This window comes from Anastrepha obliqua, chromosome 2, assembly GCF_027943255.1.
Source record: "Anastrepha obliqua isolate idAnaObli1 chromosome 2, idAnaObli1_1.0, whole genome shotgun sequence".
NCBI lineage: Eukaryota > Metazoa > Arthropoda > Insecta > Diptera > Tephritidae > Anastrepha > Anastrepha obliqua.
In genome coordinates this window covers 5,284,833-5,828,743 of record NC_072893.1, presented here as the reverse complement: position 1 = coordinate 5,828,743, position 543,911 = coordinate 5,284,833, and the positions used below count along the sequence as shown (strand labels likewise).

Here is a 543,911-nt window from a genome sequence, read left to right as displayed (position 1 = left end):
AAGTTTCACTTGTTGGCAAGAGAGATTCTACGTTGGATTTCAAGGCTGACATTGTTATCGGTGTTAATGCTGGTTTTTAAATAGACGAAGTCCTTTACAACCTTGAAATTATAACTGTCAACAGTGACGTGGGTGCCGATACAGGAGGTACTTCGTTTTGTCCTCGTTCACCACCAGACCCATTCGATTTGCCTCTTTATCCAGTTTGGAGAAAGCAGAACTAACAGCGCGGTTGTTAAGGCCGATGATGTCAATATCGTCATCATACGCCAACAATTGTACGCCCTTATAAAATATTGTGCCTGAGCGATTAAGAGCCGGAATTTACTTTGAAAAAAAATAGTTTTGCTTCCAAAAATTAATCAGCTAAACATCGACGAAATTTGTTTCCAACAATACGGCGCAACTTGCCATACAGCGCGCTAGCTAACTAACTAACTTATTGGGCTAATAGAACTAACTACTGCTAGATGGAAAAATCTTCCAACTTAGAAATAGTGTTTGAATCAGGAAATCCCATAAGACGGTTCGGTAATAGATTTGAGCACCTACTCCACAGACCATTTTAGAGTAATCGGTAATCAGTTTAGCATTTTGTCATGAACTAGCAACTGAGACATGAAAAACCCTATTGACGGTGTTACCAGAGATCTAGAATAACGGTGTTTAAAATCGATATAAGTATTCGGAAAAAAAAAAACTGAATAAAGAAGACCTGCCCTTCTCTTGTATTTCAACCTTGATATTGGTGGTTGGGTTTGCGCACATATAAAAAGAGCTGGGCTGCACCATCGGTTTGCTTAGGCATACCATCAGGTTACCCTGGAGGGTGGATGTGAGTACATGATTGGAAGTGATAATCTCACTCACTTTCCGCCCCCCAAATCTGGGATAGCACATACCAATCGAACTTGTTTGCAGTCAGAGTTAACATACTGCATTTTAGCTTTGATATCTGCCCACCTCAGTGAGTAACTGTGGGTTTACTGTGTCACTGAGGCTATGCGGGTCTTCTTCTCCCTCATACTGGTAGGACTAAATTTTGAACCAATCTAGTGGAGCTGGGCGAAGTACTTACCTGTGGGGTATAATCAAAGGAGGTTCAGGTAACTCCTAATCCTCACTAGGCACAAACTGCGAATGCTCACGCCCATTCTCAAAAGTCACTGCAGATTACGTAATCCTCTGCAAAGGATTGGGATAGGGTCCACTGACTCCTGCGGGTTTTACAACCAGTCTTGGTGACTCCAGCACAGCTTCTTCTCGAATGTGACGCTTTAGTGCGAAGAAGGTTGACACATCTCGCTCAAATGCAGCCAGAAGAAAGGCACATACGTTCAGCATAACCCAGCTCTATCGTAGGTTTATTAAGGAAGCTGGGCACGGATGAGTTACTATAATGAGTAGAGGGCACAAAAGACCATGAAATCGAAGTGCAAACCTCATTTTCATTCATTCATTCATTCCACATAGCATAGCCACTTTTTAATAAATAAATAAATTAAAAAAAAAATGTGTTTTATTATATTATAACATTTTTCAAAGCAATCTGATAAGATTATTACCACCTGACAGTCACTGGCGAAGATACGATCAACAACAACGGTTGTTTCTTTCAGGCTCCAATAATGACAACTTATTATTTTCTCAGTCATTGTCAACAGCGAACAACAAAAATGCTACTAGCAGGCACTCTCAAGCAGTTGTTTACTCACCATTTCATTTTGGAGGAGCGGTTCATTGATCAAGCTTACAAAGCCGAGATTATGGTTTATTTAGCCAGATCACTACTTCTGCTTATTGACTGCGAAAGTGAGGGAGGCGCCGATCCAGCTACTCGAGCGGGCAAACTACTTATTCACAATGGAAGTGCGAGGGCAAGAAGTTGGTTGCCATTAATAAAACAAACTGCTAAGCTATTTCGTTGCGAAGTGGAAGCTAAGACATTGCCAAACATGAGTGCATCTGTATGTATATGTACACATATGCGCATACCTACATATGTAAATATGGGGTTTCAGTTGTACAAGCGTGTAAACAAGGTGTGACAATGTCAATATTTGCGATATGTTTTATTTTATGTCATATAATTTTTTATCTCCATTCCATGATTTTATTTTTATTTATGTTTGCTTATATATTTTTCTTTCTTTTTGTATTCTTTTTACGACCACTGACTTCATTACTACGCTTTCCTGTTTCAGCCTTAGCATCAACATCAGCAATGAGCCCCTGGCTGCATCGAGCCACTCATACAGAAGTGATCGCGCTTAATAGTAATAATTTTGCTTGTTGTCATTATTTTCTACGAGCTGTGTTTAGTTAAATGGCATTTTAAGATAAAAATGTCAATTTACGGACAATATTAATTTATTTACCCAATCGGTAGTATGCAAGCGAGAAGCGAAAATGAGTTTGTTGAAATTAAAGATTTTATTTGATTTAGAGTGAAGTCGAACATCCATCCGCAATATTGCTTGCACAAAAGTTTTTAGAAGTCTCGGGACAGTCGCTCTCTTGCGCACGGAATGGCAAGGATTATCGTACAAACTTATAGCGAGAGGTTCAATATTTTCCTTAGCGATCGATATTCGGCTAACCTTCGGCCGTGAGCTGTTTCCCACAAAACTTCGCAGCCATGAACGCATCAAATGTTCACTTGGTGCAACACGTAAACGTCGAATATTGTAACGTGAATAAAATCTACGACGAGCAGTTGCACACGAATCATTGGTCTTGAAATACACTTCGTTTGCGGACACACGTTGTTCACCTGCCCACTGTGACAACGTCACTAAATAACCCCCACGAATAACGAAGCTAACGCCGACCCCTTTCGTTTAAATTTAAAACCTAAATCTGCCGCCGGATAGTTAAGGGGTTATATACCTTGTGAGCCCGAAAAACTGGACGATTGTCATAAAATTTTTTTAATTGATGCTTTCCATTTCAATTCAACCGGACTATTCGGGTCATGTTCTTCGATTTCGATGTAACTCAAATATGTATATTGCTCTCTGGTCAAAATAATGAGACTCGTATTTTTTTGTTCGCCCGAAAAAATTCTTATTCAAGATTTATCGGCAATTTTTTTTTTTTGGCTCAAAATCGATTTTTTTTAATTATATAAGAAATTTTTGTTTTTTAAATGCTCATAACTTAGTCAAAAATGAACCGATTTTAATAATTTTGGGTTCAAAATGATCGCCATAATACACGAGCGATTTCATGTAGAAACAATTGCAAAAACATAGTTGAAAATTTTTTATTTTGCAAAAACAAAAAAGATTCGAAACTTTTTCGAAATTCAATATTTCAAAAAGTGTATTTTTTTTTAACTTTTTCCAAATCAAGAGAACACCTCAAACTTCAATTAAGCTGAATGCCCAGTAGCTAAAATGAATTGTTTTTGAGTAATGAATTTTTGAGTAAAAAATCTGTTTCGCACTTTTTGTTTTTTTGCAAAATAAAAAGTCTTCAACTACTTTTTTGCAATTGTTTCTACATGAAGCCGCTCATGCGAGTAATGACGATCATTTTGAACCCAGAATCATTAAAAAGGGTTCATTTTTGACTAAGTTATGAGCATTTAAAAACAAAAATTTCTTATATAATTAAAAAAAATCGATTTTGAGCCGATAAACAAAATTGCCGATAAATCTTGGAAAAAAATTTTTTCGGGCGAACAAAAAAATACGAGTCTCATTATTTTGACCAGAGAGCAACATATTTGAGTTACATCGAAATCGAAGAACCTGACCCCAATAACCCGGTTGAATTGAAATGGAAAGCACCAATTATGTTTTAGAACTTTTATTCAAATGAGGCATATATCACAGTGAAGGGTAACTCTCGAAGAATACATTTTGGTGTTTTTATTTTAAAAAATGTTATTATTTATAGTTGATATCACCCCTCCCCCAAAACGCCGTTTTTTAGAAGAGGATTGCGGTGATCACGGTAGCGTATGAGCAGCTCAACTGAAATCACAAAATTACATGATTATTGTAGAAAAATGTTTTTTAGTGAATCTGAACGGTTTATTTACCCAAAAAAAATTTTTCTCGATATGCAAAATAAAATTAATTCCAGCGAACTATGCAAATATTTATAAAAAGTGAGACGTTCAGATTCACGAGGTTGTAACTCCGAATAATTAAAAAAAAATTATGCAAATCGGTCAAATAGTTTTTGATAAATAATGATCACCGCGACGGTAATTTTCAAAAAACACGACTTCGAGATAATCGCTTCTAAGTTTTGCATGGACTTCATTTATGGATAATTTACGCGCTTCCACGGTCTGTAACTTTCGTTCTAGTGCTCCGATATTTATGATTTTTTGAATTTATATTTTTGAGATGATGTACTTTTAGAATATGTCATAAAAAATGTTCGATTTTTTAGTCCAACACAAGGTATATAATGGTACACAAAAACTTAGTAATGCAATTTGCACAGGCAATGAGATATGAAATTCAGTATTTTTCACGTTGCCTGTGTAAAATGAAGCTGAAATTATAACAGAAAAAACAGAGAAAGAACTGCAAGTTAAACTATACTCCGATAAAAAAAAAAACAACTAATACAATTTTTTAAGTTCAGAATCAAAAGTTTTACTCGAATGTTTATTCAATACTACAGCCAGTTTTTCAATAAAATTATTTTTCTAATGTAATATAGCAGAATGGGTTGGTGCATAACCACTATTCGGAATTCGGAGAACATAGGTTCAAACACCAAAATTAAGAAAAAGTTTTTTTCTAAAAGCTGTCGCCTCTTGGTAGGAAATGGCAAACCTCCGGCTGTATTTCTGCCATGAAAAAGTTTCTCATAAAAGAAATATCTGACATTCGGAGTCGGCTCAAAACTGTAGGTCCCTCCATTTGTGGAACAACATCAAGACGCAAATCACAAATATGTAGGAGGAACCAAACACCCAAACACCGTGTAAGCGCCAATTAAAAAAAAAGTTATCATAAATAATTATATACAATAATATATACAGTCACACACAAACGTACCCGCATAAAAATCTAGTTTTAGACAAACTGTTTATTTCTAATTGATGTTATCTTTGTATTTGCATCTATTTAAACAAGCAACCAATTGTCCCGTTATTTTCGCCTAAGTTATACCAAAAGATCTATATGAGGCTGATCCAGGCCAATTTGTTTCGATTGACAAAGTTTTCGATTTTCTAAAACACATACAGTGTCTCAAAAAAGTGTTCGGACATGTAATTTGCCTAGTACAATATCCAAATAAATATTATTTTATCGCGGGTTCACACTCAAAAACTTATTTTTAATACATACCTATAAACACTTAGCTTTCTAATTCATCATCTCAAAAACACGCGTTTAACACATTTAACGTTGTAACTGTTCGGCATGGAAATGCCGAGGTTAACAGCCTTAACGTTGCAGCGACTGGTTATTTGCAACAGTCGGAACGTTAGGCGCTATTTACACTAGGCTGACTAAAACTTTATAGGAATTTAGGGTGTAGCCTAAACAAGCTTTTTTAAGATAAAATAATTAGAAAGCAAACCTAGACGAGGTCGTCCGCCTAAAATGTCTCAAACAGTTAAAAAATACATCAAAAGTGACGTGTACAAAAATCTGAAAACAGCAGCTGTAGAAATTCAGGAACATTGGAAACCAACCACTGTTGAGATGTTTATACCGAAAAAGTACGAAGAATTTTTAGGGAAACCGAATGTAAGCCGTGAACCGAAAACAAACCATTTATAAACGAAATTTACTGAAGCGAACCGCTCAAATTCGCATTAGAGCACGCCGACAAATGGACTGATTTCTGGATGAATGTGTTGTTGTACTCGTATGTGATGAAAGTAAATTCAATTTATTCGGTTGTGATTGCAAACAGAAAATATAGCACAAAGCGAATAAAGAGCTACAGCCGAAAAATCATATCCCAACTGTAAAGCATGGCTTGGGTTCGGTGATAGTAGGGGGCAGTATGTCAGCGAATGGAGTCCGTAAGTTACAGTTTGCTTTTTTGCAATATAAAGAAAAAAAAAATTATGTAATACCGTCGCCCTTCTCGGCAGGCAGTGGCAAACATCCGAGGATATTTCTGCCATAAAAAGCACGTCATTAAAAATACCTGCCGTTCGGAGTCGACTTAAAACAACAACAAGCCGCACGCCACAAATAGGAGGAAGAGCTCGGTCAAACACCCAATAAAGAGTGTAAGCGCCAATTATAAATATATATATCTGTATATATATATATACATATCTGTATATATATATATATATATCTGTATATATATATATATATCTATATATATATATATATATATATATATAATATATATACATATATTTGAAAAACTATTTGAAAGAATCATCAAGCAAATTAGGTCTGAGTGGCGGATGGTATTTCAAATAGGACTCAGAAAGTGACACATGAGAACATTTCTTAATATTTAGTTGAAGTGTATTCTTCTCACACTGTGCCACGACATTGTTGAGGATTGATTGAAGATTGTATGAATCAGATTATGTGTAGTTTTAAAAGCTTTTAAGCGGCCTGCATATAACGGGTGGTTGAATTTCCAGGGCGGATGTTGAATGTGAACTACACCTAAACGTCAAGTTTTTTCTGCATTTCATTTGACATTTTTCAATTTCAGAGCAAATCAATTTGAACCATGGAAAGAAACACAAACAAGCGACGCGTTAAAGTTAGTCAGGCTTATTATGAAAACGGGCGTTCAAATCAAAATGCATATCGCGCACTTCGTGATTTTTTCGGCCAATTTAATCGTCCAAATGTGCGTACAAAGGGAAAAATTGTGCATAAGTTTGATCAAACCGGGTCTGTAGGAGATGTAAATATACCAGTGCATGCTCGTACAGCTCGTACTGTAGAAAATATTGTTGCTGTTCGCGATAGTGTGGTTGAAGAGCCGTCCACCTCAACTCGTCGTCGTGCTCGTCGTTGATGAACATTGTGCATAAAGTCTTGCGTTTACACGCTTACAAGGTGCAATTGACTCAAGAACTAAAGCCTCTTGACCATTTCAAGCGCCGTCAATGATCAGAATGGTGGCAGGAAATGGCAACAGTGAATGACCAATTTTCGGAGAAAATCATCTTCAGTGATGAGGGACATTTTCACCTCAGTGGATTCATCAATAAGCAGAATTTCCGCATTTGGGCGAATATAATCCTAGAGTGATTGCTGAAAAACCAATCCACCCACAAAGAGTGACTGTTTGGTGCGGTTTATGGGGCGGCTGCATCATTGGGCCGTATTCTTTCCAAAATGAGGCCGGTCAGGCAGTTACTGTGAATAGTGTTCGCTATCGTGAGATGTTAACGAACTTTTTATGGCCTGAATTGGAAAATATGGATGTGGACGATATGTGGTTTCAACAGGGCGGTGCCACTTGTCACACAGCTAACGAACCAATGGCTCGTTTGCGCGAAAAATTTGATGGCCGAATAATCTCACGTCGCGGTGATGTCAATTGGTCGCCAAGATCATGTGACTTGACCCTGTTGGACTTCTTTCTTTGGGGTTATTTGAAAAAAAAGGTGTAGTAGTAGTAAGTCTTTATTTATTTATAAATATTTCAACTTACATTTCAATAACTTTTACAATAATTCGTTTAAATATATAAATACATACAGAAAGAAATAATAAATTTGTGGCAATAACAGTGTTGTATGTCACAACTCAAAAATTAATTAAAAATTAAACTCTGCAATAAGAAAATTTCTAAAGCGTAAGGCTGGTAAGGCGTAAGGTATATAAAGGAAGTTAGTCTTTTCTAATTATGGCCATTATGTATATCTATTACTTCTGCTTCATTTAGCTTCGCTGCGTTTAGGTATTTTGTTCGGATCTCCTTCAGTACCGGACATCTTCCTAAGAAGTGCTGCATATTTTCTTCCTCGTTTAAATTGCAGAAGGTGCATATTTTCTAAGCATTTCCATACGTAGTTGCATTTAGCTTCAGTAAACCACATCCTGCTTTGAAAATTGTCGTAATATCAGCTAGCCGCATATCTTCTTTAATATATGATTCCCCTTTTGAGTACTCTAAATGTTCATAAATTCGCGTCGCGCTTGACTGTGCTTTTTGCCTAGCCATGTTGATATCTTTTATTTTCATTTTGGTAAGAAGTTGCACACAGCGATCTTGCTAGTCTATATGGGTGATGTTTTCTTCAAGCTCCAGACCGAACTCCATTCCCATGTCGTTCAGATGCTTAAGCCAAAACACATTTTTACTTAAGATGCCTTGTGTTAATTTGTGTGGGAGTCTATTGGAATTATATTTATAAATAGTTTTCCAGATATACTTCATGTGTAGTTCTAAAGAATACATGTGGCTATCTTCTAGATTAGTTTCTAATGTTATTGCATAATTTGGAGTGAACTCGGGTAGTTTGAGGATTCTTTTAATAAAGTAACGTTGAAGTTTATTTACCTCATCGAATAACGCATATCCCCAAACTTCCGCTGCGTAGGTTTGTATCGCTCTGCATACCGCTTGGAATTTGCTATTTTGATTTTAATGAATAAAATGAATGGCTTCGCTAAAAAATCGTGAGAATGACACCAAGATATATATATTCGGCCACCAATTTAATTTCATCACCTTGGTACCACCATTTTTCAGCCTAGGAAAGTCGTCCACCTCTTCTAAAGACCATCATCTCAGATTTATTTGGATTTACTTCCATTCAGCGCAGTATTTCTCCAGGTTATTAATCATGGATTGCATGACTTTAGGGTTATCCGCCAGGATAACAATATCATCGGCATAAACGAGAAGACGTATATTCATGCCTTCAAGCAATAGTCCCCCTTCTAAATAGTCGTGTAAAACGTTTAGGTATAAAGTGAACAATAATGGCGACAACAGACAACCTTGTTTCACACCAGTGCAAGTTTCAAAAGAGTCGGATACTTCTTTTCCCATCCAAACCGCTGATCTAGTATTATCGTAAATATTTTCTATGAGGTTCGTTATTTTGCTAGATATTGCCATCTGTCGAAGTTTATAAATCAAGGAGACCGCACCCTGTCGAACGCCGCCTTGAAAACATCAACAAAATATGCGTAAAATTTTTAATTTTCATGAAACTATAGATGTACAATAGACGCAAGATTATAAATGTTGAATAGTTTTTTCTAAAGCCGGCTTGGAATTCTGTGAGCACGTTGTTTTTTTCTACTCAATTTGCAAGTCTTGCGTTTATCAATCCTTAACATTATCACCTCATCACCACCATCATTAACACCTTTGCGATAGAATTCATAAACGATATTCCCCGATAGTTACTGGCTGCATTTACATCTCCCTTCTTAAACAAAAAAAGGCGTACGTCGATAGGCCAGCAACAATTCAAGAGCTAAAGGATGAGATAATTCGGCACGTTAACGGCATAGAACCTTAAATATGCCTCAGCGTCATCGGACCATCGGACCATTTGGACCATCGGATGGAGGTTTGCCGCCGGCGGCCATTTGGCCGATATTTTGTTCCATACGTAATGAAGCCATATTGGTATCATAATAAAGAGAAATGAGAGTAATTTAAAAAAAAAATTGTATTTTATTCAAAATCCACACCGGCCCTTGAAACTTAGCCACCCTTTATAAGAAACTCAGAAAAATGGAAACATTTAGATGTAGTATGACACTAATAAGAATTACTAAGAATAAAGGCCTAAAATGTTCCCCTAAGAGACACCAGAAAAGTCAATAAAAGAATTCGAAGATACCTTCTCGACAACGAGTAAACATCACAATTATTGCTAATTGTATACTAATTTTTTTCACAATTTCGCGTACACACCTAGGCGTATGATGAACATACAGGCAAAGCTTTTTAAGAGGCGTTTTCACAACCTCCAGCTACTACTTAATATTCAAATAAAATGCGACACAGCGACACAGTGGCGCAGCCATTACTTGTAATTTATATGTAAATAAATAAACGACAACAATTATTAATTGATATATTAATGGCTTTAAATGTTACTAATAAAAATGATGATGTAAATATGATAAATTGATTAACACCTTTGGCAGAAGTGGAATTTCTATGCAGCATTTATTCATAGCACATACACACTCACATATATATGCATGCATGTGTCTGCGATAACGAAGTCAGTATGAATGTTAAAATATTTCATGATATGTAAATAACATTTGGATAATTAACTTAACTAATTCATTTAAGAATTGTAATCGTTTAGGAACACTTATCGCCAAGAATATTTACAGCAACAGATTTCATTGAATTGAAACGCAGCGCAGCGCAACAACAAAAAATGTACATTGGTGTGTAACTGAGACTGAAAATAGGAGCGACAAATGTTCGGCACATATTTGTAAGTTTACCAATTAGCATTAATCAAATACATACATACATATATATATGCATGTAACAACATTACAATGGCATAAGTAAAAATTTCGCTAAATTGTGCAAAGATATTCGTGCACACTTACAGGTTGGTTGAAAAGTATTGAAAGCGAGTCCTAAGTATAAATCAATGGAGGAATATCAAAATGTATACACCGTTTTAATGCTCAATATTTTATTTGAACACACACAAAATTTTATTTCGATCTGCCAATTCATTCTTTGTTTACAAGCCATTTCGAGTTGGCGCGTCAGTGTATTTTCTTTTGCAGTCAAAAGAACCGAATATCGTTCGATAATAAAATTAATTATTTTTTTGTGTGCTCGATAATGTTTTTTCCCCTTGTTCACTCCTCTTGGGAGCATAGGGCCTCGACAACACATTTGTCTTGCGTTGGTTACGTTAATCTATATGATTTCTGACAGGGTAGGTGATTAGTCTACTGCTACCAGTCCTTAACTTAGGAACAACGCCTTCTTACTGCTTGGAGCGCCATCTGTGTTTTACGTTTTTCTGCCAGAAGAATCGCACAGATGGGTGAGGACTTCGCTAAAGTTGATGTGTCTGCGCTCTTACCGCGGTTGCCCGCTTCCTCTTGCTAGCGACACTGATACAACTGTGTGTTTGCAAATAATGCGCTGACTATTGTGCGAGAGTGAGGATGGAAAGGATAAGTTTGGCTTGAGGAGTGAGTTTTAAAATGTTTTTGCGATGAAAAATTATTAGAAAAAGGGAAAGTAGGTAAATTTGATAAAGTGCGTAGACCATGCTTTACGTGGGACTCGAACCCACAACCTCTGGGATGGCATGAGGGATGGTGCGTCAAGTGGTGTGGTCTCCTCCTCTTCTGGGAGACTCACTTACCAGGACTACTCTGTGCATTATTTCGGGAGGGCGTAGAATTACGTCCATGAAATACATCAGTTCTATTCGCTCACGACTGAGTCAACCATGCTTGTAGCCAGCTTGATGCTATGGATCTATCTTTTTTTTCGTAATACCCCTTCAACGTATCTTTTGACCGCATTCCAGTTATCCTCGATCACATTGGTCAGCGCAATGTCGCCAATCTGTTCCCTCAGAGCATCTCCTTTTCCATTCCTGTCGCAGCTCAAGAACGTAAGTTCGGCGTCAACGATTGAGGCTTCGCAGTGTATGTCCCTTAACTTACCCATGCGGTATAGAAATTTTCGGAAGTAACCGTGGCCCGAGAGGAAGTAAGTCATTGAGTAGCCCACTTCCCCGAAGTTCCGTTCAACCCAGTGATAAAATTCTTTGTTTTAAGTGGTTTGTAGGTAACAGAAATTCATTAAAAAAATGCTAAAAATTTTAAAGAAAGCCGCTTATTTAATTCCTACTGTACACCGTCGGATTTTGAAGCTTAAACGTGGCCATAAAAGCGTTGAATTTGGACCACGTAGAGTCCTAATTAGGCTTGCCAACCACCCTCTTTTGCCACAAATTGTTCTCTGCCTTCCCCAAAGACTAAAAAATTCACCTCTCCTTTGTATATTTTTATTTCACATCTTTAATTGATTTTCATGATGGAGAAACTGAACTGCGTAATTTTGCTTTAATTTTGCGGCCGCCGTAGCCGAATGGGTTGGTACGTGATTACCATTCGGAATTCACGGAGAGGTTGTTGGCTCAAATCTCGGTGAAACACCAAAATTAATAAAAACATTTTTCTAATAGCGATCGCCCCTCGGCAGGCAATGGCAAACCTCCGAGTGTATTCCTGCCATGAAAAAGCTCCTCATAAAAATATCTGCCGTTCGGAGTCGACTTGAAACTGTAGGTCTCTCCATTTGTGGAACAACATCAAGACGCACACCACAAATAGGAGGAGGAGCTCGGCCAAACACCTAACAGAAGTGTACGCGCTAATTATTTATTTTATTTATTTTCCACTCCTCATCGAAATTATCATCACAAAGACTCTATTCATTTTTGTGGATATGAAGAATATCAGCGTTTTGCCTTTGACACTAATATCTGTCCCACCTCTCTCCTCATCTGATCAAATTCTCTTGGGTGGGCAGGTAACATTGCTCTAATCTGGGTTCCAGGACATAGGAACATAGACCGAAATGAAATTGCTGATGAGCTTGCCAGGAAGGGGGCTGAATTGGCCTCAGAGGCCTCCTATCCGGTCATCGGCATCCCCCTGACAGTTGTTAAAGGGTAACTGCACAAATTATTTCTCAGAAAAGCGCAGAAAAGATGGAGCTCCATTTCTTCAAGTGTTATTTCAAAAACCATTGACCTCAGTACATAACATGGACGACTCAGAAAGTCCCTTGGACTCCTCGCCATTCAGTTTCCAAACTCGTAGCTGTGCTTACCGGACACTGGACGATCAGCACATACACGGAAAAGCCAGGGTTACCATTTAACCCCTTTGCAGAAGCTGTGAGGACCTTTCTTCGACAGCCTGGGGCAGTGCGCCAACCTAAATCCCATCAATCTTCTCCATTATATCAACAGCTCTGGCTGGCTGTAGATATCTGCCTGTTGGAGCTCTCATAGTGGTGCTTTAGTGCACCTTGAGAAGTGCCAATTAGCACTTCAACCAATTCACCTACCTACCTGATCCGTCTAGATTAATTTTTTTCATCGGGAAAAACACTCTTTCCCATTTTTCTTCTCCTATGAGTGTGTTTAATTTCAGCAGGGCTATTTGATTTATTTATAACTAAACATTTGATTTCCCGAACTCTCCATCGCTAAGTTTTGGTCATCTACCACTTCTCCTTGTACATCCGTACCTTTATTTCAAATGGTAGTAATGCAAAACCACAGTATTGCCTCTTTTTAAATCTCTCGCTTTTAAGGCCTCTATCTCTCCATGCTAAAAATTTTCCCTCCGCGAATTCAGACAAAGCATTTCAGCGCGGCATATTTTTTGTGTTTAAACCAAAACTACCACATAAATATGAGAACGAGATAAAGCGATAAAAAGCACTTACAACATAATAATTGCTCTTTTAACGCAGATTGAGTAAAGAAAAAGAAGTATCATTGGTTAAAAATATCTGCACCATCAACCAAAGCGCATTGCCGAGTTTGCCATGTAGATTTTTCAATTGCACACAAAGGTTACTCGGCTTTTCGAAATCATCAAACCAAAAAGGCTTTTTGCTCTACTTTTTTCGAGGAAATGTGTGTCCTCCAAAAGAAAGGACTGCTTCATACAAAGTTCTCCTTAACAATTATTTTGCCTTCCTTAGGCGTTTTAAAAGTTGGCAAGCCTAGTCCGAATAAATTTCGAGCCTCCTTAAACTTAAATTCAACTTTCACTGTAGCATTTCCCAAAAGAATTTGTGGGAATGTTCTACGCTGTTACAATAACAAAAGCAACCACGTAGTGAACGTCCGCTCGAACGTATGATTTTGTTTGTGAAAATACAAGTTTAACCAAGCATGATTTTTTTGCTATCAAAAGGCAGCTTAGATCAATGAGTTCTATATTTTATATATAAAAAAACTGTTCGAAAAGTTATTTCAAAGAGCTTCCAAAAAATCATTACAGAGATGGTATGAAATTATTGAATCATATTATATTGAATAAAAAATTTTACTTTATTAAACAATGCATATTATTTTATTTTTGCTTTCGTCTTACTTTTCAACCAACCTGTATGTTGGAAAAATCCCACTGCTACTGTGTACATAGCCTGCTGAGAATCAACACATTTGCAATGTCTTAACAACAGCGACTGCTAGAAAGGAACGATAACAGTAAGTCACCAAGCCAAGCCCCTTTGCTCGCAATCAATCAGCGTAAAACATCGAACAGAACTTAACTTAACTGCAGTGGGCGCGAGGCGAACACGTTCCTTCAATTGCTTGCATGTATAAAATAGGTATGATTATTTTGTTTTCAGACAAATAGAGCTGACTTTTTAATATGAAAAAATTCCTACTTAATAACTGAACGATTTGAAAAATTAGTTTTGACTAAATAAGACATAATAAAATCAAGCCTTTTTAATTAAAATTCGCGTTAAATTATAATAAAACCGATTATTAAGAGTGTAAAAAAGTAGTCGAGGGAATTGGGACGGAAAATTTCACAGAGCCATTGCATAGTCACATTCAGAAAATGACAAATTATACGAATTGAGAAATATTTTGATATTTCCAATGTACTAGAAACGTACTCATAGGTATAGGGCTGTGAAACATGGTCTGTTGCCGTTGCAATAACAAAAAAGCTTCAGATCTTGATGGTGGCCCGATAGCTGAGTGGCTCAAATGATGAGCTCCTCATCCGAGATAGGCTAAAGCCAGTTGAAATTGCGATGCTCAAGCGTAAATGCAGATGGATTGGTCATACCTTGGGAAAATTTGCGACTGACATCAGCAGAATGGCTTTAAACTGGAATACAGAAGGCTCACGCGGTAGAGATCAACCCAAGGGATCTTGGAGACTAACCCTGTACGGCAAATAAAACTTAAAACCAGGAATCGATCCCAATTAAATTTATTTGTTTCGACACTTTGCGCAGTCGTCGCGCTGGCAAATAATAACTTAGAAAACCAAAAATGAAGCGATTTGAAGATTTTTTGTGGCTGATGAAATAGTCATTATTTTCGGAACTTTTTCAACATTTTAATAAATAAAATTACTCATTATTAAAAAAAATTATTTACTAATGTTTTCCCTTTTTTCTACTTTGCTTTAAAACTATAGAATTGTATAGAAAACAATACTTTAAAGTAAAGTCAATTTGACAAACACAATTTTCGGAGAAACATACTTTAAGGAGGGTCATGCCCAAATCCTACTGTTCAAACAAAATTTAATACTTAAAATTCTTACTACCGCTAACCCCTTAAAATTTGTGCACAATATTATGAAAATACAAACTAGTTAATTGTTAGTTAACAAAAATTACGTTTTTTAGGGATTTCTCGGCTTAAGCACATCAAATAGCATAAACAAAAATTGATCATACTATCGGCTATATTTTTTGCTAAACAGAAAAGTATTAGAGCATATAAAGGCCAAAATAAATATTTCCATCACTCAAAATCTTTTTTTGTTTTTATTTTTTTATTTAGTAAAAAATTAATAAATTAGCGCAGCAATAACTAAATTAAAAAACAACAAGGCAGAGGAGCTCTTAAAGTATGGATGGTAAGCCTTGTACGAGCAGATATGTACACTATCTATTGGGTTGGCAACTAAGTAATTGCGGATTTCACTCATAGATGGCTTCAGTTGATTTTTTATGTTTGCAGACGTAGTACAAATGTAAAACACATTTTGTTATTTAATAGTTGGCAATTGAGCTGTCAATCAGTAAAAAAAGTTTTTCGATCGGTTGCGTAGTTTTCGTTGAAAAATGAAAAATCAAAAGGAACATTTTCATCATATTTTGCTTTTTTATTTCCACAAAGGGAAAACCGCATCGCAAGCTCATAAAAAGTTATGTGCTGTTTATGGTGACGAAGCCTTATAAGAACGGCAGTTTCAAAATTGGTTTGCCAAATTTCGTTCTGGTGATTTTTCACTCAAAGATGAAAAACGCTCTGGTCGTCCAGTTGAAGTTGATGATGCCGTAACCAAAGCAATAGCACTGCCCTGCAAATTTCAATTTTTCTGATGCGAATAAGATGTGACCTAGTGTTCCCGAAGGGAATTTTCGCGCTGAGCACGAATCCGAGTTCAAAAATTTTCCATCACGTCAGGTTTTCAAAAAAAAGGGGGTTGAAACCCCTAAAAATAGCGTATTTGGCCATTTTTCAAAAATTGTGGAGCAGAACCCTGACGTGCTACGATCTTCGTTATTGTCAGTAATTAAAGGTTGAACTTTGCTCTTTGAAATAAGCCCAAACCCAAATTGTTCGCATGCACCCTTAGAGTAGGGGGTGTACTTATGTCTACGGGGTAGAGAAAAAAATGAACATAGGAACTTATCTACACCCAAGATAAGATATAATGAAAAGTGCAGTGTTCCTAAGGTATTTAGTGTCGCTGATTACAAATCTGAAGTCAAACATTCCATTTAAATCATTATATCTTATCTTGGGTGTAGATAAGTTCCTATGTTCATTTTTTTCTCTACCCCGTAGACATAAGTACACCCCCTACTCTAAGGGTGCATGCGAACAATTTGGGTTTGGGCTTATTTTAAAGAGCAAAGTTCAACCTTCAATTACTGATAATAACGAAGATCATAGCACGTTAGGGTTCTGCTCCACAATTTTTGAAAAATGGCCAAATACGCTATTTTTAGGGGTTTCAACCCCCTTTTTCTCGAAAACCTGACGTGATGGAAAATTTTTGAACTCGGATTCGTGCTTAGCGCGAAAATTCCCTTCGGGATCAGTAGGTCCCATCTTATTCGCAAAACCGATGCAGGGCAGTGTAATCGATTCGGATCGTCACAGTAAAACACGTGAGATTGCAGAGAAGCTTCATGTATCACATACATGCATTGAAAATCACTTAAAACAACTTGGTTATGTTCCAAAACTCGCTACGAACTCATTTAACGCAACGCTAAAGAAACGTAATACATAAAAATGATCCATTTTTAAAACGACTAATAACTGGCGATGAAAAATGGGTTGTTTACATATCACGCAGAAAAGATCGTGAAGCAGGCCAGGTGATCCAACTCAAACAACATCAACAGCTGATCTTCATCAAAAGAAGGTTTTGTTATCAGTTTGATGGGATTACAAAGGAATTGTCTACTTTGAACTCTTACCACCCAACCGTACGATCAGTTCTGATGTCTACATTGAACAACTAACGAAATTAAGCAATGCAGTTGAAGAAAAGCGGCCCGAATTGAAAAATCGGGAAAGTATTTTATTCCATCATGACAATGCAGGGCCGCACACATCTTTGGCCACTCGGCAAAAATTATTGGAGCTTGGTTGGGATGTTTTGCCACATCCATCATATAGTCCGGACCTTGCACCATCTGATTACTGTTTGTTTCGACCTTTACAAAACTCCTTGAATGGTAAAAGTTTCAATAATGAAGATGATGTCAAATCGTACCCGATTGAGTTTTTTGCTAATAAAAACCAGAAGTTTTATGAACGTGGTGTTATGATGCTGCCTGAAAGATGACAAAAGGTCATTGATCAAATGCGCAAGGCATTACAGAATAAAGTTATTTAGTTCCATGAAAAAAGTGTCTTTGATTTTCTAAAAAAAACTATATGCGAAAAGAATAAAAATGTATCAATTGATCGAGGTTTCCGATAAACCATATTTTTGAAAAAAATTTCGAGCACAACATTGCAATCCTCTGCCTGTTTATTGATTTTAAATAAGCGTTTGATAGTCTGTACAGGAAACAAATGAAGCACGGGCGAGTCTCGTATCCGTTACAACAACGAAATTGAAAACCTTATTGGTGGCGCGAATGTAATACGTTTTGTTAAAGCGCAAAAAACGGATTGGCCACATTGTAATAATGCAAAATGAAAGGATTAAAAAAGTTTTTGCTTTACATCCAACAGTAGGAAATAAATAGGCCGATCAAGAAAGAGATGGCTTTATGACGTCGAAGCAGACTTGAAAGTGATGAACGTTCGTAATTGGGAAAATGTAGCAAAAGAGAGAGTGAACTGGGGAATCTGATGATGAAGCTGTGGTCCACCACAGACTGTGAAGATAAGAAGAAAAATAGAGAAAATTATTCAAAAACCAAATTCGATTATTGATTTAAATTCGATTTAATTAATTAAAGTTTAAAAACTGATATTATCGCCCAGATTAAGTTAAAGTAATTAGAAATTGAGGTTAAAGTATTTACGGATTAAAATTGCTATAAAAAAGAAACTACTGAATATTTTTCCAAACTGTTTTTTTTTATTTTGAAGTACAATCCTTCCGGTTAATGATGGAACACAACTTCAGTCATATGGCTGCCTCATCTACCATAGCAAGGTCTTTACGCAAAATTTGTCTCAATGATGTCTCCGAAATGTCCAATTGTTGAGAACGACGGTGAACTGATGTTCCTGGTGATTCACGAACACTCTCGGTCACAGCAGCAATATTTTCGGGGGTACGCACGGTTTTTGGTCGGTCACGCGTTGGTTTGTCAATAAGCAACCCAGTTTCTCTCACTTTTTTCGCAAAGTATCGCACATACGCTTCATTCGGTGCTTTTCTCCTTCCCATTGCCGTACGTAATTTTCGTACAAATTCTGCAACATTACCATGATTTTCAAAGTAATGTCGCAATATTTCCCAGCGTTCTTTGAGCGTATACACAACCATTTTCGTTCAGCGGAAGAATAAAACTAATTTTCTGTCAAATCGGATGAGAGCTAAGTGTTACCATTCTTCAAATAATACCTAGTTCAAGTCCGTAACGATAGATGGCGGGCCCTGTATTAAGGGGTTAGGGGCAGTCAAAATTTTCAAAGAATTTGATTTTTTTTGCATTCTCTTAAAATAAAATATCTTACAAATATTGTCTAAAAATTTAAAATGAATCCTAAAAAATGCTTTTCGAGTTATTCAACAATTAACAAAGGGCACTCGGGCGCTCCGGAGCGGATAGCAAATCTTTGAATGCGCTTTTCTCAAAACTATCTTTTTTGAACTGGTGATCACTGTAACTTAAAACCGCTCCATAGATTTCAATAAAATTTATACTGCTTTTAAAAAACATAAAAAACTCGTGCCTGATCGAAGGATTTTTTTTTGTTTCAAAAATTTTGTTTTTTTTTTAAACAATTAATTGTCGGTTTTTTCTCAAAAATCTGAAAAATAATTCCTGAAGCCGCCATATTGGTAATTTAAAAGAAAAAGCTTCGATCAGGCACAAGATTATTTATTAAAAAACTAATATAATTTCTCTTGTCCGATTGATTTTAGATGAATATCCAAGGAATTGTGATGATCACCGTAAGGGATTTCTGGAGAAACGGGCTCCACACAAACAGCGATAACTTTTACAATTATTAATATTGAAGATTTTCGAAAGTCAAGTCGAAATATGATGTATTAGTGCTATGTTTTTATTTTTGTAAAATTAAGCAATTGACTAGCAAAACCTAAACCTAACCCAAATGTGTGACACAAAATCTTACTCTTCACACTTTCATAGCCATATGCGCCTACTTTTGTGGCATTAAAAAAGCTACTTCCAAATAATCTAAGTAAGCTATTTTCGCATGAACTAGTCAAGACTCTATTAAGAATTCGGTTTTTTCACTTGGAATTATCCATGAGCTGGTAGTAAGATGCCATTTAATATACTACATATAAATAATATATAATATAATATATATTTTTTTCATGATTTATTTTTTTATTAATTCTATTCGACTATCAACATTCAGTAAACAGAAAATTTAGAGCATTTGGATTAGGAGACCATTGACTTTAGTTTAGCTTTTTAATCTAGCGATAAAATTGTGAAAGTTTAGATGCTTACCCATAACGAGAAAGAGTTAAAAAATTAAGTCCAACTCGAAATGGCAGCCTCCACTTTTCTACGCCATACAATAGCGGCAATCCAAAAGCGCGTTCTTACTCATTTGCAACACGACGCAGTCAGCCGATATTTTCATAAATTACTCGAACAAACAACTACGGCTACTGCAACGGCTGCTCGACAAGCCGGCGAAAACATAATAAAATACAAATTTAATGCAATCTTATCGTACGACAAGCATTTTTTCCGTTCAAAAAATATCTATACACACAACATTGTAAAGAGGCGCGCTCTTGACAAATTACTGCAGTATGGAGCTACAACTGCAAGCAAAATACTCGTTTACAAAAGCGCAAATAAAAAATCTTAAGCCAAACAATGAAAGCAAATGGAAAAAGCGCAAAAATTAAACAATGGAAACAATACCAAGGTTAGCATAAAATGTTGCAGCAGCAATGTTTATAAATACCTGCGTACAAACAACTGGGCAGGGAAACGAGCGCAAAAAACAAATAACTATTGCACATACGAGTACATACACACATACGGCAACTTCAAGCCTGCACTTTGTTGCACTAGAATTAAACGGACCATAAAACTGAGTAGCAGAAAACAATTTAAAATTTTGAGTAAAAAGTTCGAAAGTTTGCTGAACTTTCTTGTGTGTTATAAAGGATTTTCGAATAACAGGTGTTATTTTGAATAGATGATCGAGATCAGGAGATGATTAACGATTTTTATAGCCGGAATGGTATTGATCTGGACAACGTTTATTTTCAACAAGACGGCGCTACGTGCCACACAAGCAACGAAACGGGAAAAGTTTCCGGACCGTGTTATCTCTCGAAGAGGTGATCACAATTGGCCACCGAGATCTTGTGATTTAACACCTTGTGACTTTTTTCTTTGGGGCCATGTGAAAGAGAAGGTCTACGCCTACAGCCCAGGGACCTGAAAGATGGAATTCGTGAGGCTATCGAGGACATAGGGCAGCTACTTTGCAATTCGGTTATGGAAAATTTAATGAAAAGAATATTGTCCTGTAAGCGTGGTCATGATAGTCATTTGCCTGATGTTATTTTCCACTATTAACGGCATGCCTTCCTCTTTGTAATGAAATAAATATCCGATCATTTGTATTAAAAAATAGCATTTTTCTTTGAATATCACAATAACACCTCTTATTCAAACGAATCGTCGGAAATTTCAATATGTTGTTCACAACATCAAAGGCTATCGCCTGTTCTCGAATCATATTATTATTTCAATTATTTTGTATTTTTTTTTTTATTTTTATTAGAGTGTCAATTCGAAATCGCGCCATTTTGTCAAATGTTTTTTTTTATTCTAGTAGCGGGGCATAGCTACAATCATACTGATTAATAAGTTTTTTGGCTTTTGTGTTTTGTATTTCAGATAAATAGAAGAGCCAAAATGGACAACGCCGGACAGGTCCAATTTTGCGGGAGAGTCAGCTTCAGCGCCAGTTTTTAAAATATTAAAATTAAAAAAAAAATTGTTTTCATTTTCGTATGTAAAGTAAGTTGAACAAAATGCCTAAAAAATTTAAATATCGTTTTTCATTTTTTTATTGTAAAAAGAAAATCCTGAAAATACCCTAAATATTAAACTTTAATTGTACATAATTTTAAAATTTTGACACGCACTAGGCCCTGTGCTACGTATAGGAAGCTACGCCTAAAAGTATGTAAAAATTAACGAAATACAAACAATAAGCGGATTAACTACATATATATTTCCCATTCCTAGCTAAAGCGAATGCATTGGGTTCGTAAACCACAAATGAATATACACATGCATAAATATATGTAGATGTGTATATGTATATTGTATATATATATATATATATTTGTTACAATAAACTGTCAAAAACAAAGTAGTTTAAATAACTTCCTAGGCTATTACCGGCGCTTCGTTCCACACTAGCATGTGAAAGGCCACAAGTTTGATACTTCTAGCTGAGAGTGGCCAGAAGCAAATATTGTGCATACGGCTAAAATAATTCACAGTTGGCAGCAGAAAGAGGGAACGGCGCTCTTTATTGAATTGTTGAGGCGTTTGCTGCACTAATCCTGAATGAATAAGAAATAAATGGTCCTATAAAGTAGAGAGTTGAAAGTATAGAGCTTGCGAATCGGCTACTTGAGGTTCTACGCTAATTCGGAACTACACAGTTTTATTTTGTAATGTTTTCCATATAAAGCCAAAATCGCTCAAGTTATTTCGATTTCCTCACATTTAACTCTCATTTATTACGTACCTGAGTAACTGTGTTTTTTTCCTAGTAATCAGAAATTGCGATAAGAACTTATCAGCAACATAAACTTTGATAAAAACAGCGTCAATTCAGAGGTAAACCCCAACCAGTGATGGTGTGAAAATAAATATCTACAGTTCATATACCTACATCTACATATTTACTTATGTTTGTAGTGCAGTAGAAGCGGTAAATTCAAGTTTGCACATTAAGCAATTTAATTAAAAACAAAATTATTTTTTATAAAATATGCAGTTAATTAATCAAATTAATTTTAATTTTGTATAAAGACATTCTATAGGTAACAAGAAAAATGGTATAAATATAATATAATAATAATATATTTTCACAATAAATAAATATTTTCACATAAACCCTTGCAAGTACAACCCTGGTAGATTGGCAACAGACAAACTACATACTTAACCCACGAGAACTCGCGTCTCGCAGAATGGCAACGATTGTTATGCGTGAGCATTTAAATTTTTATAGCACATGGGCTGAAAAGACCCGGGTCTAACATACAGATGGTAGTAGTAGTATTGCGTTCACCTCTTTTTCAATTAGTACTAAACTTAAAAAGGCAGCTGTTAAAATTTCATTCAAAAAATCAGAATATTCTATTAGTTCGTGAGTTATTGAGCTAAGAGTCACGCTACTTTTGTTATTTTCGAATCATCGGTGGATCAAAAAGAATTTCGTGTTTTAATTTTACACTGCATCTTGATGCTCTGAGGCAATGGCTTGAAAAGTGTTATGGGGACTCCGCTCCATCAGAATCAGCAATAAAACGATGGTTTGCTGACTTCAAACGTGGTCGTAGAGACACCCGTGATGGCCAACGCAGTGGATGTCTAAATGAAGTGGTAACACCAAAACACATCAAATACATCCACAAAATCGTTTTGAATGATCGAAAAGTGAAGTTGCGGGAGTTAGCTGACATCGTAAAGATATCAAAAGACTGTCTTAGTCTATATTGCATCAGCGTTTGACTATGAGAAAGCTCTGTTCAACGTGGGAGCCGCGTTTGCTCACTGTTAATCAAAAACAAGACAACTCACCGTGTCACAAGTCAACCAAAACAATGGCAAAACTACATGAATTGAGCTTGGAATTGCTCCCACATCCCCTGTGGGCTGCTCGCAGATCTAAAAAATATGCCCGCTGGTAAGAAATTTCGCTCGAATCAGGAGATTATCGCTGAAGCTGACGCTTATTTTAAGGTAAACGATAAATTAATCGTTATACAAAAGCGAAATTGAAATTACAGAGCGGCGCTGGAATGTTTGCATTGTTCTTGATGGAAATTACTTTGATAAATAAAGCTAATTTTGAAGAAAATAACGTGTTTTCTTTGTTAAGCCCGGCACTTTTCAGCCCATTTGTGATATATACGTATATATGTTTGTAAAAAGTGAAACAAAACCCTATAAAAATTACAAGCATTGAACAATAAGTACAAGCGGCAACCAAGTAAGCAAAACACTTCGAATCGTCGTTCCCACGACAATCGGTTAAACGTCACCGCAACGACCCGGATTTTTGTATATCCGACCAAGGGCTGTCACGCCAGCAGCATTCCCCGTACATTTATGTGTAATGTTTATGCTGCTACAACAACAACAAATAATTATCCTGAGGTCAAACCTTTGTAGCTGAAGTAGTTCGAATTCGAGTTAGCGATGGACTATTTCCAATGCTAGCAACCAAAGCGAATTTACAGCAGGTGACTTCCCTAAAACAACGACAATATTTGACTGAAATCGAACTAGTCCCTAAAAGATATGATTTGTTCCTGTTACAAAACGAAAACGGAAAACGTTTTAATTAATTTTATTTGGATATGTTGTAAACCTTATAAATCTAATTTTGATAACGTGTAATAAAAACTGCTTTTGTTCTTTGGAATGATACCAGTTTTGAAATATTTTTGTATTTATTTTTTCTTTCTATCAGTGCTCAAGCTTTGATTTAAATTGGCTGCTAAACAAAAATATGTACTACCAAATTTTAAAGTGTATTTAATAAGCAGATTTTTATTGTGTATTCATAAATTTATTTAATTTTTTAATTCACCTTTTTAATCTCAATTTAGTGGTTTTAGTCCAAGGATTATAAATCACTAGGTTTGGCCCATAACTGTGGTGAAAAACAAAATTGTGAGGGGGACTTCGGCTACCACGTCACAGTGGTAATTTACCAGCCGAGATCTGGAAGATTACTTCACACATATTCACACACTCCTTCAACCAGTCGTTGTTTAGACGGCAACGAAATGATATTGAGCTAATTTTTTTCGTATATCACTAATCCATCTTAAGTTTTTTGTAAACAAACGCCTGCTACGTAAGCCCATCAACTGATCCTGTCAAATTCGCTGAGAGCCGGCTAAGGGCCATGGTTTTAGTCCATGAAACTAGTATTTTTTGTCTATTTTAGAATTTAACAATTGACATCCCCAAAAATACCAAATTTTTTGTTTTGAAAAAATTCAGTTGCCTGACTACTTAGGTATGCGACTCAAACTGTTTGTGAGGTCGTTTACACGAAATATATTTGACTACAGGGTATTTATACGAACGCTGTTAAAGGGTTTTCTAATTTGCATGCTCAACTTTTACAACCGGGCATCTACCAGCTTCATTTGTTGTTATTTTGACAACCTGCTTTTGTTTGAGCTATAACAGAATAAAAGGCTCCAACCACTTGTGTGTCACTCTTTTTAAACAAAAGGTAAATGAATATGATGCTCATGATGTGCGGGTGATTTGGTCGCCTGGACATGTTGGTATTCAATTAATGAAAGAGCTGATGCTATTGCAAACTAAGTTGTTTACTGCGGCTCAAGTCTGAGAGTAGAATTTATTTTACAGGAGGCATTCAGAATTATACGTAGTTTAATATACAGAGATTGGTATGATTGCTTGTTGTCATTTCCTGAAGAAAAAACCAAACCTTTTTGTCAAACTGCATGATTGCTTCCTTTGATCTTAAAATTATTAAAATGGTAAATAGAATAGAGGTAAGATGTACCTATGACAGTGTCAATTTGTATAGATAGGAGCCGTTGGTACCGATATTTGTATGTACGGTTTTGATCACATCAGAGCAAGTTACAACTTATTCAATTCAACTTTGTTTCTACATTTAAAAGTAATGAAGTCTTTTATTTCGTGTTGCCAACGTTTGACACATTTGACATCTTTGACACACCAGAGAACTTTTAGTGTTTTCATACCGGAAGTAGGTATTTTTTAATACCGAACCTTTTATACCCTTACGTTTTGTGGATGAAAAATCCCGCCAAACATTTCCTAAATTTCAAAAAATTAAAATAAAATAAAACACTCCTCTAAAACGTAGGATTTATTTCGCAGTGATAACTTAGATCCGACAGCTCAAGAAATCTCATTACAGCCTTGAAGTTTTTTAAGATCATTAAAGATCGCGCGCGGTTACTTTAAGTTACGTTCGAGATAACCGTTTGCGACCCATTTTTTTATTGTTGAGCGAACATTTTTGGATCACATTAGCCTATTTGATATAGCTGGGTCTTGTCGCTTGCAAAGACACCGATGTATTTTGTTTATTAATTTTAAAGGGAAAATTAAGGGGGCAGTTCCTCCTGACAACGAGTTTTTTAATCATTTTTTGCGAAAAACTGAGAGTATTTATTATCTTAAAATAAATTAAATAAGTTAATATACAAAACAGTTTTTTAAGTAAAAAGAAAATAAAATTTGCGGCGCTACAGTTGCTCAAACGTAGCTCTTTTAATTTTACGCCGTGGAATGTACAGCCTCTTGCAGTCAACTGAAATCAATCACCTAACAAATTTTCATTAAAATAAGTTATTCCGCTTTGCGCTTACCTATTTTTAAGGAAAAGAAAATGAAAATTTGAAGTGAAAAAAATTACGCTTTTTTTATAAACAAATTGATCAAAACAATATTTTTAGTGGTAATAAAAAATTTGAGGTACAAGCAAAGGCCAATTTGTTAAAGAAAATCCCTCTAAAATTTTAAGTTGATATCTTGATTACTATTTAAGTTATATTCGACAGCGCGGAAAAAAACATATTTCGAGAAAAACGCGATTAAAGTTTTCATTATTACTCATCTTTCGTTCGAAGCTCATCACTTCACTGACTTTATAGGGCCTTTTTAGACTTTCTATTAAGCTTAAAACATTGAAAAGATATTCTTTAGATTGTAAATGAATTTTTAAAGCAAAAAAGTGGAAAATTTGAAAGTGAGAAATTAAGAGAATTCATTATTATTCATTGCTCCAAATGGAAACCCCTATTTAATTACTTGTAAGAAATTATTTAAATTGAAATGAGACTAAGGAGAGAATTGAGAGAACGATATTCGGCTTTCGCCGACCAGAGTCTCACCGAATACACCGAATTTCCTGTTATGTTGATCGCTTTGACCAAAACGCGAGGATTAGTGTTGCTGAAATTGACTAGAAATGTAAAAGATAAAGAATTCATAAGTAAAACAAGAGTAATATATTTAAAAAATTTTAAGAATTTTTTAATCTCTGCGCTCATTGATTATGGAATTTAAGTTTTAAATTTATTGAAACGAGTTCTCAAACTTTAGCTTGAAGAGAATACAATTTGTACTATATGTAATTGTAACTGAAGATGTATTAGCTTTGCCATTTTTATGTTATTAAAAAAATTTTATAAAAAATATTATATTACTAAAATAAAAGAAAAAAATAAAAGAAAATAAAAAATTTCAAAAATTAAAAAAAAAATTTTTTTTTTTGTTTATTTACTTTTGTTTATTTCTTAAAAAAACAACTACAAATATTCCGCTTTTGCAAAATAAATTACTCTTAGAGAGGGAGAATTTGTAGACATAAACGAAAGCGAGAATGCGAGTATCTTAGTGACCGCTAAAGGCCGACAGACCGCATATCTCTCAGTAGCCTACTGCTCCCAATATCTCTTACACTATTTTAATTGTTTGCCTTATGTCATGCATTTATGTAGATGTGTGTGTGTGTGAGTGATGTGAGCCACCGGCTTCTACTGAGCGATAGATACTCTGCGTATTCCGGTTATACGACTGCGCATCTCTTTACTAATGAGGGCTGTTTGCTTTGGTTGATCGTCTCAGCAAGTCAGTGCGGCGACGATTTTCAACGACTTTTAACGTTTCATTTCTTCGGTGAGTGGTGCTATACACATACATATATGTACATATAATTGTGCATGTGTGCATACATACATATGTAGATACCGAATCGTATGTCTGTGGTGTTGTTTGCAGTACACCGCGTGCGGGTATTGCAAATCTTTGTAATTATTTTGTATGATCGTCAAATGGACGACGACTAGCCCCCCACCGTCAATATTGTGGACACTGCCCATCTAAGCTGCCTTAGTAATGAACTTTAGCGTGCCTTAGTGTTGCGTGTGTGAAGAAATCAACTAAACGTATGTATGTAAGAACGTGAATACAGACATGAACTTTTTGCTATAGAGTGATAGCAACTCACTTTTATTTATGTCTCGAAAAGTGAATATGAAAAAATGTGTAAAGAAATGTGCTCCGGTGTTATTTTAATCCGTGCATATCTTCAAATAAACGTAACAAAACCTAACCGGTTGCAATTGTCCAATATTAAAAGTCCGAATTCAGTGTAAAACAAAAACATAAAAATAAATAAATGTTCAACTTCACAACTGTGTTGGAGAAAATTTGTGAATATGAAACTATTTCATTTGTGAATAAGTTATAAATCGTCTGATCTCATTGTTCCAGCCACAAAAAATGAACAGAAAATACAGTGGAATCAAAATCGCTATCAAAAATAAAGGCTACAGTAAATTAAAGCCAAAAGAACGGGCGCAATTCAGCACATACATACATACATATTTATAATTTATACAACTAAGCTAATTAATTTTCAGTTCGAATTTCTGCACAGCGCACAAAATAAACAAATTGTCTAAATACAGCGCCGGTCAACTAATTAGCAACGCAACAAATTTTCGCTGTCAATATTAAATTGTCGTATGTATACAGAGCAATCCTATTTTATTTTTGCTGCAAATATAACTTCAATTTCTTAAGTCAAAGAATTCATAGCGTCCTCGATTTTTAATTCTGATTCTAATTTTCCCAAGACATCTTCAAGCAGCTCCTGCAGTATTGAACTAAGCCGTTGTCTGAGTTTTGTTGTTGTTGTGGTAGCAGTATTAATATCCCCCATACATGTATGCGGAATATTGCTGGAGTGACAGTCCTTGACCGGATATAAATCCGGGTCTTCCCGTAACGTAGAACCGACTGTCGTCTAACCCAGAAAGCGTGCTGTTATGACAGGTTGGGTCCAAAAACAGAGGGGTGTTAAGTGAGTAGGTTTGATAGGGCATGTGAAAGATGTTTAGTGTCGTGCGGTGTGCCTTCACATGCTGGACATATGTACTTATATATTGGCTATCGACCCCGACGATCTGGATAGGCAGGAGTTTAACCTGCTACAAAATCCTGAACGCAATTAGGCTAAAGTTACGCGGATCTCGCGAGGTAGCTACAGCTCTTCTACTGCAATAGGAAGGGGTCGGAAGTTTAGGAAGGTAGTAAGGGTTTCCCGATAATTACCGTTTGCCTGTATACTGTCCGATGCAGTAGTTGTAATTGTATTTTGTCCTGGATCTCGTTAGTGTAGCGAAAGATATGTCTTCTGACGTTCCTGGGGGTGGCTCAGGCCCAAGCAAATGTCGTATATTTTTCATGTATTGTAAAGGCCCGTTTTTTTGCATTTTTCGATATTTTTTCAATGTAAGCAAATCACTGATCTCTTGTTATAGAATACGAATGAACTGCCGCTACAACTTACTGTAGAAGGTAATTGCACACTTTGAGTGAATTTGGGGACACCGAACTACGGTTTTTACACACATTTTGTGCTGAAGAAACTGTTTGTACGTTACCAACTGTAAAACCTAACTTGACTTAGTTCATGAAGAGGTCTCACAAATAGGATTGCCGAAATTAACAAAATTTATTAAATCCACAGGTTGGTTCAGAGAAAACTCAGGAGTGTAAATGATGAGCTCCAGTGGTATCACAATGGAACTATTCAGGCCTAAGTGTAGCGGATGACAGCGACTCAACCTAACTTAACCTAACGTAGTTCATGAAAACTCCACCTATAGACAAAATTGCAAATTGCAATAAGCTTGGTGCATAATAACCAGGTCTATTTTCACCGAGTTGTTTAAGGGGGTCTTCTGGTCTCGAGGCCCTGAAATGAAGGGTTTTTTTGGGGATTGGTTGTGACAAATCCTGTGAATATTTAAAAAAAAAAAATTTTTATTTTAAAGGTACATGTCTTGGCTTTTAAAAAATGGTTTTGACTTTGAAAAAAATTAACACCCGCGACCTTGAAATGGCGCTGAAGACGTCCATCTCCAAACGAAACAGGTCTCTATTTTGGTCACGGTTTTTCCACCTGGGTAATCAGAAAGCAAAAATTAGATATGCGTTGTCTTCAGAGTTGCCCTGGTTAAGTTTTCCCGTGACAGATTTTTTTTTTTTAATTTTTTTCAAAAGTTATGCAACAATTTGCAAAAAAAAATTTTTTTTGCTCATTTTTTGAACTTTAAAAGGTTATAAAAATGGAATGAAAAAAAATTTCAAAAATCGTACACGGGGAAACTTAGCGGTAAGTTTTCCGAACCTTTTAAGACCAAAACCATTGAAATCGGAGTATAACTACTATGAAAAGTGTGACCAAAATGCTTAAAAAACACGATTTTCGGGGAAACGCGTTTAAAGATAAAGTTTATGATAAAACGGCCGGAGGAGGGTACACTTCGGTGCCCAGAAAAATGTGAAAAAATGCGATTTTCAAAAAATCCTTTCTGTGGCGTATTCTCGCATACACATACAACAAAATTATGCAAAAAAAAAATCGATTTTTTTTCGCTGGAGACCAGAAGACCCCCTTAAGCGACTTCCGCTTAAGTTCACTAGTGCCTGTAAGTGGCACTTTTGTTTATCATTCAATTTGGCGAACACATCGCTGTATCTCTACGAAAGGCACGCCGGGCGCGTCAAAGCGTCGCATAAAGGAACTCTCCTCAATTAAAAAGCACTTTTTTCAAAGCATATTTAGCCATAGTTGCCAACTTGCTGGTTTAAGCACTAGATTTAGTGTATTTTTTTTAAATTAAAACCTCAAAAAAAAGGTTTAGTGTTTGCCCCTCCCCCCCAAAAAACAGATTGCACTTTCTCCCGAAAAATCAGTTTGTCCCTTCTCTCAATAAATCCATTGCCCCACATAAAAAAAACGGTTGAAAGAGAAAAAATATTGTTGTGACTGTTATAATGTGCTAAATGATCGTCACATCGTTAGAAAACACATATCGAAATTCAGCATATGACTTGAAGTACATAAATTTTATAACCACAAGTTGATTAAGTATAAGTAGAAAGTAGACCATGAAATTATTTTTTTAGTTATAACTTGTACATTTTAAATACATAGAAGCTAGTTTTTTTAAATAATCGGTATAAAAGAATAAATTTTGTGTTTTTGAATTATATGAGCTTCGAAGTTTAAATAAATAAAGCAACAAACGAGTTTACCCAGAAGCTAAAAAGTCAGGAGTTTTTTTTCATGTATTTGAACTGGGACTTTAATGGGTTTATTATGACAGAGTTTCCCTCTTAAAAGAATCCATCATAAACAGTGTTTAGGTCACACCCAAAAATCTGTAAATGTTGAACCACCCTAATGTTAATAGCGACTACCGTTCCGACTGTTGGAAAAGTTTTGCTCGCCAACCGTTCCTCACCGTTGCAACGTTATGACCGTCAACCAATTTCCACACCGAATAGTTAAAATTTTGTTGACTTTGCTGAAACGCTGCTCGGCGAGCTTACTTTCTTTTTAAACGAACCGTCTTACTTTCTTTCTTAACCGTCATTTGAAAATCAGACTTGCAATCAAAAGGACGTTGCTTCAGTCATTAGCAGTCGCACCATTAAAAAGGTAAAAAGAAGAGGTTGTCTGTAAAGTCGGTTTACTGACGATTGTTTAACGTGACAACGTCATAAGAAAAAACTGATGGAATGGTTGCAATTTTCAAAACAAAATTTTAATTTTATTTGTTTGATAGATATTTTGTATGGATATAGAGGAGGAGGTAAATGGAATCGCAATGGAATTGATCAAGTTATATTTACACAAACGTGAAAAATGACGAAACATTTATCAAATTCATGAAAAATATGTTCAATTTCGATTGTACATCAGACGTTAATAAGTCAACATCACTGAGAGGTAACATCATCGATTTGCCTTTTTCAAGACACTTTACACTCGAAACACTCTCTTTCATTTCCTACTTTTCCTATCATCGTCCTATTCTCAACAGAGAAATGGTTCATTACCATGCACACAGGAAGAAGGCATATGCAAATACAATTATGTGAATTTATATATGTACATATGCGCATATACATACATATATACGCTCACTTAAGTAGGAGAGAGCAAGATGTCGAACGTTGCCGAACGTTGTGCTCTTTGTCGTTCGTTCCGCGCTTTCGCTTGTAGTTCATGCAAGGTAACGACCATGAGCAAAGTAACGACGAATGAGCAAGATAACGACCATTGAGCAAGATAACGACACATTTTTTCGTGTGGAGCCGGCTAAATCGAATTACAACACGTTATCACGTCAAAAACTTACATATACCATAACACAGAATAACACATATACATATACAGGGTGCGCCATCTTTTATGTAAACGCTGAATAACTTTGTCATTTACCAACCAGACAAGGGACCTATGAGGTAGTGTGCCCGCGAAAGGAGAGGATCGGGATCCCCTTGACAACCTGCGCTCTACTCCTGAAAGGATGGGTTTTGCACCAACTCAGCGAGCGCTGGGCAAGTACACGATCGTGTAAGGTCGCGAAGTCCTTCTGGCCACGTTTGGATAGGAGACAAAATCCGTGGCACCATCCGCGGGGTATGCACGCCGTAAGACTCGGAATTACTTCGAGTCCTTTTTGCGTCAGCTGGATGGAGGATGAGATGGAATCATCTCAGCACCTGCTCCTTAGCTGCCCAGCTCTCGTGGGACTAAGATTCAAGGATCTTGTTTCTCACTTCTTTTCTGCGTCTGCTGATATAGCAGATCTTGATAACAAAAATCTGATGAGCTTCATCAGCAACATAAAGAGGCTAACACAACCGCAAACTAGTCACCGTTCATAGTCCACGAATACTCAACTCTCCCCACCCCTTTCGTCCTATCGTTTTTTCCTCCACCTCTTTTCCCCCTCTTGCAATGGTATCACAAAGGATGAACCAAACTTCTTTCGCCCAAATGGGCCCACTCTCTGGGCAACCATTGCTACCTAACCTAACCTACACACACAAGTTAGGAGAGATACGGACAAGTTCCCTAAGCGACATACTAATGAGCTACAGGTATAAGCCTAAAGGTGTTCAATAGCGCACAACCACTACTACTTAACCTAGTCTACTGACAGTAGAACGTCGCTTGTTCGATTTGCGGGCATAAGACATAGAGCATTTTTTTATATTGGTCGCCTTTCAACAGGTAAAAACAAGCCTCTGGATGCATTTCTGATAAAAAGAAAACTTTGTATAAAATCCTTTCATAAATTAAAACACATAAAAAAAGTAAATAATCTTGTAATAATTTATTGATAAAAAGTGATTTAAGCTTGAAAATAAACATACACATACTTAAATGAGTCACAATATCTTTTTACAAAATTCATAATAGTTTTCATGCTAAATTTGTTTAACAAAAACCTTATAAATCAAAGTTCCAAGCATTGTACAAAATTCAAAAAAATTAAACAAATTTCGTCAAACTGTCATTAAATTTCATTTTTTATTTTAATATTACTACAATAAATCGTAAGTTTGAAGTCACTCAAGGTAGGTAGGTAGGTAGGTAGGATGGCAAGAGTACCCCAGGTACACTACAAGTAGCACTTACGTGCCGTTTTGATATCATAAAGTGGACCACTACCTGTGAAAGGATTAAGGGAGGAGATAAAACCGTCTACAGCCATCCAGTGCTGTAGATGTAGCGGAGGAGAGAAAAGGGATCTAGGCTGGAGAATTTCATCAAGTCATCCCCAAAGGGGACGCTGAGGAATCTCAAGCGCCTAGCCGCCAAAGCCGGACATCTGCAGAGAACTGATTTTTGAACTGATTTTTGACAACTTTTTTTGCATACATTGTAGAGCACTTTTTCCATATTTCGTTAGATGGATTTCTTTAAGGCTATAAATAGTTTGTAAGTTATATTGCGCTTCCTCATTACATATTTCAATTATAGCTCAACATCACTAAAGTGCTTTTCAATTACTAAAATAGTACTTGAGCAAGCACTTATACACACACACATTTCCTTTCCGACAAATCCCTGCAGGAAAGTCCACTAGTAACGAATGGGTGCACTTGTGATAAATTTATTTCCATTACAATTAATACAATACAAATGTACTACAAAAACTCTACCTAACTCGCATCGATACCAAATTGTCCCCATCCCGATTCGAGCTAAACATTGCGCCGCAGTTAACTCATGCCCACACGATCGAAATATAGGAAAAGGGCAATATTCTGCCTTTTCTTTTCATCTTTAACACTGTAAAATTCTAAGAGAAAGAGTTTGCTATTGCATCTCGTTTTATTAGGTTAGAGTTTCCTTACAGGGATGCCCAGCATTGCATACGTTTATGGATCTCAATTCCGTCATGCAGGCATAGATACGAGTATAATTTGAAGTGCATCGAGCAGATGTTAACAAATAGAAGGCAGACATGGATGTGCTTACTTTCTGTTTAAATCGTAGTCGAAATTTCTCATTTAAACGAACAAAACTTGGAATATTCCAAAAATTATTAATTTATTATTTCCTACGTTGGTGAATAATGTCCGTAGAGCTGTTTTTACTGTAATTTTTGCAAGTTCGGTAAACTCATTTCAGAATGATGACAACTTTACTTGTTTTCCTAAACCTTTAACTCCTCTCTCCCTATTATTTTGACAGCCTGTGCTTGACAGCACTGTTACACCGTTCGTCCTTTTTATAGATTTTGGGTGGAAAGCAGTATGAGCTTAACTATTTTCGTCAAATAAATCCTTTATTTATTTGCATTTCGTCTTCCTTTCGAATAGAAATGAAAGGTTGTTTACAACCAACTTCACTTGCTCTGAATCGTATTGAAAACTTTGCTTTCAAAGTGACACATGGACGGAAAAGCCCCAGACCTAATACACAGATGGCAGTAGTTTTACTGCGTTCACCTCTTTTTCAGTTAGTACTAAACTTAAAAAGGCAGCTGTTAAAATTTCATTCAAAAAATCAGAATATTCTATTAGTTCGTGAGTTATTGTGCTAAGAGTGACGTTACTTTTGTTATTTTCAAAACAATGGATCAAAAAGAATTTCGCGTTTTAGTTTTACTCTGCTTCCTGATGGGGAAAAATACCGTTCAAGCAAGCAATGGCTTGAAAAATTTTATGGAGACTCCGCTCTTCGTTCAATAAGAAGCAATAATAACCGATGATGCACAACGCAGTGGACGTCCAAATGAGGCGGTAACACCAGGAAACATCAAAAAATATCCACAAAGCCGTTTTGAATGATCGAAAAGTGAAGTTGCGTGAGTTAGCTGACATCGTAGAGATATCAAAAGAGCTTTTTGGCTTTATATTGCATGAGCATTTGGCTAGGAAAAAGCTCTCTTCAAAGTGGGTGCCGCGTTTTTCACTGTTGACCAAACACACCGTGTCACAAGTCAATCAAAACAATGGCAAAACTACATGAATTGAACTCCAAATTGCTCCCACATCTCCTGTGGGCTGTTCGCAGACCTAAAAAAAAATGCTCGTCCGTAAGAAATTTCGCTCGAATGAAGAGATTATCGGTGAGACTGACGTCTATTTTGAGGCAAAAGGTAAATCGTTCTACAAAAGTGGTATTGAAATGTTCGAGTGGCGCTGGTATGTTTGCGTTGTTCTTGATGGAAATAATGTTGAAGAATAAAGCAAATTTTGAACAAAAAAACGTGTTTTCTTTGTTAGGGCCGTTAGGGCCCATGTGTTATGTATAACATGCCGGCAGCAGAGATGGAACCCCTCTTCTGGGAAAAATACTTCTAAGCTCGGTCACCTCCCGTCAAAATGCCCAACCTCAAAGTGTAAAAGCTTAAAATTAAAAATTATCTGCCGTAGCGAGATTAATTTAAAAATTTTATTCAATTTTTTTTTTCTTATAGTGTTTTCAGTTTCGATGACACTGTGGAGCAGCAGCCTCAGAGTATAACGAAAATGATGATGCAAAATTCAGTTACCAAACGTAAAACGTTGATCTTTGCCATTTTTGGCATCGCTTTGGGACTTTGCATTGGCACTGTTCTCAAGAATTATCGCGCACTTGAGATCGTCAAGCGTTGCAGCATGAAACCGAGTAATCAGCAGTCACCATTTGAAATCATCGGCATGAATCCAGAGGAGGAAACGATAAAAACCTCTCAGCGAAATCTTGTATTTGTCGGCGTTATGACGGCGAAAAATTTCATCGAAGGACGTGCCCGTGCTGTTTACGACACTTGGGGCAAAGAGGTGCCTGGTCGAATAGCGTTCTTCAGTTCGGAAAATTCTTACTCGAAAGAAATGCCAGTGATCGGGTTGAAAAATGTAGACGATCGATATCCGCCACAAAAGAAATCATTTATGATGCTCTATTATATGTATGAACATTTCATCGATAAATTTGAGTGGTTCATACGCGCCGACGATGATGTATACATCGAACCAGAGAAATTGGAACGCTTTCTACGTTCGATCGACAGTTCGAAACCACAATTTATAGGTGCCAAAATGCTGATAATAATTAAGAATGACGTAATTAATTTGCAAATTCTCAATGATTTCACAGGTCAAGCTGGTAAGGGCAATAGCGAAGAGTTTGGGCTGCTATCGCTGGAGTTTGATGAAAATTTTTGTATGGGAGGGCCTGGTGTAATATTGAGCAGTGAGACATTGCGTAGAGGTAAGCTGACCATAAATGTATTGGTCTTACAAAATGATGAAGAAGAACATTTATCGACTTTATAGTGGCACCACATATACCGACTTGCTTAAAAAATCTGTATAGCACACACGAAGATGTTGAGGTGGGGCGTTGCGTGCAAAAATTTGCTGGCATACCATGCACTTGGAATTATGAGGTAAATATTATGGATTTATTTAACTGTTATATTTTTTGAATGTCCAACTCAATATTTTCCGCGCCTGTAAGTATGCAACAATTTGTGCTTTTTGTTTACCATTTCATTTGCTTAGCAGTTGCCTGCACCTTTCAAATAACTTGTAAAATGGAATGTTGAAAGCATTTACGTCATTACCTTTCCCACAAAAGCATGACTCCTCCCATAGAGTTTTCGAGTCGAAATCCCTACTGGTAATTAGCTCCCAAGCTCAAACAAATAAACTCGTAACGAAAGTCTAGTAATTTATATACCCTTCTCTCTATCACACACACTTTGAAGAATGCGCTTAAGATTTCTGAACGCCATTTCATGTGACCGCTTCTTTCACGGGCATCACAATTGGTGTCTGTGGTTGTAGATAGAACTCCTTGAGTGCGGGTCGTCGAATCTAAATTTTCTACGAGCCAATCGGTTGCTCTCCTAGTCGAAAGCAACATTTATTTCTATAATGAATGACCTTCTTTTTTTTATTTCCCAGATGCAGTATATTTTAAGGCACAACTCAAGCGGTCCGTACGCATTCACTGGTAAATTGAAACGCAAAGAAATTCACAACGCTATATCCCTTCATCCGATCAAGCAAGCTCCACTGATGTATCGTCTGCATTCATTCGTACAGGTTCTCTTGATATGAGATATTGAAATAAATACGAAGTTTCCCTAAACGAATATTCTCTAATTTAAGGGTCTCAAAGCTGAAGAAATGCGACAAGAGTCCCTCGAGCTACATCGTGATATCAAACGCATGGCCAGCTTTTTGGAGATACCCAATGACAGTAAATATTTAGTGCCAGGTATCGAATTGATACCCGAAAAAACAAACAGCGATCAACACTACGAAGATCACAATATTTTAGGTGAATTGCATAATTTTCAAAACAAAAATACTGTGTGAATTTAAGTAATTCAATTGTGTCCTAATTAACTGTTCATTTTGGTGCATAGGCATTACACCGGATCTGAAAAAGTTCACGCCTTCATCAACTGCCGATCTACTTGAATGGTCGTTCATTGCGCGAAGTCTCTATTCCAGTGAAAATGCAAATCCAAAGCACAAAATCGATTCAGCGTTGCGCGAAGGTCTCGAAGATGTCATCACAGAAGTAATGGAGAATATAAACAATTATTCCCGACAAAGGGGACGTGTTATCGAATTCCGGGAACTCCTCTACGGCTACAATAGGTTGAATCCCTTGCATGGACAGGATTTAATACTAGACTTATTGTTGATTTATAAACGATATCGCGGCAAAAAGATGACTGTACCGGTGCGTCGCCATTTGTATGTGCAGCGGGCTTTTACGGGTACTTTTGTAAAGGAATTCAGCGAGGACTTTTACAATGTCACCCTACAGAAAAGTAAGTGGATAAAATTTTTAGATAATTTCTTTTTTTGGATGGTACTCTGAACGTTGTGCGTTCAAGTAAGTTTCACGTGTTTACTAGCTTAAATCATACACAGGGTCTAATAAACAGGTGAAGTGAGTAATAACAGCTTTCCTGCTTTCCTTTTCCCCTTTCTGGCATTCGACTGTCTTACAGGAACAATATTGATTGTTATTGAAGTTATTACTGAGCTCTGTTGCTTTTGCGATGAATTTACTTAGAAGTATATCCAGGAAGCTCTCTGGAAACTCCGCATATAAAGGGTTTTCCAATAAGAGGTGTTATTTTTATATTGAAAGAAAAATGCTATTTTTTAATATAATATAAATGATCGGATGTTTATTTCATTATAAAGAGGAAGGTATGCCGTTAATAGTGGAAAATAACATCAGTCAAATGACCACCACGACCACGCATACAGGAGAATATCCTTTTCATGAAATTTTCCATAATCGAGCTGCAAAATGGCTGCCCCATGTCCTCGATAGCCTCACGAATTCCATCTTTGCGGTCTTGAATTGACACTGGGCTGTTGACGTAGACCTTCTTTTTCACGTGGCCCAAAGAAAAAAGTCACAAGGTGTTAAATCACAAGCCACCGACAATTGTTTCGCCATAAAAAGGTTTGGCTGCCGTAGCCGAATGGGTTGGTGCGTAACTACCATCGGAATTCACAGAGAGAACGTAGGTTCGAATCTCGGTGAAACACCAAAATTAATAAAAACATTTTTCTAATAGCGGTCGCCCCTCGGCAGGCAATGGCAAACCTCCGAGTGTATTTCTGCCATGAAAAAGCAGGGAATCATCCATTATGCGCTGCTCCCCTATGGCCAAACGCTCAATTCGGACCTGTACTGCCAACAACTGGACCGCTTGAATGCAGCACTCATGCAGAAGAGGCCATCTTTGATCAACAGAGGCCGAATTGTCTTCCATCAGGACAACGCCAGGCCACACACATCTTTGGTGACGCGCCAGAAGCTCCGGGAGCTCGGATGGGAGGTTCTTTTGCATCCACCGTATAGTCCGGATCTCGCACCAAATGATTACCACCTATTTCTGTCCATGGCGAACGAGCTTGGTAGTCGGAAGTTGTCCTCAAGAGAGTCCTGTGAAAATTGGCTCTCCGAGTTTTTTGACAATAGGGAAGCGAGCTTCTATAAGAAAATGCCCCCGGGCATTATGAAGTTGGCATCTCGTTGGGAACTCGTCATCGAACAAAACGGCGCATATTTGACTTAAATCGCATTATTATAACCAATTTTATGAACAATTGAAAGTTCAATAAAAATACCGGAAGACTTTTTTGACAACCTTATATTTCTGCCACGAAAAAGCTCCTCATAAAAATATCTGCCGTTCGAAGTCGACTTGAAACTGTAGGTCCCTCCATTTGTGGAACAACATCAAGACGCACACCAAAAATAGGAGAAGGAGCTCGGCCAAACACCCAAAAAGGGTATACGCGCCAATTATATATAAAAAGGGTAAAAATGGCGAAGGCCTCTTTGTGGAACATTAAAGCTTATCCGCTCAAGTAGATCTGGACAGTCGATAATGCCTTTAACAACACTGAAAATAAACGAAAGTGAAAGGACTGCACTTCTCATTTCTAGAGATTCTAAATTAATCAGCTTTAGCCGAGAATTATAGGGTCCTCAAATCATACGGAACGTAATGCTTACTTAAAACACGTGAATTTTTTTCTACCCGCTTTTACATCTTTTGACTGGTGCGTCAAAACGATTTTTTTTATCTTTGAACCAGAATTTCGGCTAGAGTAACGGTTCGGAATTGAAAAAAAATGCATACTCGAAAACATATATACATACATATGTATCGGGTGTTTTTTTAAGAGTTTGAGAGCTTAAAATGATAATAAAAACAGAAAAATTGTTGGAATGAATTTTTTATTATAATCTGGTAGATTTCATCGCATTTATTTTTTGAATATGATACGGATACGCCGGAGATGTCCACCGCTGCTATAAGTTACATAGTCCATTCGATCAGTCCATTTTTGGGCCACTTTCCACAATAAATCTGGCCGTATGGAGTCAAAGGTGGCTTGAATATTGCAATAAACCAAAAATTCAGTCAGAATGGCTCGATAGCGCTCGCCATTCATCGCACCGGCAGCTCATTTATTTCTTTTAAAGTAAATTTCCACAATTTGGAACCGTTATTCTGGCGTTAAATGATTCGTTTAGCCTGTGATCTCCACACCATTTGGTTCCAACAAGACGGTGGTACTTGCCACATAGCCCGTGTAACAATGGATTTATTGCGTCTCGAACCAGTGGATTGGCCACTAAGACACATCTTTGGACATCTTTGGGTATGTAAAGTCTAAATGCTTTGTGGATAAACCAGCTTCGATTGAGGCATTGGAAGCCAACAATACTAAATTTATTCACGAGATACCGACCGAAATCTTCCAGCGATTCATTCAAAATTGGTGTTTACGAATAGCCGAGTTACGGCGCCGTTGTGGCCAACATTTGAAAATAAATGTCATGAATGGTTCTGCACAAAAATAATAAAGATTGCCCAATTAATTTAAATTTTCGTTTTTTTTCAATTTAAATTGTGATACCCCCAAATTTATCACCCTTTAGTTGCCTAGCAACGTTCAAGCGTTCTATGTGCATCCTACAAAATTGGCCGGCTCATTTATTTCTAAATTATTAATTTTATTTTTCTTAAAGAAGTAAGAAATAACTCGGTATGCAGATGAAAATTTTTTGCAATAAAAGATTTGTTTTCATGTTTTTCTGCTGAGCATTGAATTTCAATAGTTTTAAAATCTCCGTGGAAGCACTTTTTTCAACATTATGGTTTTTTATATTTTTTCACATAAAACTTTCTTTTTTATAATTTTTTTATAATTATGATTGTCAATGCTTTTACACTTCTACGTAAAGTTTATTACTTTAACTCAGGCTCAGCTCAGAATTTATGACACCAAAAGAGTATGAAAGGATTCAGTTTGGTCGGTCCATGATGAGAAAGATTTAGATTTTAAATTTTGAGCACCAACCAAGAAAATTGATTTAAGTGTTTTAAAACACTTTTTTGCAAACTTCGTGTGTATATGTTTATATACATACATACATATATACATATACTGTATTTTGATATGAGACAAATATATGTAGATACCTACTTATGTACCATTATTTTCAGACTATCTGAATGACATGCTGAAGTCTGGTATGGAACGAATTTCAAAGCACTTTACCCTACCTGGTTTGCCGATCGCTCCCGAAACTTCGAAAATCGTATTTGTGCTGCCCATCGCCGGACGTTATGCCACATTCAAGCGCTTTTTAGACTCCTACGAGCGTGTAGCAATAGAGCAGGACACCAATTGCGATTTACTGGTAGTTATTTTTGGCAACAACACCAGCGTGCAAGGTCACTTGCAACTCTTGCTTAATCTGCGCCAGCGTCACGTTTACGAACACATAAACTATATACAAAGGAATGAAGAATTTTCTCGGGGCGTGGCCTTGGATGTGGCCGCGCGTTCATCTTACATACAAGACAACGACATAATGCTCTTCATCGATGTGGATATGGTATTTCAATTGGAAACATTGCAGCGAATACGGCTTAACACTGTGCAAGGGCGGCAAGTATATTTACCAATCGTGTTCAGTCAATACGATCCCAAAAGACGTTGGAGTGGTGAAAACGTGGAGAATGCATTTACACCTGCTGAACAAATTTCTAATGCATCTGGGTACTTTCGGCAATTTGGTTACGGCATTTGCGCTATCTATAAATCGGACATACTTGACAAGGACATAAATGGCTTGGATAAAGATATTACCGGATGGGGATTGGAGGATGTAAAATTCTTAGATAAAATCGTTAAGGTTGGTAACCGGCGAAATGATTTCCTTGTCAACACTGCCGAGGTACCAACTCAGTACAATGAAGCAGCGCAAAAAATGCGGCGACTTAGTATATTCCGAGCTCCAGACCCCTCATTAGTACATATATTCCACGATATCAGTTGCGATGTCAAACTTGATGCTCCACAATACAATATGTGCCTAGGAACGAAGGCAAACTCACTGGGCAGCACCCAATTTATGGAGCAATTATTTTACAGCAATAAAGAAAATATAAACTTCATTTTAGAAATGAATCGCAGGAAAGAGCAAAGATGAAATGCTACATGTGTACATTTATATATTCCACTGCAGATTACATATTCGGAACAACAACGTTCAAAACATTCAACAATTTATAGGTTAGGTTAGGTTTTTGTGGCAGTCGGCTTAGAATAGCCAACTCACTTAGACGATGTAGGTCCGTTGTGTGTAACAAGGGAACCTTACTGCTTACTTTCATGGAACCAGTTAGACTCTCTTATGAAGCGTAGGATAGATTTTATCCCTACACCGGATAGTTTAATTTAGCATTTAAAAAGCAGTAATGCCAACGTAATAAAACAATTTCAACAACTTTGGCAGTTTTTGCTTTTAACATAGATCTTTCCTACACAATTTTAATGCTTTGCCGAAAAAATCTTTATTTATGTCCTCATTTTATTTATCACAAAGATTTATCATATAAAAGTAACAAATTGTTTGAATGTTTACGATTTATGTATGTACGCGAGTTGTTTGGCAATGCAGCCGAAGTGTGAAATCATAGCCGAATATACTCGTAAATAAATCCGACTCGTTCCTGTAACATTAACTAGATCGCGTAGGGAACGGTGTGTATTTGTTGTAGTTTTTAAGGTATACTATGCTTTAGATATTATATCAATTTTGTAAAAATCTGTGTATGTATGTACATATTTTAGTATTTCTGACGCTCATAAAGTATCAAATGGCAGAGCTTTAATTAAATATAAAATAGGAAAATTCAAGTGTTGTTAAATATAACTGGAGTTTCAAGGGTTGTTGTTGGTTGTTGTTAAGGCTGATTACATGAATTGAACAGGCTCTATATCGAGCAGAGCTAATGTTTGATTAAGAATCTCACGCACCGCTTTCACCAGATAAACGCGTGCATAGACACATGGCATTAAGTGTTCGCGTGTTTCTTGCTGCAAAATTAAATATTAGAAATAAGAATATAGAATTTCGTTTACCAAATTTCACTTACAGTTAGAATGCGTATGCGTCGATAATAGACACTGAAGAGTGAAGCTAAATCTCCAAGATATCTCACGATTGTGTGGACGGCACATACACCCTTCTCTATCTGTTCCAGGCAGCTTTCAATAAGATTCGGGAATGCGAATATGTAGCCGAACACTAGTTGCCATTCTTCCTATATGCAAAAGTCAGATTTTTGTACAAACTTGATTGGACTAAATGAAATAAGGTGATATACTAATGCACTTTGGAACTTACTTCTTCATCGAGTAAAGTGAAGTTAATATTCTCCAATGGCGGTAAATTTTCGTAGGCACCATTTTCTACCTTTTCATCAAATTTTCGCAGCAATGACTCAAGACGAGCGGAATTGTACAAAATAAAAGCAGCGCCTAACGAATAAAAAAAAATATATTTTAAAGGATAAATTAATTGCCGCATAATACCTTTAGTGCTTCCTTTTCCACTACGAGTTATTTGTACTGGGCTTGAAAAACGCACTTCCATTAAATCAACCGTTACGGCAGCTGAACCTAAGCGACTCATCAATGCATTAAACTTTGCATCATCTTTGACTCGTACGCCATACTTATGCATAGCCATTAAACACATGTCATTAGAACGGCAACTAAGATAAAACCATTAAAAATTGTATTTACCATTGTACAAATATCTCAACTAGAATGTACCTGAGGTACTCACTGGTTTTCAATTTTGTTAATTTTCCAGTAAGCGGATCTATGACTAGACCACAACGAATTGTTGAGTAGCTTAGCTTACTAGGAGGAATAACCGGTGAATTTAACGAAGGTTTGCCAGCGACACTTGTTACATCTAATTGCAAAACGTTAGCCCCGTTACCTTTTTTGGCTTGGATTACCTCCTCCTCGGTTACCACAGTCCACTTAGAGTATTCCAAAACACGGCCCAAAATGTCTTCCACAAGTTTGGCTCGGTAAAATGACAGTTCACTGGCTTCCTTTTCGTTTTGTTTAGTACAACTGAGCCAGACTCGAAGATTTGGTTCCTTTTTTAATTTGCCAAATCCTCGCGTATTGGTATCTTTTTTTAACACCTCCTGGAGCAACACTCCCATGACTATATGTCTATGCAGATACAAAAAACAACGCTCATTTTCAATTCGTATCCGTTCTATTGGGAATTTCCAACAAGCGGCCGATTCTAGAAACTTCCTCTTCGCTGTGTTAGATATATCTTTTTCTTCTTTGAAGATTGCAAATGCCATTTCCCGCAGCTTATGGCCGGTTTCTTTACAGCTTTTCCTCCATAGGTCCGGACAACCAGGAAAGCTGAATTCGCCATGTATTTTCAACTTCTCTCTGTGTACTCGAATAAAACTGATTGAGGTTTTTGGAAAATCTACTCCAGGAAATAGACTTGGCTTTTCTAATAAATATGAACACAAATCTTCAATTATTATCGTCGTTGGATTAATCATTTTCCTATCCACAGTTTTGTTTTGGTTCCTGCTTTTACACGATTGGTTCATTGTCAAACTTAGACTCACTCGCTGGTTGCAAGCCAGAGTTGCATAAATATTTACTTTTAGCACAAAAGGAGTGATGGAGATATTTTTACCGGTCCAGTATTTTAGAAAGATTTTAGAATGTCTATAGTAGAAAAAATCAATTTAATTTAAATTTAAAAGATACATGAAAGTTAATTTTTTATTTCTATTTTAATATCAAACCAAACGAAAAGTTGGTTCAACTTTTGTTTTGACTGTCATCTTCAAAGTTCTGTTACAATATAAATGGTTTTCTGACTGTCGTTTTGGTACGAGTATTACGATGCTTTTTATGAGTAATTTACCTCAGTATGTACCATGATTCAATGATAATAATAATTGAATCATGAGTATGTACTTCAAATTCATTTGTTTTCTGAAACTTCTTTTTCTGAACGTGTAAATAATGTAACGAGTTAAAGTACTCGTTGCGCAACATGCGAATATCACTAGACATAAACTGTCAAATTTCACATCATTTGTGGCATTTGTTTTGATAAAGGATGTAAGTTAAAAGTATAAAAAATTTGTTCCTGAACAACATTGGATAAATAGTCATGGCAGTTGTAATCGACTTAAATTTGGTTTGCATTGTTTGCCTTCAAGATGATGGCGGTGAATTGAAGTCTGTATTCTCGGATGCCCTGCCAGTAACGACTGCGCCACAGTCAGACGCCAGCATGACAATTGCCGAAAGGATCACATTTTGTTCGGAGTTGAACTTATCAGATATAAACATTAAAATTTCAAACAAAATATGTGATCGTTGCTTGGATGACCTCGCTGCAACATGGCGCTTCCGAAAAAATTGCGAAACTGCTAATTCTCTCTATCGCTCCATACAACAAGAAGAGGAGGACGTTGTATCATTGGCTAATTATGAGCTTGAGTCTCAGAAAACCAAAGAACCTGCAGGTTTGAAAATTCGGCGAGTTCACCCCGAAGTCAAGTCATATCTTAGCACGTCACAAATAGATGAAGAACAATCTGATGGCATCATTAATGAAACTGACGGAGAAAAATCTCAAGATGAACTAGATTCCTTTTCCGGATTTAGCATAGTCGAATATATTGATGAGGATGATCAAAAGGATACTGCAAGTACAGATTACTTTGATTATGTTAGGGAAGAACGGTTAGAAGAGGCAAATGACAATCTTAAGGATATTGGAAAACAAAACGTTCTAGAAGTAAGTTATGCCAAGAGCCCCAAAGCAAATGAAACAACAATAACACGTCCGAAAATTGAGTTCGAGGACCACGAGAATTCTCAGTTACAAATAAAGCGAGAATTATCAGAAGATTCGGTCGACGAAGTTAGCACGGATTCACTAAGTACGCTGCCAGAAAATAATGCGTTTTCCAAACATCAAAAAGAACTAATTTCGACAATATTTGAATCAGAATGTCTGCGAGGCCGTGTTCGACAAAATCTAAATGAAAAAGAAAATAGCAACAAAATTCAAAGCAACACTAAGCTAAATTTTAATGTACAAGGAATAGCTGCTAAACGAAAATATAATCCTAATAAAGTTACAGCCCCTGCAGAAAAGATACCTCAAGGGGGGTTGAAATCGCCTTCACATAAAAGCAAACCATTCCATTCATCAATGAAGATTTGCGAAATTTGCGGAAATATTTACAAATACCAGCATGCACTGAGTGCTCACATGCGGCGGCACAATAACGACCGTCAATTTGGCTGTGAACTTTGCGACAAGGCATTTGTTTCGAACGTGGAATTACGCCGTCACATGCGCGTGCATACGGGCCACAAACCATACCCTTGTTCATTTTGTGACCGACGCTTTTCCGATTTTGGATCACGTAGTAAACACGAAAGAACTCACACTGGAGAACGACCGTATCATTGTACAACATGCAAAAAGTCTTTTGCATACCCACATGTTTTAACGGTACATTTGCGGACACATACCGGTGAAAAGAAATTCCAATGTACACGGTGTGGTAGAGGCTTTACAAAGAAAGCATATCTCTTGGCCCACTTAGAAAATCATACACGCTGCGAAAACATATCATTAATGGGGCGACTGAGTGATGAGGGTTCCCTCGTTAATAGTAAACCGGATGCCCATATAACGCACCAACAAGAGATCACAGCAATAAAGACAGTGGCCGTCGAAGAATGCATCTTCACCACAGAATTAATTACCGAGGGTGAGGAGAATATATCTAATGAGATACAACACATTGTTGAGCAAGCCGAGATCGGGCATTGTGCTATGGAACTGGAGGAAGCCATCGACGAAGAACATTTAGATGAAGAAAATGATGTTGAATATATTTTAGGTGTACAATCATAGTAATTTTGATATAGCTTGCTATAATTTTCCTTTAATAAGATAAAAATATCATACTCGTAAAGCAAAGTTTTATATTTATTAAAAAAATATGTACAAGTACTTGTAGATGTAAGTTCATGACGACTAGCTTACTAGGTTGTTCCGGAAAGAAAAACCACTACACAAAACTAAACATGTTTACCAATGGGTCAACTCCTAATTGGAAGCCTGCTCTGAATCGTATTGCTAGGATCTGGAATCCTACCACATTTCTCAACAGTCGATTTTACGTTACCGAGACCAGCTAAGAACTGTCAAAAGTGGAGAATGTTTTATGCTCTTTAAAACAACAACAACATACGGCAGGGTCAACTTATATAGAGCAGAGTTACATCCTGACATCGGAAACACCTGTCCAATTTGCGAAGACAAGAAGCACGTCGTGCTTAATGCGTTATTATATATTTTCAAACACGACAAATATAGAAGTAGTGAAATATAACAAATAAAATAAGTACATACCACATTTTATCATAGCATTCTTTTGAGTTGAAAGAGTTCTCGCAGTAAGTAGTTCGTTGAATATATCCGAAAACCTATTCCATAAAAAAAAACGATACATATTTAAGAACAAAAATGTTGTCTGTATAGCTTATTTCGCAACTAAAAACCTCAAATCTACTAAGCAGGTTAATTAAATATTTAGACAACAGTTAATTTCGTCAGTTAAGTTCTTATATACAGCTGTTTAAATTTTTACCAACCTTGCCAAATTTGAAATTACCATTTGTCTCTTAACACAAATGTGTCAATATATGTATGCATGTACCTATGTATATACACACTTTCATCTAACTACCTAAAATGATCTTCGAACTAAATGAGCATACAACCAGCACACATAAACCTGTTTCCGAAGAAAAGCCCCATGTGCAAGATATTGAGTCTGCAGAGAATTGTATGGTGTGAATGATGCTACAAGTGGCCACTTACAGCAGCAAGTTTATTTTATTTTACATAAATATACATTATAGCAACAAACTCTGTATTTAAAGACATACTGTGTAAGGTTTATGTAGAAAAGAAATCAATAAAACTTGATCGGCTTAATTCGATGGTATTGTATTGGCGGTTTTTGCATAATTCATAATTCAGCATCACATATGTACGGTCACATGCTTGAACATTATCTGTACCATGTTTGATTGCAACTTTATTTTTATGAACTCAAAATAAATGTCTAGTTTCTTAGTCCTCAAATGTCAACCTCCCAGGTCCGTGATTTTTCATATATCGTCGGTACGACTTATAGCGAGGGTTCGCTGCCAATTTCTTCTTCATTTCCTCCTCCTGTTCCTCTTGCCATATTTCAAATTTATCTTTTTGCCATAACTCCAATCGCAAGTACTCTTCGATCTGATGGTCTTCTAACCCATTAAATTGGTTCTCACCCATTTTCATGTAACGACGTATCAAATAGAGCTTTTCCTCACGTCCGTAGGGGTGTTTATTAACTGTGAAATACCAAAACCACTTCGCATGCCATACTAGAAAACGAAGCAGTGTGTAAGGAAATATCAGCAATTGTACCCACAGTACGTCCCATATTGAAGGTTTAGCATAGCCACCTCTAACGTCCATCTTTTCTTCGATTACTTTTCGCACAATTCGTTCGATTTCATCACGTTGTTCCACCTTCGACATACGATTCTTTCCTTTGCGATTACTAATTTTGTCTATGTCTTCTTTGGCAATTTCTAATGCCTGATTGCGATACTTTGGCACAGTAGCCAAATATTTAATTGCGCTATCATAACGCTGCAATCCCGAGTAGTATTGAATAATAGAAACAATTGTAAGAGTTACAACTATGACAATGCGTACATCGACTTTAGGTGCAACTCGACGTCGATAGTAGCGATAGTAATGTGAATAGTATTCCTCTGGATGATCCAACATGTAATCGTAATCCCGACGAGACTCATCATCTCGCAATATTTCATATGCAGTCGCAACCAATTTGAACTTGGTTTCAGCTTCCGCTTTCGCTTCAGCACCGCGATGCATGTCAGGATGGTGTTTCCGTGCTAACAAACGATACGCCTTGCCTATTTCCGATTTTGTAGACTGTCGTGTTACACCCAAAACATCGTAACAATCCTCCCTGCCGCAGTAGATACCATCTAAGAGCCCCAAACACGCCGGTAGCATTGCAACAGCAACTCCGAAAAAGCAAACATATTGTGCGAAATGCATTTTTATCCAGTAACTCCTTTAATATTTTACCAATTGATGATCGTATGTGACCTCAATGAACACCTGTGGCTGCATGTGCTGTGACGCTCTTCTGCCACGTTCAAAGCAATTTTTTCACCTTTAACGAATTTCGTCGCTTTACTTGCGCCCGTATTGATGGAATAACGATGCCGCTGCGAAAGTTCCGCTGAGCTTTTTTGACTGCTGTGAACAAATTTAATACTCCGCTATAAGAGCAGCAAATCCGGCTTGAGTACTCAAGAAATCTTCTTACTTTTAGTTTTTCTTCTACCAGAACCACCACAGGTCTAACCACACAGCTTCAATAATTCGCTTTCTAAAATTTTCGTACTCTCTCTTTCAGATCAAATTTGGCGAATACAGCAACAGAGAACTTTTTAATTCTCTGACAACAGACGGCTTTTTTACGTATTTTAAACAGCTGATTAAACAGCTTTTTGTTCTTTACATATCGTGAAACAAAACAAAATATCTGTCACTCGACTATTTTGACATTTCTTCATTTATGTTTTTGACACATTTTTGCCACACGTGTTTATGTGCGTTTATCTGAATTTCAACTAAATTGCATTTGAGACAAAAAAATATGTCCGTGGTAAAGAAAAAGCGTATTTCGAAAAAGAATAAGTCAGCATGGCGTAAAACAGATATAAAAGATGTAGAAGAATTTTTGGAAGAGCAGCGACAGGAGGAGCGCGTTGGGTAAGAGATAACTACTAGCCACATATGAAGATATATGCATATTATCTGCGGTTGGTGGGATACGGGGGCATCCATTTGTAGGCCATCAAATCCAACACCAAACTCCAAGCAAAGGATGTAAAAAGTTTAACGTTTGTTTGTAGCTCATTCACAGAAAAAAAAGACGATGAACTGTTTATTGTAGATGCGACGCCTCTGAAGCCCAAGCAGACTGTCTTAACAGCGAAGCAAAAACGCAAATTGAACGCTAAAAAACCATTGCGCTCTTTGGAAGCTCTTAACAATACCTCGAAAGTTCAGGATCCAATTGCTAAAAGGTATGTTTTCCACAAAAAAAGAGAAGAATTGGACTAAAAATATATTTTTTAATATTACAGAAATCGTGTTCGACAAAAACGGAATGGTCGTAATATTGAAGAAGAGGTCCGCAATCCTACTAAACCACGACACTTTCAAGCAAATAAAGATAGGGAAGAATACTACAAAGCTCTTGAAAAGAAGTTAAGCAAAGACCGAAAGAGTGATATAGCAGCAAGAGACGTTTGGGCCGAGGAAGATTTCCGTGACAAAATGCCTGGTTTGAAAGATGAAAAAGGCTGGATAAGCAAAGAGTTAGCATTGTATGTGGCAATGAATGTGGGCAAGCCAGCAGTAAAAGTACACGACAGCATACGCCACCGCACAACAAAAGCAAAGTGGGTAATAAAGTTATGGATCTTCAACATATATGTAAATTAATAATTTTTATAGGAATTTTGAAGCTCCTCATCCGGGTATGAGCTATAACCCATCGTTAGAGGATCACCAAGATCTGCTAAAAAAAGTGGTTGATCGCGAAGAAAGAATTATAAAGACGGAAAACCATTTAAAACGTGTCACTACTCAAATGTTTTCGAAAGTTACCCCAGAAGAACGCGATAGACGTCGACTGGAAGAAATGCGTTCTGGATTAGATGAGGAAGCTGAAGATGGCAATAGCGCTGACGATGACGACGAAAAAAACAACAAAGCAGATAGCGAAGCGTATAAAAGCATCAATCCACCGGTTGAGAACAAAAAAAAGAGTAAACAGTCACGCCGCAAAGAATTGCGACAGAAAGAGTTAAAGAAGAAGCATGAGGAAAAGAAAGCTCTTAAAAAGCAAACTGCAGACTTAAACAGGTGCATATCGTACAACTTAGCTGAAAGTAGATATACTTCACATTTTTTTCTTCTTTTAGGATTAAGTCAATAAAAGCTGAAGTTGTTGCCGAAGAAGAACAGCTAAATATTTTGAAAAAGCATCGTAAAAAGGTTGCGTTGAAGAAAAAATTCGAACCGAAACGTTTAGGACGCCTTAAATACGTGGACCCAGATATAGATGTCAACATGCCTGATGAAATTCCTGGAAATCTTCGAAATGCCAAACCCGAATCAAGTTTATTGATTGATCGATTTAAGAATTTCCAGAAACGTAATATATTACCAGTCAGTGTTGCTGCAGGAAAACAAAAATCAAAGAAGATTAAACGCTTCCCACGTAGTTCCCACAAGGATCCTGGTGTGTCATTCCAAATGCTCCGGGAACAGCGGAAAGCAGCACAAGCATAACCGTGGTTGCAATTATTTCAAGCTATTTTTAAGTTTTTGTGAATTTTTCAATTAAGAGGAAAATAAATTTCGGTTTATTTAATTACAAAATCAAATGTGTTTGTGAGGTTTTATACAACAAAAATGCTTAACAACATGATTCCTTAATTTTAATATGGCAAACTGTATTCGATTTAGCCAAATGTTATGTTTCCTAGTTGACTGGTTTTTGAGATCTCTTAATTTAATTAGCATTTCCATTGTATGAACCTTTTGAGTATTCTACATTTCATAAGTGGTTTTCTTACAAATTTATTAAAATGTATCTTTGGTTTTAGATGTTGAGACTTATCTTGGCAGAGAGGTGTGTTTATAGCACAGCAACCTATTCGCCTCTTCAGCTGACTGAGTTTTAATGCGTATCACAATCCCAATTTTTTCCAGAATGTACTCATGCGAGTATTTGTATCGAAGATACTTCGCACCATGAATACCTGTATAAGTCCTACCGAAATCATAGCACAAATCTGGAACAGTGACCACGTATTTACTTTAGAATAATTAGCCTCCGCCAAGTTGCGATCGCGTGCTTCATTAGATCGCAACATATTTAGTATCTGATGAGCCCTCGCTATGTGCATGTGTACGCGTCCAACATATTCCATAATTTCGTGAACTTGGATGTCATACAGTTCCTCCAATTTCTTGCCAGCAGCGTCCGCATCCCAATTATTATCAAAAGCTGATTGTCCTTCTTGTTCAATGATTAGCTCGAAGAACACAGTTTTGCGATTATACGAACTGAATGTATTATCGAAACAGAAGCGGTAATCACCTGACTTACCCGCTTCGTGGCGATGTATATTCTCGGGTTTTTTATAGTCACTAACTATTACTAATCCAATAGGATCAAGCAACGAGAAGCTTATATCTAAGTCGCCATGCCCACCGTCAATTACTTGATATTCTATATCGATGGTTTCACCATTACGTACTGGATGATAAAAGCACTCATTTTTGCCAGCTTCTATATAAACCGTCATTTCCTTTTCGTATCCATACACAATATTAAAAATGGCAACTGTTATCAGCAAGAATCTCAGCTGAATGCGTATCATCTTCACAAAAATGGAAAGACATACATACATATATTAATATAATAAAAATAACGTTCGAAGAAAAAATTACCATATCAAGTTTAAACAGAGCAAATCAACTATCATTAGAGTACTCTCTGTTGATAACAGCTGTTCGAAAAAATTCAAAGTTGCAAATAATTCGTAGTATTCTACCCCATCATTCATAAATTCAAGACAATCGCTTCTATTCATTTCTCTTATCTGGTTGTCAAAGGAAATTATAACGCGTTGAGTCCCTTCAATTTTAATAGAGATCTTCACATCGAGCTCGTGGCTTCTTTACTTGGCAGTTTTACGCATGTTTTGTTTTTGTAAAACGAGTGCACCTGAGCACCACGATGGTAAGCTTGGCTTTGATCGATAATTGTCAAAATAATAATCACCTGTTTAACAATTGGCATTTGCTGATCAGACGCGATGCTTCTGTTCAAAATATTAAAAATTCAATAAAACAGTAGGTGACTCATTTTTACAATCTTGTTTTCTTCCAGTGGATAACACAAAGCTAATTTGCATGTGATTCAACTAGTGCGAAAAAACAATACCAAACCAAAAGAAATATATCCCACAGGCCGTTCACAGCAAAACACATTGCTGAACTGTCAACTGACAAACCGTTAAAGTAATGAAATTAGTGTGAGTACACCTAATATTTAATAAATATTTTCGGGCTTAATACGAAGTACTCACGATGCATATATACGTTTTATCATTGAGGGTCACAATGATTTAATAACATGGGGTCACAATACCTATATTTTTGGTTCAGTGCTTAGGCTATGGTTAAACAACCTAGATACATTTTTCAGGTTCAGCGTACTCTAGTCTCTTTAGAAACATTATTTTACAACGTTCCATGATATGGATACGTTTTCCTCCAAATGAAATGTGCCTCGGTATTACTGTACGTTTACATATGCACACGGTTGACTTAAGACTAATACTTTGTGGACATACAACTCTGCTTTTATACATGTGGCAACTCGTATTTGCTAGCAACTTCTATCTTGTCATCAGGCATTATTGTTTTTTTTTTTTGTATCTCATTCGCTTTGTATTGCTACCAGTTGTTTCGAATATTCGTGATTTGCCAGATTGCCCTCCACTTAAGTCTGATCGTCCCGATTAGACTCCAAATTCTTCGATACAAACGGAGTCAATCTCCCCAGGTGAACTACTTTGACATTCTCCTTTCTAATTAGTTTTGCATTGCTGTATACAATACATAAATAGTTTAATTTTTTAATCACCTTGTGTAGGCCCTCCCAGGGTGCTTTTAGTTTTGGAAAGAAAGGAGCTTTCTTTGCTGGTTATAAATAAGTACAAAATAGCTCATTTATCTAAAAGTAATATTATTAAACATCTGCCATCAGCTGAGATGGTTTCACTTTAAAAATTAAAACTTCTCGCATTACACACGTACTCCTTACGTGCAACCTTTATACGTTTAGGTGGGTGAGCTTTCATTTGCATTGCCCTCTCATAAGTTTGATCGTGTTAGCTGGCACTTAATAACGTTTGCCGTACACCCTACACACAGCGCATATCGTCACGATTCGTAAAAGTAGCAACAAGGCGAATCCATTGAAGTGATGGAAATAATTTATTTTCAGAGTATTGCTGATTGAAAAATGCACAAAAAATCGTACATAATTTTCATTTTGATATGTAAATAAACATCTAATTTTGGCAATCTGGCAAAGCAATCCCATGGGAAATTCTCCTTTTCGTCTTAGTGGCATCATTGTTTCTATGTGCGATGCGGCTGCCAAACCAAAAAACCTACGTACGAATTCGCTGTTCGTGACTAATTGCAGCATAAGTTTGTTTACCAATAGTTTGCTTCTGGACTGCAATATCTACAAAATTTGTTTATTTATTATAAACATTTTTCCTTCGTATCCTGTAACAAGACTTTCCCCACATGACTGCCGAAGATAATTCCGTAGAGTGTTTTAACTCAAATAACGAAGAGTTTTTTATACCGGGGGCTGAAGAATTGGAAAACCTCTATGTGATGCTAGAGAAGGGTACAATACCGGAGTTGCAGTGGCAATTTCCAGGTCGTCAACCAATATGTACGGAAACGACTGGATCAACACCTAAAATTGAACCAACAGCAACAGCGAATGCTGAATCAGAGTAAGTTGATATAAAATATCTAAATATATTCAAATTATTCATATAGTAGTAGCTACACTGAATTATCTCCTTTACTTTCAGACCGGCAGCTAAAAACGACTTTGACTTTAGTGACGATGTAGCACAACCTCAAATGCGAGTGAGGAGTCAAAACTCAACACCAAAATCTACGAAAAAGAAAATTGCAAATTTTGCGGGTGTCATGGAAGTACTAAAGAAGAAAAACGCAGAGGGATCTTCATAACAAATAGCCGTGGCCCAGTGTGCCTATAACCAATAAACAGTTAGTCCGAAGTGTGTGGTTAAAAGTACCGCTTGCTTGTTTTAATAATATTTCTGTAGATTAAAAGTAGAGGCCTTAGTAAAGACGGCTTTCCGGCAATTCAATTATTTGTTTTATTTTTTATTATTATTCAAGGCATTTCACTTAAAATTATTTCTTTAGTGACAAGAATACGCATGTAGAGTGTTACGCCTATGTGCTTGCGGTTCGATTGCTAGGCTGCTGGTGCAATGTTAGAACGAGTTTGATATTTTTTGCTATTGTACCAGCATGACTGGTATCGCAAATTGTGAATTTTCCATTGGAGAGGAAGTGTTCAAGTTGTTTTTGTTATAGCAGCATAAATATTCCCCATTGGAATACTTGTGGAGTGACAGTCGCTGGTTGGATATAAATCCGGGTCGTTCAGGTAACTAGGAACCGATAGTGTAAAGACGTAAACTTCGTTCTACAAAGCAAACCAGTTTTTTCTGTCTATATTTTTGCTTTCTATTGAAAACAATAGCAGTAAGAATTGCAGGCCCAATTTTGGCTTTATTTATAATGATCTTGTCTGCGCCTTTTTTTATAAATCTAATGTTGCGCGGTCGCCGTAGCCGAATGGGCCGGTGCGTGACTATCATCCGGGGTACGTATGTTCGAATTTCCGTGAAACACCAAAATGAAGAAAATTTTTTCCAATAGCGGTCGCCTCTCGGCAGGCAATGGCAAACCTCCGAGTGCATTTCTGCCATGAAATGTTCCACATAAAAAATATCTGCCTTTCGGAGTCGGCTTAAAGCTGTCGGTCATTCCATTTGTGGAACAAAATTAAGACGCATGCCACAAATAGGAGGAGCTGTTTTAAAAAAGAGCACCAGCCGTTTCTTGTGCTAACCGGCGCCAGTTAAACACACCAAGTGAAGTCAAGTCCTTCTCCACCTGACTTTTCCAACGCTGATGATACTTCCATCTTCCTCTGCTACCATCAACTGGTACCGCATGGAATACTTTCAGAGACGAAGCGTTTGTATCCATTCAGATACAGCCGCTGGATCTTTACTAGCTGCGCTATGTTTATATATTCGTACATTTCATTCAGCTCATTATCTCATCGCCTGCGATACTCGTCATCGCTACCATGCAAAGGTCCAACTTCCGAAGATTCTTTATCTGAAACACTACGAGGGATGTATCATCGGATATTGTCATCGTCCAAGCTCCTGCGCCATACGTTAGGGCGGGCATGATGAGATCCTTATAAAGTGCTATTTTGTTCGATCTATTTAATCCAAAGTAGCACTTGTTGGCAAGAAAGGTTCTACGTTGCATTTCACCGATATAAAAATAATAAACACTTCCGTTACACTACAGTTTTAAGCCGACTCCGAACGGCAAATGTTTTTTTACAAGGAGCCTGCCGAACGACGACCGCTATTAGAAACAATGTTTTCTATTATATTGCTGTTTCATGCACTGACTGAGATTCGACTTACGCACTCCCGAATGGTAGTCACTCACCAACTCATTCGGCTACGGCTGCCGCCTGATATACTACCTGTATTATTTCATAAATCCAATGATATCACAGTGTTTGATTTATGTGACAATTTTATTCCAAACATTTTTAAATTTATTCGAAGAAAAATTTCACAAAAGCTTAGATATGGCGTCCTTATAATGTATTTATGTATATCGTACGAGTGTTATACTAAAACAATTTTCTGGTAAAATTTAACGTAAATAAACCAAACTAATTCTAAGGAAACTAAGACACAACATTGCAAATATATTCTTACACTTCAATAAAAATGCAAATCTTAACTACATATACATACATATATAAGCTATAGGCCTAGACTTAGTTGAACTTAAAACTTACAAATGAAAATATACGAATATGTGTATATATGTACATACATTTGTGTATATAAATTGGCTAAGCGGAAGTGAATAGTAATAGCAACTTTACTACCTGAAAAGCTAATACACTTTTCGATTTTCAGTTCAAATTATGGAAAAGGACTCGAACATATGTTCATAGTAACTTTTATAGCCAAGCAATTAATGAATTTATTTTTCAAAGTTGGAAGAAATTATGGCAGCTCTTCATAGGTCATATCGTGTTATCTGGTCAAATCAGCGCATGGTTAAAAAAAATAATAATAAAATAAGTAAAGGGACGTATAACTAACGTAGGAGGAGAGCTGGCAGTTATATGTGATGAAAAATATTTGAACTGTCCACCGTGGAGTAGAAGCCACATGCTTAGTGGATATGTGGGCTCGGATTTTTTATCAAATGATCTAAATACACACATGTAGATGTTGGCAGCTGAGTTAAATACTCGCTTTTTTATGGGATCACTTCCATTAGTATATACTGTTCAAATTTTCGAGGGAGCGAATAGAAGGGACGTGTTTAAATGTTTGCTTTTAACGGAAAGCTTTTACATGAAGTAAAACTCGCCGAAAAAATACATTTTTCATGCGGTGTTCGTCCGATTGGCGTACCATTGCAAGTAAACCTTGATACTAATCACAAGTAGAATGCATAAATTAAACTATCTGTCGCCGAAACGTGAATAGAAGATGCTCGAGCAAAGCGCGAAAAGGTGTTGACATAGATAAATAGCTCAGAGGTTGCTCATTTTAAACGACTTCTCTTTCTTCGATTGTCTGTATAGCGTTGAGCAGCATGGCGAAGGTTGGTCGCGCTTTCGGATCAGCTTGCCAGCAAGGTAGCATTAGTTTGTTGTACACAATTTGTGGGCATAAATCTGGTTTTTGAAGCCTATAAAGTAAAAATATATTATATTAACATAGTAGGTTTTTATAACGGTGTTTTCTGTGTTCCTTCACTGTTGCAAGGCAAATCAAATTAGAGTTTGGTTTTCATTATCTCCTAAATATAAGAGTGTGCTTACCTTTCACCCTGCTGCAGTCGCTGCAAAAACTCCTCTTGAGCTATTTCCCGCTTAGGATCAAGATTTGGCATTTCCCCACGTGAAAACATTTCAAACAACGTCACGCCATAGGACCAAACATCTGACTTCAGTGAGAATTTATTGTATGCTATAGACTCCGGCGAATACCTGTAAATCATGTCGTTTGTAAAAGTTTTTTTTTTATTTTGTTTTTGTTTCATCTAAAATACCATTTTATGGGTATATCCCGTTGGCTCGCTACGAGATAGTAACCATCTGCATTCGCGAATTGTGCCAATCCAAAATCTGATATTTTGACACGATCCTTATCCACTAAAATGTTTCGCGTTGCCAAGTCTCTATGTATAATCTTTTTACTCGCTAAATAGTCCATACCCTTCATGTTAGAGCAATTGGAAAGCGGAGAAAAGAATATTGAAATAAAGGACTAATAAAAAATACTAAATTAACAAACCTTAGCAATATCACTGGCAAAACGCAACAGCCTTTCATTGGTCAAATTAGGCCTCTGAGATCTTAGGTACACATGGAAAGAACCTCCAGATACGTATTCCATTATAATAGAAATAGGCTCGTTGACCGAATATTTAATTTTAACAACATTCGGATGATTCAGAGACTGCAAAAATTCAAAATTATTCAAATAGTTTGGTTAAGCTATGCTTGATGGACTAGCAGACAAATATAAATGCATCAACATTAAAGTACCTGCATTATCTTTATTTCCCGTAAAAAATCTTTTGGGTTCGCCGTAGGTCCGGTCTTTAATGATTTAACTGCCACTTCTTCTGGCGCTGTATTTGGTTCGTTGTAACGTAATTCGCCCAAATGCACAGTACCGTAATGTCCCTCGCCAATTTGTTCATGAATGATAACTTTTCCCACTGGCAAGGTTATAACCCACTGTGTGTCATCGTAGGGTCGATTATGGCGCATACCAAAAGGTTGAAATCGTTGACTGACGGGAATAAATGGTGTGGTTGAGTGATCTGACAAAGTGTCACCGCCCCCACTATTTCCATTATCTAAAGCATTTGATGAGCACATATCGCTATCATACAGAAAACAATCATCAGATACTTCGGTGACAACTGTTTCATAGTTAGACGTGCCCTTCTCTTTGATGGCGCATATTCTCGCAAAGATTTCTTGATAATGAAAACGGCTGTGAGCGTCTAAGCTCCAACCATCCAACATGGTGAAATAAATAACGTCTGGGCAACTTTCACTTGGTTTGTCTAGTATGCCACCAGTTTGGGAACGATTAATTAATAGCTTTTCGGCAACCATGTTTGATTTTCCAACACATTCGAGTTCTTCCAATGGGGGCTTACCATATGCAAATATTTCCCAAATAGTCGTTGCGAAAGCCCACTCATCTGCGCACATGTCACCATGCACGCCATTGAGATTATTATAATATTCCTGGGGTATCCACGGCAAACTAAATCAAAAACACAACAAATTTGAAGCAAACATACACATGAACATAGGTATAATGTCGGGTTCTACATACTCTTCGTAAGAATAGGAACGATGAATTCCAGGATCGCCAATTTTCGCCTCAATCAAGTTCGATTTTGGATCGAATTTCGTCACGAACATATTAGAGCATCTAATAAATCCATGATAGAATCCTTTCTCTTTCTATAATGTGAAATTTGGTAAAATATATTTACAGTCACTGATGACGTATATTCTATTTTAAATGCAAATATTTCTTACCAGGTATACGATTCCTCTAACCAAATCATACACTATAGATATTAGCATCTTAAGAGAAATCTTGTCTTTATGATTTCGCAGGAACTCATCAAGCGGCCCGTAAGGTGTGTACTCCATTACCATGGTGTACGGAGTAGTTAATGTCAAACCGTGCAGCTTAAGAAATTGTGCAGAAAAAATTTGACTGCAAACGCTCGCTAAATCTGTGAATTCCTATAACGAGAAAAATGTTGCTGAATGAAATAGCGAATCAATACGTTAGTAAAAAACAAAAACGTAAGAACATTGGCTTGTTCGAGGCGCGCAATAAAAGCCGCAGTATTACAGCTTTAGACAGGATCGATGACTTCGAGTTTGGCACTTCGACCTCATGGGTTTTTGCGCCCTCTGCACATCACAGTTCCTCATCCATACCCAGTTCCCTTATTAAAGTCAGGATAGAGCTGGGCTGGATTGAGCGTATGTGCCTTTATTCTGGCTGCAATTGGCTGAGATGTCTCAACCTTCTACGCGCTATAGCGCTACATTCCAGAAGAAGGTGCATTCCAGTTTCCTGGGATTGGTCGCAGAAACGACAAAAATCAGTGGAAATGACTACGCAGCAATCTGCAGAGTCCTGGAGGAATGCCCGTGATCATTCTCAGTTTATCCTTGGGGAGGGTTATGAGTTTTTAAACCTCTTTTGGCTGTACAGCATTTATGTACGTTTGTAATACCATTGCAGATGCTGAGCTGATTATTTTCTCGCGTTCGGCACTTATTCTACAGAAATAGGTTAAGGTGAATACGTAATTAGAAAAGTGGAGTTTAGTACAAATATTTTCCTTAATAATTGCGATATTGACTGTAGTTTACTATTGGAAGAGAAGAAGCAATCGTGCAAACAAAATTTGTAAAACACATTGCGTGCGATACTTGAATAAATCGTGCAACACAGCAGATGTGATTGCAGCTCGAACAAGCCCGGCGAATATAAAATTGTTGAAACCCTAAGTGTAAAATGCTTTTGAGTGGCTAGAAGATCAGTTACCTTAGGATCACTTTCCGACAAAAAGATTTTTAGCATGACACTAACGTCTTTACAACCACCGTCTTGGACCCAGTCTCCGCGAACTGTCATAATCTTTCCATTGTCACAAATACGTTGTGTATCTAGGTTAAGAATAAAAGTCATTTGACGTTTGAAAACATAAACGCTTTGCCTCACTTACTTTTATACCATCGTAAATCATGTTTCCGATCAAATATTTGAACTTTTCTTTTGCGGAGCTCAGCTTCACTTAGCTCCGTATCAGTCTTCTTTGGTTGTAAATTTTTTGGCAAACAAATGAGCAGAAGTGGTGCCTTATCTGAATAAACATGAGAAAATCATAACTGTATGAATTATATCTATGAGCGCAAAGGTGTTGTTAAATACCATATTCCGATGGCGGAAGCCACAGCATTTGTGGCGAAATGGAATTCTTCAAATCCTTCAAAGTTTCAAATGCTTTCAAGCCTTCGTTTGAATGTAGTAGCCATTTGTTGTTTTCCCTGGTTATTTTAGTGGTGATTATGTTCTCCCCTAACCTGCCTTTTAGTGATCTGTACATACGGAAATAGAATAATAAAAAATGTCAAGTAAAAATTCAGTATAAATTCCAAAGGCAATTTACTCACGTCTGTGTATTCTTGTCGATATAATATACATCATATTCTTTTTCGCATTGTCGGATTATGCAGCTGACACCTTTTTTCGATTTCTCCCGCAATTTGGCAAAAGAAAAAGCACCACTGTAATAAAATGTAAACCATTCAGTACAAAGGATTTTCAGTTATCAAATTAATAAAGATTTGCTTGTAAGAGTGCAAATGGCATACCCGATTGGTCCATGGCATTTGAGATCCTTTAGTTTTTGCAAAGATGGAGTTGGATAGTTGGCACACAAATCAGTCATCCACTTCGCAGTTACTCTTTAATAGTGGTGAATAACATCATGTCAATTAAGTATGCATAATACATAGATATTGAGGCTGAGAAAGGTTATTTATGTTTGTTGCCTTACCTTAAATAACCTCCTATATATGTAATAAAAGATTCTAGTTCAACTTGCGACTCGAATCGCATGCGATAGCCCTGGGGTAATCCGGTTATTTCCAAATAAGCGCACACACTACCCTCAATACAAATCGCAAAAATATCCTCGACCTTTGCCAAAAGCGTCCACTACAACAACACATAAAAATATATAGTATCTTCATATTCAAAAATATGCAAAAAGAATTTTAACATAAAGTCTTGAAAATTTACCAAGTTATACCCAATACAATAAGTGCAGGTAGTGAGTTACAACGGGCAATGAAAAATTTAAGCGCGTTTTTCTCAAAACGACTTTTCTGAACACGGTGGCCTCGATTTCTCGAAGACTTATGAACCGATTTTAATTTCATTTTTTTTTTTTAATTTTTGTTCATGTATCGGCTACTGTCGTACATAGCCGTTTTTTTAAATTACAAAAATTAATATTTTTCAAGCCTTTCGAAAACAAAAAAAGGGTAAAAACGCAAACTCATTTTTCAAATCTGGACCATTTTCTCAAAACACAAAAAAAAAAAAAAAAATTGATGTATAGATTAAGAATTTTTTTGATTTTTTGCTCTCAGATGATTTTTTACTGCTAGTTGAATACCTACATATATGTTAAATAAGTTATAATTTGTCCGATCCTCAAATAATCATCCCTACTTATAAAATAAAATCATGAAAATTACTTCATTTTCACGAGTTCTCAGTGGTGTTCCCCATTAAAGTACAAGCGGAATAGATTTTATTTAATACTAGCGAAAACCCGCCCGTTCCGCTGGTCGTCTTTCAAAAAATCTAGATTAATTAATTAAATTAAGCCGAAAAATACTGTGTGTTTTTTATAAAAATTCTCGCGCATGAATAGTAATGAAAGAAGTTTTGAATAGTAGTAGCAATTAAAAAACGTTTGATGTGATTTACTTTATTACTTTTTTTATTGTAATACTCTTTGGTATACAATATTCTTCGTTTTTCCATGCGTTGTTGAATAAATGAACAATACCGATGGCTTACCAACTCTTGAGCATGAAACATAAAGTTGGCCATGAGAAAAACATGGGTATTCTAAACCAATACCACAAATTGATAAAGTTTGGCCTTGTGACTTATTAATAGTAATCACGAATGCAAGGCGAACAGGAAATTGAAGACGTTTGAATTCAAACGGCATATCCGATGGTATCATTGGTATTCGCGGTATTAAAACGTCTTCACCAGAGTATTTTCCATTCAAAATTGTTGCTTCAATGACGTTATTCATCAATCTCTAAACTGTTAATCGAGTGCCATTACATAGTCGTGGTTGATTTATGTTTCTCAACATTATAATCGGTGCTCCTATTTTCAAGTTTAGCATGTGTGGCGGTAATCCAGGTAAATCAAGGGAATTCAAAACTTCAGTGGGATAATTTACAATATCATCTTGATTTGTAACAGTGTCAATAGATCGATATGTTTGTTCTGGACTTGGTATGTTAGCCAAAATAGCCGCATTCATTTCATTCACATCTTTATTTTTGCCAGCCATGATGGCTCGTTCACTAAGCCAATCATGATTTTTGTAATTTTTAGGCAAATTTGGGAAAATACTTTGAATTAACTGTTCTTTCGTTTGACTTATTTGACAAAAGTTTGGTTGTAAAGTTATTAAGCCAGTGAAATTATCGACAGGAACTTTGCCATTTCCAATATCCAATAATTGCTTTGAAAATTCAGCAGCTGATGGATTTTTTTGCATTAGAACACGTACATTTGTAGTTAGTTTGAGTGCTTGAACATGTCTCCACAAATATGATGATTTCAAACATGCAGCCAATTCATCTGCTACAGTTGCTCGAGGAATAACAGGCAGTGTTTGTCTAAAATCACCTGCCAGCAGCACTAAGGCACGACCAAATATTTCATTTTTACTACGTAAATCTCGTAATGTCCTATCAAGAGCTTCCAGTGACTTTTTATGTGCCATCGTGCACTCATCCCATACAATTATTTTACACTGTTGTAAAACTTTAGCCATGCCAGAGTTTTTCGATATGTTACAGGTGGGTGTTTCTTCTGTATGCATATTCAACGGCAATTTTAAAGCAGAATGCGGCGTTCGACCGCCATCCAACAAAGTGGCATCAATTCCGGATGAAGCAAGTGCTAAGGCTATTTTATTTTGCGATCTTAAGGTTGCCAAAATTATTGAAAACAAAAAAGTCTTTCCTGTACGGTGCATCTAAAAAGTACAAACCACCACTTTCGTTGTTTATTGCTTCCATCCTTTTATTATATGCGAATTTCTGTTCATCGTTTAGCTTAGGCGTAATCACTCGGATATATTGACATAGTCCATTGATGTTATATTGCTGCTCACGATTAATATCTTGATTGGAAATATCATACATTGGACGATTAGGAGCAATCATTCCTAACTGTCCTAAGCCTTTGTTCGCAATGGCTACGCACATATCTTCAATCAAAATCAATGTTTCATTTTCGATTTCGGGTGTCATCAGAAAATTTGGATTCGCTGTATGACGTGGCATCCGATGCAGTATGTCCTCTGCCATGTACTCTTTATAACTATGCCAAAGCTCAATTGGCCTTGATGGAAAACAGGTTGCAATTATAATTGCAAACAAAGTTCGCATTTGATGTGGACTACTTATAGCTGCTGAATCGGCTAGTGTATTATTCCAAAGGGCATCATCTTCAAGTAAATTTAAACGTTCACATGCATCTCGATATGTGTAACACAATTGACCATTGACAGTTTTCAAATTGTTAAAAGAAGTTGGTCCTCGAACATTTATTAGGAACAAACGCAAATAAAAAATTCGTCATTTTTAGGATGCACTGAATAAATGCGTCCTAGAGTATCTGCGTGAAAGATACCTGGATGACCTTGTACTGGTGTGCCTTGTTTCGGTCTTAGAAAGTTTTTTGATGACGGATTCCATGTGTAATATTGTGGCACTTCTGAATACAATAATGTTCTGGCAAATGGATCAATTTGACATAAACTAAAAAATGCCGTGAGCGTGGTAGCTGGTGGATTTTGTTCTAATCGAATTGCGTTGTCTGGTGTGAATAAATTCGTCGTCCGTTTTGAAGATGAACTGCTAAATGAATAACTGCTGGATGTCGTTCATGTATGGAAAATGAAAAAATTCTCCATATCGCCTCGTTTGTACTGATATATCGACCTGTTTGATATGTTGCTATTTCATCGTTGGCATCAGCTGCACCAAAAACTGCCATGTCACTTCCTATTGTTACACATTTACATATGTATTTGATCGATTTAACCGAATTACAGTATTCTACGTTTATGCGAGCCTTAAAAGTCTTTGACAACAGTGGTGAATACGGTACAATCCACCGATTATCGATTTCAATTTCTTCATAACGAATTTTGACAATTACAGTTTTACCATTATCTTCAGGCGATCTTCGTCTATATTGTGGATAACCATCATTGCCAGTGATAGTGTCCGATACTAATGCTTTTGGGAAACGTTTAGTACATTTTCCGTCGACCATACACGGTGAATTTTGATTTAATACGCCACATGGTCCATGAATCATGTTCTGTGTTACAACATCAAATAATCCTGGATCAACTATTTCATCTGGAATTTCTGCCAAAATAACTGCGTCAAATTCATCTGTTGTGATCTTGTTATGCAACCAAATAAGGATATGGGCGTGAGGTTGTCCTCTTTTTTGCCATTCAACTGAGTACATAAAACAGCGTACATCTCCAAAAACCTTTTGTTTCACGATGAAATCCATAAGTATTTTTAATTTTTGTTTGAATACTCTTGCAGTAATGTCGTGTCGATCTTGTGGCGATTGGCCTGGGAATAAGTGATCTTTTATTTCAGTCAATCGCGGATTGCAAGTGAAAGTAATAAAAAGATCAGGTCGACCATAAGACCGAACATAACAAATAGCGTCTTGAGCATATTCATGCATATGGCGAGGTGATCCAGTATATGTCGCTGGTAATATTATCAGATCTCAATTTTGTCTGGTTAAATCGAATAAAATTTAAACGTTCTGTCTCAATTTTTGCATACATATCGACGATATATTGATGAAAAAGTTTACGACATTTGAGAAGATGATTAACCTTATTCTGTGTTATCATACATCGATATGAATAGAAATTCATCGAGCTTACTTTCTTATCTATTTCTTGTCCTGCATACAAAAAAATTGAAAAAGTAACTACAAATTATGAATTTTTTACTTTTATTTATTTTTCTTCAATACACTCACCACTTGTTGGATTTACCATTTTTATATTCAAATTGTATCCTTCTTCGCCACTCCAAAATAATATTGTAATGCATCGTAAAAGCGGTGTGTTTCAGCTACTCTTTGAAGTTGATTGTTACGACGATGAAGCACAATATCACGTTTTTTCAAAATTGTCACCGACAATTACTATTGCAACTTCATCAACAGATGGTGCATTATATCTTCTGGCATGCATGAGAACTGGCGTTTTGTTCGGTCGTATTACAATTTTGTGACTATCCGACATCATTCGTTCAAGAGATGTACGAAAGAAATGAACCAATTCATTATGTTCATGAAAGAATTCTTGCAATTGTATAATTATTCCTCGCCGAATATTGTGACTAATTGCACATCGTAAATCAATCTCTGTCTCGGTATTTCCAACAAAGTAAATTTGCAAAAATTTGTGATTTTGTTCAGGGAGTGGCAATAATGAACCAACTCTATGATAAATTTGACCTTGTATCTGAAAGGAGTATACAGAAGTGTCAAAAAATGGGATCTTGTTGAAATCAAATAAATCATGAATTTGGATGTTATTGTTTGATAAACCATTTGAGTCAATCACCTTAAATGTTGGCATGTAATTGTCTCTCACAATTTTATCAGCCCCAAAAGAAGTCATTTGAAATGATAATTGTATGTTTGAATGTTTTTCAAAAAATGCTTTGATTCTAGAGTTTCACCTGAGAGCAATGAATTCAGCGGTTCTGGTGGTGGATTTAAAATCGGTAATTTAACTTTACCGCCTGCACAGCACATGCCAGGTGTTTCAAACTTGAAATTTAATGCATGACAATATTGACAGATCGTATTCATTGTGCCAATATTCACCGATTTAAGCATACTATACTCAAGCACAGGATTGTATTGAAACGCAACACGATGTAAGTTAATATTATTTAGATGATTTGCCTTGCTTCTTGATTTCGTATTCTTTGATTTTGACGTCTTGCAATTTGACGATGTTGTTCCATTCGAAATCTATTCGTGGGTCTTTGTTCAGCAGATGAATGAGCGGAACGTGACCTTGCTTGACGGTCTCGACAAGTTGTAAGACGATTTTCATGTTGTTCGTTTGTTCATTTGCTCTTGAATTTATCCTGTTTTGTGTTTCTACAAAACGACGACCAATATTTTGTCTACGTCGTGTCATTTTTGTTTCTACAATTGTTCACTGAAAAGAACGTGTGAAGAATAGTGTTTATACCTTCGCCCGTTGTAAAGTTAATTAGAAGAAGATGTGATGACGCTCAACAAAATCACTATGATATTTCTCCTATTTGACTGCGTTATGATGTCACTGTAATGGTATCATTGCAAAAATGTCAAATAATTTCCTTTTTTTCTAATTTTGTTACCATCAAACGGGAAAAAAATTTGATGAAAATACCAACACTATTTGTCCACTGTATTCGGTTCTATGCGCACTTTCTTCTTAATTAATCACGGCTAAATGACGTCACTATTGAACAAATTTTGAAGAAAATTGATTTTATTTCTTTGTTTAAAATAACTTTCATATTTTGTTGTCCTTTTTTCCATCCAGAAAATCTTGTGTATATACTCACGCAAATTTACCGCTATACTGTTTTTTTCTCGGAACGCATTACTTTGAAGAGTATGTGATAAATACAATTTGTCCGTTGTACAGTTAGTAGTCGACGCGATAACGCTCAAAAAATCACTTTTATTTTCTTCTTTTGTAACCACAATATGACGTCACTATTGAATAAATGTTGATCAACATTGATTTTATTTCTTTGTTTGAAATAATTTTCATATTTCGTTATCTTTTTGGCAATTAAGAAAAAACTTGTGTATATACTCACGTAAATTTACCACTGTTCACTTTGCACTAACAAAATAAAATTTCTTTCTTTTCCGGCTTTATCGTGGCAAATAATATTTTGAAACAATTTTGCGTGAAAAATTTTAAATATTTCAGTAAATCTTCGTTTCCTATCAAATAGATGCAAAATATTCTAAATATTTACTCAAATGGTTGTTTTATCAGAAAACAATTTTAAAAACGTGGTTTTCTCTGGAGAAAAAATACTCACTTGTTGTTTGCTTGAAAATCAGATCAGAAAGAAAGTTTGAGCGCGTCGTTGTTCCGTTCTGCATTTGCATAGATGCGCTCCCCTTTACACATAAACAACAACATCAATCGTATGATACATACACTTCGTCGTGTACGAAAAAGCGGAGAAGGAGAAGAGAACTGTTCTATTCCCCTCCGTTTTAACCCAGCTATGTGTTCAGGTGCAAATTACTTTTTTGCGTGAAGTCTGATATAAAATAAGTTCTATTTACTCTTCTTAAATTTTTGTAAACTTTTCCAGGCGAAGTAAAAAAACTGACATATATTTGCTTCAACCGTATATTTGTGAGTACACAGGTAATACGTAAATATATGAATGATATAGTTAATATCTCATATTAGCATAACCTTTCTGCAAAAAATTAAGGAAACGATCACCCATCACGCCGGCAATGATACAATGAATTTTTCACGGGAGCGTGTCATTATTCTGGGTGACAAAATTCTGTACATTGCAAAAAAATTCTGTTTTTTTAAATTCTGCTTTCTAAAATTCTGCTTTTTCAAAATTCTGCATGTTTAATGCGAAAAATTCTGGTTTATTCAAGTTTTGTGATTTTCGTCATACAAGAAGTAACAAAATAAACATTTATTCCATAAATATACATATGTATATGTTTAAGCGATAACAATATTTTAATTTAGCCAATTACAATGTTTTTTGGAATTCTTTTTAAATATGTAGTGTGACTCAATTCATTTCTTTTCTTAATAATTCTTCGTAGCTGTTCGTTTTTTTTAGAAGAGTTCTACACAAAAATACTGTGGATAGCGTAGCCGGAGTTGGACTGATGAGGGTTATTTTTTTGAAGCGCGGCCGAAGGCCGCCCACGCGAAAAGGAGTTCTACGCAAATATACGGTGGATTGCGTAGCCGGAGTCGGACTGATGAGGGTTATTTTTTTGAAGCGCGGCCGAAGGCCGCCCACGCGAAAAGAAGTTCTACGCAAAAATACTGTGGATTCTATCGAAACTGAAGAAAAAATTATTATTATTATTATTTTTTATTTAATATCTCGAATAATAATAAAAAATAATAATAATAATAAATTAAATAATTGCATTACCTCTTTAAAATTGCTAACATTATATTTTAATACAGAATTTTGTAATACAGAATTTTGAAAGCAGAATTTTAGAAAGCAGAATTTTAGAAAGCAGAATTTTAAAAAAGCAGAAATTTAAAAAGCAGACTTTTAAAATGCAGAATTTTGTACACACAGAATTTCGACACCAACCCATTTCTCACTATAACTGACTTCAGATTAACGTTTATATAATAAGCGTATATGTAACATTTTAAAATTTTTTTAGAATTTTTTTTTTAATTTTTAATAATAAGTGGTCCTCCTCTTTCTCTTCCTGTAGCTATTTCTTTTCCTCTTCCATCTCCAGCTCCATCTCCTTTCTTTATCCCGGAAACGGGCAGTAAAAATTACTTCACTTAAAAGCTTTCATCAACAGCTTCCATCTGATACCCATATTGTACAAACACATCCAAGGGTACCTTGGTCCACCTTTTCGGCTATATCTCGAGACCCTGGTCACTAAGAGGTCTAAAAAATACTCTGTATTAAAGCACTCATCAGTAGCTTTGATTTGATACCCACAATGTAAAAACACATCCTAGGGTTACCCGGGTCCTCGTTTTGGCCTTCGGCAGCGCCACCTGGTGGCGAGTGGAATCAATAAGCATATTATACTAACCTTCTCCGTGGAAAAATATATATATGTATATACCAAATTTCATAATAATCGGCCCAGACGCACACGACCAAAATGTATTCAATTCTAATGTGCGGTACAAAAAATGCGTGCGGCAAATAGCAAAAACACACTCACTTAACCGACGCACCGCACACACACGCGTTAACGGATTTCAACCAAACTTCACAGAAACCTTTGCCAAAGCAACACCAACAATGTGTGAAACTTTCATTGTGTTCCTTACACGCGTTGCTGAGATTACCACGGACAAACGCACACTTTTTTTCGGCTTAATTTTTATATATAGGTATAGATTTTTATATATGTACATATATAGATTATATTTTTCGTTAATTCCACAATATTAGCTATGTCAAATTTTTTTTTCCAAGGCCTTTACTAAGATCGTCGATTAAATATTTTTACTCTCAGCTCTGATTATTGTATGATATTTGAACTAAGATTTGTTGTATGTGATGAAAAGACTTAAAAATAAAAATATCTTCTTTTTATAATTTGACCAACGTTTTATCATCGCTTATCTCGTTTACGTGCAGAAGATCTGAAATTCTGGAGCAAATTAAAAAAAAAAAAAACTTGCGTGGACTAATACAAATTCAGATCGATATGGGGCAGAAGTAATATTCACGGATGAATCTTCCTTTTGCGTTGGTCCTGGGCGAACCGTTCAGCATCTAGTTAAAGTTCGTGTTTGGATCTGCTTCTCAAAATTGGGAGGTTTATTTGTATTTACCACCAATTTGAATGCGGTACCGACCAATAAAATTTGCCAAAAAGCATTATTGCTGTCAGCTGCGAAAATGTTTGGAAGAGCTAGCCAACCTTGGATTTTAAAAGAAGACAACGTTCCTTAGCATCAAAGCCAAAGGTTTGTAGAGGTGAAGCAGCAAAATGGCGATGAAATGTTGGTTCACAGTCGCCTGATACCAATCCTATTGAACATATTTGGGCAATAGTTAAGCAATAAATTGAAGGAAATCAAATATGAACGGTCAAATAGTTATCAAGGAGAATTCGGCTGATTTCGAGCCGATTACCTCCACAACTTGTGCAGAAGTTAACATAAAGTACAACTCGAAATGTGCTGCCATTATAGCTAACAATGGTGACTAGACATTTTATTGCGCATAAAAAATATTATAAGCTCATACAACGCACTTTGTTAGAATCGAAGTGGTCCAATGGTTTTTAAGTTATGTTTCTATTCGACTGAAGCATATTTTCAATTTTTATTTTCTGTTTCGTCGTACAAAATAACATAACAAATTATCTCTCTTATTATTTAATGAAATTCTAAAATAATATCATACTAGCAGGGAGAGTCACCAACGCCTCTTCTTGTCTATAACCACTTTGAGAAGTGGAAAGCAAGATGTGTGAGCTAAAACCTTAGTTATCCAATAACCAGGGTAAGTAATATCGCCTAATATATCTTACTTCACCACAGTAGTGAAGAAGCGTGCAGCCCTGATACTGCTGCACAATAGCAAAGTTTCTTTTAAATGCACAGCATCATCACAGCAACTGGCGTCATAAACAAATTGATAAGATAACTGTTATGGTGTTTGTTTTAAAAAAAACATCACCTTAAGCGAGGTGACAGACAGGCCCTATGCCGAAGTAAAGTTGTTTAACAATTTTTCTTTTTTGGTTATAATCTAGAAAAAAAGCTGAGCTGCAAGAAGACAGTGGGCTTGGAAACTTATATACACTCGAACATATTAGAAATGTATGTAATGCGTACTCTATATAGATTAGCTTGCATGCATGTTTTCTTACCTTTACTTTCTCCCGTGAAATTTTCAAGCCAGGCTCTGGGTGGTCATGAGTGTCTAATTTTACAAAAACTCTCGTGCCACCATTTTCGCTGTAATCGTTCCCAACCGCCGGTGGGCGGTCCGATAACAGATCATCATTTGGGATATAATTTACAGTAGCAACATACATTTCCATTAAATAATTGGAAGCCAACTTACACACTTCAGAGATATAATAAAATTTGAATTCTGTAAAACCAATCTTCTTTTCCCGTACATTTCTGAAAAATCCACATATTTTAGATTTCACAAAATATTTGTGCTGTTTTAAGAGTGTGTGAGGCAGATAACGTTTATAATTGTTTTCTATTTGTTCAATTATTTCACGCTTATAATTTTTCTCCAATCTTTCGGCTGCTGTACTGTTTGCTTCCAAATCGATAGACATATCCATAACAGCAAAACCCATCACACTATCTTTTTTCTCTGGATGCCGTATTTCGGGAATTTTCTCGTTTACTATATCGTAACGAATTTGCCAATATAGATACTCATAGGCCTCTTTATCCAAGTTTTTTAATTGGGTATCAATATTCGGAACTTTAATCCGCATACGGAAACAGTAGCGAACACCACGCTTCAAACTATTGCCGGGAATCGCCCATTCATTTTCTGAGTCCAAGACTCGTAATCCAAACAATAACCGAGTCGTAGGTAATATTTTAAGCTGGCGGCACAATGATAAGCAGATGTCCTCGCAAGTTAGAGAATTGGCGAATTCATAATCCTTTAGGTCTTCGTAGTTGAAGATCTTGTTTGTAGTTTGTGGCGACATCCTCGTGGAAGAAGCTGGCGACTGAGATGGCGTTGTAGAGCTGGACACATCGCCATGGTCGCCATTACTAATGTTCCCATTACTACGTAACGAATTGACGCATCCCATGGAAAATGAGGCACTACTGGTGTCCAACAAAGTAATAGTAGTATGTGTTGTACCAGATGCGTTGGAAGCTTGGTTCATAATCCACTGATATATTTCAAACTTTTCACCCAATGAGCGTATCATTAAAAAGTGGAGAAAGACTAAAAACAGATGCCTTCAGATTGTAATACTCGCTTCAAATTCCTTTCCTTTTTCGCATTGTACGATGTATTTTTCACCTATATTCGTGTTTTTCCTGCTTCATTTTTATGACGTATTTATTGAACAGAACATACAGTCGGCGTAATTTAATGATTTTTATAATTATTGAAGCGTTTTATACCGATAGCAATTGCCGTACAAATATATATTTTGCTTGTAAATCGTAGCAACTTTCATATCATTTCTGAATTCTTCTCTTTTTTATCAGATGTACGCCATTTTGAAACAACAACTTTCATACATTCAGGGTTGTATTTAAAGTTCATGAAAAGTGTACATATTCGTGTAAATCAATTAAATTCAACAAACGTTAATATGTACTTAAATGAAAAATACACGTACTTAGTTTGTTGCCTAAAATATAAAATATAGCATAAATCAAACTAGTGATTATTCCAAGATGTGTAGTAATTTTACAGTAATTGTTATAAAATGTTCAAAAGAGCATAACAATTGGTCTCAAGTGTCGTACATATGTAAGTCCATTGATGCATCCCTGCATTACTTGCTGTTTCTACCACAAACAAAAACAGAAATCGGAAATCATAAATCAACTTTAAAAAACAAAATAAGAGTATTAAACTCTAAGAATATTAAGAAGGCTTATGTATGTAGTTTGTACTCATGATTTTATATTGTATTCACAAGTTAATTTAGTTCTGCTGTGCATAATCATGCGAATTCTCATCTCGAATGCTTCTAAATGCTATTACACTAGTAAAGCATTAATATTTACTGCCGGGGTTGGCTTCCACCATTCGACCCGGTAAATGTAGACTTAAAAAATTAATCTATTTAATGTGTATACTTTTACTTTTCCAGGCCAAATCATTTATTAATACAAAACCAAAAGATGTCTCATTGCAAAAACTCACAAAAAATAAAATTTTTGACACAAGACGAAGCAATTAATATTGATGTAGAGTTATTTAACGAATATAAGTTTAGTGTCGATCAACTTATGGAACTGGCTGGTTTGAGCTGCGCCCAAGCCATAGCAAAATGTTACCCAGCCGAACGATATAAGCGGGTTCTTATATGCTGTGGGCCTGGTAACAACGGCGGTGATGGATTAGTGTGCGCTCGACATTTATCCCTGATGCGTTATCAACCAACCATTTACTACCCAAAACCAACACCAAAAGAACTATATGAAAATCTAACCCATCAGTGCATGCGTCAATCTATACCATTTCTTAATACAAACCCAACTCTTGAAACAACAAATGAATGCTTCGAATTAATTGTTGATGCACTTTTCGGTTTCAGCTTTAAACCACCAGTTCGAGAGGTATTTATACCTATAATGGAAATACTTCAAAAGACGAACATACCGATTGCAAGGTGAGTTGCACAAACTTAAAAACTCAAGTTTTAAAAAACAAAAATTCGAATAGCATTGATATACCAAGCGGCTGGGATGTCGAAAAAGGCAAATTAAATGAAGATTTCGAACCAGAACTGTTAATATCGCTAACAGTTCCAAAACTGTGCGCCAGTTCATTTAAAGGAAAATACCATTATTTGGGAGGACGTTTCGTTCCACCAGCCCTCCAAGAAAAGTACCAACTACATTTGCCCGAGTATCCAAACTGCGACTTGTGTGTGAAATTGTAAATTTATAAATGATTTGCCTATGTACATATGTTAGTAAATACATATTTATTAAAGCAACACTTATTTGTACACTCTATTGTAATGTTTTTTACGGCGATCCTCTTCGAAAGTATTATTTCGTGCCCATTCCTTGAGATTGCCTTTTGAACGCAGTATTGCAGACTTCGAATCGACGTCGCGCATAACGAATGGTGAAAATCCAGCTATGTAATCATCATCTAGAGCATTTGTTTTAGTTTTTGCCACACGCGAAGGCATTTGCCTTGGTATCGGTTGATCTTCAAAAAGTATTGGATTGCGCGAATGTTTTCCTCCCTGGAATCTTGGTAAGCTCTGATTCTTATATTTGGCCGTCAGGGGCCGACGTGTATTTATGTGAATCTAAAACAGAACGAACTTATATTTAACACATATCTGTTATACTGCAATGAAAACATGCATACTTACAACTTGCTTCCCATTTTCATCTAAACTAACAGCCACTCGTTTAAGACTTTTGTTGCCGCAATTTGGACAAAAAACTTTTGTCATTATACTTGTTGTTTTAAAACATGCATAGCAGCGCAAAATATATGTACGCAGGTTTTTAATAACGCGCCCATCTAGCGCACATATTTGCAAATTCATTTGTTTTAATACATTTTGAAGAGCATAATCTGTCGACATGCACGCAACATGGGGAACAACCATTGATTCCACTTTACCTTCTAGTGATTTTTTCACCTTTTTAATGTTAGCTGGAGTAATCCAACCACCATCAATGTTGTCTTCATCATCTATGGTAGATTCAGATTGAGTTATAGTTGTTTCCTGATTATCATCGCCATCTAATTCATCAGAATCATGATCTTGTTCATTATCTCCAGTCCTTTGAGGAACAAGTATATCGCAAGCGTCATCATTCTCATCGCATCTCAATTTTTCAAAGAATTTATCAAGCTCTTCTTGTGTTATCTCATTGTCATTATTATGACTTTCGGTTGGGTTATTTATTTGCAAATCAATTGCATTCTTCACAGCATCAAGTTCCTTGTTATCCCCAGCGTCTTCTACGTAGCCATTAGGTTCAGAGTCGTCTTCTTCATCTTCACTACTTGATCCACCACTTGGATTATACCATCCTGCTAACTTCGTGTTTTCTTGTAATTCCTCAGGCTTCTCTTTAGATGCCACCACTTTCGAGAGAACAGGTTCACTTCGTAAATGTTCAGAGCCTACATTGTCCACCTCAAGTTCGTATGTTAAAGAAATCACTTTAATGTCGATGCCCGAGAGACTAGCATAGTCACCGGTCTTTTTGGCAAATTCCACACAGTGCTTCACACTCTCCGTTCGGGGCTCACGGACTTGCAAGTCAAAAGGCAGTACACATAGCCGACGAATCTGTCTCTTGTTGCGCACCTCTTTAATAACATCTGGTACCGTTAATACATTTTTCGCGTAATCCTTTAATGAACATCATATTAAGTTGCGGCAAAATATATTAAATACACACTTACATTTAGCTGAACTGCATTGATAAAGGCTGTGGTGTCAGCCACCAAGAATTCAATTTTTCTTTCCACTTCAGTCATAGTTAGTAAAGTAAATATTTAGTTTCATATATTATATTTTCGCTTTCTTACACACGTGGAAGAAGAAGGGCTGCTGTAAATAGTACTGACAAATATACCGCGTTCACACAAGGCAAATTTCGTAGTCGTGGGTATTTACATTTTAATTATTCGCCATAACCATTAGCAGTTTTGAAATATTTGGGGTGTTCACAGTTCGTTCCAAATTGTGTCGGGAAAATATAGAAGTCTACATATTGAGACATTTTAGCATCAAACTGTGAGCACTGGTTTCTAGTATGCATCGCAAAACTGTATTGGTGTTGCCAGACGTTTCTTCTTTGCGTCAATTCGGCAGTTTAGTTTATAATTCACATTAGACTTTGAATGCTCTTTGAAAATTGTCATCCGGTGATAATATGCTGATTATGGATTTGCACTGGATTTGTTAATGAATTATTCAAGTAAGCATTGCTTTCATACTAAACATAATATCTAATTGTGCTCATTGAAAGGTGGCGATGAAGAAACTTCTGTACTCTAAATTCTTCTACTAAATGTAAATATTTAGTTTTTGAAATTATAAAACATTGAAATTTTGTTGATTAAAATTTTTTGTAATTAAAATTTTTCATCTCCATTTCCTTTTTAATTTCTAATTCTTTCATTGCGATTCTTTCTCGCATTGCCAGTTGGTTATCAGTTTGAGTCGGTCGTTACTTTTAAATTCTTGTTTTTAAGTTTCTGTTTTCAGTTCAACTTCTTTAGCTTTTAAAGCCTCATTCTAAGTCTACTCATTCTTTAGCCATAACTCCATTTCATTGTGAATTGACCCCAAGTATTTGACATAGTGTCGTTCTGGAATATATGGTTTTCTACCCACTTGTTACAGGAATGCTTAGAAGTTCGACGATTGTTAGTATTGGAATGGATGGTGACGGTACTTAATTTTCTACTTCGGGATTACTGGCATGGGGTGATTCTTTCGAGACACTTTCAATACGCTCCTTATCACCAATTACATAAAACGTTCGTGACTACCTGTCCAGTGGAGTTTTCTGTTCCCTTTGCTTATAATCAGGTTCTACATGTTCCATTGTAGAAGTTCACACAAGTGGGACTGATCACTATTCACTTCGGAGTGCCCAAGACGATTCTTCTGCATATGGTCCAAGCAGCTCACAACATCCAGGCTTCACCTAAGTATCCTCTGGGTAGCTTTCGACCATCCATTCGAGAGCGAGCTAATGTAAGAAGGCGAAGCAACCCAGGAGAGCTGGCATCTTTCAAATTGGTAGATGGAAATATGCTGCATTTTGCTTACTTCGTGGTAGCTTGCTTTGAACTGTTGTTTATATAGTTTGAAATTTTTTTTTTCATTTCCCCAACATCTTTATTTGTGGTGACATCGTGTATTTTAGCGTTACCACATACCGTAATAGCGTCTTGTTAGACGATATATAACAGATGAAAAAGTATGCTTTCAAATGTCTGCAAACAAAGTTCCATATCGCTTTAGAGAAATATTGTACAGCGCTAGAGATATTTTATAGTACGTGAAGACGGTTAGTTACTTAAAGCCATATTATACATAGTCGATTGCGTAGTCGATTTTAAATATCTATATCAACATAATATATCGCCAGTTTACCATTCTTAATTTTTTCGTGAAGAAAAATGGCGACTGTTTTAGAATATCATTGGTGAAGAGTTGTTAAAAATACACTAAAGCACATTGCATGTTTGCATTAATATACAGGCAAAGAAAATAGCGAACTCCTAGTTATTGGAATATATAACGTAAAAGTGGTTAAGAATATTTAGAAATTCTATCTATTTGGGATTTAGCTTCAAGTTAAAGGTGAACAGATATTACATTTGCTATGTGGAACCAATGGGCCGCGGTTGCTGCAGCTACTCCAATGCCACCTATACCGGCACCTCAATGTCCGCCGCCGCAACCACCACCACCAACAGCAGCACCGCCACCACCATCAACTGCACCTCCGCCAGCTCCAGCAGAGCCATCAACTGGCAATACGGCAGCACCAATAATAGGACCAATGCTTCCTTCCACCTCCACTGCAACAACCCCATCTGCCCCACCAGCTTCAAGTGGTCCGTATGGACAGTATACTGAAGCGCAATATGCGGCGCTGACTCCGGAGCAGCAGTATGCCTTGCAGCAACACTGGCAGCAATGGCAAGCTTATCAACAAGAATATGCTAAATGGCATGCTCAGTACGGTGAGCAGGTAAGTGGAATCGTGTAGTGAAATAAAATTGTCAAGTGTGTTTACGAATATACATAGTTTCTAACGTAATTTGCATATTTCCAACATAGTATAAAAGAGAAATGGCAGCTGCCGCCGCGACCGGACAAACTATGAATTTAAATAATTACTATCAGCAGGCTCCACCGCAGCCACAAATACAAACTCCAACTCCAACTCAACCGCAACAGCAACAACCACCACCACCGCCGCCACCTGATTCACAACAAGTAACTGCAAAATTTACTGGTACGCCTCAGTTATATACACAACCGCCACCTCCACAGCTTCAGACACAGGCACTTGTTCAACCACAACCTCAAACTATTCCTGTCAATCAAGCTCCTCCTAATATGCATCAACCGCCCCTTGGTGGACCGTTTCCAAATATGGGTTACCCACAATGGCAACAATCTTATTCGCAGTCGCAACAACCGCAGCCATTTAATTACAATCAACCACCCCCAACTTTTGCACAACAACCTCCGAATTTTGGTCAAATTCCAAATTTTCAGCAACCACCACCAATGGTTCAACCCCAAGCACCTCCACCATCTCAACCACAAGCAATGCCGATTGCACCACCTGTGCAACAACAACCTATACCTCCTTACGGTAATCCAAACCAGCAAAATCGTAGTGGTAGCAATCAAAACACCAGCAACAACAACAAAAGTCAACCTAATATCGATCGCAATTTTAACGATTCTACCGGACCTAATCCAAATAATTGGGCCCCTCCTTCCCTTAACCAAGACAATGATGCCAACAAAAATCTTGGTGGAAATACTAGCCAATGGAATCCCAAACAAAATAAATTTGATGGGAATTTTAGTAATAATAGAGCCGGAAATCAATCCGGTCCAAATGAAATGGGCCCTAACAATTGGCCTTCGCGAAAAGACGATGGAGGGGATTCAAATGATTACAATGACATGTCGAATGATGGGGACATGAATACTGCATTCGAGGGCAACCGAAAAAGCCGCGACGGCTTTGAAAACAAAGGAAATTCAAATAATCGTTGGGGTTGCGAAAATTCTGACTCGGGAGAAAATCGCAATGAAAACTTTCCCCAAACTCGCCAAGGACCTCCTGGGATGGGTAATCAATGGAATAATAATAATCGCAATCAAGGTGGTATGAATAACTCCTGGAATAATAGCCCTTTTGATTCACAAAATAATTTCGAAAATGATCGTAGAAATGTGGGAAACTTCAACGACCAGAGGAACTTTTCTGGCCCTAATGATCAAAGTGGAGGAAATCGCTGGGGTAATAATAGTGGACAGTGGGGTAATAACAACAGGGATCCCGGGAGCAACAACAATTTCAACCCAGGACCAGGCGAAAGTGGTAGAAATTTCGGTGGAAATAACTTTATGCAAGGGCCGAACAACAATTTTCATCAGAGATTTGGTCAAAATGATCGGAACTTTGGGGGAAATTTTAACCAAAGGCCGGGAGGAAATGGCCGCGGTTATGGACCAAATAACAATTCGAATCAACAATTTGGAAATAATGAAAGGAATATGGGCCCAAATAATCCTTTCAATGATGATTCTAGAGACAATTTTGCCGAAAATAAAGATTCCAATGATAGACGCGGTTCAAATAATCCTAATTTTGGTAACAGAAATAATTTTAACAGATGGTCGGACAACAATGACCCCAATTTCAGTCCAGGAAACAGTTTAAACACAGGTCCAGAAGGCAGTGGTAAAAATAGTTCGTTTAATCCCTTTAATTCCAGATCTCACTCGAATGACCGAAACTTTGTACCAGGAGGCGATGGGGATAATTTTGGACCTAATAATTTCAATCAAGCAAATCGTGGAAATGGACGAAACCTCGATCGCAATGACAACTTTAATCCGAGGTTTGGTTCTAACGAGCGTAATTTTGGTCCAAATAATTTTAATCGCAGATCCGATTCCAACGAGCGAAACTTGGGGCCAAATAATATGAAAGAAAGATCAAATTCAAATGAGCGCAATTTTAATAATAATAATTTTGATAGAAGATCAAACTCGAACGAACGAGTTCGTGACTCTTTACCAACAAGTAGCGTAGGACGTCAAATGGATCGCGAAGAACTTCAAAGAGGCAGTGTAAATCAAGGCAATCGCGAACCGGAAATACAAAATCAGGGTCAAAGCCGATTAGAAACAGACAACGGAAACAAAGCACAACGACCTGATTTGGATGAAAAGAGTTTCGATCTTCAGTTTCAACGTTGGGAAGAACAATTCCAACAATGGAAGCGTGCAAACGCTAATCACCCAGATCGTGAGATGTACAGGCGCTATGAACAGGAATTTGAAAAACAACGTCAACGAATAATGGAACGCCGTGAACAAATGCGACAAAGAAAATTGCAGCAAATGGGTAACGAAGCTGAACCAGATGATAGTGAATCTTATGATAAGGATGAAAGGATGGATAATAAACCTCCTATTGACACAAAAAAACACCCAGATGACGAAGAAGAAGATGTTCGTAGTGAACATGTTGGAGAAGATGAGGGTTCAAATCAGGCTTTGACAAAAGAGGAAAGAACAACAATTATGGACGCAGAGATTAATGCTGTTGAAGAAAGAGTTGATAAGAAGGAAGAGGAGCAGAAACAGTTAGACGACGTACAGGAAGAAGTAAAAGAAGTGCCAGTAAAAGTTGATTGCCCAGAAATAGGTAATGCAAGCTCTAAAAACAACGATTTGCCAATTGCTGAGAAAAAAACGAATAGCTCTGTTAGCAGCATAGGCAAGCGAAAAAGTCGTTTTAGTGCTCCTACCGAAAGTGAAAAAAAGCCTAAACTACAAGACATTGCTCCCTCTGAAGTAATTTCCCTTGTTGATGAGGAAGATAACACGGCCGCCGAAGTTCCTGGTCCCATGTGTAGTATTTTTGGCAAAACTGAGGGAATACCAGGTCTAGATTTGGTTGAAGGTTCTAGTAAAAGCGACATTGGTTCCGTAGATAAACCACCTTCGAATACGGCGGATGAGAGTGTTGAAAATGAATTGAATGAGGCTCCAAAAGAAAAGAAGAAAGAAGTACAAAATCCGTGCAACAAAATACCTTCATTATTTGATGTTGTAATAGAGAAGCCGGCTGACTTCCCAATACGATCACCTATTGGGGACAATGACGAAGATGAGAATGATGACAATGATAACGACAATAGCGAAGAAAATATGCAGAAAGAAAACCCATCAGGGCAACAATTAATACATCCGAATATTTCCAACGCCATTCCTAATTTGGGTGATGCTCTTAGAGATCCCGCTTTTATGCAGAAAATTTCACAGGCATTAGCTAAAGCTCAGGGTAGAGAAAGTGCAGATCCAAGTTGTGCGCCGCCTCCAAAGTTTCTTCAACAATTGCCCATGTTACTTGAACAATTACAGCAACAAAAGTCTAACTCCGATGGGCAGCGGTCTAGTTTTGGAGGGAACGGTCCCAACAACTTTGGTGGAAATGGCCCCAACTATGGTGGCAATGGCCCTAACTTTGGAGGAATTGGTCCAAACTTTGGAGGGATTGGTCCCAACTTTGGAGGATGCGGTCCTAACTTTGGAGGAAATGGGCCAAACTATGGAGGTAATGATAATGGGCCTAATCGGATGAATTTTGGAGGCAACGGTCCCAATTTCGGAGATAATGGGCAAAATCGAATGAATTTCGGAGGGAACGGTCCCAATTTTGGAGATAATGGGCCAAATCGCCAGAATTTCGGAGGGAACGGTCCGAATTTTCGCGGTTATGATCCTAATTTTGGAGGTAATGAGCCTAATTTCGGCTTTAATGGGCCGAATGGGGGAAATGGTCCGAATGGACCAAATTTCAACAGAAATGGACCAAATTTCAACAGAAACGGGCCAAATTTCAACAGGTTTGGTCCAAACGGTTCAAATTTCGGCGGCGGTGACGGACCGAATTTCCGAGGAGACGGACCAAACTTTAGAGGAGGCAATGGGCCAAACATGGCTGGTGGCGGTAATGGTCCAAATTTTGGTAGAAACGGACCCAACGATGATCGACGTAATTTTGGCAGAAATAATAACAATATGGGAGATAGAGATAGCGGAAGGCAAAATTTATTCCGACGCGGTGGCGGCAATGGCAATAGTGGCCCCGAGGACAAAAGGAAACAAAGTGCAGGCGGTGGAGCCGATGCTACAGGAACGGATAACTCCAACTCCTCATGGGTTGAAGGGTATGTACAAAATTTATAAAGAGCCTTGGTTATTTAATTTCTATTTCTTATAATATGCTAATATAAAAGAGATGTGAGATCCGAAAGAGTTAAATTTATTAAAGGCTAATTAGTTTCACATGAGAATTTCTAGTTTAACAAATGCGCACCTCGTTCTGCAGTCATGCGTATACTTGGATGTACAGTGCACGCATTTGTAATCTTGTCTTGTCTGTGTGGCATTTAGCTTGGATTCTGTTAGCTGACCCATTACTGTAGGGCTACTGATGATTTCCACTTTGATTTGATTTCTGAAATATTAGAGTTAAAAAAAAAAATTGGATTTATTTGTGTCTTATATTGAACTTCTCAATCTGTTATTATCATTTGAAGTGGCTTAAGCGGCCACTGAGGAGGACTCTCTAGACCAAAATCTTTTAAAATAGCACAAAAACGACCGCTTATCCTTCTACAGTATCTTCCGCATAGAAGCACCGGTGCTTATAAATGACAGTAAGAAAGCTTCATACATAAGCTAAAAAACAAGGTGTTTAGATCTAAATTTACTTGTAAGAGGTAAGGGAAATATTCAAACGGATTTATTGTGTGTAGGAAACTGTCACAAATCGCTCGTTTGCTGGAAGAGTAACATAATCTAAAAAAATGTAAATTTGCAGAAATTATCCTCAGTTTTTCTTTTAGGCTGTGTAGAAGCAGTATCCACTAATACTATCTTATTATAAAAAAATTAGTTTTTATTTCTACTTAAGGAGGCATAGTAAATTGAAAATTTCAAAGCCAGGCATCTCAATGTTTTTAGTTGATGTATGAGGTTCTTCTCCGGCAAACGCGCGATATGCAGCAATATTTAGCAATACCTTTTATAGCTAAACACCTTGATTAACATTATGAAGAGCTGCTCTAAGTATAGTTCTGATAGACTTAATGATATCCTGTCTATTGAAACATGAATGTGTTGCTCGCCTTTAGAAGTTCGTACGATAATTTATGAGACGTTATATATTAAAAATTGCGAAAAGAGTATATGTATGCCTATATTTTTTTCATATACATACATATGTATAATTTTATTGGCTTGTAATCAGTTCAATTCAATTTGAATTTCAATTTGAATTTATTTATTATGTAATTTTTCTACATAGTAGGGCTGAGTTTTAACAGTACATCTTATATTTATAAGAATCAAACTGAGCACAGTAACTTATAAACTAATTTTCCCTAAAATATCCGATAATCTAGAATAATCCGATAATCTAGAGAAATCCCAGTCCGAAATAGAATATCTCATTGAAAGAGACTCATTAAAAGCCTAAGAGAAGTGAAAGTTAATTAAAGACTGCCATTTATGTGTTTAATTTCAGGTGACAAAGAATTTTAGTTTATATACTTAGTTTATTGTATTTATAAAGGTAAGATGGTTTTTGGGAATAAATTAGCTTATACACAAATCCAAGAGTACGCAGTTTGAAGTACAGGTTTAGGTCACTGCCAAAAATCGGTTTCTAGTAGTACGAGATATGGCCATACTTTCTTTTCTCACAACCTTTATCAAGGTTGAAGTACTAGGCTGTTCAATAAACTTTGCGGTTCAATAAGAAAAACATAAGTTTATTGTGTGAAATTCACCTCATTATTTGGTATAGTCTCCCTGAACATCCCTGACGTGAGAATCTGGAAGAGCTGCAAAATACGTTTCCACAGCTGTTATGACCACATCATTTGATGAAAAACGCCTGCCATGCATCATGGACTTTTTTAAGTGTGGAAACAGAAGGCAAACGCTAGATGCCAAATCTGGTGAATGTGGAGGATGCTCCAAAAATTCGAATTTTAATTCATGGATTTTAGTCATTGTCGAAATGCTCTTGTTACACTGTGCATTATTCTGATGAAAAATATTTAATTTTCTTTTGCAAACTGGGTATTTTTTCAAGAATTTTTTCCTTCAGTTGGTCTAAAAGGTTACAATAATATTCAGAATAAACAATAAATTCAGTTCGCAAGTGATCCACAAACAAAATTTCTTTCGCATCCCAAAAAACTGATTTTAACACCTTCTTGGCCGATTTCTGGCAAACGAACTCTTTTCGGAGCCGAAGAACCATTTTCAGACCACTCTTTAGTCTCTTGTTTTGATTTAGGATCATGATGATAGACCCAAGCTTCATCCATAGTGATGAATCGACGCGCAAATATCCACTTTATCGTTTCAAAAACGCTCTAAATGTTACTGAGAAAGTCACATTCGAATGTGTTTTTGATCCATTGTTAGCGAATGCGCCGGCACCCATTCTGTTTACAGCTTTCTGAAACCTAATACTTCAGTCAAAATATTGCTTACAATGCCAATGAGATGCTTTTTCTACCACTAAATGGGTTGTAAACAAAGAATGAATTGGCAGATTGAAATGTGAAAAACGTTGGCTGGTACCATCGCAAAACTTATTGAACAACCTAGTATGTAAGTTCTGCATATGAGATGTGCCATAAAAATGTTCAACTTAGTCTGCTGTGGTAATTGGTAGGCATTTATGATGTACATTTTTCAGAATATTGTGAATCTTACCAACTATTTAGTGTATTAATAAAGTTTACTTGTAACTTATAGGAATAGAAAGGTTAAAATGTCACAATTTTTATTCTTCAAACTTCTGAAATTTCATTTTAGCCATTCTCATCGTCTTTGCAAAGTTCTGCTGCATGTAGTTTTGTTATTAATTTGTGTTCAAAATATACCAATTTTGCTTAATAGACCGAGGATGTCAGTAGTTTGTAACCAAATTGATGTTATTTTATTTTTTAATACCCTGATTCTCGTAAGAACGGCGCTTATAAAATGGGTTTCTTGCAGCAGCAAAAGCATTCCCAATAAAAGTTAAGGCAATTTGACTGAATGGATAGCGTCCGGTGTGTTTGCTTGGAGGCCTGTACGACTACGAATCAAATCAATGCATCACTGCATTGATCGGTACATTATAAAAATTTAATAATTGCACACCGGGGAAATCAAAACCTGCCAAGAGACATAATTTCCACCTACAATCCTAAAAGGCCTAGGAAGCCTTAAGCCAGGCAGCGCATGTGTATGTCGTGTCGCTGCTCTGTACATCTACTCTACTTTGGTTTTGTGGATGTAAATAAAGCCCGATTAGACCATCTACAGTTCCTTCTACAATCAGAATAGGCACAGTAACCAACTTGGTATTTGGGTCCGGCACCAATCAAGCCAAGCTCTCGCGTGGCCGTTGCTACGAACTGCTTGGAGTGAATTGCAAGATATCCTTTTTCCCGCGGTTCCAGTAGTAAGCCTCTGGTTAGGCTTCGTAGCCGAAGCTACTCCCAGTTGAGCTTCCTTACTGCTCTGGACTGGTAACCTGGATTGAACCTCGTACACACATTCCGTTACACAACTCATTGATAACAAAAAAATAGTGGTGTTTTTTTCTCACAATAATGTCGCAGTTATTGCGCCCTGTGCCAGAGCTGTTAAATTTTCCTTTTCTTTTCTCAGCATATTCACAGGGTAGCCTTTTCTTTTTTCAAACTGTCAAACTCGCACCAGGTGAGTCTGTTAACCTTTACAAAAAGCTTTGTTCAGCTAATTTTGTATCTTTTTGCCAAAAGCCATCCAAATATGTAGTTGAGCGGAAACTTTAATTGTTTCAAAAATAAATAAAAAATGCAGGAAATAGTTCTATTTCATTATATTTAATATATACATTTTATATATTATAATATTAAAAATTCAATTTGTGGAAGTGTTGAATTCTGCTTGTTCTATTCTCATGAAATACGCCACATTTTCGCTGGGCGTATGTCAATATTTACGTAAAGACGGTTTACGGTATAATGAGGATACATTTATTTCGAAAAAAAACGCTATAAATAATCAATTGAACGTACAAGGTATATTCGTTATTTAAACATTTCATACACAAACTGCCTTGACATTTCGACATTCAGACGTGTGGTCTCATCATACCTTCCATTTGTTTGCCAATCCCTACACATTCAGGATCTGTAATGACGCAGTACAGTCTTGCCATGGCCACCCACAAATATATTTCTCATTTACAGACAGGTGCCTGATATGTAGAAATGCTTTAAGACTACGACGCATACTCTGCTAGCATAAGATTCCAGCTCGGCAAACGAAATGTCTCGAAGATACCCTCCAGATATCCCCGAAAATGTCCTCAGATACTCCCTTTCCACGTCATCCTGCAGCAACAGTATATTTAGTCTACTCAACCTGAATGCAACAGCAACGCAAAATTGAAAGTTCGACCAAGCTTATTCAAATTAACTTATAAACAATAGACGCTTTTAGGATTATGTTGCAAACTTTCGCAATTTTTAATTTATCATGTCTTTCTTGGCAAAAATATATTTTTTTAAACAGTACAAATACCAACTTAAATTCGTAAAGAGCTGGCTTTCTTGGCGATAGGTTCAAACTGTTTGCTGGCTGAAAATAGTAATAATCAGCAAATTTCATTTTCAGTGTCGATTCATCACAAACAATAAAGAATTTGCCTATGAGTTTTAAAAATTTTAGAACTGTAAAATACTATAATTTTTCATTTCGTAACATTTGTAAATTTTGAAGATGGGAAGAAAATACTGAAAGATTTTTAAGCGCTTATATGTGTATGGGTTATGCTCATAAATGGGGTGCTTATATCCGGGAGAGACTGTACATGTTTAAATAATAATAATAACAAAACAGAAAATAATTATTATAAGCAGATGAACTTCCACTTTTTTAAGAAGGTCATTATTTTCAAGAGAACTAAATAATTGACAATTTACGAATCAATACTGCAGTTATATGAAATTTCTGTGAATAATTATTATTATTTTTTCATGCTAAGAGAATATTGCTTATTGTCATACTTTTTCTGTCCATATTATCCATAAAATCACAAAAAGTGATTTCAAATGAAGGTCAGTTAAAGGCCAAACTAATAAAGGTTCATGACTTAGATGAATATTGGTTAAATAGTTTCTCGATTATTTAGAGAATTTAGGGGATAAAAATAATTCAATAGAAACATTACATACGGTCCTATTTTTTTTTACATATAGAGCAAAGGTGAACACGAAAAGTTGTATATATGGACATATATATATGGGTTTTCCAATAAGGCTGAAGTTGAGGGAGGATGGAATAAAACAAGCTGTTTCTGTGAGGTATTAAGTTTTTGTTTTAATTCCATTTTGTGTTGAATATGACATCGTTCAAATGTCAACTGCGGATTCGCATGGTAAAGGGGATCCGTGAATAGAAGCACTGATCTGGAAAGAGAGAAACAAGATTGCTGAAATAGACATGTTTAATTAGAAATATATTAGTCTCAAACCAGTCTCAAATTGTACAAAAATATCAAAATTTGACTGGTGCTCATGGTGTTTCAAAAGATATATACAAGAAAGATATTTTATTGATCGGTTCAAAACGTTTTATTACGAAATATCATAATAACATGAATAAAAACATACCTTTTTATATGGTAGTAGTAGTAGTAGTACAGTAAGTAATTGCATTCACTCAAATTCGGTTCCTGCGTTATTTTTGAACTGAAATTATGATTTACTCATTAATGGTTTTGATGGAAAATGACCTTATCCTTCCGTAAATCGATTTCACCTACTACGATTTCACACTACTAGCAAATTTTCGTAAAGACTTTTTTATTGGCTTTCTTCTTCTACCACATACTAGTGGCAGAAACTCCCCAACCTTAAGCAAGCCGATTACTTGATTACTAGATTGTTCAATAAGTTTTGCGGTTCGAAAAGATGGTTTTTAATATACTTTATTATTCAGTATAGTCTCCCTGAACATCAATTCACTTGTTCTAACGAGATTCCAATTTATGAATTCCATCCCTGAAGTGAGAATTTGGAAGAGCTACAAAATACGCTTCCACAGCTGTTATGACCTCATCATTTGATGAAAAACGCCTGCCATGCATGAATTTTTTTAAATCTGGAAGCAAATGGAAGTCGCTAAGGGCCAAATCTGATAAATAAAGGTGAATGCTCCAAAAAATTCGAACTTTAATTCATGGATTTTAGCCATTGTCAAAATGTGCATTGTGCTGATTAAAAATAATTTTTTTTCTTTTGCAAACTGGGTATTTTTTTTTACGATTTTTTTGCTTCAGTTTGTCTAAAAGGTTACAAGAATATTTAGAATTTATTGTTTTACCAGTTTGCAAGTAATCCACAAACAAAATTCCTTTCGCATCCCAAAAAACTGATATTAACATCTTTTTGGCCGATTTCTGGATACGAACTCGTTTCGGAGCCGAAGAACCATTTTCAGACCACTCTTTAGTCTCTTGTATTGATTTAGGATTATGGTGATAGACCCAAGTCTCATCCATAGTGATGAATCGACGCACAAAATCCACTTTATCCTTTCGAAAATGCTCTAAATGTTGGTGAGAAAGTCGCATTCGAAAGTGCTTTTTCTACGATTTCTGGTGTTGTTGCTGTTTTTGGACGTCTTTGATGTGGGTCGTCTTCAAGGCTTGTACTACCACCATCTTTCTGCTGTACTAATTGATGACGAAAAGTCCTTAATCACATTCAACATTCGTTCATAAATTTCCTTTGCTTTTAAACTTTCCAAATAAAAAATTCAATCACTGTACAATACTTGATTTTTCCATTGTAGAAAATTCTGCGACTCGTCGATACTAAATAGCTGGTAAACAAAAAATGAATTGACAAATTGAAATAAAACTTCACATGTGTTCATATGAAGAGTGTTACAACACAACAAAAAAATTTAGGTTAGTAGCAACGCTCTCTATTGAACAACGTAGTAGGTCCTACTCCATACCAAGAGAAGCATCCCCAAATCCTTATGTTGCAGCCGCCGCGCTTGACTACGTTTTGTTTTGCTAACAAGTAACAGCGCTGAGAACTTCCGTCCTTTAGGACGTATTTATGTTCAAATAAATTTGTGATCGCTCCAAAGTAGGTTACACCATTTTTTAAAACCCTCTGTTCGAAACCATGACTTGTGCTCTTGAGCAAAACTTTTCCTGTTTTTTATATTTGCATATTTCAACAGAGGAACTTTACGTGCTATTCTGCCTGGTAGGTTCATGTTTTACACTCGATGCCGTACAGTGCTCAGTGGTACTACTTTCTTGATTTCAGTTGCAATGACCTTTGGCGATTTAAAAGGACCCTTTTCAGCAAGAGTCACAATTAAATTATCAGTAGCGCAAGTCGTTTTCTTTTTGCCACCATGTCGTTCTGTGGATTTTTTGGGCTTGTGGACATTTACAACATTTACAAAAATGTTGGAATGAGTTGTGAACAATATTTACCCCGTGCTTTGCATACCAGTTCATGGCAAAACGGCTATAATGATACGACGGGCCAGAACAGAACTGAGTCTGTCTGTATGTTGTTTTATTAATGATAGCAAACGTTTTTGCAAACACTTCTTCATAAATTTCTTGATTTATAGTGCTCGTGGGAATGCACGTTTTGTATTTAATACCACACTGGCAGATGGCTTGCCAAACAAAATATTTTTTAGGGCACTTGTCCAACTTTAGCTTAAAGGCACCTGGAACTCTTCCTCTCTTCGTTGCAGTATAAAACTCTGCTTAAAGCCTGCTTTGACGTATGTTTCATCGTCCATATGTATAATTGCCACGCACGTGCTTTAGTACTCTTATTTGGCTTATCATTTCGGTTGCGTGCTACGTTCAATTTATATGATCGTAAACCTTCACTGTTGCGCACTTTTGGACGCAATCTTTCGGCATATTGATCTGTTTTGCAGCATCTAGAAGTGAAAGGCAAGGTATTTTTTTTTTTCGAAATAATGACACTACTTTTTTCGCTTGTAACTGTGACACAAATCCTCTGTTCCTCCACTTCCAGGCCTTTGATCAACCGACAAGGTTTCATTATACTTTTTTAACACAAAAGTTCCGTACTTTTAGGACTATTTAAAGTTTTTGCTATAGTATTGTGCGACAAATTACCATTTTCTTGCTTTTTGCCCACAATTTCTCAGCCCACACTTAACCGAAGCAATTTTGAAGAATACGTAGAAGTTATGAAAAGTGTAAACGTCACTTAAGGACAACAAACACTATGAATATGTGTATTATTTTTTTTATTTATAGCTAGTTTGGCGCAATTGACGAGTGAATACAATCGACTAGTTTTTTGCGTGCCCATTCTTTAGCTTTAAATATTTCCGAATCGATGGATGAAGGCAGCGTACCTATTTTAATGACCATATGTGTACATATATGATTTGTTTTTTATACCTTGCAATATTTTGGTGTTCACTTTTGCTCCATAGTGTATGTAGATATGTAAAAGTAGCTTTCATTTTCAAACTGATTTATGGGCTATCTGCTAGTGATGTGCTGGTTGTAGGTAATATTGAAGGTTCAATTTATAACCTGATTGCTCATCGAGATATATGAGAGCAATAACTTGTTCTTAATCTTGCTATGTTGCAGTGCGACAAATATGTTTTAAGGAAATACTAGGCTGTTTAAATATTTAATAGTAGCCTTTCATTAATAGTAGCCATTTATAAAGTAAGTGTACAAGTATAATATACAGATGTAGTTACAATAATAGTATAGCGACATTTTGCCAAGTTTTGACTATTTATTATTATTATTTTTTTAAAAAGGAGTTATAAAAATGTATAAATAATTGGCGAGCACACTTATGTTATGTGTTTGGCCGAGCTCCTCCTATTTGTGTGCGTGCGTCTTGTTGTTGTGGGGAGGGAGCGACCTACAGTTTTAACTCGACTACGAAACGGCAAATTATTTCTTTATGAGGATCCTTTTTCATGGCAGAAATACACTCGGAGGAAGGAATATTTATCCAAGTTTCACAATTTTAAAACTTCAACAAATTAACGTAAACATTTCTTCTAGCCAAACATTTAACAGAGGTGTTCTGTATAGAGTCTCACCGATTTAACATCTGTCAAGACAAAATTCTTTCTATAGTTTTTCTTCTTAACAAACTACTGATTACTAACATTTTTCTTTAAAAGTTGTTACTAAATAGCGATTGCGTACCGTAATAATCGGCGTCTGATATATTCCTGCTTTCCTTCTTTGCATGCAAGTAGTCGCAGTAAGAGTTTGTGTTTAAATGGAAGTAAGAGCAAATTATAGAGCAGAGAACAGGGGTATCGCGTTCCAGGTATTTGTGTACGAAAGCCATTCAAATTGCTGTATTTAACAACTTCAATGTGCTCCTTAACATCACACCAAAAGTGCTCAATGGAATTGGGATCCCCAGAAATTCTTTTAGAACATCAATATTTTGTTGTTCCAAGCGTGGAGTGTGTTTCGAATAATTTTCAAGCATGAACAATCAGCGTAGAACCAAATGGGGTGGCCGTACAACAATAGATATAGAAGCTGCAATCCAAAGAAAAATCTAAGGAAACAGTCTTTTACTACCGCTGTGAGTGAACGAGTCAGGGCATCTTTTGTGCTAATTTTGGGTCTGGGCTACGTCACTCAGACCACGCACACCACTACCACCACCAGGACCAAATATTCTTTTGCATATGGTAAAAAATTGTCTATACCACAAGATTACCAACACCATGCTCTGAATCTGAACCGAACAGGTAACGGTTGACGCCATACATAGCTTTTTCCAGCGGATCGGAAACGGCAGATCTTTGATTCATCACCTCACACAATTTTTTCCCCAAAAACTCGACGGTTTTGATGTGTGCTCTTTGGCGAACAAATGTCTGGATTCTCATTATTTTTTGTAATAAGTGGTATGATATGTACCCACGTACATTTTTTTTTTAATCGTCTTCTAATTGTTTTGGAGAGTTTGGAGAGAACGTAGGTTCGACTCTCCGTGAAACTCCAAAGTGTATTTCGAGTGTATTTCTGCCATGAAAAAGCTCCTTATAAAAAACCATTTGCCGTTCGGAGTCGGCTTAAAACTGTAAGTCCCTGCATTTGTGAAACAACGTCAAGACGCACACCACAAATAGGAGGATGAGCTCGGTCAAACATCCAAAAAGGGTGTGAGCGCCAATTATGTGTATATATATATTAGGGCGGGTCGATTTAAAAATCGCTCATTGCTCTGTGAAAATCGTATTCTAGGGATCAAAATAAGAAACTTTGCCGAAAACGAATTCTGATGTCCCCCAATTTGGGTCGACATCTTCTTTACTAAAAAGTGCTGTTATGTGCTCAAGGACCATGGTGCGAAGAGTTTTATAGGTATGGCCAAGATCAAATCGTTAACCGGCTCTCAATGAATTTGAAAGAATCAGCTGATTGGCTGCCGTGGGTCATGACAGCGGCTTGTTTACGAAAAAAAAGGAGATTGTTTTGGTGATATTTGAAAAAAAAAAATCAACACAGTATCCGCTCATGGAGCTCTGTTGCCATCTGAAAAAGGACTGATTGTCAAGTGTGTGAATACGTGTGAATTGAGCGTTCAGAATTCCGCTGTCGATACCCCGGTAACGTGACAACCGAAGGTATTCTCACAATTTTGTTTTTCACCATAGCTGACAAGGCGAATCTATTCAAGGTCGTGGTATTCAAGCAACAACAAATTTTTAAACTGGAACTGTCAAGGAAAAGCGAATAGAAGAATTGAATGAATGACAAATAGATAAAATTAGTTTGTCGCGCATTCACAACACAACAACTTTCTGTCAATCCGTTTTACTGACATTTCTAAAATAAAGGCGAATGAAAGAAGAGGAAATCAACTACTCTAATCACACCATCTTCTATAGATACGCCTTGAAATTTATGCGATGACTTTTCACACTGAGTTTTTTGCACATTCTCTTTTAAAGAAGTCTTCGAAAATCTTCGTGCATTTACACGATGACTGTTTGTTTGCGGTTTTCCTTGTGTATTTTTCACGTTTAAGTGTATAATTTTCTATGGTCATTCGTTCGTTGAGCGAGATCCCAAAGTGCACTTGAATAAAAATACGAAAATGTGAAAAAAATGTCAAAAAAAACCCTCGATTTCGCTGACCGTGCATGCATACCTACCCCGTTGACTTTTTTACACTTTTTGCCACCAAGCTCGACACGCATTTTTTATTCCAAATTTTCCTCTGCGGCTAAAAAAAAATTTAATGTATTCATTTGCCTGCATGCATATTCTCTGATCAAATTTAATTTGATAGTGCAAATTTGGAACAAAAAAAAAAGTTCGTCTGCTGAGCGTTTTTATAAAAAATATTTTAATATATTGTCTCAAATAAGTCTCCATTCCAAATGTCACCGGCAATACATTAGTAAACCACCTTAAAAAAATTCACTTACCGCTACATTTCTATAGAGTGGCAATACCAAGCATCATTCAGTTATCTTTTCGTTCGTCGCGCAAAAATTGTATACATTTTTATTAATAATATATTTAAGTTAATGTTAATATTTACCGAATTTTTGTATAACATATAGTTTAAATATATTTCCTTGTGTAAAGAGAAAATGAAGTTTGAGTGTACTAACTTTCGTGTATTTAGTGATTGAAAAGAGCAATAATATCAACGTGTTTTTTGTTAAGAAATTTTGAAAGGAGAAAAAGTTGATTTTTCTTTATTTTTTCAATCATTAAATACACGAAAGTTAATACACTCAAACCTCACTTTCTTCAGATTATTAGTACGCATCGATTGGTATTATTCCCCTTGAATTTTGTTTAATCAATTTTTTCATATTCATTAATAATGACCGAAGAAAAGTAAATAGTCAAAACTTAGCAAAATATTGTTCTGCTATTATTGTAATCACGGCTGTAAATAGTATGCGGGAGTATTATTATTTACCGAATAATTGATTACAGATCCTGTTTTGAGGGATTGGTATGCCTGTGTGACTTAATGTGATGCCCAAAATTTATTTCCAACAGGTTTAATTGAATCCAAGTACATATATGCAGCCTATGATTTACCATCTCGCTTACTAAATTACATCTATACTACATATTTACATAAATATAAATTTAAAAGGTACACACATTTAGGAGTGGGGTAAAAAGTTTCAAGCGAAGACTTTAACAAGAATCTTTCTGTTCAGAGGCTTTCGCTTGGTTTTTTTTTTTACAAATGAGGGGATCAATTCTATAATGGAGCGTGTGGATGCTAGATCAGTATATTTGAATAAATATTTTTTTATGTTTTTAGGAGCGATTGGAGTGCTTATGATTAAGCAACGAAATACCATTTTACCTTTATAAATTATAAATCCGAATACTTAAAAAATAAAATTGCAATTATAGGTGATTTGAATTATGAAGACCTTACTGTATTTAAAACAAGCTTTTGTGATAGAAGTCCAGTTGAAAAATCCAATTGCCGTATTCTCTAATTACATATATAAGTAAATATCCTGAATTCATGAAGTATGAAATTCAGATCTTAAATATGAAATACTAGGGACCTTTAGTCATTGAAATGAAATAATTATATTTGAAGTGGTTCCTGCGCGTAAAAAGAAGTAATTTGTGGAATGGTGTAAGTATTCGTGTGCAATGGCGTTGTAATTTTATCGTCAGTAAGGGATAATAGGCCTCTTCTTTTCGCCAAGCGTTAACAAGTGGCAACTGAACATGAAGCAACTGGTATAAATGAACTTATCTTGGCAACGTTGAAATACAGCTGCCTCAAATTACATTTATCTATAAAATGGTGAGTTTTATCAGTTCGCTAGCGGCAATTCTGCTCGATAACTTTGTTGTTGGTTTCACATGCAAATTTTTCGTTAAGTCAGCCGAACAAAGAGATAGCGAGCAGAGAAGTGGTCAATAGAAGAGGCCTAATATGTTGAATACTCGCTGGTATTGCCATTCACATTACACTTAGACCTACAACGGATGCAATTTAAATGGGGATTTAAAATACATACATATCGTAGATTTGCTGGAAGAACGTCATAAGTTAAAAAATCAATAATTTGAGAAAAAGGACTTTAAAGTTTGCCAACTAGTATGCCTCCCTAAGTAGAAGTAAGTACACATATTTTATGATTACTCTTAAAAGATATCGTTATAATAAAAAAAACTTTTTAATTAAAAAAAACTTTTTAATTAAAAAAAACTTTTTAATTAAAAAAAACTTTTAGTTAAATTAAAAAAAAATTTAATTAAAAAAAATTGTTTAGTTTTTTTTTTAATATGACACTCTTTTAGCAAATGAGCGATATGTGCGCACCGCATATAGCTTGAACAAATTATTTAAAAAAAGTCCAAAATTTATTTTTATCACCACCTCAAATATAATTACCCCATTACAATGCCCCAATATACATATTTTAAAATCCGCCTTCCCAGCCCCATTATAAATCGTTGTCTTTCAAAGCAACGTTCTCTTCGGTCTCACAAATCTAAGTGTAGCGTGTCAATGCACATTTTCAATTTAGTAAAATAGTGTGTAATCACCTTTATAAAACTGTTAATACTGGAATATCTATTCCATTCCTTCTCTTTTCATTGCCCCTTGCAAACACGAATTACATATCGTATGCGAAACGAAAATGTGAACAATCTGCAAATCGTATGCATTATCAAATAATAATCCACAATTAAAATGCAATTAGTGGTGGTAATAAGAAGCCAGATTTTAATAAAAGACAGAGGAGTTCCAAGTCTGGCAACCGCAATTAGAGCAGAAAATCTACATATATATAAAAAAAAATCAGTTGAAACTAGTTGTTCGCAGACCTCTACTATATAATGGCCTAAAACCGCTGGTTTTATATGATAAAAACGAAGAGTAAAAAACAAAAACAAATATATGCATACTTACTTGTATACTCGTATTTATGAATTACGTACATATTTCGAAATGATAGTTGTTAGCTAAGCAACTTTGGTTTTTTAAATGTAATGTGTCGGAGTTTTCAAAATACAGTGAATTAGTTGCCATCTTTACAACTTTGATTTATGCACCGGTATGTGTACATGTAGCTGTTGTTGTTGCGGAACATTGTGCAGCAAGTCAGCATGATGTGACAGCCGAGTATGTAGATAAGTTGCTGAGGCCGAAATTCGAATGTATGGTGGAACTTTTGACGACCTCACCGCTATTTAACTAAATAAAAGTTTATAAAATTAACCTTCATACATACTACATACCCTATTAAAAAGGTATAGAATAAAAGTTTAAATTTTATCAACCTAAATGCTTTAATTTATTTACAAATACAATACAAAAGGGTTAAAACTGGGTAAAACTGTGCGTAAATACTTCCAGTGCTCTACGGCATAATGAATGTTCATTTAATAGTATAACGGAATCGAGATGGATATGGTATATGGTGTATATATGTATATGGTTGAGACCCTATGTTCCGCCTAGGAATCACGGGAAAATATATATATATATGTGTATATGTGTACCAGATTGTATGTCTACGCTTTTCTCCTCCTTTCTATGTAAAAACTGTGGATAGCTCGGGTAAAAGTTTGATACACGCTTTGCATAATGATCGGAGATATTTGAAATAACTATTACCACGCCCATCTTCAGTATAAGAGGAAGATGCGTGAAATGTAATAACGAGCCTATTAGGAATTTAGCATAATTTTTTGTGTGAAAGCTGTTCAAATGTTCCCTTTCGCTGCAGGCAGAGTAAATTACCTTTGCTGTTGTTAGATCACTTTCTTCTTCTGTTTTGAAAAGAAAAATATAATATGCCAATAATCAGAGAACAATTCACTGAATCGTCAATAGCATCAAAGTCAGGCTTACCCTCTCTATTACAGTAAAATCGTCATGCAGGTATAAATGCTAATATGAGTAACTAATAAAGTTAAGGAAAGAAATATAAGTAATAAAAAGTTTTGAGACGTGGCATAGCCCTTTTTCGCCAGTTTGAACCAAACAATTGTATCTAGAAAACCTCTGTAAAAAAACTTTCTTGAGGATATTTGATAAATGGTTTTGAAAAATTTATTTCAGATGCACTTATACCAATGGTAAAAAGTATTTACAAGAAAGTATTCACAATGTTTACTAGAAAGTCTTTGTTTGGAAAATTGAAAAATGTTGTTGTTGAAATATTTAGAGCATGCAAAGATTACTAGTGCAGGTTCAAAGATAACAACGGTATGTTTCCCATTAAAGCAAGCGCTTGAATTTATGCGAAATTTCAGCTTTTGTGTAAACATTTTTAACTATGGGTGTATATATGTATATATTGTATATTAACTTATAGGTATGCTTACATACACATTAAATTCGAAATTTGAATCAATTAATCGTGCTGCCACGTACCCTAGACCATTAACCCATATTTTACTATTTCTGGTTAGTCATCAAAACTAAAGGCTGTATAACTAACGCAAAATTTGCTTTTGTTTAATCAAAATTCTTATTTATAAGAAGTTCACATAGAACTAGATTATCTACTTTTTCGGGCTGAACTTCCAATCCGTAAGTAAAAAGCGAGATTACCCAATACAAAATCTGTCTCCCGGAATCCGAAATAATAAAATAATCTTGGACTATAAAGATACCTTTTTCCATACAACCCTGTGTTTTAACAAAACGCAAAGAACAAAAACAATAAAAAAATTGTATTACGAATGTAAGGAGAAACGTCAAAGTAAAGACTAAATAAAATGGACGCCGTCAAAGAAAAGTGGTTTGTAGACTTAATTCTAATAAATTTTGTGTGAGATATTATTAATTATGCATTCGCATTGCAGAAAACAGCGTGTGCCCATAGACGCTTTGGCCTGTTATTGCTTATTATAAAATGTAAATTGGATTTCGCAAGAGTATTTTGTTATTTATATTTAACTATTGTTTCTATTTATATTTTCTTCATAACGTTAGTAATTATTTAATTAAACTAAAAACAAAAAGAGATTCCACCACACGAATGTCTATGAAAAATCTCTCAAAACAGTCTTGACAGGTGATTGTCAATTTTGCCGCTAATCTTCCCCTATGTGAAAGCGTAGATAAATTTTTGTGGACTTATTGCTAATCACTGCATATGTGAACGTACTTTTAGGGTATACGTGAACTTTGGTAAAGATATTTTAGTTTGATTTCATAATATTTTGTACTCCTGTTATTCTATACACACTTATGTTTATCTGTATCTACCCTAATCAACTGAAATGTGTCCAACGCCCCAAAAACTCAAATGAAATCGAAAGATATTTCTTAAAATCGCATAAAACTAAAATAAAGGCGAAAGGCTATTTATTTATTGACTAGTTTCCCTAAACAATATTTGAACTACTTTGTCAAAAAAAAAAAAAAAGTTTTTCTCATTTGGAATAATAAAATATGTTCATTTATCACTGAGTTTTTGAAAAATTGTTTAAGAGTTTAAATTAACATAAATTATTTTTTCAAATCGAAATAACTTGTTTCATACCAGCCGTATAATCATATGTATGTATATTAGGGTGGTCCAAAAAAAATTTGTATGCTGCCGCCCCCCAAAATAGTAAAGAATGAAAAATAAAAAGACCCGTATTTTTTTTTTTTTAATCAGACCATATTTAATGGTGCCGCCGGGGCTTTGAAATATCCCATGTATTTTGCATGGGAAAAAAATACTTTTTCGTAGATTTCATGTAAAAACCTGGAAAATGAATATATTTTAACCGGATAACTCAGTTTCTCTTCATAATTGGTCAGGGAATAACAACCAATTATGAAATAATCTCACAAAAAAATATCATAAAAGTAATATAAAATATTGTTTTTCGAATTTTTCTTAGATTTTCGTTTTATGGGGGCTTTTTGGGGTTCTATAAAAAATAGTTAATACAAAAAAATTAATTATTTCATAATTGGTTGTTATTCCCTGACCAATTATGAAGAGAAACTGAGGTATCCGGTTAAAATATATTCATTTTCCAGGTTTTTACATGAAATCTACGAAAAAGTATTTTTTTCCCATGCGAAATACATGGGATATTTCAAAGCCTCGGCGGCACCATTAAATATGGTCTGATTAAAAAAAAAAAAAATACGGGTCTTTTTATTTTTCATTCTTTACCATTATGGGGGGCGGCAGCATAAAAATTTTAATAAAAATTTTTTCCCATGCATTTTTGGACCACCCTAATGTATATATTTTTCCACAATGCAGGTAATTTAGCATACACATAATTTCTCCTTTGAATGCGTTTTTTTTTTTTTTTTTGAGAGGCTGAACATATGATTTGTGTATTTATTGGAGTTGTTGGAAAAGCTATTGAAAATTTCGTATCTTTAGTTGGTTTGTGGAAGTAAGGTGTCTAGAAGAAAGAATTGCATATAGATTCCACGGTCTATAGCTGACTACAAGTCATATGAACTGCTTATTTTGATATCAGAGTAAGGCTATTAAAAAATAAAAATGCCAATCGTACGATTTATACAGCTTGAATTCTAACAAATTCCTTGTTTCTTTTAAGTTGGTACGCTATCTTATTGTTATCAGATTCCCTGACCTGCACTAGAAAATTTATTAAAAGAGAAAATAAGAAAACTTATTTAATTACCGAATATAGGTTCAGATACGCTTTACTGTATGTTTCATAACCCAAAACAAAAAAAAATACTTGGCTAATTTTCTAGATGCCCTATTATGAAGTTCCTAAATGCATTCATCAAGTTATCGATACCCACCATACACACAAATCCAAGAAACGAGGCCTATGTAATATAACTGCAGTCGTTGCCGACCAGTTTTCCCAATCCATTCTTCCCCAAACTTTTTTCCCAATGCTTACTTTTCCCAAAGGCAAATGTTCCCAAATTTTTTCATCCAAACTGTTTTTCCCAAGACTTTTTTCCCAAAGTCATTTTTCCCAAAACTTTTGTTCCCAATAAAATAAATTCTTTAGAGGAGTTCTACGCAAAAATGCGGTGGATTGCGTAGCCGGAGTCGGACTGATGAGGGTTATTTTTTTGAAGCGCGGCCGAAGGCCGCCCACGCGAAAAGGAGTTCTACGCAAAAAAAAACAAGTTTGGGAAAAATAGGATTTTAATTGAATTGGGAAAATTGTTTTTGGGAAAATTGGTTTGGGAGTTATTTTATTGGGAACAAAAGTTTTGGGAAAAATGGATTGGGAAAAGTGTACGGTAACCAACTGCAGTAGCCATATAAACATATAAACAGATAACTAATATGAGGAATATATAACCAGTTTTTTAACAGTACTTAACTTTAGTAAGATTAAAAATTTTTACAAAGCTGGTACAATTATTGATTTTTTATCTCTTTCAGCAAATTTTGATTTAGTAGATGAAGCGGATCTTCCCCAAGATACAGTTAGTCAAAAAAGTTTTGGCGCAGTGATGTTTTTTTAATATTCACAATGGGTTTCATGTTAGATTCTTTCGTTAATTTTGTATGAATTAGTTCTTAGAATTTTCTTCCGTAAAAAGCACATATTCGAAAGTCTTTAGTATGGAAATAAGTGTTCAACATCGTATGCGAAAAAATTGTTAAGAATTAACTCGATTTTTGAGCGACATTCGAACTTCACCACAAGTCACAAAATGGCTTCTCGATCGGTTAAAAAAGAATAATAAGAAAATGTTTGATCAATCAACTCAATTCTAAATATAACACTAGAAATAAAAATAAGGAGGTACCGTAGTAACGGTACAGACAAGTACAGTCCCATGTCGAAATACACTGTTACGCTGGAATGAATTCCGTAATAACAATATAATTGCCGTAATAGCAGAACATACAAGTACAGTTTCATGATGAATGATGAAAGGATTTTTCAATAGTTAAAAAAAAAAAATTAATGAGATAAAATCAGCTTACCCTACCCAGAAGTTCTCTAGAAATTTCAATTTAAAAATTTGGCATTTTGTTGATAACTTTTTGAAATTTTGTTACATTTTTGTGTATTTTGTACAGAGTTTGCGACTTTGATTTATAAAGTCTTTGTTATACAAAAAATAACGAAAAAATTTAGCATGCAATATTTTTCGAGTATTGTGAAAAGATCAAGTGACTTAATTATGTGACCACAAGTGTAAGTACATTACATATGTCGTGTCCATCTCGATTCCATTATGCAGTTACAAGTAACTGTTGTGCAAACATATTTAATATACCTTAGATGCACTCGTCGTACGTTGGGGATAAAACTGGGGGATGGGATATAGTACTTATAAGATGAAAAGCTGTTTATAACACCTGGAAGAAAATGAGATAAACCCAAGGCACATGAAGTAGGTAGCAGCAGCAGGGCTGCATTTTTAACTTCTTTTTTATTTATTTAGTCTCTAAACTGTGAAATTTTGCTTAAGTTACTGTAAACTGTCAATCTTTGTTTACAGATTTTCACATTCTAAGGACCAAAAGCAAAAACAAAATAAATTACTCCTTGGGTTTGCTTTACTGCTGCTGCGTGTTTAATGTGCCTTAGAAAAACCCAAACAAATCTGTGGACTTTTAACAAAACAACTTATTTCTCTGCAGCGGCTTTTGGCTTTAGAACAATAATCCATGGGTTTTATTAATTTAAATACTGCATTAAAATCGATAAATTGAATGCTTAACAGGTCCAAAGGGCTCAGTTGTCTTCAGTTGTTTTGTCAAAAGTTCACTGAAATCTGCCTGATTGCTCAGATGAAGTGGAATTTTGCGAAAGCAAAACTGTTGTGCTAATTAGATGATGAGTTGTAGTTACTTAACCCCGTGGGTACGGATTTATTAGAGAAAATATTTGCTTGTGGAACGGATTTAATTTTTGGTTGTTTGGAGTAGTGTGTAAAAGCAGTGCATTTTACGTAAGAACTCATTTATTTCTAAAATATCGCTGATATCTGTATACTACCTACTACTAAGATGACTTGAGGTAAATAGAATCGCAACACAAAAATAAATTAATAAAAACAAAAAAAAAGTAAATGAAATAAATTCAAGTTATAACAAAAAACCAATTACTAATAATTATGAAGAGTGTGGTATTTTTCAAGATTTCTTCAATCCATATGCAGATTTCTCAAAGTCACTTTCATTAAAACTATCGTTATACCCATTATTATAATTATATATTAAGTTTTATATTTATATATTAAAATAAACACACCAGAACTTATTATTTAAGTTTGTCCTTATTGCGACTCCACCTACATCGTTCATTCTTCAACATCAAATAATTCTAACTATACCTCGCTCACTTACTCTTAATTCTCACTCTCTTTTGCTGTTCTATACAATCACTATCACAAAATATATTGCTTATTTCTGACATAATGAGTAAGAGTATCGCAAATATGAAAGGAACAGAATTTTGTGTGTTAAATATTGTCTAAACTCAAATGACGTCTTAGACACGTCAACCGCTCCCAGGGCAAACAATAGCATGATGTGTTTCAGACGTCAAATGTACCCAAGGGGTTAATAAACTCAACTTGATATTTGAATATATTCACAGATAGTAAAAGTTTCAGCGATGAATTCCAGTGTTTATTTTGTAAATGAATTGCGAAATGAAATGCGAAATCGTGTTGGCTTTCCATTACTACCACGAAAGGTTTGCATATAATGTCCAAGTGCGCGGACCTAATTTAAAAATTACTACATACAAATGTAGCCGATATCTCAGCCTTTTGATTTATAGTACTTCTTATTTTATTTTTAAATTACCGTTAAGAATTAATAGGAATATTTAATGTTAAAAATAAATGCTTATTTTTTGCGTAAGCTTGAAAAAATGCCCTATTACACACACTTTTTTTACTTAAATACAAACACCGAAAAGCAACGATATTCATTTATAAACACTCATTATTGGTTGAACATTTCATTTAAAGCTTTTTTTTATGAAATAATATAATAATATAATAAAATAATAAAATTTGTTAAATAAAGTCCTGTCAAAAGAACAATAATGAGAAATGAATAAAACGAAAAAAATACGCTCGTAAGCAATTTTTACGATTTTCTTGGAGGTTCTATAGCGACCCTAGGAGGTTCATAGTTATATTGGTGGGACCTTACTCCTTCTAACGGGCGTGGTAGGTAGTGCCACGCCCCCTCCTCCTCTGCCCCTCATCCAAATACATTGTGGTAGTAATGGAAAGTTTAGCTGAATATATGAGGAAAAATAGATTATTTATGCATTATCCTCAATCATTATGAACGTACTTGAAAATAAAAAAAAAATATTTATGAGTTTAAATATGCAGGTTTTTTCAATAATGGTGGGTAGAAATGTAATGAAGCAAGTTGGGTGTTAGTTATTAATAAAATTATTATTTTTTATTTGAAGGAGCCAATTACGCCATTATGTATGGAATATGTCTTAGAACCGCCACCATTATGAAACTTTATATTTTCAAAAAAATTATGCCAAGCAGTTCAGCTTACACAGTTTACATAATTTCTGCAGGAGTAAATTCAAAATAATATTTAAAACATTTCTGAATCAGTTATTTGTTACTATAAAATGCATAACGATTTCCGACCATAAATATAATCATATACATCTAAAGATAACTGTAAAAAGGTAAAGTAAAAGGGTGGATGATTTCATAAACGTATTAATGCAAAGCATCATCTCACGGCGGAATGCTAATTCCACGTCTGAAGAAGTGTTAATATGGTTTAAGTTAAATAATATTTGTTGATATAAGTTTTCAATAAATACAATATTTAAGCCCGATTATAATACAAATGCTTAATGTACTTTAAAAAAGTATTATATCACCAACACAAAACTATTTCGAATCATAGCTGAAAAAATGAACCCTATGCAATTTATCGATAGATAAGTTTGTGCAGGAATAGGTGGCGCTCTTAATTTTTCATGTTTGCTCCGTGAGCCAGAAACAGATATTGATTGTGTCAAACATATTTTTGTACCATTTTCCAGCTGATTCTTTTCCCTATCACAACGCATATTTATGTATTCCTTTGCCATATTTTTATACAAATCGTCCGAACTTATATGAAATAGAATAAACTTGCTTATATTAATCTCTAATTAATTATATGTAACACCAAAGATATGATTTAACTGATTTTAAAATCTCCGTGCATGGAATTATGTGCCTAATTAAAATTTCTTTTTTTGTATTTATATACATACGCACCATAGAAAAAGTTATTAATTATTCAGTTCCACATTGAATGAGGCTGTAAATTAGTTAGTGAAATGTCTGCACCTAAGGTTCCCTTCCATACTCAAGTACATCAATTATAAACGATGGCATTATTCTGTAATAGTGTTCTTGGATTTATACCCTGGAAATTCCAACAAATAAAGGGATGACTTTGGGACTTTGTGGATATAGGGCTTTGCCGTCAGTATCGATACACAGTATGTCAAGAATAAGTTTTGACATTGAAAATAAATTAAATTTTTCGATTTCAATAGCAAAAAATTGCCCTCTTTATTTATCTTTGATTTCTTTTTTGCACTGTTTCATATTTATTCACAGCATTTAAAGGAAATTAAAAAAAAAGCTTTAATTTATTTTCCATGTCAAAACTCATTCTTGACATACTGTATGTTTCTATATATGTACATTTAACCCACCCTTTATGTACCCTTCTAACATGTGAAATCTTCTAAAAATCTTTAGATGGGGGCAAACTATTTTCCAGCCTTAATCTACCCAATTTTGTGAAAAACCCGTAAAAGGTGCATGAATGGTAAAACAACATTCATTAGGTCCATTTTTGCAGTGGCAAGTTAACTCACATTCGCCAGTTAATTATCGACTTTGATTTTCGCACCAGCGAGTTAACTTAAGATTTACTGCTCAACATGCGTGAGCTAACCTTTGGCTAACTAATCGTGATAAATGATTGTTGGAATTAAAGTAAAGATTCAATAAAAAAATAATTAGTTTCGTGTTCCCATTTGAAGAGAAAAAAAGTTGCACGTCTTTTTCGGATATTTAGTTATTTGGTTTTAATTATTTAATTTTTTGTTACGTTTACATTGTCGAGCGGCTGCGGCGAATTGCGGCGAAGGCAAAAATGTTACTTTTTTACTTTTAATTTACGTTTCATTTGGAAGTTAACTTATCGATGTGAACCGATCTGTAGGTTAACTCACATACGTGTATCTGAGTTAAAGTTATCCACAGGTTAATTCGTCACTGTGAAAATGGTTCTGAGTGGTTTTTTTAGATTAGATTTTCCAAGCAAATGGAAAAAATGTAATAATGAAAATTTGTATGCGGCCCAAAATACCCGTACCTTAAAGTCCATTGGAGAATTAAAGTGTTATGTACAAGCAGCTGTTTCTCAGCGGTAATTGAGTCATGCATATATTGCATTACATACTTATATTTAATATTGAAAGATAATCGCGCAACTGCAACGCCTATGAATGGAAATTGTTGCATTAAGCCAATTCGTCGATTTAAAGACAGTTTCATTCAGACATGGCGCTTGACAGTTCGTATTTTGGTTCGTGTGTTGGCAATGTTTCAAGTTATACTGTAAAAATAAAGAAGAAATTATAAAAAAAAAATATTGCAAGTTAAGCTGGAAATGACGATAGTGTTTGCAAGCCTACATTAATGATTTTTAAAATTTTCAAAATACGAAATTAATTGAACAGCCCCGGAAATGGCAGAGATTATGGAGATGACTTCTTTCGACCTGTCCAAGTAATAGATTATCAAAATAGCACAGTCTCCCGACCGAAAGTAATAGATTACGGGCATAAGGGATCTAGTGCTAGTGGTTCGCTTTCCAATCCCTTTAATACGAACGCCTTCAGTTTTACGGATGAATTTAAACCAGTAAAAACTTTTGACTACGGACATTTGTCCAATCCCGGGATTAATAGATATGACAACAAGCCCCCGATTGTCAATCCTAAGAAAAAAAATAAGAAAAAGAAGAAGAATTTTACGGCTCAACAAAATCACAATGCACCTCAAGATGATTGTGCAAATGGAACGGCAGCGCCTATTCCGGAGTATCAGCAAGAAAACACTGAAACTGAGAATAAGGTAATAAAAGAGTACCAATTCTTTTTTATTTGGATGAAACATACAAAAAACAAAAACTACATAATCAAAAAATATAGCAAACAAATAAAGCTGAATAAGATTTCGATAAAGTAAACGATTAATCCCTAACAGAGTGAGGACGATAATTCACATCAAACTGCAAATCCAACTGAAAGAATCAATTCCAATGTAAGTTCCCCGAAAGGAACTAACGAAGAACTCGAAGAAATATCTGACAATGAAGAGTAAGTCAGCCTCTAGAAAGGATCCTATTAGAGCTCAATGTTATTTGTTTAGTAAATCGTTCGGCAAATGGTGTATGATGGAAGATCTCGTCTCTATACAGCGGCCAGAGTACATATTCACGAAAAAAGAAAATATTGGCTCCAATTCGAACGATTAACACGAACAAATGAATCGGGCTCAAATTTATATTTTAAAATTTTTCAGTTCCCCTGATGTATAATTTGATTCCGTTTAATGTTGTAGCAATTTGGAAAACAATCGTGACAATGACTCCCCGGCACCACCACCACCACCTATGCTCACATCGAATAAACCATTTATATGTTCAGTACAACACAATGCAACTGAGCCGACTCATTCGCTTTTCCCTTCAACGGCGGCTGCTAATGAGAACATTCCGAATATTCCAAGTGGACATGTGCAAATGTCATTTCCCAGTATAGAAAACAAAAATACCATAACCGTCGACGAAATACTGCTCAACCCGGGCCGTTTAACGCGACCCAAAAAGGTTTGTGTAATATTGCGTGGTCCTCCCGGAAGCGGAAAGTCACATGTCGCGAAGTTGATTAAAGAAAAGGAAATAGAAATGGGTGGGAGTAACCCACGCGTTTTGAGTATCGATGATTATTTTCTAATTGAAAACGATTATGAAGAGCGCTGCCCGAAAACTGGCAAAAAGGTGAGTCGCAAGAAAAAGCTAAGCTGCCTTGAGCGGGCATAAATTCATTTCAGATATCTCTGTATACCAATGCTTAATAAATGTTTAATTGTTATATTTGCTAGAAAATGTTATTGTTGTACTTTTAATTTATTTAGATACCGAAAAAAGAAGTTCTGTATGAATATGACGCCGATATGGAGGAGACATACATGCAATATTTGATAAAATCTTTTAAGAAAACAATTTCAGATAATTTATACGATTTTATCATAATCGACTGCAATAACAATTCGTTGCGCACTTTAAATGAGTTTTATTGTCACTCGAAAGATTCTGGTTTTATGGTAAGCATTTTTTGGCATATTGGCATAAATTGGGAATGAAAATACCTAACAATGTTGCATATTCTGCTTTGCTTTGCTCTTTTTTATCTTTAATTAATTACACTATAGCCTTATATTGTTGACTTGCTGTGTGATTTGGAGACCTGCTTGGATCGCAACACACACGACCGATCTGAAAAGGATATTAAGGCAATCATTAACACTTGGAAGCCAACACCGTTTCACTACATTAAATTGGACGTGGCATCCTTGCTGGAGAACCTGGTTGAAATGGAGGATGCAGAGGATATGGTGATGGTAAATAGTTACAACTCCTTATATTTCATCTGATCCCTATAAACTTTTTCATTCTGCAAATCTACATACATTTATGGACTTAAGATTTTTCTATAAGATGCAACAGTTTCGTAAAACGAGATTAGTTATTCATATTTGAAAGCAAATGCAAATGCAAATGCATTGCTCTATGTAAACAAGTATTTATGAATATGCAGAAATTATTGTAAAATAATTAATTAACTTTAAAACTCTTCATCAATTCAGCGGGTCAGTATTTGTCCCCACCCTCACCTGTGTAGTAAAAAGCTTTCGAATATTCAATTACCTAAAAACACTCAGTCCTGAAATACTTGATGTACAATAAAATTGTATATAAAACACATGAACTTTGCCCCGTTTGACCTTTGTAAAACACGCCCACTCTTGTAGGCTCCCAAACTTCTTTGTAAAGACATGCAAAAAATTATATTTCTTCTATTCATCTTTCTATTGATTTTTAAGAAGAAATATAATTACATGTGCTTAAGGAATCGCTCTCCGCACCAAGCAGATTAGATCGATCGTGTTTACATTTGACTTAATATATAATATATTCTCTGGCAGGCCTTTAAAAATCAATAGATATATAAAGCAGCTGAAATAATGCAAACAGCCATAGCAGTAGCTACTGTCATAGTCAACAGCATTCCCATTCCATTGTATGGGAAGCATTGTATGCTGTTACAATAACAACAAACGTTTATCTGTAAACAAGTTCATTTTGAAGTACTATTCATTTGTACGTTTACGCTGAGAATTTCAAGCCGGTTTACATATGAATGGTTGGAAAATAAATATTAACAAAGGAAAGAATACTTTAGATTAAATATTGTGTAATAAAGTCTGTGCCATTTCGTCGATTGGAATTGTTTACCGTTTAATAAACAGTAATCTGAGCTAAGATAATAGGAGCTACTTTCCCGAAAAAGTGAAGTGACCAGCCCCAGTCCCTTAGTACACTTCACAACTTCCTACCCTTTCCATAACTGAAATGAATAGCAAAAAGCTTTTGATTACTAGTATTAAGTGCACTGTTTAATTTTAGTTATTTAGTGTAATTAAATCTTTGATTTATACCCTCCATATGACCCCTTTAGAAAAATTTAAATATGCTAGAGTATTAATGTATTCTGACATACTATCAACATATGTACAACTATATATATTAATTAATGTATTGGTCGAAACTGATTTTATAATCATGAACAACTTGAAAACTGCTGCATTCTCTTGAAAAAAAATCAAATTTTACAGAAGCATAAACGCTTTCCTACTATGTGCAAACAAAGAAAAACTAATGTTAATGAAATAAGAACACTATGCAACTTGTTTATTAAATGCGTTTATACCATAATTATATTTTGTATTAGAGGAATAAGTTCTACGACTTGATGAATATACAACCATTGATTTAAGGTATCCGAATTAAGCGTATTTAGAAACGCAAATGGAATTGCATTATTTCATGGCCCCGAATGTTTTCATTGCAGGATAATAACAGCAGTGGCGATGTGCCGGATGATAGTAATTTAACGCAGCCGCAGGCGGATAATGAAACTGAAGATAGCAATGAAGCTGCTGAAACTATGGCTAGTGTAAGTTGAAAACGAGCGATTTGATTTAAAAATATGTACCTACATACATCGACAGCATTGTAAATACGCTACATGAAATTGCGAACGATTTTCAATAGCTCAGGGCCCATATTTTATAACTCTTCCTTACTATTATTGCCGTCATTATCCATTTATGACTATTGACTCCCCTCGATATTTTTGGTATAGTTTACTAAACGTAACACCGCAGATTGTATGTCAATTTTTATTGATGTTTCTAAATGCTTTTTATTTTATTGTTTCTTTTATACATAAGAGAAAAGCGAAAACAGCTTTGTTAAAAGTTGTTCCAGTGATATTTATCCTCTTTTCAAAGAGTTCGTATCTGAATTAACTATTTTTGATTTTAACATTATTTTATACATACCAACATTTTCAAAACAGTTTGGATTCTTAAAGAGCAAATGGGAAAATGATACCTCATCTGAGAACTTAGGTAAGTGTTTACCAGATAAAAAATGAAATAATAAGTTAATCCATATACGCATATAGAATATATTAAGTTGGCCAAAAGTACAAACATTTCTAAAAATATATATGAATCTAAACCCTCGTGCAGAAAGGTGTGTCCATTAATGTTTGCCGAATGACAAAGTTGTTTCTAATAACAGTTGCCCCTCGGCAGGTAATGGTAAACCTCCGAGTGTATTTCTGTCATGAAAAAGCTTCTCATAAAAAATATCTGCCGTTCGGAATCGGCTCGAAAGTGTAGGTCCCTCCATTTGTGGAACAACATCAAGACGCACGCCACAAATAGGAGAAGGAGCTCGGCCAAACACCCAAAAAGGGTGTACGCTCCAATTATATATATATATGTATATATAACTGAACATGTCGGCAACATTACAATTTCGCATGATTTAGGAAGTAATTGAGTTGTGACATATAAACGTGAAAGAAATTTTAGTTTGTTTTTGTAAGGAAAACAGCCTTGCGAGAGTTTGACTTCAAACCTGAATCACTCTATCAACTTATTGGGTATGTACAGTTGTGTTCAAAATAATAGGAATGACCTCAACCTAAAACAAAAAGTTGTATTTATTAAAAAAAAAATTAAATTTTATTCAGTCATTTTTTACCACATATTTTTCCATTCATACAGCCTCTCCATACATTAAAACTTTTTTATTAATATCACAGGGTTTGATTGAAAAGTAATGAGCCTTTTTTTTAAGCAGCTTTATTAAACCTTTTGGCTTATACAACTAATATTCTTCAAAATAGGACCTTTGAGCGTCAATACACCGCTGGTAGCGGTCCTTCCACTGCAGGAAACATTTTTTAAACTCATCCGCCGGAATCCCGTTCAATTCGGCTGTCACAGTTTCTTGGATCGCCTGGATGGAGTCGAAACGCCTCCCCTTCAGTGCATGAAAATCAAATAATATTAGAAAAAGGTGTTTCTAAAGTTGACTCCCCCCGCCAGACATTGGCAAACCTCCGAGTGTATTTTAGCCATGAAAGAGCTCCTCATAAAAGCCATTGGTGTTCGGAGTCGGCTTAAAAGTGCACGTCTCTCCATTTGTGGAACAACATCAAGACGCACATTACAAATAGGAGGAGTAGCTCGGCCAAACACCTAACAGAAATGTACGCGCCAATTATTTATTTTATTTTTATTCGCGTTAGTTTTCCTAATATTTCGTTGAATAACCACAATTTTTTATTACTGCTCCGCATCTGCGTGGCATGGCATCGCTTAGATTACGACACCATTTCTGTAGAATTCTCTTTCATGTCTCCTAGACCGTGTTTCATAGATCTGTGAAGTTTGATGGTCAACGATCGGCAACACTCTTTTTTTTTCTATCCGTACATAGATTTTCTATAGGGTAGAGGTCAGGTGGCTAAGTAGGCCACGACATGTCCTCAACTCCCTTGACCCGAAACCACTCTGTGGCAAATTTACTTGTGTGTTTTGGGTCTTTATATTGCTGAAACAACCACTTCAATGGCATATTCCATTCAGCGTATGGCTGCGTTACATTTTTTTAAATTTCCCTTATATGTATATCTGCTGAACGATTCTTTGTTTTATCAAGTGAATTAGTCCAACGTCGCTACTTCGTCTTGCCATAAACTCTGTGACAAATTTTACAATGCATACGGCGAGAACAAATTCGCGGAAAAAAGTTCCGTTATTTTTGCTTTTGTTCGTATGCATTGTCTACTCATAAATTATGGTAATGGTAATGGTAATGGTAATGGTTGTACGGGTTAGGCTAAGGCATTTATGCACTGCGACCAGGATACGCGCCTAATTACTTAATTATAATTATTTAGTATACCGAGGAATCGAACCAGCTCCTTAGGAGGGAGCAATTGTAGGTCTTCCTCCTCTAGTGGGTACGAGCCCAGGATTCTGTGTCTCCTGTGGCTCTGTTGGAACTTAATGTTTCGAGAATGCTTTTTTTTACCACACGATCAGTGTCTTTTCCAAATGTCTGAAGTGTCAGACAGAAAAAGAAGTAGTCATCCTCGCGTGGTTCAAACTAGTGCAGTCCTAAAAGCCGTTCGCGAAAGAATGCGCAGAAATGCTTAGACAGCAGAAAACCATATCTAGTGCAATGAATGTGTCGACCAGATCCATGTCAACTAGTCATCTTTTGACAATGCGCTTGAAGAAAATTAGACAGATGGGACAATTTTCACTGTTGAAGAAGTTTTCAGTAAACAAAACGACAAAATATATGCTAAAACTTGAATCCATTGGACTATAGTTTGTGGTCAGAATTGGAGAACATGCCCTGTTGAAGACTTCATAGAAATTTGGAGAGTCTGAAACAATCTTTGGTTCGAGCAGCGACGTCAATATCCATGGAAACCTTGCGTGCTGCAATAGCTAATGATTTGAAGGCTTGTGTAAAAGCAAATGGTTACCATTTCGAACGAAAGTCTTCAAACTCTTTGCTCAGAATTTTTGGAAAAATTTTGGGTATGCAGTTTTATAGATGATTGAGTTTTAGTGGAAGTTGAATAAATTGCAAGTTTCAATTTTTTCTGCGAACGGTGTTGGGTGTTTTCTTCCATTTAAAAAAATATGGAGTATGCTCCAAATGAAATGCTCAAGACCGCGACAAAAAAAAATTCTCTAAAATAAGTGTGATTTATCGTATAAAAATTCAATGATGTATAAAACTGAATACCTACAATTTTTCTAAAAATTCTGAGTAGGAAGATGGAAATTTTGATGAAAATTTGCTGAGTTTTTACAAATTTTATACAAAGTTCGAAACTTTGCTTTATTATAACTTGGACTATTTCTCTGTTTTTATTGACATTATCGATATTTTCTTTTACATCGGCGCTATAAACATCATTCACAATTTCAGCGCCCTGGGTTGCGCCTTCGCCTTTATCAAAGAAAAACTGTAAAATGTACCTAACTGTTTGTTGACTTCCATTGACAACACCCTGTAACTCACAACTGAATGGTACAAATAAAAAACAGCAAACTATTTTTTTTGGTGATAATGACACCTTGACAACGAGCATCAACTTTTAAATTGTTTGATCGATACTTTATGAGACATCGATCACTACAGTTATCTACCGAGAAAATAATGGATTTATTTTTCATCAAACTAATATATAAATTGGCGCTTACACCGTTTTTGGGTGTTTGCCCGAGCTCCTCCTTTTCATAGCAGAAATACACTTGGAGGTTTGCCATTGCCTACCGCGGGCCGAGCACTATTATCATACAAGAAACTTTTTCTTTCATTTGGTGTTTCATGCACGAAGACTCGAATCTACGCACTTTTGAATGATAGTGACGCACTAGCCAACCCATTCAACTACGGCGGGCAGACACCCACAAAGTTGGATGATTAATTTTGTGCCATCCTGTATATATAGGGTGGGCCATGTAAAATTTTCTTTTTGAATCGGCTATAAAAAAAAACTAATCAATTTTTTTTTCAAACTTTTTTTTTTATTTTGAAGATTGAACATTGTCATTTATGAATGAAAAATAATATCGTTCAAATGACTGCCACGACTGGCTTTACAGTAGGTCATTCGATCAACCCAATTTTGAAGCACATTTTCGATTGTTTGGGCTCCAATTTCATGAATGACAACTTCGATTTCGTGTTTTAAAGCATCAATCGTCTCTGAATGGTTCGCATAGCATTTGTTCTTAACGGCTCCCCACAAAAAATAGTCCAACGGGCTTAAATCACAGCTCCGAGGCGGCCAATTGATATCGGAATTTCGGCTTATTTTTCAAAAACAGTAACCTAAAGTTGGAGTGTAACTTTGACAGTGTGACAAGTTGCACCGTCCTGTTGAAACCAAATGTCGTCCATGTCATCCTCTTCAATTTTTGGAAACAACTCTTTGAGCATGTCACGGTAACGCTCGCCATTTACTGTAACCGCGGCTCCTCGCTCATTTTCGAAAAAAAATTGCCCGATGATGCCGCGAGACCAAAAACCGCACCAAACAGTGACTCGTTGTGGATGCATTTGCTTCTCTACAGTAACGTCATGTGAAAATGAGCTTCATCAGAAAAGAAGAAGAAGACTCACCACTTTGGAAATAGGTTTTCAATATTTCCCAATTTTGTTCAAGCGTATAGCGTCCCATTTCGTAAATGTCAAACCTTTAAGTATTTTATGAACACATTTGACAGGTCATTTGTGTTACCATTCTCAAAAATAGGTGGTTCAAAAAGCAAGCGCTATATGGCCCACCCTGTACATCTGTTTAATTATAACTGTTGTTGTTGTAGCAGCATAAACAGTCCACTTACATCTATGGGGAATGCAGCTGAAGTGACAGTCCTTCGCCGGATATAAATCCAGGTCGTTCCGGTTACGTAGAACCGAGTATCTGCCCACCTCTTAGCTGAAAAGGTTGTCCACAGCCCTCAATTGGGGAAAATACAACTAATTGGCATTTAATCGATGATATAATATTAAGCTAAACTAAGCGAAAACTGATTTCTAATTCTAACTGTAAAACTCTATGATGTAATTAACCACCAAAATTTCCATACATATGGGCCAACTTAATTCAACTAAATTCGCTATTTTTGTGCTTAACTCTTTACAAATGGATTTCCAATAAGAAACGGATAGCTTTGTGGATCTGAATTAACTACCTTTGCCTTTTATCTTAATACAGCCCGTTTGGATGGTACAAATAAATTGATGCAAAAGCGTAAGGCGGCAACAATGGAAGATTACCTGCAGATAGACGATTGGGAACCCCCAAAAACTAATGCAAACGGAAAGAAACGCGTACGTATATTAATTATTTTTGTTGTAAAACGTATCGTAAACTGATTTGACACAAATTATTTTATTTATCCAGGTACGATGGGCGGATATCGAGGAGAAGCGTGCACAGGAAAAGATGCGTGCGATCGGTTTTGTTGTTGGTCAAACAGATTGGAAGCGCATGATGGATCCAAATGCCGGAAATCGCGCGTTAAATAAAACGAAATACATTGAACGAGTCAATAAGAGGCGATAGTTTGTGGGCGTAAAAGATATGCTAAAAGAATGAGAAAGAGGAATTATGCATTACGTACACACAATTGAATGTGTATTTTTCAGAATGTGCTTTTCACTCTATAATCCTTAAATGTTTACTGTAGTGTAGTACAATATACGAGTAGTAGAGTATTTTTAGAAATGGTACATGTATTCGAACTATATCCATTCTTATGATATACACTCGCGGTCAAAATAATAAATACACGACTACTTTTTTTTTGCGCCTCCATAATAAAAAATTTCATGCATTCGGTATATGAAGGAAATACACTACACCGTCAAGGGGATTTTTTTTCTGAAATCAATGAGAATTTCAAGCTAAATCAAAATTGCACTCTATTTTATTAAAATTTAACGTGCCATAAAACTTGGTTGCCTTTTAGTTTGAAATCTAGTTGAAATCTTCATGAAAATTTGTCAATTTTTATAGATCTTTTACAAAGTTTTAAACTTTTGTTTATTGTAAAATGAACAATGTTTTTATAAAAAGTTAATGAAAATTAAAACAAAAAAAATAATAAGAGTAAGCAAAACTATTCAAAACATCGTGTATTTATTATTTTGACCATGGGTCTATGTCATATAAGGTAAAATCAGCATTATAAAGCATTTTAAATTTAATTTAAGTATTTTAATTCAGCAGTGCTCAACAAATTTAACTTACTGAGCTAAACGACAAGAACTTCAGTAAAAAATATAACATACTTCCGCGAATGATCAAAAATTGATTTTTGAACCGCATGTATTTTGGTACAGAGCAATGATGAAACACTTATTAAGCGCCTTTGCACCGCAATATAAAAATACCTGCGTGCAATACCTTATGTTAGAGAATACTGTTAAAAAAGAAAAGGAAAATAAATAAATTAAATGCGAAATTCAAAGTTACAAAGCTCATTTTTTTATTAAAAAAACAAGATTAACTGCCAAATTCAAGTTTTAGAAAAAAAAGCATTCAGGCAATTAAAATTTTGATTTTTGTTCAGTAAAAAACTGTAACTTAGTTTTGTTGGCCAATAAATCGATATCGACTGCTTCGGAGGTAAGCGCAATTCTTAGCAAATTCAACAAAATATGTATTTTGGCATTGACTTCCGTACATCGCTTACTCGGAGAGTGCAAAAGATCCTGGCATTGACCTGGCTTGAACTGGGTTTTTATATTGGGTATGGGAATAAGGCGGCCGCCGTGGCCGAATGAGTTGGTGCGTGACTACCATTCGGAATTCAGAGAGAGAACGTTGGATCGAATCTCGGTGAAAGATCAAAATTAAGAAAAAGTTTTTTTTTGGCAGTCGCCCCTCGCCAGGCAATGGCAAACCTCCGAGTGTATTTCTGCCATGAAAAAGCTCCTCATAAAAATATCTGCCGTTCGGAGTCGGCTTGAAACTGTAAGTCCCTCCATTTGTGGAACAACATCAAGACGCACACCACAAATAGGAGGAGGAGCTCTCCCGAAGAAACAGCATTTGCGGGAAGTCATACTTCATTATTACATTTTAAAGAAAAGAGCAGCTGAGACATGTATATTGATCAATATTTACGGTAAACACGCTCCATCAAATAAAGCGTTTTTCAGTAAGAGCGCTTCAACTTTTTTTTTGAATAAAACACAAACGGTTTGACTTTTTTAACTAATGTTTTTTTTATTGTCGAGTTTGAACATATACATTTAAGTATGAAATTCGATTTCTTTTGCATGACCACCGCGTGCACGTTTTACGAAGTCCAATCGTTGAACCCAATTTTCGACCACTCTTTTGCATAAATCGGCCGAAATTCCAGCAATTTCGCGTTCAATATTGGCTCTGAGCTCACAAATCGTCGCCGGCTTGTTACTGTAGACCAATGACTTCACATAACCCCAAAGAAAATAGTCTAGAGGCGTCAAATCACACGAGCGCGGCGGCCATTCGACCGGTCCATTTCTGGAAATAATGCGCTCATCAAACTTACTCTTCAACAAATCAATTGTAGCGTGTGCTGTGTGGTTTGTGGCCCCGTCCTGTTGAAACCACATGTCGTCTAAGTCCATACCATTCAATTGCGGCCAAAAATAATCGTTTATCATGTCGCGGTATCGATTTCCATTCACAGTAACGTGGCGATCGTTCTCGTCAACGAAAAAATATGGGCCAATTACGCCGCCGGCATGTAAACCGCACCAAACAGTGATTTTTTCGGGATGCAACGGTGCCTCATGAATCACGTGTGGATTGCTTTCTGCCCAGTAACGCATATTTTGCTTGTTGACAAAGCCATTGAGCCAAAAGTGAGCTTCATCACTGAAGATGATTTTTCGACTTTAAGCTTTCTTAACAGAACACGCATTTTTATAATAAAATTCAATGATTTGCAAGCGTTGCTCAAGTGTGTAGCGTTCCATGATAAAATGTATACTAATGAAGTTTACAAATGACAAGCGAAAAATAAAAAATATTGCGTCGTTCGCCCTCCCTATCGGGAAAAAGTTGAAGCGCACCTATTGAAAAACGCTATACAACTTGTTAAGAGTGGTTTCGACACTTCCAAAGTGGCAATATCGACGTGAGTGATAAAGATCGCTAAGGGGCACCGAAATTTCGAAAATTCGAAGATACTCAATTACAACAATTATTGGATGAAGACGCATGTCGAACCCTTGATGATATGTCTAAAGAGTTGGATGCTGGCAGATAAACCGTCGTTAATAGACATTCACGGCCCGAGGCTAGGCGTGCATACACATGAATTATGCAGAAGCTGTCAAATTGAGGAAGAGACGATTTTGTACCTTCCGTGCCACAGTGCTGCTCTATCTAGTCAGAGATGAATGGAAAATCTCTGGAGGTAAGCAATCCTGCAGTGAGTGGGAATCAGAGATCTTCTAAAGTTTTTGATGAGTTTACATACAGTCACAGTCTAGACGCGACATCACAATGTGATGCGGCTTGGATATTTGAGTATGCAAAATCAGGGATGGAGGATGGATAATGAAAGCGAGGATGTCCAAGTCGCGTAGGTAATGTTGACAAGATTAAGGTAATATGTAAATGTAAATTTGAATAAAAATAAAATAGAGATTTTTTTTTTAATGTAATATAACTCGCATTGCTATTTATTCGAATTGGGAAATAATAATTGCTATATGGGACGCTGAACAAAAACGTTTGTTGTAATAAAATAATCAGAGGTTAAATCTGTTTCGACATAAGGGAAGAAAACAAATGTAAGAATAAAACATGCTAAAGGATTTACTATGTGCTTTTTTTGTAAAAATTTAATTTTCAAGGGCGTAAAACGGAAATAGATATATCGGACAAAACTAATATTAAATTAAAAAATAATATTTATGTTGTATGTTTTATATTTGTATGCTAACGGAGGGCATGATAACTGATACTAGCCGTCGTGGTTTCGAATTTGCGAGTGGCAGAAACTAAAATCAATTTTTGCCCATTTCTCTTGAATAGCTTTTTTAAGGTGCAATAGGCTATTAAACTGGAGTCCGCCTTTATGAACTTACTACAGAGGTTCTTCATTGGATTTAGGTCTGGACTAACTGCGGGCCACTTCAATATTATTTCGGAATATTTTTCGACGCGAAAAACTCCTTTGTACGCTTGGCGTTATGAATTGGAGCGTTGTCCTGTGGATACCTCCAAGACTCATAGTGAAATTCCTCGCCAAAATTCAATAAAGCATTTAAGACGTGATTTTCTGCGTTCATCTTATCCGAAAGAAAGCAAAATGAGGTCTTGCTACGATAGCTAAACGCACCTAAGGTTATAAGAGAGTCACCGTGGATGTTTCTGGAGTGACGCGTTTGTCGTGGCTCGCGAATATCTCTCCAATACTTCTTACAACCATAAGGCCTACCCGGATAAACTTTTTTCATCGCTAAAAATGATGTATTGCCATTCAACATCCTAGAACTTATGATTATCGACGAACTCGGTTTAAGCAGTCAATTTTGATATTTTAAATTCGAATCTTCACTCAAAATTTGCTGTATTCTTCTCTTCGTAGCATTGAGAGAAAGGTCCATCTAATTTGGTTAGGGCTGATGTTTTCATTGACACCCAGCCGTCTGATCTCTCCCTTACACCAACAGTCAATCTTGGGTTTTTGATCAGTTCTTTTAATTTTTCCATATCCAACAGAATTTTTCAAAAACTTGTGGATTGTATTTTATTTCGTTTTACTTTAAGCGCTATTTTGCGAACTGAGACTCCCGATTCACTATAAACTAGAATACAAGGGCGCTCCTCGGTAGATAGCTGCGTTCCTCTTGGCATAGTGCCCTAAAATTTTATTTTTCCCGTCTGAAACTACTCAACTGACCTTGGGGTAGATATGAATCACGTAACTTACGCTCACTAGACTCCATCATCTGAAAAGTGAGAATATTAACACCGCTGCCTAATGGAAGTGTTGGAGGTCTCATAATGATATCAAAACAGCGCTTTAGTGCTATTTGAGGAGTGCCAGACTGACACTTCAACCATTTTGCCCACCTACAGTGTTCCTGTATACGCACGCACTTTATATTTCCAAAAATGTCACATGTATCTGCAGCAAAATATTTGAAGAAATCGAAGACCTTCATAAATAAATGGGTGCAACGGTATACCGAAGTTAAAAACGTGGAAGATTTCCACGGACGAGGCTAAAAAAATACATCTTCAAAGGAAGATCAAAAGATCATCGATTTCTTTGTGACAAAGCTGAAGCAGTTTGAAGGAAAAGTGGTGTTACTATATACAAAGACGCGACTCGTGGGCGTGGACGTACAGAAGACCTCAAATTCCGGAGCACATTGAAAAAAGACTTGCCTGGATTTAGAACGAAATTGGTAATAGGTAATTGGTAAAAGGTAATATTCGCGCATGAAATTTTCTTTTCGGCAAAGAATTTACAATTTTAAATTTCCGATTTCATTGCGACTATATTACTTTTTAATATGCGCAAACATTTTAGCTATCAACGAAATTTGAAAAATCCCAAAAATTTTGTATAAAAAAAGTATGAATTGGGAAGAACCTAGTTGCTGCATAAAAGTTGCTCGCAGTATGCGAACGCAAAAGTATGCGAACAAAGCTATTAAAAAGCCGATGTCAACTGTGGATTTTGAAGGCAGGCTGTTGTACTAAATGCTTGTTATGTGGAGAATGTCAGAAGTAACAAAATGTTGAATATTCTCAAAAGAATGTAAACAAAATATATTCACCATCAGAATTCCACCACTTGCCAGGAAAAAAGAATAAACAAAATATATCAACACTCACACGTACACATGCGTATGTTACTGTGTGGGTGAAGCCAATGGCAAACTCTATAAGTGGCGACGTCAAAGGAAACCGTTGACCATAGCGAAGAGCTTGATTTATGTTTACCATCCGGAGAGATCCCCATTTCAGTCGAGTGTGAATTGTCAAATGCAACGTACGAAATCTACTCGGCAACGGCAGCGGCACTCAACCGTACCAAAAACGAAACGCCTCGATGGGGTTGTGCTAATAAATAACAACAATACTAATAAAATTTACTAGCTTAACTAAAAAAAAAGTCACGCATGGCGTAATAACGATTAAGAAATAATAATCGAATTCGTACAATTAAAGAAAATTAAATAGTAATTTTGTGTTCTCGAAAATCAATTCGCCACTCGCAACACAACACGCGTTAGTGTAAACAATAATAAAATAGTATTAAAAAAGGAGCGAGCATCAAATAGCTTTAGCATTGACTTGACAGTATTTGATAAGGCGGTGCCGTTTGTACATGTTTGGAATCTATAAGGGATTGGCAAGTGCACGTCTCGGATGTGAAAGGATAATGTGGAAGCATGTCTTCCAACTCCGTTGTGTCACTTTCATCTTTTAATATATTATTTTTTACACAGGGTATGTCTACACTGACTCATGCATTTTATATAACTCCCGCACAGCCAGCCTGTGCGTGTGCCTTAAGATATACATCATAAGTAATTGTGTAAGTGTGTGACCGCATGTGTGGATAAAATTTGCGAAAAAAATATTCAATACACCTACATACATACGCATGTACATATGTGCCCAATATTGATGGTGTTATCCGCTGCGAACCGCCGAATCGCGCTGCTTATGCAAGTTGTTGGTATAAGGAAATGCAATTTGTGTTAGGAAGGACATTGATTTTTTAAGGTTAAACTTTGCTTAAATTATATATTAGGCGCAAGTTGCATTGTCCTTTGTGTGTTTTTGGGTAAACTACTAATTATGTGTGCGGACTGGCGTATACGTAACGCACAATCAGTAGGAAGCACCGAGAAAGTAAAAAAAAGTAATAGCCGAAGCACTAAACTTTTAGCAAACGCCGAAAAGGGTACAAGGGCAGTGTACGATCAGTGCAGATATTGCAAATTAATTGTGTATGACATTTGATATACTAAATATGTATGTATGCGTGTACGAGTATACCTCTGACTGTAGACGCTTTGTCTGTAAAGCAATACCAAAGGGTTTAAATAAAAAAATCACAGCAGAAGTTGAAGTATTCATTCCAATAAGTACTTCATTAAATATGCAATAACATAAACAACAAAACTTATCCAGCAGTTTCCTTAATCGCTTCATATTTTTAAAATATATTTAACTGATTTACATATTTTTTTTACTAATATATTTTATTATTTTAGTCATTCTGCATACAGCCAGGAAAAATAATGTTTTCCTAATTTTTTTTCTTATTCACTCCTTTCGGGAGCATAGGGCCTCGACAAGACTTATCTTGCGTTGGTTTCGTTAATCTATTTGATTTCTGATAGGGTAGGTGAGTAGCCTGCCGTTATCGTTTAATTATTTTATTTATATATTTAATATTATTTAATTATATTTAATTTAATTATTTAATTTTTTTTTATTTTGGTGGGCGCTTGAGTAATGTTCATAAATGGTGTGTCTTATTTTAGTCACTCTACATGCAAGAAGCAAAAGCCGGTTTTTTTACTTAAAAATTAAAATAGAGCTCTAATTTATTACAGCAAAGTGCAGAAAGAAATACCTGGTGGGCGTTTTGAATAATATTTTTGAAAATTGGTATCTCTTGCATTGAATTGTTTTCAACTGTTTTATTCTCAAGGTTGTACCTTAAGACGGCCTTTTTTAATATGGCGTCGTTATTTGTGTCAGTCGTACAGCGAGAGCAGTTGCTCTTAACTTAACTCGGTCGTGTAAAATCTGTACATGTGTGTTGTACTGGTCGGAATTAAATTCCGTTGAAAGAGCAGTGATACATAACTTGTAAGATTATGAAGGATGAACAAGTCCTCTTTAATTCTATAAATAAATACAGTATAAAATTATTATTGGAACTTTGCTGTGGTGGCTGAGAGTAGACATACGACCGGAATGGCAAAAAACTTTGGTGACTGAGAGTAGACATGCGACCGCAAAGGGTTAATATTCCAAATATAAAGAATTGCAATGATTTCCTTTCGTTTTTATTTTTTTTAATTTCCAAAATGCGGAAATCAGCATCTGGTCGTCGTTATCTTTAAAGTTGACCAATAGTCTTTGTTACTAGTGCCTTCTCGCAATATAATATAATTATTTATAATCGTCATTCTACGAAATAGATCAAATAAAATCGTTCACTGTTAAAACTCAGTTTGTTGTTGTTGTATCAGCATAAACATTCCACATACATATATCTATGGGAAATGCGCCTGGAGTGACAAGTCTTTGGCCCGATATTAGTCCCGGTCATTCCAGTAACTTAGAACCGACTATCGTGGGAATGTAAAATAAAATAATACTCAGTTTGTCTAGTCTACTGGTTTTTAAGTTAATTTAAGGTTTAGCTAACCACTAGCACAGCTTTCCATATAAGAGGATGGGCAAAATATTAACTTAAGTTACGTAAGTTAAGTCTAAACTAACGGAGCTTTTACTCATCACGCGTTTACACGGACGCCGAACTCACAACGCACACTACTGAAACGGTCAATGTTTTGGCGATATGTGCAAATTATTTTCTTGCCTGTAAGTATGCAATTAATTTGCCGAGCATATGCCTGCACCTCTCAAATCGCAAATGGAGCAACATATTGAGAGGTTACTTTGCTTGCGTGTTATAACCATTAACGCAACTTAATGAATCCGGTTCCTCCCACATGAGATCAATACGATTCACAGAGTCGTCAAGCCCTCAAACTTATTATAATATTTTTGGATAAAATGTAGTTAGTCGCTCCATATTAGTAAGCGCTAACAAACTACGTAAATTTTCAATTTCAAAAAATATCATTCACTCTCTCGTCTCTACAACGGTTTCCCACTCTCCATATATTAATCCCACCATTTCGTGGTGATATGTAATGTCTTCAAGATAATGCGAAATTAAAGCTTTAAGTTTTTCATTTTTTCATATTATATACTATACGTCGGGCTACTAATGAAAGTTATCGGGCGTTGTGTCGAAACGTCATCGAAAATTCAAACAGATTTGCAGGAACAGTCTATAATAACTAATAACCTTCATTGGAGAAGAAAATATCCCATTAAATATAACTTATTTATAAGTTATTAAATTTTTCTTTTTTTGTTTTTTTTTGGCAAGGCACAGCCGTAAGTCCTGGAGTTGACTTCAGTCAACGAAACAAACGGAAATATAAAAAAATCGCTAATAAAATTCGTTAATACGTTTAATATTCTTCAAAATTGGTGAAATTTCTATTGCCTAAATCGGTTTTTGCGTTTGCATTTTGCAAATTGCTATTTTAAATCATCAATAATTTTACCAAATTCAATGAAGACAAAATCCTGAAACATATTTCAAAACAGTATCGAAACCGCAATATGACCTTTTTGACTATTAAACAGCTATTGTTGTTACTTCTAGAAATAACTGAATTCATAAAGTCATATTTAAGGTTGGGAAAACAACTTTGCGGAGAAGAATAAGGAAGAAACACACAAAAATTTACATGCCTTTTTTTCTTACACCAAGCGCTTTTATTCGTATTTTACATTTAAAAACATAGGCCTATGAGTTTATTTTTCTTTACTCTTGTTACAATGTGTATTTTTTCATGTTATTTTTAGTGCACAAAATCTTCATTATTTTTATTTTTTTGGTTTTTCTTCTCTGTTTTGTTTGTACAAAAGAAACGAAAATAAGTGGCTTGTCAAGGTGAAACCCTTTAAGTATCCCCTAAAGGCAGATGTAAGTTTTTTTTACTGTTGTTTTGTCCACAGGCTTTGTTTTCTCATTTTTACGCTAAAGAACGTACAATCATCTAAACGTAAACACATATTTCCCGCCTTGCGAATAATTTGGAGCTCACCTGCCATTGCTGACTTGTTTACATCTGTACGAGGGGCATCTGATAAATGCGTGGCGTAAGATACTTAATGCAGGAAATTAGTTGGTTTTATATTTTTCAACTTTCACCCGAGTGAGAAACCCTTTTCCTATACATATATATATATATATAATTGGCTATTTGTGGCGTGAGTGCGTCTTGATTTTGTTCCGCAAATGGAGGGACCTACAGTTTCACCGACTCCGAACGGCAGATATTTTTTATGAGGAGCTTTTTCATGGCAGAAATACACTCGGAGGTTTGCCATTGCCTGCCAAGGGCGACCGCTATTAGAAAAATGTTTTTTTTTTTTTTTTCCGAATGGTAATCACGCCTATACATAGATGTGCAAATAATGGTTTTAATTGGTTGAACAAACTATTCTTTATTTAAGCCTTTTAAATGACTGCCTAGGGGGGGGGGGGGGGGGGGGGGCGCATTCATCTCTTCGTCGTTGGAATTTTTTCTTCTCCTACGTAGGAAAATTAATACGGATACAGTATATAGAGTTCGGATTGAAATTTTCGTTAATAAAATAACAGAATTTTTGTATGGAAAAATACTTTTCTTTATGCTTAGCTTATGTATGTAAAATTTTAATTTTTATTTCTCGAATAACTGAACTATTAAACTAAATATTTGTACATAACAAATGCTACAAAAATAACCTAAACACATGCCACTTGCAGAGGCAGATAACTCGGTCCAATGTGAATTTAAATAAGTATCTACATTTGTGTGCTGAGTAATGACGGCAGGCAATATATATCGGGTGTTTTTTTTTTTTAAATGATAATAAAAACAGAAATATTGGTGGAATGATTTTTTTATTAAAATCGGGTAGATAATTTCATGGCATTCCACCGCTGCTTTGAGTTGCATAGTCCATTCGATCAGTCCAATTTTTGACCGTTTTTCACAATAAATCTGGCCGTATGGCTTGAATCAACCAAATGTCGTCGATGTTTAACTGATTAATTTTTGGTACCAATTTCAATCAGCATGGCTCGATAGCGTTCGCCATTCACTGTAAATAAGAAATAAAAAATAAAAGCACAGTAAAAAACTTACGTCTGCCTGTAGGCGATACTTGAAGGGTTTCAGCTTGACGAGCCACTTATATTCGTTTCTTTTGAAATGCGGACCGCTGATGCCGCCAGTGTTCTATGAACTTCGAGAATAGATTTTTTTTGTTTTTCAAAGTAAATTTGCACAATTTAGACTTGCCAAAAAGTCAGAAAACTGAACACAAATCTCAACACAGTTTAGCATTCTCCGTTATCCGACCTTAGTTATCGATATCGGTAGTTCTCATGCAGTTATATGTCAAAACGGCAACGTCAAAAGGTTGTTTACATTGATTTAACCCATAAATGCATATCCAAACGAAAAAGTTCCTATGAGACTCCTAAAGAAGACGCGAAATTGTTTAGAAACGCGTAGGAGAATAAATAAACGCTAAATACCCAAGTCAGTACACATTCGCACTTGATCAAGAGAACAAAAAATCAACACAATTTTTAAGTAATAACTTCAAGCATTTTGTTATTTTGCTACACAATATTTCTTTCGAACTGTTTAGTCTTCAAATGTTTGATACTAAAGTGAATGCTGCGTCTGGAATATATTACTTTGTTAGGTGACACATATAGTATTTGTTGTTTATTCAAATGTTTCCATTCCATTCTCTAATATAAAAATGTTTGACGTCAATCAAAAACTGAATTTAGATTCTTTAACGCCGCCTCGATATTCAACGTCCATTTGTTTTCGTTAAAAATTTCTCTTTGCAGACTTTCATGAATTTTGTTTGAACTTGAAGACTAGTTTAGTTTGGGCTTACACTACTATTCTGACTCCTCCACTAAATTGTCTTCTGATGCGGTATCTATGTTTAGCTCTAAGGATATCTATGTCGAGCCATCAGTTGTAACATTTAGCGTCTTATCAAGAAGTTCTATGCTTCATGTTGAAATTTTCGAAATCAATTTATTTATTAGAAAATAAAATAAAACAATTAGACGCCTTAATGTTGCGAAAAAAATATTCAAATGCACCTTCATTTTTTTAATACTTTTTGGGGTAATGACTTTCATAGGTATTGACCTAATATTTATACTTGCCGAATGTTGGCGTTGTCAGTGCGTAGCACACTTGTTTAAATACACTTTGATTCTGGCTTAGCTATCTATAGCCAGATGTAAACCAGAAACAGCTGTTGTAGTTGACTCTATTGCGGTGCAAGCAAGTCGCATTCATTAAAGTTGATGACACTAGGGCAAAAACAATGTTTCGTGCGTTTGAATGTCACAGCAAAGAATTGGCAAAGTAGAAAATAAAGAATGCATTCGCCTTGTTTCCTTCTGTGCTGAAAGCCAAATGGACGCGGCGAAAGAAAAATAGCAAATCAGCTGATTTACCGACATCACCTTTAATAGATTCTCCTTTTGTGCAAGTACTTGATAATTCTGGAACTTAATATACATACCTCTTAACTGCCCAAGTTCTTTGTAGAAATAGACTATTATATGAAAATGGGAGCGAATGTTTGGTAAATAGACTGCAAAAATGAAAAGGCAAAATGTATCAGTTCAGATAGATTGAATGAAATATTTTGCGACCCCGAAGTTGCCGCTTAGATGTGCTGAAATCTTTTATTAGTCAAACGAATCTCTTATTTAATTCATACTTCTGTATTCTGGACGAAGTAACCATATCAAACGAAGAGTTTTGCTTCCGGAAAGCACAATAAATCCATTTTTTTGTCAAAATATTCCATAAAAGTTAGGCCACTGACTGGTTTAATTTTAAATCGGCATGCTACTTTGATACTGATAGTAATTTCGGACTCAACAAAAAGCAGAGTAACTCAGTACCGTATACAAGGTGGCGCAAAATTAATCACCCTAAAGAAAGTTGTATAATTTTTGGAAATGGCGTCATACGCAAATCATATTTGACACGTGTGAACTAAACAGCTGCAGTATACAAACAGACCAGTAATGATGAAAATAAAAATGAAATAAAGATTTCACTCAAAATTATTTTTTTTCATTTAGTAAAGAATTTATTCAAAAACAAAAGTGCAGTATAGAAACATACAAGCAATGGAGCGCATAAAGGTTAAAATAAAGATTTCCATCACTTCGATTAATTTTTTTTTATTTGGTAAGAAAGTTACTTAAAACCAAAATTGGATGATTAATTTTGCGCCGCCTTGTATATGCTGATCGTGAGCTGGCAAATAAGTCCACTTCAAGGAAAAGCTGTTCGGAGGAGAAACAAGTCCTGAAAATCGCAAAAGATTGCAGTTTTTCTCGGACTTAATATATATTTACGAGGTCTCTTCTTTTCGCCAAGCGTGGCGAATAAATGAAGCAACTGGTATAAATAAACATATCTTGGCAGCGCTGGGATAGAGCTGCCTAAAATTACATTTGTTTGTAAGATAGCGAATTATACCAGTTTAATGAGGTATAACTATGCTCGTTAGCTTCGAGGCTTTCTCGATGACTATGCTGTCGCTTTCATATGCAAATGCAGAGAAATGGCGAATAGAAGAGGTGTACAATTATATTTTCGGCCGTCGTGGCCGAATGGGTGGGTAAGAGGCAACCAATAGCCTAATAACCTAATAGCCCCTCAGTAGGCATTGACAAACCTCTGAGTGCATTTCTGTTATGTAGGGTATAAAACTGTACGACAATTTCAAGACGTTAGCCATAAATTGCAGGTGGAGTTCAACCAAATAACTAAAGAAGGATGTTATGTGCATATCTGTGTTTCTTTGGTAAAACAACTTATGGGACTTCAACAGGTTTTGCTTTATAATCAATAAATTCTGATCTACTATAGACCAATTTAGTATTATAAGTATATTCTACTTTTATTAAGATGGCTACTCAAGCTACGGCTATGAATGATGAACTGATTTAGTGCTTCACAGAATAAAAGTGCTAAGTCTACTTAAGTTGTTTTATCAAAAGTACATAGATATTTATGTACATATATGTAGTCGTTTATTGTTGAGTGTTTCTATTTAATTTGACATCCACACACTTTAAGATGCTGTTAACCTTCCACTTCAGTTGTGGCCACTCGCTCGAATGTATTTATTACAGTTAGCTAAATAGTTCATATTTACTGCATTACTGACAATTTCTCTAAATTTGAATATTTCATTGTTTAGGTAGTGATTTATCTGCACTTGCACAAATCTTTAATAGCTACAAAAGATTTACTCACGCGAATAAGTACACTAAAGGCGCTTTCAGACATTTACCTTGTCATGCTTGCTTTCAGCAAGTCTAAACATCTAATGCACTTTACGAAAGTTTCTTTACATAAAAAAACGTATATATAAAATAGCACATTTTATACATCCACAATTTCATTAATAAGTATATTCTTTTTAAAATTGCAAAAATTAACAAAAATCAATTGTTTCGGTATTCGGTTTCATTCGAAAGTGGAAGCATTGCGTTTCAAAACGATGCCATTCTTGTGGCTGTCCCGGCTGGCTTCGCAGTAGCGCACTCTGTTAACTAAGTGTTCAAAGACCATAAAAACTCTAACGGCGTCAAAACGTAACTCAAAGGTGGTCCATTGACATCGCTGAGACGGTTAACAACACGATTACCAAATAATCGAAAAGAGGCATAGGCTATGTGGAATGAGGCCCAAGCTACTGGTATCAAAGATCGTTCAAGTCGTTGTGTTCAATGTCCGACCCTAAAAAATCGTGTATGATACCTCTGTAGCGCCCACTGTTGACCGAAATGCAGTATTTCCACAAAAAAAAGGAAAAAAAAAGAGCCAATGGCGCCACTGCTGCAAAATCCATACTAAACTGTCACTCTCTGAGGATGCATTGGCTTCTCGACTATGACTTTGCGCTTCATCAGAAAAGATGATTTTGCTTTCTTTTCAATAAACGCAGTATTTGTGTTACACAACAGTTTCTTTGAAATAAGTGCGCAATATTTGACAACGTAGTTCAAGCGTAGAGCGTACCACGGAGATATGACATCGATTTGCTGATGATTTTTATGTGTTTAAAAAAATACTCTATATGGACCACCCTGTATTTTAATATTTTACCCTATAAACCCCACTACCTAAAACTCCATGCTTTGAAAGAATATGATTTGATACCAACTCATTAGAAATTATGTAACACCCTGCCCATACCAGGGACCGGCCATGGACTGAAAAATCGTCAACCAGATGGTTTATATCCAAGGATGATACATTACCAGATTTGCTATTTAGATGTGATGAAAAAGGAAATTGTGAGGGGAACTTTGGCTATTCACCCGAATTCTTCACGATCATTTCACTCGTTCAATTAGTCTTTGTTCAGATAGCAACCAAGCAACATGAGTGAAGGTTGGATTGATTTGTTGTTCGTATATCACTAACACAATCTTATTGCTAGTCGAATTCTTTATGATCATTTCACATGTATTTACACACTCGTCCAATCAGTCGTTATTCAGATAGCAATGAGGTGTCATTGGTTGGTTTTTTTTTTGTGTATCACTAACACAAGCTAAATTTTGTTAAACATATCCCGAGTCAGGTCAGCCCATCAGCTGATTCTGTCAAATTCGCTATACCCGAATAAAAAAATCTTTTCACCATGGTTTATACCAGTAGTCACAGCTCAATCTACTCGTCTTGCTTTCGATACATGTAATTAACACTTGCATTTGCTAGGCATTAGGCCAACGCCTACATTTCAAAACACTTGCAGGTGACATCAAAAAAGAAATCATTTACTCTTGAACGCCGTTCGCGTTGACTGATCACAAAAGAATTGAAAAGAAGACAAAAATGGATTATCAAAAATGGATGTGAAAATAATATAAAGCAGAGAGGGCATATACCCCTTTAGAGGTGTATCGGCACCCACGTCAATGTTGGCAGTTATGACTTCGAGACTGTAAGCGACTTCGTGTATCTTGGAACCAGTATTAACACCGGTAACAAAACTAACACTCTACAAGGTTCTCATCATGCCCGTCCTAACGTATGGCGCAGAAGCTTGGACGATGACAACATCCGATGAGGTGTTACTTGGAGTGTTTGAGGGAAAGATTCTGAGGAAGATTTTTGGACCGTTGCATGTTGGTGACAACGAGTATCGTAGGCGATGGAACGTCAAGCTGTATGAACTTTACGACGACATAAACAGTGCAGCGAATAAAGATCCAGCGGATCCAGACCCAACTAAAGAATGTCACTTTATCCGAATCGATACAAGCGGTCCGGCTCTGGAAGTATTCGATGCGGTACCAGCTGGTGGTAGAAGAGGAAGTGATAGTCCTCTTCTGCGTTGAAACGATCAGGTGGGGAAGGTCTGGACTTCACTAGGTGTTTCCAACTAGCTCCGACAATTTCTTCGTATTCCGTGGAAAATTATAATATGTTCTCTCAAAAAAAAAAAAACAAATAATAATAATAATAATAGTAATAATAAAAAAAGACGTAATGAACACCCAGCATAAAGCTAGGAAATTGAAAGTAACTTTTCAAATCTGTAGGCTTTCTGATAATTGCAGTCTGATTATGCAATTTTCATTTCGAGTTTGATTGGCGAAAAACCGATGCATATCAAACTACTTTTCGGGTGTAGACAGCAAATAATTTCACAATTCACTTTCTTTGCCATGTTTGATCACACCTTTAGGGACACAACCAAACGCCCAAGCATTTTAGTGCACATCTTACATCTCCTCAGTGCCAATGTCATGCAACAAATTTTGTTCACTTCCTTTTTCTGCCAACTTCCGCAACCATCATACACTTTGCACATTTTGCTTATGACCTTTACATGTTTTTCCATCCCTAAATATTTGCACTTCTGTTTGTATGTTTGCACGACTACGAGTATGTGCATAAGTGTTGATCTTTCCTGCTTATGTGTTTTGTTCTTTTATTAACTTTCGTCCAAGTACGAGTATTGGCCATACACAGGCGCACACAATGATCGGGCTAACACTTTAAGTTCGCGCACTGAATGCGGACAATGTACAATACGGCCTTCTAATGCATACACACACACATATGTATATATATTTGTTTAGCTGTCGTTCGCAATGCTCATTTTATTGATAGGGCAGCAAAGGACTTACACAAATACAAATGTATATATGGATGTCTGAATGTATGCATGCACAAATCAACACAAGCATACAACTGCACAAGTGCATGCATACGTATATGAGTGGGTAAGCGCCTGTGCATACATGTAAATATGTATATTGTGTTAGTGGTGTTTACTTGTGTGTCTTAAGTATTTGCATGCAAATAGAAATGCGTGCATATGAATCGTTGTAATGTCAAGGGCATACGAGTATACAGTTGTTGCTATTTGCTGTTACTGACTTGCCTTTCTCGGACACTTGAAGCATAAGTAAACGAAAGGGTTGAAGTTGTACGTTGCCATGAAATCTTGAGTATTTGCAGAAAAACAAAACGAACATTTAGTTCATTCTTGAATTAAAACCAAAATTAACGAAAATTAAAGAAATAATTTTAAATTTGAATTTTGGTTTTGAATAACGCTTTAAACGGCTATTTGGTTATCAGATATATATATATTTTTTACAGTTTTTACTAGTACATTTGACTCCTTTATTTCATAATAAAAAATAAATCACCCAGAACCAAAGAAAATGTTTAGAAAGTCGAGAACTTATTCGGAAGTCGAAAACTGGCCGGTCGAATAATTAAATTGTGGCAAATAGCAGAAGATTAACAGAATGGCAAAATAGTACATTGGACAGGCTTTACATGAATATTTACACATAAAAATAATTAGTGAGTGTTGGGAGAACTCGATAAGTTGCGATAATCGGGGAATTGTACAAATTTTTGAAACTATGTTGATGAAATCTGGATTCGTTAGTATGATTCTAATTCCAAGCATGAGTCGATACGGTTGACAAAAAATCTGAGAAAGGACATCAAATAAATTGAAAATGGAGAAGAAGGTGCTGAAGATTATGGCTACCATATTCTGAGATAACGAAGACACTTAATTAATTGATTTCATCCCAATAGTTTTACGAGAATTTTAATTGTTGCAAAAAATGTAAGTAAAACGTTCTATTTCGGGCGGCCGCCGTAGCCGAATAGGTTGGTGCGTGAAAACCATTCGGAAGCGCCCGGGCTCGAATCTATGGGCACGAAACACCACATGATAGAAAACGTTTTTAGCAGCGGCTGCCTTTCGACAGGCAACAGTAAACCTCCAAGTGTATTTCATAAAAAAAAAAGAAAAATACCATCTGCCATTGGAGTCGACTGTAGGTCCCCCCATTTATGGAATACCATCATAAATTGGAGGAGGAGCTCGGCCAAATACCCAATAAAAGGTATAACTATATAATTTGTGCCAGTGTTGAACTTTTCTTGTTATATTCTCATAGGAAATACAAAACATTTTCTCAGAGCGCACGGATATACCTATTTTCGTAACGTTGACATATAATAAGGTGATATTTTTTTCAAGCAGAGAAAACACTATAAATGTGGCACGTGAGGCAGTGGTGCATCAGGGACCGTGGAAAGTTGGCACGCGGAGTGCTGCAGCAAAAATATGCCATCCATACTACAGTTGGGGCATGACTTCCAGTAGCTTTTCTATTTTTAAATTTGCAAAAGTACTTAGGAGACAAGAATTTACAGACAACAGGGGAATGCAGGCGTCCGTAGAACACCAAGATAAATATTTTTTAATGGTATAAAGACATTATATTCAAGATATGAAAAGAGAGAATACTATTAAGGAGAGACAGACTCTGTTTGGTCAATTGGTTAGTCAATTTCTGTGAGCTGATAATCACGGCTTCTATGTTCACCCCTGGACCTACTCATTGCCTTTATTTGACGCTCGCAACCTATTATATGACCGTAGCCTTAGGGCGCTCTTAGTGAATGATAATCAGTATTCTTCATGAAACATCAAAAGCTGCAATTGCAAAAAGCATTGGGTTACGTATACGCAGTGGAGGCTGAGGGAAAACGTATCATCTTATCTATTTGGAATTCTAATTTATTTTAAATACCCAAGATCAACCTTTAATTTCTGATAGAAAAATAAGATTCAGCACGAAAATATTTTTTTTAACTTAAATCTTTTGGTAAGTTATAAGATTTTACTGTTAATTAAAGTATATTCGGAAAATATGCTAGTTTTCTAAGCACGAGACATCTTCATAGTTTGTAGCAGTTCATCTTCTCCGGTCTAACCCGGAGAACCATTATGTTCTGCTTAGAAAATTTGACAATCAAATGTAATACATAAACATTTAACAACAACACTGCACTGGTGTCATAGTTAATAATTTTTTTTGAGTCAGCGTGTAATGATCTTAATGCACGTTAATCTTACAAGAAAAACGTTTCAATGGTTAACTCGAGTGTCATCCAACAGATGAGTATATGCACGCATACATAAGTACATACAAACATGCCACTTGTGAGAAGCATACCACAATATTAGCAGCAGTGAAAGCAAAATAAGCACATAAGCGACAAGAAAAGTAGTTGAAACAAATTAACCCCAAACATGTGTATGTACAATAATGGCACTGCCGGGCACTCTGGCTGTAGGAAAACGAATTTTACAAGAAATACATATTTCTGAGAACTTTTTTTGGGGTCCGATTTACTTTGCGTCATTTATAAACGATCAAATGCGCTAACAACTATTTACAACGGGACACACACACATGTGTCCATCATCTAAAATCTGTAGTAGCTGGTATTTCGGTAGTTGCTATATTCCGTCATTAGCCTCCTTCGTACTTTTTCACTTACGCTTGTCCTATCTTATATAATATTTTCCGCACTCGACCTTTTCACATGTCCCAGGTGGGGTTATTAAATAAGGATACTGAAGCAGTAAAATACTTTATTTTGATTGCATTTTTATTTACTTATTAGCACCTTCCGCTCCATATGAATCTTCGAACAGTGCTGGAAATATATACAAGTTGCTCAGCAAAAAATCCGGTGGCAAATATAGCGGATTGTCTAACACTGAGATGCTTCACTAGGCTAGAAACCTCTTCAAAAATTATGCACTATAAGCCGGTGCAATGTCTGGGTGGAGAATTCATGATTTGTTCTTACATATATATTCTTGGCTTTTCTGGCGCATGGTTTATCATTTTATTTGCGAGCAGATCGCTGCATCTTTTTGTGGCAGTTGGCTAGAGCAGCCAACTCACTTACATCAGGTAGGTTCGTTGTGGTACCACTGTGTAACACGGGAAGCTTACTGCTTATTTATCATGGAACCATTCAGATTCTCTTGTGAAGTGTAGGATAGGTGTTATACTAACACAAGATAGTTCCGTAAGAGAGTCAAAATGGTATTTTTCTAACAACCGTTTTCTATTTTTAGCTAAGGCTGGACAATTGCGGAAGAAGTGTTTTATTGTTTCTTCCTCTTTCTCGTCTCTACAACTTCTGCAGTATTTATGAGAAAGTATTCCTAGTCTACAATAGTGCCTACCTAACAGCCACGACGAGATGTTCTCTCTTGAGAGATTGAGCAATTCTCCTGATCTTTTCTTAACTATTTGTGCCCAAATTAACCTGGTTGTATAACACAAGTATTTTCTTCTCTTCATGACCTCCTCCTGGATAATATTATTTTTTATCCTTAATTTGCAAGTTGCCATAAGAATTCCAATATTGCCTCTGTTTTCAAGCAGTGACAGATTAGTTCGCTTTTTGGCTAGCTCCCATATAAGGCTGACGTGGAAGACAGTGCTAATATCATTTAGAGCTGTCAGGCATTCCTCAGCAACTTTTGATCTTAGTATAACTGCCTCCATAGAATTGAAGGTCGCCTGGTCCGAGAAGTTATTTATCGTAATTTTTGTTGCGGTGTGCTTGCTAAGGTACACAATTACCTCCTTTAAGGCTAAGACTTCTGCCTGGTAGGGATACAGTAGTCCGGAAGTCGGACAGATAGTTCTAATCCTAATTATTTTGAAAAAGACAATATATATATAATTGGCGCGTACACCCGTTTTGGGTGTTTGGCCGAGCTCCTCTTCCTATTTGTGGCGTGAGTGCGTCTTGATTTTGTTCCGCAAATGGAGAGACCTACAGATCTTTTTTTCATGGCAGAAATACACTCGGAGGTTTGTCATTGCCTGCCGAGGGGCGACCGCTATTAGAAAACTTTTTATTATATTAATTTTTGTGTTTCACCGAAAAAAGTCCATAGCCTACTTAATTTTCTCCATGGCCCTTGAGTTTGCCACTCTCTTCTTGACAGGATGTTAGTCTTGAAGAGCAGGTCGAAGGAGAGTTTAAGGAAAGAGTAGTCGATTTATTGATTGTAACTACTCATAGTATATAGTATAGGAGCGTGGCCGAACCGCCGAGTCCGCCATAGCGCTGAAGCGACGGCCACGTGTTTTCCTACCAGATTTCCAGCAAGTTAGTTTACTAGCATCTCGAGCGCTTTATTTGAGGTGCTTGGTCAGCAGTTTCGTACAACTTGCATTTTGAGTTGATGGACACCGCACAAGTATTCCATATAATAGAATAGGCCGAACTAACGAAGTGTAAAGTCAGTGTGCAATACGAGATGTTAATCCCCATTTGATTCCGACCGTTTGTTTCCATGTGTGCAATGCAATGTTGGCCTTTTGAACCCTATTCTCAATATTAGGTTTCAATGTAAGTTTCCTGTCTAATATCAGTCCGAGGTATTTAACATTCTCATTCAAAGGAATTTCCACACCCTTGAGAATTAGCGGGAAGACTGTGGACAGGCTATGTTTACTTCAGTTATATCAGGGTTCATTCCGACACTACTACCTTCTGTCCAGTTAGTTATAGCGTGGTCATGTTAGAGCGCAGAATATCCATGAGCGCCAAGTCGTCAGCGTTAGCTGGGACATTGCAACCCCCTCTCTCTGGGATCAGTAGCAAGGAGTTCACTGCAGAAATCCAGAGGAGAAGAGAGAGGGCTCCTCCCTGAGAAGTACTTCTGCATACCTGTCTGCTTATTATTGTGTTGCCTAATCTGGCAGTTACCTTTAATCTGACAAGTATAGTCTCGATCAGAGTAGCAACATTAGATTCGACTCCAAAATCTTGTAGAGCACCCGTTATGGATCTTGTATTAATATTGTTAAAGGCTCATTCAATGCCAACACAAGCTACCAAAGCAAACTCTTTTTCTGTCAGCTCTGCTCGCAATCTCTGGGCTCTTCTCACTTGACGAAAAATTTGCATATGACAGCAACAACAAGGTTATCGAATAAGCCTCGCTGCTAGCGAGTATGGTTATACCTCATTAAACTGGTATAATTCGCTATCTTACAAACAAATGTAATTTTAGGCAGCTCTATTCCAGCGCTGCCAAGATATGTTCATACCAGTTGCTTTATCTATTCGCTATTTGTTAACGCTTGGTAAAACGAACAGGCCTAATAAAGTTGAATATAAGAATAAAAATAAAGCGGAAAAATAATAAAAATAATAAGATAAAGAGCAGGATAGGAATGGAGAAAAATATGGAGATAGAGAGAGGATAGAGAAAAATGTAAAGGCAGTTTTGCTCTATGCCTATGAAACATGGTGTCTCTCAGGGGAAATTGAACAAAAGCTTCAAGTATTTGCGAGTCGCTGCCTAAGGCGCATTCTACATACTTGGTGGCCAGACAAGTGGATATCCAAAATTGAATTGGATAGGCGGTGCATCAAAAAGCTATTGTAAATGAAATCTAAGAACGCAAATGGGAATAGACTGGCTATACCTTGTGGAAGATAGATTGCGAGGATAGATAGACGTCGACATTTGCACAGCGACCTCATGGTCTTTTGTGCTCTCTGCTCATCATAGTATCTCATTCAGAGCCAGTTCCCTTATTAAAGTTAGGATAGAGCTGGGAAGACGGCACTGAAGGCAGCAGACAAGCAATGGACTGGACACCGCAAGAGAGATAGACCTAGATGTGCTTGGCGACTCTGCATAGAGGAGGAATTTATAATCGTGGATAAACCCCGAACTTGGCAGGAGGTGAAAGCTGAAATCAAGAACCGTACAGAATGGAAAAATTTTACTTTGGCCCTATGCTTCGATCAAGGAATGAAGAAGATGATAAAAAAAGACCACTAAAAAAGAACACTAGTAATTAATAAAATTAAATTTTTGTAAGAGTTCCTAAGCCTAATATGACTTAATATATTGAAATATTTTATGCTTTCCATACAGTAGGTAATAACGTTAGCCAAATTCGGAATAAAAACATCTTTCAGAAATACTTGAAATTATTCCTTGTTTCTATTATTCTGCACATCACTGTATATCCGACTCAGAAGGATATGCAACAGGAACTCGCCTGGTACTAGTGCTGAGACATTAATTTGTTTCGCTAAATCTGAGGTTCTCTGTCTTATGTGTAAATACATTTATGCTTAGGAACACATTCGTATTTGCTCATGGGTACCACATCCATATATGAAAGTAAATATGCTAATCAGCTAAATACACATGCGCATACTCACATATATTAATGTGGTGTAAACCCAGCTGTACAGCAATAAGTGTGTATGTGTATTAGGAAATAAATAGGAAATGACATACGGCTGCCACACTTCCACCTCCACCTATTGTACAATTATGGGCAGAAGCATGAAAAATGCAACAAATTGTCAACGCCAGAATAAACCAAAAGGACGACGGAGGACTCGTATGTAGACACAATTTCTGCAGACGTATTCACTTTGTCAGCTGACAAAAGTGAGAAGAGAAAGATTGAATGGAATTTTTAATGCGCGCACATACTGCACACGTCCCGCACACGTTTTAGACCTTACGTGCGTCTCATCGCTGTGCTCCTCACATTCTTCACAAAGATTTGCATACTTTGGATTGAGATGCGCATACAAATGCTACGAATTTGGGCTATGGCAAAAAGTTGAATTTTGTGATGGCGTTATTATTGTTGCTGTAGAGGTTGAAGTCATTATTATTGTTTCAATTGTCTTTTCTGGGCTATTGTTTTCTAGGCAGCCTTGCGCGCCAAGTGCATGGTCAAGTGCATACCGTTTGGGAGACGTATATTTGCATTCATTTGATTTAATCCCGAGTGTATGTTTCTTCTAAATCAAACACCATCAGATTTGCATTAAAAATGGGAATTAATCTGTTAGCCAATGTTAAATTGTAAATGAGCTATAAAGCGGCAATTAAAAATCTCATTAGAATTACAATTGGCAATGAATAAATTCTCGCATAGTATCATAGTATCTACTCTTCATAGTTGAGTTACTGTTTGCGGCATATACGAGTATGAGCCGTTTTCTTTGAAAGTAGTGTAAGTCCATTTTCACAAAAAATAGTTAATGCAAAAAATTAATACAATTTACTATGAACTTTTTATTTATAAATTGTTTCCAATTCATTATTTCATTGTTTTTATCATTACAAATTTTCGTATTTAAAGATGTTAAAAATATAATTACTTTGAAAATGGTGTAAGTCCAGTTTCCTCAAAGACAGAAAGCAGAAAGAGAAAGAATCAGACAGGAGGAAAAAGGCAGAAAGGGTTTTGGATTATAGGATGACGGCTAACAGTGGCTAATTACTTTCGTATTAATCGCTTCAAGCTGATGAATTCACCAGGTGTGTCATATTTAAAGCCCCAATATCCGCTAGTGTAGCAAAAAAGTGAGAGCCCAATGTCAAAATCTTTGCCCGACGAGAGCAGGGCAATGAAGAAGAAGGTGCTGAGATGATTCCACTTCGTCCTCCAGACAGCTTCTGCAGAAAGAGCTTTAAGCAATCCCAGGTCTCACAAGAGGTTAACGAGTGGTGTGAAAATGGCTCTCCGCTCCGAAACGAGTTTATGTCCACAAATCGGCCAAGAAGGTGTTAGCATCAGGTGCGAAAGGATTTGTGGATTACTTGCAAACTAGTAAAACAATAAATTCTGAATATAATTGTAACCTTTTAGACCAGCTGAAGCAAAAAATTCTTAAAAAAATACGCAATTTGCAAAAAAAAAATTATTTTTCATCAGAGCACTGCATCGTGTCACAGGAGCATTTTGACAATGGCTAAAATACATGAATTAAAGTGCGAAGCATCCACCGCATTCCCAAGAAATGGCCCCTAGCGACATCAATCTCTTATCAGTCCTAATTTTTCAATAAATGATAAGGTGGTAACAATTGTGGAATTGTATTTTGCAGCCCTTCCAGATTCTCTTTCCTGGAAGAATACAAGGTGAAGTCCTAAACAAAACTGAACTAAAATAGAAACAACAGGAGTTTTGTTCTGATAACTTCGAGTTTATTTGTTCAAATTAGTCCCCTCTGGCCTCGATAAACTGTTTTGCATGATCTAAAAGCTTTTCGAAAGAGTGTTTCAGGTCATTGACCGGATTGTCCTTCAGGATGTTGGTACAAGCCTTTTGGATGGCATCTACGGATGCAAAATGTTTTCCTTTCATGGCCAAATGCAATTTTTCAAATAGGTAGAAGCCACAGGGAGCCATATCAGGCGAATACGATGAGTGGTTGATGGTTAATATGTGATTTCTAGTCAAAAAATGAGTCACAAGAGTGGATCGATGAGATCGATGTGCATTATCATGCAATAAGCGCCAACTTCCCCCTTGGCGGTATTCAGAGTGAATTCAACGAAGGCGATGTAACAAACAGTTCAAAACGCCCGTTGGCACGAACTCATTGTGAACAATTCCCTTGGAATCGAAAAAAAAACAAATGAGTACCGCCTTGTTATTGTTCCACAAGTGGTGGGTCCCAGTTTTAAGCCGACTCCCAAGGGCAGATATTTTTTATGAAGAGCGTTTTCATGGCAAAAATACACTCGGATGTTTGCCATTACCTGCCGAGGGGCAACCACTATTAAAAAAAAACCTTTTCCTATCATTTGGTGTTTCATGCCTCCATTGGGTTTCGAAAGGGGCTCTACTAAAAGGAAGTACCACACGAACTTATTCGGCCACGGCGGTCTTATTGTTCCATGATTTGTCTTAAGATTAATCAAGAGTTGTATTCACTTAATTAATTTTACTAACTGAAACTACTTGAATTGCTTAGCTATCACAGAATTCCACGTAAAAAGGTTTTGATAGAAAAATGAAAATAATAATAATAATTTGATAAAGTGTTGTAATTTATAAAGGTCTTATGTGCACTTAAGTGCGTACGTAAGTATCATCTTCCTACTTAGCGCCAATGGGCCACATGCATTGCTGCCTGCTTGATTACTTGCATATGCATATAATGTGGAGCATATCTACATACATATACACACGTATACTTCCTGCAACAAGCAGAGATGCAAAACATTTATAATTTACATACGAATGCATGCAGAGAGCTTTGCTTTTCATATACGCAAAAGTACTGCAAGTATTATTCCACTTTGTTTCTTCCGTGCTAATGTAGTAAATTGTGAAAGTGTTCTCTTTTTGTTGTAATTGCACATAATTTGTCTATTCAAGCTCATTTCTCGTATCCCTAAGCACATTTAATCTGAGCTCATTGCTCATTTTTCCGCTCTTTTAAATATCACAAAGCCGCAAATTACCTTTGTTTAACGCTTGCGTTGTGTCTGCGGCTACATTATGATGGAAGCGAAGCGCAAAATAAGTATGAATGGATAAGTAAATACGCAAACATATTAGAGGCATAACCATGGAGAAGACGTGATTCTTTGGAAACTAGCGTAGAACTAGTCCAGCTTGAATCAGTGTCGACATGTGCCGGCTAATCTCAAAAAAATGTAACACAAGAGATGGGACTATTTTTATGCCGGTGCTACTAGATGAGCTTTTTGTGCAAATTGGAACGGGAAAATGTCCAATAAAGGTGATAATGCTTTGGGAGCACTTGAAAGATCTTCGCAAGTTTTATGACCCTGCTTGCGTAGACATGAGTAGCAATGAACTCTACAACCTTGGAATAAAATTTGTATAAACTTTGGCCGAGCTCCTCCTCCTATTTGTGGTACCAGTCTTCATGTTTTTCTACAAATGGAGGGTCCTACAATTTTAAGCCGACTCCGAACGGCAAATGGTTTTTGGTAGTCGTGGACTAATCCCTTCGGCTACGGCTTTGACTCAGCTCGGATATGTTGAAGATGTGGGCGATGATGCTCCTATGAAAATATCCTTCGTTTCGACACCTGTGCGTAAAGAACGAAAGTACGGATGCCCACGAATACAATGGAATGGGCAGATATACATATAGGGTTTTTTTAATAAGAGGTTTTATTTTGATATTCAAAGAAAAATGCTATTTATTAATATAAATTATCGGATGTTTATTTTATTATAAAGAGGAAGAGGAGGTATACCGTTAATAGTGGAAAATAACATCAAGCAAATGAACACCACGACCACGCGTACAGAACAATATCCTTTTCATGAAATTTTCCATAACGAATTGCAAAGTGGCTGCCCGATGTTCTCGATAGCCTCAGGAAGTCCAAATCTTTGAGGTCTTGAATCGACCCTGGGCTGTTGGCTGTTGGCGTAGATCTTCTCTTTCACGTGGCCTCCAAGAAAAAAGTCACAAGGTGTTAAATCACAAGATCTCGGTGGCCAATTGTGATCACTTCTTCGAGAGATAACAGGGTCTGGAAACTTTTCCCGTAAAAGATCAATGGTTTCGTTGCTTGTGTGGCATGTAGCGCCGTCTTGTTGAAAATAAACGTTGTCCAGATCAATACCATCCAATTCCGGCCATAAAAAATCGTTAATCATCTCTCGATAGCGCAATTCAGTCACCTGTAATACCTGTTATTGGAAAACCCTTTAGACGTGCCTGCCCGCACTTGGTACGAGTAACTGGCGAAGTTTTCCGGTCTTGGCCCAAAACTTACAGACGGTTGTAGTGTCAAATAAAAAGAAAAATAAGTTGGGCTGCTTATAAAACTGTAGGTCCCTCCATTGGCAACATTAAAGCACACACCACAAATTATAGAAAAAAACTTAGTCTAAACACTTTTTATAGAAATTCAAATGTGCCAGTCAATTGTTATCGTGCAGTATAAATATTTGTTTTCAAATTCAGTAAATATTGAAGGAAAAATCTCTCACTTTAACACATGGGCTGAAAAGTCCTGGGCCTAATAAAGAAAACACGTTTTTTATTTTGTTCAAAATTAGTTAATATCTCCATCAAGAACAGCGCAAATTCCAGCGCCGCTCTAACATTTCAATGCCTCTTTTATAGAATGATTTACCTATTGTCTCAAAATAGGCCTCAGTTTCAGCGATAACCTCTTCATTTTAGCGAAATTTCTTCGCCGGTAAGGTCTGCGAACAGCCAGTAGTCGCTGGGAGCCAAAGCTGGTGAATACCGTGGATGTGGGAGTAAAGAGAAGCCAATGTTTCGATTGGCTTGTGACATGGTGCGTTGTCTTGAAAGTGCGCAAACGCGGCACACACTTTGAATAGAGCTTTCTCATAGTCAAATGCTCATGCAATATAAAGCCAAGGCAGTCTTTTGATATCTTTACGATGTCAGCTAACTCACGCCACTTCACTTTTCGATCATTCAAAACGATTTTGTGGAGTTTTTGATGTTTTCTGTCCTCATTTGGACGAAATTATTTTTGATCTATTATTTTGAAAATAACAAAAGGCGTGCCACTCTTAGCACAATAACTCTCGAACTAATGCAACGATAACTGCATGCGTCTTCATTTCTTGAGTTCAGTTGTAGTCCTCCATGCCTTATCTGAAAGAGAGCACATTTTGGTCTATATTTCAGATGCCATGTCCTCTATATACCGGGGTTAACATTTCTGCACTAAAACAAGTTATTTGCTTCAAATCAATGCCCTAAAAAGGGGGTTTAAATATTTTAGTGTAGTGTATTTATACAATGACGGTGTTTAGAGGCCATATCTACATTTTCTTTCTAACCCACCAAAGCAGAGTATTGCTGTGCTCAGAAAAACATTTTTTTGCCAGTGTCATATCGAAAATTCGAAATTAATTTAATTTTTAATTTATCTCCAACATTTCCAAAAAACACATCATTCGTGCGCTTAAATTACGTTGACGAATATAACGCATTACAATTTCCGCTCTAAATTAATTGCTGCGAGATTCATTGTCGATACGTTGTAATTGTTGCTACGAGTATAGTTAATAGTAATAGTTAGACTGTGAGTCCGGTTTCTTTTTTGAAACTCTTTAATTAAATGTATGTAAGTTTTTTGTACATCCGATCTGGGCTAACACCCAGCGCCAATGAATTACATACTACATACTTATATACATACATGCATAGCTATGTTTATCTACACTTGTGGGCACAGGTTGTCAGACACGCATATATATTAACCAAATGTAACAGAATTTGCGTGATCCAAATTGTAAAGCTGTCCAATAACGAACCATTGTAATTACACACAACTGGACCCACATAGGAACATACATTTGTATGAATATGTATACATACAAACACTTACGGTGGGATGTTACGTTTTTGTCATACAAATTAGCAACAGTGCCATGCTGAGTGGTACACAGAATAATGTTGTTATAAAATTTCGTTGCATTTGTGTTGTTGGTATTTGTTTGTTACCGGCATGTAAGATAATGAAATGTGTTATTTGCATTCATTCACTTTTATACTCGTGCCATAGTTAGTCTCGCATTCCTATATATCCATTGTCACCAATCAGCATGGCTTTATGTGGAACAGCAGTTTGCCATTCAATTTCAGTTCAGTTTGTCCGACTGTCGTCGATGTCAAAAGAAGGAGTGAGATAAGCTGATAAATTTGCCGGTTCAGGTTATCAAATTTCTGTCCTGCAACTCGCTTCATTTGTTGGATAACATCAAGAAGTCAACCACTTATTGGACGAGAAGCCCGGCCAATACAATTATTATATTTACTATACTTATGCATATGTACAATATACTTGCACTTATATGTGCCCATTATTATTTCGTGAATTGCATTTGCATAAATTAAAAATATTTTAACATTAAGCGCCCTTTTATTTAGAATTTTATTAGTATTGACTAAACGAAATTTATTAATATATGAATATGAAATTTTGTATGAATTTGGAATTGACTTAGACCATTTTCAAAATTAACTGAATGCCCTTTAATGACTTAAAGCAATAAAGAACTGACTTACTTACTTATGTGGCGCTACAACCGTGTGTCGGTTTTGGTCGAATCCAAAAGGGCGCGCCAGCTGTTTCTGTCCTGGGCTCGTTGGTGGCAGTTGTAAATCTCGAGTGCAGACAGGTCCTGCAGCACTTGGTCTTTCCAACGGAGGTGTGGACTCCCTGCTCCACGCCTTCCTTTTTGGGGAGCGTAGCCGCTGTATTTTTACACGCTTAACTATGTTCCTGTCCCTATATAGCTCTTACAACTCGCTGTCCCACCGTACGCGGTACTCCTCACTAACGCGGAGGGGGCCAAAGATCTTTCGCACAATTTTTCTCTCGAAGGCTCCCAAAACTTTTTCATCCGCTGTTGACATCGTCATTCTTCTGCGCCATACATTAGGACAGAAATGATGAGCGTTTTGTAGAGTGGCAGTTTAGTATTTCGAGAGAGGTTGCTACTTCTCAGTTGCCTACTGAGCCCAAAGTAACACCTGTTGGCAAGAGCTATTCTCCGTTTGATCTCCAGGCTAACGTCATTTCTGTTATTAATACTGGTCTCAAGGGAGACAAAGTCCTTCACAACATATTGTCCAAGACTCGAATACTCCCTGTGTGTTAACAGCAGGTACTTTGTCTTACCCTCATTCACCGCAAGACCCACTTTTCTCGCCTCTCTGTTTAAACTGGAGTATGCCGAGTGACATCGCCATCGGCATATCCTAGTAGCATGGTACTCTTAAGAAAAATAGTGCCAGTGCGGTTCAGCTCGGCAGCGAGAAAGATTTTTCCACCAAGAGGTTGAAAAAGTCACAAGATAGAGAATCGCCTTGTCTGAAACCTCGCTTGGTATCGAACGGCTCGGGAGGTTACTTCTAATTTTGACGGCGCTTGTGGTAGCGCGCAACTTCATCTTTCACAGCCGTATTACTTTTGCGGGGATACCAAACTCAGACATACCGGTATAGAGGTGATATCTATCCGTGCTATCAAATACGGCTTTGAAATCGACGAAGATGTGGTACTGAAGCCGTATTTATAGGGTTCAATCAGTTTGTTGACTATAGGATTCATTCTCTCACACAATACGCTCCACAGGACCTTGTATGCGATGTTAAGCAGGCTTATCCCGCGGTAATTTGCACAGATTGCAGGATCACCCTTCTTATGTATTGGACACAGCACAAGGAGCTGATGCATGCGGTTTGTCAACCTACACCTCCAGCTTTGTATAGCTCGGCGGGAAGTCCGTCTGCTCCAGCGGCTTTGTTGTTTTTGAGTCGCCTAATGGATGTTCGCACCTTATCTAGGTCGGGTGGGGGCACGATGATTCCATAGCCAACGACTGGTGTATCGGTATCTACTTCCCCATCTACGCTGCTACATCAACTATTAAGCAACTGAAAGAAGTGATTCCTTCATAACCTAAGTGTGGCTTGGTCATCTGTCACCAGATCGTTGCAGGAGCTGGCCCCGGTCTTAAAACCTTTGGTCTGGCGCTTGACATTTTGATAAAATTTTCGGGCCATCTTGTGGATGTCTTGATGCTGGAATCTGTCGCCTAACATCTCAAGCTCTTCGAGCTCACGTCTTTCCACATCCCGCCTGAAAATACGCCTCTCTTCCCTCCTCAGCTCGCGATATCGCTCCATCGTGGCTACGCGTTGCAACCTACCGCAGTGTGGTTTTGTATGCTGCGTCTTTTACTGCCGTGGTGTGGCGGCACTCGGCGTCGTACCAGGTGTTGCGTTGCTGTTGGTTTAATCCAACCACCGTTTCAGCAGCGGTACGCATGCCGCGGGCGGTTATTGTCCACCGCTCATTTATGTCGTTGGGCTGGTGAGTGCTCTGATTGAGCTAGAGTGAGAGTTGAGCTGGGAAGTTCCTGCCTATCTCTTATGATCGCAGCTGGCTGCGACAAGGTAATGATCGGAGTCGATGATGGCTCCTCGGACTGTGCGCACGTCTAGAACACTGGAGCAGTGCCGTCCGTCTATCACAATGTGGTCAATCGGCGATCGCGTCAATTGATCTGGAGATAGCCAGGTTGCTTTGTGGATGTCTTGATGCTGGAATCTGGAGCTACTTACTACCATGTTCCGCGCCGCAGCGAAATGGATCAACCTTATACAGTTGTCAGTTTCGTCGGGAAGAGTAAATTTTCCGACGGTTGAGACAAACACATCTTCCTTGCCCACTCTGGCATTAAAAGCGCCAAGTACGATTTTGATATCGGGTCGTAGGCTTCTTCCAGACTTTCGTAGCAATAAAGAACTATGAGAACCATTTTTTATCATTTCGAGTTTTTAAGATTCTTTAAATGCTGCTAAAAAAATAGAGGGATGTATGGTAGTAAGCACGTAATATCTTTATGTTTTCCTTCCATTACTGATCTAGTGGCAGTGTATAAAGGAAGAAGCTTAACATTTCCATATATTTTTGGTCTTCTTTAGATGAAAGATCCAAAAGTGGAATTTAAAATCATCTAAAGAAGTTTTATAGAACATTTTATAAGGTTCATTTTTCAAGAATCTAATCCGCTGTATTTGCAGCCAAGAGCCAGATTCGCCCGAGTTATTTTTTTACTCTTTTTCTTCTTGACTCTTTTAGTGATTTTGTTGAAATAAAATGCGGTGACATTCGTTTTATGTATTCGAAAATGTTTTTCCACCTCTATACATTTCTATCTATTCTTAATAATGCCCACGGTTGTATGGGTAATTTGATTTTTTATTTTCATTTCTATCAACCCAAAATCACAGTCATTCGGTAGAAAGGAATGACCAGATATCAAAAACGCGTCAAAGAGGGCCAGGCGCCGTTTTCAAGTTATGTTTATAAAATTTCTTAAAATTTTTGGCTTAGACCACTTTCATAATTAACACTGACTGAATTTCATAGAATGTTGAAATTACAACCATCATCTAATGGTTCATTTTTGACAATACCGAAAAAATTACATTAAATAAATTTATTTCAAAATAACTGATAAAATATTTTTTTTTTTTTTTGTTTTTTAATTTTGACTTAGACTGCTTTCATAATTATGGGCACATATACACAGCGCACAGTGGAGCGATTCAATCAAGTTAGCCGAACAAAATTTGTTTCTATCGCTATCGATATTGACTCGATCTAACTATAGTTTGACAGCTGATAATGGCAAACTGTGTTGACCTTTCTGTTTGGCAAGTCAACATGAATCTTTTAACGCCAGAACAAAGCTTCCGAATTGAGGAAATTTACTTGGAAAAAAATAAATCAGCACTGGTATAGAGAGCAGTTCAAGTCAACTAAAGAAAACAGCTTTTAAGATTTTTTTATCTACCACTAGAATATGTTTATTTAAATAAATCTTTGTATGAAGAATACGTTGATTAATTTGAGGATAATGAAAAAGGCTTCTCTTATTCCTAAAACTGTGTTTTATAAGGACATTATTGACTGTCTGTCCTTGTTGACTTGTTCACTAAAAAGTTGATGATGATGCCATTGAGGGCTTGTTAAAGATTAACAACTTTTCTCAAGCTGATGTCGACGGTCTTTCTGTAATATTGATTAAAAATTGTGGCTTTATGGTGCAACTTTGAAAACTAGTTTTTATCAAATCCTTGGCTGGAGGGATATTTATCGATGATTGGAAGTCAGTCACCCTAATTTACAAAAGTGGCAAAAAGAACGATATTGCGAATTGCCAATTTCTAAATTATCTGTAGCCTCAAAACTCTTGAAATGTGTTGTTGAAGACAAGTTATATTTTAAGGTAAAACGTGTGATTATTCCTAGCCAGCATGGTTTTGTAGTTGCAAAATCTACGTAACCTAAATTGTCAGTTTTTTCTGAAGATTGTCTCGCAGACTTTCAAAGTGGATCTACACGGACATCTCTAAAGCCTTCGCTAAAGTTTCCCTCGATCGAAACAGGATATGGCCACATCCGGTGTACCTCAAGGTAGTATTTTAGGACATTTGTTATTTGTTTTGTTTATTAATGACACCTATTCATGTTTTTCTTTTGCTAATTGTCTTCTCTATGCTGATGATCTAAAAGTTTATGGTGAAGATCCTGCATTATGAGCTGAATAATTTATTTTCTGGTGGCTTATGAATCGTCTATTTTTTAATATTTGAAAAAAGCCTTAAAACGACATTTTCTAAGCTTCAAAACCCCTTTTATACATTTATCATATTAATAATATAATATATATCGCCTTCACCTTTTGTGATTAAAGATTTAAGGTTTTTTTTATTCAAGGCTAAATTTTCTCACGCACTTAAATTGTGTCGCTTCAAATTTACTTGCTATGCTCGTTTTTGTAATACACATTTCCTCGAATAAGATACTGTTAAAAAAGAAGAGCTGGTAGTGATTTCTGCATACTTGTTTGATATATACATATAATATATAATTCTTTTTTTATGAATTATAACACTCTTGCAGCGATTGAGCGAAATATATAAGTAGATGCAGTATCGAGTATGTCCTCGCTTCTTTTTATAGATTTACATTTTCCATTTTTTTTGCCATTTAGAGGCGTCACAAACATTGCGTGCAATTTTAAAAGTAAATAAATAATCGATAACTTTTGCTACCAATACTCTGGCGTCTTTCAGTAGTCCGCAGAGTTAATGATGGACATATGTACATACATATATCTTTGAGCAACGAGAGTGAGGAGTTATAGCTAAGTTTTGGGTTAGCAACTACTTCATGTTTTACGCAGACGATAGTGATGAAATAGGGAGAAATTGGAAAGCCAAACAAGACAAGCCTTTACGGCGTTAGCGCGAAACCTAGAAATGACCGCTACAAAAATATAATACTTGTATGTAAGAAAACTACACACAGCTCCGCCTTAAATCTATTGATAGTAGAGCTACAAGTGATCCCCCTGAAACATGTTGCGAAACCAATTTTTTAATCGCCACATACGTATGGATGTATGCACTTTATCGCTCCGTAAACCTCTCCACGATCTAAAGGCAAATTAAGCTTTATATATTTATTCCTTCCGCTTCATACTGAAGCATAGAGCCCCAACAAAACTCTTAAATCTATCTTTTTATTTCCAGTTCAAGTCACTTAAGCTTCATTACGGCATATTTTCTTTCTTGTGACATGCAACACTTTTTCAGATTGGTTCATATAAACTCCCACTTGAAATACACATAAATATGTGCATTTTTCATAAATATTACTCCTGGTCAGTAGTTCAACTTAATTTCACACAAATAACCTGTTTAATGCATCAAAAGCCAAAGGCCCCAGCCGCCAGTGCATTACAGCATCAATGGAGCAGCTATTAATAATTAATAAATAAATATTATTTGTACATGTATATGTGTATTTACTTAATCTATAATAATATATGGCACAACCAGGCTGCTCTAAATATATATATGGTGTGCCATATTTAAGCCCCCAATATCCGCAGGTGTAGCAAAAACGGGAGAGCCCAGATATCTAAATATTTGCCCGACAAGAGCAGAGCAGCTGAGAGGAAGGCGCTGAGATGATTCCACCCCGACCTCCAGACACCTACTGCAGAAAGGACTTGAAAGTGCTTTCTAGCGCCACCGATCTACCTGTAGTCAGAAGGATCTCGCGACTTTGCATGCTTGCGCACTAGCCCAGCACTCGCTGAGTTGATGCGAGGCCCATCTTTCCAGGAGTAGGCCACACGTTCTTAAGGGAACCCCGATCCTCTCGTTTTGCGATGAAACCTTCCCCAGGGTTCCCTGTCTAGCCAGATTATCAGCCCAGCAATTTCCCTATTGTAACCGGGAACCCAAATAAGCTTTATATCGAAGTATTCGCATACAATCAAGAAAGAAGTCAGGCGGCGCGGGCAGCGGTAGTTTTTCCTGCGATGTCAACGGGTACCACATTCAGTATAAGCGCCCCACTAATTCCTTGAGAGCAGACCTTTGGACTCTCTCTTTCTCTTTGGTATCGTCCTTTCCAGCGAGCTCCTCTAATAACAACTTTAGTTTTCATATCTAATGAAGAAACCCGATTTTATGACTTTATTTTCCTCCTGTAGTTGCGTTCAAGGTTAAAGTGACCACTTTCTAGTGCATAGACTTCCGCTTGAAACATATTTGTATTTTTGCCTAGCGCCAATCTTTTCTCCTCGATGTGGTATGCGTCCGTGTAACATGTTATCTATGCCTATCAAGCTGTCTCGGGGTGGAGGGAAAAATCCAAGAGAAGAGGAATCACCACACACGTAGTAGGGACGGTCAATATATGGTGCGAAGGCATTTTTAACCCAACCTCAAAATATCTTGGTTTATTTTGTAGGTTTTAGATAACCCTTCCCCAGTCTTCTTATCAACCAGTGAAGTTTTGAAACTGAACATCGTAGCAATCTAGTCCCATGGCATTGAGATCTCAGGGGTTAGTTCAGCAATAATATCAAAATGCCTGCGCTTCTTAACATAGGAATGTACTACATACAAGTTCAGCAATAGCAAATGGTGTTGATATGCCGCATTTTGCTCTCTTTTTCACCAGTTTATAAACAATCAGCGGACATGTAGTACTGAACTACCCTATCGCATTTTTACTGCAGGGTACAAATTCGTGTACGAATGAGCAAAGCCGGCAAATCCATGGTCGCAAATACAAAATAAACACTGATAGCGAATTCCTTCCTTTCAATGACTTTTATTTAAGAAACTTATTAAGCAACAACAAAAAGGAGGAAAATCAATTGATCAATTTACGTAATTCAAGGTCATTTATTGTGTGGCATTTGTTTTTGCTTTTGCTCCAGTTTTGCTAAAAGCAATACTATATGGGATTATTATTTGTACAAGTGAATGTTTGTCGTATGGTCGCTGAGTACTGGTGACGCGTTGCACCGATGGCCTTTGAGCCTAGTGGCTAGTCGGTGGACGGAAGTGGCGAAACTCGACAATGAATTCACTATAGTCTACAGAAATAGGTTGGAAAAAGTGAAAAGTAAAAATAAAACACGACGACACAACAAATAAAAAACAAAACAAGGGGTTCGCTTTGCATGTGGCGAAATTTTATATCCAAATGGAAATTAATACTAAAAACTTAGTGGGAGGTGAGTGAAGGTGAGACGAGTTGTTCGTTATGGCTTTTATTGCTAAATTTCAGTATTTGTTGTGGACAATCGTAGACGTCGAAATGGTGGAAAGAGATGTACTAGCAAATATAATGCTAAAAATAATTCAAAATTTCGTTTTTAGCTCTCTCCTTTGCTTCAGTTTTAGTGAATAGGAGCTTTGCGAAAAATCATTTTTGCTTGCCTACATTCTTGAAAACTTGTACATGTAATGTGGTTACATTTAATTAGGCGATTCAAAAGGGCTTCTGCCATGTCCTATTACGTATAGTTTTATGATAGCTTCATTCTACAAATAAAGGGCTTACAGGTATAACAGGCTAACGGTATACTCTGGCTCCGTCTGTATTCCCGTAATGGTTCCTGGAATTTTTGTGAATACGCCATAGCTCTCCATAGAGACCAAATCCAATAGAGTTTCCAGAGTCTTAATGGTCCTGGAAGGCAGTAGTAGTTCGCTGTTGGCTACCAGTGACTCCTTAGAAGAGGATGAGCCTCGCAGCCGCAGTATACAACCAAGGTCTAGAATAATCCCGAGGTACATACTTCACATCGGTAGCAAACGTAATTCTCACACACGTTGAAAGCAGGTATTATACATACTTTATATTATATTTGTTTGTGAATATCACCATTTGCGTGTTGGTGGCGATGGTATTGAGTCTACGCTGCCTGAAGCAACTATCCACAATGTAGAAAGCGTTTTGCAACAGTTCGCTCAGAACTTGGAGATGCTTCGCTGAGGCTGTTAATACAATATCGTGCACTTAAGTTATGACATTAGACACATAACGTATTCTACAATCTGAAAAGTAACGTATTTATAGAAAGACTACAGTAGGGCGAAAAAGACCCCTAGTAGAAGTCGTTCACCTCATCTTCGAGATGATAATTTTTTTCTCAAACAGCAGCCACACGAACTCTAACACAAGCCGATCCAGACCAGCTTTAAGTAGCACCTTGATAACAACCAGATAAGGGTGCTTCTGAAACCAATTAAAGACATTTTTTTTTAATTCTAAACGTGTTAAAAAAATTTTCTATAACTTTATGTTTCTTGCCATCGAATGGTAATCACCCACAACCCCATTTGGCTACAGCGGCCGACCAAAATACTTCCCACATATTTAACAGATTCTGCTCATTACTGGCAAATGCTGTTAAAACTTTTTAATGAAATTGAAAACTTTTAACTAGTGAAAATTAATATTTTTGTATAGACGCAAAAAAGTTGGTAGGAGGACAAAAAGTATTTGATTACCTTCAAATTTACACACAAATTTTAATTCATATAGAAAGTAGAAAAAAATAATGCACAAAGCATCTTTAATTATAGAATTAAACAAAGAATGGAAAAATAAATAGTTTAAAGTGCTTATAAAACTTATAGTAAAAAGAATTGTCGAAATGAAAATTCTTCTTCTTCTTTAGTGGCACGATAACCGCTTAAGGGGTAACACCACTGTAGAAATTTCAAAAAATTGATTTTTTTTTATAAGCTTAAAAAATTCTTTGAACCTTTTAAAATACAGAACAAAAAGTTACCGAAGTCTATTTCATAAATATTTTAAGCTTTTAACCAAGCGTTTGTGACTGCTACCTAACGACTTCTCCAAATTTCCAAACTTTAAACGCGTTTTTCTCAAAACACGTTTTCTGAAATTGGCACGCAGCTTAACTCAAACAATTTTAAATATTTTTAATCAGGTTTTTCACTACGTCTGTATAATAACCTTCTTAAGAGAAGAGCGTAGGGGATTTTCGATAGATTAATTTAAACGATTGTTATAATTATTTAAGTGCCGTTTTTTTAGTCCAAAATAGAGTTTTTTCCTTCAAATGCTTGCTAATTCCACAAAAATAAATATTTTTTAAATCCCCTACGTGTTTCTCTAGCTATTCTTATCTAGATTAAGAAAAAAATGTTTCTTTGTTCCAGATTAAAATTTGCACCCTCTGTGCTGCGTGCCGCGGAGCTCCTTCAAGAGAAACCACATTACAAAAATGTCTACAATGCCGCCATTTTGTAAAATTTTTCGATCAAACTTTGTAGTTTTGTATTTTAGTATATAAGTAATAACTTCCCAAATCAGAGTGATTGTTTCCCCTTTCCTTCTATACAAAAAAATTCTTTAAAAATGGTGTTTATTTTACGCGTGTACAGTGGTGTTACCCCTTAAGCGATTTTGGCCGCATTTAACAAGCGCGCCAGTCATTTCTTTCTCGTGCTAACCGGCGCCAGTTGGACCCTCCAAGTCAAGGTAAGTCCTTCTCCCCCTGATCTTTCCTACACAGATGAGGTCTTCCTCTTCTTCCGCATCGAATACTTTCAGTGCCGGAGCGTTTGTCTTCATTCGGACGAAATGGCCCAGCCAGCGAAGCCACTGGATCTCTATTCGCTGCGCTATATCTTTGTCGTCGTAAAGCTCATACAGCTCATTGTACCGTCGCCTACGATACTCGCCAACTCGTCACCAACGTACAAAGGTCCAAAAACCTCCAGCATCTCTCTCTCTCTCTCTCTCTATTAAACTCTCTGAGCGACGCCTCATCGGATATTGTCATCTTCCAAGCTTCTACGTCATGCGTTAGGACGTGCATAATGGGAGTCTTGTAGAGTGTTAGTTTGTTTTACTATTCAGTTGCCTACTTAGCCCAAAGTAGCGATTGCTGGAAAGAGAAATTCTCTTTTGGGACATAGTTATCGGTGTTAATGCTTGTTCCTTACAACCTCGAAATCATAACTGTCAACAGTGACGTGGGTGCCGATACGCGAGTGCGCCGACGATTTGTTTGAAGACAAGAGGTACTTCGTTTTGTCCTCGTTCACCACCAGACCCATTCGCTTTGCCTCTTTGGAAAAGGCAGAACTAACAGCGCGGTTATTAAGGCCGATGATTTCAAAATCGTCATTATACGCCAACAATTGTACGCTCTTATAAAAAATTGTGCCTGAGCCATTAAGTTATGCGGCTCGCACGATCTTTTCCAGCATCAAGTTAAAGAAGGCACACGACAACGAGTCACATTGTCGAAACCTCATTTGATATCAAACGGCTCGGAGAGGTCCTTCCCTATTCTGACGGCGTTGCTGGTATTGAACAACGCCAGTTTGCATAGCCATACTCGTTTTTCGTGCATATCAAATTCAGACACTGTAGAATATACAATATTATAGATAACTCCTTTTCAATCGGCAAATTATTTTAACGGCGTATGATGTAATTTTTTATTTTCTATGTATTTTTTAAAAAGTATGTATGTGAAGTAAGTATAACTATTTATTTATTTATTGAAAGAAAAAAACGTCTACAGACTTTTTGATATCGACTTGTAGGAGACGGCTGAGCAGAGGTTTCTTGTTTACACTTACCTGAAAACAATCAACCGAGCACATATTTAAGTGCATCTGTATGTTATTTTCTCATTTCCTCTCTAATTGATTTTGTTTTCACATAAATTGGTCGAGCCACTAGCCGGTGCCCTTATTGTGCCATTTCCTTTCATATCCGCCTCGGCAAAAATTATATTGAATCTTATTTCAAGAATTGCATGAATATGCTGCTTGATACATACACACATACACACATATCTGAAATGAGCAGGAGGTTTTGTTTTTTAGTAGTGTACAACAGCTTAATTCCCTACCACAACTTCATTGCGAATATCGCTTCAAAGAAATCCTGGCCCAAGAGAATTCACACAGTCGATACATACAAATAAAAAACTATTTATGTCACTAATGTCCGATCACAATTACTGTTAGTTATTTCTCCGCCAAATGGAATATTTATACATTTAAATATTGCACAATAAACTCTAAATAAAGCACAACTTGATTTCTTACAGTCAGGCAAATGATAAATAAAATATTTTTTTTTTTTAATTCTATTCATTGCAGTGCTTACGGTTCTGACGTCATCCATAAAGTACAACGAATACGTGACGGATAAAGGCAAAAATATCTCCATACCCTGCACAGCGGAGGGCAACGTTATGTGGGTAAAGGAAAGCGGTAGCAATAGCACCATAATACAGGTGAGAGAGTGGAAACTTATGCAATATACACACATACATATGTACGTACATGCAATGTAATTATATGCACTTTAAGCACTTGTTGTGTTTTTGTGCGCTTGCACACTTTCATATTCGAAAAATTGAGGTCTCACGCTGCTTAAAAGTATAAATCTACCCACCAATGTATCTGAAATGGAATCAACGAAATTCGAGCAGGCGTAAAGCCTTGCGGTTAAAAATACTCGTATAGTATATTTGCATATTATGGGTATCAGCACAACGATAAGAGGTAGAAATCATTTCCATTCGAGAAAACACGAAATTCCACATTGCATTAGTTCACTAGCCACAAGCGCAAAACGTATACTTGTATAGACGTTGGTGTTGTGTTCTGCATACTGAAATACTGTGTATTTATTCAAGTAGGCCTTGCCTGAAAAGCTGGAACAAAAATAAAGACTTAATTTAAATTTTTGTGAATTATTTGTAAATAAGAAACTTTATTATTATGATTGCAATATTGTTATTAGTGTTTTTTATTATTATTACCAATGTATTCGATAAGGGAATTACAACTACTTATGAGGAAAATTATTGAAACATTTCTAAAAAAATACTCAAGAGAATGCTTATTTACATATGTACATATTTCTATCAAAAATTAATCAACCAAAACAAAATGGTTTACAGACTTCTACCAAGGCGCATTTATTGAAGGTGGTGGCACTAGACCAACAACAATGTTTTGTACGTTTGATTGTCACGGCAAGATATTGGCAAAGTAGAAAGCAAAAAATTAATTCGACTTGTTTATTCTATGCTGACAGCCACATGGACACAGCGAAAGAAAAAAAAAACAAATCAACTAATTTACCACCACCACCTTCAATCGATTCGCTTTTACTTGTTTGTATAGTTTCAGAAAAATTATCTTAATGAATAAGAAAAATTTGATTGAATTAAAGATGCCATAGTTTAAATTCCTTGAATGCAATACAGCTAAATTTTGGACTACTACTGTTACACATATCTATCTATTATGGCAGCGGCCGCAGCCGAATGGAAATTTCGGAATGGAAATGTTTTCATAAAACATTCTAACCCATTATTGTCTTCCAAAGTAGGTCTTTTAAGGGGTCATTTGTTGAGTACCTAAAATGTCCTGTTAAAAAACTTAGACCGTGAGCAAATATGATATATTCTCATGCGAATAATGAAAATCCACACAAAAAAATTAAAAACAGTATCTACATTTTTATGATTCTTACTCGTAAATGTAGATTAGGGAGCATCACTCTCAATACAACAAAAAAACACATACGAGCTGTTTTTTCATCGACGGAATATTAAGATTTAAATGAGCTGCACCAGTTTGAAAGTACCTCAGAAAATCTCATTATTTTGATTCCGTGACAAAAATATGGAACAGTCATTTTAAGCGTGCACTATTCTATTATATGATAAATATTTTTTAAAACTAATTTTATTCTTAAAAAATTAAATTTTTGAGATATTTCCAAGTATCATAAGTTTTATAATATAATTCCGGTGGCACGCTAATATTTATATAAAAGATGACTTGGTTTTATAAGAAGGAATAGCTCGAACTTTGCAGACCCTTATACAAGGTGAAGTCCAAAATAAACAAGGCTTAGCTAAAATAGAAACAACCGGAACTTTGTTATGATAACTTCGAGTTTATTTATTCAAAATAGTCCCCTCTGGCCTCGATACACTGTTTTGCGGGAGTGTTTCAGGTCATTGACGGGAATGTCCTTCAGGATGTCGGTACAAGCCTTTTGAATGGCCCCTACGGACGCAAAACCTTTTCCTTTCATGGCTAAATGCAATTTTTCGAATAGGTAAAAGTCACAGGGAGCCATATCAGGTGAATACGGTGAGTGATTGATGGTTAAAATGCGTATTCTAGTCAAAAAATCAGTCACAAGAGTGAATCGATGAGATAGTCCATTATCATGTCAGCTTGCACCTTCGCGGTATTCAGGGCGAATTCGACGAATGCGATGCAACAAACGCTTCAAAACGCTAAGATAGAAAATTGCATTAACGGTTTGGCCCGTTGGCACGAACTTCTTGTGGACAATTCCCTTGGAATCATAAAAAAATGAGTATCGACTTGATTTTTCACTTCTCCAAACGCGATTTTTTGGGTGGTGGCACGTCTGGGAGCTTCCATTCGTCACTTTGACGTTTAGTTTCAGATTTATGTTATGCCAGTTACAATGTTGTAAAGGAAGTTCTCGTCTTTTCTCACCTCTTCAATGAGGTCTTTCGAATGTTGAATTCTGAACAATTTTTGGTCCTCAGTTTACTTGTACGGAATGAAACGTGCACAGACCTTTCGTAAGCCCAAATGATCAGCTAAAATGCGATAAATCGATGTTTTGGAGTTATTCAACTCCGATTCCATGAATTTCAACGATGATTTCGGTTCATTTTTGATAAATTTACAAACAATTTCGATGGAGTATTCGTTTTTTGAATGTTTTTCAAATTGTTTTTCATCAATTCAAATGTTTCGGAAAACGTTTTACCGATTTTAAAACAAAATATGATATTTACTTTCTTTCACTCTTTGTTCGAAACTGATTTTCGTACCGATGACACAAAAATACTGACACTTTAGGTGCAATAACTTGGCTTCCACTGTAGGGAATGTCAAAAACATTTTTATGACGGCAGTCTTGTTTATTTTGAACTTCACCTTGTACTTTAAGTTACAATTTACAGCATTTCCTCGTTCAACATTAGAATATGTCGTGTTAATTTGGAGACCTTACCACCAATTTTCTGTCAAAAGGGTTGAGCGAGTTAAAAAGTTTTTCTTAAGTATGCCCTCTCTTCTCTGAATTTCTCTCATCCTGTCCCATCATTATAAATCTCGCCTACTTCTAATTAATCTCAAACAGCTAGAAAGTAGATGATCGATTTTGTCGTTCTCTTTTTTGTTTAATATTATCAGGGGAGGGATTAACTGTTCCTTTCTTCTAGAAATGGGTAACTCTCTTCTAGAAATGGTAATATTGGTAACGGTATAAATATCCATTCCAGAATAAATATCCATGCAGAACAAATTATTCTTTCAATGCTCCTGTTGCTCGCTCTCTTCATGAACTCAGTGAGATCTCGAATACTATTGAATTTTATTTTACTTTATCTACAGAGTTCGGCACTCGAAGTGCAATAAATTAAAAAGGCCATAAATTTAGTTTGGAAAATTACTTTTATTCAATTCAAAGTAAAAAATGTGTGAAAATAATACAAAATTAAGAACCCATTTACTTTTGCGCGATATGACCACCTTTTGCCTTGACTATGTCCTTGAGACGGTCCAGAAACGAATCGCAAGCTGACCGAATGTGACTTGCAGGTATTTTGGCCCACTCGCAGACAATGGCTTTTTTCAGTGTCTCCAGACTGGTGAATCTTTCAGTCCGAACCTTGCCCTCCAAAATGGCCCAAAGAGAATAATCCATCGGATTCGCGTCTGATGAATTTGGGGACGTTATGAAGTTCTGAACGTTGTTTTTAGCCATTCTTGATGAAAACGCGGTTACAGAGGGCCAAACCTGTGACGGGTGCTGCCTCCTGGTGGCCAGTCGATGACTCAAATTCTCGTATAAACGGTCGGCCAAATAAACCACATCGTTTTGGGAGTTTACGGATTACTCAATTTGAAAAATTTTCTGGTTAGAACACAATGTTTGGAAATTAACCACTTTCGGCCAAACGAAGCAACTCCTGCGCTCTCTAAAGTCTGACTTGTTGCTGCTTTGGTGTGAGATCATGCGCCTTTTGGATCTTGTAAGGCTTGACTTTGAAATCATTTTTCCATATGCGACGGATGCTATGGTCAGATATTTTCAGTTCTTTCGCTATTTGATTGACACTTCGTCGGGGATTTCATTCAAGTCGCTTCTTCACTTTTTGAACCATTTCACGTGAAGTTGCAGTCTTTTAATAACCACCTCATGACGTTTCGCGATGCTACCAGTATCATTGTAACGAGTAATGGTGCGATAGGTAAACACTTTATTTACTTTAACGTGATCGAGCTCACAAACAATCGTTGGTTGTGATTTTCCAGCCAAATATAATACAATCACACTATTGCGCTTGAAATCCATTACTGATTTTCCTTCTTTGTGTTTACTCTCGCAAAATGCTACCACGCGCTTGTAAACAATCCAAGTACCAGACAGCTGATGCTTCTACATCCGCTGCGCGAGCGGTCTGAAGTTGGTTACACTTCAAGTGCCGGACCCTGTAAGCTATATTTTTCTGCTCAATTAACCCGTTTATTGCAATTTAACTCTTTGATAACTAAATATGTAGAGAGTAAGAATAATTTTAATTTAACTTACAATAATTAATAATTTTAATTTTTTTGTAAATATACTTTTGTAGTAAGTAGTCAGTATTTCCAAAAATGAATCAGCTAAACATCGACGACAATTGGTTCCAACAACACGGCGAAGCTTATAGAGCGCTTTTAACAATCGATTTATTGCAATATTCAAGCCACCATTTATGCCATACTGCCAGATTTATTGGAAAATGTAGTAGAAAATTGGGCTCGTCGAATGGATCTGCAACTCCTAACCACGGTGGACATATGTCGGATATCCAAAAATTAGAGCCAATAAATTATCTGCCAGATTATGATAAAAAATGCACTCCAACAATATTTCTGTTTTGTATTAACTTTTTAGTTCTCAAGCTCTAAAAAACCACCCGTTGTTTCAATGAATTGAAAACGATTTTGAACGAAATCTCCCGAGGCCTTCGCTCCACAAAAGACACAAAAGAATTTCCCGCCTCTGCAAACTTGACCTTGAATTTGTCGCACAGCTTATTTAATAAGCGAAGTCTCATAAAGGGAGAGTAATGGCGTTGCCTATTTTCATTGAAAGGAGTAAAATTTTGCTCTCATTTCGGGCAGAAAAGTAGGTAGATATCGTCAAAAGTCATATCAATGAAAATTAAATAAGCGCGAATCTCATAGAATGAGCAAGAATCGATAAGTCGGATCCCCTGATTATGTTTAAAAATTTTGGTGAGGTGTATTTGCTTTCAGAAATTGTAAGAAAATGGTTGGTTATGGGTTCAATGCATTTTGGTATTGATATTCATATAAATATGTATATAAGTGCATATACATATATGTGTATATTTACCCACTGTTGTGCATTTCCATTGACAAAACATTATTTTACAGACGGGAAAATTTTTGGTGCTCACCAATATTTCAGCCGACGAACGAGGTGTGTATGTGTGCTTTGCTGCTGTTCCGCCTCGACATTCTTCCACCCTCAATACCGCCGACTCCAATGCAGAAACAATAAATGAAGAGAAAAAATCAATATCAGCATCTTTGCCAGCATCAGGCTCGTCACCATCGGCGTCATCATCCATATTGACATCAACGTCATTATCATCTTCGTCGTCAGAAGATGTAAAAATAGAAACAATTGTGAATGCAAGTGCAACAAATGCTTCAACTACCTCATCGCTTCCAATGCCAGTGCCCACAATAGCTATAGCCGTCGCCGCTGCCGCTGCCGCCGCCGCCACAGACCCAGACTCATCCAACATATCGTCAGTGAAGCAAGTTGCAATTGCCAACAAAGCCACCACGTCAGCAAATGATGCCCAAACAATGGGAGTATTGCCTACACAGCTTAGTCAAAGTCATGCACCGAACACAAGCTCAGACGTAACAGATATAATGTTAATACTTGAGCAGCAGCAGCTGAAAGAAGACAAAGGCGAAGAAGAGGAAGCAGTGGAATATCAAGCAGTCGAAAAAGTAAATTTGACCGTACGCACACCGCCAGGGCCTGTTACACAACTTTACTTCAAAGCGTCAACAATTTTGGGTTTTCTTATCTGGCGTTTTAATAAAAATAATTCCGGTGGTTACCCGGTGCGCAGCTTTACTGCCGAATTTCGCAATCTATCGTACAATGAAACACCCTACAACCATACATTTGAGCACGAATGGAGTCGCATGGACCCTATTAATATTGCACCAAATGTTGTAAGTGTCGAAATGTGAAATTCACTGATTATATAAGGCATGAAGAAAAATAAGCTTTGAGAAAAATGAGTCACAATTAAATTAAGACTAAGACTTTTATGGACTAAACTTTAAATAATGACAGTTTCATAATTTCAAAATTTCATTAATTGTAAATTTAGTTGAGTTGATATGGGGGTACCTAACTAATATGCAACAAATTTTCTACCATTTACAAAACGACACTCTACTCTGAGTTTTCTTATACCAAATTTAAGAAATTTTTACAAGTTTGGACGAAACATCTCGAAAGAAACAAACAAAACTAATACATATTGGTCGACTTATTCTGGTCGATCTTGCTATCCATCGACTTATTCTGGTCGATCTTGCTGCCATCTAACGCGTTTTACTCCAGTCCCTTTGGTAATGGAATCGGAAGTCGGAGTAAGGTTTTCTTTAAATCAGTCAATTTATCTACCTCCTTAATACTGCCGAATACTGCTAGTGGTTTTCAGGCAGAAGACTTTGCGATCCTGCAGGTATGCAGAATGCTTTGGGAACGCGGGAGCGAGGGAGATATTAATATTTTTCCGATAGTCAATCCGAAGGTGCAGATTGCAGCTGCTCAACTCCTGTAAGGAGGAGATCAAATCTCTTTCTCTGATCGGGGCTCCAGCACATAGGAACATAGAAGGAAACTAAATTGATGATGAGCTTGCCAGAAAGGGGTCGACTAAATTGGTCTCAGAGGTCTCCTACGCGGTCACTGGCATTCCCACTTTTGTTAAAGGGGAATTGCACAATTTTTTTTTTAGAAAAGCTCAAAACAAATGGAGGTCCATATCTTCGGGTGCTATTTCGAAAACCCTCTGGCTCCAGTACAATAAACGCAGAAAGTTCTGGGGTCTCCACGTCATTCAATTTCCAAACTCGTAGATGTGTTTATTAAAAGATTTAGTTCTCATAGTAGAAGCTGGACCTTTCCGAGGAGGATACTGTTCACTACTTTCTCTGTAAATGTCCTGGTTTAGCAGCTGGAAGATTAAAGTCACTAGGTACTCCTTTCTCCGACAGCCTGCAGCAGTGCTCTAACCTAAACCCCATCAACCGTCTCCAATACATCAAAAGCTCTGATTGGCTGCAGATATCTGCCCGTTGGATGTCTCATAATGGTATTCAAACGGCGCTTTAGTGCTACTTGAGGAGTGCCAGACTGATACTTCAACCTACCTATCTAATTACCTTTGGTAAATAGTAGTGACTAGCACTCCTGGCTAATTATTGGATGCACATATATAGGAGTTGTACATCTTTAATCCTTTTAGCCTATTGCATTTGCTGGCTCCCATCTACTCAATGTGATTATGGCGCAGCGACTGGCACATCTATATACTAGAGGACGTAGATCGCCTCTATTTCCAGATCACGGAGATAGACTTTTGCCACCACGTCAGCGTTCACTTTCGCGGCAGGTGTGACTGAAAATTCGATAACGCTTAAAGTATTACCTAGATTCCAATCTCACAGAAGACTGTAACATCTTCTCCCAACAACTCTTATTAAGAGTCACTTAGAATCTTCCACGCAATCCTAATTAATAGACAGTTGCCCTCATGTCGGTAACAATAAACTCGAAATGCATTTAAGAATATCAAAGATCTCTACAATCTCTTCGACAGAGTGTGAATCTAAATTCCCGGATAATTCGAGAAAAAAGAAGTGAACAAGAATGTGGCTAAAGGATCTGGAATGGGACTTGCGAATCGAGTACAAGCATACCTGCTAAGTTTCCTGTTTTTTTTTTTTCAACAAAATAATAAGAGCAGGAAGCTAATGGTGCTCTCAAAAGGGAACCTACGGTTTCTCCCGTTAATACTAATAGAGCACTGGAGAGAGCCACATGGCCAACCGCAGTTAGGCATAAACATTTTTGGTGAGCGATAGAAACCGCTCTTTCTTCAGCACTCTATATTGACGCAACCAATGCAGGGGTACAGAATTTAATAACCCTACTTAGTTCCTTCCCCATTCGCCATAGTAGATATGTGCATTGACCAGCAATTACTACGGTACACGCATATGTACTTATAGCTATATGCATACTCGTATCAGTTGCATATTACAACCAACTATTGAAAATATTTCCATTACAAATAACAATTACCGGCTTATAAATGCATGCATCTCATTAACTATGAGGTTTGCGTGCAATTGGTAACCTTGCTACTCGCCTGCTCAAATTTATATTTGCATTCATTTCATTATTTGCCGCCACCCACTCGATAAGAGTTGATCTGATTTATTTGACTCAAAAATAATATTACGGACTGCACTATATTTATATCGAAAATTTTGTTCCATTGCCGTATTACCGAAAATCATTGCTGTTTCAGCGACAAATGGAAGTGTATCGACTGGAGCCTAACACCACGTACGAGTTTCGAATATGGGCCAACAACCAATTGGGTAGTGGCGAGGTAGTTACCACCAATGTGACAACACTTCCCGAAACCAAAGAGGAGGGTGAGTACTCGTCGAATTGATAAAAGCATATACTTGACTTTTAGGTAATGGTATAGTAAATATTGCCTGTGTGTGTAGTTGTATAGGTGTTACTCTACTCTACTTCTTTAATGTGATTGAAGAATGTGTGCGTGAGTGTGCGTGATTGTCCTTACTAGTTATACAAGATAAATAATAAAAATGTTCAAAGGGCGTTTTCCGTCGTTTGTACCACTAAAATTCGTAATACCTTTTAATTTTGTATTTTGTTTATTTTAATATAGTTAATTTAACCGTAAAAATATTAGGTCCTTCGAATATGAATGTTTAAAATTCAATGTTGTGCCTTAGCAGCAGTCATTATATTCGATCTTCTTTATATATGTATAAGTATATATGTATATGTATAAGTATACTTTTTATTATTTTTCCATGTCGCTGGTTGAGGTATTTCCCCTATTTCTCATCTTGTGAAATAATTTACTGTTTTAAGCAGAGCGTCTACAAAATTAAGAGTCTCGTATAATTTTCAAATGTGCAATAAGAATTTATTGTCCTCTAGTAGTACCTGAAAAAACAAAAATGATTCCGTTTTTAATTCGTTCTAATCACCCTAACTAAAGGAGAGAAAGGAATAAAAAGACGTATTATTATTCCTTCGAGAAATAAACATTAAATTCTAATCGAACCGAATCGGAGCCATGTAGCGTATCTCTTTGTTTTTAATGAAACTGGATGTACTTATAGAGAAATGCATTGCAAGGGATGAAAATTTATTCTAAAAGAAACAAATAATTTGGCCGAATCCTTAAGCAGAATTAAAAGGCAGGTAATTTTTTGGAGTGGCAGGCTTATCACCTACCCTGTCAGAAATCAAATAGATTAACGAAACCAACGCAAGATGAGTCTTGTCGAGGCCCTATGCTCCCAAGGGGAGTGAACAAGGACAAAAAAAAAAAATTCTTGTAAAAGCACCAAGGATTAGAAGAGTAATAAAAAATATGTATTTAAATTTAAGCCATTAAATGACTCTGTGAATACATACCTCGACAGGCCGTATACAATCCATCTTCCATCAAAAGAGGGCTGGGAATATGGTGAAAACGGAGTCAGTATATATACTGATGACTCAGAACTTAATGATCAACTGGAAGGTGATGTATATACCGAAACTATTGTATATGCACCAATATATCCTTTCGCTTGCTTGATCATTGCAGCGTATTCCAAGCCGAAATCTTGACAATATCTGAAAGCCTTTAGTGCTAAATAAAAGCGCAGTCACACCTTTTGCTACTCCAATAGCCAGGCAGTTCTGAAATCCCTCTTAACATGTAAACAATCGTCTAAAAGTACGTTCACGTATGCGATAATTAGCAATAAATCCACAAAATTAATCTACCCGTTCACATATGGCAGATTACCCACAAAATTGACAATCAGCTGTGAAAGGTTTTTCTTCATAGAAATTGCTTGGGTGGAAAATTTTGATTTGTTTAATTATTATTCTCGACGTGAAGAAAAGACAAGGAGAAGGAATAGCTAATTAAATTGCGCAACTTGGAGATAATCCATAAACGACGTTTACTGAGGTTTCAAAAAATTATAGCAGCATGCGAAATTCGATATTATATTTTACAATGAGTAATAAGAGGACAAAGCGTTTATGGACACGCGCTTTTTCTGTAATATGAATGCATAATTAATAATGTTTAACCACCATTTTATTAGAATTATCTCTACACACTGGTTTTCTTTGCCGGCGTCCAATTTATTTAGTATTTACTTTGACGTTCCTCAGGTTTGTATTTAAAAAAGTGTGGTAATAATCTCTGATTATTTTATAACCTCAGATTTCGTTTTCTCGCTTTTTAATTACGGATTGTGAGTTAAGCACGAAACAGTAGATAATCTACATATATGTGAACGTATTATAAAACAGTGATTAAAGACAAATTATTAAATTATTAAATTATACACTATTATTTTTGTATTAATCCACTCTGGGTGCCAGGACATAGTATCATTAAAGGTAACTAAATGTAAGATGGATGAGTTAGCTAGATTGGGCTCATCGCTGCAAATTAGTCAAGACAAGGTCGACATACCCATGCCCTTGGCCACATAAAAACTTTTAATAAACAGACACATCATTACTGTTCCTAATTCCAACTGGGAACAGTTAAATACTTGAGCTAGCAGTAGACAAACGTGACCCGAATGGAAGATGGGTCGCACTAAGAGTCTACTTAAATTAAGTAGAAGGGATCTAAGAATCGTAGTAGGTGTCGTATCTGGGCACTGACATGTAAATAGATTACGGGCACCATCCAATAACTATGGCAGTAGCTGGCAGGATATGGAAGAGGAAGAGACAGTCGAACACCTTCTATGCGTGTGCATGACTCTGTGTAGAAGACGGTTGAGATTACGCGGTCTCACTTTTCTGGTCAACATTGCGGATTCGCGAATCTCAAACTAGTCGGTACAACCAGCTTTTTAAAGGCCAGACTATGGTTTAGAGAGGACCAAGTACAATATAGATAGGATGGTATCCGGTGGTATCACAAGGTGCCTCTAACTAGCTTAGTTGCGTCGAAGGACAGCCACTTCATCTAACCTAACCTTAAAATACAGACATACAGCTGCAGTCAAAATTATAGAAAGAACCCAATATACCAAATACAAAGAGGAAATAATGCCTTTTAAGGCAGAAATGAGGTGCATGCGCAAAACAAAGCAGTTGCTACATGGTGTCTAGTTCACAAGTGTCAAATATGGTTGACGTATGACGCCATTTGCAAGAATTATAAATCTTCCGATAGGATGAATAACGACTTTCACGAATATTAAAATTTTCGAAATTTTATCCACTATGGCCAACTCAATTCGCGCGATCGCAGTGCATGTAAGTTTACACCTTTATGTCAGCATTTGCCGTTAAATGTGGATGGGTGCTTTAATAGCACTTGTGAAAAAATCTTAGCCAAAAGAAAACAGCCAAATTTAGCTATGACTAACAATTATAAAAATTGACGAAATTGCATCTTTTGACAAAAAATGTTTTTCTAATCTGGTATCAAATTGCTGAGACTGGATTTTTTTTTCTCCCTAACTTATTACATCTGTCAAATTTCGACACTTAGTAATGGTGATAACATTAAATCATTATTTAAAGTACATTTCTTTTTACGACATAAAAGGGATAATACATATAAGAATTATATGACATACAACAGAAAATAGGTTCACATAAGAAATATAGCTAATATCTATTTTAATCATAATGCTTTAGGCACTGCCTTTCTTTTGACCGCAACGGTAAGTTAGCCAGATTACAACATAATAGAGTTTGGTCTAAAATAAATGAAATCGTAACCAAGTTTTTATTCTATTCATTTATATGTTAGTATACTAGAGGTACCTCCTTGACTCCTTACTGAGAATAATTCTTTCAAAGGCTTTGTTTTGCGGCAAATTATTGCAACCCTCCATACCAGTAGAGCGACAAAAGAGTGATGCGGATATTGATATTTTTCAGATTATATTAGTTTGGGGAAAAGTAAATCTATTATTTTTGCGTCAAATTCAAAACTTTATTTAAGATGTTTCCATTTGGAAGCAACTTATAATAAGTGATTCCATTCAAGTCCCACCAAGTACACATTAGAACCTTGCTGCCCGTTAGTCCTGGTTTGGCCTCCGTTTGAGCTGCTTCATCACGCTTTGACCACGATCATTTTCGCACAACATTGACGTATGTGAACCACTTCTCATCCCCAGTTGTCATCTGTTGAAGAAATGAGTCGATTTCATTCCGTTTGACCAAGGCTTCGCAGATGAAAATTTAACCCATTATTTTTTTGGTTCTAATTGGTGGGACCCGCAAACATCGAACTTCTTTTTGAACCCAGCTTGGCGCAAATGGTTTTATGGTCGATATTTAGCTCCTGTACGATGCCACGACTACTAACATGCCAGCCAGCTTTGATTATTTCTGTGATTTTACCTAGATTTTCGACATTATTGACATTTTCTTTAACATCAAAAATGGCTGAATGGAATCGACAAACCGAAATTGCACGTAATTAGCTGTTACAGTATCGGCACCTTGCTTTCTTGCCTTTATCAAAGGCAAACTGCAAAATGTACCGAATTTTTTAGTGTGATTTCACCTTGACAACGAGCATAAACTTGAAATTGTTTGATCGATACTTTACGAGCCATCTGCCGAGAAAATAATGGATTTATTTTTCCCCTAACTAATATATTTTATCATTTTAAGTTGTCAAGCTCTTAAAAATACGCGCTATACTGTGCAGAGCTTCCAAAAAATCCTCACAGAAATGGTGCAAAATTATTGTAGCATCTTTGGAATAAGGTTATTAAAGTTGAGGGACATTATGTTGAAAAAATATTTTATTTTTGCCTTCTAAATGTTCAAACAACCTGCATTTGCGATAGAACTTTCAGCTGTGTTGTGATTTTCGTTACATATTTCGAAAGAATAACAGTCGAAAAGGTCTGTAGAACAAGAGGCAGCTAGGCTAGCGGCTATTATTGCCTAAATAGCAACTGGCTTTTACCCCGAGGAACCCAGTTTTTTTTGTTGAATTTTTGTCGTACCATAAAAACTTCATGGCTGCAATTAGTTCTCCTCCAATTGATATTTTTACAGTATTATTCTACTATTATATAATCCATTAATAAAATGTAATTTCAGGTTTTGAATGTATGTAGTTCTTAAGTGTATTTCATACTATAAACATACAAACATGCGACATACTTATTTATACTAACCTGTATATGTACTCTTACTAACTATATATGAATATGTATTTTGGTTTTTATTTCTCGTAGCTCTTGTTAATTTTGTTGTTTTATTGTTTGTAAATCGTCTTTCCACGTATCTTTCTTTTTTATATCTTTTCCTTTCTTATTTAGATTTAATACGCCTTATACAACCCGACTTAGATAATTTCGATCCGCGCATTTGGATAATCGCCGTCAGTGTTGTGCTTGGAACTCTTGTGATATTAGCAATTGGACTTTGTATAGTTTTATCGAAAGAATGTTATCAATCATCGCAATCGGGTACTGACCATGAAACAGATACTACAAACACTATCACTAGCAACACAAATTACACCACCACCAATGCAATAGCTACTCGCAATAGTACAGATGCTAAACGCAGTTTGGATGTTGTTGTAATGGCTTAAAATTACTTAATTAAAGCGTGTGTGTTTATTCTTTTACTTTTGTTTTATTTATTTCTTTTTTCTTTTGAATTTTTTTACGCTTACAAGTATATATGTATTTGTGTAGGTATATTTTTGATTCAATGTAACATACACATACATATGTAGGTACATCTTTTGCAGTAATTGGAATGCTTACATGTATGGATTTATTTATATATCATATTTTATTTATGCACAGTTGTTGAAAATTTATTTATATACTTTTATTTTTGCTAAATCTGATATGCCAAATGTGAAAATGTCCATGTGATAATTGTTTTGATTCGATTTATGCTAAAACGTTTAATATATGTATGTATGTATTTGCATACATATCGCTCGTTTAATGGAAAAACGTCATAACTAACAAAATCGAAAATTCAGGAAAAATAATCAAAAATCAAAATTTCTAAATTTTTAATTTACTGTCACCTTCAGTAAAAGTAAGGCCCATTTTCATTCAATGAGATGCTTTTAACAGAATCACCACACATTTTTTAATCAGCATAAAGAAAGAGCTGATGGTCGTTTCTACCCACTTATTTACACAAAAATTGTTTTTGAGTTATGACGTTCGTCCAGCAAGCGAACAATATAATATTTAGTAAAGCACGTGATGCCTGGCACGCCAAATAGCACAGGTTGGAAAATCGAAATGAATAAATTGGATTTGTTTTCAAAAACTTAGGAACAGAACCCCAAAAATATTTAGCTTTATGGAAGTCTGTGTAAACAGTTGGTGAAAGCTATTAAACGTGCCGTATATGTATATAAATGCACATATATATAAATACATATGTACATATATAGATACATACATATATAAGTAGATACATATGCAAATTTCTTTATAACAGATAGTGATTTGGCAGCAAGAATGGAAGTCTTCGATTCACCACTTCTCTGCTCGCTTGCCCTCCACTCGCTTCACGAAAAATTTGCACGTGAAAGTATCAACAAAGTTAACATTCAATATTCGCTACTCGTGTGTATGGTTATACCTCAAGGATGACAGATTACTAGGTTTGCTTTTTAGCTATGCTTAAAAAGAAAATTGTGAGGGGAACTTTAGCTGTCACGTTACTCGTGGATTCGGCAGCCAATCTCTGCACGATCATTTCACACATATTCACACACTCGTCCAATCAGTCACTGTTCAGAAGGCAACGTAGTGTCATTGGTTGATTTTTGCCGTATATCACTAACACAAGCTAAATTTTGTTAAACACATCCCGAGGGACATCAACCCATCAGCTGATTCTGTCAGATTCGCTCAGAGCCGAATGAAGGTCTGTTAAATAGTACACCTCTAAAAATCTTTTCACCATGGGTATAAGTGACCATAATCAATGCTTTCCAACTCTCTTTTCTGATATTAGTTATGCTTCACTAGACCGCGTGCATACAGAACGCGATAACGAATGGTGAATCGAAGACACTAATAACTCCTGGTGACGCTGCAGCTTATATGTGTGCGTGTCGGGTGCATAACGCTAATATCTAAAATTTTTGATTTTTATCATGCAAAAGCCGACAACAAGTATGTGTGACAGGAAGCGAGTTCGTGTGTCACCCGACACACACACATATAAGCTGCAGGACATGCATGCTTAAACGTCACCAGGAGCTATAAGTATGAAAATAAGGAGTTAATCGCACCACATTGGCGCTTAAAGGTCACACGTTATACGAAGTTCAAATAAATAAACCAGCAAACGAGTTTACATCGAATCTCAAGTATCTCTAGCTCTCCCCAATTTTCTCGGTCTTTGACTCCCCTTAAACTTATAATCCTTCAATCATTACTTTGTACTTTATATACAATAATATTTGTTGAGAGCTGTAAATGCTTAGGTTGAAGACATAATTTAATAGTTTTGTCGAATATTTGTCGGTATATTTGTACTACTCTGTCATATGTATGTATGTATCTAAAATTATTCCTTATTCGTATCTTAAAAGTGTTATTGTCACGAATGTTTGAGAAAACAAAATTTAGTAGACATATTTTTCAGTTTTCATTTCTAATTTCCGCTTAATTTACATTTACAGCTTATGGTATGATATGCCAGTCAAAAATTTTCATTCTACGGGTGTTTTTTAGGGGTATATAACTTTTTTCCAATAAACCAGAAAAAGTATTAAAATGGACTTTAATTACTTGCTAATTTCATAGCACTAAACGGTTATGAATAATTTAGATCATGCATAAAATATACGTATTGCTATGCCATTTTTCGGCAATGCTTCAATCGTAAATTCCCCTAATCCGCTTAAATTATGAGAATTAAGTCTAGCGGTCAATCCGCAGAAGTTGCACTTAATTCCTGAGGCAATTCTGAATTAAATGCTTAATCCCGATTAACGCCACCGTCTGTCTAGGCTATAAAGGTCTGATTATGCATACTTCGCATAACTTCTTAGAGCTTCGCACAGAAAACTTAAGGCTGATTATGATTCGCATAAAGTCATATGTACAAATCAATAATTCTTAAAAAAACAATCGCATTACCTATATCCAAAATTTTTTATATTAATCAATAAATTTATAATATATTGATATCGCAACTAAGTAATTGCGGATTTTTTTAGAAAATCAAAGACAATTTTTTCGTGGAACTAAATAACTTTATTCTGTAATGTATTCCCCATTTTGATCAATGACCTTTTGCCATCCTTCAGGTAGCATCATAATCCCACGTTCATAAAACTTCTGGTTTTTATTAGCAAAAAACGGAATCAGGTACGATTTGACATCATTATCATTATTGAAACTTTTACCATTCAAGGACTTTTGTAAAGATCGAAACAAAAAGTAATCAGATGGTGCAAGGTCAGGACTATATGGTGGATGTGGGAAAACATCCCCACCAAGCTGCAATCATTTTTGCCAAGTGGCCAAAGATGTGTGTGGCCTTGCAATGCCATGACGGAATACAATACTTTTCCGATTTTTCAATTCGGGCCGCTTTTCTTCAACTGCATTGTTTAATTTCGTTAGTTGTTCAATGTAGACATCAAAACTGATCGTTCGGTTGGGTGGTAAGAGTTCAAAGTAGACAATTCCTTTGTAATCCTACCAAACCTTCTTTTGATGAATATCAGCTGTTGATGTTGTTTGAGTTGGTTCACCTGGCCTACTCCACGACATTTTCTGCTTGATATTGTTGTAAACAACCCATTTTTCATCGTCAGTTATTAGTCGTTTTAAAAATGGATCATTTTCATTACGTTTCTTTATTATGTGTATGTGTATGTGTTATTGCTTTGATTAGGGCGTTATCAGCTTCAACTGGACGACCAGAGTGAAAAATCACCAGAACGAAATTTTGCAAACCAATTTTGAGACTGCCGTTCTTTTAAGGCTTCGTCACCATAAACAGCACATAACTTTTTATGAGCTTGTGATGCGGTTTTCCATTTGTTGAAATAAAAAATCTAAATATGACGAAAATGTTCCTTTTGATTTTCCATTTTTTCAACGAACACCAAACGATAACTACGCAACCGATCAAAAACTTTTTTTACTGATTGACAACTGAATTGCCAACTATCAAATAACAAAATGTGTTTTACATTTGTACTACGTCTTCTTCTTTTTCTTAATTGGCGCGATAACCGCTTACGCGACTTTGGCCGAGTTTACAAAGCGCGCCAGTCGTTTCTTTCTCGTGCTTTCTCCACCTGATCTTTCCAACGCAAAGGGGGCCTTCCTCTTCCTCTGCTACCACCAGCTGGTACCGCATCGAATACTTTCAGAGCCGGAGCGTTTCTATCCATTCGAACGACATGACCCAGCCAACGTATCTATGTCGTCGTAAAGCTCATACAGCTCATCGTTCCATCGTCTGCGATATTCGCCGTTGCCAACGTGCAAAGGTCCAAAAATCTTCCGCAGAATCTTTCTCTCAAACACTCCAAGCGTCGCTTCATCGGATCTTGTCATCGTCCACGCTTCTGCGCCATACGTTAGCGCGGGCATGATGAGAGCCTTGTAGAGTGTTATTTTCGTTCGTCGAGAGAGGACTTTACTACTCAATTGTCTACTTAGTCCAAAGTAGCACTTGTTGGAAAGAGACATTCTCCGTTGGATTTGTACTACGTCTGCAAACCTAAAAATTCAACTGAAGCTATCTATGAGTGAAATCCGCCATTACTTAGTTGCCAACCCAATAATAATACGATTTTAAGTTGTGCTAATTTCCGGGCAATCAGCCATCTACGAAATGCATTCTACGGATTTTTAACTGACAGTGTAAAATTTATGCCAAGTGGTATGGAGCATTAATCAGATCTTAAGTCTTTGCATGGTTATTTGCCCGAGCAAACTGAACAAAAAAGCCATAATTATTTGTTTATCGCAACAGCTGACTTGACAGAAAACTTTGGAAAATTGCTATATGTCTAAAAAACCATCCTTTATTTGTTATGGCTTCATCGATAGGAACGTAAGAAGTTGTTGTTAACAACTTTACAAAAAATATATTACATAAAAAATATATTAATATAATGTCATTTTTGAAACACAAATTAACAGCATAGAAGAAACTTAAAATTTCCAACAGACAATCAAAACTTAATAATAAAAACAATCAATTAATATACATATGTATGTATTTTGAAATTAATAGGCACTGCAAAATATTGTATTTTACATTACACAAGTATACACTTTTTCACTTTTCACACAATTAGTTTTAAGTTTTAAGAATTAAAAGAAAATAAAAATGCGAATTATGAAAAATATTATATTTTATATGTATCTGTAAATACGTTGATGGAATCAATAGACGTGCGTTATTGTCATTGTCGTTGTTGTTCTATTGTTGTTGTCGTTATTGTTGTTGTTGTTGATGTAAGTTAAATGTACAATAAAATTAAATATTTCATTTGCACAAAATGCAATATTTAACAAAATCAATACTGCTTATTTAATCGTGTGTGTGTATTTTTTTAATTTTTTTTTTTTTGATATTTCGGTTATTTGCTTGAAAAAAAAGGTTAACATTAAAGCTCAAAACACAACATTGCAGTGGTGGTGGCAGTGGCAGTGACTGTACCTGCCGCAGCAAACAAAACACGGCGTCATCAGTGAGTGGATTATTGGACAGTTCATTAATCTGTGTGCTGGGGGAAAATTGCGTAAAAATTTGGTATACTTACATTCTTTTTAAAATGGTTTCATTGAGACCAAAGGAACTAAATATTGCTTTAAGATTTGGTACAATTTTGCGATCAGTACATATAAAAAGTACAAAGCACAGCCAAGAAGCGCATGGAATTAATAAATAAAATTAATGTCTCAGTATTTGTAAAACAATCGTTCACAGAAAAACAAACACGAAAAAAACGCATTATACAAAAATATTCGTGTCAAATCATGTTTTAAACTTAACACTCGAAGTTTGCTGCAACAGGAGCAGCTGCTGTATTGCGTGTCACTCCATTCAACAGCCACTGCGTTGTTGTGTTTTGAACTTAACTCTCATTACGTACTCAGCCCTTTACGCACACGCCCATCATCCATATTAACTTCAACATATAAAAATAAACAGGCTTACAGTTATCGAATGAAACTAACTGAATATTCAAAACGCGCTCTTGTTTCTTCTCTCTTTCTTTCTATTCTGTATATCCCTCTCTCTCTCTCTTTCTCTCCGTTAATACTTTTTCCTATACAAATCGAACTGAATTTTAATTGTGCAATTAAAAACAAAAACAAATCAATTAACATACCCCTGTCATACAATTCATTTGGAAATTAACATTAAATCGACTCATTGAACAATTTCTCTATCATTGAACTACATATATATCGGCGGATTATTGAACAAACTTATCGGAAATACCATACATGACACAGACTTTGAAGATGGTTGGGAGAGCATAGAGCTGATACCGAATATTATATTGAATCCGGGCTTCTGTGAATCGGATGGATCAGAGCCGGTGCAACCATATACACGTACCATTATCTTTGGCGAGGACGACGATAGTGATGGCTACGAGAGTGAAGAGTCCGATCATGAGCCAAAAATGGAGAAATTCAAACGAAAGGTATCTGTATTCTTTACAGGTCCTACAATACGGCGCATTTGAGTTAAATCGGATAGAGGATTTGGCGAACGCGGTGAAGGAGGAAGAAGCATTTATACAGGTGTTCCGCGTGCTTTTCTATATATGTATAAGTGTAGAAAACTTCAGTTGTTTTATATGTAGATTTGTGTGATTTTTACAAAGCGCTTGCGCGCTTGTACTGGTTACATTTATGTATTTAAAGCAGCGTAAAAGAAACTAATTTATTTTAAGACCGTTATATATTTAAGTAGAAGATCACTTAAATTAACTCACAATTTTGATTTGATTTAACAATGGCGGCCGTACTTTCAACACACTACACATTTTTTTTAATTAAGGCGCTATTTTAAAATATTGGATTTCGCTGCTTCCTTATGGACACATATAAATCCGTACATAGTTGCTAATTCATCGAAAAAATAAATAAATCTAATATGTAATTAAGACCAAGGTCGTAAACGGAATAAATAGAAAAAATATAAAAATATTAAAATAAGAAAAAAAGCGAGCTTTTGTTACAAATAAAATTTTATAAATTAACGCCTAAGCAAATTGTTACTAAATATACGCATATACACCTACATATACGAACATTAGGGTGTATTACCTTTATTGGTGATTGCGATTTTTCCACCGGAATTATAAAATTTAATATATTCAAAAATGGCCAATTTTAAAATACATCCAAAAATTAAGCATTTTATAAGAACAGTTGTTTCTGGAAGAGTTAAAGCTTAAAAGGTCTGCATACAATTTTTTAGAAATTTTATCAATGGAATCAAAATAATCAGATGTTTCTTATTATAACATTTTCCGAAATATTTTTTCTCAGAGATTAAAAAGAAAGAAAATTAGGGAATGCTTAGAAACTAAACATTGGATGGTTTATTGAAATATAGATTTTCCAAGAATTTAATTAGCGCTTCCGCAACATTTGGTTTCTACATCCTCGCTCCCAACAAGTTATACTGGTTTTTCCTTATTTACCTCTATACCAGCCAGCTCTTCTGGGTTTTCAAAAAGCTGTTTGCCAAGGGTTCACATCCTCGCCTTCCATAGGACAGGGCATTCACCGAGGAAGTGGAAGTTAGTTTCTTTTTCTCCGTTTGATTACAACTATGACAGTACATATTGTGAGGGATACCTGTTTCCTATGAACCATAAGCCAGTTATCACTGTTGTGAATTTGCCGGCATCCCTTCGTTTCATATTTATCAATTTTAACGTTTGTTTGCAGTTGTATGTGGGCCATTAAGGTAACGTTATGATTTTTCGTTCAAGGTGGTAAGACTATGCCTGCTTTGTTCCACCAGTTTAGAGGTTGTTGTAGCCGAATCCAGTGACTGCTACAATACGCTTGGCTGTCCGAAAGAATAGCAATATTGCACTTAAAAGGGAGGTCTACGATTATTAGCCTACAAGCTTCCCATATTGCCAATACTTCCACCTGGAAGACACTGCAAGTATTAGAAAGGCGCACAGATTTTAATTGTAAGTCTATGAGAATATATACCTGCTTCAACCCAACAATCCATTTTTGAACCATATGTAGAGACTGTGGTGTCAGAGTTGTTTAGTGAAAGTCCCTTACTCCATTCTTCCCGTGATGGAAAAAGAGTGGCAAAATTCCTATTGAATCCAATTGGGGCGAGGTGTACCAAGTTTTTCGCAATTAATTTGGTACCATTTCGAAATAGTACTTTGTGGGCGAAAAATCATGTCCAATAGGCCATGAGAGCGAATTAAATTCTCTCACAATTCCAAAAATCGAAGCATGAGAAGCATAATTAGTTCTAACCGTGCCAAGCCAGAAAAAATCACGATTGCGTAAGCTACAGAAAACTTATCAAATCGAAAACGAAAGTGAGGGGAAGAATAAGCCTTTTACTATCTAACGATGTTCGTTTAATAAGCAAGCACTGACCTCTGTACTTATATAGGATGGTATAGGATAAGTAAAATACAAAGAATGCAAGGCAAAGCGAGCAATGACTTTCTGGACACGTTCAAGTCTACTAATATGACATGCTTACTTTAATATGGTATCCAAATAAAAACTGTTTGTTCTAATATAGTTTCCTAGCGATCGCCGTTACCAAATGCGTTGATGCGTGACTACCATTTGGAAGAGCAAAGGTTCGAATCACCGTACGTGAAACACCAATTGATAGAAAACGTTTTTCAAATGGCGGTCGCTCCTCGGTCTATATCACCTTTGAGTATACGGATCAGTAAAATCTGAACGGACAAGTCGAATAAAAGCAAGTGCAGAATATGGTTTTAGTAAAAGGCTTAGATTGGTAGGTAGGTCTGTTGACTGCCAATATGAGACACTTAGACCTGTCGTAGGTCCGTTGTGATACCACTGGAGCTTCTTACACTATGGGATCCCTTTTAAACCATCCAGCACTTTTATAAACGAGCTTAACTACGTTAATTTAAGATGCGCTGTATCTGCTACATCTGCTAAAAATTCACTAACGAGCGCATAAAGTATTCTTCTAGCTAATTCTTCCCACTCACAAAGGGGGGTTCTTATAAAGGGTATTCCAATAAGAGGTGTTATTTTGATATTCAAAGAAAAATGCTATTTTTTAATATAAATGATCGGATGTTTATTTCATTATAAAGAGGAAGGTATGCCGTTAATAGTGGAAAATAACATCAGGCAAATGATCACCACGACCACGCTTGCAGGACAAATTTTCCATAACTGTATTGCTAAGTGGCTGCTTTATGTCCTCGATAGCCTCACGAATTCCGTCTTTGAGGTCTTGAATCGACCCTGGCCGCAAAGAAAAAAGTCACAAAGTGTTAAATCACAAGATCCCGGTGGCCAATTGTGATCACCTCTTCGAGAGAGAACACGATCCGGAAACTTTCCCCGTAAAAGATCAATGGTTTCGTTGCTTGTGTGGCACGTAGCGTGTGGCACTGTATTAAAGCAGCTTTTGTAATAATCGTAGTATGGAACTCCAAGCCTTCTGGTACGGTTACCTATTAGGCAATGGCCGTTTAATACACCTATCAAAGTTCTTGTATTCTCTCTGTTGAATTTGAGCAGGCATTTTGAACGACCAATGGGTATCAACTAAGCGTTAAGGCTTGAAATGTAATAAATTTTATAATTCCGTTGAAAAAAACGAAAACCATTTATGCATTCATGGAGAGTGGTGCACCTGAATGTGCATTCATTAAATTAGTTACAAAAAAAGCTAAATATCAAATACACTGCAAACATTCATATGTACATATGTAAATGTGGACAAATATAGGTACAGAACGATATCGAATTACAAAAATATTTAAAATAATTGAAATTAAACACATACACAAATATTTATGTGGTATATAATAAATATTAAGCTAAGCAAAGCTGCAAACGCAATTACAGCATTCCGAAACCTCCAGAAAAACTATTCTTGGATCAAATGACGACTTTTAATTAGCGTCACAAAATTGGACTATCAGCACTAAATTTAGTCTTATTGTGACAACTATTTTGAAATCAATTTATTTATAATATTTTTTTATGAATACGACAGCAGATATTCAACACAAACCTGGCATACAAAAACATGTGTCTGAAATCAATACATAGTAAATTGAGATTACCCGAAAAACTAAAGGTAAATTTAAATTCCGATTAGCATATTTCATTTATTTTTTCGTGCTATAATCACGTGTCACATGATTTTTTTTTTTTTGTTTTTTTGTTTATCATACGTCTAAAAGAAAATAGGATTTGAAATTTTCATGAATTACCAACAAATATTTTTTTTTGTTTTTTTTGTGTAGGACACTGAAGGTCCTAGTAGGCAGTGTGCTAATTAAGTTAGGGTTATATTGTATATATCTCCTATAAATACTAATAATAATAAAGTTTTTTTTATTAATTTTCTGGAACTACATGTGCATGTCATATACAATTTTTTTAAGAATTGTTACATCACCAGAGTATATACCATATGCAGCTACCGTTCTATTTTACGATTTGGTTTGAGAAGCAAATCGATATACGTACCACATGCCTTTGACAGTTAAAGGCAATTCTTATGAAATATGCGCTAATTTCAATGAAAAAATAGATTTCTAGCTTCGCATTTTTTTTTTTTACAAATACAATTATTTTATCGAAGTAAGACACAATTGACTTAAAAAAAACGACATCTCGGCATCTGGCGGCTATGTAACTTAAAGATTGTTTCATCGGACGGCGCTGTTGTAACCCTAATTGCATATCGCTCAGTGAGAGCTGCCGACTATGCCTACCTTTTGGCTCAGAAAACCGTTACCAGCATTCTCAGAAAACCGCCTGATGAGACTATTGCGTATGTACCACTAATGGTACAAGCAGTCCAATGGGGCAGACCTCAATGTACCACTAGTGGTATATGCCTGGGGAACGTGTTAAACATCAAAATGAGTGAATAAAACTTAAAGAATATCATAGGATAGGAAACCTCACCTTTGCGCGAAACATTCAACTATTGATTGCATCTGCTACACAATGTATGCTACGGCTAACGGACCACTGGCTCAAGGATATTCTCATTGCCCTCCTATGGGTCGTTAATAACACCCAGTTGCGAAAAATTGCAATGTAGACAGAACCTTGAAATGTAAAAGCAGAATTTAGAATTAAATAAGCTTAAATATTACAAGATTTACCTGTTTTTCAGTCAAATCGCTTTTATTCTGGAACCTCTAAGTTGACTGTCAAGTTGAGCAATTCGATCCTCAGCCAAATCTGGAGTTAACCGAAACTGCCCTGCAGCCAAATGGCAAGGATTCTCCTCATTCCGGAGTAAACGTCGACCCACTTTTTGAGAGCTCACTACCTCCTCTTCACGCGAAAAGTCACCATCCAAGTACTCGGAAGCCATATTCGCGCTATTTTAATATTCCGCTAGAGACTCGCAATCAACGACCGCAAGAATGTGTCCAATCACTTGGTTTTTTGGAATTTTTTTTTTGCGTTCACATATAGCCTTCAGACACATATAGTTTCTCATTTTTCAGTTGTTTGAAATCCGTGTCAGGTCGAATCAATGCATTTCAATCCGACGGCGCTGTTACAGTGAATCAGAAACACATTCTTCAGTTCTATTGCTCTGTTTCGATGACTGGTTTATATGAACGCGATATTTTCATGTTTATTCTTTATTATTCATTCACACAATTAATCTGAGTTTCTCTTCAAAATCCTTCAAATAAACTCTAAAATATTTTCTGATATATTATATCGTGTGTAAAGACGGATCATGCTCTCGAAATTATGATAAAATTCGTTCTTTGGGTAGTATAGTTTGATATCACCGCTTTAAAGGCAGATTTACAAAAAAAACTTCAATGCATATGTAAACCATCGGCAGCACCTGAAGCATCAATTTTTTTGATATATCGAATAGAAAACAACGATTTTGAGCAGTGATTTTTTATTGACTTATTAAATTTATTTATGTTTTGGGAGTAGTTCAATCAGATGTTATTGAGCGTAATTGAATGCAAGCAAAATAATTTGTGGTTAGGATGAATAGCTTATGGCTCAATCTTGTTATTGAAAATAATATTCAAAATAATTCATAGTTTGGTTATTTTGAGCACTCTACTGAGTTTACTTGTGCATTGAGTTTTAGTAGCCAGCGTCTGTGAAAGTGAAACCAACCTATTATCACACTAAAAAACCATCATGACCTCAAAATAAATTATCTAAATTTATTCTGTACATCTTAAAAATTTTTTTAAATTAGGTATCTTTACCTTATTACAAAACGGCGCTTCAGTGCTACTTGAGAAGTATCAGACTGCCACTTCAACCATTTCACCTGATATCTAATTTCGACCAATTTCTAGTTTAAATAACTTGAATTAGAAGTTTTGAAATTTCACCCTCCTTTCACGTTCAAAATTAAACTGCGCAGTTTTGGGACACTCTGTATAAGTGTTACATAATAATATATTATATTAATGAGTAAGATATTTAGTGGATAGCTAGTCCATTTGGGACACCCTGTATAATTATTACATAATGATACATTAACGAGTGAGAAATTTAGTGGATGCTAGTCGACTTTTAAATATAGCTTAGAAATATGGTTCGATAGTCTGGAACCCACAATACCAAATTTTCTTTAAAATACTAAAATCCATTACAATTCAGTTTTTCTTTTTGCCTTAAGAGATTTTCAATGGCACTCGATTGCCTTAAGAGATTTCAAAGTCGTCTAAAGTGTATCAATCTTCCCATTCTATGTAGATATGCGTAAAAAAATTCTGGGAGTGTTATTTAAAGTCAAATTATTCACAGGGTCTATTAATTCTGGTGAAATTCAATTCTTTCTCGGGTATGAAGGCACTTAATGAATCATGAATCTCGACCTTAATAAATCATTTCGATCCTTTTGGCAAGACTTCAACTCTCAATCCAGCACTTTTCATTATAGCGAACTTACTTTGAAACGATAATATTCTCGCTCAACAAATGGTTGACGATGATTTATAATTTATAGGTATATTTTTATTCACTTGATGCTTTTTTTCTGTTGCTGAATAGTTTTAGATATCGACGCTTACCAAATTCCTACCTTTCTTGGCATGTTGCCAAAACAAAAACAAAAAAAGTTCCATACGTCGCGCAGACTGCGCCCCTCGTGTCGGTAAACAAATGAAGTTGATGTTCTATTATTAGGATCATATTTTTACAATAAACAGTTTAAGTTAAAATTATTTAAGTTAGACGTTAGACGTTAACCCTTGTGTTTTTTTTTCGAAAATTGGTTTAACCAAAAATATTGCTCCCATATTCAATACAAGTAAGTGAGATTTTTGCTTATGTAAATGCAATTAACTGGGATCAACTATGTGTAAGTAAAAAAATTAATGCAATGAATCGAGCGAATTTTATTAAAGAAAGGTAAAACAAATTGAGTAAGGAATTGTTTATTTGAGCAAGTAATGCATGTATATTGCATAATTAATGTGTACTCATATACATATATACACACATACATATGTATGCATATGTATATTGAGTTCCTTCTAGATTTCATTTGATTTTGTTGTAAATTTGTTGTAATTTTTTCATTAGGGTGATTGTCTATGTCCAATACCATTGCAAAATAGCATGAAATATAAAAACCTATACTGAAATATGCAGAGTACGAGAGTACTCACAGTACACGGAGCAAACTTACAATAAGAGAATAACAACAAACAACTGGCAACGGGCCGAATTTATCATGACAATTCACAGCCTGAAAATAAACATGGATTTCGTACTTCGCGAATATCTTTTCGCTTGTATTTTGTTACTGTGTCATTTCTGGAAATGCAAAACGTGCATTGGTGTTAAATATGAGTTTTTATTCTAGCACTTATGCATATAAAAATAGAAAAAAAGGTGGTTTGGGTAGTTATTACCACGCAACGTATTAATTGATATACATACATACATAAAAATTATTGCTGTGATAAAATCTCAATTGAAAAATGTGCTATGGAAATTGTTAATATATAATCGAAAGAAAATATATTAAAGCAATCGTTAACTTTTTAATAAAGCTTGAATAAGTATTACCATTGTTAATGTTGTTATTGTTGTTATTTTTATTTTTAAAAAATATTGTTTGTGATTTTTGTATAATTTTATAGATATTGCAAGTGTGTGAGCAAAACTTCTTCATATGCAATAAATAGTGAATAAATTGGCATGTATAACGGTAAAATTAGCTATGACAAAGGAATAGACAGAATACTTCGTAAAACAAAGTATAAAAATAATTCTACGTAAGACGTGGCAATTAATTTTAAGAACGATTTTTACTAGCAATGATTTTTTCGAATTGTAAAAAGAGTGTGCCGGTGAAATATTATTTATTTTATTTATTTATTTATTATTAAAGTCAACATGGGATACAACCATGGTTTATTTTTACAATGATTAACCTTAAGAATTGTTTAATAAATCAAAATTAAAATTACAGCTAGTGGTAAAGAAATTGAAGTGGAAAAGGTATTTAAAAAGGAAAGTAAGTTAAAAATAGTAGTAGTAGGAGTAGGGATTAATTGGAATAGATTGAAATAATGAAAAGTCATTTAAACTATGTAAGTATACTTGTACATGTAAGTGTGGCCCGCACATCCTTGACAAATTAGATATGTGTAAATATGTACATATGCGTATGTATATAAACGAATTACATAAAAGTTTTTGAGCAGGCGCACAATGGAGAAAAGGTGGAATTTGCTGTTCCAAACCAGGGATTGATCCGCTATTACTACTATTGATGAGTAGTGGAACAGGTAGCACAAATCGCCCGACCAATTGTTCTACTCCGCTCCAAGTTACATTTCGTTACTGCTAGTAGCTCAGAGTGCTAGTAAAAAAAATGTTCAGTACTCTCTGTAATTGGATTAGTGGCAAAGAATTTGGAATCGGCCAGCGCTCTACTTGCGAAATTATTCATGTGTGCCCAGCTACTCTCACTTCTGTTGCACTACTACTACTCCCATAGCTGATACTTGAGCAGTGTTCATTTTTATTGTGTTACACTGAAAATATAACCAATTTAGGTATGTCCATATCCTGCAAGCAGCAGGTATAGTTGGATACAACTTAAAATTATATTTATTATAGTTCCTTAACCCTATAACTTTTCGTATTAAAAAAAATCCATAAATGTATGATAACTTGGCTATTTTTTAAACGGCATCTGAATTCTGCACGATCATTTCACATATATTCGCACGCTCGTCCAATCGCCGATGTTCAGACGGTAATGAAGTGACATTTTGACAATTTTTTTCGTATATTATATCACAAACACAATCTTAGTTTTTTCGTAAACAAACCGCTTCGCGATCCTATCAGCCTATCAGCTGATTCTGTGTAATTCGCTGAGAGCCGGATAACGGTCTGTTATTGGCCACACCTTCTCAATTCCTTCCACCATGTGTATATATCACCATGTGTATAAACAATTATTATTATTATTATTATTTTTATTTTTTATTTACTTTTTTTTTGAGAAATTTTTTAAGGGTATAACTTTAAAACATTCGTTTACCTCTCTGAGCCCGTCATACAATTGAATAATTAACGCGAATAACGTTGTAAACGACAATTTTCTCTAACCATTGTATGCACTTCACGGTTAAAAGAAACTCTCCTGAATCATGAGACGAGAAATTTCTCAATTTCCATCAGCTTTTGGCCATTGACCTATGTACGCTACAAAGTCAGTAGTGAGTGGAGAAATATTTTACGTGCAGTTGATCATGGCCAATTTAAAGTTAGGCAAAAGTGCAATAACGGTATAAATAATACAGTATATTTTTAAAATAGGAAAAATATGAAAAAGAAGAGGCTAAAAAATAGTGGGGGTAAGTGTTCAGGAAAAAATCGGTACGTGGTATTTAAGACAAATTTGAAAATCGTGGCAACTGTGGAAAACCTTGTAAGTGAAGGAGCTGCGCTAATATCAATTTTGTTTTTGTACTCATTAAGGTTTCAACTGTACTTGCTCTCTCATTGCTCAAGCTTCAAGTTAGACACAATTCAGAAGTATTTATCAAATTTCAGTAAACGGGAATATAATCAGCAATCAAATTTCTTATAAAGGGTTTTTTTTTAGAGGTTAGGTTTTCAAGTTGGCACTACTTTTTTCGTAGATGGTCTTTTTGACACCTGCACTTGATTTATGCTCAGTTTGGTTTGCCATTTCATAATGAATAGACTTACACCTGAACAACGTTTGCAAATCGTGCAAATTTATTACGAAAATAATGGTTCGGTTCGCGCGACGCATCGAAGAAAATTTTGTTCAGCGATGAAGCTCACTTTTGGTTGAATGGGTATGTCAATAAGCAAAATTGTCGCATTTGGAGTGAACATAATCCACAAGCCATTGCTGAGACGCCGTTACATCCTCAAAAAGTCACTGTTTGGTGTGCTCTATGGGCAGAGGGAATCATTGGTCCATATTTCTTTAAAAATGAAGCCGACCATAATGTTACAGTCAATGGAGAGCGCTATAGAGCCATGATTAATGACTTTTTCGTGCCTGAATTGGACGATGTTGATGTGGACGACCTTTGGTTCCAACAAGACGGCGCTACATGCCATACAGCCAACGCAACAATCGATTTATTGAAGGAAACTTTTGGTGACCGCATTATCTCGCGCCGTGGACCTGTGGCGTGGCCTCCAAGATCGAGCGATATAACACCGCTGGACTATTTCTTGTGGGGCTAGGTGAAGTCGCTTGTCTACGCAGATAAGCCCGAGACGATTGACGTCTTGGAAGAGAATATTCGGCGCGTTATTGCTGACATACGGCCCCAATTGCTGCAAAAAGTGGTCGAAAATTGGGCCTCTCGGCTGGAATTTATTCGAGCCAGCCGCGGCGGCCACTTGCCCGAAATCATTTTTAAAACATAATGGCAAACCCTTATCTTTATAATAAAGCTAAATTCTTGGCCATAACATAAAATTATATACGTTTTATTTCATCTTGAAAACCTAACCTCTAAAAAAACACCCTTTACACTTAGAAATACCGGAAGTAAACACATTGACTCACCTTTGTTGTGTATAAGTAAATGAATATTATTTTAATTTTCAATATTAAAAACAAAGAAATAAATAAATAAATATGCAAGTTAATTAACGCTTCATTTACTACATTCATTTGCCGAAAAAATTGTAAGCACCATCAGCAGGGTGTTAGTGGAAAAATGTATTAAAATCCATTGATCCCTCTGTCAGCGTCAGAGTAAAGTGTGCACCACCTATTGATATGTTTTGACTATTTATTTATTTATTTTGTGATTTCAATTATTTGTTTATAAAAATATAGTTCTTACTTTTTATTAAAATATAGTACTATATGGTAGTTGTACTTTCTTTCAAACTTTGTATACAATTTGCAAAAATTCGGAAAACTTTCATCAAAATTTCAAGCTTTTCACTCAGAATTTTTAGGAAAATTTCGGGTATGCGATTTTATAGATCATTGAATTTGGCACAATAGAGTACACGTTTCAAGTGCTTCAAAAATCGTGTTGATTTTTCACAATTTTTTCTGCGGACGGTGTTGGGTGTTTTCTGCCACATAAAAAAGTGGAGTAGACGTCAAATGGAGAAAATGCACAAGACCGCGATTTTTGAACTACTTGAAACTTGCATTTTATTATATCAAAACTCAATGATCTTTAAAACTGCATGAAAGAAATTATTCTACAAATTCTGAGTAAAAAGTTTGAAACTTTTTATTGACCGTCTACAATACGAATTACATTTTGTTTTCGAAAACACAGGTAAACAACTTACATACCAATTTTCACAGTGGCTAAGAACTTTGTATGGCATCAAATCCAACTTACAACTAACTGCAAATTTTGAAATGCCTGTATTTTTTTACTCATAGGCTTAAACACTTTCCTCAAAAAGCGACTTCCATTTTCAACTTTATATGATCTAGAAGCAATATATTTAGAGAATCAGGAGCAAGAACATTTTATTTGATTTTGTTCACACGCACCGTAGTGTGTTATTAAAAACTCATTTTTCAGTATGCTGCGGATGCTACGATCAGATATTTTCAATTCTTTCGCCATTTGATTGGCACTTCGTCGGGGATTTCTCTCAAGTCGCCTCTTCACTTTTTGAACCATTTCACGTGACGTTGCAGTCTTTTGATGACCACCTCCATGATGTTTCGCGATGCTACCAGTATCATTGTATAATGCAATCACACTATTACGCTTGAAATCCATTACTGATTTTCTTTCTTCGCGTTTACTCTCGGCAAAATGCTACCACGCGCTTGTAAACAATACTCTGAGCCATGTGGAGGAGAAAATCGGCAAAACACCCAATAAAGGATGTTTAATACAATTACATATTCCCCTGTTTTAAAAGAATCAAAAGTAGTGAAATTTGGAGAATTGAATATAATTTAATTTCATGGCACATTTTATTATGTAAAAATCGTTAAACGTATCCTTGACAGCGGCTTGGCTAAAAATTTAAAATCCGGTTACTTAAAACAAAATTTATTGATACTTCTTTATGAAATAGAAAACAAAAGGGACTCTGCGTTTAATAGTCGATATTTTAGCAAAATTTATTTTAGTAAAATTATATTAACAAAATTATTTTAGCTCATAATGTTAATAAAGACTGTAGTGGATTTTGTTATGTAAAAAACCAAAAACAAAAAAATATGTATATATAAGAAGATAACGAAGTTGTCTCTAGTAAATTATATAAAGAAATATTTATAAATTTAGAAAAAGCGCTTATTTTATTTCAACTACAATTATTATGAAATAAACGTTTATATGTAGTTATTAAAACGACACATAGCACAACAACCACAAATGTGAAAACTAAAGCAAACGCATAAAAAATGAGAGCCGCATTAAATTTAGTGATCGAAACGCCTTTAAAATGCAATTATACATAAGAGAATTAATTATTAAAAAAAAATTATGCGAAAATCAAATGCAAAAACTGCTAATCGTTTAGATAACGAATTATTGCTTTTATAATACCCGTGAAAAGCAATTTTATATTAAACTACGCCCACAATGCCACGCACACACACAAGCATAAGTGCATACAACTGTAACATTTCTGCATACATATGTACATGCGTCACACACATATTATGTACATACATGGAAATAGAGATGAAGCATTAAATGACTTTTAGTTCGATTTTGAGGCAATCGTTGAAGCAGTAGCACAATAAAATTACTAAGGAAATATAACAATTATGTATCTATGTATGTATTATGAATTGGTGCAAGTCCCCAAATGCTTCAAAGCTTTAAAGCTTTTAGGTATTTCTGTAAATGTCGCAAAATAATTGTAATTAAATGAATTTATACAAATAAAAATGAAGCGAAGATTCTAAGTAGTTTTCCATTTTTAAATTCCTCTCTTGTTTCCAAGAACAAGAATTCACAATACTCGGTATGTAGTGAGCAGCAGTGCGAAGGTAAGTTCATGGAAAGGTAAGTTTTCCCCCGGGGCCCGGATAATGGAAAGCCGCGTATATGAGGTTATAATCCGTTCACATATGCATTAATCACCCCTAAATCCACCAAATTAATCTACCCGTTCACATATGGCAGATTACCTGCAAAATTGTCAATCAGCTGCCAATACTGCTTTGAGAGGTTTTCCTTCATAGAAATTGCTTTGGTGAGTATTTCAGTATTTTTGGTTTCTTTAATTATTGCTAACGATATGAAGAAAATACAAGGAGAAGGAATAGCTAATTTAATTGCGCAATTGGCTGCTAATAATAAACAGTTGGAGGAAATCCGTATGCGACGTTTACTGAGGTTGCAAAAAATTATGACAGTAATACACATTCGAAATTCGATATTACATTTTAAATATAATAAGTAAAAGGAGGACAAAACGTTTATGAACGCACGATTTTTTCTGTAAAATGAATCCCTAATTAATAATATTTAACAAACATTTTATTAGAATTATGTTTAAAGACCTGTTTTCTTTTCCGGCATCCATTTCATTTAGTTTTGATTTTGATGTTTCTCCTTACCTGCATAATAATAATTATCACAGAAAACACAGGGTTGTATATCAAAAAGTATCGTTATTATCTAGGATTATTTTATAATCTAGGATTTTGGGAGAGAAATTTTGCATGGGAAATCGCGTTTTTTAATTACGGATTTTGAGTTAAGCGCAAAAAATTAGATCATCTACTTATATGTGAACGCACATATATTTTCCAGGAGAGCACAGAAATTGTCTTATTTCAAAACCAATCAACCCATTTAAGGGGTAACACCACTGTACATGCGTAAAATAAACACGATTTTTAAAGAATTTTTTTGTATAGAAGGAAAGGGGAAACAATCACTCTGATTTGGGAAGTTATTACTTATACACTAAAATACAAAACTACAAAGTTTGCTCGAAAAATTTTACAAAATGGCGGTATTGGAGACATTTTTGTAATGTGGTTTCTCTTGAAGGAGCTCCGCGGCACGCAGCACAGAGGGTGCAAATTTTAATCTGGAATAAAGAAACATTTTTTTTTCTTAATCTCGATAAGAATAGCTAGAGAAACACGTAGGGGATTTAAAAAATATTTATTTTTGTGGAATTAGCAAGCATTTGAAGGAAAAAACTCTATTTTGGACTAAAAAAACGGCACTTAAATAATTATAACAATCGTTTAAATTAATCTATCGAAAATCCCCTAAGCTCTTCTCTTAAGAAGGTTATTATACAGACGTAGGGAAAAACCTGATTAAAAATATTTAAAATTGTTTGAGTTATGCTGCGTGCCAATTTGAGAAAAACGCGTTTAAAGTTTGGAAATTTGGAGAAGTCGTTAGGTAGCAGTCACTAACGCTTGGTTAAAAGCTTAAAATATTTATGAAATAGACTTCGGTAACGTATAAAACTTTTTGTTCTGTATTTTAAAACGTTCAAAGAATTTTTTAAGCTTATAAAAAAAAATCAATTTTTTGAAATTTCTACAGTGGTGTTACCCCTTAAGACTAGTTTTAAACACTATTTCTTATAAATGAATGACCAGGTACTTCCGGTGAGCAAATCTCACTTATGGGACCAATGGCTGTTCCGAAATTTTGCAGAATTTTCAAAATTTGCAAAAATCACCTCTCACTGCGACCATTCGCGAGACTAAGATTTAGATGTCAGCCGTCAGAAGTGTTAAGAAAGGCAATCAGTCACATTCATTGAGTAACACTTTTAGCTTCAGTCTTTTAGTCATTTTTTGAATAAAGACGGCAGAATTGTAGTCACTAGTCTTTCATCTTTTTTCTGTTTGGTAAGTCGTTTTGCAGTCATGGGTGAATAACGATATTTTTAAGCAGTATTTAGTGCCCTTGCTCAGAAAATGTTGTATTTATTTTATAAAGAATAAAAAGGCTCATAAAATTACATTATAACTAAAGCATTAAGCAGCACATTTTATATAGATATATTGAAAAAAGTTGTTTCTAATAGTGGTCGACCCTCGACAGGCAATGACAAACCTGGGAGTGTATTTGCCGTTCTGAGTCGACTTAAAACTGTAAATCCCTCCATTTGTAGAACAACAACAAGAAAAATGAGAGGAGATTTGGACGTGCTAAACACCCAATAAAGGGTGTAAGCGCCAATATATATATTAGTTTGGAGAAAAATAAATCCATTATTTTCTAGGTAGATGGCTGTAGTGATCGATATCTCGTAAAGTATCGATCACACAACTTAAAGTTTCTGCTCGTTGTCAAGGTGACATGTCACTGTTTTTTGTTGTTCCATGCAGTTGCGAGTTACAGGGTGTTAACAACGGAAGTCAACAAAGAGAAAATTCGGTACATTTTACAGTTTTTCTTTGATAAGGCCAAAAATGTAAGCCAGGCCGCTAAAATTGCGAATGGTGTTTATAATGCCAATAATGTAAAAGCTAATTACGTGCAATTTTGGTTTCATTCCGTTTCGATTCCGTTCAGGTAATTTTGATTTTCAAGATGCATCTCGCACATGCAGGTCCGCTGTCGAAAATGTCGATAAAATCACAAAAAAAATTGAAGTTGACCGACATTTTAGTAGTCGTAGTATCGCTCAGGAGCTAATGATCGACAACAAAAGAGTTTTAAACCATTTGCGCGAAATAAAAAATGAAAATATGGGTTTTTCCCCCAACCTAATATATATATAGTCCGGTTCAGCTGCTTGGAGGCAATCATTTTTATGGAAGAAATTGGTAAGTAAAGCCACCGTATTTCATCTAGTAACACAATAGTTTCTAATAATTCAAGTGAAGACTGTACTTTGTTCGAAAATAAACATACCCTATGATCAGAATGTTTAAATAAAACAAAACAGAGTTAAGTTTCAGGCAAATTTATAGTATCTCCTTCAAAATGTGACCCGTCTGAAACAACACACATGTGCCAACGTTTAACCCAGTCCTCCATGCATCCCTGGTAGTCCGACGAAGGGATGGCCTTCAGCTCCTTCGTCGCATTCTCTTTGATCTCCTCTGTCGACTGAAATCTCCTTCCACGAAGTGTTAACTTCAATTTGGAAAGCAAAAAGAAGTCGCACGGGGCCATATCAGGTGAATACGGTGCTTACACGATGGTATTTACTTGGTGTTTAGTCAAATAATCCATCACAAGTTGGGCTCGGTGCGATGGCGCTTTATCATCATGCAAAATCCAAGAATTGTTAGCTCACATTTCCATCTGTTTGCGACATACAGCATCTCTGAAACGCTTCAAAACGGATAAATAATATTCTTTATTGACTGTCTGGCCCGATGCAAGGTACTCACTCATATGCCTTGGCAATCGAAAAAAATAGTCAACATCACCTTCCCGGTACTTTTTGATCATAGGGTACATCAAAATATTATTATATGGTAATGCTACCGGTTGTTGAGAAAATAATAGAAACGTTTTAATCGAAAGAAACGAGATTTTATTTACAGAAAGTTTCAAGACCAGGGCGTTTTTCAGTACGAACAGAGACGGATTCCTGTCCACGTAGAACCGGGCTGTCCTATTCAACGACCTAGGGACCTACAGTTTCAAGCCGACTCCGAATGGCAGATATTTTTATAAGGAGCTTTTTCATGTCAGAAATACACTCGGAAGTTTGCCGTTGCCTGCCGAGGGGCGACCGCTATTAGAAAAAACTTTTTCTTGTTTTTGGCCTTTCACCGAGATTCGAACCTACGTTCTCTCTGAATTCCGAATGGTAGTTACGCACCAAAGCATTCCGCCACGGTGGCCGCCAAATTATTATTGCTGTATTAATTTAATACGGCTGTATAAAATTACGTTGCGCAATACCTGCAGCTCCGTCAGAATTTGGAAGGACCTCTCCGAGCCGTTTCATACCAAACGAAATTTCAGTGTCGTGCGACTTCTGTAACTTAATGATGGAAAAAACTATTCGAGCCGCAAAACTCAATTCCAATTCTGCAAATACCTCATTCCGTATAGTTAGTTTATATCTCAAGTTTTAAATGAAGAATTCCATATCTCAGATCAATAAAATTTGAGATAGGACAATCTTCCACTCAGCCGACTATATTTTAAGAAAAAGTTTCCCATGAAAGTCAGGTCTACGCTATCGGAACAACATAGTTTTGTATGAGGTCAAAGACTGTCACATCAACAGTATGGTACTGTTATAAAATCAAAAACAGAGAAGACAGAAAAATACGCACAAAAGGATTTTTGATCAAACTAATCGTTGGCAAACCTCGGCAGGCAATGGCAAACCTCCGAGTGTATGTCTGCCATGAAAAAGCTTCTCATAAAAATATCTGCTGTTCGGAGTCGGCTTAAAACTGTAGGTCCCTCCATTTGTGGAACAACATTAAGACGCACACCACAAATAGGAGTAGGAGCTCGGCCAAACACCCAAAAAGGGTGTACGCGCCAATCATATATACCTTCTGCTCAAATATGAACGAGACTGATTTAATAAAACACAAACAGTTAATTATTGTTCAATTTTTATTTTATCTCCTTCAAAGTAATCACCATTGGAGGCGATACACATATGCCAACGTTTTTTCCAATCATCATAGCATTTCTGGAAGGCCGATTTCGGTATGGATTTCAGTTCCTTCTTCGAATTCTCTTTTATGACTTCAATTGTCTCAAAATGTTTTCCACGGAGCGGCAACTTGAGCTTGGGAAACAGGAAAAAGTCACATGGAGCCATATCAGGCGAATACGGTGCTTGCGGAACGATATTAACATTATTTTTGTTCAAATAATCGCGAACAAGACGTGATGTATGAGGTAGTGCATTATCGTGATGCAAGAACCATGACTTGTTGTCCCATAATTCCTTCCTTTTAAGACGAATGTTCTCGCGCAAACGCTTTAAAACGTCTAAATAATATTCAGCGTTAACCGATCGGCCTTGCGGAAGGAACTCGAACGAGTGCACCACACCTTCGTAATCGAAAAAAACGTCAGCATAGCCTTAATTTTTGAGCGACTTTGGCGACGTTCATGAGGCAAGTTTTCAACCGATGTACGGCCCTCTTTGAACGATTTGTACCACTAGAAAACACGTGCACGCGATAGAGCAGAGTCCCCATAGGTTGTCTGCAACATTTTTAAGGCGTCTGAAGCCGAAATTTTGTTGGAATAAGAAAATTTCAAACAAATTCTTTGAATTTCCATTGTTAAATTCGAAGAACACACTCTAGCTTGACTTGTTTACAGTAGCACAGAAAACAAACTATGTGACATATCACGCTGAAATTTGCCGTGTAAGCTTATAACAGTCCCACCATCTAACAAAAAATTTATTTTTGCCATATGTCATCCGCGGACCGTTTTATTGATAAAGTCTCGTTCATATTTGAGCAGAAGGTATATATAAAATCGTTAATTAAATTAAGTTTTTCATAAAAGGTTTCTTTGAAATATCGGCGTATTTTTTTATTTTAAAACCATAATTTATTAACCAATACAGTAAAATTTACAGAAAGAAATAAAATAAAATAAAAAAAACGCCGCCTTGCAAAATTAAAGATCAAATTTACTCGAAACATGCTCATAAAAGTATTCCTTTTAGGCTTTTAGAGGTTTTTCGCCGAGTTCGTAAGAATAATGGCTACCCTCGATTTTGTTTAATAAATTTATAAATTAATAATAACATAAAATATTGAATGATTTGCAGGGCAGCAAAAGTTGCCAATTGATATACCAGCTGTGCCATTTTCGCACATCAAATCAAACAGGCAATGAAATATTGTAGCGGGCGTTTCAGTAGGGACATAAAAGTTTGGTATTCCAAAATTAACACACCATTCAATTATATATGGCTGACAATGCCCCCATTTGAAAGGGCAAGGCTTCTCATATTAGACTCTGGCACAGTTATGTTATGAACCGATTGGAAACCCCTATATAAGTATCATGTGTGATACTACTAGAGTAAAGTCGTGTATTGTGGGCACCATTTTACCTTGATATTAATATGTGCCGAAATAATGGTAATGGAAAAGCGATATTTTTTTATGTCTTAACAGATATTGAATTATCTTTACATTTTATTGCAAAATATACCCTAATATAATCGTTAATCGTTACCCTAATATAAACCTTAAATGTTGGTGAAAAGAAAAATGGTGGGTAATGTGGCCCAGGGTATATATGTATATATTGACTATTTGAAAAAAAAATTATTAATCTTAGGTAAATATAAATCCACATTCCGTATAGCAGATGGTGGAAATTTGTGTATCTCATACTCTTGCTCAAGTAAATCGAAAAACATCTTTACATTTTCTTTTGTGAAACCCATTGCCATATTAAGGGGGGAGCCTGGTTTATGAGGTCTAAAAATTGCATCTCGTTGCGATTTTTTTTTTTGTTAAGGAAAAAATTAATTTAGCACTGCAAAGTTTTTTCTATCTTTTAATGAACATTTAAAAAGTAATATATAAAAAATTTTTGTACTGGTTAAAATAAGTTGAAAAAAATGTTTAACATAGAAATTAGTAGAGCGCTGCAACGCTGGAGTTTCCAACTGGCGTACAAGATACAGCTCGTAATTATTATCTAAAGCAAAAAATTCAAATGGATTTCTAATTATCATGATTTTTTATTCTAGATGAACTAAGAAAACTGAGAGAAATTCCAAAATTTCAACTTTTTAGAGGTTTTAAAGAAAAAAATGCCTTTCTATAAAAAAAAAATTCACTTCAACTTGGTATAAAAATCTTGAAAAATTTTTTTTTATCTATTTTGTTTAGTTCAAATAGAAGAGAATTTAATACTGAAGGGAACAAGCTATGATTCATTTCAAAAGGTTCATAAGTTTTTTTTTCATTCATGTACGCCAATTCAAAGAAATCATAAAAATGAAAAGTCGAGAAAAGAAGATAAAGTTTGTACTATAAGTGTCCGGTCACAGCATAACTACCTAACGCTCGCCTACCTTTGGCTTTGTATCTACGGAAATATTTAGAATTAGGCTCTGTAACTTTGTGTGAATGTTCTGAAATATATTAGAAATCGCTTAAAACGAAAAAAAAAATTGATTTTTTGGACCTTATAAACCAGGCTCCCCCCTTAAAAGACGTTCCCGTTGGAGAGCGAAAACTAAATTCAGTTTTTGCTTAAGGACCGAAAATTTGTTTGGCACTTTATTTCCTTCCGCCCCATGAAACGCCAGGGAACGAATATCGTGTCTTGTGAGGCCGCAAAGTCTTGATTCCATTTCTAGTGAACTTGTATATTTTACAAGGTCTTTTTCTGTGGCTCCGCCCAGTATTGGATTATGTCAAAGTATGGTTTTTAAAAGCAGGCTAGGTGATGCATTACTCCTTTCCATTCTTTGCAATGTAAAACGGGGCACATCGAAAGTCTTTCGATGCAAAAAATGTGCCCATCTCCTCATTCCTAATAGCGCCAATGGCTTTTTATATCATACCGGGGTCCCATTTCCATATTTCTCCATTTTTGGCGTGTCTAAATATGTATAGAAAATTAACGAGAATTGGGAAAATACTAAGGAAGTAATGTGGGTTACTTGTTCACAACACCCGACGCTAACTAGCCCACATTAGCCACTGTACCACTTACAAGAAAAAAGAATTACAAACTTTTGTTTAAATAATTAAATAATAAAAAAATTTAGAATAGTTTAATAATTCTATCTGAATTTTCACACTCTAAAAATAATCACTTGCTAAAAAATACTATTAATATTACCCGCCACTGAAAAACAAATCGACTGCACTTCACAAAATATTTCGATCAACTACTCATCAGTAAAGAGTCCAATTCAAAAGACGAGCAGCGTAAAAACCGTTATATGAATTTTGAAGTTCATAAGAAATCTTTCTAGTGCATGTTCGTACTTTTGAAAAATACAGACGTTGGCCACATTACCCGAATAGCCCACAATACCCGATCTTACTCTACCACTGATACAAACTACTACTGAAATATTGACATTTCAAATTTTAAATATTCGTTTCCACGACAGTCGGTTCTACGTTACCGAAACGACCCGGATTTATATCCGGCCAAGGACTGTCACTCCAGCAGCATTCACCGTATATAAGTATGGGGAATGTTTATGCTGCTACAACAACAACAACTACTGAAATATTTAAAGAGGCCTTCGCTCAACACTATTACAATAACAAACCATTACAAGGCATTCTTCGAAAAATCATCTTTTATGTCTACTTATTAAAATGCAGCATTTCAAAAGTATTTTAAGAAATTTAAACCTCTTATTTATTGGCATTTATTTCATCATCTCGAATTTCACTTACAAACAAAACATTTAGAATATTTATTAATAATTTTAACAAAATTTCTTCAACGTGCAACGCTCAACACACTTTTTTCATCATACTTAGCGTTTTTCTAAATAATTTTTATACACGCATTTCTACATATAAACGAACACTGTGCGACTCCCAAGCTATTACTTAATTGAATAAAATGTATAAATTTAATTGAATAAATTATTCCAGTAAAACTTGAGTATATCGAGTTGTTGGGAAAGTTTTCAATTTGCTTTCTAATGTCACTGCCAATTTATTTGCTCGTAAAGTATATTTAAAAACTTCGAGGAAACATGAAAACGTATTTAAAAATAGACTTTAGAAAATATTTGCAATCAGCTCTTGGAGTAGTTTTGTAGTACGTCACCTTCCTCCTAAGCACAGAAATTGTGAATGTGGACTTGATTTAAATATGAGTTTTGTTGCAGCGTAATAAGGATTGACTTTTTTCCAAATTAGCTTTATTTTAAAATCTGTTATTTATGGGCAGTGCACAAAATTACCAAGCATATTTGTTTACTACTTAAAAGTCTCCGAAAATAAAATGATTTATGAACAGTTTGTTATTGCCAAATTGTCTTAGATATCAAAGCAACGAACAGCTCACTTGACTGCTATTTTCATTTTACTTATTAGATTTATATTTCTTGTTAAGCATTATCTATAGCCTGAATTGGAATGCAAGAGGGCAGTCTAATAAAAAATGCAGATAAGCATTTGACGTGAAAAATATATCAGAAATTTTAAATCGTTTAGAAGCAGGGCAAAAGCAATGCTTACTTCAAGGAACACTTAGACTTTAAGCTCGAAAGTGTCATTATAAATCAGAGCATTCATAGTTTCGCACTAATAACACACCGATCTTCAAGTTTATAATTGGATTAAACAAATTTATGTATTTACGTTTCAAGTTTCGTGTTTCATGTCCATTTACACGGTAAAAAATTTAAAGTAAATGTGCATATTTAAACTTCAAAGCGGGATGAAAACCATCACAAAATTTTCAATTTATTAATTAGGAATAAGAAACGTGGCATTCAATTTTATTTGTCTTAAGAAGATTTTGGCTTTTTATATACATAACCACAGCAATCATTTATACGATACTATTTTTCATTAAAGTAAATAAAAGCTTAAAAAGTCTCACGTCAAAATTATCATAAATATAAAATATGAATAGAACTAGTTTTATAGTTTTATGTAAAAATAAAATAACTTAATTGACATTATCCATTTTTACCCGCTACCCTACATTCAAAGCCCACTCACCCACATGGCTACATTACTTTTTCGGGCATCTTACTGTGCTTCAAATTAATCTGTACACTCTGCGAAAACATCTTAATAATACCATAGTAATCATTTGAGAATACTTTCAAGAAACTCGGTATGTTCTTGCTCGCCAATTCGGAACAAAACTGCGGATACTTGCGATATGACGGCTGTATATCATCCCATATGGAAAGCAAGTCGCATTCATCACTAAAACAATATAGACATATAATGTTTAGGGTAATATAATAATAATTATAATTCAAAATGTTTAAATAGTTTTACGTACCGAATCTCATTGCTACAGTCATGAATGGATATAATCAAATATTGCACTTTCAGTTGTGAGCATTGATTATAAATATCAGATGACTGTTGACGACTAAACACCGAGTAGACATGCTCAGTTCGTTCACTGCAAAATACAAGAACAACATATGATAAGAAAGTTTCAATCAAAAATATAGTGTAAAAATATTAGTCATACTGTGTAATTGAAACTCGCGAATGCAAACCTCGGACGATGACAAAGCTTTTTAAGTATGAATTATAATACATAAAGGGCCATCATGTTAGAGGTACTTTTTCAAAAGAGTTTTCTCGACAGATCACGCGTGACTACTCTCAAACACATACACAATTTTTTTAAGTAATCATTGACGTTTCATAATGGAAAGACTTGCGCCTCAACAACGTTTACGAATCACACAATTTTATTACGAAAATCGACGCTCTGAGAAAAATGGCCAGGTGTTCTACAATGATGCCCATTTTTGGCTTAATGGCTACGTCAATAATCAAAAAAAGAGCAACCCGAAGCCATTCAAGAGCAGCCATTACATCCATTGAAAACAACCGTTTGGTGCGGCTTATGGGCTGTAAGGATCATCGACACATATTTCTTCAAAGACGAGGCTGACGCCGATGTAACAGTAAATGGTGAACGCTGTTGCACCATGGTAACCGACTTTTTGATGCCGGAAAGTGCAAAGTCATTCGCATGCCACCCAACCCGACCACGGGCTGTCAGCTTAGCGATCTAACCTTGTTTGGATTTATAAAGCTGCTACAACAACAACAACGGGAGTTTACTCGACTTTTGTCAGATGTGTGTAGCATTGGTGGGCTATTACAAACCCTAACATACAATTCATGTAAACTCATGTGTGTATTCGCGCTTGCACTCGCTTTTCTTTGTTCTATAGGTTTATCGAAATTTCCAAAAATCTAGAATATTAAATAAATTTTTAATTACTTGATATGCCTCATCTCCAAATGCGCGTGGTTTACAATCGGTCTTCTAGTAACTAAGTGCACCGTGCCTATAATGTCAACAGGACCTAGGTTGGAAAAAAAGAAATAAATTGTATCCTTACATTCCTGAAAGCTTTGACCCAAAAAATTACCAAGAATTATAATTATGTTATACCTGCAAAAACAGCATCTCGTTCTGTGTTCATTGTAATCCACTCTAACATGCTGTCCAAATCATCGTTAGCGTAACCCTGTCGGGTAGGAAAGTATTCCTCGCGTATATTCTGTCAATGTCATACAGATATAAAAAAGTAAATAGTTAAAAGGCAAAATATTTAGAATATATAATTTGATTAATTGTAATTGAAATAATAACCAACTCACCAGTAAACCTGGATTCACCATACTGGCTAAAAAAACTGTCAACGATACTGTCCAAAACATATTGCGTTGCTTGCGATACCAAAACTTGGAGCATATTGTCGGCGCAATAACACAACCTTGAGTGAAACATAGGAAGAATAATTTTTTAATACTAAGGCCAAGTGCTGTAAACACGAGCATTTGTATGAAGCTATATAAATAGTGGAAGCTGAATATATCGCTCTGATAATCAGCTCTGGAAGCTCCGCAGTTCGAAATTTTAGAGCGCGGCCGACGAGTGCTCTTCACACCCTCGCCGATTTTATCACTTGCAACTGCATCATCGCCGTCACCAGTGCCTGCTGATGCACGGTCTTCGGAGGCTTTTGGATCACTATTCGTTTCAATAGTATCTTTTGCTTTTGTTGTTGTATCTTTATTTATGGACGGTTCTTTATTAATACTATGTCGCTCTCCAGAGTTTTCTGTTTTAGCATTTGGAATTTGCAGATTTTCAAGTTCTCTTTGCAGATTTCGCTCTTTTATCTGCTCCTTCAGTAACTTAATATTGTTTATAAACTCTGTGTGCTCATCATTTTTGCTGCTTTTCCATTTAGTTTTCTCCAATTTGTAGCGGTCATAATCGTAATCGCAGTCTTCCAGCAGTTTTAAACATTCATTTAAATCGTTCTCAGTCTCTTTATTAGACATATCTCGCATGGAAACGTGATTTTCTTCCAAAAAATCTTCAAGTATATATTTTTTTGCTCGCTCTACATTATCTTTACTTGGGGTTTTCTTTTCACTGCCTTTGCGCCATTTGCGAAAGAACTTTGCTAACATCACCACACCGTACATGCAATACGGCTTTACAATAAGAGTTTTTATAAGCTCCCACAAATCGGCAACGTTCAATCGTTGGTAAGATGAATTGCATGCCGCAAGACTGGTGGTAAAATTTACTTTTGCCTGTAAACCCCAATGCACTATTAAATCACGGTACAAAGCAAACCCGTTGTCTACAGATCGTGCTAAACCTGTTTTTTCCAACAGATCAATTAAGGTTCCCTGTGCGCTGAATGCCATTAACAAACCGGGCCAGATGGTTTTAAGTGAAAAGCTGCTGTTGGGTGTTTGAGGTTTGAGTTTGCGTCCGATACTGATGAACAAGAGTCCAATTGCCGGGCCGATTTGCCAAGCAAATATGTATTTTTTATTGCAAAATGAGCAGTAGTAAGCTAAAATATTGGCAACAAGCTGCGACGTCGCATAATCAATAGTGAATGCACTAGAAACCGCTTCCGACACTGAACTTAATGTCCAAGGAGTCATCATAATGAGAACTTGCGTAGCAAATATGATGGAAGAGAACTGCCAACAAATAAGAGCGAGAGTTGTCAATAGCGTCAATTTGATGTTCTGTAAAATATATCAATTAAAAAAATTATGAAAGGTTAGAATACAAAAGGTTTAGCAAAACTCTCGGCAGTATTCCAACGGTTAAAGACACAAAAATATATATTTGTCTTACAATGAAAACTCGCATGCGATATTCTCTGCGTTCCGTCACTCTATCAATACATAAGCAAAGGTAGAACATTTGCATGAAAATAATTGGAAATGCAAAGTTTTCACGTGCCATAGGAGAATCGTAGATTTTCGACGCAAAACTGTGAAACATAATGTACGAAACCACTGCATAAATGCCACCAAAAATATTTTCACTGAAATTAACAATTTTGTAATTAAATGATTTGCAAAGAATATTATTTTACAACGGTTATACCTGAGTAACGTCCCATACATGTATATGACTAGTACAGTGAACCCACCAAGAAGCCATACACATTCTAAGTAGAATTGCATTGGTTGTCCAAAGCCATCACAGTGGCGATGCTCCAAAGGCAACCGGATGTCGTTGCCACGCCAACAGCTAAAAATCGGGAAATTTTCGTTGAATGCGTAGCGCCTTAGCAGGTGATATAGGTAACTAAAAAATTAAATCTATGAATGTGTAATATATTACGGTGATGCTGATTTTATTCATATTTTACATACCCTATTGCAAGTTCGGGAAGGACGTGGAATCGTTGCAGTACATTTACGCTTTGTGGGTATTCAATGCCAGTTACATTTTTTAGTTTATGATAGCCACTCCAGAAGTCTGTTTCTTCCGTGAGTGTCTTATAAAATGAATAGTACAGAGAATCCTCCCGACGCAGCAATGACTCTCGCTCTAATTGTGTTAAATGTGCAATGTTGGTACGGGACTCAAATATTGAACGCACATGCTGCACGTACAGAAAGAAAAAGCCGGTGCCTATTCAAAAACATTCGAAATATATTTTTACAAACACTTATGTATAAACTATTGCTGTATATATGAGTATATATATGTATGTACATATATATTACTTTTATATATATGTTGTGTGTATATGTAAGGACATAAATATAAGAACTTAAGCAGATTCTCAGGCATTTTGGACCCGGGGCTCTACCTTGATGTAAGCCGTTATTAAAAGATCCATTGATAAAGAATAACAGGTGAAGAAAAAATTAACTCACCAATTAGTGACTGTGAGAGTATTAGCAACAGTTTTTGTTCTTTCATTCTGATGATAAAGTTTTGGTAACCGACTATCAGGCATAAATCTTTATTTGCAAATCATTATAAGTTTATGTTTCGCTTTTGGACATGCAGTTGTCGTCCTGTCACTTCACACCCTACGATTTTGTAATTTGTCAGATTTTAATAAATTTTTTTAGTTCTCATCCGGCACAATCACTAAACTCCTTTCGCCTGTGTATGTTTAGTTTTCTACACACCGAAGAAACAGAAATCAGCTGGTCAAGTTGAATGACGTCTAATCATAAAAGTCACTACATAGCGCCAGTGTAGTGAATATCGCAACCCTATGTCACTGCACAAGTGAATGTAAACACACTTATAAATTGAAGATTTGCGTATAAGCTCAATGCGAACTGCCAACTGTGTCTTTTATACATACTTGTAAAGAGGTTACTAAATAATATTTCAATTTCACAAAATAACATAATTCTAAAATTACAAATTACTAAATTTCTCAAAATAACACCCCATGATTTATTTAAAATTAGTAATAAAAATAGAATTTATGTATCTACAGCAATCAATATGTATATATTTGTAAATAAATTTATTAAACAAATATTTTTACTTTCAGTTAGTCTCGATATAAAATCAAATTAAAAAAACTTTTTAAAATTCAAATGAAATGTATATAATGGATGTATCGCTATGAAATTATATAATGCAAATTTTCCAGTTTTAGCTGATAAACAATGAAAATCAAACGACATAAGGCAATACAAGTGAAAACTAAGCCCTTATTATAAAATCAAATTGAAATACCGGCAAAGTAATGCTACGTCTAAACAATAGTTCACCAATTACTCTACTTTTCAAATTATTTACTACCATTGATTTTATTATTATTTTAATAACTACTTTTTATATTGCCCTTATTAGTACCTTCTCATTCTTTTAAGTTCGGTGTATAAACACAGGTTTAATCTAGAATCCAATTAAAAACATCTGAAAGTCTGGCCGTTTTATATGTGGAACGTAAAGTGATTGAGGTTATATAAATTTTTGATTTAGCAATTAGAGAAGGGAGTTGTTGGGATTAAGCCTGTAGTTTTGGTAATAACTTGTAAATTAAAATATCCAACATGTCAGATTTTGAGTCACTTTCGTCGGTTTCCAGCGATAAAGAATTGCAAGAATTCTTGATGATTGAAAAACAAAAAGCGCAAGTGAACGCACAGGTTCGTAATTTTAACCTACATTTTGATGTCCGTCACATCCCAATATCACTATAAAAAAATGAATTTTAATTCTATAAACTTTATTGCTATTATAGATACATGAGTTCAATGACATCTGTTGGGAAAAGTGTATTGGAAAACCAGGATCAAAACTCGACAGTTCTACAGAAACGTGCTTAAGCAATTGCGTTGATCGTTTTATTGACACATCCTTGCTGGTCACGCAACGTTTCGCTCAACTTTTGCAAAAACGTTCGGGAGGCCTGTAATAGATGCTTATAGTCGCTTTCAAACTTGGTGAAAAAGACTTTGAACAAAAAATACTACTCCGTACCGAATGTAATAAAATAAAAAATAACTTAAAAACCATCTGACACACTTGAGATGAACTACAGCTAACGACAAATCGCCAATGACATTTTTGTGGTTATAACAATAAACTACTTGTAACTACCATAGAATTAGAGCAATAATGGCCATTCAAAGACAAACATTTAGCTTAATGAACAGGGTAGTTTTTATTTGAAACGTTTTTTGTTACCTTTTAGTTTTAAAATAAAAATTACAATGTATGTATGTTATAGGCATGAACATCAGGATAGCTTCACTTTTGTTTTCTTCATGGCTCTGTAAATTTCAATGAATTTACTTTGCTCGTCTTCAAGCATTTTTCTTGTAGCCATTGGAAGATTCTTCCGTTTACCGCTAAGCGTATTCTTTTCCACTTTGCCAGTAACGGCTTTAACTTTTCTTTCGGGCGTGTTTTCGCTGTTGGTTTTAGTATCTGATAATAGCGATTTAAGCAGCAAATTGGACTTTTTACCAGGCTGAAAGTTGAACGAAATTTATGTAACTTTTAACATGTATATAATACAAGTTTTCTTACTCTCGGTACGGTCTCAGACTTTTGAGCTCTACGTGGCAATGTTGAAAGCGTTGGAGGGGCGTGTACAACTTCGCCGAATCTAACAATATCCTGCTTGTATTCTTCCACCTCTGATTTAGCTTTTACTTTCTGCAATTGAAATGGACATTTAAATCAAAAGAATTTTTTTTATATCAAAACACTACCTCTTCTTTATCTTCTTTAATAGCTTGTTTAATTAATTCTCTAGCTATTTCGGGGTTCAGAGGTTTTACTGGTTTGTCCTGTTCCTTATTTGAAGCAGATTTTCGTTTACCACGTTTCTTTTGTTTTTCTTTAAGTAGTTCATCAATTTCATTTTTCGGTTTTTTGCTTATTGAAATTTCTCCGGTTTTCGGATTTCGAATGACATTAACCCCATATTTAGCTTCGTACTGAGCCTCACGCAAAGATTGTGCAGTTATTCGATTTACCCGCTTTAGGTAATCTTCATCAGTTTCCTCTCTTAACTGCTGTATGTAACCAATTTTATTTATAGATCTATCTTTCGGCTTATCTTCCTGACCCTTGTGTATTCGTTTGATTTTCTTTCCAGCTTTGGTGTCATCAATTAGTTTCTTAAATTGTGCGAATTTAAAGGAAACTTGCTGATTATCGCGTTCGGGAGGATTGTTTGTAATTTTTCTCAGTCTACAATAAAATAAATTTAAAAGATTAATTTATTCCTTAAATTATGTATATAAATACTTTTTTTCCTTGACTTCAATTTGTTTTAGTGGATCTCGAACTCCATGATGTTTACGAGCAGGAATTTTTCTTTTACGTGCCATTTTAATAATAATTTATCGGTGTCTATCAAAAAATATTAAATCACATGTATTTGTTTAGATTCTTCTTCTTGCATTGCAGTGGAACTAACATTCACTTTAAGTGGAACAAACATCATGGATGATAGAATACACGGTTGCGTCTTTCGAGCTCGCTGTGTCGCCAGAGCCCAGGAATTAACGGACCAAAGGGCGGGGAATTACTTTTTCGTGAAGAGGAAGAGTGGGCGGAAGCAATGGAAACAACAAAACTTATTATTATAAAAAGTAAACACTTACAGACACACCTTCTTGCCACGCAAAAAACTGCATTTGTGCTTTCACTCGATACTCGTTTTCATTACTTTGTTTAGGTTAAATCTCACAAATCATCACAAACCAAGTCATTCACTGAATTTCTACAAACATGTAATTCCCTCTCCTTTTGTTTAATTTGTATTAGTAAGGGACCTGACGTCAGACTTGTCAAAATCACGAAAAATAAAGTAACTGCTTTGCAAGGCGCCACCTTCAGTAATCAATGCGCCTTGTACTAAAACTATGACATCCTTTCTATAACATATTTTCTAATTAATGGATGTACAATAGTTTAACTTCGGAAAACATTTTATTTTTACATAATGAAATATATATTTTAATGTTAGAATTTTCATCTTGTCAAGATTTGCATGTTAACTGTGAATTGAATTGAACTGAACTGTTATACAATTGTTTCTTATCTTTCGTTCCATTGTCAAAATATTTGACATTTTGAATGCTAACCAATTTTTATCACCCTCACACTTACACCCCATTTACACACGGAGACATCTGGAATGGAGACACTGGAAATTCTCTTTTCATGTCTCATTCGCGGGCACACGGGCAAAATTGTTTTCGGCGACATTTTGACATTTAATACTTTAGCATCGTATGGTTCGGAAGTATTTTCGCACGCGCTTACATGTAAAGCGGAAAACGTTCGTCAAAAATTTCTTAAATATATGAATGAAAAATGCAAACTGGTTAAATAATAAATAATTTGTTGTTTTTTTTACTGAAACATATTTATAAATTCTTATACTTGAATAAAAAAAATTAAATTAAAAATACTTCATATGTAAATAATTAACTTAAAATTAACTTGAGTATCTAGAAATGCAGGGAAAAATTAGAAATCAACATAAACATGTCCCATAACTATTTTAAATTATACCTAATTTACTACCAAAAATAATCGTGCATTTCCCAAGCAGCGTTCGGATGTTTGTCATCGTTGTTTTCTTCCGTTTGTATGAAAACCAACACATAACTTAGAACTTTCTTCCACAAAAGCAGAAAACGAATGAAGCAACTGTCAAAAATTGCTTTAAGATTGGAAATACGAATAAGAAGAGCAAAGCGTGTCGCCAGTACAGGAGACAAATTCCCTTCCCTCTTCCCCGGCCGTCCTTCACCCCCGAACAAAATGTTTCCCTTCCAGTGGAGACATCGTGTAAATGGGCACTTAATTATCTGATTCAATTTTCACTAGTGAACGCGATGAAATGAGTAACAAAAACAAAAATTATATTCACTAAATTTTATAAACAAAGTGCCAGTTCTACCAAATAAAACACGATTAATCGTGTAGTTACATTTGCAACGCAGTATTACTTTGAACAAAACGAAACTGAATTGTATTATCACTATACGAAAATGCATACAGCGCAATAGTGGTGCGAATTGGGATAGACAAGAAATTAACTAATTGTCGTAAACAGAATTGTAAAAACATACATATATGCGTTAAAAAACATATTTTCAAGTTACCTTGAAAGTGAAAATCCTTTGAAAGAGACGTAAATTCCAAGAAGTGACTAAGAAAAGTATACGCCCGTTACCCTGAATAAAGGGTGGGAAAAATCTTGGCAGTTGAGTACAAGTGGCAGTCGCATTACACATTTTGATACAAAAGAGATTCAGGATGGTTGAACCCATTTTCGATTACCAATTTCGGCTTATTCTTATTGGTGACAGTACAGTGGGCAAGAGTTCATTACTAAAATTCTTTACAGATGGCAAATTTGCTGAGGTAAGGGTCAATCGCGTTCAATTTCTACGTTCAACGAAAACAAACAAAAAACGTAATAACAAAAACATTGATATGTAAATTACATAATTTAACCAGAAATGGTGACACACAGATACTGTAATCTGTAATCTGAAGCGTCAAAATATTACATGGTTAATAAAACGCTCACCCATCACCCTGATAGCGTAGAATATATGCATATGTGGTGCGATAGAAAACGTAGTGTATAAATACACAAGTTAATTGAATGAGCATACATATACATATGTACATAAGGCAACTAATTTTTGTTATTGTGTTTTTCTTATTTAGTATTTATGTACATATGTATGTATTTTAGTTACTTAACTATTCTCATTATTTGCAGCTATCCGACCCTACTGTGGGTGTAGATTTTTTTGCCCGCTTGATCGAAATGAAGGATGGTACGCAGATAAAACTCCAACTATGGGATACGGCTGGCCAAGAACGCTTTCGATCAATTACAAAATCATACTATAGAAACTCTGTTGGGGTATTGCTAGTTTATGATATCACCAACTACGCTAGCTTTGAACATATACCTCTCTGGATGATGGAAGCCCAGCGTCACATTGAACCACATCGTCCTGTGTTTGCATTAGTTGGTTGTAAGCTTGATCTGGTAAATGCAGGTGGCTGTCGAGAAGTTAGCACTGACGAAGCACAAACATTTGCTAAGCAAAATGGACTGCATTTTGTAGAAACTTCAGCCAGAAATGGCGTCAATGTCGAAGAAGCTTTTCGTATGGTCACGCAGGAGGTATATGCGCGAATACGTTCGGGCGAATACAAAGTTGAAGATGGTTGGGATGGTATAAAAACAGGATTTGCACGACCAAACAGTTTAGATTTCAATTTGGTTATGGCAGAACCTGAAAAATCATCTTGTTGTTGATATGTTTGTATTCGGTGTTTTCGCTAGTTTTTACGTTTTCAAGATTACAGAAGACTTAATTTTATTTTAAAAGCAAAATTCAAATCTTATTATAATTGTTTTATATACATATATACATACATATATTTGGTTTTATTTTAACTCGAGGAGGTATAGTCATAACAACTGGGCATTTATGCACTGTTTGGAGGTAGAGGCAAAAATAGCTTATGTGTGTATATTTGTTATGAATTGAAAAAAAAAAATGCAAACGAGACTATTCTTACCAAATAAATAAACCAAAACGAAAAATAAGTAAATAATGGATAAACGGTCAAATTAAAGGACTCATATACATAAGTACACATATGTGTGTATGTATTTTAATCAAATTGGAGTCTACAAACAATTTGTGGGTTCACCCTTGGGTAAATGTTTTTTATATTTAAACAAAACTCTCTTGTAACACTAAATAGTAAGCGTCTTAGTTTAATATTTTCCATTCTTTAAGAAAATAAATGATTATAATTTTACGTTATATTTGCCCTTACAAATTAATACCTGAATAAATTTATATGGCATATGTAGCTGTTATGTAACATGATTATTTCCTATATTAACTTTTTGTGTTGCGTTATTGAAAAATGTAAACCTATTTGTTTAGTATCAACATTGCGAAATATAAAATATTTATTAATTTAATATTTTCTATAACCGTTATAAACAAATTCCGAAAATCTTTTGTCGCCATGTTGTTGCTGTTGTAGCAGTTTATTATGGTGCCTATGTGGTATAATGGTTTGAAAATGCAAATCTTAGGGGTTTTTAACCTTTTTCGATCGAGTGTTTTAGTGCAAGCACCAGCCAAAACTCTGGTCAAATTCCATAGAAATATCGTTGCCCAAACCCCTTTTTCACAGCGTTCGTTGGATTTGTAAGCATTTTACATAATATTAAATTCTTGGAAGCGTTCATTTACGTGGGGCTTTCTCTATTTTTATTACATTATTATTGAAACAATGCTTGGCGCCTTGATAATAAAAACGTGACCTGTCTAATAAAAGCAGGATCGGCAATTTTAAATTAAGAGTTCCGTTATAAGACAATTTTTAACAAGTATGCGTATTCTTTCCGCAATTCTCGTTGCGCAATTTGTTGATTTTGTGAGAAATTTAGAAAGCAGATTTGAAGCAGTGTTCTTAAGTACACACCCAAAAGGTCCAAAATTGTCACGTTCATCTACAACAAAATATTTGAAGAAATCGAAGATAAATGGGTGCAATTGTATACCGAAGTAAAAAGCGTGGACGACTTACCCGGACCAGGTCCAAAAAAACCTCTCCAAAACAGGATCAGAAGATCATTGACTTATTTGTGCAAACCCGAACTAGAAGCAGTTTTAAGAAAAACTAGTGTTAATGTATCTCAAGACAAATTTCGAGTACGTTAACGTTCAGTAGACGTCAAATTTCGAAGCGCATCGAAAAAACCGCTGCTCTCATTATCACACAATGAAAAAGGACTTGCATGGACTAAGGCAAATTCAGAACTAAATTGGACAAATGTAATATTCACGTATGAATCTTTTTTTGGGCGTATAGTTGCATACATCGGCCCTGATGTACTGTTGTTAAGTGAAACTTCAACGAACTGTTGAGCATCCAATAAGGGTTCATGTTTGGGTCTGCTTCTCCGACTTTATTTTGCCATTTATTTGTGTTTAACACCTATTTGAATGAAGTTCTGATTAATAAAATTTACCAAAAAGCATTACTACCGTCAGCTGCCAAGATGTTTAGAAAAATTAGCCAACCTTGAATTTTACAAGAGGATAACGATCTCAAGCAACGAAGCCGAAGGTGTGTAGAATGGAAGGAACAAAATAGGATTGAATTGTTGGATTAGCCTTCACAGTCGCCTAATGCCACCCTTATTGAAAATGTTTGAGCAATTGTCAAGAAAAAACTCAAAGGTAAACCTATATGGACGGTCGAAAAGTTATCAAGGGCTCTACAAGGTCAATTAACTCTACAACTTGCGTAGTAATTAACACAAAGTTTGATTCGAAGATGTAAAGCTATTATAGCTAATGGTGGTGACTATACATTTTATTGAATATACCATGTCGCGTATAATAAATATTATAGACTCATGCAAGGCAGTTTCTTAGATTCGAATTGGTCAAATAGTTTATATGTTATCCCGGGCATGGTTCCAAATTTGGCTCAGCTTCCACGAGATCGAGCAAGGATTCGGAGTTAAATATTTCAGCGCGCGGGGCATCCCCCACGTTGTAGTTACCACTTCGGAATTTTGAAAACCACTTTCGCGCACTCCTTACACTTACGGTACCCTCTTATTAAGGTGACAGCATTCACCCAGCTGAATTTTTCGCCGTAGGAATGGCTTACGTCAAAATGATATGCTTTGTTTGTATGCATTGGTATGTTTACAGTCGTATGTTTACATTTGATTACTGATTTTGACATGATGCTTGCACCAAACGCAACAACAAATACATGTAGGGTTTTACTTATATGTGTTTGCTGTCACCTGTAATAAATTCGCCTTGGAAAAAATACAAAATATCCATCTACAACGCAAGAAAAATATAACAACAAAAATATAAATAGTTCCGTTATATTCCGCGATAAATTTTTTGTATGCAAAAATCGTACAAAATTGAAGTTATCGGTAAAACACGCACACGTTTAATCGAACTAGTCGAATAAAATTAATCGCTGGGCGATACTCAAATAACCGAGTACTATCGGTTAACCATTCAGTTTTAGTTATTCGAGTACCTCAAACTTTTGAAACCAAGTTCTAAGTTGTCATTTCCTCTTGCCGCTTCTTCTTGTTCCTATTTAGGCAGGAAGTATATGTACTAAAATTAGATATTGTCCTTGCTATTTCAACCATCCAATCTTGTGTCGTCATCGCTTTGTGTAAAGGAGACAAGACTCTGAAATACGATGATTTGGAAACCACTGATGATCTAAAGGAATGTAGATGGACACATTAGAAGTGCTATCGTTAAAATAAAAGATCGGGTGTTTATTAGACCTGTAGCAAAAAAGGATGAGGTTCTTTAAAATCTGAGAAGATTTAACTGGGGGAAGAGTTGAGGCAAACATTGCAAACTCTACGTTTGAAAGTAAAATAATTTTTATTTAAATTTAAGAATATTTGACTCGCTTCAAAAAACGATATTATTCCTCAGGGCGAATCTTTTAAAGGTAATAGTAGACCAGCTGATTTGCCATGTACATTAGGACGTCAATGAAACGACGACAAGCCGTTCTATTCGCTACATAATACTAAAGGTCGAATCATTTGAAATCCAGCTCACGTAATACACCATAATAATACAATACATATAAAGGAAAACAAAAATCAACTTATTTTTTTACAGTCAAAATTGTTACATTTCAATCATAATTTAGTCCAGTGGATGAAACGTCGCTAGTTTGCAAGTGATTCAGCTGGAGCGAGAGCGTTACCGAACGAACAGAAATAAATTAAACAGATCGTTCCCAGCAAAGTATAATTGCTGAATTATCAACTAATATACAGCCAAAGTGACAAAATTCGTGTGAGTCTAATCTCTGAAGTGAAATTCCGCAGCGGATATAGAGCATGAAATTGAGTGATTTTCCTAGTTTCTCATCTTTTGTGTCAGATGAAAAATATTTTGATATGCTATAAAAGGGGCGGCAGCCGTAGCCATATGAATGAGTTATATAGGAAATAATAGGGCGCCTTATGTATACAAGTTATTTCAAGAGATTTTTGTTACAGCAGAGTTTTTTTGTTTGTCGCTTTTAAAACTATGTGGCTACTCTGATCTACCTCCAGGTTTGCAGTTTCTCTTCGATTCACTTATCGGTGTGCGATAGCTAAAGACAAATTTCTTTAGAAAAGTTGTTCCGTATTTGTTTTCATTTAATTTAATGCTTAAATTTTTATTAGATGAGTGATTGAAATATGGTTTATCAATACTTATGAAAATGAAGTGGTAGCACAAATTATTTGACAACTGCTGAATTGCTCTTACAAAGTGAAAAATCAATCAGAAAAAGTGGGGAAAATTTTGTCGACATCATCAAATATGAATGTGAATGCCATCGAAAAAAAATAAAACAATAATTTTATAGATTATCAGCCTTCAAGGGACACTAAGCTGACCACGTCGGTGCATAGGTTCTATATGTAATTAAAAAAGTCTGAAAAGCTAATTATTGCATATCTGAGTTTGGGTGGAAAGGTGTTGGGTTTGCGAAATGGCACTAAAAAAGGTGAAAGGCAATTTCGAGCGTATGTTTGATAAGAATCTTACGGATTTGGTGCGTGGCATAAGAAATAATAAGGATAATGAGGTAAGGCATTCATATACAATTTAGTGTTAGAATTATATTAAAACAAAAATATTTAATTTAGATATGTACTAAACATGACTACTATATATTGAACCATTTAGCATATACAAACATATATATAGTTGAACAGGAATCTGTAGATATACATATGAGCATATGTGTACACACAAATATCAGGTAGTTTACGAAAACCTCTACTTACGTATGCCAGTGCATGTAATGTTTATTCCTACTCGTTATCAGTTAAATAATTTAGATGTAATATGTACGTATTAAAAACATTTGCTTTTTGAAAAAAAAAAAAAACAGTCTCGCTTGTATTGTTTTAAGTAGAATATTGGCCGCTTCACATCATAGTGCCGGTCACGGTTCGTTCTCGGTAAAGTAAAATATTACCGAGTAAGAATCAGTGTGGTTAAGTCGAGGTTTTATCTGATCCCGTTCCAATAACGATCAGTCGGCATGGAACGGGAACAATATCCGAGTGTGAATGTTATTACACTAACACAGGACGGAATCGTGAGCTAAGTCAGGCCATATATGTAATATAAACATAATGAAATTTTACCCGAGAAAGAACTGTGATCGCCACTATGGTGTAGAGCGGCCGTAAATATATTGGACTTGAAGCAGAGGATATTTCTGCAGGAGGAGAAGGAAAGTTTTTGATGTTTTTTGCCATTAAGCTTTACTACTCCTTTTACAAATTTACTAATTTTTTTCAATCCTTGAGTTCATAGATCAAGCGTTATTAGAAAGCCGACTTGCATGACTTAAAAAATGTGGTTTTTTTGCTAAATATGTAGGTCAATAGCTCCGTGTTGAAAAAATACACGCGATATTCTGCAGCTGCTAGTAGTTCCAAGTAGCAAGAGTTCTCTCATCTGCGCAATTTTCGAAATATGGCTAATACCTAGTACAGACAGATGCAATAATTTCGGGTCATTGTAAGAATTATAGATTTTCCTGACCACTTTTCGTGTGGACCTTGATTTGTGTATAAATCTCCACTTTTTGTGATATTCGGCTCATTTGATGGACCTTTCTGCCCAAGATCTTTGCGGCTAATCCTATTTAATTTAAAATGTATCATAATATATTGTGGCTAGATAAGACAGATAATATAAAACTTACAATTATATTGCAAAATATTCTTAAAAAATTGGTTTAGTTTGTAAGTAAGAAAATGAATGAAGTTAACTACTACGTATGAGTTTATTAAAATTATTAAGTTATATATAAGATTGATTTTAGATGTATTCTTCTGCCAGACACATTCTTTAATTTTGATTTTTATAATTTTTAGGCCAAGTACATCGCACAATGCATTGAGGAAATCAAGCAAGAATTGCGCCAGGATAACATCAATGTCAAGTGCAATGCGGTGGCCAAATTAACATATGTGAGTACAAATAAGTTCACAAATATTGATTCGTTATACAGTCACTATAAAAGCAAAAGGTACTTTATTTGAACTCGTCAAAGTGCCGACCATGTCCAAGTTGCACCATGCACAGCGTACCCCTCTTGACTCTTGTTCCATATTCATGCTGCATCACACGCGGCGTCATACTCAAATTAAAATTATGCTATAATAACGTCTTTTAGTTTGGTATGCTCTACTTTTACTTGCTGATAATATGTATCTGCAAATGTGTTTATGCACACATGTACATACATACATACCTACAAACGTATTTACATATATGTGCGCTAAGTGACTATTGATTTTCTCTTATATGCATCAATTAAGACATTTGAACGCAAGACAAAGTATTAATTAGATACATACCATACTTTACAGATTCAGATGCTCGGCTATGATATCTCCTGGGCCGGCTTCAACATCATCGAGGTAATGAGCTCCTCGCGATTCACATGCAAACGCATAGGGTATTTGGCGGCAAGTCAATGCTTTCATCCCGAAAGTGAAGTAAGTGAATTGTAGACAAACGAAAAAGAAGAACAATAAAAATATAAAATATTTACATTGTTTTGAATTAGTTGCTAATGCTAACGACAAATATGATACGTAAGGATTTGAATTCACAAAATCAATATGATGCCGGTGTGGCCTTAAGCGGCCTTAGCTGTTTTATCTCACCAGATTTATCACGAGATCTTGCAAATGATATTATGACACTGGTAAGTTATTCTGTTTTCAGAAAGAATACAAAATTAATCGATTACTTGATTGTAGATGAGTTCCACAAAACCATATTTGCGTATGAAAGCCGTCCTTATGATGTATAAAGTGTTCTTACGCTACCCAGAAGCATTAAGGCCTGCATTTCCTAAATTGAAGGAAAAACTAGAAGATCCTGATCCAGGTATGTGCCAGAATATTATAGAAACTGGAAAGCAGTACAATCTAAATGTACAGAGGCTTTTTTAAACATAAAAAGGTTAATTTTTATAATTATAAATATTAAAATATCAAAGTTTCTACTGCATTTTGTGTTGTTTAACCTTCCGTTGGGCACCCGGGTCTGGCTAGACTGGCTTTTTCAACTTTGGACGTGGATGTAATATATTTATATTATAGCTAACGTCTTGAGCTTCCAGGTGGCTTCTTAAAATTTAACCTTTCAAAACGGATCCTCGAAGGAACGAAAAAAGGTCAAACCCGGGTGCCCAATGAAGTTTTAAGTAAATTTTAAGTAAATTTTAATGAATTGAACAAAATAGTTTTTAGTTGCGCCAATTACGCGTATTTTCGTTTATGTGAAATGTTATACACTCCTTTTCTGTTCAATACCCGTGGGAGCGTAATAATTTTCATCTAAAAAAAAAAATCTCTTAGATATGAAAAGGGAAGCACTTCGGCCTTGAGATCTTTTGTGCTCACTGACAATATTCTCTTAGTTGATAACGAATTTTCCTTTAAAAGTTAAAACATTTTCTTCATACAAAACTCATTCAAACCGCTAAAGTCTCGATAATATAGATACATATATACGCATATATAAGAATAGCAAAGCTAAAAATATGTATTTAATTTATATTTTAAAGGTGTACAGTCCGCTGCAGTCAATGTGATTTGTGAGTTGGCTCGCAAAAATCCCAAGAACTATCTACCGTTAGCACCTATATTTTTCAAGCTCATGACAACGTCTACTAACAACTGGATGTTAATTAAAATAATAAAACTGGTGAGTATAACTTTGGACTGTTCCATATTCTATTCAATATCTATGTATGTATGTACTACGTATAAGCTACGCTCTATGCTAAGTTAGCACTTTTAGGTTTTATTTGTACGATATTAATTTTTATGGAACGAGTAAAGAACTGCACCGTTTCGCTAGAAAAAAAATGCGTTCGATAGAACTTTTTATTGCAACGACGCTAAAATGCAGAAACTAAAAATGGAGGATTATTGAAGATCAAAGGTAAATTTTACGTATTTTAAAAACCACAATACCTCGAATATTACTTGACCGGTACAAAATTAAGACCATCATTAGAAAGGTAATTAAAATACCTTTCTTCCATAAAAGTTACATAAAACAATTTTTTTTTTCGAAAATTTTCCCAATTGACAATTTGCGGCGGCCGCCGTAGTCGAAAGGTTGCTGCGTTATTACCATTCGGGAGCACGTAGGTTAGAATCACCGCGCATGAAACAGCAAAATGATTGGAAAAGTTTTTTCTAATAGCGGGCGCCCCTCGGCAGGCAATATCAAACCTTCGAGAGTGTTTCTGCCATGAAAATGTGCCTCATAAAAAGCAATTTGCCGTTCGGAGTCGGCTTAAAACTGTAGGTCACTCCGTTGGTGGAGCAACATCATGACGCATGCCACAAATATGAGGAGAAGCTCAGCCAAACACCTAGAAAAAAGAGTACGCGCCAATTATTTATTTACTTTTATAATTGCTTCCGTTTTTGTAACAATTAAAGTTTCCGCGCAATTATTTTGGCGAACTTGTGAGCACAGATACACTAAAACCAGCTGGGCAATGCTCACCCTTACTTTTTGTTTGAGAAAAAAAAAATGGCATTAATAATGCGACACTATTACAAGAAAAGAAAACACCATAAAAAAAGTTAGAAAGTTTGGATTTTTCCTAGATAATAAAGATTACATAAGTATGCTGTTACGACCTTAATGAACAACCTTCCGACCTTAATGCACTACCTTCCTCTTTTCAGTAAATTTAATTTATCGGAGTCGATTTTCACCGCTTAGCAAAGTACACTATCCTCTTAACAAATGTTCTGTGTTGGTGTGCCTTACTTTTTTCAGCTGATAAGTTTTTTCTGTAGATATCAGCGATAAACAAATTTCTGCCTTTTTCGACTCAGAGCGGAAACCAAAATGATCCTTATATATGAGTCTCATGTCGGTTGGGCGGGAGGAGGACTATCGTTGCTTTCATGCTTTCTCTCTTTTTAATTGTTAAATCTGTAATATTTGATTTAAAAGAATCGTAAGCATCCGAGGTTCTGTCACGAATGTATTGCAACTTAATTAAAAAAAATTGTCATGAAAATGTATTAGGCCACATAAAAATATTTTTATAAAATATGTAATTATTTTAGTAAATTTTTATTAAATTGTATACATACATAAATTATTGCTACGAATAAGTTTTACTTAAGCGAAGTTCTTTCCTAATTATTTTTACGCGTGTCTTAGCGAAAATTTATTTTTAATTTGTTCTATAAATTATTTCTCTTTTTCTCTCTTACAACCGATTGACTCGATTACTTTTATGTGGTTTATCTGAAATAATGCTGAATCTTCGTATTCCAATAAGTTTTCCAGCCTCACGACAATCGAGCCAGCTTTAGGACGCAAATTAACTCAACCCTTGATTGAAATCATTTCCAGGTTTATATTAAATCACTATTTCGATTAATTTTTTATGTCTGATTTAATGTTTTTTTTTTCTTTTTACAAGTACACTATTTAATAATCTTGCATTTTAAGTGGCATTGTAACTTTAACGATTGTTTTAATGTACAAGTATTGTTTGGCTGAATCAATTTTATGCACAAAAGCTAGGTTTCATATTTAATTTTACTCTTTTTTTGCCTTATTATGCCCAAATAATTTGTTTATAATTTTTCGATTGAAGTGTTTGGTTCATGCAGAAGACTCAATAAAGTATTAGCTCTTAATGTTATTCGAATGAATATTACCAGATTCTTATTGTCAGTTGCCAGGAATTCCGATTGTCTTACTTGATATCGAAACAAACCTCTAAAATTTGCTGTTCATCTGCTAATTGCTATTTCATGGTATTTGCACTGGCGATTGGCATTTAGGCTAATACGAATTCTCTATAAATTTCATTCAACTTAGCGCAAAGCGAATCCAGTATCTTTCTTACTATCGCATTTCCATTTGCGTTTAAGTTTTTGAGCAGATAATCTTGTAAACTTTCGGTACAACAAAATCACATTTGATGAAATTGTAAATTGTGAAGGTAAATATATACCAAGGGAATTCGTTTTATATTATCTACTATTTATAACAGTTTATTTGACGAGTAACGTTTAACAGTTTATGAAATTTGTGAATATCGTAATTGTGAAACAATCGAAATCAAAGAAACAAAAAACTGTTTGATTAGTTTATGTAAGTTTTATGTATGTGATTATGTATTTATAATTTCTTTGCTTGTTTCTTTTCTCTTGCATTTGCAGTTTGGCGCTTTAACTCCTTTAGAACCCCGGCTAGGAAAGAAATTAATAGAACCTCTCACAAACCTTATTCATAGGCAAGTTTCATTGTCGTGTTATTGTTATTGTCATTTTAATTTAATGCTCATACATGACTGTATGTACGTATGTATGTGTATGCAAGTGCATGCATACATATGCACAAACATTAAATGTATGTGAAAAATTTGTTTTTATTTTCAATTTTAACAAAAATTCGATGAATTCAACACAAACTCATGAATAAAATTTCTTTTAAGTACTTGTCACTTTTCAAAAGCAAATCGTTATGCACTTTTGCTACAAAATTACTTAATTTTTTTATATTAAAGAATGCACTCATTCACACATTCAGCTTTTTTATGCAATTAAAATATTCATACGCATATAACCAGTTTTATCCTAAAACCTTGGAAACTTGCAACATATGAAAATAAGTAACTATTGTGCTTCTCTCATTATCCTTAATAGTACGTCCGCTATGAGCTTGCTCTATGAATGCATAAATACCGTGATCGCCGTACTCATCAGTATCAGCAGCGGAATGCCAAATCACAGTGCCTCAATACAACTTTGTGTGCAAAAACTGCGTATTCTTATCGAGGATTCCGATCAGAATTGTAAGTATGGAAAGTATCAAAACATAATACATAAATAAATAAATATGTAAAGGGTGACGCCTAGATGTGAGTAGTGAATAATTCCTAGACGGTACCTTTTATTATGTGACCTTTGACATAAGTTGGGGAGCGTAGAATATTACACGATAGAACACCGCGCTCAAACTATTGAAATTTATTATAAAAATGGTCGATCTTTAAGCACAACATATCGGAAAATTTTCGTGATTTTTTCGTTCAAATGAGTCGACAATTCAAAGGTTGGCGAAAAAATTTCAAGGAACTGGTTCTGTCGAGGATAGGAAAAGGACTGGCAGACCAAAAACTGGGCGTTTTGTTGAGAATATTGCTGCTGTAGCGCAAAGTTCAACATCGATATCTCGACGTCCTCAACAATTAGGTGTTCATAAATCGACTGTTTGGCGGATTTTACTTGTAGATATGCTCTTTGCGGGCATTTAAATTATGTAATTTTTCACATATTGCTGTTAAGAGCCTGAAAGATGCTAAATTTTTACGTGTTTTATTTTAAAACAACATCTAGGGCATTTTTTGAAGTAACCCTAATATACTATACAGTGATGGCCACTAATTTAGCAGTCTAACGTAGCAAACAAAATGTTAGTAATCATAAATTTTTCTCGGAAGGTGGTTTACTAAGTAGGGATTATGTACCGCGATAATTTTAATTAAATCGTTACTTTTATTTACAAAAAATCCCTTGCAAACTCGCAAAACGAAAATTTTGGATTTTCTGTGGCATCCACTACCAGGTTTTATTTAGGTTGACATTTTACCGGTTGTTCTTGTTGTAGCAGTAACATTTTACCGGTATCTCATCTTTCGGTAAACTTTAGGTGTGTTCATACAAAAAATTATCCAGTAACTTAACTTCCGAGAACTCGCTCTCAAAGAGAAAAATATTGAAAAAGTACGTGAACGCAAAATCAGTAACAATTTGCAAGTTTTATCAACAGCTGATTAAATTGTTGGTGGGGAAAATCACAAAATTTAAAAATGTTTTCAGTTCAACTACCTCGTATTAAATTGAGGAAAAACAGCTTTGGAAACCACATCACGTCAGACTTATTGAAACTATTATTAAATTTTTGAAATTAACAAAGTTAAGTAAGTTAATTTAAGCCGTGATTTTAATTAGACTAGACAAAGTTAAGAAACCATCATATTAGCAACAAAACAATTTTACCAAGCGAGCCGAAGGTCTTAGTTACTCGAGTTCCTAATTTGTAGTTAGGCGATTTATCGCTTAATTCCTGTATTATAAATAAATAAAAAAGAAAAAAATCATGCATATAAAATGCAAAATAACGGGCTTAGCATCACATTTTTTATTTTCTTCACAATAAAGTGTTCCATTTCATCATTGCTGTCAGATGACAGTTTTGTTGTGCAAACACAACTTTCTACCTGGCAATGTAGACGGCCAAATTAATTAATGATCAAGAAGTACAAACATAAAACACAAAGGATACCTTCAATGCTTTCGATTTGTATTTCAGAAACTGCAGCAACGGTGACTGGAGGTTGTGGTTAAAAAGTGCATACCGCTATATCATTGGCCGATTTCTATTTAATATATGACTCCAGATGAGCTTTATAAATTTTATCTAAAATAAATTTACTTACATTCTCCATTTCAATCACCATTTTTATTTAAATCTAGAAATTTGACTCAATTCAAATTGTTTTTATTTTGCGATCAGCTTGTTTTTCTCACTTGCAAATTCTTATAAGTTAAAGTTTTTCCAGTAAAAACTTGCAAATTTCAAAATAAAATGTCATTTTGCTGTCTCACTTTCCCCTTCTTTGCAAGTTTTTTGTATACATGAACACCAAAACTTGATAATTTGTAAAACAATTGTTACAAATTATTTGCTTCATGAACAAACCTTTTATCAGAAGTTCATTTTTTAACGATCTACCGATTTTGTTCTAATTAAGTGCTTGGAAACATCGAGCAAACGGCCGTAAGAGCATAGCTGTCGAGAGAAAATTTAGAGCGTTAACTCATGCTTAACTTCACAAAATCTTTTCATGGTTGATGTATAAATAAATAATCAATTATTGCTTTGAGGTTCAAGAGGAATTCATTGGTTTTCAGATTTTTCTATAATTCAATATTTACACCTTTCCTTACTTAGTGAAATACTTGGGACTTTTGGCTATGTCGAAGATCTTAAAAACTCACCCGAAAAGTGTACAAGAGCACAAGGATTTAATTTTGGCGTGTTTAGACGATAAGGACGAATCGATACGTCTTCGTGCACTTGATTTGCTGTACGGCATGGTATCAAAGAAGAATCTCATGGAAATAGTCAAGCGTCTATTGGGACACATGGAGCGCGCTGAGGGATCATTATATCGCGATGAATTGCTCTACAAAGTAATTGAGATTTGCGCACAGAGTTCGTATTTGTACGTCACGAATTTCGAATGGTATTTAACTGTACTAGTGGAATTGATTCAACTGGAGGCAGGTTCCAAGCACGGTATGCTCCATAGTGAATGAGTACTTTAAATTTAACTCAATATTTTTCATATCTTCTTTAAGGACGTTTAATCGCTGAGCAACTCCTGGATGTTGCCATACGCGTGCCAATTGTGCGACAATTCGCGGTCAATGAAATGACCAATTTGCTAGACACATTTTCGGTGTCATCGCAAAGCAATTCAATGTATGAAGTGTTATACGCTGCAGCGTGGATTGTTGGTGAATTTTCAAAGTGCGTGAACTGCATTAAAATTGACTAATTTTATAAGTCACTAATTTTTGTCTTTATTTCTACAAGCAGTGACTTAGAAGATGCGGAAAAGACGTTGAATATTTTGTTGCGCCCACGTCAAGTGCCCGGTCATATACAGGGTGTGTTTGTGCAAAACGTTACTAAATTATTTACAAGACTGGCGACGACATGCTTGGAAAATGAAGATGTGAACGGTCTCATCAAGGTGAGTTTCAAAGTTCATCGCTGTTGTTTGTTTGAAAGTATTTAAGCCTTAACAAATTCGCTCTTTTATAGCTTTGCGATCATGTCCTAGAGAAATTGCAAAATTTTATTAGTTCAAATGACATTGAGGTACAAGAGCGTGCAAATTCCGCATGTATCCTAATTGAAATGCTGCGCTCGCAATTCAACAAGCCTGCGCCTAGTTCTGAATTGAATTACAATCACGACGCCAGCGCCACATTGAATATGCTTTCCACGGATGACAATGAAAACTTGGCCCTGCATGTCCAATCGGTTACACCTGCCACTATACCAACACATGCTATTGAAATCGTTCAAGAGATGGCATTACTGTTTGAAGGCGAACTTATTCCAGTAGCGCCAAAGGCGCAACGCAAAGTTCCTCTACCGGATGGATTGGATTTAGATGAGTGGATAAACGCGCCACCTGAAGATGAAAGTAGTACCTCGTCCCAGGAGGATAAAGATGAACTGTTTGTATCATCAGTGCATAATGAGGACGGAACGTTGGGAAAGCGTCGTAAGAGTGAGGAGCTGACGCCTGAGCAGATCGAACGTAATCGCACGGCGCGACTAATAGAACAGTCACACAATCCACACTATCTTAAATCATCGCCTTCAGCAACGGATGTAAATAAGCAGAAAACAGCAAGTACAAACAATTCGGGTTACAATGCAGATCAATATGATAATATTGATGACATTCCGATTTCGGAGCTGTCCCTGGATGTACCGCTGCAAATAGGAGGTTAGTCGTTTACTCCCATATGCCCATTTGTGTTGTTCTTAAAACTATTTATTAATATGATTTCCCCAATAGTTATGAAACGCTCTGATCGCTATCTCTTACAAGAGAAGACAATAAGCAAAGAGAAGAAAAAACATAAGAAGTCGAAAAAAAACAAAAAATCAAAAAATAAAGTGGCATACAGCAGCTCAGAATCGGAGGATGGTATGTTGCTGATATTGAAAAGAAATGAACTGACTTGCTTATATAAAAATATAAAATTACACTTTAAATTTTCAGATTCCAAACCACTTCATATAGTGAACACCACTATGGACATGCCTGAGGGAGTGGCTCTGTCGGATAGTGAAGATAAAGATTCTAAATTCGATCCAAATGACCCACATCGCGCACTGAATATAGAATTGGATATGTAAGTCATAACAATGCTTGTTTTTGTCACTGTAATTATTAATGTATTATTTTTGTAGCCCTGATTTGGAAGAATCAAAAGGCCGGTTCCGAGAGGTTAGCTCTGCGGCTAATAACATAAACAATAATAAACGCACTTTAGGTAGCGAAGTTGAATCTGATAAGAAAGCCAGCAGCAAGAAACGTGAAAAGAAAAAGACAAAACGCAAAGAAAAGGATGTGGACGAAATCAAAGTTCGAAGCAAAGAAAGTGTCACTTCAAAATCGCATTCCAAATCAAGATCAAGGAAAAAATCGAAGAATGATGAAAATACAAACAATGCTAATTTGTTGGATATTCCGTCAGAAGTGGATAAAAGTTTAGCACCTCTAACGGTGGCAAGTAGCAACAGCCCTATGGAAAAACGTAAGAAAGAGAAAACGCATAAATCAAAAGATGTGACCGACGAAAGTGTTAGTGGAAAGAAGGAGAAAAAATCCAAACATCATCATCACCACCATAGCCAGAGTAAGGAAAAGAAAGAGTGCCATGGATCGTCAAAAGGAGGTTATGAAGAAGCCATTGGCATTTCAACACCAAGTAAAGAGGTCATTTAATTTGCGATACACATACATATACATACATATTGCCTGTATAACCGTCCTCCGCTATTTGAATTTTTGTCTAGCTACAAGAGCAGATAGATTAACCAGAACTTAGTATAACAATACGCAGAGTCAATTATACTTTGCAAAGTAAACTGGCAGAAAAAATACGTTGTTGAAGCTTGTTTTTCTCGAACATAAACTCATATTTGTTATATAAATACGTACGTATAAATAATATACTTTCAGAAAGTTGAAAATTGTTGCATAGAAATGTGTTCAAGTGCATCCAAACATTTTTAGAAATTGTAGGTGCATGAAGCACTTTGTATAGATGCTAATGCTAAAGTTGTACATCAAAACTCATTCGAACATATGCTAATTACACGTGTATATTGAAATTGTTTCCAAACGAATCAATGCGTATCCTCACACACATAAAACATTATTAATAAACATGTACTAAAATAACCACACAGCTTCTCTAGCTTTAAAGACTTCAAAGAGACATAAGCAAAATTAAACTTTTATATAAAAATTGTACACTGAGAAACGATGGCCAAGTAGTGGTATGTGAATTGGATAGAGCATATTCATATATAAATGCAACTACAATCGTATATATATATATATCCTACTAATAGACTAAAGGAAAAATCATAAATTCGCATTCTTAATCTCCTAGTTAAGGCATGAACTCTAATAACATATTACTCTATTGTAAAATACATAGTAAGTTTGTAAAGTAATGTATAACGATCGAACAAATAAAATTATATAATAATCAACGTAATGCAATTTAATTAGTGAGGAAACTATTCCCATGTCATCTCCAAACCAGAGTTTAAATCAAGACGTTTATGTTCTTTTTTACGAAGATTTCTTTCAATTCAACTCTGTGGAAAACCAAAAAGAAAGAATATATTTTTACTATATAAAAATTTAACCAAAAGAGGTTTAAAATACTCATAACCCTCCTCAAGGATAAACTGAGAATGCTCACGGGCATTCTCACAGGTCAGGTCATCTGCACATGATCGAGACATGGTCCACTGATTCTTGTCGTTCTCCTTGAATGTAGCGCTATAGCTCGGAGAAGGTTGAGACATCTCGGCCAACTGCAGCCAGAAGAAAGGCACATACGCTCAATCCAGCCCAGCTCTATCCTGACTTTAATAAGGGAACTGGGTATGGATGAGGAACTGTGATGTGCAGATTGCTTAAAAAACCATGTGGTCGAAGTGCAAACCTCGTATCTATCTATCTATCTATCAAATTATGGATGTATTCGTCGCGCTCAATATGTAATTAGAACAATTAGCCTGTTGCTGATACTCAGCGGATTTGCTGCCGCAATATTGCAGACGTTATTTCGCACCGAACGTGTTTTGTCAAAGACAATGCGAACACGGACCAAAAGCTTCGTTTCATTTGAACTTGATTTTACGCTAAAAACAATAATAAACTTGACAGAATTATTTATTGAACAAAAACTTATTTTTCTCTTCCAGTGAAAACTTTTATATTGCGCTTGATGATGGCCAATATTTTACAGATAGAACTCCCGCTTCTAATTGCTTACCAAAAAGAAAACAAGTGTGTATTTTACCCAACCACTTATTTTTTTATTGCATTGCTGAGTTTTATAAATGGGTCAGTACTGCTATAAAAAAATATTTCAATAGCTCGAACAATATCTAACAAAACGTTCAAACGGGATTAAAACGCAGCTCTGGTTACCACATTATAAAGAGTGATCAGATACTTTTTCCAATAAAGTTTTTTTTTGACAGATCACGCGTTACATTTTCAGTATTCATTGACATTTTATCATGAAGAGTCTTACGCCTCCACAATGTTTATAAGTCGTACAATTTAATACGAAAATCGACGCTCTGTGAAAAGTGTTCCTCGTGCGCTCAAGGCAGGTGTTCAGCGAGGAGGCCCATTTCGGGCTTAATATCTACGTCAATAACCAAAATTGCTGACTGAAGAGCAACCCGAAGCCATTCAAGAACAGTCTGTACATCCATTAAAAACAACCGTTGGGAGCGGCCTATGGGTTGGTGGAATCATCGGTACATATTTCTTCAAAGACAAGGCTAGCGCCAACGTAACAGTGAATGGTAATCGCTATTACGCCATGGTAAACGACTTTTTGATACCTGACATTGCAGCCCATGAACACCACAACACTTGAGTCCAACAAGATGGCGCTACTTGCCATACAGCCCGTGAAACAATGGATATACTGCGTCGTCGTTTCAGTACGCAATTTATCTCTCGTCTCGGACCACTGGATTGCCCACCAATTCTGACATCACACCTTTGGACTTTTATTTGTGGGGGATAAACCACGAAGCCAACATTATTAAAGTTATTCACGAGATACCGGCCGAAGTCTTGCAACGAGTCATTCAAAATTGGTGTGTGCGGATGGCCGAATTAGGGCACAGTCGCGGCCAACATTTTTATTTAAAAAATAAATGTCATTAATGGTTCTACACAAAAATAATAAAGACCTCTAAATTGATCACCCTATATGTTATACATGTACCTTAGTGCGTAAATATGTTACTGGACATCACAATAGGCTGCTTGATAAGAGAAAAAGTCGATTGCAACACATAACAGAGCAGCAGATTTTTCACTTTAAAAGAAAAATAAAATGAAACGGTTAATATGAGTCTGTAACGCTCTCAGTTGACCGTAACGCAATGCCGTCGCTGAATACAAGTATCATATACAACAATTTTACTTGTTTACTTAGAATTGTTTGAGTCAAATCGACATAATTTTCCAGTTGTTGTAAAGCCCATTTAGAGAATCGATATCAAAGCGAATGGCGGTTTGCACAAAGTTAATCAATTGCATTTCATTTTCCAGTTAATTTAACCTTATAAACGAATATGCCGACACGTCGATGCTGCGTTGTCGGAACGACCTAGATTTATGTGCTACATTGGACTGCCACTACCCATTGATTCGAACTTTTGTGTCTACAACAACAACAGCAATGGGTTTATGTAGAACTATCGAACTTATATAAGGCGCTATGATGCATTATGTCAACCAAACGAACAGATTCTGGAATTCACTTTCGAGTAGAGTTCTGCCTCCTGATGTCACCCATCCAACACCTACACAACGAGGCACAAATGCTCCCAGTAGCGGAGCACAACAAACTGCTCAGCAAGCAGTTCCTGCTAGGGTGCTACCGCAGATATCTTCCTTGCAGATCCCTGCTTGCGCCAGAGTCGCCTCCTAGGCACGTCAGGAGACGCCTTTTAAGCAACGCCGACGAGATCCAGGACAAACGTTCCCACGACAGTCGGTTCTACGTAACCGGAACGACCCGGATTTGTATCCGGCCAAGGACTGTCACTTCAACAGCATTCCTCGTATATGCACGGGGAATGTTATGCTGCTACAACAACAACAGCAAGATCCAGGACAAAACTGACAGAAATCTACTGGATCAGACAGTGTTTAGACAGTCAATAGACGACATTCACCGGGAGACCGTCACCACCTTCTTAAACTCCCGTCCTGTGAATGCCGCAATCGGAGTCCAACCACCACCTCTAGCAGATGAAGAGACACGTGTAACACTGGCACAATTACGTTCTGGATACTGTAGCAGGTTAAACTCCTACTTATCCAAAATTGACCCCGACATACCAAACATATGTCCGGCATGTGAAGGTACCCCGCACGACACTAACCACCATTTCACATGTCCTTTAAAACCTACTCATCTAACACCCCTCTCCCTCTGCACTCAACCCGTCGAAACAGCATGATTCCTGGGCCTACCTTCTATTACTGTTAAAACAACAACAACAACGATCACTACTTGAAAATTTTCGATTATGAACTTAAGTAAATCAAGTAATTTTGAATAATTTGAGCGGTGCTTGTTTTTATTATCTTGGTTTCTTTGTCCTCTCTCTTTTTTAAGTTTTACAAATCATACATACGCAGTGCTAACGTCGTTGGACAGCTCACACTGCTCGATCACCATGTATCTAGAGTTTTACTTCCGAATGAGATTAATTGAAATCTTCAGGTGATTGCATTGAAATTCACTCGGAAGTGAATTACAGAACTTGCCAAATATTTCATTTTTCATTCAAGTTTCTTTTTTTCGAAACTTTCAATCGTGAGCGATTCATTTTTATATCGTCGAGATATAATAAAGAATTTCTGGCACTTTCCTTAATGCAAAATATCTACATCCGTCAGTGTCAAATTAAGATGTAATTTAAAAGGAAATCAGCCAATTGAAAATTTGAATTTGCTCTGAAGCGAATATGGCTACGCAAATTACACCTTTCAGTCTATCGCATCCTCAGAAATATTGCGCATACTTATCGCATATATACCGTCACTCCGAAAATCATATGAAAATTAAAAAAAAAAAAATTAGTAAAGAACTGAAGGACAATTCCAATCAAACATTCACTTATTTCAAGTTCATAAAACTAAAAAAATTAATGATTCCTTCCTACTAAACTCGAAATAATCTGTCTTCAACTACATCATTGCAAATTTAAAATTTTATTGATTCAATTTATTTTTTTAGTTGGCAAGTTTGGACCATTTCAGGTAACAACTATATATATACATATAACACACTTTTCTTCCATGAGTACTATTTGAAAATATGGTGTATTTATTAAAAACTTCAATTTAAATGTGCTCAAGCATTTCTTGTGCTATTAATATGTCAAAGTTGTTTTCTCTTCTAATAACAGTAATTATAGGTATGCTTGACAATTAGTGAAATTAATAAAGTTCCACAAATTAATATTATAAATTTATGTATATATTTATTTAGGTCTTAAAATTTCAAAGTTCTGGTACGTTGTGGTATATACTTTTACCATTAACAAAATTGAGAATCATTGATTTAAGAAAAGTGTAGAACAAAACTTTAAAATGTATTCATTTAAATGTTGGAATTTAACAAAAACGTTACAAAGAATTTATTACATCCCACAATTTCTTTTCTTTTCTTTTTTTTTATATTCTTCCCACCACATGCATAGATAAAATATTGCATTTTCTTTTTTGCATATTTTTCATATTATTCGATTAAATCTTACGAGCGAATGCTTACAAGATCTCACAACACGCCATATAGATGCAATCTTTTTGTTCAGCTAAAAATATAGGACGTATTGAAGTTGCAACAGAAGTACATGGCAAAATTTGGTTGGCACTAATCTGGTGGTTACTAATATCCTTTCGCAATTTTCCTCCCTTCTTTGCCAACACTAATTTACGTTTTACCTGGTCATGCAACAATTTATTTTTGGCATACTGGCAATTAATTTTTGTCTTAGCCCAGAACATCAATTCTGCTGTTTCAGCATCGTGAATAGACGAGGGGAGGTTGAAATTGAAGTTGGATTTTGTATTTTTAATGTTAACATTGTGTTGCTGTTGGTGAACTGCCTGGCACCGCGGTGACATTGGTGAATGTCAATTTACAGTTGAGTATCGACTGCCTGCCAAACTTTTATTTCCATTAAACATAATACTCATTCGCATATGCTCGAAGGTCAGCGGCACACACAGCCGCTGATCTCGTTTCTTGTAATACTCATTGAAATCCAGTCGTATACCGAATAGTTGAAGATTATGGTCGTTATGGGAATTTAGCGTCAACAAGAAACACCGTACTGCCTTTTCATAATCGGCGCAAATGTTATCCAGTGATTTGGTGTAGCTCCCAATGAATTGATCGAATAACTTATGTTCCTGATCTCGCTCCAATTGACGCTCTGCAGTTACTCCAAATTCTCCCGCCTTCTCGGATGATATAATGTAATTTTCAAACTCCTTGCGTGCCGATAGCTCTTTAAAACAGACTTCGTAGAATTTTTCCTGCCACAATTCTAACCGTATTATACCATCGTAAACATTTTCCATATTTTGGCATAACTGCCCGGAATTGGAGTCAAGGAACGCCCCACATTTAATAGCATTAAGGAAATCATCATGAGCGTCGAGTATATCATCTAACGCTTTTGCTTGCTGCACACGATCCTGTAATTCGGCCCAAGAGCATTCGATCACTTCAAAAAGTATGTAATACTGCATTTGGTGTATGAAATGTATCATTTCAGATGTGAACAGATGTAAGCGATAGAGCACCTGATTCAGTTCACTCGCCATGGAACGGAGCGGCTGTAATGGAAAATTATAGCTTTAATAACGGCATAAATAATGGAAAAAATCCGGACATATTTATGTATAGTCAAATACCCTGAAAATTCAAATTCAAATTTAAATTTCACAAATTCGGCCATTGTTGCGCGCCATCATAAACATTTTGTTTGCCGGTTGCTTCAATCTTTTCTTCGTCATTTTAAATAGTAAATTAACGTTAATATAAGAATTGTCAAGGAAAATATTATATTTGATGAAAACTATATTATTTTTATTTACTTGTTTACTTCACCTATCTATGCAAAATAAAAGGCGAACATCAGAAAAGTATCAGCATAGTAAATATTTGCAACAGGGTTGCATATGTTTATAAGTGCTGCAATACCAGCAATACTGCCGTTTTATTACGTATCAAGATCTCAAAAAACAAACAAATAATAGAGAAAAGGTATAAAAAGTGTGAATTAATAGACGACTTAAATCGAAATATCGACAATGAAAAATCAATGTTTAAACACTTTGATATCTTATTAAATTCTATAAGAGCTCGAAATAGTAATAGCTAGATTTAGAAGCACTCAAGTAGAATGACAAGAAGCAAGAAGTTGTGAAAAATCTAAAAACAAAACCAGCTGCGAGATCAAAGGCAAATGTAAGCAACTAAACAGTTCTTCTAGTTTCTATAATTTGTAAGTTGGTAAGCTTCAAACGAGAATGGTAGAAGAAGAACGATATTTTTTTTTGCATTTGATAAAACATTAATCCTACGAACAAGTATGGGGTTATGGTATGAAGTAAGACCCTGGAATATTCACATTCAAACCACCAAATTATAAAAACAAAATACAAGAATGTAAATGTTTTTGCCCCACTAAAGTCGCTTTGTATAAATTCGCCCTGGTGTTTTTTTTTCTTGATAAACTAGTCATCTCACAATTATATTAGGAAAATATTGTCATACGCATTGCCAAAATGTTGCATACTTCATATGAAAAAAAAAAAACAAAAAAAAAACTGTAACACTTCTGCAAGTTATATACTTAATATAAAGAAATGAATACAAATGTATTGAACGATTGACTTTCGGTTTTTGTAACAGTTCAAGTTTTTGCATAACTATTTTGATAAACTTGTGGGCTAGGACTCCTTACGATGCCCCGCCACTTGTTTTGAGAGAAATATTACGAATTTTCCAATGAAATTCACAGGAGATGTTGATTTAGTGCTTATTTTGCTAAAACTAGCACCAACACTATTCAGTTAATAATAGTTTTTAAGTTATTTGTTAATAAAATTTTGTCTCTTACTTTCACCAAATTTATTTTAATAATTATTTAAACTGTGTAACATACACACACGTTTCTAACACTTTTTATTGATATATACCATAAATTAACAATTTAAATTGCATTTTTAAGTTGCAAACTCTAAATATGCCAGCCAAATTAACAATAACTAAAAAGTTTCCATTCCATTTGTGGAACAACATCAAGACGCACACCACAAATAGAAGGAGGAGCTCGGCCAAAAACCTAACAGAAGTGTACGCGCCAATTATTTATTTTTTTTTTTAAGCTTCGCTGAAATGGAGTCCTGCCAGAAACAAAAAAAAAAAACAATGTGAAAAACGAGGCAACATAGGAACATAATTTCCACACACTCTTCTCTTAGAATAATGCAGCGCTTTTTTTTAATATAACTTATTTATATATGTATATTTATCAAATATTAATAATATAGTGAAAATCGCGCGATATTTATTCCGAATTTTTACCATCAGCGCTTTTTTGTTAAATAAAACATATATATATATGTATGTATATAGGTATATATATATATATCAAATAATAATAATACAGTGAAAATTTGGAATAAAAAATCTCGGCGCTATTTTTTTAAATAAAACATATATCTATGTATTAACAAGTATATCAAATAATAATAATAATAGTGAATTATGGAAATGTTCCCGAATTCAACAGTTTTGTGAGTAGAACACGAAAATATGACTACCCCAGCACTTTGCAGAATAAACTCAACATTGTTCCGAGAAAACGAACGCTATTATATAGTTACTGGTTAATTCTTAGTGGAAAGGAGCTAAATATTGTTTTCTAATATTGGTAACCCTAATGCATATGTTTATGCGCTCATGTCGATAATGTTGTTCATGTTGCCAAGCCTGACGGCAGCATGTGTATAAACATTGTGAAGTGTTTTAAATGGAGCATTCGTCATAAAATCCACATGCGCAGCAATTTTTTTATTTACTTGACATTTGATTTTTCGGCTGTCAGCGTTGTGTGGACTTTGATTCTGGTGCAGTAAAAGCCTAATAATTTCAAGTTTTGTAAAAATTTATTAAACATGTCGCTTGCTTCTGACGCCGTTTTTCAAAAAATTATCGATGGTCTGAAAGTAAATGAAGCCAAGGCAAAGGCTATTAATGGTGTCTTCCTATATAAAATTACTAAAGATGGAAAAGTGGCAAAAGAATGGAGTAAGTAGTGATTTAGTTTAATTACTAAAAGGTGTGACTTTGCTCTTCCTTTAAAATATATTAACTCAAACAACAAAAGTCGCATAAAAAGATTAAGCATAATTTTTAGATAGGGTTCAATGTTCATCAATTACCAAGTTATTATTTTTTGCATATGTTTACAAAAGCGAATTTTTAAATTACATGCGTTTAACAATAACTCATTTTGAGCAGATATTTACCTATAACTAATATTTTCTATATTTCATAGCCTTGGACTGCAAGAATGCAAAAGCATACGAGGGTCCTGCCAAAGATATTAAAGTCGATACTACGCTGACTGTGTCCGACGATGACATGGTGGACATTGCTCTGGGAAAACTCAATCCACAGGCTGCTTTCATGAAGGGAAAACTCAAAATTTCCGGAAACATTATGTTAACCCAAAAGTTGGCCCCTCTGCTTAAGACAGATGCTAAATTGTAAGGATTTGCATATGCACTATGTGCAAAATAGTCTACAAAACATTCAATGCAACTGGGAGATGTAGAAATATTGATTCCGTTGGAATTCTACTCTTGGTGTATAAGTTCAATATTTGGGAGATAAGTTCAAAAGTTATATTTTATTCAATGCAAAGGGCATAATAAGCATTGTTTTATGAGCATAATTTAACTAAATAATTGTAATTGTATTGTGCAAAATATATACATACTGTTTGTAAGATTGGATGTACTGGTTCAGTAAAACAAAGTTTAAATCATTTTGTACTTTAGCATTTGTTTCTACTTCTCTACTTGTCTTATCAAACGTTTTTTTTATTTGGGATTAGATTACCTACTAATCACTGTGTATTAAAAGTGTATACGTAGAAACCCTTCATTGTAGATTATCATGCCATGAATAATTAATGCCTTTTTATGTTGTTTCTTGCTATTGAATTTTGCACGTAAGGCAACGAATACTAGACTCATTAATTTCATTGCTAAGGTTCAGATTTCAACGATTACGAGTCACTACAGGTATTTCACCTTTCGAAAAGCTGTATTTTTTATCGACTTAGTAATAATTAGCTTCTTTGGAAGTGAAAATTTTATGCTTTTTCGCAGTAATCAATCCTCTAATACTTCATTTTAGTTTCGATTTTAGAAAAAATTAAATTTTCACTGTAATGGCTGTAGTAATCCCCGCCAAAAATTGCATTCGAAATTTTTGACGTAACCCAATACATACTTCCAAATATTCATTTAATAATTGCGTCACCTAACCGATTGGGCAGGGCGATGTAACATTCAATTTATGAACGAGCGAACGAGCCATTATTTGTGAATCTTAAAGATAGCACATCCAGTTTGTGTTGGAAACTCAGGAAAAAAATATTATTTTAGTCTTACCTTGGCATTGCACTTTTGATCCTTCCAGATTTTTGATGAAAGCACAAATTCCATGTGTTTCATACGCCATAACGGTTTAAACAGTATTTGATAAATGCCCATACATGGTTCAAGCATAGTTGCTAAGGGACCACGCACGGTATACTGCAATGATAGTATGTCCCAACCGACGTCGCCATCACATGGAGTCAACAATCGTACATCTAAATGATTGAGAATTTCCGGATCATCATATTGTGCGTTTGTAGAACGTATTGCGGCATCCATTATCGATGAAAGATCGTATGAGTAAAGCTCCTTAGCCGGTTTATCCAGCTCACATCTACAAGCCAAAAAGAAAATTAATATATATGGTATCTTTCCAAATATGTAGTATTATCATTGGCGTACTTCAAATTTTCCATAAGAATTCCAATGAAGTCTCCCTGTCCTAGCAATAGATAACGACGCATTGCTTGTAGGTGTTCAAGAAGTTTATGAGGGCCCATGACTATATCTAGGACGCGTTTTGAAGTATTCAAGTAAATAGCATCGATGGTTGAATGCAACTTTGTATCGGCAACGTGTGAAAATATATGATCCGCTAAAATACAACAATTAACTTTATACGTTTAAACAAAGTCCATAAGGCATTACTATTCAACCCCTTACCATTTTCTTCAATGCATTGGCGTAGTTCATCGCGTCCCTTTACCGCTCTATTATCTTCACATATTTCACAAAGGAAATTTATGCTTTTTCCTGTAACCAGAATTTTGTGTGCCATTTCCGTAGAGACAAAATTTGGTAGCATAGCTGTGCGAACACGATACTTATCATGCCACAGACGATCGGGTCCAACTTCTGCTAAACATTCAATAAAGAACTCACCATGCGGATCGTTGATTTCTCCTTCTAGCAGCCAATGTGAAAGCATTTGATATAGTGGACCACAAATGGCGAGCAACAGTTCACGAACTAAGGACTTTACTGAAGGGTTGCCGTTATTCAGAAAACTGTGTACCGTCGAAGCAAGCGCACCACCTTTTTTCTCCTGGCACGCCTCGGCAATGGTAGCCAACCACTTAAGCCTCTTTAGTGCATCCACCGACCATACGAGAATTTTCATCAATGTAAGACGTTCTTGACGCATTGGTACGATACTATTACCTTTTAAAATAGTATTGTGCTCAAAATCTCTTTGTCTATTCAACTGGAAGGAGGATAAGTTATTGTTTTTGGTATACTATTTTGAGTGAATAAGAACAATTTTTAAGGAATACCTGTTCCTGAAGAGTAGCGACCATGCCATAATATCTGGTGAGCTCATTTTTCAGCGCAGATATAAACCCTTGGCCCATGAGGCCTAAGGGGCACAAACCACTCTTGGTATCTGTATATGACTGTACTAGGTCGTGGTAATAACTGGAATGAAAACATATTAAGTCATATTTCCATTAAATCTCTTCTTAAAATATACCCCAACTCGGAGAGTCTCAGCAACATGCCAGCCTGCACTACGTTTAAAGTCTTCGCCTTTGAATCCAATTTAAAACGGCCTGAAATTACGTCCTTTTTAAGGTATTTGCCTTGTATACCCATGAATGCATATATGATATTTTGTACAATGTCGTCGTTGAGATTATGCTGAATTTCAAGTGATTTACCACCGTCGGCACGCAGAGGTAAAATTTTTAATCGTGGCCCGCCACTGCCACCTGCCGAATCACTTTCAGGGGTCATTCGGCGAATAGCATTTCGTCCAGATATCATTGGCGTGTGTTGATATAAAGAATTTGCCTAAAAGAAACGTATCTTAAATATTTGAATGCTGCGTGTAAATTCTAGCTTACATGTGTTGATTTCATGGCCGACGGAAGCGCGGATTGCTGCAAATGCGCTTGTGCAGAAGATTTATGTAACAAATGTGAACGTATCGATTGGAGCGCAGAATTAGCTGTAGTCACTAAATTGCTGCGGTGGTTGTCACCGATACAACTATTGTATCCATTCTCGGGAGGATATTTGGAGTCAGCCATGAAGTATAAGAAAGTCAGCAAAGCGGTACGTTTTTGTTCATCCGGAAGCTTTCGAAAAGGAAAAATAAACATGAACCCTTTTTTATAAATACTCTGTCAATATATCGAAACTTTGAATTTTATTTGGTTTGAGTATTGAGCAAAAAAACAAAAAAAAATGTTTGGGGAAAATATTCAAAAAATACGAATTCAATTAATTTAGCAAAACTCCTGGATAGTTTGTTGAACTATAATATTATTTATGCGTACCGATGCTTTTAGCTGCTCGTGAAATTTTAAAAACATTGCGCTATTGTTTCCAATTCCTGTTGTATCCTCCGAAGAGCTTTCGCTATCGACTCTTGCTGTTCCAGTGGGCAAGACATTCGATGTTGCGCTTCTTGAGGCTGTGGCATCAAGATTGCGTGTGATTTTCGTCAGTAAAGAGGTTTCGTCGTAAGGCAATGTTGAGCTCAAAGCTGTCGGACAGTTGGATATATACTGTGTTACGTGCCGCAAAATTTCTTCTGCAAAAAAAAAAAAAAAAAAACAATAAATAACAAAGACAAAACATGAATGGATTACTTTCAAATAGCATAATTTATTTACACGCACGTAAATAATTCATGAACGATTTTTGAGCAACATGAACTTGATTATGGATTTAGCTATGAACAGAGAAATAACGCACTTCTTTCAAAAAAATGTTTTTTAAATAAATGTCAACGTTGCTTTGAAATATGTTTTTACTCAGTCTACAGACACATAGCGGCAGATCAAATACCGTTACCAACTTCATCCATTTACAATTGTAAGACTAAACAATTTTTAATTTTTTTTTTAACGAAATGGACGAACTCTCTGCGCGAAGCTGTGTACACCTATATACATACATATGTATATTCAAGTTTTTTTATAAATTGCTTTCAGAAGAGTGTCAGTACAAAGTGCCCATTTACACGATGTCTCCACTGGAAGGGAAACATTTTGTTCAGGGGTGAAGGACGGCCGGGGAAGAGAGAAGGGAATTTGTCTCCTGTACTGGCGACACGCTTTGCTCTTCTTATTCGTATTTCCAATCTTAAAGCAATTTTTGACAGTTGCTTCATTCGTTTTCTGCTTTTGTGGAAGAAAGTTCTAAGTTATGTGTTGGTTTTCATACAAACGGAAGAAAACAACGATGACAAACATCCGAACGCTGCTTGGGAAATGCACGATTATTTTTGCTAGTAAATTAGGTATAATTTAAAATAGTTATGGGACATGTTTATGTTGATTTCTAATTTTTCCCTGCATTTCTAGATACTCAAGTTAATTTTAAGTTAATTATTTACATATGAAGTTTTTTTAATTTAATTTTTTTTATTCAAGTATAAGAATTTATAAATATATTTCAATAAAAAAAACAAAAAATTGTTTATTATTTAACCAGTTTGCATTTTTCATTCATATATTTAAGAAATTGTTGACGAACGTTTTCCGCTTTACATGTAAGCGCGTGCGAGAATACATCCGAACCATACGATGCTAAAGTATTAAATGTCAAAATGTCGCCGAAAACAATTTTGCCCGTGTGCCCGCGAATGAGACATGAAAAGAGAATTTCCAGTGTCTCCATTCCAGATGTCTCCGTGTGTAAATGGGGTGAAAGAAACAAAGTGCTTATAAAGAAATCAATAATATAAAAAGCTACTTACTGTGATTATCAGAAGGGCCGGCTAAAGTTTTGCATAATTCCTCTAACAATTCATAGATATTCTTAAAATTACTACCACTCCCATCTCCACAGCCACCGCTATCCAAAACATTCGTCGACATTATTTATACATATACAGAAACCAAGCTGTGGGCAGACCTTGTGCAGTTTTTTATATACAAAACGACCTCAAATTGCACTGACTGCACTACTTTCCTATTTAGAGTATTTCAATGTGTACGTTCTTATTTTTTAGCTCCAAATAGTGCGTTGTATACAATTGGCTCCAGTCACACTTAATAAATTTTCGCAAACAACTGCCAGCGCTTTTCTTTTTCTGACGGATGCCTTTGGTCTCAGCTTGTTTTCATTTACTGCAAACATATATAATTCCACAAAATATTTCAGAACTAAAAAAATAACACCTTTTCATATACAATTTATTTATGCATTTTTTCTATAATATTCAAATGCACCAAATAGCAAAATTTGCGCTTAAATATTGTGCGAAAAGGAGAAAGATAAAACTAATAAAAGTTGTCAAATTATTTTGAATGAGTGTTTAGAATCCACTTGGAATGTAAGTGGTAAATTGTGAATGATAGGTGCATTTAGAATTAGTAGAGAACTTTAAAGTATGATATTAGTATTAGTTGATTGAAAATTTAATACCATAATACATAAAAATATATTGTTTAAGGAGATGGACGTCTGAAAATGGTATTTCCATTTAATGTAATATTTCATTCGACACATTTTATTTCTAAAATCCTCACAGATACCTCACCCTAGAGGTATTTTTACCAATCAGCTGATTGATGCAATGATTACTTTGACATTGATGTGACATTTTTGTAAGGCGTGAGTGCTGCAGCAATCATCTGGCAATATTTCTATATTTTGTGGTATTTATATTCGTTCGAATAGTAAGTTTTGGTAAATTTTTCTGCATTAATAAAAAGAAAATAAATTGTAATGTGTGCAAATTAAAGAACATGAAAAATTGCAATATTTCAGGGTGAAATCCGTGCAATAAATAAAAGCTTACATAAGGATATTGCAGTGAGGGCTGCATGAGTAGCCAGAAGCACCCCAGATATTGCTCTTAAAATAGTTTGATCTCACTTGCACTTACAAAAGAATTAATATTTTGAAAAAATGCGTTCCCGAAGTAATTCAGGCGTCCGCCTGGACTATTACCAGCGAATTGTGCATCGTCTCATCATGGCACATCAAGAGCCAGTAACTGGATTATTCCCAGCTTCCAATATTAATTCTCATGCTTGGATTCGTGACAACGTCTACTGTATTCTAGCTGTATGGGGTCTTTCAATGGCGTATAAAAAAATTGCCGATCAAGATGAGGATCGTGCAAAGTGCTATGAATTGGAGCAAAGTTGCGTTAAGTTAATGCGGGGTCTGCTGATGGCAATGATGAATCAGAAAGATAAAGTAGAACGATTTAAAATGACACAAAATCCACTGGACTCTTTACATGCAAAATATTCGAGTAAAAATGGACAGCCTGTTGTCGGTGATGGGGAATGGGGTCATTTACAAATTGACGCAGTTTCTCTGTATCTATTAATTTTAGCACAGATGACTGCATCTGGATTGCAGATTGTTTTTTCTCTGGACGAAGTATCCTTTATACAAAATTTGGTATTTTATATAGAATCTGCATACTGCATTCCAGATTATGGCATATGGGAACGGGGCGATAAAACAAATCACGGTAGAACATTTATTTAAAAACGAAAAGCCTTTGGTAACTGAATATTTCCCCACAGGTGAGCCGGAACTAAATGCTAGTTCAATTGGCATGGCCAAGGCAGCCCTAGAAGCAATGAACGAGTTGGATTTATTTGGCGCTCGAGGTGGCCCGGCAAGTGTTATACATGTTTTAGCTGATGAAGCTCACAAATGTCAGGCTGTTTTGCAATCCATGTTGCCTCGTGAGTCAAACAGTAAAGAGCTTGATTCGGGTTTACTTTGTGTAATAGGATTCCCGGCGTTTGCGGCTGATGACCCGCAATTGATTCGTAACACAAAGGATGCCATTTTGTCTCGACTTCAAGGAAAGTACGGCTGCAAACGCTTTTTGCGTGATGGTTATCGTACTCCCAAGGAGGACCCATCTCGATTGTATTACGAACGTTGGGAACTGCGCATGTTTGAAAACATCGAATGCGAGTGGCCTTTGTTTTACTGTTACCTAATACTTTTCCACGCTTTTCAAAGTGACAAATTGGCAGTCAAAGAATACGCTGATCGCCTTGAGGTAAAAATTGAAGACTAGATGGCTAAAGTTTATCGAGTGTACTAGTGTTATAAAATTATAGAAAATCATGGTCCGAGCAGATGATGGAACTTTACTTATACCAGAAAGCTACGCAGTCCCACATGATTTGGTTTCGAACGAGTATCAACATCCCGGCTCGCAACAACGTGAAGTTGTCGGCAGATGCCCATTCCTTTGGGGTCAATCTCTATTTATATTAGGTCGACTGCTGCAGGAGGTATTGAAAAATACAAATTTTCATGAGATTGTAATGTATGTTTACATGTACTTGCGTTTATATATGTTTGTTCACAGGGCTTCTTGGCGGTTGGAGAATTAGATCCACTTAATCGACGTTTAGGTGCTCAAAAAAAACCCGACGTTGTTGTACAGGTGGTAATCATAGCTGAAGATAACGAAATACGTGACAAATTGACTGAACATGACTTGCATGTACAAACGATAGCGGAAGTAGCTCCAATCGAAGTACAACCGGCACGAGTACTTAGCCACTTGTACACCTATTTGGGCCGTAATCGCAAATTAGGATTAACTGGACGTAAGTCTCGAGATGTGGGTATTTTGAGCACAAGCAAATTATACTCACTCAAGGACCGTATTTTTGCGTTTACGCCACAAGTAAGTTGATTGTTTTTTACATCTTGCAATATATAAAAGTTACATAGAGAATTTTAACCATGAATCGTCATTTGAATAATGTGTGTGAATTTAAAATTCCTTGAAAGTCGATTGCAAATAACACATAATATTTTTCATTGAGAAGAGAGTTGATATATGAATTCCAGACTTGTATATATGTATGTACATACATACATTTATATATAATATAAAAATGCCGATTCATTATTTACTTATTAAATATTATATTTTAATAACAATTTATTGCATTATTGTTTACGTTAGTTTGTTGACTTGAGTCGTTTTTATATCGCATCTGATAATGAATTAATGATTGACATCCTGAAAGGAGAGATAAATTTCCTAAAGTCCGCTTGGGATCTACTGGGTCGTCCCTTAGTGACCCTAGTATTGAGAAAAATTCACTTAGGTCGGTTAATTACTATTTGTATATTTTCTTTAAAATGGTTTATGCTGTTAGAAACTCTTTTTTATGTATCACATACATATTTGTTTATACTCTACTTTCCTCAACATACATCTGTACTTTTATTGTATTACACCATTGCCACAATGTGTAGGGATATATTAACATGTTTACGTTTTTTAGAACAATACCGCGTAGATCTTCATAAATACATGTAAAAGCAAGATTTCACTTAAAGCTCTAGCTGTTAATGAGACATACAAGTTTTGATTGGGTTTCGACATTTTTTAATCATTTCGTTTCGCATATTCTAATTGTATTCATATTATATTATGTTGTAACACTATAACCTTAAACACAGTTCCTAACAAAATTTCAAAGCTTGCTTTTACATACATAAATATTGTAATTTTTCCCCCCAAATTTAAATAGTATCTTATGATACTTAGTTTGCTAACATTTGCATAAAATAAGGATTCCACATTTTTTTAGAAAAGTAGTTACTGCATTCAGCATATACGATACACCCGAAACATGCATTCGCAAATCCCACTAAAAAAGAGCATCTCTCGTTTAGACTTTCAGAAAAACAAAAACAATTAAGCAAGTGATACATTTAGTCAGCACCGAATTTTGAATACCCGCGCACATTTTAGTAAAATTTAATTTGGGTTGGCTGTTAATTTTTGGAATGAGAATTTTAGGTTGTAACAGTAGATGGATGGATGGAGAATTAGTCTTAACATATTAGTTTGATGAAAAGGAAATTTCTCGGCTGTAGTGATCGATATCTCGTAAAGTGTCGATCAAACAATTTAAAGTTTCAGCTCGTTGTCATGGTGACATTTCACACTAAAAAATTCGTTTGCTGTTTTTTGTTTGTTCCTTGCAGTTGTGAATTACAGGGTGTTAACAATGGAAATCGACAAAGAGAAAATTCGGTACATTTTACAGTTTTTCTTTGATAGAGGTAAAAATGCCAGACGAATACCAGGCCGCTGAAATTGTGGATGGTGTTTCAGATGTCGATACTGTAACAGCTAATTACGTGCAATTTCGGTTGCGCCTTGATTCAGTCATTTTTGATGGTAAAGAAAATGTTGATAATGCCGATAAAATCACAGAAATACTCGAAATTGACTGGCATGTTAGAAGTAGTAGTATCGCCCTGAAGCTAAAGATCGATCATAAAACAGTTTTAAACCATTTGCGCTAAAACAATGGATTTCAGTAATATTTATGTCAAATCTAAATGAAGTTTGGGTTTTTTACTTATACATTTTTTGTGTTCATAATTTGAATCTTTTTTAATGTTAAATGGGTTATTGACCGATTTCGCCTATTTTCCATACCAAACTACCTTGGACAAAGGGCAGTCTGTGCACCAAGTTGCAATGAAACATATAGTTTTTGGTCGAGTGTGTGCACGATCACAGACATGGCCCCACCACTTCTCTCATTGTGCTGTTACATATGACCGTTATGTAAATTAAATTATGCACAAGTACGGGTAGAACAAGCGTAAAGATTTTGATTACATAAATTATATTTGTTTAGTCTTTTAACGTCCGGTAATAATTTTTTTACAACATTTCATCACAAAACATACATTTGAAATTAATTTGCTCGTCTTTCATCAACTAAATGCTATCAAATCAAATTGGAATGAACATGATCGCAGAATATCGACTTTGAAGAGTACTACACCACTCGTGATCCCGACCTGCTTGCTAGCAATTTTACAACAAATTTAGCTTTCTTAACAAACAATTGGCGGCACATGTTAGGAAGACCTACCATAACTCTAATGGCCACACATTACATGCTAGGTAACTACATAATATCTTTCGTACAAACATAAGCAACCATTTAATTACAGATATGTACATATTTATGCACTTCTCAATAGTATATTTGTATTCGCTTGCACGAAACCGCATAACCGTATATCAATATTCACACTTCGAATGCATTGCTTTATAATAATATATGCCTTTTAACATACATACATATTTAGTTTTTTTGAATTTACAAAATTTTGTAGATACATATGTATGTATGAATATTTATCGTCCGGTAAGGGAACTACTATATTTTTTTATAAAGTGTTTCCGTTATCTAAAGACTCTAGTATTCCATGCATGCTATCTTAAATTAGCGATGATATTTTTATATACGTATGTTGAGTTAATTCTCTGCTCTTAAATTAGTCATTCAGCGTACAAATACTGTATATCTTCGATTAATTTGTCACCTTAAACTGTTTATATAATATTATTATTATACGGAACAATTTGCGTCACAAATTGTACTATGTATTAGTACCTACTCTAAAGAGCTCTTACTGAACCTCGAAACGTAGGCATTGTTTTCTGGCACGGGAATACCCCATTACAACACAGGCTATCATCAGCCTTCTTCTTGAATGAGTTGGTTGTGAAATATGTTATAAATTTTGTTTTGATCCCCGGAAGCAGGGACATCCCTTAAAATATGCTACAGTCGGTAAGCAAGGAGCTCCGGGAACTATCAATTATAAAATAAGAAATGTTTTCTACGCTACACGACGCTCTAGCTTAATTAGTTTGATAAGCATGCGCCTGTGTTGCTATTCAAGTAATGGAGAGACCTTGCTAAGGTGTTGTTGTAACAACATAAGAATCACCATTCATGTACGGTGAAAGCTATTCGAGTGACAATCCTTGGCCGAATATAAATTCAAGTCGTTCCGGTAGCGTAGAACCGACTGTCGTGGGAACACCTTGCTAAGATCTTCGCACCCTTTTCGAAACAATATAATATTTTGAAGGTTTACTTAATACAGCAACAACGGTTTTCTATGTATTTAACTGTATTTATTCAACAGCACTTAACTATAGAAACGAGGCTCTAACTAGTACATCTAGGCAACGTATGTATGTATGTACATACAATTGCCAGAAAAAGTATCCAAAAACTATACACAAAGAATTGGAAGCAACATTTAAGAAATTCATTGTAAAAAAAAAACTAAAACATTTTAAACTTTTATGAGAAATGTTTAGTCAGTAATTTTTCAACAATTTCTATACATTTTTCCTAAGTGCATCTTGAAAAATTAAATTTCACAAAACGTTAACAAAAACTTCACTTCAACGAAGCAGTATTCGTACATTACAATATACGGTTAAAGTATTCATATTTAACAAAAAAAAAAGTTGTTAGTAACTTGTGGGATAACCTTTCCGCTTGAGGACTTCCGCAAGTCGTTGTGCCATGGAATGGACCAATTTAGAAGTATCCTCTTTGGTAATTTTGCCTATTCATTCATTATTACGTTTAAATCCCAGAAATGCTCAATGGGATGGAGGACTGGAGATTAGAGCGGGGTTCGCAATTGATGATTTGTGTTACACACATTATATGCCGAATGCTTGGGATAATTATCATGCGTAAACCAGAAATAATCACCAAGCTCCAACTGTTGAACTTTGCATCATACTAGTCTTTAAAATATTTAAATAAGAAAATGTATCCATTATGGACTCTATAAAAACAAGTTTGCCAACTCCTTGCGCAGCCATACACCTCCAGACTATCACACCTCCCCCGCCATACTGGAGGCTTGTTAACATACTCGTTTGCAAAATCCATTCGTTTTTTCTGCTGATTTCGGATATGTACGATTTTCAATGTGCTACATGTGCGCGATACCCATCTTTTTTAAGCATTTTACGTACACTATCGTCGTGCACATGCTTGCCAAAGGAATTTGAAATATTTTTACTTATTTGAGAAGCCGTAATTCGAGGAATATTTTTCACTGATTGCAATATGGTTCGTTTTTCACGTCCGGTCAGCTTGCTAGGTCGACCAGAACGTGGGTTTGACACAATTGAACCAGTTGTATTTTATGTTTGCACGACATACAGCCCAGAAACTCTTCCTATGATTTGCCCAATTTCGCGGAAAGATTTGCCTTCCTTTCTAAGTTTCAGGATAATCTTTCTCTCGCCAACACTAGTTTCCTTAGTTTTGAGGCCCACCGCTATTTTTTGTACACAAAAACTTTGAAATAACTCCAAAGTAATGTAGTCACAGCAAACTCAATTGCAAACTTAAATAAAACCGTTATTGGGTATGAATATGCCACTGCATACTGTAGGGAATCCCTTTTTTTGTGTTTGTTTGGTAAACTTTAATTTTTAAAGATGTACTTAGAAAAAATTTAAATTTCTTAATATGTTGCTTTCATTTCTTTGTCTACGGATACTTTTTCTGGTAAGTGTATGTATAAGTATATTGCATGCATCATATAAGGATAAAGATTTCTGCAGAGGTTTGCACATGTAGAGATGCGCATATATAAAAAGCATCTACATATATGATGCATATATGAACATCTCCGTAATAGTATATTAATAGTAATGGTATATTAATTGCTGAAACGAAGGATTATGGGGAAAATATTCAAAGACAGAACAGTAACTCTACAAAATGTTTTCGTGCAATGTATCCATCCTGATAGAATATTCAGTAGAGTGTAGAATGATAGAATTATGTTCTAACTTCTTCGTGGTTCTCTATCAGGTTCCATGTGCAGGCAGAAAGTGTGATCGAAAAGTAGTAATTATTTTCGAACAGCCGAAAATATGTTCCCAATAGGCTCTTGCTAATTTGGCATACCATATGTTTACTCAACATCCCAATGCCCCTACTTACATAGCTAACATAACTACTTCATCTAGTTTCGACAAAAACCTAGTACTTACTCATTTACACAGTATTGTATAATAATTAAAGGGCATTTTCCACACAACAAACAAGTACTTGATTGAACATTTAATAAATTTGCATTCCATGTTTTGCTTTATTTCACGTATATTGACTAATACTTATATTTGTAGTCTAATTGTGTGTCTTCTATGCATATGCAGTTTGTATATATTGCACATTTGCTGCAAGAGTGTCATAACTCAAAAAAAGATAAAGATATCGTGAAAAACGACTTCGAAATTGTCAATTTACTACTAAGTTAAAGTAAAGACGTATTCTCTTCTAATGGAATACTGGTATAGATATTGTTATTAATTTTTTACACAGCACAAAACGAGAGGTGCTTTTTGGCTTATGATATTCTTGCGGCAAATGAGCGATATGTGTATAATTGGACAAATAAATATATCTTCCTTCGTAAATATGCACATTTATGTAGTTAATATGATAAGATCGGACTAGTTATTTTGAATTTTGTATAAAACTAAATAGGTGCCCACCCCGTTCATACGGAAAATGCAAGTTTTTTAAATTATTAATAACAGATATTCAATAACAGATATTCATTCGCCGTAGCCGAATGGGGATGGTGCGTGATTACTATTCGGAATTCACAGAGAGAACGTTGGTTCGAATCTCGGTGAAACACCAAAATTAAGAAAAAAAATTTTCTAATAGCGGTCGTCCCTCGGCAGGCAATGGCAAACCTCCGAGTGTATTTCTGCCATGAAAAAGCTCCTCATTAAAATATCTGCCGTTCGGAGTCGGCTTGAAACTGTAGGTCCCTCCATTTGTGGAACAACATCAAGACCACACAACAAATACGAGGAGGAGCTCGGCCAAACATCCAAAAAGGGTGTACGCGCCATATGGTTCTTCCCTATTCGCTTCTTTAAATCTCCCCAAAGGTTTTCAATGGAGTGTAGTTTGGGTGACTGGCTTGGCCCATCCAAAACCTAGGCATTATTTTGTAAAAACCATTCACGTACTAACATTGAGGAGTATTTTGGGTCATTTCTTTCATAAAAACCTCTTCAGTGAAGACAGAAGTGCAAGCTTCGGTACAGATTTTTCCCTCTATCCAATCCTGCCTATTTGGAAAGATTGCCCTAGCACGACCCTCAAACTCTAGTTTGCGGATAGAGAGATCTGTTCGAAGTTCGGAAAAATGCTACCATGTCCCTTGATTGCCTCCAGAGGCCAACCTCCTTCAAACTAATTGCACTTTGAGCTGCGATGGAAATAACGTAAAAGTCGTTAGGAAGTAAGTGCAAAACGACATTCATGGCAGCACTGGGGCAAGTTTTATATGCTCCAGTGATGCCAGTGCATGCAATCCTTTGCACCCTCCCCAGTTTAGTGATATTATAGCCCTTCCGAAGAGATTCCAACCAAACCAGACATCCATACATTAGAATTGGCAAAACCACTGCGTTGTACATCCACAACGCGACCTGTAGCTTGAGACCCCATTTTTTACCGTACATAGATTTGCTGGAGTAAAGGCTATACTGGTCTTCTTTCCCCGATTTTCAATGTGTAGCTTCCAATAGAGTTTGGAGTCAAGTATCACTCCAAGATACCTAACTTCCGAGGAAAGCGGGAGAACGTGGTTGTTTAATTTGGGAAGTTGAAAGGGTGGAGGTTTATATTTTCTGGTAAATAGCACCAGCTCCGTTTTGTCAGAATTGATTTGGCGCACTCTCCTACCTTAACCCCACACTTATTTAGCATTATCAGAACTTCGTCAATAGCAACTAGCCAAAGTAGGGGTGAAAGGACACCAAAAGGGCTTAAGGGCATTTAAAGGGCTAACTACGCTGTTAAAAACAACAACAAACAACAAGGGCATTTACAAGAAAATTTTTGGACCGTCCGACTTAGTAAAAATGCTAGATTACAAAATTACACTTTATGAAAATAACCGAATCTGTAAATCTGTAGAATCGATTATTAAAGCAGCGTGCCTATTTTATTAAAAAAAAACAGGAAGTTTGTTATCATAAAAAATAGAGTAAAAAGACAAAGATTTTTCAGCTTTAAGTTCAAAGTAGAGGTGCCAGAAACTAAAGAAAAGATAACAACATAAATACCCCAACGCAGCAAATCAGAATGCAACAAAATGCAACTGCTTATGGTTACGGCGAAAATCCTAAATTCAATTGGTCTCTACAGCTATGGTTATGACTACGGAATTATGCCATGGCACCTGTAATCGATTGCAGTGTTGCCCATATGTTGGTTCGACCAGCGAATTTATGGCGTTATGCTAATAACACCACTACTTTGAGCTTTAATTTGAAATCACTTTTCTCATCAAATCCATTTCTATCTTGATTGGTAAAAAAAAAATTCTCATTTCGATGAATATTCTCAATTATTTAAGTAAGTACTAATAAGATGTCAAAAAACCTTAAATTTTATTCTTGTTTGAAGTAAAATCTCAGAATTAGACTTGAATCTACATATACATACACACATCCCCGGTCCTAAAACTCTAAATCGCTATTTCCCACATATTTCAATGCATGCATACACTCACACATTTTTAAATAGATGCTTACTTAGTGGTGTTTTCTTTTCCCGAATTTTTCTTGTTCCATTCTCGTATGAAATGCGCAGCATTTTCTTAATGTCATCATATAATGAGGGGACACTTTTTGAAGAAAAGAAAACACTGTACATAATATTTACTAATACTACTAAATACATATGTATGTATATATAAACCATTTCACTAACCACCACATTTTCACTAACTTAATTTCGTTTTCCATTAAAAATATAAGTTCTAATTCAACTGAAATGTTTCATACAGATCAAGATAAAATACCATTGGCCATGATTCAGACAATGCGTAAGCTCAAGTCAGGATATATTAATGGCACGCGGGTGATGTTGGGCAACCTCAAAGATTTTTTGAATACTTCGGCCATCACAGATCTAAGTTTTTTGGGAAGCACCGAAGATGGTTACCCCGATCGGTTGCATCCCGATGTGCAGGCATATTTAGACGAACACTTGTTACGCTCGTTCAGTCACCGCGGCATGATGAAGCTCCACGGTGCACACTTGCGGCCACGCCAATTGCGCAGGCGTATGTCTTGCAAGGGCGCCATTAAAAAGACACGCTCGATCAATGTTGACTGTAAGTATAAACTGATTAAACGTAGGTATACAAATTTTACTTATCAATTTGTCTATTACTATAGCTGACAATCTGGGGATGGAAGGTCCAACACCATTATCCGAAAGACGTCTTTCTTCTATAGTGCCACCACCATGGCTTCAAACAAATGCAGCGAGCAATGTCAGTGTTTTTGCCACCACACCAGAGGAAGGTCCTAATACAGCAGTAGACCCGTTGATTCGTGAAAATATCTATCCCATTGACCCACATCATAATCGGTCGGCTATCGAACGTCGCAGTGAGTTTACAAGACAACAAGAAAGTTAGTAGTGTTTTTAGTTCTATTAGTTGAAGAGTGTTTCCGAGAAAGCAATGATTTTTACATATTTAAGGATGATTGGCATTGGACCACAAATTCAAATGTTTTAATTTTTCTCATTTACAGTCTGTCTAACAAAAGCGTGATCGGCAAAATTTAAACTTAGATTTCCGTTATAAAAAAATTTAAATGCTGCGAAATTTGTTAGTTTCGTGAGAAGTTTAAAAGGCACATGTTGTTTTTACAAAATGAATTCCGCGCATTAAAAACGATTTGAAGCAGTGTTCCTATGTACACACCCCATATGTCCAAAAATGTCACGTGTATCTGCAACAAAATATTTGAGAAAGTCGAACATGTTCATAAATAAATAGGTGTAACGGTACATATATATAATTGGGGCTTGGTGTTGTTCCCCAAATGGAGGGACCTGCAGTTTTAAGCCGACTCCAAACGGCAGATATTTTTTTATGAGAAACCTTTTCATGGCAGAAGTACACTCGGAAGTTTACCATTGCCTGCCGAGGGGAAACCACTTTTTTATTTGATGTTCATGCATCGAGATTCGAACCTACGTACTCCGAATTCCGAATGGTAATAGGTGCAACGGTATACCTAATTTAAAAGCGTTGATGACGTCCGCGGACGAGACCCAAAACAAAGTACCTCTCCAAAGCAAGAACTTATCGCTGCGTGAAACAGAAGTAGTTTTAAAGAAAAGTATTGTTAATGTATCCAAACACACGGTGCGATGACGTTTACGTGTAGAAAGACGTCACTTTCAGAGCATATTCAAAAAAAATAGCTGCTCTCACTATCGCATATTAAAAAAGACTTGCATGGGTTACCCGAAATCCAGCACGGAATTGGGCAAACGTAATATTCACGGATGAAACTTCCTCTTGGGCGAATAATTCCATACGTCGATTCTGGTATACTGCTGATAGTCGACAACTTCAACGAATTGTTAAACTTCCAATTTAGTTTCATGCTTGTGGCAAAAAGGAATTGAAATGTTGGTTTGGCCTTAACAGCCGCCTAATGCCAACCCTATTGAAAATGTTTGGATAAGAGTTAAGCAAAAACTCAAAGGAAAAGAAATACCATATGGACGCTCAAACAGTTATCAAGGCAAATTCAACTGAAAGTAACGTAAAGTATAACTCGGAGATGTGCAGCCATTACAGCTATGGGGTGAATATATTGCGTATTATAAATATAAGCCCATACAATGTAGTCTGTTTGAATCGAATTTGTCAAATAGTTGCCAAATTATGGCGGTCACGATTTTGTTAGATAGACTATCATTTTATAGTTCAAACCACGTTAATCGATTTTAATAACCATTTCCATTTGAGATATTGTTGTGGTTATATTACATCAGCAGAAAATATTTCCCATACATTGGGGAATGCTGAAGTGGCTGATTGTAAAAAACCAAAACTGAAAGTCTACAAATGGGTTGAGCTATATTTTAAATGAAAAATCACGGTTCGGTTTAAAGAGCTTTAACTGTAACTTGTACATTTATTTTATTATTTTGTATTATTTTAATTTATTTAGTTATTATACATATATAATATTTCGTGAATGTGGAATGCCATACTTTGGGGTCCATCGAGAAAGTTAGTGTTTTTTCGGAACCCAGTTTTTAGTTAAGATTTTAAATAGTAATTATTTCCTTAATTTTTATAGCTTTTTAACTGTTTCATTTATATTTTGAGTTTAATTTTTCAATTAATTTTTGTTTTTGATTTGTTGTCGTGGTTTTGTGTTCTGATTTGTCGCTATGATCCTTGTGTGTACATCAGTACAAGCTATACCAAAAATTCTCGTTCAACGCCATCGCACGGACACAAATTTCGCTGACACAGAAGTAGAAGAATTAATTGCAATGCTGCGGGAGACGGAAAATCTTGAAGAACAAGGTGATATTTTGCAATATCTTGTGGACACTCAGGGTTTGGACTTTAATACGGGTAAGTTAAAGTAACGTATACTAATTAAATATTATGCTTTATTCAATGTATGCACTGCAATCGATACAAATTATTCCCGCCCACGAGCACCAACATACTTGCATACATATACATATATTTTTGCATACTTGCACACGAAAAAGGTATAGGAAAATGGGAAATAAAGACGCTGCCAGTGCAGTTTAAGCGCGCACATACATATTTTTGTACATACATACATGGAGCATTACCGCATACGAACTTCATTTAACTTCTTCCCAGTTTCACAATAAACATCTGACCCAATTTCCTCCTACCAATTATTTTAAATTCGGTTATTGCTTATTTGAACTCCATTACTGTTTATCTGTATCTATAAATCTTTTTATATTAATTTGAACTTCTTCAATTTTTTTCTCTGTGAAAACTTTAATCACTAGCTGGCTTAGGTTTGAAAAATAAGGACTCTGGTAAGTGGTAATAATTCTTATTTTTATGATAAACATTATTTGAACACAGCTATTCCTTTGTTCCGGCACCTTCTAAATGCATACACTCACACTTATGTGTTAATATGTATATAAATGTACATACCGAAGTAGATTAACTCACTATTTCAGAAAGATACTTAATCAATCAAAGTAATTCAATTTATTAAGACTCCCTCCTTTCCCCATTCCTTACACACTGTGGCTTTTTTCTGTAAATAAAAAAGGCTTAGGTTAATCCAAATCACTGCTACTTCTGTCTTGTGATAGAGGTGCATCCGTTCAAATATTTATTTACATACATATGTATATATAATCTGCACAGAAGGTGAGCTCCTTTCATTGACCTTTATTCGCATGAGCCTCACAAATACTATTGAGCTGGATTTTAGAAAAATAAATAAAGCGGAACAAATGCCATTTTGCTATTTATCTAAAGAAGCTATGGCTATGCACTAGGGCGGTTGTTTGTAAATGTGTGAATTTTCATATCTACATACACACATACATATACACTGTATTGTAGATACCTTAGCTTTGTTCAGAGGCTAAACATTTTGAAAAATAAAAATTTAAGTATATGTCCATCACCTGCATTCAGACGCGTATATGTGCAAATAAATATTATTTATTTATTTTACGACTTCATAAAACCATGTACAGCCGTTGAAAAATACTTAAGAACGATGCGTCGGCAACCATATATGCGCATCTTTTATCGAGTACGGTGCCGTAACGGTACTTTTTGCGATTCAATATATTTGCTTGTATCAAATTCATTGAAATGCCTTTTATTTATCTATTTCTCTTAAAAGGTTATCATTGATTTTTAGCGTTTTAGTTAGAGTACTGATATTTTTGTGAAAAATATACTTAGGAACGATTCGGTCTTCGTCCAAAATTTGGTGAATTGTTTTCTGTTTTATATTGTAACTGGTAAGTAAATAATAAATAAGTATCTGGAGTATTCTTACATCACTTTACTTTAGTTGAAACGATTCACAAATTTCGAAAGAGAAATCATGGAGTTGCAAACGACCGGATTATCCTACAGTGCTATTTCAACACAATTAAACGTTTAAAAAACGATGGTTTTTATTGCTTTGAAATATTTTTCTGAGTAAAAAACAGCAGGAAACGTTCCCAGAAAATTATCCGAATCACACTTTCGTGTTGCAAAAAAGTTTCTCGCAGGCAATTTGATCACTGGTTTGGGTTGAGCATCTTCGAGTGCCGACTTAAATCCAATAGAGCATCTTTTGAAGGACGTAAAAAATGCACTCAGTACACAGAATATCACAAATGGGTTCTGTTATATTATTTTGAAAAGGCTAAAGCAGTTCTGTTGCACGTTGTAGAGGTTTAACAATGTCAATGCAAAGGTGCTATGTAACAGTAATAAAGCAAAAAAGATTTTCTACAAAATATTGTATACTTTTCTCTTTCGCCTGCATTTTTTATTTTGCTTCATTCTTAAGTATTTTTGTCGAAGGATTTTCGAATTGATTAACTTTTCTACATTGAAAACTTTTAACTTTTCTACAAGAGAAAACTATGTTTTTTCTTAGGTAAAAAGACTGATACAAATTAAAAGCATTTTAAATTTATAAGATAAAACCTACTATGCAAATATTAATAATATTTTATTAAAGAGTTTCAAATGGAGAGAACTACGTATCGTTGCTAAGTATTTTTCAACGGCTGTAAAACCAAAACTACATCAGATACATGCCTTTGAGCAGTATTTAATACTAAATAACAATTAAGCTGCGATTTATCATTGCGTGAGCGACTAGTTTTCGAAAAAAATTTCAATAAATAACAAATTTTCCAAATTTAAGGGGGTCTTCTGGTCTCGAGGCCCTGAAATGAAGGGTTTTTTTGGGGATTGATTGTGACAAATCCTGTGAATTTTAAAAAAAAAATTTTTTTTATTTTAAAGGTACATGTCTTGGCTTTTAAAAAATGGTTTTGACTTTGAAAAAAATTAACACCCGCGACCTTGAAATGGCGCTGAAGACGTCCACCTCCAAACGAAACAGGTCTCCATTCTGGTCACGGTTTTTCCACCTGGGTAATCAGAAAGCAAAAATTAGATATGCGTTGTCTTCAGAGTTGCCCTGGTTAAGTTTTCCCGTGACAGATTTTTTTTTTTTAAATTTTTTTCAAAAGTTATGCAACAATTTGCAAAAAAAAATTTTTTTTTGCTCATTTTTTGAACTTTAAATGGAATGAAAAAAATTTTCAAAAATCGTACACGGGGAAACTTAGCGGTAAGTTTTCCGAACCTTTTAAGACCAAAACCATTGAAATCGGAGTATAACTATATTACTATGAAAAGTGTGACCAAAATGCTTAAAAAACACGATTTTCGGGGAAACGCGTTTAAAGATAAAGTTTATGATAAAACGGCCGGAGGAGGGTACACTTCGGTGCCCAGAAAAATGTGAAAAAATGCGATTTTCAAAAAATCATTTCTGTGGCGTTTTTTCGATTTTTTTTTTTCGCTGGAGACCAGAAGACCCCCTTAAATTAAAAATTTGCCAAATTTAAATTAAAAAAATTCCAAATTTAGATAAAATAGATACTTTCCATAATTGGGCTCTGTTGTAGCCTGTTTCTGTAAGAAATCGACAAAATTGTCTATTATAATAATGTCAAATCGACTCGATCCAAATTCTCGATTGGTCGAGAAAAAGTGTTTCTGTGAGCGTTATAGTGTCCACACTCATCGACAAAATTGATAGACAAATCGTATGCCCGTATGTACGTAAAAAACAGCTGATTTCATTTGTTTACATATTTACAAAATACATCGGTTTGTGTAAGGCTGATAGATTACCAGGATTGGCCATGAGCCATGGTAAAAACAAAATTGTGAGAGTAGTGGTATTGGCACCAACGTAAACGTATTGACACAATGAAACAACGATCTACGATACTACGGAACGGAACGGTGGTGAGAATCCTTATATGGGGCTCTCATTACTTTATTCGAATCAGCTGACACGGAACGTACGTTTATGTTGGTGAGTGTGAGCCCCATAACTTCGGCTTGGGTCAGTGTTTTCTTGTATCGACATAATGTTCCCATTCATATTTTTTACATACCTACTTTTCACTTTTACTTTGCTAGCTTTTGTTACAAAGTTTCACATATACATATAACAAACAGAAGCCCTTTGAATTGAGTATTCGTACTGAAATAGTCAGTTGACTAAGGCGGCTGTCGATCAATTCGACCCTACAACAACAACCCCACAACGAGTGAGAGTGACGTTAAATTGACTATTTCAATCGACAATAGGTACAGAAACGGGCTACTAACATATCGTTGTTATTTAGTTGACCTTAGCTGTAAATGCGCTTAAACTTTCGATTGTGTATTGAAATGCTCTAACTCGCCTTCGATGAGCAAAGCGTTTGCTTTCTTACATACATAATTATACACATACCCATTATGCATACCACTTAAAAGTAACAGATTTCAGAACTAATAATAAAAATTTCTGTCATGATAACTATCGTAAGTAAAATTAATATCAAAATGCACATTCACAGCTTATTTTTCGATACGATTTTTGAGCCACTTCAAACACTTCATTGTAGGAAAATTCAATGCGCTATAAGCAAGCATACTCACAATTTTTTTGAAGTGAAAACTTCTTTAGAATCGTTGGGAGTGATTTCAGACTCGATGAAACGAAAAAAAGCGACACTCTTGGCTACGAAGCGTTATATTATATGTTGATATAAACGTAGCGACGAACTAAATAACTTTTAGGCCAGCGCCGACAGCATGGCGCGATAGCCGAGCGGCTAGCAATGTGAGCTTCCGATCCAAAATCTTTGGTTCGAATCACAAGAAAAAAATTTTTTTTATACAGTTATTTTATTTTATTTTATGATATGTTTATGAGGAGCTTTTTTTCATGGCAGAAATACACTGCCATTGCCTGCTGAGGGGTGAGCGCTATTAGAAAAATAGTTTTCCTTAATTTTGGTGTTTTCACCGAGATTCGAACTGACGTTCTCTCTGTGAATTCTGAATAGTAGTCACGCACCAACCCATTCGGCTACGGCGTTCGTTTAATTTTACTGATGCAAAAATGAGGAAAAATATATGAATAAAGTTTGCTTACTGTTTACACATTTTCCTAAGGTGACGGAGAACCAAAAAAAAAAGTCGATTTTCAAACAAATACGAGTGCATATGTGTAATTGTGTTAAAGTTTCGGTCACGCCCCAGCAAAACCTGCGTGCATATGTGTTTGTAACATTCAAAAAAATGTAATTGTGTGTAAAACCCTTAAGGTCGCCTATTGATGGAATGTATGTTAATGTAAGTGTAGGCATAGTATAAGATACACCCAATAATGTAAACGTAGAGTAATGCTAAGAAGAGATGTAGTATTAAGTAAAATAAGGCAACCCTAAATGACAAATGGAAGAAAGAATAAAATGGAAGTCACTTCCGCTTGGATCGTAAAAATAGCCAGTCGTTTTATTTCTATCAGAATTTAATCGTGAGCCATCCGGCTTTAAAATATCTGGAAATACCCTCAATTTACATGTGTTAGAGTTTCGGTCACGCAGGTTTTGCTGGGGACGCTCATAAAGCAACCGCGTGTGTACTTTTATATTCGTAAATATTTTCATTTTTAAATATTTACCGCAATTATGTCGAAAAATAATGCAGAAAAGTGTTGTGAATATCGACAGAAAAAAAATCAATAAATAGCATCACGGAATTCATTCACGAAAATTTAATAAAGTATACACCAGAAGTATCGCGGATATTTAGAAAAGATTACAATAAAGTTCCAATGATTTTAAGTGGCGATTTTAACGTAAATTTTGCATTGGACACAGCGGTTCCTTTAATTGACGTTCTCAATACAACATTCAATTTAAAAATGTGTAACAATCGCACTGAATCGACAACACGATCAAAAACAAACATTGACGCGGTATTTCAAAGATATGTTGACAACATCGAAACCAAAGCATTTGTATCATATTTTAGCTATCATAAGCCACTCGTATCATTTGTTGACATTGAAAACATTGAGGATGAATAATAAAATGAAGAAAATAAAATATGAACTTTATAGCAATATTATAATGAACCTATAATTATCCCGCTCCTAATGCTGCTTTCGTCTCATTCTCTCTCAGTTTGTTTTACGGAAGGTTTCACTTCTATCGCGTCTAACCGTTAGACTGGTATTTTTTTTTTTTAATTCTGACTAAAAATTTAATACTATACTGTAATGAAAATTTATTGATTTTGTTTTTAAATTTGCACAAAGTTTGAAAGTTGGGTGTATATGGATTTTGTAGGCTTATAAGTGTTTCCGAAGCACTTTTGGAAGCACATATGTACTTATTATTCAGAATTTAATGATATATTTTAAATTCCTTTTGGGCTGCCCTGGTATTAGTGTAAAGTATCTAGCCAGCTTGATGTATGCACATTTGAGGTTTCCTTATTTTCATTTTCGATTTCAACCCCTTATAGCTCTAGAAGTTGAAATGTTATAATTTTTTCAATGTATGTATAAAAAAATCATATTTAAAAGGCAGTTTTGTAATTTTTTTTTGATTTAGCATTAATTGATCTAAGTGCATTCCAAATGGTTTTTGATAATTTGTGCTTTTTAACTTAGAATTATGAACAACATATCGCTTAATTTCAAATTTCAAAAAATATTCACCAAACAGGTTAAATAATGAAAATGATATGAAGAATGAAGCTGAATGAAAAAAACTGTACAACTGCTAAGTTTGCATACTGAAAACGAAAGTCATTACCACCAGGCACACTTTTATCATTCCACTGTGAATTTAAAAATATAAGCCAATTTTCTTTAAATTAAGTGGTTTGGTTTTTATTTCTGCTATGACAGTCAATTCATGTTCATTCATGCTTCCCAATACCAAATTCACACTTCTCGTTTTAACCGCTGTTGTTGTTGTTGCGGTAACAAGAACATTTCCCATACATGTACAGGAAGTGCTGCTGGAGTGACAGTCCTTGGCCGGATATATAGTAAATCCGGGTCGTTGCTCTCAAAATAAAAATTTAAATTCATTTAAAAAATCCATATATTAGTTTGGGAAAAAAGAAATACATTATTTATACGGTAGATGGCTGTAGTAATCGATATCTCGTAAATTATCGATGAAAAAAGTTAAAGTTTATGTTTGTTGCCAAGGTGACATTTCACACTAAAAAATTCTGTTATTGTTTTTTGTTATTCCATGCAGTTGTGAATTACAGGGTGTTAACAATGGAAATCAATAATGCGAAAATTCGGTACATTTTACTATTTTTCTTTGATAAAGCCGAGAAATTGTGAACGGTGTTTCTGGTGCCGATACGGTAACAGCTAATTACGTGCAATTTTGGTTTCGCCGATTCTGTTCAGGCATATTTCATGTCAAAGAAAATGTCGATAACGCCGATAAAATCACAGAAATAATCGAAATTGACCGGCATTTTAGTAGTTCTAGCATCGCCCAGGAACTAAAGATCGCGCAAAATAAAAAAATAATAATAGATTTCTTTTTCCCCAATCTAATATTTATTTATTTACTTTTAAATTTCTTTTATAAGAACTCAGTTCATACCTCAACAAAACCATATAAAGCAAAGTTTCGAACTTTTTATAAAATTTGTAAAAACCAAGTATCCCATTTTGTAGCTCATTGAATTTTGATGCCAGTTTCGAGTAGGTTAAAAATCACACTGATTTTTGAGAATTTTTCTCGGTCGCGGTCTTGTGCATTTTCTCCTACTCCACCACATTTTTTTATATGGCAGAAAATACCCAATACCCACCGTCTGCAGAAAAACTTGTCAAAAATCAACGCGATTTTTGAGCCACTTGAAACTTGCACTTTACTACACCGAAATTCGATGATCAATAATACTGACTACGCGAAAATTTTCTAAAAATTCTGTGCAAAAAGTTTGAAATTTTGTTAAAAATTTGCCGAATTTTTACACATTTTATACAAAGTTAGAAACTTATAACGAAATAATAATTAAAATGTAAATAAATAAATAGTCAAAACTTGTAAAAACAGTATATGGTTTTTGTTGTAATATGAACTATATTTAAATAAGTAGTTAAAATGTATCAATATGTGGCGTACACTTTATTTTAACGCTGACTGTACATGGTTCATTTATGACATACCTACACAAACACATACATACATATTTCTAAAATATTTTCTAACTTAACCAACTTTAATTTAGCACCAATCATACATCTCGTTGTTAGTTATTAAACTTCTTCACTACTATTAGAGTTTCAACAACGTTCGAAAGCTGTATCCGCAGTTGTTGCTTCGAAAGCAAAATCATCTAAACCTTCACATACAAATAATGCACACAATTATGTTGAATTATTTTTCATGCCGTATAAATCTAATAAATATTTTCTCTATCTCTTCTCTTTTGCTTTCAATGTTTTACTTACTTATGTGCGCACCTGCTTCTTAATTATGTAAATGTATGTAATGGCATGTAACATCCTATGATCGCTGCGATGTGACCCAAATGCTTTTACTTTTTCTTAACATGAACCCACTAATATCAACATATGTATGTATTTAACTCCCGAAACGAGCGTCCTCGTGTTTGCATATATGTATGTATGTATGTATAATTATATGCATGTGTGTACGATCTCCTTATTGGCACTGAACAATGAAATGGGCATACGCGCCTATGCTCCTCTTTGTATTTGCGTACATGTATGTGTGTGCGTATGTATGTAAATGTGTCAACATGTAATGACTAAAAAAAAAAGATGTTGAGCCTGAGGACGCGGACGAAGGTATTGCAATTGCCTCAGTTGCTAAAGACGAATTAGGTGAAAATGCTGAACTCCTGCCAACTGTTATCATTGAGGCAACTCACACTAATTCTTCACTTCTTCCATCTGAAGGGATGCTGGAGGAGGGTCGCGTCGTTACGGTGCGTGATCTCCTCAAAGGCCTCTACGAAAAGGCATGTCAACAAAAGCTGTGGGGTCTCGTGCGTCACACTGCCGGTATGTTGGGCAAACGTGTGGAGGATCTAGCCAAGGCTGTAACCGATTTGCTTGTGCGACAGAAACAGGTATGGTCAAACAAATTTTGATAATAAAATAAAATTTTTCAAAGGAAAATGCAAATTCGTTTAATGCTTTACCAAATCTTCAAATGTATTCAAGTTTATAGATATACATATTTACTCCGAATTCTTCCATTTTTTAAACTATATAGGTGACCGTAGGAATGCCACCAAACAATGAGTACACAATTACCGCACCTTTGCCAGAGGTTGAGTTGCGTCAGCTGATTCATGACGTAAGTTTCAAGACCTGCGTATGTAACTATGTGTGCTTTTCTTTTAAAACTGCACAAATCTTTTGCCATAGACTTACGGCGACGATGAGAGTACAGCTATGTTGACTCAGGAACTAATGGTGTACCTGGCTATGTTTATACGCACCGAACCGCAACTTTTTCACGAAATGTTGCGCCTGCGTGTCGGTCTCATTATTCAGGTAATGGCTAAGGAATTGTCGCGCACACTTAACTGTGACGGTGAAGCAGCCTCCGAGCATCTACTTAATCTGTCTCCATTTGAAATGAAAAACTTACTCTACCATATACTTAGTGGAAAAGAGTTTGCTGTTAGCAGTGGTGAGTTATCCCCTTGGCTATATTCTTTCCATTGAGCAATTTTTTTTGTTTTTAGTCGCACGTGGTAACCTTTCAATTGTAAGCTGCAAGTCAAGTCGCGTCAGCAAGAAAAGTCAAATTGGTTTGGGCGAACAAGAGGGTGATGATGCGCTTATAGCCACGATCGATGATCGCCAGGGTCAATGGTTGCGACGCCGCCGTTTGGATGGTGCTCTTAATCGTGTGCCGCGTGATTTTTATTCTCGAGTTTGGAGTGTTCTTGAAAAGTGTCAAGGTCTGGCAATTGAAGGACGTATACTACAGCAAAGTTTGACACAGGAGATGACACCGGGCGAACTGAAATTCGCTCTAGAAGTAGAAACCGCACTTAACCAAATACCACAACCAGAATACAGACAGTTGGTGGTGGAAGCTCTTATGGTTCTCACATTGATGACAGAACATAATATGGTTCCTTCTTTGGGCGGCATAATCTACGTAGAGCACCTGGTACACAAGGCCAATCAACTCTTCCTAGAGGATCAACGCAAAGTTCAAGGGGATGCCATGCTGTGCTGCGCCAAATCCAAGGAGGGCAAAGACCAACAGGCAGCTTCTGGTATGCTATTGTGTGGCGGCGCTGCCTACATCTGTCAACATTTATATGACAGGTAAAGTTGACAAAATATTCAATATCTAACGCTACACTACATTAATTGTTCTATTCCATTTTTATATAGTGCACCCAGTGGTAGCTACGGTACAATGACATATATGGCCCGTGCTGTTGCACTTGTTCTGGACTGTGTCCCCAAACATGGAGAAATGGAATGTGTAATAGCTTAAGTCGCTTCGCCGATATTTGGGAACAGAACGCGTATCATCCAATATTTTGCTCTTTAGAATACAATTATTATTAGTCAGACTTACTGCACCGCAGTTGTTTTTTATTTTCCGATACGTTTATGCTAATATCTTCGAGTTTAAGAGTTAAAAGATTTTTAACTAATTATTACACGTATTCGAAAACTACTTATAATGCTCGTAAAACCGTAGGATATTTCAAATGGAGTCATTTGTTATCGACAATTTTCTGACAGGGAGGAGCATTCTTATGACACCATAAATGTATTGATATTCACTGTTTTAGAGGAATTATTGAAATAAAGTTTATTTGCAAATGTATTCCAACCCGGTCTTTCCAAGTTTTCACAGATTTATTGCAAAAATAAGTGTTTTTAATATATTGGGAAGTGATTAGGTTTATAAACTTCGTGCTCGACAATTTGGGCTGTCGGATTGCCTAATGTATAAATTGGAACTGGAAGCTATAAGCAATAAGTGGTTAATTCGGTATTATAATTTTTTTCTTTTTTTTCTGTTAAATACATTTTGGAAACAAATAAAGAGAACTTACGTAGGTTAACGTCATAGCGTTGTTTTTTTCTTTGACAACATAATACATTCAATAAGATCTTAAATCTAGCAATAACCACGGTCAGGTACACGGCGTCTTGGTGCACATTTTATGATATCATCAACACGTAGTATCATCTCGGCGGCCTCTGAAGCAGACATCAATACCTGGCGTTTAACAGCAAATGATTCCGTGATTCCGAGTTCCTTCATATCGCCCACTTTGCCCTTTTCCATGTCTAAACCAATACTAGATTTACCCTGCGCGTGCGCCGCACGTAACTCCGACACTAGCTGTGCTGAATCATAGCCAGCATTGTCGGCTATGGCTGTAGGCAATGCCAGTAAAGCCCCTGCAAAGTATATAGTATTAATACGACGGAAGCTATAAAGGCGTTAATATTAACTTACTGGCAAATGCTTCCATTGCGATCGCTTCTTTGCCTGCGGTTTCACCTGCTTTTTTTAGCACAGCATTGGCCATAAGCGCTTCAGAACAACCGCCCCCATAAACAATACGGGATTCCTTAACAGTAGCGGCCAACACGCATAGTGCATCGTGCAACGAACGATCAGCTTCATCTATGATTTGCTGTGTTGCACCACGTATCACAACTGTACAGGCTTCGCCCAATTTTACACCGCTGAATCGTAAAAGTGTGTCCTCACCGATCATTACCTGCTCGATAAGATCACATTCGCCCAATTTGACCAGCGCTGGATTTTCAAAAGTCGAAACAATTTCACCACCTGTAACTAACGCTAACCGTTCGATTCCATCGAAGTCTGCATGTTCAATTGCCATAACGCCTGCGTCCGCGAACAATTGCTCCGGGTAATTGTAAATGAGTTGGCGATTGATGAACACGTTACAATTGTGGTTAAGGATCTTCTGTACCTTATCTTTCATTTTTTCCTTCTCAGCTAGTTCAAGATCCGCTATCTTTGCTAAGGAATCAACTTTGATCGTACTTCCGAACACTTTGATTTTGTCTGTGTCCATAGGTGTATTCGCAATGAGAATTTTCGCTTTTTCAATCTGAGAGTTTCAACCAATAAATTATTTATTAATTCAAACGTAATAAAAAGTGTTACGGGACATTCATGGAGTCATGTAATTGTACGAGTCTTACATATAATTGATGGTATTGTTTCAGCATCAAACTCGTCAAAATGGCTGTGATATGGCTTACTTATGCTACATAATTCACAACCATCTCGACGCGTTGATACAAAACATATTTTTAATAACTTTGAAAATTATTCTAATACATATAAAAGTAAAACTTACCCGCTGAGGTTGATGCACCCCTGGCTTTTTGTCTAAGAGGAATCCGTCATCTAAAAATGAGTCATCTAATGTACCTCCCCTCTTTTTTATTATTTGTATTGCATGCAATTCTCCAGAGCCTTTAAGTCGCAAAACAGCATCCACAGCCAATTTTGCAAAAAACTCTTTGTGTTGATGCAAAATTTTTGATGATAATGTTGTTCTGGCAATGTTCATTAAATCTTCTTTAAACTTCTCATCATTTGCAGAGTTATCTTGGGAAGCTTCTATAAGTGCTTCACGTGCCACTTGAGTAGCCAAACGCCAGCCAGCGATAATAATTTGTGGGTGAAGTTTTTGTTCGACCAGTTTCTCAGCTTCACGTAAAAGTTCCGCTGCAAGTACTGTCACTGAAGTAGTTCCATCTCCAACTTCTTCATCTTGTACACGTGACATGTCCACCAATATTTTCGCCGCAGGATTATCTACACCAACTGCACGTAATATGGTGGCGCCATCATTTGTGACCTCAACCTGACCAGCATTGCGACCATGAGCTACTAGGATTTTGTCCATACCTTTAGGTCCCAAAGTGCTCTTCACGAGATCACCAATAGCAATAGCACCAATAAAAGATGACAAGCGGGCCATTTCCGCTTTCTCCTCTTGAGCCTCGCTCTTCAAGACACGCACAGGATTTAATGACATTTCCTGCAAATAAATATTTCGTAATTATAGAATTGCCTGCGAAATATTTTGTCGATATAGAATAGTAAAATTTCAAGATAACCTTACTTTTTTTTAAGGTTGGATTGGTAAAAAGCAAATAATTAACGAGAAAATCGGTATCTTTATTTTAATACAAAGTTTATGAAAACCTATTAAGTATAATTGTTTTTCCCTCACGTCGCGTAACTCTTCCAGTTCACAACTTCAACAAAATTTACATATATTTCCAGAAGTTTCCTAATTACCAATTATTACGTTATTTCAAAACAATGACAATAATTATATTTTTAAGGTTTTTATTAACACGACCATGACATATGGTCAATACAATCTGCACGTGGATTCATAGAGTACGTTAAATGATAGGCCTCATGTTTTAGATCTCCAGCGATGCGTCTGCTAGGGAAACACCCGGCATTATTTACAAGGTTTTTCTCTAAAGCGCTCTAACAGAATATAATAACTTTAGCACACATTTATTCTCAACACCATAAAAGAAAGTTTTTAATTAACTTTTCATAATATTTAAGCCTATTCTCACCATTTTTGCGACTTTTAAAGTTTCCGTCTGCAGCAACACCCAAAAAAGACAAATGGAAAAAATAAAAATGGCGAATGAGTCAATGCTCCTCACGCGCGATACATACAAACAATCATTACTGGAAGTGTTGCATTTCAAAGAATCTTTCTACGTTGGGTTCATTCCTATCGCATATGGTTTAAATAAATTTTAATGCACATGATGCATGTGGATATAGAAAGTTTACTTGAGTGTTATTTTATTATTTATATGTATTATTCAACACACAAACACAAATACTATCAGAGTATCTTCATACATAAAAATATAATACTTTTTCATGCTTTTACAGTTCTTTGTAAAATGGGTTTCAAAATGTTCACGCCAACATTTATCAAAAATTGAGTGAGAACTCGTCCGATAGAATGTGTTGAAATCGAAGAGTATAATATAAAAGCAAGGTCTTCGCGAAAAAATTATGTTCGATAGATCCCTATGCATTAGAGAGAATGCATCCTTTTGAAGAATTACCACTGTTTAATATAATTCAAAATTATATTTAATAAATTTAAGCCTCACCTAGTTGTGTTCAATTAAATTTATAGTTTTGAAAACGTCTCCAGAAAACTAAAAATGAATTTCTAATCGGTGTTACCGTAATGAAACTCTGCCATGTTTCAATTATCAATTTTCTTTGGCATGCAACAGCACCACAGATATTTTGGTTACAAAACTTTTACGAGAACATTTGGAACTCATTTTTTACGATGTGTGAAGACCTCAATTGTTAAATCTTTTATTTTCACAGATAAAAATGCAACATTGTATTAAGGTATTGCCACCTGCCACATTATTGTCGAATAGCAAAGCTTTCATAATTCCACTAGTCGTAATGCGTTTATTAAAAGAAGTGATAAATCTAGAATCTAAAAGTCTAATTTAATTCATATCTTCACTTGAAAATAGGACGTTTTCCAAAACGCCTGTTGCTTTGTATTCGAACAAAGTTCCACGTTCCTAAACGCAACCCTGAAATCTTTGACGATGATCGTGTTCCTAAAAGTATCTTTGATGTTCTCAATACGCAACAAAGAGGAACCAAGACATCATTAAAAAAGCTGATGCAATGTGTGTACATGTACAAAGGAAATAATAGCGGAAAACGAAAAAAGGTAATTTTTAATGAAATTGTTTTATCATTCTAAGATAATTTTATGTATGTAATATTTAATTTTTAATATTCAAAGTAAATAAAATGTTCCAAAACGTCAACAGGGCTGCAAAACATAACTTTACAATTTATCAATGTTTTACTGATGCAATTTATAGATACGGTATTTATCTTTTACATTGTATACATACGTTTTAGAAAACGCACAAAATTTTCTAAAAAAATTAAAAAAAAAGAAAAACAACCAAATGAGATTTGTCTAAATTCTTTATTTATGTAATTCTGTACACATTCGTTTTAACTCTCCCTCCATTTGCGCACATTTTAGAGCAGATACCAGCATGTTTCATAGTGTAATTTGTTTATAATTTTATTTTGCAATCATATTTACATGTAGATGAAAGCATATTGTGAATATATATGAAGGACGACTTTTTTATTATTCACATATTATGTGGTACACTCCCTTGATTTTAGTTATCCTTAATATGCGAAACGTTCATTAATCTTCATTATTAGTTCCTGTAAAATACACATTTCGTAGTCATGCCCACATATTCATCAATGAAATCAGAGATTAGAAAAAAATGGAAATTAACGCAACTATTTTTCTATTCCTTAAGTCATCCTTCCTTCGATGGATGCTGACTCAGCAACACAACACTAGATTTTAAACCGCCATACATAAGCATATATACGAAAAATTGGTTCTGAAACATTTTTATAATTACCAAGCTATGGCATTCAACAATACCAGAAGTTTTGAACGCTGAATTGCGAACATGATAAAATATCTCTTAGTGATATAATTTTCAACTTAAACCAGGAGCCGTACAAAAAACACTTATTTGTAACGGTATTTGTTGCAGTAATACAAATTATTGGATATTAATTAAAGTTTTGAGATGTATGCCTGAAAGTTCCCCTTAATGTTTCACAAGCGCAATGTGAACAAAAATAAAGCCGATGTAATCAATTTGCTTATATGTATGTACATTAATTTATTGTGTAATTGTGAAATTTTAACGTTTTCCGGGTTAAAGTTGATTTTTAACCTATTACAAAACAAACTTCAAATATTTCAATTAGACTACGATTTATAATTTTATGTTAACACACTTCAAGTTGAAACGAATATTTTTCTTATAAAAATAACAAAATATAATATATGTAAATAGGCGTTAAAAGCAATATTTAAAATTTTAATTGCAGGTCGGTAAGCAACCATATCCTTTATTGTAATAACGCCAATTTCCCTGCTGCGCACTTTACATATTATTTTTGATCAAATAAAGATTAACATAAGCACAAGAATTGAGATGTAGTCGCTTTCATTATACTTTGCGAAGATAGTGACTTAACAGACGATATTATCAAAACGGATGTATAAAATCTCGCAAACCGAATTTAACGTATTGCTCCCCGTTCCACGCAAAACGTATTTAGTTCCAACCTCCTTCGCGGATTAGACCCCTCCCCTCCCCTCCCCCTCCCTCCCTCTTCCCCTTTCGTTCTTACTAGTTATACAGTAATAGTACAATAGTTTTACCATTTATGTATGTGTGTTCATTTTACATTTCTTGTTTTTTATGTTGCAAAATTCATTTTTTCTCAATTTTGATGTTCTTTATATTCTATATTTCTTCTTTTACCTATTATATCCTGGTTATTAACTGTTAATCTTTTGTTTTTCTGTTTGTTAATTCTTTTTTTATACAATAGTAGATTTCTTAAAAATACTAAATTGGTTAAATTAACCCTTAGAAATCAATAATAATAGAACCTGTCACGTTTAATTCTGTCATATACTCGCATTTTAAAAGTTGTTATTCTAATGCCCGTAGCAATATAGCTTCGCATCCGTGCTCGCATCATTCATTCGTGCAGCACAGCTCTGGCAGCCGCAGAACTGGGAAATTTTTCAATAGCATCTGTCGCAATAGGAGCCCTATTGGTGTTGGTAATAACAAACGAGTTACACGCCTTCCGATCAATTTTTGTTCGTTCACTTTCCTTTGGCAAGGATTCTACTGACTTACTATACAACGTATTCAGCTTCGAGTTATCTAGCTTGCAACGCATTAAACGATACTGATTGGTCACTTCTGACGGCGACAGCGAGACCAACTGCAACGTACTACCTGACTTTTCCGTTGGAGTTGCTGAAGCGATTGAACTTGCTGCTGATTCAACACTTTTAAAATTCACTTTACGATATTGGTTCGGAGTGAGTAGAGACTGCGTTTTGACGAATAAAGTTTGGGGCTCTCCACATTCCACTTTGCTTAGATTAAACTTCGATTGTACGCGAATGCTCCGCTTCACTGACCGCGTTCCAAATATCTGATCACTCAAACTTCGGTTTTTACACAAATTGTCGGATTTCCCTGTAATCGTACTGCTTGTCCCAGTAACTGATACAATATTGCAGGAATTTTGAGTGGAGTTGCTGTGAGGCATTCGAATGTATTTGTATTTGTTTAGTGTCATTTGGGGTTTTATGGCCCTGGTAATGCCACATTTGGCTCTGTCACCGCCAACCATTTCTACGCTATTTATAAGTGATTTTCTTGATGCTTTATTATTATTGCTTCTGCTGTTAGTGATGCTGCTGTTTCCACTACAATCGGTATAGATTGGTTTTGCTGCGTTACACTCGTCGTTCTGCGCGTTTGCAGAAATGATGCTATTGCTGTTATTGCTGTCTTGGATGTTCCTCTGTCTTGACCATCGTAGTTGTCCCGTCAGTTGTTTTTGTTGTTGGTCCACGCCTTTAGAGGCGTCCGCGGTTGTAAATTGCTCTACCGTGGTGTGAGACGTCTTGTCGGTTGACGGATCTTTCGTCGAGCCTGCATGGCGCCCGGCGCGTTGGGCGCTGAAGGAGTTGGTCTACAGATTTGGGAATAAAAATTATTTGGTTTTGATAAATGCATTTCCAGTCTACAAAAGTAAGTATTCAACTTCTGCTCAAGGAATTCAGCTTCGTGTAAAATTGTGTTTGTCGAACACCATTCAGTATTTATGATACTCTCGTGGATGTCGATTGTGTTTTTATGGACAAAAAATGATCGCTTTTTACTACGAATTATTCAAAATTAATAGTTTGAGAATTAATTAATTAACCAACTTAAGCAGCCCCGCCATGAGGAATATTGTTGTAAACACTATGTGACCCGTTTAGTACACAACACCATCACAACAACGATGGGATTAGTAAAATCTGTAGTTTCCCAATTTATCTTTGAAATGATGTTTGCAACAACTTTCCTTGCGTACGGGCCGTGGCTTGTCATTTTCCGAAGTAAATTTGCAAATATAAAGAAACGAAACATAACAAAGAAATGTCAAATTATTTACACACCGCCAAACCGACAAAAATGTACACAAATGAACGCATGAACAAAACGTCAAGGCATAATTATTTTCAATTAAGTTCAAATGCACGGGACAAAACAAAATTAGTAAAGAGTTAGTGAATGCAAGTGGATGAATGTTATATAGCATGATTGAATATTCTTTGCCGTGCAAACGCTTCCTTTCCTGTAGAGCAGTAGTTAATATTTTTCTATTAATCTCGAATTCAGTACAATCTTTTTTGAAAATATTTTCACTGCTATACTTACGCAAATATATTGCTAGGGGCAGGCGCAGTACCTGCATTAAATTGGAAAGGTGCATTCGGAGTGGCCTGCAAAAGAAGTTAAATCAATTTTTACTCACTCTTTTTTATTTTTCTTTATACACAGCTTCAATATGAAAAAATATTAATTTGGAAAAAATTAAAAATACAGCAAATGTTGTTTGTGAGTAAATAGTGTTCTAATGAAGACTTAATGATCAATAGCTAGGTATGATAGAGGGTCTTTGTATTCAATGGTTTAATAAAGATTTAAATTAATGCACGATTATTTACAAATAGACGTACATTTACATATGTGTATGTATGCCCTACACCGCTCATGAGATTCAAATGTATATGATGGTGCACGAAACGTAAAAAAATTCTAGGTATATTGTAGAGCAACCCCGTTGGTTTAGTTTAACAGGTCTGTAGCCCCGGTTTTGTAAGAAATCGACGAAATTGTCGATCGCAATGACGTCACATCATTTCGATCCAAATTGCTCGATTAGTTGAGAAAGTGTTTCTGTAAGCATTAATCGACAAAATGTGGAACAGTGAGAGAAATGGTATGCCAAGGAATGTGTCAGATGGAACCAACAATTCTTTGTGGCAGCTTTGAGAAAACCAAGCATGAAAACCAAAATGTGTATACAGTAAGTTTAATATGGATAAATAACTATTTTTAAATGAAGAAGAGCTGTCCGGAATGCTACTTTAAGAAACCACTTCTGTGGTTAATTATTGAACACATTTTCGATTTAAAAAATATGAAATTAAATTCATGTGCGTTGCCACTACCTCAAAGCCAATTGAGAATAATCGAGAATATTTCATTTCATTCGGTTACAGAAACCTTTTCAATAGAGTATTCGTACTGAAACGGAATGAAACACGTCAGTTTATTGCCATGGTTGTCGATCAATTCAACTCATTATTTTAAAGAAACGAAACAATTGAGAGTGACGTCAAACAAGCGGACTATAGATAATAATTTTGTTGTTGTTGTTTTAACAGCATAGGTAGCCCTGTCAGTGTAAGTATATCATCGGTCGTCTTCGTCTAGATCATCTAAGGGTAGGCCCAGGAAACATGCTGTTTCGACAGGTTGGGTCCAGAGGGAGAGGGGGGTTAGATGAGTCGGTTTGAGGGGGCATGTGAAGAGGTGGTTAGTGTCGTGCGGGGTACCTTCACATGCCGGACATGTGTTTGGTATGTCGGGGTCGATTCTGGATATGTAGGAGTTTAACCTGCTACAGTATCCAGAACGTAATTGTGCCAATGTTACACGAGTCTCACGGGGAAGCTGGAGCTCTTCATCTGCGATGGGTGGTGGTTGGACTCCGATTACGGCATTCACAGGACGGGAGTTCATGAAGGTGGTGACGGTCTCCCGGTGAATGTCGTTTATTGACTGTCTAAATACTGTCCGGTCCAGTAGGTTTCGGTCAGTTTTGTCCTGGATTTCGTCAGCGTGTCTAGGACGTGTCTCCTGACGTGCCTGGGAGGCGGCTCAGGCTCAAGCAGGTGTCTGCAGGGGTGGAACCTGCGGTAACATCCCAGCAGGAACTGCTTGCTGAGCAGTTTGTTGTGCTCCGCTACTGGGAGCATTTGTGCCTCGTTGTGTAGGTGTTGGATGGGTGACATCAGGAGGCACCCGGTCGCTGTCCGACTGGCGGTATTTTGACAGGTCTGTAGCTTTGTCCACTGCGAATCACTCGTTCCAGGCGACCAGGCGCAGCATAGTTTAGAACCGGCCGGCCAATTGCCTTAAATGTCGAAAGCAACAGTTCTTTGTCTTTGCCCCAAGTGCTGCCGGCCAGCGATTTGAGGACCTTGTTGCGATTTTGGACTTTAGTGGCAGTTGCGGTTGTGTGCGCAGGGACAGCTTGACCTCCTTTGTCCAGGTGGTAAAGAGGGTCGCCGTGGACTTGGTGGGGGAAAGTTGGAGATTCCTCGCAGTGAAAAAGCGAGAAAGGTCGGTGAGGTAGTTGTTTACTTTGGAACACAGGCCATCGATGTCATTGCCCGACGCCAAGATCGTGCAGTCGTCAGCGTATGAGATCAAGGAAACTCCCGCAGGTGGTTGGGGGAACTTCGAGATGTAGAAATTGAACAGCAAGGGAGAAAGGACACCACCCTGCGGTCATTCCCATGGTAGCCGGTTCTACGTACCGGAATGACTCGGGTTTTTCCCGACCAAGGGCTGCCGCCCCAGTATACTAGTCCTGTCTAGTGAAACCCACATCATAAAAAAGATGTAATATAGCCTGGTTCGAATCAGTGCGGTGGCAGATTATATAATATGTCAACATATACATAATGTAACCTGATTTGGGCATCAAAGCAAAATTATTTAGAAAAAATAGCTCTTCTGAAAATTAGAAGTTAACGGTAATGTTTTAATTTACTTGAACAAAAATAATTCTCATTCTCATTAATCTGATATGTTTAGCATAGAAATGTAAAGCATTTGCCACTATGAAATCGGTTAAAAATATATTATGTAACACAAAATTAAGAGTAATAATACAAAGGTATCGTGCAGCATGCCAGTAAAAACTAATAAACAAAAACAGCCAAAGCACAAAATATACAAAATACTATTATACAGATCAATTCAACTTTTGTATTTGATTATTTATTTGCGCTACGGAAACTTTAATGGATTCAAGAAATATGTTAAAAAAAATCCTTGTCCGCAAAAAGCTACTTCAGGATCATATTTCAAACGAAAACTGACTTTATCCTCCCATTAATATAATTATAAAGTATGCATATTTAAGTATCAAAGCAATGGATCGAATGAAACAATCACTGCAGAGCAAAATGCAGCAGAATTATAGAAATAACTTGACTTCGTAAACACGTCAAGAGCTTGAGAAAAATGTCTGATATGCACAAGGGTGCACAAGGAAAACGGTCGAAATTTCGTTAAATATAATATAAAGTTAGAAGATAGGACTAGAAAATAGTAGTGAAATGTCTAAAACCAATCGGATGAAACAAACGCAATTTTATTTTACCGCAGCCAAAGCAATTATGTGAATAGACTTCCAAAAATTTATATCGGAAGCCATGCTAGACCATGTTCAATATATAAACATTTTAATCTGGATGGTTCTTCAAATGCGATTTTACAAAAAATATAAATTCATTTAAAACAAATAAGAAACTGTAAAATTCGACTCACACCCGAGCACATTTTTGTAAAATTTATTTCGGACCGGCTGTTAATTTCTGGAATCAAAAAAACTCATAGACATGAGATTTATAGCTTGTAACATCTCACAGCAGGCAATGACAAACCTCCGAGTGTATTTCTGACATGAAAAAGCTCCTCATAAAAAACCAATTGCCATTCAGGGTCGGATTAAAACTGTAGGTCCTTCCATTTGTGGAACAACATCAAGACGCACGCCAAACAGTTAACAGAAGTGTACGTGCCATTTTTTTTTTTTTTTTTTAACATTGGACGAACGGATATTCAGCCTTGACATATCAAAAGTGGGCATGGTTTTCGAAAATGGACGTGGCATTGACGGTTTTCCGGCTTGCCCATATTTCATTTTATTCACTCATTATTTGTGCAAATTTTCAGTAAATTTTCTTATTTTATAAGTTTGTTTTTTTGTTTTTTTTTCTTTTTCGAATATTACAGTTAAAGTGGGAGTTGGGCGTGGTTATTTGCCAATTTTTCCGATTTTCAACATCAAACCACCTTGGATAAAGAGTAATATGTGTACCAAGTTTCATATGTTTTCATAAATTTATCCACAAAACTTATGTTATTTTAGTTATAATTATTAGCTACCTTTTAACTTTATTATTTCATATTTTTCCCTAGGGTCAGGCAAGACCATATGAGGGAGGTGCGAATTGGTTTATATGTGCACGATGGTGCAAGCAGGTAACAGAATGGTTTCAAATGAATAATATCAAGGTTATGGTTAACCGCCACAGTGACCAGACTTAAATTCTATGGAGAACTTGCAGCGGGAATAAGCACAAGCTATGGGCATTGAAAGGTCGCATAAGAGAATATTCTACTCCACTAAGAATTAAGATCAAGCTAACACAAGACTCTACTGAAATTAATTCGTGACGTTTAGCTAAAGTGTATTTAACAGAAAAAAATTAGATAATAGCTCAATTTCTATACTTTTTTATACATCAAAAACTACATTTACAAAAATTATTATACTAAACGTGTTACAAACCTCTTGCTCTTAAAATTTTGTTTAAGGGAAGTTATTTTGTGATGCATACACTGTATTTAAATATATTTATATGTATACAGCTGGCGTGTACATATTTTATTAGGCCCGATTGAAAGGGACAAAAGGCAGGTGGTTTTTATGAGAAGCTTTTTCTTGGCAGAAATTTGCCATTAAGACCATTGTAAGTCCTATGTAGTACAATTTTAAAGTTTAAGCCATAATTTCTAACCACTCTTTGATTACTGTGTTAGTTTGGTAACAGTGGTTAATTCTTAACAGTTATCTACAAGTTTTGCCTCGTATTTTAGGCTTTTTTTGTATTAAACTAAACTGTGTTGTTATGCTTTGTTCTTGAATTGAAAAGAGTGAAACAGTTGTGAGAAAAATTAATCAAGACAGACCAAGATCATGAAAATGGGAGGCGGTTGTTGTTGTAGCAGTAACTTTGGCCTGTCAGTGTATTGTAATCACTGGACGTCTTCGTCTAGCTCACCTAACGGTGGGCTCAGGAAACTTGCAGTTTGACAGGTATTGTATTGTTGGGTGATAATGATTTACAAGTAAAAGCTCCAGCAGAATTGGACAATGTGGCAAAGGCTGGGTGAATGTTCTCACACCGGACGTTCGCTCGACAGTCGGATCTAAGTTACGGGAATATCCGACCAAAGACTTAACGTCAGCAGTTTTCCCCCAAAAATTTACCGGGAAGGTTTTATGCTGCTGCCACAACAACAACAACAACTCAATAATAAGTAGCATTCGGTCAACAGATAAAACAAGCATCTATGGTGGTATTGCCTGTTACAATGTGTTACAATGCAAAGAACTTAAGTTATGCGCAAGACTACAAATGGATTTTATTAGGGTGCTGGGCAATAACATTTTATGTGTGAATATGTTTCTTCCTGCTAATGCAGTTGATAATGAAGAATTAAAAACTTTGTAATAGTGTATTGTAAACGATTCCGAAATTTCATTTCAAAGCTTTTAAAACTATTTTTAAAAAGTTTCAGTTATGTTGGGTTTATCACAAATAAGCGGTGGAAGCAATATGAACATTAAAAAAGCATGGGAAGTATTTACAAAAATTAAATTGATTTACAAAAATTAAAATCATCTGAACCGTGCTGCTCTGATAAACAAAAAAGCATTCCACAAACATATTTCACATAAAATGTTCGTTTAATTTGGTCAAATGTGTAGATGAACTAGATGGTGTAACTCGAAGTAATTTTGTAGCTTAAACATGGAACATTATATTAATCTAGGTGTGATATACCAAATCTCATTTACTACTTTACCTCCACAGCCCCACCACTAAAATTGAAAACCGGCGCTGATTGTGTTGCTCCAAATTGGAAGGGTTTCGCCGCCTGTTATTCATGCCATAGTTATATTGGAGCCCGAAATATTAAGTTAATATCAACAAAGCACACAACAACCATTCATACAGTTCAATTTGAAGGCATCCGTTATAGCAGATGATAGTTGAAGTACAAATCAATAATAATGCATTATCATGTTGTCATACGCAGATGCGATTATGAATTCAAAGACCACAGTTCAATACGAGAATGCAAGTATTACATTAAAAATTGGATTAGAAAAGAATAAAGAATAATTAAAGTATTTCTACTGGTAATAGGTATATATAAAAAGACTACAAAATGCTAATAAATATATCTACACATACACATCAAGTATATATGTATATAGACATGTTGGTATTGAAATAAAAAACTTAACACCTTTTAGGTATATTACGAGGTACAAATTACTACAAAAAACAAATTACTTAAGAAGAATAGTGTAAATTATATATACTAAGCCTCAAATTACACTTACATCACTGTTCGAACCGGTGAAGTTAAATGTCGGCCCACTTGGTGCGGTAAAATTGAATGCAGATTTAGCAGTAGTGTTCGCTTGCATTCCAAAGTTGAATCCTCCCTACAAAATCAAGTACATGACAATTGTTCCAGAAGGAAATAGGCATAAAATAACTTACAGTCGATTTGATTTGTGAAGTGTTTCCTCCAAAATTGAAAGCTGGTTCGGCCTTCTTTGGTGCCGATGCACCATCGCTACTTGTACTCGATGCCGCTGTGCCGAAGCTACCGAAAGTCGCAGAACTGACGGTTCCAAAGGTCGGTGTGTTGTTGGTAGTGCTACTGCCGAACGACGGTGGTGCACCGAAAGAAGATGTTGCTGCCGACACACTTCCGAATAGATTTTGCGTTGTTTGTGCAGCCGTTGTGGATGTCGAAGCGCTAGCCCCGAACAATGTGGCTGGGTTCACTGCTGCAGCATTAACTGCTACACTACCAAATGTAGCGCTTGGTCCTGAGGTTTTGCTGCTAGCGGCTAAGCTTCCAAACACCGAACCACCAGCATTCATAGCAGGAGAAGCTACAGAAGCGGCTACAGTAGGGGCAGCAGCAGTGGTAAAGGAGCCAAATACAGTTTTCGGAGCTTCATTTGTATTCGATGCTCCAGCGCTGGCAGGGGAGGTACCAAATGCGAATCCACTTTTAGGCCAACTTGTTGCGGGGGCAACTATGTTGCCACTTAGAACTGTGTTGGTCGCTGTTCCCGCTGTAGAGGCAATGGACGACGACGACCCGAAAACAAATGGCGCTGGAGTAGTTGAAACAATGGCGGCTGATTTGCTGCCAGCACTTCCGAAAATCATTGTTGCCGACGCAGTGGGTTTAGACTCGACACTGACAGACGAGCCGAAGATTTGTGTGTTAGTCGTTGGCAGGGCAGCAGTGGATGTTAAAGTCGGTGTAGCTGAGGTAGTAGTTGTTTTGGCCGAAGAAGTGCTTCCACCAAAAGTGCCGAAAACATTGGTGGGCGCAGCTGCTAATGTTGGGATGGTTGAACCAGGCGCAGAGGCAACTGCAGACGGAGCCACTGAAACGGCAGTGGGTGCGATAAAGCTGCCAATAAACGGTTTGGGGTTTGGAGAAGCAGTGGCACTACCTGTGATACTGCTACCGAAACTGAAGCCGCCTGCCGTATTTGTAAAGGCCGAAGCAGATGTGCTACTGCTCGTCGTAGACGAAGACGCTAACGTAGATGCTGTTGCTGCGGTAGTCGACGTGGTAGTACCCCCAAAGCTAAACATGGGCTTAACTGTGGCAGTCGACGTGGCTGTAGATGTCGCTAATGATTGACCTGGCTGGGCAGACGCAGAAGCACCGAAAGAAAATGTGTTTGTTGTTGTCGTAGTAGTGCTTGTCTCTGGACTGACTGACTTAGCTGGTACACCGAATGTAAAACTACTTGCAGATGGTTGCAAATTTGCATTTGTAATGCTATTACCAAATTTAAAGCCTCCAGTTGTAGATTCTCCGAATGACGCATTAGGTTCGGATGATTTTGCCGGAACGTCTTTAGCTGCAAAGTCAGACTTTGTTAAACTGAATTTGACTGCAGGCGCTGCAGTGGTCGTCGTCGTTGCAGTGTCACAGCTGGGTGGTACGCCAAACTTAAAATTTACAGTGGTGTTGGTAGTAACCACATTTTTACCAACAGAAGTGGTACTTGTACTGAGCTTACTTGCACTAGGCGTTGCTTCAGATACTGCTGGATTGGAACTATTTACACTATCTGCGACATCTTTACTCTCGCTGCCTTTGCTAGTAACTTCATTTTTAGGTGAGACAGAAGTCGGTTTTATACCGAAGCTAAAGCCACTACCTCCGGATGGTAATGTAGTTGCCTTGGTTGTGCTGCCAAAAACAAAACCCGTAATGTTTTCTGTATCAGTCTTTTGATTAGGTGCGATTACTGAGGTCGTCCCAACGCCTGAATCTGTTGCCGACGTTCCATTGGCGTTGGTACCGAAACCAAAGGTGAATTTAGATGATGCGGCTGAGCCAAACATGAACTTTGGCCCATTGGCAGGAACGTCAGGCGTTGTGGTGCCAGGTTTTGCTTGTTCACAACAATTGCATTTGTTGCGAGCTGCATCGTTCCGTGTCATACATGCATCGCATTCCCACTTGGCAGACATTTGAGCAGCAGCCAATGATTTGAAACCAATATCTGAAGATGCATTTGACTGAGCCGAACACGGGTAAGCAACATTATCGAAACCAAATGTATGTGTGTTTTTTGTATTGGCTTTGGGGCAAGTGCTACTACTATCACTCCCTGGATTTTTCGTCTGACACGCAACACATTCGGTGCAATCGCTTTTGTTATTGATAAGGCAAGTAGGGCAGTCCCAGGTGTTTGCTTTTTTCTTAAAAGAGTCACCGAATGAGTTAGACTGCCAAGTTCTTGCTCCCAATACCGAAGGAGTGGCGGCACCTTTACGTGATGTCTCGCAAGCGACACATCTATCGGCTTGCTGCTTATTGCGTATCAAACAACTGTCACATTCCCACTCATCGGAGGATTTTTTAAACTGAGCACCAAATTGTGAAGAAGTGGTGGCTAGAAGTGTTGTTGAAGGGGATTTTTCAGTCGGTGGTATAGATGATGATTTTATGCGTGGCGTTTCGCAAGCAACACATTTGTCGGCATCACTAGCATTATAAATTAAACATGTTTCGCATTCCCACTTGTTGCTTGTACTCTTTTTGAACTTATCGCCAAATCCACTTTTTATCTCAGTACTTTCCGAATTCGTTGCATTCTCTTTTGGAGTAGCAGGTAATGCGAAGGGTTTCTTCAGGGCATCCAGCACACTACCGCTTTTTAGTTGGGGCGTTACAGTGCCATCACTTTGTACTTTTCGGTTTGTAGATGATTCACTTGTTCCAACAGCTCCAAAGCATACCGAAGTTGGTGGACTAAATTTGTAATTCTTGCTAGGTGCACTGATATTTTGACCAGGTGAAGCATTATCTTCAACGTATTCAAAAGTCAATGGTGCAGAAAATTTGAAACTGAAATTTGCAGAGACTGATTTTTTATCACTCCCGTTAGAGTTAAAATCCTCTGTATCTTTGGATCGTTCAGTGATGGCGATTTTCTTACTATCGGTAATCAAATTGCTTGCAGTTTTATTAGCGAAAACGTTTTTGTTGTTACTGCTGCCGATGGTCTGGAGTTCCACAACTGCAGATTTTGAATTGGGCAAGATATCGAGTTTGGGGAAGTCAGGTTTAATAGTCCCAGCTGGCGCTACAATTGGAGGTTTAGGTAGAGCTATGTCGAATTTTGGCACAGATTGCATGAGTGGAAATGCAATATTAGGCAAATTGACTGGTGGCGGTGATTCATCAATCTCCAGATTGTTAACATTCTTCGAAGCGGTTATTCGAGCAGAAGTTCTGCCCTTGCTCTTTATTTTATTTGTATGTGGCTGTTGTTGTTGTCGAGTTTGTGAATCTTCCTTATCGATTACATTGTTTTCGTTTATTATGGGTAGCACATATTCACTGCCTCCAATAATTGGCCGCGTGGTACTACCACTGTTTTGCATTGTTATTTGCCGGGAACGTTCTGTGGTGCTTTGCATCTTTTTCATTTGTAGTAGCTGCGTCATAGATGGTACTTGCAATTCTCTTACAGGTGGTGGTAATGTCGAGTTCCTGATTGTGGGTTGTAAGGTTACGGCCGGACGGGCGTAAGGTGTGCGTACCTGCGAAAGACGTATCATGCGCGATGCTTGTAGATCCGTTTCATTTAAACGTGATTTGGCCTGTGGAAGAAGTTGAGGATTTGCCTTAACGCTTGTGTTAGCCATTTTCTTAGCTTCGCTTAAAGGCGTAGCAAAGCCGTTTATTAAATCGAGTATTCGCTTGGCAGTACTAGAAATAGCAGAGGTATTTTCTGTGCCATTGCTACCTACACCACCAGGTGCATTAGTTCCCCCGATATTTGCTGTGATCGAGTTATTTGATGAGGAAAGTGTCGACAAGCTCGATGTTGGACGTATAATTGTTGGTGCAAGGTTACAAATTTTGCTCGCTCCGGAACCTGCACTAAATTTTTTGTATGCTGCTGCACCACCATATGTGGTTTTCCCCTTGTAGAAAGGAGAGAATGTATTTAGCAATCGACTATCGCTCAATGCCGATGTACTGCCATAGATGGAAGCGTTAAATTGACGCCTGTTAAGAGACGTCAAAGACAGGGTTGAGTTATTAAGAGCATTTGCCGATTCTGCAATATTCGCTCCACCAGAAAAAAGTGATTTACGTCCTTCTAAATGCGAATAAAAATTTATGCCATTTCCAAAAGATGAAGTTCGGCTTTTATTGCCATTATGACAATTTAAATGTGACATATTAAATAGACCAGTTTTACGTTGGGTAAGATTATTGGGTAAATCCATGCAGCCATCACTGCTATCGGAAGCGGAATCGGCATCTACATTGATGACCTCAGGTTCATCTGTGCCGTTTAATTTTTGTTTCTTACTTCCGACAAATGGCAAAGTGCTTCCATTCACCTTACGGCGTGATTTTGCATCTGACTGAACTTCAGCTTGTTTGTCTTGGCGTCTGAATTCATCCCCTTCTTCTTTTCCAAACGCTTCTTCAATTATGGTTGTCGATGTATTTATTGTCGGCGATACTGCGTTCTGATTATTGGTATTTCTTATACCGCTCAGCGTTTGCCTTTTAAAACTTGGAAAACTCATTGACACAGATCGTTCCTTAGCGGCCTGAGATGTCGAGGGTAGATGCAATGTTCGCCTTGAGCTAAAAATATACAACGAACTTTTTTATATAAAAGTATGACGTATAAAATTATAAAATAACAAAGTTTCATAAGAGCGTGTAAAAAACTAAATTAATATTCCCAGGCAGTAAAAAATGGGAATGTTTTGGAGTTTATTTTGGATTCCAATTAATCTCAAATAAACAAATTTATAAATCTCGTCTTAATTTTTCGAAAATGTTTACGTAGAAATTAGTTTTTCACCAATATTACATTTATTATTTTTAATACATGGCAATTTTATTGGAGCATAAGATTTGAATCAATTGTTCAAACTAGTCACTGAAATGTTGATATAAAAATTTCGATTTCTTGAACAATGAAATTTCATTTGAGTTAGAAAATATCCCGACTTAATGTTAATTACCTTATTGCAGTGACGCTTTCCAATTGTTGTTCGTTAGTGTTTAGTCTATTCGCAAATTTTTCTTGTGAATTTACATCTGTGTCAGGGGCTGGAAGGAAGGCATAGGTTGCTGGTTGTTCCATTTTCTTTTGATTATATACATTCGTTTCAATGAAGTAGCTTAATGAGGGCGAAGTTGAAGGTTTGGATAACGTCTCTTCTACTAAAGGGTAGGAATGACTGTTGATGTTTCGACGACAAACTCCAACCGCGGGAGTAGAAGCTATTAAAGGCTGATGATGAGTACTTGTTGCCTATAATATTTGTGAAAATAAGAAATTATTACAGAAATAGTGCTAAAACGATTTGTCTTACATCAAAACTGATCCGAGAACGTTTGCTGGGTGGTTGATTAACAGAGCTCGAAGACTTGGTCGTACGATGAGCCCTTTGCGTTGACACTACTGGCTCGTTTGGTGAATCGTCGTCACTGTTGTTATCACTATCATCTTCATCTGAGTCTTTATTTGCGTTATCGCTACGACTCACTAAGTTTTCTTTATACTCGCTACGTGAAAGAACTCCGTCCTCATTAGTGTCACCATCATCAACATATTCTTCATCGTCTTCAATCTCTAAGCGACGACGGCGGCGTGCTGTGCCTACACTAAAGCTTCCATTTAAAGAATCATTGTTTCGCGTTGAAGGTGAGAACCATTTTGAGAAACTGGTAGGAATTATGCTAGACACTCGCGATTTTACTTTTCCTATAATAGACTGAAAGGCCAATGCAAACATTTGTGAGTTTTAATAGAATCTAAAATGTTTCAAATTTTATGTTTGAAAGAAAATTCTACAGTAATAAGTCAAATGCAATTTATAGACGGATAACATTTGGCCAAATTTATCTATGACGTAAAATTATAACTAAAAATATTCTAGAGGTATTAGTTTTATAATCGTCAATAGTGTACTGTACTTACATTGTTTGCTGAGCCCGCCAGATCTTCTAAGGTGTCATCGTCATCGTTGCTGCTGTCAGTTTTCATAGTCTTTTGTACTATATCGCTCCTTCGCGCTGCGTTGCGACTGGCTTCGTACTCTGCTGACATAGCTAGGACACTTACGACAGCGGGGGACCACTATTTTTGATTAAAAAATATACTTGCAGAAGCCACGATTCCAACGTATTAACTTACACATGCATTCAATTCGATTCACACAACCACACACACGTCTCGAAGTTGACAAATTTTCTCCGCCTTATTGCATGGATCACCACTAAGATCAATTTTTTGGATTGGATTTTATTTTCCCGCTCACTTTTTCGTAACAAACAAAGGTCCCCAATTTTCAGAAAGAAAATTTTATTAAAGTCGCTAATAAGCATCTAAAAGCAAGGCTTTCATGGCCTCGAGTCGTCACCGCCGACTGCGCTGCTCTTGCGGCACGTTACTTCCACTTATTCCTCAACTAGCAGCAACTTTTTTCTCCCTCGCTCACAATTGCAATTTATAAAACTTCAACTATTGTTCTCTTTCCCTCAAGCACATTCAAACTTCCTTCTGCCTTTTCAACGTTTTAGCAGACCTGTCTTCGACTTTTGCCACTTCTTCAAGTCAATCACTGCGAAATTTGCTTTTACTTTTGTTCATAATTTTCCCCAATTACACATTCAACAAATCATTCACTAATTGGTAAAGTTATCTTATAAATTTTACATTAAGTTTTAACCCAGAACAATCACTGAAAAATATATTTTTTACACTTTTCGCAGAACCACGATGAAAGAAACAACGATGTGAAGAAACGCGTGAGTACGAACGAGAATAAACGAACAAGCAACGAGCTTTCATAGCTCAAGTCGTTTAAATAAAACGAATCGGCAAGTTATTTAACGAAAACAAATGGCGGTACCGATACAGAGTTGCAGTAAAACGCTAAAATAAAAATAATATGAATCGGACACATCTATTTGTTGACATGATTATATGAAAGAAGGAAATTAATTTAAAGCCCTTGCCTTGGGTGTACACATTAAAATGCTCTGCAAATAGTTGAAAATACGTTCTAGCCAATAACCATGTTAGTTTATTTTGCACTAAAAAACGAGACCTAAAAGTTTAAACTTCGTTTAGCTGAAAAGTATATTCAACTTGCACTGAAAAACTGATCCTCCTGTCCTCTACTCTCCACAATATCTCTTTCAGGTCCAATTTTTTTTTTTAAATCTAAGACGGTATTGGATCGGAGAACGTAAACAAGATGAGGAGGTACACAAATGTGAAACGAAAGAAAGCAAATTTGAAAGGATTGAACTATACAATTTAGTAGTGATCCACATTCAATTCAATATACGGTATTTCTCGGTATTTCTCGCTTTTAATCACCCCAGTTAAGAGCGGCGGATGATACAGTCAGATATTTTCAGTTCTTTCGCCATTTGATTGGCGTTTCATCAGGGATTTGGCTAAAGTCGCTTCTTTGCTTTTTGAATCATTTCACGTCACATTGCAGTCTTTTGATAACCACCTCCAACACGTTTCGCGATGCTATCAGTATCATTGTAATGAGTAATGGTGCGATAAACAAAACCTATATTTACTATAAGGTGCTCGAACTCACGAACAATCGCTGGTTGTGATTTTCCAGCCAAATATAATGCAATCATACTATTACGTTTGAAATCCATTACTGATTTTCTTTTTTCGCGTTTTTGATGAGAAATACTTACGCGCGCTTGTAAACAATACTCTGGACTGTCATTTAGCCAACTACGAGGGGTCTGAAATTGGTTATATAGTACTTCGAGTGCCGGACCCCGTATGTAAAAAAGTATGGTAATAATCTAGGATTATTGCATAATCTTAGATTTCGGGAGAGAAATTTTGTATGGGTAATCTCGCTTTTTAATTACGGATTGGGAGTTAAGCACGAAAAAGTAGATAATCTACTTACATATATGTGAACGTATTATTAGACTATTGTACATATACTGCTGGTCTTTTCTTGTAGAATACAATGTCGTTCATCGCCCATTGCATTGCTCAGGGTGTGCCCGTGGGGTCTTCTAGGAGGTAGAGAGTAGTATTAACAACCTAACAACCCCAGCAACAACAATTTAAAAGTTAGCATGAATGATATAATACAAGTTGCACCTTTCGAATTCGCCGTGACGTCAACGCAGCGAATATGCAAACAAAAGGAAGAGAAATTACTTGTTTGTGAAGAGGAAGATTAAGCGAAAGAATATGAATATATGGGGTAAGCGATTGGGTTTCATTTAAGTTAAAAACGAAAAGATAACTATTTTGATAATAGTCTAGACGTATTTTTGACTAAAACTACTATAGAAATAGACGAGTTTTTTTTATATTTTTACAGTTATTGATAAATTGGTAAAGAGTAGTTTGACGCACAAAAATAGCGGAAGAACGAGAAAGTAGAGAAACGAGTAGTAGACGAAATTTGGAAACGGAAATTAACCAAAATATGGCGTTATAAATAATTGGCGCCAATTGTTGCTCAAAACAAGGATCAGAAAAGTTGTAAATTATTTCCATTTTTTATTTTAATTACTTGGAAGCAACACTGCCGGTAAAGTGTTCACCGAGATCTCGTTTGCTAATTGGTAAGTATATTTAAATGGCAACGAAATAGCAAACTACAGTAAGTGGATGATAGAAAGTATTGGCAGAACTAATTATCAGAAGTGATGAAGGAGCAGAATGAGAGCTGATAAGCGTCGTTAACCGCTTAATTATTCGGGAAAGTGTAACTGTCACCAACGTCTGGACGAATACATGCTTCGTGACCAGCAAACCATAACAAAACGTAAAAAAACGAGGGGCTAGTTTACTGGGGCGGCAGTTCTTTGGTCGGGGAAAACACATTAAGGTTGCTGTTGCTACAGCATCATGAACATGTACGGGGAAAGTTGCTGAAGTGTTAGTCCTTGGCCGGATATAAATCCGGGTAGTTCCGGTAACGTAGAAGCGACTGTCGGGGGTGTTACGTGATCAGCGCACTAGGCAGGGTTAGTTTCCTGGGGTGCCAGTCCCTGCCCGGGGAAAACCCATTCGGGTACATAGAACCGCTTGCCATGGCGACCTCATTGCCGCCTGGACGATGTATGTCAAACTGCAGTTAAAGGTGAAAATCGAAGACATACCAATATTAACGGTTAACAACCCTAAAGTTTGGCTGGTTTGACCTCTTCGGCGCATACAACCGGAATTAAAACTAAGGTGCAAAACCGCAACAAGATCTTTAATTACGCTGCTTCAGTCTGCTTATGCAATGTAAAGTATTATTAATACTAATAAATGAATAAAAAATAAAATAAATAATAAAATAAAATTCAGAATTTTTCCGTTAGTTCAAAAGACCCATATAACCGCTGGTGTCAACCGGTGAATAACGCAGAACTCTTTGCTTGTATGAAGTTCTTGATATATCCCACCATGTTGTTGTTGTTGTTGTAGCAGCATAAACATTCCCCATACATTTACGGGGAATGCTGCTGAAGTGACAGTCCTTGGCCGGATATAAATCCGGGTTGTTCCGGTAACGTAGAACCGACTGTCGTGGGAAAGGTCGGAACCACGTATACTGCTTGGCTTGTTAATATGACAATTCAAATTGGCTGGTTTTTTTCCCCCTTTCACCTTGGTAACTTGTTTCTTCCTGTGAATCAGGAAGTTGAAGGTTTCCTTTAATAGTTTCAAACGTCTTATTTATTTCACTTTCAGAAGTAGATTTCCTATTTTCTATATATACATATATATATAAATATAATTGGCGCGTACACCCTTTTTGGGTGTTTGGCCGAGCTCCTCCTCCTATTTGTGGAGTGCGTCTTGATGTTGTTCCACAAATGGAGGGACCTACAGTTTCAAGCCGACTCCGAACGGCAGATATATTTTTATGAGGAGCTTTCTTCATGACAGAAATACACTCGGAGGTTTGCCATAGCCTGCGGAGGGGCGACCACTATTAGAAAAATGTTTTTATAAATTTTGTTTTCACCGAGATTCGAACCAACGTTTTATCTGTGAATTTCGAATGGTAAACACGCACCAACCCATTCGGCTACGGCGGCCGCCATATGAAAACCATTATCCGCATTTTCGTCATTCTCCTCCTCTGATAGGATATCTTGAACTTACTTTACACTGGACATTTACCGGAATGTCACAAAATACTAAACTTGCTCAAACCTCCTCTGGAATAAAAATTAACTAGTTGCGATGTTTTGCAAGATAAAATATTAAACACGATCAAAATCATAATTGTAATTGCTGAAGCTGCGACACGTTTGACTCTTATGGTACTTTATGTTACTGTTAATGTGTGCTAACGTGCCACCATACGATAAATTGACGGAATTTCTCTCTAATTTCGAATTTCATCAAATTAAGTGAATTTTTTTAATCCTAAATTAATATTTTACCATTATCTGTAAAAATTAGTTGTAGGTCAATAGGAGCCATATTTCTCGGTTGTTTGGACGCAGTCAACCTGTTAAGTAGTAGGAATCCTACCATGGACTTTCTATTTAGTAAAATGATATTACAACGTTGTTGGACACAATTGAATTGGCCACAAGTGAGTCTTACAATTTCGTTACCTTTATTTTCGCTATTTTCTAACATTTCTTGGTTTAAAAAATAACTCAGCTTTCAATGTAAACTACTTAATCTTTCCGAACTTTTTCAGCACGTGGATCGTCGGGTCGCATTACAACATATCCCGTTTTGTAACGTCGATTGTCACCGTCCTTAGAATAATATCCGGCAACACCCGCAGTAGCCAGTCCTAATCCTAAGAGCGCTAACACCGACCCAGCAACAATGTCGGGAATCTCGTTCCACGCACGTTTAAGGAGACCATGGGAATTGCGCGCCGCTGAAGCAGACATATTATAAACCTTGAAGAAAAAATAAAATGGAATAAGCGTTTTCCTTAAATTATAAATGCAATAAAACCCACAATATTTAATATAGATCACCAAAGTTACACAACAAGACTGGATGAGAGCTACCAAACAGCTGGCACTGACAAACAATAAAGCTGCCACATTGCTTAAAACTAATTAACTTTCCATTATTACAAGAATGATAGTATCTATACATCTTACCATTATTAACTTTGTTCCCCAAATTTTCTGGTAAAAACTGACACAGTAATTGTAAAACTATCAAATGGAAAAATAGCTCGCATAGAAAGAGAGAAACCCGTATTTCTCGAACAAAACGTCTCTCTATAGCTAAATAAAAGTCAAAAACTAATGGCAACACTACTTACTTGATTTATTTGATTTTAATGCTTGATCACTTTATATTACTTTGTACGTTTACACGTTCAACATAAATCATAGTACTAACTTCGCGTTTCACGTGTAATAGCTGTGAAAATCCATACAAATGCATTGCCGTAAAATATGCGTGAAATTTTGTATGCATCTCACGGCAAAGTAGTACTCAATTCACGCCATGAGTACACAGCTATTTAAAAGGCGGCTGCCGTAGCCAAATAGTTTGGTGCGTGATTACCATTCGGAATTCAGAGAGAACGTAGATTCGAATCTCGGTGAAAAACCAAAATAAAGAAACAGTTTTTTCTAATAGCGGTCGCTCCTCGACAGACAATGGCAAACATCCGAATGTATTTCTGTCATGAAAAAGCTCCTCAAAAAAATATCTGCCGCTCGGAGTCGGCTTGAAATTGTAGGTCTCTCCATTTGTGAAACAACATCAAGACGTACACTACAAATAGGAGGAAGCGCTCGGCCAAACACGTAAAAGGGTATGCGCGTCAATTATATAGATATATATATATGTATATATTTAAAATACACATGTCATTTAAAATTGAACGATAACCGACTGTTCGGTTCCGAGTGAAGTGTCTCAGTTGGAATAATCCGAAGACATGGCATTTTTAAGCGAAACGCCTTCGCAACGAGTATAGGTACATAAATCTTCTTTATATTTTTTGTCCCAATATATGTATATGTGTGCTAATTTAAAAACACTTCTTACCAAAATTTGCTAATTGCTACTGGAGCAATGATCATAAATTTAACGTTTCTTCTCATTTGACAACCAGACTTGCTAGCAACATTTTACGGCAAGCCGAATGAATGTCGCTTTCACGGTTGTGAAGTTAGTACTAGCCTTAAGACTGAATACCTCGTGTGCATAGACCTGTGCTTATAAACATATGCTTAACAACTATCTTAATTTCTAGATGTGAAAACTCGTACTTTCTGGTAACTTCTGTCTTGTCGTTTGGTATTAATTTTTTTGTTTTAGTCAAGGCATGTCTATTAGCCTCTGGTTACGCTCCAGCAAGCTTGTCCAGCAGGCTTATATGTGTGCGTGTCGGGTGCTTGGCGCTAATATCTAAAATTTTTGATTTTCATCATGCAAAAGCCGACAACAAGTATGTGTGACACGAAGCAAGTACGAGTGTCACCCGACACGCACACATATAAGCCTGCTGGACAAGCATGCTGGAGCGTCGCCAGAGGCTATTTAGGTTATCTATGTCTATAGTCGACTCCGAACGAAAGCATGTCTATAGAGTTATGGTGAAAAGGCGTTCTACGTAGCAAACTTTTATTCGGTTCTGAACGAATTTGACAGATGTGTTGCCGTCACTTGGGATATGTTTCACAAAATCTAGCTTGAGTTACTGATAAAAATCAACACAGCCAATGCTCATGCCACTGCTTTGTTTACGAATACGGTTAATACAAATGTGCAAAATTCTGATTTTTATCGTATGCCAGTACCACAAGCTAAATCTTGTGATATCAGCATAAATGTCAAATCCGCTCAGAGTCGAATAACAGTCTGCTACGTAACTTCAAAAATCTTTTGACCATGTGTAATTTTTGTTAGATTGTGACCCCAATGATGAAATTATTAAATTTCGTAGCTTTGTTGTATTTTAGCCATCCTATTTGTATTCGTATTTCATCATAATCAGATAACGGTTTGTATGCTTCGTTGTCAACGACTGAGGCTCGCTCATGTGTTGATATTTATAAAAAAATCGTGCACTTTTTGTTTTTTTATATAAGTTATTTTATTTTAGTTACTCGGTTTTAAACTTAGTAATCTTCTGTTTTTATATCGTTAAGTCCCAGCTCTTCGTTTTGGTCAAAACTACGTTCGTATTTTTCTATTATCAAATTGCTATCTATCTCGTCACATTCTGCCAAGGATTGAACATAACTATTACCAGCTGGATCATCCAAAATTAAAGTTACGGGTAATTTCGATGTCAGTATTTGATCAAACTTATCAATGACACTCTCAAGCCGCTTCTTAATCTCATCATCAGCTGAATCTCTAAACAGGCAACCTTCGTTTTGCAGTTGGTCTTTCATTGCTACCAAAATACCTTCAACTGTGGTGAAACGTCCGCCAAGAGCTGATGGTCCAACTTCACAGTCCAGTTCTGAAATTTTAAGGCTGCACGTTTCAGATTTTAGTACATCGCGACTAAAATCTTCCTTATTTTCCACTCGGACCTTAAAACGAATACCCATTTCCTCAATTCCTCCGCCACATTTCACTTCATTCGTTTTACAACCACACGTTTCGCATACTGTCGCCATTATAACAACTTCTTTGAAATGTGGAATTTTGGTTAGTTTCATATTCGTCTCACAAGATGAGCCACATAATTGGCATAATGTTTGAAACTGTAAAACCTCGCCATTTAGATCATCTATTCCCCAAGCATCCTCAGCAATAGGTTTAAGTAGATTTTTCTTTTGCGCCTCGCTGCTCTCATCATCATGATCATTTTCATCAGCATTAGGTGAATCTTCTGGAGAATAAAGACCTGACGCAGAAGATAAAAGAGACAATTGTTTAATATAAGTATACATGTTATTACAGAGGACTATATCTGTTCTGATAAAATTATTATTTATTTCATTACGGAGAAAGGCTCACATACCAAGAATTCGATCTTGGTCCTTTTGTCTTTCAAAGTGGATTATTTTACAATTAGGGTCCGAAGACGGTGCAAAAGGATTCTCAACGAAGATATTTCCGCTTATATCTTCCAAAATAAGAGTGAAATGACTTTTCAATTCCCTTAAAGAGTTTAATTTATGAATATAGGCTTCAATAGATGCCGCCGCGTCGGGATGCTCTATTTTTCTAACTTCTTGATCTTGAGTTAGACCTCTTATTGTTCTCGCAATTATGCCTTCCACCGTGGTTATTTCACCCTTTTGACTTTGAGATGGTATTTCCAGCTCTACTTCTGGTATACTAACAGATGTATAATCTGACCGTACCACTCTTCGATTCAAGTCTTCTGCATTTTTTACGCTTAGTTCGATACGTACACCTTTTTTTTGTATTTCCGAAGCAGATTGGATTTCATTACTTTCAAAGCCACAATGTTCACATTTAAAGGACATGAGCACCACCTCTTTGAAAAAGGGTATTTTAGTAAGAAGCAAACGAGTTTGACCAGAGCGAAAACAATTCATGCATGCTGACTCAATTTCCGTAGTTTCTGGATCAGCATCATCGGCGTCAATGTTTCGGAATATAGGCTTCTTGTTCTCTGTCGTATTCGTCAAATCTTCTGACGACATTTTCGCTGTTTCAACAATTTATCAAATTAAATTAAATTTTTTGGAATAAACAAGACAATGTTTGACAATGTGCTATTCGTAGACCAGTGTTGCTTAGCATTCAATTATATTGCTGAAAAATTTTCGACGGTGGCGATTGATTATTATTTACGAAAGACACAATCGATACCATGAAGGTTTTCTCTATATACCCGCGCGCACTTGTGCAAATGTATTCTAATATTTTGTTCACATAACAGTTGTATATAGAAGCATAAAGGAATCGAGATAGATATAGAAAAAATGTGTACCAAAATATGTAATCTCGCAAGCCTTGTAAATTACGTACAAATCTGTCTTATCTAATTTTTATCGGAAATTTATCGAAATGAGCTATCAAAAAGAAATTAACAACATCAAAGAAAAAGAAAATAAACCCATAACAAAAAGCAGCTACAGCCTTGCAGTTGTAACAATACTTGAATTGCTACAAAAAATACATATAATTGACTTAATTATAAAATTTATGGAAGCGTTGAATTGTTCTGGTTCTATTCTCAATTGAAATACGATATGACTGGGTGTACGACAACATTTTCCCAATGTTGCCATACAATGAAGCGAAATTTTTCGGACTTGGCACTACTTGTACCAGAGAACGTAACGTCATATGAATTTACGTTCTCTGCTTGTACCACTACAGCATGGCTAAAATTTTTCAAAACGAAAATTCTTGAATGTGAATTAGGTAAATACTTTAACCGTGTACTCGATACCTACCTGAGTACTTGCATGAAGGGCACGAGTACAAAAAATACTCAGTACATTAACAAAATATCGAGTATTTACCCGTATCGGCACACTACACATTCACCATCCTCCGAGTTATATTTTGGTGTAAATGTAAGAGATATTAAGCATATAAAGTCATTGAAGGGAATGCAAAACAAATATTGAAATATCAAATAAAATAAAAGATTGAGGGATGACAGCTTTTCGGCTGTTGTCGCGTTTAGCGCAAAATTCCTTTTGGCAACAACGTCAACGCATGCCGTTGACTGTTCTGGCCGGCACCAAGGTGAGATCATGGTCTTTACTGAATTCGCATGGCACAATACAGTGCACGTCACTTGCTCCGTTTGTAAGCAGTCGGCATTCATTCAGTACAAAGAAATCGCCTGACTTAGCGGGGAAAACCGACACAAAATCCTCTCCCGTTCTAGCGGACGAGGAGATTTTTGGTGAAGCATCTAAGCTTGGCCTATTCGCAAAATTCAAATTGATGTATAAAAAATATTGGTATGTGTTAATACCAGTTCACGTTGTTACCTCAATTGGTTGGTTTGGAGGTTTCTATTATTTGTCTAAAAGGTAAGAATGCAATTCAATAGTTATTACAAATTTGTGCTCATTAACATCTTTCTATTTAGTGGTGTAGATATCCCATTGTTATTGCAGCATATGCATGTTGGTGAGAGTATTGTGGAGCGTTTTCAAAATTCGAGCATGGGTCACTATGCAATTGCCTATCTCTGTTACAAGGTGGCGACACCCTTACGTTATGCGGTCACATTAGGTAGGTAAAATTATCTATTTCATAATTTAACTTGTTATATAAAAATAAAACACGCATTTGTGGCAATGAGTTGTGCAGCCGATAAGTTTAGTTATTTAGTAAATAGTATCGGGAAGGTATTGTAAATTGGTTTAACTTTAGGTTCTTAAAGAATACCGTACAGAGGGACCCGATAGAAAAACGAACAAAGTTGTAGTTAATATTAGTTAAATTTAGCAGCTTGCTAAAGATACTAACAAATTTCGCATTTTGACTGATTCTGTTTTGATAGAAATAGTGCTTATATAGCATATATTTGAGAATTATTTTTATTCTTAGTCATTAGTTTAATATAAACGATTTTATCAGAGTTTAATTTTCTTGTAGTTCTTCATTTCTTTTATGCTTAAATATTTTAAATTATTTTTACAGGTGGTACAACGGTGTCAATAAAATATCTTGTACAAGCTGGACATATTAAACCAATTCCCAGCAAACGAGAATTAATGCAGATGTATGAAAAAAATAAAGCCGACCGTGCAGCTGCTAAACTGGAAGAAGCTGACGTAACACAAAAAACTAAAGAAAAGCAATGATACAAACTGAGCAGCTTTAGATGTACATTTGTATAACATGAGACTATTTAAAGCCGATTTAGAAATCAATTTGATATTTTCAGTTCTGTTGTGAAGATTACTAAGAGTAAATTATCACCTTCAGAATGAAATTTATTTATTTTATGTTAGATTAAAAAATGATTGCATCATATAGTTGGTAGTTATCATTGCAACAGACGAATTGCTCAAAGCGAAGTCTTGATGGAATCGACAATCTACGGCTGTTTTTGTTGAGCTGCCCGAGGCATTATGCTCTTATTTCTATTCTTCCATAGAAGTAAAATATTAATTTGCGCTCAATTGACATTGTGGTCTCAAATAAAAAAAAACTGATGCGTAGCATCAATATCTTTATGAAGCCATTATTTTTTAATACTAGGTGCTGCAGCAAACATGTGTATGTATATATATTATGCTGTTAAAATAGCCACTAATAAAATCTATAATACGAGCATAAGTTATCGGGCGTATGTCACATAAGGGACGTAAGCTCTATAGCAACGATAAACCAAACAATATGAACCAGGTGCTTGCCGTCAGAAAAATTTGATGGAAAACCGTAAATAAATAATTTTTGTAACAAAAATTTAGAAAAAAAGGGAAAATATATTTTGTTAAGTTAAAATTAATTACTTTATTTGAATGGAAGCAACGTTACCGGACGAGTCTATTGATATTATCGGCAAATCGCAGGGAAGCAAATTTTTCGACGATGTCATTGGCCACATCGAAGACATTGTGCTTGGCGAAGCTTTCCAGGTTTTTAAAAAATAAAATACAAAATGTTTATTGGCTTTTTGTATTTAATAAACTATACCATAAAATACCGAATACAGGCACTTCACAATAATTTCCTGGAGAAATATTGGAATCGCATGGAAAATACCGAAGAAAATAAACTAGAGTACATGGATATATTTCAAGAGTACGCAAATACCTTTGAGACTTTCTTTGTTGATGAATTATGTGCTCGCATGGCTGATTTTAATATAAGCCGTTTTGCAGAGGAACTTGAGTATTTTATTTAAAAAAGCAAATCAAAAATTCGCCTAATAATATTCTTAATATTAGGAAAAACAAGGTTTTTGATGATATTTTAAGCAACGGCGAAATATTTGAACTTCTACATTCATTCAGCAGTTTTGAGACATTCAAAGAACTCATGTTGGATTATCGCAACAAGAAAGAGGGTCATATGGAACACCTCGATTTCAATATTCTTGTTACAACTCCCTATTCGGTTGCAGAATCAACAAAACAAATCGGTGCAATGGACGACGAAGACAGTACTCCTCCCTAAGTTTTATTTTCGTACGCAATATATATATTTATCTGTATATACAATCATTTCCATTTCCTTAAATACAAAAACATGTGTATTGTGTCTGCTATATTACCAAAAAAATTTCGTGGGACTTATTTAAATGGTGTGTAAAACAATTAACTAATAAACTAAATTCATCTTAAAAATTCACCTTATTACTTTTTTAGTTTAAATATTTGAATGCCACAGCCATAGACAAAACATCGTTTGCAATCATCTACGACTAGACCTTTAATGTCCGATACGCATGTATAACAAATCAGTTCAACCTCTTGGGTTTGTATGTCAACCATCTTAATAGTCTGGTCTAAGCCAGAGGTGTAGGCACATACGGTTTTCCCATCGGACGAAAGCTGAACAGCGGTAACTTGCGCCGAGTGTGCATTCGCCAGATGGAATTTATTTTTGATTTTAAAACTTTTGGCATCTTGTAATTGTAAGCAGCTATAGGAAACCGACTGGTCATCACCACCGGTGAGTATATGCAGTATATTGCTGCCTACCTCGAACAGAATGTCCATCGCGTTCACACCACTGGCATGGTGCGACAATTGAATGGGAAACTCGGTCAAATCTAAGTCAAAGAAACGTAAATTTCCATCTGTGCCCGCGATTATCAAGTATGAATTCGCGATTGCTCTTACTTGGAGTAAACAACAGCCATAATATGCGGAATGCTCGGAAACTACTTGAAAGGACGAGTTAACTAGCACCCTACGCAGATATCCATCTGAGCAACATAGGAATATAAGGTACCCCATATCCACACCTGAATTTTCAGTGTTCGCTTTGACAACATCGCATGCCATTATGCGGGTTTCCGGATCTGGTCGGTAACAATTTATTTGTCCTTTCATTTGTCCACTCTTGTTTAGGGTGTAACTTACAAGTTCTTGGATACGAAAACTTTTTAGATTTAATCGTGTTATACACAATTGGGCACGTCCGCCGCCTGAAAATATTAAGACTTGATCCGCATATACTTGTAGTACTTTCAATGCTCTCACATTGGAAATATGTGAATGTACTTCTGCACATTGTACTAGACGACCTCGGGGCATTAGTTTGGATATTTTTACAATGTTATCGTCGCCGGCACTTATAAGTATCGGGTGCGGTTCCCCATGGTTAGCTGCCTCAACCAACTCCAGGACGTTACATGAACGCGTGTGCCACCGATTTTGGAATACCTTTAAACTGGTTGCAGGATTATTGAACAACTTAAGCTTATGCAGTCGTAACGCTTTATTTTTTATAAAGAGCAGCTGCAAAAACGTTGTACTATGGACATCTGTAGTAATATTATAATGCCAACTACGATGACCACCTCCGCATGGTACTTGCACAGAGAAGTCATGCTGTTGGGACCACACCACAAAATGGTTATCGTTAAATCCTAAAAGAAATTCAGAGTTTTCCATGGCAATTAAATGTTCGACCCACGCTACCGGTACAGGCGTGCGCTGATGCGATGTAATAGTGCCCGATTTGATTTCAATGGACAGCAGCCGCAGTGAGCCGTCATGACCAGCACTCTGTATAAAAACTTCCTCATTGCACACTTCCTGTACGCAAAGCATTGTTGCGCCCAATGCGCCATGTAGCTGCCGAAGAGTGGACGTAAGTATACAACTGGCAGTAGCAACTTCTAGGTTAAACAGCAGTATATTTCCCATACGATTACTAATCACCAGAAATTCTTTTTTTTCTTGTGCTTGAATTCGCAGAGCGGTTGTCGTCCATGGTTCTTTGCAATGCGGCAGTGGTACAGCAATGCGTAACTGTAGACTTTCACCTTCGAGAAGTAAACATTTGCCCGTCTCGTCAGAAATTAAAAACGTACTATTGCTCAAGAAATGAAATGCTCGTATTACTCCATCCATAATATCGCCATCAAATAGTTTTTCGAATATTCCTTGCTGACAATATTTAAAAAATGCTAGTTTTTTGTAGCCACAAAGCGCTATATAATTGTCGTATACTTCAAGCACTGTACATTTAAATAGTTTATTCATCTCCAAAACTTGCCACGCTCCGCATTCAAGTCCATCATTCTCCTCGTTGGATTTGAGGCTAGTGTACATGAGGCGACTTTTATTGGTCACACCGACGAGCATGTCAAATTGAAGGAATTTCGCTTTGGCAACATATTCTTTTGGTTCCAAATCAGTCAATACTGTTGTAGTTGAAGACTGGTTTGCTTCTTGTATGACATTTTTAAGATTAAGCGTAAATAGATTGCCTGTGGAGCCGACGGTGTACAGTGTGTGGGTGTGTTGATCATATTCAAAGTTCCAAATCACAGCACCGAATTGAACACGTTTTTTGAATACTAACTCAGCATTACTTTTCCAAACGCAAACATGCGAATCTTCTGCTACGGTCACGGCAAATTGTTGGCCACCTGCATTGAAAGAGACAAAATAGTCACTGTATTTAAGGTTTGCGCTATTATTAAAATAACAAATATAGACTATTTTATATTTGAAAAAATTTGCCATATCCTATTTTAACAATCTACACTGGATGCTAACTCACAACAATGTATAATTTTTCCTTGAAACACGCGCGCAACATGGCCATAACCGCTAGCTATTGCGTTGAGATTGAATTTATTCCAATCATCAGTTGACGGCTTTTCAAGCTTCCAGAAACGTATCGACCGATCGTCCGATGTAGTAGTCAGTAAACCAAATGCATCATCGAAGTCAATGGAAAAGATAACTCCATTATGTGCTGGTTGCCTTCGCTTTAGGTCTACTTGAAACTGGGTGCAGTCAATATTGTTTGAAATGTTATCTCCCGAAAATGGTTTCCATATTAGAAGTTCACCAAATGCATTACCTTTTTATATGCAATAGAAGCAAATTAATGTATTTTCTAATTCACCAAAGACTCATACTTGCCTCCAAAAATTACCAGTTCCTCCAAAGTCTTTCCATGAATACGAGAACAATACAGGGTTGATTTATCGTTAGAAGATGATTTCGCTACAACCTTACAAACACCTCCTTTTTCTGCGTTCTCATCGTACAAAATGTGTAGAACCACGCTATGCGACGTAAGAAGAATAAACTCATTTGGATCTTGCAGGAAACCAGCTGAGCTTATCCAATCAGTAAGTTGAAAATGCCAAAGCTCTTTAAAGGTGTACTAGCAAAATAGAGACTTGTTGAAAAATAAAATTTTAATTCAATTTATCAATTTCACACCTTTTCTTCGATACAGTCATATTGCAACAACAAACACTCCTTTTCTCCGTGTACAATTAGCCTTCCCTGATCCCGACATGCGATTTTCATCGGCATATCAACAATACCATGTACTTTAGCGCGCAATCTCTGAGAAAGCACGAGGCGTTCGCTTGTTTTCGGTGTATGTAGATGTAATTCATTGCCCACACCTTGAAATAAAGCTGTTTTTATTCTGATTTCATAAAATATATATTTTTTTATAATTACCAGTAATTAATGCACCTCCTCGCAATAATTTGATTGCTATGGAGTCAGCTATTGTCAGTTCTGTTTCCATAATTTTTCCTAATTGGAATACATGCAACAGCTGATTTTGAATGAACACAATATCGAAGAACGTTCCAAGACGAGAACGTTTTTTGCAAGAATGATAGAATACAAGATTGCGCCTTCCAAATACGCTGTGACATCATCACTTCAAGCAATAAAGCATTTGGAGGAATTTTTCTAATTCAGGGATGCACAATTTAATACGCGGCACTTCATTTTTATTAGCTTGTTCAATTTAGAAATCGTAAAACGTAAAATTACAATATTATCAAGCCATTCACTGAATTTTTACAAACCCGTAACTTCTCCTTGTGTTTGGTTATTTGAAGAGATGACGTCATCGGTTGTCAAAATGCCGAAAAATAAAGTAGAGGTTTTCGGAAGACGTAACCTTCGGTATTTTGCACACCATGATGAAAAAGCAGTCGACTTTGACATTCGGAACACCAAATCACAAAATCTGATGTTCTAGTACCACTACCATGAAATAATTCGCCTTGATAACAGCCCACGAATGAAATCCAGGTGGATTTAATAAGGTGGTCTTACTCGAACAACTGAAATATTCGACTCGGTAATTGTTATTATCAAAATTATGTGTTTTGCCTACGCGAAATTGATATGGGGAAAAATCACGAATGATAGATTACAAAAATTCGCCGTGATGTCAGTGCTGTGAATATATAATCATACAGACGACGAAGTTAGGTTAGGTTGACCTGGCTGGCTGAAAGCCATCACATAGACCTATTGATCCTTAATTTTACCAGATGGAGATAGCCCTTTACGTTAATTCTGATTAAAACTTTAGTGGTAAAAAGGTCTTAAATTTCAATTTAATGCTACGAAATATCAAAACAATCAACGTATATTCGAACGTGTTAGTGCAAACGAACTTTGCATCCAGTCTTTGTTCTTCTCTTTAAAAGTTTCATTATTTTTCATTCACAATGGGTATTAACTGTCATTTTTCGGCAATATTGTAATCGAAAATTGCCTTAATCCATTTACATTATGAGAATTAACAATTAACTCTTTAAACAAAGTTCTATGTGAAGACCGTGAAATATCACCTTACCGAATTTCTTCAGTGTCTTAAAATCAGCTGTCATTTTGTAGAGCAAAGTCTAAACAGAAATTTTACAGATATTAAAACACATGGGCTTATGACAACCACATTATAAACATTAAGCGCGCGGTGTAAAACATTGCACTAGGCTTAATAGCAACTCAGATACTTTTTAGTGCCCATATGTGCAGCCCTGATGTTGGCTCCAGTGGAAATGGGAGCTTCTTGCATTGGTCGATTGCAAATGTTGAGTTGTCTTGTTATGGTGTTGTTGTTTTTCGTGGCGGATAAATTTGTTTTCATTTTCATTTTTGCCGTTGCCTTCGTGTTTTTTTGTTTATACGGTGACTCAATTACATTAAAAATGTAGTGAATTTTTAGAACACAAGTCTTTAGTTGGACTTTGTTTAATTTCATATTTTCATTATGATCGAAAACTGCAAAATATGTGTGATAAACCGTGGGATAGCTCAGAAAACTAAATATACGAAGCCATTGAAAGAAAATCGGAAAGCCAGTTTCGAGGCTCCAATTACGCGCCAGCACTAGAAATAGAGTGTGTATAACCAGTTTGTTTTTAATTTTGTTTTTGCTTGATATGTGAGAAGGAATTAATTGCATGTGCTCATAAGAAGTATGCAAAAAGAAAGCAGAGCTGTGTCTTAAATTGCAAATATTTATGTGACAAAATTTATCCACCAATGCAAAAATATTAGAAAGCAATACAAATTGCTACCGAAGCTGTGCAAAAGGTTAGCATAAACTATTTACATAGTATCTACTTATATATGTACGTATTAATCACGTCTGCCAAATTTATTAGCAATATAAGATTTATACACGAATGATTTGCCACATTTATATAGCAAAACATGTACCAGGTTTGGGCAAGTTTTGTTAAGTCTGTATCGAGACACACACGGCGTGGGCGTGGAATTGCCCATTTTTTTAATTTTACTGGTGCCGTCTTTTTTTTTTGGGATCATATTTTGTACCAAATATCGGATTGCTTTAACAAGAGCAGAGCTATCCAAGGATTAGGTTAGGTTGGACTTAGCTGATCCTGTAGATCGCACATAGATCAGAAATTGATCTATAGTGATACCAAGTGTTTAATATCGAGAGTTTAATAACTTTATATTTTGTTTTTAAACTGTCTAAACTGTGTAATTAATTTGAGTAGGGTGGTAATTTTTTTGATCTGCCACGCTTTCTAAGACAGGGAGACAGTGCCACGCAGGTATTCCCACTACAAGTTTACACTGTTTCAGAGTCCTTTACCACCTTCATGAACTCTCGCTCCCCGAATGCCATTATATGAGTCCAACCAGCACCCATTGCAGACGTAGAATTGGTAGAATCACTTTCTGTCATACTCAAACTGTTTCCGACACGTTAAAGTGCCCCGCATCACACTAATCACCTCTTCACATGAGCCCGTCGAAACAACCTCTTTCCTTGGCCTGCCGATTGATAAGATAGACGACGACGGCTAATGATTTCACTGCGCTTAATAGTTTTGTGAACTCGTAAAACAAAAGCACAAACAATAAAATCCGTAACGAACAACAACAATCGAGTTAGTTTATATCTATTGCCTTTCAAATTTGCTGAAATTCTTATATTTATCCGCTATTTCAAAAGATCTACTCACCCGAATTTTTAAGAGTCCAAAGAAAGTCCACCTGTACTCAATCATTGTCAGAGTTCATTTTGTTTTCTATTGATTTGTTCCCACATAAAAGTAAAATCTCAGATGCTTTGACAATATCGTGTAACTACTACTCTCCAATGGTAGCTAAATATCACATTTTGGCACCTTGGCGTAAATTTTCTGAAGCTCCAGGTGTGAAAGAAAATTTATGAGCTCGTATTGGCATATGTGTGTATGTGCGTAGATGCCACAAACAATGCAATGCATACGAAAAGCTAATAAAATCTTTATTGCTAAATAAAATCTTTACTATCGATTTTATTATTTTGTGAATGGAAAACTTCAATTGAAATACGTAAATTTTGAATTGAAATTATCTTTTGTCATTTATCGCACTAAAACTGCATTTTGCAAATTTCGTACTATGTATACCTATATGTATATTATACTTTTGTAAAAATTTAATTAAGTATAAAGCCAAAATTTTTAGTGATTGCCGACAAGTTACATATGTGCATGTTTACACATTGATGGATGTACATATAGCTTTGTTCGAAATAATAGCAGTGGCATATAACTCAAATTTCTCTACCCAAGAAAAAATATTTCAGAACGAGGCTTCGTCTACGATTTTTATTTTGTTTTATTTGCTGATTTTTAAATTTATCAGTTATCAACATCTGATTTGGCTCATTTCTAAACTTTTTGCGGGTTTCACGCGGCAAAGCCAGTAATTTTTTTTGCTCTTTGGCATCCATTTTCTTAGCACATTTCATAGCACAACCAATCAAATACTGCATAAATTCTTAAGTGTTCCCCTCCGACATCAATTCCTTAATTCGTTTTCCTCTTTCATACGATTAATACTGAGAAAAATGTACTAATGTTTTGCAATCAATTTATCCGTATAAAAAACTATGCGGAACTAAAAATACTGAAAAAATTCCAATTTCCCTCGAATTCATCAAAATGCTTTGATTACTTCTCTTGCATTGCTATTTTTGAGCACAGTAAGAGGGGAGTGCGAACAAGGCAACTTGATTGTTCCTCGCTGGATCCACAGGAAATATTTAGATTATTAATTTGATCAGAAACTAATAGTTGTGTTCGATAAAAAAATTAGCCATCACCTGCCATCAATTCAAATCGAGAGCGTAGGCTAAAATTCTCTCTCAAAAAGCAAAAAGTTACGGACGCAAAATTTGCACTTGCAAAAACCGGTATAAGAAGACATATTAGCTGAGTTTGTTTAACAAGATTTGTGTTGCCTAAAAAATTACCATAAATATACTCTATATATGTATGTATTTACGTTTTTGCGTGCTAAAGTTTCCATTTTATCGTATCTGACTATAAAATGCAAATTTCAAACCGGCCCCTACGAAGTGCACGAAAGACCAGATTCCACAAAAATTAATTTGTTTGTTTACAAAAAGTTCATTCAGTCAGTGCTTTCAGATCATGGCTAAAATTTCTCCAAAAAATGAACGTTCTCTTGCATCTAACTGTAATTTTACTCTCTGAATTTTATCGTGATGGACAATTTTTTGGTGTTAACGAGCACCTGCTTGCAAAAATAAAAACTAATTATATAAATATTATTATGCAATATTAATATTAATTAATATAAATTCGGTGGCATGGTGTTTAGTTTTACCATCTGGCATAAAAAGTTTTATTAATAGTTTTTCTTTGAATTGTTAAATATTCACAACACACTGCAATTTTTTCGATCAAAGTTGTGTGTACATATGCATGTGCAAAAGTGTAGTTGTTTAATTTATTATTCGGGCTAATGCCTAACAAGAATCTAGGACAAGGGACAGTGTCAGTTTATTGCATTTCACTAGCCGTCGACTGTTTGTTGTGCTTGCTGTTGCTATTTTAATTCAATAATTTGTTGGCATAAAAGCTGTTTGCTTGAGCCAGCTATATTTTCATTATCATATGAAGCATTTTAGATTTAAAGAAATGATCTGTTTGCATAAATTACATTATCATATTAAGAAGCAACATTGCGAAGAAAACCCTTTTGCGAAGTAAAACGAAATTGTTGCAGGAATCCACGAACCCCTTTAAAAGCGTTAGCATAAGACACACCCACACTGTTTTCTCTCTGTTTTTTGTAGCTTTCAAAACTTCACTTATAAGTTTATTTTTTTGAGCAAAGCTCGCTACTTGAATTATCTATTCTGGTTATTTGTTCTCTATTAACATTGCACAGGCTCCCTACTATTTTTATAATTTCTAACTACTCTTGGTTTGTTTTTTGTTGTTGTAGAAATGTATCAAATTATACCAAAAATATATATACGAAAACTATAGTTTCCTGAATGTTTTATAGATTACAAGTCCTGTAAATAAATTTAAAAAATTCAAAGGAACGGTTCAATGAAATTGCCCTTCTTTTTAAAGAAAAGCGTAAGACTTGTGGTTTGCTAAATTGCATTTGTTTTTAAATATTGTGCAGAATCATGAACATTCACGAAGAATCTTACAACAATACCGAACGAATGAGGAACTAAAACTGTGTCAAACAAGACTTAGACATAATTTCGCGTAGCATAAGCCAACCTACCATACCAGCCTAGCACGATTGCTCAACAACATGAAATGTAAAAATTCTATACTAAAATATACAAGAGCACGAGTGTACCCACATTGCATGCCATATAGTTACAATAAAAGAATAACAACAAACGACTGGCAGAAGATCGGTTTTGACATGCTATAATTCATACATACATACCTAATTGGCGCTTATGGAGGGACCTGTAGTTTTATGACGCCTCCGAACGTCAGATGGTTTTTATGGGAAGCTTTTTTATTTTCAGTTTACCATTGCCAAGGGATAGCCGCTATATAGCAAGAAAAACCTTTTCTATCATTTTGCTGCTTCGTGCACACAGCAGATTTTGAACACGCGTACTACGGGAAAGGTTGTCACAAACAAAGCATTCAATAAAATTCAACCCTTTTTTTGAAAAGAAGTTTAAAAATCTTAAGAAGCTTAAAAATTTTAAGTCCACCATTTTGAATTTTTATTTTTCGAATTTCAACCAAGGTACTTCATGTTTTTTTTCCAAACTTGAGATAACATCCGTGTGTTTTAGGGGTAACCAGCCATTAAATTATGATAAACTAAAACAAATAGTAATAAAAATAAAAAATAAATAATAAATAGCTATAAAAATAAAGCCATTAAAAAGAATTCAAAAAGTTATAAAATTATATTAATAAAAATAATTATAATATAATAATTATTATTTATTTATTATTAGTATTAACAATACTTTACATTTCTTACTCTTGATAATGGCCACTTTTATGAAAATTAATAATAAAAAACTAAGTTAAAAGTGATGCCTAGATGTCAATAGTGAATAATTCCTGGGCGGTGTGGTTTTTAAAATCAGTTTATTTTACGTTTTAAATGGTTTTATTTTACTATAAATAAGTTATGTCCCAAGGTGAATCCCAGGATCTTAGGTTTATTTTTAAAATACTCCGAACAATTTTCTGCTAATAAGAGTATTGACCTCCCTAGGACAAACATACACATGCATACATATAAAAATGTATAAAATATTTCCCCATTTGAAAGGCGGGGGTATTCTACCATAGAAAGACAGCCTAGCGGAAAAGAATATTTCATGGATTCTTAGAAATCTTTCAACTTGAACGCTTAACACAAAAAGGTGCGCGCACAAATCGTTTACATACAATTACCACAAACATAGAAATATGCATTGTGTTGTCATCAGCATTATCTCCATACCTCAGACCAAAGTCGTCTCTACTATACAAAGTAAGTTTTCATACTAGAATACTTGAATAAGTGAATGTAAAATACATACTCGTAAGATATCAGACTCAGAATGCTAGCGCACTGTTCCGCCGTATATGCAGTAGATGACGCAGTGTCACTTAATCATCACCCTATTGCTAGCGAGGCATTAAAATAGCGTTGTGTCCACTGTGTTCATTGTGCGCTGCATATGCTGTCAGGCGGAAGATTGAGGTGTTAAATTACATACGTTTTCGTGAAGATGCCTTAGTACAAACGAAAGTGCCTTTGTGTTAGTGTGAGAACTTGCTATCGATTGACCAATTTTTAAAAGCCTACGCCTGAGGCGCAAAAATCTTAGTTTATCTTTAATTATATTCGTAATTAGAATATTTTTTAGATAGCCCAAAGAGAAGTATGCAGGGACATTTTTGTACATTATTACAGCAGCTTTTTCGAATTATTTCACGTTGCAAAAATATTTACATACCTACACTGGCATGTCTAAAGTGTCATTGTGCCATTGTTGTTACGCAGTGGCCGGGATTTCACTTATGTGCACTTATGCTTGAATATGATTGTTTGTATGTACATATGTGTGCATATCAGAAGTTGTTGCAATACCTTATATTTGTTTTGAAGTGTAAAAGGGAGTGGACATGGAGTTGTACACATATACTTACCATACATATATAGATAATTCATACTTGTTTGCAATTGGGCTTGGTCAGATTTTTTTCCTTACCGCTGTCGTTCTCCATTATTCCTATGTGTTGCGATTATTCACCACATTTGTTTACGTGTGTTGCATATTTCTTAATTCAAATCAACTCATATATAAATACATATGTATGTATGCATGGATCCATTTAAGAACTGTTTTGAGCATACTTTTTTCTCTCGCTTCCCACTTTTCTGCGGCTGACGATATCCAAAATATGCCTATGTAATATTAATGTGGCGCCTTGTTAGCATTCTTGTCACTTGATTATTCAATACGTATCGAGGTCGCTCATGCATTGTTATTGTATAGAGTGATTTCACTAAAATATCAGAAAATATCAAAAACTGTGGATGATTCTTAGGTTCTGGTGTAATTTTTTGCTCGTGACTATACTTATACAAAACTCATAGCATTTGAGGTTATCCATCATGTTGCCATTTTATTCTTTCTAGCTTTTTTTAAAGAGCTCAGATATTCGTTTATCAATACATCAAAATCCTCAGCTATTCTTAATAAATGCAAGACACTCAGACAGAAAGCGTTTCTCGAGGCAGGAAGGTCAAATGGAGTTTTCATGTGGGCTGGCAACATTGAGATATTTGAACCATGCAAAGTGACAAAACAGATATGTACCACGGTAAACCTTCTGATATTGAGGGCACCAGCATGAACTCAGCTCTCCCGTATCGAAGTCATAACTGATTTAAATATTCATCCATTTTTTGGAACAAGATTGCAAGGCCGAAGGTGGGAGTACTTTAACTGGCTGCCGTCCAAGCAAAGCCTGGATGGTTTGCTGACTGGTTGTAAAGACACAGATGTTGCACACCGCAATGGAGGTCCAAATGAGGCAGCAACGCCAGAAAACATCAAATAAATCCACAAAATCGTTTTGAATGAGGTTGCCTGAGTAACTTGCATCGTAAAATTATCAAAAGAACGTCTTGGCTTTATATTGCATGAGCATGTGACTATGAGAAAGCTCTGTTCAGGGTGGGTGCCGCGTTCGCTCACAGTTTTGTTTCAACAAGACAACGTTCCCACGACAGTCGGTTCTACGTTACCGGAACGACCTGGATTTATATTCGGCCAAGGACTGTCACTTCAGCAGCATTCCCCATATATGTATGGGGAATGTTTCTGCTGCTACAACAACAACAACAACAAGACAACGCACCGTCTTACAAGTCAATAAAAACAATGGTAAAACTACATGAATTGAACTTCGAATTGCTCCCACATCGCCCATATTCGCCAGATTTGGTTCCCAGCGATTACTAGTTGTTCGCCGAGCTAAAAAATTGCTCGCCGGTAAGAAATTTCACTCAAATGAAAAGGTCTATTTTTGAAGGCAAAGGATAAATTGTGCTACAAAAGTGGTATTGAAATGTTAGAGCGACGCTGAAATCATTGCGTTGTTCTTGATGGAAATTACGTTGTTGAATAAAGCTAATTTTGATCAAAAAAACGTGTTTTCTTTGTTAGGCCCGGGACTTTTCAGCCCATGTTTTTATATATATAATTGGCGCCTACACCCTTTTTGGGTGTTTGGCCGATCTCCTCCTCCTATTTGTAGTGTTCACCTTGATGTTCCAAAAATGGAGCTACCTACAATTTTAAACCTACTCCGAACGGCCGATGTTCTTTTGCGAGCAGCTTTTTCATTTATTTATTTATTTGGCAGCAACACTCGGAGGTTTGCTATTGCTTGCCGAGGCGCGACGGCTATTAAAAAAACATTTTCTATCAAAGACAAGATTTCGTGCAAGACGGTTTTTCCTGGTCACTTTAGAAATTCCTTCTTATTTTCAAGTTAGTTAAAAAATGTGTAGAAATGTTTGTCATCAAATAATCAACTTTTCTATATTAATTATTTAAATATTTTTGAAGAAAAAAAAATCGTAGGAATATCTTCTAAACTAAGCAAAAAAATCTATTTTTTTTTATCTCAGGAAGTTTTTACCCTTTAAAGCATTTAAGTACCTATGTATTTGCTGACTAAAATTTATTTATCACAAACTTTAATCCATCTAACCATTTGAAGACGCATTCGTTTAACCACCACATCAAACAGTCATTTATCATTAATTGATTTTGTGGTTGATATGCGTGCACGGTTACGGTTCGTCAAAGCTTGAAGTAGCAATGCTTTTCAGTTTTCTTTATTTTTGTAATTTTTTTCTTGTTTTTTAGTGTTTCACAGTAAAAAGTTGTATTTTTTGTTTTCTTTACACGAGCATTTCGAAATAACATAAAAGCTTTGTTTCGTCTCGCTTCGATATGTTTTTTTTTGTCTGTTTTCGTTAATCCCGCGTTTATTACTCATCAGACAATCCATGAAAGGTATGAATTTTTTCCAACCTTCTGTGCGCTTATTATTCCCTGATGAAAAATGTTGAAAAAAATGGGTTATTGGGTGCTTTTATATGTCTACATACATAATCCACTGCGAGGGTCAAAAGAAAGAAATATGTGAAATATTGCCATTTATTTATTTTTTTATATAAAAATATAGTTCAACAAAAACTATTTAATGCACCGTTTCAAACTTTGTACAAAATTTAAAAAAATTCCGGTAGTTTCCAACTTTTTAGTTTATTTTTTATTTAGAAAACTTCCGGGTATGTAGTTTTATAGTCCATTCAATTTGAGTACAGAAAAGTGCAAATTTCAAAGTGCTCAAAACTCGTGTTGATTATTGCCAAATTTTTTGGGAGCAAAAACTCTTAAAACGCCATGCGATGGAAATACCGACAAAATAATTAAAATGATTACTTTGGGAGCAAAGGCTCCTAAAGCGCCAGCCGATCGATAAACGTCAGTCGACAATGAAATTAAACATCTAAATAAAATTACTTTTAAGGAAAAATGCTTCGATTTAAAACATAACTCAAAGTGAACTTATATCATACGATTGACCGTAACTGATTTAATCGACATATGTATGTATTTTTTCTATTACAAAATATAGATGTAGTCGATATTTATGTGTTAATTTATTTATTAAAGTCAAACATACAACCATAGGTTTTTTACAATGATTGACCTGAAGCCGTTAGAATTGGGAAGACCTCTCCGAGCAGTTTGATACCAAAGGAGGTTTCAGACAGGGTGACTCGTTGTTGTGCGACTTTTTCAACCTGATGCCGGAAAAGATCGTGCGAGCCGTGCGGCAAATAGAGATCCAGTGGCTTCGTTGGCTGGGCCATGTCGTCCGAATGGATACAAACGCTTCGGCTCTAGAAGCATTCGATGCGGTAGCAGTTGGTGGCAGCAGAGGAAGAGGAAGGCCTCCTCTACGTTGGAAAGATCAGATGGAGAAGGATTTGGCATCACTTGGTGGTCCAACTGGTGCCGGTTAGCACGAGAAAGGAACGACTGGCACGCTTTGTTAAATGCGGCCAAAATCACTTAAGTGGTTATCGCGTCAATCAAGAAGAAGAAGACCTTCGTTGAAGTTGAAGTTGTAGAAGGTATTAAAGAAAAAGATAAAGAATTAGTAACGAGGGAAATACATAAATATTCGAGAAAAAAAAATAAATAGATGAAAGTAGAAACGATTTTAATTTCAGGAAATCGCTCAATTGGCAACCATATCGTAAATCGAGTTTATCTTATGAGAATATTAATTTAAAAAAATATATATTTAATTAAAAATTTTGGAATTATGTTAAGAGTAATATAGGGTTATCTAATAAGAGGTGTTATTTTGATATTCAAAGAAAAATGCTATTTTTTAATATAAATGATCGGATGTTTATTTCATTATAAAGAGGAAGGTATGCCGTTAATAGCGGAAATGAAATTTTCCATAACCGAATTGCAAAGTGGCTGCCCTACGCCCTCGATAGCCTCACGAATTCCATCTTGAAGTCTTGAATCTACCCTGGGCTGTTGGCGTAGACCTTCTCTTTCATGTGGTCCCAAAGAAAAAAGTCACAAGGGGTTAAATCACAAGATCTCGGCGGCCAATTGTGATCACCTCTTCGAGAGATAACACGGTCTGGAAACTTTTCCTGTAAAAGATCAATGGTTTCGTGGCACGTAGCACCGTCTTGTTGAAAATAAACGTTGTCCAGATCAATACCATCCAATTCCGGCCATAAAAGTCGTTAATCATCTCTCGATAGCGCAATCCAATTCAAAATAACACCTGTTATTGGAAAACCCTTTAGTTTGAATAATTTTGATTGAATTATTAAATATATTAATATTATCAAATATATCAAAAGATCATAAATTCAAAATGTGAACCTAATTAATTCTATAAAAACGCAATAAAGTCACACCCTGTACAAATATGTTTTTATGCAGACTACATATAAACATATGCACATACTTACCTACAAATAAAGCAATGTCTGCCCAGTAGATTGGTGTAGGCGGGGAAGCTTTCTTTCCTCAAAATAAAAATATAACCAGAACGGATATCAAAGAGAAAAAAATCACTAGAGCTAGAAAATCACTAAAACAAAAGAAGGCCATAGGGAAAAACTTTATTCCATGCACAAATTGAAAGTGAATGTATCAAATACAATACACAACTAAGCATCGAAACAGCACGAACAAGAAAATTGATTCTGCTGCATCAAATACCAGCGAAAGGCGGAAAATACAAAAAATAAAAATAACAAAATATTATTCGATTTGTGGCACCAGGAAATTCGTTTCAAACATACGTACATACATACATATTTATACTGAAACATTCCGTGGAAAGAACTGTTGAATGGTGTCATTGATATAATAAAAATTGAAGCCATTATTGCATTGCAGCGCTAGAAGTTCATAGGCGCGAGAATATTGTGGAGAACCAATGAAGAATAATTAAAGTTTCATAATTTCTTTGCTACCGCAATTTGCATTCAGCACCATATAAATAATTAATAAAAATTCCGTCAATAAATTAATAAAAAAATAATTTAATCAAAGACAAATTTGTTGCCTTTATCGATAGACGTTTATTAAATGGATTTTTCAGCACTTATCACTTATCGCTCACCTGTATTTTTTAACATGCAATTAGTAAAATGAGAGTGCATATTAATGATTATCAAACGTTAATCATGACCTAAAAAACTTAAATTTTTTATTTAGTAAAACAAGGATTAGCGGCCGCCGTAGTCGATGGAAAATGGTTTTTCTAATAGCGGTCACTCCTACGCAGTCAATGGCAAACATCCGAGTGTATTTCTGCCTTGAAAAAACTCTTCATAAAGAACCATCTGCCGTTCGGTGGCGGCATAAGTCTGTACGTCTCTCAATTTGTGGAGAAATATAAAGACGCATACCACAAATAGGCTAAACACTCAACAAAGGGAGTAAGCGCCAATTACATATATCTTTCACTCACTGGTGGTATTGTGGCATCAAGCGATTGGGCTATGCTCTTCGTGCCTTTAGTCTCAGAAGCCCTAGCTTTAATATCTGCCTCGCTGAATAAATGGAAATAGTTTGGTTTAAAAACCAGAATGTAATCGGCATTCATAACAACTTGACTTGAGCAGCGTGAAATTATCGAGGGTCCTCCAAAAGACGCGCCTAGATGTTTTAAAATAAAACATGTAAAAAGTTATTTTCTTCAAACTTCACTATTTTTTATTCAAAATACGGCCTTTAACAATTATATGTGGCAGCCGCCGTATCCGACTGGATTGGTGCGTGACCACCATTCAGAAGAGTGCAGATTCGAGTCATCGCGAAGCACCATAACGATAAAAAAAAGATTTTTCTAATAGCCGTCGCACTCCGGAGGTAATGGCAAGCCTCCGAATATATTTCTGTAATGAAACAGCTCCTCATAAAAATATCTGCCGTTCGGAATTAAAAACTCTAGGCTCCTCCATTTGCACCAATTATAGATATGTACATATAAAATTATTTATGAAAAATTACATCTTTTATTGCCCACCATGAGCGCGTCTACAGGTAGAATGCGCCGAACAGTCGATTCATGAATGTCTAATTGTTTGTCTAATTGCGATGCAGCAACTCTATTCTTAATAGAACGCCCAGTTTTTGGTCTTCCAGTCCTTTTTCTATCCTCGACAGAACCAGTTTTTTGAAATTTTTTCACAACCTTTGAATTGTCGACTCATTTGGACGAAAAAATCACGAATTTTGCGATATGTTATTGTATTTATAAAGATCGACCATTTCCGTAACAAATTTCAATAATTTTAACACATTGTTCTATCGTGAAAATTGTACATCTGTCTACTTGACTAACGTCAAAGATGACATAAAAGAGGTACCGCCTAGGAATTATTCACTACCGATATGTAGGCGTCACTTTTAAAAGATCCCCGTATTTTCCATGTTCAGTTCAGTTTTGTTAATATAAATTATGGTGCCAGATACGGATGCATTCAGAGATTTACATCTGTGCTTCTATACCGATTTATTCGTGTTGGCAGTTCTTCTTCTTCTTAATTGGCCCGATAACCGCTTATTCGATTTTGCCCGAGTTTAACAAAGCGCGCCAGTCGTTTGTTTCCGGCGCCAATTGTACACATCAAGTAAAACCAAGTCCTTCTCCTCTTCTTCACCTTATCTTTTCAACGCAGAAGAGGTCTTCCGCGTCCTCTGCTACCACCAACTAATACGGCATCGCATACTTTCAGAGTCGGAGAGTTTTTATCTCTTGGGACGACATGATCCAGTCAACGAAGTCGCTGGATCTTTATTCGCTGCGCTAAGTCTATGTCGTAATAAAGCTCATGTAACTCATCACCTGCGATAGTCCTGTTGGTAGTTAGTATCAGTTTTTCTCAGATGACCCTTACGCATCGAACGCTGGCTTAAAAATTATAGCGATAATTTGTTAATAGTTGATTTATGACGGGATTATCGGAGTAGAGGCCATATATTTTTGCCAATTCAGCGGAAAAATCGTGAATGTTGTTTTTCTGTGCGTATTGTTGTGTTTAATTCCTATCCATTTAAATATAGTAAACGGTCAAATATTAAAAAAAAAATATTTCTAGCTTCGGCACCACTGAATTTAGCGTTTTCCCTCTCTTTGGGAGTGATGTAAGTCGACCACAGCTTTATTTATATGCAGCGAAAATCATAATATTTTTCAGTTCCAACGTTAGGAATGTATCTCAATTCCCTTACGCAGGTGAAAAACTCACTTTTAACGCCTCATTTCCATGTCATTTTACAGGCAATAATCGAATATTCCTTGCACTTGTGCACCAGCCATGCAGTCATGAATGACTACGGCAGTGCTATTTTGGGAGCTCTCATTTCGTATCGTACAGCCCGTACTTTGTTAACATATTTTCATTTCACAATCGTTCATTTTACAAGCAATTATTCGGAGTAAAATTATAGATGGTGTGAAAGAGTTGATGAGCAGACGTGACGCATGATTTCAGTGTTACTTCCCTTTCAGATGTGCATGTGTGTTTATGTAAGTATGTATGTATGTATGTATAAAATGTGAGCAAACAAAATTTAATTTAAGCTCGTTAAGAAATGTCTAAATTCGGGACTAAATGAACTGTATGCGCGTACAAGTACTAAATGAATAAAAAGAGTTCTCAGCGTTTTTTTCGCTTTATTTTGACGGTGTCAAACAGTCTTCCCACTCCACGATTTTATCGACGTGTGCAACGATTAGCTTTGCATAGCGTTCCTTATCTTCGATGCCCCTATTACCTGAAGAATCACTGCTTTGTTGTGACATTCTTTACTCTATTGGGCCCATAAAGAGCACACATTTTTTAGTCGCCTGCTTCAACTTTTCTCCCTGGTGATGTTGCAGAATGTATCGAATTTTCGCTTTTTTTTATCTTTATTCTGGAACGCTGCAACACGAGAGTAAAAAATGAATCACCAGAATGGCGAAGAAATGTACATTTTTTCAGCTTTTCCGACTCATTATGTTTTTTTTATTTTCAAATTTTATTTTTTTAACCAAAACCAAAGGATTTAAGGGAGTATTAATTTATGGCTTGCCTAATTATCATAATTTCGTAACGGTTTGTGGGACAACACATACTCGTACACCTACATATATTTGCTTAAAAATACAAAATCAATACATACATACATGCCACGTAGGAAAATCGACTTTAGCACTGCTACTGGATATATTCAAAATAAAGTCAAAAATCTTTCAACTGAATTCATATTGAATACTTTTCACGCAGTTTTGAGTTGGTTCTGAAATACGTGAGGTTGGTTATTAAGAAGACTTGAGACACTACAAAATTCAAGTTGCAATCTTTGCTCATCATGTAAGTTTTCATTTTTACCTGCAGGGCGTCTTTAAAACCGGACGCACTTTCTCAATATCACTGAACTGTGACGACAAAATGACGTTGCTGCTTGTTTCAAATAATTTATTTCTATTATTATAACTTTTCTGTATTCATGCCACCGCGTCGTGTGATGTATGTGTGCATCATTTGTTTTGATTGTAATTCGGAGCAGCATTGGTGTTGCATCCGATGGCGTCACAGTGGGCGACATTTATAGGCCCGTCGCAATGGACTCGTTGCGGCAACGAATTTGACTGACAGCCAAATAGATTATGGGTTTTTGGGTAGAGAGCGCCACGCACGTGCCGTATGTCATGCCGGAATGCACAAAAGCTGGACATTTCTAGTTGTTCGGCACAACCGTTCACAACCGTTTAAAAAATTACAATTTTGTATCGTGCACTTTTTTATTCAAATGCAACTTAAAGCTCGCAAGAATTTAGAAACAGGCCAGTTGAGAGGCAAGTCGGGATTCTCACTAAGCAACTTCGACAGTATAGTCTATACAGATGGACTGTGGTGTTGGAGCCGGCATATATTATCATAGACTTAAAATTGAAAAATCTGTCCGTCTTCCTAATGTCTGTAGTGTCTTCCAGGCTGAAGTACTGACAATTGAGGAAGCTTGTAGGCTACTAATCGTAGACCTCTCTTTTAAGTGCAATATTGCTATTCTTTCGGATAGCCAAGCGGATTACAGCAGTCACTGGATTCGGCTGCAACAACCTCTTAACTGGTGGGACAAAGTAGGAATAGCCTTACCACCTTGAGTGAAAACCATAAAGTTACTTTAATCTGTGTCCCGGGACATAAGAACAATGAAGGTAACGAAAAAGCAGATGAGCGGGATCTACCATGAAGAATCGGTATTCACACCACTGGGTGCAATCAAGAATACAATTTCCTCAAAATACCCCCGAATCACGGATTGAAGATGGAGAGACCAGACGACATGCAAAATTAGCAGAACGTAATGGGTCAACTACAACCACAAAAAAAATCAACATTGGTGAACATGAAACGGCGGGACGCTTGAAGACTCACGGCAGTCATAATTGACTTTTGGTCTGTCGGAGAACAAGCAGCCAAAATGGGCAACCCTCAAAAAAAAACATATTGTCTCAGTTGTGAATAATCGGAGAAAAAGCAAACGATTTTCTATTTCCTCTGTGAATGCCTTCTATAGGAGAAGGAGAGAAAGTCAACTCTGGGCAAACCACTGTTCGAGAGTCTCGAAAAACTGTCTGACTAGATCTCAACAACCTAATAAGGTTCTTAAACCGCACAGATTGGATATAGTCACGCTGTAAGTAACGCTGGTATCGGAGATGTGGCAACAAATGGTGCGGAAGCACAAGTTGTATTCTGGATAAATCTCCACTTCAACCAACCAAACCAAATTGAAGTTGTGGTCACCCTCACCATCTACGACTACCATAAATTCTATCAGAACCTCTTCAAAAAACACTCATATTATTATTATTTTAATAGTTTCCATTTTTAGTAACGCTTTTCTAATGCTAATTATCTAATATATTTCACTACCAACAAAATCTAATTCACGAAGTTCTTCGGTTTTTTTTGTCTCTTTAGTCAACGGCTTTGCCGCAACGGATCCATCGCGACAGGCTTATTAAATGCATGCATGTGATTTTTCTTTATTCCGTCTATAATCACCATCCACACGTGCAACAACATACCATCATACGAAAGCATCACATTTCAATTTCACAGCGTGCCAATCGTTAGTTGAGCTTGCAGCTGTGACTTCGTGTGAACTGCGCTGTAGTCAGTTTCGCTTGTGACGTGCGAAGAAATGTAAAACAACTCTATTTTTCATTATCGATTCAAACAGATTTTACTTACGGAGGAATTTGCGTCAGAACTGCTGGATAATATTTCACTGCGCGCCACCAGTTGGTATCGTCTTTCAAATTCTACAAATTCCATGCTGCAGTAAAATCCCAGTTGTAGACACATAGGACGACCGAAATTTTCAAAAGTTAAAAATCAATTTATGTGCATGGCATTAAGTTTTTTTTTAAAGAATTCAGCAGTAATTTATTCTATACACAACTCTTATTATACATATCCAATGGCCTCGAAATTCGAATGTTTTTTTCTCATTCTCAATTGTATCTGGCCAGCGCAACATTCAGGATTAATAGGGCAAACTTTTCCGATTGGCAAGCAGCAAAAAGCTAAAATGCCAGACTAGTTCCTTCAGGTGTTTTGGCTTTCGAATTTCTTCGGGTCTTACAGGCGTTACAGGCATTAGAAGTAGGCGTAGGCAACTCCAAACGATAATTTATATTATTTTATGTAACTCTTAATGTACTTAGCGAGCTTTAACAAGGCCCTCAGTCTTTTGTAAGCAATATCCTTCAAGGACGAAAAATATGTTGATCCTAGGCAAATTTGTCGAGTCCTACAAAGAACAGGGCAGTGGCAAAGTAGGTGCTCCAAAGATCCCTAGCATTCGCTTCGTTGCATGTGGGGTGAGGCAGTGTTGCGTCAGTACTCCAACAAATATTTTTCAGCTTGAAATATACTACAGTAATTAGGGAGAAAGAATTTTGGAGACCAAATTGAGGGCAAAAGACAGACGCTCCTCCTCCATCCGCCATTTTGGACCCATATGTAGGGAAATTGTATGAATGGTATCTGGATTCTATACCTTTCTGCCATCCATTGGCTGTTTGACTGCATGCCAGTTGAGAATTCCTTCTATTGCCGCTAGTGTGCTCATAGCACCGGTTACACATATTCCTGGAATCCTTTTCATGCATTCCAATCTTTTAACGTACGTCTCTTTATCGCACGCCGTCCAATAAATTAGTGAACCATAGAGCACTAAGGTAATGAACTATCAGTATTTAGTGCAGAATATTTTGTAACCATTGTAGTTTTAGTGTAAATCACCAACGTAACTGTGACAAAAGTCAATTGACTTTGACTTGCATTTCAGACAAGTAAACTCGGAAGAAAGCACTTGTTCATACTTGAAGAAACACAAGTGTAAGTCCTCAAAGTTGATATGTACATACGTACGAACAAATGGGCCACACTTCCAATCCTTTTCGCTTTTATTGCATGCTTCCACACCCATATATACACATACATGTACATATATGCTCGGTACTATAACTTATAGAGCTGAACAAGCGTTTTATGTGAATCGTTTGCAGTTGGCAACTTTGCGCCTAATGAATTGCTGAATCGCTTAACTGTTGTTTGTGTCGGTTTTTGCTGTTAACCAGCGCAAGTCTTCAAGTGCTCAGTTGTCGCTAGAATCATACTTGACACCTCGACTGCAAGCGCTTTAATGGTGACTTGGTGGCTTGGTGGCTTGGTGACCATCATGACTCCCGCATTGAGTCATGCATGTGCAGCACTTGAGCTGACACTTATGGCAGCCAACGTAATCGCTTCTTGTAAGTAATTTCCCACTTGCTTTGATGACTTCTTGTTCTGATGGGTACTGTTCTGCTGTCTTTAAATTCTGCCTATGATGCGATCACTTGGCTGCTTGTCTGGATGCGCTCTTTCTAGTGAAGTGAAACACATGTGGCAGTTGGTCGGTTGGTAGTGAGGGTGCGTTGCATACGTATTCTCGTCACACATACAAAGCATACATGGATAGAACTATTTACCCTATAGGGAAAAGAGAAGTGCTGAGCGTTCAAAATTGCGTGTGAACGCATTGGCCTTGCGAGCTGACTACCACTTCTGATGTTGCAAGCATCATCGTGTAAATTTAGAAAAAGGCTACTTTGCTGGAATCATACTATAAAAGTGGGATATATAGTGAAAAAGTGGGCAAGTAGATGCGTCGTCATGAAGAATGTAAAAGTCTTCTTAGATGTCACACTAATTTGCCACACTCTCTGCCATTGCAATAACAATGCTAATGCTAATAACTTCAGTTAGAGACAAATGCGAACTAGTACCGTGACTACTTCCGGGTTTGTAGTCAGACAATCCAATTTACAGTTGGTGTTTATGCGCTGGACTAAACTACATACATACAGTTATTCTTTTAATCTGTAATAAAAAAAAAATTCTGAAATAAACAATAAAGTAGAAATAGTTTGTTTTTAATTTTTTTTATATATTTTTTTTTTAATATTTGTTTTAATATTAATTTGTTAAAATGTTTTTGATATTTGGTTTACTAATACTTTTTTAAATATTTTTTTAAAATTATTTTTGTATGTTTTTTTAATATGTTTTTTAAATATGTTTTTTTTTAATATTTTGTTTTTAATATTTTTAATTTTTTTTTTAATATTACTTTGTTAATAGTTTTTTGATATTTGGTTTTTTAATAATTTTTAAATATATTTTTTTAATGTTTGTTTTTTAAATATGTTTTTAAATATTTTGTTTTCAATATTTTTTTTATATATTTTATATTGTTTTAAAACAACAACAACACCTCTTATGTCACGTTCTGGCACTGATCCAATTTAGTAAAATTTTATTTTTTAATTAAATAAGAATTAAAAATTTTTTACATATTGCCGGATATTTTGCTCAAAAATTTACTAACAATTATTTATCGGATTTCAATCCCCCTCGAAAAGTGGATTTGCAGGGTGCGCCATCTTTTATGTTGGTATGAAAACATTGAATAACTTTGAAAAAAAAAAAAACAACTGATTTGTATAAGTGAGGTATTTTTATAGGGTTTGGGTATTTAAAATGTATTAAAACTATTTTTTTAATATTATATCAATCAAGTGGTATCAATAAATCAAGTGGTCACCTTTATTAATAATCCCAAACTGGGATCTTTTTTCCGCGTTTGTCATCACCTTGTCAAGCATTTCGGGTTTATAGCGTCGACTTCGGTTGCTTCGGTGTAAAGCGATCCATGATTGAAATTGTACTGAATTGACGTATCGACAACATGTATATTGAAGTCGATCGATTGGTAAATGACAAAGTTATTCAGCGTTTATATACTGACATAAAATATGGCGCTCCTTGTAGTTAACTGATTTTACAAGTATTAAATTTTTTAAGTGTGCTTGGGAATGGAAAATGCGAGTTTCTTCGAGGACCAGACGGTTTTAATTATTATTTTCTTAATTTTTAATATGTTTTTAAATTTTTTTTAATACGAGTATTTATTGTTTTTAATACTTTTTTTTAATATTTTATTTTTTAATAGGTTTTTTTATTTTTGGTTTCTTTAATATTTTTTTTAGTATTTTTTAAATATATTTTAAATATTTAAAGTGGTCTGCAACTGCAAAAACAATAACAACTCTTAATAAACACCTTAATAAATTCGGTTTTTCCCACTTTTGTTCCCCGGTTTTAATGCCACCCAAATCATAGAACCCTTGACCAGAAATCCATTCGTTTATTAATATGAGAAAACTTATGTAGATTTAAGCAGATGAAGAAAATGAGCGGTTTTTCCTGAGGCTTTTACGGTTGCTATTTATATTTCTGGTCTTGGGCATTTTCAGCGTTGTCAGGCACCACCTGACGGTTCCATTGAAAAGTTTGACATATTTTACCATAAACGCAATCAGAACATTTTGATGCTTGAGCCATATTAGTGTTGTGTACAGTGAATTAACAAGACAAAAATTAATCATTGATCTATCCGGCAAGCACCATCATTTAACACCGCGAAAAATGTGTACCATAATTTTCTCGTGTACGCCTTGGATCCCACACGATTTAAAAAACGCCTAGGAAAGGTGTCTGGGCAAAGTGCTTTGAAATTTGATTGAAACGAAAGCAAAAGTGTATTGATCATCATGGACATTGTTTTGAGAAACAGCAAAACAGTTTTTAGCCACCAATGTTCATTTTTCTATTGTTAGGCCAGAAATGTGAATAGCAACTCTGGTATCTATCTCTCTTCGAAATCTTTTTTGACCGGGAATTCCACCAGTACCGAATTGGTTTGCTTCTAGTGAATTTAGCATCATGACTAGTTCGCATATTTCCTCTTTTCCATATAATCAAATTGTAAGCCAGGGAGTACCACTGCCTCCACGATAGTCAGTTTACGCTACTGGGATGACCCGGATTGATATCCGTCCAAGGACAGTCACTTCATCAACATTCCCGCTAGATGTATGGGCAATTTTTATGCTACTACAAGAACAACAACCAACAGCCACTGGCGCCGAGTTACCAACAAACTTGCAGTCTTAATTCATTTTTAGTTATTTGACCAATTTATTATTTATAAATTTAATAATTAGCATTTTATTAACCATCCTTTTCTTTGTATTTGAAAAGCACAGAAACGGCAGCCATCTCATAATCACCTCCCCAACACACAGCATCAGATATTAGTTTCAGTAGTTCATGTTTTCCCTGCAGGGATACAATATTTTTGCTCCATCAACATTATTTAGCATGTTATTTTTCAACTAGCCAAATCATTAGCTGCCTTCGAGACGCTGCCGATGTGCTCCGCCGTGTGATGTACATATCTTCTTCACAATTTCATTTGGCATGTTGCAGCTGGAGTGCAGTTCTTCAGAAATACTTCAATTCCACAACAGTTGCTGGTGTACAAGTATTCAGTGAACTTGTGTGGTATGTTGTTGTGGCGGCTATGTGCATCCGGCTTCATCGTTCCCGAATATGCAAAGCAGGAAAATCGTTTTATGTTTGGTTGAAAATGACGCATTTCGCGGATGCAGAAGTCTGTTATTCACCATCATTAACACTGGGGAGTTTAATTGCAGGCAAAATGTGGGCGGACGTTTGCACATTTCCTTTTAAAGTCATATTGGCCCCTAAAGAAAATAACAAGTTTGGAGATAGTGCAATCATTCATTCTCTTAAGAATTCTCGTACCGGCATGAAAGCACAGTGAAACTTGTCTAAGCGAAATTTTTCTAATTCAAAATATTTGATTATAATTTTTGGTCTCGAGGAAGTTTTAGAAATATCTACATATCTACTACATAGCATATTTTGTGTTCAGGTTCGACTTAGAATAAAGATCCAGCTGTTTCGTTGGCTAGGTTATGTCGTCCGAATGGATAGAAACGCTCCGGCTCTCAAAGTATTCGATGCGGTACCAGCTGATAGTAGAAGAGGAAGGCCACTTCTGCGTTGTAAAGAAGGGCTTGGGTTCACCTGGTGTGTCCAAGTGGCGTCGGTTAGCACGAGAAAGAAACGACTGGCGCGCTTTGTTAAACTCGGCACAAATTGTGTAAGCGGTTCTCGCCAATTAAGAAGAAGAAGAAGAACTATATGTATTCTACACGCAAATATTTTTCTACAAATGTTTCGCGATGTTGCGATCGCTGTAGCATCGTCGGAAATAGCAGCAACTTTACTAGCAGGTGGTTGAAAAGTTTATTCCACATTCAAGTTGTCACTAAATAGAGATTTGCAGGTACTCGAGCCGACATCATGAAAGCATGTCTTAAAAGATTGGCTTTATGGCATGAGATCAAAAAGCATTTTTTTATGTCTGCGAACAGCCAGTAGTCGCTGAGAGCCAAATCTGGCGAACATGGCGGATGTGAGAGCAATTTGAAGTTCAATTCGAGTAGTTTTGCCATTGTTTCGTCATCATCAAGACGTTCTTGTTCTTTGTCAACAGTGAGCAAAGCTTTCTCATAGTCAAATGCTCATGCAATATAAAGCCAATTCAGTCTTTTGATATCTTTACAATGTCAGCTAATTCTCGCAACTTCACTTTGCGATCATTCAAAACGATTTTGTGGATTTGTTTGATGTTTCCTAGTGTTACCGCCCCGTTGTGCATCATCGGTTTTTTTAAAACCACGCTTGAATTCAGCGAGCCATCGTTTTATTGTTATATCTGATGGAGCGGAGTCCCCATAATACTTTTCACGGTATTTTTTCCTATCAAGAAGCAGTGTAGAATTAAAACACGAAATTCCTTTTGATCCATTATTTTGAAAATAAAAAAGTAGTGTCATTCTCGACACAACAACTCACGAACTAATGGATAGGATGCCATGAAATTCTAACAGCTGTCTTTTTAAGGTTAGTACTAACTGAAAAAGAGGTGAATGCAAGACAACTAGTGCCATCTATGTGTTAAGCCCGGGTCTTTTCAGCCCATGTGTTATGTACATGGGTTTTTGAAAAATCTCTATGTTACAAGTTGATTTTGCCCGTAAAGTGGTATCCAGATTGATATGATAGTATTATATTATATATGTATAGTGATCGCCATAACCAGAACGGTTAGCCCGCTAAAGGAGATGTCAGCATTTTCACCTGAAAAATGAAATAAAAAAATTCTATGACTAATATTAATATATAAAGCCGAATGGGTTGGTGCGTGACTACCATTCGATGGTGCGTAGGTTCGCATCTCCGTGCATGAAACACCAAATTGATAGAAAAAATTATTTCTAAAAGCGGTCGCCCCTCGGCAATCAATGCCCTAGTGTATTTCTGCGATGAAAAAAGCTCCTGTAGGTCTGTAAAAATCATTATTTTTTATTCAGTAAACCAATCATTCAAACACAAAAATGGATGATTAATTTTGCGCCACCTTATATAATATAATATCAATTTGTCTCAAATATTAGGCTCCTCTCTACTCTCAAGCGCAACTGTATGATTATCAACTATATTTTGTGTATCATATACCGAACAATATAAAAATTAAATTAATTTAGTTTAGAAGCTTTAAACTTTCTCTAACAATAAGTACTAAAAATTGTAAACAAATTTCTAAAAAAAATGTCTAATGTCGATTTCTCTTTCCATTCTAGATTATGCGACCTCTTTGATTTCCAACCAAAAACATCAATCAATGTAAGTTGACTATTTTACTATGCAAATACGACACTAAGAATAATTCTTTTCCTGTTCCATAAAAGTATTATTTATACAATAGAAAATTTGAAATCAGACGTTGTTGTCCTTTTCGAATGGCCACCAAACAATATGGTACACCAATCAATTTTTAAACGAATATGGAAAACGTTTCCGCTGTTGTAACTGAAGTAGGCTTTTGTACTCTCGTATCTGCCAGTGTGTGCTAAAAAACACATTATAAGCAGTTGGACAGTGTTTCGGTTTCTCCCCAGGTTGTTGACTTCAATAATACATACAGTGAGTGCCAGGCGAAAACGTACAGTTAATTGTGTTCATATTTGACAAAAAAAAAAAAAAAAACAGTACAAATCAAAGGCTTCTCAAATAAAAAATAAAAATATAGAAAAAAACGAATCGAAACTACGCACTCCTGAATGATAGTCCTAAACTGGCTATAAAATCAACAAAAATTGTTCAAAATTAAAAAAAATTTTATCAAATTTTTTAACTTTTTCGCGTGTGCAGCTTTGTAGCCCATGCAAGTTTAAAAAATCTTGTTGTCAACACATTTTAACAATTTAGCGGTTATATGAGTTCTGCATAGACACACAATTACGTTCTATGAAAAGATTTCGTAAGATTCTCAACGAAAAGTCTCACCATTTCTAAACTATGAGAAGTCATCATATTGGCATTACAGTGCGGGGTGGGCCATTGCGTTGCTTCAAAAACTTTTTTGGTCGCTCTTTCGCTGCTCATTCTTAGGACGTGTTCGTATCACCGTAATCTTTGCTTCACAAAGGGAAGGAATGTGCAATTTAATTGCCGATCCTGCGGCATGATGCCTCTAACTTATCACTTCTAATCTCCTCATTACACCTGCGCGCGGTGGAGCTGCTAACCTTGACTGGTGACTGAATACCTCTCAAAGAGTGAATCTTCAATGGAAAGGAAGAGAACGAAAGAAATGAGGTGAGAAAAATGCGGTTTGATGCTGGCGACCCCTTATCAGTAATAAATCATATTGCCACGAATCCAACTATGAAAAGTAGCGAACTCAAATTTACTGAAATTAAGAATTGCACAGACACATTGTTGAAATTTGGTGAAGTTTTGTCGTTTAAAATTTTGTTTTTAAGTTTCGAATTATGATTTAAATTATTTTTGTTATGTGAATTGTATTTTTATAAGAAAGGAACAAAAAGTTAGCATTCAAAACATTGCAAAAATAGCTGCACGCTTTTAAGCGACACTGTATATTTATTTTTTGCGCATGAGTAAATATTGTACTTTTGTTTTGACTTTGCAAAGCGTTCGCAATGCGGTTACATTCATTAATGACAACAACAATAGCAGCCAGATACAAAAACACAAGAAGGAAAATGTTGAACCAAAAGTGGCACTTCCGCTTCGCGTCTACTTCGTTGATGGCAATGGGTCTGTGTACTTGTAAAGTTAATAAACGCGCGCAAACGCATACGCACACAAAGCTAACTGCTGCCAGTTGGAAAAGTGTCTCCGCTTTTAGTAAATCACATTTATTCCGAGATTTGTATCAATTTCCAAGTGGGTAACTCTTTCGAAATCCTCTGAGGGCTTCGCTTGTGCAATATTCATTTATGTATGCAAATGTCATAATTTGAGTTTGTATTGCCGTACAATAATTAAGTCATACACCGTTAATAGAGTATATACGCAGCTGATTTTATAGTTAAATGAGGTATTGAGCTGAAGTAACTGATGCCACACACCGCTTTACTGGAGGTCGGTGTTACAATATTGTTTTTTGCTGTAATACTATCATATCCAGTGTAAAGTTCCCTTGAAATGTACACACAAATGTTCATATTTTTACAATTATAAAAATGTTATATTCCAAAGGAATACTTTACTTTTATTTAGTTTCTTGTTTTCCTCTATGAAATATGCATTTTCTGCAGACTATTATCATAGGTTAGGTTAGGCTCAATGATATTGACATCATCGGCCTTAACAAACGCGCTGTTAGTTCTGCCTTCTCCAAACTGGATAAAGAGGCAAAGCGAATGGGTCTGGTGGTTTACGAGGACAAAACGAAGTACCTCCTTCAAACAAACAATCGGCGCATTCGCGTGTCGGCACCCACGTCACTGTTGACGATTTTATGATTTCGAGGTTGTAAAATACTTCGTTTAATTAGGAACCAGCATTAACACCGATAATAATGTCAGCCTGGAAATCCAACGTAGAATCTCTCTTGCCAACAAGTGCTACTTTGGACTATGTAGGCAAATGCGTAGTAAAGTCCTCTCTCGACGAACAAAGGCTCTCATCATGCCCGGCCTTTTATGATATGTAACAAATTTATGAAAATATTTCATTAGACACAAATTTATAGTATTTTCGTTTTCATGGGGGTCCCTTGAAAAATCAGTGCAAAGTCAGAGAGATGGCATTACCAAGTTTCAGCTACATTGAAGTTTTGTTTTTGCTTGCGGTCTTATGCATTTTCTCTACATAAAAAAATTCGAACATTCATTATATTGAAGAAAATGATTTACATCATCAGCAAGCAAAAGTACCAAAAATCAACTACAATTTTGAGCCACCTTAAACTGCTAAATTATTACACCAAAATGGAATGGGCTAAAAAGTTTGAGATTTTAATGAATTTAATGAATTTATTGAATTTTTGATAATTTTATGTAAAGTTTGAAACTCTGTTTTCTGTTGATGAAGGGACTTACAGTTTTTTATGAGGAGCTTTTTTATGAGACAAATATAACTGGAGGTTTGCCTTTGCCTACCAATGCAACCCGAGCGCTATCGAATGATAGTCGCCCACAAACCCTTTCGGCCTTGGGTTTGGCATTCGGTTGAGTGATTTCCCCTTTTTCATCACCACTCGCACCAGTTCACGCCTCAGCAGTTGTGGTCGCAAGCTTATTAGACATAGAGTTCCACCTCGTTTCACATGCGCCGGACCTGGTCCGTCGGCCCATTTTAAAGAAATCACTGGCGGGGGAAAAATTTATTCAAACGAGGAGCTGATTGCAGAAACGAATTGCTATTTTTCAGTCGTGGAAAAATTCTATTTTTCGGGGATCAGGCATCAAATAAGGGATGTGATCAGCAAATATTTAATACGGTGAAAGTGTGATTTGAATATTTGGTTAAGTTGCCATTCCTTGCCTATTGAAGGCACCCTGCTCTCCGAAGAAAGAATATACCAAACTTGCTTAAGATTTTGATGCATAATTTTGCAAAATTTTCGTCATAATAGGTCTATAGTTTTTACCATATTAAGTCAAACAAAAAAATCCAAAATTAAGGACTTTGAAGAATTTTTCCCTCCGGCAATTAAAATATTTCTTTTTTGAAGTATAGGGTTTTTCAGTAAGAGCGCTTCAACTTTTGAACTTTTTTGAATAAAACACAAACGGTTTGACTTTTTCAACAAATTTTTTTTATTATCGAGTTTGAACATATACATTTAAGTATGAAATGCGATTTCTTTTGCATGACCACCGCGTGCACGTTTTACGAAGTCCAATCGTTGAACCCAATTTTCGACCACTCTTTTGCATAAATCGGCCGAAATTCCAGCAATTTCGCGTTCAATATTGGCTCTGAGCTCACAAATCGTCGCCGGCTTGTTACTGTAGACCAATGACTTCACATTACCCCACAACGGGACGGCTTGTTAAATGGACCGTAAAATGGCCGTAATGCTCGTAAAGTAGCAGCTACAGAACGATTATTTTCATAAAAAATTTGCACGGTTTGCAATCGTTGCTCAAGTGTGTAGCGTTCCATGATGAAATGTATACTAATGAAGTTTAAAAATGAAAAGCGAAAAATAAAAAATATTGCGTCGGAAAAAAGTTGAAGCGCACCTATTGAATAACCCTATATAAGTGTTTTGAAGTTCATTACATATACTGAATCTATACGAATATCAAAAAATACGCCCAATAGTATCGTAAAAAAATATATTTGTAACCGTGTTTAATTTTCAGGGTGATGTTATAGATCTGGGGTGGCCAAGATCCATGATAGTCCGGGTCATTTTTGAAAATTTGAAATTTTTCGCGAGTGGCAATTAAATACACATTTTTTTTAACAGAAAATATATTTATTGAATACATATAAATAAAAGTACACTCATTGTATTGAATTTAAATATTAAAAATTAAACACATTTACTTTAGTTCTCTTGATGATTCTTTAAGCATTCAGCACTTCTCCGCAATTTTTTGAGATGCTGGTTAATACTGATCGGTGTATGGATTTAATGAATTTTAAGTCGAATAAATGATTAAGGGGGTATTCTGGTCTAGAAATTTGAAAAAAATCGATTTTTTTTTTTGCATATTTTCAAAGCTTAGACCTTCAAAAATATGCCCTTCAACGGATTTTTCAAAATTCGAATTATTTTCGGAGATACAGCGGATTTTGGGACGTGGCGTCTAAGCCGGCCGAGTGGAGGGAATCGCACAATGAACAGCAGATGTTACCGGACGGCTTGAGGACTCGTTCTTTCCAGAAAATCTTTTGTATCCCACACAACCTTTATTTTGTGAATTTTTTTTCCTTGATTTGGCGTAATCCGATAGCGACATTCTAACTAATGAATAATTTTGTTAATTTGTTTGTTTTAGATTACTACAAGGGTTGGAATTATGTCAACCATGGAGCACCGTTTTTTATGTAGTCCCCACTCCGCAGGCTGTAATTCCACGATTTTTTAATTTTTTTACTGATTTTTTTTATACTTTTCTAATATTAATAAAAAGCATAAAAAAAATGGATAGTAAAAATATTTTTCATTTTTTTATCTTAGTTTTACAAATACCTAAAATTAAGGCGTCTAGACCAGAATACCCTCTTAATTCGACAAGCTGCCTTTTTAATTCAGCATTCTTCGATTATCGACCTATATTTGAATTGTAGAGTTTGATATTCTTACATCTCTATTAATTCTAATTCTCCAGATGCTTTTTGGGTCATAATTATATCGGAAAAGGAAAACTCACCTCGAATTATGTTAATTTCAGATAGATGGAGGAAAAAATCAAGAGACGGTTTAAAATATTTCAAGCCTAACTTTAGTAAAACGCAGGATAATTAGATATTCATTTAAATTGGTCAAAAGCAGGTGATGATCAGCCCCAATGATATAAGAACAGCCTTTTTGAAACGATAAAAATTGCTGCATTTCATTTATTAAAAAAACCACTTCCATTTGTAAGTACTATTATTTAAGAGGCACTTGCCGTTTAGAAATATTATCAAGTAGAAAGCGTAGATGTCGCTTTTTATGAAGAGTATCCGATCAGCCTAATATTGTACCGCATTCTCCAGCAAAACAGGCTTTATCTTGCTACTAACGTGTCTAATGTTGACTTTCAAGTCGTCAATCGTAGCTGATTTTTCAACAAAGACTAGTAATTTGACTTGCTGCAACAAATGTTAGACCAGAAGAGTCAACCCACATGGCCTAGGTGACAAATTGGTGGCCCAATAAAGTGGCCTGAAAGTTGAAGGGCAATTAAAAGTCTTTAACTAAACATAAACTGAGCATATAAAGTTTCACTACGCGCCCGCTGTTGTTGTACTTGTTTTTTTTACCTTTCAGTCACTTTTGTGATTATTTTCTCAGATCAGTAGATAAAAAAACAAACGGTTGCAAAAGGTCACAGAATGTTATAATTTCGATTTGACCGAAGTTGGTAGGGGTCTTTTTCATTAAACTCCCTGCAATGGTTTATAACTTGAGTTTTAAGAAAACAACTTAAACTGCTTGAGACATTAATTAAATTCCTGCGCAGTGTGCACAGCTGCACGCAAAAAAGACATACCAATACGAGTATACCTCTATAAAACTTGTGTATATTTGTGTAGTTCTCTGTACATACAACAGCATAGGGTATCCCATTAAGATTGTGTTATTTTCTCTAAAACAGCAGTGCGCAGCTGAACAGTTTTAATGCTTTTACTAAAATGAGCGATATAAATACAAAAACAATATGAATGAAGGTTATGGTGGACGAGTCCATTATCACTTCATGACGTTGGTTGTTTTGTTGAGATTTTCGCATAGCACCAAGTCAATTTAATTAACGTTGCGTCGAATTTTGTATTGTATTTTAATAACGACGCTCTTGGGGTATTCGAGAGAAAGCTACTTCGGAAAATCTTCAGTCCTCTTCAAGTTTGCTATAACTAATACCTCAGAATGAACCACGAGCTATATGAGCTCTACGACGACGTTAACATAGTTGAGCGCATCTATATTCAGCGCTTACGCTGGCTGGGCCACGTAGTGTGTATGGATGCAGAAGCTCCAGCAAAGAAGGCGTTCAGATGGAAAGTTAGAGTATAACGACGAAGGAGAATACCATGCCTCCAATGGAAGGACCAAGTGGAGGTAACCCTGTCATCAATTGGCGTAACAAATTGGAGAAGGTGCGCGCAAAGCAGAGACACCTGGCGAGTATTGAACGCCGTCTCGGCGAAAATCCACAATTTTACTAGTGGCTTTTCACATTTCCTAAGCGTTATGTCCATGTTGTATTTTCAATGCTCACACATAACGCTATCAAATAATGTTGTGCGACTCACACGATTACAGTCGAATCGACGTTATTGGAACGATACGCTTTAATTTTCGACCAAACGCTGTTACTCCATCAGTATTCGCTAACAAATTTATGGGCGATCTTACAACAACAAAGCTTTACGATAGACACAAAATATGGCGCTAAGTTCCAAATAGGCGGTCTTAATGGCACACCCACTATGTGCGCATATGGATAAAGTGAATTTAATTTTTGCTCTTCCTTTGGTAAGCCATTGTATGAACAAAGTTTGTTGACTTTTCATGGCAAAGTACTGCAAATGATTCCCTCTTTTTGGACTACAACTGGTAGGGTACTATAGAGTGTACTACACACATACATAGATACATATGTAGATATGTAGCAGTTAGCTAGTCCGTAGTTTTGTTGCGGCAGTCCCACATGTCTGGAGCACCCCCCACTTAACTGACCCGCATTTACTTACTTATGTACGTATGTATGTATGCACGTTTATCGGCATGCCTACACAAAGTTTTACTCACTTGTCTGCCTTCAAGCTGCCTACGCCGTACATACATATGTACATATGTACACCCATCCATACATGCACTAGTATTAATTTGTAAATTTTTATTTTTATTTGTGTTTTTTTTTTTGGACTCGTTCGTTTTGCATATCATTGTTAACTGTTAATTTATTTCCATTATGACTTCATTTATTTATTTACTGTCTCGTTGCTTTTTTGCATTTTTAATTAATGCTAGAAGTATGACGACAGTCTTTGCATTCGTAAAATACATAAATTGCAACCATAAATGTTTTTTTTCTTTTTGTTCACTTATTTGAGTGCAGTAAAAATGCATGCAAAAGCAAATGACATCATTGCCCATCGAACGAATTGAAATTTCAATTACAGGATAGAGAAATGTTCTTTGTTGTACGTATCTTAGATGTAGAATGTCGTTCGAACACTAAACGCTTATCAGGGTTATAGAACACACAAACACCCATGCACTTGTAAGTAAGCACTAATTCGCTTAAAAATGCTTGTAATTTTTTAAATTGAACTGCCCAAGCTTACAAACACAAACAATTTTTGTACTGCATACCTGAGTGGCGAATTAGTTGGAAAATATCTCTGGTACTTCTACTATTTGATGAGCCTCTTGTCTAAAAAACTTACGCTCTCATGCATTTTTTACATCGTGAATTTCTGCCACTCAACGAGGATTTTATCGAATTATTGCCTTACCTAATTTCACAATTTTCAGCCAATTTTACAATTTCGAACACCTAACCTCTCCACTTAACAATAAATTATTTGAGATTATGTAGCTATGAGTACATTTCTTTGTACAGGTTGGTTGAAAAGTATTGAAAGCGATGCCATTGCTCAGCAGTGGATTCAAAATTTATACGCCATTAGAAAGATTTCATGTTTCATTTAACACACACAATTTTATCTCGATCCATCAGTTTATTCTTTTGTTCAAGGCACTTGAAGTTAACGTGCGGTGTATTTTTGCAATGGAAAGTACCTTAATTGTGCGTGGATAAAATGCTTTGTTTTAGAAGGTTTGTCAATGAAAATTCGTAAAGGAATTCTTTACCTCAATGTCAGCTGTGCATCGATAGATTTTAGAAGACCGTAAAAGAGGACAAGCCGAACCAGGTAGTGGATTTTCAAAAATCGCAAGTACATCAGAAATCATTGAGCACGTTTTTGTTATTGTTTGTGGCTTAGCGTGAAATTGCTAATACTACAAGTACAGGCATCTCAGATAAAGAGTCTTTCAAAAGATGTTGTTCCTAGATCCTGTTTTAAAATAAAAAAAGTAAATTTTTAGATTCTTTCAGGATTCACTATTTTTTTTTTTCAAAATAGGGCTCTTAATAATTATATGTGAAAAATAACATGATTTGAATGTCTCCCATAAAAAAAGCAGCCACAGCACTCTATACATGCAAAAGAATTGTGAGGGAAAATGGGCCTATCGTGACTTACGGTGTCTTAGTCTGGTGGCCAACGCTTGAGAGAAGAACAACATTAAAACGCCTAGAAAGTATTCAAAGGGGTGCTAGTCTCTGCATAAGCGGGGCATTAAAGACTACGCCCACGGCAGCGATGAATGTCATGCTGCATTTATTACCGATTGAGGCCTACAGCAAACAGTTGGCGGCGAAATCGGCACTTAGGTTAAGAGAATCTTCTAAGAAGGGGTCACGCAAGAATACTAGACGAATACCCCTTCCTACATCAAACGAGAGACTTTTGTAGCTCAATAGAGTTGCATTTAAACACATCCTTTACCACAACTTTCCCAACGAAAGAAGATTGGGACGATGGGGTAATGGACAATAGAAGCGGAATCAGCATCTATACTGATGGTTCCAAGCTAAATTATCAAGTAGGCGGAGGCCTTCATTCTGAAGGAATGCATGCCAACATCTCATTCCGGTTGCCCGATCACTGCAGCGTATTTCAAGCTGAAATATTGGCGAGAGAAGGCCTGCTAGCCCTAAATAAAAATGTCCTCACAACAAGAGATATAAACATATATTTAGATAGTCAATCGGCCCTGAAATGTATCGACGTTTTGACAGAACTATCACAGTACTTTGTAATAAACCTGCTCTGGGTGCCGGGTCATAGAGCCATAGAAGGCAACTGCAAAGCAGATGAACTAGCGAGATTAGGTACCACATTATCGATCCAACCAGACAAAGCGAACATACCTATACCTTTGGCAACTTGTACGATGCTTATAGATAAACACACTATCAGTGCTGCCAACAGGCTAGAGTCTCAGTCCCTGACCTGTGCAACTAGTAGAATGACGTGGTCGTAATGGAACATGGCCCGCACAAACTGACTGTTGAAATAAACAGGAAAAACATGAGAAATCTTCTCGGGGCCCTAACAGGGCCAGTCATGTCATGCCAGTAGACTGGAAGCGCCTTATAACGACTATTACAGAAGCTGTAACGACATTGAAGAAGAAGATACTATAGAACACTTTCTATACGGGTGCATGGCTCCCTGAGTCTTGTTACAAATATTAAAGCCACAGGTTGGTTCAATGAAGACAATGTAGAGTGAGGAGAGGAGACAGCTCTGGTGGTATCACAATGTGCCTACAGCAGGCCTAGTATTTGTGGAGCTTCCGTATTAGCATTATATAGAAAATATAAAATGATTGGAGGATCTTTGAAATAAGCGTATTTCATTTAATATTATAATTCACATTCATTTAATTTTGCTTTCAATACTTTTCAACAGACCTGTAGGCGCACGTTGTGTTAAATATAGAAATTTGTGTAGGTATTTGAAGATATTTATTGTCTGGGCTAATATCAAATTCAACGAACGCAATTTCTAATCTAGCACGACCAAAGTATCTGTTGTAATTGACCGAACATCCAGCAGGTGGTAATTTCTATGCCTGCCTCGCCAAGGATTGTGGAAGTTTGTTTAAAATAACTTTATTAAAGTTTATTGGAGTGGTGGCGATGCATTCATTGCAACAGAAAATTTTCGACATACTGAGGTTGGGCCGTTGTGTTACTACTTTGTGTTGTCCCTTTCACAATCTGATGCGTCCACTGCGGGGGTTGGTTAAAATTGCCATACACAACAGTCCCTCGATTTGCCCCGTACTTGAATTACACGAACTCGCTTTTACACGATTTTTAAATCAGAACAAAAAAATTTGTTTTGACCTCATTCTGATAGTTTTGCATTATGTCATTTAGCTCAATATTCCAGATATTGAAGTGTTATTTAAGGTGGAGGGAATATCAGATGCGAATCTCGTGAAATTAGTATTACAAAAAAATCCCGAAGATATGAAGAGAATAATGAGGCTGAAGAACTTGCAGCAGAAGTAATTTGCGAAGGGCTTCGACGAGGTGGATAACTGCAAACTTACAGAGAACTGCAAAATAGATCCTGATGCTGAAAAAGCATTGAATTTACAAAGAACAAAAAGTAGTGCCCTCAGTCAATACCATTTATAGAAACCCGGCAAAGTAAACAAATATTAATCTCTGGTTTCGTGCCATCCAAAAGTAAATCAACTTTTAGTAACCAAGTGGGAAATGTAGCTAACATCCAATTAGTGAAGCAGAACCTATGGAAAACGTCTGTTAGTGACTCAGATAGTGATGTTCCACCAGTCTTACCAAAGAAATGCAGAAATCTAGCTTTACAAAACTCAGAAGAAGAGTAAACGCTGATATTTAAGTTGTAGTTGTTAATTTTTGAATTCTTTTATTGTTTACACGATTTACACGGTCTTCAGGTTTATTGAACATATCCGTCTACTTTGTAAGAATTCTGTGTCTCGTTTTACACGGTTTCGTTTTGCACGATTTTTCCAAGAATCCATTCTAGCGTATAAATCGAGGGATGAGTTGTATACATTTCTTTGTGATGTATTAACGTAGGCAAATGTGACCGATACGAATCGATTGACGCTTGTATCGCTAACCATTGAAAAATTTGGACCAATGATGCACTCGGCATACAAACCACACCAAGCGGTGCATTTGTCGGTGTGAATCTTTAGTTGATGAGTCACCTGTAAATTAGTACTTCTGTAAGTGCGACTTACTGAGCCGGGATTGGCGAAGCGCTGAGACTAATTTTGAAAATAAATTTTCTGATTCCATTTGCGAAGTTTGTAAGTTGCTGTAAGGTAATTTGCCAGTATACACAAAAATGTAAGAAGAGAATTAGGTGAAAACAATATTAAACAATTATTTTTAGAATTCACTTAAGAATTTATTTCGTGCTTACACATTTCAATTCATCAGCTGCAACGCACATATTCCAGCGTTTGATTGATCCAGCTCTCGAAATATTCCTGGAACTCTTATTTTCGGTACAACCATCAGAGCCGTCTTCGATTGTTCTATTAATCTCTTGCGGCTATTAAAAAGCGTTCCCCGTAATGGGTATTCGTTTCATTCTGATAAAAAATTCACGGATAATGATGGCTCTGTGCGACGGTGCGTTAGCATGGTGCAAAATCAACGAATTGATTCACGTAAACGTCTCATAACGCCCAAATAAGATTTCTTATTAACTGTCTGTCACTTCAACGTCGTGAACGTATTCATAAGTAATGCTCAAGTCTTCAGCGTTCAATGTTCAAGTCCTAAACGGCTGGTTTCTATAGAATATCATTATTCTTCTTCTTAGTATCACAGTTCTAGCAATGGTTCAGTGCTTCATTCACAACCTTGCGCCATCTATCTCTATCTAAGGCTACTTCCATTCGCCGCCGAACGTTTAGCTTTTCAAGGTCAACTTCCACGTCTTCCAGCCATCTCTGTCTGGGGCGCCCAATTCTTCGGCCACCAACAGACCGTAATTCAACTGCCTATCGAGCTGTTCTCTTCTTGGGCATTCAAACACGTGTCCGAGCCTTCTTATCCTCTGAGATTTTATAAATCTTATCTCAGTTTCGGTTTTTGCTAATAGTTCTAGCCCATGATTATATCTAATTCGATAGGTACCGTCTTGCAGTCTTACGGGTCCATATATTTTTCGCAATATTTTTCTTTCAAATACTATTAACTGATTACTGACAGTAGTTTTTTGCGTCCGTAGTTCGCATGAATATCATTACTGAAACAATTTAACAATAGTTCTACGATTTTCGCACCATTGCACCCATTTTTAACGCAGAATTTAAAACAAACGCGTCGTTGCAAATTTAAATCCCTTTTTAAAGTTGGAAAGGTAGATTTACTCAAGACGGAGTCACTTTTACAAATGTCAAGCAATGGCGATAAAATTCGGTAGGAATGTAATTCACAGATGTGGCAACCAAATGAGCTAGCGTCACCTGGCGGTTGTTTCGGTAACTTTTTGATCAAGGCGTCACATTTGTAATAACCGCAGAGGGATCTGATTTTAACGTACGAGATTATATTTATTCTTATATATGTAAGCACATGATTTATTTCTGGGCGCCACATTCATATGTGTACATATGTTCTTATATATGCACTCTGCTAAGTACAGTGCACAATTATTTATTATTTTTCGCACTTCGAGAAAATGACGGCTGTTCGCATTATTTTTTGCATTTCGCGCGAAACGTGCTAATCGATTATATTTGCATGTACGTAGATGTGTACGTATGTATGAATTTGAATACCTGTGTAAATGGCAAAAATATTTTCGTGTGTGAATGCAAAAATAGTCAGACCTCACATAAAACAAAAAAACAAAATTGGGTGGAATGAACGACCCTGCTGGGCGCTACGTAGACACCCCTAAATGCATGTTGACGGTTGGACAGTAAGGGCAGTTTTAAAAATATGTATAGAAATGCAGCTCATTTGCACTGGGTCGCGTGACTTATGGCATTTTCTTAAAATTAGAAATAAATACTTTTTTAAGCCAAGTTGCTAACAGGTTTAAACGCTTATATGGTACACATGCACGCCTTGCTTCACACACACACACATATGTAGGCATGTACTTCTAAAAATGGGCTTACAGAGCGCTCATGAAAAAATGTTTACGTATTGGATGGAGAAATCTCAGAATGCATTTTCTCTAAACCAGTTTTTGCCTTAGTAACGAGATATGCACACATTGTACATTATTTCTCTTCCAATTATCGTTGGCTTGCCTGCCCATGTGCGTGTGTGCTTATGGCCAAATTGTCTTATCACACTAATTAACAAATATCGTTTAATTACTTGGCGAAGCTTAAGAACTCATTTTTCAACTTTGCGTCAATTAGCCGGCTACTTTTAATTGCTGGATCAGATCGCAATGCTAGACAACATTTGTTATGCGCGCACACACTTACATATATATGTACTTATGTGCCTACACACATCCATACACACGCATGTATGTGAGTAGAAATATCGCGTTTGACTTTCACTCATTTATGATGCATGACCGGCATTCAATTATCATTTTTAGAACCAAACAACAGCGAATAATTTTCAAAATCTCTGTAAATGAATTAAATGAATTATAAATAACACTTTCGTTTTATATTTCAACTTTTATAATATACTTTATACTTAAATATGTATGCATATGTACGAGGGACGGCTGATAACTTCACGTCCTAAGGTGCTTAAGGGGGGACCCTCATTTAGACGGTCGAAAAATGCATCATTTTTGGGAATTTTTTTCTCAGGTAAAATAACTTCAAACGTTTTGTAATTCATAAAGTACTTTAATAAATGTCTTGACTGTCTACAAAAATTTTCGGAGAAGAAAAAAAACATTTTAAGTATGGAAATATACACCTCGTCCATGGCACCTCATTCTATCTGTGTACATTCTAGCGCTCTGAATTTTTTTCTGAAATAAAAAAACCAAATTTTTTTTAAAACTTTAGGATAATACCTTCGATGTGACATTTTGATTTAAAAAAAAATGTCGAAATTGATATTTTTTACCCAGTTTTATGTTAAAAGTGATTTTTCATGCATAAAAATTGACTTTAAAATTACAAAAAAATATGAAAATCTTTTTTTTTAAAAAAACACTTAATGTCACATTGAAAACAATTTAATTATCTTTAAAATGAGCTATTGTAAAGCCTGATTGGTTCAATACAGCGTTCTCAATTGTGTACACAAAATCGAAAAAAATCGAGAAAAACGCGTTTAAAGTTTTGGATACAGGCGATCAGGCCACCCGTCGCGTCCTGTTAAAAATTTTGTCACTCCTTCAAAAATACAGATATCGACTTGAAATTTTGAAAGTATATTCTTAAATAGTTGTAGAATAGATTAAAATTATTTCCAAAAAATCGATTTTTTTGACCCGATAAATGAGGGTCCCCCCTTAAGTAATGAAAAGTATGGTTTTTTATTTTTAGTTTTCAATATAATCCCGCTCAACATCCTGAATATAATTTCTTATATCTAGAATGTAAATTTTTTGTCGCTGGTTTTCTCAAAATAATGAAATCAGAAACAAAACTTTTTTGTATTTTATTTTTGTTTATATATTCACTTTTAATATACATAATATAACAGCATACTTGTGACCATTTTATTTTTCAAAGTTTAACATAAAATATAGTAGTTCGTGGTGGTCAAAAAATCAAAGGAAAAAACTAAAGACCCCCAATATTGGGGTACATGGATACGTTTCTATGCTAATATTTAGTAGAAAATGCTTTATTTTGGATGACTGCAACGCATCTTTTAGGCGTTGAAGATTGTAAGTTAGCAATAACATCTTGCGATATGCCTTCCCATGCTCCTTTAACAACTTCCAACAGTTCGTCCTTGGTCCTATAATTTTCTCTATTAAGGGGTTATATACCTTGTGTTTTTCAAAAAAATCAAAATAAATTTTATTTCTTTATCGTAAAGTACAATCCCTTGAGAACATTTTCCAAAAATTTCATAGAGATCTGAGCAATAGATCGAAAGTTACAGCGTTTTAAATTGTGCGTCGTCACGTCCTGAGCGTACGGCCTCATGCGGCGCTTGAAACTTTAAACGCGATTATCTCAAAAACGTGTTTTTCCAAAAATGCTTTTGCGGTGGACGCGATTGCAAAAAAAGTATTCAACCGATTTTTATAATTTTTTTTTTTTAAATTGTTCGTAATTGATGTCGCCTCTTAGTGAACGATCAACTTTTTATGTATACATTTTTATTTTGCAGATATGAATTTTTTAATGCCAATTTTAGGACTGTAGAAGTGGAGTTTTTTAAAAACATGTTCCTATTTTCACAAAAATCAAAATATTTAATATATTGATCGTTCACTAAGAAGATATAACCCTATACTAATGAAATCTTTTCGATTTTTTGATTTCAGTTGACTTGGTGGACTTGAATCGCGTCCACCGCAAGCCTCTTCCAAAAAAAGGGTCTTGGGGGAAAACGCCATAACTCCGCCATTTTTAAATATTTTTACACAAACAAAGCCTTTTTTTTTTCTTTAAACATTGTAATATCCAATAATAAAAACTTTTATACAATAAAATTATTGCTACATATCTTTAAAAAAACCCAACTTTCGCTAATTTCACCGGACCACAAGGTATATAACCCCTTAAGGCGGCCGCCGTAGCCGAATGGGTTGGTGCGTGGTTACCATTCGGAATTCACAGAGAGGTCGTTGGTTCGAATCTCGGTGAAAGCAAAATTAATAAAAACATTTTTCTAATAGCGGTCGCCCCTCGGCAGGCAACGGCAAACCTCCGAGTGTATTTCTGCCATGAAAAAGCTCCTCATAAAAATATCTGCCGTTCGGAGTCGGCTTGAAACTGTAGGTCCGTCCATTTGTGGAACAACATCAAGACGCACACCACAAATAGGAGGAGGAGCTCGGCCAAACACCTAACAGAAGTGTACGCGCCAATTATTTATTTTTTTTAATTTTTATATTGGCGATCTTTCATAAGTTCTCAATAGAGTTGACGTCAGCTGCGTCGAAACCAAGTTTTACAATGGTTGGACGTGTGTTTAGGATCGTTGTCCTATTGGAACCTCCAGCTTAATCGTATCTCCTCTTCAGCGTGTGGCAGCAACTCTTTTGTAAAGTCTCGGTGTACGTGAATGGGTCCGTTATTCCTTTTATTCGACGAACTTATCCGATCGCTTGTCCAGAAAACAAGAACCCCATATCATTATATTATCACCCCGTTTTTGGCAGTTGCAATGCAATACTTAGGGTTGAGCCTATGCCCTTTCGCTCCTCTCACATGTCTTATACCATCGAATCTTTTATAATGCACTTCGATTCATCCGAGAATAAAACAGTCTTCTATTTTTGGGCCGTCCAATCAAGGTGAGCTTTCGCAAATTCTAGTCCGGCTTTTATATTTTTTGTTGAAATGAATGGATTCTTAGCCAGCCGATGACTGAACAATCAGCCTGCAATTTGTTCTTCTTATTGTTTGTTCACTAACTGACAAACATAAACTTTTTTTAATTTGGCTGGAAGAAACTGCTGGATATTCTTTTGAATGTGTCTTTTTTTATCAAAGAGTCATCCTGCCGAGAAGTTATTCGCGGTCTTTCTCCACTATGAACGGTTATAGCATTGCCAGTTTGTTGATATTTTCTTATAAGCCGCGATACGACTGATCTGTTGATCCAATATTTTGTACTCATTTTTTGTTTAGATAAACCATTTTTCCAATCACTGATTATTTTGTCTTTAAATTATGTGCAATAAGTGTTTCATCAAAACTGTGAATTCATCAAAAATCGGCCAAAACAGGCATGGAAATTATCTGAATTAGAATTGGGCATATCCTAAGCATTCATTTTCCACATTCTAGTCGAATATTTAAGCATAATATCCAAAGAAGGAAGTTCATATGTGTTGCGCCACAAGTTGGCATTTTGTCAGTCATCACTTGTGACCAATATTTTTTACCAAAAATCGTTATTTAACTTTCCGTCACTTTCACCCCATATTCGCCTGATTTTGCACTTTTTCTTTTCTTAAAACTGCATTTCCTGATGAAAGGGAAAAGGTTTGTGGATGCTGAAGCCTTCAAGAGGCTTAATTAATCCGATATCTTGAGGAACGTGCCGGCTGACGATCTAAGTCTTCTTTCGACATGCTATTAGATCGTGCAAATTATTGGGTCGAGTCTGAGCAAGTTTTTTCTGTACCCATTTTAAAATAGTCCTGTTTACCTTGGAACACACCTACTTTACTTTGTAACACACCTTGTACGTATGTATGTATTTGTAAATGTAGAGCATTTATATTTGCATTTATGTCTCAAATATACCTACTACGAGTACTTTGTTGTTTATTTTTTTACGTTTTCACTGCGCGTTATTTGGTTGTTTTCAGTGCAAGGCAAGTTGGCAGCCATTTGTTGCCAAAAAAGAGCCTTGCCAATAATTCATAAATAGTTTCAATTTCTCTATGTTTATGTGCCAAAATATGCAACTTCATATGGCGCAGTGATTAAAAATACGCTCAGCAGCATAACTATGTGTACGGGGACCAAACGTCCGTCGGTTTTCTCTAATAGTCAGACTTTAGGTTTTGGGTGTAATTTTTATTGAGCAATTCTACGTCATACTTTAGAACAGCTTAAGTTGGTTAGGGCTAGTTTTCTGGGGCGGGAGCCCTTGGTCGGGAAAAGTCCGACTCATTCTGGTACAAAAAAACCGGACATCTATCGGGAGACTCTTACCACCTTGCTAAACTCCCAAACCCTGAAAGCCGTTAACCACCTGTTGCAGACGAAGAGCTTCAGCTGCTTCGTAAGACAAAACTAACTTTAGCTCAATTACGTTCTGGATATTGTAGCAGTTTAAACTCCTAACTCTTCAGAATCGACTCCAACATATTGTCTGGCATCTGGTACCTTCACGCACGATACTAACCAACTTTTCACATTCCCTCTTAAACCCACTCACTAACACCCCTTTCTCTTGGCCTCAACCCGTCGAAACAGCATGCTTCCTGGGTCTATGGTTACATGAAACAGACGATGACGTCAGGGCATACACCATAATGTCAGGGCTTGATGAACTGCTACAACAACCACACCCCCTGTGCCTATGTTTGAAAGTTCTCCTGGGACTACTAAGCGTAGATGGACGGATTGGGAATCAGAATAACCTTTAAGCTTGCCGGATCTCTGCAACACCTTTCAATTTCTAAGGACTGCGAAGTTTAAACCTTTACATCACTTCACTGGCCAGTTAGCCATAAAGGCTTTGTTCACTTATAGCAGTAATTCAAGGATTTTGTAGATTACAAGGAAGCGAACAAAGGTTGGTTTTGTCCAAAATTGTACATTGCATTTTATTGGATTTCGGGAGGCAAAGGCATAGATGGTTGGCGATCTATCCAAAGAAGCTTTTGAACGACGAACTTGCGTTGAAATTGTTCTTTCCTGTGCATTTAAACAAAGGATAACATGAATTGTACATCTACCAATCAACGGACAAGGCGGGGAATTGAATGCAAATCTAAACGATACAAACCGTTTGCCAGCTTTCTAGTTGAACCACACACGCTTCGGGCTCAACTGAAAACACAAAGTGCAGGAAATGGGAACTAGAGAACTACTATGGGGATTCCCGGCACTCGGAAGGCTCAAATCCAGGCTACTCGGTGAAGGACTCCTGCAAGTTTTGTAATCGGAGGTCAATAAAGAGTGAGAAAAGATCGTCACTCTTTGACATTGCGGCTGGTTAAGGAAATTAGGTTTAACGATCGTGAATATCTCTGATAGAAATACCGAGGCATTCGGTCTACGTAAGGCCATCTCTTGCTCTACCAGCTCAGCAAACCAAACCGAAGTAAAAAATATCTATTGGCGCGAAACTGTTCATTTTTTGGCTTAATTTTCGAAATTTTACCATAGTTTTGTGAAATCTAATTTTTATATGGTTATGATGCTTTATACTAAGTTGCTAAAAGTTTTTGTCAGCGAAATTTTCCGCAATAATTCGCGTTTCATCCAGTTGTTCAATAGTTTGCTTTGTTTGGATTTTTTTATTTTCTTTTATGTATTTATTTTGCTTTTGTCACCCATGTTTGTCGAGTGACTTTTTCTATTTTAAGTCATGAAGTGGCAATGCGCTTTTAAGGCACAACAACCACGACTTCTAATTCGTAAATGTGTTTTCGATTCAAACTTTCATTTACATAAATTATACATACCTACGTACATAAATCGTTTTTTGTGGGCTGAGCCTGTTTTTGTGGAGCGACAATTAAAATGGTTTTTATCTTCTTTTTGTAGTCTGGGTAAGCGTAAAATGTCTATAAATTCGACACATTCTACAACTAAGTTGTACTGGCGCTACGACCTAAAATTCTACACTTTACTATGGATTATTAGTATTAATATTACTCGCATTAACAGCAAATCAGGTAATAAATTGGAAAATACCATATTTTACGTACAGGGTGGTCCTATAAATATGATAATTCAGCCACCGTAGCCGACTGTGTTAGTGCGTGATTATCATTCGGGAGTGCAGGCAATGGCAAACCTCCGGGTGTCTTTCTGCCATGAAAATGCTCCTCATAAAAATATCTGCCGTTCGGAGTCAGCTTGCAACTGTAGGTCCCTCCATTTGTGGAACAACATCATGACGCATGCCACAAATAGAAGGAGGAGCTCGGCCAAACACTTAACAGAGGTGTACGCACCAATTAAGGGGTTATCTAATAAGAGGTGTTATTTTGATATTCAAAGAAAAATGCTATTTTTTAATATAAATGATCGGATGTTTATTTTATTATAAAGAGGAAGGTATGCCGTTAATAGTGGAAAATAACATCAGGCAAATGACCACCACGACCACACTTTCATAAAATTTTCCATAACCGAATTTCAAAGTGGCTGCCCTATGTCCTCGATAGCCTCACGAATTCCATCTTTGAGGTCTTGAATCGACCCTGGGCTGTTGGCGTAGACCTTCTCTTTCTCGTGGCCCCAAAAAAAAAGTCACAAGGTATTAAATCACAAGATCTCGGTGGCCAATTGTGATCACCTCTTCGAGAGATAACACGATCCGGAAACTTTTCCCGTAAAAGATCAATGGTTTTGTTGCATGTGTGGCACGTAGCGCCATCTTGTTGAAAATAAAGGTTGCCCAGATCAATACCATTCAATTCCGGCTATAAAAAATCGTTAATCATCTCTCGATAGCGATAGATAGCACCTTTTATCGGAAAACCTTATATTATTCTTTTTATAAATAAAAGACGTATGACTATTTTTGAATTCATGTTTTTTATTCAACTGACTTTCACGCCTGGCTTATAGTCCACAGCTCAAAACAGAGGATAAAGTAAGGTGCGCCGCAGGGCGGTGTCTTTTCACCTTCGCTTTTCTACTTTTATATCTCGAAGGTCCTTCCACCACCAGATGGCAAAGACAAAAAAATGTTGCTAGCGACAATTGGCCGGTTGGTACTGAATTACGTTGCACCCCTCTAGTCGCTTGGTACTAGGGATTCGCAGTGGACAAAGCTCCAGACTTGCCAAAATATTGCTACAGAATAACTACGGGATGCCTCCTCTAACATCTTCATACTCCCGGTTAAGGAGCACAGTAAAATGTTCAGCAAGCAATTCCTGCTTGGATGTTATCGTAGGAATCATCCTTGTAGACATTTTTTAGAGCCTGAGCCATCACCCAGGCGAGTCAGGAGGCATCTCTCCGACTACACCGGGGAGATCCAGAACAAAACACGACTACACGACTACAAAACACGTTTCCAAGACTGTCGGTTCTACGTTACCGAAACGACCCGGCCAAGGACTGTCACTCCAGCAGCATTCCCCGTATGTTAGTGTGAGGAATGTTTGTGCTGCTACAACAACAACAACGACTAAAACTACTGGATCGGATAGTATACAGAGAGACATCTAACGGCATTCATCGGGATACTCTCACCGCCTTCCTAAACTCCCGACCCCTGAATGCCGTTATCGAGTCCAACCACATCCAATGGCAGACGAAGAACTTCAGCTGCCTCGTGAGACCCGCGTAACTTTGGCTTAACTACGGACGGGATATTGTAGCAGCTTAAACTCCTGCCTTTACAGAATCGATCCGGACATACTCAATAAGTGTCCGGCATGCGAAGGTACCACGCACGATACTAACCACCTATTCGGATACCCTCTCAAACCCACTCACTCTCTGGACCCAGCCTGTCGAAGCAGCCTGTTTCCTGGGCTTATCGTTAGATGAGTTAGACGATGACGATCGGTGATTACACCGCAATAGCTGGGCTTTATGAACTGCAACAACAGCAACAACTGGCTTTATAGTAGCCCATTCTGCCAATCCAATTTTTCATATATAATATATTCAATGAAGTCAAATCGTGACTGCTGAACAACCAATTGACAACTCAGTAGCGGCTGATTAAGCGATTTTCGAATACTTTTAATATTTTCCACATTTGTTCCCAACTAAAAACTCAATTAGAATTAATTTCAAAAAGCAGTTTGTATGTATGTAAAAAGTAAAATTAAGTTTTGGAATTAACTTACATACATAAAAAATATAAGTGCTGATCACTGAGCACCGCTCAACTGAGTCACCCTTTCATTTTTGTTAATTTCGTAGGTTTCTGGGCAAAAGCATAAAAATAAAGTTTTTATTATTGAAGTTATTTTTATCTTATCATTTACCTATGTTCCACATTTTTTAAAGTGCGTAGATATCATAAGCGTGCATTAAATGTACATACATAAGTGCTTATATATGTTCATATGTATGTATGTATATGTACATAACGGAAAAAAAAGTTTAATAATAAAAGCTAGAAATGTTTGCTTAGCCGAAAAGTGTTGCCGTGTGGCAGAAATATGCTATGAGTTGCGTGGAGCATTTTGAATTATGCTTATGAGAGGTTGCGGTGTAGGTGTGTTTTCGAAAACTTTTGAAGATGTATTGAAAGTGTGTTTGTTTTTATTGCTTTTAATTGATTCAAAACTACTCGAATGTTGATAAAAGATACGGCGTGGAACAATTTAGCACAAAAATATCACAAGCCATTTCTGTCTCTTAAATCAGGCGAAAACATCAACTCACTGAACAAATGATTTCCAAAAGTGAATCGGTCGAATCCGCAACTGTTTGTATTTTAACATAACTCATAAAGTACTCAATGCAATTGCATACAAAGTATTCATCACTTAATTATGGAATGAAAATTTTAAGTTTTCAGTTTTAAGTTGGTTAACGCAAACCTTTATTGTTATTATTACTTTTTAACGAGGATTCGTCTATTATGCTTCACTCACACAATCATATTTAATTGCTAATGCTTTGCGCCGCCTACAAGCTTTAATATGCAGCTTACCGCCTACCACACCCCAACCATTTTCGTTTTTGTAAATGCCACCACTTAAAGAGCTTAACCCAAATTTTCCATAACTCTGCATGTGGCGCTCAAATGAATAGTCATAAGAGGAGCAATGGAAAAACGAAACTGGTAAAAGTATTGTAGATATGCACGAGAAATCGTGCAGTAAATATTGTAAATAAAAAAGAATGCAGTATTAATAGGAAAGTAGTAATGGCCTAGTCGCCACTCTGTGCGCTTGCAACGCATGTAGATTTCGTAACTGAACCTGTAGCGTCGCCCTGCATGATTAATGGGACCAAAGTCGCATCAATGCACGCACTCACACACACGTTCCATAGCTTCCGCAAGCATTACTCACTTGTCTACACCCAAACAACATAAAATTGAGAAAAAAAGAATAAGCGAAAATAAAATATGTTTATTGTTGGAAAAATGTATAATAACACAGTGCAACAAGTTTCGACGTATTTATTTGATGAAACCGAAAGTAAATGAGAGCTTAACCTCCCATAACAAAGTCCCAAAAGAATTTGTTGGTCATAGATCAGTTTTTTTTGCCCGCGCATATTTAAAAGTTGCCTTTTTTGAACTACTCTGCAGGTAAGAAAAGTTGAGTAAAACTCGTTTAAACAATGCATTTTGTAATGAAAAATATTATTTTTTGTAATTAACACTAGATTTACGGACTGAGTCAATGTGACTCATTAAAAATTCTATTGCTATATATGTACACACAGTCTGTGTCAGAAAAAGAGAACCGCGATTATTCATGAAGTATAAAATATATATATTTAAAATTTTTTTACATGAAAGAATGTACAAAACTACGAGTCGCAATTACTCAATAAACCGTGTAGTCTTCATCGTTGTCGAGTATAGCCAAGCATCTTCTTTATGCTTTGAACCAGCTTCTCTGCGTAGCTCGTCGACAAACAGGACTAGATTTTGCGAACTTGGCGCACGAGTTGCTTTAAATCATGGACTGGCCTTCTGGCAAGATTCGTTTTCATAGTTCCGCACACATTTTCAATGGGGTTGGCGTCTGGGGGCTGGGAAGGACATTTTCTTGTTTTGTTGTTTCTCAATGTGTTTTTCTGAGAGCAGTGGTTTTGATGATGTCGGGCGGTAGGATATGTTCGCCTCCTTCAGTTGACGTTCGATGATGTTGATACTCTCATCTATTCCCTTTTAAGCAAGAAATGATCGTGTAATCACAAAGAAGGGTCCTGCTTTTTTGTCGTCACTCGCTTCAAGCCGCGCTCGAAAAAGTCATCAACATTTTTTTACACTTATACCGCTGTTTCCACATTACAACAAACTTGTTTGATTTTTTAATTACTTTTGCAGCCGCGGCGTAAGATAATTTCGGCCCTTTCGAATATACAGGGTGAACGATATGAAGTGTTACCAACTTCACACTGCTGGTATCTATAAAACAGCTCATGACATCAACGTCAAAATTGTTCTAATGACAGTTCAATATATTGTTTATAAGCCATCAAAACCATTTGCGTCTCAGTTTTGAATTGAATTCTTTTTTTTCTGTGATGGAATTCAAACGTAATAGTGTGATTGCGTTATATTTGCCTGGAAAATCACAACCAGCCATTGTTCGTGAGCTCAGTCACCTCAAAGTGAATAAAATGTTTGTGTATCGCACTATAAAACGTTACAATGATACTGGTAGCATTGCACAACGCTATAGAGGTGGACCAAAAGAAACCGTAACAATGCCAGAAATGGTTCGGAAAGTGAAGTCTCGACTTGAACGAAATCCACGTCGAAGTGGAAGAAAAATGGCCAAAGAACTGGAAATATCGGAAGACAGAATTCCACGCATATTGAAAAATGAGCTCAAGGTCAAGGCTTACAAGTTCCAAAAAGCACACGATCTTTCACCCCAGCAAAAAAAAAGTTCGGTGCGAAACAGCAAAGGAGTTGTTGCGCTTGCACGAACGTGGCGAATTTCCTAACATTGTGTTTTCTGATGAAAAAAATTTCCCAATTGAGCAGTTCATAAACACTCAAAACGATCGTGTTTACTTGACCGAACGCTCATACGAGAATTTGAGTCTACGTATGGCCACTCGAAGCAATTTCCCATCGCAAGTAATGGTTTGGGCCGCAGTGACCGCTGATGGACGCTCTCCAATCGTTTTTATCAAGCCTGGTGTCAAAGTAAATGCGACTTTTTGTCGGGAAAATGTTTTAGAACCTGCTTTAGAGCCATGTACACGCAAACATTTTGGTCGTAGACCATGGTCGTTCCAACAGGACTCGGCACCGTCTCAGAAAGCTCGTTTGAATCAAGAATGGTTAAAAAATCACGTTCCACACTTCATTTCGTCCACGCAATGGCTTTCGAATTCGCCAGACGCAAATCCGATGGACTATTCCATCTGGTCCATTTTGGAGAGCAAGGTGAGGACTAAAAATATGCCAGTATGGATGCGCTGAAAAAAGCGATTATACGAGAATGGGCCAAAATATATGATTGGCTCGTACACCCATCATATATGCTACGACTTTCTATTAAATGAAGTTTACAAACTGTTAGTTAAAACTCTATACAATCGGAATTTTTTGGCTGTTATTTTTTTGCACTCTAAAAACATACAATAATTCCCCGCCAATTCAGTTGTGAGTTACAGGGTGTTAACAATGGAAATCGTTAAAGAGAAAATTCGGTACATTTTACAATTTTTCTTTGTAGAGGCGAAAATGCAAGCCAGGCTGCTGAAATTGTGAATTGTGATTTATACATTTATTTATAAATGTAGATAATGTCGAAAATGTTTATAAAATCACTGAAATAATCCAAGTTGACCGGCATGTCAGTAGTCGTAGCATCGCCCAGGAGCAAAAGATCGACCATTTTACACCATTTGCGCAAACATGTTTTCCCCTACCTAATACAATCTAAGCTGTATTATAAAAAAAGTTTGCAAACACTTAAAGTCCAAAAAAGATGAATTTTTGTAATGAAAAGTTTGTGACTCGAATCGATTAGTCCCGGGATTTTAAAAATTCAAAAAAGGCCGGGATTCCGGGCTCAAGGAATTGACGTAACTAATACCAACGTTGGTCTCACGTTCAAGTTTTCCCTGAGGTGTCGCGTTATATGCACATACAAACATAAATGCTTATAACTGTTTGCATCAAAGCTACGAGTAGCGCAAATGCAAGCGTAACCACATTCGGTTACCCGTTTGCTGAAAGTGAAATTACTTCCTGTTTTGTATGTACGTTTAGTAGCCTGGCTTGTTTACCTACATATTTGCCATCCATTTGGTCCGGCGTGTTATCAATACAAAGTGGCCCACGTCACCAACTATACTCGGTAGCATTGCCGGCTATTTGCACCATATTTGGCCGGTATCAATTGAATTTTCACATCCATAATGGACTGGTTATGGCGCGCTGGAAAATGCGTGTCAATGTGATAGGTGTTTTATGTTGGCATGAGTAGTTTAATCGAAGAAAGTCAATCACATTTCATTGCCCAAGTGCCAAAGAAATCGCCATATAGTCAGCTTTAATTTCTTGCCTTAGATGTAACTACCAGTAAAACAGCATTCACTTATTCGAAAGTTCGTTTGCGGTGGACGCGAGCTTTGTGTGGCACATAATACGTATTTTGTACTTGGTAAATAAAATTTTAAATATTTCTGAACTTTTGACAAACCTATTTGAATAAATAGGAAATACAGAAGGTTTTTCGAGTGATTTATGTATTTTTTTTTGCATATATTATAGGTTTGCTGGCCCATTGCAGGCCGGCTTTACTTGACTTTGAAAACTTGTATGGCCAAATGGTCACTTTGAACGCTGTCATAACAATCAGATGATTCGTAAATGAAAGAAGTAAACAGAGATGTTAGCCATATTCAATACTAGGTTGTTCAATAAATTTTGCGGTTCGATAAGAAAAACACAATTTTATGGTTTGAAATACACTTTATTACTCTGTATAGCTCCCTGAACATCAATACACTTCTTCTAACGAGATTCCAATTTATGAACTCCATTCTTGAAGGGAGAAACTGGAAGGTCTGCAAAATACGCTTCTACAGCTGTTATCACCTCGTCATTTGATGAAAAACGATTTCCACGTATGCAAAAAGGGGACAAATATAATATGTTGAATACGGTCTTTCAAATTTCAAACAACTCTCTTTAAGGCCAAATACTAATTTTTTATAGATATTTTTAGGAATTTTTTTTAAGAAAATAAAATGCGATCGTTTTGATTTTATAGTATGTTATTATTGACATCAAACATCAAAAAAATAATATTTTTTTTTTTTTACATATATTTTTGTAGTAGTGTGCTATTGATATAAACCTTTTCTATCTACATATTTTAGTATTTCGTGGCCGTGGCGGGGTATGCACTTGATCTGTGAGAACTCTAAATAACTTTGACAGTTGCTTTCTTGCATAGCGCCTTGCTTCTTTTATAGCGTCTTGCTTTCGTTGAAGGATTATGATATAATGATAATGGTATAATAAATACCCTCTGATTATATACCCTTGATTGTAACAGTCAGACAATTTTCGAAGACCAAATTCCACACATTTCAATCAGAATTTTAAGAAAAATATTGTAATAAAGTCCAATTAGAAAAAAAATTTCAGTTATTTGATGTTCAATAAATTGAAAATAATTGCAGGAGCAATAATTGCGAAAGAATTTATTTCTCCAAAGAGATTGCAGATAAACCTTTTGAAAGTACATATGATATTATATAGGGTTTTTCAGTAAGAGCGCTTCAACTTTTGAACTTTTTTGAATAAAACACAAACGGTGTGACTTTTTTAACTAATTTTTTTTTTATTGTCGAGTTTGAACATATACATTTAAGTATGAAATTCGATTTCTTTTGCATGACCACCGCGTGCACGTTTTACGAAGTCCAATCGTTGAACCCAATTTTCGACCACTCTTTTGCATAAATCGGCCGAAATTCCAGCAATTTCGCGTTCAATATTGGCTCTGAGCTCACAAATCGTCGCCGGCTTGTTACCGTAGACCAATGACTTCACATAACCCCAAAACGGGACGGTTTGTTAAATGGACCGTAAAATGGCCGTAATGCTCTTAAAGTAGCAGCAACAGAACGATTATTTTCATAAAAAATTTGCACGATTTGCAATCGTTGCTCAAGTGTGTAGCGATCCATGATGAAATGTGTACTAATGAAGTTTACAAATGACAAGCGAAAAATAAAAAATATTGCGTCGTTCGCCCTCCCTATCGGAAAAAAGTTGAAGCGCACCTATTGAACAACCCTATATTATATTTTGACAGTTCACACTGCGACAGCACCAATTTTTTGCGGTAGCACCATAGTTTTTGAAATTTAAATTGGCATTACTGCATTTCAAAATCGATTCCCAACAGGTTGCGTACTGCGTTTTACAAACAATTCATCTCTGTGTGCATGACGTCACAATGCTTCAAAATAACTGATCTCGCCGATTCTACCACATCATCAGTCATTCAATCAATTCAGCTTTTATGGGCTTCAAAATAATTGACGCCCGTCGCGATGACTACAACGAACTCGCTGGTAATTTTATATATTAAAAAATATTACTAGTTAATCGTAGTTTTGCATTTCTAAGTTAAATAAAATCGATGTTATTTATTACTTTAACCTTAGGCATTTAAAATAAATGAATTTTTTTTTTCATGAAAAATATGAAAATAAATGTTAGAGCTATTACCGCTTTATTCGATAATGACTTCAGCTTTGTAAACTATATGTTAGTAATATGTATGTTCTTACATAAGTATGTATGTTTGATATGTATTTAGAAGATAATATGGAATTGATTCATATATCGATTTCTAGTAATCATGAGTAAGAATTATATGCGACCTCAATAGTTATCGAACCGAGTGGTGCGCTTTTGCTGAGTGCAAATATTGAAAAGAAAGAGCAGATGGCACCTTATTCTTTACATTTGGAGTGCATGTGGGTGAATATATACATACACATGTGCGCTGCATGCATGTGTTGCATATGTGTAGCGCACACTTCCAATTCACCATTCGCTACTTCTGCATCTGCTCCCTTGTGTAAACAAGCGGGCACAGCTTAGGGGCTGATATGCGTGACAGGAAGCATCAGCAGATCCGAAGGCGGCACGTGCCGTTCTGAAACGTGTTGCTGCTGCTCCGCAAATCATTTCTATCAATAAGCGCGTAGAATAATTTTCTGCAACAATGATTGCTTCCGCCAGACGCACGTATACGAGTACAAGTATGAATGTTTATACATACATACATATGGATGCATGAAATATTGATAACCTTTATACCTGGCAAGAGATGAACATTTATTAGAGCTACTTTTCAGATGTTTGCCGAATGTTTGTTTGCTTGGGTTTTGGGTTACTCCAGGCCATTGCCTTCGCGTGCTTGCCTGCATACAAATGAACTAATGTATGTGTGTATGTATGGTACTGAATTCTAGCTCTTAGCCTTACGACATTTGTGTATTTAACTACTTACCTTTTGGATTAGATATACCATAGTTTGTACCATTTGTTTTGGAATTGCAGTATATCTACCTGTATTTTTTGTTTGTCTCCATACCTTTGAGTATGAGTCATCAGCATGAGGGATGATGCCATTGGCGCTTACGCAAGCGCTCTTATTGAGATAAATGTTTGTACAGTTTTTATTAGCTGCCGCGATGCCGCATTAAATATGCTACACAAATATGTACAGTGGTCCACAAAATAATAGAAGTGCCGGCATGAAAAATATGCAATGGTAAATTTCCAACGGTTTAATTTTTTGGCATAAGTTCACATACTTCAATCGAAAGTAAACAAAAAATAAAATTTCAATTTAAGTAAAAGAAATTAAAAATTAATTCCACATAAAAATAGAAGTAATTTATATAATAAAATATTATTTTAAACTGTTAGCAAAAAAGGCCTTCAAAGCTTTACAATACGAAAAAAGACTAATACTTCGTTGAATAGCCTCCGTTTTTCAGCACTGCATCACATTTTGTGGCATAGAGTCTATGAGATCCTTATAGCCTAGACAGACGGCGGCGTTAATCGGGATTACCGGCGCAGTTGATTCTGATTAAAATGTTAGTGTGACCGACGGTTGTTACGCGGATTAGTGAATAGCTGATTTGCTTATTGGATAGTTTTGTCAGTAAAAGATGGACCGCAGGCAACAAATACAGGTATCAGCTGCCCTGATACTAAAAAAATCTTAAATTGCGATTTTTCCAATTGCTTCGATATATCAAAACAATTAATGTAATTTCGAACGTGTTAGTGCAAACTAGCATTGCATCCAGTTTTTCATATTCTTTTCTTCAAAATCTTCATTATTTTTCATTTACAATAGATTTTAAGTTGCCATCGAAAATTCCCCTTGTCCGCTTAAATTTTGAGAATTAAGTCTAACCTGCAATTTCGAATTAAATCCCGATTAACGCCACTAGCAAAATTTTGCTTCATATTTTATTATTAGCGTCCACTTAGGTGTACCGCTATGGTGCGGCGTCACTTACATGTATTATTTACAAAAAATTATACATACATTCATGTACATTCTTCGTGCCGGCACTCCTATTATTTTGTGAACAACTGTATGTGTTTGCTTTTCATAAAACAAATTAGGTACATTTCACGTGCTCTGTATGTGTTACTTAATTGCTAATATCAGGATTTATTGACCTAACATACATACATACAAGGTGGCGCAAAATTAATTTACCGGAAAATGTATAATTTTCGCAATGGTAATTGTTTTATTTAGTAAAAAAGTTATTTGAAAATAAAATTGCTAAAGCAGAACGAAAGGGGTTTATTGGACTATTTGTAATTTTCAACCAAAAATGCAGAAATGGTTGGTAAACATAACCTAAAATAAAATTTAAATAAGTATGCAGAAGTGGCTAACAGTTCTTTTTTAATGCTGCGTAAAAAATTCATGGCGTAAGGTTAGTTTGGTGAAAAAAGCCATGTTTTGAATGTTGTTTTTTGCGATACAGATTTTCTTAGTTATTCAGTCAATTTCTAAATAATGTTACATTTGAATTTTCTTGTTTTGCATCCGTTATATAGATCCATACCTAAAAATACTCTCAGCTAATCGTAAAAAAAGCCCACAGTTGAGATCACCTGATTCCAAAACCCTCTTTTATGTAACATTGTTGTATAAAAAATGATTAAATTTTGATATTTTTCAATAAAAAAAGCATTATTATAGCTGAGAAATATATTTGTTATTGTAATTTCTTCAAATCAAAGATATTATTTTGTATTTATTTTTTTGTCGATATTCTATTGTTTATAATGTTACCATAAAAATTCTAATTTGGCATATCAACCCCGCCAGTAAGCTCAAGTAAAAATACCAAGCACTCACACTATTACACACTTAGGAACCTGTCAAACTCACACCCAGAGTGCTTGTCAAAAAAATAGGGAGAAGGAGAGTGTTTTAGCTTGTATTTCTGTACAAATATTGTATCTGACCTTGGCCTTAATAAGCGAAATTTCTGATAATTTAACATAATTCGATCTCAAAGAGGAAATTACAAAAAACAAAAACACGAAAATTGGTACGCTCACCACGTTTCGTCAAAATAGTCGTTAGTTTTATCGATGACTTCTTCGTTCGACCCAAATCTCTTCTTCATATTTTACTAAATTTTGTATGCTTTTTGTTTTTAACTTCTTTTACATACAAAAATGAAAAAAAAATTTGTTAAAGCACCTTTCTGGTCTAGAGGGTGAAAATTGAAGGCGTTTAGAATTGAAGAAAAACAATCGGTATCAATTGAAAATCGTTTTTATTCATTAGTTCAGTTCTTTATTTACAAAAAAAAATATTTTTTTCAATGACGATAATAAAAAAAATTGCTTCCCCTGACGTAACACATGCCACTGGCGTAACTGATTGGGCTGCTGAGGTACGTCTGAAGAAAAAAAATGAGGTCGATTATTCATCAGGATATATGTCGCTATGGTGGGTAGCAGATTATAAAATTATAATTCTGCTACCCGCAAGAGCCACAAGTCTACTCAATAACATATTAAAAATTCAAATCAATCGGTTCAGTACTTTTTGAGAAATTACCAACGTCAACTCGGAACAAATAGTTTCAAGAAAAACATGGTTAACGCGCTTATACCTAGGCGTCGTACTCCAAACCCGTCTCGTTTTAATTGACTGTAACGTCTAAACTACAACGAATTTCAATATAAAAATTTGCTGGTATATTTTTGAAAGTATAAACTGTCATAACTTAAAAAAAAAATCGATTTTTTCGAAATTCTAGACCAGAAAAGGTGCTTTAAGTTTAATAATTTTACAAATGGCGCTAAAGTTGACCCTCCCGAAAAATTAGATCTGGACGGTGTTGTCCATTTTGGCTCTTCTATTTATCTGAAACACAAACACAAAAAAATATTAATCAGTATGACTGTAGCTATATCCCGTACTAGAATAAAAAAAAAGAAAATTTGACAAATTTGAATTTGACACTCTAAAAATCGGTTTTAGTTTTAGGGTTTTAATCAAAAAATACGAAATTAATGAAATTATAATATGATAATACTTTGACCATTGATGTTGTGAACAACATATTAAAATTCAGACGAATCGGTTGAATAGTTTTTTTTTTTGACAACACCAGACCGAAAGTAGTCGTTTCGAGATAATTGAGTTTAAAGTTTGAGGAATGAGAGCGCGCGGACCGCTCTCTACCTAGTTAATGGGCTGTAGAAACTTTATTTTATTGGGAATTTCCGCATGAAAATTTCACAGTATGTTCTTAAGATACTATACTTTTGAAATATCGAAAAAACAAAAAAACGGTTTTTTGAAATTTCTAGACTACCGGGTCTCCTTGAAGAGAAATCTTCCTTGCCAAATTTTTTAAATTGGCGCCGAGTCGATTAAGCAGCTCTAAATAATTTTCACTCTTGATGATTTTATACTTTTCAAGACTTTCCTTGTGTATTAAGTCGCATGCTTAGTAAAATATTCTTGTCACCAATTTTTCATATAAATGCGTTAGTTCCGACAATTTAAAATTTTGTTTTTTAAAAGCTCTTTAAATCAAGTATTAAAGCTAAAATATGTATATATAATTTTTTATATTGTCTGCAGATAGTAATTTTATAATTTTACATTGTGCTTCCTCCTAATACGCGTCTTCTCTCCACTGTTGTATTGCCACTCTGCGTTTTTGACTGCACCATTCCATGTTCGCGTTGTCATTCATTCTTTAATCTCTTAGCATTTTTATGTGAGCAGGGAGTATTTTGAAACTATTGCACAACTGGATAGTGGCTTCATGGCTGAACTTCTTTCTGCAGTGCGTTTCTTTTTCATGTTTTCCCCTTTCGAATAAGGTCTATCTGAAACCGCGTTGCGTTTGCGCTTTGCGCCAGACCAGTAAACAATTGGCGGGATTGTCACTTAGTCAGCTGTGGCTCTCCTTTGTATGTACGAGTATGTATGTATACTTGTAATGCATATTCAACCCCGTTTTCTCTTGTGCCTACCTTCCCTTCGCTGTAGCTTGTTTTCCGTGTTTTGCACCTTCGTATTTATTTCAATTTAGAGTTTACATCGGAACGGTTCTAAAGTACACCGGAGCAAATTTGATATCTCAACTGAATCAAAATTAATAAAACGTAAAATTGCGAGCAACTTTGAAACTTTTCCCTAATTAAAATCAAAACGTTGGATATGTGGACAGTTTGCTTACTGGTTCATAGCCTTTTTTATGCATAATAACCTTTGTTGTTGTTGTAAGTTTGATACTTTGTGTGCTAAAATAAAATGGTGCATTAAAAACATCCAAAATGTTGGCAAAATAGTTTTCTTATTCGATGAAAAGTTGTTGTGCGGTTTTTATGTACGTTCGTTGTTGTTGTTATTTTTATAGTGAAAAAAGCTAAGTTCAAGTCGTATTGAGTGTTAAAAATAAAGCAAATATACTTGTATATTTCCATATATACAGATATAAATAAATAGTATATATAAATCTTTGGGAATTCTACTAAACAATTTAAATCGCCGTAGTATTTATTTTCTATCAATTATCACTAAGTTGCTGGGTTCCATGAAATCATCTAATTAAGTTGATTAATGTTACTAAATTACTCTTTAAAATATCAGGATTTATTGACCTTAAATTTGCTAAAGTGATTGGGTAAAAGTCCACAGAAATATGTCTCTGTATCTTATTTCTCATTAAGCCCGTTTATTGGGAAACGTAAAAAACGGCAATGTTTACTTGGAGAAGTGTGAAATTTTCTGATTTTAATAAAGAGCGCAGACGATAATACAAATATTGGGTGATTTTTTTAGCTGCACGGGAACTATGATTTAACAGCTGAGAATGGCAAACTGTGTTAACATTTCTCTTTAGTAAGGGTTGGTTGGCAAGTCACCTTGAATTTTTTAACGCCAGAAGAATGCTTACGAATTGTGAAAATTTGTTATGAAGAAAATAAATCTTTTAGTAAGGTCATAGAGCACTTCGTCCATTTTACGTGCGATTTACACGCTGGCTGACCAATGAAGCGGTCCTTATTTTTTGCGAAATGAAGAAGGATCGGCCGTTGCGGTGAATGGTGATCGAGTGATACTAACTGCATTTTTGTTTCCAAAAATTAATCAGCTAAACATAGCCAATCATATTAAAAAAACAATGCCAAGAAATTATCTGCCAGAATTTTTTTTCTTGTTCACTCCTCTCGGGAGCATAGGGTCTCGACAAGACTCTTCCATCTTACACGATTCTGTGCTGTTGTTTTTGCACCGTCCCATGAGATTTCGGCATCTGCTAGTTTGCGCAGCATCGACCTTCTCCAAGTGTTTTTTGGTCGACCGCGACCGCGACCTCTGCTCCCTTGAGGGTTCCAGTCAAGTGCCATCCTCGTGATGCTATCTGGTCTTTTTCTCAGTGTGTGACCTATCCGTCGGCACTTTCTGCGTTTGATTTGCCTAAGAATGGGTTCCTCGTTCGTTAATCTCCACAGTGCATGCTGTTGTTGTTGTTGTTAACAGTATAGGTAGCCCTGTGTGTAGGCACATCATCGTTCGTCTTCGTCTAGCTCATCTAGGGGTAGGCCCAGGAAACATGCTGTTTCGACAGGTTGGGTCCAGAGGGAGAGGGGGGTTAGATGAGTCGGTTTGAGGGGGCATGTGAAGAGGTGGTTAGTGTCGTGCGGGGTACCTTCACATGCCGGACATGTGTTAGGTATGTCGGGGTCGATTCTGGATAAGTAGGAGTTTAACCTGCTACAGTATCCAGATCGTAGTTGTGCCATTGTTACACGGGTCTCACGGGGAAGCTGGAGCTCTTCATCTGCAATAGGTGGTGGTTGGACTCCGATTACGGCATTCACAGGACGGGAGTTCATGAAGGTGGTAACGGTCTCCCGGTGAATGTCGTTTATAGACTGTCTAAATACTGTCCGGTCCAGTAGGTTACGGTCAGTCTTGTCCTGGATTTCGCCAGCGTAGTCAAGGAGGTGTTCCACAGTGCATCGTTACTGATGGTGTTTGGACAGAATATTCTGCAGATGATGCGGAGGCATTTGTTGATGAGGGGTTGTAGCCTTTGTGTGATGGTGTTAGAGACCAGCCATGTTTCGCTTCCGTACAACAATACTGCCTTTACACATGAGCCGAATATCCGTAGTTTAGTGCGTCTGGAGATTTGCGACTCCCTCATACCGTATGCATTCGCTCGAATGCCGCTTTTGCTTTGTTTAGCCTGCAGTTGACATCTTCATCTGCTCAACCACCTGCCGTGATGATGCAGAAGCTTTCAACGAATTCCACCGGGCATCCGTCAACCAATATCTGCCTTGCGTTGTTGTGGTTAACTCTCATGGCCTTGGTCTTAGCGATGTTGACCTCCAGTCCGACAGTGCGTGCCAGCGCGCCTAGTTTGTCCACCTTCGCTTGCATATCGGAGAGCTTGTGAGAGAGGAAGCAGATGTCATCTGCCAGATTACAATAAAAGAAATCATTCCAACAATATTTCATTTTAAGTTCTCAAGCAAAAAAACACCTGATATGCATGGCATATGATTTCTGATAATTGGCCGCCTCGTGACGTTGGTCCTATAGATACAAGTTTTCATTACATTTTGTTATAGTACCGACTCAATTTTATCACTGGAGCCTCGCGCTTCAGTTCCATTCGAAAAATCACAAACGGTAAATTCTACGGTATGATCACGCGGATAATGAGATTTTCGGACCATCTGCGCAAACCTGTCACCAATTCGGTAGTGGCTTTTTACAATTTTAATAAATCAACTAAACTTTTCTAAATCTATCTGTCAAAGTTATTCATTTATTCCATTTTTTCACATACAATTCTTAACGCATATTTGTAAATAAGAAATGATAAGGAGACGCTTTCGAGTGTTGCGAAATTGTACGCTGAATGCGGGTACGTTGTGAATTACTAATGCGATGACAAAAAGTGAAGAGAGGATAACATGTAAGTTCCAAATCGCAGAAATATTTAAACATTGCCATGATGAAAACAGTGTTTACACTGGGGTAGCCAGTTTAGTTGATTTTTTTTGTATTTGCCGGGGACTAGCGCTCCAGTGAAACGAAGGTTGGCAGAAAAAAAGTCAAAATTAAAAGTCGTATAGTGAAATGCAATTTCACATATTCGTGAGTAGAGTTTCACGGCCTTTTGAACACAGATCCAGAACTACTCAGCAATGCTTAGTATTTTAAATGGGATCTCTAATTCTATGGAGCTCAATATTTCAGTGTTGAAATTGAGTTTTTCATCACAATCAAAGTCCATGATGAACATAAGTTTAACAATGTTTTTTTGTTTGCTGACTTTTGTAATAACAAAAAGCATCAACACCTTAAGAGCTCTGAAGATATTTTCGACAGAAAACTAATTCGCTTAGACAATATCAACATAAAAGAGAGTATAGAAACGCAAGACTCTGTGAGGAATATTGAAACCTTTTTTCTGAAGAAGGTGAAGAAGGCAGTTAATGCTCACAGGGATCAGATCGAAAAAATATTAATGACTAAACACTTCTTCTACTTTCTAGCGCGTCCAAAGTAATAAGGCTGCATATCGAGCATCGTAAGTTTGAATCGGATCAAATGAGCGAATAGGTTGAAGAGTAAATCGAATGATATTTTTTTATACAAAGTGTGCAGTGTTGTGTCTTACAAAAAATTGCTTTTTGTGACACTCGCTGTATTAAGGTATACATCCGTCGCTAAGAAAAAACAAAACGATTATAAAAACGGGATTCAGAAAAAAGAAATGTACGAGTATGTTTATATGTGTGTTATAAAAACAAAATTATGGTTGGTTGGTTGGTTTAAGAGTGACCCCGCATCGGAGTGCCACATAGACCGCAAGTTAGGTCCGTTGTGTTGCCCTAGAGCTCATTATGTTATATGATTTCCCCACCTAACCGAGATTTTTACTATAGATTTTGGTCCAAGATATTAATTCGTTTCGAGAATTTAATGAGAGATTCGATTTTCAGGTCCGAGAGTACTGAAAGATTGTCAATTGTTGGAGAGCCTAGAAGAGTGAGTCGACTTCTGGCTAGGCCAGGACAACTGCACAGCAAATGCCTGCTCGATACTTCCTCATCTTCGTCCTCGCAGTATCTGCACAGGTCGTTTTGAGGAACCCCGAGCTGACGTGCGTGAGTGCCCAAAAGGCAGTGGCCGGTGATAAGAGTTATTATATGCCTTAGTTCGTGTTTCGAAAGACTTATAAGGGTTTTTGTCTATTTCAGATTGTAGGATGGCCAGATTTGTCTGGTCGTAACGCAAGTAGTTTCCACTCACCACCTCCGATCAGCAATGCTGTGAAAATAAAAAAAATACAAATTATACAAAAGCAAAGCAGAAAAATTTCCGTAAGGCAGGTTAAAATGTACAACTTCTGTTTCCTCGCTTACGATCCGATTTTTAATATTGTCAATACTTATTGTATGCTTTATTTTCTTTACAATAATTAATTAACATTAATAAATATTTTATTTTTTATTTTCGTTACAGATGTCGTTAACGAAAAAAGATCCCACCCTGCGTGTTGCTGCCAATGATCCGCACTTGGTCAGTTTAGGAGGTGGACGTTTGAGCACAGCTGTTACCATTCATTACATACCCATAGGTGAGAAAAACTGCGTTGGAAAATATCTGTATACAAACCTATGTATTTGAAGATTAAAAACTATGAATTTTCCAACTGAAAGGATTTTTAAGTGCCATAATACTTTTTAATGGTTTTGCGTTAGCGGAAGGGCATATTTTGTTTGTTTGAATTTTGAAAATTTTTCTTCGCAATGTTTGCGCACGCATACAGAATTTCATAAAGAATTTAATTATTCGTATCCATGTCCGCATACACGTACATACATATTTACAACAATGTTAGCTATTATGCGAGTTAGAAAACCGGTAAAGATAACTAACACATTTATGTCGACATATTCTTATGCGAGGGTATATTCCAGTGTAGGTGCATGGAATTTATTGTATAAGTACATATACATTTACGTGCATTTATATACAATAACGCATGCCTGCAAACGCATACATATCGGATGTTTTTTTCGATGCTATCGATATCGATAACTATCGATTTGACAGTTGAGAATGGCAAACTGTGTTGACATTTCTGTTCAGCAAGGGTTGGTTGGCAAGCCATCATGAATTGTTAAGCGCCAGGACAACGCTTCCAAATTGTGGAGATTCGCTTTGAAAAAAATATAACTGTTTGCGAAGTTCATAGACCACTTCGTTCATTTAACGATCGGTTTACACGCTGGCGGCATCATCCAGAAATTAATCAGCTAAAAATCGACGACATTTGTTCCAACAAGACGGCGCAACTTGCCATACATCGCGCCCAACAATCAATTCAGCATTAAAACCGATGGCAATGTCAGCCTTGAAATCCAACGAAGAATCTCTCTTGCCAACAAGTGCTACTTTGGACTAAGTAGAGAGAGAGAATGATGCTAAAATGTAAGTCTATATTTGACTGGGTCGGTACGGTAACTTAGCTTCGATCGGATCGGAACCGGATCTAAATCTAAACGCATATAAGTTGCAACTCTGGTGCAGGCATTGAAGCAATTGGGCTATTGTTTGCTTCATACGTTCGTTGAGTTGTCTGAAAATCAGCAGTACGGATATTTACCCTGAAATTATCTTCAGCTTTGGCAGTCAAAGCTCCACATAAAAAACCATTTGCCATTCGGAGTTGGTTTAAACTGTAGGTCCCTCCAATTGTGGAACAATATCAATACACACGCCGCAAATAGGAGGAGGAAATCGGCCAAACACCTAACATAAGTGTACGCGCCAATTTCTTTTTTGTTTTTTATGGCCGTCATTTCCGGCTTAATGGGTATGTGGATAAGTAATGTGTCGTTTTTAAAGTGCAGAGTTTCCCGAGACACTTTATTGCGACGGACTTTAGATGTGTCATGTATCATTTCGAAAAGAGAGGCCTACCAATCGGCTTAGACAGCCGTCATGTTATATGTTTCCTTTAAACTACGAGGTACATCCAGAAAGTAATTGTACTCAATTTGTGTAGTTTCTAAAAAAGTTATTAAAAACAAAAATTGCATAGTTACTTTTGTACAGGTGTAAGTTAACTCGCTCACCTCTTCCTTCATTTTCTCATCTGCTGAAAAACTCTTTCCACTCATGTGCGCCTTCAGGGATATGAAAAGATGATCTGAAGCCACCAGGTTCGGTGAAATTCGGGGTATGGTTCGAAACGGTGTATGATCCAGAAGATACTTCGTGGCGTCTACCATGTGAGGTCTTGCATAGTTGTGCAGCAGACAGACTAGACTACCTTTGTCAGCATGAACCTCATTTTATTCTCAGGGTAGCAGATGACGTTGCGCATTTCCCACTTGGCGGGAATTGGATCGACATTGTTAGCAAGAGATGCTTCTGGATCAAACGTTTTCAACATAAAACATGTATTAACCCCGAGTTTGTCTCATTTGGAAGGGGAGAAAACAAACTATGCGGCAGTGTTGCCACCATGTCGAGCAAACAGTTCTATGGTCGTGAGAGCCCCTGTACAAAAGTATTTTTTAGACGTGGAATTGGAAAGCGTAGATCAAATTAAATATCTAGGACCGCTTCTCAGTAGAACACATGGTATAACGTTTGATTGAGGGCGGCCGCGGAAAAGGTACTTAGACGACATTGAGGACAATCTAAGAAGCATAGGAGCGACCAACTACCGTAATATGTTTATGGACCGAGATGCATGGAGAAATATTGTGGAGGAAGCTAAGGCTCACACCGAGCTGTGATGCTTTGCATGATGATGATGAGCCCTATACCCGAAACTATTTTTAAATGTTTTGTGAGCTAATAGAACTAAAGTGTTGGTTATTGTGTTTTACTTGAAAAAGTTCTATGCCTCGAAAAATAAGGAGTTACTAAAGGGTTTTCCAATAAGAGGTGTTATTTTGATATTGAAAGAAAAATGCTATTTTTTAATATAAATGATCGGATGCTTATTTCATTATAAAGGGGAAGGTATGCTGTTAATAGTGGAAAATAACATCAGGCAAATGACCACCACGACCACGCTTACAGGACAATATCCTTTTCATGAAATTTTCCATAACCGAATTGCAAAGTGGCTGCCCTATGTCCTCGATAGTCTCACGAATTCCATCTTTGAGGTCTTGAATCGACCCTGGGCTGTTGGCGTAAACCTTCTCTTTCTCGTGGCCCAAAAAAAAAGTCACAAGGTGTTAAATCACAAGATCTCGGTGGCCAATTGTGATCACTTCTTCGAGAGATAACAGGGTCCGGAAACTTTTCCCGTAAAAGATCAATGGTTTCGTTGCTTGTGTGGCACGTAGCGCCGTCTTGTTGAAAATAAACGTTGTCCAGATCAATACCATCCAATTCCGGCCATAAAAAATCGTTAATCATCTCTCGATAGCGCAATCGATTCACCTGTAACACCTATTATTGGAAAACCCTTTACATGCAACCGGTCGCTGAAATGCAAATGCAGTTTTTCATTGACGAAGAGTATTAAACGATATAGTAAATATAATAAAATTGTTTAACGTTATGAAACAGAAGGAGGACTAAAAATAGATTTGAACTATTATCAATTATGTTCTGATAAGAATACGAATAGGCCGATGACAAAAGCTTAATTATTATACTCTGTTGCTAATTATTTATATGAATATACCTACGTGCTACAATTCGCATACTGTTATGCTTCTCATTTTCAAAGCTTATGCTTATGCACGGTTTTTGTTCATTAGCCTTGCCAGCTGTTGTGCGAGTACGAGTATATACCTATGTGTATGTGTGTATGTACATACGTGTTTAAATGCCGAATATTTGATTAGTAAAGCTATCATAAAAATGAGTATGTATTTTGTGTATAGATATGTATGCGTGTATGTGCGTATGTATGTTGGTATTTGTCACTTATTTGTTTATAATTTGAGCAGAAGAACATTACAATGAATATCAGCATTCTAGCATACGGTAATAAAACTGGCGTGTCTGCCCTGTATTTTCCACTATTTAATTATTTTACCCCTCACGGGTTGCTCTACTAGGCATGGCTTTTAAATAGCGAGCACCGGAACGATCCGGATTTAAATCTGGCCAAGTATTGTCACTTCAGCAGTATTCCTTAATAAATTTCGGGGAATGTGTTATGTTTTTACAACAAAAACAAAAATGACGAGATTGGGGCTGAATCCAAAAGTAGAGGAGGCCTAAGTGGCCACACCAGTCAACGCAGTAGGCGACGGTCGCTGTAAGTGCGAAGGAATTTTGAAGCCTATCTCACCCACAACAAAAAAATACACTTGCGCAAAAGTGCAACTACCAGCTACGGCAATCCAATCACTTAAGATGTATTTTTGGTTTCTTTCTTTGTTTCGAGTATATCAAATGTTTTGATCCACGTATCGGTCGGCTTACCACATCAAAAACGGTTTACAATATGGCCTGAAAATACAAATCTCCACCTTTTAGACCTTCTAAATTAAACAACCAGTTACTTACGCTGTCGTCAGAAGTCAAGTATCTTGGTATAATACTTGACCCGAAGCTCTATTGGAACCGAAAATCGAGTTAAGAAGACCAGTGCCCCACCGTCGCCATTAATGTCATTTTACACTTACACCCCGTTACATTACTTCAAGTTCAATCCATTGCCACTCAGACCGCTATTAGGTTGAAGTAGGTTGACCTCTGGAGGCAATCTCCCCATCCGCAAGCTACGTTTTGAGGGCTGTGCTAGGGCTATCTTTTCAAGTAGGCTGGATTGGAAGGAGAGTGGTGTCTGCACGTACATAGGTACTTTTGTTTTCAACGACGGATTCAAGATGGAATCTGGAATTGGAGCGTAGTGTAGTCTTACAAAGCTAGCAGTGTTTTTCAAGCAGAGGTCTTCGCGATCCTGCTTCGCAAAATGCTTGGAAATCCCTGTTGGGAGGGAGACATAAATATATTTTCTGTTAGTCAGACTGCGATCAAGGCCCTGTGGTCGCCATGTTACAACTAATTCTAGTCAACTCCCGTAAGGAGGAGATCAAACGTCTCGAATGTGCAGAAAACATTTCTCTTATCCGGGCTCCAGGGCATAATAACATAGAGGGTAAAGAAATTCCCGATAAGCTTGCCAGGATTGGGTCCACAGAACTAGTTTCAGTTGTTCTCATTTCAGACATCCGTGTCCCCTAGACCATTGTTAAATTTCTTTTTTAACAAAGCGAAAGGCAGATGGAGTTCTATCTTATAGTGTGCTGTCTCAAAAACACTTTGGCCCCAGAACGACAGAAGTAGGACGCTTAATGTGCCCCGCCATTCAATTTCCAAACTTATAGCGGTGTTGAACGGCCACTGGGTGATCGGAACGCATGCGAAGAAGCTTGGACTTCTGTATAACCCCATTGCAGAAGCTGTGGGGATCCAGCACCGAAAGAGACTGTTGAACACTTTCTCTGCAAATGTTCGGGTCTGGCGGCTAGGCGCTTGAGGTTCCTTAGTGAGCCTTTCGGGGATAGCCTGAAGCAGCTCTCTAGCCTAGATCCCGTTTCTCACCCCCACTACGGTCAATTCTACTAAATTTCCATTCTCGCTAAACTCCCTGAATGAATAAGAAAAAAAAAAACAATCAGACTTGTTGAACGACCAGACATGCGAAGCGTGAAAACGGCATTAAAGCATTCTTCGTCAAACGTATAGGGTGTTTTTAATATGGAATTTGTCTGTAAGATCATTTTCTGTAGACTGAAATAAAATAAGTCATCCTCAAAACGGCGAAGGAACTGTTCAGCACTATTTTGAACAATGAAAGATTCGCAAGGGGTTCAGTGTTAAGTAAATATGTCTGAAATGGAATATGTGGATAAATATGTATGATATATGGAAGAGTCTGAGGTTCTATGCTCCCGAGTAGAGTGAACAAGAAAAAAATGTATGAAATCAAAATAAAATGCTTTATAGCGTCCGTCTCGTTATTTAATGGCCACACCTTGTTTATTTCCTCTTTTATTTTGTGTGCTTTTTGCGACATGTGTACATAATAAGCATTGTAGGCATGCATATACATACCTATCCAATTAAAAGCAATGTTTACGAAATACTTATATATGAATGTAGTTGGTTTGTTTGGGCAAATTTATGACTTCACTTTTGACACTGTTACTGCGAGCGAAGGTCACTCATCATTTCCCAAATCAGTTTCTCCGAAGACACATCTTAAAGAGAAGCGTAATTCTTCAACATTTATCTTCGGGGTTTGTTTGCTTTATTTGAAACAAAGTTGGTTAAATTTTAAGCTGCAATTATTTACTTTTTAACACACACATTTTACATTTTTTATATTACTCAACTCTGTATCTGTTTATCTACTTTAGGTGATATGACTATTGGCTCGGCTTCCACTTGCAGCATATCTCTGAATGGTAGCGGCGTCCGACCGATTCATTGCACCATCTATCGTAGCGAGGAGAACGAAGTGACAATCGTACCAGAGCATGACGCCCGCATATTGATTGACGGTACGAAGATCACACAGGAGACGAACCTCACGCAGGGTGCTATGATCACCATTGGAAACTCGAATTATTTACGTTTCAACAATCCAGCCGAGGCCCAAATGATGCGCTCAGCGATGGGTTCGAACGAACGTATCTCAATGCCACAGATAGACTTTACCCAAGTGCCACGACGTGATTCCACCAAAAGCCTTAGCTCGAGCAATGGCAGCGCAGATGCACGGCAATCGCTGGCCATTGATTCTTTCTACGAGGAACATATCAGTCCTATGTCAAATGTACAAATGTCAATGTCAATGGGAAGAGAGTCCATGAAGAATATATTGGGTAGCAACAAATCGTTATATAACAACGTGGCTGCGGCGCCAATCGACATTAACGGTTTGCACTGTCCAAAGGTCTTCACAGCCGACTTGGTGACTGTGAATATGCCCGCAAAGGATGTGTTGGGTCAGAAGTATGCGAACTTCGCAAAAAATTTAGCTGAAAATCATCGTGCAGATAAGAATGTCACTCCTTTGCGTAACAATCAACTAAATAACAGTATAAAGGGCAATGTCCAAAATGTACCAGGAAATTATGTTAATATTCCGAGCACATCGAATTTCATACAGAACACAAACACAAATGGAGGTGGTGAGTTTTTGGCAAAGGTGAATAATACGACACTGTTACGAAGCGCGAGCGGTGCGAATCATCACAATGTGCCCGCTTATGATCGCTACCCGAAACCAGGCACTTATGGCGGTCTGCAAATCTATCCCATGAACGGTGTGAATACGGAAATTAATAGCAGCTCAACAAACTCCTCGCCGCTGCATCGGTCGCAATACGAGAGTTCACCGAGTATGCAACGGAGGAATCTGTCAACTCTTAGCAACTCAGAGAATGAACGCCTTGAGGATATGCTGAAAATATGCACCGAATATTCCGATCGCCAAAATCAGAGTTGTGCCGCTTCACTTACTTCCTCGCCTATAGTTCAAAACCGGATCAAGACGAACGGTTCACTGCCACGTGACAAGAAGTCACCCTTCTACCACGAGCTATCCGGTACGCAGCTTCAACAGTCCTTCTCGGGCAGCAATAGCAATCTCAGCGTCAAGGCTCATAACGGTCCAGTATCAAGCTCATCTGGTTACGAGAATGTTCGCTTGGTTGGCCAGAATAGAGTAGAAATCGGTGGTCAATCTCAAGGCCCAAGTTCACCAAAGACTGGCTACGAAAACGTGGTGATGGGTAAATATGTGCCTCAAAGTCCACGTACCAAAATACGTACCACTTGTATGTCGCCGAAGAAAGAGCATTCGTTTGTTAGTGTATACGGTCAAGCGCCTATCTCAGCAGTGCCACCACCTATCGCACCTAAGCCGTCTAAACATAGTGAATATGAGCAACTTATCAAGACTTTTGAGGAGAAACTGAAATTAGAAATGCAGGCCATCGAAGAGAGCAGTCGTTATCAGCCGACTAGTGCTGCCGCCAAAACCGCGCCGTCGTCTGCTGAACACTCGCCAGCAAAGCGTGCAAACAAAAATATTAACAATCTCACGCTGAACTTGTACGAGTCGAACTCGTTGCAGAATTCACCTAAGCTGCAGAAGAAACCAGCGCCAGCACCGCGAATGTTTTCAAAAACAGCTCTGATGAGCTTTAACAATAGTGGCGCCGCCAAAAATGTCGTCATTGCTGGTAGCGGTGCTTCTTTGCAAAAAACATCTGCCTCTGCCAGAAGCGAAGTGGAGGCATCGAAAACAAAGCAGATTTTGGCTGACACTGAAGACATTGAGCAACTTAAGCAAACCAGAAAACAGTTGGTTGTAAGAGTGCAGGAGTTGAAGAATGAAATATCGGAACTGCAAAAACAGGAAGCAGAGGAACTGAGAGAGGTGAGAACTCAAAATTGTACATTTGTGAATATGTGTAAGTGTTTTCGATGTTAATGGCTTTTGTATTATTACAGTTGGATATGGAAAAGGCACTAGTGACTGCCGAAGTAAATTCAGTGGGTGATTCCGTTGGTGAGTTGGAAACGCAGCTTGAGCTTTTGCAGAACAAAATTCATCGTTTCGAGGCACAAAGAAATGCTACTCGTGTCATGGAGGAGAATCAGCAAGCCAAGCTGAAGCAGTCAATTGAAATGAAGCAGGATCAAGTGAAGAAGTGAGTAGAAAATGTGCAATTTAGCCTGAGTACAAACATATTTTTTTACATATTTTATAATTTTCGTTACACAGATTGAAGTCGATGTTGCAGCAGAAACCAAGTAATGACTGCCTGAAAGAGGAACTACACAATGTAAGTGAATCGCTGGAAAATGATCGCAAAACATTTGAGGATCTGGAATTCCAGTACTTGGAAGAAGAATCCGAGTGGCACGCCTATCGCGAGGAGTTGCATAATGAGGAAGCGAACTTGTCGGCGAAAATAAAGGAAAAGCGCATAGAATTGCAACATTTGGAACGTCAGGATTGGGGCAATACTTCAGTGCACGCGAAAACATTAAAGTCCAAATTAGTGGCGGCATGTAATGCACTGAAAATAGAGCAAGAGCACCTAAAAGCGGTTGAGAGCAGCATTTGTGACATTACCGGTGAATTAAAAGTGGACTCGTCCGACGAAGATATCAGCACCGCATCTTCAGCTTCACCAATACTACACAACAATCTTGCCGCAGGTGTTATGTCCCAGTCGCTTTTCGGTTCAGCCGAACTGCTTTGCCCCAAACGCAGCAGTGACGATATAATGTCAAAGAGTGTGAATGAGAATATGTTCTTCAATAATAAAATTGAATTACCAGCTCAAGCGCCAGTCACAAGTACTCCTAAACGTAAACAACTTTATGTCGTCGATATTGACGATGCGAATTTGTCATTTAGTCATTTTGATGCAGCGCCTAGCAGCGAAGGTGGAAAACACGGCACACAGAATAATGAGCAAAATGCTGAACGGGTTAAGTTTAATCTTACGCTGGGTAATGATGACTTCGAAGTGAATCCACTGGAACGTCGGGTGCCATCGCAGGACGACATTGATCGTATATGCAAGGTGACCAGTAGCGCACCCATTTCAACAAAAGGCGCCAGTACGAGAATATTTGACAGTATCAAAGAAATCGAACGGAATCGCCAATTGCTGCTTGCTCAACAAGGTAAATACATTTTTTTATGAATTCCACATATTTCTTATTGTAAAAATTTAATTTTTTTAAGGTCATCACGTGATTGAGCATGAGCGTCAAAAAATAATTGACTTGAAGAAGAAGTGCCACGATGAAGCACGCGCTCAATATCTGCTAAAAATGAATAACGGCGAAATCGAGTAAGTACTGATATGTGAGTTAAAACGTTTAGCTTTTCAAAAGTGTACACTTGCTGTAGATTTCGAAGACATTTTTGAAATACTTTTTAATGATTACTACTAGCAGAGGTCGGCGCCATAGCCTAGTATATTTGCACTCTGCTACCATTGGATTTGCCTCGAATTCAATGCCCATTCTGAACATGAAATATCAAATGATGGTAAAATCTTTTTTAATTGAGGTCCTCCTCAGGAAACGTTAGTAATAAGCGAATAGATGAAGCAACTGGTATTAATAAAAATATGCTGGTATTGGTAGCGCTGGAAAAGAGCTGCCAAAAAATGATATTTGCAGTGCTCGTACTCAATTAACACCCTTTGTGTTCTCGTTTTTTCAATGCTGTTGTTGAGTTTAGACTAAAAACTAACAGTTAAAGGGTGATCAATTTAGAGCTATCGGATTTTAAATTGGAATAAAACAACGAAAATTCAAATTGATTGGGCAATCTTTATTATTTTTGTGTAGAACCATTCATGACATTTGTTTTTTAAAGATACTCCCTTTCAAATGCAAATGCACCGCAATTCGGCCATGATGCCAGTGATTCCTCCAGCCCATAGGCCGCACCAAACGGTTTTTTCCAATGAATCGTAATTGCTGTTCTTGAATGCTTCGGGTTGCTCTTCAGCCCAAATGCGGCAATTCTGCTTATCGACGTAACCATTGAGGCAAAAATGGCCCTCATCGTTGAACAACATTGGTCTGAGCGCGCGATTACGGCTTTTCCTAGAGCGTCGAGGCGTAAGTCTTTCCATGATAAAATGTCAATGAATATTGAAAAAAAGTATGTATTTAGTTTGACAGTAGTCACGCGTGATCTGTCAAAAAACCCTATTGGAAGAAGTACCTCCAATCTGATCACCCTTTACAAGTTGTGTGATTACGATGGTCAACACCAAAAGAGAATTCGCAAAGTTGTAGCAACTAAAGTCTCCCTATATGAACGCGGTCTAATGAAATACTCTTGAAAGAGAGTTGGCAGCATTCCGCTGCAGCTGCTTGGAGGGGACATTAAACGGCAGATCCCTCTACTTGTAGGACAAGTTCAAGACGCTTCCACAAATTGGTATGATGCTGTGTCTAACCACATACATACTTATGTATAGTAATGGCGGCTTAGTTACTGTTGCTTTTCACATTCGGTAGAAGAAAAAGTTTAACGGTAAGCAGTAAATAGATTTGAACACATTTGAAAGCAGTTTTTTTTTTTTTCTATATACTATGCAGTCGTTATTACTTTTGCTTTATGAAAAAAAAACACGTCATTTTCCGGCTTTCAAACATGTAGGAATTCATTGGGTGACGACAGTGCTGCTGCATTGTCTTCAATTAAAGCAACGTTTGTGTGAGTCTGCGTGCGAACTATAGAAGTGGTGTACTGCTCCATTTCGAAGTAAAGTTGCGTTGATTAAATTCAATTAGCTCGGCATTTATGCGAATAATGCAGAGACTCCACTTGTTAACCTCGCATGACATTTTTAGTTGCAGGGAGTAATAATTTTTAGATACCCATGAATGAATGATAGTTGCATCAAATGAGTGATCGCGATTGCATGTCTCCGTATCTCACCGTAATAACTAAAAAAATATATTATTTGTTTAAGAAATGTGTTGTTGTGTTTGTTTCTGTAATTTAATAAAAATAATTCCCAAATATTTTTGGTGGGTGCTGCAGGAGTGATCGTTTTGTATGGATCTAATTTCGGGCATCTTCCCTTATGTATACTCGAGCATCGTTCACATTGTAATATAATTGTAATCTAAATACGACCATTGTAATGAAAATACGACCTGCTTTGTGGGCGCATAACTTGAGAGTAATTAACTTTGTTATTCAAAAATTAGAGCTGGTAAAGTATAGTAAAATATGCTTAGGAGCAAATAGTCGACAAAGTGGAAATTTTGTGCAAATCAGCCTTAGATTTAGATTTATTGGAGGTTAGCACTTCGACCCCATAGTCTTTCCTTCCCACGTGAGTCGGATCTATGTTAATGGAACGACCTGGATGTATATCCGGTCAAGGACTGTCACTCCAGAAGAATTCCCCGTAATTGTATTGGAAATGCTTAGGCTGCTACAACAACAAACTCATGGTCTTTTGTGCCCTCTATTTATCACAGTATCTCATCCTGACCCAGTTCGCTTACTAAATGTACGATAGAGCTGGGTTGGACTCAGCGTATGTGCCTTCTTCTTCCGGCTGCAAATGGCCGATATGTCTCAACCTTCTCCGTGCTATAGCACTGCATTCAAGGAGAAAGTGTATTGGAGTCTCCTGGGATTGGTCACAGATTTGACAAGAGTCAGCAAATATATATTTATTATTATTTTTAAATTAGTTTTAGTCTTAAATGAATTATGTAAAAATGGAATCGAACATTTGCGTTTCGTAATTCTTGTACTGCAACTTCATAAATGTTAAATAAATTTCTTCATACATATGTATGCATGTATGTATATATAAGGCTTTGCAAATACATATTTACATATGTATGTACTTATACCTATGGACCCCATTTTTCAGCGAAATCGAAAGTGGGCTTAAAGATTTACTTTTTTGCGCTATGCAAGTTTGATGGGCGCTCTCGCGTATTCACCAGCTACTGGCGATTTTTCTATCAACTGACTGACTCATGATTTAAGAAAAAAAACACTTACTTAAACGTTGCCTCACCCACCTTAACTCTCTCAAAAATGTCAACAAATGTTCGTATCTCGAATTTTTTGCTTCAGCGATAACGTCTTTGATTGTATTGGCGTGTCCGCATAAACATATACTTGCATATCTATTTATGTGCATATGTACGTAACATATACATACACTACACAAGCTTAATTCATACACTAACAATAAATGGCAAGCAAATAAAATAAGACATTTGATATTTACTTTAAAAATCAAATATGTAAGCCCGGAAGAGATAGACATACCAGTAAGGAACCGGTTATCAACACAAAAATTTTGAGTATTACAAACAAACCATTTTTTTTGCCGGCTGCTTGCTGCCTTAACTTTTTTACTTATTTTTTTAAGCACACGCGTATTTCAGTAGGTCACAACTGGGCTAAGTTAATCGCTGCATAGTGTACTTTGTCACAAGACGCACTGCTTCATCGACTGGAACACTTCAGTCAGACGTAGCCGCATACATAAATATGCACACATATAATATATACATATAAATGTATACAGGCTTGGCCAAAAGTATTAGGCACCCATTAATTACTGAATTTTTCGTTTTAAAAGGTGATGTTTTTGATCTCTTATTAATAAATCAGTACAAATAAAAGGAATTAGTGATAAGAACATTACCAATTAGTAGGGCCAACCTTTGCTTTGATAACATGCTCTGTGGCATACTGTGTACAAACATTGCACAATCGGCTGTACTTAAGGCGCTCCACTCGTGAATTAAAACATTTTTCAGCGCTGTTTGCGATGTTATGCTGTGTTCCTTTATTTAGCCCATCTGGTTTAGATCTGGATAATAGTGCTGACCACTCTAACAAAACAATGTTATTGTCTTTGAATCAAGTCATCGTAGTCGCTGATTTGTGACAAGGAGCATTGTTTTGAACTCCTGAATTGAACTCTATCTAAATTAGTGTTGCCGAAAATGTGCGTTAACGAAGGTAAAAGTATGCTTAACAGAGGGTACCACGCAATCTGGATGGTATTCTTCGGCAACCCCTCGCCCCGCGAAAGTGTTCCAAATACCTGTAGGAAAGAAAAAAAAAATCGTTTTATAAGATTTGTAATAGATAAGCTATGGTTTGGTCTTTTAAAATGATGTAAACTAAGCCTCTCTAGAAATTCGATTCATCAGGCCACAAACCACAGACCATTCGACCAATGCTCCGTTGGTATCGGAGAGCCCTTTTTTTTTTGAAAACCACGACTCTTTTCGGGCTTTGCAGCCTTTTAAAACAACTTCCAGAAACTTTCTTTTAGGTGTTCGAGCACTAACGGATTTTCCAATTTCTTCCGAGAGGGCAGCTGCAAGGTCAGAAGAGACTTTTTTACGATCTTTGAGAGACTCGCATAAGTTTTCGGTCTTTCCATGCACTAGTGAAGCGTTTTCTACCACTATGATTTATTATGTTTGGATTTAGTCTCCGCAAATCGCTTAATAGCAAATTTCGACTGCACAGCGCAAACATCCCACCAAATTGGCAATCTCAACCTGAGACTTCCCTTCCTCACTTAAAACTACTTAAAGTAAAGTATTTACATATATCCGCTTGGTAATTTAGCATTAAAGATTATTCAAACATTGGCTATGAAATTTAAAAATATTTTAAGTATACCTTTAACAATGCAACTTTTTAGACTTTACGCGCCATATAATTTATTGTTGTAATCAAAGGTTAAATACACTACTGACACATTTGTAAAAAGCGGCGGTCTCTTTGATAGCCATATTTCAAATTATTTGTATTTTAGTGGGGTGCCTAATACTTCGGCCCAGGCTGTATATGCACAGGCATTGAATACAAGTAAAAACAGCTGTGCAACCAAAGCAGGCCCTGAATTGGCCCACCAACTACATGCATATATACAAGTGTACCTATGTCTCCACGCCTTATGGCAGTGGAATGGAATGTGTGCACATTCGTGCAGTGGCAAAAGTTCGACTAATTGAGAGTGGATAGGATAGTGCGAAATTTGGACTCAATCAGTAAACCGCTTATATGTAAATCAGTGTTCAACTTCGGTCTCACTGGACCTGCGGTGCGATCCGGCGCTCAGTTTTAAATGCTGCAGTGACTTATCATTTAATCGACTCGAATATGAATTTGTATGACTGCATGCACAAGCAGTAAACGAGGTTATATTCGCAAGTGTAAACAAAAGCCATTATGTGTACGATGATGAGAGCGCATCTAAAAATGTAATAAAATTATGTCATAAGACGATAACAAAAAAATAGTTTGTTTTGCAACCGCAAGGTCGCTTCGCGTACATTTGGTTCAATTTGCGAGTGCTCGATTTCAATGCACGGTAAACATTTCTAATAAAGCGCAGGGCAAGAGCGTAAAGAGCTTAGACCGATCATAAGCTACATACTTTAAACAAAGGATGTGTATTTGTGTTGTGTATGAGTGCGTGAATTCAATTTTTGGCACGAACCACCGCGCTATCGGACTTCTGCGCTTTTGTGCTTTTTTGTGCGCTTTTTTCGTGCCGACTAATGTTAATTTTTTTGATAAAACTTCTTATCATTGAATTTTTTTATTGCGCTTGTTTCTATGCGCGTGTGTGTGTGCTTTTATACTTTATCATTCACTCCAAAGTCAACAAGACCTCTACAATCACATAGTCACTAAAACAAAACAACCAAAATGTATACACACTTACACATATATGGACATGTGCAAATGTGCTGTTGCTCTATATTTTATTAGTCCCAAAAGGTACTAATCGAAAGGTGCTCACAGAAAACGCTTAGTGCCGACGGTTCTGCTTGCAGTTAGGAATTGATTTTATAGCCTAACGGTTTGGATACTTTTGTCTTACATATATTCTTTTATCAGATATGGACAAATTTTGTGGGTTGATTTGTTGGTAAGATATCTGTCATAACTTTTATGAATATTATAAGTTTCTTACACGTTCGTATAATTGTATTAAGTCATACATTTTCATTGTTTTCATACTGTTTTTTTTCTTCTTCTTTTAACAGCAATAACGACAGCAACTCTCCGAGCAACGCAAATCAATCTGAAATGCGAGAGCTACAACGTTTGGAGAGCGGTGAGGAGACTGTGTGCTTGACTAAAGATAGCAAAAGAGATGCAAATTCATTGCAAAAGAGAAATTCGTCAATTGGAAATGGAAAAGTATTATGTGCGCAGAGCTCCGCTGTTGAGAGTGTAAATAATATGCCAATGGACAAACCTAGTCAGGTGAGGATCATTTGTTATCATTTGTCGTATGTACAATATATCATACATACTGACGTAAATATATCACCCGTTTGCTGGAAGAGTGCCGTAATCAGAAAAAGAAAACAATATTTTTTGGAGATAAGTTTGTAGAAATGACAGCCGGCTATAAAAGAATAAAAACTGTCTAAAAAATAAAATAAAAAGTGTGTTTGAACTAAAATTCACAACTTTATGCTGGTTCCTAATATTTTGGTTTTAATGGATTATGGTGTTCTTCCAGTCAATGCGCAATATTTACATATCATACGCAAATATCTAAAAATAAGTTCAAGCTAATTAGCAAGTACTCTTAGCACTTTTTGTGAAACATATTTATTCGTATTTCGGCTTACCAACAGCGTAAACTCTCGCAATGGTTTCTGTAATCGTGTAAATTGTTTTTGATAGCAAAGGTTTTAGATGAGATTATGAGATTTATTTTCAAACTACATTTAACCACAAGTCTGCAAATCTCAACCAACTTATAATACAGTTTGTCAAGAAAATATTTTTACAACCAAAAACATTCACTATATCACTTTTATGTTGTTATTTTTTTATGTTTTAATTATGATTTTTGAAAAACCACTTCAATATAATTAATTTTTTGCGTGTTAACTTACAGCATAGACAACTCTCTGTAGTCTGCTTTTCATTGACTTAATTAGTTTAACTAAGTCATACACGCCAACAACTTTTCCCCATTCTTCATTTATATGTATACTGTAGCAACTCATTTCTGTTCGTCGTACTTCGCTTTCCTATCTTTCAAGTGTATCCACAAATTCTCAAAAAGATTAAGCTCTAGGCTCGGGAGCGGTGTATTAGTACTCTGTCGCAGTTATGAATTAGCCAAGTTTTTACGTTAAGTGCCTTATGATTCGGTTCGTTATCTTGATAAAAATTGTAATTTATTTCCTTCAAACCCAAATTTATACGCTGTATTGTGTAAGTGGAACCGCAAAGTATTAAGATATTGCGTTGCATTCATGTGCCAATCAATAAAAACGAAGTGTCTAACTTCTTTGCAAGAAATACAGGCCCATACCATCACCGAAAGTTTACCTTACTTTGTGGTTGGTGTAATATTTTTTCTTTGTTCAAGGCTTTTAAGGTTTGACGCCACACACTATTAGGCACCTCGTTCCCACAGCAGTCGGTTCTACGTTACCGAAACGACCCAGACTTATATCCAAGAATTTTCACTCCAGAAGCATTCTCCGTATATGTATGGGGAATGTTTATGCTGCTACAACAACAACAGCAGGCACCTCTATAGTAAAGGATAATTTTCGTCTCGTAAAACAAAAATAATATCTTAACGTGAAATATGACTTATGGCATTTTTCTATATTTACTTGTGAGCGCAATGTTTTTTTTTTTTGCGCAACTTTTATATTTTATAAGCACTCGCGAACAGTTTCTTGCGATATATCAACTCCACACTCCAACTTACTTTCATTTGCAATAATAGCTCTTGTTGATATTTAGTGATAATTATAATTTTTTCGATTATTTAGCGCGCAATCTGGTCACGTTATCTTTCTTCGCCCCGCTAATTATATTTAAAGAGTTTGTCTGGTCAAGGAACGTGTTTTTGATATACCATGAACTTGTTTCCCTCTTAAAAACTATAATAATAAAAAAATTAAAAATATTCAAAATTTTAAAATTAAAATTTTTTTTTTAAATTCACAACTTAATTCTTCATTTCTACAATAAAACCTAGTTTGTAAACACATTTTATTGATTTAAGTGGTTTATTCTGTATTTTTGCTAATTTTTAAATTTCTTTACAAAATTTGCAACGAGGATTCTGTGGTATGATAGCTCAACGGTAAAATAAATGATGTGAAATTAAAAGGAAGATTGAAAAAGAACATTTTCTCTTTTGTAAAAACATTCTTTTGACAAACTGTTTATATGTATGCACATATGTATATGTTGGATATAGGTCATTATCACAGTTGTACCCAGATAGTCCATTACTGTCCACCCAAGAAATTTACTAGCAGTTCAAAATATCATTCATCCGCTTTTGGACCCCTCTTCGATTTAATCATAGTAGCGTAGATTTTTATAAATAAATTTCAAACTGAAATATATATATAATATATATACATATATATATATACATAGTTAGCGCATACACCCTTTTTGGGTGTTTGGCCGAGCTCCTCCTCCTATTTGTGGTGTGCGTCTTGATGTTGTTCCACAAATAGAGGGACCTACAGTTTCAAGCCAAATCCGAACGGCAGATATTTTTCTTCATTTTTGGCCTTTCACCGAGATTCGAACCTACGTTTTCTCTGAATTCCGAATGGTACTCACGCACCAACTCATTCGACTACGGCGGCCACTTTATACATAGGATGCTAAAAAAGCGAACAAAGTAGCAAATGGATGAATAGATTTGGAGATTTCACGTTTTAAAACTTTTTCTTTCCGCAACTCTTTAACAATTCCGGGATAAGAACCGAGAGAAACTAAGCCTGTTTTGCTGAAAGTTGGTGTACTTTTTATTTGAGTTTTTTTAAATGTTCTTATACGTAAATATGTTCGTACATGTTTGTTCTGGCCTCAGAATTTGAGGCAGTTTCTACTATTTTCAAATACAGATTAATTAATTTTTCTACGAAATATTTTACGCTGTACGTACAAAATATTATTTGTTTACACTGAAAATGCGTAAACACAAAAAACACCCGTACTATACCTATGCACATTCATACATACATACGTAAATGTACGTATGATATGCCATATGTGCACAGATATGCCATTTCGTAAAAATAAAACGCTGATCGCGGGCTATCCCACATACGATTCATCATCCCATTTATGTGAGAAAATACATTTTTCAAATACACACATACACAGTGACGTAAATAAATGCCTGTACCTTTGCATGCGCTAAAAATACGAAAATGGAAAACACTTTTCGCCAAAATATGGTAATAAAAATTACTACGCATCCATTCATTCATAACAAGCAGTGGGCAAAGAAACAGAACCAGCGCAAATTGAGCGCACGGTAAATATTTACTTCCGTCAGGCGGTCGTTAAACGGATTCTGCGAAATTGCATTTCATTCGCGTCTTCGGAAGTTGAATTATTATTTTATTATTGAAAAGTATTACTGCATGCGGTCGTAATTGTTATATTTATGAAACCGTTAACAAATATTAGATGGCAATAATAACACTTTGTTTAATGTTTAATACATTTTATAGAGATAGGTTAAGTGGGATGGAAGTGTGTGCTATATTCTCTGTACTATAATAGTATTTATAAAATGAGCAAAAATGCCTCAATTACTTTTCGGTTGCATCACACTGCGCTGTGAATTTAATAACCTCTTCAATATCTTGGAATTTTTAAATTTAAAATTAAATTAATTTTTTTAAACCATGTAAAAAATTATGTGTTAAATTAACTACCTTTGATATCTATCACTTTCCCATACATGGGAATGCTGCTGGAGTGACAGTCCTTAGCCGGATATATAGTAAATCCGGGTCGTTCCGGTAACGTAGAACCGACTGTCCGGTTTATTATAATACTGAATAGTCGATTAGAGCATGATTCGAAAAGTTCATCCGTAATTGTAACTGTATTTATTTATTTACTTGAAATATAATTATGAATAATCATATGATAGATCAAGGCAATCACTACATAATAGCAGAGACTAAACTATATTTTGCTTTACCTTTTCTAAAAATCGTGAAAATCATTGATTCTACCCGTTTTAAGCCGAGTTTCTCTCGCATTTTTTTCTGTACGTTGCCATCTTTTCTTCCCATGACACAAGTATAAGTAGCTAGAAACTCCTTTTCCATGAAACATTAGATTCGCTTGATAAGCACCACTTGACGTTTCCCTATTCCAGATTTCTTGTAAAATAAAATGTGAAAATTATAAATTCCAGGCTTATGAATTTTTTCACTTATTAGGTTCTGTTTTCGAACCAATTTGAGGTTATTAAGTGAAGGTGAATTGAGTCACAAACTTAACTCTTTCATTACTATTACTGCATTTCAAAGAATCAAACTGTGGTTTCCAAACGGCCCCAATTTGACTCTTTACTTCTCGAATGTACTGCAGGTAATTGCCCACCGCTTCACTACTTCAAAAGCATTTGCTAATTTTCGTTTCCATGCCTCACATCAAGTGCAATTGGAGAGGGACGTAAATTATGAATTTATTTGACCTTCAACTGGCAGATAACTTGCGAAATTGTTAATTAGCTTCGAATTGTTTTTAGCATTATTTACTATTTAATTAATGCGAAATACCTTACTATCTAAATTTTAATAGCTATTTTAAGTAAACATTTTTGTTAAGATTGAAAAAGCTATAACTTTTACTAAAAGTGCCTTTATATTGCGCTAACAAATTTAACACTTTCACGCTGCAGTTTTAGTGGGTGTACCTAAACACTTCTCACGGCTGTGGACATTTTCGTACTAGTGGAGGCGTACATACATATGTACATTCATACACATGTTTGCCTATTTTGTCATATTGAGCGTGAAAAGGTTAAGTGAAATGCTACTTAATGATGGCATTTTGTTAAAAGTGCCCCCTACTTTCATAAAAACATAAATATTGCATAATATACTCAGTTGTACGTAAACATACAACTACCTACTATACTTACATATGCATGTATGTATTTAATTGCATGAAAAGACGTGAGCGTCCGGTATTTGGTGGGCGATATCGCACGTTTCAAAAGTAGGGGATGGTCATGATATCTATGAAACTAAAACAAAACTCGCATATATGTTGCATACTGTCAGCGTCAAAAGAAAGTGGACACCACATATTGATAAGTTTTGACTATTTATATATTAATTTTGTATTTTCTAAATGTTTTTTATTAAAATATAGTTCATGCTACAACAGGAACCATATAAAGAAAAGTTTGGAACTTTGTATAAAATTTGTAAAAATTCGGCAAAACTTAAAAAAACTTATTACTTAAAATTTTTAGAACAATTTCGGGTAATGTTATTTTATAGCTCATTAAATTTTGGTGCAAATTAAAGTGCAAGTTTCAAGTAGTTCAAAAATCGCGTGGATTTTTGACAATTTTTTCTGGATGTTTTCTTGCATATAAAAAATTGTAGAGTAGGCGTTAAATGAACAAGTTCACAAGATGCAACTAAAAAAATTCTCAAAAATCAAAATTTTGACCTCCTTGAAACTTTAATTTGCACCAAAATTGAACATTTTTCAGAAATTCTGAGTAAAAAGTTTGAAATTTCGTTGAAAAAACATTCCCCATACATGTACGAGGAGTGCTGCTGGAGTGACAGTAGTTGGCCGGATATATAGTAAATCCAGGTCGTTCCGGTAACGTAGAACCGACTGTCGGGGGAATGAAACTTTGCTTTATATGGTTTTTGCTGCTATAAGAACTGTGTTTTTATGAAAGAACATTGAAATTCAAAAGTAAATAAATAGTCAAAACCTGTCAATAAATGGTGTACACTTTCTTTTGACGTTTACTTATAACATACATATGTAAGTACTGCATTAGGGCGGTTGACTTGTGGGAGAGTAACATCGCATATGAAGTATAGTAAAAATTCTAAACGTGGTATAGGAAAATATGTAAATTTTATAATTGACGCTTTTTTGGGGGTGTTTGACCGAGCTCTCTTATTTGAGGTGCGCATCTTGACGTTTTCCACAAATGGGACTTACAATTTTACGCCGCCTCCGAACTATATATGATTTTGTTTTTATGAGCTTTTTTGAACCTGCCGAGGGGCGACCGCTATTAGAAAAATCCTTTTTCTATAAATTGGTGCTTCGAGCACGGAGATTCGAAACTACTCCTTTTCTAAATGGTAGTCACGCACAAGTCCATTCGGCTACGGCGGCCGAAAACAGAAAATAACCTAAAAAAATAAAGTATGCAAAACGTACAAATTTGTCTAAATTCATTTAAACTGGTACATAATTTGAAGGTGCTGAATTCAAAAATTAAATCTTTGATTTCCAGATTTTGTGGGGAAAAGGCTTTCAAGATTCAGGCTATTTTGCAAACAAATACTCTTAAAAGTTTTAACTATCATTAAACTTTCTTGTAGAATCCAATGTTTTGAAAATGAACGATTTGTTTCTATTTTTAAAATGTCGGTTAAATTAATTTAAAAAAAGAGTACCCTAATGCGAAACTATTTACGTTTTTCAAAACATTTTACGTGTTAGTCATGAGTGCGAAAAGTATAAAAATTGAAATGGAAAATTGGCCAAATCCGAACGTAACATTTTACATAGATATACATATATATGTATATGTATATATGGTAAGCATATGTATGTGTGGATGAATGAGAAAGCGCGCCATTTCCATTTCTCAGATAATTCACATGCTGTTACTCATCAGAGAATAATTTTAAATAATACGCCAATTTATCTCAAAGGTATGGGAATGCCCAGCAGTGATGGAAAAGTTGGCACTGCACATGCAGCGCTCTACCCAATATTTCACACCTAATCGGTACTTCAGACACATATTATTTATTTTAGATACAATTCGTAAGGTGATTGTTTATTTTGCAGTTATGCAAAGTATTTCATTCTAACGCCTTATGTTGTACTATCAAAATTCTAATTTGACATATTAACTCCCCCACTACACTCAAGCAAAAAGATCCAAGCACTCACACTACTGCATACCTAGGTGCCTGTCAAAAAAATGAGAAGAAAAGGAGTGGTTTCATGAGTTGTGGCGCTACAGAAAAAGGGAAGCTTTTGTTGATCTTAAGTAATTATTTCTAAATATAATGAATTAATTGCTATACCTATTCAAGCACGTAATCAGGAGTTAGAAGGGACTGAAATGATTGTTTTGCATTACTTCTTTGGAATAATTTGCATATAATGTTCTAAGAAATAAATTTATACACTAAGATTGAAAGTAAAAAGGGTATTTATATTCTAATAATCTATGGCAAAAACGTAAAATGAAAATATTTTATTATTTATATACCTTGATTTTATATAATTAGATACGAGTACAATTATTTCGAATCGAAATTAAGTGAATTGTTAACGTTTATTCTTCATCACTGATGCTCAGATGAGTACATAAAGGGGAGTGCTGGCGGAGGGAATTGTTCTGTTGCAAAATTTGTAGTTGTTGTCTCCTGCGTTTGGCTCACACTTCTCTGGACAGTGTCCGAGATCTCCGGCATTGTTGAGATTTCGTTACGATGCATAAATACTTACATATGTATGTACATTTTTGTACAACTTATTTTAAATACTCTTGAATTTGCGCTGGGGAAATGATTCTCATTTCAAATAGCTAAATGATCGCACAAAAATCCGAATTTCAGTCGTTCCAAAGTTTTCAACGCGAGTCCTATGTACGCAGCGCGCAAAAGTGAATCAATTTAATTAATATTCAAAAGACATAAATGACCAGTACAAATTGTATAGTTGGACGTTCACATAAATAATTAAAAATTCAAAGTCTAAGGCAAAAAATAAAAAAAATATATATATTGTACATTTTGTATATATACATAAGTAAAGGAATATACAACAAAAATTAATCATGTCAGTGTGGATGAATTACGTGAAGCATCGACATGCTGACTCAAATAAACGCTATAAAACAGAATGTTATTTCCAAGTAAGTGTGAAATATGAAATAATAATAAAATTATGAAATTGGAAAGACAATTAAATTTATCGCTACTTGTACAAATAAATATTTGGGGGTAGAATTTGTGGTAAATACTATAGGGGTCGACCCTCCGTGCGCGTTTCTGTCATGAAAATTTTTCGTGAAAACCATTTGTCATTCGGAGTCGTGATAAAAGTGTAGGCTCGGCTATTTGTAGAAATATTTGATGGTAAAATTCATAAAAAATACTATAGGGGTCATCCCTCGGCAGGCAGGCGATCCTCCGACCGCGTGTCTGTCATGAAAAAATTTTCGTAAAACGCAATTGCCATCCGAATACGGGATAAATCCGACCAGGGACTGTCAATTCAGCAGTATTTCCAAACAATTTTTGGAGAATATTACTTATATATGCTATTACAACAACAACAAAACAACGAATGCCCACACCCAATTACTTGTTCATATACCGCTCATTTACTTTGTGTTTCTACTCATTCAATAGTGCCATAATCCAAAAAACCAAAATATTAAGAAAAACGGATTCAAAGCACAATTATCAAATACACGAACAAACCTTTTCAAAATATGTATGATATCCCAATATCCATTTCTAATTAAGGCATGTGATTCCCTCCCTATTCACACAGGTGAAGCGATTTATAACGCAGAGCTTTAGACAAAAAGTACTCACATTCCCACGACAGTCGATTCTACGTTACCGGAATGATTCAGATTTATATCCGGCCAATCATTTGTCACTCCAGCACCTTTCCCCGTACATGTACATATGGGGAATGTTTATACTGGTACAACAATACCAAGAGCAGAAAACTGTAGACCATTCCCGCGACAGTCGGGTCTACAACAACAGTCGGGTCAACAACAACAACAACAACAACAACAACATATTTTAGCTGGTAATAGCTTCAAAATTCAAACGAATATAAAGCGAGAATGCAAAACAAGCATGAATTCCGAACTTTAGCGTCTGACAAAATATGTCAAAAACATTTCACTCAATACTTTCAAGAATTGTGGCTGCTTTATAAGTTTTTCGGTTGTAACTACGGCATTGCATGTGCAGTTGGCCGTTAAAGGGAATTATTAAAAACGATAATGTACCCATGGACTATTTACTAACTAGAAATCCTTATCGAAAGATCTATACGTTTGAAAAACAACGCGTAGGATTCGGCAGTATATTGTTGTAGTAGCATAAGATTCCCTATAGATGTACAGGGAATGCAACTGGAGTGACAGTCTTCGGCCGGATATCAATCCGGGACGGTCCGGTAACGTAGACCCGACTGTCGCTGGGAACGATGATACCTTGTATTTTAGATATTTTGGTATTTTTATGAATACATTCAGTATTCCCGAGCCTGATTAGAGAAACAGGTGCTTAAGTTAAAAATGAATTTTTATTATAAGATAACTAAAATATAATTTTCCATATTATTATTATTTATTATTTTTCATTATTATTTCGTTTCTAGTTTGGTTTTCTATTCATATCATTCCAATATTTTTGTACAGAGTTTACCTTAACCTTCACTTCACTTCATTAAGGGGTTACATACAGTTAGAAAGCCGAAAAAAACGAAATTTCCAGAATTTTTTCTGAGAAAACTTTTAAATGTATTGATCTAAAAATTTGTACAAATATTATGTTATCTTTTGACTGTATTTTAAGACTTAGTATTAGTAAAAATATTTATTTGGAAAGGAGCTACAGCTGATCTCCGGGAGCTCCTCTCAAAAAAAAAAAAACGTTTTGCGGTGACCACTATATCTCTGAACTGGATCCTTTGAAATTAAAAAACCAAACAAATTTCGTTACAATAATGTTAAATCTAGTAATTAATCGAAGGTATAAGCAAAATAAATATTTTGGCCTTAAATTGTTTAAAAAAAAAAAATTACCGATCAGAAAAAATCTCGATTAATTACTAAAAAATATATTTAAGAAGCTTTTATTAAAATTTGAAACTAATCGGCTTAGGCGTTTTCGAGTAATGTTGGTCACTGACTTTGAAAACACCGTTTTAAGAAAAACGCGTTTAAAGTTTGAAAGCGTAAGCACTGCCGCTCCGGCCCTGTACTTCTAAACACTCTGAAACGCCTTTTCAAATTTGCGTGTAACTTCGAAAATATTCACCGGAACGATATTAAATTTTCTGTGTGTATTTTTAAATATATGTATGTACATTAAGAAAAAAATCGATTTTTTTTTTTAATTCTAACTGTATATAACCCCTTAAATATAAGTTTTTATTATATCACTACTAAAATATTATTTTCCACATTCTTATTATTTATATTTATTATTTTTCAATATTATTTCGTTTCTAGTTTGGGTTTCTATTCATATCATTCCAATATTTTTATACAGAGTGTACCTTAACCTTCACTTCACTTAGTTTTTCTTTAATAATCAATCAAGCTACAGAAGGGGCAGGGCCAACCGTACAATTTAGGTTGTTGTTGTTTGGCCGTTTTTTGTGGCGCGTCACTTGGAAATTATAAACCAAGGGCTACTCTATAAAATAACCAGTTTCACTAGAGCTCTAGCAAACGTTCGAAAAGTATGATACCTAGCAAATTTTTTGTTGTATTAACATAAAACATTCCTGTTCTTTCCATTCAGTGCTTAGAGGATTTAAACCAGGGTCGTTCCGATAAGGTAGAACAGACTTAGGGCGAAACTAAGAACTCTAAGTAAAAACTGTATGGTCTCACCCACCTGGTTATGGCCAACGTTGTTACAATAAAAAAAAATTTTTTTAATTTCTTCAGGACCCACTCTAATAAATGTCTCTAAACTTTTAATAAAATGACTTGACGTTCGCAAATTTAGCTCCTAGAAAAATTAAAGTTTTTTATTCCGATTCATTAAGATGGACACTAACCTACAGCTGTGAAAGACTAATTGCAAATGCTTAGAATTTTTTTTTGAAGGTCCTCAGATATCTGCCTATTCATGCATATACTGTGTGTTTGTATGTAGGTGTTTATGACATTCGTAAAAACTGCCCATTTGTTAGCGCAGTCATTCTTATCCTGTCATCTATTTAGTATAATGCGTTGGCTGCAACCCAAAAAAAAAACTATAGTGATTAAAATTATCAAGTGGCTGTGCATAGCTTAGTTGTATATTAATAGCTCGCCGAAAAGTGTGTGAAGAGCAAAAAGGCACATCGCTCCCTACCTGTTAGTCAGCACGTTTGCGATTCTCAACTGAATATTTGTAGTTTACTCGTAACAGCTTTGTATGTGCCTACACACATTCATACATAAGTATTTATTAATATATTTAGTATATAAGTATGTAGGTGTATTTTTCTATTTTTGAATGAAATCATCTATAAATAGCGCTAAAGTGAAAACCCTAAGCATATTGACATTTGCTATTTTCTCTTTCTTTTAACAAATTGCAGCAACGTCACTCACAGCCCGAGTTCGTAGACACACAAGTGCGGCATTCGCGTTCCAGTCCGCGCCCACTATCGGAAGCCAACTCGGAATTGAGCTGCGACCTGTTGGACAACGACCACAAAGGTACCTGCAAGTCGAATTTCGAATTGTCCACAGCGTCGGCAAATGCAGCAGCCACAGGCAACCTTATCTGCTCAAGTGAGCGTGTGGCCAGTGCCGATGAGGTGGCCAACAAGCGTTCGAGCATCAACTCTAACGAGACGACGTCGGGCGGCAGTGCCAGTGGTAGCGGCAGCGGTAGTGCGCAAGGCGAACGGAAACGTGCACTGCCCAAGCATCAGCGTCCATTGACACGTTACCTGCCAATATTTTCACCGGATCTGAACCTGCGCCATCACATCGAGTCAGCTGGACACCAGATTGCATTATGCCCGCACGTCTTTGTCGATGCTTTCAGTTGTCGAGGGTGAGTGATCGCGCGCGAATTTTGCAATAACTTTATTTGATTTGTTTATACGAATTTGTCTAAAACTGCGCGAAATGTAAATATTTACAGTTATTTGCATAAACTGGGTGCAACATTTCATGGCTGGGCGCGACGATGGTTCGTGCTTGATCGTCAACGCAGCGCATTCATCTACTACGCAGACAAGTCGGAACGGAAACCCAGAGGAGGTGCATATTTTTCGGTGAGTTTCGAATAAATCAGCAAACTATTGATTTTCGATTTTGATATTCACAAAATATGGTAAATATGCTTAAAAAATAAACATTTGGCGAGAAGTGTTACAAACTAGCAAATGGGACAAAATAATATTGCGTTGCTGGTAGTTTAGATTTGGTAGCTGACGGCGATAGCTAACGGCCATATTTCTGATAATCCCATTCCTTGTTGTCCAATGGGCACACCTGGCGCGTTTTGAGCCAACGTGAAATGCAATGGAAGTGAAAAGCATGATTACAAGCGCCCCAAGCGACTGTGCATTCCTCCTTGGTGTTGGAGCAAAGCGGATTTCCCTGGCAATCAATGCAAAGATCCATAATTTGATTGCGGCAAATGGCACAATTGTCGACGGCTACGTCCCAGGACCAGAGCGCCTGCGCCTGCCAGTTTTTCACGACGAAACGCTTTGCTTGTGGCTGCGTGTTGCTGCAGGACGGCACCTCATCGGAGAACTCTTCGATGTCTTGAAATTCCTCGGCATCGGTTTCATCCACTTCCATTTTATTATTGGACATATTGAAGGATTTTTGGACTACAACGTTTTAGCGAAATACGATTTCCAATGAAATACAAATGGAAAGGTTATTTAGTGGAAATGAAAATTTTGATGAGAAACATTTTGATGAAAAACATTTCATTTCGGTACAATTGACAAGTTGCCTGATTTTTCTACAGATATGCCAGAGTTGTTAAGGAAGATACTTCGTTTCTTGAGTACATTTAATTTTGTGTGGGTGTAGGCGGTCGCCGTAGCAGAATGGTTGGTGTGTGACTACCATTCGGAACGTAGGTTCGAACCTCCGTGAAAGACCAAAATGAAGAAAAACTGGCAATGCCAAACCTCCGAGTGTATTTCTGCCATAAAAAAGCTCCTCATAAAAAATATCTGCCATTCGGAGTCGGCTTGAAACTGTAGGTACCTCCATTTGTGGAACAACATTAAGACGCACGCCACAAATAGGAGGAGGGGCTCGGCCAAACACCCAAAAAGGATGTACGCGCCAATTATATTTACATATAATAGCATAATCGATCGAAACCGCTTACTCCGCTTGAAAGGGGAGTTCAGTTGTTGTTGTTGTAGCAGCTTACTTTAAACCCAGTCTGTGTGGTGTGGTCGCCGGTCGTCTTCGTCTAACTCATCTAACGGTAGATCAGAAATACAGTCTGATTATTTTTTTTATTGGTGATTGAACCCCGATAACGGTATTCGGGGGTGGGGCGTTTAAGAAGGTAGTAAGGTCCACCCGATGAATGCCGTTCACGTTTGTCTGTATACTGTCCGTCCCAGTATTCGAAAATGTATTCTGTCCTAGATCTCATCAGTGTCTTCACGACTACTTGCTTAAACATTATACGTTTAGAATTGAATCAAACTGGGATTTTATCAACAATAAATGGCAGACTAACGGTTTCCTACTTGTTTAAACTAAAGCTATTTAAACCAAAAGCTATTTTTATGATTGGATTTTACCGTCGTCATATGCAAGACTTTTCGGATCCCTTGACTTTGAAACGACTCTACGTCTCCTTAGTTCAAAATCGACTATATTGTTCATTAACATGGAACCCATTCTGCCATTGCCATATAAATAAGATTGAAAGAGTCTAAAAAGCTTTTGCTAAATTTGCGTTGTATAAGCTGCGCTGGCCCAAAGGTCTTCCTATTTATGTAGGCAGACGAAAATTTATTGGACTGCAAGCTCTTGAAGATAGACGAATCTATTGGGTTGGCAACTAAGTAATTGCGGATTTCACTCGTAGATGGCTTCAGTTCAATTTTTAGATTTGCAGACGTTTTACAAATGTAAAACACATTTTGTTATTTGATAGTTGGCAATTCAGCTGCCAATCAGTAAAAAAAGTTGTTTGATCGGTTTCGTTCTTTGAAAAATGGAAAATCAAAAGGAACATTTTCGTCATATTTTGCTTTTTTACTTCAGCAAAGGGAAAACCGCAACACAAGTTTATAAAAAGTTATTTGTTGTTTATGGTGAAGAAGGCTTAAAAGAACGGCAGTGTCAAAATTGGTTTGCCGAATTTCGTTCTAGTGATTTTTCACTCCACGATGAAAAGCACTCTGGTCGTCCAATTGATGTTGATGACGGCCCAATCAAAGCAATAATCCGGATCGTCACAGTACAACACGTGAGATTGCAGAGAAGCTTCATGAATCACATACATCCATTGAAAATCACTTTAAACAACTTGGCTATATGCAATTATTGGAACTTGGTTGGTATGTTTTGCCACATCCACCATATAATCCTGACATTTCACCATCTGATTACTGTTTGTTTCGATCTTTACAAAACTCCTTGAATAGTAAAAATTTCAATAATGATGATGTCAAATCGTTCCTGATTCAGTTTTTTGCTAATACAAACCAGAAGTTTTAAGAGCGTGGGATTATGATGCTGCCTGAAAGATGGCAAAAGGTTATTGATCAAAATGGGCATCACAGAATAAAAGTATTTAATTCCATGAAAAAATTGTTGTTGACTTAACAAAAGCATTCGACCGAGTCAAACTGCAAGATGTTTTGAACAACTTGGCCAAACAAGGTGTACCAGCAGACATTCTTACCGTCATTGAAAACCTGAACTGTGATTGCAAAACAAAAATAAGAATAGATGGAAAATATATCATCGAAGTTCCATGTGCAAGCGGAATACGAGAAGGAGACTCGCTGAGCCCAATACTCCTCAATACAATAATAGACCAAATAAGCCATTCAATCAAGACATTAGATGGGTATCGTCTTAATAACATGAGCATACGAATTTTATGTTATGCAGATGATGCCATATTAAGTGCGGACTCTGAAGACAATTTGCAAAGATTACTACATAAGTTTGTAATATAGTTACAGCCAAACAGTTTAATATGGAGGTCTCCAGAGAGAAAACAAAAAGTTTAGTAGTTGCCAAGAATGCGATCAGATGCAAACTTGAAATAGAAAGGACGATGATAGAGCATGTTATGAAATTTAAATACCTGGGGATAGAAATATCCAGTAACCGCGACATTATTAAGGAAGTCAGAGAGAGATATATGCAGGGCTCACGTATTGCAGGTGACATTAGGGATGTTGTATGGTGGAACAAATATATGACCACTGAAAGCAAGACGCGTATATACAAGACTGTAATAAGACCAATCCGACCTATGGAGCTGAAGCACGAGCTGAAAACGCAAAAACAAAACAGTTACTGCGAACAGCTGAAATGCAAGTTCTACGATCCATCGTAGGAAAAACACGTCTTGACTGCATTAGAAACGAGGTCATTCGTGACGAAACTGGCGTTAATGACGTAGTGAAGTTTATAAGAACAAGAAGACGAGCTTGGAATGATCACGTTTCTAGAGCTAGTGACGACAGAATTATCCGAATAGCAAGGGACTATATACCATATGGAAAGCGCGGACCTGGAAGACCACCAAAGAGATGGCGCGAAAGCTGGATTTCGACATCAGGACAATAACATTTCGCCATTTTGAATTTTAATAATACTTTGTAATTTATAACTACATATGTAATTGTGTGAAGAAAAACAAGTGAAAACCTATAATAAAATAAGAAGAAGAAGAAATTGTATTTGATTTTCTAAAAAAAATCCGCAATTACTTAGTTGCCAATTCAATGCTTTTCGGCTTTCTTCGTGTACAATAAGAAATTAAATTCCAACACAAATTTCAGTGAGCTACTGAGTTTAATTAAACTTGAAAAAATCACAATTTTTAAGGCAAGTTCATTTATTTGTCGACCAACAGTATAGAAAAATAACTATGCCTTCAATGAATCAATGGTGGGACGCCTTCAATTCTGCAAACCTATTCTAACCTCGACTTTAGACAAAATTTGTATAATTTTAAGCATCAATTATGTGCAATCTCTAACTAAATACTCGAAAACATTTTTAATATAGGCTGGAGGATTTGTCTGTAGAATAAATAAATAAATAAAGTCTCTTTTTCTTCGTCTTTCCAGACAATCGACGAAGTGTATTTGGATCACTTAAATGCCTCGAAGAGTGGACGCCCTCACTGCACCTTCATTGTGAAGACGAAAAAGCGCAGCTACCATCTACAGGCGGCATCGGATGCGGCAGCCAGAATATGGATTGATGCCATTATTACCGGAGCTCAAGGAAATTTAGACTACTAAGTTAGGATACTTGTACCATGATTTATACTAGCAATCGTAAGCACTTGAATAATTATTGTAAAATAGTAAGGTAAGGCTAGCGAGAGTTATTACACTAATATTATATAGTATAAAAGTATCTTACGTAGGACCAAAGCCAATTATATTCGAAATTATCCGAGTAACTGCTGAAGAGTGAATTTTTGCTCACATATACAGACATACATATATGTATATATACACACACACATATATATATATATATATATATATATATATATATATATATATATATATATATATGAATATTTTATATTGATTCAAGGAAACCAGTTTACATTTTTAATGTATACACGACCCCCTAGTTTAAAAGAGATTTAAGTTATGCTTAAGTGTTGAAGAATTGGAACTATTGCTCAAACTTTTTAAAAGAGAATTGGAGCCGAAATCTAAATCAAATACCACTATTTTGCATGTAATGAATGTTCTGAGCATCCGATCATAACTAACTGAATATAAATATGTTTCTACATATGTGTGCCTTTTCAATAATTTGCATTAAATACTTCCGTTGCTTTTTTTTTTTGTGAACTATTTTTATTTTTGAAATTTATTTATATGAAACTGAACTAAAGCCTTATGTGTATTGACATTTTTGTATTGACGCAAGTATTTTTTATACATTTCGTTGAATCGGAAGTTTTTAAACTACATACATATGTATACTTAAGCATATTTATTGATACATACATACATATGTTTATGTAAATCTGTAACCTATTTGAAAACGTTTAACTTAAAGTATGATTCTAAAATAAAATGTAATTTTGTAAGAAAACATTAATTATGTACATTTGTTCTCATTTACCTAAGTCATTTATCGTCAAATTTTTTGATGTAGGCTTTTAGCCATTCTTGGAATTTTAGCATATGCGCATCCACAGAACCCACAAAATTGTGTGATTCAAATGCAGGCGGAGAGTCTTCGGTCACACCGAAAATGCTACGTATGAAACGTTCGCACATGAAACAAGCTGCAACGGCATCGCAAACCAATACTTCGTGGCGGAAGCATAACTTCGCAAAGGACTCGGCAAATTGTTTCAATACCACAAAAGCTTGTTTAGTTAGGCATTCTGGGGATGAATAGATGTGTAGGCATTAAAATATTTATTTTTCACGTTGTGCTCAATTTTGTTTTTACCAGGGCGCGCAAAGCGAGATGTTACAAAGTATTTTTGCAAAAGGTGCGACGCTTCCGGTGTCAGATCTACAGAACGGCTGGAAATTGTCCTTAAATAGCGACGCATGTCCTCACTGCTAATTGACAAATGATCCACAGTCGATTCGAAGACGCTCACCGACGACTGTTCTAGAATGTAATCCACGAGCACCTCATGTTTATCGTCGTCGTCCATGCAAATGGGAATGCCGAAAATTCTGTGAGGAAAAAATCACAAAAATTTAGAACTACACAGTGTAACAAATTAAAAAAAGGGAAGTTTTATCCCTTTGGTATCATAGAATTTTTCAGATAGGTTATGGAAAATAAGAATTTATAGAGGGTATATTCTTCTTAAAAAGAATCCAGGGTCTCCACACAGTTGTTTGGATGCGGGATGATTTCAATCCCGCGTCAAACTGGTAAGATGCGCAGATCAAAGGTCCCTGGATGTTTACACCCAGACCATCAATCGTTTAGGAAAGCTCTGGCCAGGGCTCGTCTCGACGTGGTCCTCCGGGAAGACATCCCCAACCAAGGTCCAGAGCTTAGATTTCAGTCTTCCGTACGGATCCTGAGGAAGCTCTGGATTTGAGTGATTGGAAGATAGCGAAGATTGGCGAGAACGATGGCAAACGAAGACGGTGATCATTCTGCAGGGTTGCAGGGTTGCAGGTTTGCACTTCGACCTAAAGATCTATTGCGCGCTCTACTCATAACGATAACCCAGTTCCCTGAATAAAACTAAGATGGGACCCTCCCAATAAGGATTAGTCTGATTAGCCAGATTGTTTGGTGTCTGCTCATAATGTGTTGTCTCATGGCAAGGAATGGCTCTCTTCCCATTAATAGTGCTTTGCCGCATAAAAAGCGGCCATAGCAGTGTCCAACCGGACAAATTCAGTAAAAACTAGTAACATCAACGTTAATTTGGATTTCACATTACAAAACCATATTTTGAATGAATACAACGAATATGTGAATACATAAGTACATACACACACATATGAACATACTTACTTAACGACTTTGTTAAATGTTTGTTGATCCTTAGCATCACCTTTGGATGAGCGCCAATGTGTCCAAAGGGCACACTCCAATGGACACGTTTGTGATGAGCGATCAAGAGGAACTCGTGCGCACTCGATGATGCGAAAAATTTGATCGGCTCGCGTCAGCTTCAAACGCGACCAATCACCGACGAAATAAACACCTCCCTTCGCCAATATGATCGGATCGGCTACTAACCAATTACAGTTGCGATAAGTACTGTTGGATGTCGGTTTTACGTCGTCGGCTGGTCCAACAAAGCGCGCTGCCAGTTGCGCTACGTTGGTGAGCAAGAAGTTGGCCATATAAGTGTCGCTGCCAAACGCAATTATCGGTACAGGGGGACGATCTGGGTTTGACTGTAAACGTAATTAGTGCAGGTATAAAAAAATTCCTGAAGTACCTACGCTAATGGATGCTAAGCTGAGCAATAGGCCCATTTTTAAGTTGACGAAGCAATCCATTGGCACACGATCTTGGCATAGCTGTGCGCTTAACGAGTAAACAAAGGCGAAATCAGAGTATTGGTCGCGCACAATATCGTACAGTTGTTTCACCGAAGCAGGCACCATAGTGGCGTCGACCGTTGAATTGTAATCCGGGGAATTTGTTATCACGCTAGTGTGCGAAGTCGCAGCATGCGATGAGTTTTTATAGCATTGAGCTGAGGGATTCGATTTGTTGATGGTATTGACTCTGTAATCTATGGCATCAGTTTGGGTGGTTATTTGCGAGTCCGTCAAGTTCATTTGATTACCAGGCGAAATAGTACTGGGCAAAGCCGGACTTTGCTCGACGCGAATCGGTGCTGGGCATGATGTGTGTATTTGTATTGGAAAGTGCTCTTGCTTTGGAGATTCCATCTGAGTTAGGCACTAAAAATTAAAAATTTACAAATAACATTTTAATTGGCTTTTCTGTAATTCCAGAATATATTATACAAATAAAAATTTACAATGTTGCTGTTGTATTAGCATAAACATTCCCCATTCATATAATGGAGAATGCTGCTGAAGTGACAGTCCTTAACCAAATATAGATCCGGGTCGTTCCAGTTACATAGAACCGACTGTCGTGGGAACGCAATTTACAATATTTATATATAATTGGAGTTGGTGCTTGGCCGAGCTTATCCTCCCATTTGGGGTGTGCGTCTTAATGCTGTTTCACAAATTCGGGGACCTACAGTTTTATGCTACGTCCGAATGACAGTTGGAGTTTTATGAGAAGCTTTAACATGTCGAAAATCTACTCAGAAGTTTCGCATTGTCTGCCGAGGGACGACCACTGCTAGAAAAAAAAACTTTTCTATCATTTGGTGTTTCATGCCCACAAGGAGTTTCGAACCCAGACCCTAAAGTACGGCAGTTACACACAAATCCATTAGACTACGGCCCCCACGTTCCCATGACAGTCGGTTCTACATAACCGGAACGACGATTGATATCCGACCAAGGACTGTCACTTCAGTGACATTCCCCGTACATGAATGCGGATTGTTTATGCTGCTTCAACAATAACATCAAGGCACATTAGACTAGGGAACCCACGTGTAAATAAAATGGACAGGCTCACTTACAATTTCTAATTTTAAGAAATGAACGTAAAATGACCTTATTTGGAATAGTTTGTTTTAAATTTTAGAAATGGAGCAATAAATTACTTCTTTAGAAAGTGATTAATCAGACTCGTTCACGTGAAGTAGATCCTAAATTACTTTACTTATTTCTTACCATTCGCTTTAATTTCGCTTCTCCGATACATTCAAGTCCAAGTTCGGAAGATGAATCTAACTCCACATCCTTAAAAGAGGCAAAATCATCATCGCTGGAAAAATTTTCAAATACAGTTATATCCAGAAGTTCTTTTTTGATCACTTCATCGACAGATTCTCTCCGTTCTGCATTACTTTGATCGCACGTAGATATGTTCTTTGAATATGAGACCTCGGTGTCAACTAAATCTCGATTTCTTGGTGTTGCAGCATTAATTTGCGGAAATTCATTCAATTCGGTATTACTCAAATCAATACTTTCTAATTCCAGCGAATTTATTATAACAGAGTGAGATCTTTCTGCAGCTTCTTGAGAAAAATTAAGAGTAAAATCTAAATCGTCTGGGAAATAATTTATGCCCCCATCTTGTGAACTCATTTGTGAGGGAAGCTCTTCCCGGTTAAATTCCAAAATACTAAAAGTTGCATCTGCTTCTCTATGATCATCATTCATTTGCTGCTGTTGAGAGCTGTGTGTGAATCGAAGAGTCGGCGGTGGACTATCGAAGTGCAATAAGGCGTCTAATTCATGATCGGTTATATTGCGCAGACTCATCGCAAATGTGCTTTCTAATGTGTCGTTACGCTCCATGCTTGAAACAGTTGACCAGCGCGTGTGTAATCGTAGTAGCCTATAACAATATATCTGTTACCCAGACGCAGATCACAATCGTGAACGTGCTCTGAAATGATGAGACACCTAAAATTTACTAATTCCAGTTGATTTTGATAATTGCACTTTTTACCTCGGGCCTGCACAGTGAGTGCACGAAAAATCTTATTCACAACTCTGGGGGTTTCGATGCCGCAAGCTGGGAGTATGCGCAGAAGATGATAATTTTCAGTTACACGTAATTTTGTATACTCGTTCATCTGACGTCCACAAATGTTGCAAGTAGGCGCTAAATGTATAACAATTTAATACTAAGCAGTAATATTAATATTTACTTTACCATCTGTTGAGTCGGATTTGATTTTATTTCGGTTACATCCGGTCGCACAAAACCATGTCGATTGTAAACTGTAATCAAGATATGTTTAGTTGTAATAATGCTTACCACTTATTGTTAGTACAGAGCATTCCAAGACAATATATAAATTGAGATTCTTAATACAGCTAGCGCCTGTATACAATGGCCAGTGGTAGGCAGTAACTGAGGCAGCCTTTGATTACTACCAAGAAATTTTTTTTTTCTCTATGTAAGTGCAATAAAAAAAATTGTATCGCCGTTCTAAACCTATAACTATTAAAAATGGTTGGTAATCTATATACCACAAATAAAGGATTTTTAAAAATAAAAAAACTTGCACCTAATTTGAGATTTTACGAGTACACATTGAAAAACTAAAACCATATTGAAGTAGTTAAAGATAACTCACATTGCCGACTGAGGTTCAGAAATTGCCGACAAAATTCCCGTTGCCCACGAAAGCCCTGGCAGCCAGCGATTTCTAAAGTGTGCGAAGTGCAAATCTTCCTGAAGCGGCAAACCGACGAAACGAAGCTGAAGATGCACCTGATCAATATCTATGGATTTAAGTGCGCCACGCTCTTCTGTACTTCCAGATAGTTTAATAAGATCTCGAACAAGTGCGTATACGCAATATTTAGCGGCGTTTAAAAATTGTAGTGGTTCTTCCACAGCCAAATGCAGCAGATCAATATTGCCACTATTGTGTATGAAATCGGCGTATTCAAGGCATAGGGGCACCAGTAAAGCACCTAGAGCATCTTCTGGTTTCTTGCCCTCGCTATACTTTTTCGTAAATTGTTCGACTGCGCCTTCAATTATTTTGATAAAATGTTTTCGTCGAATAAATGCCTCGATTTGTTTCTGATCGCGAAATCTGTGAAAATTGGTTTACTAATATTGAATACACATGAATCTGCTAATCCACTAGACATTTCTTACGATTGGGAAATTTGAGAGGAGTCACTATCCTTTCGAGCTGATGAGGTAACTGCATTAGACATATTCAAAATTGCATCCGACTAATGCAATGGAACAAATTACCCGCGAGGAAAAATTTTTTTAAAGATTTGAACATAATTTTGACAACCCCATAGGCAGACAGGGTTGCAAAACAAATGTGTGCAGAGATGCATGAATGAGTTCTAAGTAAATAGGCAGACAAATTCAGTAAATTGGACCAAGACGCATTCATTAATTAATATATTATATTATGATAGAATATAGATTATATGATTAGATTATAATAGAATTATTAATAGATTGGCCTTTAGTAGAATTATACATAAACACACAACCAAAACTTCTATGGTATAAACGTCATAAACCAACCAACGGCGTTCCTCGTATATGCACGGGGAATGTTTATGCTGCTACAACAACATCACGTAATCGGATAACGGATTATTTAAATTGAGAAAAAAATTGGTGCCGTATTGGTTTTGAATTTTTTCTATTTTTCTCCCTGTTTAAATGTATCATAAGACTACGTAGTCTATAATGCTCTTAATAAAGCTTCTATTTGTTAGCAAAAATTAGATATTGTCGCTTAAATTAAAGAGCAATTCAGAAAGTCACGGAAACGTAATTTGCAATCAGGTGAAAGCGGTACAATCAATATTTACATGCGGACAAACCGTACCCTTAGTAGTATCCTTTTTTATATTTGACGCCATAAACAACTTGATGCTACTGCACCAATAACAAAAAATAAAAATAAAAACCCTTCATAAACAAATTTCTTTGAATATTTTCTTTTTATTCAATATATCATCTTTGTAATTCAATAAGTTTATAAAATGTACACAAAAATGAGCGTGGAATTGAAGAGCTTATCGGTTGGACTTGGCGACACGTTCCAACTCATCCTTCTTCTTGATGGCATAGGAGTTAGAGGATCCCTGAAAATAAGAAATATTTTATTATTATTTTTTGTCTGAATCATATTTGTCAATTTTGTTTGAATCATATCGAAACGAAAATGTAGTTTTACGTTTCTCAAGCACATTTAAAAACTCTTGGCTACTTAAAGTGCTAGGATATTAAAACCATTGATTTTTAATCTTGTCCACAAGCGAGGCAACGCAATTTGGCTGAAAACATTACTTTGCATTAGAGAGGACGTACTATATAACTAACTGTATTATTGAATTTCTACGTTTCTCGAGCATAAAAATAAGCATGAAAGCTAATTTAGATGCTAGGATAATAGAAGTATTAATCTTGTCCACAAGCGAGGCAAAGCAATTTATTGAATACATTGTTTTGCATTAGAGAGGACGTACTATATAACTAACTGCATTTTTGTATTTCTACGTTTCTCGAGCATCAAAATATGCATGACATCTAATTTAAATGCTAGGATAATAGAAGTATTAATCTTGTCCACAAGCGAGGCAACGCAATTTGGTTGAATACATTGCTTTGCATTAGAGGAGACATACCATACAACAGAAGTATATTATTGTATTTCTACGTTTCTCGAGCATCAAAATACGCATGAAAGCTAATTTAGATGCTAGGATAATAGAAACATTGATCTTGTCTACAAGCGAGGCAAAGCAATTTAGTTGAAAACATTGCTTTGCATTAGAGGAGACGTACTATATAACGGAGTTATATTATTGTTTTTTACGTTTCGAAAATTTAATAATCACCTTAAATTATATTATTAACATAAAACTTACCTTAGCAGCATTAATTAATTCATCAGCCAAGCATTCGGCAATGGTCTTGATGTTTCTGAATGCAGCTTCACGTGCACCAGTGCACAACAACCAAATCGCCTAAAATAAAAAAGTATGTATAAATTTGAATTTTGTTTTACATTAGTATTAGTGATTATAATGTGTCTATGCATTGTTTTAAGATGGTATTAAAGCAAACCGAAATGTAAAGTTGGCCTTTTTAATAATCTTAAATTTGTTATAGTCCAGACGCATACCTCAAATTTTACAACAACCAAAAATGAGTAATGATCTGGACAAGAAATTTATTTACTGCGTTGTACCTTTAGTTCATACGACAAAAGAATGTGAACTACTTGTTGCCGTTATGGATATTTAAAAGGTAGTTCCCTATTGCCCAGAGTTATAGCCTTCCAAATATTTTTCTTTATTTTGCAAGGTATTGTTCTAGGCATCTGATTGAACATACATATAATACTTACTTGGTTTACACGACGCAAAGGTGAAACATCGACGGCTTGGCGACGCACAGTACCAGCACGTCCAATACGGGTCGAATCTTCGCGGGGTCCAGAGTTGATGATGGCGCTAACAAGAATCTAAATATAAGAATATTAGCCATGCATCACATACATATGTAGCGAAATAAATGTTAAATACTCTTGAATATAAATATTCTATGAAATATTTACAATATTTAAGAGTAAAATTTTGCTTTAAGTCCTCATTCTACCTGATTGTAGAGTTATTCGGTTTCTCTACAACAGTTTAGCATGGGACATGTGGGATATTGAATGCCATTAATATTTAGACATATATTTACCTGAAGTGGGTTCTCGCCCGTCAACAGGTGTATGATTTCGAAGGAGTGTTTCACAATACGACAAGCCATCAGTTTTTTACCGTTGTTGCGACCCTTCATCATAAGTGAATTGGTCAGACGCTCTACAATAGGGCACTGAGCCTTGCGGAAACGTTTGGCAGCATAGCGACCAGCAGAGTGGGGCAAATAGCGTGCAAACTTCTCTTTGACGGAAATGTAATCCTGTAGAGAGATATCATTTACGGTGACATCGTCGCATGACCAGCGACCGAAAAGCTTAATTTCAGGCAATTCGGTTGTGGCAACAACGTTTGTCTCTAATAGTGTCTCGGCGTCCTCGGTTTCAATTGGAGGTTGCTCCTCGAAGCTCTCAACAACATTCTCTTCAACTTCAGCCATTCTGAAAGTAAATAAATAAAATTGAGTAAAAATGTATAAGGGGTTTCATTGTAATTACACATCAGTGTTGAATAATGTTGGTATAGAACTTTATTAAGGAGCTTATCTTTTAGACGATATCCTTAAGAGGAATAGTTAACCATAAGTTTTATGTAGTCCATTTGAATACCACACAAGCTATCGATTTAAACGGGTGCAGTTTTAGTTATGGACGGAATAATACGCTTCGACTGTAACAAATATTAGACTTTTGTTGGTATTACTTTATTAAGGAGTTATCTTTTAGCCGATATCCTTAAGAGGAATAGTTAACCAAAGCTTAATGTAGTCCAGTTGAATACCGCAAATACCTAATTGTAGCATATACGGTTTTAGTTATGGACTTATTTGCACGATATGTTGTAAACTTTACATTTCACTTCGTATTTATTTCTCTAGCATTGTGCATATCAATCATTGCGTATTTATAAATATTGAGGCATCGCTCCAATGCACACGTGGAGCAATCTAATTTACATGGTAAACTATCAATAATTTTGCCAAGCAGTTTAACCTAAAAATTCCAATGACACATTTTGAAGCAAATTCGTTAAAATATCACTTTTTATTTCCACAGCAATTGTGCTATAGCTTAATGATTTGTTTTGCCTGTTGAGTTGTATAATTTAGCTGCATTTTAAAAGAAATTTTCTTACTTTTAAGCTTAGAAAATCCGCCTTTGCTCCACACAGTAATGGCGTTTGCCAGAAAAAGAACATGTTCGATCAGTGGTGCCAAATTCGACCATTTTTATGCTTCCGGGTGTCAAACAAGTTTGTGAATGTTTGGTGGCGCTCGCATCACGTTATGCTGGCAATGCTAGCCTGAGTAGAAAAACAAACAGTTCACAATGTAAATAACATAACGTTCGAATTTTGAGTATTTTTTAATTTTTAATTTATTACACTTTTGCATCTAAATAGTTTATTTCTATGAACAGCAAAAACATCAAAGTGACAGGTATTCAGCATGTTATACTTTTAATATTCTGGTGTTCACATAATTCAGTCATAATATGAGTCATGCTATTTTCCTTGTTAATGCTTTAAGAAAATATACATATGTACATAGTTCATATTCATGACAAAAATCTTATAAGTCAAAATTCAAATTTTATACCAAATTAACAAAAATTTACCACATTTGAAAAACTATCAACGTTTATTAAGATTTTAAAGCAAACTTCTGGATGCAGATTAATTTTTTCAAAACAGAACAATTAAGTTAAAGATGTTGAATAATTTCTTCTACTTATGTGAATGACTTCTGAGTAAACTTCTGGGTATGCAGTTTAATAGCCCATTTAAGGTTATCAGTAAAATGAAAGTTTGAATTTGCTTAAAAATATTGTACTTTCTACTACTTGCTTCAAATTGCTTTAAGAATACAAATGAGAAGAATTTACATTTTTGTAAATATTGAGTGATTATATTGTGATTTAAAGATTTGTGACTTTTAAAGTAGAGAAACTAATGAAAATGAACAACAGCGTTTTAAATTTTGGAAGCTCGAATTATAAAAATAACTCTAAATGCAGATTTTCCTCTCTTTTGTATGTTTATTCATGTAGGCTGATGACACAATGTATTCGAAAGGCAAGAAATATAAGCGTGTGTAATAAGGAATTTCTTGAAACTTATGCAATAAGCATTTTTAACTTTAAATATTACTATCCTTCCAACGTAAAACTTGTGTTTGCTTTTATTGTTATAACCCGTGAAGTCAACTGGTTGTCAAAATCGCGAAAAATAAAGGAGCAATTTTAAGAAAGCGCCACCTTGAATATTCTTGTTCTCTGAGCAAACCACTTTGACAAAAAATAATGTGCCAAAATTGCAAAATCAGCTGCTGTCAAGGCGAATTTATTACAGGTGACAGCAAACACATATAAGTAAAACCCTACATGTATTTGTTGTTGCGTTTGGTGAAACCATCACGTCAAAATCAGCAAGCAAATGTAAACATACGAATGTAAACATACCAATACATACAAACAAAGCATATCATTTTGACGTAAGCCATCCCTACGGCGAAAAATTCAGCTGGGTGAATGCTGTCACCTTATTAAATCCACCTTGGCTGCTGTGTTGCTATTACTAAGGCGAATAGATTCGCCTTGACCACTACCTTGAATGAATTCGCCTTGGCTGAGATCAAATTAAATTGCCGGCTGATTTAGAAAATATATGCACTGTTAAGACCGGCTGAAACTTCATTGAAACAAATTACGTTATTGTTGGTTTCGACTTTGTATTGTATTCAAATGCAACAACTGGACAATAAGTTAACGCGATATGAGAAAATTGCGTTTCTCGGCGAGGGTCAGGTAAGTAATAACGAAAGTATTTAAATTCTTTTACAATAATTCTTATATTCCAGTTTGCGACAGTATATAAAGCGCGCGACGTGCTCACCGAGCAGATAGTCGCAGTAAAAAAGATTAAAATTGGAAGTCGGGAAGAGGCTCAGGACGGTATAAATCGTACGGCGCTGAGGGAAATCAAACTACTGCATGAGCTGCAGCATGAGAATGTAATAGGTTTAGTGGATGTTTTTGGACATAAGTCCAACGTTTCCCTAGTGTTTGACTTTATGGATACTGATTTGGAAGTTATCATAAAGGATCCCAAGATTATACTGACACAAGCCAATATCAAAGCTTATATGATTATGACATTAAGCGGCTTAGAGTACCTGCACATGAATTGGATACTCCACCGAGATTTAAAGCCAAACAATCTACTGGTGAATACAGAAGGCATACTTAAGATTGGTGATTTTGGTTTGGCCAAGTTCTTTGGCTCACCGAATCGTATTTACACACATCAAGTTGTAACGAGGTGGTATCGTGCACCTGAATTACTCTTTGGCGCCCGCCAGTACAGCACTGGGATAGACATCTGGGCTGTTGGTTGTATACTAGCAGAGCTTTTATTACGTGTTCCCTTCTTACCGGGCGATTCCGATCTTAATCAGCTCACAAAAATTTTCCAAGCGCTCGGCACACCAACGGAAGAAACCTGGCCTGGCTTAAACAAATTACCTGATTATATGCAATTCAAACAATTTCCTGCCATTCCCTTGCAACATATTTTTACGGCTGCGCCTGATGACCTTATTGTTTTGGCGGAAAAGTTGCTGGCGCTAAATCCATCACAGCGTTGCACCTGCTCGGAAGCATTGAGTATGAAATACTTTTCGAATAAACCAGCGCCATCAGTGGGCCATAAGCTGCCGATGCCCTCTGGTAACAAGCAGGCTGCTGAAGAACGACCCAACCTAAAGCGGAAACTCATCGATGCTCTGGAAGGTGGCACTGTGCCGAAGAAATTATTTTGATTGAAATTGCAAGAGGATATAAAATATTCCAAATAAAATGAGTACGACTTAATTTGAAATAAGGGAATATACTATTTTTTTATACGCTTGTTATTTGAAGTTTGTGAACTTTTTCACATGTTAAACTACAATAAAAATGCATTTGTAAATGAAAGAAAACCATTTTTTTTGTAAAAAATACAATATTCTTTATTTTAAACAATGACCAGCGTCATAAAGTTTTGCTTTTAGTGCCTAGACTAATAAACTAAACTATAAGCACCTTACAAATATTAAATAGAGTAAATTAAAATTAAAGGTGCGCATGAGTCACTACAGTAATCGCCGCAAAGAGTACAATGTGTACTACATAGCTCTAAGAAATACTACCATTTAAAAAACAATTATTTAGCGTTGCTTACAGGCAATTATGATATACACCTACTTAAAGCACGGCCTTACGTAAGTACACTTGCTAGTTGGAAACGAATCAGATGTCACTGAACTATGCCGTTCGATAAAACGAACCGGCCAGCGTTGACATTACTCTTAAGTTGTTTTGGCTTTGTATAAAAATGTTGTAGCTAATCACAATACATGTCTAGAGAACCACACACCGCGTCTAATTTGAATACTTTTAGTACACCTCAGTTTATTTTGCTTCAAACATTTTACACCAATGACTAAGCTATGCATTTATTGATGACTATCTTAAGGCAAAGGTAACACCTAACGCATCTAGTTGAGGCACCGTGAGTTTCAATACTAATATTAAGCTATAAGCACTAAAATAGCAGTACTTTGGAAATAAAAATGTATGCACTAAGTATTAGTTAATGATTTCAAAATTGTGTCATCTGACAACTATGGAGAACGAACTGTACCCACGACAGTCAGTTCTATGTAACCGGAACAACACGGATTTATATCCGGTCAAAGACTGTCACTTCAGCAGCATTCCGCGTATATGTATGGGGAATGTTTATGTTGCTACAACAACAGCAAACTGCAAGTATGTTTTGAGGATTTTATTGAAAAATTGGCTTATATAGAAGACCGAAGGAGAATAGTTTGGATCAGTTGGTTTGTTTACAACGGAGTAGTTATATTAATTATTCAGAGTTTAAAAGTTTTGAGGTTTTAAAATAATCTTCAATATTGTAAGTTTTACCACGTAGTTAATTTATGTATTTCCATGGTGGTTTTCATGCCAAGAACAATAGCAATAAAAATGAATGCCAATTAAAAATACTTCTTTAAATTTTTTCTAGATCTGAAAACCCCAATAAATATGAAGCAATTTTACAGTTATTTTAGTACTTATCAAGCTTTTTATTTCTATTGTTTAAATCATTAAAGAAAGATTTACACCTTGAAATCAAAATTCCTTTGGTACTGCTAATTTTGCGGTCACAGCTGCATGTTTAAAAACATTCTTTTAAGTCTCTATCGTGTGTATGAAAGGAATATCAGCTTAAAACCAAGGTAAACCATTCTTTGGCAAACCTCTAATGGTATAGTTTTATCCTACGGTAATATATTAAGTATTAGTCATATGAGGAATATATGTATGTATAGTTAAACTAAATACCTGCATAAAACAATAAAAATTATGCACCAATTAAAAATAAATAAAAAAGTTTTACTTATAAAATATGGGTTTATGAATACAGCAACATGCATACTAATGCAGACATTATGAATTTGACTTTTTAAGGAATTTTATGTATATAGAAACAGGACGAAACCGTAATTATTTATGTACATATAATAGTTGCTGTTAAATAGTGGGACTTATATTATAAATCACATGATTTTCAAAAAGCCAAGCAGTCTAGGCATACGCGCACGCAAACTAATAGAATACGTACATATGTATTCAATGTGCATCTACTGGCGCATCCAGGTATTCGTGAAGGGCGACGATACCCAGATCGCAGTCTTTGAAATACAAAGCGCAGAAGTGTAAGGCCCTTCGCACACGAGTCGTTTCGTCATCGGCACTACATCGGCACTACATTGGTAACACATTATTACGCTTGCTTGTCCGTACACAGTGCACATACCTATCGTTAATGTGCCAGTTGTCAATATGTCGAGCGAGAGAAGAGGCATTTATTTTATTGTATTATATTCTCCAAAGGTAGGAGAAATACAAGAAAAAGGAGACACTGGGTGCATCCGCACATTAGGAAAAAAAAGTACAACATCTCTGGGCGTACTAAAATACACCTCTACTAAATCAATTTCAGTAAAAAGTTAAAAATAATGTTTTTATTTAATTTTGTAATGTTTTTAGAGCCTTCGTACATTTTACTAAAGATTATACGGGGTGTTCCATCTATACTTGACGCATGAGAACTTTGAATAACTTTGAAAGTTGTTGCTCGATTGGCGATTGAGTTGGGCGATACATGAAGCGGTGCATAGCCACAGAATGCGCAGATATCGAGAAGTTTTATTTTATATTTATTTTATTTTAAAATAACTATCAACTATCATATAGGAGGAGCAGCTCGGCCAATAACCTAGCAGAAGTGTACGCACCAATTATTTATTTTATTTTATTTTTATATTTATATGAATATCTTACCTCGGCGTGTGAAAATTTTCTCCTAACGGAGGGGTAAATAAACGAAACTGGCGATTGTGGAGCAATGAAAATCCTCGAATTGTGCACGAACAGCATCTATGTGATGTTATAGTCACTGTTTGGTGTGATGTGTGCATTATGAATATTAGCGAGCATTTTTTTCGAGGATGAAAAATGCCTTACCGTAACTGTCGCGATGAACGATACGATATCACGGAATATTTGCAGCTATTTATCGAGGAAAATCAGTTGGTGAATTATTGATTCCAGCAGGGAACAAACAATAAGACAATATTCCCCCGGCGTCCAACCTCCATTAATGGCAATTTCGACTGGAATCCTCACTCGCTCTGAACTTTTTCGTGCTTTTCCTGTGGGGCTACTTAAAGGGAAAGGTGCGCGCTAAAAAACTACAAACATTCGACTCTTTGAAAGCCAATATTTGTAAAGAAATCGACGTCATAACTGCAGAAATGCTTCAAAATGTTATGAAAATGCAGGAAACTGTGCATCGCGTGAAATGGTAACCAAATTCTTGATATTGTTTGCCGTTATTGTTCCAATAATTTTATTATAAAAAATTAAGTTTTAATTGAAGGAAATCGAAATTCGTGCATTTTTGAGTCTAGGTATTTATATGGTGACTTTTTGTTTGCGGCGTTCCTTGTGTGTTTTTGGTATTCATCATGTAAATTAGTTCTTTCACTGAACTATTCTAGTTGTCATGTGTCAAGTATAGATCCTGTACTTTAAAATTTTAGAATCATACCTTTTTATAGGTGCACAATTGAAATATAATATAAAGGGTTTTTCAATAAGGGCGGGTAGATGTTGAAATGGCGTTTGCTGTGTGGCACGTAGCGCCGTCCTGCTGGAACGACATGTCGTCTAGGTCCATATAGTTCAATATGGGCCATAAGAAATTGGAAGGGCCACCACGTCTACCGAAAAATGGGCGCAATGCGCGCAACGTTTGCGTTAATGAACACTCATTTTGATAATAAACGTTTATCATTTGAACGTGCTGTTCAATCGTGTAACTCGCCATGATGATTTGGCATAAACAGCTAAATAATAAACAAAAGATTTGACAGATGTCACCAAAAGAAAATGGCTGCCCGCGCCAATTGAAAAACCCTTTAAATACCGAATGCCATTTTTTATTTTTAAGTTAAATCCTTTTCTTTACCACATTTGTTTGTAAAATAGTGAGTTATACCAGGTTTATAAGGTATAAATATACTCACTTGCGGCGAATCTTGCTCGATATCTTTGTTGTTGCTTTCACATGCAAATTTTTCGTCAAGTTAGCCGCGCAGAGAAGTGACGAATAGAAGAGTTCTTAAGATTAATGACCGGTCACTTTGTGATATCTATAAAATTTTTGCGACATAACAGAAAACCAGTTCCATGAAAATACAATTGTATAGTTCCTCGAATCGTCCTTCGCAACTTTGCACCCTTCGCAGATTCGCCAGTGCATACACATACTTATATACGTAGTATATAGTACATATGATCATATAGCTCGCACGCATTTTCTTCACTTACATACATATACACGTTTCCTAAGGCTAAAATGTATGTTTTTGTGACAGGAGTAGCGTTCTACATATGTATGTATGCATGTTTTTTCATAACGCCCTTGATTTTTGAGATTTGTACATTCTACACATACATATGGATGCAGGCGGCTTATATGTTTTTGCGACTTAAAGCTTAACTCGAACGAGCATAAATACGCATTCACTTAAATACTTGGGAAATTTTCCTTCTAAAAAACCGAAATTTACGTAATTTTTTCATATTTGAGGGATAGACCGAAATTCGTGTTTAACCTTTTCCGGTTTAGCTAAAAAAGAAACTAAAGACTAGCTTATACACACATACATATGCACTTATATATATATGTATAATATAACTGTTGTATAAATATAGTACTTAGTTCGCGTTAAGGCTATTCACTAAAGTTTAAAGCTATACTTTCACTTATATTTTAGTTTTTCTTCATCTCTGCGTCACATACATACATATTTCTTGATTTTGTATTGGCTGTCACTTGTGTATTTATCAAAACTATTAACAGTTATTTAACAATCACTTAAGCATTAAATGCTACACTATAATCCTTTGACTATAAACACATTTTTTCTCTTTGATTGCAGATTTTTAAAGAAATTAATTGCTACATATTTTAAAAACTTTTTCTCTTCGGTCTTAACGATCTTACATAAAATTTGCTTTCATAATTGATTATTTTTTTTTATGCTTACTATCCTTCGCAACTAAAATTTTGCTTTTTTGGTTTATTTGTTTGGTGGCTCTTCGATTGAAGTAATTCCGCTTAGCCGATCATTTGGTTTCACTTTCTATACGTTACACATACATACACATAAACTTAAAGATTAATTGTATCTAAGTCTTGGCAAGGTGCACGCGGGCTTACGTTTTCGTCGCTCCGTGCGCCGTTGCTGCCTCTGCCTCCGGTCGCGCTCTCAGGGTCGTTATCGTTCAGATAGCCCGTCGACGAATTTTTGTTGCTCCGCGTGCTGTTATTATTATTTTGGTTATTCTTTCCATCGCTGCCATCCGTAGTTTGTGGCTGCAGCTTTTTGCTGCCCAATCCCAACGGAAACGCGAATTCTTGAGGTAATTTACGCATAATCTTACCCGATGTGATCAGACGACCAAAGCCCTCCTGTAAAGTGAGAACAATTTTTTTATTGCATGTACATATTTTCGTTTTCGTTTGCGATTATGTCAAAAAAATTCTAGTTTTTACAGACCACTTAGAGCTGATATGAGTTTAAATTACTACAGCTAATTAAATAAATTAATTAAAAAGGAGTTTATAAATTTATAAAATTCATTCTTTGACACCGAAAAGTCAAGTGGAATAGAACTCGAGATCTCTTAGAGCGCGGTAATCGGCATGAATTGGGCACCCAGCCTTTTTCCAATATTGGACGTGAATTTAACATGTTTCTATTATAGCTAACGACTTAAGTTTCCAGGCAGCTTTCTAAAATTTAATTTTCTACCGATTTATGGATATAACCTTCTCAAAAAGGACGAAAAAAGGCCAGACCCGGGTGCCCAACTGAGTGTTCTAAAAAAGGTTTCCAAGGATGAACAATCAATTTCTCCTTTAATTGCACTAAAACCAAAAGACAGAGAGAGTATAAACTTTCTACTCTCGCTTCCACGAAGAGAATTATGGGAAGGGATAGGATTTGAGAACTTTTACGACCTGAGAGAATATTTAAAGAACACGTTCGATTCTCTCAACTGCAAATTGGTGGCAAGGTCTGCAGATAAATGTTGCACACTTTAATCTAGAGCAAATAAAGAAAGTAAAAAGTAATTTGAGAGTGTAACGGTCCGAGAACTTCGAGCAATTACGCCGTAGACGAGTAAAACCTAAGATTAAGAAGTGGATAAAACAAATTTAATGTGACTATTGAATGAAAAATGGTACCCAGAGATCACACCTAGATCACTGAATTCATGAACAGGGTCAAGTTAAGTATTAGAGGACTAAAAACATTTTGAGTTTTAGCGAAAGTGAAACTTGAAAACATTTCTTGATGCTTATAGAGATACCAGAGTTACTGCACCAGCGAATGAGCGCATTAATTTCCGATTGTAACATAGGAATGTCCTCAGTTTTTCTAAGCGCAGAAATATTTTCAAATCATCAGCATAAAGAAGAAAATTGGCAAACGGAAAAGGTACTAATATCATTAATAAATAGAGTGAAGCGTAGAGGCTCTAAAGTACTGCCTTGTGGCACCCCTGAAGATGCAATGGAAAGTTCCGAACATTCACCCTCAATCGTTACCACACATCGTCTATCGGATTATTAAGGTTTCAGAATGAAAACCAATGGAGGACAATTTACGTAATAAAAAGAATTGTATGTATTTATATTACATACATTAAGTTTTTATTGATTAGTACAAAAACGACTGAAATTTTTCGTGGGAGTGTGTGAGTGATAACTCTTTATGGAAAAATTTGCTTATATTTACTTATTTATTTTCCACTAACAAGTTTCAAAATATCATCAAACTCGTTGGAGCAACTCGTCGAAAAACTATTCGAAGAACTTATATACTTATGTATCGGGTGTTTTTTAGCTGCTTGAGAACTATCGATATCGATAACTATAGTTTGACAGCCGAGAATGCCAAACTGTATTGTTTGGCAAGTCATCATTAATCGTTTAACACCATTGGAAGCATTATTCCAAATTGTGAAAATTTACTTTGAAAAAAAAATTCATTTCGTCTATTTTACGTGCGGAAAGAGTTCATACATTTACGGTAGTCGTAGATGGTGGCTGCGACCATAACTTCGGGATCGGGATCGGGATGCACATTAATTTTTCGGGGCAACTTGGGTAAGATTAGCATTTTCTCTCCTCTTTCAAGCTTTATCGAAAAGATAAGGGTGCATTTGAATTGATTCAATTAATTTAAATTCTCTCAGTCAAATTCGTTGCCGCAATGGACAGAACGGGCCGTTGTGATGGACCTAGAATTGAGGAAGGAGCTGCTATTCTGGTGAACGTCGAGCGCTATCGAGCCACTATGACGTTTCCAAAAATTAATGAACTAAAAGTCGACGATATTTGGTTCCATCAAGACGGTACGACTTGCCATTCAGCGCCCTTAACAATCGATTCATTGCAACATTCGAGCCACCATTGACGCCATACGACCAGCTATTTATTATAGTAGCCTCGACGGACATATGCCGGATATCATCTTCAAAAACTTAATTCCATGAAATTATCTACCAGATTATAATAAAATTATTTAATTTAAGTTCTCAAGCTCTTAAAAAATGCAATAATAGCTTGCTTGAACTAATTAAGTAATTTCCTTCTTTAAATATTATATGTAGTTCTTAGTTTTTGCTCTGTTGCCTATCGATACATGCAAGAACGTGGACCTCAAGTGAATTACCACAAACATCATAGACGGAAAATTATTTTATTTTGTTGTCGCTCCGATGCTGGAACTTAACTGTCGAGAAACTTCGGATTTGCTTGTATTAAATTGCAATCTACATTTCCTCAGATATAAAATTAAATCCAAATTTTCAAAGGAACTCGTTTTACACACAGTTGTTGGTAATCAACGAACTCCTAGCGTCATCTAAGGTTGTTAAACGTTGATTTGAATAGAGAGCCTGTACCAAATTATCATTCAGATAGTTTGCACAATTGGGGACTGTTTCTAAAACTTATATGGCTGAATAGACCTAGTTTGTGATTCCGACAATTGTGATATGTCCACTGAATTGAATATCATTATATGTGTATGTATATGTTATCATTTTATTCATGTCACAACCCACCTGATGTGCAAATGCATAACCGGAGCGTAATGATCGCCGCGCCTTTCTTGCCGATGGTGTGCGCATTACCATGTTGCTCTGGCGCGAGCGTGTGCTGACGCGGCACTTAAGACGAATCTAGCAGAAGAAAATATCGATGAGATTTTGTTTTTTTTTGGATTTTGATGAATATATGAAATAAATGCTGAATATATGTATGTATGTACGGGTAAAGTTGCCTACCTTATCAGCAAGACTGGGATGCACATCGATTAGGTAGAATTTGTAGGCTAATACCGGTGCCATTATCATAATTACTGTTATTACCATCGTTGTCCAGAATGTCAAATCCTTCATTGCCATCGCGAGTGAACCGACATAGGGACCACCGAAGACATAGTTGTAAAAATAATCCAACACAAAAAAGCATACCAAACTACCCCAGATGGTGATGTGATTGAATATTGTCCAATACGAAGTATACAAAGCAATCTGTGGAAATTGGGAGAATATATTTATATATCATATATGTACATATGTATTTCTGTATACCATTCTGTATAACGTTATTTTTGTCAATCAACAAAACAACATTTTTTTATGCTTAATACAAAAAGCGTTTTTCTGATTATCAAAAAAAAATTTATTCCTTGATACTATAATATATACTATTGATGGAATTTTTACGCAAACAGAGTAAATCCTTTTTATTTAAAAAGTGTAAAATCACGTATCAAGAAGAAGAAGAGTTTTATTTAAATAAATTTTGCCATACATACTGATTGCCATGTGTTCTATGTGAAAAAATAATTGGCCCATCTTAAGGAACGAGTTGTGAAACTGAATAAATTTAAATCCAACGTCAGCAAAATACTTTCTGAGGGACGGACTACTAAGTTGGAAGACCCAACCAAACAATTCATTGGGCTTAGGACGATATGGCACAGGTCCTCTGAGAATGGGAAAAATATCTTTTTTGTGGGAGACTTATAGTTTTTAAGATATAGGTCGTCAAAGCTTTTGTGACACGTACAGGGGAATGGTTAAGTTAAAAAAATATATAATTAAGTACCACTTATGAAATAATACAAAAATATCCATGCCCCTTTTTCCCTTACATTTAAATTGCATCAATTGATTAAGTAGCATCCGAAATCAGCTGTCAAACTTTACAAAACCTTTTATTTTAGGCTTCTTCTATTCGTCGCCTCTCTGCTCAGCTCATTTGACCGAAAATTTTACATATAAAAGCAAGTTTTACATGTGAGTGCTGCCAAGATATGTTTATTTATACCTGTTGCTTCATCTATGCGCCACTTGCTAACGCTTGGCGGAAAGAAGAGGCTTATTGAATCATGGTCATCAACAATATAAAATTGATTTTTGATAATTATTTCCTATGATTATTGGCAATTATTTTTTGCTTATTTCGTTGTGCACCCCTGATTTATACATTACGTTTACGTCCACTGGATACGTACCTGTGCTGTATTGTCGATTATGAGAATGGTGGCCACAACCGCGCCCAGAGTCATGTGGTCGCTAAGTATGAGCCCATTTGGCGAAACACCGTCCTTGTATGTACCTACAGGTATACATAAAACCCAAAATAATACATTTTATTCATTTGAAATTAGATAAAAAATGAAGTAGGAATATTAAAAACATAAAAATAGAATTAATATATTTTCCTACCGTATGGTATTAAGAAGAGTATGAGCGAACTGAAGGCCCCATGGAGTACACTGTAAACAAATTCGCGCGTGTTGAACAATTGACTCTTCAGTCCGGGCGTATATAATTTTGGGTACTCCACGCTGTGCTTGTCGGAGACATCCTGCTCGAATACACCCAACGCTAGCACCGGCAGTGAGGTATAGAATAGATTGTATACTGATATGAACATTGGGTCGAAGACCGTCTGCACCGCCGCCAATTTGAAATTTAGCAGTGAAAAGAAAAACAAAAATATTAAACATACAAATATATAAATAGTTTTATAAATTAATTATGAATAATAAAAATATTTTTTTTTAATAAAAATATTTTTTTTTAATATAAAAATATTTTTTGTTTTTCATATAAAAATATTTTTTTTTAATATAAAAATATTTTTTGTTTTTAATATAAAAATATTTTTTTTTATATAAAAATATTTTCATACCTGCGCGCTGAAACCGCAAAAAAATGAATACCAACAGTGGCACAGGGTAAATGCAAAATTCTTATAGAAAAAATATCGCAAAAATTTACACATGCGATAGTATGACCAGCGGCCATGCACGAGCAGGAGGCGTTCCAAGTAGCGGAACTGTGCTATCGAATAATCGCTCGCCAGTACTGCTTGCAAACCTTCCTGACCAGAGATGCCAACACCTATGTGGGCAGCTGTGAAAGAAATGTTTGATTAAGTATGGCAGATATATGAAAATTAGAAATACGAGGTGTGTGCAAAAAGTAAGGTGACTTTTCAAATTGCGCGGGCAATGTGTATTCGATTTTTGATTTTTTTATTTTGTTGTGTTAGTACACATGCCCTGCACATATGTATGTTTACAGTTTCAACTGTGCGGCGTATGTAGTTTGTTTTTGGTGGATACAAGGGTTGGATGTGTTTTGGTGTGCGTGGCGATTTTTTGCTATCGAAATAAGTTTATAAAAAATCTGAACTTTTTCTCCAAAAATGACCAGATAATTTGGACTCAACCACCGCAATCGCCGGATTTGGCCTTAATGACTTTTTCTTGATTTCACAAAAGAGAAAATAGCTGGAAGATCAACGAACATCATTAATTTCCGACTGAGCAAAACTCCTCTAAATTCATATCCAAATCAATTGATCGCGTGAGCAGTGTGTAAAGGGATCACTAAAATCTATTTGTTAGTAACAGATTTAAGGCATACAATGGCAGACCATATAACCTAAACTGAAAGATCGATTAACTTATAAATGGGTAAAACCTAGTTCGCTTCGTAAAGGCGCAACGTCTTCGATGGCTAGGACACGTATTTCTAATGGATGGTAACATAATTGCAAAGAAGATTTTTAACTTTCGCATTTTGGACAGCAGAAAGCACTGACGGCCACCAAGAAGGTAGGCAGATGATATGGAAGACGGTCTGCGTCGCATGAACGCACGAAGAAGCTAAGGGATGAACCGAGCCGTATGGAGCGCAACAGTAAAGGAAGCATTGGCTCACCCCGAGCTGTAAATACTATGACGATGGTGAAAGATAAAATCTTATAGATAAAATAACAACAAGCAGAATCAGAAGTTATTTTTTAAATGGTTTGGAGCATATAAACATACATACTAATAAATATATTGGATTTAAATATTTTGATTGACTTTAATCGCAGACGATGGAAAACCCCAAACAATTCTAGCTATATAACGGCATAGAACAGTGAATAAAGATCCAATGATCCCGCAACTTAGAGAATAAAAATTTTGCAATGTAATGATAAAGGGATGTTTTCAAGTGGGCTGAAAGAAATATGAGCTGGAGTTCCTCAGGGGAGTGTGTTGGGGCCCACTTTATATATACTTATACTTTTTACATGTGATTTACCAGTCAACAAAAATTACGTTACTGCAACATTTGCCGATGAAACAGCGGTGCTTTCTGTGAGTAACACAGACACCGAGGCGAATACACAACTTCGAAGCGCTCTAAATGATATTATTGCGTAGACAAAAATAACATATCCTAACATTTAGGTATGACTCTAGATGCTATGCTTAAGTGGGGACATTAAGAAAAAAAGATAAATTAAATATAAAAATCTCTATTGACTCGTGGGCAAAACGTCCAAGTTATCAATATTTAACAAAGTCCTGTTGTACAAGCAAATTCTGAAACCTGTATGGACATAAGGAATACAACTTTGGAATTGCTCAAGTTCTAGCAATGTAATGCCGACTCAAAGATTTCAGAAAAAAGTATTTAAGGTGTGTCGTAAATGCTCCTTGGTATACTTGTTGTAACAGCCTTGAACGCGATCTTGTCATCGAATCAGTCGACTCCACAATGCAAAAGTATGCTAAGTCATAGTTAGACTTCAACAGCGACTGTACCGAAAGTCTGACCTAAGCAATTGGAAGACAAGGCTTAAAATAAAGAAGCCACATAATCTCTAGAATCAACATCTCTGCAATTCTGCAGAACATTCATAACATTATTTGCATTAGACGAAACTCAACGCATATTGCTCGTTAGTTAAAACATGTAGAATGATTACAATGTTAAGAACGACTAAAAAAAATTAAAATGAAATATTTTTTTTTTAATTAATACATATTTATGTGCAAGCAATATAACTTATTTCGATCGCACTTAAAGCTTAAACTTTTTTTCGCTTTTACCTTTAATCATTGAGACATCATTGGCACCATCACCGATTGCTAGAGTAACCGCGTTTTTTGCGCGCTTAATTAATTCCACAACTAATGCCTTTTGGAGCGGAGTAACTCGGCAACATATGACTGCTTTGCACTGTGAGGCGACGTCCAAGAATCTTGAAATGAATTGATTGCGAAAATGATAAATCACAAAAAAAAAGACTTTAAAGTTAAATGCACATTTTTTCTTTAATTTGAAAATAAATATGTTTACATTTTATGCAAAATATTAATTTGGCTTATTCAAAGGAACTTACCTTGACTCCAATTCAGGTGAGAGGCAGTAAACTAGCGAATGCCCATTGACAACAATAGCGAAGCCGGTATTCTCTTCGATTATTTCATCTGGATGTAAAGTGGTAGCACCTTCACCCCCCTTCTCAATATTGTCGTACAGTTCATTACATTCGGCACTGCAGTGAAATTGGAAAAGGTTTTTATTAATATAGAAATGACGAATGTTACTCAAAGTTACAGAGAGAGAAAATAAACAAAATTTATAAAACGTATAGATGGCAATTTGTGCTGGAACGGTACAAATGAGGGGATGCTGCATACATGCATGTACATATTTATGTATGCGGGAGTGAATTGTATGTCTATTTCTCTTTTTGGCGCTATTTGAATTTACTATGTATAAGTGTTTGCGTGTAGATATGAAGTTGGGGAACACACACATATGTACATATACATGACTTACATTAATAATAGTTACAAAAGAGGAAAAACGTTCAACAAAACAATGCAAAACACTTTCTGATAGCATTTCAAAAGCTTTTCATTAAATACTTCTTGAGTTCAACTCGGCAGCACGAACAACTACTGGCAAAGCACTGACTCAATGTCAATTTGTTTTAAATGAAAGAAACGTGTGTTCTAAGCATAAACGAAATCAGCAGCCATTGATGTTGTAACAACAATAAAAATAACAACATAAATTCAAAGCTATGTATGACGGATGTTGTATGAGATTCAAAATTTATGTACAAAAATGCTCCTATTTCAATTTACACACACATACATATATGCAGATATATGCAAGTATAAACTAGTATTAGAGTTATTTGATGTGTTTTGCAACGATATTTGAACAAATAGTAATTATGAAAAACGGACGAACAAACGATGCGTGAGTAGTTAGGATTATTAAATGTGTTAAAATATTTTCTATGTAGAAATAAGTATTTACTTTCCGGGCGGAACAAGTACCAATAGAGGGGATCATCCTTGTACAATATAATCAAATAATATAATTAATGTAGGAATTGCACTGCCTTGATTGCTATTATTAAAAACTGATTTCTTACGTTTTTTAAATGTATGAATTTGTATGTAAGAGTTTGTGTTCCAGGAAGAAATTTATTTAGTGGAAACTTAAAATATTGAATGTGCGTTACTTTTCTATTAACAAAAAATTCTACACTACGTTCGTTATAACTTAAATTCCTTCCACTTTATCTGGGTATTCCGGGAAAAGGTATCGAAAATTTCTGTTATACAATTTTTGTATCTTAGTTTAATAAGATAATATAATGTATTCACATTAAAATGATGAATATAATGCTTACTAATAACACAGGCTTTAGCGCAGAGGCGCCAATACGGTCGGTACACAATTTCAAGAAAAGGCGAAATTTCAATCATGAACGTTCTCGTGGGTGACCAATAAAAATATGTACTATAGAACACCGTGCGAGGAAAATCGACGTTATATTTTTTACGCTGCATGCTCAGCTTTTCATTTTCTTATGAATTTGATTTTTTAAAGGACTTTACAGTTTCAAAAGGGTATGCATTGCATATTATTCGACTCCTTTATTTCATAGGAGGAAAGTTCAACAATATTTTTAATGTTTTTAAAACAGCAAGAGGAAGGAAGTTGCAGTATGTATAATATTACTACAAATACATATACATATATCTTTACAATATATATATTTTTTCAAAATAATATTTTTCAAAAGACGTTATTGTTACAAAGTAAACAAAAGTTTATTTTTATAGCTGTATGTATCCTCCTCCGCCGTAGCTAAATGAGTTGGTGCATGACTACCTTTCTGTAATGTGCAGGTTCGAAACCATAGCGGTCGCACCTCGGCAGACAATAGCAAACTTCAGAGTGTATTTCTGCCACGAAAACGCTCCTCATAAAAAACCATCTGCCTTTCAAAGGCGGCATAAAACTGTTGGTTTCACCATTTGTGGAAAAACATCAAGATACACACCAAAATTAAAAGGAGCAGCTCGGCCAGTCACCCAGTGACACAGAGTGTATATACTATACATTCTATTGTCAGCCGGTTATACGTTATCGAAATGATTCGAGTTTCTCCCGACCAAGGGCTACCGCCCCAGTAAACTAGCCCCGTCTATATCAATATAAATATCATAGAGTACGACTACGATTTTAGTATTTATGATTTTTTTTTTTAATTTCGTCCTGTGATAATTTAAAATCCTTTGAAAATTGAATTCATGAGAAAATGAAAACTAAGTATGCAGTATTTGTATATAAAATCTAGAGTTTCACGTCCATATGAAATTTTTCCTGTACACCCTTTATCGTCACACGGCGTTTACCTTTCATAAGCAACACATCACTCATACGCACCGTAGCCCAGATGGTGGCCCTGGCTATAAGTGATGCATGTTGTCTACGTATGTATATACAAGCTGATTTCATTTTAACTAGAGTGTCGTGAGCTTGCTTAAGATTCAACTTTTTTGTGAAAATTGGTTGCTTGAAGGAAATTATGGTACATAACCATGAAACATCTGAAACGGCTAGATTCAGACGATCACCTTGTAAACTATTTGCGGCTTCTCCAGACCGATTATGTAAGGAAGTTTACTCTGGGACAATGTGTGTCCAAAACATCACAGATTAAGAAATATGTTTAAAACTTGTGACGGCAATAGGTTGGCTAAATCAGTAATGTCGGGAAAGCCGATGACTACGAGGCCACCCGGTCGCCTTCCTAAAAGCTGGAATGAGTGTTGGACATCCAGCTCTATCCGTAACTAATATTTTGCTTACATACAATATAATCCATACAAATTGTATATCTGGTACAAAAATTGTTAAAGAGCAGGATTTAATCCTATAATACAAAAGAAGAAGGTTCAGACCTCAAGACTTCTGCTTCATTGCAATAAATGGAAATAAGCGACCAAAACTGATGCATGCTAAGCATCTGCTAACACAAATTTACCCCTCGTACTGAGTTGGACACATCGACGGCACCAAAGGTAGTTCCTTGTGGGTTGTATTCGTATTATCTGACATGACTGATGGTTTTAAGAGCAGATTTCAAACTACTAGTTGGCCTACTTACAGCACATTGTCTTACTGTTATTGATCAAAAAAGAAGAGTTTTGAAACATTTGCGCAGGTAATTTGACAAAAAAAAAAACAGTTTGACTAGTTTGTTTCTCCTACGAAGTTTGTCGTATGAACTCGGCGCGCTTGTTTCCGAAGCTAGCGATCATCGATTGAAACAACTTAAATTAAGCACAAAAAATCTCACACATTTTGGTGAAATTCCTCAATTTCAACTATTTCTAAGCTAGTTTTTGCTTTTCAAAGTACTCATCTAATCACCAAATATTACAATAGCCATGGTGATTGAACAAACGGAGAGAAAAATCTAAAAAACACATCCTAGCCACAATTAATTCTACTTATACGAAAAATACCTAAGAACATGGATTATTTACGTATGCACATTTCAGTGAAGCTCAGTGAAATTTTACTATAAATAAAAAAATTAGAAATTAAAAATGAAATTTAAATCAATATTAGGTATTTCAGTATAAGAATCATTAGCGAAAGTATAAGAAACAGAAAAAAAATCTTATATAAAATCATCGACTATAGTCTTTTCTCGAAACAAAAGTAATAATAGAAGTAGCAAAGATATATAAAGTATAGAGAGGGATAGAGAGAATTTGTGTGTGTTTGTGTTAGAGTGCGGCGTTTGTTTTGGAGTTCCCTCTACCTGTCCGGTTCGCCCTTATTATGCTTAATTTTGTCATCATCCCACCTAAAGGTAACCACCGATATCGCTGGCGCTGGCGGCGGTGAGGTCTGCGTACGAAACCCAGTTCCATACATCACAGATGTGCTATTGCGGTCGGCACTATTCGCGCCATTTAAGTTGAGATTCAAATTTACGTTTGGCTCTAGCTCTGTAAGTATATATGCGAGTGAGAAAATATAAGTGGATTCATTTTATATTTATTTGACGATTCTCTGTGCGATCTTACGTGTAGGTCTAAATCGATTAAGTATTCGCACCGATTCACGGAATTGGCGCAACTGCTTGTCGACTTCCTCCAACGAACTACCATCCACGATGAATACATCGGCCAATTCATCGGTCAATAATTGACATGAATATCCAATATTTATAGCAGTTTCTAAAATAAGTAAAATTTTTGACACCAAACATTCGCCTGCGGTCTTATAAGCGACTTCTGTAAATACCTTGTTTATCACCAGTCAGAACCCAAATTTTCAAGCCAGCCATTTGTAGGTTGGCTATCGTCTGTGGCACACCATCCTGTAACTTGTCTTCGATGGCCGTCACACCTACGAGGATCAATTCACTCTCGATCTCCTCATACATGGCACTCAATTTCTCTTCGCGTGCATCTAACGAAACTGCTGCTATTTGCTGTCGTTCCAACCACTCCATGTAATAGTCTTCATCCAGCCGTCGTTCGGCGAGTACCAGCGTCCTTAAACCTTCGCCAGCGAATTTCTGCATGATTTGTTTTCGTAAAATCAACTTTAACTTTAGTATTGGTTGCAGTTACGCAAAACCTTCAACTTACATTCAAATGATCCTGAGTACGCGCCTTAATATCATTTTGACTAGTACTTAACCTATCGTAAATCACATTATCAGCACCCTTGCAATACAATATGATGTCATCGCCTCGTCTCAATATCACCGACATACGTTTGCGCACATTATTGAAGTCTAGAATATTCAGAAGTACATAATCCTATGAGTGAAAGAGAAAAAGCAGTTAAATAAAGGAATTTTCGTTTCGTGAATCAAAATTTTTGTTTTTGTAAATCGTACAAAACTTTTATTTACCTCTCGATTTCCCATCACCTCTATCGTTATGCTATTCGGCGTTCGTGAACGAAAAACGAAGCCAAAGTTGCGGGCTGCTGACACTAGAGCAGCCTCGTCAGGGCTTTGCGCCTGATACTCAAGTCGTCCCTCTACATACTCGGGCATCACGGTGTGGCACAACGCCAATAGGCGAAAGAAATTTTGTGTATGCTCCTCGTCAGAGCGCACTGCATCCAGCAGCGTCTTGTCATACCAGCGGAATTCGGGTTCGAATTCGGGATTCGCAGAAAAGTCCACCGGTTCGAGAGCCTTGAAAATACGTTAAAAAGGTATAAATTTTAGCAAACACTTAACACTTTAAACAATGTGGAAATTTACTATGTAGAAATGTTTGTATGGATGATTCATAAGCGTAACGCTTGGCAGACGCCAGTTTTCCAATTCATTTATTAGGTGTACAAATAGAAAACCACATTTTAGTGAGGCTTCAGTGGAAGGAACGCATTGCATTTTGGACTTTTCAACGGTCGCATATCTTTTTGTGACCCAATTCGAGTCAGCTAAGTGTAATTTGACTTTAGCTCAAAAAAAAAAAAAAAAATCAAACTGTGGCTGAGACCCATGGAATGATGATTATGAAAACTTATATTGTTCTTATCTGTTCGTGACAAAACCATGGTCGAAGGAAAGGTTTCAATGCTACAAAAGTTGTGATTTCAAAGTGGCAAGTAAGAAGAGAGCAGACGGTTGAAAAAGTTTGACATTAGGTTAGGTTAGGTAAAGTGGTTGTCCTTCGACGCATCTAGGCCAGTCAATTAGAGGTCCCTTGTGATACTCCCTTGATACTACTACCTTCCTCTGCATGATCCTCCCTGAACCATTGTATGGCCTTTAAAAAAAAGCTGGCTATACTAGCAATGTTGTCCAGAAAAGCGAGACCAAGTAATCTCAAGTTGGATTGTATCTTTATCTTCAATATCCTAATAGCTCCGCAATAGTCAGTGGATAGTGTCCCTAATCTACAGGCATGTCTTCCTATTAGACAGTTATTACATGAAGATTCATGTCCGACTCTAAGAGAGTTTGAAAATGAATTTTGCATAACCCATAAGAATGCATAAAGATAAGAATGACATCCTAACCGAATTAGGGATTTGAAGAACCTTAAACAAAAATGGCGCTTTCCTAATTGTACACCCATAGTTTAAAAAATTGTTGATGAATACAAATTTATATATATATGTATTGTATATATATACATATATATATATGTATTGTACATATATATATATATATATATATAGGTATATGTATGCAAGTATTCAGTTGGCCATAGCGTTATCGTATTGAAGCGAATATGTTTGTTTATAATTGTTAGCGGCGATGAAAGCGGAAGCAGCATGCAACATCAGGCCAGGCTGAATAGAGGCGGCCGGAAGATTTTAGAAAAGTTACTTTCTTTAGCAGTTAGTTCGTCAATAGGTACTCAAGGAGACACAAGGGATAATCCAATATAATGCACACTTAGTTTTAGGGTATTAGTCATAAGTTGAGTTATATATGTACAAACATACATACATATTCACCATTATATATAACACATGCAAAAAATAAAATAAGCAAATATAAAAATAATAAAAAAGGTGGCGAAACTAAAGAATTTTAACATTCCTGGAAACGACACAGCTACATCGAACTTGAAACTTCAATTATACAGGTGGGAGTACAGGGTGCGTGAAGCGTTTAAGCAAAACATAAAAAGTAAAACAATTATAATCAGTGACACGATGTATGCAACTTAAGGCTTCGACTGCATGGCTGGACAATTTTTAAATCGAGCGCACAAATTACTGTTAGCCATTTAAAAATTACATGCATACGTGCACTTTTTGGTGGGACGAACTCCAGGCTGCGCTATAAAGGTCAAATACATTGTCGGCGGTGCTTGTGGTGGTGCCATTGGTTTTGTTCTTATTGTTGGCATTAATTGTGATGCTGACTTTTTTGGTGTGATTTTGATGAGCGCATTTTGTGCAATTTTCACATGTTTGCTTTAGCATCTTTTTCGATTGTGATTTCAAATTCGTCTTTAATTTCGATTTTGCGCTTCCTTTCGGTTGCGTTGCTTGCTGTAGCTGCCGGCTACTGCAGCCGCAACATGACACACAATGCTGTTTTGCGTCTGTTTTACCAATTGGATCTGATGGTGATTGAGGTTTTGTGTTTGCGTTTGTGTTAGTGTTTGGTTTTGTGGCTTTTTGTGAGCTTCTTGCTGCGGTGGCGTGAGATTGCTGTTGTTGTTGCGGCTCGCCCAAAAGTGTCGTAATTTGTGACGGAGCATCTGAGTGCATTGTTGTTGTAATTTGTGATTGTGACGATGATGACGATGATGATGATGATGATAATATTGTTGATGTGGTCGGTGCAGGTGTTTTTTGTGTCAGAGAGGGTGTTATTAATGGTGCAGTCACCGTTGTCAGAGGTAGTGGTGGTGTGTTTGACGGCGGCGACTCGATGGTGCTTGTGCAGACATTTGTAATGGATGTAGATGTGCTATTGTTGTTGTTAAACGACACTATCAGTGCTCTAGGCGATAGTGTAGAATCATCGAATATTATTACTTTATCGCTCGCATTGGATAGCGTGGACACTTGTCGTCGCATGCGTCGGCTTGGTGACTGGGATACGGAGCGTTGACGCCAAGTTATATGCTGCGCTGTCGCTTCCGTTGTCTTTGAGCTGTCAATGGGAGATTCTTCATATTGAAGCTGACGTTTACTGACTGAAGGGGAAGGAGATGATTCAGGTGTTGGGCTACCCATTGCAGTTTGAATCGTCATAGCGGCTGTCATAGGCAATGTGACGTCTTTTGTTGTTATTGAATTCGTTGAAGCTATGGAGACGTCGGTAGCGCCACCTTCTTCAGGACTAGATACCATAACTGTGCTCTTCGGATGAACCTCAGCGGTGTGCAATAAAATAGTTGGTGCCGGTGTGCTTTTATTGGCGCTATTGCTGCCGCTCAAGTTAAAGTTGCTATTCTGTACATATTTTTGCTTCTACAACGAGGAATATGTTTTAAGGATTTTCTTTTACTAAATGCAAAAAATAATTTACTATTCAAAAAACAAATAAAAAATCATTTGTCACAAAGCGGACAAAGAGTGAAGTGGTGCAAAGAGAGGGAGAAAACAAGGTGTGGGAAGCAGTATAAGGATGCACAAAACTCAACTGCCTGGGAGGTAAGTGGTGTGTGAGTGTCAGTGTAGAACATTCAATACTCTCTACGATTTAGGTTATAAGTTTGTGCACAAACACAAAATATCGTGATATTTACAAAAAATGTGCATTTAAAGAAATTTTCTCAATATTTCTAATGTAATAAAATTAATATATTGCTATGAAAAAACTTTTGGATTGCTTAATATTTTACTACGAATTTTTAGAACTAACCAATTAGAAATTTTATAACAGATATTTTCCGCCAACGATTCTAAAATTGAAAATGGGGTGCGTATTTTGAGTATGAATTCCATTGAGATTCAATTGAAAGATAATGTCAGAAATATTAAATTTTTGGTAGATTCATACATACATGAATATACTTAAGTACATACAAAACTTTCGGTAGAAAAAAGTACGGAATAATTTTGAATTCTACTTTGAATTAAAACCACCTAATATATTGAAATTATTTTTTGAAATGAAATAAATCAAGGCGCATTAATTAAAGGTTGCGGCACCAGACCAACGGCAATGTTTTGTACGTTTGATTGTCAAAGCAAAGTATTGGCAAAGTAGAAAACAAATAATGAATTCGCTTTGTTTCATTCTGGGCTGACAGCCACATATACACGGCGAAAGAAAAAAAAAAATCAGCTGGTTTACCAACTTTAATGGATTCGCCTTGAAATGAATATTATTGAATGATGCAATAATAAAAGGTTGTGTAATGAATAAAAACTGATTTCGGATGCTACTTAATCCATTGATGCAATTTGGAAGTAAAGGGAAAAGGGGCATAGGTTTATTCCTTTTAAGAAAAGATAGCAAACAAATTTAAAAAGTAGGGGAAAAGGGGCATACGTTTTGCTCCTTTCTGAAAAGGTAGTAAAAAATTGAGCCATAGAATAATTTCATGTTATTTTATGAATGGTACTTAATCCTTTATATTTTTAACTTAACCATTCCTGTGGATTTGTCACATATACATTTACAATATATGTAAAAAATTGTCATCTATTTTAAGAATTTCTGCAATTTTCGACGTGTTTTACAAAAGTTTTGATGACCTATATCTTAAAAACTCTAAATCTTCTCCTCTCTTCGTTTTTTAAATTTTTAGATTTGGTAGTCCCATCAAAAAGAGTTGTGAAACAAGAAAAAGTTAAAGTGAGGCACGTTTTGTGAGTCAGTTGTAGATAAATTTATATTCTGCATTTTTTGTTTGACTTATTTTGTGAAAAAGAGGATTTCAATAGATCTCCTTTGGTTGCAGTGCGCTGTAGCCCAATAATACAGGACCAGTTTTGCAGTGATTCCAATCTCAATGCTCCCATGTAAGTATTTGCAGTATTATTGAAAAAAAAGTGGGATTGGAGCATGGAATCCTGGCTTTGCATTATGCAACTTCACGATCTATAAAATAAATTAAATGTCAACATTTGATTTGAAGAACCAACTTGGAAGTAAATTTAATAACCGGCAATTGTTTCAATTTGGAGACTCAATTCTAGTTTTATTGAGAAGGGTGCAATTCTCAAATCAGTATCAAATAGTTATAAAATGTTTGATATTTGAGACGGAGTTTTAATTTGGAATCTAGCTAAGATGTGTTGACATACAAGCATATCAAACAAAACGGTCAACCTCATAAAAAATAAAAATTGATCTTCAATGTTTTAATGCTAGTAAAGACCTCTCCAAAAATGCTCAAGAAAAATGTCGGATGTGTGTGGAATAGTTTTCGAGTTTCTTAAATTCTGCGTGCGGGCGTTAATTTTGGAAAAAAAATTGATTGGACAGTAGTGCCATAAAGTACTTCTAAGCTATTTTATTTTTCTTATATTTTGAATATGAATTACCTATCCTCTTATTATCTCTTATCTTAACTGAATATGATTGTCTATAGAATTCAATTATTAACAAATGAAGTAAACGGCAAATAATTTTTGATAATCCATTTTTTGTGTTCACTACGAACTTCATGCAATGCCTTTGTCACTACCAATAAAGTGTTGTGTAATTAAAAAGTAAAAGGGTCAGTTAGTTTTATAATTGCCGTAATGCTTTAATTTGTTATGTTTCAGCAGTGAAAGTTAGAGGGTGTGTAGTTAGTCTTGTCCTAATTATTATGAGTGTTAGCTGAGCTGCGTTTTGTAAGCCTCAAGAAAAAAGACTATCTATATAATTAGTGAATATTTTCCTAGGGGCATTCATCTGCTTTAATATAAAATTCCATAATTGATTACTCAGGTAGGCTACTTACATCTGTGACTTCGATAACTTCACCCGTACGCAGATCGAATACATCGCCATAGGTACGCCCGTTAATACTGCATTTGTTGAAGGTCATTATATTTTGTGTTAGTGTGCCGGTTTTATCCGAAAATATATATTGAATTTGTCCCAACTCCTCGTTGAGTGTGGTGGTACGTGCTTTGGCATGAGTTTTCGAGCGTTCATAGTACATTTCCTCATCCCAATTGATTAGAAATGATTGGGCGAAACGTATAACCTGTTTGTTGACGGAAAAGATAAGATTACACCCGTAAATGATGATATGTACAGTTTTTAGCGAAATATATGGTGCAAGGGCTTTAAATTAGATTGGCTCATATTTACCTCTACTGAAACGTAGAGAGATATTGGCACAACAGTATTTAAGACGATTGCATAGGAAAAGAACACCAACAGGCCGATAACGGTGGAGCCTTGCGCAACATTCTTCGGGATGATATTTTCCCAAGGTAAGTACACCTGTCAGAAAAAAAAGAGAAAATCGAGCTTGGGTTAGGTTTAATAAAAAATTGTTTACAAAAAAACATTCACTAAAGAGTCCCTCCTACCTTCATTAAAGTCAGTATTTTGAATTAATTATTATTTGAAATTAATATCAAATAGGCTCTTGTCGAAAAAAATCATAGGTTCCACGCGCCAAAGATGTGGATTATGATATCAAGCCCTTGTCAACAACGTGGATGGTCAAATTACGTTTCAGTTAATTCAAATTATGCCAAAAGCAATGTTAATAAATATAAGTTAACGCGTCGAATGTTAACAGTGACGTTCACACACGTCGCGCACTTTCTGCTGACACCATCTCTACAAAATTTGGATATCATATTGCCTAAATTCACAGACCGTGAGAGCAAGCCTAGCCTGAGAAATATGTTTTAGCTAAAGTTCAGTTCTGAGTTGAATTCAATAAAGAAACGAAGTCCTCTGTTTTTTTTTTTTTTTGCTAAATTCATTTAAAATTAAAAATTAAAAGTTCATTAATTTCAAACTAAATATTGTGCAGGGAGTGCACCTACTGGTGCCCTCATATTTTATGTACAGGTTTACAATATTACAAATCTATTATTGATTTCCTTTTAAGCCGCTGAAAAGACACTGTATGAGAAGTGAGTGTAGGAATAAGAGGATTCGGGTGATCAAGATTTTTTGTTGGTGAGCAAGACCATCCTTTTTAATTTCAGAAGAGGCAGTAGGAATTTCCATATTATTTGATTGTTTGTGACGTAGAATGAAGCGTTCACAATCATTCCAGCAGTCTTCGATTGGAATCTTTGGATTATTTCTACATTTCAGACTGCCACGGATCTCCGCAATTGTGTTTCGTAGGTCCAGATTGGTTACAAAACAGCTGAATAGAATAAGAGCTTACTCTCATGTGGAACTTGCAGTTTTGAGTAACCAGTGTAGGTTTCTGAGCTTCATTCCTAGCGCTTTGCGTTTTGGAAAGATATGAGTTTTTCACGAGAGTTTGCTGTCGAGCTGCATTCCTAAGTATTAGTCTCATTACACTGTGGAATATCTGCGTTGTTTAGTTTAACAGGAGAGCAGGTTCTACTTTTGAGGGAGAACGTAATTTGGGCAGACTTTGTCTCGTTTGCCTTAATTCGCCATTTTTTAAGCAAATGGCTTATCTCATCAAGAGCGTTTTGGAGTTTGAATAAGGACAATTATGGAAATGTATCCATTATCATCTGTAAATGTGTCAACAACTGCTTCTACGAAGGCTGGTCAGTCATGGGTATAAAGCAGATATAGATTGGGGCCCATCACACTGCCTTCAGGAAGACCAGCTGAACTTTCGCAGAGTTCAGATTGTTCTTTTCCTTGCTGAACAAAGAAAAATCGGTTTTTGAGATATAATTCAATTAAAATGTAATAATAAATAAATAATAATACTCAATCGAGGAATGCAGTAGTACAGTACTTTTTGTGTTCAAAAGCAGAGTGAATGCAATTTAAAATTCTATGAACTTGTTCGATTGTACTGCGTTTTTTTCTGAACCCGAATTGGTGATTTGGAATTATCAACCATTTTTTATTACTGGTATCGATCTTTTGAGAAAGAGTGTTTCCATTATTTTAGAGGCGATGGGCGTAGGGCACTAAAAATTTTTTTTTTCGTATTGTAAATTGAAATAAATTAACTTGTACAAGTAAAAAATATTTTTTGTTAAAAAAATATTAAACTTAAAATTGTTTATTAATTTTAAACAAAAACCAAAAAAAAAATCATTATTATTTGTCCAAAAACATTTAAATCAAGAAAAAACCATTAATCCTGCGTAAATAATTAGTTATTAAATAAAAAAAAATTGTTTTATGGTCGATCTGTAGCTCCTGGTCGATGCTACGACTACTAACATGTCGATCAACTTCGATTATTTCTGTGATTTTATCGACATTTTCGATATTTTCTTTAATATGAAAAATGCCTGAACAACAGCATGAACGCCATTCATAGCTTCAACAGCCTGGCTTGCATGTTCGCCTTTATCAAAGAAAAACTCCAAAATGTTCTGAATTTTCTCTTTGTTGACTTCCTTTGTTAACACCCAGTAACTCACAACTGAATGGAAAAAACAAAAAACAGCAAACGAAATTTTTTAGTGAAAAATGTCACCAAATGTGTTGACAACACTACAGCCATGTACCGAGAAAATAATGGATTTTTTTCTCCAAACTAATACATATATTTCACTTCTAGTTTTGAATAAAGTAATAATAAATTTCTGGAATATAAACTTACTATAAATATCCACTACAACTCGAATAACCTATTTCAACTAGAAACTTAACTCAGTTACGAGCTCTGTTAAGTTTCGGAAAACGCTAGTGTTTACAACGCAATCGTCAATCCAGATCTTTCTGTGTTTTTATGCACGTTTCCTCTTCTAGCATTTGTTATTACTAAATATACCGCCATTATTGTGAAATAACATATATTATAAACTATATATTTGTGATAAAATGGTCTATTAAATAAATAAAAATAATGAAAAATAGTTTCGCGTGTATGCTTACGATTCTGGTTGCGCTGAAAATATTTTATAAAAACCCCTACATTTACCTTACGGATATCACTGTTAACATAACATTTCCTGTTTTACAATTACATGGGAATTTGGGCAATCGCAGATAAATGCAAGTCTTAACCAAAGAATGTTAATTTCATCTGTTTTAACTCTATAAATTTCAAGCCAACGAGCTATTGTAACTACATACATAAGTATATAATATTAATTATGTATATATATAAGCACATTACAAGTATTATGAGTTTAAGTATTATAAGTACTATGCCTTCATCTCTAGTTCAATTAAAAAAAAAAGAAATAAATGAATAAAAATGTTTCCAAATCGCATAATTAACCCATTACCTGAAAATGTTGTCCAATAAAGCTTTCCCAAATGGCACAGGCCAACGTAAAAAACGCACATATGGAAAGTAGAAAAAGTACGATCTAAAAAACAAAAAACGAAAAGAAAAAACATGTTTACATTCCTTTCCTCACCCTCCTCCACCATTAAACTATTCACAACCATCAAATAACTCACCCCAATTATAATAAAATTTAACAGTCTATCAACGCCGGTGCTTTTGAATTGAGTTTTGCCCGAATTCTGCATAAGTTTGGTGTCTTTGCCCGCAAATACAACAACTCCGTAGCACCATTGTGTATTGCGTAAAACACAGCCTCTTAGTAGGATTTTCTCGTTATCGAGCGCATATCTTTGATTGCGCCATATGAGTGTTCCCTCGAACTTGTTTAGTAAATTATTTGGTCGTTCGCAAATAATTTCACCATTGAAATTCCACAAAAGGTCGTGCCGCTGGCCCAGCTCTGTGATCTCTGGCAGGCATTGCTTACATTTCAAATTTGTTTCACCATCCAACTCTGCGGTTTCGATGAAGCACAAGCCATTTGGTTCGGATGTGGTCAGCAATAGGATGTCGGCTGCCACAAACTGATTATTCTCCAAACGTATCACATCACCAACCTATGGTGCAGTAAATAAATAAAAATATGTATGAATACAATTAGCGAAATCTAAAATCAAAGCATGAATTTCAAACGAAGCACATTCCAGAAATATAATATGTGCAAAAATATGAGTGTAAGTACAGACAGCGTGCAATATGTTTGCATGTACAGAGTGCTGCGATCGACGCAAATTAATTTTTACACCCGCGTACTTGGGTATTATAATTTTGTTCATATAACGGTTGTATGTAAAGAAATCTAGATGGATGTATACATAAATATACCAAAATGCTCAGAATGATGAGAGGATTCGATTTAGCTATGAATGTCCATCCGTCTGTGCGCACGATAACTCGAGCAAAAATGTATATATACAGTCTTTGTCAGAAGGTTTTTTTCTGGTAACTTCAAGATATATTTTGTTCTGCTTTTTGCTGCATAATAGTCCCGCTCAAGGGCTACGACGCCAGTGCTAACCGGGTTAGTGTCGTTCGAAAATTTCCCGTAAACGCAACCAAACAAAAATGAGTGAGAAGTACGTGAAACGTTTTGAGGGGTATTTTTCTGCACGCATTCGAAAGGGCAGAAATTATCTTACGCCGCGACTGCAAAAGTTGTGATGTTGAATCAGCGGTGTAAGTACAAAAATTTTGATGACTTTTCCGAGCGCGACTTGAAGCGAGTGATGACAAAAAAGCAGGATAAGGTGATCGTCCAAATTTTTAAGCGGGACCCTTTTTTGTGACTACACCAAGGGTGCAGCACAATCCTTGCCAAAAAGGGAATAGATGTGAGTATCAACACCATCGAACGACGACTGAAGGAGGCGAACATGTCCTACCGTCCCACTGGACTGGCCTTCCAAGTTCACAGACGCCAACCCCATTGAAAATGTGTGGGGAACTATGAAAACGCATCTTGCCGGGAGGCCAGTCCATGATTTAAAGCGACTCGTGCGCCAAGTTCGCAAAATCTAGTCCTGTTTGTCGACGAGCTACGCAGAAAAGCTGGTTCAAAGCATAAAGAAGATGCCAGGCTATACTCGACAACGCTGGAGACTACACGGCTTATTGAGTAATTTTATATTTTATGAATAGTCGCCTTTCTTTTTTTCTGACACAGACTGTAAGTTGGGGGGAAAAAATCCATTATTTTTGCGCAAATGGTTTACAACTGCATTACGGTGAATCTTTAGCTCCTGGGAGATGCCACGACTACTAACAATTTGTATTAGTTATTTCTGTGATTTTATCGGCAGTTTTCACATTATCGACATTTTCTTTAATATCAAAAATGCCTAAACGGAAAATAATGTTTTTTTTTCCAGAGCCTAATATTTCAATGAAACTTGGAACAAATACAAGGTGGCGCAAAATTAATCATCCCATTTGGTTTTTGAATAACCTCTGCACTAAATAAAAAAAAATTTTGGAAACCTGTGTTTTAACATTCAAGCGCTTTATAACATGTCCGTTTGTACATATTATATATTGCAGCAGTCTAGTTCCCAAAAGTTAAATATGATTCACATACGACGCCATTTGAAAAAGTTATAAACCTTCCGATAGGGTGATTAATTTTGAGCCACCTTGCATTATTATTTATATAATTTTCAAAAATAGGCTTTATACGACATGGTTTTAAGTCAAGCAAATGCTGAAAACCGAAGCGATTTTAAAACATTTGTGAAGAGATAGTCTCGCATAGTCCACAAACATAAATTGTTAGCCCTAAGCTGCTAATAAAAATATAAGGAATGTATTTGGTTTAAAATTTTTTCGTGTGGTATGGACCTAAATATGTACATCAATTTGTTTAAAAATATTATAAATTTTAAGAATTGGATTTCTTACCTGTACTCCTGACCATTTTGCATCGATCAATTGACCATTTCTTAACGTTTTCGATCGCCTATTATTCACCTGAGAATCCGACAGGTGGCGTTGCTGCAAAGTACAATTAGAGATGTTGTAAAGTATAAGGTTCTTATAGATCAAGTTTTATGTACAATATTGTAGAAGTTAAAAAAATGTTAATTATACACTAATACATACAGTTTAACAATACAGTTTAACAAGAAAATTTTTAGACATGTCAAGTGATTTGCACTTTTTTAACTAAAACCAGCGTATCTGATTGAATTTGAAGAGCCTTTCAAAAATATTTCAATAACTTTAATAGTTGCCAGTATTTCGTACGGTGAACTTTTTGATTCTACCGAAGCAAGCAAAAAAAAAATATTATAAAACAAATGTTGCTCTCAGCTGTCAGGAAAGCGTTTTTACTTATCTATTTTCAGCATCGTTTGCTAAGATGATTTGATATACCGTTATCTCACTGAGATGTTATACACACGTTAGTCATCAATCAGTCATAAAATAATGGTAAGAGTGATTTGTTGATCAAAATATCAAATCCTACGTAAATTATAAAGAATGCAAAAATGTCTGGAAAACGGAAATCGTTTGAGGTGATTCAGTGTCTATTATATAATAGTTATACAACCTTTGGTTATAAGTTATACGGCCGCCTTGGCCGAATGAGCGGGTGCGTGACTACCATTGGGAATTCAGAGAGAAAACGTCGGTTCGAGTCTCGGTGAAACACCAAAATTAAATAAACGTTTTTTTCTAATAGCGGTCACCCCTCCGCAGATAATGGCAAACCTCCGAGTGTATTTCTGCCATGGAAAAAAGCTCCTCATACAAAATATCTGCCGTTCGGGGTCGGCTTGAAACTGAAGGTAACTCCATAGGAGGTGCAACCCGTCCTCTATACGACAAGTCATCTACATACAACAGACAAAAAACGTCTGGAATGTCGTTAATAAAGATTAAGAACAATAGTGGCCCGAGATGGCTAGCTTGAGCTACAGCTGAGGTAACTTTGATGGCATCAGATAGATTTTATATTGTTTATACGAACGAATTGAGTTCTATCAGTGAGATAAGATGCAAACCCCTTAAGTAATCTAGGGTGAATACCAATTGACCATTCCCACGACAGTCGGCTCTACCTAACCGGAACGACCCGGATTTATATCCGGCCAAGGACGTCACTTCAGCAGCATTCCTCGTATATGCACGGGGAATGTTTATGCTGCTACAACAACAACAACAACAACAACCAATTGAACCCAGTAGGATTCTATGGCTGACTCTATCGAATGCCTTCCAAAAGTCGATAAATGTGACATCGCATTGTTGGCCTGTTTCAAATTGTTCATATGGTCAGAAGGTGGATCCTTTTTATTGCAGTAAAATATTAGATACATCAGCCCAAAGCCCGGATATTAATCCAATAGAAAATTTGTGGGCATTTTCAAAGAAAAATGTTGCAAAAATCATTCAAAGCATCGAGCAGAACCCAAAATGATGTCCAAAAATGTATTCACTCTATTCGTAGCAGACTAAACGGTGCAATAGAGGCTCGGGGTAGTCTGTCAAAGTACTGATTCAGATTATTTTTTTTAAATATTAACTTAAAGCTATTCATGCAAAGGTAAACAACCTTTCTTGACAGCTGTGTTTGAAGTATATATTGTTTTTGCTTTTTATTTGTGTGATATATATTATTTATTGATTGAAAGAAAACCATAAAAAATACATTTTTCTTAATTAATTTCGCTAGATTAGTATATGTCAAAACACTTTCCTGACAAACTGTACACCACATTTATTTAACTGTATACTCACAATGTCATCATAGGCATCTTTAACCGCTGTCAATGTCAACACGCCAATTAACGGTATAGCCGTGGTTACGGGCGTCAACGACGATATCGCTGGTATCAGCTGTAGCACCAACAAGCACAGGAAATAAAAATTGGCAAGACGTTGAAATTGCTCGAGCAGATTGAATGGCAAAAATGTCAGCAATGTGTATTTGGACGTTTTAATGAAGTTATCCTGGGGGAAATAAAAAAATGTTAGAAAATGGCAAAATTATTTAATTGGAATATTTTAAATTCGAAAAATGTACTTCCACAGTGAAATCGATTTTTGTGCGGTAAATAGGGGTTAAAAAAAATACCTTCAAAAACTTGAAAAATAGCTAGAAATGATAGATTTTCACAAGATTTTGAAGAATTTTTTTCATGCGATGGTGAGGATCGCAAAAAAAGTCTGCCTTAGGAAATATGTAAACGCGTTACGCAAAAACTTATAAAATTATTTTAAAAAAACCGATATGCTCAAAAACATAAAAAAATGTTTGTGCCTCATTTTAAACATAACATACATAAACAATAATATTATATTTATAAACATACTACAGTAGAAACTCGATACTTGCGCAACTCTTGCCACACAATGTTTTTTTTTTCATTGCGTACCCAGTACATGCGACACTAAAAAATGTTTACCTCGATACTTGCAACTTTTTTTGATTTGTTTTTCCCTTTCACTCTTTCTACGTTGTAAAGCTCGGGGAAGTACCGTTGTTGAATGATTTTAATGAATGAATTTAAGGGAAGTACCGCCCAATTCATTTGCTGAGGAAATGACCGCTTTGCGTTAACTTTTGCATAGATTGGTCTTATAATGTCAAAGAAAAAATTTACTTTGTTTACAATAAAAGAAAAAGCTGACATACTGAACAAATTAAATGCCGGAATATCCATTCATGCATTAGCTAAAAACTTTCAAGTGCATAGAGCAACAATAGCTCGTATTGAAAAAAATGAACAGTCCATTATTAAGAAGTTTTTACCCGATCTGAATCCGGTCCAGGTACAAGGAACTCTTAAGATTTCTGAGTTTCAAAAAATGGAAAGGGCTTTATTCAATTGGTTTGCGGACCAAAGGGCCAAGAACTTCCAAATAATTACAAGTGATATGCTAAAAGAGGAAGCCAAGTTATTTCGTGGATGGTTGGGTTGCAAACTTTAAAAAGGGCCGTGAAATACGATGGCTAAAGATTTGCGAAGAAAAATTATCAAATAATTTTGACAATTTAACAAAACAATGATAATTTAACAAAACAATTATGGATTTAAGTTTGTCGAAAGAGCAGATATACAAAGCCGATGAGCCTGGCTTATTTGGAAGTTCTTAACCGACTCCGGGACATACGATCATTAAGAAGAGCAAAACTTTTCTTGCTTGTACACATGTTGCTGGAAATCATAAAGTAAAAATTATGATTATGGGGAGTTTGGTGAATCCGTGTTCATTACAAAATTTTACTAATATGCCTGTTGTCTACAAAGGAAATAAAATTCCTGAATGACTCAACAAGCAGAATTGCCGAATTTGGGCGAATGATAATCCATGAGTGATTGCCGAAAAACCAATGCACCCACAAAGAGTGACTGTTTGGTGCGGTTTATGGGCCGGCGGCATCATTGGGCCGTATTTGTTCCAAAATGAGGCCGGTCAGGCAGTTACTGTGAATAGTGTTCGCTATCGTGAGATGATAAGGAGCTTTTTATGGCCCAAATCGGAAGATATGCATGTGGACGATATGTGGTTTCAACAGGACCGTGCCACACAGCTAACGAAACAATGGCTCTTTTGCGCGAAAGATTTGATGGCGTCGCGGCGATGTCAATTGGTCGCCAAGATCATGTGATTTGACCCTGTTGGACTTCTTTCTTTGGGGTTATTTGAAAGAAAAGGTGTTCATCAATAAGCCAGCAACAATTCAAGAGCTAAAGGATGAGATAATTCGGCACATTAACGGCATAGAACCTCAATTATGCCTCAGCGTCATCGAAAATTATGCCTCAGCGTCATCGGATGGAGGTGTGCCGCCGAGGCTGCGGCGGCCATTTGGCCGATATTTTATTCCAAACGTAATTGAGCAATACCAATATTATAATAATAAAGAGAAATGATAATAAGATAAAAAAAATTGTATTTTATTCAAAATTAACACCGGCCCTTGAAACTTAACCACCCTTTACAAAATGCTTTTTAGAGAGTGCATGGGATGCTCTTACTGCAACTTCAAATCAGTCATCGTTTCAAAAACTGTTTGAGCAAGCGTCTGACTGGGATTGTGACGATATCACTGCTCTTTCGGAGTTACGATTACAGGTGGCTTATTTAATTCATTGCAACTTTGCTTCTGGAAGTAGAACCATTGCAGCAAGACTCTGAATGTGTACACGGTGAAAGAACTAACGACGAGATGCTAAATACGAATAAAAATACATCGGAGGGGGCAATAACAGCATTCAATTTATGCTTGGATTGCGCAGAGCAAAAGAATGTTTGCTTAAATGATGTTATGACGCTGCAGAGGCTCAGAATTAGTGTGGAACAAGCGAGTGCGTACAAAAAAAACCAAAATCGAAAATTTCTTTAATTTCAAATGAAATGCATCGCTTCAAAGTGTTTTTAATTAATATTATAAAAACAAATAAACTTGGATTAAAATAAAATAAATAATTGGCGCATACACTTCTGTTGGTGTTTGGCCGAGCTCCTCCTATTCATGGCGTGTGCTTCGATGTTGTTCCACAAATGAAAGAACTTACATTTTTCAAGCCGACTCCGAACAGCAAATATTTTTTATGAGCTTTTCCATTGCAGAAATACACTCGGAGGTTTGCCATAGTCCGCCGAGGGCGACTGCTATTAGAAAAAAAACTTTTTTTTTATCATTTTGCTGTTTCATGCACGAAGATTCGAACCTACGCACTCCCGAATGGTAGTCACGCACGAGCCCATTCGGCTATGGCCGCATCCATTGAATTGCTATCAGTAAAACAAAACTATTTTAATTTGTGTGGAAAAAAACCTCAGTACTTGCGGCAACCTCGAAGGTGCACTGAGCCCGGTTTTCATTGCGTGCAAGAATCGAGTTTCTACTGTATTTTCTGAAAAAAATCACTCACAAAAGGTAAATGAGAAAATATAGAACATCGCCAATCGTCGTTTTTTTAGTTCCGATTATTCATTTTAAGGGAGTATTTAAATCTAAAATTATGGTAAAATTCATAGGCAATTGTCATATATCAGCATATAAACAAACAAAGTCAAAGCCATTGACCTAGAACAGGTACACTTTTATGCACATATTTGTTTATCTTTGAGTTGATATATTTATATGTCTATATATGTTATGTATATGTAAGTGTATGTGTACAAATATTCTATACGTAGTGAGAGCATACTTGGTAACTATGTATGCATTTTTTCAACTCAGTATTGCAAAATGCCGGAACACTTAACAAGAAGACAATGCGAACGAATGCTCGTTAAATTCATTATTTATGTGATCCAAAGCCATACAAACTTATTACTTTACACACTGTGTGGGCGCACATAAATACACACGTGCCTCATGCCGATCGAATACAATCACACAAAAGTACTGTATCAATATTAATTGTTTTAATTGAATTGATTAAAAGCTGGTATTTATAAGGCATGAATGGCCACACACTGTTACCTATCGTATCATCAGAGCGGATAACACCTACCCCACGCTTGAAATACGCTTCGGTAAATGTCATACAACAAATATTTTTAATTGATATATCAAAGCTGTTAGCTCTTTCCCGCTTTTGTTGTACCATAAAAGCTTGAGGCGTAAATGCTTAGTCACTTCTTTCCACACGATTATTCATTAATACGAATTCATCTGTTATTTTCTCCTCATCTATCATCTACTAGAACCTTACTTTCAATTAACAATAAGGCAAATTGTTTTAGTGTTTCGAGCATAGAGAGCGGCAATGTGTCACTTATGTATTTTAATGGTGAAAAGTTAGTTACTTAGCGGACATATTTAATACGGTTTCCAAAAACAAAATTTGTTTTTTTAATTAATTCAAATTAATTTTTATTTAATATTTTGAATAAGTGAATATTGGGACATTACGATGCATACGAAGGTTACCTTTTACATTTTGTGCTTTTACAAAATCAGGTGTGACGAGCTGTAACTTGATATTTTTATGGAAAAGTTAAGTAGTTTTTAACATAAACTTGCTGACGTTTTCACTTACGAACTTTATTTGGTCTTTTTTCAGTGAGTTAAATAATTCATCTCGTCAAAAACATTTGTACATTTCATGATGGAATAGATGAAAACAAACCCCTTACTGTTATTGATTCGTCTCAGTATTTTTTTTTTCTCGAATTTAGTATTCAGGGTCGAGTTTACGAATACATGTCGAAAAGTCGCCATCGAAGCCGCATAAAACTATTTGGTTCCATCAGGCATCCCGGATAGGAAATAGGACCAATTGATAGAAAAAGTTGCTTCTACTAGCGGTAGCCCCTCCATTTATGGAAAATATCAAGACGCACGCCACAGTAAGAGGAGAAGCTCGACCAGCGCCAAATATTTATTTATATTTTTTTTTAATTATATTCTTTATTATTCTTTTGCAAACTGTATATACACAAAATAAGAAGAACACACAAAAGAGTTTTAATTTTTAACTCATTAAAAATACGTGCTTTTTCTCGTTCACACGACAGTCGGTTCTACGTAACCGGAGCGACCCGGATTTATATCCGGCCAAGGACTGTCACTTCAGCAGCATTCGCAGTATACATATGTATGAATAGGGATTGTTTATGCGGCTACAACAACAACAATGTGCTTTTACTTAGACACAACTTAGCGCTTAGTTGGTCCGGACTTAATTTACGTAACTTAACTTCACTAAACACTAAAACAGCTGTAGATTTTAAGTTGCTACGTTTCAGCCTTACGTGAATTGAAAGTGCTAAGAAATCGGTTCTGTCATATCTTCGATTTTATAAATCTCAAAAATAAATGTAGAGAAATATAGTAGAAATAATTTTTGAAAAGAGTTTATATGATGTGGCATTATAGGAGGCTAACTGCTAAACAAATGCCACAGAAAATACAAAACAAAAAATAAAAATAATGATGTTTTGAGTAATCGTTGCGAATTTCTTAAATAAAGTGAAATTAAGTTAAATTGAGTTAAGCGTAAATTAACAGAGCTTTTAATTGTGCACCATCGTACACTCTCTCCTCTCCCTTTCCACATACTCGTATACATATTTTTTACTTTTTTATTTTTTATTTTTGTTATATTTTCGTGTAAACCGCTTTATTTTGTCTATATATGGGCACTTTCGTGTGTGTGTGTTTGGAAGTGCGTGTGATTGTATGTCTTTTTCAATGCCAATTCGTCAATCAGTCCAACAAATTGCTGCCCTTCGGCGTCGGCGGTCGCAAAGATCAATGGCAAGCCAGTATTAGCGGCGTACGACCCGTTTTCATGGTATATGTAAAATACATTTGTACATCCATTTACATGAGCATAAACTTATATACATACATACATATGTATGTATAAAGTACGCGCCGAAAGGTCAGAATGAATGAGTGGATGAATGGAAATGTGACAACGCAAATCGCAAATGCACTCACATAAACAAAATTGAAAAAGTTCGATATTTGCGTGCATAATATACCAGTTTGTATGTATGTAAGTATTACTAGACGATTAAGCTTTCGTTAGACTGGAAGTATGTACATACACAATTCCATACGCAGATGGATATGTGAGTGAGTGCCCACCGCCATCCAGCTCAACACACAATTCAAAAGTCATATAAACTACGAGTATCTGCTTTGGCTGTAATTTTGCCAAAGTAAACAGTACTTTTCCCCTTTTATGAGTATTTACACTGAGCGTCCATTAATATTTTTGATGTACAAGCAAATATAATTTCAATATGTTCACCCACTCTCTGTGGCGCTAAAATGCACTTTATTTTCAAATCAAATGCGCTTTCTGGAGCGATTACAGAGCAAACAGATTTATTGATTGCTTTCACATGAATTCATGGAAGTTTTGCAGAATATATACATACATATAATTAGATGCTGGAAGTGGTGAAATGTTAGTTTCTGAGAAGTGCATACATATTTATTGTCATAAAAACACTTACGGCGTATTTGAATTGCGCATTAAATTCTCGGTCGTTGGCTCGAATTCTTCGTTCATTCTCTGAAAGAAATTTGGAAAAAAAATATTAAAAATAATTTTTCTAAATATTCTAAGCTTTTTTCAAATTACCAAATGTACGTAAATAAAGAAATTCAATATTTTTGCGTAAAATTTTCGCGAAAATGCTACAACTGCTAACATGCCGGTCAACTTAGATTATTTCTGCGATTTTATTGACATTTTCGACGGTTTTCGGAATCAATGAAACCGAAATTACACTTAATATAAACTCCATTCATAATTTCAGTGGCCTGGCTTGCATTTTCGCATTTATCAAAGAAAAAATTTAAAATCTACCGAATTTTCTCTTAGTTGACTTGCATTGTTAACACCCTGTAACTCACAACTGAATGGAACAAACAAAAACAGCAAAAGAATTTTTTAGTGTTGAATGTCACCATATGTGTTGACAACGAGCATATACTTTAAATTGTTTCATCGATACTTTAGGAGATGTCGATCACTACAACCATCTACTGAGAAACCAATAGATTTCTTTTTCGCCAGACTAATATAAAAAAATGTTTGTGAGAACATTTTACTCTAGAAATAATTATAAAATTATGAAATAAAAATAAAATTTGTTTTTTGATTAGCAGTCAACCCAATATACAATTCATATCATAAGTTACAATTAAATGATGATAATGACCAACAAATAGGTCAATCTACAGAATAATACCAACCTTATTCAGGCCTTTAACATACAGTTTGTCAAGAATATCTTTGCAAAGTGAAGAAAAATTTTAAATTTTAGCTTTGATAGAGAATTCCAACAACAAATAATAAAGCAAACAAAAAAATTATACACACATTCCATTACTGTACTTGTCTACGACTATTAGACGCCAACAGTTATTAAATAAACACACACACATTACAAAAACAACAACAAAAAAGATGTTTACTCTATTTAAAAAGTGTCAAAAAAGTCTTTGCATAACTGATGAAAATAACACAAAATGCAGTCTTTTGGGGTTAATATTTTGTATGTTCTCCTTAGGCATCAATTACCGCTTGAAGACGACTTCGCATTGATTTAATTAGTTTCCGACTATCATAGTATTTTTCCCCACTCTTCTCTGATGAATCTTATTTTTTCAGTTTTATTAGTTGGCGATCTTTTTCCTACTTTTCTTTTTAAATGAACCCACAAATTCTCGATTGAGTTAATGTCGGGACTTTGGGCGGGAGTATCAATATCTTTGGTGCAGTTGTAGAGTAACCAGGACCTGCATAAATAAGATTTATGTTTGGGATCATTATCTTGATAGTATTTGTATTTAAATTTTTCGAATTTTTCGGGTCAACAAAGCCGAATTTTCTAATACTGGAAGTCAATTCGTTTTTTAAAATATCAAGATATACTTCCTTGGTCATTATTTCCTCCAAAATTTTGATTTCACCCACTCCCATTGTTGATATAGAACCCCAAACCATTACTGACAGTTTTCCAAACTTTACGGTAGCGATAATATTTTTGTTTTGTAGTGCTGTGAGAGGCTTACGCCAAACTCTCTGGGGTCTATCTTGGTAGTAGAGCATCATTTTCGTCTCATCTGAGAAAATAACGTCATCCCAGTACTCTGTGGGAAGTGATATGTGCTCGGTGGCAAAGCTCAATCTTTTATTAACATTTTGTGCTGATAACAGGGGTTTTTTCCTAACCACTCTTGAAGAATATTTGTGTTTTTGCAACACTTTTCGAACAGTTTCATGAGAAACTCTTAACCCGTAGTCTTTTTCCACTTGAAGGGCTAATCCTCTTGTACTGCTTTGCGGCTATTATAAATAGTTTTAATAATTTTACATTGAATTCGCTGCATCACTTTTTTGGTCTGCCTGTAGATCCTTTCAACTCGAGTCTTCCTTCATTTTCAGCACGGTTTATGATATTATATACAGTTCTAATTTTGAGGGAGAACATATCGGCGATTTTTCTGGCTGATTTGCCTTTGTAGTGATTGAAATACATACACTTATTGAATAATATTTTTTGAAACTCGTTTTCCTGGCATTGTTTTTTATTCAAATCTGAGATCACTTGTACCACTGAAGACAATCACTTTATATATTAAATAAATAATTTCTTACCCCTTTCACATTCCATACCATTTGCAAAAAACTCCAAATAAAAATAACTGCATTTTTTGTTGTTTTCATCAGTTATGCAAAGATATTTTTGACACTTTTTAAATAGAGTAAACATCTTTTTGTTGTTGTTGTTTTTGTAATGTGTGTGTGTTTATTTAATAACTGTTGGCGCCTAATAGTCGTAGATAAGTACAGTAATGGAATGTGTGTATAATTTTTTTGTTTGCTTTATTATTTGTTGTTGGAATTCTCTATCAAAGCTAAAATTTAAAATTTTTCTTCACTATGCAAAGATATTCTTGACAAACTGTACATATTTCCTTCATATCAATAGTTTAAGTGCAAGTGACGTTTATATTTTATGATTGTTTTTGTAAAAACAAAATATTAGGGGACTCTTATTCATATAGGCTAAGTTCTTGTGTGGACCCTAAGCGCTCACTCAAGAAAACCCACCCAACTGTAATAAAATTATTTGGTAAATTAGTCCTTATGTTCGGAGAGAAAATTGAGAAATAGTTAAGACAGTCTTTAAGGAATCGAGTTCAAGCATTGGACTCTCTACGGATGCATGTAGATTCTCGCCAGCACTTGGCAAACAAGGAACGCAGATCTTGCTGAGGCTTTCAACAGCGAGTATGTACACAATTTCTCACGGAAATATTGGCGGCACACTGGGAAATTGCATCTATGACCACCAGACTTGCATCCTCTAAACGGTTTCTGCACGCTAGCTGTGCAAATGTGTTGCTCCTCGAAGAAACGTTTCTCAGATTTGTGGGAACCTGTTTCTTGAAAACTTTAAAAATTTATGCTCACTAGTAGTGCTGATTAGATTCGCTAAGATATGGAGATGATTTAAGGACATGTTTGGTAGTTGTGCGGAAGTAACGAAAAAAGAAATTTCGTTCTTGACCCCCACAACTGGTTTCCACAGCGGCCGAGTAAACTATTTAAGTGTCATCATTTTAAACTAACTTAACATAGTGCTTGCCAGAAGAAATGGTGACGCTTTTCTTATTACCTGCTTCTTATTACCAAATTCAGAACTGAACTGGATGACAAGGTAAACTAGAGTATATCTGCATTTGACAGGAAACTCCTCGTGTACCAAGACACTGAATCTGCTAGGTATGCAGAATTGCATTCGGCTAATTTGAATCCTGGACGCATGGGTATAACTGGCAAGAGGGTTAGCTGACACCAAATTATTGGACTCCCCCAGGCGAAGTCCTTACTGGGGAGTACAACCAAAAGAGGCTTAAAATCTCATATCTCTCTCCAATGATGCTCATTCTTACAGGTAATTGCAGACTGCGTAGTTATCTACAAATGATCGGGATTTGGCCCACAAGATCGGGATATGGTCGGCTGATTCTTGTCGTTTCTGTGACCAATCCCAGGAAACTCCAATGCAACTTCTCCTTTAATGTAGCGCTATAGCGTAGAGAAGGTTGAGACATCTCGGTCATTTACAGCTGGAAGAAATTCACATACGCTCAGTCCAACCTAGCTTTAACTTAAGTTTAATAACGGAACTAGGTCTGGATGAGGTACTGAGATGTGTAGAGGGCATAATAGACATAGGTGGGCACACTGCATTATAAATTTACTGCATTACAAAAAGCAGTAATCAGTAAAATTTTACTGATAATGAAGCTTAATTTGCATTACCAGTAAACTTTTACTGATTACTGAAAAAAATTTGCAGTAAAAATATTTTTTTACTGATTACTGAAAAAAATTGCAGTAAAATTACTGATAATGTAATTTGATTTGCATTATCAGTATAATATTTACTGTTTATGGGAAGTCAAAATGTAATACACTCTCATCACGAAATTCAATCATTTATGTACTCAATAATTCTTTCTTTTTTTTGGTTTCTCTTATTTTCCTAAATAACAAAATAGTAACCCCCTAACTGTAACTGTCGTACAATCCAAACAAAAGAATTGGATGAATATGCAAAGAGAAAAACAGGCCAATAAATATTTATTGCACGCTACACATATCTATACAACATAGAAAGAGTGGTCAAGTATGGAAAAGTAGCCTGTGCCAAAACTCGTATTCTACCTCAACCACCTCAAAAAACATTGTTCGACTTCGGGGATGAAAGTAATGGTAAACTTTTTACACTTGCTTTTCAATTAAATATTTGTTTTATGCATACTATATTTACTTAAATAGATATTAGCATACAATGTGGTTCCACTGACTCGGAAAATTATCTTCAAGAAACGCTCTTATACCTGGCCGAACGAGAAGAAACAACAGGTTGCCTAAATAAATATCAGGCTATTATTTTTAAAATATAATACCCCATTACCGTCATCTGCACCTGTAGAACGGTTGTTTTCATTCGCTGGAATTGTAAATCGGTCCAAAAGGCAAAAACTGCAATTTTTTTCAGTAATCAGTAAAAAAATATTTTTACTGCAATTTTTTTCAGTAATCAGTAAAAAAATATTTTTACTGCAATTTTTTTCAGTAATCAGTAAAAAAATATTTTTACTGCAATTTTTTTTCAGTAATCAGTAAAAAAATATTTTTACTGCAATTTTTTTCAGTAATCAGTAAAAAAATATTTTTACTGCAATTTTTTTTCAGTAGTCAGTAAAAAAATATTTTTACTGCAATTTTTTTCAGTAATCAGTAAAAAAATAATTTTACTGCAAATTTTTTTCAGTAATCAGTAAAAGTTTACTGGTAATGAAAATTAAATTGCAATATCAGTAAAATATTATATTTACTGCATTTTTACTGTTACTGCAAAGTGCCCACCTATGATAATAGACCATGAGGACGAAGGGAAAACCTCAAGTTAAGTTATAACTGAATCTATTACCTGTACAATTATGCAACCATTAAAAAATTAATTATATAAAATTCTGATTGTCAAACCGTCATTTTAGAAGTAGTATTCTTTTGAAACCTTTGGGGAAAAATACACATACATATATGTTTGCCATTTAATTACCAGAAAAGTAATACGAGCTGCGTCGCCGTCGCATTTGTGACAGTCTTCGTACTCCCATATCCTTAGCGCTAGCGAATACACTATTTCCACTACCAGCCCCGTTTACCGCCGTCGTCGAAAACTGTTCAAAGTCGGCACTAACGCTTAGGCCTTTAAGCCCACTAATGCCTTCCGCACCACCGTTACCCCCCAATGCTCCCTCTCCTGTCGTCTTCGCGTTGATTGTACTGTGTGTTGAACGAGATCGTCGACGTACGCACTCATTGCTTTTCCAACTAGACAAATTTCCAAAAACAGACTTTAACCTGGCCTGAAAACCATGCACAGGTGGCGGCAAGGCACCATCGGCCACGTCCTCTGCTGAAGCCAACTCAGGAGTAAGCAACATATGTTCGGGCGCGCTGCGCTCGCGAAATGCATGCGTCGTCTGCGGGCTGATCGTTTTATCGTTCAAATAAATTTTCGATTCTGCTTCTTTGTGTGCTACATTTGATTGCTCTGTGCAACATGACCATGGTAGATGATCGCTCTCACTTTTGCCAATTGCTCTGGGCACTTGCGGTTCGGAGTGTGGTTGTGCTTGGATTTCGCCTGTTTGTGCAAGCGTCGCTAGACTATAAAGACTGTCGGTTTGTGTGCGGCTCCGCCTTTTCTTGGAGTCACTGCGCGGGAGTACGGCTGCAACATTTGGTATCGTCAGACTTGTAGGCAACGTTGTAGTGCTGGTGGTGGTCGCGTTGGCATGGGCTAATGTCTCGGGCTTGCCTAGCGTTGCGGTGGCAGTATTCACAGTACCGATGCCTTTGGCACTAATTTTTCGTACAGGTGACTGAGAGAGTACAACATTTTCGGCAGGCGCAGCTAAATGTTTGCGACGTAGATGAAACCAACCATGGCGCGTCTTATGAGTTGATATCGGTTGTATATGGTGCTGTTCTTGTAGCGGAGGGGACGATTTCTCGTTGCCATCGGATATGCATTGTGATTTGGCTGCTTTGGAGGATTGTGGCTTTGGCGCCTGCTTCCTCTGTTCCGGTTGCAGCTGGTAGTGCTTCTGATGCGATTTTGGCAGCACACGCGTGGTAATCCCACACTCCTCATCTTCGGAAGACTCTACTTGGCGCGCGCCTAGCACTTCTAATTCCAGCGTATCCGGCCGCTTTCTAGTTCCGCTTGGCATCTCACACTACCGTCCAATTCCATATACGTACATGCACTACGCATGTATGTGTGGGTGAGATTATGGAGCCGAGATTTAAATGCAATTAACAGGCTGTAGCGATAAATGCTGCGATAACACGAATCTGCTGCGAATCTAAATTTTATGGATGAATGTATAACAGGACATTCCATTCCATTTTCACTTCAACGGCACTCCTTGCTTTTTTTAAAGCTAATTTTCAACGTTTATGAATTTACACACGAAACACTGGCGTAGTTTTTGGTTTTACTCCTTTAATTTATTTTTTATTTTTATTTAATTTATATAAAACTATTTACTTTATATATTGTAAAAGTAACTGAGTTCAATAAACAATTTGCGTTTTTTGCTCCATTACACTATTTCATTTTTATTTGTTTTAGTTTTATTCTTTTTTTTAGTTATTCTCCAAGAACGAACCACTTACTGCGATCCACTCCTACAAACTAAGGCCAAACACCTGGCGTTCACTGCTTCTGGCTGTTCAGATACATTTTTGGAAACATATATACAAACGTGCATTTATTCATACATACATACATTCATACATACATATGCATAATGAAGAAAATTTATTTGGCTTTCTCGATTTCAAATGCATACCGATTTGATTGATTACTTCGGAGTTTTTCAACAATATTTCTTGCTTCTAGCTTTAATTTCGATAGAAATGTACCACCCACCCAAGAATTCACATTCGTATAATTATTTGAGTGAAATTCACACCATTTAAGCATTCCTATAAGAGTTGTACCATTTGGTTTTCAGTTTGTTTGTTTGATACTAAGGCCAAACTTCTCTTCCAATTTGGGTGCATTTGTGTTTAGTTGATTTCTTACAAGTTTTTGCTGTCTTCAAGCGGCAGTTGGTTTGACTATGAAAATGTACTCGCTGGCTTTGCATTGCTAGTGGTGAGGTGTGGCCGCTATTAATATAGAAAAGAATTTTTACTAAAGACAAATTGCTGTTTTTATTTCCTACAATGGGAATTCAACTCGGAAGCTATTAAAATATAGAAATACTTCCTAAGCACCAGCACATTCAGTTACGGTGACCGTACATAATTTCCGTTAAATACAGGGCGCATTTGGTATTTGAGGAAATTTACATATGTGGCCAAAACTTCCTGAAACAATTATTTTACTTTTTTCTCTTTTTCAGAGACGCGCAGTTATCGTCGCCATATGTTAAATCAGACCGATTTAGAAATCTCTAATTTTCTTAAGTGCGCCCGTTCATTCGTTCATAAGGTTCGCCGTGAATTGGTAAAATCAGTCAGCGATGCAGTGGTATGTTCCAAAACCTTAAAAACACGAGTTTGCATCCTGTAGAATTTATTCAACAAGTGAAAGCGATCATAATATAATACCCTCACAATCAATGAGTGCCCTTGCGAGGGAGCTCAATGCTTCTGAGGGTCCGTCGAGTTGCCTTCGCGGTGACAGCGAATACAACTTTCAGCAATAGTCTGCTCCTTCACACAAAGCGATGGTGACCCAAGATTGGGTGGCTGGAAATTTCCATGACCACATTACACCGAACTTATGGTCGCCTAATTCCTCAGACCTTAATCCCTTGGAATACTACGTATGGGACGCAGTTGAGGGTGGAACCAATTAATATCCTTATAAAACCATTTCTTCTCTGAAGGCTTCAATTAATAGCGTTACGACCAATATGAATAAGGAGCATTTGATTCGAGCATGCAATCGTTTCCGGACCCGGATCAAGGAGGTTACTCCACTTTACGGAAATTTTATTGAATGGTTTTATAGATATATATAAAGTAAATGTTGTGTAAAAAATTCGCGAAGTTCCATTAAGTTTTTTACAATATAAGCTAATACAAGCTAATTCGTTTTACCCTCAAGTTGGCCTCAAATACCGTACGCACCCTGTACGTATTCAATGGACTTCAAAATCAATCAATCATCGAAATATGCAAATCACTTCATACTAACGACATTTTCCGCTTATTTGTGGGCATATTTAAAATATATTTGCAGGTAAAATATTAACTGGCTCTTGTAACAGTCTGGGCTACTCTGACACGAGTCTATACGCGTTTCGCTGTAAAGAGTCTTTCGCGTCTGCTCGAGAAAATTCATTAATTCATTAATTTTTTCTAAACTGGGAAATGCACGCATTTTCGAATAATTGAGATAAAATCCGTTTATAGCCTTCAGTTTTATGTCATCTCTAAGCGGCAGACGGTTTCCATCGTTTCAATGATTCACGAGCATTGCACATCCGAATGGTAACCACGCTCACTCGGTGACGGCGGCCAGCGGTAGTATGTAGTAAAAAATAGTTATTTATAATTAAAATTATTCAAAATTTGTGCAATATCATAACACATGGAGCCTGCATTTTTTTTTTTGCATTTTCTCATTCTTTAAGTAGTTTACAAATAAATAAATATGCGATTACTTGTAAGATAAGTTAAGTGATAAAAAAGGGGCTCGGTCCCGTTGTCATTACCTGTACGAAAAATACTTAAGAAATTTGTTTGCAGAGTTATAAACGAAAACTGACCTACAAAAGGAAGGTTTTTACTTTGAATGGCTAAAATATAATATATTTTATAAAATATGGACAACAATTTCATTTACAAACTTGAACGTTCTTCAAATGTATCACAATTTTTCTTTCGAAATTTAAATGAACAAAAAATGGGTGTTATGACGATCGGAGATGGGAGAATATAAAATTCCAGTCAAATACTTACAATACTCTTATTTACGTTTATATATTGTACTTAAGTGAATTAAAATTGAATAAAAAAAAAGAATCTTTTTATTTTTCATGGGCACGAACTTTGCAATCGATTTTAAATTAACCTCTCGATAAGTTTAAATTTTCAGGCCTCAATGGCGATACAAAATAAGAATAAATCGATCGGTGCCATGGGAGTCACAATATGTATTTGTATAAAACTGCGTCATGGAGAGCCATTCTGCTAACAACAATGACCAACAAAAAGCCTTGATAACTATTTCTTTGCCGTTGCTGTTGTTGTTGTGGCAGCATACAAATTTCCCATATCCTTGACCGGGTATAAATTCGAGTCATTCCGACATGGGAATGTCGATATTTCTATGAAATCCCCTGCACTTGTGAGTTAAGTATTTACACGCAAATATTCTTTAAAATTGATTACGATTCATACACAAAATTATTAAAACAATTGTCTAGAGACGATAATATAAATTAAATATACATACTACACAGTGCCTACATATGTCAGCTATTTGCTGACAAGGTCCTGTTGAGATAAAATGGTCTAGTCTAAGCGCCGCAATATAATTTAATACTCCGTTCAAAGTTAAACACTTTCAACCTCGATGAGTTTAGGCAGGCATGCATAAGAGTATTTAGTTAAGGTGATAAGAACAGATAATATGGGCTTTAAGACCGTTTTCCCCGGGGGGACATTTTTCGCCCCCCGGGGTGATACATAAAAAATTCCCGCACTCTTTTCGAGAGTGACGGTTCGCTAGATATATTAAAATCAGTTAACATTTGTTGTCCTCCGATGGAGGATCTATCAGATGTTAAGCTGATACACTTTGATCTTAGCTATAAGACCGAGAAGCATCCCCATGGCAGCCGGTTCTACGTTACCGGAATGCCCCGGGTTTTTCCCAACCAAAGGCTGCCGTCCCAGTAAACTAGCCCTGGCTAGTGATCCGTTTATCATCATGAGTATTTCGCACGTGTAAAATGTGTTTTTTTTGCTGGCATACATTTCTTCCTAAATGAAGGTACCTATTCCTATTATTGCTGTCTATTATTGATGTGCTGAAATGTTTATTTGGCAAGTGGCCAACCAATTCATAGGTCAACAAACGGCATTTGTTGCACAGGGCGTATGAGTAATCAAAATATCTTGTTGAAAAGGTGTGAATGCATTTGCATATATCCGAACAAGTGCAAAAACTCATATGAACGTAAGCACAATTTTTCATACCTCTAAATATATGTATATGTATATTTATGCATAACAAAGCCATATGAGTAAAAAAAAAATAAACAAGTAGAACTTTTTTTTTTTAATATTAAAACAGAGTGCAAAATGATTGCAAACTAGTTGTTGTACTTATGCACACACATACAAGTGTCTGCCTTATAGTCTTTACACATAAAACTTTCTCTATTTTCGCGCATTTTCAATTAAAAAAAATTTTTAAATTTATTTTAAACTCTATGAATTTAGAGGTAAGTTCATCTGCAGCAAATTTCTCACTTAAGAAATCCTCTTAAAATGATTACAAACACCTTATTTCGCCATGTACTTTAATATATCCAGTTAAGACACTTTAAAAATTGTTTTTGTTTTGGAAACAAATGAATTTGCAACGTTCTGTATTTATTAGACGCTTGCCTGCAAATAATGGCATACAAATTCATTTGACTCGAATCGTTTCGAAGTGCTTAAAGTGTTGAAAACATTTTACATATTTATATTTATATTTTGCCACATTTCGCGTATACATATCGGGTTGTGTATGCCTGAACCCTGTTGGCAAAAATTTGTGTACACTTTCATTTTAAGAGTTAGAAAGTTTTATTTGTTTTTGATGGCCTAAGTAATAAAAATGGTAAAAAATTGCATTAGCCATTAGTCAAGAAACACCTAGTTTCTTACTGATTCGTGTACATATGTGTATACAGGATGGCCCATATTGCCTTATTTTGGAGGGTGTCATGAAGTAATCCATTAACGATTGAGCACCTTAAAGCAATCAATTCGAGAGATAGAGCAATGTACCATTACCAAGGTTTTATGTAAACTGGACTTCATCGTGGGCTATAAATAATAGGAGTGTTTACTTTTCCGAGTAAACCAATAATATATCGAAAAAAAATTTTTTTTGTTCAATTTTTTTTTGTTTCAATTTGTAGAAACAATTTTTATGTGGACTGTCTTAACCATAAAACCGATTTTATTTTGTTTAACGCTAGGACATAGTGACATACCAGGGAATTGTAAGGCAGACAAATTAGTGAGAGAGGGCACTACCACTCGCCTCTCTCTTGATATGGAGATTGGAGGTATACCCCTCTCAACGTACAAACTGCACGGTGCAAGAAACATTTTCACTTCAGCCAACACGAGATGGGCTGATAGTCTGACATGAAGTGCTACAAAAAGAATTTGGCCAAAATTGGACGCTAGGCGCTCAAAGGCGCTACTTAATCGGCCATGGAAAAATGTGTCTATGTTAGTTGCTTTCATCACAGGCCACTGTCTCATAGGTAGTCATGCTCAAAGATTGAATGTACCTTATTTTGATTATTGAAAAAGCTTCAAGAATTTGGAGGAGGAAGAGTCTGTCAGACATCGTCTCTGCTACTGTCCCGCGTGACATGCCACTAGGTTTAGATACTATGGCTCATCATTCTTAAATGATACTGATGACCTTGGGGATATACATAAGTGTCAGCCAGATCAATGGGTTTGCCCTTAAAACAAAATGGTTTAACGAGGTGTAACAGATAAACTGCTACTGTGGTATCATAACGGATCGGCGACAGTCTAAGTGAGTTGCTTTAGAGACCAACTGCCTCTTCTACCTACCTACCTACCTTCTATAATAAAGAAATATACCAATAATAGTCAAGGTTGTACATAAACTAGAAGGACTTCAATTACGAAAGCTTACATTTCTCTGCAGGGAACAAATTGATATTTCGCATTTTAGTGCACACACGTTTTCAATTTCACGGTCGGTTGTTTTTGTTTTAGTAATAACAAAAAAAAAACACAATAAGGTCAAAGCAATTATTATGAAAATATTTCATTTGTTTTTCGAACCCATTAAAAATCTGGATTACGAAAAATTGATGAATAAAAAAAAAATGTTGAGGCGAAGGTATACGAGTAGATTGAATATATAAAATTTCGCTTAATTTCAAAATCATGAGAAAGCCTTTAAATACAGAGTGTAAAAATATATATTTCTTTTCGGATTATAGCTTTTGCAGAACTTTTCTAGCCAAAAAAGGTGAAGTGCAGGACATTCACGGAGGAGGTGTTGTACCGACTCAATATTTTCTTCATTTTCACAACTCCTGCAGAAGTCATTGCTAGGAACACCCATTCTACTGGTTAGGGTGCCAATAGTGCAGTGAGCTGTTATAAAAACTGTGAGGACGCTGGTAGTTGATCTGTTGTATCCAGGCAGACATTTTGTTCTTTGAAGACTCAATTTTGGCCAGAGCGCTTTGGAGAATCTGCAGTTAGTAGTCAGAGACCACCTTCTATTGGTTTCCGCGATTACACCCAAGCCAATCGCAGTGTACAGTTCGTTCAAAGGTATTTTTATATCTTTTACCACTCGCTGAAGGTCAAGCTCAAAGCTTTTCCTTGCCCACTCATCCGCTTTTTTTATTTCCCTCCACTCCAGAGTGGCCGGGGACCCAACAACACATCCTGAATTGATCCGCGCTGGGGCCAGTGCCTTGGTAAATGGTAAGGTTTGCCGGAAGTAAGCCCATTAGTCTTATCGCATTTTCTGCCTTGTCTATAGCGTAGGTCTCAGCTTGGAAGACGCTAAAGCGGTCTGGGAGTCTTAAGGATAATTTTTTTGAGAACACTCCCGGTCCCGCGCCATTGTCCATCCTTGAACCCTTAGGATTGTATCTGCACCCCTTATCACCACACGAAAGCTCCATAAGTCAAAATGGGTCTTATGAGAATATTCTTTGCTCAGTGGTTTATATACGGGTTCAGACACCACTTTTTGCCGAATGTCCTCTTACAGATAAAGAGGGCATTACTCAAAACTATAGCAGGTGAATTTTTTTTTTAATTGAAAGAAAAAGGCCAACGCTTATTAGGCGGAAATTTACAAAGGCAACGCTTCTGATACGGCATTTTCCACAAGCATTTACCGCTGGTGCCATCTATTAAGAAAGTGATGATTTTTTATTGGTTCATGCAATTTTAAGTTTTTCTTTTAAAAATTTTATATTGGACCAATAAATTTTTTTAATTTTTTGCTAACCTACGCCCTACGATATTAATCCCTATAATTTGGTTCAAAAATGTATACAACATTATCACGGAACTCTAGCCTTTACATAAATAACGCCCTTGAAATTTAGGTCACCATAAATTAACCTAATTGAATGGCTATAGGCGACAAATAATATCAAAAATGGCAAAAGTTAATCGCAACTTGCACAAATACTTATACATATGTATGTATGTAATTATATAGAGGACAACACGGCGCCAAAAGTTCACCGCGTTAAACCACCTCGCCATTATTAGTTTACCCGTAGGAAGAGGCAGTCTATAATTTCTGTCACAACAAGGGCGGCAAATAATAGGCGAACACGCGTCAGGTTTCAATTTATTACTGGACGGTAGTTTCGGTGAGAAAAGGAGATCAAAATTCGGCATATAAACGAACGAACGCGTCTATTCGATTGTTTTATGCGTAAAAATGTGTACTTAAAGAAACATACATACAGGCATATACATATGTATGTATACGCACAAATTTTGTGATTACTAAATTTAAATGAGAAGGCAATTTTTGTACATAACACTGTGCGACAGTGAAATTATACTTTTATAGAGACCTAGTACAACTTGTGGGTATAGTAAAACTAAGAAACATGGTATAGGAGAAATTTCCAATACACCCCCAAAATCTCATTTTATGGCCATAAAACCGTTTTTCAGTAGGTTGATGTGAACAATCCCTCCTAACTTCGCCAATTTCCATCCGATTTTGAATTTGTTTTTTTAGTTCGAAAGAAAAAAAACAAGCCTTTTTGACAGTGTATTGACAATTTTTCTGAAATGACAACTGACGAGACTGTAGACGGAAGTATTCGGAATTTTTTTATTTTTTCTCTATTTTTTCAACTTTGACATCATTTTTGCGATATTATCCGATATTGAGGATGTTTTTTAGTACACTACTGTTATAGTGAATTTAATTCTGCGTCGAATGAGCTATATTTGACTGTAATTGAATTAAAATTCATAAAGTTGTGCGAGTTTTAAAATTTTATTTTTTTTACTAATTTTATAGCAAGTGTCAGTATTAACACATCATCAGTACGAAACAGTACAGGTTTAAAATTTTAAAAGATGTCGGGAAAAACTAATCTTCATTTCAAAAATGTTTGCTAGACCTGCTCCATTTATAAGAGTTATCACTGGTTTTACGTTTCAAGGACCAGCAGTAATCAGCAAGCATGTTGATGGAGTTCTTCCCTTGAAAACGTTTTTCGATGACTCCTATCTCCTGGTGAAATCTTTCACCCTGTTCATCGCTCATCTGGCCCAGGTTTTCCGGGAAAAAATTCAAATGTGAGTGCAGAAAGTGTATCTTGATGGACATATTGCATTCCATTTTTTCATACGCACTCAAAAACTCTTTGACGACTTCAACATAATCAGAGCTCTTTTTATTTCCAAGGAACTTCTCACACAATGATTTAAAACTTTCCCATGCCCGTCTTTCCACTGCACTGAGCTTACTCGTAAATTTCTCATCTCGCATGAGTTTTCGAATCTGAGGCCCGACAAGGATCCCTAAAATTGTGATGACTCTTATAAACGGAGCAGGTCTAGCAAACATTTTTGAAATGAAGATTAGTTTTTCCCGACATCTTTTAAAATTTTAAACCTGTACTGTTTCGTACTGATGATATGTTTATACTAACACTTGCTATAAAATTAGTAAAAAAAATAAAATCTTAAAACTCGCACAACTCGCACAACTCTATGAATTTTAATTCAATTACAGTCAAATATAGCTTATTCGACGCAGAATTAAATTCACTATCACAGTAGTCTACTAACAAACATCCTCAATATCGGATAATATCGCAAAAATGATGTTAAAGTTGAAAAAATTGAGAAAAAATAAAAAAATTCCGAATACTTCCGTCTACAGTCTCATCAGTTGTCATTTCAGAAAAATTGTGAACACACTGTCAAAAAGGCTTGTTTTTGTTCTTTCGAACTAAAAAAACAAATTCGAAATCGGATGGAAATTGGCGAAGTTAGGAGGGATTGTTCACATCAACCTACTGAAAAACGGTTTTATGGCCATAAAATGAGATTTTGGGGGTGTATTGGAAATTTCTCCTATACCATTTTTTTTAGTTTTTCTATAGCCACAAATCGTGCTAGGTCTCCATAAAAGTATATTTAATTTTTTTTTTTTGTCACACCGTGTAATTATATGTAGAATAAATATTTCTTATTTCCATATTATTGGTTTGATTTGTGATTACTTGCTTCTTTCAAACGATTGTTCAAATTTCTTTTCTTGAATGGAAAAGCACGGCAAAAGATTTGTTAATCTGAGAAAAAAAAAATCTTACTACATATGAAAAAAGCTTATCCATTTACTTTGATTTTAAACTATCATAATTTGGTGACCGACAACAATCCAAACTCAACATCTCGGGTCAACGTTGGATATACATATATGTACATACATACATATATGTACATGCAGTACACTCATTGTATATATGTACGTACATATATGCAAGTTGCGTTATCGCCGAAATTTAATAAAAATTTACATATGTATGCATTTGTTTCTTTAGTTTTAATTTCTTAAATTCTTAGAATGCCAGGGTAATTTATGAATGCGAATAAGGAAATAGTGCACATTCATACATACATGTGTGGCATTCATTTTGACCGCCATTTCTTCAACCATTGTTTTTTTCTATTTGTCATAAATGTTAAACAGCCAAAGACTGCTAATAAAATAAGCTTTTAATTACTGAATGAATGCCAAAATATTTTTACACTTTCTTTTCGTGGTGCTCACGTGGCGGTTTAAGCGATTCATGTTGCCACTGAGCCCACACGTGCAATTTCTTTTGAACGCTATTCTCCCAAAACGAGTCCGACATCGGTGAGACGAACGGGTTGTTAACTGCGATACATAACAAAGATACTCTCCATTAAGCGCTAAGGGCTTTTGTATATAGTATGTATGTATGTAGGCACATATATGTATGTATGCAACTTATTTTACGCGTCTCAACACGTTTTTACATGCAATCGCACAAACGACAAACATATATATTATATGTGGATTAGTACATGTGTATATGCATGCAAGTGCATATACAGGGTGCCAAATACTTTATTTTTGAGGGTGTGAAAATAATGGAATTGGGAGTGGAACATTCAATTTCAACTTTGCTATATGATGTCCTTCGTTCTAAGTTATTGAACTTTCCAGTTCACCAATAACAGTTTTGCTCTGTCGAAGTTTTCAGTGGCTCTCAAATGAACTGTTTACAAATGAGAAAAAATACAAGTTTGTATTTTTGGATTAATTTCGTTTTCCTCCCATAAAGAATATCAAAAGAACGTATTGGCTTTATACTGCATGGGCATTTGACTATGAAAAAGCTCTGTTCAAAGTGGGTGCCGCTTTTGCTCACAGTTTTGTTTCATTAAGACAACGCACAGTGTCACAAGTCAATGAATGAATTGAACTTCGAATTTCTCCCACCTCCCCCGTATTCGCCAGGTTTGGCTCCCAGCAACTACTGGCTGTTTGAAAACCAAAAAAAAACGTTTTTCTTTGTTAGGCCTGGGACTTTTGAGCTCATGTGTTATGTACATATGTATTTACATCACCACCTGGATAACGCTTTCACGGATTGTTGAACCATGCTAAATCGTGGTCAAAATGTCTGTGCCTCTAATTATTTTTCGGTCAAAGGTAAATGGACCGTTTGGTGCCCGCTGATATCATTTTTTTGTGAAAACATCATCGACTATTGGATCAGAGCTTTGATATAATCTTAAACTCCTACAGAATTTTGGCATACAGCATAAAAAGCTCCTGCTCAACTAAATATCGTTGTGTGGGTCGGTAAATTGTCGTGGCGAATATACCGCAATAGTTTGGGTACGTGCGAGTGAGGGAGATATTAACATTTTTCCCGATAGTCCACCCGCGTTCTTCTGCTGATGCGAGATTCTGATGATGTCATGGTGCAATTCCAAACTTAGCAACTTCTATAAGGAAGAGATCAAACCTCTTGGGTGTGCAGATAACATTTCTCTGATCTGGCTTCCAGGACATAGAAACATAGTGGGAAATGAAATTGCTGATGAGATTGCCAAAAAACGGTCAACGGTCACAGAGACCTCCACAGAGACGCGGTTATCGGTATCCCCCGCTCGGTTGTAAAAGGGGAATTGCACAATTTATTTCTCAGGAAAGCGCAGAAGAGATGGAGCTCCATTTCTTCATGTGCTATTTCAAAAACCCTTTGGTCCCAGTACAATAGATACAGGACTCAGAAAGTTCAGGGAAATCTACGCCATTCAATTTCCATACTCGTAGCTGTGTTTACCGGTCATCGGATGATTCCTGTTGTGATGCCTTCGATAAAATTTTGGGCCAAATAACAAATAACAGCAATGAGATGTTACTTTTGTAAGAAACATAAAAAATACTTCAGGCATAAGTCGACATTTTCACTCGACCCATCCGAAAGGCAATGTGCAAAACGCTCTGGATCGATCCCAGCAAGACACTGTTGTTGTTGTTGTAGCAGCATAAACATTCGCCATACTTACATATGGCGAATGCTGCTGGAGTGACAGTCCTTGGCCGGATATAAATCCGGGTCGTTTCGGTAACGTAGAACTGACTGTCATGGAAACGCTGATGATGTCCGCTAACAGGACAATCTTCGAGTAGAATTTTCTTAACTTTTCCGATATTTTCGTCAGTCACAGAGGGGCCTTCGCACATGACATTTTGTTTGAAACACAGAATTTCAAACATACTTTTTGTTCAACTAAACTCGACAAGGTAAATTTGCAGAATATAAAAATCATTGGCTTGTTTAGAGAGTCATTGGGTCAATACTATCTGACAGGTTTCGCTCAAACCAAAAAAAACACAAAATACTGTTCGTTTATGTCAGCAATTCCGGGTACTTTTTAAACTGAAGTTACAGACCGTGTATAATACGTATGTATATGCGGGAATGTAAATGGGTACTCATATACATACACCTATAACACATTATAAACATTCGCGAATTTCTACTAACCAAAATGTTCGTTACTATATACGCATACATATGCAAATGTATGGTATTAATGTGTACATGCAAGTTTTTTATGACACACGCTTATTCGAGCATATAAAACTTAAATAAAATTCCATAAGCGTGATTCGCACAAGCGTGAGCTTAATCGCGCACAAAGCAACTGCCGTCTTATCGTTGCTCACTAATTCGAAGTACATAGTTTGTGGTGCAGAAAAGGCAGGAGAAATATGAAGGAGGGGCACCGTTTAGTAAAGTTATTTACAGCAAAGTTAGATATTGGCAACTGTATTACATCCATTTCTGGCACATGTCTATCAACTAGACGTTCAGACACATGAATTCTGCAAGCACTAAGTGAATTCAAACGATTAAGAGAAGAGGCGGCTTTGACCTCCTTTTTTCTGCGGTGATTTGGAGAACTTCCGATGCTAGAAAAATTACGGTTCTTCGCTGATATCAGCTAAGTTCAAACTGGTTTTGGGAGATATTCGAACATACGTATTCCCCATGAGGGTCATGAGCATTAGTCGGTCGTGAGCAATTATTTACCTACATATGTATGTATGTATGTATGTATGTATATCTGACTCATGTTGCGAGAGCTTCAATATAAAAACATGATAAGTATAATAAAAAAGCTGATTTATTAAGAAACAAAAGTATTTGAAAAAGTACTGCGGTATATGCTTCAGTTGCGACAGGAAGACAATGCGGCACATGTTATTATGAATGCTTGGAGGGTGGCTGACCTAAGCATGTACGAGTATTGTCCGCCAGTTGCTGGTTTGAGTAGAGAGTAATGAGTCACATTTTACCCTACTTCACTGAAACATTAAATTGCGGTTGATATGCATAGTGCGTTTAACGGACAACCTCTCTGCCTCGCAATGCCAATATATGAGTAGGCTGTAGTGAAGCTATAAAAACAACAACACGATCGGTATAGGCATTAGAAAAAATACACGCATCACTTAGTAGGGTTTTAATAAAAATCGATGAAAACTCAATAAAAATGCAAACCAGAAGCAAAGAAATAATTGCAAAATGGAACGCCTTGCATTTGTTTTCACATGCATATGTACATATCTATGTCTGTCACCTGTGCACTATTTCAACGCGAACATTCAAAAGCGGTGTTGAGAGCATTTACATACATATATACATAGGTACATATGTACGTAGATGACAACGAAACACTGACACTGACGTCTACTCGAAGGGCGGTCCGCATAAGGGTTGGCCGGTAGAGGGTCATGCTAATGGCAGTGTACACTTAAGCACGTTCATATGTAGATGTGCTGTTTTCATGGATGTATGCGTAGCACTCGGCCAAGATCACCCGCAGAAAGCCACCAACCAAACAACTTGCAACTACCTAACCAAACAGCCAAGAAGCAGCCCCAAGGCGCAGCCTGCTGACGTAGTCGTGGTTGTATTTTTAGCAACACATTGTAATACATCAGCGAATTGTCGCCAATTTGTAATTGTGGTGATTAAGTTTTCTAGGAAATGTTTGCTTTCCTAATGCATTGCTTTTTTTGCTAACCGCAAATTTTTTTGGTGCACTTTTTTCGCATTTTAAGCAAATTAAACTTTTTTAATTTATTATTCTGCCCATTTGTTGATTTGTGAAGCAAGAATAATCATTACTAACGAGCAATAAAACAATATTCTTTTCACAGTTGCTGTAAATTTGAGTCTTTGCGTGCGTGTATATACATATTTATATATATATATAAACGCTCAAACACCACAGTTGATTACATTTTTTTAATAAATTTTTAATTTTTCACTAATTCCACACTTATTCTCGATACCCGTTAGGATTTTAGTTTTCCCGATGAGTTTCCAGCAGTAAAAACACAATTTAAAATTTGTATCTTTTTTTCTGTAAGAATCACCACGACAACCGATGGCTCAACGTCTAATTTTTCGCCCAACAAACGCAACGAACGACTACGAAATCGAGACTAAAATGAAAAGTCGGAAAAGCGCTTCGGACTCAATTCAATTTCACTCACATGACGCAGAAGCTTGAAAAGCGTAGAAATGAAATAGTAAACAATAAGGAAAACACTCATTTTCAGTTGCGTCAGCTCCTGTTATTCGGGCGTGTGGCAAGTATGCATACGTAGAATGTGCGGTTGGTTATTGGGGCTGAGGGCGCCATCGGTGTAAAGCGGGAAGTCTTCCCTCGTCGTGTGCTTGAACTCACTCGCAAATTGGGTAGTGCGGCACTTGAGCACTGAAACTGTGCCAGTGGTGCCACTGTCAAAGGCTGCCGGCATCAGCGTCATCAACGACTTCAAGCACCCAATATTGCGCCAACCCACCTATGTATGTATGTATGGACTCGCACAATAGTGAATGAGTTACTCGGCGCTTGTTGTGAGGGTGAGACGTCGTAACCTACAGCTGACTGTATTCGGGAAAACCCGATGGAAGCAGATGAAAAACAAATGATTTAATGTTATTATTTACTTTTCACACACACATATGTACATACATACATTTAATTGTATATTGTACAAACAATCGAAAACGAGACGATCGGTATTGTATCCGATATTCTCGTATTATTCAACATAATTCATAGCTTTAATTTGCCTTTTAGAAAATTATTAAGAAAGGTAACTTCTTAATTATATTCTTGACCTGGAGGCTTTAATTAAAATTAATAATATTTTTGTATATGTGGTATGCCCAATGAACGACACTTCGACCATAGGATCTTTGCCCTTCTACATATTTTAGAAGTACTTTATACTCGTCCTATTGACTGCCACTACTACCTTAAATGTATTACATCAGGTTCTACTTCACCTGGATGTCGATGCTTCAGACGGGGAATTGGTTGAAAGCCACATTTTTCAATAAATTTTCCGCCTTTTGGACAAATTTCAAAATATCTGGAAAATGAGCACTGACAGAGTCCTGATGTGACTTCCCGATGGGTAATTCTTTGAGTATTTTCCCATCTATTTGCCCTGCATTTACATAGCTTTTGCCCAATTGATACAAGAATATGGTTGTTTATGCTGTTGTTGTAGCAGCATAAACATTCCCCATACATATATGGGGAATGCTGCATACCACAGTATGGTTATGGGCCGTGCTATCTGATGCCGACCCCGCCCTAGCGAGTTCATCAGCAATTTCATTGCCTTTTATTCCATAGTGACCCGGAACCCAGCAAAGCACAATTTTATTTGTTGCACTAAGTTCAAATGATAGAAAAATATTTTTCCAAGTATGGTTCCACCTGTTTTCTTGCCATGAAGAAGCTTCTCGTTGATATATCTAACAGTACTTTTTTGTAAAGGGATTTTAGGAGCTAAAGAACTTAAAAATGAATATTTGGCGCGTACACTTCTGTTAGGTGTCAGAAAAAGCTCCTCCTCCTATTTGTGGCGTGTGTCTTGATGCTGTTCCACAAATGGAGGGACCTACAGCTTTAATCCGACTCGGTACAGCAGATATTTTTTATGAGAAGCTTTTTCTTGGCAGAAATACACTCAGAGGGCGCCGAGGGGCGATCGCTATTATCAAAAACGTTTTCTTTCAATTGGTGTTTCATGCACGAAGATTATATTGAGAATATGTTTCCACACCCACCATTTGATTTCCTATATTTGACAATGGTTGAAGCTTTTTTTATTGAAATTAAAAAATAAATTATGATTTTTGATGAAATAAATATACATATGTATTTCAAATTGCTATTTTTTTGGGCTTAAAAATTGAATTATTTAGAATACTTTCCTGTATAAGTTTTCATCTGCTTCGATTTGAACACCGTGTGGCTGCGCGTAGAGTCTTTGAAGAAAAAGCTTCAAGCCTTCATACCTACATAAAAGCTGAAAGTTGTCATACATGCACACATACGTACCTATATGTGGATATACATACATATACGCATACATACATACATATATGCACCATATGAAAATAACAATCGCCAATTAAAACCTAAAATGATTCCCTTCACACTGATTTTTATTGTTTGCAACATTTTGTAGCGCCATTCGCTTTGAGTTGTGATTTTGCGCACTGAAGTGAAAACAGCGCACAGCTGATTGTCATGTTAAAGCAATGCAGATTGATGCAAAATGTAAAGGAAAATTACAATAAATTAATTAAAAATAACCGGATTGTGTATACAAACGGGCAAATAGTTTTGAGCAAAAAGTTTCGCTAGTGCAATTTGAGAGAAAAATTCGAGTTTAATTTTATGCAATCTGTTCTCTTCCGTTGAAACTTTTTTGCGTACCACAAAGTAGTTGGAATACTCACACTTTACGACTCTTGCAGCACAGGTAAGGGGAAATCTCATTATTTATGCACACATGCATGTATGTATGTCTATATGTATGTATGTATGTGTAATTTGTGTAAACATTGCAGAGACAATTTTTTACGCGCGAAAAGTTAACGAATTGACATTGAAACTACTCGTCTATGTGTGTGTGCATGTAAGTATGCATGTATGCGGATGACTTATTAAAAAAATTTAAATGTTGGCCTGTGTGTTTGACAATTCCCAACACGGATGTATGTATATTAAGGATGTATGTATATTAGGGATTTCAATCTCGGAAGCTTGTCTCAAGTCCCGAAAATTCCGGGATTGTAAATTTCATATGAAATGGATTCAGAATAAACCACATTTATGGCAAAACAAGCAGCATTTCTCTTTAACTTCTTAGCCAATATGTTCGTTTTTGTTTTAATTTTAATAAAAAAAGCCATACATATGATTTTATGTATGTGTATATTCCTGTGTTGTAGAAAGTTGCATTGACTTGTTGAATTTTTCATTTTTGCATAAATGAATACTGCTTTCCGCTTAGTCCACTTGAAATGTGTGAGATGAAAAAAATATATGAAAAATATATATCTAAAACCCATATATTTATTATTTATTATATGGCAGAAGAGCTTCTCAAACAATATTAATGAATTATTTTTCGGGTTAAGGCAATCCAAACCTACCATCAGCATATCGGCCATTATGTATACCCGACACTATGGGAAAGTTCCTTGAAAAACTGATGAAGACTCAACTGGCTGCAGTCGTAGATAACGCCGCAGGACTATCCATAAGACAGCATGAAAGGTCTACAAAAGGGGCAATCGAAACTGGCATAAACAGTGTAGGAGCGGATGGGCGAATTAGCCACCTTAAAGCAAAGGTTCAAAATTTCGGTATACATATCTACAACACATAACGAGGAATTACTTGCGCGATCGCAAGCTCATTTACAAACCCCAGAGGGTTCTCGCTGCATAGACGTTAAATTCGACGCGACACTAAGATCAATTCTCGGTCCCGATTTCTGGAATATTAGTTAGATATAAGTAGATATATAGCGAGATATCCAATATAGAAATGCCTTACTAATCCGATACATTTTCTGCGTCCGCAGTCCTCATAGCATAAAATCTTGAAGAAGCTTATAGAAAACTTAATCAAGACATGACACGAACACAAACGTGGATAGATTCACGTGGCTTCACAGAAAAAGCCACAGAGAAAATGGAGCTAATTCTTCTAACCACGAAGCACACCCCACTCGGAGGTAGCATGCAAACATGCTCCAATACGCTAACCCCAAAAAAGTTTTGAAAGTACGTAGGCATAAAACTGGTCCCAAGGCCAACTTTCTGGGCCCAAATAAAACACGCAGCAGAGGAAGTCACTAAGATGGTATTCCTACTAAGTAGATTGACGGCAAACATTGGGAGACCAACCCAAATAAAATGGGAAATAATGATGGCTGCCACGGTGTCCGTTCTCTTATAGGGAGCTAAGGGAGTATCAGGGCCAGATAGACTTACTGGCCTTCGAAAGGAAAAAGTTGTGGGCAATACTGAACGGGGGGACGGGTGGAAGACATATCAAAACTGCAGATCGCGAAATAAATGACGAAACGCTAAGGCAATACCGCTGGAGACACTACACACGCTACAGATGAACGGCTGGTCTAATAAAAGATGTCGCTACATGGTACAGCCGGACCTTAGGATAAGTCAAATTTCATGCAATTTAAATGCACGGGGTACGTGTATTTCCAGAAATACTTGTGCCAAAGATGACACTGAACACACCTTTTTCCAATGTACGCGTTAGGAACAAGGACGTCGAACGTTGGAGATTGCAGTCGGTCATTTAGAAATAAAAAAATATTAATTGGCTTGTAGACTTCCGTTAGGTGTTTGACCGAGCTCCTCTTCTTATTTGTGGCGATGCGTGGGCGACGGTTCCAAACGTGGGGGAGTTTTTTTAGTACCTGACATACCACTGTTGCGGCGGCAGGCGTACTGGGATTTTACTAACGAGATCCCGAAAATCCCGAAGTCGTAAAAACCAAAAATAGTGCATCCCTAATGTATATAAATGTATAGATACATACATATTTTTTTCCTTACATGCATACATACATACATATGTACATATACTCATACTATCATAAAGCTGTAATCTGTTTATTAGCAAAATAATTTCTATAGAATTTGAATAACTGGATTGCTATGCATGGGGATATATGAATGCACCTACACATGCTTGCATGTATGTGTGTACGTACAATATATACTTTCATGGCCCGTTTCATTCATGTTACATACCAAGCAATTAAGGGTCAAGAGAATTTGTTGCAGCAATTTCGTGTCTGTGTAGTATTTACAACTACATATACACATACGTATATGTATGTATACAACGTATATATGTAAGTAAGTATGCACAAATGCATGACATTATAATTTATCCGAATCACTATAATTTCAATCGTGTCACACAAAATAAACAGAGCGCAGTCTGGTCAATGTGAGGTAAAGAGCTTTCAAGCGGCTAATGAGCAAATGTTTTCCCAATCAGGGGAATTATTATACTATTATATATTATCTTACATATAAACTTATTGAAATCGCATTCGTAATTATCGCACACACACACAAGCACATACGTATGTTTGTATTTCTGCACACATAATTTTATAAAGATGCGGCATGAAAACAATTAACCTCAAAACGAAAATCATATTGGAAAAGAAATTTGTTCAATACAGATTGGTTGATTCATATGGTAATGTGCTTGGTATACATGCATACATACATATATACACACATACATACCTATACAATGTGTTATGGTAGTTTTTTCAATTTCTTTCGCCGACTTTAAGCTCTAAATGTCGAGGCAACCAATTCAAAGTCGATAGCGCACAAATATACATACATATGCATGCATATACATTCATACACAAGCTCTAGTTCACCGGAAATCCGCGAATGCATACCCCGCAGGAAAAGTACGCTTTCGCAAGAATTTGAAACTAACGCACAACAACAACAACTGACACTTGTTATTAGAGCCATCCTATTGGTAGGTGGTAACAAATTAATTGATCGCCTTCATTTGATTTCAGCTTCCACACTTTGTAACCATATGTGAGCGTAGGTCTTATGACGGTTTTCTATATTCGAAGTTTCAGGTTTGTGGAAAGTAGTCTCGACTTCATCAGTTTTGTATACTCAAAGTAAGATTTATTTGATATCCTGTCTGCTATGGCAATTGATGTAATTTTCTGCGCACTCAGCAAAACTCCAAGATACTTAAATTCATTGACTTTTAAAGCTATAGCTGCCGATTTGCAGGACACGCCATGCGTTGGGTGCGGCACCTTCCATATATTTGACCTTTAAAGATAAGTCCTACCAACCTAGCAAATGATTCTAGACGCATACTCATAAATGTTTCATTCAGAGCTTTTTTGCTTCAAGGCTGACGCCAATGGAGCAGTGAATGGCGAACGCTATCGAGCCAGTGGACCTGGTCACGAAGAGTTTTTCCTTGTTCACTCCTCTCGGGAGCATAGGGCCTCGACAAGACTTGCCTTGCGTTGGTTTCTGGCAGGGTGATTAACCTGCCGCTACCAGTCCTAGGTAGTGGAAAATGCTCACCTTGCATAGGAACAACGCCTTCTTTACTGCTTGCAGCGCCATTTGTGTTTCACATTTTTCTGCAGAAGGATCGCACAGATGGTTGAGGGCTTCGCTAAATTTGGTGTGCCTGCGCTATTATATCACCGCGATATCCCGCTTCCTCTTGCTGGCGCCACTGATGCAATGTGCTGACTATTGTGCGGGAGTAAGGATGGAATGGATAAGGTTTTTTTGGGTTTGAGGAATGATATTTTTTTATTTTTATTTAGAAGCAGCGAAAGTAGGAAAGTGCTCAACGTGGGATTCGAACCCACAAACTCTGGGATGGCAGGCTGGTGCACTCACGCTAGACGACCGAGGCCGCCGACGAAGAGATTATTTCTTCAAAAAATCAAAAAAACAGACGGCATTGAAATCGAGATGTACATATGTAAAATGCGCCCTGTAACTCACAACTGAATGAAATAAACAAAAAATATCAAACTAATTTTTTTAGTACGAATTATTATCTTGAGAACGCGCTTAAACTTTAGACTGTTTGATCGATACTTTACGAAATATCGATCACTACAACCATCTACCGAGAAAATAATGCATTTTCCTCAACCTAATATAATTGGCACGACCATCCTTTGAAGGTTGTCTCCTGGGGTTGTTCCACAAATGCAAAGACTAAAGTTTTATGCCGCCTTCGAACTGCAGGTGAGTTTTTATGAGAAGCTTTTTCATGGTAGAAAAAGGGAGGAGTGACCTCTACAAAAAAACATTTCCTACCACTTGGTGTTTCATACCCACATTAGCTGTCGAGCCCGGGCTCTACCGTATAGTAGTCACATACGAACCGTTCATCTATGGGGCACCTACATATATAGTCAGCGCTAAATGAAAGTGGTGTACACAAATTAACAAGTTTTCACTATTTATTTATTTTTTAATTTCAATTTTTTTTTTATAAAAACATAGTTCATACTCGTACAACAAGAAAAACCATATAAAGCATATATATGCATAAGCAAATATATAAAAACTCATAAAATTCTCAAACTTTTTATTAGAATTTCTTTAAAAAATTTTAGTATGCAATTTTGTAGTCAATTTAATTTTAATACAATAAAGCGCATGTTTCCAGTGGGTTAAAAACCGCACGGATTTTTTTATTTCATTTTTTGTTTTGCGGCGATCTTGAGCATTTTCTGCATTTAACGCATGCTGAACATTTTTTTGTGGAGAAAAACACTCAACATCGTCAGCAAAGAAAAATTGTCAAAAAATCAACGCGATCTTTGCGCCACCTGAAGCTTACACTTTATTATACCACAATTCAATGATCTATAAAACTGTGTACCCGGATTTTATCTAAATATTCTTTGCAATGAGTTTGAAATTTTTATGAAAATTTGCCAATTTTTTATAAATTTTGTACATAGTTTGAAGCTTTGCGTTATACAGTTTTTGTTGTAATATAAACTATATTTTTATGAAAACATAAATGAAATTAAAAACTAAGTAAATCAATAGTCAAAATTTGCTAATATATGCGTACACTCTCTTTTGACGCTGACTGTATTTATGTTCAATAGAAAAACTGCTGGCTGGTTGTTTGAGTGCTCCCTACCTAATTTACCAAATTTCGTGGCATTTGCTATTCGTCGCATTATCTATAGTATTAAGCCATAAAGTTGTCTGGCTTTTCTTGGGAAGTACTATACATGCAAACCTTAGACAACTACTGTAAGTGTGTGCGTGTACCCAAATACGCCTATTGTCTATTAGTATTTAACTCGACCATCGAATATAAAAATTGAATTTTCTTTAAGCAAGAAGTGGCGTTTATTTACACGTGTATCGCTCATCGATCCAGGCAAGACATTTCTCACACTGATCAGATTCCTATGGCCAACTGCGTAGGTCATTGCTTCGCACAATACAATTAATATCTCTTTATTTTGTCTCGCTCGAGGTAATGAGCCTACTTTATTCCTCATCTGTCAACGATTTTTTGCTGTAAATACAAGCACTTGAATTCTCTGAAGGGTGTATACTTGATTAAAATCGCACAAAATTAAATGCTTAATATGAATTCTAGTAGACGTACGAGTATAGCAAATTTGATAGACTTATTAGACTTCGGTATTAAAGGTGCTTTTTTTTCATTTTCCGGCAAGTTGCGGGCAAGTGAGCTTAATGAGTGCAAACAGTCCATACGTTGTTTGTTGTTGTTTAGTGTAAAATTCTCGGAAACAATACTTTTTACAGGCGAAACTAAAATTAATATGATGGATAAGGTTTTTTTGCGTTTGAGGAATGATATTTTTTTTTATTTAGAAGCAGGGAAAGTAGGAAGTTGCTCAACGTGGGATTCGAACCCACAACCTCTGGGATGGCAGGCTAGTGCTCCTGATAGCTAGTGGTCCTGATAGGTAGGTGAAATGGTTGGGGTACCACTCTGACACTACAACAGAACAACAACTAGACCTCTACAGCCAGCCAGGGCTGTTAATGAGGGAGAATATTGATGGCATTTAGGTTGGTTGGTTGGATCATCCAACGAAGGGTAAACACAGCTTACGAGTTTGGAAATTGAATGACATGGAGTTCCCAGGACTTTCTGAGTCTTGCGTCTATTGTACGAGGGGCCAAAGGGTTTTCGGAATAGCACACGAAGAAATGGTGCTCCATCTGATCGGTGCTTTTCTGAGAAATAAGTTGTGCTTAACAACATTCAGGATGATGCCTCTGACCGGGCAGTAGATCTCTGAGATCAATTCAGTCGACGCCTTCCTGGTAAGCTCATCAGCAATTTCATTTCCCTCTATGTTTCTATGTCCTGGAGTCCAGATCGAAGAAATGTTACCTACACACCCAAGAGATTTGATTTCCTCCTTACAAGATTTGATTCGTTTGGATCTGCACCACGTTGGCGTCAGAGCCTTGAACGCGGCTGGCCATAGGAAGAAAATGCTAATATCTCCCTAGTTCCAACGTTCTCCAAGCATATAGAAGTATTGGCTGATTTAGAAAAGGTCCCTGCTCTGACTTCCGATTCCATCTTGAAGTCAGAGGTACTAACTTCGTTGCAATCCTGCCTACTTGGAAAGATTGCATTGGCGCGACCCTCAAACTCCAGTGTGCGGATAGAGAGATCTGTGAGAAGTTCAGTGAAACACGTTGTTAACTGCCTGAAAATGCCACCATATTCCTTGAGGAATTGCCTCCAGAGGCCACCCTCCTTCAACCTTCCTGATAGAAAGACTTTTGCTCATCATGAAAATAACCAAAAGTTCGATTCCCGGTACAAAACATAGACCGTAAAGCACTATGGGGATAAAAAATTGGGGATCATTTTCTCGGAATGTAGTTGAACTAATAGTGAGAATAAATGGCAATATGGATGAGTTTAATTATCTTAAAATTCTCAAAAATACGATGACGCCATATCGCTTCGAGTCCATGCCACTAAACTGCGTATTCATTCATGATAACGGCACCAATCATACAGCTAAGTGGAGAAAAATTGACATTCCAAAAAAAAAATTGCAGTTCTGGAGTGGTTCCAATGGAAAATCTGTGGAACGATATTAAGGTTAAGGTTGGGCAAAAAAATATAAGAATGGCAAATTAACTATGACAAGGTGTACTGGAAGCGAGGAACTCTATTGCTTTGAAGGGATGCCAAAAGTTGATAGAAAGTTTACCTCGCAGGTGTGAAGTAGTTTTGAAAAATTATGAATACTCAACAAGGTGCTAATCAGGTAAGTAATTAAATGAACAAATTTAAATAATTTGAAAAAAAAAAATATATATATACAATATATAATATGTACAAGTATATGTGTATATTTTAATGCATTTTTAAATGTAAGGATACTGACTATTTATTTAAGCGCAAAAGGATAGAGAATTCAATGGCATTACATCTGGTGGGCTATAAAGCAATAATCGAATAATTCTGACATAATTCATAGAAAATAAAGTATGCAATGGGAAGTTGTCACATCTACTAACAACAACAGTTGACAAAAATATAAAGAGACCGACTGACACGAGAGTGAAAATCGTTATTATATTAGGGCATTAGGATGGCTCACTAAGTTACGTGATTTTCCGCCGGCATTATAAAATTTATTATATTTAAAGATTCCAACAAAATATTTCGAAAAATTACACTAGTTTACACGGAAAAACTACTTCGTTAAAAAAGTGTTTCTTTAGACTAATTTAGTATCGCTGAACACTATAATGAGCTTTATTTATTTTTCTGAAAAAGAGAAATGGGCAAAAAAATCTGTTTTCTAGGCCATTCTGCAGTTATTGCCAAACAAAAGTTCAGAAAAAGAATTTTTTTTCAGTTTGTTCCGAAAAATCCCCTAATATCTGATTTAAAAAGTGTATCAACAAATCTGTCCAGCTCATATAAATCTTAATATTTTTCCCAAATGGGAAATGAAATATATAGGGTAACCAATTAAAAACGTCATAAATTAAGTTTGGAAAATTACTCTTATTTAATTCAATCAATTTACTTTTGCTCGATATGACCATCTTTTGCCTTGACTATGGCCGAAACGAATCGCAAGCTGCCGGATGTGACTTGCAGGTATTGTGGCCCACTCGCGAACAATGGATTTTTTTGGTTCACTCGAGCTTTGTGAGACGGTGCTGAGTCCTGTTGAAACGTCCATGGTCTGCCACCGAAATGTTTGTCTGCCCATGGCTTCATTTCTCATTCACCTTGACGCCAGGCTCGATAAAAACAATTGGAGAGTATCCATCTGCGGTTACAGCGGCCCAAACCATTACCCATGGCGGGTGCTGCCTCCTGGTGGCCAATCGATGACTCAAATTCTCGTATGAACGGTTTGTCAAATAAACCATATCGCTTTGGGAGTTTACGAATTGCTCAATTTGAAAAGTTGTCTCGTCAGAAATTGACTGCCTTCGGCCAAGCGAAGCAACTCCTTCGCTCTTTCAAGTCTGACTTGTTGCTGCTTTGTTATGAGATCATGCGCCTTTTGGATCTTGTAAGGCTTGACTTTAAGATCATTCTTCAGTATGCAGCGGATTCTACGGTCAGATATTTTCAGTTCTTTCGCCATTTGATTTTCACTCCGTCGGCACTTGGCACTTGAGCGAAATAAGTCGCTTCTTCACTTTTTGAACCATTTCACGTGACGTTGCAGTCTTTTGATGACCATCTCCGTGACGTTTCGTGATGCTAGCAGCCTCATTGTAACGAGTAATGGTGCGATAGCCAAAAACTTGATTTACAGGGTTGTCCATATTCGACGGACCCTGTACTTTAAGGTGCTCGGCTCACGAACAATCCCTGCTTGTGATTTTCCAAATATACCTAATGCAATCACACTATTACGTTTGAAATCCATTACTGGTTTTCTTTTTTCACGTTTACTCTCGCTTGTAAACAATACTCTGGACTGCCATTTAGCTAACTAAAAGACAGCTGATGCCCGTGCCCGGTCTGAAGTTGGATACACTTCGAGTGCCGGACCCTGTAATAGATTTGGTGATTTCGAAAAAAAAGTACCGATTTATTTTTATGGAGAAAGATGCACCCTAATGTATTGCACTTACATGCCATATGCACATACTTACATATCTATAAAAATGCATTCAGGTTATTTATAAAAATATCAGTATAGCATTAATTTACACAACAGCAACAGTTTACTTACTTTGTACTTCAATGCAATCACGATTATATGCTTGAGTATTAAGGAATATTGATCAATTGTGACATTCACTGCAAATCGCATGATTATTATTTTATTTATGAACAATAAAGTTATTTCTGTTTAATCATGTGTGCATTTTAAGATATACAAACATTTTGGTTTAAGCCTTTAATTACATTTATATTTTCTTGCCCTTGTAAAGTGCATACAGCTATGGACAGACAGATGGGCACTTCCCCACAATAACATATGTATGTATATTGATGGTTATTGCTACTGGATGACCTAGCAATACTTTTATATCAGCATTATCAAAAAACAAAAAAACGAAAATAAATACATAATAATGCAATATCTTCAATTATAAGAGTTCGAAAAATCGGAATTTATCACATTTTGAACTGGACACTGAAAAAGCGCACATTTACTGATGTGCAAAAAAAAATATATATATACAAGGTTAAGTACAAAATAAACAAGGCTGAGCTAAAATAGAAACGACAGGAGCTTTGTTCTGATAACTTCGAGTTTATTTATTCAAAATTGTCCCCTATGGCCTCGATACACTATTTGGCGGGATCTAAAAGCTTTTTGAAAGAGTGTTTAAGGTCATTGACCTTAAATGTCCTTCAAGATGCGATTTCTAGTCAAAAAATCAGTCACAAGAATGGATCGATGAGATGGTGCATTATCAGGCAATAAGCGCCAACTTCCTCCTTCGCGGTATTCAGGGCGACTTCAATGAATGCGATGCAACAAACGCTTCGAAACGCCAAGATAGAAAATTGCATTGACGGTTTGGCCCGTTGGCACGAACTCCTTGTGAACGATTCCCTTGGTGTGGTGGCTCGACTGGGGCCTTCTATTCCACTATTTATCACCAGTTACAATGTTGTAAAGGAAGTTCTCGTCTTTTCTCGCCTCTTTAATGAGGTCTTTCGAATGTTGAATTCTGAGCAATTTTTGGTCCTCAGTAAACTTGTGGGGAATGAAACGTGCACAGACCTTTCGTTAGCCCAAATGATCAATTAAAATGCGATAAATCGATGTTTTGGAGATATTCAACTACGATTTCATGAATTTCAACGATGATTTCGGCTCATTTTTGATAAATTTGGGCTTGTTCGAGGCACGTAGTAAAAGCGGCAATACTGCTGCACTGGATGACAATTTGCAACACTGTTCCAATTGCTCAACTGATATTTTTCTGATGTTCGACAAACAAAAAATTTTTAATTGCCGGATTTTTGACACTTCGAACGTGATGCTTTTGACAATGTTGCCAGAATTTTACATCGAACGTGATACTTTGTTACGTTCTGATTGAAGCTTACGAACAAACCACTCATGAACTCTGGCACGAGATAGACAATCATCGCCATAAACTTTTTTCTTCAATTCAAATGTTTGGGTAAACGTTTAACCGATTTTAAAGCAAAATTTGATATTAGCTGTTTGTTCGAAACTCATTTTTGTTCCGATGACACAAACACAGTGACACTTTAGATGCAATATATTAACTTCAACTGAACCAAGCTTTCACTGGAAGTCAGCTAGGGATGTAACTTCCAACGCACTAACTCATTAAAAAGATGGCGCCATCAAAAACATTTTTATGACGCCAGTCTTGTTTATTTTGGACTTCACGTTGTATATAACTTTAGTAAGTTATTACTTACTCAATACTGCAAGGCTTAAATATAAACACTCGAAAAAGTCGTAATTTGGTTGGAGCACATAATTAGAGAAAGTTTTTAAAACCGAACGGAATAGAAAATTTTTAAGTGCCGTGCCCAAGTAGTAAACAAACAATGACTTTTCCAAAATCCAGTATTTTTATTCATAAAAAACCAAAAAATCTATACAAGTTTCAATCGCATTAATATCAGCTCATAACACATACAGTCAGATATTTTATATATTTTATTTTATTTCGCTTCTCAACATAAAATACGTACATTTTAGAAGACGCATCGAGGTTCGGTCGTTCTCTTCATATTTATAATGAATTATCTTATTGTTGTTGTTGTTGTAACAGCATACAAATTCCTGTTCAAAGAACTGATTTCAGCAAAATCTAACTATTTACAGTTAATATATTCGCCCAGTTATTCTCCATCTACATATTTCGATAGGTCAATCCCTTTTCACTAAGGTGCGAAGTTTCTGGGCAACAAGTTTGATGGCAAACAGCCCACGATCGGGGCGCAGCCGGAAATCGACAACAAATGAAAATTATAATAGAGAATCGGCGTTAAGCAGTGCGTAATAGAGCGGATGCCAGGGACTTCCAACAAAAAGCGCTAAGCACAAGCCTAACAATCTCCTAAAAATTTCTGCGAGATAATGTTGGAGCGATTTCATGTGGTAAACACCCTCTTTTGGGGTGATAATGCCAATTTTAATTCATAGGCACGCCAGCTCCTTGTAATATACATAGTTTGTAAGAAATAAAGAGTGACTAGATAGCAATGATAGTTTTTCCAACAGTTATTTTTCAGCAGCTGTACAAAAAATTCTGGCTGAACTCTCGCAACACGAATGCTCGACTCCTAGGTGGTGCGACCCTAAATAGGACCATTACATTAGGCACTAAAAGCTTTCAATTTTAGGCTTGCGGTCAGGCACAGCAAACTACATGCATCACAGGTCGAAGTGTATGATGGCCCAACAATAATAACAAATTACGTGTATAAGGAAATCCCGCTCGATGTTGTGAACGAGAGAGAAATTTGAGGACTGATTCAACTCATGGCGAGTGTTCATCTATTGGCTGCACTCCTCGACTATTTTATCTGGAGCTAAGTAAAGTTTTTGGTTTATGCTAACCAGTCAATCACTCTCATTTTTGAGCTCGAGACTAACATTCGAGACGTTATTGCCGGGTATGTTGAACCGAGTTATTAAAAATTGGACTAACCGCTTGAAGCCTGCCAAGAGATCTGAAACGGCCATTTAAACGATATGTTCCATATATTGTTTGGGGAAAAGAAAATCCATTTTTTTCTCGGTAGAAGGCTGTAGTGATCGATATCTCGTAAAGTATCAAACAATTTAAAGTTTATGCTTCCGTTTAGGGATTTTTGATATTGAAGAAAATTTCGATAATGTCGATAAAATTATAGAAATAATCCAAGTTGACCAGCGAGTTAGTAGTCATAGCATAGCTCAGGAGCTAAAGATTAACCATAAAACAGTTTTGAACCATTTGTGCAAAAATTATACACAAAAATAATGGAATTCTTCTTCTCCAATATAATAAAATGGCATCAATGTAGCTTCAATATAAAGTCACAATCATTTAGATATCCCACACCGTTGTTGTTCTTTTCTTATTTCTTATCTGATCACCCTAAGTCTTAAGCAAATAAATTTACTACATAAAAAAGCTTTTTTCGGACTACTAATTATTCTTAGATGAAACTCACCTTTTTGTGGCTGTGGTTGTGTTTTTGTTCCCATTATGAATGCACTCGCCTGTTGGAGTGCCTAATCCAAATTAAAGTTGTATACTTAAACGTAGACTCAATAGATATAACGCGCTTTAAAAGTTTGTATAAATATATTTTAGTCGTAAAAATAAGTGCACTTTTTCGTCAGAACAATTGTTGCCGTTGTCAATAAATATAAACTTGTAAACTACCGTTACTTTTTCAAGCGTTACTATTTTTATCTTAAATATTAATTTAGCACTTTTATTATTCTAGTAAAATATATATAACTTTTTTTTTTAATTAATTGCAGGTAGAATGTTTCCTTTGTTTTTGTTGTAATTAACGAATGCCATTTTTGTTTGTGACTAACAGTGTAACTAATCAATCTTTCCCGGTGGTCTGGACTTGAACGGTGGTGCTCTTCTGCGTTTTCGTATGATCGGTGGAGCCCCAAGTTGCGGCCACACGAAGTGGATATCCATGTGATTGGCTAAAGGACGAATGCCGTCTGAAAATGAAGTGAGAATGGAAAAAACGATGAGGCTCGAATCAATAATGAAACCAAAGGGAACTAAGCAAACTGAGTACAATTGTTTTAAAGTTATACTAAATATAATTATAATATATATTAGTACGCAATGTATGTATGTATGTATGTACAATGAATTTAATTATTAATACATAAGTTGTGAGAATTTCATGCCTTTCCTCGGTGATGATGAGATTAAACACTTGGCATGCGGCGAGGGCATGTGACTCAAATTGGTGTGGGGTAGGGAAAAATATGAAAAAAACCAACTGTAGCAGCTGCCCTGCCACAAAAGTAATTTCATATGCAAGTGGAGCTTGAAAAATTGTGGAAAATGAAAAATTTAAATGAAAATATGTACTAATAAAAATTTAAATAGCTAATAACTTACAGTGAGTCAAAAAAGTATTGGCACACTCGAAAAATCAAAGTTCTCAGTGATATACAATAGCTTTTCTTCTAATGAAAGTATAAAAATTAGGAAACGGTATTTTCTAAATGTATTCATTTCTTAGGTATCTGAACAAAACACAATTAATATCGACTTAGATTTACAAGCTCAATCTTGAAAGGTAAAATAAGGCACAACAAAAAAGTATTGCCACATTCTTTATGTTAGCTTATGCTTTTGACGTTATAACGGTAAACTCCCGTTATTTTCACTCTTGCTTTTTACTTATTCGTACGTTTTAGGAATTGCATACGGTCCCAATCGCTTTTGATCGCGATTTCAACGGACATACACCAAAATGGGTCGTGGTGCTGAAATTCCCCTAGAACTATGTCAATTAATGATAAAACTGTATTTAGAAAAAAAAATCTTATCGCGAGATTGGCAAACTTGTCGATAAATCATGGTCCAGCGTTCGAAGCACCGTTATGCATTATTGTATAATAATACTGGCAAAATAGCTCCGAAGAGCAGATCTGGTCGCTCAAAAAATTAACCGAACGACAGGAGCGAATTGTGGTGTACGCGGTGGCACAAAACCAAAAACTTCGGCTGTCAAATTGTGCCTGACCCTGCAAAATTCATTTGAAATCAATTTCAACCCCCAAACTGTTCGGAATACCCTATATAAGGCTGGGTGTCGTGGCCGGTCTCCTCGACGCAAACCCTTCATTTCGAAGGTAAATAAGAAAATGATACTAGAATTTGGTAAACAGCATTTCAATAAGACCAACGCTTTTTGGAACACCACCATATTTAGTGATGAATCAAAATTCAATTTATTTGGGTCAGATGGAGCACAAAAGATTTGGCGAAAGCCAAATAAAGAGCATCAATAGAACAATCTGCTCAAAACAGTTAAACACGATGGTTTAGGGGCGTTTCGCGGCATCTGCTGTCGGAAAGCTCGTGTTCATTGATGAGACAATGGATAAGCATGTGTATCGCGACATTCTTAAGTCCAAGTGTCGAAAAACTGGGCCTTAATGGGACAACTTGATAATGACCCAAGATAATGACCCAAAACATTCGTCTTGTGCAGGAGTGGTTGATATACTATTGTAAACAGGTTAAAACACCAACCCCCAATCGCCGGACTTAAATCCTATTGAGCATGTGTGGCATCTTCTGGAACGGAGGATACGATCTCCCACATAGCGTCAAAGGATTCTCTAAAAGAGGCAATAATTGCTGAATGGAATAAAATAAAACCTTCCGAAACTTCAAATCTGGTAAATAGTATGAAGAGACGTTTGCAGACCGTTTTTCAGTCTAAAGGAGGGCCCATAAAGTATTAGCGCGTTACAGCTGCAATGGAGCAAGCTGATTACGCTACCTGTGCCAATACTTTTTTGATGTGAATTTGTGCCTTATTTTACCTTTTAAGGTTGAGCTTGTAAACCTAAGTCGAAATTAATATTTTTTTTTTATTCAGATACGTAATAAATAAATACATTTAGAAAATACCGTTTTCTATTTTTTTATACTTTCATTAGAAGAAAAGTTATAGCACTGATAACTTTGATTTTTCGAGTGTGCCAATACTTTTTTGACTCACTGTAGGTAGGTAGGCAGGTAGGTTAAATAGCAAGAGTGCCAAGGGTACGAAGTGCCACACATTGAGTTGTTCCAACCCTGACTGTAATAAGACCAAAAAATATTAGAATTTTTCAATTCTTCAAAGGAAGAAGTCACGCAAAATCTGAAGATACATTGTGCTCTTCGAAAAATAGAATGTTTGTTCAGAATTTTTAGAATTAGAAATCCTACTCAATGCATTGTTAACAACTTTTACCCAATCTGCATAATGCAATAAACATTTATTTATGGGGAATGCATAATTTTTACAACTTTGATTTAATTATATTTAATTTATTTCACATTTGCATTTTTGACTACACCTCGGCGTTGTGTTGTAAGCAAATTTCCCGCCGGAACAGCAATCATTCAATAAATATTACACATTGAACATTTAGAACATCTATTTATAAAGGGTTTTCCAATGCGGACGCACAATGTTGCGAGTGCGTACGAATGGAAACTAATTGATGCTTCAAGTTAAAAGAAAAAATTATGGGTTTAGTAGGGGAAAATACCTCAAACTTACAACTTCCCAATCATTCATTTTAGAGTCTTAGGTAAATAGGTAGGTAGAAGTGGCAGCCGGATTCTAAACCAATTCACTTAGACAATTGACTCTTCCTCCTCCTCATTCTTGCAGTTTCTGCAATAGTCGAAATGGGGTACGTTCAATCTTTGAGCATGTCGACCTAGGATACAGTGGCCTATGTTCAAAACAAATAACATAGAGACGTTTTTCCACGGCCGAGCGCCTTGCGATAATTTTTAAAGCTTGGTGCGCATCCAGCTCCACAAATATTCATACTTCATTAGGTCTGAGCCTCATGGTTATCTCTCGCGGAGGTTACCTGAATTGGCCATCAAGACGCAGTGCACTTTGCTAAACCTCATAATTATAATAAAGGGTGATCAGATTGGAGGTACTGTTTTCAACAGGGTTTTTTCCGACAGATCACGCGTGACTACTGTGCTTAATGGCTACGTCAATAGCAGAATTGCCGTATTTGAGCTGAAGAACAACCCAAAGCCATTCAAGAACAGCCATTAAGTCCATTGAAAATAACCGTTTGGTGCGGACTATAGGCTGGAGAAATCATCGGCTGATATTTCTTCAAAGACGAAGCTCGCACTAATGTAACAGTGAATGGCGAAGGCTATCGCGCCATGATAAACGACTTTTTGATGCCGGAAATCGAAGTCCATGATCTTCGCAACATTTGGTTCCAAGAAGACGGTGCTACTTACCATACAGCCCGTGAAACAATGGATTTACTGCGTCGTCGTCTCGGTGAGCAGTTTATCTCTCGGACCGGGCCAGTGGATTGGCCACCGCGATCGTGTGATATCACACCTTTGGACTTCTATTTGTGGGGGTATGTAAAGTCCTAATGCTTTGTGGATAAACCAGCTTGGATAGAGGCATGGGAAGCCAACATTACTAAAGTTATTCACGAGATACCTACCAAAGTCCTCCAGCGAGTCATTCAAAATTGGTCTTTATGAATGGCCGAATTACGGTGCAGTTGCGACCTGCATTTGAAAAGGATTATCTTTAAAAAACAAATGTCATGCCCAATCAATGTGAATTTTCGTTGTTTTATTTCAATTTAAAATCCGATACCTCTAAATTTTCACCTTTTACTTTATCTCAAAATTTAATGAATTATTGTTCATTGAAACTAAAATAAAAGTGCAAAAGCCGAACAGCTGCTCTCTACTCATGCATTAACTTTTCGATCATAGCGTGTGATTTTTCCGACCTAGCTCTGAGCTGCAGTAATCTGGTTTATTAACGTATCCATCCATCAACATCATTAGGTTCACAGTCATTACCAGACCTTAGCTTCCGCATCTGCATTCCTCCGTTTAACTCAATCATTAGTCAGCTCCTTCCAATTGGCCCTAAGATCATTTACGACAGAATCCACCCACTTCTTTCGCGGTCTTTCTCTCATTCTTTTCCCCACCTGCGTTGCTAATGTGACCCACCCATCCTATTCGTTGACTCTTTATCATGCAGGGAGGGTAATCTCCTGTAAGGGCAGCCACAAAATTCGAAACCTGAGATTTTGTTAACCTCAGAAGATCCCTCGAACGCCTCCGATCTACACGAGGCCAGAAAGATTGCACAACCTTACACGTTTGTGTACTTGCCCAGCGCTCGCTGAGTTGACGTCAAGCCCACCTATCCAGGAGCAGGCCGCAAGTAGTCAACGGGATCTCAATCCTCTCATTTCGCAGGGAAACTATCTTACAGGTCCCCTACTCTAGCCAGCTCATCCGCCTCGCAGTTTTCTGCAATGTCGCTATGACCAGGAAACCAGATGAGCCTTATGTCAAAAAATTCGGAAGCGATCGAAAGTGAAGTCAGCCACTCCCCAACCAGCTTCCAGTAGACCATTATCTGGCAGAGGGCACTGATTGCCGCTTGACTGGTGGAGTAGATATTTACTTCCGTGGCAGTTATTACACAAGTGAGCAGCCAAAAAAAAAACTAAAAGTAGTAAGTATTAGCAGATCTCGGCACGGCGTTGAATTCCCAGCAATTGATTTCCACGATCTAATTTAGTGCTACTTAGCTATGCTTCCGATATTAGTTCTGGCTTTCACTTTGCGTTAGTTTTGAGGTGGTTCTTGCTGGATACACGCAATTAAACTTATCTATTTATTATTAAAACAAAATTTTGTCACGGTTTTTTTGAGTGCACATTAGCCACCGATTGTCACACTGGGTAATCGTTTTGCAACAATTTATTGCGGTTACCGCCAAAGTCATTTGGCTTTATGCGTGACAACCATTCGGTTGGTTCCTGGTTATATGCCCCCTATGGACACGAAACACTAAGCGATGAAAAAACAAATCACTGGACTTTCCTTAATGGCGGCCTGTGTTGTCAAACAGCTAGAAAGGATTTATGCGTCAATTATATAAAATATTTGCATATATCGTACACCTTTGTTCAGAATATTAGCAGCACACGACATATTGAAAAGTTTTAATTATTTATTTACTCAACTGAAAGGAGTCCGATTTCGCAGGAGAACTTTGTAAGAATAATTAAAATTCACTAAAAAATTGACAGCGTGCGAAAATTCGTAATTTCGCAAAATTGTTTATAGACATATAAGTTATTTATAATGTAAAATAAATTTTTGCGTTAAGAAATGTTTTGTGTATTTCGCACTCATTCGCTTAATTTCTCAAACCCGAAATCATCATAAGAATTTCGCTGTCGATTGATTCGTCTTTTCCCATTAAGTGACAGAGGTAGGTACTCTTCAGGCAGAATCATTTATGTTATATTTAATCTCATTAATAGCGAAATTGCCTCCTCTAGAAAGAAGCCAGTTTAATGTTCCTTCCAGAAATTTTCGCCGTTTTAAGATTTTTTTGATGTTGACTTTAGTAGAACATTTTATAGTTCTAATGGCCCTTAGGCACCGCAACATTAAGTTCGGTTCATTCCACAGCGCCAGTAAGCTGCTACAATAACATCAACAACAACTTAGTGCTAATGCGCCACTCGTTAGAACGTTGACTGACTTTAATGATCCTCAACATTTTTGGATTTAGACCTTTCTGAGGCCAAACAGGTATTTCAAATGCAAGTAAAAAGTTACAACAACAAGTTAACAAATCAAAATATACTTTGTAAATATTTGTTATTTTAGTTACATAATTATTAATTTTGTTAAAATTCAAATTTAACTTAGATTTAGTGGTTTCTTACATTGATAATTTAATTGTACTAGACTTTTTAATCTTAAATATTCTAAAATATTTGTATTGTAGTTTTGAATTAATCTCTTAAATGTCTGTTCTAAATTTTGTTAGGCATTAATGAATAAATAAAAAAATTAACAAATAAAAAGGATAATTGATAGATTTGAATTGTCTGTCTCGTTGCAATACTATACATAAAGACACCAGCGCACTTTCGTTCTGACCATTCAATTCTAAATAACGCTGCTGTTAGGGGAGGCATTGAAGATGCAAATGCAGCTGGAAATGACCTCACGCGGATATGTTAAAAAAGTTGTTTTGAACTATTGTTGGTGGTGCAGAAATTGACTATATTTGACATGCAAGATTGCACATAGCCAACGAAGCAATGAATTCATGCAAACGACATTCCCGGGAAGAGACATTTTATGATATTCCAAGCAATTCAACCAACAAGACCGCTCGATTTAAGGCCCTAGAACTATTTTCTCTGTAAATAAAGGCAGCTGCCGCAGCCGAATGGATTGGCGCGTGATTACCATTCCGTAGTGCACCACAGGCTAGTGGTCGCCCTGCGGCAGGTAATGGCAAACCTTCAAGTTCATTTCTGCCATGAAAAATCTTTCAATGAAGGATGCAAGCGTCAATTATATATATATACATATGTATATAAATATAATGCTGATTGGGATCAACCTTGAAAAATATGAGTTAGTTGCAGCACGGATTTGAGAAATTAAAACTTGTTTGTTAAGAATTTTGGCGTAACAAATTTAATTGCAACTAGCATAACATCACGATATATAATATATATGTATGTATGTACACTTACGTTTACATTTATTAAACTTTGTTGTACGTCTTAAATCTCGCCTATTTCGCCCGTTTTAAATACCAACCGACCTTGAACAAAGAGTAATACGAGTCTGTGTCCTAAGTTTCAATGGAATGTATTAATTTGACTGGAGTAATCGGGCGCAGGGATGAACATGGTAAATTTACTTTTCTCCTCATTCTTAACATTTTGGTAAATGAATGAAAAATACTGTTCAATGGATGTGTACACTATAAACATTGTAATCCCCGGAAACGAAACACAATCAGTGCAGCAGTAAGATTTTATTTGGAATAACCCAACTGAAACGCTCGTGCGCACGGACACACGCACATTGGCCTCGTGAAGGAATTGAAGAACGAAAGTTTATTTGTCGATTAAATGCTACGCATACGAGTACGTAACGGTGGAGGAGTCTTAAGCGAGGCACAAACACACTTTAGTCTCGTACACCAACAAAATCAGTGAGTTCTCTTTGACTTTTTATATTAGATGGCGCAGTAAATTACACTAAGTCCATGTGAAATAAAAACAAAATGAAACGATTTAATACGCAATAACTTACACCAGCAACAGTCCATCCGAAGCAATGCTAAGCCAAACGTACTCATTAATGCCTATTGTACACGAAATTTTAGGTTTTGTGGTAAATGTGTGTATGTATGTGTGCATACATTAATGGCAAAATGCGTGTTTAATGCTCATGAGTAATTATCCCTGTGAGATTATCAGAGAAAAAGAGAATTATTTTGTCATTTACGAAATTATTTCTGAAATAAAGCGAAATATGTGCAATGTATTTGTTACATAAAATACTTTACATTACCTCAACTAATATTATTTTCAAGAGTGACCTTTACCTAAATTTTAACAATGAAAACAAAAGCCTTCAACAAAACATACTTTTTTATTGGGCATAATGGCATACAACCTTGATCAAAAAGTTCCCGTAACTGTATTCTGAAAACTTAGAATGCAAATTTAGTACTCCCCATCAACTGCAATGCACTTATGCCAGCGTGTGATCCAAATCTCGAAACATTTTCGTATAGTCGAGTACGATTCTTCCTTTCGGTCATAAAAACGCTTTCTCCGTTCTCCGTAGTGGTTTTTAATCGATTAAACAGAAATAAATCGCAGTGAGCAAAATGAGGTGAAATTGAAATTGAAATTTGAAAAGTTCGAGCCAAGGAGCACCAGGAGATTTGGTGGCTCCTAAAATACTCGGGCTAAATAGCCCATTGCATTTAAAGCTCTGGAAAGAGGGTAGACAGTCAAGGAAAGAAGGAGAAAAGTATCAGAGAAAGAGATAGGAAAGAATAGAGACAGAGATAGAGATAGTTGGTTGGTTAGAGTGGTGATTAATAGTTAGTCCTGTGAGAATTTTCCAGATTCTTTGGCAAATCTGTAAATATCCTCCAGTTTTAGAGAACGAATATTGCTCATTCTCACGACATCGGAACCCAAAACTCGTAGCCGTGCTCTAGCAAAGGCAGGACACTAACAGAGAAAGTGCTCAGTGCTATCCGCCTCCTCCAAGCACATTGGGTCCTCAATGATTCCAATGGTGGTCATATGCTGACCCCATGGGTTGTGTTCTGTAAGGATACCGACCATCAACCGAATGTATTTCCTTCTAAGTTTTAGTAGAAAGTTTGACAGTTTTCTGTTCGGACTTTTCACAAAATACTTTGCAGTTCTGCAGCGTTCTAGACCAGACCATCGCCCTTTATGTAGATTGCCTACATAATCACTGATCCAATTATTGATTCCTGCGGAACTGATTCCGATTATTGGCTCTGGCCCCTGTGGGGGCACCGCTGATCCACGGTTGGCCAATCCATCGGCAATTTCGTTTCCTTGAACACCGGAGTGTCCTGTAACCGATATAAGTACAAACCTGTTTTTTCTTGCGACAGAATTAAGCTTCTTCTTACATTCTTGAACAATCTTTGAGGTTTGCTTCGCGTTCTCCAGGGCCTTCAGTGCAGCCTGACTGTCACTGAAATTTCCAATCTGTTTCCCGCTCCATCTCCTCTCGATTATCCATTCGGCTATATGCAAGGATGGCAAAAATTTCCGTTTGGAAAACACTTGCCATTACCCCCATAGCATAGTGATACTTATTACTATCGTTTAAGTACCATCCGGCTCCAGACCCTATTTCATTCTTGGACCGATCGGTAAAGAAAATATCCGTCAAACCTCCCTGCATGAGGTTTGTTTGAGGTGAATTCGATGGCTATTGGATGATATTCCTTTCGTTCGAAACAGTTTCCCAACATTTCTAAGGTTTTCCCACAATTTAAGCCATTTTTAACCCAAAATTTAATACAAACTCGTTGCAAAATCAAATCCATTTTTAAAATCGAAAACACGTGCAGAGGTAGATTTACTCAAGACGGCGTAACCCTTACAAATGTCCAGCAATCGCGTTCAAATCTTGGTAGGATTATTACACACCGTCCTCTGTTGGTTGTTCCGGGAACTTTTTGATCAAATTGGATTTTTTAGAGTGACTAAATCCAATTTTTTTTCCAACTTTCACAGTTTTTTTTCGAAATTTCTGGCAAAATAGTGAAAAATCTGAAACACAGATGGCGCTCCAAGCAGCAAGAAGGCGTTGTTTCTAAGAAACGACAGGTGGGCATTCCCACTACTTAGGACTGGTAGCGGCAGGCTAATCACCTACCCTGCCAGAAATCAAAATAGATTAACGAAACCAACGCAGGACTGGGTCTTGTCGAGGCTCTATGCTCGCGAGAGGAGTGAATAAGGGGGAAATCTCGGAATCGAGCTCATGGTCTGCCACACAGCCGAATTATTTATAACAGTAAAAATACTAATCGATATTCCAAACGAATTGGTGTCCGCACCCATTCGATTTACAATTCATTAACTTTAAATTGAAAAAGTATACCTTTGCTGGTACTAGTAGATATTTTTACTTGCGGCGGAAATAATCATTCCTTAATACAGTGAGCTAATGAATAAAATATTTACATATAATTACATACAAATCTAAAAAATTATAATATGAAATGCAAAGTTTTTAATTGTAATACAAAACAATGATAAAACTGCTATTAGCCACCTTAGAAGTGAGAGGGGTTCAAACAAAAGCAATCTGTATACAGTCAATAAATACATATACATACACAAATATACTCCTATTTTAGGCATTTAGAATTAACACACAAATAAACTTATGAATTTCACGCAAATTTCCTAAGTTATAGCATTCGTTGGGTACACCAAAGCAGATACTTGAGAGGGCAATAGAACTATAGTCTCCAAATGATGGCTGAACAGCCTTGTATTGTAATTAAAAATACAAAAATCGTGCTAACTATTCGTGTGTTATTTACCGCAATTAATGGCTTTCATTAATCCGATAGTTGCTGGTTGTTAGCATACTTATGCAATCATAAATATCAGCATATAAGCTCATACTCATACACATGCAGGCGATACAAAGTACATAGACAATGGTGCATACGTACATACGTACAAGTACACGGAACTTTAATTTTATTAGAAAGCTAATTTATTTTTATAATGACAGTCAACGGCCTCCCTATCAGCTAATTATTGTCACTTTTCTAAATAAAGCACCTTTCTATTGATCTTATTGTTACCCTCATTAAAGCAATATAAAAGTGACGTGCTAGACCGGTTTTAGGGACCGCATATCGCCTCTTATTGTCTAAGAATTTGAAAATTTTTTGGTAAAGCTTAGTAAAGATTCACTTATTAACAGACAACAGTTTCAGTTGCCGGTGCCTTCCGATGAATACCGAACATCATTCCATAGATTCCATAAATATTTCACCTTCATTCCATCGATATTTCTCTACTAGCAAAGAGAATTTCACACAAAAATGTCGTAATGTTCGTTGCTGAGCTCATCAGTAATATGAGACAAATCACTTTTCGCTTGGCTTCTCCGATCGAGTCATAGAGAGCGAGCATTACGAATATGACGTCGAATTCACTGAAAGATCACTTCACGGCGAACTTTCGTTTCGGTGGCCATGTTAATAAAGAAATTTGTGACATTTTTTGTGTGGATATTGGCGAAGTTGCTTACAAGATTGCTAACAAAACAGCAAACAACTAACGGCAAAATTGGCCCTCAGGTTAAAAGAATCTTCTCACTTAGCCACTAAAAGAAAGATACACGCAAAAATATTTGGCGATTCCCCTTCATACCTCATACAACAGACTTTTGTAAGTCAACAGAGCTTCACTTCAATACATCCTTTTCCACCACTTTCCCAACGAGAGAAGATTGGGACAATGGGGTAATGGACAATAGAAGTGGAGTCAGTATCTAAGTATACTGATGGTTCCAAGCTCAATAAACTCATAGGCGTAGGCTTTCACTCGGAGAAGATGAAGGCCAGCCTTTTCTTCCATTGTTGCGTATTTTAAGCTGAAATTATGGCTATCAATGAAAGCCTGATGGTTTTAAAGAAAAGTGACCTCACTACAAGAGAAATAAATATATACTCAGATAGCCAATCGGCTCTGAAATAACTAAAATCACCTAATATTACCTCGAAGACAGTAAAATATTGTATCGACGTTTTGACAGAAGTAACACAAAACTTTACAATAAATCTGCTCTGGGTACCGGCTCACGGAGATGAATCAACGAGATTGGATACCACATTACTACTAATATACATTTGAAGGCTTAAAATATTCAGAAGTACCAAATTATGTATATATTTTTCTAACAAGTTTTTTTTTTTTTGGGAGTATTTGGAGCAGCCCATAACGCTTTTCCATAGGGCTTTCTATGGTGCGTACGACTCTGAGTATTTGATGGGGTGTTGAATGATTTTTTCTGAAACCAAATTGGTGAATGGGAATCAGACATTTATTTTCAATGACTGGCTGTAGATTTTTTTATAGCAAATACCACTTGTACATTGTGACAAAAAAATTATAACATCGTAAGACAAAACTCACTTTTGATTTCGAGTTTGCAAATATTTAAAAAAGAGAAACTTTCAAAGCGACAACGTCCAATAATATCATCTTAAATTGAATTATGGAAATGAATTTCGAAGGCATTGCGAAAAATATTTGTTTGCTTCTTTGTTCCGCTTTATCTATAATAAATAAACGCACTGACTCAAAATTGTAGTTAACCACTAGTTTTTTTATTTTTGGATCGCGCTGCTCATAATGAACTTTTCAGTGTTTCATTTTTATTAGAGCGATTTTTTATTTAAAATGCATGTAATTTGTTTTGTTGCGTTTTCTCGTTTCATAGAAACACCTACGAGTATTTGCGATGACCTTTTTCGCAGAAACAAAATAACTGCCAAACCAAAATAGACAGCAAACATTAGGTGCGTGCGAACGGACGGCTAGACAGACTAAGGCTAAATATGCGTACTCAACTGGTAGTTGTTAACCCTAAAGCAAATGAATAGAGCACATGTACGTTGGTGTGTGTGAGCGAGTGCGTGCACTAAACCCCAACCCACCTTGAACTTTTCTACGGAGCGGCATTACCGAGCCTCTGAGTATGAAATTAAAAATTACAAGTAATTTAAGTAAAATAATGCACACACACACATAGATACAGACCGCTACAAACGATAGCACCTCAACATTTTGGCCAGCTTTGACTATTTTTGTTTTTGTTAATGCTCATAATTTTTTGTGCGAAAGTATAGCTTCGGCCATAGCTGAATGGATTGATGTATGACTACCATTCGGTAGTGCCCGGGCTCGAAACTCATTGTGGGCATGAAACACCAAAAAATACAAACATTTTTTCCAAAAGCTTTCGCCCCTCGGCTGGAAATGGCAAACCTCCGAGTGCATTTCTGCCATGAAAAAGGTCCTCATAAAAAGCCAACTGACGTTCGAAGCCGGTGCAAAATTGTAGGTCCCTCCATTTCTGGAAAAACACCCAGCCGCACACCACAAATAGGAGGAGAAGATACCTAACAAATACCTGACTATAAATTCAAATCGCAAACTTTATGGAGATATTAAAAAAATGCCACAAAGTTTTCAACACAATTTACGGTTTTAATTGGAAATTCTAGAAAAAATTATTGAAGGATAAAATGCGCAATAGCTTGAATAAAAAAAAAATACCAAAAAGCCACCACAAAATATTTTAAATATTTCGTAAATATGATCACCCTAAACGAGTAGTAGGCGAGTATAGTAGAAGCAGATAAAATGCGATAGCAAAACTTGTCTCAAATTTACCCATGAGCTTTAAGAGTCCGCAAAGTTACGAACTTTTATTTAAAGATAATTAAAAAAAAAACACGATTTTCGCAACGCGGTCATCCAATAATCTTCGTACTCCAATAAAGCTCAACTATATTTTTTACAAATAACTGCAGCAGCAAAGTTGCTGTGTCTGACTGTAAAGTGTTTGATTTATGCACAAAAACTTGATGCCAGTATACATATGTACTCGTATGTATGTGCTTGTATTAGTTTGTATGGATGTGTGTATGTGCACATATGTTTGCTGGATACACACATCCGATTTGCTTAATGAGTTTGATTCATAAATGACGCCGTTGTGTTTTTGCATATGTATGTGTGTATGTATGTATATGAATCATGGGCTTTCCACACTAGCAACTATAACAATATGTTTGCATACATGCATGTGTGCATATAAGATTATACACTTGTTTTTGCATTAATTGTGCATTTACATTTTTTCTGAATAGTTTCAAAAAACTGCAGCATAAGAAAGACCTGAAGTGATTCAGGCAATTGATTCGGCTGTACATTTTTTTTGCGAATAACTGAAATTGCCGTCATTGCAAAAATTTCAGAGTATGTAACATAGTTAGTGTCGGGAGAGGTACTAAATTCTGCTTTTCAAAATTCTTGTGGATGAAAATTCTGTAAAAATCAAACAAAAAATTCTGTCCAGCCTAAATTCTTTTGGTTCAATATTCTGTATTTAAAATTCTGTATGATCAAAATGATGGAGAACTGAAATTCTGTATATTAAAATTCTGGAATCAAAATTATTTTCGATCAAAATGCTGTAAAAATATATTATAACGAAATAAGCAGATAACCTGATAAGTACGCTTACCTGAATAGCACATTTATTTTATGAATAATGGAATTCTGATTTTATAGAAACAATGGTATATATACATACGTCAATTAAAGAAAAATTCAAAAATTCATTCAAAACAAAAGTTATTACATTATAATGCGAAACAATTATTATATTATTAAGTTTTTTGCAATTCGCTTTAGAAAAGAAACATGCCTTAATATAAGCCTTTTTTTTGTTATTCTTTTAATTCTGTTGTTTGCTTTTACAGCCTTCTTCGTTTGACTAATTTTGTGACCATTTTGAATTTTAGCTGGTTTGTGCGAAAGCCTTTTAGATCATTAATTAGTTTATACAACCCTGAGTTTCGTTTCCCAACAATAACTTTTAGCCGACGATGTAAGCCTCAATACTGTTTTGCGTTCTGGGGAAAGCGATATTGGACTCATCGTGCACTCACCAAAATTTTGGTGGGTATTTTGGCTGGGAGTTGTCTCTAGCTATGTAATTTCTTTCAAACCACGAGCAAAACTGTTTTGTATCTTCCTCTTCAAGAGTACTATAAAATTGATTATAGTACTCAGAGACTTCGTCGTGAGGCAAAAAAGCCAGAGCTTTTAACATTCTAATATGTAAGGAAAAATATGAATCATTTCCATATTTCTGAACCAATCTGCAAACAAAAAAAATTAAATATTCAGTACTTTATGGTAGTTGGGATGAAATTGTTCAGTATATCAATATATTACACAATATACCTTTCTTTTTCTATTTTACGCCAAATTATTTGACTAAAATGAAAGAAGCATCCTTGCAATCTCGTATCGGGAAAATATTTTTTGGCAGCCGATATAATACCTATCTCAAAGTCACTAAAGATTCGTTTTGGATTTAATTGTATGCCATATCCTCGAGCAAATTCAATGACAAGTCATGTATTGGCAGTATTTTGTTTTGCAAAACTCTATATTGAAAAATCGGAAGAGCATATGGATAAATAAAAAAAGTGCGCACTTTTTTTATTTTTCCATATGCTCTTCCGATTTTTCAATACAGAATTTTGCAATGCAGAATTTTGACAATACATAATTTTGATTTACAAAATTTAAAATTACAGTGTTCCGCAATACAGAATTTTAACATTACAGATTTTTGAATACAGAATATTAAATACAGAATTTTAAATACAGAATTTTGAACCAAAATCATATTGTACCCAACCCGTTAGTGTCTATACATATAATATAATAATTTTGGGCATATACAGTCGAGTCCAATTTTGTACCACATTTCGGCATAACCGAAATAGTTACAGAATTAATCAGGTGTAGATATCGACGCCGTTCATACGGACTACACCCCTGTTGGTGTTGTTGTAAGAGCATTAACATTCCCCATAAAAACTTGTGGAATACTACTGGATTGTATATTGTCATTCAATGGAAGGGGAATGTGGCTACTGTTCGATTTCAATAATTACAAACAAAGTTATTCTCAGTGAGGGTATTAGGATCGAGAGTTTCTCAAAAACTAGAAAATTAACGTTTTGTGAATGGTTGATGTGGTACTTATTTAGTTTTGCCCACTTTCAAGTTTCGATCTCTTTCGTGATGCTAAACATTTTAGTATACATTTGCTTACATCTACTCTTTGCCGCTATGCCACCGCTATGTAGAAAAGTAGTGAAGCCGAATGCGCAGGGCATATATGTATGTGTGTGTGTGTATATATAGGATTTTCAGTAAGAGCGCTTCAACGTTTGAACTTTTTTGAATAAAACACAAACGGTTTGACTTTTTTAACTATTTTTTTTTTATTGTCGAGTTTGAACATATACATTTAAGTATGAAATTCGATTTCTTTTGCATGACCACCGCGTGCACGTTTTACGAAGTCCAATCGTTGAACCCAATTTTCGACCCCTCTTTTGCATTAATCGGCCGAAATTCCAGCAATTTCGTGTTCAATATTGGCTCTGAGCTCACAAATCGTCGCCGGCTTGTTACTGTAGGCCAATGACTTCACATAACCCCAAAACGGGACGGCTTGTTAAATGGACCGTAAAATGGCCGTAATACTCTTAAAGTAGCAGCAACAAAACGATTATTTTCATAAAAAATTTGCACGATTTGCAATCGTTGCTCAAGTGTGTAGCGTTCCATGATGAAATGTATACTAATGAAGTTTACAAATGACAAGCGAAAAATAAAAAATATTGCGTCGTTCGCCCTCCCTATCGGAAAAAAGTTGAAGCGCACCTATTGAATAACCCTATATTTTAATAACGATTGATGACATTTGTTTGTTTAGTCAACTGTAAAGGCTTCATATGAATCATACAATTTCCTGTAGTGCGTACGGCATATCAATGTTCAAATTTCACTCTTGAATCTTTTCCATAGTAAATATGAATTTTGAGCGGCGACATTACTTATAAATTTAGATAATCGATGACTCCTCAATGGGATTTTAGCAAACTAAAATTTTGCATCATTCATTAATCCAACTGGAAATATGTATGTATGTCATTCGGCAAGCCAGAAGTCACCTCTACACTTTTCCAATATGTTTTACGAATTTAATGAGACGAAATAATTGAAAAAAATTATTAGCTGACGAGATCCTCTTCTTCTTCTACTTGATTGCCGTAATTACCGCTTAAGCGATTTTGGCTGAATGTTACCCTCAGCTGGGCACCCGGGTCTGGCCTTTTTTTACCCTGTTCAAGGATCCCCTTTAAAAGGTTATATCTATAAATCGATAGAAAATTAAATTTTAGACAGCTGCCTTGAAGCTCAAGTCGTTAGCTATAATAGAAATAAGTTAAATTCGCATCCAAAGTCGGAAAAGGCTGGCCTGAACGTCAGGTGCCTAAAGGAGTGTTAACAAAGTGCGCCAGTTGAACACGCCAAATGAAGCCAAGTCCTTTCCCCCTGATCTTTCTAACGCAGATGAGGGCGTTTATCCTCGATCTCCCGACATCGAATACTTTCAAAGCCGGAGCTTTTAGATCCATTCGGACGACGTGCCAGCAGAGCCGCTGAATCTTTATTCACTGTACTATGTCTATGTGGTCACAAAGCTCTCATTGTTCATTGTTCCATCGCCCGCGATACTCGCCCTCGCCAACGTGCAAAGGTCCAAAAATCTTCCATAGAATCTTTTTCTCAAACACTCCAAGGAACGCCTCATCGGATGTTGTTGTTATCGTCCAAGCTTCTGCGCCATACGTTAGGGCGGGCATGATGAGAGCCTTATAAAGTATTAGTTTTATTTAACGAAAGAGGAGTTTACTACTCAATTGCCTACTTAGCCCAAACTAGCACTTGTTGGCAAGAGAGATTCTCCGTTAGATTTCGAGGTCTTTGTTGTTGTAGCAGCAGAAACATTCCCCATACATATATGGAGAATGTTGCTGAAGTGACAGTCCTTGGCTGGATATCAATCAGGGTCGTTCCGGTTAGGTAGAACCGACTGTCGTGGGAACGACATTCAAGGTTGTCATTATTGTCGGTGTTAAAACTGGACTAAATAAACGAAGTCTCTTACAACTTCAAAATCATAACTATCAACAGTGACGTGAGTGCCGATGTGCGAGGGCGCCGATTCTTTTTTGATGACAGGAAGTACTTCGCCTTGTCCTCAGCAATATCAAGAGCAAAATTTTCGCTACACAAAGTTGTATGTTTTTTTTTATCTATACAGTTCAATTATCAATAAATAATCATTCACAAAGAGTGACCAAAAAAGATATCGCATTGGTATTCGGAAACAAGCGTGTATTGATTGTCAAACGGGTATTGCGTACCAACCCAGTTAAATGGAAGTGCCAAATTGATTAAAGTTGTCATTAAAGCAATCAAGAAAATTGATTTGAGTTTGGCATAGTCACAAGTCGCCGCTTTTCCAATATCAACATACAGAGTTATATTATGCCCTACTTTTCGTGCAATTCGATATTGCGAAAAATAATTCAAAGAAATTTGAGATTGGCTATGGAGTAATTGCATTTTCGAAAATAACATTTTTTTACAAATCAGTTAAAAAAAAAAGGTTCATTTGCGGACTATAAACAGCTTTATTTGATTAAAGTGAACATATTAATGTAATGGATATGAATCTGAGCAGAAAAAAAAATTAGTATGTATGTATGCAGGTGCATTTTATATATGCATCTATTGAATTTAACGCCAATTTCTGAGAATATGCGGTATAGGGAACAGAATACAGTTTCCGATAACAAAAGTTTCCACGCAAATGACACATTAGCCATTGAATGATAAATTCTTAAAAAAATATTAAGCTAATTTGCACACATTTGAAAATCCATTTAACAGTGAAACAACGTTGACAAGTGGCGATAATAGCAGAAAGTGCAACTTAATTAGCCAAAGAAATCACTGCGGCAATAGCAGCGGATGGGGTTATTTTGCTTCTACATTGTGCATATGGCTGTTGAAGCGATCGCCATTTGTATAGCATATACATACATATGTACACACACACCCTGTGTCAAATGTACTAGTTGTAAGCTACCTCACAATTAGTATGAGCCGCAGACCCAACTAGTCAAGCAAATGCCTTTTTCCCATACAAGCAACTGGTATTTTTTGCATGGCGAGCTGTCAATTGTCAGACTTCAATCAGAAATATACCAGTCTCATCCCAGTTCAAAATAGACAAAAACATACTAGTCCAATTATGGACCAAAAGCATTAAATTGAGATTAAAAAGGGCGATTGCAAGATAAAACAATTTCATGAATGCACAATAAAATCCTTTTTATTAAGCAGTTAGTTAGTTTTGTTCTTTATTTTAAAAAGATAATTACATATAGAAGTACAGGGTGGCGCAAAATTAATCATCCAATTATGTTTTTAATCATTTTTTCACTGGATAAAAATATAATTTTGAGTGTTGGGAATCTTTATTTGACCTTAACGCGCTCCGTTACTTATCTGTTTGTAAATTGCAGCTGTTTAGTTCAGAAGTGTCAAATATGACTGACACCAGATGCTAAAATTAGAAGTTTCCGATAGGGTTATTAATTTTGCGCCACAGCGGGCGAAAAAACCAACGGAAGCCGTTAATAAGTTGAATAAAAGCCGACAGATGAACTGGATATATCTGACATGTCTACTGATGATGGCATTTTTGGTCAAGCCCGCAATAAACGTACACGCTTCTTATCAAGCAGCTATGTTTAATTGCGGAATTGTTTTTATTTTTTCTTAAGGGGTTAGAGGTAGTCAGAATTTTCAAGAAAATGGATTTTGTTTTTTTTTGCATTTCCTTAAAGTGTAATATCTTAAAATTATTGTATGAAAATTGGAAGTGAATCCGACAAATATACATATATGTATGTATATGTATGTGTATATATATAATTGGCACGTACACCCTCTTTGAGTGTTTGGCCGAGCTACTCCTCCTATTTGTGGTGTGCGTCTTGATGTTGTTCCACAAATGGAGGGGCCTACAGTTTCAAGCCGACTCCGAAGGGAGGAGGAGCTTTTTCATGGCAGAAATACACTCGGAGGTTTGCCATTGCCTGCCGAGCGGCGGCCGCCGTGGCCGAATGAGTTGGTGCGTGACTACCATTCGGAATTCAGAGAGAGAACGTCGGTTCGAATTTCGGTGAAATATTAAAATTAAGAATCCGACAAATACTTTTCGAGTTATTCAACAATTAACAAAGGGTGCTCGGGCGCTCCGGTTTTCGATAGCAAAACTTTAAATGCGTTTTTCTCAAAACAAAACTATGTTTTTTGAACTGGTGATCACTGTAACTTAAAAACCGCTTGGTAGATTTCTATAAAATTGATACTGCTTTTGAAAAACATAAAAAACACGTGCCTGATCGAAGGATTTTTTTTTCAAAAAATTTTTTAAACAATTAATTGTCAGTTTTTTTCTCGAAAATCTGAAAGATATTTCCTGACGCCGCCATATTGTTAATTTTGAAAAAAGGCTTCGATCAGGCACAAGATTATCTATTAATAAAACTAATTTCCCTTGTCCGATTGATTTTAGATCCACAAAAACAGCGCTAACTTTTACAATTAATATATTATTTTTTTTTTTTGGAAATTTTGCTCAAGTCAAGTCGAAACATGATGTTTTATGTTATAATCTGTTTTATAAATACTTATGTAACATAGGTGTTTGAAGATGGCAAGCTTTTTTGCCACCTTTTAATCTCGATGTATAATAAAAACGAAGCCGCGACTGCTCGCCTTTACTCTAATATTTCAAGTGCCGTATTTATTCAAGCATAACTGAATTTATACAATATGTGTACATACAATTCCAATAAACTCTCTTTAGTTCTTAGAACTTTACATGTTAGTTAGTTGTTGTTACATATTTGTCGCATATCGGTTTGCTTAATAAGTAGGTAAAACTAATTTCAATACATGAGTGAGCGAGAAAAGTAATGGGAAAGATTGAGCGAAATGAGTAAATTTGCAAGAACGTTATGCAAAGGCAAATTCCAATGTGCAGACATAGCGGTCACCTTAAACTTCAGGTGAGCGTATGCGTTAACCCTTTGACAATAGGTTTCATTATTATTTTTTTTTCGGGTTTTATGCGAATATTTTTGATGCACTTTCATCTTACACGATTTTTTAATGTTGTGGATCATATTCCCAAATTGTCATGACGTTTTTATACGACGTTTTTTTTGCACGTTTTTCTTAGGAAAATATCTACCTGTATAAAAAGAGAGTTGGGGTTATATCTATAAATATATAATGGCTTACAAGATATCCAATTAAAAGGTTGAAGTAATTTGAAATTTCATGCCTATTTTATTTTATTTAAATATTCTGGTATCTGCACAAATCTGGTATTTTTAGGACTAGTTCGATTTCAGTCAGGGAATTCTAGTTGCAAACTAGTACATATAATATTTTTTCTGACTAATTTGGTGTTTCACATTTATGTATGTACATACCCTTACTTATGTAGCTATCAAACTTGTACAAAGGCGCTATTTATTCACATACGAACAAGAGTGATATTCTGTACGCCGTGTTATATGAGCACAGATTATGCATGTGTGTGTGTATATATTTACATATGTATGCAATAGTTCAATTTCGAACACGTGATTGCGCAAAATAAACACGTCACCAATCAGCTTGCCATTATTTCAACATTTACAAAAGCATCAAAGTACCGAAACTTCATGAAAGGAATATGAGAAGTAAATAAAACCGTTGGTGTGATCAGTCCCACTTGCGAATTGACATCATTCATCATAAATCAGTTATAGTGTTTTCTTTAGTCGAAAGAAATGCCACGTCATTACCTGTATAAGGAAACATTACGAAAATATTACCATACCGCTTGGGAAAATGTTGTATATTTTATGATAATAGAAAAAAGAAAAATTCAACATTTCCACAAATTGGATTTTTATTATAATAAAATATACGTATGTATGTATGAAGGGTCTTTCAGGCCGCCTAGATGTCAGTAGAGAGTAATATCTAGACGGTACCTCTTTTATGTATGAAAATGATCGGTATTTAACCCTTTACTGCATGAATTAATAAAGTGTTGAAAAAATGTTTTTTCACGGTAAAAATAGAATTTTCTAATTATCAATAAGACGTATTACAAGAAAAATAATGAGAAAGTTTTTGATATATTTTTTTACAGAAATATATATTAAATCATATATAAAAACTAGTTGTAAAGTATAAAAAGCAGTTAAAAAGCGGAAAAATGATTATTCGTGGAGAAAAATGACAATATCGGGCCCATGAAAATTTTTTTTTTGTAAAAAATCGATTTTTGAAAATAGATCACTCGCACTTGAATTCTGCTTTTTCACCCACTTGCACAAAAGTGAGGTTATTTCGAAATGTCATAAAATCAGACAATACATTTTTTTGGGGTTTTTTTATTGCTAAATATATATTTGATGGATTAAAATAGTTTGAATTATTTTATAATACTTAATTTGGAAATAAAGTTGAATCAAAACTGCAATACCATACATGGGTTCATATGCGGTAAAGGGTTACGTAGAGCATATCGCAACATTCCCGATTTTTTGGTTGAAATAATCGTCCCAATGGGTCGACAATTCAAATGTTGGTGAACAAATTTCAAGAAATTGGTTCTTTCTTTGATAGAAAAGGACTGGCAGACCAAAAACTGGACGTTATTTTGGGAATATTGATGCTATAGCACAGATTATTGCTGAGCAGCCTTAAACATATGTAAGTATGTATATAATTCGACATTATCCACAATTAGGCATTCATGACTCGCTTGTTTACCTGTAGACGTCCTCCTGGTGGACATTTTAATGATGGCATTTTTCACATATTTATAATTGGCAAGAGCAGAATTTTGAATAATAAACTTGAAAGAATCTAAATGTTTACCTGTTTTATCAACATCTAGGGCGTCTTTTGAAGGTTCCTTTATATTGAATATACTATTTTTTATATCCTTCTTCACTCCGCTCGGAAGCAGTGAGCCTCTTCCATTTTACACGGTTCTGGGCCGTTGTTTTTGCGCCGTCTCATGTGATGTCGTCATCTGCTAGTTCGCGCAGCATCGACTTTCGATCGACTGATTTTTGGCCGACTGCGACCTTTGCTCCCTTGCGAGGTCCAGTCCAGTGCCACTCGTGATGCTATCTGGTGGTTTTTTAGGCGTGGGACCTATACATCGCCACCTTCTCCGGGCTTGCGAATTATTCGCCGCAGATATGGATAGCTTTATAATAACCAAACAAATTATTACGATAATTAATAATAACTTCAATGTAGCCAAAGGGGCCCATTGGAACAAAGGGAAGTTTCAGTGGTTTTCAATCCAATACAGAACCAGAACTGAAATCTTTCACTAATTAACAGTCATCGAGATTTATTATTACTAGTCATATGGCACTTGACTGTGGGCTTAATTGGATTATTACTAACAATATATTGTTGCCATGCTTCCTCTCACACCGATTAACTGACTTAACGAACAAAAGTTGTAGGCTAAGCGATGAGGGTAATAAGGTAACTGAGGTTAGGTTAGGTTGAGGTGGCTGAGTACGCACTTAGACGTTCTAAAGTAACATTCCGTTATGATATTGCTAGACAAAGCAAAAGGCAAATAACAAAGAGAAAATAGAATAAAGGAAAAAAACTAATAAAAAAGTAAAATAAATTGTAAACGGTAATAAGGTAGAACCGCAAGAGTGTTAATAAAATAAAAATCAGGGATACTGAAAATTAGCCACACGAAAGCAAAGCAATTGAGAAGAATAACGCCTCATTTACAAGAGTAGCGATCAACTGATGCCAAGAAGTACTCTGCCACATTACGTTACTCGGCCTCGATTGGCAATGTCAAACCTTCGAGAGCATTCTGCCATGAGAATTCTCTTCTCGTTAAAATTATCTACAGTAGAGAGTCGGCTTACAACTGTCGATCCTTCGAACAGCATCAAAACGCACATTATAAATTGAGAAAGGAGAAATTTTGTCCAACACCTAAAAAAGGATGTATAGTACGCGCAAATTTTCGAGTCATTCAAAGTTTGTGTTTACATATGCCCGAATTATGGCGCAGTTGCGGCCTGCATTTGAAAGGAATTATCTTTAAAAAACAAATGTCATGAATGGTTCTACACAAAAATAATAAAGATTGCCCAATCAATTTGAATTTTCGTTGATTTATTTCAATTTTAAATCCCATACCTCTCAATTTATCACCCTTTATAATGTAAGTGTGTGAAGAAAAATTGGAATATGAACGATTTTTATTGAAATCTAGCGAGGGAAGATTCTTGAGTGGGGGAACTGAAAAGTAATATGGAATATTTTGGCATAAAAACATTAAAACGAAGTGCGCTAACTAGCAGAAGAAGGTCCCGACCTACTTTATTATCATTAATGCGAAATAAGTATATTTGTAAGTGCATACACAAGTTCAAAATAAACAAGACTAAGCTAGAATAGAAACGACAGGAGCTTTGTTCTGATAACTTCGAGTTCATTTATTAAAAATAGTCCCCTCTGGCCTCGATGCACTATTTTTCGCGATCTAAGATCTTTTCGAAAGAGTGTTTCAGGTCATTGACCGGAATGTCCTTCAAGATGTCGGTACAAACCTTTTGGAGAGTCTACGTACTACTTTTTCGCGGTATCCAGGGTGAATTCGACGAATGCGATGCAACAAACGCTTCAAAACCACAAGATAGAAAATTGTATTATTGTATTGTATTGTTTGGCCCGTTGGCACGAACTCCTTGGGGACAATTCCCTTGGAATCGTAAAAACAAATGAGTATGGACTTCTCCAAATGCGATTTTTGAGTGGGGCCTCGTCTGGGGCCTTCCATTCGGCACTTTGACGCTTAGTTTCAGGTTCATGTTGGAAACACCACGTTTCATCACCCGTTAAAATGTTGTAAAGGAAGTTCTCGTCTTTTCTCGTATCTTTAATGAGCAATTTTTGGTCCTCAGTTAACTTGTGCGGAATGAAACGTGCACAGACCTTTCGTAAGCCCAAATGATCAGTTAAAATAAATCGATATTTTGGAGATATTCAACTCAGATTTCATGAATTTCAACAAAATATTTCGGTTCATTTTTAATAAATTTACGAACACTTTCGATGGAGTTTTCGGTGATTACTGATTTTGAGCGGTCCGTAGTTCATTGTTATTTATGTCCTCACAACCATCTCTGAAACGTGTAAACCACTCATGAACTCTGGCACGAGATAGACAATCATCGCCATCAACTTTTTACTTCAATTTAATGTTTCGGTAAAAGTTTTACCCATTTTAAAACAAAATTTGATGATAGCTCTTTGTTCGATACACATTTTTGTACCGATGACACAAACGTACTAACACTTTAGACGCAATAATTTCGCTTCCACTGAACCGAATGTCACCAAGCTTTCACTGGAAGTCAGCTAGGGATGTAACATCCAACGCACTAACTCATTAAAAAGATGGCGCCATCAAAAACATTTCTATGACGCCAGTCTTGTTTATTTTGGACTTCACCTTGTAGTTGCAAAAACTCGCTGAAGATATGTAAGCAATATAACCTTGCGTTTTAAGTGTAGCGCATGGAAAAAAATACTGTAATATTATAATTCCTTCACAGGAGTCGATGTAATTGCTGCAACGGTATGTATCGGCGCAACAATTTTCTATTCGCATTAGGCGGCCAATCGTATTCACGTTCATGTTCATTGCCCGTCTACGAATGAACAAAACAGTTAAAATTACAACAAAAAAATAATAATGGAAAAGGATATAATACGTGTGCAATAATGAAACCAGTGTCAACAAAACCAATTTACCACACGAACGCAACATTCCATCAATCGCAACCCGCCGGGTAGGCCCAGTTTAGGGGAACTGAGGAAGACCGTTTGCTACAAACGATATTAAATTTTTTGCTTTAATGCAAGGTTGGCCGTGGTTTTGAATTTTCATTACCAATAAATTGAGAGGGAAACTCGAGCGGAGCATTGAATTTCAACAGCAGGCGCCTATTGTTGTGATATGTGCCACTGCAACAGGCCGGCATGGCAATGGCGTGGGCGTTGAGAGGCAATTGCGAATGACGTATGTATGTATGTATGTGTGTATAAATATGACAAATCGAGTGACCGCTAACTTCACTTGATATCTTAAGCGTGTTTGTTGCTATGCATGTGAATATGTATCAGTAGGCGAGTAGGTCAAACAAAAACGAACCCTGCTAATCCGAGTAAATGGAAATATACATACATACTTACTTGTACGAGTATACTTGTATGTGAAGCACTGCGGCTCATAAAAATTCTGTGTTCATTATAAAATATTGCAGCTATGAAAATGTTACTATTTTACCGTTTTAGTATGCAGGGCTTTTTATATTTGATTTCGTGAAAACCAGCGTTAAAAGCAGCGAGTTTAGTAGGTTTACAGAAAAAGTATAGAAATGATTTATGACACGAAAGCCCCAACAGATGCTGGTTATTAGCGCCTTTTCCTGCCTTCAGTTGTCACAATCCGCAATTACCTTCAACCCCTTGGACTTTTGTATAACTCTCATGGAGCACTTGGAGGTCGACAATGGCTATGTAGGAAGAAGCAGCAGTTCGCGCAAGTAAATAAAATAAGTAAAGCTGGCTTGCTTTTTTCGAGTTTACACTTTTGGTAGTCATTGCGAAATGAAAAAAGTCTTTGAAGCCGCATGTTCGCCAAACATGTGGTTGCTGATCTAACTATCAGATCAAGAAAGGATATCTGTCACAAAGGATTTCGGCTTTATTTTTATTGAAGTTCTGCCAAATCTGGTCCGCGATTCTATAGATTCGTATACTAATCCATCTGGTTTCAGCCATCTGTTTTCTCTTTGTTTATACCGACAAGCCTGAATTCAGTGAGCATTGCTCAACATTTTCGACAAAAAGCTGCCGAAGCAGTCCGAGACATTTACGACGTTATAGAGAAGGTATCATAGGCGAGTATACAGCACGAAAATGGTTTGGAAAGTTCAAAAATGGCGAATTTCACGTCGATAACAAGTTCCGCAGTAGAATTCGATGAAGAACGTCTCGAGTTACTTTTGAAGGAGAATGGTCGCCAAACCAGTCGTAAATTGGCGAAAAAAATTAATTGCGATCATAAAACGATTCTCAATCACCTTCATTCAATGGGATTTACCAAAAAATTGCGAGCCTGTGTGCCTCACGAGCTCAACGAATAAAATAAAGAAAGTCGCCTTTTCAGCATCTCGCCCGTCATCGAGCAACACGCGGATGTAAACAGCGCTTTTTGCAGCGAATCGTCACGGGAGATGAGAAATGGTGCCTATATATCAATATGAAGCAAAGGTCCTTGGGATGGGCTCCAGGAAACATGCCAAAACCGAAAGCCAAGCCGGAGCTTTATCCAAAGAAGATTATGTACTGTGTTTGATGGGACTGGGGGGGCATGGAACACTGGGAAATGCTCGAACAGAATGCCATGGTCAACAAGAAGCTCTAAGTTGCCTAGCTATACTGCGTAAATGAGGCTATTGACTAAAAAGACCTGATCGCCATGGTCAAACAATACTCCTTCACGACAACGCAGGCCCCATATTGCACAAGTCGTCAAAGCCGCACTCCAAGAGCTCGAATGCGAGGTCCTTCAGCTTCCGCCATATTCTCCGGACCTTGCACCGACCGATTACCATCTTTTCTGCTCCCTGTGAAACCATATGAAGGGCGTTACCCTCGATAAAAAATAAGTTCTTAAAAACTGGGTCAACAACTCCTTTGACACCAGACCAGACGATTTTTTGGCGGAACGGCATCAACAAATTGGTTTTGAGGTGGGAAGAAGTTGTAAACAGCAACGGCGAATATATAATTGATTAACTTATTGATATAATCATTGTTTTTTGTTTAAATAAACGATTTTGATAAAAACGCTACGAACTTATTCCTCAACCTAATAGCTTACTTCTTTCCGCCTGGAAGAAGAAATCCCAGGTTTTTGTACCTGGAAGGTAGTATCATTCGCGCCAATCATTTCTTTCTCGTGCTAACTGGCTGCAGAAGGAAACATAAAGTGAAATTCTTCTCCACCTGATCTTTCTAACGCAGAGGAGATCTCCCTCATCCTTTGCTGTCACCAGCTGGTACCGCATCGAATACTTTCAGAGCCGGAGCGTTTGTATCTATTTGGACGGTATAACCCAGCTAACGAAGCCGCATTTGTATCTATTTGGACGACATGACTCAGCTAACGAAGCAGCATTTACTCCTCAGTGTGGTATCTTACTATTTAACTTCGCCTTAAAATCTCTGAATATTAGTAGCGCCAAATTGTTCCTATTAGCACTTCACATTGTTCGATCCGCAACTGTTAAACGTTGTAGTTAGAACATATTTTTAGTGGCTTTTCATTTCCCTCCACTTTACCGAAGTGATTGATTTTGATGATTCATTAACGTTTTTCCTTCCTTCGCGGAAAATCATCTAACTTAACCTAAATGCTAGGCGAGTTAGATGCTCGAGAATATCCCTTCACCTAAAACGCTAATCAGACGAAATTCTCCGCAGTTACTTTCACTCACTTTGAGTGTAATTTCACGAATGTGGTGTTCTGTGGGCAGCCAATTCAGGATCATTTTCATCTTAAAAAACACTCCACTCGCCACCAGGTGGTACTGCAGAGTAGCAACTTCTGCCCCGTTGAACCGATTTTTTCGAAATAAACAAAATCAATAAAACGGTTTAGAATGAATTGAATATTTGTGTACCGGTTTTTCTTTAAAGTTATTTTTCTTAAATTTATTTTAGTGGTTGGCGTAGCAACGCGTGCCGGGTACAGCTAGTTAATGTATAAAAAATATTATTCCTAATGTTAAATATTAAACGTTAATTAATTTTTTATTTCCAAAAGAAAACTGCTTACATACCTCTACACATCCAAACGAATGTTATATTCATATATTCATAGCCTTGTGTTTAATCTTCAATACCGACTGCTCTAGGTGAGGTCAAAGCATATGCAAACATACATACATATGTACATATAAAAATTTTACACATGTGCACCTTCCGACAGGTAATTTTAATTTCATTTCATTGATTTATTTCTAGAAGTTTGAGGGCGTACATATGTATGTATGTACATAAAATTTTAATGCGTGGTAATTATGGGATGTGCACCAGTTCCCAAGCAATGAGCACCAATAAAGATATACAAAAGGGCATGCACATATACTTATCCTTAAATACATACAGTTCTGGCCAAAAAAATAGTAATGCATACATATGGCTTTTTAGCAATGAATGTGGCCTTTTCTATACCGGTTTTGTTGGATTTTCAATTCGGAATGTAATCCAAAAATTTAGGTTCCCTGCCTTCACAAGCTGAGAAGAATATAAGTAGCTGCTCTTGGATTAATCTGAATACCTTCACAGTTTAACGTTCACTTTAGTCAATACTTCATGGACGAGGAAAATGAAATTTGCGGGCTATAAAGAACGATTACATGGCCTCTCACGGGTATACTCATGAGGCACTGAACTATAAGCATGGTAGAGATGAAGAAGAGCCAGAGTTCATTTAATACTTAAAAATAAAAATAATGAAAATATAAAAAATACTAAGAATCCTTTACTTGCCCTACACACACGACTTACCAGTCATTTAGGAAACTATCGTCGAAACTTTTGCAGATGACACCGCTGTTCTCCAACCTGACTCTAACCCCCAGAAACCTTCATTAAAACTCCAAAAAGGACTGAATATTTCAACTCAATGGTTAAAAGATTGGAGAATAAAATTCAATGAGACAAAATCAGTTCAAGTAACTTTTACACTCAATTGAACCACTTGCCCTCCCGTAAAACTCAATACGTAATCATACCCCAAAATAATATCTTGGTATGCACTTCGACAGGACGCTTACAAGGAAAACAAATATTTTCACGAAATCACTTGAAATCAAACTCCGAAATCTATACTAGTTACTTAATCGAAATTCTCATGTTTCTCTCAAAAGCAAGCTCTCACTCTACACAGCCATATTAAAACCGATATAGACCTACGGCATACAGCTCTGGAGCACTGCAGCCAATTCTAACATCGAAATACTCCAAAAATTCCAATCAAAAACACTTAGAATGATTACAAATGCCCAAATCCGTCGTGATCTCAAATTTCAATTTTCCGCAATGTTGAAGCAACAAAAATCTCTCTGAATGAACGCGGTCTAATGAGAATCTCTTGAAATGGATTTGGCAGCTCTGAAAATAGTGAGTTATACCAGTTTTATGAGGTATAAATATGCTCCCTAGCGGTGGATCTTGTTCGATAACTTTGTTGATACTTTCACATGCAAACTTTTCGTCAAGTGAGCAGAGCCCAGAAATAGCGAGCAGAAAAGTGGCGAATCGAGGACGCCTTCTATAAGAATTCGTTGTCTAACGGCAAAGTCTTACTGCTAATCTAAAAAATCTTTAGGTCTTATATGCATGAGTATATTCGAAATTTTAACTTTCCTCTGCTCTATTACTATTATTTCGGTCACAGCTGTATGTACACCCATAACCTTTTGTATATATAAGTTGACCAAGAATATTGACTTGTCGTATGTTTAAATACGCGTAAGGATGAGAACTGACCTTGGAAGAACACCTGTTAAGAGTCACAGATTTTCAATTGTTAATAAATGCTTGGGAATAAAACAATGTGTTGTTGTTTAACATGAAGACAATTTTTAATGAAACGCGAACAATGAAATGAGCATTTCAATTTAAGAAATTACTTACTTCGCTTCAGCTATCTTTGGACCATTTCTGAGAAGACTTGAACGATGTAAGCGAACCTATTGCTTGTGATTTAACTGTAGATGATTTTTAAAATAATGTTTTTCTCGCTAGGTGCCGCTGGAATCAATATATTTTCCAACATATTATTTATGGTCCGAATTTCTTTATATTCAGAATATATAAGTATGTTAATTACATGAGACAGAAATGAGCCCACTGGGTAATTTGCCTTTTAATAAACTCAAAAGACAAGTGGCAGCGAAGCTTTGATGGCAAACTCTCTTTTTTGGAAAACTTTCGGCTGAGATTTAGTACATTCAACTTTCAATACCGTAGATATACACTATAGATATATGGTATACAGGGTGCATCCGTCGAGTTGTCCATGAAGATCTCCGGTATAAATCCTACGTTGTGCGCAGAAGACATTTTCTGTTGGAGTAAACAGAAGAACAGCGAGTTGACCAATTAAACTTTCTAAACAAAATTAAACACTCTGAAGCGTCTGAAAGGTTATGGCCAAAGACATCTTAAATATAAACCGATCCAAAAGCCTACAAAAAGTTACTTCTGTTATGCATCAAATATTTAGAATAGCCAACAAGCTAGAGTTATCCAATCTGATGGTAAACTACCAAGTAAAAAACCCAGAATGGGATACAACGAAAGTATCCTGTGACCTGAACCTATCCAAATAAGCAAAAAAACTACATCACGCGAAGCATTCCTTTCTATATTCCAGGAGCGCAAGGCATACTATGAAGCTGACAATTGGACTTTGTGGTTCACAGATGGCTCAAAATCTGATAACGTACCAGCCAGCGTTGCAGTGGTTGACACAAACGAAGACACTCTACGGGAGCAAACTTTGCCGGACTGTGCATTTGTTTTTACTGCAGAAGCAGTTGCCGTCTGTCACGCCTTGGAAAATTACCGTAAAACTCTCATATGCACTGACAGCAAATCAGTTCTCAACCCTCTGTCCAATTCATCCATCATTAGCAGAATAAGAGATACGCTCATTGGCTAGGAGGCTTCCTTACGCCTACTTTGGATACCAAGCCATATAGGAATTCACGGGAACGAGATGGCAGACAATGCAGCCAAGCAAGCCGCCTCAGCACCGATAAAAATGGATCCCACATGCGAAAAAAGATTTTCTGTCAACAATTAAACGATATCTTAACACCAGAACGAAACTGGAGTGGCTAAACTACACCCACCACCACTACACTACCATACACCGAGAGCATATACCCTTACAATACCCCACCAACGTAGGGAAAACAGAAATAAAACATTTCTCCCGGCTACGTCTTGGCCACGCCATTGACACACATCAACACATCCTGACTGGGGAGCCACCTCCAGTCTGCGCACACTGCGGAGAAGCTCTCTCTTTAAACCTTATATTCCAGAATTGCCTCGCTTTCGTAGTCGCCAGATATCATTACCTGAGGAAGAACTGGATTAGGTTGTTTAAAAACCCCACATCCGATAATACATATCAGCGCTATAAACAACTTTATAAAGCCATCCGAGCCCGAATTTGAATTAAGTATAAATTTTCCGTATTTAGTTGTTAGTACATATGTATATAAGTATAAAGATAATTCATTTTATTTCTACACAAACATTCTATATAGTCTTACTGTTTGTAAATATTTTTGCAGAGCTGATAGCCTTGGCATCTAGTGCTCTTTTTTCAATATTAACGTAATTAATTTAGTTTAATTTTTTAATAAATAGTAATACATAATAATAATAATAAAAGCTCTTATGTTTGTAAAATTAGAATTGATGTGCCTTTTATTTATTTATCTCATCTTACGGAATGGTAAAACTTCATGACTCACTTTTGATGTTGATTGTATGTACAGGTATGTATGTATGAATGGATGTGTCTGCGCGCACTATATAATATTAATTTAACTGATTCACGTCATTGGTTTTTAGAGAAAAGGCAAATTCTATGTTCGAGTTTTATGAATTAAGGGGGGAAGTCCATGCAAAATTTTCAAAAAATTGATTTTTTTTTGATATTTCGAAAGTATATAATCCTAAGAATATACTGTGAAATTTTCATGCGAAAATTCCTAATAAATTACTTTTTGAGGGTTAAAAATGTCAATAAAATAACCCAAAATTCTGACTTTTTCAAGGCTTATTTTATAATTAATTTTATACTTGTTTTTTTTTTTTTTATAGGTTCATCCTTGCCGTTTATATGTTATAAAAAAAACCAATTGAATTTTTTTGTTTCAGATCGATAGATTAGGAGTAATAAATAGAGCAATTTGGGTCCTCACGCCGTAAACAGCCGACAAGAAATGATCCTGAGCCGCCATTTTGGAAAAAAAATAAAAAAAATTTTTTTTGTACTCTCGAAAGGTTAAATAAAGTTGTGTTAAAGCTTCAAAATAATATAATTATTTTATCACCTTTAAAAATATGTTTAAAAAATGACCGATTTTGAGGCTTCTACATGGACGTCCCCCCTTAAGCAATCACTTTTTATATAAAACTCTTAGCAACAATTTAAGTATTAGTTAAAATAGTACTGCGCATATGAGAAAAAGGCATAAAAATATCAGCTTCAACTCGTGTAATGAAACTGCTTATTCACTTCTAAGAATTGCAGATAGTGCAACCAAAGCATTAAATTAATAATAGATATATTTAACAACAATAAAAAATATACATAAATGTGCAATAAATAATAGGTATATGTATGTATGCATGTAGAATATACATACGAATAACCCGAGACTAAGCAAACGAAGAAGAGATTTGTGAATTTGTTTCAAAACATATAATAAAAAACTGAAATGTCATCAGTTTTGCAGTTAAATTTAATGTGTAACAGAGATTCGTACCAATGTAATCGTATCTTGTGTTGAAATGCCTGTTCTCTATTTTGAGATAAAGTCAGCAGATAAGATTTTATGCCCTTCAGAAAAATCGTATTGCACATACAGTCCGGTTCACTTGATTAGAGGCAGTAATTTTTATGGAAGAAAATGGTTATTAAAGCAAGCGTATTTGATTAAGTAACACAAGGTTTTCTAATATTCCAAATGAAGACTGCACTCTGCTCGAAAATAAACATGCATCAAAATATATACTATTCAATCTAAAGGTATTTCGCAGCAGTAAAACTTGAGCAGCTGTAATGCTGTGCTCGATTTATTGGTTCACGAGAATAGCGGCACTAAGCAAATAAGAAAAAATAATAACAAATACAGGAAATTTAGTTTTTTTACATTTCTTTTTTAAAGCATAAGAGTTTGCGCTGCCACTTTGTTTATAATTAAGTTCGTAAATACGTTGATGTATAGATTTGTACAAATTCTCCAGATAGCCTAATGAAATTTCAGACCAGCCTGTTTTAATGATGCACGAATCTTAAGGGGTCCCGGAGGTCTAGAGCTCGAAAATTTAGCGAATTTTCAGTAATTTTTTTAGAATAATGAAAAACGATAACTAAATTTGTTAAGCTTTTTATGGAACTTCTTTTACATACGAAAATGAAATACCATGTTTTTTTTTTAATTTTAATAATTTGAAAAATGGCGTTGAAGTTGACCCTCCCGAAAAATTGCACCTGGGCGGTGTTGTCCATTTTGGCTCTGTTTAACTGAAACGCAAAAACCAAAAATATTATTAATGAGTATGACTGTCGCTAGGTCCCGTACTAGAATAAAAAAAATTTGACAAAATGGCGCGGTTTTGAATTTGACACTTTTTTCATTTTTTTAATTAAAAAATACGATATAATTGAAATAATAAAATGATTCTAGTACGGGCAATAGCAATTAAAAATGCGATCAACATATTCAAATTTCAGACGACTCAGTTGAATAATTTTTTTTTTTTTTGACAACACCAGGCCGCAAAAGTCGTTTCGAGATAAACGAGTTTAAAGTTTGAGGTACAGGAGCGCGCGCACCGCTCTCTACCCAGTTAATGGGCTGTAAAAGCTATGATCACAGTACATTCTTAAGATACTATGATACTTAAGATACTTGAAACATCGAAAAAACAAAAAAATCGATTATTTTGACATATCTAGACCACCGGGTCTCCTTAGTCATGGAAATAGCAATTGTATGCGTTCGGCCCATCCAGATTGAACTTCTTTTCGTCACTAAACACTACATTTTTCCATTAACCGGAATCGTTATTTGTAACAGAAAATTTATTCAAAGGTTTTTTTTGTAATTTTTTATGCTTCAGATGTCACGCTTTTAAAGCAGTTCTTCGAACAGTGGATTTGCTGGCTGCAACATTTGACATTTCTGTAGTTTTTGCTGTTGAAGGAACGGAATTTGATGCAATCCTAAGGATTTTGCGGGTTTCCTTCGATGTCAAAGCCTTCGCAGTTCTGCATTTATAGTTCTTACCATAGGAGGCACCATGTTTTATGTAAAGACCCACAACATTTTGACTTCGACCAATCTTTTCGGCAATTTGCCGATTTGAAAGTCCCTCTGAGGTTAAGATATCGGTTTGTCCCTCTTTGCGATCTGTTAAACCTTTCTGTTTTCCCATTTTATTAGAATTAAGAAATTTTCGACCAAAAACAATGAACGCTTAAAAAACGATTTCTTTTCAAAGCTTTAATGCGCAAATAATCTAGGTTGAGTGCCTATTCAAGTGAACCAATAAATCAAGCACAATATTACAGCTGCTCAAGTTTTACTGGTGCGAAATACTGTTAGATTGAATAATATTTTGATGCATGTTTATTTTCGAGCTAAGTTTAGTTTTAATTTGAGTTATAAGAAGCCCTTATGTTACTTAATCAAATACAGTTGCTTTAATAACCATTTTCTTCCATAAAAATTATTGCCTCTAATCAAGTGAACCGCACTGTACTTCACTCGCTTGCTTGCTGGAAGAGTCTCTTCGCACAAAAACAGTCGCAAGAAGTGATCATCAGTTCGTCTTTTGCGCTGTGTACAAAAATTAATAGGATATCTCTTAACGATATTTCATTAGTAGAAAATATGTGCTGTTTTTCTTAGAAAATAATTGTAAATTGAAAATTTTAAGGCCATTTTTCTTGATATTTTAGTTTTTGGGTTGTGAAACGCTTCCAGCAAACACGCGACATTGAGTGACTAGCACTTTTTCGTTTTTTTATAACTTAAATACTTGTAAATATTAGCATTGTCAACATAAAGGTGCACATGCACATACACACAAGTGCAAATATGTATTTATATAGGAAACTCTCCCTCTCTCTGAAAGCTTCCGTCATAACAAATGGTAGTAAAAACACAGATTTTTTTATGCATCCAATGAAACAGTTTAACTAATTTGTTGTAAAACTTGGAGCGAGGATACTAAAAAGTATCATAGTAGCATACATATACATATAAACACGATGTATGTGTGCATGTTTTTGGTAAAATCGTGTTATGGACTAATTCATTCATTAATTCATTCGATCCCCAATATTTAGCTGAACCGACTACTTTTAATTTCATGTTTCTTCCGCTTGCTTATTCATAGGTATCTACCGTCTCGCACGCTGAGACGTAGAAAGGGCAAAAGAAAAAAGACCGCTTGGCTTCGGCTTGGTTGTGGAAAGAATGACATCATTCTTCGCTGCCTCAGTACGAAAAAGAAAGAATTTATGAAAAGTGATGCTAAATTCTCATATGACATACATATAATACAAGGTGGCACAAAATTAATTGCTCTATTGCAAGAACTCAACTGCTGCGGTATAAAAACAGAAAAGCAGTGGAGCGCGTAAAAAACGAAATAAAGATTTTCATTAAATAAAATTGGATGATTAATTTTGCACCACTTTATATGTACTTGTGTGAACTTAGTGCATCCATAATTCACACACATGATAGAGGTTTTTCAATACAAACCCCAATCGGAGAAGTTTCTGTACATTAAATGTTCAACAGGCTTCACTTCTTCATTTGATTTGATCTTGTAAAGTTGTAGAGCAAATGTTTACTTAAAGTTCCCCACAATGTGGCTCCCAATAACACGTGTTATCTATCGGAATTTATGGTCGGAATTGGATGGTATTGATCTGGAGAACGTTTATTTTCAACAAGACGGCGCTGCTTGCCTCACAAGAAAAGAAACCATTGATCTTTTACGGGCAAAGTTTCCGGATCGTGTTATCTTTCGAAGAGGTGATCACAATTGACCACCGGGATCTTGTGATTTAACACCTTGCGACTCTTTTCTTTGGGGCCACGTGAAAGAGAAGGTCTACGCCAACAGCCCAGGGTCGATTCAAGACCTCAAAGATGGAGTTCGTGTGGCTATCGAGGACATAGGACAGCCACTTTGCAATTCGGTTATGGAAAATTTCATGAAAAGGATATTGTTCTGGAAGCGTGGTTGTGGTGGTCATTTGCCTGATGTTATTTTCCGCTATTAACGGCATACCTTCAGCTTTATAATGAAATAAACTTCCGATCATTTATATTAAATAATAACATTTTTCTTTGAATAGCACAATAACATTTCTTATTCGAAAACCCTTTGTAAGCGTCGTGGATTCCTTTGATTTGGCTCCTTCTAAATGGAAGTTGCAAAAGATGTGCCTAAGTGCTGTTTTAAAACAAAAGAAGTAAATTGCTAGATTCTTTCAGGTTTCACTATTTTTATTCAAGATGCGGCCCTTAGCAATTATATTTGAAAACTGACATCATGCAAATGTCCACCACGAACGCATCTACCGGTAAAATACCCCAAATAAGCGAGCCTATAGGTTGGTGAATGCCTAACCACCACCAACCTCAACAGAACCAGTTTCTAGAAATTTTGTTCACCAACCTTTGAATTGTTAAAAAAAAATCACGAATTTTGCGTTATGTTGTTCTTAAAGATCGACCATTGTCATAAGTTTCAACAATTTTCACATCTACAGCGAGAGCCGCTGGTGTAGTGAAGCAGATTGGTGGAATTTAGGTTGGCGCACTGACCCAGGCTGTCGAAGAGAGGAGCACCCAGTGACCTTAATCGTCTAGCTGCCAAACCCGTGAGAGAAGGTGCTCAACAGAAAATGTTCCCGTGTGTGTCGATCGCTCAAAAACCGGTAAACACTGCCACGGAAATTGAATAGCGTGGAGTCCTGAGGACTTTCCGGGACCTGTCCCTATTGTACTGGGGCCAAAGGTTTTTCGAAATAGTGCATGAAAAAAGGTACAGTTTAGGAATTAATCACTGCTGACATCTAGGCATCACTTTTATAAGATCCTATATTTTTGGAACTTCGACCGCTGTCTCACTGGCACAGAAACATTTCACAGTGAATATTTGACTCGAACTAATCTACGCATAGCCTATATGTTGGAACGATTATTATGACCGATTTAAACTACCGGCTCACAATTTCTGTATACATTTTTAATCATTTCCAAAAGTTGCTCGTTCGTGCACTTCCCCATGATCAAAATGTTAACGTTGAATGGCATTTGGAAATGGTTAAATAAGGCTAAAAATTGAAGGGTGCGTTTTTATTTAAATCATCATTAATTCCTTTTACTGCGAATGGAACAGCCCTATGTTCCGTGTATTCTGTGTAGACACCCCTGTTATGTATTTAAATACAAAATTATTATACTCCAATTATATATATGTGTACATTTAACTCAAAATATATGTTTTTATGTATGTAAATATAAGATGCGCGGCAGATAGTCCATATCTGATCCGGGTAGCGTATTTTAGCATAACTTGAGCTGAATAAGTCGGTAATACTAATACTCTGTGACGATGCTTAACGCCAAACTAAACAAAATTTGCAACAGACATTGACTGTCTCCCCGACATTGACTTTATATCCCCATTCGGAATACCTGTTTAAAATGGGCCTAAATTTAATTAGTTATAAATAAATCAAAAATAAAATAAATGCTTACATTTGAACCGGATTGCTGCTTTCATGGGCCTGTACAAATATTTTATATTTTTTTAAGAATTTACAACAGATAATCCATGAAAATTCGCTGTAATTAGCTTTAGAAGACTCTTAAAATGTATTTTATATCATAAACTTTTACTAAAATTTCTGCATATGTATTAGGAAAAAGAATTTGCGAAACTAAAATACATTTTTTCTGTAAAATTCATTTCCTCTTCCCGTCTTTTTAATGATTGATAATAGGTCTCTGTACATGCAAAAATTATACACTCAAAGCAAATTTGTGTTTCGGAAACTGCGGCAACGGTGACTGGAGGATATCGATGGCCGATTCCTATTTAATATACCTATATGACTTGAAATAAACTTTATAAACTATATCTAAAATATATTTACTTACATTCTCCATTTTAACCACCATTTTTTTTTTCAATTTGGAACCTTGTCCCAATTCACTAATTTCAATTTGCATTTATTTTTACTTTGTGATCAGCTGTTTTTCTCACTTGCAACTTCTTACAAGTAAAAATTTATCCAGCAAAAACTTGCAACTTCTCCTCAATTTTGATCTCTCACTTTCCTTTAAATTTTGTTATCTCACTTTCCTTTCAACCTTGTTCTCTCACTTTCTCCTACTTTGCAAGTTTTTTGAATACATCAACACCAAAATTTGATAATTTGTAATAATTTTAACAAATTATTAGCTTCATGAACAGACCTAATAAAGAAATCAGATTGAAAATCTGCTGAATCTAATACTCCTAATTCTGAACCCAAAAATTTGTGTCTCCTCTTCCAAAGTGCTGTACGTTCGCAAAGTAGATGCTTTATTATTTCCTAGCTTTCTGCACTCATACAACTGTTATAGAAGTCAATAAGGGGAACCTTAGATTTTCAACGGTAATAAATAGATGGCCTGTTAGTTTTCTCATGGCTGTGGAAGCACAGTTTTAAAGTTGTTTGTGATGGAATTAATACTTTCAAAGTAGTTTGACTCTGAAAATATGTAAATATTGCTTGGAATACCTGCAATAGTCTGGCAGTGGAAAGCACATCTATATTCCAAGTTGATCCGAATAAACGAAAGTGTATTACCCGTTATGTTTCAACAATCCGTCAAAGCATATTTGACGGTATCCAATGTAATAGATTTACTTACTAATGGGCTTCTGTTGATCAACTCAGTCTCACATATGTGGACAAAACAAGTTTACATAAGGATACACTTTCAATAGTTTCTATTTAAACTCAGGCTAATTTATTCCTCATATAAAACAGGACAGAAAAATTAACCTGTTATTAAATTAAGTAACAAAGTTTCGAGATGAGGAGGTGAGTTCTCATTTTAGAGGTATTTTAAAACTACTTTTGTTTGCTATATTCTGAAAAAAGATTGCAGAACACAACAACAAAGCGTTACATGTACATGTGCACAAATGCATAGGGTGTTTTTTTAGCGGCATGAAAACTAACGATATTGATAATTATGGTTTGACAGCTGGTAATGGCAAACTAAGTTGACATTTCTGGTCAGTAAGAATTGATTGGCAAGTCATCATGAATCGTTAAACGCCAGAACAATGCTTTCAAAGTGTGGAAATTTACTTTGAAAAAAAAAAAATATATATAGGTATATTCGCAAAGTTCATAGATCACTGGTTTCTACCGAAATGAGGAAGAAGCTGCCGTTACGGAGAATGACAAACACTATCGAGCCCCGCGGGCTGAATCTTTGTTACCAAAAATTAATCAGCTAAAAATCGAGGGCATTTGGATGACGATCCAACAAGACGGCGCATCTTGCCATACAACGCACTTAACAATAGATTTATTGCAATATTCAAGCTCGCATTGACGCCATACAGCCAGATTTTTCGGAAAAAGTAGTCGAAAATTGGACTGAGCGAAAGGACCAAGTAACTCATTGCCACGGCGGGCATGTGGCGAATATCTAATTAAAAAAATAAACGCCTTGAAATTCCCTATTAGAATATAATAAACAAATGCATTAAAACAATATTTCTGTTTTGCATTACCATTTTAAGTGCTCAAGCTATTAAAAAACACCCGATATATGCACGAATTATATCAAAAATTACTTAATATTTTTATATAATTACTAATTACTATTTTTGAGTAAAAGCAGATTTAATTTTTCTTGAGAAAAAATTAATATCATAAATAAAACATAAACATTATTATTTGTTTATCTTTTTTTTCAGCTTCAAAAGAATCTTTGCAAATTTTGATTTTTATTTATTCTGCCCTTTTGAAGTCTTAGTTTTTAAGAACTGTTTGAACTTTTTACTTATAAAAACTTTTTAAGCTTGCACAATTTTTCAAATACAAATCATTTACAATCAGCATCAAAAGCATGCAATTTTAAGTTGAAAATTAGTTAATATTGAACGAGTTCATCACTAAGAAGGCCTGAGCACTTAGCTTATTTATGTGCATACACACATACATATATACAAGAATTGCTTGTTTAAAATAATAAAGTATAAGTAATTTATTATGTACGAACGCACAAGCCGTGCACGCCTTAGTTATTTAATTTAAACCATGTTTTGCTGAAAGCTCCGATATCTATTTTTTCTAATGAAAATACCTTTCGTACACTTGTAAAATAATATGGCATTGGCTCTTTATACCAAGCAGATCGTCTTACTCATAATTTTCGCATAGAAATTGCATTTGTCAAAAGTCTAGTCACAGACCCGATATAAAAACCTGTCTAGCGCTCAACCAGCGCCACGTTTTCTTTGGCTAAGATTTCTGATGCAATTTTTTTCGCTCACTCCAGTAAGCCACCGAAGATTATGAGTGGCATCGATTATCTTGGCGATGTTGCATTTCATGATTTCAATTAGTTATAGGGGGCGCAACCTCACTTGGATATTACAAGCGCTGCGGCATGGTATTTTGAGTTCATTTTGTATTTATTCGAAAACTATAGGAATATATCCCTACTTGTGGATACATTTGATTTTTTAAGCACTACTGTACGCCCATAATAGCTTAATAACTGTGTTTAATCCTGAGCACTGTTTCCCATTTTTCCCAGCGGCTTTGATTAACAATTGACAGTTATAAATTGTAATACTTATATAAAATGGAAATGATAAATATTAAAAGCATCACATTAATACGTACATTGAATATACACAAATATGCAGTTGCGGTGAAATGCTGCTGCTCATCATTTATTTGCAATAATAATTATGTGTTTGATTTACAATTATTCTTTTTTTTTGTTTTTTTACTTCACAAGCGTTTTAATCTTTGCACTAATTCTTTTCACAACCAATTTTGTAGTTACTATGTATGTACATGTATGCTTTGTTTTAAGGTCGATGTCGCGTTTCGTATTAATTGTTGACAAGTATCCAAAAACTAAAAAATTAAGAAATTAGGAGACGAACCACAAGTCGCGAACCGCGCACCGCGAACAAGACTATGTCCGAGCCCCAACACATCCAAACGCTTTGAAACTTCGGCGGCAACTGAAACTTCTTCCAATTCGTAAAAATAAGTCAAAACAGAGAATAAATGCAAAATATTGTATACATATCCAAGTGTGTGTGTGTGTGTGATTGTGCTAGCTATTCAAGCGCAGTGTACAAAAGCCACAAATAAATATATACATAAAAACAAAACCAACACTAGGCTGAGTAGAAAACAATAAAGGTAACTCATGCAATTCGAAGTGTGACACATACAGGGTGCGAAAGCGTGTTAAGCAAGTAAATAATTGCGTGTAAAATTTTACGCGGATAAGAAAATTACTGGTTAAAAATGTAATTTTCGAAAATCAAAAAACTATGCATTCAAATTAATAAACTCGTATGTACATATATATGTATGTATGTAAAAGATTTTTAAAAGAACTCGTTGTTTAATAAAAGGCGGTCGCCGTATCCAAATGGTTGGTGCGTGACTGCCATTCTCAAATGCCTTGGTTCCAATAACCGTGCATGAAGCTAGAAAAAGTTTTTTCTTGCTGTTGTTGTAGCAGCATAAACATTCCCCATACTTACACAGGGGAATGCTGCTGGAGTGACAGTCCTTGGCCGGATATAAATCCGGGTCGTTTCGGTAACGTAGAACCGACTGTCGTGGAAACGAAAAAAAAAAAGTTTTTTCTAATAGCGATCGGTAATGGCCAAACTCCGAGTGTATTTCCGCCATGAAAAAGCTCCTCATAAAAAACCGTTCGCCGCTCGGAGTCGACTTAAAACTGTGGATCCGTGCATTTGTTGATTAACACGCCACAAATAAGAGGAGCAGCACGGCCAAATACCTAATAGAAGTGTACCCGCCAATTTATTTTTATTTAAGTTATTCCATTAGCCTCCGTACGTAATATAAAACAATGCTAAGACAATTTTTCTTTACAAAATGTGTTGTTAAGTTTAAAATGATCATAATTCTGAAATGCAATACTTAAGGTAAGAAATTATGCAGGACCAAGTGCCCTACATCTGGACACTCGAGGTATAAATCTGTACAATTTAGTACGCGTCGAGTATATTTGCGTTATATGCGGGTGTAGGTATATGGCGGCTTAGTGGCTCAATTGCTATCCAAATTAATAAAAATGCTAGCAATATTTATAGTTACACGGCTCACAGTCACACTGCTCAATTTCTAGTCGATTTACTCCGCCGCCAGCAAATTTCTAGAGTATTAGACGCACTTTAGACCTCTTTTTTGAAACTATGTAAAATAAATTACGACCCTATGCCCGACACAGAATTTCTGCGGGGCAGCAGATAACGGATGGTGAAAACGAATTCACACAAGGTGACTTCACCATAGCAGCTGATTTGTTTTTTTTTTCTTACGAGTTGCTGGCTTGAATGTCAAAGTGTCTTGCCTCTTTGTTGTTGCCTTATTTGTTTGTCTACATTTTCATTACAATTTTGACAATCAACCTACCAAATTGTATTGTTGTTGCTCTAACGAAGTCATATTCTATGACTTACCTGGCCTATACTGTAAGTTTTTTTTCAGCTGCTGTAATTTGTCTGTAGATGAACAGATTTTTTTTGGTTCAGCATAAAAACGAAAGTTATGCGTACTTCATGCCCCTCTTGTATCGGTTCGGCGAGAGAGGCAATTTGGGGTTTATTGGAAAAATATATGCACTAATATTGTTTACCAAGCATAATTTCTTTGGCCTTGAAGAAACTCAAAGAATGCAAAGGTACGAGTAAATTCTCTGACATTTGATGGCTGCGGTAGATCTTTCCCTCAGAAAATGTCGGTGAGAAAGCTTATCATACCAACCATCTCCTATTCTGTAGGTGCCTTAAAACTGTAGATTCAAGGCTTGGCGAAATAATATGAAGTTTCTAAACTTGTATGCACTGCGTTGGCATTAGAAACTTTTTTTGCAACAATCAGAGAACCAAGCGAATATACGAGCACATAAATTGTATGAATATGCTAAATCGAATAGTGAATATAGATTTAAAGCTAATATATTTATTTAAAGTGATATAGATTTAAATTTAAAGTTAAACGAAAAAGGTTTTTAATAGACATGCAATATAGACTAGATTTAGTTGAATAGTTTATTAAAAATAATAAAAATTAGTTTGATTTTTTATTATCATAGAAAATTAGTTTAAATTTTTACTTTCATAGAAGTTTCGGTATTCTACTTATGTATTTTAAAAGTTAAGTTTTCTAAATTTTAATTTATTTATTTTTTATTCTTATTTATCATTTCGACGCCCGTTTTTCATGAAATGTAAATAAAGTTTTAAAGTTTTAATAAAAAAATATAAAAAAACGTCTAATCATCTGGTATATTTAATTTTAATCAAATCTCGGAGAACGACCAAAATGAAGAAAATTTTCTTCTAATAGCAAGTTTTTCTAATAGGCAAGGGCAAACCTCCGAGTATATTTCTGCCATGGAAAAGCTCCTCATAAAAAATATCTGCCCTTCGGAGTCGGCTTGAAACTGCAGGCCCCTCCATTTATGGAACAACATCAAGACACACGCCACAAATAGGAGGAGGAGCTCAGCCAAACACCCAAAAAGGGTGTACGCGCCAATTATATATACATATATATACATAACATACATATACATATCTAGCATATCTGAATGTAAAACCAGTATCGAACACAGCCCCAAATTTAATGAAATCTTTTACTGAAACAAATTGACAATAAGTTTAATTTAAATAAGTATAGCGCGATTGCCGAACCTCGGTAAGTTTAGCAATCGATAAACAAATAAAACAAAATAAAAAAGGGCATTTTTAATATTCAATGATTCAATGATAGTTTATTCCTGCGGTTCCAATAATTTAAGACGTGTTGCAAAAATTGAGTATCAGCCTCACAGGTAATATACAAACGTACTTATTCCAAAAAAGCTTCAAATTATTCTGCATAAACTAAACAAAGTAAAATCAAAACCAACGCTGCTAGTAAACCTCTAAGCATGAGAAATTTCAATCAGGAATTTTCCAAAATACACCGGCACCCCATTAAAATCCTCACATAGAACTTTTTAGAAACAAATAAAATAGCATGCGTATGTGTATCCCTTCAAATAAGCTTTTCTTGAATTCAGTATGCAATTTAGCATTCAACCACTTCAAAGTACAATAATTACCCTGTATTCCACATACAATTACAAAACCCCAAGTTTTAGCTGAACCACTTCTCCATGCGGGGAGTTGTGTCGCAAGTAAACGACGAAAGCGACTGCGATTTATACATACATTTGTATGTATGTATGTATGTGCATAACTACTTCGGCAAGCTACTGTTGCGTTTGGAGGTGGACGAAGTGCTTCGATCCAATGGTGCGAGAGGCAATCTGAGGAGCATGCTGCCGGTTGAGAACGCGAGTACACTAGTACTCGCCTACTGAATCGCAACTTCGTTCAAAGCAAAGAAAAGGCAATACTCTATAAGTATGGAAATCGGTGTCTTGACTAGTAGTGATTTTCCCCATATATTTACATGCATATGTTTTCTTTTTTTTTGTACTTGCTGTTATATTTACCTTTGAATGTGTCACTGCAGCCGGGTTTTTTCTATTACTTTAATTATGTTTAATTAGTTACTATACTATATTTGTACTTATGTATATAGGGTGCTTTTTAGGTGATATAGAAATTTTTTAAAAATTTACCCTAGTAAATAAATGTTTCTAGTCATTTCTGTTCCGTCTATCCTGAGAAAATTTTTAAGTAAAGACTTACATCCAAATCTACATATGTAGAACTTTTATAACTAAAATACTAGCTCTGTGCGTCAACCTTACAGAAAAAACCCGCCTATATTTTTAATACAAAATCCTTCATTCATCTAGGGATGAAAATAGTAATAAGGCATTTTACTCATAAAAGCACTTTTTAGATATTATAGCAACACCAAAGGAAAAGTCCGTGTGCAACAGTAACCACGGAGCACTTTGTCAACGAAAGTGGTTTCAAACAAGGCGACACCTAAAAGAAACGTTGGTTGACGGAGTCATCAAAGAAAACGAGAAACTGAAAATGCAAGTACATAACTGGTGCTTTGCTACCTTGAATCGCGTAACTTGGCGAAAATTGGAGAGTTGATGAAGCTAAAGCTCACCCGGAGCTGTATCGCTGCCTGATTATGATGAGATATTTATGTACATTATAAATTATGTACAAATAGTTAGCTATGATATGAAAATTACACTAAATTGTGTAAAGTACTTTTTTGGAAAATATTTTTTACAAACTTTTTAAATAATTTTTCGTTGCATATTTCTAAACGAAGTCACGGAATGTGGTATTGTGTGGTAATGTGGCAAGTATTTATTATTTATAAAAGAAATCTTTGTTATACGAGTACTAAGATCAGTCCCCACTTCTTCCTGAGTAACCCTTGAATGATGTTTTGGCATTAATAGGTTTGTGTTGCGTTTGTATTTAAATACGAATTGGTGATGCCCCTATTGAGAAACCCGTTACCTTATATGAAAGTATGTATGTATGAATTTTACTTTATAGTTTAATTAGTTTTGTTACTACAATTTTTTGGTATTGCAGTAAATTCGTTTGCAATTTTTTTTAAATCAATAGATAAACGGATATACTATGAGTTTGCGCTTTTATTAATGCAAGAGTGATAACGTATCAATATTAAAGATTTAAAAGCTCGATTTATCTTAATTATCGAATCTTAAAAATATATGTATACAGTTGTGGTCAAAAGAATAGTAGTGCTAATGCCGCACATAGCTGAATATTTTTATTTTTTCTCATTGTCTTCTTTGTGCTGTATTCTCCTTAAGGGGACCCGGTAGTCTAGAAATTTCAAAATAGTATCTTAAGAATATGCTGAGAAATTTTCATGCGGGAATTCCCAATATTATAGCTTCTACAGCCCATTAACTAGGTAGAGAGCGGTCAGCGCGCTCTCATCCCTCAAAACTTTAAACGCATTTGTTTTTTTTCGGAATGGAGTTTTCAAAAGAAAAACAAAAACTTCAACCGAATTGTCTGAAATTTCAATATGTTTGTAGCATTTTCAATTGCTATTGCCCGTACCAGAATCATTGTATTATTTCAAAACCGCGCCATTTTATCAATTTTTTTATTTTTTATTCTAGTACGGAACCTAGCTACAGTCATACTGATTAATAATGTTTTTGGTTTTTGTGTTTCAGATAAATAGAAGAGCCAAAATGGACAACACCGTCCAGGCCCAATTTTTCGGGAGGATCAACTTCAGCGCCATTTTTTAAATTATTAAAATTAAAAAAAAAATTATTTTTGTATGTGAAAGAAGTTAAATAAAAAGCCTAAAAAATTTAAATGTCGTTTTACATTTTTTTATTCTTAAAAAAAAATTCCTGAAAATACCCTAAATTTTTGAGCTCTAGACCAGCGGGATCCCTTAAGGTACTGTTGTATAGACAGAGTTCAATAAAAAAAGTGCCGTTATAACTGTATACGTTAGCACTTGGTATCGTAATTTCACTTATTTTCAAGTGCATTGGCTAATGAGGCCGTCAAAATAATGGTAGTGCAAAGAATAAGCTGCGAAAAAACTTATATAAAACATTTATTTGTGTAAAAAATTTATAAAAAGGTAAGAAGTACTGCATTATATGATGTATTTCCATACCATTTTGTGAAAATCTGGTTGAAAATGTTGAAAATTTTTCAGCTATGGGACGAGCTACTAAGCATTAAAAGTGAGCTGGAGTGGGAGGCAAGCATGGAAATTATTCGTAAGCCCTTACGGGAACACAACTTGACTGCTCATAGCCCAAGAAAAGTGCCATTACTAACTAAAAAGCATGTGGCACAAAGGCTAAAGTTGGCAAATGAGTACTTCGATTGGTCTACCGAAAAATGGAGAACTATTTTGTGGACATATGCTATGCTACAATAGGGTCTCGCCAATACGTTAGACGTCCTCCGAATTCCGATAATTCAGAGTACAATCCTGTGTACCAACCCAAAACTATTAAACATGGAGCATCAGTTATTATGATGAGGGCATGTTGTCATTTTATGGTGAAGAACCGATATACTAGATAAAGGAAACCATCGTTCCTACGACAGTCGGTTCTACGTTACCGGAACGACCCTGATTTATATCCAGCCAAGGTCTGTCACTTCAGCAGCATTCCCCATATATGTACATATGTATGGGGAATGTTTATGCTGCTACAACAACAACACAAAGGAAACCACGGATCGTACTGCGTATGTTCGAATTATGGAGGAAATCATGCTACAATATTCTCGCGAAGAAATGCCACTACTTTTGGTTTTCCAACAGGACAATGACCCAAAAGCATATAAGAGAAATAGAGTTGAGGTTATGAAATGGCCTGCATAGTCTCCAGACCTCAATCTAAGCGAGAGTAGAGCGGTTTCCAGTACAGCGGGCATGGAAAGCGATACCTAAGGAACGATGTGAAAATCTCGTTAATTCGATGCATCGGCGATGTGTTGTGATAATATAGGAAAGGATACGCTACTAAGTACTGATTATTTTTAAATTTTTTATTTAAATCTGATGAAAAGAAAGAATTATTTAAAAAGTATTTTTATTCAAGAAAAGCATAAAACTACTATTTTTTGGACCGCCCATATGCAAAATTTAATCGTATGAAATTTTATTTTAATAACGTTATGGAATTTGTTTTTCTAAGTTAAATTTCATGATTTTATAGTTAAAAGTCAGAATTTTTTAAAATAAAAACAACTTAAATATTTAATTTAAAAAACAAACTTCTTCATTTTTCCGATACTATTGTTTTGACCGCAGCTGTTTATACATACCTATGCTACCATTTTCAGTTTATCAGCCAATTTTACCATCCTTATATTGCGTATATGAATGTGTATATGTGCATATGTATGTGTATGCATCTATAACATAATGAATAATTCAATCGAGACGAGCACTGCTGATTCAGTTTCCCGGTAAATGTAAGTAAGTGTAAAGATATTCAAAGGTATGCACATATATTTACAATGTTGTCGAATGCAGATGTTTATTCTTGCACTTTTGCACACACATAAAATGCATACCACCCAGCAATCACGAGAAAAATATTCGCCAACGTTTGATAAACCCTTAGTTCTCAAGGTGAGTTTCAGCTTTCTTATCAATTCCCATTTTCTCAAATCGTATTCCTCAGCTTGCGCTGCAGTTGAGGAAAATCCTTAACTACTTTCTGGCAGGACTTACATTTTCCTTGCAGTTTACTTTTATAATAAAACTTTTATGTAAAAAATTTGATCAATTATAAAGTGACTGATATTTTAGTTCGGAACGTACGCTACTTTCTAAATTTTTACTTCTTATTTTTTCATTTGTTGTTTGTAATTATATGCACTTTTCGATTGAGTTGTAAGTTTTCTAGCACTTAAGGTCAAAAATGGAATTAATTTAATTTAATTTTTCCCATTCCTCCGAACAAATTCTCGCTACCTTTAGATTAAATTCAACTCCCTCGAAAACAGAAGGACTATTCTTTCCTTGTCTTTTGTGCATGGCACAGTACGAGTTCCGCATTAATGGGGCTATGCCTTCACTTCGAGAGCTCAACGAGATTTCGAATTCTATTTTGCTTGATTTTTCTTTGAATTTTTATCGAATTCAATTTTATTTTAGTGCTTTCTGCTCTTTAATACTAAGTTATCGTTTTAGTCTGTGAGCACCTTTGTAGCTTATTGGCTTGTATGAAATAACGAAATCAATTAATAAATTATATTAACTTTATTTAAAAAATTTCATAAAATTTACTTCGATACCAATTGGATAAAATCTTTAAAGGTCGAGTGGATATGTACTAATTTCCCAACTTGACATCTAAGAAAATCTCAACGTAAAAAATAATATTTTTACATTATATATAAACATATGGTCATTAAAACAGGTACGCCACCTTTATCTATCGAAAAAATTTAAAAATAAATTTATTTGGAAATGATGCTGGACGGACGTCCTAAATGACAAGAGTTCTCACCGCCGCTCAGAAAAAAACAGATAACCAACAACATGGCTCGAACATAACGATTTGAAGATGCTTTTCTTGGTGTGGAGTAGGACCTATTCACCCCATAACCAATAAAATTTACAAAGACATACATACTTCAAGAAGTAATGCTACCATTTGCTGAGGAGAATACGCCACTTCGATGGCTTTTTATGCAAGATAATTAACCAAAACACTCCACAATGTTACTACGTGAATGTTTTTTAGAAAATAATGTTAACGTTATGGATTGGACAAGCCAGTCGCCAGACCTAAGCCCCATTAAAAAACTTTGGGGGAATTTAAAGAAGGGAATCGGGAAGGAAACATTCAAAATTAAGAAGAAGAAGTATAATAAAAAATCAAAGAACTATAGTATTCCACTCCCACAGAAATACAAGCATAAAACACAAAAGATATCTTGCTTTCGATTTGAATTTCGGAAACTGCAGCAACGGTGACTGGAGGCTGTCGTTCAAAAGTACATATGCACCTATGTATTGTAAAACCCTTAAGGTCGCCTATTGATGGAATGTATGTTAATGTAAGTGTAAGCATAGTATAAGATACACCCAATAATGTAAACGTAGAGTAATGCTAAGAAGAGATGTAGTATTAAGTAAAATAAGGCAACCCTAAATGACAAATGGAAGAAAGAATAAAATGGAAGTCACTTCCGCTTGGATCGTAAAAATAGCCAGTCGTTTTATTTCTATCAGAATTTAATCGTGAGCCATCCGGCTTTAAAATATCTGGAAATACCCTCGATTTACAGTATATTCCTGTTTAATAAGTGACTTCAAGTAATCTTTATAAATTTTTTCTACACTATATTTACTTGCATTCTCCATTTTAATTACCATTTTCATTTAAATTTAGAACTTTTACTCAATTCGCTAATTTCAATTTCCGTTTATTTTTACTTTGCGAATAGCTGTTATTCTCACTTGCAAATTCTTACAAGTAAAAATGTATCCAGTGAAAATACCTATACAACTTCCTCTCAACCTGAAATGTCTTTTTGCTCTCTCACTTTCCCCCACTTTGCAAGTTTTTTGGAGACACGAACACCAAAACGTGAAAATTGTTAACAAATTTTTAAAAATTATTTGCTTCATGAACAGACCTAATCTTGGTTTATAGATTTTGGCATTTTAAGGACTACAAGCAAAACCAAAACGCATTACACTTGCTGTTTTTGCTCTACTGCTACTACTTGTTCAATAGGCCTGACTATTGGTATCAAAGCCCAATTTGTTTAATTATTTTGAAATATCTATATGCGAGTGTAGTTAGTGGGTAAAATGGGTGTAGAACACCAAGTCAACGAAAGACAGTGCCGCTTGCAATGCGAAAATACCGATAAGCTGTTGTTGTTATTACGTTACAATAGGAAATTAGTCAACTATGAGTATTAAATAATTACTACACGTAAATTTGTTTTTGTTATTTTTACAAACAAAGGTAAGCGTTATGCGCTGAAATTAATAAGATTAATACGATTGGCGTTCGCACGACAGTCGGTTCTACGTCACGACCCGAATTTATATCCGGCCAAGGACTCTCACCTCAGCAGCATTCCCCGTATAAATATGGGGAATGTTTATGCTGCTGCAACAACAAAAATATGACTGAGTTTTACGCAACTTTTTTGCTTATTTTTAATAAAAATACTAGATTTTCAAGAAATCATTGGCCGTTTTGTGACCCTTTAAAATGTTCAGTTCGATTCGGTTCGCCCTTAAGAAGCGATGTTTGGTCGTTCTCTACTTATAGTAAAAATATTATGTAGTCTTTTTCAGATTTTTTTAAACTCTAAACTAGGCATTGATAAATATCTACTTATAGTTAAATTATGAATGACAGCAATAGTCTTTGATATTGGAATGTTTTGTACGTTGCTAATCGTTGTTAATTAACTATAAATTTTACATATAAAAATACGTACGGAACGCATACCTAAATTGGCAGAATCAAGTGCGTAGAAACTTTAATTGCTTTATAATGAATTTCCATTAATATAATTGGATTCGTTTTTTAACACTATCATTTTTTAAAAAGTGCCCTTTTAAATTTACTAATTGAAAATCAACACGCAACTTGTACTTGCATGTAATTTCTTTCTTCTTCAAGATGTTCATGCGTGTATTTTTGGTAACAGAACACTGCCCATGTAATAACTGTAAAAAGATGTGAGCATAGATAACAAATTAAGGTGTGGAAATAAGATAAAAGACACGTTGCTGTTTCTTGTCTTGAACTTGTTACAAATGGAAAATCTTCAAGGTGACCTTTGCAGTTCATGTAATATTAATAATTAAAAAAAAAACATTCTTAAAACTCATAGAACTTTCTTCAACCATAAATGCACATACATGCATTTATACAGAGCAAAGCCGCCAACGTACCGTCAAGCCTATTAAAGCTGCAATTAGTGGTACCGTAGCCATAGCGTCATACACGTTACCATAACCATAGTCGCAACATTACAGAACTTGTCGATTAGTCATGCCGTAACCATAAACAGATGATATGAAGGAGAATCAATGGCCCTATTATGAGTTACATTCGATCTTCGATATTCGCTGGTTGTCGAAGATCGAAAATCGAATGTCAATTTGGTATTATGAGCGGTGCAACCCTAATGAAATTTTCGTTGTTTACCGAATTTAGAGTCGAATGCAATTTTGCTTTCGATCGTGTAGCGTATTGTGGGAAAACTTGTTAAAGTGTAAGTTGTTTGCGATTATTTATGGTTTTATAGTAACAAAATAATAAATATATACTATTGTAATTTTGTTAATTTTATGCAGGTCGAAAGTCGTGAGTACCAAACAACAATTAGAAAGGCGAATCCACAATTCGCAAAAGGGATTTGCACCAAAGTTCAAGCAGCAAAAAAATGGGAGGAATTTACAACGGAGCTGAATTGCTTGGGATTATCAGTGAGATCGGCAGCAAAATAGATTACGCTTAATAATAGTTTTTTTTTTGTGATGTTTATAGAAATACATTTTTATTTCTTTTCGCAGGTATGGGCTGAAATACGTAGAGGAATAAAGAAAATTTATAACAAAAATAAAACAGAAACTGTGGCGTAAAGGTTTCTATTTAATACTTTTTAGATTTTTCTATAATATTCTCAAAATTTCATTTCTTAAGTTTTCTACTTCTCCGTTATTTGACTCCACTTCAATATCTTCAGCATCATCGTACACAATAGGTTGAGCAAGTCCTAGCATACCTTCATTACCAATACTCAATTGGTACGATCCCTGAGCACAAAATCGCAGAACTGTCTAGCTTTAAAATATTTGGAATCAATTTGGCTCGGATGCACTGCTGCAACTGGTTCTCTGTACTGGACAGTAGGTTCACCAACGCCTCTTTAGATAATCTAAAGTTCTTTAAAAATCTGTAAGGAAATTTCTGTAATATTAAGTTCGTCATCACATTTTGAAAATTCTAAATTTACTCAGTGGAAGCCATTTCTAGGGAGTTGGATGCGCCCCTCAACTGTTTTCTACTTCTAGCTAGTTCCACTAATCTTTCATCGTCCGATGAATCGTCGAACCACAACTCCGTTGTACTCATTTTCAGAAAAAATTCTTTTTTTAACTTTTAAAAATAATGTTAACAAAGAATTTCAACATAATCGGTTTTTCTTTTATTTTGATTTGCTGTATCAGCTGAGAAAAAATTATCTATTGTAAATGCGTCGAGCGATCGAAATTCACAATAGTTCTATTCTTCAACGAATGAGCACCATAATACCAAATGAAAATTCGTTCGATCAGCACTTTCGACTACAGTCGAAGATCGAATGTTGCTCATAATAGGGGCCTTATTAGTATTATGAGCGGTGTATGTCTGTCGAAATTTTCGTTGTATACCAAATTTAGAGTCGAATGCAATTTAGCTTTCGATTGTGTAGCGTATTTTGGAAAATTTTTTTTAAATGTAAGTTGTTTGCGATTATTTATTGTTTTATAGTAACCAAATAATAAACATATACTAATTTTGTTAATTTTATGCAGGTCGAAAGTCGTGAGTACCAAATAGCAATTAGAAAGGCTGGTTGCATTAATGGAAGAGAATCGACAATTCGCAAAAGAGATTTGCACAAAAGTTCAAGCAGCAAAAAAATGGGAGGAGTTTACAACGGAGCTGAAATGATTGGAACCACCAGTTAGAACGGCAGCAAAATGGATTAAGGGTAATAATGGTCAACACATTAATAATTTGTGTTGCTTTTTTTGGAGAATAGTGGAGAGCTCTTGCCTGCAACAAATATCTAAATCAGTTTTTCAAGACTCGAATTGTTCTCTCAATGGTACTTCTCGCCATAGCATGTTGTTTGTTGGATGTCCTTTTTGGAGACCCTTCCTCAGTTTCTGAACGCCGTCATTAAATATAGTTTTAGAGCGTTTCTAGTATCACCTGAGACAGACAAAAATTATTAAAAACAGAATTTCAATTGGTGTTTATTACATACCGAGGAGCCAAGTATTGCGACGGTCATTGAGATGTTGCTCCTCTAAATATGCTTTTAATGGCGACATATTGAAAGCCATAGAATCATGAGTAGCTCCTGGATTTTTCGCATTTATATAAGTTATCTTCATTGAATGATCACAAACCTAAAATTTAAATTATTCGCATTGAGATGAATCGTCGAACCACAACTCCGTTGAACTCATTTTCACAAAAAATACTTTTTTTAACTTTTAAATATATTGTTAACAAAGAATTTTAATACAACCGCTTTTTCTTTTATTTTGATTTGCTGAATCAGCTGAGAAAAAATTATCTATTGTAAATGCGTCGAGCGATCGAAATTCACAATAGTCCTATTCTTCAACGAATGAGCACCATAATACCAAATGAAAATTTGTTCGATCAGCACTTTCGACTACAGTCGAAGTTCGAATGTTGCTCATAATAAGGGCCATAGTTTTCGTTGATTTACCGAATATTTCGAGCAACTATACCGTTTCATTTGTCATTTCCAGTTGTTTCGCGTTGCTCACCCTAACTTAAAGCATCCGTCTCAGCACAACGGTCCCAATCCGAAATTATTCCTGTTTCTCTGACCTGAACTCGTTCTATTCTATAAATATCGAAATTTAAATTCAGAAGGAAAGCGAAGCACAAGAAAATACTTACCGGTACCGGGGAGTCATGTTATGCACTTTTGTCTTTATATCTTTTATATTGTACTTAAAGTCTTGTAATTTCGTCTCTATCACAATCTCCATAAAAATTTTGAATAAGAAATGAATTAACGTTTACTTATATTTCGTAATTTACTCGTATTTCAGTATTTGCGTGTAAATACAATATTAACTTGTTTTATTATAGATTTCAGTAGTGGCAATATCTTTTTCGATACTGAGAAATCGATTAGTAAAGTCGATAATTGCAGAGTACTATTCCTTGTTTCCTTTATATGACTATGTAGAGAATAAAAAAAGTGTCGCTTTCCGAAAACCCCTACTTTATAAATGTGTGTATTAATACAGGGTGCACCATCTTTTATGTCGGTATGAAAGCATTGAATAACTTTGAAAAAATAAACTGATTTGTCTGAGTGGGGTATTTCTATTTGGTTTGGTTATTTACTATTTATTAAAACTATTTTTTGAATACAATATCAATCGAGTGGCCACCTTTATTAGCAATCACAAACTGCGATCTTTTTTCTACGTTTGTCATTACCTTGTCAAGCATTTCCGGTTTTATAGCGTAGATTTCGGTTGTTTCCATGTAAAACGATCCATGATTGAAATTGTACTGAATTGACGTATCGAAAACATGTATGTTGAAGTCGATCGGTTGGTAAATGACAAGGTTATTCAGAGTTTACATACCGACATAAAAGGTGGCGTCTTCCGAAAACAATAACAATCATTATTCCAGTACAAACGAAACAAAAGAAAGAGATAATGCATGTTTGTTCAAATTCTGTGAATATGTTGATAATATTGTGACTATTTACAAACAAATAATTCCTCTTCATTTTGTTTACATATTCTCGGAGCCTGATGAGGCAGTGGATTCGGTATGCGCAACCTCTTATTCATCACTTCTGTGAAAAGCGGAGAGTTGTACCAAAGCGAATTAATCTAAGGTGGAATCAAGGCGATTTGAGTATCTAAGGTGACGCCATTAAGAAACAGTTACTTTATTTTTCGCACTTTTGATAAGTTCACAATACAAAACAAACGAAACCAACAAACAAAAGTAGGAGAAATTACATAAATGTGAAAATTCAGTGAATGGCTTGGTAGCATTATTAAGTGGCGTACGTTAAATTGTGAAAGCACATATTAATATATAACCTCCAAATGCACTTTGTTCGCGTTTTTATGCGGAAGACGCCGTGTATACGTATAATTTCTTGTGCTGGATAGTTTCCATTGTTTTCGTCTACTCTTCTTCTTCACAAGAAAGTAATTCCCCTTCCTTTACTCTTTCTTCATGGGCTCTTACGACACGGCGAATTCGAAAGGCGCAATCTTGTTTCATCAGCTGATGAGTATCTGATTGTTAATGTGGGAGTATTTGTATTTCGTTTCCCTTTTCTTCCTTTAGCCGAAATTTCACAAAAGCCCCATACATTGGTTTTTTTTTGTAGAATCGATAGCCCCTTATATCAATTCATCTGTATATATATCTAAATAACTCGAGTTGTCACATATTGCTAGTTATCAAATGACAGGAAAATATACATGACATCTGGTTCTGGATATACGAGGAATTTGAGAAGGCAAAAATTGTGAAATTTCCGTAACTGTTTAATTGACAAACAGTTAATCATTACTTCTTTCAATATATTTGTATTAAATAATTATTAAGCTTTCTGGTTTTCTGCCATATTTTTATATGCATATGCTAACCTTATGTTCGTTTTGCTAGCTAGTGAAAACCTCCAGTTAGGGTCTATATTTGATTTAAATTTGTATATTTAAGTACATGTAAGGAACATTGCACTGGCAACTATTTATCATACATCATAAAATGCTGCCGGATGTTAAGTTCGCTTTGGATATGTTATTTTGTTAAAAGTTCTCGAATATGTGTTAATTTATATACATAAAAAAGAACGAACTAAATAATTAAATATTTTTTTATCAATTTAGTTACACTCGTATTAGAACAATTACTGTAGTAATAGTTTTTTTAGCTTAAACATAATTGAAAGATCTGGCAATACTGTAAGAAAATGTGGAAATGTTGGAGAATTTCTCGTACCGCTTATTCTGACTTTTTTAAGGAATAAAGACAGAGAAATCTACTGCGAAACGGAAAGAAGTAAAAATTTGTGCATAAATACAGTCATAGAAAATTTACGGAAGTTCCTAGGCCGATTAAAATAAATCGGGCCATAGCAATAGACTTCAGAAATTTTACATCGAAGACATTTATCGTTAGTAGATTTGGAAACAGAAGTACATTTTGAGCAAAAGAAAAACTGAAATTAAGTGATCTGAACAAAGCAAAAGCGTGACAACGACGAAATAGCAGCCGTAAAAAACGACGACATCGCTACAACAACAGCAACATCTTCGCTGCTCGCCTCCACGACAACGAGACATTGCTAGGGTAGGGTATAGGTCGGGAAAAAAAGTATCGACGTGGTTTCTGTTTTGCGCAAGAGAAATAACCAAAAGCACAAGTCAAACGTGTAGTGACCACTAAACAACAAGCAAATTTGTATTCATCGACAGGTTAAATTATTTTCGTTTTACCATGAGTGTGGATGCCTACGGCCCTGGTTCGCAGACTTTGACGTTCCTGGACACGGAGGAAAATGACTTGATTGGCGCCGATACGCAGGCATCGGATTTTGATTTTCGTGATTTTACGCTGCCTTCGCAATCCCAAACGCAGGCATCTCAACTTGAGGGTATTAGTGGCAGCGGAACAACACATGTAAATAATTCCCTATCATACATATAGCTTCTTATTGTTATTTACAAAGATGCATGCTTTGCTATGTTTTAGAGTAAATTAAATGCCCTGGCAAATAATTTGGCTGAGTTGCAATTTGAGGAAGAGGATGATGATACATCAATATTAGCCGTAAAAGAATTACCTACGCATGCTTGCAAGTATTGTGGCATTCACGACCCTGGTACTGTCGTCATGTGCAATAACTGCAAAAAATGGTTTTGTAATGGACGTGGTAGTACATCCGGGTCGCATATTGTTAATCACCTTGTGCGTGCTAAACATCGTGAGGTTACGCTTCATTCTGAGGGCCCTCTTGGAGAAACTATTCTGGAGTGTTATTCTTGTGGTGTTCGTAATGTCTTTGTATTAGGATTTATTCCGGCAAAAGCTGATTCTGTAGTGGTGTTGTTGTGTCGGTAAGTAGAGGAAAAAAATTGGAAACCAAATCAGATAATAATTTTTATTGCACAGCCAACCATGCGCGGCTCAAAATTCTTTGAAAGATATGAATTGGGATCAGGAACAATGGAAACCGCTAATAACTGATCGTTCATTCTTGCCATGGTTGGTGAAGATACCCACCGAACAAGAACAATTGCGTGCGCGCCAAATATCGGCAGCTCAGATAAACAAACTGGAGGAGTTGTGGAAAGAGAATATTGATGCGACATTTCAAGACTTGGAAAAACCTGGTATCGACACGGAGCCTTCACAAGTACTTTTACGATATGAAGATGGTTATCAATATGAAAAAGTGTTTGGTCCTTTGGTGCGGCTAGAAGCGGAATACGATAAAAAATTGAAAGAATCGCAAACTCAGGAAGGTATAGAAGTGCGTTGGGACGTCGGCCTCAACAAAAAAACCATAGCATATTTTACGCTGGCTAAAACCGATTCGGACATGAAACTTATGCATGGTGATGAATTAAGACTGCGCTACGTGGGAGAGCTTCATAAACCATGGAGTGAAGTTGGTCACGTTATTAAAGTGCCTGATAATTACGGCGAAGATGTGGGGTTGGAACTAAAATGCTCAGCGGGAGCGCCAGTCAAATGTACTTCTAACTTTGCCGTGGATTTTATTTGGAAGTGCACTTCTTTTGATCGGATGACCCGGGCACTAAAAGTTTTCGCTATGGACCGCAGCTCCGTCTCTAACTACATATACGCAAGACTTCTGGGGCATGGTCGACACGATGGCAGCGATGAACTATTGTTTCGAGGTCCAATACCAAAACTTTTTAGTGCGCCGAATTTGCCTGACTTAAATCGATCGCAGGTTTATGCTGTAAAACATGCTTTGCAACGACCGTTGAGCTTGATTCAAGGTAAAAATATTTTGATAAGACAAAATTAATATGAATTTAAAATGCAATTGATTGACCAAAATGGTTTTTTTTTCGCAATTCCCAGGTCCACCAGGCACCGGAAAAACTGTAACCTCTGCAACAATAGTTTATCAATTGGTGAAGCAACATGGCGGCACCGTGCTTGTATGCGCGCCCAGCAATACTGCCGTAGACCAGCTAACAGAAAAAATCCATCGCACGAACTTGAAAGTGGTGCGTCTTTGTGCCAAGTCTCGTGAAGCTATCGATAGTCCTGTGAGCTTCTTAGCCTTACATAATCAGATCCGTAATATGGACACAAATATTGAGTTGAAAAAGTTGCAACAGCTCAAAGACGAGACTGGTGAATTAAGTTCGGCAGATGAGAAGCGATACCGCACATTGAAACGCGCCGCTGAGCATCAACTGCTCGAGGCTGCTGATGTTATTTGCTGCACATGTGTTAGCGCCGGTGACGTTCGTCTTGCACGCATAAAATTTACTTCAATCCTGATAGATGAATCTATGCAGTCTACCGAACCAGAGTGCATGGTCCCGGTGGTGTTGGGCGCTAAGCAGTTGATTCTTGTGGGTGACCACTGCCAATTGGGACCGGTAGTCATGTGCAAAAAGGCAGCCAGGGCTGGTCTTTCGCAAAGTTTGTTTGAACGTCTGGTAGTATTAGGTATTCGCCCTTTTCGCCTCGAAGTTCAGTATCGAATGCATCCAGAATTGTCACAATTTCCTTCGAACTTCTTTTATGAGGGATCATTGCAGAACGGTGTTTGCGCTGAAGATCGTAAATTAAAAATTGACTTCCCGTGGCCACAACCAGATAGGCCAATGTTCTTCCTTGTGACTCAAGGGCAAGAAGAAATCGCGGGCTCAGGAACTTCTTATTTGAATCGAACTGAAGCGGCTAATGTAGAAAAAATAACAACACGATTCCTAAAAGCCGGTGTTAAACCAGAACAGATTGGCATAATTACGCCGTACGAAGGCCAGCGCGCGTACTTAGTACAATACATGCAGTACCAAGGCAGTTTGCACTCAAGATTGTATCAGGAAATCGAGATTGCCAGCGTCGATGCTTTCCAAGGAAGAGAAAAAGACATTATTATTATGTCCTGCGTACGTTCAAACGAGCGCCAAGGTAAGCGATTCTAGCGTAGTGATTATTCACCATATTAAAATTGTTTATGTTTTAAAATAGGTATCGGCTTCCTTAATGACCCTCGTCGGTTGAACGTTGCATTGACGCGCTCAAAATATGGTACAATCATTGTGGGCAATCCCAAGGTGTTGTCCAAGCAGCCCCTTTGGAATCATTTGCTTAATTTCTACAAGGATCGCAAAGTTTTGGTGGAAGGTTCATTAAATAATTTGAAAGAATCGTTAATACAATTCCAAAAGCCCAAAAAAATTGTCAATACCTTGAATATGGGTGCCCACTTTATGACCACAATGATGGCCGATGCTAAAGAAGCCATGATTCCTGGTTCCATTTACGACCGTTCTGGTCAATATGGATATTCATCGGGCGCTATGAATACGTCGAACTATAACAATAGTGGTCTGGGCCTAGGCTTGGGATTTGGGGGCAGCAACAATTTAGGTTACGGCGGTGGATCAGCAGCAGCTCAAATGCAAGCGGCGGCAGCAGCTGCAGCACATAATTTGAACAATTTCATGAGTGGAAACTTCGGCGCGATTGGGGCCCGCAACAGCGGCCCTACTTCAACTGCAGCGCCTGCTAATGCACACCAATGGAATCATCATCATGACTCGATCAGTTACATTTCACCTGAGCGCGCTCAAGCAGCAATGAACAACATGCCAGTGCCTGTGGGCATGTTTATGAACATGAGCAATATTCCGCCACGTTTCTACAATCAACATCAGCAGGCGATTCAGGCAGCGGCAAAACAGGGTCGACGTACCGGCACTGGTCTGGGTGCTACCGGACTGGTTAGTAACAACAGCAGCAGTGGAATAAGCAAACTATTTAATAGCTACAATGCATCCACCAATGAGGTGGCAAATAAAATTCAAAATTTAAAACCACGCACCAGCATACCAGCTCCTCCAAGCACAACATCAGTAACAACAAGTGCCAACGACATTGCTAGCGTGCTTATTGGAACAGGTGCAACCTCGTCTCAGCATAATGTCTTGCCGCTCACCCAGCAAAATATGTCGCAACAAATGAGCCAGCCTGGAGGCTTCACGTTGTCACAACAGCCCGAGCTATCACAGGACTTTGGCCAAATCTCTCAAATAGATAATATTCTTTCACAGGACGTAAATTTTAACGCGGTACGTATTTACAAAATGTTTGATTACCTTAGAATAAATTATTACGGAAATTACATTTTAAGAAATTTATTGTAAATTATATTTTTAAACTTTTCTCTGTAGGACAATCTTAACACGAATCGGCTAAACTTGGGTCTGAATAGCCAGAGTCAATTCTCGCAGCCCTATTGATATAACGGTTGATTCCAACTACAAAAGCAAAAGCAGCAGCAGTCAGTTAAACCAACAATTCATATCAAACAACTACAAACTTTTTGATGTAACGAAAGAGAACAAAGAAGACAAGAAGCGTGCACACAAAAAACTGCAGAAACAGCAGCCACAGATCTCTGATCGTATGGATAGAATCGAACTGGATCGGAATGAGGGTTAAAAAAAAAGAAAATTCCGCTTAAAATTACCCAGATTTTATAGAAATTTGGGTGATGCTGATAAAGGAGGCAATTCCGATGTGCTAATCAGCGATCATATAAAAATGCGACTACGCAGCGATGAAGTAGTCTGTGCGTTATCTGCGCAAACGTGTGCTTAAATGGGTTAATTAGGAGAAAGTGGAAGCGACGACAAGGATAAAAGGAAATACAAAGAATTAACAAAATCCAAAATAAGGTGTATCGAGAGCGAAAAGAACGCCGCTTAAAAAAAGTTAGGGTAAATAGGATTGATATATGATTCGGACAAAAAATATGTTAACAAAATGGAGGCGAATGGAAACCACAATCAGTTCATCGTACTTTTTTCATATGAGCATTTTGTTGGAACCTGTGGGGTAAATGAAGAAGTCGGTTAATACTCGATGACGTTCCCATCGAGCACTGAAAACATTTTCAAATTCAAAAGCGCTTTTAGGCATGGTTCACATACTTTATCGCCTTGAGGGCAATTAACAGCCAATTGGCGCAAGTGATCGATACTTTGTATGAGCCACTTTTTGTGCAGTAACAGCAAAACACTTGCAAGTTGATGCCATTTTCACGGAAAAATGTTCGTCATTCCAATCAAGTTGAAATTCATCACTGGTGTTTATGTGCATTGTGCTGAAGCATAGCGGACTGTATTTTCCAGTTCCATTGCTCTTGGATTTTCCCACATACAATTAATATTTTTATCTTAAAATTTTGTGATTAAGTTCATTTTTCTGACAAGTGATTTCTAAATTTGCGACTAAATTAAAAAAAAAAACTAAAAATTTCTAACATTTTTATATTCATTCAAACATGCAATAATGTGTGTCTTTCAATATATTTCAATAAAATGCTTCCGCATCATCTATAGAGGCAGAATCGAGATCGGGTTGATGATGAAGGGAGGAGGCTGCAATCGATGGGTGATGAAGAAGCTTGCTTTCGACGTATTTCCTTTCGAAGAAACGCTTTGCTTTGCAATCCTTTGCATGTGGAATCGTCTTGATTTCTCGGGAAAAATAAATCTCTGTTTTTATTATTTGCGTTAAAAAAGAAATTTTTTAAATAATATAAAAATAAAAACAAAAATAAAACGGTTTGTTTTATAAAAAAAATCGCATTTTAAATTATTTGTGCGTTATATGACGTTCATTGAGGATCTCGGGATAGGATAAATGGGCGTCCATGCGAGGGGCCCACTTGGACAAATATTCAAAATTTGTCCGTTGTTATACCATATAGCGGAAGGGGAGGGGAAAGGAGAAGGGAAGGAACCAGACTGGTGGAAAAAAGGAAGAAAAGGCTTTTGATTAGAGGAAGGCGCCCACAATGAACAATGAGGTATACCTCAATATCGGGGTGAAAATGTGAATTAAATAGTTAAGAGCATTGATTGCGTCGGAATCTGGGCAAATTACTTTCTGAAAGTAGCAGGTTCTGGGCTTAGCTTAACAATTCGTAACGTCTAACAGAAAAATTGATTTTTCATAAGTAAAGAATGGACATGCGCAGCGAATAAAGATCCAACGGCTACGCTGGCTGGGTCATGTCGTCCGAATGGATACAATCGCTCCGGCTTTGGAAGTATTCGATGCGGTACCAGCTGGTGGTAGCAGAGGAAGAGGAAGGCCTCCTCTGCGTTGGAAGGATCAGGTGGTTAAGGACTTGGCTTCACTTGGTGTGTCCAATTGGCGCCGGTTAGCACGAGAAAGAAACGACTGGCGCACTTTTTTAAACTCGGCCAACATGGCGTAAGCGGTTATCGCGCCAATTAAGAAGAGGAGAAAGAATGAGCATGAAAAATGTTGGATCGTTGTAACATCAAATTTATATAAGCTATCAAACCAATTTTTATTTTATTTTCTTCTTCATTAAACAAAAAACTCGTATCAATTATCTTTGTTATAAACAAAAGGGCGCAATTTAGTTTTCACTTCGCTCATTAGGCGATGGGCACCAGATTTTGTTATGGTATCTGCAGCTGTCCGCCAATGCATTTTAAACTGCTGCTCATTTTTAATATATTTTTTCGTTTTCAGAAATTTTTACCAATTACCCAGTATTTTTGAATGGTGACACATTGCATAAAATTTGGTGGGTTGTGGTCCTTTTGAACAATATTTATCTCTCAACTCATGGCAAGACGGCTATAATGGCACGATGCCAAATTTGAGCCAGAACAGAACTGAGCCTTTATGTTGTCTTATGAATGGCAGCAAACGTTTTTGCAAACACTTCGTCATATAAATTCCTTGATTTATAGTGCCCGTGGTAATGAACGTTTTGCTGTTCATTGCACACTGGCAGACGGCTTGCCTCACCAAATATTTTTTGGGGAACTTGTCCAACATTTTTAGCTTAGAGACACCTGGGACTCCTCCTCTCGTTCGGGGAGTATAATACTCAGCGCCCCGAGACTGCTTAAAGTCTGCTTTGACGTATGTTTCATAACCACAGAACCATGTTTATGGATGTCTTGGCTGTATAATTTTCGCACACGAGTTTTAGCACTCTTATTTTGTTTATCGTTTCGATTGGGTGCAACAATTTTTTTATATGATCGTAAGCGATCACTTTTGCTCACAAGGGGAAACTATGTACATACATACATAAGGCCTCTTCTATTCGCTATTTCCCCGCTCGCTATCTCTATACTCGACTAACTCGACGAGAAATTTGCATGCGAAAGTAACAACAAAAATATCGAGTAAGATTTGCTGGTAGAGAGTACGGCTATAGCGCATTAGACTAGTTTACCGCACTGCCTTACCAACACATGTAAAAGAAGAGGCCTTAAGCCTTAAGCTCTATTCCCAATTGCCGACATATCGATGGTTTTCGAGAAAAGTGACATAATTCAAAAATACAAGTTTTGTAGAAAATCAATTTTAAAATTACGCAAATAGATAATTTAAGTTTTTGATTACAATTATGCATATTTTCCAATTCTACTGGTTTTGTGCAATCATAATACCACAGTGCTTTGTGGAAATAACATATTTTACATTCTTAGCTTATTTCAAAAAGAAATATTGTAAGTTTTTCGCAAATGTGTCATTTTTCCTGAAAAGATTTAAAAAATGTATGTATATTATATATTTTTTTAATTTTAAGATACATTTCGAGGAGTAGTAGGGCCAAAAGCAAAAAAGCAATTTATTTTTGATTATTTCTTATTACAAAATAGAAATTGTAACACAACATTTACAAACTTCCTCTGTATAAACTAGTAAAACAAAAACAAAAACAATTAAATCCTTTGGTAACAGAATGGTAGAACATAAAAAATACTTTTTTTAAGGCATAATGGTAAGAAAAATCCTAGATGTTATTGTAGAACTGAGAGTAATACTTTGGAATGATATTCCATCAGGTTTAATAAACCTTCCTTTTTTTATCCTTAACTTTCTGTTTACCCTTGTAGGCGCGATTGAGCGCAGGTAGAGTTGTTAATTCGCTATTACTGCTAGTACTACTACGGGTAGACGATGTTCGGGCTTTTTTTACTTCAAATTTCATAAAATCAGTGTCGGAAAATGATGTTTTATAAAACACAGTAAAAGGGGACTTTTTTTCCACTCTGAAGAGACTAATACCATTTATTTTTACAAGCTCTCCATCTAAGTGTTTAAGGACTTTAAAGCCGGATTTTTTGAGTTGGGTCAGTTTTCTAGATAAGTGACGCGCCAATTCGATCACCTGACAAAACGACACTAACGCCATCTCTCAGAATTGCTTCAAGATTCGCTTATGACGCTTTTCCAGATAAAAATATATAAACTCTGTAGTTGATTTTTGCTTTTAACGGCAAAACTCCGAATTTTGAGTTGTGTCGCTTTTCTCGAAAACCATCGATATGTTCATTAGTAGCAGTTGCTTCATCTATTCGCCACTTGCTAACTCTTGGCGAAAAGAATAGGGCTAATATATAGTGGTCACACAATTTATTCGTGCACTCACAGTTTATAAACAGACACACCTGATACTTAGCGCGATGTAAACAAACGAACAAAATTTTTATACATTCATAAAGAAAACTTTCAATTTCATTTTTGGAATTAGAGAACTTTAGGCAATAACGAAATAAGGCACAATTTTATGCAAAAACTTTATTCGTACATAGCCAAATAAAGAATAATTTATTGAAAAAATAATAGAAAAAACGAGTATTCAGTAATTTGTTGGACCGCCTTAAGGTTTAATAACTGCTTACACACGTCGTTGCATACTTTTTACCAATACCTTGGTTTCATTAGCTGCAATTTTGTCCCACTCAACACTTAAAACTGTCTTTAATGACGCCGTTGATGTTATTTTGTGCTTTCTGATTCTCCTTTTTAAGAGCTCGTAGACATGCTCAATTGGGTTCAGATCCGGTGATTGAGGTGCATATTTTAGCTGCTTACAGTGGTAACTAAGCCATTCTTACCCGAGATAAGATGAGTGTTTTGGGTCATTGTCTTGTTGGAACAAGAACCCTCTAGCATTCAGTCTAAGTTTAACGGCACTGTCATGCAAAGTATGCTTCAAAATGTTTAAATACAGATGTGTGTCCATTTTATCATCAATAAAAACCATTTTTCCTACTCCAGATGCAACTATGCACCCCCAAACCATTGCATTTCCTCCTCCATTCTTAACTATAGGAATACGATTTTTTTCATTATGTTCTGTATTTTCTTTTCGCCAAACTTTTGGAGGTCCATCTGATCCAGAAACACTAAATTTTGGGTCATTACTAAATAACGTTTTCTCAAAAAGAATCTGGCTCATTTATAAAGCATTTGGCGAACTCCAATATCTTCTTTCTGTTAATATCTGAAATGTAGGGCTTGCGGCGTGCCACTCTGCTCTGATAACCAGCTTTATACAGATAATTACCGACTATTTATGGGTTCACTTTTTTATGTAAAGACTCTTGAATATTTCAGCATAGTATCGTGGGGGCTATTTTTGGATTTTGCGCGACTGATGCTACTATGGCGCGTTCCGCACGTGAAGGCAATATTTTTCGCCTTCCGCCTTGGTGGTGATTCGCTTCCGATTTACCAGTATTAACGTAATTGGTATTAACACTTTGCACCATATAATGCGATTTGCCAATTTTTTGTCGATCTCGCGCAGAGACTTGTTTTCCATGTACAATTTAATAACAATTTTACGTATTTCTAATGGTAAATCCGCACTTCGTCCCATTTTGCCACTTTCAATCAAGATATTACGCGCAACTGAAACTGAATCAGCGAGAAAAACTAAAAAAAGCTATATTATTTCATTTTCATCAACATTAGTAAAAACACAAACGATTTTTACTGTTATTTTTGTAGCAACAATATCACGAACTGAAAGTATACGAATAAATGTTTTGCAGCATTTGGCTACGTCTGCCTGCTTTCCTTGAAATCCCATATATTGTCACAGCGATACTACGTACTACGCAGGGTGTACGAATAAATTGTGTGACCACTGTATGCCTATGCATTCGCCTTAATTTGAACTTTTCTCACTGGCGCTGTGAGACGAATTCGGACATATTTTTTTATTAAAAAAACACTTCTCTTTCTTGTACTCATTCATTAACTGTTTATTGACGTACGTATTGAACATTGCACATCGGCACCGTGCACGCTCACAGATGTTGATTCTTTTTGATTTGATTATTCGATGAGATTTCGGCGCAATTCGAATCCTATTTCGTTTATCTTGAAGATAACCTCGCGAAGAATAGTATACATTAGTAGAATTTATTGTAAAATTAGATATATTGGGAGAAACTAGATCCTACACTGACTTACCTTAATTCTCTTCCCGACATTTGCAATGTGTAGCATATCGTAGCACCGTCCTGTTGCAACTTTTCTATTATAAGGTGAAACTCTTAATAACTACAGTGGCTCCATAAAGAACTCGGACATCCAAGTGATATGGTTTTAAATAAAAAAATACGTATTAAAATGCAAATCTAATGCGTTTATGTGTTACATTTGTTTTCGTTCCTCAAGCGTACTTTTCAAACCTATAAAAAACTAAAGTAAACCTCAACTCATTCGTCCATACAGTCTTTTTCCGAAAATAAGACATCCCCCGAAAATAAGCCCTAGTTAAAATAATGTGACAAAAAGAATTCGTTAAAAAATGCTGTTGATTTATTAAGTATAAGTAATAATAACGGGTGATTTTTTTGCTATTATCTTTTTAAACATTTGTTTTAAACAGCTGACGCACGTTTCGTGTTTTGTTTCACTGTAAAACCTCTTCTTTGGTCTATAATTTAACCGTGAATCGTCTTACAAACGAACAACGCTTGCAAATCATTGAATTTTATTATAAAAATGCGTGTTCTGTTAAGAAAGTTTATCGCGCGCTTCTTCCATTTTATGGTCGGTTTAATCGACCCATTGAAGCGGCTATTCGAGCTATTGTGACTAAATTTAGAACCAAATTTACATTATTGGACATCAAACCCCCAACACGCTTACGTAGAGTGCGAACTGAAGAAAATATCGCAGCTGTATCGGCCAGTCTTAATAATGACCATCAATTACACAGGCCTGCGAAATTTAACTTTTTTCAGTTTCTAGAATGGCTGTACTTGTTTCTTGTAGTTTTTTATGCGCTGAAAACGAATCTGACCTTCAAAATGCTCCATCACGTCAGGATTTTTGGTAAATGAAGCCTAAAAAGTCAAAAAATGGGCATTTTAGCCATTTTTGATAATTTTTTTTGGGATAGAAATTTTTTTTTTCAATTTTCGACGAAAAGGTTGCATAGTACAACTCTTTAGCTTTAAAACCCATTTTTTAAAATTATTGTACGATTTTAAAAAAAAAAGTTATGACATTTTGAAATTAACAGTTTCAGTTACGCCAATAGACGTTATACCCAACGATTCTTTAGACAGTTCTTGGGAAAAATATTTTCCAAAAAATCTTGTTTCTACCTTATTGGCTTGAAATTTTTTAATCGGGGGTTTTTGGGATCGCTGATTACGAATCTGAAGTCGGATTTTCAAAATTCAAAATGGCGAATCCAATATGGCAGAAAAAAAATTAAAAACTCCTTGTATTCGCTTGAAATTTGTTAGTCGGGGGTTTTGGAGGTCGCTGATTGCGAATCTAAACTCAAATTTTCAAAAATTAAAATGGCTAGAAAAAAGATTTAAAATTTAACTGATCTGGATGAAAATGTCTACTGGGGCGGTTTTATTCGCTGAAGTCTGATTCAGGGACCCCAAAACACCAGTGCGCACATTTTCAGACAGATTAGTTAAATTTTGAATTTTTGACCGCAATTTTTTGATATACCGGATATTTTTTATATTTTATCGGTATACATTTCGTTACTGTTTACCGTTCGGAATTCCGAAAAGTCTATTAATAGCATCAAGTGGGGATTTCACGTCGATAAATCGATCGATATATTATATATAGTAGTGCACGTGCCAAACGTGAGCCAATCAGTGCGAAGCTGAGTCCCGCGACTCAGCACTCCCCACCATCATGCATCTAGCGAGCTTCAGTTCGACGCTGTTTCCATTGGTCAATTGGTCATTCCGATGCCAGTCATCGCTCAACACACATCGCAACTCTCGGGAAGCCGCAGTCATCAAAAACCGTCGTGCTACTATAGCGGTCAAATACATTAAAGGCACGATTTTGTTTTGTCTTTATAGAGGTCAAACACTGTAAAAGGGATTAAACAGCGTTTACCTTTTGTTTTAGTACAACACGTTCTTGTTTAATATTAATTAATATTTTAATTTAACAGTATACGTCTCAGTATATGGATACTTTGATATAAATTTGTAAATTTAGTTTGTCGAATGAAGATTTGGAACAAGCGTTTGTCATTTGTTTCTAATTTCATTTGACTGTGTTCAACGCGAATCCACTTCTTCTCGAATGAGACAGTGTGACGATTGTTATC

The 543,911-nt window shown here is 36.0% G+C and overlaps 36 protein-coding genes, 6 non-coding genes and 1 pseudogene across 71 annotated transcripts; 17 read left to right on the top strand and 26 right to left on the bottom strand.

Annotated features, from left to right (window-relative positions):
* The first annotated feature begins 27,234 nt into the window (after positions 1-27,234).
* On the top strand, positions 27,235-134,532 carry LOC129236986 (chondroitin sulfate synthase 1). 3 transcript variants are annotated; one of them, XR_008581732.1, is made up of 9 exons: positions 27,327-28,152; positions 35,427-36,022; positions 36,089-36,202; positions 36,268-36,380; positions 36,901-37,041; positions 37,108-37,279; positions 37,368-37,781; positions 40,995-42,128; positions 134,512-134,532. XR_008581732.1 is itself a non-coding variant. In XM_054871330.1 (8 exons), exons 2-8 carry the CDS (start codon positions 35,479-35,481, stop codon positions 41,984-41,986), a joined length of 2,490 nt encoding a protein of 829 aa, XP_054727305.1. In that variant the 5' UTR covers positions 27,235-27,303; positions 35,427-35,478; the 3' UTR covers positions 41,987-42,696. The 3 variants fall into 3 exon arrangements, 2 of the variants coding, with proteins under 2 accessions (XP_054727305.1, XP_054727304.1); XM_054871330.1 differs by lacking the exons at positions 27,327-28,152; positions 134,512-134,532 and adding an exon at positions 27,235-27,303 and having other exon boundaries at positions 40,995-42,696; XM_054871329.1 differs by lacking the exon at positions 134,512-134,532 and having other exon boundaries at positions 40,995-42,696.
* On the bottom strand, positions 42,713-44,627 carry LOC129236988 (uncharacterized). The gene is made up of 5 exons (XM_054871332.1): positions 43,618-44,627; positions 43,375-43,556; positions 43,187-43,320; positions 42,936-43,103; positions 42,713-42,876 (listed from the first exon to the last, which is right to left on the bottom strand). Exons 1-5 carry the CDS (start codon positions 44,436-44,438, stop codon positions 42,754-42,756), a joined length of 1,428 nt encoding a protein of 475 aa, XP_054727307.1. The 5' UTR covers positions 44,439-44,627; the 3' UTR covers positions 42,713-42,753.
* LOC129236987 (zinc finger protein 184) lies at positions 44,837-47,290 on the top strand. Its single transcript, XM_054871331.1, has one exon. The coding sequence runs from the start codon at positions 45,014-45,016 to the stop codon at positions 46,778-46,780; it is 1,767 nt and encodes a 588-aa protein (XP_054727306.1). The 5' UTR covers positions 44,837-45,013; the 3' UTR covers positions 46,781-47,290.
* On the bottom strand, positions 47,716-49,473 carry LOC129236991 (dnaJ homolog subfamily C member 25 homolog). The gene has a single exon (XM_054871335.1). The coding sequence runs from the start codon at positions 49,013-49,015 to the stop codon at positions 48,008-48,010; it is 1,008 nt and encodes a 335-aa protein (XP_054727310.1). The 5' UTR covers positions 49,016-49,473; the 3' UTR covers positions 47,716-48,007.
* LOC129236990 (ribosome biogenesis protein NOP53) lies at positions 49,587-51,417 on the top strand. Its single transcript, XM_054871334.1, has 5 exons — positions 49,587-49,738; positions 49,882-50,055; positions 50,116-50,433; positions 50,489-50,899; positions 50,959-51,417. Exons 1-5 carry the CDS (start codon positions 49,623-49,625, stop codon positions 51,326-51,328), a joined length of 1,389 nt encoding a protein of 462 aa, XP_054727309.1. The 5' UTR covers positions 49,587-49,622; the 3' UTR covers positions 51,329-51,417.
* Positions 51,380-52,862, bottom strand: LOC129236993 (transmembrane emp24 domain-containing protein 1). 2 transcript variants are annotated; one of them, XM_054871339.1, is made up of 2 exons: positions 52,830-52,862; positions 51,380-52,425 (listed from the first exon to the last, which is right to left on the bottom strand). In XM_054871339.1, the coding sequence occupies exons 1-2, from the start codon at positions 52,845-52,847 to the stop codon at positions 51,730-51,732; spliced, it is 714 nt and encodes a 237-aa protein (XP_054727314.1). In that variant the 5' UTR covers positions 52,848-52,862; the 3' UTR covers positions 51,380-51,729. The 2 variants fall into 2 exon arrangements, with proteins under 2 accessions (XP_054727314.1, XP_054727315.1); XM_054871340.1 differs by lacking the exon at positions 52,830-52,862 and adding an exon at positions 52,496-52,707.
* On the top strand, positions 54,221-54,975 carry LOC129236995 (uncharacterized). The gene is made up of 2 exons (XM_054871342.1): positions 54,221-54,588; positions 54,670-54,975. The coding sequence occupies exons 1-2, from the start codon at positions 54,371-54,373 to the stop codon at positions 54,830-54,832; spliced, it is 381 nt and encodes a 126-aa protein (XP_054727317.1). The 5' UTR covers positions 54,221-54,370; the 3' UTR covers positions 54,833-54,975.
* LOC129236985 (tyrosine-protein kinase hopscotch) lies at positions 56,444-72,826 on the bottom strand. Its single transcript, XM_054871328.1, has 14 exons — positions 71,491-72,826; positions 61,568-61,728; positions 61,383-61,475; positions 61,182-61,295; positions 60,940-61,106; positions 60,734-60,871; positions 60,553-60,674; positions 59,523-59,735; positions 59,314-59,444; positions 58,506-59,241; positions 58,252-58,416; positions 58,007-58,173; positions 57,777-57,944; positions 56,444-57,643 (listed from the first exon to the last, which is right to left on the bottom strand). Exons 1-14 carry the CDS (start codon positions 72,532-72,534, stop codon positions 57,502-57,504), a joined length of 3,561 nt encoding a protein of 1,186 aa, XP_054727303.1. The 5' UTR covers positions 72,535-72,826; the 3' UTR covers positions 56,444-57,501.
* LOC129236994 (uncharacterized) lies at positions 65,862-67,363 on the bottom strand. The gene is made up of 2 exons (XM_054871341.1): positions 66,449-67,363; positions 65,862-66,346 (listed from the first exon to the last, which is right to left on the bottom strand). Exons 1-2 carry the CDS (start codon positions 66,503-66,505, stop codon positions 65,993-65,995), a joined length of 411 nt encoding a protein of 136 aa, XP_054727316.1. The 5' UTR covers positions 66,506-67,363; the 3' UTR covers positions 65,862-65,992.
* Positions 70,940-74,298, top strand: LOC129236992 (NAD(P)H-hydrate epimerase). 3 transcript variants are annotated; one of them, XM_054871338.1, is made up of 3 exons: positions 70,940-71,120; positions 73,435-73,956; positions 74,010-74,298. In XM_054871338.1, the coding sequence occupies exons 2-3, from the start codon at positions 73,466-73,468 to the stop codon at positions 74,227-74,229; spliced, it is 711 nt and encodes a 236-aa protein (XP_054727313.1). In that variant the 5' UTR covers positions 70,940-71,120; positions 73,435-73,465; the 3' UTR covers positions 74,230-74,298. The 3 variants fall into 3 exon arrangements, with proteins under 3 accessions (XP_054727313.1, XP_054727312.1, XP_054727311.1); XM_054871337.1 differs by lacking the exon at positions 70,940-71,120 and adding an exon at positions 73,202-73,219; XM_054871336.1 differs by lacking the exon at positions 70,940-71,120 and adding an exon at positions 73,233-73,378.
* Positions 74,212-75,896, bottom strand: LOC129236989 (RNA-binding protein NOB1). The gene is made up of 3 exons (XM_054871333.1): positions 75,729-75,896; positions 74,677-75,675; positions 74,212-74,610 (listed from the first exon to the last, which is right to left on the bottom strand). Exons 1-3 carry the CDS (start codon positions 75,801-75,803, stop codon positions 74,290-74,292), a joined length of 1,395 nt encoding a protein of 464 aa, XP_054727308.1. The 5' UTR covers positions 75,804-75,896; the 3' UTR covers positions 74,212-74,289.
* LOC129236983 (probable WRKY transcription factor protein 1) lies at positions 77,448-115,817 on the top strand. The gene is made up of 11 exons (XM_054871327.1): positions 77,448-78,037; positions 78,127-82,274; positions 105,845-106,241; positions 106,374-106,486; positions 106,731-107,169; positions 107,307-107,495; positions 107,604-107,792; positions 109,304-109,408; positions 109,814-109,865; positions 114,560-114,675; positions 114,749-115,817. Exons 1-11 carry the CDS (start codon positions 77,666-77,668, stop codon positions 114,908-114,910), a joined length of 6,282 nt encoding a protein of 2,093 aa, XP_054727302.1. The 5' UTR covers positions 77,448-77,665; the 3' UTR covers positions 114,911-115,817.
* LOC129236996 (contactin-2) lies at positions 120,359-175,499 on the top strand. The gene is made up of 6 exons (XM_054871343.1): positions 120,359-120,817; positions 155,407-155,543; positions 160,765-161,586; positions 163,962-164,091; positions 169,015-169,164; positions 175,177-175,499. Exons 1-6 carry the CDS (start codon positions 120,760-120,762, stop codon positions 175,410-175,412), a joined length of 1,533 nt encoding a protein of 510 aa, XP_054727318.1. The 5' UTR covers positions 120,359-120,759; the 3' UTR covers positions 175,413-175,499.
* Positions 175,500-196,661: 21,162 nt separating this feature from the next.
* On the bottom strand, positions 196,662-202,490 carry LOC129237795 (C-mannosyltransferase dpy-19 homolog). The gene is made up of 9 exons (XM_054872729.1): positions 202,190-202,490; positions 201,680-201,941; positions 201,408-201,611; positions 201,153-201,345; positions 199,643-201,040; positions 199,434-199,542; positions 199,260-199,344; positions 198,294-198,419; positions 196,662-198,214 (listed from the first exon to the last, which is right to left on the bottom strand). Exons 1-9 carry the CDS (start codon positions 202,233-202,235, stop codon positions 198,010-198,012), a joined length of 2,628 nt encoding a protein of 875 aa, XP_054728704.1. The 5' UTR covers positions 202,236-202,490; the 3' UTR covers positions 196,662-198,009.
* A 759-nt stretch (positions 202,491-203,249) lies between these two features.
* LOC129237331 (mitochondrial import inner membrane translocase subunit Tim8) lies at positions 203,250-203,800 on the top strand. The gene is made up of 2 exons (XM_054872005.1): positions 203,250-203,431; positions 203,527-203,800. Exons 1-2 carry the CDS (start codon positions 203,336-203,338, stop codon positions 203,698-203,700), a joined length of 270 nt encoding a protein of 89 aa, XP_054727980.1. The 5' UTR covers positions 203,250-203,335; the 3' UTR covers positions 203,701-203,800.
* Positions 203,801-203,924: 124 nt separating this feature from the next.
* LOC129237329 (coiled-coil domain-containing protein 137) lies at positions 203,925-210,428 on the bottom strand. 2 transcript variants are annotated; one of them, XM_054872001.1, is made up of 5 exons: positions 210,413-210,428; positions 205,044-205,148; positions 204,503-204,986; positions 204,318-204,446; positions 203,925-204,258 (listed from the first exon to the last, which is right to left on the bottom strand). In XM_054872001.1, exons 2-5 carry the CDS (start codon positions 205,124-205,126, stop codon positions 204,025-204,027), a joined length of 930 nt encoding a protein of 309 aa, XP_054727976.1. In that variant the 5' UTR covers positions 205,127-205,148; positions 210,413-210,428; the 3' UTR covers positions 203,925-204,024. The 2 variants fall into 2 exon arrangements, with proteins under 2 accessions (XP_054727976.1, XP_054727975.1); XM_054872000.1 differs by lacking the exon at positions 210,413-210,428 and having other exon boundaries at positions 205,044-205,223.
* LOC129237330 (ras-related protein Rab-39B) lies at positions 206,613-208,436 on the top strand. The gene is made up of 2 exons (XM_054872002.1): positions 206,613-207,176; positions 207,544-208,436. Exons 1-2 carry the CDS (start codon positions 207,069-207,071, stop codon positions 208,090-208,092), a joined length of 657 nt encoding a protein of 218 aa, XP_054727977.1. The 5' UTR covers positions 206,613-207,068; the 3' UTR covers positions 208,093-208,436.
* A 1,532-nt stretch (positions 210,429-211,960) lies between the features above and the next one.
* On the top strand, positions 211,961-224,265 carry LOC129237460 (AP-3 complex subunit delta). Of its 2 annotated transcripts, none has more exons than XM_054872235.1 (15): positions 211,961-212,450; positions 213,757-213,852; positions 214,255-214,383; positions 214,455-214,595; positions 214,651-214,780; positions 215,463-215,602; positions 218,104-218,177; positions 218,590-218,738; positions 220,901-221,248; positions 221,311-221,482; positions 221,552-221,708; positions 221,780-222,476; positions 222,549-222,680; positions 222,756-222,888; positions 222,947-224,265. In XM_054872235.1, the coding sequence occupies exons 1-15, from the start codon at positions 212,355-212,357 to the stop codon at positions 223,482-223,484; spliced, it is 3,132 nt and encodes a 1,043-aa protein (XP_054728210.1). In that variant the 5' UTR covers positions 211,961-212,354; the 3' UTR covers positions 223,485-224,265. The 2 variants fall into 2 exon arrangements, with proteins under 2 accessions (XP_054728210.1, XP_054728209.1); XM_054872234.1 differs by having other exon boundaries at positions 221,549-221,708.
* A 3,748-nt stretch (positions 224,266-228,013) lies between these two features.
* LOC129237210 (gamma-tubulin complex component 3) lies at positions 228,014-237,714 on the bottom strand. 2 transcript variants are annotated; one of them, XM_054871734.1, is made up of 9 exons: positions 237,217-237,714; positions 235,790-236,046; positions 235,355-235,588; positions 234,982-235,301; positions 234,785-234,926; positions 234,174-234,714; positions 233,913-234,105; positions 233,523-233,844; positions 228,014-229,667 (listed from the first exon to the last, which is right to left on the bottom strand). In XM_054871734.1, the coding sequence occupies exons 1-9, from the start codon at positions 237,335-237,337 to the stop codon at positions 228,960-228,962; spliced, it is 2,838 nt and encodes a 945-aa protein (XP_054727709.1). In that variant the 5' UTR covers positions 237,338-237,714; the 3' UTR covers positions 228,014-228,959. The 2 variants fall into 2 exon arrangements, with proteins under 2 accessions (XP_054727709.1, XP_054727710.1); XM_054871735.1 differs by lacking the exon at positions 237,217-237,714 and adding an exon at positions 236,135-236,344.
* On the top strand, positions 231,905-232,903 carry LOC129237211 (peroxisomal multifunctional enzyme type 2). The gene is made up of 2 exons (XM_054871736.1): positions 231,905-232,149; positions 232,400-232,903. Exons 1-2 carry the CDS (start codon positions 232,017-232,019, stop codon positions 232,612-232,614), a joined length of 348 nt encoding a protein of 115 aa, XP_054727711.1. The 5' UTR covers positions 231,905-232,016; the 3' UTR covers positions 232,615-232,903.
* A 321-nt stretch (positions 237,715-238,035) lies between the features above and the next one.
* LOC129238743 (probable phosphorylase b kinase regulatory subunit alpha) lies at positions 238,036-261,079 on the top strand. Of its 11 annotated transcripts, none has more exons than XM_054873903.1 (16): positions 238,036-238,141; positions 238,233-238,950; positions 239,006-239,496; positions 239,558-239,734; positions 239,812-240,135; positions 242,244-242,391; positions 248,136-248,465; positions 248,530-248,745; positions 250,641-250,745; positions 251,165-251,194; positions 259,036-259,098; positions 259,174-259,346; positions 259,493-259,576; positions 259,648-259,915; positions 259,971-260,565; positions 260,635-261,079. In XM_054873903.1, the coding sequence occupies exons 2-16, from the start codon at positions 238,374-238,376 to the stop codon at positions 260,738-260,740; spliced, it is 3,687 nt and encodes a 1,228-aa protein (XP_054729878.1). In that variant the 5' UTR covers positions 238,036-238,141; positions 238,233-238,373; the 3' UTR covers positions 260,741-261,079. The 11 variants fall into 11 exon arrangements, with proteins under 11 accessions (XP_054729878.1, XP_054729875.1, XP_054729874.1 ...); XM_054873900.1 differs by having other exon boundaries at positions 250,578-250,745; XM_054873899.1 differs by having other exon boundaries at positions 248,530-248,769; positions 250,578-250,745; positions 259,648-259,912.
* Positions 261,076-263,961, bottom strand: LOC129238744 (T-complex protein 1 subunit beta). Of its 2 annotated transcripts, XR_008581806.1 has the most exons (5): positions 263,851-263,961; positions 262,602-263,291; positions 261,722-262,349; positions 261,312-261,663; positions 261,076-261,222 (listed from the first exon to the last, which is right to left on the bottom strand). XR_008581806.1 is itself a non-coding variant. In XM_054873906.1 (4 exons), the coding sequence occupies exons 1-4, from the start codon at positions 263,851-263,853 to the stop codon at positions 261,377-261,379; spliced, it is 1,608 nt and encodes a 535-aa protein (XP_054729881.1). In that variant the 5' UTR covers positions 263,854-263,961; the 3' UTR covers positions 261,076-261,376. The 2 variants fall into 2 exon arrangements, 1 of the variants encoding a protein (XP_054729881.1); XM_054873906.1 differs by having other exon boundaries at positions 261,076-261,663.
* Positions 263,962-265,249: 1,288 nt separating this feature from the next.
* On the bottom strand, positions 265,250-281,726 carry LOC129239437 (nuclear pore complex protein Nup153). 4 transcript variants are annotated; one of them, XM_054874916.1, is made up of 9 exons: positions 281,591-281,726; positions 280,853-281,011; positions 280,245-280,646; positions 279,891-280,183; positions 274,848-279,504; positions 274,685-274,789; positions 274,141-274,212; positions 268,624-268,688; positions 267,676-267,889 (listed from the first exon to the last, which is right to left on the bottom strand). In XM_054874916.1, the coding sequence occupies exons 1-9, from the start codon at positions 281,723-281,725 to the stop codon at positions 267,802-267,804; spliced, it is 5,976 nt and encodes a 1,991-aa protein (XP_054730891.1). In that variant the 5' UTR covers position 281,726; the 3' UTR covers positions 267,676-267,801. The 4 variants fall into 4 exon arrangements, with proteins under 4 accessions (XP_054730890.1, XP_054730888.1, XP_054730891.1 ...); XM_054874917.1 differs by lacking the exon at positions 274,141-274,212 and having other exon boundaries at positions 281,591-281,720; XM_054874915.1 differs by lacking the exons at positions 268,624-268,688; positions 274,141-274,212 and having other exon boundaries at positions 265,250-267,889; positions 281,069-281,709.
* Positions 281,727-285,477: 3,751 nt separating this feature from the next.
* On the bottom strand, positions 285,478-285,945 carry LOC129237894 (uncharacterized). Its single transcript, XM_054872870.1, has 2 exons — positions 285,861-285,945; positions 285,478-285,798 (listed from the first exon to the last, which is right to left on the bottom strand). Exon 2 carries the CDS (start codon positions 285,787-285,789, stop codon positions 285,565-285,567), a length of 225 nt encoding a protein of 74 aa, XP_054728845.1. The 5' UTR covers positions 285,790-285,798; positions 285,861-285,945; the 3' UTR covers positions 285,478-285,564.
* A 1,993-nt stretch (positions 285,946-287,938) lies between these two features.
* LOC129239195 (zinc finger protein ZPR1) lies at positions 287,939-289,607 on the bottom strand. Its single transcript, XM_054874533.1, has 2 exons — positions 288,846-289,607; positions 287,939-288,728 (listed from the first exon to the last, which is right to left on the bottom strand). The coding sequence occupies exons 1-2, from the start codon at positions 289,495-289,497 to the stop codon at positions 287,989-287,991; spliced, it is 1,392 nt and encodes a 463-aa protein (XP_054730508.1). The 5' UTR covers positions 289,498-289,607; the 3' UTR covers positions 287,939-287,988.
* A 688-nt stretch (positions 289,608-290,295) lies between these two features.
* LOC129237366 (protein FAM210A) lies at positions 290,296-292,006 on the top strand. Its single transcript, XM_054872059.1, has 3 exons — positions 290,296-290,847; positions 290,907-291,052; positions 291,464-292,006. The coding sequence occupies exons 1-3, from the start codon at positions 290,462-290,464 to the stop codon at positions 291,625-291,627; spliced, it is 696 nt and encodes a 231-aa protein (XP_054728034.1). The 5' UTR covers positions 290,296-290,461; the 3' UTR covers positions 291,628-292,006.
* Positions 292,007-292,134: 128 nt separating this feature from the next.
* On the top strand, positions 292,135-293,122 carry LOC129237367 (ADP-ribosylation factor-like protein 2-binding protein). The gene is made up of 3 exons (XM_054872060.1): positions 292,135-292,407; positions 292,485-292,663; positions 292,720-293,122. The coding sequence occupies exons 1-3, from the start codon at positions 292,291-292,293 to the stop codon at positions 292,946-292,948; spliced, it is 525 nt and encodes a 174-aa protein (XP_054728035.1). The 5' UTR covers positions 292,135-292,290; the 3' UTR covers positions 292,949-293,122.
* LOC129237365 (WD repeat-containing protein 6) lies at positions 292,950-296,510 on the bottom strand. Its single transcript, XM_054872058.1, has 5 exons — positions 296,434-296,510; positions 296,185-296,375; positions 295,879-296,125; positions 295,511-295,816; positions 292,950-295,376 (listed from the first exon to the last, which is right to left on the bottom strand). The coding sequence occupies exons 1-5, from the start codon at positions 296,501-296,503 to the stop codon at positions 293,128-293,130; spliced, it is 3,063 nt and encodes a 1,020-aa protein (XP_054728033.1). The 5' UTR covers positions 296,504-296,510; the 3' UTR covers positions 292,950-293,127.
* Positions 296,511-297,808: 1,298 nt separating this feature from the next.
* On the top strand, positions 297,809-390,113 carry LOC129239590 (pleckstrin homology-like domain family B member 2). Of its 4 annotated transcripts, none has more exons than XM_054875200.1 (11): positions 297,809-298,121; positions 320,742-320,784; positions 358,240-358,354; positions 364,125-366,154; positions 366,229-366,428; positions 366,503-367,416; positions 367,478-367,586; positions 373,312-373,534; positions 384,647-385,110; positions 385,201-385,333; positions 389,360-390,113. In XM_054875200.1, the coding sequence occupies exons 3-11, from the start codon at positions 358,240-358,242 to the stop codon at positions 389,534-389,536; spliced, it is 4,365 nt and encodes a 1,454-aa protein (XP_054731175.1). In that variant the 5' UTR covers positions 297,809-298,121; positions 320,742-320,784; the 3' UTR covers positions 389,537-390,113. The 4 variants fall into 4 exon arrangements, with proteins under 4 accessions (XP_054731175.1, XP_054731173.1, XP_054731174.1 ...); XM_054875198.1 differs by having other exon boundaries at positions 297,809-298,317; XM_054875199.1 differs by having other exon boundaries at positions 297,809-298,355.
* LOC129239593 (RING-box protein 1-like) lies at positions 385,361-386,031 on the bottom strand. Its single transcript, XM_054875204.1, has one exon. The coding sequence runs from the start codon at positions 385,881-385,883 to the stop codon at positions 385,503-385,505; it is 381 nt and encodes a 126-aa protein (XP_054731179.1). The 5' UTR covers positions 385,884-386,031; the 3' UTR covers positions 385,361-385,502.
* A 13-nt stretch (positions 390,114-390,126) lies between the features above and the next one.
* LOC129239592 (minichromosome maintenance domain-containing protein 2) lies at positions 390,127-394,424 on the bottom strand. Of its 2 annotated transcripts, XM_054875203.1 has the most exons (7): positions 394,308-394,424; positions 393,521-394,244; positions 392,195-392,662; positions 391,758-392,146; positions 390,720-390,955; positions 390,384-390,651; positions 390,127-390,324 (listed from the first exon to the last, which is right to left on the bottom strand). In XM_054875203.1, the coding sequence occupies exons 2-6, from the start codon at positions 394,151-394,153 to the stop codon at positions 390,389-390,391; spliced, it is 1,989 nt and encodes a 662-aa protein (XP_054731178.1). In that variant the 5' UTR covers positions 394,154-394,244; positions 394,308-394,424; the 3' UTR covers positions 390,127-390,324; positions 390,384-390,388. The 2 variants fall into 2 exon arrangements, with proteins under 2 accessions (XP_054731178.1, XP_054731177.1); XM_054875202.1 differs by having other exon boundaries at positions 390,127-390,651.
* Positions 394,425-394,937: 513 nt separating this feature from the next.
* LOC129236971 (uncharacterized) lies at positions 394,938-395,536 on the bottom strand. Its single transcript, XM_054871306.1, has 2 exons — positions 395,475-395,536; positions 394,938-395,409 (listed from the first exon to the last, which is right to left on the bottom strand). Exons 1-2 carry the CDS (start codon positions 395,534-395,536, stop codon positions 394,938-394,940), a joined length of 534 nt encoding a protein of 177 aa, XP_054727281.1.
* A 734-nt stretch (positions 395,537-396,270) lies between these two features.
* LOC129237412 (40S ribosomal protein S5a) lies at positions 396,271-399,242 on the bottom strand. Its single transcript, XM_054872147.1, has 5 exons — positions 399,137-399,242; positions 398,043-398,442; positions 397,702-397,818; positions 397,220-397,318; positions 396,271-396,433 (listed from the first exon to the last, which is right to left on the bottom strand). Exons 2-5 carry the CDS (start codon positions 398,439-398,441, stop codon positions 396,365-396,367), a joined length of 684 nt encoding a protein of 227 aa, XP_054728122.1. The 5' UTR covers position 398,442; positions 399,137-399,242; the 3' UTR covers positions 396,271-396,364.
* Positions 396,512-396,660, bottom strand: LOC129239956 (small nucleolar RNA psi28S-1192). The gene has a single exon (XR_008581993.1). It is a non-coding gene; the product is annotated as a small nucleolar RNA psi28S-1192 (small nucleolar RNA).
* On the bottom strand, positions 396,677-396,818 carry LOC129239957 (small nucleolar RNA psi28S-1192). The gene has a single exon (XR_008581994.1). It is a non-coding gene; the product is annotated as a small nucleolar RNA psi28S-1192 (small nucleolar RNA).
* Positions 396,835-396,977, bottom strand: LOC129239958 (small nucleolar RNA psi28S-1192). The gene has a single exon (XR_008581995.1). It is a non-coding gene; the product is annotated as a small nucleolar RNA psi28S-1192 (small nucleolar RNA).
* On the bottom strand, positions 396,995-397,137 carry LOC129239955 (small nucleolar RNA psi28S-1192). Its single transcript, XR_008581992.1, has one exon. It is a non-coding gene; the product is annotated as a small nucleolar RNA psi28S-1192 (small nucleolar RNA).
* On the bottom strand, positions 398,507-398,663 carry LOC129239952 (small nucleolar RNA psi18S-1854). The gene has a single exon (XR_008581989.1). It is a non-coding gene; the product is annotated as a small nucleolar RNA psi18S-1854 (small nucleolar RNA).
* On the bottom strand, positions 398,683-398,833 carry LOC129239954 (small nucleolar RNA psi18S-1854). The gene has a single exon (XR_008581991.1). It is a non-coding gene; the product is annotated as a small nucleolar RNA psi18S-1854 (small nucleolar RNA).
* A 1,380-nt stretch (positions 399,243-400,622) lies between the features above and the next one.
* On the top strand, positions 400,623-401,928 carry LOC129237411 (cyclin-dependent kinase 7). Its single transcript, XM_054872146.1, has 2 exons — positions 400,623-400,806; positions 400,860-401,928. The coding sequence occupies exons 1-2, from the start codon at positions 400,744-400,746 to the stop codon at positions 401,817-401,819; spliced, it is 1,023 nt and encodes a 340-aa protein (XP_054728121.1). The 5' UTR covers positions 400,623-400,743; the 3' UTR covers positions 401,820-401,928.
* Positions 401,929-405,789: 3,861 nt separating this feature from the next.
* LOC129237410 (phospholipid-transporting ATPase ID) lies at positions 405,790-515,966 on the bottom strand. 4 transcript variants are annotated; one of them, XM_054872145.1, is made up of 23 exons: positions 515,632-515,966; positions 474,092-474,605; positions 438,615-438,673; positions 432,423-432,635; positions 430,581-430,673; positions 428,300-428,743; positions 428,122-428,205; positions 425,069-425,203; positions 424,713-424,961; positions 421,846-422,283; positions 419,243-419,533; positions 418,974-419,147; positions 418,624-418,900; positions 418,404-418,556; positions 418,136-418,325; positions 414,395-414,550; positions 414,102-414,253; positions 411,899-412,122; positions 411,430-411,655; positions 411,216-411,319; positions 409,978-410,226; positions 409,756-409,872; positions 405,790-407,089 (listed from the first exon to the last, which is right to left on the bottom strand). In XM_054872145.1, the coding sequence occupies exons 2-23, from the start codon at positions 474,123-474,125 to the stop codon at positions 406,790-406,792; spliced, it is 4,362 nt and encodes a 1,453-aa protein (XP_054728120.1). In that variant the 5' UTR covers positions 474,126-474,605; positions 515,632-515,966; the 3' UTR covers positions 405,790-406,789. The 4 variants fall into 4 exon arrangements, with proteins under 4 accessions (XP_054728120.1, XP_054728118.1, XP_054728117.1 ...); XM_054872143.1 differs by lacking the exons at positions 474,092-474,605; positions 515,632-515,966 and adding an exon at positions 443,751-445,151 and having other exon boundaries at positions 418,181-418,325; XM_054872142.1 differs by lacking the exons at positions 474,092-474,605; positions 515,632-515,966 and adding an exon at positions 443,751-445,150.
* LOC129239937 (U2 spliceosomal RNA) lies at positions 448,439-448,550 on the bottom strand (annotated as a pseudogene).
* Positions 515,967-531,250: 15,284 nt separating the features above from the next.
* Positions 531,251-537,089, top strand: LOC129237206 (regulator of nonsense transcripts 1 homolog). Its single transcript, XM_054871729.1, has 6 exons — positions 531,251-531,916; positions 531,989-532,353; positions 532,409-533,265; positions 533,351-534,418; positions 534,479-535,581; positions 535,684-537,089. The coding sequence occupies exons 1-6, from the start codon at positions 531,734-531,736 to the stop codon at positions 535,750-535,752; spliced, it is 3,645 nt and encodes a 1,214-aa protein (XP_054727704.1). The 5' UTR covers positions 531,251-531,733; the 3' UTR covers positions 535,753-537,089.
* The last annotated feature ends 6,822 nt before the right edge of the window (positions 537,090-543,911 follow it).

Bases quoted from the DNA above. Each gene is read 5' to 3' on its own strand.
- LOC129236986 (XM_054871330.1), top strand. From the start codon at position 35,479: ATGATGATGCAAAATTCAGTTACCAAACGTAAAACGTTGATCTTTGCC. The intron at 36,381-36,900 runs GTAAATATTATG...TTTATTTCCCAG, and splicing joins CATGCACTTGGAATTATGAG to ATGCAGTATATTTTAAGGCA. The intron at 37,782-40,994 runs GTAAGTGGATAA...CATTATTTTCAG, and splicing joins CAATGTCACCCTACAGAAAA to ACTATCTGAATGACATGCTG.
- LOC129236988 (XM_054871332.1), bottom strand. From the start codon at position 44,438: ATGAACCAATCGTGTAAAAGCAGGAACCAAAACAAAACTGTGGATAGG. The intron at 43,557-43,617 runs GTACATTCTAGT...GTTTTATCTTAG, and splicing joins AAAACCAGTGAGTACCTCAG to TTGCCGTTCTAATGACATGT. The intron at 42,877-42,935 runs GTAAGTGAAATT...TTAATTTTGCAG, and splicing joins GACGCATACGCATTCTAACT to CAAGAAACACGCGAACACTT.
- LOC129236987 (XM_054871331.1), top strand. From the start codon at position 45,014: ATGGCAGTTGTAATCGACTTAAATTTGGTTTGCATTGTTTGCCTTCAA.
- LOC129236991 (XM_054871335.1), bottom strand. From the start codon at position 49,015: ATGCATTTCGCACAATATGTTTGCTTTTTCGGAGTTGCTGTTGCAATG.
- LOC129236990 (XM_054871334.1), top strand. From the start codon at position 49,623: ATGTCCGTGGTAAAGAAAAAGCGTATTTCGAAAAAGAATAAGTCAGCA. The intron at 49,739-49,881 runs GTAAGAGATAAC...GTTTGTTTGTAG, and splicing joins CGACAGGAGGAGCGCGTTGG to CTCATTCACAGAAAAAAAAG. The intron at 50,056-50,115 runs GTATGTTTTCCA...TTAATATTACAG, and splicing joins CAGGATCCAATTGCTAAAAG to AAATCGTGTTCGACAAAAAC.
- LOC129236995 (XM_054871342.1), top strand. From the start codon at position 54,371: ATGACTGCCGAAGATAATTCCGTAGAGTGTTTTAACTCAAATAACGAA. The intron at 54,589-54,669 runs GTAAGTTGATAT...CTTTACTTTCAG, and splicing joins ACAGCGAATGCTGAATCAGA to ACCGGCAGCTAAAAACGACT.
- LOC129236994 (XM_054871341.1), bottom strand. From the start codon at position 66,505: ATGACTTCTTTTGGGGCTGATAAAATTGTGAGAGACAATTACATGCCA. The intron at 66,347-66,448 runs GTGATTGACTCA...TACTCCTTTCAG, and splicing joins ATTACATGCCAACATTTAAG to ATACAAGGTCAAATTTATCA.
- LOC129236985 (XM_054871328.1), bottom strand. From the start codon at position 72,534: ATGATACGCTCATTGGGTGAAAAGTTTGAAATATATCAGTGGATTATG. The intron at 59,736-60,552 runs GTAACTGATCTT...TTCTCGTTATAG, and splicing joins TGTCGGAAAGTGATCCTAAG to GAATTCACAGATTTAGCGAG. The intron at 59,445-59,522 runs GTAAGAAATATT...TTCACATTATAG, and splicing joins TTAGAGGAATCGTATACCTG to AAAGAGAAAGGATTCTATCA.
- LOC129236992 (XM_054871336.1), top strand. From the start codon at position 73,287: ATGCGAATTCTCATCTCGAATGCTTCTAAATGCTATTACACTAGTAAA. The intron at 73,379-73,434 runs GTAAATGTAGAC...TTACTTTTCCAG, and splicing joins GGCTTCCACCATTCGACCCG to GCCAAATCATTTATTAATAC. The intron at 73,957-74,009 runs GTGAGTTGCACA...AAATTCGAATAG, and splicing joins ACGAACATACCGATTGCAAG to CATTGATATACCAAGCGGCT.
- LOC129236989 (XM_054871333.1), bottom strand. From the start codon at position 75,803: ATGACTGAAGTGGAAAGAAAAATTGAATTCTTGGTGGCTGACACCACA. The intron at 75,676-75,728 runs GTAAGTGTGTAT...TGTTCATTAAAG, and splicing joins TCAATGCAGTTCAGCTAAAT to GATTACGCGAAAAATGTATT. The intron at 74,611-74,676 runs GTAAGTATGCAT...GTTCTGTTTTAG, and splicing joins ATGAAAATGGGAAGCAAGTT to ATTCACATAAATACACGTCG.
- LOC129236983 (XM_054871327.1), top strand. From the start codon at position 77,666: ATGTGGAACCAATGGGCCGCGGTTGCTGCAGCTACTCCAATGCCACCT. The intron at 78,038-78,126 runs GTAAGTGGAATC...TTTCCAACATAG, and splicing joins ATGCTCAGTACGGTGAGCAG to TATAAAAGAGAAATGGCAGC. The intron at 107,793-109,303 runs GTAAATAGTTAC...TTTTCATTGCAG, and splicing joins ATGCAGAGGATATGGTGATG to GATAATAACAGCAGTGGCGA.
- LOC129236996 (XM_054871343.1), top strand. From the start codon at position 120,760: ATGTCTTCCAACTCCGTTGTGTCACTTTCATCTTTTAATATATTATTT. The intron at 161,587-163,961 runs GTAAGTGTCGAA...TTGCTGTTTCAG, and splicing joins TTAATATTGCACCAAATGTT to CGACAAATGGAAGTGTATCG. The intron at 164,092-169,014 runs GTGAGTACTCGT...TTTCTTATTTAG, and splicing joins TCCCGAAACCAAAGAGGAGG to ATTTAATACGCCTTATACAA.
- LOC129237795 (XM_054872729.1), bottom strand. From the start codon at position 202,235: ATGAAAGAACAAAAACTGTTGCTAATACTCTCACAGTCACTAATTG. The intron at 201,942-202,189 runs GTGAGTTAATTT...GTTTTTGAATAG, and splicing joins ACTCTCACAGTCACTAATTG to GCACCGGCTTTTTCTTTCTG. The intron at 201,612-201,679 runs GTATGTAAAATA...TTAATTTTTTAG, and splicing joins CTTCCCGAACTTGCAATAGG to TTACCTATATCACCTGCTAA.
- LOC129237331 (XM_054872005.1), top strand. From the start codon at position 203,336: ATGTCAGATTTTGAGTCACTTTCGTCGGTTTCCAGCGATAAAGAATTG. The intron at 203,432-203,526 runs GTTCGTAATTTT...TTGCTATTATAG, and splicing joins AAGCGCAAGTGAACGCACAG to ATACATGAGTTCAATGACAT.
- LOC129237329 (XM_054872001.1), bottom strand. From the start codon at position 205,126: ATGGCACGTAAAAGAAAAATTCCTGCTCGTAAACATCATGGAGTTCGA. The intron at 204,987-205,043 runs GTATTTATATAC...ATTTTATTGTAG, and splicing joins ATTGAAGTCAAGGAAAAAAA to ACTGAGAAAAATTACAAACA. The intron at 204,259-204,317 runs GTAAGAAAACTT...TTCAACTTTCAG, and splicing joins AGTCTGAGACCGTACCGAGA to CCTGGTAAAAAGTCCAATTT.
- LOC129237330 (XM_054872002.1), top strand. From the start codon at position 207,069: ATGGTTGAACCCATTTTCGATTACCAATTTCGGCTTATTCTTATTGGT. The intron at 207,177-207,543 runs GTAAGGGTCAAT...CATTATTTGCAG, and splicing joins CAGATGGCAAATTTGCTGAG to CTATCCGACCCTACTGTGGG.
- LOC129237460 (XM_054872234.1), top strand. From the start codon at position 212,355: ATGGCACTAAAAAAGGTGAAAGGCAATTTCGAGCGTATGTTTGATAAG. The intron at 218,178-218,589 runs GCAAGTTTCATT...TATCCTTAATAG, and splicing joins CTCACAAACCTTATTCATAG to TACGTCCGCTATGAGCTTGC. The intron at 218,739-220,900 runs GTAAGTATGGAA...TTCCTTACTTAG, and splicing joins CGAGGATTCCGATCAGAATT to TGAAATACTTGGGACTTTTG.
- LOC129237211 (XM_054871736.1), top strand. From the start codon at position 232,017: ATGTCGCTTGCTTCTGACGCCGTTTTTCAAAAAATTATCGATGGTCTG. The intron at 232,150-232,399 runs GTAAGTAGTGAT...TATATTTCATAG, and splicing joins AAAAGTGGCAAAAGAATGGA to CCTTGGACTGCAAGAATGCA.
- LOC129237210 (XM_054871734.1), bottom strand. From the start codon at position 237,337: ATGTCGACGAATGTTTTGGATAGCGGTGGCTGTGGAGATGGGAGTGGT. The intron at 235,589-235,789 runs GTACGCATAAAT...CCTTTTCGAAAG, and splicing joins ACGAGCAGCTAAAAGCATCG to CTTCCGGATGAACAAAAACG. The intron at 235,302-235,354 runs GTAAGCTAGAAT...CGTTTCTTTTAG, and splicing joins CGGCCATGAAATCAACACAT to GCAAATTCTTTATATCAACA.
- LOC129238743 (XM_054873894.1), top strand. From the start codon at position 238,374: ATGCGTTCCCGAAGTAATTCAGGCGTCCGCCTGGACTATTACCAGCGA. The intron at 239,735-239,811 runs GTATTGAAAAAT...GTTTGTTCACAG, and splicing joins TAGGTCGACTGCTGCAGGAG to GGCTTCTTGGCGGTTGGAGA. The intron at 259,577-259,647 runs GTAAGTTTCAAG...CTTTTGCCATAG, and splicing joins TGCGTCAGCTGATTCATGAC to ACTTACGGCGACGATGAGAG.
- LOC129238744 (XM_054873906.1), bottom strand. The intron at 262,350-262,601 runs GTAAGTTTTACT...TGAAACTCTCAG, and splicing joins GGGTGCATCAACCTCAGCGG to ATTGAAAAAGCGAAAATTCT. The intron at 261,664-261,721 runs GTAAGTTAATAT...TATACTTTGCAG, and splicing joins CGCAATGGAAGCATTTGCCA to GGGCTTTACTGGCATTGCCT.
- LOC129239437 (XM_054874915.1), bottom strand. From the start codon at position 280,981: ATGTCAGCAGAGTACGAAGCCAGTCGCAACGCAGCGCGAAGGAGCGAT. The intron at 280,647-280,852 runs GTAAGTACAGTA...TTGGCCTTTCAG, and splicing joins TGGCGGGCTCAGCAAACAAT to TCTATTATAGGAAAAGTAAA. The intron at 267,890-274,684 runs GTAAGTGTAATT...CCAAATCTGTAG, and splicing joins TCACCGGTTCGAACAGTGAT to ACCAACTCCTTCAGCGCCCA.
- LOC129237894 (XM_054872870.1), bottom strand. From the start codon at position 285,789: ATGTCTGCTTCAGCGGCGCGCAATTCCCATGGTCTCCTTAAACGTGCG.
- LOC129239195 (XM_054874533.1), bottom strand. From the start codon at position 289,497: ATGTCGTCAGAAGATTTGACGAATACGACAGAGAACAAGAAGCCTATA. The intron at 288,729-288,845 runs GTATGTGAGCCT...CTTCTGCGTCAG, and splicing joins GGACCAAGATCGAATTCTTG to GTCTTTATTCTCCAGAAGAT.
- LOC129237366 (XM_054872059.1), top strand. From the start codon at position 290,462: ATGACAGCTTTTCGGCTGTTGTCGCGTTTAGCGCAAAATTCCTTTTGG. The intron at 290,848-290,906 runs GTAAGAATGCAA...CTTTCTATTTAG, and splicing joins TTCTATTATTTGTCTAAAAG to TGGTGTAGATATCCCATTGT. The intron at 291,053-291,463 runs GTAGGTAAAATT...TTATTTTTACAG, and splicing joins ACGTTATGCGGTCACATTAG to GTGGTACAACGGTGTCAATA.
- LOC129237367 (XM_054872060.1), top strand. From the start codon at position 292,291: ATGGAAGCAACGTTACCGGACGAGTCTATTGATATTATCGGCAAATCG. The intron at 292,408-292,484 runs GTTTTTAAAAAA...TACCGAATACAG, and splicing joins TGCTTGGCGAAGCTTTCCAG to GCACTTCACAATAATTTCCT. The intron at 292,664-292,719 runs GTATTTTATTTA...TCTTAATATTAG, and splicing joins CGTTTTGCAGAGGAACTTGA to GAAAAACAAGGTTTTTGATG.
- LOC129237365 (XM_054872058.1), bottom strand. From the start codon at position 296,503: ATGGAAACAGAACTGACAATAGCTGACTCCATAGCAATCAAATTATTG. The intron at 296,376-296,433 runs GTAATTATAAAA...CTTTATTTCAAG, and splicing joins AGGAGGTGCATTAATTACTG to GTGTGGGCAATGAATTACAT. The intron at 296,126-296,184 runs GTGTGAAATTGA...CTATTTTGCTAG, and splicing joins ATGACTGTATCGAAGAAAAG to TACACCTTTAAAGAGCTTTG.
- LOC129239590 (XM_054875200.1), top strand. From the start codon at position 358,240: ATGTCGTTAACGAAAAAAGATCCCACCCTGCGTGTTGCTGCCAATGAT. The intron at 367,587-373,311 runs GTAAGTACTGAT...TTCTTTTAACAG, and splicing joins ATGAATAACGGCGAAATCGA to CAATAACGACAGCAACTCTC. The intron at 385,334-389,359 runs GTGAGTTTCGAA...TCGTCTTTCCAG, and splicing joins GAGGAGGTGCATATTTTTCG to ACAATCGACGAAGTGTATTT.
- LOC129239593 (XM_054875204.1), bottom strand. From the start codon at position 385,883: ATGTCCAATAATAAAATGGAAGTGGATGAAACCGATGCCGAGGAATTT.
- LOC129239592 (XM_054875202.1), bottom strand. From the start codon at position 394,153: ATGGAGCGTAACGACACATTAGAAAGCACATTTGCGATGAGTCTGCGC. The intron at 392,663-393,520 runs GTAAGAAATAAG...TTTAATTTTTAG, and splicing joins AAGCGAAATTAAAGCGAATG to TGCCTAACTCAGATGGAATC. The intron at 390,956-391,757 runs GTAAGTATGTTC...TTTTCCTCACAG, and splicing joins ACATTTAACAAAGTCGTTAA to AATTTTCGGCATTCCCATTT.
- LOC129236971 (XM_054871306.1), bottom strand. From the start codon at position 395,536: ATGTCTAATGCAGTTACCTCATCAGCTCGAAAGGATAGTGACTCCTCT. The intron at 395,410-395,474 runs GTAAGAAATGTC...CAATTTTCACAG, and splicing joins TCCTCTCAAATTTCCCAATC to ATTTCGCGATCAGAAACAAA.
- LOC129237412 (XM_054872147.1), bottom strand. From the start codon at position 398,441: ATGGCTGAAGTTGAAGAGAATGTTGTTGAGAGCTTCGAGGAGCAACCT. The intron at 397,319-397,701 runs GTAAGTATTATA...TTTTTATTTTAG, and splicing joins CTTTGCGTCGTGTAAACCAA to GCGATTTGGTTGTTGTGCAC. The intron at 396,434-397,219 runs GTAAGTTTTATG...TCTTATTTTCAG, and splicing joins AATTAATTAATGCTGCTAAG to GGATCCTCTAACTCCTATGC.
- LOC129237411 (XM_054872146.1), top strand. From the start codon at position 400,744: ATGCAACAACTGGACAATAAGTTAACGCGATATGAGAAAATTGCGTTT. The intron at 400,807-400,859 runs GTAAGTAATAAC...CTTATATTCCAG, and splicing joins CGTTTCTCGGCGAGGGTCAG to TTTGCGACAGTATATAAAGC.
- LOC129237410 (XM_054872142.1), bottom strand. From the start codon at position 444,930: ATGCCAAGCGGAACTAGAAAGCGGCCGGATACGCTGGAATTAGAAGTG. The intron at 418,557-418,623 runs GTATTTACAGAA...TACTTATTTTAG, and splicing joins TCTGACTGGTGATAAACAAG to AAACTGCTATAAATATTGGA. The intron at 414,551-418,135 runs GTAGAGGGAACT...ATTTCACTGCAG, and splicing joins AATAAGGGCGAACCGGACAG to TGCCGAATGTAATGAACTGT.
- LOC129237206 (XM_054871729.1), top strand. From the start codon at position 531,734: ATGAGTGTGGATGCCTACGGCCCTGGTTCGCAGACTTTGACGTTCCTG. The intron at 531,917-531,988 runs GTAAATAATTCC...GCTATGTTTTAG, and splicing joins GTGGCAGCGGAACAACACAT to AGTAAATTAAATGCCCTGGC. The intron at 533,266-533,350 runs GTAAAAATATTT...CGCAATTCCCAG, and splicing joins ACCGTTGAGCTTGATTCAAG to GTCCACCAGGCACCGGAAAA.